This window comes from Chaetomium strumarium, assembly GCF_033439665.1.
Source record: "Chaetomium strumarium strain CBS 333.67 chromosome Unknown B0T15scaffold_1, whole genome shotgun sequence".
Lineage (NCBI taxonomy): Eukaryota > Fungi > Ascomycota > Sordariomycetes > Sordariales > Chaetomiaceae > Chaetomium > Chaetomium strumarium.
Window position 1 is genome coordinate 4056138 of NW_026944429.1, and position 481931 is coordinate 4538068.

Below are 481931 nucleotides of genomic sequence, written 5' to 3' on the forward strand. Positions count from 1 at the left end.
GGTCTTCATTGCCGATCCCAGGAGCGCCGATATTGCAGCGCGGAAGGGAACACACTATCCACAATAGTGAACGACGACATCGAACCGGGCAATCATCTATCAGGTACGCACACATAGCTCGACAACAGATCTGAGACGAGGTTTCTGGGTTCGGAGGTGCACAATACAAATTCGAGTGTCGGCGAAGGCACTAAGACCGGGCTTATCATCCGCGACTCCGTGTGGGGTTTGGCAGGGAGCACAGTGTGGCGGAAGACAGTTGCCCGTAGCTACAGAGCTGCCCATCTCTGGCGTGTAAATGTCATGGAGGCAATTAGCGCATTTTGGAGCTGGTCGAAGTGCAACAGCCATCTTTGTGCCGGAGGACAGAGGGGCAGCAACCTCGGTGGACGGACGAGGCTAAGGTAATCACAGTACCGCACCTTTGACTGGTAACAATCTGCGAGTTCCCCAAGCGTTTGCTGGAAGACGGGAGGGACTGCCCGGGCGATCGATCAGTGTGGCTCGGGAGACCTTTTCGAGTTAGGTACCTTATGTATGTACTGTACTGCACCAGGTAGCCGCGCCCATGGCCCCATACCTATCCATGGTGCTAAGCAATTTCCGCCGTCTTGCGGATTTGGGTATACTTTTCGTTGAAGGGAACAAAGTTTCATTCGTCTGAGTCTAGACTTTATCTTGATGCCAAAATGGAACAGGGAAACCGAGTGGGAGACAGAGGGGCTGTTGTCGTTCGTTTCGTTGGTCGACGAGGGTACCTCCGTCTCACACAATTCACATGGCTCACTCATACCGTGCCAGCCCACAATTTTCATCGTGCGGGCGGCTCACCCAAAATCAGCGTGCGATTTGAACGCCTTATTAGATATCCGGTTTCTGTACACCTAATTGGCTATGTGCAGACTCTCCAGCTACGTTGGTGTAGGTGCCTTCTTGAACAATACGCAGCAACCCCATGAGAGACCTGGTCTTGCCTATACACATATCATACTGCCTCCAACAAGACATGATTCGTAAGGATGACCAGAGAGCATACCACACTGCTGTGATGGAGCACAGCTAGGTGGTGCCGTTGAGCTTGTGGCTGGGCCAGGGTGCCCTAAAGAGCGTGAGCGTGTGAGGTTGAGAAGAGGTTTCTGGGGCCGAAGTAGCGCACAAGTACCGCCTCATGGCTCCATGGCTACATGGGGGTTTGCCGACGTTAGGAATCGGGACAGATGCGCGAATGCAAATCCCTGCAGTACGCGATATCTACCTCGTAGCTCCACAGTGTGCATGCCGCGCCCCACCTCACCCGGAGTGCCAGCGCCAGTCGAAGCTCAATGGAAAGCCAAGGGGTCCCAGCAAAATGATCCCAAATGGTGCCGTCTTCGCCCAGGCCAGGACCCAAAAGAGTTCGACTGTAATGTACCCTCACAGTACCTTCATACCGACCTAGCAGCCTTTCTATTACCTTAGGTTGTCATCACTCCCACGTTCCCTGCCTGCCATTTGACGTTCCTTCTCCTGGTCTCCATTATTGCCTACCCGGCCTACTTACCTTTTTCTGCCCACATATCTGTCTCCATTCCTTTTCTTCTTCCTGATCTGCACCGACGTTCATCCCGGACCTTTGATACTCTCATCAGGGCGGCGCACATTCTTGCACTGCTTCCCTCGAATTAGCGCGCCACCCACCCTTGCGCTTTCACTTCACTTCCGCGCCCCTTGTATGGACATGCCTTTCTGGTAGCCGCCTTCGGAATCCCTCACCCACAGTTCACGTCGGCCACACATCCATAATAACCCGCTCATTCATATCTCACCGGTTTCCAGCCTCTTCCTGCCCCAGTTCATCTCTCTCGACAACGGCAGCACAAGGAGATCGCCTGACTAGCTTGTTTTTGCGCGGGGTGTATCGGACCCGATGCCGTTTCGTCTTATGGACGGTCGTTTGGCCCGCTCGTGACGCTACCTTTTCTTCCTACCAGTGGTTCTGCTTTTGGGCGGGTTATCACTGTCCGACTTGCCTTTCTGGTCCTCTCTTGGCTTGTTCCCCTGTGGTTCATCCACTTCACCGCGCCGAGCGTGTGTTTTGGCGGGTGCTTCAGCAGCCTCTGTTCCTCCATGCGACCTGGCCCTTTTGCCATCGTTTCGCCCACTACTTTTCCATCATCAGGACCGAGGGTGCACCATCCCTTCCATCACTCGGTCAGTGGTGGCGAGGGCACCTCACAGTCGGTCGGGCATTTGACATTTTTGTCAGCCCACTATGGCTCAAAAAACCACAACAGCAAACCAGTCCGAAGAGCAGGCACATTCGGGCAGTCGCACCTCGTCTGCCAAGGAAGGCACAGGAACAGCGAGCTCGGTCAAACAGTCGGCCAACTCTGACGGCTCGGGGCTCATCCCGCCCTCGATCCTGCCCAAAATGTCTGACCGGTCATCAAATTCGACACCGGGCTCAGAATCGCCACAGGCCCAGTCCATGGAGAAGCCATCGGCTGCTAGCTTGCAGCCGTCACATTACGGCACACGGTCACGGAATCGCACTGGCGCAGCACGACCAAATTATGCCGAGGACAAGGATATCGACCTAGATATTTTTGATGCTTACCCAGCACAACGCAAAGATGATGACTCCAAAAAGCCGAGCACCAAGCAGCAAGGTGCACAGTCAACAGCGGTAGCAGCCAACGCAACCCAGCCTGCTGCACGCTCGAGCAATGGCTCATCAAGAAAGCCACTCCCAGAGGATAAGCAGCTGAATGGCGGCAAAGACGAGCAGCACGCCGCCACCCAGCCATCAGCGGCAAAGTCTTCATCGGCTAATGGCACCGCTACGACAAACGGCGCCTCAAAGAGCAAGAAGCGCAAGGCTGCCGACGCCGCTTCGACGGCCAGCGGCAGTCAAACGCCATCAGCGTCAAATGGCACGTCAATCTCCTCGGCTGTGCAAAAGCGCCTTGGAGTCAGTGGGCAAGGCACTGGAAGTGTCACGCCCAGCAGCGCTGGCTACGCAGAAACGAACATGCTCACCTTTGAAAAATGCAAGTCGAGGACTACCAAGGACGGGAAAATGATAGCCGACGATGGGACAGTGCTCGAGGTGAATGGTAAGTTTTTCTCGCTGCCTTTTTACTACTTCATGATTTTGGTGGGTTCTGACATGGCTGATGCAGATCATGTCTACTTGGTCTGTGAGCCGCCTGGTGAGCCATACTATCTTGGCCGCATCATGGAGTTCTTGCACGTCAAGAACGACCCGGCCCTGCCAATCGACGCGCTGCGCATCAACTGGTACTACCGTCCCAAGGACATCGGGCGCAAGGTGCAGGACACGCGTATGGTCTTCGCAACGATGCACTCAGACATCAGCCCTCTGACGTCGCTGCGCGGCAAGTGTCAAATCCGGCACAAGGCCGACGTCGAGAACCTCGCCAGCTACAAGCAGTCACCCGACTGCTTCTGGTATGAGAAGTTGTATGACCGATACATCCAGAAGAACTACGAGGTGATCCCCACAAAGCAGGTCATCAACGTGCCGGAGCACGTCAAGAAGGTGCTGGACGAGAGGTGGAAGTACGTGTTGACAGAACAGGGCCGCGGCAAGGAGCTGACCAGTGCGGTCAAAACGTGCAAGCGATGCACCACCTACTGCGCGAAGTAAGTCGAATCCCAAGCCGTTTCTTTGATCTGGCGGGGTGGGGCCCAATCAGGAAATCTGGGATGGGGGTGCGGATGAAGAGTGGGACCAGATGCTGACACAGCCAATAGCAACGACTCCGTCGACTGTGCCGTGTGTCAGAACACGTACCACATGAACTGCGTTAAGCCACCCCTGCTCAAGAAGCCAAGCCGTGGCTTTGCCTGGTCCTGTGCCTCATGCAGCCGCGCCCAGGAGCGCAAACTCGAGGCCCGCAACACACCCAATGTCTCGGATGCCCAAGCCGATGTGGAGGAAGATGAGGGCTGGGATGACGAGGACGAAGAGATGGGCGGTGTCGACGGCGTCGACACGGGCCGCACGAGTCGCACCAGCCCTGCCGAAGAGAACCTGCACCCGCCTCCAACCGCAGAGCAGATTTACCACGCCAGCCTGTGGCCCTATCGGTATTTGGGGATGCATTGCAAAGTTGAAGACGCTCTTGATCTGGACGACCGCATCTTCCCTCGCGCGAGCACCCGGCTCGGCCTCCGCCACCAGGCAATCGTGCCCGACTGGTACGGACGTCCGGTGCAATACGTAAAGCCGCTCGAGTTCAAGAAATCCGGCAAAAACAACAGCAAGCTCACGAAGGAGCAGCAAGCCCTTCTTGAGGCGGAGCGCATCGAAAAGGAGAAGCGGCCAAAGTGGATCCAGGACGAGCCCCCTGGATACATCGAGCGGGGCGGCGATGATACGTCGACCCTCCTCTACAAGCCTCCCGAAGACTGTGGCGTAAGCATGTCCAGCGAGGCGCTTGACGAGTACATGGACAAGGCGAGGTCGATGGCGACTTCTCTGGGTCTGCCGCCCCGCTCGACCAACCTGCAGGATGTTGCGAGGGACCTGCTCTTCCAAAGCGGCTTTGACCCGGAGAAAGCTCTTAAAGAGCTCGCCAAGGCCCCCAAGGCTCAGTTCAAGGAGCCCGAACTGACGCCGGCGGAACAAAAGAAGTTTGAGGAGGGTGTCGCCAAGTTCGGATCCGAGCTGCACAGCGTCAAGAAACATGTCAAGACTCTGAGCGCAGCCACCATAACCCGTTACTATTACACTTGGAAGAAGACAGAGCGCGGGAAACAGATTTGGGGCAATTTTTCGGGTCGCAAAGGCAAAAAGGACGCTAAGAAAGCGGAGGCAGCTGCGAATAAGTTGGCCGATGATATTGCCGACGATCATGACGACTCTGCCTTTGACACAGATAAGGCCAGAGAGAAGAAGAAAGGATTCATGTGTAAGTTCTGCGGCACTAAGCATTCGCGCCGGTGGCGACGAGCTCCGGTGGCTGCGGTGTCGACAGTCACGGAAAACGGCACCAAAAACGTTAAAGACAAGAAAGACCAGTACATCCAGGCGCTTTGCCGGCGTTGTGCAGAGCTTTGGCGGCGGTATGCGATCCAATGGGAGGATGCGGACGAGCTGGCCAGGAAGGTGGCCCAAACCGGCGGCCGCGGGTGGAGGCGCAGGGTCGACGAGGAGCTGTACAGAGAACTGCTCGCGGCCGACGAGATGATGGACGACACCCGGCCCGCCTCACCGACTCCGACAGTGACGGCAAAACCGGGCAGTTCGGCTGCTGCTGCTCCGGAGCCCCCGCGCAAGAAACTGAAGGGGTTTACCGACAAGGATACCGAAAAGACCCCGTCGGAGTCGGGCAGCGTATCCGGTGCTGCGGCATCAAAGAAGAAGGAGAAGGCGGCGGAGAAGCATCAGCCTTCCCAACAACCCCCCGCCGGGCCGCCCCCTGTTCCGGAAATTCCCAAACCACGGACGCTACCCTGCGCCGTCTGTGGGGAGATGGAGCCGCTGGGAGACCAGCATCTCTCATGCAAAGAGTGTCGTATGACGGTGCACCGGAATTGCTACGGCGTCCTTGACAACCGTCCCGCTGGCAAATGGACTTGCGATATGTGCCTCAACGACAAGAACCCGCAGTTGTCCATAGTAAGTGTATAATCTGCAGCCTTATGAGCTAGACTTGGAGTGCTAACACTGACGTAGCACTACAAATGTGTCCTTTGTCCTGTGGAATATACTCCGCACGACTTTGTGGAGCCGCCCAAGATCTCGAACTCCCACAAAAAGAAAACAGAGAAGGAGCGGGAGCGGGAGCGGATGGAACGCGAGAATGCCCAGAGAGCAGCCGAGTACTACCGCAAGAAGCAGGAAGAGATGGGCCGCCCTGTCAATCCTCGTGAGCCCCTGAAGCGGACCGCCGACAATAACTGGGTGCATGTGACCTGCGCTGTCTGGACGCCCGAGGTCAAATTCGGCAATGCGGAGGCGCTCAGTCCCAGCGAAGGCATTCCCCTGATCCATCGGTCAAGGTACACTGAACTGTGCAAGGTCTGCAAGACGAAGAAGGGAGCGTGTGTGCTCTGCCACGCCTGCTTCATGCCAGTTCATGTGGAGTGTGCACACCATGCCGGCTATACCCTGGGTTTCGAGATCACACCGGTCAAGGGCTCCCGCCGGGATCAGTCCCGTATCGTCACCATCAACGGTGTGAACGGCGCAATGTCAGCCCACGTGTGGTGCAAGGACCACACGCCGACTAAGACGACGGTGTATCGGATGTACGAGATTATGGATGAGAGCGGAATGACAGCCCTGCAGTTTTATGCACAGAGTTTCAAGCAGGCTGACCTGACGCTGACGGGGTGTGCAAGGAAGGCGAACCAGATTACGGTCGCTTCTAAGATGTCGACTTCACCCACGTCGACCGCTGCCCACCAAAACCGGCGGGCTTCACTCGCCTCAACGGTCAACGGCGACCACGAAAATGCAGGATCGAGCGCTCTCCAGCCTGGCGGCAAGGTTTGCCTCACATGTGGCATCGATGTCAGCCCCAAGTGGCATCCAATCGACCAGACGCAGGAGCGTGAACGAACCAACGGCTACTTCGGCAATCTGGGTTCAGAGGCACAGAAGTTTGTCGAGCAGCGGAGCTTCCAGTGCCACAAATGCAAGAAGACAGGCCGGCAACCAGTTATTCACTCACCGCCTGTCAAGGAATCGACACCCCCTCCAGAGCCCGCTCGTCAGGCCTCACAAGCAGCAGCTGCTGCGATGCTGCCAGCTGTGCGTGCGGAAGAGCCGAGACATTCTAGAGGGACGCTTGGATGGCCCCCGGTCCCGGGCCCTTCTCCTGCTGTGCAGGCTCCGGTTCTTCAGGCTCCCGCACCGAGCCCTGTCGCCCACCCGGTTGGACCTCCCGCGGTACTGGCTCAGCCGGTGGCTCCGCCTCCGCTACCGCCAACTATCGCCCCGCGGGCACCTCCGATACAGCCTCCACCGTCGTATGGACCGCCCCCTCGGCCCTTCGACTGGCATCGGCCGCCGACAGGCCATGGCCCGCCACCGCTCCATCCGTCGCGCGATGTCAACGGCCGCCCATCCCCACCCCCGAGCTCCATCCCGCCGCTCGCGCCACCTAACCATCTCCGGCCCCCCGTCATGAGCATGTCACATCCGGCAGTGCAATCGCCACCGGCAAGCCATATGGCGCAACCTTCATTTGTAAATGGTGTGCCGCCGTCACCACACCACCTCAGTGGACCTCCCCCGCCATCGCCCAACGGCGGCCCATACCATCACCACGCCCACCCGCCGGCGGATCTACGACCCCATCACATGGTCATGAACCCGATTCCGCCCGTCGTATCGGGCGCACCGCCCCCGCAGGAACTCTCACCGCCGCTTAATTATCTCAGACAGTGGGGACACCAGAACAGCCATCACCACGGCGGCCCGCATCATCACGGCAGCCCGCCGCCGCCGCCCCTGAGAGACACCGGTTCTTCGGGTCATCCTCCGGGTCCATCTCCGCCGCCGATGGGACACCGTGAGTCGGCTCATCAGCCAGTCGGTCCGTCACATCAGAGGGAGAATCGGCCTGCTACCGGAGCCAGTGCGAGCCCGTCGTTGAGGAACCTGCTCTCCTAGTGGGACGAATATTGGGGACTAGCTTTGTTGCGTTTGGGAGCGGCGAAGTCGGCGAGAAGCTGGGTTGACTAGGACCTTGACAACTTGTATTATGAATGTATTCTTTTTCTCTTTTCGTTTCCGTTCTCATGGGTGGGGAGAATCAGGCAACAAAAATCTTGTAGACAGCAGCTTTTCATTTCGTTTTCTCCTCGCAAGGAGTTTGTCCTTTCCGGGACCGGAGCGATCACGGACTTAATGGGGGTTGCATAGCTGGCGCCGGAGCATGGGATTTGCTGGGATTTGCGTGGCGCTGTTCTATTGCTTGTTAGAGATAACCCCTTGGGCACTGCCCGTGGGATCGCTGGTCCTTGACACCGGCCAGTAGCTGGGCTATTGCCCGAGTGAATAGATGGTTTTTGAGACTACCTGGACGGGCCTTTCTAATACTGAGGTGTATATTGTATTGTACGTGATCCCTGACCATAGCTCATCTCAAAGAAAAGAATCCATTAAGCTCAGTCGACAGGTCAGCACAGTCCTAACCATGAATCAACTCAAGAACGAAAATCTGTAAGCTCGGTTTACAGTTTATGACCTGTGTGGAATGAGGATGACATCTTGTGTGAAGCAGCCTTGTGCTGGCTTCGACGGGGAGCTGGATCGGCCACTTTGGGAGGCCCAGCGAGTAAGGAATTGGGAGCAGTCGATGGCCATTAGGCTACCTTAGGCACGGAAGCCTGTTATGTATTGTACAGTACACGAGGACTCATGATGTGGTCCGATGGCCTTTCCGCCAGTCTCGCTTTCCTGATGTTCAACCTGCTTTTGGACTCGAACTGGAGAACTACACAAGGTAACCACTGGCAGCCCTCCCAGCACAATGAACAGTCATTGAACACAAAGAGGTCTGGCTCTGGTGGATCGAACCTCACCACCGCTTATGGCCACAAAAAAGGAGAGGAATCCAGCGCACATACCATAGGATCTTTCTCTTTTTTTGTGGCCAGCGCATGGTCACCTACACTAGCTGCATGCATGACTGATGTCGCTTTGAATGCGCGGGCACTTCGGTCCCTCTTTTGAAGATCGCCTAATTTTAGCGCTACCCACTTGACCCGGGCAAGCTTCCGTGCAGCCACGAGAGGTGGGGCTGCCCCAAATCTTCGATTCCACGCCAAGCCCTCGGCCAGGCTCCGGTGTGGCTACGTTATGTGGATACTTTACTTTTGGCTGATCTTCTACGTCAAAGTTTAGTACCTCAGTAACTTCTATGTCCGCCACACTCCAGAGTCTTCGATCAGATTCCATCTGGAGGGGCTGAGTGGCCCATTGGAAGGGAAGGCGGCAGGATTATTGGAGTCCGAGAATTTCAGCCTTCCCCTCCATTGTGGTAAGCCTGGAGCGATTATAAGCAGCAATTCGACAACTCTCTCTAGCAGTCGGCTCAAGTGTGACCCTTGACTGGACAGTTCTCTACAGACTGGAAAGCTCCTGCTCGGCGTTTACAAGAGCAGAACGCGCATTGACGCGTAACTTGGTCTGCGATTGCGAGGCAGTGCTAGGTACGTTGTTCTTTCCGTCCGAAGTTCTTTTGGTGTTCCGGACCCCGGCAGAACTCTCTAGATCATTCCGCGCATCGATGATTCCCCAGAGCCATGATTTAGTCAACGCCTCATCATTTCCAGCCATACAAAATCAAGTCGCTAACCTACCACTAGTTCAAAACTTGAACATCAGAGTCACTGGTCTTCACTCGGCAATCCCTGCCGATCCTGTCACCTCAGCTCCCGACCGACTCCGGCAGCCTCAAGGACATACATCTCACCTTCACACACATTTATCATCGGGTATTCAGAGTAGACCGTCAAAATGGTCAAGGAGACAAAGTTGTACGACGTCCTTGGTGTATGCAACCCAATTTCAAAGCGCCTCTCGCCAATATCGACCTAACGTTTGTGTGACAGGTCTCTCCGAATGCCACGGAGCAGGAGTTAAAGAAAGCATACAAGACGGGCGCCTTGAAGTACCACCCTGGTATGCCTTAGCACCACTGATTTTCTTTGTGATGGTGCTAACCTACTTGTAGATAAGAACCGAAACAACCCGTCGGCAGAGCAAAAGTTCAAGGAGATCTCACATGCCTATGAGATCCTCTCCGACTCACAGAAACGGCAAATATATGATCAGTATGGCGAGGCTGGTCTAGAGGGCGGTGCTGGCGGCGGTCCCGGCATGGCTGCTGAGGATTTGTTCGCCCAGTTCTTTGGCGGTGGCGGTTTCGGCGGCATGTTTGGCGGTATGCACCAACAGCGCGGTCCCACGAAGGCGAAGACGATCCATCACATTCACCAAGTCTCACTTGAGGACATCTACCGTGGCAAGGTGTCCAAGTTGGCCCTGCAGCGGTCGATCATTTGCCCGAAGTGCGAGGGTCGCGGCGGTAAAGAGGGAGCTGTTCGCAAGTGCCCGGGATGCGACGGTCACGGTATGAAGACGATGATGCGCCAAATGGGTCCCATGATCCAGCGGTTCCAGACGGTGTGCCCGGATTGCAGCGGCGAAGGCGAGATTGTGAAGGAGAAGGATCGCTGCAAGCAGTGCTTCGGCAAGAAAACAATTGTCGATCGCAAGGTCCTGCACGTCCATGTCGACCGCGGCGTCAAGAGCGGCACCAAGATCGAGTTCCGTGGCGAGGGAGACCAAGCCCCCGGCATCCTTGCCGGTGATGTTGTGTTCCAAATTGAGCAGAAGCCCCACCCACGCTTCGAACGGAGGGACGACGACCTCCTTTACAACGCCCAGATCGACCTTGTCACGGCATTGGCTGGTGGCACCATCTTTATCGAGCACCTGGACGAGAGATGGTTGAGCGTCGACATCCTCCCCGGCGAGGCAATTGCAAATGGTAAGCGGGAATTTTGCTGCTGTTACGAGCTCATCTGCTGACTTCGCTTGGTAGGTGCTGTGAAGATGATCCGTGGCCAAGGCATGCCGTCGTACCGTCATCATGACTTTGGCAACATGTACATTCAGTTCTCCGTTAAGTTCCCCGAGAAGAACTGGACGCAGGATCCCGCGGCCTTCGAGGCCTTGCGGAAGTTCCTTCCCCCGCCGGAGCTCATCAATACTGCTCCGGCTGAGGCTATGACTGAACCTGCGGATCTTGAGGACGTGGATAACTCTTCAAGAGGGTTCGCCAACGGTGGTGCCATGGATGAGGATGAGGATGAGCATCCTCATGCCGAGCGGGTCCAATGCGCCTCCCAGTAAGGGATGAACATGGAGAATGGCGGGGTTGGATATGCTCAGGACCCGTTGTGCCCGAGGCCTTGTGGCGATTCATGGGCCGTTAATGAACCAGGCACGCAGCGGCTTGCGGTTTCATCGGTGAAGAAATGCACACCGATATCCGTTCCGTCATCTGCGAGCTTGGCGATCCCTGGAAGTTAATGAGATACGAGTGGGACGGAGGGGAAAGGAACATGGGAAAATACCCCCAAGGAGGAGCCAACGGGGGGCATAGAAACTCGGTTCTTTCGGCATGCATGGAGGGGGTTCTGGCTCTTTCTTTTCATGTTTTTACGGGCACATCACGCACTCTTGGGAAGGCGGCGTTCTCGAGAGGATAGAGTAGGCATCTGGCTTTTTCTTTAGCAGAGCTTCTTTCGCTCTGTCAACTGGATTCTTTGGCTTTCGGTAGTGAATAATATCGGGGCATTATGGGAAGTTGCTCACGCTATGGTTGTGGCAGTCGGTGCGTTCCCGTCACTGCTAGCACTGAATTCAATACTTAGCTGTAGTCTGTTCTGGAAATCCACCGTCCAGAGGCAGTCAAAAGACTCATGGCCCGATTCCATGTGTGCTCTTCACTGTTATGAGATAATCATTTGAACATCTTCGGTGAACGTTGCCTCCATTCTCACCAGGTTCTTTTTGGCCACAAAGGTCTCGTACTCCCGTCTGAGAAAGATTGAGGCCCCCTAGATTCATACTTCAGGAGAAGGAACGGGATTTGGTCTGCTACCTACCATGGCTTCTTTTTCAACTCCTTCCTCTCCTCCTTCTTTTAATTCTCCTGCCATTTTCCCGTCTTTCTCTCCCACATTCTTCTTCTATCACTTTCTTTTCCCATATGATGATTCTTTTGCTTGACTCATCACTTGAACCAGAGTTAGAAGCGTGGTACACGGCCTTTTTCATCCTCTAGTCGTCAGGGTATACTCTGGTTACAAAGAGTCCTTATAACTCATCCAATCGGAGACCGCATGTCAGGCGAGGTTTTCCTTGATGACACTCCTGGTCATAAACTAGCCAGGAACCAGAGGCTGACTCATTGGCGCCCTCTATGTGCTCAGTCGAAGTCACTGAGCTTGCGTAAGCTTTCTGTAGTATACAAGATCTTTTGCAGCTCGTCCTCGCTGATGTTGATATCACCAATAGCTGGTAGATTCTCGACCTTGCTCTTTTGCCAGCCCGCTTCTTGCTTGTCCAGGATAATCAGCGAAGAACTACTCCTGTTGGCCTCATCAGTTGAAGAGTCGAAGTCCACGGCAGCTAGAAGCCGTTGTGCTTCACCAGACAGCTCGATGACCTCCACGTCGAGCAGGTTCCCTGGCAGCCGGACGGTCTCGCGATGTTGAAGGGTGTTGTCCTCAAGGAGCTCATAGAGGAAGACAGCGGGGAGGCTATGAAGTATGTTAGTTACGAGGTAAGCCAGAACGGTTGGCGCCAAAAAGACGTACCGCTCAACCACAACAAACACGCACGCCTTCCCCTTCCACAGACATCCAAGCAGCTTCGTCACCGCAACCTTGCTCACGCTCTCCCCGATGACTCCCTTCACGTGCTCCAGCACGCCCGCCCGGCCGAGCAACCTCCCCTTCGCCCAGTCCCACACAAACAGATCGTCGTCGCCGCCTCCCGATACCAGAATCTCCCGCCTACCCCCCGGCCCCACACACAACCGGCTCACAAACTCCTCGTGGCCCAGACAGAACCCCTCGATCACATGCGCCTGCGGCATCCCCCGCGACACGCGGATGTGCTCGTCCCGGTCGGCCGTGATGATGTACTCCCTCTCCCGGTCCGCCGCCACACGCTCCGTGCCGACGCAGATCGCGGTGAGCATGGAAACGTGGCCTAGGAGTAGGGTATGCTCGAACTGCGGCTGGGTCTGCTGGGATTCCTGTTGTTGTTGTTGTTGTTGGGCTTTGCGGTTCAGGCTGATCTTTTGGTTCTCGAGCGCCCTCAGGTTGCGTTTGGTGTGCACCGTGAGCTCGTTCGCCTGCGGCTTGGGGGGTAGTGCCGGTGTTGCGCTACGGGATAGGGGCTGCGGCGTCGTCGTGGTGGTAGCAGTGGAGGAGGAGGAGGAGAAGGAGGGAGCGGGGATCAAGGGGAGGGCGTAGACATCGCCGAATTTGTCCGCCGAGAGGATCGTGCGGTTGTCCCGGGTGAGCGCCAGGGAGCAGGGGCGTTTGGGCATGGCCCTAGGAGCGAGTTAGCATCGGTATGCAGAGATTGGTTGCCAGGGGGTGAAGCTTGCCTCTGGCTGAGCTGCTTGAGATTGCCTGCGCCGTCGTGCTCAAATACCCAGATTGTCTTGTCAGAGCCCGTGATGGCTACGAGGTGGCGGCCATCCGTAGTGGCGTAGAGACCCTGAATGAACGGCTTCTCATAGGCAGGATGGGCGTATTTATCCACGCTTTTGCTCTTCCCCTGACCGTTCGCGGGCTCAGTAGCATGGCCATTACTAGTCGACTCTTGGCCATCCTCAACTTTCCTACGTTTCGTTGGTGGTCCCTCGAGCGCTGGTAAATCCCGGGGCTCAGTGGATTGCCCACTCGACTCATCTTCTTGCTTCACCGGGTACTTCCATGTCGAAATATGCTCTAGGGCTGAGTTGAAGGAGTGGATGTTGCTGCCCTGTGCAGCGAAGATGAAGCTGCCGCAAGCTTTGAGGAGGTGGTATGGAATGGCCATCATGACTCTTGGGTGATAGATGAGTTGACTCAGTTAAGTCCTCAGACGCCTCGGAGGCTGTAGACGAGAACCGTAATTTTCTGACTGCACGAGTGAAATCAAGGCAGGAGCGGGTGAATTAACCCATTGTCGACGGCGAGCCCGGCACAGTAAGGTAAGCAGTGTCTATGTCAAGTTTATTAGTGAAGCGCGGACTTCAAGGTGATAATCTCACATACCCTGACCCGTGGGCTTATACACAGTGAAATAAATCAGTTTGAAAGGGACACCGGGAGTCTCAGAAATTTGTCGCAGCCAAGCCACATGTGGCTGGACTTCTCTAAGTCTTCTGTAGTGCCAACGCCTCATGCGCTAAGAAATTGGGAACCAAGAAAAGGCATCTAATGAGCTCTAACCACTTCCATGTTGATTGTAACAGATTTGGGCTTTTGATCTCTGTAATCTTGTATATCGACACCTTGTTTGCGAGCCAACAACATGAGAACTGAGCCATTCTCTAATGTCTCCATGTGAAGTTGAATCCCGTTCAGGAAAGCGGCAAGTGGGGCTCGCTGATGCCCCTCATTGGCTGGATCCGCTAACCCTGACTCCCCCACAGCTGCGGTCAATTGTGTGTGAAATTCTGAGAGCTGCTGCTTCGGGAACTTTTTTGACCCCAACCTGGAACATCGCGATTCCTCAATTACCCGTTTCCTCACTTCAAGAACAATCGCCCTTAAATATCCTGCCTTCATAACTAAGAAGATATGGGGGGCAAGTCAGGAAACAAGGCCGGCTACTTCGACAAGCTGAAGGGCTTGTTGGAGGAGTACCGGTCCATCTTCATTGTCTCAGTCGACAATGTCTCGTCGCAGCAGATGCACGAGATTCGCCAGGCCCTCCGTGGCGAGGGTGTCGTGCTGATGGGCAAGAATACCATGGTAAGCAGGCCGAGATATTCGCGAACCAGTTTGTCGGCAGACTTTTCTGACCAACAATGCAATATGACAGGTCCGCCGTGCGCTCAAGACCTTCGTCGCCGACACCCCCGAGTACGAGCGCCTGCTGCCCTTCGTCAAGGGCAACGTCGGCTTCGTCTTCACCAACGGTGACCTCAAGGACATCCGTGACAAGATCCTGTCCAACCGCGTTGCCGCCCCCGCCCGTGCCGGTGCTATTGCCCCCGTCGACGTGTGGGTGCCTGCTGGCAACACTGGTATGGAACCCGGCAAGACCTCGTTCTTCCAGGCCCTCGGTGTCCCGACCAAGATCGCCCGTGGTACCATTGAAATCACGACCGATCTCAAGCTCGTCGAGGCTGGTGGCAAGGTCGGCCCCTCTGAGGCGACCCTGCTCAACATGCTCAACATCTCTCCCTTCACCTACGGTATGGGTATCGCTCAGGTTTACGACCAGGGCAACACCTTCCCCGCCAGCGTCCTCGACATTGGCGAGGAGCAGCTCCTGAAGTCTTTCTCCTCGGCCGTCACCACGATCGCCGCCATTTCCCTGGCCCTCAACTTCCCCACCCTGCCGTCGGTCATCCACTCGCTCGTCAACTCCTACAAGAAGGTGTTGGCCGTTGCTATCGAGACCGACATCAGCTGGCCCGAGATTGAGCAGCTCAAGGACCGCATCGCCAACCCTGAGGCGTATGCCGCTGCTGCCCCTGCGGCTGCCGCCGCTTCCGGTCCTGCCGAGACCAAGGCCGAGGAGAAGGAGGAAGAGAAGGAGGAGGAGTCTGATGAGGACGGTGGCTTCGGCGATCTCTTGTTCGTACCCCCACGTCTCACTTCTTCGAGGACGATGCTGACGATTGATAGCGGTTAAATGTGCTGACCTGATGACGGTGTTTTTGGGCTGGCAATCTCGGTTCCGGTCGGGCAAAGGGTTCATGGATCTTTACCAACGGCTACGTAGATCGCTTGCGGCGCAATCAAGCACTCTATGTGTGATGGTTACACTATGGACGCGCTGCGGATGCCTTATGCAATGTTTGGCAAGTTGCAGTGAAGCTCAGGTTAGTGCGCTTTCCCCTTTTCTACTACTCCCACTCCGTGTCGATGATTATGAACGATGAATCAAAGAGCTTTTTAACCCTGAACACCTTTGATGACAAACCCATCACCACCCTATGAGACACGATCTTCCTATGTTTTCAGTCTTCATATGTTGCATACAGCACATGGGGTACATTAAGGCTGACAACAAGTTTGCAGAATATCGCGCTCTTCCGTTCTCCTTATCCTACAACAGCCGCTGAGGCTGATGTCTTACCGGGCGTTGTTGCCCCGTATGATGAGATGTCGACCCCTGAATCGTGCAACACCTGTTGAGCGACCCGTATCGCCTGCTCCGGCAGGCCAGCCAAGCGCGCCACCTTCAACGCGTGGCTTTGCCGGTTGACCCCCTTTCGCAGCTTGTGAACGTAGACAAACCCACCCTGCTCGTCCTCCTCCACATCCGTGCAGTACATGTCGACGGCGCCGTCGGGTCCCCCATCCTCCACTCTCAGCCCGTGAGCCGTCGCCAGGTCCGCGATGCCGTGGAAATGCGTCGCGAATAATGCCCGACATCTGTTGACGGTGACCAAGTGGTGCAGCGCGGCGAATGCCACGGCCGTTCCGTCCTCGGGCGTCGTGCCCCGCCCGACCTCGTCCATAATGACGAAGGAGCGCGGCGTCGCCTGCCGCAGAATGGCCGCCGTCTCGAGCATCTCCACCATGAAGGTACTCTGGTCCTGGTACAGGTTGTCGGCCGACCCGACCCGGCTGAAGATGGCGTCGACGATGCCCAGCGACGCGTAGTCGGCCGGCACGTAGCACCCGATCTGCGCGAGGATGGTGATGAGCGCGTTCTGCCGCAGGAAGGTCGATTTCCCCGCCATGTTGGGACCCGTGATCAGCCATATCCTTCCGGTTCCTCCTCCTCCTCCTCCGCCCTGCTTATTCTTCTTCTTTTGCAACTGCTGCTGTCCTCGTCTTTCGGTGGTGGTCGAAGCTGTGCTGCTGCTGCTGCTGCCACCGATCAGACAGTCGTTCCGCTGGAAAGTGCGCCCCTGCTCGGCGAGGCCGCCCTCGACTGTGGGATGCCGGCCGCCGATGATGACAGTTTGTTGCGTGTTGGTCAGCGTAGGCCGGACGAGCCTCTGCTCGGTTGCCAGGCGGGCGAAGGAAGTTGCGATGTCGAGCTCGTCGAGCACCAGGGCATTGCGCCGGAGCTTGACGAGGTTGTGGACTACGCGCGCGCGGAGCGAGGCGAACACGCGTTGCTCCTCGGCGCGGATCTGGAAGCGGACTTTGTCGAGCGCCTCGCCGAGCGCGGTCCATTCGGGCTGGTGGAAGGAGCGGGTGGTGCGGCTCGAGGAAAGCGTGCGGATTGGGTTCTGGGAGGAGCCGTCGTCGCTCGAGTCGGTAGGCGGTTCTCGCGCGTCTTTGCCCTTGACGTGGCAGATGTGGCCTAGCCCGGGCGTCCAGCGGAGGGTGAGGGATGCTGCGTTGAGGCGGGCGCGGAGCGTCTCGGTGAGCCGGTCTTTCTCTTCCCGGAGGCTGGCGAGCTGCGAGTGCAGGCGCGAGAGCAGAGCGGAGGCGCCCGGTTTCATGATCCAGACTTCGCTGTCTTCGCCGTAGTGCTCCCGGATGGAAGGTGTTTTCCTCTTTGCCGTCTTAGACGCCGGCCCCTTAGGAAGGACCGTGCCGTCCTCTTCCGTTCCTTCACTCTTAACTATTTCCTGGGCAAGCGCCAAGATCTCGCCAGCTTCGCTATCCTCGATTTGGTGCTGTTGCACGAGGCCTTCTTCGTCGATGGCATCGCGGATGTGCTGAGCGAGCTTGAGTGGTTGGTCAAGGCTGATGCGGTCGATCATCGTCGATAGACAGTCCCTTTCCGAACCGTCGTCTCCGTGGGACGCGATAGACGTGGCCAGGAGGTTGACCATGTCCTCTGTGGCCTTTATGGTATTGGCCAGCCGGAGAAGGTCGTCTGGGTCACCTCGATTAAGTGCGAACTTCTGTACGAGACGCTGCGAGTCATGGCTCCTGCGTAAGAGGACGACGATGGCATCTCGAAGATCCACATTCTGGATGAACCGGGAGACCAAGTCCTGCCTGAAGTTGATGACTTCTAGTGAAGTTGATGGGGAGCCTACATTCGTTGTTAGCCAACTTTCACTCTTGCCCGTTGAACAAAATACCATACTGAGCCACTCGTTGAGTAGTCTAGCACCACTCTTGGTCACGGTTCGTCTAATGGCATGCAGCAAGCTTCCCCTGAACGCGCCGTCCCTGATGGTCTGCTTGATTTCCAAGGAGCGCATGCTATGCCTGTCAATATTCATAATCTGCATGCTGTCTTGGCGAACGGGTGGCTGTAGCTTCATGCTCAGCCCTTGCAGGCGGTCCTTGACATAGTGGAGCAGGAGACTCCCAGCTTGAATCTCACTCTTCGTGAACTCGCTAGCGGCCTGGGCTGGCACCTCTGACTCTAGCATGGGCGCCCAATCAGAGAGCTGCCGCAGCTCACCGAGGGGGGAGTAGGTCACGAGGTACCTTTCCTCCTGGAGGATGGACAGGAGAGCATGGTTATGATCAGACTCTAGTGCCTTGTCGAGGACTATCTCGCGGGGCGATACGCGAGACAGCGCGGAGCCGAGCGACGCTAGACTGGATGGCTGGGTGAAGAAATAACCGGTCGACAGATCAAGCCATGCTAGGCCTACGCGGGGCGAGGCATCATTCGCGGAATCCGGGGTCGGTATGGTTCTTTGGACCTCCTGACAGCCCACTGGCACATCATCCGGCCCTGCCGGCTCTGGCAGATGAATGGCCATGACGTAGTTGTTTGCATACGGATCCATGAAGTTCTCGTCGATGAGGGTGCCTGGGGTGACAATACGGGTTACTCTGCGATTATGCATCAACCCACCAGACTTGACCTTCTCCGAGGGGTCGTTTGGGAACTCCTCAGCGATGGCTACATGGCGGTTGAGGTCCTGGACTAGGATCTTGAGGAACCGGTCCAGCTGGAAGAAGGGAAAGCCGGCCTGGCGACAACGATCCATCAGAATACCAGTGAGCGAGACAGTGGCACGGTGTGGGCACAGAACAATACCATTGAGACCGGACCGACACTTGTCTTCTTTTGCGCTACCTTAAGATTCAGGAGCGGGCCGTACTCGTCGGCCTGCTCAAAGTACAGCTCGTAAAAGCCGCCAACTCGGGTGAGCAGCACACAGTTGTCAAACTGTTGCATGTTGCGGCGGGCTTGGAGCACCACGGTTGGGTACGCAGGTTCCTCCTCCACAGGCGGCGGCAGGGGCTCGGATGGTACGACAACGCCCTGCGGCAGCTCATCGAGCTTGACGACCGTCCTGGTTTTCTTGCCGCGAACCTGGACATGCCGGATCTCAAGATGTCGCAGCTGGAGTCGAGTTGCGGGGTCCCCAGACCTCCGAAGCCCGCCAGAACGGGGCGAAAGCGAGAGAGTGGTCACATTTCGACGTCCGAACCGACCGACTGTGGCGGGACCGGGAATGCGGTGCGGGAGCCAGCGATCGGAAGAGCCAGAACACGCTATCCGAAGGCGCGAGACGGGTGACGGGCGCGGGGAGAGCATCAATTATGCCCTTTTTGGGTTTGCTTGACGATGATGCTCTGATTTTGAAGGTTTCTCGACCACACGCGACAACGTGATCGCGAAAACGTTAGGAGCAACGCGGGAAATGGTAGGTGGTAAGCAAGCCAGTTGCGGCTTGGCGTGCAGTCGCCCGACCCCAGGTCCAAGGGCAAGTGGTGACAGGGCCCACTGCAAACATGTACATACGAACAATTCAACAAACTGAAGCTTCACACTTACAGAGTACACTCACTCTTGTGTAAGATAGTTCTCCCGCGGCAGAAGAAGGCTGTTCCCCGCATATCCGGCTGGAGAGGCTTAGCGAAGAGATCAGACGCGGAGCCTGCGTTCAGCCCTACGTAAAAACGGCTGGAGCTATAAGGGTCTGGTCTTACAATAAATTACATACATACGTAGTGTAATAATAATGGACGCTACCACTTTCCGTACAGCCGTCCTGCGTCAGGTTATCGACCAGGGCCTGAGGGCAGGATTACCCCACTGACAAGGCACTCTAACCCGTTCTGGCTAGCCGAAGACGAGAACATGGGACCACTTGCGATCTGAATCGTCAGGTTCCTGCTGCAACTGCGATCCCGAACACATTTGCGATATCATGCGGAAGACGATCCGGCTCCTCGCAGGTTCGAGAGAAATCCTCAGCCGCAAAAAAAACAGGCTTCAAGGACACTGGAGACTCTCCAGTGGAGAGATGAGGTTTGAACGAACAAAAGCCGGTAATTACCTAATCGCTGGTCACAAGAAAAACACCTGATGCGCGCGGAAGCACTCTCAGAGATCAACAGCTTCAATCCCGATGTCGCCCCATGTCGGAGACTTGATGGCGGCGTCCAACATACCTTACCATGCCAACGTAGACCACGGTCCCTGGCTTATTATTAAACTACACAGACAGATTCGGGCAAGATGCCCGATCCAGGGAAAATGCGATGCAGCGGCGCGCGCTGCGGACATGTGGTGCTCTTCCCGCGATTTCCAGAGATGCGAGCCGTTCGAAGATGAACAGGACCAATGGCGCGGCGCCGCAATCGCAGGCAGGATTCCAGGGTGGCCCGATTATGCCCTCGGCCTGGGCACGCCGTCGGTGGCTATTTGCCAGGTCGAGTCGGCATCGACCGATTTGAGTCCGGTTCTGCCATCATACCCACGCTTTCCGAGCCCGCTCTCAGGCCATTTTGGTCAGCTCCGCCTGGTAACCCCAGCCTGGGGCCTATCTCCCCACTCCGACTGGCCCGATGCCAACGACCGCCCGCTTGGACAACTGTCAGGCTCTCCAGACATGCCTTTAGGGACCCTTCGTGCACATGCTGTCCGTGGTGAGAACATGGCAGGTTGGCCGCCTTGTCATTGCCAGCTGTACTTGTTGCTACCTTCGTCAGATCCGATGCTGTTTGCCCGATGCTGATGATCCCACTCAATCTACTCGCAGCGCAGTTGGTGCTAACGCCTTAGCGTGGATGGCACGTTGGACAGTCTCTTGACGTATGTACCTTGCAGGGCAAGGAGTGTAGGGTAGGGGCGCTTGGTATAAAGAACTCTCTTTCCAGGCCGGCCCAACCCCTGCCGCCCGTTTCCTGAAATTGTTTTCATCTTTTTGCCCTTCCAGGTTGTCGTTGGTCAGCCTCCTATCACCTCCCGTTCGAAGGGCTGTCCGCTTCCACCCGCCAACATCACCCTCAACATCCATCGACACACTTCATCGCAGCTAGCCGCCGGCTGTGGTTCATCACTGATCGCGGAAGCTGAGTGACGAAAGAAGGGAAAGACAGGCTTTCCTTTGTGTCCCCCTGTGAACTACGATACAACAAACACATCTTGTTAATATATACCTATCATGGCGACATCCATACCGCTCTCAGTCAAGAACCAGGTTCCCGTCACGCCTCCTCCGGACTTCCATATGTTCATGAAGGAGCCTCCGCCTCCTCATTTTTCGAACCCCTTCGCCAGCGGGATCCGTCCGACACAAGGAGTAACAAACGCCACAACACCACAAAACCCGTTACACCCGCCGCACCAACCGCAACGGCCACAGTCATCACAGCAGCCCTCCCAAGCCTCGCCTAGTTTAGGCCCGTCTGGCGGCGCGACGGCCACGTCAACGAAGCCCCAGCTGCACGACGACCCAATCACAGCAGCCGCAGGCGCAGCCACAGCCACAGCCGCAGCCGCCATGGGCCAGTTCGACCCCCGCTACGTTGCCATGGCCTCCCGCATCGCGGCCTACTACCAGCAGCGGTGCCAGGCCGTGGCCAGCTTCCAGCAGCAGCGGTGCCAGGCGTGGGCCAACGCGCAGCGCCAGAAGTGCCAGGAGATGATGCAGGCGGCCACCGTCATCGTGGCCTGGTACATCCGCGACCGCATCCAGCGCCGGCGGAAGAGGCAGAGACGGGCGTTCAGGCGCGGGTTGAAGGCTCGGACAGCTTCGGCTGCTGCTGCTGCTGCTGCTGCTGGCATGTCTAGAGAGCCCGGAGGCGGATGCGGAGGAGGAAAAGGAGGAGGTGGTGGTGGTGGTGGGGGGGTTACGAAGGGCGAGTCAGTGCGCAGGTGGTGATGGGCGTACCATCATCGGTTGCGACGGGCAGCAGCAAGGACGTGCCGCTGGATAAGGAGGAGGCGGACTTCGATATGGACCGCGAGGTGCCGGCTGATAAGGACACGCAGCTGTTCAACGTGGCGGATAATCTGATCAAGAGCCACCTGGCCAGGATTGATGTGCCGCTGCTCGGGGTGCTGTCATTTGATGAGAGCGAGACGGAGAGCGAGAGTGAGAGCGAGGTGGAGGAGGAATTCATGGATTATGAGGAGGATGACGGCGGGGAAGACGAGGACGACGGGGAGGAGTATGACGAGGACGATGATGATATCGTCGGTGGGGGGGTGAAGGAGAAGGAGTTTGCTTCTACTTCTCAGGCTGCGCAGCCGGGAACCATTGCTAAGGGGAGCCGGAAGCGATCCAGGAGCTCTGTTTCGTGAAGGGGGTGGTGGGAATCATCGGGGTGGGATTTAGTTGGGAGTTGGTGGGTTTTGGTTGGTTTAGGCATGTTCATCCGTTCGATCGCACGGCTAGAATCTGACCGGCAATGAAATCTTTACTCACTATAAGTATGATGCGCGTCGTTGGGGTTGCTTGAGCTGCGTAAGTAGGGGAATCAGTTCTGTTCGTAGGGTCAACAGTCAGATCAAGCAAGCAGCGATAGTGAGCTACTAGGTAGTATCTAAGTAGTCTCTATCATTGATGGAGGAGAGCAACTAACAAGAGGCAATCTCATCTACTCATGTAGAGCAACATATTGTAGGTCATTGACTCGATTCTGGGATCAAACAGACAGTTACCCGCCGGCCCACTCCTGAATCATCATTCTGTACTACTACCTATGTCCTGACGGGTGACGGATGGGTTTGTGCAAAGCACCGGTTGTAACGATCGACAGATCACCGGAGGTTGTTAAGCACGAGCATCGAGAATGTGATGGAGGAAAGACATGGGAAGTGCGACGGTATGGACCTTGGCTTGACGTAGCTTGACAGTCTTCTGACAACGGAGGCTCGGCGAAAATAATTGGTTGCAGTCATCCGACAGAAACAACTCGTCAATAAGGCGAGTAACTGTGTAGTAATAAGTCATGGAAATGCGGGAAGCAGCCCACCTCCGGCAGTGTTAACTGTCAACGCTGATACCCAAGGTTACTTTGTGGTCTGTCGGTCTGTGCTCTGTGGGGATTTGCGGGGGAGCTCCTCGCAGCTGCTCGTTCGGGTAACACACCCCTGTCATCCGCCCTGGGCTTTCGTGATCACCAGGTCCAAGCTGCATCCGTCAACCAACCACCTGCGTTCGACATGCTACCGTCGGTGTTATTGCATTGTTTCACTTCGGATCCAGCATAGGTAGTACAGCTTCAAGAGACACCAACTCTCATGGTATTTAAACTATCAGAGAGGGGACTTTATTTGAGACGGCTTCTTAGTCCGAGTGACGAACACTCATCGTTGCTTCCTCACCTTTCAAGTTTCAAGTTCCATCCATTGCTGCCACTATTGTTTCCTGCCTATTTTGCCTGGCGTCACGCTCACCGCCGGCCTACCAGAAACTCGATATAACGTTACTCATCTTCATACCTGCCCTGGCCAGCTCAACACCATGGGGGGCGAGACCCGTACGCAGAAGGGCCCCAGGAGTGACTACCCTCTCCGGGCGCCCCAGCCCGTGGGCCAATTGATATCCACCATCTACAAAGACCGGATCAAGCAATTCTACTCGGGCGGTCAATATGAGCACCAGAACTTGCTTGCCATGATGAAAGAGGCCGTCGTCTCGGGGGAGCCCCACGTGCAGCTCTCCGTCTGGCACGCTCCGGATCAAACAAGGCCGAGCTTCAAAGACGCCGTCTCGCACCAGTTCCAGAGGACAACCGTGGGCCAGTGGTTCGGTCCCTCATGGACCACCCACTGGTTCAAGGTCGTCCTGAAGGTCCCGGTAGAACTTCGCCACAAGAGGCTCCTCGAGCTTCACTGGGACGCCAACAATGAAGGGATGGTGTGGACGGAGCATGGCCATCCGCTCCAGGGCTTGACCGGTGGCGGTGAGCGTGTGGAATGGATCCTTCCAGACTCGTTCCGCGATGGAGAGGAACACACCATTTACATCGAGATGGCCTGCAACGGCATGTTTGGCAACGCCCCCGGCGGCGACTCCATCCAGCCGCCAGACCCCAACAAATACTTCCGGCTCGACCGAGCCGAGATCGTGGCCGTCGATCCGGACGCTCGCCAGCTCTACATCGACATCTGGATCATTGGCGACGCGGCAAGGGAGTTTCCGGAGGATTCCTGGGAGCAACACAAGGCGCTCAAGGTTTGCAACGAGATCATCGAGACCTTTGAGCTCGGCAACCGGGAGTCGCTCAAGGCGTGCCGCAAGATCGCCGAGGACTACATCGGTTCCAACGTGAACTCGGCCAGGGTGTACGAGAGCGGAAAGGAGCCCGTCGTGTACGGCATCGGACACTGCCACATCGACAGTTGCTGGCTCTGGCCGTTTGCTGAAACCAAGCGCAAGGTGGCTAGGTCGTGGTCCAGCCAGTGCGACCTGATGGACAGGTATCCCGAGCTCAACTTTGCCTGCTCACAAGCCCAGCAGTACAAGTGGCTCAAGCAGCTGTACCCATCCGTCTTTGACCGCGTCAAGAAGAAGGTCGTTGAAGGCAGGTTCCATCCCATCGGAGGCAGCTGGGTGGAACACGACACCAACATGCCGAGCGGCGAATCGCTGGTCCGGCAGTTCCTTTATGGGCAGCGCTTCTTCGAGAGCAACTTCGGGAAGCGCTGCCAGACATTCTGGCTGCCCGACACCTTCGGCTACTCGAGCCAGCTGCCGCAGCTCTGCCGGCTCGCCGGCATGACGAGGTTCCTGACGCAGAAGCTCAGCTGGAACAACATCAACCGCTTCCCCCACACGACCTTCAACTGGGTCGCCCTGGACGGAAGCCAGGTCATCTGCCACATGCCGCCGGCCGAGACGTACACGGCCGAGGCCCACTTCGGCGACGTCAAGCGGAGTATGTCGCAGCACAAATCGCTGGACCAAGACGCCACGTCGCTGCTCGTCTTCGGCAAGGGGGATGGGGGCGGCGGCCCGACCTGGCAGCAGATCGAGAAGCTGCGCCGGTGCCGCGGTATCAGCGACACCGTCGGCCTGCTACCTCGCGTCCACATGGGCAACTCGGTGGATGATTTCTTCGATAGGCTCGAGCGCAAGGCCGACTCCTTCGTGACTTGGTATGGCGAGCTGTACTTTGAGCTGCACCGTGGCACGTACACGACCCAGGCAAAGAACAAGCGTGACAACCGCAGGTCCGAGGCTGTGCTTCGCGACCTCGAGCTCCTGGCGACCATCGCGTCTATCAAGGATAAGTCGTATCTGTACCCGAAGAAGGACCTGGACGACATGTGGGAGTCGGTGCTCCTGTGCCAGTTCCATGACTGCCTTCCGGGCAGTTCCATTGAAATGGCCTACCGCGAGTCTGACGAGGTGAGCCGGAAGCCATCGTTTTAGATAGACCGACTACGCCAGCTAACACCAGAACGCAGATGTATGCGGAAGTCTTCAAGACCGCCGAGAAGCTCTTCAAGGACATCTCGAAGGTGCTTGGCGTCGCCCCAGTGCAGACCACGACCGTCGCAGACGGTGTGGCGCTGAACACGCTACCGTGGCACCGCAAGGAAGTGATCGCTATCTCCGAGACCGAAGCTGCCGTTGCTTGCGGACATGGCCCACTGCTGACCCTGCGGACGCTCAAACTGAACAACGAGCCGCTTGTCAGTCTGAAACAGGCATCGAAGGGCGTCTTTGTCCTTGAGAATAGTCAACTCAGGGTCAAGGTGGAAGCCGGCGTAATAACGTCGCTCTACGACAGGCTGGCCGATCGCGAGGTCATCCCCAAGGGGCGCAAGGCCAACCAGTATGTCATCTTCGACGACAAGCCCCTGTACTGGCAAGCCTGGGACGTCGAGGTTTACCACCTCGAGACCCGCAAAGAGCTTCCCTCCGGCGAGACCAAGGTCCACGAAGAGAAGACGCACCGTGTGAGCGTCGTCACCCACACCAGGATCAGCGACAAGTCGTCCATCAAAACCGTCATCAGCCTCGCGGCGTCCATCAAGGGCCAGCAATCCTACGTCGAAGTCTCCAGCGAAGTCGAGTGGCATGAGACCATGAAGTTCCTCAAGGTCGAGTTCCCCGTCGACGTGCGCAACACCGAGGCCAGCTACGAGACGCAGTTCGGCATCGTGCGGCGGCCGACGCACTACAACACGTCGTGGGACATGGCCAAGTTCGAGGTCTGCTCGCACCGCTTCGCCGACCTGTCGGAGCACGACTACGGCGTCTCGGTGCTCAACGACTCCAAGTACGGCTTCGCCACCGCGGGGAACACGATGCGCCTCTCGCTGCTGCGCTCCGCGAAAGCCCCCGACGCCCACGCCGACATGGGCACGCACACAATCCGCTGGGCCATCCTCCCGCACCGCGGCGCTTTATCGCATGTCACGGTCCGCAAGGCGTTCGAGTTCAACAACCCGCTCAAACTGCTCTCCAAAAAGCCCACGACGCAGGAGAGCGGGGGAAGAAGAACAGGAAGAAGCAACAACAACAACAACATCCCAGACCCCTTCCTCCTCCTCCCCCTCTCGGAAGAGAGGCCGCCTGTGTATCTGACCGAGGACTCGAGCCCGGCTCTGATCCTCGACACGGTCAAGCGCGGCGAGGACGACGAGGACGTCTCGCGCGGCGAGCTGCCCGCCAAGCCGGGGCGCAGCGTCATCCTGCGCATCTATGACAGCTTGGGGGGCCGGGCGCGCGGCTACGTGGCGACGACGTGGCATGTGGCGCGGGTGTGCAAGGTCAATCTGCTTGAGGACGAGCTGGAGGAAGTGCAAGACGAAGTTGTTGTGTTGGAGGAGGAGGGTGGTGGCAGAAGTACTAGTAGTAGGTTCGCCGTGGACCTGAGACCGTTCGAGGTGGCCACGTTCAAGCTGCAGTTGGCTTCTGAAGCCTAGGGGCCGTCGTCGCCAGGGTATCTGGTCCTACCTACCTCCAGCTTTGAGTGGACGTTTCTGGACAAGGCGTAGTTTCTGTAACGTACTAGTAAGGTAGGTAGATATCTTCCTTAAGTGGGTGGGTGTAACTGTGTAGAAGTTTTGTTTCATGGGGAGACGTCAGGGATAACGACGAACGGATAAGGGAACTAGGGATAGGAACGAGGAGTACTAGTTACTATGCCGAGTAATGAGCAAAAGAAAAAACCGAATCATGAATGAATGCTTTTTGCAGGGGGCCTTGCCATGGTTGCGGAATAGTATAGTAAATAATTTGATATTCTGTTTCTCTCGTAACTCCGTGAGCCAAACAGGCCACCCGCCCAGGTTGGGCCCAGACGGAAACACCAGGAGTACCTATAGCTCCAACACCCAGATACCCACCTGCACCTCTTTCGCAGAGATAGGTACTGTACTTGTACTTGTACAATACAACCGACCAACCCAAGCCCAATACAGACCAGACCAGACCAGGCCATAACATAACAATAGTTTCACCTCCCCCGCGCAGCCTTCCTCTTCCGCGCCGCCTTCTCCCGCGCATACTCGTTCGCCGCGCGCCCTTCCTCCCCCTGGATCTCGGCCACGAGCCGCTTGTACTTCTTCTCGTACGCCGCGTCGCGCTCCTTCTTGACGCGCAGGTTCTCGCGCCGGATGAAGTCGGCGTCCTTGCGCAGCTCGCGCAGCGCGCCCTTGCGCTCGCGCCTGTGCTCCGCCTTGAGCTTGGCCAGCTCCGCCCGCTCCCGGTCCGGGTCGTAGTGCTTGTCCGGGTCGAACGAGTCCTCGAACTTGGGCACGTACGTCCGGATGGCCAAGGGCCGGTGGTGGTGCAGCTCGAGGGGTCGGCGGGAGAGGCGGGCTAGTTGCAGGAGGCGCGTGATGGTTGAGGCCGCGTCGGTTAGTTTGGCCGTTAATGCTGGGGGGAGGTGGGCGGCGTTGGGCTGGGAGGTGAGGTGTTGCAGCGCGAGGAGCGCGGGTTGGAAGGTCTCGTAGAAGGCTGGCAGTTTGTGCCATGTTTCCGCAGCGGTCTTGAGAACCGCTGTTATGGTGTTGATGATGGCGACCTTGAGGGAGTTGTCCTCTTCTGGGGAGAGAGACTGCTTTTTTTGTTGGCAGTCGCTGCAGTTGAGTTGCCGGATGGTGGTCGTGCTCGCGCCCTTGATCCGGATTCCCGCAGCTGGCTCGTGAACCGGGAAGAAGCCCAGCTTCTCCCGCGGCTTCTCGTGCGCCAGTGAGCATAATGTGTTGAGGCAGAAGTTCACCAGCTCGGGCACATAACGCTTCGAGAATTGCTGATACTGTAATGAGAGGATCGAGAGGTAGGTTCCAGTAGCATAGTCGGAGAGGTGCTGGGGAATCTTTTGCCCAAGGTAACGCGCAATGGCCAGCATCGCCGGAGTCACCACCTGATGGAAATGATCGGATGTGGGAAAGGTTGTCCCGATTGCAGTCAGCAGGACCAAATCCCCAACGGTGAGAGACAGGGCCCGTTGCTGCTCCATCTCAAGGACGTGGGCCCGGTATCCCTTGGCCACTTCGATGGGGAAGGACTTGGCCAGTGAATGAATATGCCGGCTTAGGCTCTCCAAGGTAGGAAACCAATGCGGCTCGAATCGATCACCTAGGTATGCCACATGCTGTACCAGCGCCTGCGAGAACTGGCCAAGCCTCTCCTTGTTCTTGCTGTCCAGCTTGGGATGATAGAGCGCTCTGATGCGCTGAACAGCCACTGGAAGCTTTGTCACCTCGATACCGTGAAACACCTTGAGCAGCTCTCCGTGGGTCTGCGGACATGGGAAAGTATAAGGTATCCCATTCTCGTCGTCGCCTTTGACGTTTCCAGTCGCCTGAAATACCGGGTCCTTGGATTCCGCTTCTGTTAAGATGCCTTTGACGAACTCGTCATCGTCGGAGCCTGCGTCTGATTCGGTATCTTCATCTTCGCTCTCCTCGCTTCCCAAGTCGTCGCTGTCAAGCTCCAATTCGGATCCACTGGCAACGAGGTCGTCGTCGATGAGGAAGTCGTCTTCGTCATCGAACCCCAACTCTGTGGCAGTGGGCCGGTATTTGACCCCCTTTCCAAGACCGAACTCGTCGTTTTCGGTGCTGAACGGGTCGTATGCTTGTCCATCAGCGCCCCCCTTCATCTCTGCCTTTTCCTCCTCCTCTTCCTCTTCCTCTTCATCAGCTTCGCCTCGCATGCGCCGAAGCCTCTTCTCCTCGAGTTCCTTGAGTCGTCTGGACTCTTCTTCTGCTTTCTCCTCCTCTGTCTTCGTTCTCTCGGCCGGCTGCGCTCGCTTGTCTGCAGCGAGCTGCTTCACCCGAATGTCGTAGTCTTTTTCAAGAGCAGCCTTGTCCTTCCCAGCAATGACGATGGAGTCTTGGGGTCCCTTCTGGTCCTTTGATGGGGGCTTCTCCCTTTGGAAAAGCAGGGCTTGGATATCAGGCATGGTCTTGTCGAGTTCCTCCCGGAGTTCATTGTCCTCCTCTTTGGCCGCTTGCCGTTCCTGGAGCGTGTTAGCGTATCGTTATTGCCGTGCATGCCGGTAAGACCTACGTATTTGTGGAACTTAGACTTGGCGATAATCTCTTCGTAAATCTCCTTCTTGGTCTTTTTCCTCTCCGGCTGCTCGTCCTCCTCTTCCTGCTCCTCGGCGGCTTCCGCTAGGCGCTGGCGCTTCAACCTCCTTCTCTCGGCGCGCGAGCTGTCAGACTCGTCGCCTGACGGTAGTTCCTCCTCCTCGAAATCGTCCCTTGCCGGCTCCACTTCGTCGTCGTCGAACAGCGGTCTGCCCATATGGGTCAGCCCCCCCATGGGCTCGTCATCATCCTCTTCTAAGTCAAAGACGGCGCTCTTCTTATGATTCCGCTGCTGCTCCCGGGTGAATCTTTCGATCATCTTCTCCTCCAACGTCATGTTCGGATCGTCCTCGCCGAAGCGCCTATCGATGAGTCCCCCGACCTTGTTCCGCCGCTGCATTTCTACAAGGAGCGTTTGTCGCCGCTTGAAGGGCCCGTTAGCAAAAGAGCTCAAGTGATTCCCCTGGGAGGTGGACATACCCGCTCCTCTCCCACGGCTTTGGCCAGTCCAGGCCGTCCTTTGATGGCCATGGCCGTCTTGTCGCTGACCGGCTTATTGGTGGTAACCTCGAACTTGGGCCCCCGGGCGTTGGTCTTGAACTGAAAGGGATTGAACTGCTCGCGGATGCTGGCCAGGGCCTCCGTCCGGTGCAGGCGCTTGTCATCTTTGCCCTTCTGGTCCTGTGCATTTTTGCGCTTCTGTTTCTTGGACTGCTGCGGGCCGATGAGTCCCTGTTCGCGGAGCGAGGCTTTGAGCCTCTTTAACTGGGAGCCGGCCATCGTGGGGATTGGCTCAGTGCTTTCCTCCAAGCTGTCACATTCGAGAGCTTTTCCAATCCGGCTCAGAGATTTTTGGGATGTTGCTCCAGTACGTAGCGGTTTATCTTATCAGCTGCCCCACCTACGTGCAGAAATTTGGCGGTGAACGCTGGCAGTAACGCGCTGTCGATGATGGACCAGCCTTCCATGTGGAACCCGAACTCAAACTGCAGCTCCCACTTCTGCTTGATTAGTCATCTACCGTAACTTAAGCCGCATACCTCCACATGAGGTGAAGGCGTAATGACAAACAAACAAACAACCACAACCAACACTATCGTCATCCAGGAACCACATCCAAGCCATGGGCTTGCTAATCAGATTCATCCGGGATGACCGGGTATTGTTTGGCTACTTAGCCCTCAATGCAGTGGGATGGCTCTGGGGAGTGCGCATCCTCCTTAGGAAGTGGCGCGACGAGGCCGAGATTAAGCCAGTACAGCCTAAGACACAGTACATCACCCAGGAGACCGAAGACGCGCTGAAGCTGGGCACACTCGACACACTGCTCGGCCACTACAACTACTCGATCCGTGAAACGGCTGCCAAGATCGTATGCGACAGAGCCGTCAATGACCGAGACGCGATCGAAATGCTGCTCTGGGGCATCACGCGCCAGGACTATGAAGAACGGTTGAAGAATCTTAGGGCGCTTTCTATCATCATCGCTGACGCTGGTAAGTTCGGCCTGGTATGCTCCACACGACTTCCGCTATGGTGCTGACTGCAAGTGAAGAAAGCCTGGAGCGGCTCCATACATGGAAAGCCTATGCTGCCCTGGTCAGATGCCTAGAGTTGTCCCTTGACCCGAAGCAAGACGTGCTTGAGGCAGAAGGCTTTGACGAATACGCGCTTCGGGACATAACGGAGCGAGTCTGTCTAATGTACGTCAGTCAGCTGCTCAGCTGTTACGACGCTGAAAAGCTCGTCAAAGCCAAGTTTGTTGAGAAGTGGCTGGCGAAGCAAAACTGGGGCATCACAAAGGAGGACCGGCAGCGGAATTTTGCGCAGTACATGCGCTGCAGAGGCAACCACATCGCTGACATTGTCGCTTCAATTCGTGCTTGTCCATCTGGCCAAGAGGCTCTGGAGAGGGCGGAGCTCGTCGCCCCGCCATCACCCACAGACAGCGACCCCGAGGACAACGCCCCGCTTATTGAGCGGTTCAAGGTTCTGCTCCCTAACAACATCAGTGTCAGGAACCTTAGTGAGGATGACCCGACGGCGTTGTTGATCCGTTCCCTCCAGACAGTGCATTCGGTCGAGGTCGAGGAGCAACGTATGAGGCATCGGCATCGCGAGGCTATGGTTCTGAATGATGGGAGCCGACCTGTCAACAGCGATGATATCATCCAGCGGCCGGATTCTCCCACGTGATTCCACCATGACCGAGAGAAAACGGGGATTATGGCAGGTCTGAAGCTGCATTTACAAAGCATATCTAATTGCGAGCAAGGTATGAGCCGGGACGCTCACGTCGATGGTCAATGCCGATGGGAACGCTTATACCGCAGTTCCGGGAACAAGGGGACCATCGCTAACTTCCCCGAGCTGTCATTGTCCCTCGCAACTTGAAGGCAATACGCTATTTGGCTTCGGTGGTCGATGGCCGTTCTCACAACGAGGAGCCCGATGGATCGCAAAGTCCGACTTGGGCACGCCCTGTCCAAGCCTACGATTACAGATCCAGGCCAAACCGTATCGTAAAGGAGCTTACAGAGGAGGGTTGGGCCGATCTGCAACAGGTTTCTATCAACCGTTGCGTGGACGAAGTTTCCCACATCCATAAACAATGCGTAGAAACGGAAGAGGCGATGGCTGGGTGATAGATACCTAGGTAGTTGAATTGCATGCGTTTATACCTACGGTACCTAAGGTAGGTGTCGTTGTGATCCATTGTGTCGTGGCTGTTTTTGGATCTGGAGCTTGTTGGAAGGTGCAATGCACACCTGGGGCACGGAATATAAAGGCAAAATATGGGCTCTGGCCGGGGCTCTGAACTTGACTCTGACAACCCACAACCATTCCACAAAATTCAAGCACTTCTTACCCACGGGTCTCTGCGGGTACTTCATTGGAAGTTGATAATCCTTGCACGTGCTTAAAAAGGAGGCACTGCACTAGGCTCGGCAGCCACTTGCGGCAACATTGCGGCAACAGCTAGAGGCAGACTTGAGAAAAACGATCGAACAGCAGCTTCGTCTCCTCTCGCACCGACCTCTCCTTTGACTTTCTTCAGCACTGCCAACCAGCCTTTGCCAGTATCGCCAAACACCAACCGAGGCCGAAGAGGTTGGATGCTGGGCTGCTCAACGACGCCGACGACCTGCTCTCTCGAGTTGATTGTTTGAATCAATGTTCTTACTCAAAGCTGCATCCATATGTTGGCCATTGTCATCAGGGAGAGCGGGGAGGCTATTTCTGGTCTTCATCGCGTGTGGAAATTCGATTTTAGCACACAGGAGCAGTTCGGATGCAGTCTCTACCACGGAGATCTCTTCCCTGATCCAAAAGGAGAGCTCGAAGGCCCTCAGGTGCAACGCCGCAAACTGCATTAACTAAAGGTGCTGTGCAGCACTGCAGAACGGTGGTCACAACCCCGGCATCCCCACGGTTATGCAGCAGAGGCCCCACAGCCTCGTGCCGGCGTTGCATCAACCGGCGCAGGGACATGGCTCCAAGATGTCCGGGCTAGGTCAGCTCCGCTGTGTTTGTTGGCACACGCTTTATTACTTAGGGACTAGCATTTGATGTTGGTAGTAAAGACAAAGGAATGTACTATTTGATGGAGGGACGCAAAGTGGAAGAAATCGGCATTGTGGTGAAAATACGCTTGATCAAGGCAAAGGAAATGACGAGTGCGCGCTGGTGCGGGCATCGCGGCACCGGCCCAGGGATGCATATCCCAGACGATGATCTCGTCCCAGGATTCCAGACCTCGTGAGATCGTGAGGCTACTCCGTACATGGAAAGGGAACGCAACTAGGAGTCCTTCATACTATGGAGACTCATCAGCATCTAAGTCAGGGCCAACAAGCGCTCGTCCAAGCTATATTTTCTGTCTGTTTTGTTTTCTGATCCGCCGGAGGTAGGAGAGACGGCAACACCAGAGGCCCACACAATTGCAGAATGAACGGGACCCTGGTCGGGTGTCAACGTCGTCGTCTCTTGCCGCTGAGTGGCCACTACAGAGGTTACCGGCAAAAGTTTTCAAAGTGGGCCAGGTACCGGCAAGGGTCACACACCAACCCCTGAATGTACCAACGCGTCGCGCAGCCTTCAGAAAGGGATATACATTCCATTGGCATCAATGATAGCCTGTTGCCGTATAGGCATTGTATCTACACACTCTCTAAGAAATTCCTCAGGGATTGCTTCCCATACAGTATTTACTGCTTCCCGTAATTGGTCAGACGATATCTTCGCTAGGTAGCTAACTGCAATATAATCCTTCATCCAGTTCCATGCGTTCTCGATCGGATTTAGATCAGGGCTAAAGGGGGGATGGGTATAAACAGAGATCCCCTAAGCTATCAGCTCTTCGCAAGTGACTTAAGCAGTATAAGGAGAGGCATTGTCATATATAAATACCTGGCCTAGATGAAGCCGAAATCACCTATCAATAAGGGGGACAACTCTCTCTAAGTACCTCTCCCCAGTTATCGACCCCTATTCTTTCTCCTAGAAAAGAGCAGGCCCTTTGCCATATTTCACTAAGTATGAGCCCTAGAACATCCATCCCTTTGGCCGTTATTTACGCTCAACGATGCAAGTCGGGTCGTATACCTCGTTTTGACGGCGTGTAACCCAGACCTTTCGATAGGCGCCTGCCGTTACCCAGGTCTCGTCGGTCCAAAGGATTTCGTAGTATCGCTCGAGAGGCTAGTGGACATGCTCCAGAGCATTGTCAAGGCGGAGTTATCGGTTCTTCTCGGTAATCGGAGGCTTTCGATATACAACATAGCATTTAAAGCTAGCGTTGCAAAGGGCGTAGCGGATAGCGTACTTTGAATAGTCTTAGCTAAGAGCAAGAGGGATCTTCGAGTAAGGTATTCGACGAGAGGCTTTCGAGGAGGTAATAAAGGCGATCAGCTCTTTAACTTGTTCAGGGTTGAGAAGACCAGGGCGACCAGAGCGCTTCTTTGGTGTGATATTTGGAGCGCGGCAAGCATGTCCAACTTGGTTGTAGGTAAGGCCAAGTTGTGCAACGATCTGCTCGTATGTAAGGCCAAGATTGCGGAGGGTTTGAACTTGAAGACGCTCATCGCGAGTGAGATCAGGGTTCTTGAAACGCTGGCTAGGTGGTGTAGAGGGGCGCTCTAAAGCCATTGCAAAGGTGGTGGGTTATGTTGATGTTTTCTGATGGTTGCGCGCGACGCGTTGGTACATTCAGGGCGTGGTGTGTGACCCTTGCCGGTACCTGGCCCACTTTGAAAACTTTTGCCGGTAACCTCTGTAGGAGATGCATGAGAAACACTGGGTGAATAACAACAACATACACACAGTAAAGCCATTGGTCTTCTGCTTCGATGTTTCCCAGCCATTCGCGCCTGCCGGTCGGCCGTCTTCGCTGCCCTCTGCTGTCCACTCATTATTCATTATTCGCAACTCCATCTTGCTACGGTTACCCTTGTCATTTCCCAGAGGTGATGTTTGTTTCCCCCTTTCTTCCACCGTAGCTGGGTACCTAGGTACAGAGCATTCAATTACCCCGCCGATCCCATTCTCACATCGCCTTCAGCTTTCTTATTTCCAACACCCTACTCAACATCACGGACTAAATAATTACGGAAGCAGGCCCCCTGAAACCTCAGACCAACTAGACTGAACATCCTAAGAAACAAAGCAGGCACCTGTTTCTCGGAGCTTTATTCCGCTTGGTTGTTTTCATAATTGGCATTGGGCAACGCAGAGGCCGGGTTTGAAACAGGCCACAGGCGAAACAGCCATAACCGCTTTCTGGTCGCCCAAACCGAGTGGACTTCTTCTATCCGTCTTTCGTTGGGCTGCCCCGAAGGTCTTACACTAGGTGCCCGCGCCCAGCGGTGAGCCGAGGTGGCGCTCCCGTCGCTCCCGTCTTTAGCGGGCCCCAGCTTCGGCTTCCCCCAACCCCAAAGAACCTGAAAGAAGTGGGGTGAAGGTAGGTAAACAATTAAAGCCGTCGCCAGGGCGCTTGCCGCCACAACTTGTTGACCCAACATGTCCACCACTACCTCAACATCAACATACAACACTACAACACGACACACCCTGGCAAGACGACCCGGTCGAAGCGGCATCGCGACAGCGTCGACCCCGAATTTGAACCAGCTCTATACAGCGCAGTCATCGCGTTTGGCTGCCCCGGCGCTCTCGCGCAAGGGGTCAGTCGCTGCGCTCACGCAGAACTCGTTGGCGGCAATCCCCGATGATTCGGAAGGCTACGCATACAACTCAGTCCTGACCAGCGACACCATGCCGCCGCCACTCACGCCGGGCCGCCTCGGCGGCAACGACGAGATTACCGTCGGCGATACGGTTGAGGTCCCTGGAAGCATGACGGGCACCGTCCGCTTCATCGGCCCTGTCGCCGGGCGCAAGGGCACCTTTGCTGGTGTCGAGCTGCATCCCGATTATGCGCCCAGAGGGAAGAACAGCGGTGACGTTGACGGGTAAGCTGTTCTCGGTGTTCCGCCAGTTTTGCAGCAATTGCGGCAACGAACAGATGCAGAAGGCGGTGGTGCTAATCTGGGTCACCTTGCATGCAGTGTTTATTACTTCACCACAACACAGCCGGGCGCCGGCATCTTCCTGCCTTTATCCAAGGCCATCAAGCGCGACTCGCCCCCGATGTCCGGGAAGTCGTTCCCGCACACGCCGGCAAGCGGCGGACTGAAGGTCGCAAGCCAAAACTCAATAAACTTCACACCGCCTACTCCAGGGGTACCCAAACTCAGCCAGTCCGTCGGCCCGAGCCGGGCCTCGAGTCCGCTTGGCAAGAAGACGCGGCCGTCCCTCCCACGTCCAGAATCGCCCGTAAGGAGGCTCATGACGCCCGGCCCACGTCCGACCATCCCGAGCCCAGCGGTGCCTGCCAGGTTTGGCAGCCCGACGTCGAGCAACAAGTTTGCTCAGAGCGTTCGAGGAACAGCGGGCGATCCCAGCAAGCGAATACCGAGCCACGTGCGGAAAGGGAGTGTTGGTGTCGGCCCGCGCAGTGTCTCTGCGCTGGGAACGACCTCACACCCGAACTTCATGGAAGATGAAGTACCCCCCATGGTGGGTGTGCAGAGAACACAGACGAATGGCAGTAACGGTTCCTTTTCGCTTAAGGTGCGGCCGGCGTCGCGGGCGGCATCCCGAGTTGGTAACCATGCGCAGGACGAAGAGCTTGAGAGGTTGAGAGCCGAACTGGAGGAGCGCGATCGTCAACTCAAAGAACAAGCCGCGACACTCGCCGAGATGGAGAGCAGCCTGACAGAGCTCCAGGGGCTGATCGAGAACTCGGAGGGACCGCCGTTGCAGCGGCGCGATAGCATCGACGACAAAGACTCGGCGCAGCTTCGGGCCCTCGTAAGGGAGAAGAACGATAAGATCGCCATGCTCACAGCCGAGTTCGATGCGCACCGAGCGGATTTCCGGAGCACTATTGATACGCTGGAAATGGCGAGCGCGGAAACGGAGAGGGTGTACGAGAAGAGGATTGAGGAACTGATGCAAGAGATTCAGGAGCTGCAGGACAGAACCTCGGATGTCGACACAATTGCAGCCCAGCTAAAGCAACTCGAGGAACTGGTGCAGGAACTCGAAGAGGGGCTCGAGGATGCCAGGAGAGGCGAGGCTGAGGCACGCGGCGAGGTGGAGTTCTTGCGAGGGGAAGTGGAAAGGACCCGAACCGAGCTCCGCCGTGAACGGGAGAAGGCGCAATCGGCTATGAACGGCGTCAACGGCGGCGCCGTGTCGAAGGAGTTAGAGCAGAAGGAGGATGAGATTCGGGGGCTCAAAGCCATCATTCACTCGCTCAGCAGAGACTCGGTGCCGAAGGATAACTCGGATGGGAATCCCTCCCAGAGACCATCATCCTTCCGCCCCGGCCCGGGCGAGTCCATCGAAGAGCACCTCACCCGCGAGAAACTTGACCGTGAAGTCGCCGAGCTCCGGGCCCTACTGGAGAGCAAGACTGCGCGCGAGGAGGAGCTCGAGCGCGAGCTGGAGGCGCTGCGTAGGGGAAGCGTCATGACCGCTCTTGGACGGGGAGCCCGCGCGAGCTCGTTGACAATCAGCGGGGTCGACAACGAGCGGAGCTCGATCCGAGACTCGCGCGGAACGGTGATCGCGCCGCCGAGCACCGGCAACCCTGAGTCGCAACCACAGCACAAGGGACTCGCCGCGCACAAGCACAACAACCGCGGCCACACGCTGGACACGATGCACGAGAGTGATACCTACAGTTCGGCAACGGAGAACAGCACATTGTGGTGCGAGATTTGCGAGACATCCGGGCATGACATTCTCACCTGCACGAATGTGTTCGGTTTGGACCACCAGCAGCCGAACGGGGACGCCGCTGCCACGGGGAGGAGCAACGGTGTGCAGGCAGAAGCCGAGAGTGAGGACGAGGCGCCGGGAATCAAACCCGCGCCGCTGTCTCCGCTGAAGACTGCCAAACCACCTCTCGCCACCACCACCACCACCACCGAGACTACTACCCCCTCACCGGCTACGGCACCGGCCCTCGCGCCGAACCTGATGGATTCGGGCCCAGTGGCGGGCAAGGAGAGCGGTACGGTGGACGCGGGCAAGTGGTGCGCCATATGCGAGAGGGACGGCCACGATAGCCTGGACTGCCCCTTTGAGAACGCGTTCTAGGGGTCGGCTTGCTCTTCTTGCAAGGGGCCCAGTTCATGTTCTTGCTGTTAGCTTACCTCTCTTGGTTTTTTTTTTTCGGGTCATTGGGCTTCTTTCAATGGGTTATTGTTGTGTCTAGCAGGGGTATTGTTATCTTTGTAATGCCAGCGCGAACTATGTACACGTTATGTACACTGTACAGGTACATACATACAAACAACCCTGCTTGGTTGGGGTGTCGTGTCTCATTCCAGTTTTTGTCCATCGTTCCTAGGTGTTCATCGCCGGAAGCTACCGCAGAAGAGACACCGCCGAGACGAGCGCCTGACCCTGTCATTCAACATTGGTTCCAATATTAGGGGGCACGCTTTCAACCACTGCCGCTCGCCATCCGGCATCGATTCGATTGCCCGTCAAGCCTGCGCAACGACAGACACGACAACACTGTACCACAGCTTGCGCTTCCTCTCGTCGGCGCTCTGCGTCCACTCCTCCTCAACCTCGGCATACGCATCCCACCACAGCTTGTGCGTCGACTCCACCGCATCGCTGCCGTCGTATGTCCTGCTCTGCCAGGGCTTGTTGAGGATGTAATGCAGGATTTTGACGTCCTTGTCCCGCCAGAGGTCGCAGTGGCAGGCCCGCATCGGCTTGAGCGCGTTGTACACGTACGGCAGCGGCGTCCACCTATTGCGGTACACGATGGCCAGCAGGTCCTGGTCGAAGAACAGCATGTCGGGCACGTCTGGGTGTGTGTTGAGTGTGTGGATCAGCGCGTCGTAGCCTTCCTTCGACGGCTGTAAGACTACGGTGCCGCTGTTGAGCAGGTGGTGGTTCCCCGGGCTGGAATCGGTGATGGGTCGTGGGTTGCCGGTGGTCTTGTCGGCGGCTGTGAAGGCGCAGTTCTCGGGGATCCTGGCAGTGATAATAACTCTTGGGTTAGAAGTCGCTCTTCCTCCTTCCCCGTTTTCCCCTTCCTCCTACTCGTCCTCCTCCTCTCGCGCGGATGGCAACACAACACAACACGCGGGCTTACCAATCCTTGGGATAATGCGCGAGTTTGCGCGGATTGCAAGTGCACGCATGGCTCGCCGCGATGAAGCCCTCGGGGAGAGGAAGGGTCATCAGGTCGTCGATGTTCTGGAGGATGATCTGGTCGCTGTCCAGCAGCACGATTCGCTAGGTATTTACACAGAAGTTCTGGTCAGTCATGTTGCCATTGCAGGCTATCACAGCGAAAGCAAGTTCCTATCAGCAAGCGGGCAAAACCAAACCTCATACTCGGTCCATCCCCAGGGCGCAAGCTTCTCCCAGGTACCCTTCCTGCTGACCCTGCCGTCTGCCCTGGGCCCGGGCTCCAGCTTGTCGACGACGATGGTTGGAATACCAGCAGCTGCCAGGACATTCATCAACTCCTTATCCGCCTCGGCATCGCGGGTCACCGTGATTTTGAGTTGATATCGGGATCCTGTCTTGCGCAGGGTGTGGGCGAGCACCAGTGCCCCGGCCAGATAGGCTCTGTTGGAGAGCAGCGTGGTCCAGATCTTGGTGGGCTCGTAGCCCACATCCGCAGCCATCGTGAGACCGTCGTTTATTAGGGACAAATGGTAAACAACAGTACCTTACGGACTCCGTGGTGGAAGGAACAAAGGGCAAAAATCTCGCATTTCTAATCCGAGTCCTGCACGGGTTCCGCTGTAAAAGACCAGCTACCCGAGCGCTAGGGCCATTTTCGGAATCCTCGTTGAGTTTGGGGAACAGTTGAGAAAATATAGTCATTGTGTGGCGTTCAACCACTTCGATGAGCCCTTCACCTAATTTACGATTACCCCCTGAATACCATTGGTTCCTTTCGGAGCATGGACAACGGCACTGGACTTCAGGTTTGGATTACTGTTGCTGACAAGTTGTGATGGCTCATGAGTTTATTCTTGTGGCCCGGTATCGTATTCCATGTGGTTGAGCAGCTCCCGTCTGTGGAGATGTCGGCAACCCTGGACCCTGGTTAGAGCACGTAGAGTCACGCCTCTCGCCGTCGACATGTGTCTCTATTGTTCTCTTCCCCTCGGCCTTATAACGTTAACTTGCCGCTATGCTCTTGTGTCTCCCGACATTCACAACTCCTACTAGCGGGCCTCTCAGAATCCCACACTACACAGAGCTCCATGCGCGGAAAGCTCGGGAAGAACGTCACGGCATTGAGAGCTGAAGAAGTTTGCCCCACTACCGGGCTCGGCGGAGCCACGGAGGCGGAGGGTTCCATGCGCCGCCATGCGGACGGGATATGGAGCTGCCCCACCATAACGTTACTACCCTGTCGCCTACCGTTGCACAGCAGCGCATTCAGTGCGGCGTCTTGGCGATCAGGGCCAGCTCACTACTTCAACAATCCTTCAGTCAGAGGACGCTGGCAAAGATACTGCGCAAGACGCCTGTTCCCAACCAAAGCGCCCCTCCCTCGATTTCTGTGTCTGTATGACGCCTGGTGTGGTCCATTTGCTTCGGATACCGGAATCAATTGTCTTGCGGTCGTAAAACCACTGGTTGCGAAGGGAGGTTCCTGAACCGCGAAAGGCGGCTGAACTGGGTCCAGTGTCGTTGATGCGGACCAAGAGGAACGGCCATTCCAATCCGACCTTCAATCGACAACCCAAGCAACACAGCGCACCATGGCGCAAGTACTATTTGACCTGCTCTCCTCCTTCGGGAGCTGCCTGAACTGTTTCCCCAGCTCGCCGACGCTCAAGATCAACAACCGCAGCTTCAAGATCCTGCGCCTGCTGGGCGAGGTACGGCTAAAGCTAGGAGAACCGGTCTACAAAGTGTCCCTTGCGCTAACGTAGGAATATTCCCCAGGGCGGCTTCTCCTACGTCTACCTCGTCCAGGACACGTCCACCTCGGAGCTCTTCGCGCTCAAGAAGATCCGTTGCCCGTTCGGGGCCGAGTCGGTCGCGCAGGCCATGAAGGAGGTGGAGGCGTACAAGCTGTTCGCGCACAGCCCCGGCGTGATCCACAGCGTCGACTACGCCATTGCCACTGAGCGCGGCGGCGGCGAGCAGACCAAGACGGTCTACGTGCTGCTGCCCTACTACCGCCGCGGGAACCTGCAGGACATGATCAACGCCAACCTGGTCAACCACACCAAGTTCCCCGAGAAGAGGCTTATGCTGCTGTTCCTCGGGGTGTGCAGGGCGCTGAAGGACATGCATCAGTACAGAGGCCCGGCTGCCGGCAGGTCCGGGGAGAGGATGGAGATGAGGGTGGACGGGGTGGATGAGAACGTGAGGGCGGCGAAGGGGCGGAACGGCGCGGACGAGGACGATGAGACGGAGCAGCAGCGGCCGTTGATGACCGAGGACGAGAGGCTACCGGCTGCGGCGCCGGGGTCGATGAGGAGTTATGCGCATCGGGATATCAAGCCGGGTGAGGCCCTTCTTCTTTCACATCTCTCAAACCTTCCTACCATCATCAGGCGGACATACTGACGACTGAGTCCCCAGCGAACATCATGATCTCGGACTCGGGCACGGACCCAATCATAATGGACCTCGGCTCCATCGCCGTGTCCCCGCTGCCCATCACCAGCCGGTCCCTGGCCATCGCCACGCAGGACACGGCCGCCGAGCACAGCACCATGCCGTACCGCGCGCCCGAGCTGTTCGACGTCAAGACGGGCACCGTCATCGACACCAAGGTCGACATCTGGTCGCTCGGCTGCACGCTGTACGCTTGCCTCGTCGGCAAGTCGCCGTTCGAGATGCGTAGCGACGAGACCGGCGGGTCGCTGAGCATCTGTGTGCTCTCGGGCGACTGGCGGTTTCCGGACGAGGGGCCCGGCGGCAAGCAGAAGGCCAAGGCCAAGGCGCCCGCTACTTCTGCTGCTGCTGCTGCTTCTGGCGGGGGATCGAACGGGGCTGCGGGGTTGAATGATGGGCCGATAAGTGAGCCTATCCGGGAGGTGGTTCGGAGGTGTCTGAAGGTGGAGCCGAGTGAGCGGCCGGATATCGACGAGCTGATTGACATTGTCGAGCGGGTGGTGGATGAGTTGCCTGAGGATGGGGCAGCTTGAGCGTGGAAGGGCGGGGGTTTGGGAATGTGCATGTGTGGTGGCATAACTGGATTTTATGCGGGTTCCAAATCTAGGTTGGCGTTGGACGGCGGTCAAGATGGCATCAATTGTTTGGGTGGACTTTTCTTCTTGTATCATGTTTCGGTGGGGGTGGTCAACAGCTCAATAGTATATATACCTTGTGCCTGGCTCTCGGGGCAAGCAGGCCTCTGTTCGCCGACGAAGTCCATTATCAACGGGGGTTTTCTTTTTTGACACAGTCTTGCGGTGTGGTATAAACGAAGCGCTTCCGAGCTTCGCCGGACGAGTAGCAAGTCATCGGAAGAGGGGTCAGGGGTGATACATGCCACTAAATTAGATCGATTGATTCTATTTCCGCATTGTAGCACGGCCAGCCGCCGTCGTTCCGAAGCCGCCAGCTGGCCCGCATATCGTGTCCTGTAGAGAGATTTATGCAAGATCGTACATCTAAGATACCGTCTAGTTACCGTGGGACCATGCCATCAAACACACTGATACGCCAAACCAATCTATCTGCTGCTGATATCAGTTCAGCACCGGTCCAGAAGCGGCCTTGCCCGCAGCCTCCGCAGCCGCATTGGCCGCATCCGCCCTCGACACACACTCCTCCAAGACCTTCCAAAACAGCGGGATGTCCAAGCTGCGCGGTATCCTCACGCCCTCCTCGCCGGGCGGGAGCAGTCGTGCGGTGATCTGGCCGGTCCGGGCTCCCGCGCGGGCGTCCTCGTAGGTGCCCTCCGTGGCCACAGTCACCTCATAGCGCTCCCGCTGCGCCAGCCCCGGCTCTTCCGCCGGGTCGCTGTCGCAGAAGGGGATCTCGTGCTTGTCCCCCACGCCCGTCAGGACGGCGGCCACCGCCAGGGGGTCATGCAGCGGCGGGCCTTCGGTGATGCCAAATACATCGCTGCCGTGCTCATCATCGAGTTGCCTTTGCGTTAGCCCCTTTGCTCTCTCTTTCTTTCTTTCTAAAGCCACCCGCAAAAGGAAAAGGCCTTCCGAAGGGGGGAAGCTGAAGGAGAGAGAGAAAAAAAGGACGAACTCACCTATAAGTCATTGCAAAAAACATCAACAGCTCCACCAACATCGTCCTCAACCTGGTGGTCTTCCCCTTCCCCCTTTCCCCCCTTTCCCCCTTCTCGACCTCCTCCCGCCCATAGAGGATTAAATCCCGCACCTCGGCCGTCGTCAGCACCAAATGGCTGACATCCAGCGGAATGAGCGTCGTCTTCCTCGCCAGCTCGCGGTTCCCAAAGATGAACGCCGCCGCCTCCGGGTCCGCCAGCACGTTGAACTCGGCGTACTGCGTCCAGTTGCCGACGCGGGCCACGCCGTCCACGGTGCCCAGCACCGCGGGCGTGAACCCGCCGCCCACGGCCCCGCCCATCAGCGATAGACCCGCCACGTGGGGGATGAGGTCCGGGTACTTGAGGAAGAGGGTGGCGGCGTTGGTGAAGGCGCCCGTGGCGACCACCCATGCTGTTTTGGGCGGGCAGGCTTTGAGGGCCGCATAGGCGGCGTCGACGGCCGGGATGGAGGTGATGGGTTGTGCGGTCGGGGACGAGGGCAGGAGCGAGGTGCCGTCCAGGCCGGAGTCGCCGTGGATGTCGGTGGGCGCGTGCATGGGCGGGCGGAAGAGCGCCTTGGAGGCGCCGACGTAGACCGGGACCGCGTCGGCTTTGCCTATGGCCGTGAGGATGGAAGTTGCGTTGCGCGTTGTTTTTCTTGGGAGGCTTTTTTTTAGCAGTGAGGTGATAAGGGGGGAAGGAAAGAGAAAAGAGGAAAAGGAGAAGGAAAGGGGAGGTTTGATTTACTCCAGGGAGGCATTGCCGAAGACAGTGGACACGCCCAGGATGCGGATTGCCGGGTGGTAGGCGGCCAGGAGGATGGCGAAGGTGTCCTGTGGAGGTGGGGAGGTTGGTGAGCTTGGGTGCTAAATTAGGTTGATAATAAACGCGGGAAGTGAAATCGGGGGTAGGCCGGGCGGATGGTGTCCTGAGATCCGGGGCGTCACCCGGTCCCCGGTCCCCGCGCTTCTGCCCCCGCCCCGGGGTTCGGCTGTCTCGGGCGTGACCAGTGGGCCATCCGGCGTCGGCGCCCGGGCCCTCCGACTCACGACGGAAGCGCCCTGAACAGGCAGTCACCGCTTCGGATCGATCACTTACATCGTGGCCTGGATCGCAGTCGAGCCAGACCGGGATCCGTGTGTCCTCCATCTGGAACCGCTTTCTGAAAGGGATGAGGGTAACGAGTTCTTCGCTGTCTCGTAAGTAATAAAGTAATAATAAGTGAGACTCGAGGTCAATTGTGTTGCTCCAAGATAGTAATGTCGAACTGATGAGAGAGCAAGTCTGTAATTAACAAACTCGGTGAGTTGAGATCTTAGTTGAAGATCAAGCGTGTCCTTTCGGCAATCAGCGGGAAACTTGTTTTAGTAGGGTCCACTGAAGGCCGATCCCATGAATCCATTGAAAGTAGGAGATTTCGCCCAATTAGGCAGTTCAGTCAATGAACCCATCTTTCTACGGAGTTTCAAGGATGCGTTGATGTTCACTCTTTCACCACTTTTTGTGTGTTTATATTTCGTGAGCGAAGGTAATCATCCGCCGCTCTTCTGCCTCTGCATCGCCTTCATGACATCCTCAAAGCTGTTCTTGTCCCCCTTCTTCTTCTTCCCGCCCCTCTTCCGCTTTGCCTTCCCGCCGCCGCCTCCTTTCCCATCATCATCGTCGTCGTCATCGCCCCAGGCAGACAGCTTGACCTTAGTCTCCTCCATGTCTGCCTCGTCCTCCAATCGGCTGGACCCAAAGCCCATGTCCATGTCCTCCTCGTCTCGGTGCAGCTCATTTAGCTTCTTCTTGAGCCGCTCTTCCCGCTCCGCCGCCTTCCGTTCCTCCTCTGACTTCTCTAACGCGCTGGTCGCCTTGGCTTTCTTGAGCGCTGCCAGGAAGGCAGGGTCGTCTAGTGAGGGGGCCTTGTACGTTTCCTCTGATGTGAGACCCGTCTTGGAATCTTTGAAGTAATTCCTTGCCGCGGTGACGTCTGGCTTCGGTGGTGGAGGCATTTCCGCTGTTGTTGTCTCCTTGGATCCCTCCTTAGCCTCGCCCTCCTCGTCGGAGTCTTCGTCCGACCCTTCTAGATCGGCCAGGGGGTCGTAATCTGAGCCGGCATCATCGAAGATGGCTATCTCCTTGCTGTCCTCCTCGGCTTGCTGTGCCTCTAGCTGCTTCCTGTAGAACTCGGGTACTTCCATACCGAGGACGGTACCCGATGCCAAGGCCTCCCTCTCCCTTTCCTTCTCCAGGTCCTCCACCGCCTTGGGATCGAGTTTCCGGACTTTGCGCCTTTCGTGCCCGTCTTCGTCGACAATGATCATGACCTCGCGGCCTGTACCGTCCCTCTCTATCCTCGTACCCGGTGTCTTCTTCTCGCCAATCTTCTTGAACTTCGAACCGAGGCTCGACTCCTCCTTGGCCTTGGCCGCTGCCCTGGCAGCTTTCCATTCGGCCAGAATCTGGTTCCGCGTCCTCTTCTGCCCCGGATTGAGTGCCGCAGTGGCGAACTGGCCCTTCTTTTGCACCTTTTCCCTCTCGACCGCCCTGACTTCGGTGGACTCGAGCTGTTCTAGGATGTCATCCGGATCCTCTTCTGGCGCACCTCGCTGTTCCTCCTCGGCCGGCTCAGGCGACTTCGACTTTTTGCCATACACGTCCTCTCCCCTTCGTATCCTCTCCAACAGCTTGAAGTCCAGCCCCTTCACCAGGTGGGTGCTGGACAGATCGCCGCCCGCGATCTCGAGCTGCAGCCGCTCGTATGTCTCGCGGTCGATCTCCTCCTTCTTGAATGATTCCTCCAGAGCCTTCAGTCGCTCCGCGCGCTCGTCCGCCTCCTGCTCCTGTCGCGTCTTGGCGCGGTCCACGTACCCCTGGGCGAACTTGCTGCCCTTGGGCGCCGAGGTCCTGAACTTCTTTTGTGTCTTTTCGAACGCTTGATTTCGCTCGGCGAGCTGTCGCGCAAAGTCTACGCGCGCACCGCCGGCGACGGAGCGAGGGGTCATGGGAATGCTCGATCGGAGCTTGGATCCCAGGGCGACGGGCGCGCTCGACGCGGGGCGGGAAGTCGTAGGAGAGCTGCCATTTTCGTCCGGGCTTGGCTTGGCCGCGTTTGCGAGTAGTAATCGGCGAAATTGCTCGTTATTCATGGCGGCGGCAGGTTGCGGGGCCACAGCTCGGAGTTTTGAGATCCAGGACTTGAGCTCGAGGACTGAGTTCACTTGGGGCGAAGTGACAAGGGTACACTAAATAAGTGACCAGGGTTCAGGTTGTAGGTAAGGTACTGTACGAGAAAGTGGGCCACTTTAACCCCAGTAAGTTCCAGGTGTACTAGTAGTACCGGGACAGGTGATTTCGCGCCCCACACTGTGGGCGCGTTTCCGACACGTCCGGCGCAGCTTTGACATCTTGCCACCAGAAGGGCCCCGAAGTGCTGGTGCAGGTTATTATCTGACGAATTATGGCAAACTTATCCAATACACCCTTTTTATCCCGTATTCCATTATTAAAGTTCACTAGTTACACCTCCGATGAATGAAGGCGTCGGGAAAACGCGGTTCGAAAACTACCGGATGATGTCACTTTCGCATTCGCCCGTATCGAGTCGTCCACCATGGGCAGTCGACTGGAAAAGAACTCGGCAGCCGTGCGGAAACGCATAGCGAGCCATGAGTTCACCGATGAAGGCGGGGAAGAGTACGAGGCGAGCGAGTTTGACGGCTTCGGTGACTATTTCCGGAGGAAGAAACTCAAACTGCAGAACCTCGACGCCGAGTTGCGCGCATCCAGCAAAGACAAGCCGCAGATCTTCAAGGGCATCGTGGCGCACGTCACGGGCTATACCCAACCGCCGCTTCATATGTAAGAGTCCCTTTCTTCCGCAGTTGCCGGGTTCTATGCATTAATCCCCCGAGCAGCCTTCACAAGGAACTTGTCGAGCATGGCGCCGGTTTTCTGCAGTACCTCGACGGCAAGACCATGGCGACCCACATCATCGCCTCGGCCATGCCCCCCAAGAAGACGGTCGACTTCGCCAAGTACCGCGTCGTCAAGCCCGCCTGGGTGATGGACTCGATCCAGGCTGGGAGGTTGCTACCGTGGGCCGACTACCGCGTCATTGACGACGGCCCGAGGCAAAAGACCATCAAGTTGGACGGAGGGAAGCTGTTGAACCAGGCGACCCAACAATCCCCTGCCGGATACCGCGAGCAGACCCAGAATAGCTTCTACATGAGTCAGTTCCAGAAGCCGACCGACCGCCTGGGATCCCAAGGTTCTAGCAGCCCGTTCCAACCGCCGTCTGCCCGGAAGAGTGCTCTAGCTGAGCTCGAGACCATCGATGACTTTGATGAGATGGATGTGGATATGCCGGTTGATGCTGCAACTAGAAAAGAGTTGCAGAGCGGCGACAGCGCCACGAGCGATCCTCTCTCCAACCCGCAGGGGAAACAGCATGAGGCTGAGGAGCATGGGCCTAAGCAAGAGATGGACACTCCAAAGCAGCCACCCACCGGGAGAGCCATGACCTCGGAGGAGCACAACGCCATGCTCCTCCAGGACCCCAAGATCCGAAAGTCATCCACCGCCAACCCAGATTTCCTGAAGCAGTACTATTCCGAGAGCCGGCTGCACCATCTGTCCACCTGGAAAGCCGAGCTCAAGTCGCGGCTGATGCGCATGACTGCGGAGAAGGCCCCGACGGCAAAGAACAATAAGCGGAAAAGCGGGTCGCGCCGCTACATCATGCACGTCGACTTCGACAGCTTCTTCTGCGCCGTCTCGCTGAAGCGCCATGCCCCCGAGTGCCGCGACAAGCCTGCCGTGGTGGCCCACAGCACGGGCAGCGGGTCCGAGATCGCGTCGTGCAACTATCCCGCCCGCGCGTTCGGCGTCAAGAACGGCATGTGGATGAAACGCGCTCAGGAGCTCTGCCCGAACCTCAAGGTCGTGCCGTATGACTTTCCGGCTTACGAAGAAGCGAGCCGGCTGTTCTACGGTGCTATCCTGGATGTCGGAGGCGTCGTGCAGAGCGTCAGCATCGACGAGGCTCTTGTCGACATCACCGACATCGTGCTATCTGCCGCCGGTTCCACTGGCGTAGGTGTCAGTGAAGGCAGCCTCTGGAGAGAGCAGGGGAAGGCGGATGAGATCGCATCCAACCTTCGCGCCGAGGTCAAGAAGAAGACCGACTGCCATGTTTCGGTCGGCATCGGTGGGAACATCCTCCTGGCCAAGATCGCCCTGCGCAAGGCAAAGCCCGCCGGCCAGTATCAGATCAGACCGGAGGAGGTTCTGGACATACTCAGCGATCTCAAGGTCGAGGATCTCCCTGGCGTGGCATATAGCATCGGCGGCAAGCTGGAGGAGATTGGCGTCAAGTTTGTAAAAGACCTGCGCGAGACATCCAAGGAGCGTCTAGTATCGGTCCTGGGTTCCAAGACGGGCGAGAAGTTGTGGGAGTACGCTCGTGGGATCGACCGCGCCGAGGTCGGAGAGCAGCCCGCTCGCAAGTCCGTCTCGGCTGATGTGAACTGGGGCATCCGGTTTGTGAACCAGGAGGAAGCCGAGGAGTTTGTCCGGAACCTGTGCAGGGAGCTGGAGCGCCGACTTCTGAACGAAGGCGTCAGGGGCAGGAGCCTAACCATGAAGATCATGCGCCGCGCGCTGGATGCGCCCCTGGATCCGGCCAAGCATCTGGGCCACGGCAAGTGCGACACGTTTACCAAGAGCATGGCTTTTGGCGTGGCCACCAACGACGGCGAGGTTATTGGGAAGGAGGCGGTCGCAATTCTGCGTTCTTACAAGTTCAGCCCCGGAGACCTCAGGGGTTTAGGCGTCCAGATGACCAAGCTGGAGCCGATCAAGCCGTCTGCTGCCCCTGAAAGGAGCCAGAAAAAGCTCAGCTTTGGCAGCGCAGCCTCCGCAGCGAAAAAGGAGAAGACGGAGCAGATCGACGATTCCATGGACGCAAGGAAGTCCAGTCGCGCATCTGGGCGGGAGGTCGAAGAAGACCCGATAACGGTAGACCCGTTAACGCCCAGGAAACCTAAGATGCATCCGGCGCTGGCCCTTGCCAGGGCTAACGCTGCCGACGAAAAGGCCAACTCGCCGCTGAACATCGCCGGAACCCAGTTCATCATCCCATCAAACCCAGACCCTGCAGTTCTCGCCGAGCTTCCCCGGGACATCCGCAGCAGACTGGCGAACCAAGCCAAGCAGGCTCCGGCCGCCCCCTCTCGCGAAGCTTCCCCAGCGATCAAGTCTCGCTCCCACAGCCCGGCCCACACGGACGATATTCCGTCTGACGTCGACCCAGAAGTATTCAATGCGCTCCCTGAGGAAATGAAAGCCGAGGTGCTCGCCTCCTACGGCCGCAGAAGGCGTCAGCCCGGCGGAGCCCAGCAACAGACCGTCCTCCCGCAGTCGCCCCGCAAAGACAGGGTGATCAACCGGCCCAGGGACAAAACGACACCCACCATGCGAGCCGGGATCAGAAGCCTCTTCAACCGCGTGGGCGAGCGCGAACGGCAGCACGATGCAGGCGCCGGTCTTATGCAGACCAGCTTCGCCCCGTTGCCGAGAGCCGCCGCCGCCGACCAACAACAACAACACGAACAACAACAACAACAACAACAACAACAACAACAACAACAACAACAGCAAGACAACAATAACACAGATACGATGATAGGCGACCTCGACCCAGCCTTCCTCGCCGAGCTGCCCGAGGACATGCGGCGCGAGGTGGTCGAGGACCATCGCCGCCGCCGCCTCGCGCAGCGCTCCGGGCTGAGCTACCACGTCCCGGCGCGGTGTCGTCAGGAGAAGGAGGGAGGGGAGGTAGCCATCCTCCACGGCGGGCAGACGCTGCTTAAGTTCCCCGCGAAACCGCCGAAGGCAGTCTTCACGCAGTCCGGACTAACAAGCCTCACGGAGATCAAGGAGATGGTCGGGGTGTGGCACGCCGCGACGCAGGAGGAAGGCCCCCACCGGGCGGACGTACAGGTTTTTGAGCAGTACGTGGGCCGGGTGGTGACGGAGGAGCGGGATATGGAGAAAGCGCGGGTGCTGGTGAAGTGGCTGGCGTGGATGGTGGAGGAGGAAGGGGTGGACGGGGCCGGGAAGGCGTCGTGGAGGGAGGCGGTGCGGGCTGTGACGGCGGCTGTCCAGGAGGCGGTGAAGGAACGCGGGTTGGGGCCTATGGATCTTGGGTAAGGCACCTAATACTAACAAGGTCTGTAGGATATGGCAGTGGAATAAGTGCGTGCTCTGTTAGTACCTAGGTAGGAAAGGTGAACAGAACTGAATGGGTCGGGTTTGAGACTTGAATGTGCGAGAGGTACGCTGCTGAAGGGTATAAGGTATATTTCTCCGCTGGAACCCACGCCAAATAGGTATCTAAAGTTCTATCCGAAACGCTCCCCGTTAGAATGTAGCAATATCCCCACCATGGGCTATCATCGTGTGGATGATTATACCAATAATGCAAGAGACACTGCGCCAAAGGCAACCAGCCCAGCAGCCCATGCGACCCGGGCAGCGGCCGCAGAACCCGCCATGTAAACCTAGGTCTGGTGTTAGCAACTGGTCGTTGGCTGTGTGAGTAAACCAAAGGAAGAAGACAAAACTCACCGTCAGCTTCAGATTCCCGCCGCACGCCTGCGTCTTGTTGCCCTCGCAGGGAAGATCGCACGCGCTGTCGGGGAACTTGTCCGACAGCGTCGAGATCTCCTGGGCGCACCAGCATTCTCTGTTGATTCAATAATAAGCACCAGAATTAGCGCTCACTCACTCACTCAGTCAGCCCTCCCTCACTCCCTTATCCTTACTCCCCCATTCCATTACATAGTGACCGTGCTCTCTGACTGAAACCCTTCCTCATCAACCAACACAGTCCATCATGAAACCTCCCGCCAACACCGCACAGACACAACACACACAACATAATAAGTCTCTCGCATCTGAAAAATAAGGCAGATGGATACAGTATAGATAGAGATAGAGATAAGGGGGGTTAGTTAGGGTATTACCGACCGTGCATATTCCAACCCAGCGAACTTGAACCGCCCCGTCGTGCCGCCGCTGCTGTCGCCCGCGCCGGTGCGACAGAACTGCCAGCACAGCTCGACCGTCATGTTGCCCGGCGCCACCAGGTTGGTGCCGCCGTTGAGCGCGCGGGCGCCCGTCGTGTCGGACAGGCCTGTGGTCTCGTTGTAGCAGCCGTAGTACACGTACCCTGAGCCCGGGGCGGTGTGGATTGCTAGGCTTGTTGTTGTTGTTGCTGTCGAGGCTGGGGACTGTTGTTGTGGTTGTGCAACAGTAACGGTAGTCCCTATCAGGGGTAGAAGAAGGGAAAGGAGGGTTGGTGCATGCATGACTGCGACAGAGCAGAGGATTAAAAATGGGAAGTAAACTATGTATCGAAGTAGATGATTAGGGTGAGGGAGTCAAGGAAGGAGAGTTGGCTCCAAGGTCAAGGAATTATATATTGTACGTGTTGAAACAAACAACAGTGAGATAGTCTACACGGATATGAAAAAGTAAAAGATAGCGAATGCCAACGTTGGGGGGGAGCCTGATGAGCGACGATATCTTCTGCGGCTGACTGTGATCTAGTTTTACACTAGACCAATTAGGCAACCTAATCTCAGCGTAGGGCTGAGGAAGCAAGGTTCATTGACCCACTTCGAGCACTACGCACCCCTGTTGTGAATCTCACCTAGGGGGCTCGGGGGGGTTGCGGCTGGCCATTCCACGCTGATGTCCTTCATTGCAGCTACTTTGGGCATCCGCGCTGGCGTCTAAGGTAGAGCTAACTATCGTGGGTCTAGAGAACCCCTACGTTTCTATAAACCACAGATGTAAAGCGTACATCAGACATGCATGCACCAAAGACCAATATACATAGACCCCGTCGAGACTGTTCAGTGCATCCTCGTGTAGCGCGTGCGCGTGTCCATGTTTTAGATATTCAGATTCGTGTCCAGCCAGGCTGTAAGGCCCATCTATCGTTTATCATCTACATCTGAGTCCCTCTGCTTGGCAGTAGGCTGCCAGCTGCCGACCCAGGCCATCGCCTCCTCGCCGCCGTCCGCCAGCCTCTCGTCCTGCAGCACCTCGGACAGGCACTTCCACGGGTCCCGCCCGCCGCCCCATTTCAGCAGGCTCTCCTTCAGCCGCTCGCCGTTCTCCCGGTTCAGCGCGGCGCCCGCCTTGCCCGACCGGAAGACCACGTCCCACACGCGCCGGGCCAGCACGCGGTCGAACAGGTAACTGTAGTAGGTGCTGCCGTAGCCCGACAGGTGGCTGAAGAAACCCTGCCACCGCGTGCTCGGCGGGTCGGCCGGCCCGCTGCTGTATGTCCTCTGCAGGCCGTGGAAGATTTCAGTCGAGTCGAAGCCGGGCTTGCTCGCCTCGGACGAGTGCAAGGCCTGGTCCAGCATCGCCATGATGATCTGGTCTTCCATGTCGGACGCCTCGAACCTCCGCGCCTGGCGGACCTTCTGAGCCACCATCTGGTACGGCAGCGGATCGTTGGTCTTGTGGTGGCGAGCGAACAGCCCCAGGACGTACGGGTCTGCCGCAAAATACTCCATGAGGGTCGACGGGAGCTCCGCCAGGTCGGTCGCGCACCTAGTCCCCGACACCGTCTGGAACGAAGTGCGCGCGAGGATCGAGTGGATGGCGTGTCCCATCTCGTGGAAGAGGGTCTCCAGCTGGAAGAAGCTGAGGAGGGCCGGCCGGTCGCCCTCGGCCCCTGGCTGCGGGAAGTCGCACACAAGGGCAATCGTCGGGAGCTGTTTCATCGAGCCGCCGTGCTGCGAGAAGGCCATCCCATCATTGGCCGCGTACTTGGGCGCTGCGAAGATGGCCATGTCCGGGTCCTCCTGGCTCTGTTCCCACACCTCTGCCAGCTCGGCCTCGGAAATCTCGCGCGAGCACCGGAGGGTAAAGTGCGCCGGGTTCGGCGACTTGTCCGGGCGGTAGAAGAGGTCGCAGTACAGGACGGCGACGTGGCCGTCTGTGTCCGATATGACGTCCAAGCGGCGCACGTCCCGGTGCCACGTCTCGCCAACCAGGGGCTGCTTCGGAACAAGACGGATGCCGTACAGCTCTTCGAAGAGCCTGGAGAGGCCCTGCATGACGACGCCCAGGGAGAAGTAGTTCGACAAGAGGTTGCCTTGGCGCCCTGACAGCTCGAGTGGTCGGCGGATGATGTTGGAATAATAGTCCTTGTCCCAAGGGTCGAGGCTGGTCGCTCTGGAGTAAGCCTTTTGCTTCTCAGCCAGGAGTTCTGCCATTTCCATCTCGGCTTTGGGCCTGTTGCTCTCGACTAGGGCCTGGAGAAACTGGTTGACAGCCTCGGGGCTTCTTGCCATCATGCGATCGCGGAGTGCAAGGTGGCCGTAGCTCTCGAAGCCCGAAAGATGGGCCAGCTCGGCTCTCAGCTGCATCAGGTGCTCCAGCATTTCCACCGAGCGGCGCGAGGCAGTGCGGGAGGCGTAATAGATGAGCCTCCGTGCATCCGGGTCGTGCACGGTGCGCAACGCCATCGAGGCTTGCCAGCTCAGCGTGGGAAGGTGAATCATGCCATCCCTGGTCATCTCCCGCGCCGTGAGCGGATCCATGCCCTGGAGGTCACTGCTGCGGAGGACGAGCGTCGGCAGCTCGGGAGACATCTCCTGCGTGAAGGCGGATCCGAGCGTGCTGATCTGGGATGAAAGCTCGACGAAGCGGTCCCGATCTTTCTGGGGCATGTTGACCGCTGACTTGATGAAGTCTAGCTTCAGCAACGCCGCCACCGTCTTCTCCTCCTCCGACCACGTAGCCGTGACTTGGGGGTCCGCCATGGCCACGGCCAGTTGGTCGTTCAGGCCCGTCATCGTATTGAGCTCGTTCATGTACTGGTAGACCAAGTCGTACGCCTCGCCCGCTGCGCGCTGCGTCGCGCGGTCTGGGTGGGTGACGCGAACAAAGTCGGACATATCGAGCACGCGGCAAAGAATGTCGCTCAGGCGGTCTAGGTCGCGGACGATGGTACGGTACTCGGCGACCGAGGACGCGGCCAACACCTTTTCCACGATGGCCCGGGCCTTCTTCAGACTGACCCGGGCGTAGGTGAGGAAACCACGGGGCGACTTGAGGTACGCATTTCGGAAGAGGCCGACATGTACGGTTGGGGCCACCGGAAACTTAGTGAACTCATGCCAGATCTTGGGGTAGTCGAAGACGGAGCGCAGGAGGAAATCGTCATCGCGCAATAGATGTGGGAGGCGGACCGGTTCCCCTGCGTCGTTCAATCTAGGCGACGTCCAGAGCCGGCGAACCTGGCGGGCGGCTCCGGCACGCTGGGATAGGCAGCTCGAACAAATCCATCGTTGCCATTGTATTGGCCGCGCTGCTGCTTTTATCATGATGCGAGCCCCGGCGTCACCGCGGAGGACGCGGAGACGCGGAGCTAACAGGCGGGCGCGGGACGGCTTATCACAGAGCTGGACGCGAACTGAGCATGGAGAGTGCGGCGAAGTCGATTCAAATTGTCAGAAAGAGTCAGGAAGCATTCGATGCGAACCTACGCATGGCCAAAAAAATCACCAGGGGAGTTTCCGAGTTTCCGGGGCCGCTGTTAGCGTCGCCGTACCTGGTCGAGATTCCCCACAGATACATGTACATTGGGAATCTGCCGAACAGCGAAATACGCATACATCTCAACCGGATCAAGCCTGGTAAAACATATACGGCCAGGCGCGATCTGCTAAAAGGAGGTCTCATGGTAACAACTAGGTACCCAAGGCTTGCCTCCCTTTTTGACCTAGTATTCTTGTTTTACGGTAGCCGAGCAGAGTCGAGCAGAGTCAAGGAAGGTACGGGAGTACAGTGCCCTAGTTCAGTCCGTGCGTAATTCCCCTCTCATTGGAACCCACTTGCAGGGGTAGAAGATTTTGGACCGAGACTCGCCTGTTCCCGGAAATAGCCGCAACTTGGAATCAAGAGCCCAAGCTTCGCAACCTCTGACCTCAGCATCCAAGCGTCTTGCCCACCACCAACGGGGAGCTTTTGCCCCTCCGCCTGCCACGAACCTCAAGCTCCGGCGCGGTACGTCTCAATTGGGTAGATAATGGCCACCAGAGTGCTTTTGCAGCGGGTAAGCGCTCACCACAAGCCCCAACTGTGGCATCTCGTGACCACTATGGAAAACTAACAGTAGACTCGACACAGCGCGTTGCGCCGTTAACGGCCGCCGTGCTGGTAGGCAGTGTCGCTTTCTTACCCCGGACTGCGCACGCCGAAGCCTCCAGCGACCGCCAGTTTGTACGTCCCGTGGACCGTGGACTTTACATAGCGAGAATTCCCTCCTTCTAACCAAGCCCCTCTACACTTAGCCCAGGAAACCCATCTACGATGACGACTTCGACATCTCACCGCTGGCGAAGCCAACACCCACAAGTCAAATGACCCCCGCGGCACTCCCGACTCCCACCGCCCCGTCACCAACAGAAGAGCCGATACCCGCCAGCGAGCCACCCGCTCCGATGCCGTCCTGGCCGGAAGCGACTTCTTCCTCTTCTTCTTCTTCCACCACCGCCGTCCGCACCCGCGCACCGACGCCAACAGACCGGCTGGCCGCGGAGATCCGCCGCGCCCGGCTCTTCCTGTACTCGCAGGCCTGCGTGGCCGAGGACGCGGTCAACGGCGCCATGGCGCGGGCCTTCGCGCTCGAGGAGTCCTTCACGTCGACGGTGGCCTCGCTCGCGCCGCCGCGCGAGTCCGGCGAGAAGCTGATGCCGGGCCTGATCTACGTGCTGGTGGCGGGCATGGCCGGCAGCATCGTGGCGCGGAACCGGAACGTGCTGCTGCGCGGCGCGGCGCCGCTCGCGCTGGGCCTGGGCGCCGCGTGGATGGTGATCCCCGTGACGATGGGCAACGTCAGCGGGCTGGTGTGGGAGTACGAGAAGAAGTTCCCCGCCGTGGCGGACGCGCATCTGCGGACGCGGGAGGGCATCGAGCAGGGGGTGTACATGGCGCGCGTGCATGCTGATCTGGCGCAGAGGAAGGTGCATGAGAGTGTAAAGGATGCGAGGGAGGCGTTGGAGGCGTGGGTCAGGAAGGGGAAATAAATGGGTGTGATTGAAAGGGCAGAAAAAGGAGGCCCCGGTGTGACGAAGCCGTGGGAAATGAGTTAGAGCGAGGCGAACGGATGTGTCCCTCCGCTTGTACAAGTACCATAACTAGAAGTTTCTGGGCGGATAGAGAATATTTGCTTTGGGATGAATAAGATACTACTTCCGGTGGGTGTCATCAACCCGGAAACTCTATTCATGTTTGTGTTACACTGGTGTACAGCCTATCGTCTAGGGTATCTTATGTCCTCGTACAGCTCTTCTAAATCCTCTGCTCCTGCCTCTGTCCAAGCCCGGTATAGAACCGCAGCGCCCGCTCGTAGGTCCACATGGTGACCGCGCTCGCCGGCGCCGCCTTGAACAGGCTGACGGTCAACCCCCTGTACAGCCCCCTCACGCCTTCGGTCCTCACAATCGTCCTCATCGCCCCCAATGTCCCCTCATACACCGGGATATTCTTATGCACGTACCTGCTCCGCGTCGGGCCCTGCACCTGTATCCTCTTCCTGACCAAATCCAACGGGAACGTTCCCGTCTTAGCCATCACGCTGGCAATCGTCCCCGCCACCGCACCTCCGCCACCAAACGGCAGATCCAGCCCCATCAGATGCGGCCGCAGCGTCTCGTACACGGCGAAGAAGCAGCCCATGTACGGCACAATCTGCGCCATCCCCGGGCCCAGGCCGCGGAAGAAGCCCCGTGCGCCTTCCTCGCGCTGGATCTGGACCACGGCCCGCCACAGGCCGGTGTAGACTCTCTCGATGCCCTGTGCCGCGAAGCGCGTGCGGAGCAGGTCCAGCGGGTACGTAACCGCCGTGGCCGCGCCGCCGCCGGCCGCGCCCGCGACGAAGGACTCGACGGACTGCGGCAGGGCGTTGTTGCCGAAGGCCGAGTGCAGCAGGAGCGTCGTCCAGCGGTAGGTCGTGAACTGCACGGCGCTGTAGCACACGTACAGCAGCTCGGCGGGGACGTTGCCCTTCCACAGGCCGGTGATGCCTTCGTGGCGGACGATGTGCCGGAGCGTGGGAAGGGTGCCCTTGTAGATGGGGCCGCCGCGGAGGTCGCGCTGTGAGAGCGGATCCGAGAGCGAGTGCGTTTGCAGCTGCAGCCGGATCTTGACTACGTCGAGGGGCGCGATGACGAAGCTGTGGGTAAGAGGCTGATGTTAGCGGGGCTGTTGTTGTCCACGGAGGGGTGAAGCAGGGCCGCTATTATTACCGAGAGATTAGACCGGCTGTGGCGCCGGCGGCGGTCACCTGCAGACGGGAGCCCTCATCTTTGAGGTGGTCACCCTTGACCGACATTCATCCGGCTGCTCGGATCGGATTCTGAGCCGGGGCTTTTTGTCGAAATCAAGACCGTAATGACTAAGAGCGATCAATATTGGAGATGTAAGTGCCAAGTCGCCAAATCAGGCCCTGTTTGCGCTCGGTTACGATACTAGTTCGATTGATGCTTCCTTCCCTATTGTGGCGAACAGCCGTGACAACTGTGTTTTGAAGTCGCAAATTTGGAGCGGGCGTGTGACGACATTGCCGCTGCTAACCTTCCACAGGTCTGGCAAACATCGGCATTTGCCGTTGCCAGACTTCTAGTCCGAACGAGTGCGTCATCTGTCGCAAGACAGAAGTAGCGTATCTAGCACGACTCGACCGAATATTGTGAAGCATGTCTCAGGAGACTCCGGCAGGAACAACTCATTCGAGTTTTGGTTCTGTTAAATTATTTAAGACTTAGTATTATGGGCCGAGACCCTGAGATTCGAAACAAACACATGCCTACACAGTTTCGGCGAACGCCCGTCAAGAGAATGGCCGGCGGCGGGCCATGACGTGGGGAATATATCGATCTTGATTGGTTCCCTCCGTCCGAGTCGCGGCCCCACTGAATTGGCTGAAGGGTCAAGCTGCAAGAGCGGGTCGTCGCGGCGGTACGGAAGGACGTCAAGCAGCCAGTCACATGCGGCTTACTAGAGCTTGCATCAAGTTCCCCGTCATGGATCTGACGCGGGGTCCCCATAATGATGGAGACGTTCCATCCTGGAGCTCCTACTCGAATGGATGTTTAATAAAGCTGTTCTCTTGTGATGCCCTTTGCTCTCTTTCTCCTTCACCCTCTTCCCTTCCAACAGGTCACGGAGCTGCCATTCACTAAGCCGGTTAGCAGGGTGAGCCGCTCGACATTGTGGCCTTCGCCCGCTTCCATCATCGACGCTTGACAGTTACAACAGTCGCATGTGATACAGTCGCTAGCGCCCTGAACAGAGTCCCGTCGACGGCTCCATTAATAACCCACTCTTTCTCAACAATATCTCCTTCTCAGCTCTTGACTTCAAAGATGGCTATCGAGATGCTACCTCGCAATGTCGCCCCGCCAGATGTCAGAAATGTGGTGACACCTGTGTTGTCATCATTATCTGGCGCGGCTGCCTCTACAGAACCAGCCCCCGCGGTCTTACCATCACTCGCGCCCATTCTTCGACAGCGGGTGGTACTGCTATCTTCTGCCAGCACCGAGCCCTGGATCCGGTTGCTCACATATGACACCTCAAAGGTGCCCCAGCTGACGAGCATCGCTCGGAGCGGCGAACTGGATCAACACCCAGTCTCGGGGGAAATCGAGGTGGATTGGGCCAACGAGGTCGACGTCAGGTATAAGAGACTAGACCAGGAGACGTTGCAGGCCCTGGTTGTCCTCAACGAGCTGTCTCTGTTTTTCCGTCTCGTTTTCTGCACCGGCGATCCGGACGGTGGCGGAGACGGATGGAGGGTTGGTGAGGTTGGGGTCGTCGATCCGTCCCTTCTCACCTCCTTTCGCGGCTTCCCAAGCATCAGCGAAGCCGAGAAGTCATTTCAGGCTTCAAAAGCAACACCCAACGGAGGATTATACCGCCCCGGGCGCCTGACGCCAAACGATACTGCCTGGAGCGCACAAGCTACGGCGGGTGGGGAGGAAGGAGATGATGATGATGACGGCGACTACTGGGCTCGGTACGATGCGACGCCCTCTCGCACGCCGGCGACAAAACGTTCGCCCGCTCCACCGACACTTGCTCCACATCCACTGGCACAGACGTCACGCCCAGAGATGCAACGCAGCGAGTCCACCGAGGCCGAGGACGCGTACTTTGCTCGCTACGACTCGGTCCAGCCGGCAATGGACAACCACGATCCTGACGAGGAGGTACATGTACCCCTCGCCGAGCGCGGTACGTATGGAGCCGAGATCTCACCTCCGAGTCTGGCAAACCCAGAACCCACGTTGGCCGAGCAACTTGCCGCCAAACGCAGTGAGACGAACGGCACGACGGCAGTATCAAAGCCTATTCCCATCAAGCCCGCCTCCCGAGGAAGTGACGAGGACATGGCGCACCTCATGCACCCACGACCTGCCTCGAGCGCGAGCTCAAGCGGATCACAGACGGTTGCCAAACTCGAAGAGGTAGCAAAGAGCCGTCAGCAGGCCGAGTTCGGGGTGAAGCAACACATTTCGCGCAGCATTAGGAGCCTGTTCTTGTTGTCAAAGGCCTCGGGTATCGATCGCGAGGAGTTTGAGAGGATCGTTCAGACGGAGCTGGATGTGGCTGGGATGATTGAGGACGAGATGTAATGCGGTGCGCATGGGGTCCATGACTTTATGCTTTCTTGGTATTGCAAGTACAGGGCCGGGTCGGAATATCTGTTCGGTCCTTTCCATGGTTAAGTTATGGGGAGGTCCGGTTGTGCGTTCGCCATTTGGTCCGGTCAGCCTCTAGGGGAGAACGGAGTTCGCAGGCGTCAGGTAGATATCATTGGTTGTATGGAGGACTGGCTGTATCGTTAGGATCTCCCTCATCTGATAATTCAAGAGTTTATCTTTCAACCGCTCGTTCCGGCAATAGACGGGTGCCCGGACAACTAAGTAGGTAGGTAGGGAGTTGGGAGGGTGCGGTGTGAAGACGGTCTTGCACCTCTGGCTACCCCTCGAGCTCATATGCAGAAGTCAGGGCGTACCAAGTAGTCCTATTCATTGAATATCTTGGCCACGGGAAGGGAGAAAAGGGGAAAGAAAAAATGAAAAACAATCAGGTAATTGTAATGCCACTAAACAAAGAGCCTTAATGTGAACTTCTCTGTCACGGACAGCACGAAGGCGGCTTAGGGTTAGGGTGACCAAGCATCCCGTTCATGTTCGCCTTAGGCTTTAGGCCTCAATTGGAATCGCTGCCGCTGCAACTGAAAAAGTTCCCAGGCGCGGAATCAGAACTTCAGAAGAGCTCCGGGAGGAAACCCGCGGCGACAGTTCACTGGCGCAACACACAACACACGACCCGTCTGTCCAGGAAAAAGGGGAAGAACCGCCACCCGCCTGTTCAACTCCCCAAAATCAGCCTCTCCCGGCCACCACCCACACACAGATCATGATGCGGCCGAGATTAAGGATACCATTGAGGCCGCGCCTCGTCACGACACCGGCCCGGTCGACCCTCCTACCGCTTGCCTGCCAGTCACAATTACGATCATTGCATGCGATTGCACCGCTTGACTACAATTTGAAGAATGAGGCCTCAGAGAATGGCATCCCCGGATTTCTCACGCGGGAGGCCTTCACCATCGCCTGGACCCAGTACCAGACACACCTCCTCGAGAGGCTAAATGCGTTGACAGGAGGCATGTCCTTGGCTCTTGCTTTTGTAACGAAGGCTGGATTTTATTCTATTTTATTTCATTTTATTTTTTACGAGTGTGTATCTAATATGCGGGGTCTTTCAGGAACTGGCTGGGAGTCCAGACACGTCAAGGACATCATGCTCGGCACGGCCCGCGAGCCCGACCAGGCGCCGACGTTCAACTACGCCAGCATGATCCACAACAACCACTTCTTCTTCAAGCACCTGTCGCCCGAGCCCGTGGAGATGCCCGACCCGCTGCGCGACCTGATCGAGAAGTCGTTCGGCTCGACCGAGACCCTCCGGCAGGAGATGATCTACACGGCTGCCAGCATGTTCGGCCCGGGCTTCGTGTGGCTGGTCAAGACGTCGCACCCGGGCCTGCCGATGGCCTTCAAGGTGCTCGTCACGTACGCGGCCGGGTCGCCCTACCCGGCCGCGCACTGGCGCCGCCAGGACGCCGACATGAGCACGGCTGCGAGCGGCATCGGCGAGGCCGGCATGGAGACGGCCAAGACGTACCTGGAGAACACGGCGTACGGCGCGGGCAAGAAGGTCGGCAACCCGGCCGCCAGGCGGGCCGACTTCGCCCCCGGCGGCACCGACCTGCAGCCCGTGCTGTGCCTCAACACGTGGGAGCACGTCTGGCTCTGGGACTACGGCTTCGGCACGGGGAACGCGGGCGGCGGCAAGCTGGAGTATGCTGAGCGGTGGTGGGAAAAGATCAACTGGGAGCTCGTGCAGAAGGAGGCCAATATCCAGCGGCTGGAGATGTCTGGGAACACCGGGTCGCCGACCTCAGCGGCCGCGGCGACGGCGTGAGAGCTGACTGCTCTGTGTGTGCCGTCTAGTGGACTGTATCATATGGCCTGTGAATAGCAAAAGCCTGCCCGATGTGCTGTGCCATGTGCGGATATAGAGGTATGTAACTTGTACAAAATAGACGCTGTTGCTCAATCTACACGACGGTGGAATCCACTTTATCATAACGATTGCTGTTCGGAGTTGATATGTTGGACTTGCATGTCACACACCGAAAGGCAGGGCAAGATGTATTATAGTACCCGGCTTATTTGAATGTAATTGTAAATGCAAAGACTTTTTCATTTTCAGGGAAACTAACTATTCATAACCCATCATCAATCATGATCTTGCCGGTAACCGGTCATCCTACTCCTCGTCCCTGAATTCCTCATCATCCCTTTCCAAAAGCGAGCGTAGTCCAAACATGTTGCCATAGCTTTGATCTAGACCCGGATTTGACCAGCGCCGTCAAACCATCTCCAGAAAAGAAGAATATCATATAGATCGAAGCGCAAAACGCCAAAACTCGCCGTGGCATGCAGGTTGGGATATCGAAAAAGCAACATCCTAAGCTTGAAGAGAAGAAAGAGAAGTGACAAGAGACCAGAACCAAAAAAGAGGGGCGCGAAAATGAAAACAAGCCGAGGTATCATCGCAAGAATGAGAAAAAGAAAAGCAAACGATGGTATCGTGTAGAAAAACCAGTGAACGGTGGAGGGGAGGGGATAAGGAAAACAGGAGACAGAGATATATATACCCATGTCCTCCTTCGTCATAAATCCCAAGCCAAACAAAACCTCTCATTGGGAACCCATCATGCTCAAATCATATTCCCGTTGACGCTGACCTCAAAGCCCTCGCCCTTCTGCTTCCTCGCCTTAGCTAGCATCAGCTCCCGCATCCAGTCAATCCGCTCGTCACGGCTCTTGACCGCGAAATGGTGCGTCTTGCCCGTGCCATTGACCGCGCCGTCGATCGCCGGCGCCGCCAGGCTCGCATTACTCCCATTCATGCCGGCGCCGCCCGCAAGACCCCCCGGCAGCGCGCTCTCCCTCTTTTTAAGCTTGACGCCGCCCTTGACGCCGTCCTGGGGGATCAGCTGGAAGCTGAAGGCGGCGACGTCCTTGCTCTTGGCGTCGTCGCTGCCGCGGCGGATATGCATGGCCTTGAAGGCGGCGTTGAGCTTGGACCCGCTCGCCATGCCGCTGCACGCGATGGCGTAGTCGTCGATGTCGATGTACTCGAGCGTCTTGTTCATGTTGGCGGCCGCCGCGTCCTTGTGCATCGTCAGGCGCGTGCCGCGCAGCTTGAAGAAGTGCTCGTGCCACTCGTGGCGCAGCATCTTGGTCTTGCGCTTGCGCATCAGGCCCTGGTACGAGATGGCGTTGCCGCCTGTCATGTCAACAAACTGGGGCTTGTCGCTAATGGGCGAGAGGCGGCCGCCGATGTTGACCGTCTTGACTCCACCGTTGGCGGCCGCGTCGGTAGTACCCGCGGCTGTGCCTAGTGCAGGCGGAACAGCCTTCTCGAGAGTCGGACGCTGCGTCTGGGTCCAGGGATACTGTATCCGCGGCGGTGGTTGAAGGGGCCGCTGGCCGACTCTGTTGGAAAAGGAGCGGTTGGAGGATTGTGTACCTGGAGACAGGATCGAGTTCTCGTCCAGTGCGGGCATGACCGGGAAGGAAGGCCTCCGGATGGTATTGCGGGACATGGAGCGAGGAGGTGCCGGGTTGTGCCGGTAGTTCATGTCCGGTGGGACGGACTGCGAGAAGTCTCGTGAGGGAGCCGGGATCTCCGTCACGGTAACCGGGATGTCCATCTCTGAGAATGGAGTTCCGAATCGGTACGGCGCAGTCGGGGTCGGGGTGGCCTCATCGGATGAGGGACTCATCTCCCGGAACGAGGGGATGACCTTCGATACCGGGCGAGCAGACCGGGCCTGAGCTGACTGCGGCTCCCGCCTAGGAGGAGCAACCGCCGGCTGCGATGGGATAGACAGCTTCGGAAGACTCCGGAGCCCTGAATGGGGTGCCTTCTGGCTGCCCCGCGGCGAGATCTCAAACGGCGGGGTTGGAGGCACCTCGCTGGATGCATTGAGATGCGGCCGTTGAAAGTCGAGGAACTGCCGCACATTCTCTTGAGGGTCTCTGGCCTGGATGCTGCGCAGGGTGGCTTCTTGGAGATACTGGAGCGGCGGGAGGTTGCCTGGGCCCATGACATCCGAAGAAGCCACGACAGACGGGACGGCGTCGGAGACCGGACGGAACATCTCGTCGCTGGGCACAATGGCCTCGGCGGTCTCCGGGTTGCCTGGGTCCCCGGCGATCATAATGATACCGTTGTCGTTGATAAAGGGATGCTCCTTCTTAAATTGCTCCATCAACTTCTTGTTCCGTTTCCACTTGGGGCAGTTCTCGCCCTTTGAGCAGTGGTGAGGCTTAGGCAAAACCTGCTCTATGCCGACGATGGACACCGACTCAAGTGGCGAGATCACATCGTTGACCTTGAGCCGTGGCTTCTGCTTCCGGCCACTCGCATTGCTCTCTTGCCTTCGCAACTCCCGCTTCACTGCCTTATCCGGCTCGTCCTCGATGGGCGTCTCTGGCATCGGCTCGGGCTTCTTGAGATTCCTCATCTTGTGGATCTCGTCCCAGATTGCAGTCCTTACCCCGAATGAAGGGATGCCGAGCTCCTTCAGATCCTCAAACTTCAGAGTGACCAGGATAGCGCCGTTGATGTCGTTTTCCACAAACCTTTCTGCAGCGCTGAGCTCAACGCCGGCATTGAGCATCTGTTGGGCAACCTTCTCCGGGGTCCAGCTGGGCAGGTCCGATGTGTCCAATTCCTCGTCGGTGAACTGAAAGGGCCCCGTGTTGCGCCTCTTCTTCGGTAGGTTAGTGAGATGGACATTCTGCAGATGGAAGTCCATCATATGCGGCTCCTTTGGTGTGATTGGGGAGAGAGAGAGCGCATGCTGGAGTTCAATCGATTGCTCCGACGCCAGAGAGCTCCGGAATAGATGAGGCCCCCGCGGGCCCTCGATCTGCTGCTTCGACTCCGGCTCGAAAGGAAATGGGCGGTGCCGCAGTGACCTCGGCGTCTGAACTTCGTCGTACGTCGACAGCGTCGTGAAGCTGGGTTGCCCGGACTGTATCCGCATGAGAACCTTGCCCCTGAGGTACCCTCACTGTTCAAGTTCCGGAGGAGGTCACCTACCGAGCCGATACTGATGCGCGGAGAGCACTCGCCATCTTCAATCCCTTCCAGATCGCCAAATTCGCTGTATACATCCGAGTCCTCCTGATCGTCGCCATGCTCGATCTCGGTATCGGACTCCATGAACTCGGTGTACACCGAGTATGGCCTGTCCTTCACTCGCGCAGCCGAGAAAAACACCTCCCGCGGCCGAGTCTTCTCCTGCATTTCTTGCCGTGGCCGCTCGCGCGCGACGAATTGTACTTGCGCCTGTGCCATTGTTAGCTCCTCATAGAATCCCCCTTTCACCGCCGTTACCCGTCGCGAGCGTACCATGGCCATATAGGTCGTCCCCGGTGGCGATGGGATGTCTGGTTTTTGGTGCCGTTGCCGGCAACTCCTTCGTCTAATACCCACAATCCGCAAGGCCTTCTTTGGTTGTGTCCGCTGTGATCCTTCGGATACCACTACCAATTCCCGGAGCAGACAGGACGAGGCCAGCTTCGCATGCCCGCTCAACCACTGCCGAGATACAAGACCAGGAGGACAGTACCTAGCCAGGGGGGTGGGGCAACAGTCTAGGTTATGTATGGCAGAAGCCGCGATATCGGTACCACCGCACCAGCAGTGTGCCCATGCGCAAGGGCCGAGACGAGAACAAAACGGCTGCGAGTCACAATTGATCTTATGTGATTGATACACCGACGGCGAATTGCGCTAGCATAGGAAGAGAAATCTGGGAACGGATAGTAACCTGATGGGTAGTTAACTAGGAGGGTCCCCTGCGAGATGTGTGCTCGCGGGGTTCATGGCCAATATGTGTGATATCGGGGGCACGGGGTTGAAGTGGGAGCAAGCTAGGTACCCCTAAGGTAGGAAGCAAAAGCGCGCAGGACCGGACACCGTTGCCAGGTGCTTCGAGCTCGACCGTGCAGTGCAGAAGTGAACGGATGGTGTGCGCTATCCCGTCCGGCACTTCCATCCACTTGCAGAGGACCTAGCCTGCCACTGGCCATGCCTGCCATGGGCCGGCCATTGTGGCTTCCCTGAGCACCTGTCCAGGGGGATAATAATAGCAGTGTGTGCGTGCTAGGCCGCGCGAGAACCCCCGAGTACAGGCATTGCGAGCGGCGGCAGGTCGGCCGAAAGTCGAAGGCTGGTTGGGCAGCTGTGGGATGGCCTCGCATTCCATCCATGCGAGTCTCGAAATGCAGTGCAAAGTGGTGGGCACATGGAGAAGTGGGCCTTTGGACCGGGGTTCGGTAGCGAGAGCGCCGCCTGCGGCTCTCATTGGGCTGAAAATCTTGCCGTTCCTGCCATTATCGGACTATTCCGTCATCTGATTGGCTGAACTTGCTTTGGCCTAAGCGCCTAGAGCTTTTAAGCGCTAGTCCCAATCTGACAACTGGGGGAGGAAGGCCTGGGAGGGAAAGGTGAGGCGTTCGGCGGGATGGAGCCGGCAGGTCCCTGGCCAGTCGATCTTTTCACGCACTGATGTTGCATCCTCATCTCATCAGTTCTCCCACCGGACACTCGTCGGAACTAAGCGGGGGCGGCCATGCCCCCCGCTCACCGGCCTACCCGCCCTCGCGCCGCGATACATGCGGCCCGGACGGCGGACGTTCGAGTTTAAAAGTCTGACGACTCACCCTATATTGTGGCCTCGGAGGCAGCCAGAGTCCTGAGCAGTTGCACGCATCTCCCTAGGTGATCGTTTGGCCCGGCCGACCCCTACCAGCAGTGTTGTTGCAAAGCCAGTTTGAAAGGTGCCGCTTTCGGCTCACACTGTTACGGGATCCCGAGTGTCGCTTCCGTCTTCCCCGCCCGCGGGGTTTTTGGCCTCCTTCAACTCCACTGTTAGGATCGCTCCGAGCATGGCAGAAATGCAGTTCGGCTGACGATGGATCTGTCGGTGAACCGCGAGGCAATTGGGCATGAGAGGCATGTTGATCGGCAGCTAGCTCAACGGGGAACTTGCGGTCACCATGGGACGGTCCGGCTGACGTTGGGCCTACCTCGCAGGGATGCGTGTCCCAGCCATTCGCCGGCCGAACGACAGTCTGTGGCGTGCGGAGTTGGATGCAGTCATCCATCATAGCTGGCCAAGGCCAGCTACCCCGCTGAGCTTGAGGGCAAACATGACCTTCATGAGGCACATGACGACACCAGCATGGCTGAATCGGCACCGGCTAGGGTCAGGCAGGTGGCATTCGAAGCGAGCACTTGCGGTGAATATGGGGTTCGGCATCCTCGCTCATGAGTCGTGCTGTTGGCAAGCGGTGAAGACTGTCGAGTTTCGGGCAGCCACCGGGCAGAGACATGAGCAGATGACCGAGAGAGGAGCTGTCTTACACAGAAGGGACATTCCCTTGCTCCCTGATCCGAGGGCGATTCACTAACTCTATCGAGACTCAGCAGCTAGGGTCGTCCCGTGATTGCTGTCCCACCTCCGGATCGCATTGATCGTCATCCATTTCACATGTCAGATCCATCCCCGAAGACCCTTGTGTGACAGCCAGGCAAAGCGGGACGCAAGCCGTACACATGGTACGGCATTACACTGGTATCTCTCCGTCAGCATACGCAGCGACCTGGAAGACTTGCTCGAAGTGGGTTGCGTGAATCCTGCCGAGTCACCCTCGAGGGATACACCACATGGGACAGTCCAACTTCTTTATGTGTTCGAGCGCACATTGTTCAACATTCTTCATTGTATCGTCTCGACTGCGACCGGCCTCTTGTATGACTTAGAGCTACCTACCACACCGCTTCAGGCCACGGCTACCCGCATACTTCTAGAGCTTCTCTTTCCGTGGTCTCGGAATGCTGTCTTTTGTGTCTTCAGCGAGCAGCAATCACGAAGTGCTGCTCGTGAGACCTTGGACGTTGCTTGCCGCGGGGGCGGTCAACGGCCGGTCCCGGACTATGGAGATCGAGTGCGCTCAACGGCTCTCTGCATCTATCGTCTCCGCCGACTCCGGGCCTTTATCGGCGCTGCTGTGCGGCTTTTACGCCGCGCGCAAGTTTGAGGTCCCATCTTGGTTGATGCCCAACTGAGGTATTCTGGGAGAATGTCTGATAGCTCGCTCGACACTCGTTGCCATCGTCACGCTTATGGTACGTCAGTAGGTAATTACCCACGTGCTACCATACCCCGTGTTCCGACGTCCTGCCATGGCTCTATGAATCAACGTTTATAGGACTACCATTGCCCAAACTATAGGTGGTGACCCCTTCTCAACAAACCATCTACCGGCATGTGCTTCAGTGTGAATTCTCCCCAGTGGAGTTATTCCTCATGCGCATACCTATGTAGTTCTTGGGCTTGGTCCGCCGTGAAAATTCTTCTCCGAAGCATTGAACTGATTCACATGACTTTAAGGGTCTGCGACCGGAGGCTGGCCGACCGTGGTGGGATGGTGTGGATAGGCCTGCGCGGTGTCCATGGCAAACCTTCTGAAGTGCTGACTTTGGAGTGTGAGTGGTCAGCTTCCAAAGACTAAAACTTCCTGGTGTTGCACCGTCAATGGACCCTTGGCCTCTCAGCGTCGAATCAACACGCGTTCCTGAGGGGTTTGTCGGTAACGTTGCCTCAATCGATTGTGCACATGACAATGAGATTGTTGAGGACTCGGTGGAAACGGGCATCCTCCTTCTCATCCGGGCGAGATCTGATGTGATCAGTTCCCTCTGATCATCATTTAATCTCCCAGTCACATTTTCAAAATGATGGCCTTTGAGGTTGATCTGTCATTTGCATGATCCATGTTCCCGTCACGGAAGCTAAACTATCGGTGACGACATGCATTGGTGCATCAACAAAGTGGACCGCTCGAGCCAGCTCCACGTTTTCTCGCTTGTGGATCCTCGAAAGGTTTAAGCCGAGATCCACAAAACGGCTTCACAGTATGTTATGTCCAGATCGGGAAGGCGCACTAACAAGGCCGTGAAGCTGGTCTGATGTTTCGCACAGCAAGCTTCTCAGTTGATTATGGGTATGTGATCTAGCATGGCTGAGTGGTGGAATGTTGAGCCGGCTGCCACGGTATTCTAAGGTCATTTGAGCCGGCTGTATAGCCAGAGCTTGACGGTGGTTGGGCGCAGAGATCTGTTCAGCTTGGTTCTGGTTCCGGGTTCAGGCGGATCTTGCACATTCCTTCCCAGCTTGCGGGCCGCTCATCCCCTGCAAACTTCAGGAACGCACGGACGCAGAACAGAAGCCGGGGTCCTCATGAAGATCTGCGGCCAGCCATTTGCATATGATTTGATCACTGATGAGAGGGAGCTATCGGATGCGACCAGCTAGCTACGTCTACCTACCGTAGTATTGTTTCCCGGTGGCAGGGATGTTCCGTCGATTCAGCCGTCTAGCTATCCTGGTTGTCGAAGACTCATGGCCATCAATCATCGGGCATGATCGTTCATGGGTTGATGTTGCCCCCGGATATGAGTTTCTTTCGGGCTGACAAAATTGGGAAATGCGCCGTTGTGCACTGCTCGGCAGACGCGGTCAACTTGTAATTTACCGGGCCGCTGACCCCTCACCTTCGGGTAGTGGCAGGATCCTACAGAAATCATGCTTTTTATCTTACACACAGTGCTCCGTAAACCCCGCACAAAACCCTTGACTAAGTGATCTTGACTCGATCGGATGATATTAGATTCTCAAAAGACAGCACCTTGGATCCGCGGTACGCCAATTGCATTCTAGTCCCAGCGTGGGATTCGCATTCAAGGACCATCTCACCCGCATAGGTACGCATCGGGCCTTTCTCTCGTTAGGGTCCGTGCTGACAGAGTTGAGAGTGTCCAAGTGATGAGACGGTGGTTGATAACAGAGTTCTCGAGGTCGTCGGACCTGTGAACGTCCTGCATCCATACTGCGAGGCCTGTCAGCGAGCACTATGCGAGGAACTCCTCTCGAATGGGATTTTGCCCAACCCCTGGTGGGACTTGGTGAGCTGGAATAATTTGGCTGAATCAGATGATGGGCAAAATAAAAATAGCGCTGGTCTTGAACAGAATTAGCCTAGATATGCAAGTGGGCTAATTTCATCACACCGGAGGCTAATTGTCCAAAACGGACTTCCAGCGGCTAATTAGTCTAGGTTGTAAGCCACGCCCCAAGTGGAAGAATTTCCCCGCAGCCTTATACTATCAACCAACTGTGATGAGAGGGGAATTTCTCTATACCTAGGATGACATGGATTATCATTCCAAGCCTCGGACAACGAGGTTAACTTCGTGATGTACATATATGGACTATAAAGCGACGGCCTTTTCCAGAAGCCTGGCGCTTCGCCTTTGACGACTGCCCGATGGAAACCTTCGAAGCTTTGCTGGTTCGACCGACCCGAAATAATGTTGACACCCCGCTTTCATGACCAGACATGACAGCGACTCATTCCCATCAGCCGACTCAACAGCTGCCGGAATTGATGCGCTGCCTTTCCTTCAATTCTATGCGAGGCTGCCGTGTGCTTCTGTGCCTCATCATCCGATAAACTCAAATTGGATGCCAAGCCTGGCCTCAGTGCTCGCCATAGGTACCAGAGCAGTCACTGCCGGTCAGCGTTACCTCGCCCAGCCGGTAACCTTCTGTTCAACCACATCATATGCCGTTGTCCTTTTGCCCCTTCTATCCTCAGATTGTATTCCTTGTTTATTGATTTTCTCAGCTACTCTCATATATGTTTCTCTTCCGTTTCTTCACCATATCTCGACCCTATATGGAGCAGCAATGCTATGCTGGTTGGGTTGAAGACACATGGAAGTCTATGGCGTTCGGGAATACACGCTGGACTTTATCCGGCCTTGTGGACCCCGCATGAGCCAGGCTCGAGCCCTTGCCCTTGTCAATCTCAAATGTCCATGCTTCTTCCCGCGTTATTGGTCAAAGCGTTACCTGCTAGCGCAGTTACCCCTGCACCCAACCCTGGTTGATCTTGATGCGAGAGCCAATCTCGGTTGGTTGCCGCCTCTCGGGCCGCATGCTGATATGCACGAGCGATTTGCCGTCACACTGACCGACCGCACTTCATCGAATCAACGTCGAGGAACGGCATGTTGCATCCTGTGCGACCACACCACAAGCCTCTGCTTGCCACGCACAGGGGTATATTGCAGAAGAGGCGTAGCTGCCAGAAAACGAATCCGTGGCTCTGTACCTGTAAGGGCATGTTACGTCTGTACCTTCACTGCGCATACAGAATCATGGCATGCGCGCGGATTTTCGGCATGGCCCAGGTATCAGCGGTAACACCCCGAGCGCGAACGAATCCCTCTGCCCCCGGCACTCGTCTCACGATACCTGCTGTTGCTCGCAATATTCGCGCACAACCGGAGGTACCTTGCCTACTCCGCAGTGGCAACCTAGCTGCCCTGTACCCTCGCTCTACAAAGACCTGCAGCGCAAGATATCCCTATCTAGAACCCGACCGGCCACATAAACCGGAACTTGTCGGATACCCGGACATGACTGGCTTGGGGCTGGCCAATCCCATGCCGGCCTTTGGAAGCACCCTGATGATTTGCGAGCTCCCTACACTAGATTCGGCTGTTCTCACGAAAATTGACAAGGAGAGCTGAAGGTGGCCTGAACCAGTTGTGGGGAGCTTGTCGAATTTCGCACGCCTGAAGATTCTCGGTCAGATCGATCATACCACAACAAGCACCCCATCTTACCAGGTTGCTGGCGGTACTACCTGATGGGAGATTACGATCAAGCAGCGCCGTGGACTTCACTCTAAAGCTGTGCCAGCGGGTAGTGATGCTGTGCCGTGCCGTTGAGTGAGGCACAGGCACTATCAGCGGGAACAAGTGCGCAGCTTCTGTCATCTGGCACGGAGAGGCTGGCTACGGGTTAACCTTATGCTGAACAGGGCTAGCAGCGGCGGCTCCCCACATGAAATGGGTATACCTATGCCCTTGAACATCGCACACTCACTGCGAAGGATGTGCATGCACTTTGAGAATTTTGACTTGGTTGCAGGGAACATCGGCACGACGAGAATGGGGGTCATGGTCGTGCCCAATGGCCAATGCTCACCCACACGGCCTCGAGCATCGACTGTGTAGCCTGACATTCTTCGGTCCCGGTCCCTCTCCCCCTCTGTATACGCAAGTCTTCACTCTGCGAGTCCCAAGGACGGAAGGAGGCAGCAAGGTGATACTGGGTGACTCTTACTGTGAGCCACAAGCCCGGTCATTTCCACGTCTCTCAGCTCGCGGCCGCAAGCTACAGGTGCTCGCCCGCTTGAAGATCTCCATTGTCCTTCGGGCTGTGATCTCCGATATCCGCGCAATGAGGCGGCCGGGTTGTCCAAAGCAAGTTTAGGCTGCAGGCGGACCTGAGCCCCGTACCAATGAGCAACCGGCCGCTTCCACCTCGACATCGCTCGACAAGGCTAGCACCCCTCCCAGTCGCCTCTGGTGGCCGGCGGCCGGATGTGGAGGAGCGTGCCACACCACTTCTGGACCCCATGTCACCGATGCTACCCACCCTCATGCAGAGGATAGTGGGGTCCATGTTGGTGTTCCCCTTCCGAGGACAGCGACATGCCGAGTGGCCGCCCGCTGTTGATTGGCACCAATAAGCGCACTTCCGAACCCCTGTCTGTCTCTCCCCAGTGCAAGCCACACACAGAGACACCGGCCACCCACGGGATGGACGGACACAACATGCATGCCACTATAGGTTGAAGTGGGCAAATAGATCCCAAAATGGGTCAAATGCCAGCAAGCGGTCAATTAGCCCGCAATGTTCAAAAATAGAAACAGCGAATCACGCTGAACTTGCTGGGCAGTCCGCTTCGGAGCTGGCCAAGATATAAGAATTTTGCCCGCCTCAGACTACCCAGGTGTTTCCCCTTCCTCGAGCAGGAGCCCAGAAGAAACGAAGTTGGAGATCCAGGTGTCGTCCAGTCCAGTCAACAGACTCTTTTTTACCTCTCTCTCCTTTTAATTACACTTACTTGCGCCGTCCAACCAGATCGACATCGACCTCGGCAGCATTGAGATTTTATTTACGCTTCAAATTCCAGATACGCAAGCCGGACTTGCTCGGACAACCAGTCATTCATTCACAACGATACAGTAATCTAATAGTCCCCACGACCCGTTGAGTCCTCGAGGAGTGCTTGGAGGGTTTTTGGGAGCTTTGACGGACAAGGCCCCCTTCGCCCCGGACTCAATTTGCCTTCCCCTGGGCATCTGGACCTTGACCGGAGCGAGGGTCCCACGGCTCACCTGCCCTCCCGCTTTTGCTCGGCCCCAGCACCAGGCTCCCACACCCCCCCGGGCCGCCACCCCCTCCCCCTGGTCCACCCCCCGCTGGGCAGTTACACGGGGATACAAATGTCAACACTACCCCCCAACCACCAAGGAGACTCGCTGAAGGCATCGCAACTCAAGATGGCTGCTGCTGCGACGACGACGACAAAAGCCAAGTCGGCCTCCAAGGCTGGCGCCAATGGCAACTCGAAGCAGAAGACACAGATGCATCGCCGCTCAAGAACAGGTTTGTCTCACCTCTTACAGACAGTCGTTTACCCGATTCGGCAACTAACAATGGCGGTTGGTGAAGGGTGCTACACATGCAGGCTGAGGAGGAAAAAGTGCGATGAGGGCTCCCCCATGTGCACAGCTTGCAAGCATCTCGGTCTGGTATGCGAATACAAGCGGCCGATGTGGTGGAGCAACAATGATATGCGGAGGAAGCACAAAGATGACATCAAGATGATCATCAAGCGCAAGAAGCTGTCGGAGAAGTCGTCCCACACGCACACGATCCAGACCTCGGTTGGCTCACCACCGGGGCTCACGCACTCGCTCCCGACGTCGGCGACCTTCTCCGACTCGCTCGACCGCGCGCGATCTGCCTCGATTGACTCGCATTTCGGCTTCAACTTCAACAGCCCGCACAGCTCGCACGACTTCGGGCCCTTCACGCCCCAGATGAACCCTGAGTTCATGTTCTCGCCATATTCCCCCTACGAGATCGACGTGAAGACCGAGAGGCAAATGTTCATCAATGACATCCCGACACTACGCGAATCAACAACATCCACCTTCAGCACCTACGCCACCCCTCCGCCACCGGGCACCATCCTGCCTCAATTCCCTCTGGAAGGTGAATGGACAGAGCAGGTGTACTCGGAGCGGAGGGAATCTCTGACGGAGGAAACGCTGAACGTGAATTTCTTCGACTTCTCACATGGGCCATCAACGTCATCGAGGCAAGTGGCGATTGAGCTTGATGAGGGCGACCAGCGGTTGCTTGACCACTTTATCCAATTCGTGCTCCCGACCATTTTCCCGATTCTCGAGTCGAACCAGCACGGGTCGGTTAGTTCGGACCTCATCCTTCCGGCGCTGCAGAACAACAAGGGCTACCTGCACTGCTGCTTGAGCATCGCCGCACAACATTACAAGGCCGCCATGGCGCTCCAGGGTGATGAGATCGACGACGACATCATGCGCCACCGGTACGCGACCATCTCCGCTCTCTGCGACGCGCTCAACAAGGACGAGGACCACCAGCAGATCCTGGAGGCCGCGCTCGGCCTGATCTTCTTCCAATGCGGCGTCGGTCGCTTCGACGACTCGCTCCCCGACATCCCCTGGCACCAGCACTTCCAGGCGGTTGTCTCGCTAGTTCAGAAGCTCGACCTACCCCGTATCGTCTCGGATCTCAATGAGCCACTGATGCAAGCACCCTTCAACATGACGCTCACCGCGTGGATTGACATCCTCGGCGCCACCATGCAGGGCCGCGCGCCGACCTTCGCGCACACGTACCGCGAGAAGCACCTGTCGCCGCCCGCCAACACGTCGCTCGGGCTCCGCGAGCTCATGGGCTGCGAGGACCGCGTCATGTACCTCATCTCGGAGATCGCCTGCCTCGAGGCGCTCAAGCGGGACGGCATGGATGACATCACGCTTTGCCAGCACGTGCACGTGCTCGGCGACCAGATCGGCCTGACCGAAATCGGCGAGGGCGTGCCCGTGCTGCCCTTCAACGCCAATGGCTCGCTCAGCCCCAAGCAGCTCAGCAAGAACATCACGGCCGCCTTCCGCCTCGCCGCCCGCATCTACCTCTGTAGTCTCGTCCCGGGCTTCTCGCCCGCCCAGGCGAGCTGCATCGGCCTGGTCGAGAAGCTCACCGGCGTGCTCCAGCAGATCCCCTCGGGCACCAACGGCTTCGACCGCTCGCTCGCGTGGGTCTACCTTGTCGGCGGGTCCGTCAGCTTGGCGGGCTCCTCGTTCCGCGCTTTCTTCGACGACCGCGTCGCGCAGCTGGGCGATCTGGCCAACTTTGGCAGCTTCGGCCGTGTCGCCTGCCTGCTTCGCGAAGTCTGGCTGCAGGTTGACCAGCAACAACAGCAGCAGCAGGCTTCTTCCCCAGCGGCGGAATCATCATCTCCGGAGGCTCCACAGCAGCAGCAGCAACAGCAAACGCAGCAGCAGTACATCCACTGGAGGGATGTTATGCAGATGAAGGGATGGGATTACTTGCTCATTTGAACACAAGCGCTCCCTGTCTTCAATGCTGGCTCACTTGAAGAGGCAATTCATCTGCATGCTTTGCAAACAGAACTGCGATGCTGGCAGCTTGTGGCAGGAATCGCCTCCTCGGACTTCAGCTTTGAAGCCACCCACTTCGTCTTCTCTTCTCACCTTCTTTTTTGTTCTACCCTTTTTTATTCTGTTTGTGACTCGGGCTGCTAGAGGTTGCCGCGAGGCAAGTTGGTGTGGAGGGAGGGGAAGAGTTTCTGGACGACACTGGACAGGATGGATGAACGGATGGCAGCGGAGTGTGGCGGACGGGAAAGGAGCAGTTCTCCGGCTTTGCTCCTGTTGTCTTTTCTCTATCTTGGTTTCAACTCTCTTCCTCTATTCTTGATACCTGGCGTCTCCCCGGTATATCTATATATATACTATACACAGGGTTGAGGAAGCATGCATAATGTGGAGTTTATGGGGTTCGGATCTTGGATTCACTGGGGATATCATGGGGTCAATTCGGTGTTGGTCACGCAGGGTGTGGATGCGAATGAGGGATGAGGGATGAGTGAGGTAGGAGATGGCTTGGACTTGTACACATAGTAGGATCCTGGATTATACCCGCCTGATATGGCCGAAGCTTAAAAGAATGAGAGAACTACTGATCAATACCCGTCCTTCGCCTCTGCAGTGAATGTGATCTAAGACCCCCCAAAACCTTGGAGGCAACGTCACTAGACCGAAGCTGGCAATGCCTATCGATGTTGCATGCGATGTTTCTCTCCCCATACATCTCCCTCAGTTCAGTTAAGCCTGAGCAAGTCGTCAATCCTCCTGGGCTTCACACATCTACCCCTTGTGTCCGCTATCCACACTTTCGTGATCACTGTCGTCCGCATAGGTGCAGTGTCCTACGACTAGGTGAGTCAAGATGCGCTTGTCCGTCCTAATGCCACTTGTGCTTCATAACACAAAACACGACGCTGTGCGTTGTCCAGAGCCAAACAGCATTGCCGGAAGCAAGCCACGTATCAAAACCTTACATTCCCCTCCCTCGTGCTCAACTCGACCATGCTGTCTGTGTAATGCACAAGACTACATTCACGGGTTCCTGAGCACTGACTGTAGTACTACCGATACATTATATAGCGCCGCCGTCATACCCCAGGCGGCGGTGAGAATGTGGTATATGTGTAACTGCAGATATAATCTTTATCCATGCGGTCTGACGGATGGGCGGGTGATACTATTTTGATAACCCACGTTCGTCGTTCAGACCTCATAGATGATCCATAACGTGAGAGCGTGATTTACCGGAGAGGCTTCGACGGAATCCCTTCCTTCAAGCTTAGAAGACCAAGCTTATCCTATCCAGATGCTTACGTACTTCAGCCATGGCCGAGGCCGAAATGCTGTTTCGACCGAGATGTGAAACAGACCAACCCTGCCGCGTTTTTGGGTTCGCTATGGCAATGTGCCGCTGCCCAGCGGCCGACGAGATGGCCGCACCGAGAACCTCAACAAGGCATCAATGCGACCGGGTCTTCGGCTGCCTCCCAGATGAGTCAGTGACTTGCCAGTCGATCTGATAGACGATGACGACAGCCACTTAGGCCGTCTGCCATCAATACCCAACACGGGCGCTACGGCTGGGTTGAGAAGTCGCGGCCGATGAAGGCGACGCAACACGCAATGTCCATGTGACCTCGAAACTCGACCACTTGAGGCCTGTAGTCGTCTGCCGATTATAGGAGGCCTCTTATACCTAGAAATATGCATGTTCGGGCATCGCGCGCCGCCTCGGTCTCAAAGGTCGCTTGCAAGTGCCGGCAGAGCAGCAGCTTGGGAAGCGCTGCGAGAGCTCCTCTCAAACAAGCATGAGAACGTGGGGTTCGCCGCAAAGCGGCCTGGCACGTGCCTGGGAAGCGAAGCACGGACCAGCAGACCTCGCGGCCAATCTCAGCCAACCATTCGGATTAAAATAGAAATTGCTGGCTTGGCCAACCAATCAGACACGCGGCCGCGGCCTAGAACAGCTCGCTCTTAAACGCCGTTTCTGAGACCCCAACTTCAAAGAACTTCTTCCTACCACTCGTGCTGCTCAATGTCACCTGGCTCTGTCAAGGAGGCATTCGGCGCTTCACAATGGCCTGTCATTGTTCTGACCTCAGAACTCTTCAAACAAGGAGAACAATGCATTCAGTGAATTTGATTGAGTTGGGCAAACCCCCATCCATCGCCCAAGCGGTCGCACCACCACCGCATGACTGGGCCTTGGAATCGATGAGCTCCTGTAGTTCGGGACCTCCCGGCCTTTCTATCGCACCCGGACATCAAGCAACGCCCTAGGATGCCCGGTCACTAGAATCTTCGGCATGGCCCGCGACCATCCAGCGGCCAGTCGATCGGGTCACAGTACTATCGCCCACCACTCCTCTGCAAAATGACCCGGCCGGACATGGGTCGGGCATGCATCGTTTCCTGACCAGTTGTTCGGACCCTTTGTCTCGTTTCCTGCCAGCCCAACCGCGAGGGCGAATGCGTCATAGTTTCCATCAACTGGTTTCGAGCAGCAAGGCTCCCGGGACCGCTCCGATATACCTCCATGGCAAGCGCCTGGTCGCTCGGTTTCTGACTCCTTCCTCTTTCAAGCTGCGCTGGACTTGTCCCCATGCCATCACCTTCATCTTTCCTCCTTTGCCGGTATTCCTGGCGTGGCTGACGTTAATTCCACCGTTGCCAACAACAAGGGAGAGCTTTGTGTGAAGGACATAGCTCTTTCCAGCTGGCCCGGTCCGATCCATTTTGAATGTCTCTTTATGCTGCAACGGCCCGAGCCAACTCCGGGGACTCCATTGTCCTAGCCGATACCGAACGCCTTTTGCCGAGAAGGTATACAACGCCGCGCCTACCCACTCGAGCCGCCAAACGACCTCCAGCCAGATCAGAGAATCTCCAAGGAGAACAGGAAAACTCTAGTCAGGATGCCCGGTCGCGGGCTTGCGCTATGGGTGGCGTCATTTGCCGCCGTACGTATGGCCGCTTCGGCAGCTCTCATGAATGACTTGTTTATGCGGCAGTCATCTTGCGCCCCAAACTTCAACGAGTGCAAGAACGCCGACTTTCCGCCATATTTTTGCTGCGGCTCAGGCCAGAGCTGCATCGCCCTCGCTGGAAACACCACAGTCCTCTGCTGCCCAAACGGCGCCCGCTGCCAGCGACTACAGCCAATACCATGTGACATATCGTTGCAGGACGGCGAGAAATACCCCGATGCGGTCGTGAAGACGACTGCGCTGCGGGGCACCTTGGGCCGATGCGGCGCACAGTGTTGTCCGTTTGGATACTCGTGCAAAAGCGACGAGTGCATCATGGACGTGGATCAAAACGCGGTGCCGATCCAAACGGCGAAACCAAACCCCACAAGCACCGCTAGTTCCAAGACGAGTGCCCCTACAGATGCCGGGTCGAGTCAGACGCCAGACTCTACCAATGGTGCCGACGACTCCTCTTCCGACCAGGAGAGCGGTTCTAACGGCGGCCCACCGATCGCAGCTATTGCCGGTGGTGCAGCAGGAGGAGCTGTCATCCTCATTGGCGCCGCTGTGCTCGCCTTCATTTTCCTAAGGAAGAAGAAGAATGCGAGCGAGTCGGGAAGCCCTTCGAAATTCTCACGTTCGACATCATCTTTCGGAAACTTGATTAGCGGCCCGATCGTCGCGGAAGACACCACCTTACGGAGCGATTTTGCCCGGGTCAGCCCGCGGCAGACGAGCGAGGATCCCGCCTCCGTAACAGCAGCTCTCATAGATTCCTCGGTAACCTCGCCAGAGTCGGGCGCTGGGGTGTTGGCTGCTCCGCCGACCGCGGCCCAAAAGCCAGAGAGACAGAGTAGTGCTCCATACGGCTCATTCGAGCCCTCGGCGTACGTCGACATGCCGTATGCCGACTACGACAGCGGCGGACTGATGCCGCACAACCCACAGCAGAATCGCGAGCCCAGCTCGGTGAGCATCAACGTGTTTGCCGACCCCAACATCACACCGGACAGGACGCCGGAAAGCAATGCCGATCGGCGGTACACGAACATGACTACCTTCACGCAGATGCTGGACAGCGCCGGGTTGGACGGCGTGGCGCGGGGTGACCCCTATCTGCCGTACCAGCCAGAAAGCGAGCAGGGGACTCCGATGCCGAAGAGATGATGCTCCTTGAGGGAGCATGGTCAGGGCCAGAGATGGCTATCGAACTGATGCCGGAGCACGTTGTTTCTTAGTTGCTCATTTTCACTTGATGGATTTAGCGAAGGTGGGGATGAATTTGGTTTTAGCAAGGCGTTATGTTGGGAAACGAGATGCACACTCATTACGAGGCATTTACATCGGCATCAGCATCGTCCATCGTCTGGGGGACTTATAGAAGGATAGGACATTATACCCCTGGGGATTTAGACTGCCAGACTTTTACTAAGCTGTAGATATTTTACATTCTAAAGTTCTCAGGATGTTACCAATAAATATTCGCATCAACAGATATCTCCGAGGGATACATTTGCCCGGTTCAACTGATTTGTGCAGATAAAAGGAGTTTGTCTGTATAGCACATAGGTGCCGATATCTTCTTGGTGTGCGATGGCCATGGCAGGCGAATTCTACACAGTATCCATTGTAGGTAGCCGGACATAAAATAGCAACACATTGCTGCACATCGAAGAATATCTCGCCGTAACCGACCCATGAACCCGCCCAGCCCCCAACGCCTCTTACCAGCACATGAACGTCATTATATCACAGCTTCTTCTTCCCCGCTGTCCCCCCCGCGCCTCTCTTCTCGGCCGCATCTCTCTCCGCCTTAGCATAATCATCCGCCTCCTTGCGCTCCGCATACCACTGCCCGGCCTGCAACACCAACACGCCAACCAAGACCAGCGCAAGAATCACGCGACTCGCGCTCATGACCCGCAGGGTATCCTCGCGCCCGAGCACCACCTTCCCCGTAATCGGACCCTGGTACATCGTCCCGGGTTGCGCCTCCCCCGCAGCCTCAGCCGCCGCCTCGGCCACGGCAGCGGCCAGCCCGCCGGGCTGGCTGACGGCGCGCATGCCCTTGACGATGTTGCTCAGGTAGACGCCCACGGCGATGACGTACAGCATCAGGCTGCCGCCGTCGAAGAGCACGTTGGCTTCGCTCGGGCGGAACAGCTTGATGAAGAAGCCCAGGAAGCCGACGAACATGATGATGTGCAGCATGCGGGCGATCAGGGGCGGGGACTGGTGCGTGAAGCGCAGGTGGGTCTCGAGGTGGTCCAGGAACGACGGCGTGATCGGGTCCGAGGTCCAGAGCAGAGGGAAGTCGTAGGGGAAGGAGGCGAAGAGGATACCCAGGAAGAAACATACCGCTGTGGTGGGTGGGTGGGTTAGTCATTAGGTACCTACTTAGGGGGGGTTGTATGGTGGAGGGAGGGGGGGAGGAGAGAAAAAGCGTACGCCCGATGATGAGAAATGTCGCGAAGGAGCCGGAGCCGCGGTAATCTTTCGATCGGGTCGTTTTCGACCAGTCTATCCACCGGGTGGTCATGTTGGAGGATGTATGAGGGTGAGGCGCCAATGCGCTTCTTGGGGAAGATGTTGTGAGATTTTGTGGCGGGTGTGAGCTGCGAAAGCTCTGTCGAATGCGCCGCGACGGGTTGAAGCTGGGCTGGAAAGGAAACCGGTCGCGGTGTTATCAAAGTCTCCGGGAGAGCTCCCCACTTCGGCACTGTACGGATATTTGAGCCCATTGGCCAATCATGTCGTAGAACGGACGACCCCACCGGCTGCTCACGGGCAGACCACGGGATCGCGGTTGTGACGACAGACAAAACCGTCGCAAACAAGGACGAGGCCACGCTTGGACTCAGCGGGGATTAGATCACAATGGCTTTCTCTAACCAAGATCGATTCATTGTGCGTTACCGGAGCTGTATTGCAATCGGCCGGCGAGCTGCCGCCACGGATAACGTCTACAACGTGCCGTGCCACTGCGACCCTCTAGGGTAACTGCAGACGCTCGGCGCTTCTGCTGTAGCAACAGCGGTCCAAGACCCCAAAAGACCATCATCGAACATGTCCGAAAACGCGGCCGCGCCCGCACCTCGGTCGCCAAATACCACCCTGCAGCTTCAGCGGCGAAAGTCGTCCAGAGACCGCATCCGAGACATTCTCGAGGTTGGTTCCTTTCTGTTAAGTTTCTGCGGATGCCGGTGTCGTCGTCTACGTCGAGGGTCGCAGCTTCTTCCCATCCTTGAAGGTTCTCCACAGTGCGTCTGGCACTGCCGCGTCAAGATCCAGGAAGTCACCTCCAGCCTGTTCATAAATCAGATATCAGGCCGTACCTAGTGTAGCCCAGAGTGGCTCGAAAATGGCCGAGGCAATCTGCGGTCCTTCAATGAGTGACGTCTTTGCGGGAACTGTTCGTACACGAGTCCACATCCCTGCGCTGCCTGTTGACGCCTCGCTTTCCCCCCCACGCAACGCGTGCTGGAGCATAGCTAGGTTGTGAGGCTGACACATATGTGCTTCCAGGGTGCCCGCGAACGGGCCGAGTCGCTCGATGCAGATCCCGCCAGTCCCCGGCTACAGCCTCTCCTAGGCGACCCCAACCGCAGAGCCAGCGGACCATCCGGCTCGGCTTCCCCTCCGGCACTTGACGCACTTAGACAAGGCGTAGTGACCGCACAACCAGGGAGGCAGCGCACCCTAGACTACCAGAGCACAGCCGAGATCAGCCCCGCAGCACGTAGGAGGTCAACGCGGGATGGGAAGTCTTCGGCTCAGCCACAAGGGCCGCCGCCGCCGCCAGGTGCAGATGGGGCCGCCGAGGAGGATGACTCGCGAGGACAACCTCGGGGACAACGGGAGGAACCGTGCTGGAAGCGTGCATTACGTTACTTCAAGAGCATAGAGCTTGAAAATAAGGGGAGTGTTGCACGGGATCACTTGGCCTTAGGTAAGGGTCTCTTATGTACTGTGACAATAAAGCCCGGGAGGAAAGCTGACCGATCGATCAAACCCCCATGATCAGAACGCACATTCCTCGCATGGCTCCGGACATCATTAGCCTTCGCGTCGATCGGAATCGCCATTACGCAGCTCTTCCGGCTCAACACGTCGCTGGCGGAAGACACGAAGCAGGCCGAGAGGCTACGGCATCTGGGTAAGCCCCTGGGCACTGCCTTCTTGGCCGTCAGTATCTTGATCTTGCTCCTGGGATATAACCGGTACCTCCAGGGGCAGCATTGGGTGATCAAGGGCAAATTTCCGGCCAGTCGCGGCACCATCATGCTGGTGTCGCTCATAGCGTTTACCGTGACGTTGGCGTCGTTGGTTGTTATCCTTGCAGTGCAGAATAATCCGATGTGACCGGAGTCAGTGGTACAGATATTTGAGAGGTTGGAAGCCTGAGAATGGAGATAACTCGTTGCTGTGGTTTGAGTCCTGGTAGAAAGGACTTACAACCAGGTGTACTTTGCTAGTAGGATGATAAATATAATGGTGCAAATGCGATTGAAGAGAATAAAATGTCCTGAATCTACAAACAGAAAACGAACGTTTATCATGGTAATGGTGATACATTTAAATCGCTGCTGTGTATCTCATGTTTTTGTCGCCTCAGTTCTCACTCACCCATAACCCTCATTCACATCCGTTCCACTCAAACACCTCAAGCTCAACCCTCACAACATAACATCATCATCAACTTGAAACCTGCCTCTATAGAACTGAGTGAGGTAACTTCATCACCATCAAAAAACATACATCAACCACCCGCCTCTACTCCGAGAGCAAATAGAAACAAAATAACGGAAAGAAAAAAGAAAAAAAAATGGCAGTCGACATTCAGGCATTCGCGCAAACCCAACTCTCCCTCCTCGCGTCCGAGCTCGCCGCCGAGATAGCAGAGTCCTCGGCGCTGGTGTCCCTGCACTCGCCCACGGCGCTGCAGCGCGCCGGCGTCGCGTTGACAAACCTCACCGTCACCGCGCAGCGCACCGGCTTGGGCGGGAAGACGGTGCTTGAGTTAGGGCCCGATCCGGCCACTGCTTCTTCTACAAGTAGTAATAGTAGTAGTAGTGGTGGTGGTGGTACAGTGGAGTTGCCGGAGCATGGCGTCCGCACGGGGGATATTGTATTGGTTGCCGAGCAGCCTAGTGCGCAGGCGAGGAAGAGGGAGGTGAAGGAGCTGGAGGCGAAGGGGGTGAAGGGGGTTGTGACGAGGGTGGGGAGGGGGTTTGTGGCGGTTGCGGTGGAGGAGAGGGATGGGAGTGGTGGTAGTGGTAATAATAACAACGAGTTGGAGGTGGGGGAGAAGAGGGTGTGGATTGTCAAGGTGGCTGATGATGTTACCTTTCGGAGGTGAGTTGTCTGTCTCTCTTTTTGTCTTTCTTTTTTCCTTCTTGGTGGGTTAGGAACCGGGGAAAAGAGAGAAAAGGAAGGTTTTTTGTTGCTGATGAGGTGGGTGACGCAGGATGAATGCCACGATGGAGAGGCTGGCGAAGATGGGAGAGGCCGACTACAGCCCGTTCATCAGGGTGCTGTTTGGCTTGTCTTCGCCGTCGCCGGTTCCGGCGGATCTCGCAAACGATCCCGAAGTGGGACGGATTGAGTGGGTAGACCCGACGCTGAATGACAGCCAGAAGGATGCCATCCGGTTTGCGCTGGCGTCGAGGGAGATCGCGCTGATCCACGGCCCGCCGGGGGTAAGTTCGTTGACGGTGAGACGGTGGATGACGACGACAAAGAAGCTGACCATCTGTGGCAGACCGGCAAGACACACACGCTCATCGAACTCATCCTCCAGCTGCTCAAGCGCAACCTCCGCATCCTCGTCTGCGGGCCGTCCAACATCTCGGTCGACAACATCGTCGAGCGGCTCGCCCCGCACAAGGTGCCGCTGGTCCGGCTGGGCCACCCTGCCCGCCTGCTCCCGTCGGTGCTGAACCACTCACTCGACGTGCTCACGCGCACGTCCGAAGCAGGCGCCATCGTCCAGGACGTGCGCGCCGAGATGGACGCCAAGCAGGCCTCGATCCGCAAGACGCGCAGCGGCAGGGAGCGCAAGGCCATCTATGCGGACCTGAAGGAGCTGCGCAAGGAGTACCGCGAGCGCGAGCGCCGGTGCGTGAGCAATCTCGTGGCCGGCAGCAAGGTGGTGCTGGCGACGCTGCACGGGTCCGGCGGCTTCCAGCTGCGCGACGAGCAGTTTGACGTCGTCATCATCGACGAGGCGAGCCAGGCGCTCGAGGCGCAGTGCTGGGTGCCGCTGCTGGCCGCGAAGAAGGCCGTCTGCGCGGGCGACCATCTGCAGCTGCCGCCGACGATCAAGTCGCTTAATTCTAATTCCAAGAGCAAGAACAGCGGCAGCAAAAAGGAAAAGGGGAAGGATGCCGCGCCCAACGGGAACGTAATAAAGGGGGCTACGCTGGAGACGACGCTGTTCGACCGCCTGCTGAAGCTACACGGTCCCTCCATAAAAAGGATGCTCACGACGCAGTACCGCATGCACGAGAAGATCATGCGATTCCCGTCCGACGAGCTTTACGAGGGGAAGCTCATCGCCGCAGACGCGGTCAAGGCCAGGCTACTGAAAGATCTGCCCTACGACGTGGACGCCACCGACGACACGACCGAGCCGCTCATCTTCATCGACACGCAGGGGGGCGACTTCCCCGAAAAGAACGAAGACGAGCAGGACGCCGGAGGAGGCAAGAAGCTGACCAAGAGTAGCCTCTACGGCGACAGCAAGAGCAACGAGATGGAGGCGGCGCTGGTAAGGCAACATGTGCGCAGCCTGGTCGAGGCCGGGGTCAAGCCCGAGGATATCGCGGTGGTGACGCCGTACAACGCACAGGTACGTATATACCTAGCTATCACTCCCGGTCGAACGGTCGTCCGTCTGCCCCAAGCGACAGCTGCATCCATGAATATATATATATGCTCCCGCCGCCTGTGCCGCGTCCATGACCGTGGCGCGATTAGGTTCCGAGGGCATCATGATGAGATAGGCTCGTAGCTAACCAAGGATTGCGACGAGCGAAGCTTGCCATCCTGGCCCCGTTAAAGGAGACCTACCCGGGCATCGAACTGGGGAGCGTCGACGGTTTTCAGGGCCGAGAGAAGGAAGCTGTCATCGTTAGTCTGGTCCGGAGCAACCCGGACGGCGAGGTCGGCTTCCTCGGTGAGAAGCGGCGCCTAAACGGTGAGTCCCAGATCTACGATTCTGCATTTGCAGGCCTGCTCCATTGCGGAGAAAATGCGTGTTGATGCGAGAGGATGCTACAGTGGCCATGACGAGACCCAAGCGATCACTGGCTGTCATTGGAGACTCCGAGACGGTGAAAAAGTACGTTCTAGAACCTTTATTAGTAGTTGCCTTGGGCCAGGCTGACTCGTTGCTGAACTTTCGTCCTGCGGCAGGGGCAGCAAGTTCTTGAAGGACTGGATGGAGCATCTCGAGGAGAATGCCGATCTCCGGTACCCGGAGCTGGCATCGCTTGCTCGAGACGCATGATCGGAGCGGAGCACCGGCAGGACGGGAAGAGAAAAGTCAACTACCTAGTGTAGTCCGCGCATGTTGATGCATCGCAATCCGGGCCGAATATTCGGTGTCGACGTCGAGATCCAGATGGAAGGTGCCTCTGTTCAAGGATGGCTGACTAACAATGCTGAAAGTCTCACTTTTTGGGGGGGTGAGATAACCTTATCGGAGATTCCTGCCGGACCTATCGGATAATACATGTATCGGCTGGCGATGGTCACGGTCAATGTATAACCGGGCCGAGGAGCTCCCCCGTCACCGCCCAAACGAGATACGCAGGACCTTGCCCCCAGTCCTCGAAGACGCTTGCGGTAGCCGGTATCATTACTTCGTATTCTGTCCCGTGACTCCCCTTCCTTGTGGTCGTTGTTCGTCTCTTCTCATGTCAAACCGTTAAGTTAATGTGGAGTCGGCGGGTGAATCGCTTCTGGTGGAACCTGGCCCTTGCTGTTTCAGACGATCCATGTCCCGTGGACTCTTGTGGAGACTCGCTTCGTCGGCCGGCCAAGAGCGGGGTTTTGCGGGTTCCACAGATGCCAACTGTCCGGAGCCAGATGGCCTTCCCTGAGCGCTCTCCAAGTTGACGCCGGAGACTCTTCGTTCTGTCGTCGGTTTATTAGAGGTGTAATCACATATGCGGTACACACTAGACTACACTATCGTGCGGTGCAGAGCAGTATTTTGTGATATCACGAGTCCATTGAGGCTCTATGCAGGGGTTGACAGTGACGTTAACTAGTGGCAGTGTCTCATCAACCTCGGAATGTCGTAACCCTGGTCCGCCGGAGCACGCCCAGTCCTTGTCCTGTCCAGACCGTGCGAGGCAACTCAACCGGGATTTCGTCGATGCTCCTGATGGCTTCGAGAACGATTTGCCAATTTTGCGCGCGGAGACGGGCAAGCTCGCATAAACCCGGCGTAAATAATAAAGAGCCGCGCTCCACATGTGTGGACGTTGTATTGGTCGATTTGCACCATATCAGTGCGTTCTGCTGTCTAGTGCAGCTTGCATGCGATCTTTGCTCCGCGACTAGTCGAGTGCTCAACGATTTGGTTGGCGAGCCAATTCGGCTGTTTTGAGCATGCGTATGCAGTAGGTACGCGATGTATCAGGAGGATTGCAGGCGTGTGGTGGATGCTATCTTTGGTTGTTACCTTCATCTGCGTCCTGGAGGCGGCGATATCACCAGAAAGCGGATGCCTGCACGCCATGGCGTGTGACGAGTCGAAATAGGGGTAGACGGGAGGAATGGTTGCGCCCGGCTTCCCACATGTCAAAGGGGAGCGTAAGCAGATCATAAAGCACAACCCCCGACGTTAAAATGACCGAAAGAGCTATCGGATCTCGTCGCGAGGATGGCAGAGTACATTAACTACGTATGAGATTGCAAATGGGAAGGAGCGAACGCCGGTATGGACATGGATCAAACTTCCACTTGCAACCGAAAACCTGAGATGTCCAATGTGGCATAGGCAGCCAAGGCGGAAGGTGCAGGGCTGGTTCTTGCATTCTCTTTTGCTGGGACTCCCAACACTCACAACTCGGAGGCCACAAAGACAGACAAAAGAAAGTTGCCGGATTTGTTCCATGCCTCGTGATACACGAGACCGAACACTAATACACTAAAGCCTCTCTAGCACACTGCCAGTGTCGCACACAGGGGTATTCGGCCTCCAAGAAGGAATGATACGGTTCCGTTGACATCGCACCAAAAAGGCCACGCGAGGGACCTTGGCATGGCTCGATGCGTCTCCAAGCGTCCCTTGTAAATGTAGGGCGTGGAGGCGGTTTTGTACACTCATCTCCCGGACCACCTCGCTTCATCTCCAGGAGCCTTCTGTCCTTGTATGGCGGGCGAGTTGGTTGAGAGCATAACGAGACGAGCGGCATATGCCGCGCCAGACATGCATCTGATAGGAGGTATTGGACGGTACCGCGGCGAGGTGTCTGGAAGCAGGAAGGAATGCGCAGTCCGGGCTTTCTGTCAACTCCGACAACCCTGGCCTTCATCCATCGTCGGCCATCCGGTGTGCTGAGTTTCCACGCAACCCCGGCCAGTCGTTCAGTGCATGGCATTCAAGCTAGCGTACTGTTCAGGACACCACAGCGGTCTGTCCGTTGTTCGAAACAGCTCCCCCGAGCCAATGCAGCGATGCCAAGGCGCAGCTGCAGGCATGCGCTGGAGAGAGAGCAATTCCACGTCTCTCCCAGTGCAGGCCGGGTGCCGTTCGCAGTCGGCCTCATCAATGCTCCCCTCGACGACGTTTTCGTTTATCAAACGCACCAGTATAGCAGCCGTCCCGGGTCCAGTTGCAAGACACTTTGAGACACATTTATTACCCCCACTCTCTCCAAACCTACTTGGGGCATGCACGGACGCATTCATCAGGAACGAAAAGCCCCAAGACAGGCGAGGACGCGGAGCTCACGCCCCTTCCCCACCCTGCGGCCCCAAGACGCACCCCTCACGGCCCCTCCTCTATCACGGTCGCATCAGGACTGCCCACCCTTGCATCTTGCATGGCAGCTTGGACCTGGGCCTGTCCACACCCCGATGCTGCCCTCTGGCGAAGCAGCATGTTGGACTTTAATATCCGTCATTGGTGCTGCTCTTCTCCCTCTCGTGGGGTCGGTCCTGCACGACTCGGACGCTGTTTACCTCCTGGCGCTGCTGGCTTGCGTCCCGCGGTTTCGCGCCGACCAACCCATCGCCGGAGTCCAGCATGATAGCCCGGATGCAGCGGGCCAGGGTGTGCCTTCTAGTCGAGCTATCCATCCATTTGTATTCCTTGAACTGACCGAATCCACTCGTTGCATTACTCGCCACCATTCTCTGTATCACAAACTTTCGGCACACGACCAAGCGCCTTTTCCACGATCCCGACGGTTGGACCGGCTCCATCGCAAGTCCTGCCGTTCTGCCCAGGAAAGGAAGGCGGCTGCATCGCTGGTCATGCCAGCTTCCTAACGGTGGAACGTCGACGAAGTCATTGTTTTCCTCATCCGGGATCACCCAGGCGCAACGGCACCACAAGACCAAAGCCGCGACTCAGTTTTCTTGTGTGTTTATTCCATTGCTGGTGCGCAGATGGCCTGGCGTGCAAGAGAGCTTTATCAGTCAACTTTCCCCGAGCCTCATCATACCGCCTCCTTCCAGGTTCTTCTCCCAGAGCTGCGTGCCGATCTATACCGGACATATAGACTGCGCCAGCCAACATGCCGAGTATCTTCGGGAAGTCTGGCTCCACCGCCGGCGGTGCCGGCCGTGCCAAGCCCCGGCACAAATCGATCCGTGGCACCATCTCGGCCCCGATTCCGATACCGAAAACCCCGGACGACGACGAGTTCCCGATCCGGAACCCCGGCTCAGCGAAGGCGTCAGTGGCAGATGATGATGATGACTTCCCAATACGGGAGCCCGGTACCGGGATTGCGACGCCTTTACCACTTACTCATAGTCCTGGTCCGTCGCCCGACGAGCCGGTTGAGCAGCAGCCCGGGGACAGTGGGGGTAAGGAGCAGCAGGGCCAACAGGGCCAGCAGACTGGAGGTTATGAAAGTAGCTCGAGTAGTGGCACCGAACGTCAGCAGGAGCAGGGAGGAACGCAATTTCCTGCGCCGGCTGGCGCACCAGCTTCGGTCAGCGGCTCGGGAGGCAGCCGGACAGATCTGACACGGGATGTACGGCCGAAGCCGTCGTCCACCCCGCCTATAACGCCGCAAGCCGGCGCAACTATGCCTGGGGAGCAGTCAATATCCCGGCCGGCCTCGCGATCACCGCCCAACCGTACCTCTCCGCAGAAGCGCTCCCCACCCAATGCCTCACCGTTGAGAGCTTCACCGCAGACAAGGAGGGCTACGAACCCTGTTGTCACTCCGTTCCGGTATTCCGCCGTTAGCGACGCCCCCAGCAACCCAACCGGGCAGAGCAAAGACTCTCCGCAGCGGAAGAAGTCCACGCTGCGGTCCGCTTTAGGGAGATTGTTTGGTCGAGGCAGGAAAAAGACTGGCAGCGGAAACCAGGATGCCGGGACAGATTCGGGACGTGAATCTGGGCCACTGGCCTCAACGCAACATCGAAGCGTGAGTGTTTGTCTTACCGGTCTTCACCGTTGATCAGACATACTTACACGGATCTGAAACTAGGACCCTACTGCACAGCTTAGCCGGCCTACGCAGAGGTCGCCCGAGCGCTCGGCCTCGCTCCCCATCAGCGAACTGAATCGGCCGCTACGGTCGCATTCCATTGGGCCAGACGACATTATGGCCATTGAGAGCGCGCGCAATTCACTACAGGCAGAAGCGGCCACGCCTGGGTCCAGCTCGGGAGTCGGCATCCGGCGACGCGCTGCGACGGGCGGCCATGCATTACTGCGGCCTCATCTGTTCAACCGGGAATGGGGTGCAGGTCTGTCCCCACGGCCCGCAAGTGCTCAGGGCCGCGCCTGCCGGGCTGGTGCACGGGCCGAAGCCGAGGATCCCAGCGAAATCGGGCGTGCCATCACCAGCGACAGCGCCGGCGGTATGCGCCGGCGGTCCCGGAGCCTTTCTGGGTTGCAAGACCTCGTCGGCGTTCAGCCTGGCAGCCGTCGGCGAAGCGATGAGATCCGGTATTGGCGCGAGTCCTATGACCCGGGCTTCATGTCACCCTTATCATCAAACGCGCAGGATGATGTCGACGACACGGGCCCCGGAGACATCAGTGCACCTGACAGCCCTGCGGCGGAGAGACCGCCCAAAACCCCGCCTCAGCCCTTCAACTTCAACCTTCTGTCGAAAGAGATGATGGGTATGAAGATTACACACGCGGCAAGCATGGACATGCGTCTCGGCAACCTCGAGTCCCGCACCCTCCAGTTAGAGCGTGTGGTTGACCAGCTGTGCCGCTCGGTCCCCGGCTCCAAGGGACCTGTCGATGCTCGGGAGACGGGTCAGCCTGGCAGCTCCCGACGCTCGCTGGAAACCGACACGCATTCTCATGTCTCCTTCGGCGAAGGACTGGCTTACGCGAGCCCGCTCCACCCGCTTTCGTCGTCCGCCGCGAAAGCTCCGTCTCTTGCCGCAAACGCGATGCCGCCTGTTCACGCGACTTCTACCTCTGCCGTGCGCGGTGCTATGAGTATGCCGATAATGGGACGCGAGGCCGCTAGCAAAACCGACGAGGCGTCTCAGGCCGACGTGATCGCGCAGCTCAGAGCCGACCTTGATGCCGAACGTGTGGCCCGCCAGGCCCTCGAGGCGTCGGTCAAGAAGCTGTCGGAGCGCCTCAACACCTTGTCGACGACCATGTTTGCCATGGTGCGGGGACCGTCCGAGTCCAAGTCCCAGGAACGGTTGGCACCGTCCTCGGTGGGCGGAAGCTCACCCATGCTGAAACCGCCGACAACGTCACTACTTGTCCCTCCGCCACCACAGGAACAGCTCTCTGTCTTTGAAACAGATGACGATGAGGAGGAGGGAGAAGAAGAGGATGACGAGACCGAGGCACCGTCCTCGACCAAACAGAGCTTATCGTCGGCAAAGGCGGATTCGGGGGAAGACGAGGTCACGGAGGATGACGACTTTGAGACGCCCCGAGAAGAACGGACGCCACTGACGTATGGCGCTTTTGGCGAGGAACTGAGGCCTGATGACGACGACGATGACGATGACGATGACGATGCCGGCGGAGACGGTAGCGAGGACGATCCAAAGCGGAAGAAAGCGGCGAGGACGTTGAGTCTAAGCCAGCTAACACTGGGGAAGGGGCAGCGCACGAGGATATGAAACGCCGACGGGGCCGTTACTTCTTCTAGGCAGTGGGATGGGAGGTTCCTAACCGTTTGCAACGCTCGGGGATGTTCAGTCAGGTAGTAGTTTTGCCGCCGGAGCCTGGGTTATCCGAACAACGATGCATACACGCATGGCCACAGCTTTAGTACTGAGGCATCTTTTTTTCTTCTTCTTCTTACTTCCGATGACGCGCTACGACCCTTTTCTCTGGCTGGCAACCTTCACAACCTTCAATTCTTTTATCACTATGTCTGTTCCCTTTACCAATCAATCTGCGGTCTTCCCATGTTTTTCGCCACTTTTGCATCCAGCGTCACGGCGGCGGCGGGGGTTCATCTCAATTCCGGAATTGCCTTTTTTTGGGCATGGCGACGCATAGAGTGAGTGCTTGCTTAGTCTTCAGGTTCTTGAGGGACGACGGCATATCTTTACTTCGATTCTTCTTTGCTTGTATGTATGTATGTACTTAATCAACTGTAAAGTAGATACCCCTTTCTGAAGCAAGTAATTTCCCAGGCTTTCATTTGACTCAGCTGTGGCCATTTTCCCGGGAGTACTATTAGTTACTCTACGTACCTGGTAGTCTGCATCATCATCATCATCATCATCATCGTTGTTCGATAAACTGACACCTACTGTATTGCACCTTATCTAAGGTACCTACGTTCTGCCAAGTCGACCCAGTAGTCGATGTCCTTAACCTTGTGTGTCCTATACGGAAAAGTTTTGCTCTCTCTCCCTGGGTCGACTTATATGAGTGATGTCCTGAAATATCCGGTATGGCTGCTATGTGTTATGTATGCAGGTGATATCGCCGTAGTAGGGATGGCAGCAAAGATGACGCCGTCCAGACACACTTAATAGTAGTACAGCGCGTTTCTAGGCAACAAGATACCGTAGGTAGGTGCGTCTAGGGACGATGATGGAATTCAGAACATTCTATCGTTGGAGCGAAGTCAGGGTCTGTAGGTACCAGTTAGATGCTTCCTACTACTAGTAAGTAGTATCTGCTCGCGTGATACTTGGGCCTATGGCGTATATCGAGGCTGTGAAACAATGGAACCACTTGTGGGTGGCATGTTCGACTAAAGGAACAAGAATCAAAGTGAATTATATCGCATCAGGTAAGTTCCGATTTTTAATTCGCAACCACCCCGTACTGCTATGCTAGCCCCCCCAAAACCAAAGCGTGGGTATCCTGCTCATCAAAGTCTACAGAGATCCCCAACAGCCCCGGAGCCCAGTTACCCAATAAACCGAATTCCGGTATGATTTCATGGACAGTATGTACTAGAAAGATAGATAGAGCAGACAGGCGAACCTGCCTGTAAATAACTTCCCCTCCCAAACTCCCTGATCTCGCTCATCCAACGTTATGATTGAAATCCTAATTGAGATCACAGCAGGGTTGAAGATCCCTGTTAATTATATATAACGCCCTTTCTTTTTCGGTGACCTTCCCTATTATGTCAACCGGGTATTGACATCGATGTATGTCGTACCATTCTTCAACGTAAAACAGCTAGGAACTGGCTGTCAAAAGCGTGAAGGGCTTCGACGGTGCCAGGTTATAGCCCAAGTTGACGCGCCTCCACATCGCCATGCCCCTCATTTGACAGAGCGGCGAGTCCAAGGTTGATGAACCCTGCCTCTATAGGCGCCCAGGGGCGACGAGGGTTTGCGCCTTCGTCTTCTACAGCGCAGGGTCTTCCAGCCGCAAAGTCATGTAATCGTCTTGTTGCCGTCTGTTGAGTCTCGGCCTGGCGCCGACACATACCTCCAAAGGCGGTCCGGACGGACATAGCGTCACCCTGGATACGCTTGCCTCGTCCCCAATTCGATGCCCAGCGAAGCTGTGTGTGCGCTTCCAGTACCGTGCCCCTTGCTTCAAGAGCTGGCGTCCAGATGCGTTCAAGGCTCGTCTCCGACTCGCTTCAGCCGGTCAAGCCATATTAGCTCCCTAGCCCCGGCGCAGCCCCATCATCTTGGCTTGATAGCTGCCCATGAAGCTGATTCAATTCCTTCTCGTCGCATCCGACCGGTGGCGCCTCCTCTTTCCCGGAAGAATTCTCCTCAGGCGCGTCGACGAGTGACCAAGACGAGGAGGAAGACACAGCTTCGCCAGTCGCTTGCTCAGCGCGGCTGATACCGTCGACCGTGTTGCGCCGCTTCAAGAGGCCAGGTGCGGCGGAGAAGAAGGGAAGGTTATATACATCTTCCCCTTGTCCGGGCTGGCGTTGCTCCGATCCACAATCGGTAGAAATCCCACTCGTCGTCGTCGTTGTTGTTGTTGTTGTCGTCGTCGTCGTCGTCGTTGCCATCTTCTCAGGACTATGGCAACGGTGTCCGCCACGGTCCGAGCCATCCGACAAAACAGCCGGGCTCAGCGACGCCTCCCTATCTCCACCTCCATCTCCATCACATGCCGACCGCGCCCGGCGGCTGCGGGTGCTCCACCGGACCAGCATGTGCTCGAGGGTCTTGATCTTGACCGGCTTGGAGAGGTAATCGTCCATGCCAGCGTGCTTGCACTTCTCCTGATCCCCCTGGATCGCGGACGCGGTCATGGCGACGATCGGCACGTCGCTGACGTAGGCCTTGTAGGAGAGGTGATGGCGCAGGCGGTGCGTGCACTTGTAGCCGTCGATGATGGGCATCTGCACGTCCATGAGGATGATGTCGGGCTTGGTCTTCTTGCCCTCCATGGCGGCGGCGAGGTAGTCGAGCGCTTCCTTGCCGTTCCACACGGCCGCGACCTGGAAGCCCAGCTTTTTGATGGTTCTGAGCGCGAACTGCTGGTTGATGTGGTTGTCTTCGACGACTAGGACGTGGATGTTAGCGCGCTCTGCGAGCGGAAGGAGCGCTTCCTCAGGCTTCGGGATCGCTACAGGGCTGCTGCTAGTCGACGAGGCCCTGGACGCCGGTTGAGCACTGTCTTCTAAGCTGGAAGGGGGCTCTTCCCTTAGAGCCATGCCAACGATGCTCTCGGTGGTATTGTAGGACAGATTTTTCCTGAACGGTGGCCGGTCGGGCAAAGGATTTGGCTGGTCCGGCCCTGCCGGCTGCCGCCACCGCGGTTTCTTGAAGGGGATCCAGAATGTCACCGTCGTGCCGACGCCTAATTTGGATACTAGCTCTATCCGCCCCTTCATCAGCTTGACGAGAGTCTTGGAGATGCTGAGTCCCAGTCCCGTGCCGCCAAATTTCCTTCCCGTGGACGCGTCGCCCTGGTAGAAAGGCTGGAAGAGGCGCCTCTGGACCTCCTCGCCGATACCAATGCCGGTATCCTGGACAGAAAACCTCACTTCGATGATGTCGGCGGTCTCTTTCTCTTTCGAGACTGAGAGCAACACCGAGCCCTGGCTCGTGAATTTAATACTGTTGGCGAGTAAGTTTGTCATGATCTGTCTCACGCGCCCCGGGTCGCCCATGACTCCGAGGTCGCTCTCGATGTCGGTTGCGATGGCCGAGCGGAAGGTGAGCTTCTTGCGCTCAGCAGCTGGGCTGAGCATCTTGCTCACGTCTCGGACAACTAGCGGGAGTGAGAATTGTACCTCCTCAATGTCCAAGCGCCCAGACTCGACCTTGGATATGTCCAGGATGTCATTGATGACGGTTAGAAGCGCGTTAGCAGATCGGTGGATGTTCTCGGCCAGTTCCTGTTGCTCCTGCCCGAGTCCGGCATCCAAGAGTAGCTCCGCCATACCGATGACGCCGCTGATCGGGGTGCGGATTTCGTGCGACATCTGCCACGGTTGTCAGCATAGCTGAGCTCACATTACATAGCTAGCGAGGCTGGGGCCTACATTTGCCAGGAATTGACTCTTCAGCCTGCTAGCCTCGTTTGCAGCGGCTTCATTGGCAACGAGCTGGCGCTTCTCCTGAACCTGGGTTTCGAGGTCCCGTTCACGGTTCTTGAGCTCGGTAACATCCATGATGAAGCCCACGACGCCCTCGATAACAGGCGGTTTGGCGCCCTTGTCACGAGTCTCCTTGCTGATAATCGGCTGGAAACGTGTGCGGTACCAGCGCCCATCTGTATCGCGTTAACCACTGCCACCATAGTCTCGATACTCGCGGCAGGATCACATACCCATCTCGTGCTCCTCCTCTTGTTCTTTGTGGATCCCTTCTGCTGTCCCGGAAAGTATTCCCTCAAGCGGTTCGAGAAAGGGGGGCATCGTCCCTTCAGGAAGCTGTGGGTTGAGCCTGTTGAACACGCTGTACACATTTTTGCCAATGTACCATCTGGCTTCATTGCTATCGCAGTGAGAATTCCAGATCAGTGCGCCCTCCAGCATCGTAACCTTGCGGCTACGATCGATGTTGAAGATGGTCATGTTTGAGAGAGCAATGACGCTGAGGAGCTGCTCTCGGGTTCTCCTTGTCTCCATCTGCGTCTTGATGTTCTCATGAATATCGGTGCAAGTCCCTAAGTAAAGTGAGCACATGGTTCTTCTCCGTCGTTGAGATCCTTCCCTACCGAACCACTTCTCAATCACACCGGTCTTCTTATTCCTCAAGGGGAGAGCTCTTCCCAGGAACCACCTCCATTCGCCATCGTTTGAACGGCAGCGGTACTCGGTCATGTATGGTTCGCCCGTGGCAAGGGCATGCTTCCATCTCCTCTCGCACTCGGGTAGGTCCTCCGGATGGAACGCGTTCTGCCATCCCCATCCCCGGGACTCTTCCTTTGACAAGCCGGTGTAGTTGTGCCATCTGCTGTTGAAGAAATCGTGACCGCCTTCTGGGGTTGCAGTCCAGACAAGCTGCGGCATCGTGTCGCATATCAATCTGAAACGCTCCTCATCGCCGGCCTTCATTTCCATGATCTCCTCGGTCATTCTCGTGACATCCCGGTAGGTCGTTATCCCGGCGAGGAACTCGCCCGTAACCTCGTCTCGGAGAGTGGCCCCTTCTACATCGAACACCAGCTGCTGGCCGGTAGCGTCGTGCATACCAATACGGCGGCATGCAAAGGGGGTCTCGGTGCGGATCAAGACCGACATAGGGTGCTCGCTCGGGTCGAGCTGCCTGCTGAAGTCTTCTGACCATACCACCCATGACGGGAGCAGGTTGAATCCATCTACCATGCCGTCGGGGTCAGTGTTTCGGTTGAAGAGACTGCGTGCAGCCCGGTTGGGAAACGTGACGCTTCCGTCCTTCCACATGGCGAGAATGGGCGTCTGGATCTTGTCGAGCAGCGCATCCTTCATGAGGGCGATCTTCTGTAGAACCGAGGGCGAGCGAGGTGCCAGCGGTAGTAGGGGAGGACCCAACCCCAGGCATGGCGGCGGACTCGAGGAGTGAGAGACGGCGGGGGTGCGAGACCGTCGCGACAATGGCGATGTGTCACTAGGCGGTATCGGGACTTTCGGCATGCCAATGGCATTCTTGCCGGTCAGATCGGGCAGGCTGGCAACTGAGGTTGACCTTGGGGGCGAAGATATTGTTGTTGGTGGACTGGAGTTCAGGAATGTGAGGGTGAAGAAGGTCAGACCATCTTCGGCCTGCCAAGGCGAGACGATCATCTGAGCACGCGTCCGTGATGCGGCCGGATCCAAGGATGCGCCGGAATCCAACATGCTTCTGCTAGCAAGTCCATGCGAAACCAGGACCTCGACGGCGATATCTGATGGCGGCTTGCGGCGGCTATTGTTGGCATTCGGGATTGGCACAGCGTCACTGCCATCGGGCAGGAGCTTTTCTCTGTTGTCCTGACGGGGCGTCCTGAGCCCGGCCTCCGCAGCAGCCTGGTCGAGGAAATCATGCCAGTCGACCCACACAGGGACGCCCTCTTGGACAAGGTCGACACCAATCTCGGACAACAGCCGGCCCCGGAGCTGGTCCATGACCGGTACCATCGAGTCGGCTTCCTGAACGGCATCGGGCATCAGCCCTAGCAGCTTGCCCATGGCCTCGTTGGCCAGCACCGCTGTTTTCTCGCCATCCAGGACGAGAACGGGCACGGGAAGGAACCGGATGACGGAGAAGGCGACCTGGCCGGGGTTGGTCGACGGCATCGGAAGACGGAGAGGGCGAGCTGCTGGGCGCAGTCGAGGGGTTCCCAACGGATCTAACGGCATGTTCGCGGGAAGCCCATCGCCGTCGTCTTTGTCGGGGTTGATGTTGTCGTCTACGAGGAGAGACTGACTGAAAAGAATGAAATGCATCCGGTCAGCGAGGCAGTGTTGTTTCAGGCCCGATTCTACGGGCGCATCTCGGGTCTGGCGGCATCCATTGCGTGAACTGTACGGAGTAACGGAGTAGGGGGTGGTGGATGGAGGACGGGAGTTAGTCGAGTGATTGCTCCGCAACCGCGACTCCAATGTTGCTATGGTCCGGGGTTGGTTGGGCCTAAGGGACAAACCGTATGTAATGTAACTACCTTCAACTACATGTACATGCAGCACACAGTAGAACGATGAGAAGTTATTAAAAGCTGCGAGTGTGAATGTCCAAGACGTCCAAGAGTCCGTTGACTCGAACCGGATTTCTGGTCATGAGGGGACCGGGGTGAGACGGCACGAAACCTGCTTGGAAGGAGCAAGACCGACTGCACGTGCTCTAGTCAGGGCCGACCGGCAGATACCCCAACAACCTGGAATTGAGAGGTTTTCAGGGTCCTCGTACATCCATGTAGGTACTTCCGTATGCCGCAATATGTACACGGTCTTCATGAATCAGTTACGGCATTCTTAGCCCGAACCCCTGGAGGTGCCCGCTACTGATAGTAATTTGTATATGCCAGCTGTTCATATGCATGCAAAGCGTTCCTGTAGATTATCCGGTCATGCCGGTCTCTGGCAGCCCGCAAATCTGCCAGCTGTCCAGCCGTCAAGAAGACGGTATGACGCGCTGGGGGCGATCGGAATTCTAAGAGCAAGGCGCTAGTCGCGCAGTGAGGTCATCTGCGAGTTGCATTTCTGCTTGGCTGGCAGATCTCCCTCTTCCGTAGCGGTGTGGCCCGGGCTTTTAACTCTAGAAGTGGGTCCGGGAATTCGACGGGAGTCTGGCCCCACAGCAGCCTGCAGCCTGCAGGGGCACTTGATCCAACAATCCGCAGCACCCCTCCTTCTGCAGTGTCTGGCAGTCTGCACACTCACACAGCGCCGCGTACTCCGTACAATCCGTACAGAACTTTACTACAAGCACTGCAGTTTGGATGGAAAGCGGTCATGGCATCAACAACAACCACCAAGTGTCTCATCAAAGGACGCCTCCGAGCTCCTCAGCAGATACCGGCGCCCGTCTCGTACACTCAGGCGCCCAGGATGAAGAGCGAAACACAGGTCCGCTCGTCCGGAAACAATCATGGTAAGCGTGCGCGGACGCCGTGTTGGTTCAGAAAGAAGACAGTCTGCTCTGGTTTGGTTTGCATGCTTACCAGCCGCATCCGTGCAGTTGTCATCTACGAGGTCGTCTCGTTGACCAAGCTGCCCCATCCCTTTGTGAATCCCGGTAGTATCTTGTCACAACGTACCTGAAGCGCCAAGCCGTCGCGAGTCATCAGCGTTCATGCCCCCTCGTCAATCTAATTCCTTTCATTCCGACCTTCGCAGGTGTTCGGACGAGCTGTCCCATCGGACCGGATGTTTTGCTCCCCAACCTGACGGCGACAGAGGGCCACCCTGACGGCACGTGGCTGCCCCGCTGGGTCAAGATATTTCGACCACCTCTGGCGACGATCTGGTGCTTCTTGCGCCGCCGCACCCAAGCGCTTGGCAAGTTGACAAAAACTATTGACGAACCTCATGCTTTCCATCTTTGATGCGGTAAGATGTACCCATACATACAAAGGCCTCGGGAGAAAAAAAAACGGGTTACCAAGCATCCCTCAGACATTTGTCACGACCACGACAAAATCACTTTTCCCGAAGTTCCTGGAGTGGCGCTCCTCCGCCACAACAGCTGCCGACGCAATGGTCCGGGGCTCCCATCCCCACCTTCGAACCCCGCAGCGCAAGGCCCCTCAAGTTTGCCATGGAACGGGACTGTGGGTGGCCGAGGGGAAGTCGGGCTCGATCGGGCCTGGCCATTCGCTCGGGTTAGTTTCCCCAAGACAGGTTCGACCCGGAAGGCGGTACCGGCAAACCACAAGCCCCAAGCCGCTGTGTCTCGGGGTATTCATTCAACGTCGCACCGTTAGAAACATGTAGGTACCAATGGCTCCTCACCTTCTCTCCACTTGCCGAACGGGACTTGGTCCTAGGGCTAGACCCCCGCAGCGCTTATGTACCGCATACTCGGACTTGATAATGCTCCCCCGGGTATCTCTCATATTATCGGTTTCACCCGCTTTTGGTACTGAGTGTTTGTGTGTCTTTATTATTGCTTGACTCGGGACATTGCATTGGCCCTCTCGCCATTATAGCCTCTCCACGTCTCCGCCATGCCCGCCATGCCCGCCGATACCGCCCCCGCCGAGGGCGCCCCGGTGCCATTCTTCATCAATGGCAAGGAAGTGCACCCTGAGAGGAGGTTCAAGGTGGTGTCTCCCGCGTCCGGCAAGGTCGTCCATGAGGCTGCCAGCGCGACCGAGGGAGACGTTCGCGCCGCTGTAGACGCCGCCGCGAATGCCTTCAAGACATGGAAGAAGTCGCTCCCTAGGGTGCGCCGTGACATCTTCCTGAAGAGCGCTGAGATCATGGAGAGGAGGAGGGACGAGCTAGCCCGGTACATCATGGACGAGACGAGCTGCACGCGCCAGTGGGCCGACTTCAACATCAGTACCGCCAAAGACCTCTTTGTCGACGTGGCTGGGAGAGTAGCCTCGCTGGAAGGGAGCATCCCAACCGTCGCAGATCCCAGCTGCGGCGCCATGGTTCTCAGGGAGCCTTATGGAGTGGTTCTTGCCATTGCCCCCTGGTGAGTCGCCATCGATGACCCATTGAGTCTAACCAGTTCCTCCGGTCTGACCCGGCTCTAGGAACGCCCCCTACATTCTCGGCGTCCGCTCTGTGTTATTCCCCATTGCCGCTGGCAACACCGCCATCCTGAAGGGATCTGAGTTGTCCCCGCGGGTGATGTGGGCCATCTGCTCCGTCCTCCACGAGGCAGGCCTACCCGACGGCGTCCTGAACCTGCTATTCCACGAGCCAGCAAATGCTGCCACCATTACGCAGGCGCTGATCGCCGATCCCGAGATCAAGAAGATCAACTTCACGGGAAGCACCATGGTCGGCCGCATTATCGGCAAGCTTGCTGGCGAGCACCTCAAGCCAGTGCTCCTCGAACTCGGCGGCAAGGCGCCGGCCATTGTGTGGCACGATGCGGACCTCGACAATGCGGCGGTACAGTGCGCTCTGGGATCGTTCCTCCACTCGGGTCAGATCTGCATGTCCACCGAGCGCATCCTCGTGCACAAGAAGGTCCGCGCCGAGTTCGAGAAGAAGCTGGTCGGGGCGATCGACAATATTTTTGGCGCTCAACACGACGCTCCCGTTCTGATCAACAGCGTGGGCGTCACGAAAAACAAGAAGCTACTCGCCGACGCCCTCAGCAAGGGCGCCTCCCTGGTCTACGGCGATCCCAACGCCCACGAGGCCGCCCCGACGCAGATGCGGCCCGTTGTCATCAGCGGCATCACGACCGAGATGGACATCTACAAGACGGAGAGCTTCGGGCCGACGGTATCGCTGTACGAGATCGAGACGGAGGAGGAGGCGCTGCGGATCGCCAACGACACCGAGTACGGCCTCACGTCAGCCGTGTTCACCGAGGACCTGCGCACGGGTTTACGCTTTGCCAGGGAGATCGAGACGGGGGCCGTGCACATTAATAACATGACTGTTCACGATGAGACCGCTCTGCCGCATGGCGGTGCCAAGGCGTCCGGCTATGGCCGGTTCAATGCTGCGCAAGGGTTGGCGGAATGGGTCAGGACGAAGACTATCACGTACAAGTATTAGCCTTGTCGGGTAATGAGTGGCTGCGTGAGCGTTGTATAGTTCTATACCACAGCAATACCATTTGCTTCATTCTTTGCTGCCGGTAAAAGGCAGTCAAAACTGACCATCACCAAGAGCCCCGTTTTCTTCACTCGTCCTGCGGAACAGCGATCTCCTTGCCCCCTGAGACGAACCTGCAACCAGCCACCACGAACCTCTTCCAGACCTCATACTCATCGTCATCCCGCGGCGCATACACCATGATGTAGCTCCACGGCATCATCTTAGGCACTCCGCTCAGAGGGTGTCTCTCTGCCCTGCACACGAAGAAAACAGATTCGCATCAGTCTCACAGGTTTTCATCGTATTATTGGACACCAAGCAAAAGAAAAAACGGGGGAAACTCACCATCCCTTCGCAACCGCCTCCTCCGCATCCACCAAGCTCACAGTCACATGCGAGCTGCCCTCCCCATGGACATGCACAATCTCACGCTTCGCCATGCCCATGTACTCAGGCACCTTCTTCACCACCTCCTCCCCAAGGAAGATCGCCTCGCTCCCGACCCCTTCCAGCTTCGACGGTCCCCCCCTCAGGACACCAGCATTCGCCCCCGCGAGGGCAGCCACAAACCTCCGCATGCGCTCGACCATCTCGCCGGACGCTTGCATCGACGTCTGCCGCTGCGGCGCAACGATCGGGAACCCGGGCACCGAGGGGCGGTCGCCCCTCCGCTGCGGTAATAAGCTACCTCCACCACCATCACCATCACCCACATCCCCACCAAAGAAAGAGGCCCGCCCGTACAGCTGGACAACATCCTCTTCGCGCGGGGCGGAGCGCTTGTAAGGCGGCGGCACGGCGCGCCGGTCTGAGGCGCCGAAAGCGAGCAGGCTGAGTGGGTACTGCATGAGGAAGCCGAAGAAGTTGTAGGGCACGCCGCCCGGGCCGAGGGACAGGTAGGTTCGGTAGGAGTGCAGCATGGATGGGAGGAGGGCGAAGATGGTCGGGGGTGCGAGGAGGAGGGCGATTGTGAGGGGTTGGGAGAGAGGTGGTATGTTCCTTGAGGGGAGGAAGCGGTTGAGGGTTTCTGTTAGGGAGTGAATGATTGATGACATCTTGATGGAAAACTTTTGAATTGTGATTTGGATTGGGGAGTTGTGATGAGGACAAGTTTTGATGGCTGAAATGAAGTGAAGCTTGGAGGTTCGCGGTTGATAGCGGGGTTATGTAAGACGGAGAGAGAGACTGAAAGGATTCCGGGTCGAATGATCAATGGCGTATCTATCGGAACCTCAGCCCACCTATATGCACGTTGATTCGGCCAGGCGCAGGCAAGGCGTTTGAATGTGACGCTTTACACCATGTCCAGCCGAGGTTGAGTTGATTGACTAGCAGACAGGCACCCAGCTGAGTTGAAATCGCTTCCGCTTCCGCTTCCTTCTCGCGGAGATCGGAACAGTACGGTACCGAGACCGACGGGGACAACACAATCCGGAAATCACCGAAATGGACATTCAACTTAATACCTTATCTCAGCCGTAACGAATTGGAAGACCCTAATTTCAGCAATGCGATGGTTGAATTCAGGACGTGATGAAAGCCAGACCAACGTGCCTCTTTCGTTGAACCAGTATAAGTATGCTGGAGCCATGACCTAACAAACAGCAGGTATCACACATCTAGACAGCCCAACCCGGTTCTATCTCGTTTTTCGGAACTGCCGGGCCCGCAGCTTCAGAAGAAAACCATTACCTTAGAAGAGAATAATATACACAAATCTCAAAAACAACACCTCCCCCAATCACAATCCCCGCTAGATCCCCGGATGACCGATGACGCCCCTCAAAGCTCCGGCTTGGGCGCGAAGCCGAGCCTCGGCCCTTCCAGGTCAAAGACAGTGAACTGCGCCTTGAGGAAGACGTCGCCATAGATGGCAAAAGGCAGGCCGGCCATGCTCTGGATGCCGCCGTAGCAGATGGTGGCCGTGTCGAACGAGTCGGTGTCGGCAGGCGCAAAGTTGATCAGCTCGCCTGGCACGACCGCCTTGTAGCTGCCGATGTGCAGCGTCAGGTCGGGCAGCGTGGCGTTGCAGGGGAACACCCAGCCGCCGATCTGGGCCGAAGACTTGGCCTGGGGCACCCTGCGGTAGTAGGCGTTGGCGATGGCGGACGGCAGCATGAGCAGCGTCGTGCCCGTGTCGGCGATGGCCGAGTGGCCGACGGGCACGAGCATGGACGCGTTGCTGCCGCTGCCGATGGAGAAGCCCGAGGCCTGGAACTGCCAGAAGCCGTCGGTCGAGTTGACGTCCACGAACGAGAGCGGGCCCGTGAACTCGGTCTCGTCGATGAAGCCGAAGTTGTAGTTGCCGGCTGGAAAGCTTCGTCAGAGAGACAAGAGTCTACCATAAAAAGAAAAATAGAAAATAAAACAGAAACTTACGCTCGGCCTTCTTCAAGTTCGCAGTGAACAGAGGCGACTCCAGCGACTCCAGCGCGTTGGAAATGAACGTCTTCTGCTTGGTCGGGCTGACCGTGTTGATCGAGTCGAAGGCGAGGCCGAGAAGGCCAGAGGACGCGGCGTCACTCGTGAAGGAGGACGACACGCTCGTGGCAGACTCGACGGCCTGGTTGAACACGTTGACGCCACCGACGCTGACCGTGTCGAGGTACACGTTGCCGGCCGAGCGGCTGCCGTCGCCGTACTGGATCGACCAGGTGTGGTTGGAGAGCTTCTGGGCGGTCGAGCTGTCCTCGATGCGGTACAGCGTCTGGCCGTTCTGCTGCCGGCTCGGCGTCTCCGTGCTAAACACCCACAGGTCGGACGAGCCGGTGTCAAAGTTGAGCATCAGGGTCTGCGGCGGGGTGCCGATCTCGACGGGCGCCAGATACTCAACGTCGAAGAGCTGCGGGGTGGCAGACACCTCGCCTGGGGGAGTGTCAGCATGTTGAATCGCGGCATACGCGATGAATCAAGCAACGCACCCTGGTCATCCGTCTCGTTCGTGTAGGGCTTCCCAGAGTTGTGGGCGCTTGCGCTTAGACCGCCTACTTTCCCAGTGGGCAGGTCGATGCCCAAATCCTGCAGGATGCCCTTGAGAACCTCGACGAGCTCCGGAGGCATTTCAATGTTGTACTTCCGGCAGACCTTGGCCAGAGCCCTCGGGCCCTTGGCGTGCTGCTTGAAGTGGGTGTTGTAAATCTGGGGCAGCTTGATCCTGGACCCTCCGACATTTCGAGGCTTGATGTCGGACGGGTCGACCTTGACGACGCGCGGGGCACCGGCAACCAGTGCCGGGGCAAAGAGTGAAGCCGCGAAGGCAGCCGCAGTGAACTTCATGTTGCCGGTGAATTGAGAACGCGCTGGTGAACTCCGGGGCGGTGAATGAATGGAAAAGAGGTAACAGGAAGGAGTGGATGCGGTCGGTTGAGAGGAACTACGAGGGAGAGACAACTCTCTCTCTCACACACTCTTGAGGATAAGTGGTGAACTTAAAAAAGAGAGGCTGGCGTGCAAAAAGCAGTTTTGCAAGACCGGAATGAAAGAGCAAAAAAGTACCAACAGGGTGCGGCCTCCCACAGTTCATGCGATCATATCTGATTTCATGGGAGCCACACTGAGTCAGGGGAAAGAATGTTGCCTCCCCGCCGATCGGTTAGGGCCGTTCATCGCATCACAACTTACACAAAGTCAATCTACACCAGACGGGTACAACCACTGAACAGCCGTCAGGAAGCGCTTGGCACGGGAAACATCCATGATGCTATCAAATCCCAAGCCGCGCTCGGGAAGACCAGCCCGGCGCGGGAGAGCCGTCAAAGGCTCTTCTTGGCAATTGGAAACAATGAGGCATGCAAGCGATCGCCAGTGATTCGAAACACCGACGGTGGAGCGTTCCAGGGCTGTCCTTGGACATCTCAATCTCCCATTCCGGGGCGGTAGACCCCTGATTCGTGCAGCGAAAGACAAACGCAGCAAGCCGAACTGCTGTTGTGCACCGTTTGGTTGGCGATGGGATGATTGGGATGTGATCTGTGGGGACGCAAGTCGTCTTTTCGATCGACCAACCGCTGGGAGGCGCAGGAGGAAAGCTTGTTCATTCTGAAACGGCAGCCATCCGGACCAAATTCCTCGCTTGCGGCGTGCTAGGCAATGGCAAGGGGTAGAGTGCCGGGCTCCGGGGATTCCGGGTTTTCGGCATCGGGTTGTGGAGAGCAGCGGGCGCCGACTCTGGGCTTGGCCCAAAAGATATAAAAACGTAAGGGAGTCCAGAGGTCGATCATGCCAACATTGAAGGACAAGCGAGCGAACACGTTGGTGGTTTGTGTTCCACATTCACAAGCTATTCCTGACTTAACGGTGACGATGAAATGATTTGTTCGATATCGGGAAACCTCAATTATGCGCTGATTCGAGCAGGCTGCTGTGCTACGGATACAACAAAGGCAATGTTTGATTAGTCATTGTTCCAGCGTTCCACGCCCTACTGGACCGTTCCTGCCACGCAAGCGGGCAATTCGCCCCGTGACGCGGCGACGGTGCAGCCTGGTTTTGTCGATTTCTAACGACAACAACCTTCCTGTCTTTGGCGTTCGAGGTGCTTCTTTCTGGGGCTTTTCTTTTGTTTCTAGGAGAACCGTGTGGTTGCTCTGCATGTTGTGTTTCCATATTTCAAGTCGGGTCTCGGCTGGTTGCATGTTTGCTCTCACCCGCCTGGTGTCTCAAGGAACTTGACGCAGAGACACCGATTCAGAAAGACAGTGCATACAGCAAGGCTGCAGCGCTGGAACTCCCAACCCCACACGTACAATGGCGATGGCACGAGAGATCGACCCGGTCTTCTATTCTTTTACTCACCTCAAGCACTTCCCCCGCCAAGATGAAGCGCTGCACCACCTTAAGAAGATTGCTTCCCTAGTGAAGCCGCTCATGCGAGCCCGAGGCTGGAAGGTGCGGACGCTTTCCGAGATGTATCCAGAACAGGCCAACCTGCTCGGATTGAACGTCGACAAGGGCCACCAGATCCTGATCCGCCTCCGCGAGCCGTTTGACCGCAGCCAGTTTCTTCCGTTTGAGAAGATGGTCGACACGATGCTGCATGAGCTGTCTCACATCGTCCACGGGCCGCACGACCACAAGTTCAACGCCCTGTGGAACCAGCTGCGCGAGGAGCTCGAGGGCCTGATGACGAGGGGCTACACCGGCGAAGGTTTCTTGGGCAAGGGCCAGCGCCTCGGCGGTCGAAATATCCCATACCACGAAGCCCTCCGGTTGGCCCGCGCGGAGGCCGAAAGGCGTAGGCCCCAGCCGACGGCGTTCGGAGGGTATAGATTGGGTGGTACCGCACCGCGGCCCGGTGAAGACTTGCGCTCCGCCATCCTGGAGTCTATCGAGCGGCGGCGGAACACAAGCGAGCTCGGCTGCGCCAACAACAACCGCAACGAGCGCGAGATTCAAGCCATCTCTCAGACTTGGACGAGAAACGGGTTCCGGACGCAAGCAGAGGAGGACGCCGCCAACGAAGCGGCCATCGCGCAGGCCTTGTGGGAGCTCGTCCAGGAAGACGAGAAGCGCAAGTATGGCAACTCGTACCTACTCCCAGCGCCCAGAAGCCGTTTGGCAACGGCGGCGCCGCCTTTCTTCAGGACCTGGATCCCCGCCGTGGTGCTGACTTCGTTAGGAATGCCGAACGTCCCCCGCCTATTCCGACTGCCACACGGCCACCCGCGCGACCGAAGTCTCCCGAGAGAAGAGATTTCTGGGCATGTGGACTCTGCACGCTGCACAATCCGCTACATGCGAGCGCTTGCGATGCCTGTGGAACGCGGCGCCCCTCGGAGCCATTCCGGACCGGTCCAAGGTAGGGCAAGCTGAAGACGTCAGGTAGTTCTGTCGCATGAGACTGTCCTAACTGTGCATATGCAGAGAGGCAATAGATCTCACTGAGAGCCCACCGAAGAAGAAGCCAAAACCTGCGGCCGCGTCTGCAAGAACGGTGGCACCACCGCCAATACCGCCGCGACCAGCGACTTGGCGGTGCTCATTCTGCAGCAATGTGATGGAGAGTCAGTGGTGGACATGCTCGCTGTGTGGCAAGATGAAGGAGAGCTCATGATTGCTTACGAATTGATCACTTAGGATTACTATGTTGATAGATGACCTAGATACCAACGAAGCCTTTGACGCTGAATCTGTTCCATTTCATGCGTGTAAAGTCTCAGCCTCTGCTGTTATTCAAGCTGTGATTGATTGTCCGTAACCAACCCCTAAACCGTAACCCCAGCAACAGAAATGCGACCCCACCGTAACGTATCGATACGCCAGAATTCCCGATGACGACGGCAGCACCGCGACTCGGATAAGATAGACATGGCCAGCCGCGCTGCTGTTCAATTTGCGACCTGCAGGAATGTTCTCTTGGTCTCTTGGTAATTCGTTTCCTTAGACAGCATATTCTCTGTATCCTTAAACCATACTGCCATGATCAGACTTCTTCCGTCTCCAATAAATCCTACTACTAGTACTTACTAGTAGTTTCGCCCAATTCTGCCCCGCGCCTTCGAAGCAAGGCGACGTGCTAGCAGGAGCACCCGCCTAGAACCTAAGCATACCACCACCCGGTCAATTCAATATTCCTATTCTCGGTATAGCATAAGCTAGCAACGGGCAACGAGTCTACCACAATGCTTCGCCGGCCCCCAACCGTCCTCTCCCTCACGCCCGAGGACATAGCCGACTACGAAGACCGCGCGGCCGACCGCGCTCGCGCCGCCGAGCTCGAAGCCCGCCGTGACGCCCTTTCCGCCGTCCACGCCGCGAGAAGGGCGGCCGTCGCTGCCGCCACAACGCCCGTCACAAGCGGCGGGAATCACCACCCTAATGACGACGTTGGCATGCGGGGCGGCTTCCCGGCGATGGGGAGGAGGAGGATGCCCAGCAGTCCCCCAGAGCACCAATTCAGCGACGACGATGAAGACGACGACGCTCTGCTCCAGCACGACGAAGATGACGACGAGGAGGTGGAAGAAGCAGAGACGTCGTATTATGCGCGCGCCCAGGCGCAGGCCGCGAGGGTGGTCAGTTTCGGGCGGGGACCTCTGCCGGGCCATTCACACCACCATCATCACCAATATGCCTCTTCAGAAGAAGGGGAGGAAGAAGAAGAAGATGGTGACGAGGATGACGACGGCATGGACGTGGACACATCACCCCAGCGCCACCCCCACCCCCGCCAGCGTTACCAACGCCAACACCACCACCAACACCATCGCCCCGCCCCCGACCCCGTCCCAATAACAGCAAACCCAACCCAGCCCCACACTCTAATACCACCAGCAGCAGCAGCAGCAGCATCATCCGCAATAGCAGAAACACCCACCAACAACCCGCGCGAGACACGGCAACCACCACCAGCGCCACACCACGGGCAGCAGCAGCAGCAGCGACGGCGGACAACACGCGAGAGGACAGCCGAGCGCGAGACGCGGCTGCGCGCCGGGGCCGGAACCCTGCAGCCACCACAGCGGGCAGTGTCGTCATCGACTACTACTACTACCGGGGTGGGTGGTGGACAAGGAGGAGGAACGGCAAGGGGTACTATTACTACTACTGCAGCGACGGCGGCGGCGGCGGTGACGCCCGAGGCGAGGGTACAGCGGAGTCGGGACGAGCGGATCGGGGTCGCTGCGCCGCGGAGGGGGCGGTCGCATCAGCTATGATTTTCTTTGCCCCCTCCAACAAGTCCAAGTCTTTGCTGCAAGGGGTGGGTGGATGGGTGTCGTGGTTTGGGGGATTACTATACTCGGTTCAGGTGGGAAGTGATGGGCGGGGGAGTGGGGAGAAGACTCTGTACGAGTTCAGTGAGTCTGCTTTAGCTGTATGATTAAAGATGGGCATCGCACTAGACGGGCATTGTCTTAAGGTATAGACTAGATATCATGTCAGGAGAAGCAAGCAGGCAAGTGTTTGAGCGAGCATACGCTGTATCATCATGGCAAGATCATGGCTGGAAAGAGGTAATCTGAGAGACACACGGAGGGAATTAATTAACTGTCCCCCGGGGGCAACGAATACCAGCGTATATTAATCCAGATACACACTCAGCCAAAGATTGTGCTGCGTGTCCCATAACCGGGTATCATTGTTCTCTTTAAGGTATCAAGAAGGCGACTATAAAACTGCTCCGCTCCGCTCTCACCGAGTAGCGCGCCACCGACTTGTACCTATCACTCCCCTCCTCGTCGGTTCAGTGTGCTGTGCTAGTGACAAGCCACCACCTAGAATAGCCGGATCATGCCTAGAAGGCCCAAAAGCAGAGCCATCCATCCATCCACTCATCCCCTCATTCTCTCCTCCAGTCATCCCAATCTGACCGTTCTTTCCCAGGATGCAAGGATGGGTTCGCACCGCGTTTGTCCCTCTTGCGACAAACACCGCGCCAGACATGGAGAGCGTCCACCCGCCCACCAAAAAGTCCCTCTTTCTCATATGCAAGTACTACATAAGTTATTACAGCAGAAACGGATGCCAAAGCCCAAAGAACACACAAACTCTCTTCCTTTCTTTTTCTGGGGGTTCGTTGCTACCCCTGATGATCGTTGAAACCCCTGCCAGAGCCGAAAATAAACCGGAACGCCTTGCTGTGTGGTGGTATGATGGATGCAATGCCTGGCGGTGCAACGGATATAAAAAAAAAACCAACTCCAAACGCAAACGCCGTGTCCTCTGATTCTCCTTTCTCTTTTCGTTTTTCTTTCTCTTTTTTCCAGTCCGAACTTCCTCTTCAGCGGCCAACCTGCAGAAACGACGGGGCCCCTCACCACGGCGACATCTGCGACGGCGGCTCTTGCGGAGGCGAGCCCTGCGGCGGCGAACCCTTCGCCGGTACCTTCATCTTAAGCTTGATCAACTTCCTAGGGCGATCGGCGGGCTGCTCCCCGTTCGGAGCGGGACTCGGCGCCGGCGACGACTGATGATGAGGCGCAGCCGACGGCAAGGGCTTGCGCTTCTTGACGGCGGCCGGGTCTACACCGTTGACTCCCGAAGGAGGGCGTGGATCCACCGCGGGTGACTCAGGGCGGGCGGCCGAGGTGCCGGCGTGACCGGGCAGGGAGGTGCGCTTTGCCGGGGTGGCAACGATGGTTGACGCGACAGCAGGAGCAGCCTGGGTAGCCCTTTCGGTCTCGATCGCCGCCCTGGTGTGCGCTGGCAACCTGTCCCAGGCAGTGAACGGAAGGATGACCATCTTCCGCAGCCGGCCATTTGCGCCGTTCTGCACCTGCGCCTTTGCCACCTTTGCGATCTTTTTCGGACGGTCGACTCCCTCGCCGTCGTCGCTCTTCCGCTTCTTGGGAGGCTTGGGCCGCTTCTCCGCCACTGTCGCTGCACCGTTGGGTTGCTGACCATATGCCGGTGCAAGGGGTGGCGAAGATGCCACCGAAGGCGTCGACACCCGCGCGAGAGGCTGCACCGAGATGGAGTCTGACGGACCCAAGGGGCCCATCGGAACGGCCGCAGGCACCGCCGGTCGAGGCATCGTGACCGAGATGGAGTCTTTCCGCACAAGGGGCGCCGGCGTAGGCGGGCCATTGTTCGAGGGCCCGCTGAAAGACAGCTTTGTGCTGAGTTTGATCTTCTTCGGCGCCTCGGCGGGCTTGGGCTCCCATGGCGTGTCCGGCGCCGGCTCCATTTTGATCTTGTGTTTGGGCTCGGTGCGATAATGCTGCGAGAACCTGACACGGCACTGCCTCTTTTGCCGCGGGTCTCGTGGCGCGGACGGGTTCCCTTCAACAACAGCAGGCTCCCTTGTGCAGCGCCAGTAGAGAGGGTATTTGAAGGTCACGAGCAGCTGGTCGTCGGGCTCGAACATAGCCGAGCAGATCGTCAGCAGCTGTAACTTCTCCTTAACACTGAGCACAGAGGATTCCACCGCCTTCCACACGGCCTCCTGCAGCTCGGTGTTGCCCTTCAATTCCTCTTTCAGCGCTGCAAGCGCTTGCTGGATGCTTTGGGCCCTCGTGGCGTCGAGCTTCCGCCGGTGAATCTCCGCCTCACCCAGCTCGACGATCAGACCGCTGTCGTCAACCACGGCCTCAGGCTCCGGCTGGGCCACCTTGTTCTCACCCAAAGCAATGGCCGCAATGCCTTTGCAGAAGATCTTGAAGAGGCGGTCGCGGACGAAGGGCGAGGGATCAGTGCTGACGCTCGCCAGCAGTAGCTTCATAATCGACACCTTGGAGAGCAGCCCAAGCTCGACGAGACACTCATACGCCTTGATCCTTACGAGGTCGGCGTTGCCGTCTTGGAGGTACCTAACAAACTCGATCGGCTCTAAGCCGATGACACCGGCCTTCATCAGGCGCATTTTGCATTCCAGGGCCGTCGTCGTCCAGATATTCTGGTATGTCGAGGTCCACTCGTCCATGCGGCGGTACTTGTCGATCTCCTCAACTGCCTTGTCAACAAAGCGCTTCAGTTCGGCGTCGTCATCGCCGTCCATCTCGAAGTTCATGGAAACGTCCCTCTCCCTCTCGTTCTCCCGCTTCTCGGGAATAATCGAAGTGGTCAAGGCCGTGAGCAATTTGGCGATGTAAAATTCGTCCGAATAATGATTTTGTGAGTTGTCGTTAAACAGCAACAGGTCAAGGAGAAAGTGGCGTGCGTGCCGCGGACACCGCCCGTTTTCTCTCGTGCGCGAGATGGCGACGACAAGAGCGCACTGGACTGCGTACTGGGCCCTATCTATGAAATTGTTTGGCAGCGGAGGGAAAGACAGAGTGCTGTTCTTGCCCATCACCCGGCCGCAAAAGAAGTGCCGGAACAGCAAGATGAGCTGCGCGCTCCCGATGTAGTTGAGATCAGGGTGCGCTTGCTTCGGAAGGTCGTCTATGGCCATGGTGCGGATGCCGTGGTAGTAGCGGCGGTCCATCGCCGTCCGGGTCTCAATGGTGGAGGCGACACCATGCCGCCGCCCGCGCTTGAAGAAGAGTAGCGCATCCTGGTGGGCGACGACGTCTCTGTCTTGCTGGAGCTGGGCGAGGTACATGTAGCCGGGCATATCAGTCACCATCTCGCACAGCCACTCGAAATTGCAGTCCAGCCGGATCCACTCATACGACTCCTGGTCCATGTTGGCCTGCACCTTCTCGTCCCAGTCCTGGAGGCCCCAGTCTTCGATGTCCTTGGGAGTCATGAGCACATCGCCAAGCATGTTAAAGTAGACGACGTCATCCTCTGGGATATCGTGCTTATCGGCAGAGTGACCGGCCGCTGCCGCCGTAGCCTTCTTCGTACGCTTCATTCGCTTGTACTTCGTATTGTAGGCGATTTGAAGCGTCGTCGCTGACTTGTCCTTGTCCGTGATAGCGAGGTAGTGCTCATAAGGTGTACCGTCGGCTTCATGGACTCGGACTGTGAAAGGACCGGTAAACAACTTGGGCACCGTACCAGCCCAGACCTCGTGCACTTCTTCGAGGAGCTCCTTGAGGAATTCCTCCTTGGTGATGGTCTTTGGCCCGTTGGCTTGGCTCTGCACCTGGTTGATGGAGATGTCAACGTTCAGGTTCTTCTTATTGAACTTCTGTTTGATATGCATCTTTGGGCAGCCGGCGCCGTGCACCCACTGGTTCCAAAGTTCGTCAGACCGGTACTGGCTCTTCTTATCGCACAGGCGCCGGAATTCCGCGTCGGAGAGCGACGTGCTCTCAAGCGTAGCATTGATGTTGGAGTTTGAAACGATCTGGGAGATGACGCGGACGATGCCCGTGGAGCCCGGCACCTTGGACATGCGCTGGTCGAGGATGAAAAGAACCAGCGGTGCCTTCAGGGACATAAACTCCAACTCGAAGTCGCCAATGTGGAGATGGTCGCCAAGGTCGTAGAGAGACGGCCGGTGAACGTCGACCTCGACCAGCTTGTCAGACAATGTCTTCAAGTGAAACCTGTACCAGTTGTTGCCACAAATGCTCCTCATGAAGAGGTCTGTCATGAACCACTGGATGCCGACAATGAGCCAACTGTCTGACCGCTTGTTTGGGACAATATGAACGCCGAAGTACTGGCTGGCCAAGGCGTGGACCAACTTCCTCGTGACTTCGATCTCGGTGTCAATGATGTCCTCCCGATAGAGCAGCCTGGTGCTGCAGAGCGACATCGAGGTCGCGCCAACGGTGTCCTGGACCATATCCTCGACGAAACACATCTTGTAACTCTCATACGGATACCTGCCAAATTCAGGCGCGAAGAAGTCCGCAGCCTGTACAACCGGGGGGCAGGTATACAAAACCTCGTCGGCACGGTTGGGCAAGCAATACGCGTGAATTTTGGCGGCATTAGCTCCGAGCTTCTCGTCTGCTTCCTCCGTGCGGAACTCGGACCACAACTGGAAGTGCTCGAATGGGCCGATGGCAAACGCAATCTGTTGGGCCGCCGAAAGCTGAGACTCGAAGATCATGATTTTCTTCTTGTCGTCTAGCGGATCGATCTGCTCGCCGGCCAGATTGCCAGAACAGACGACCGTCATTTCCATCACCTTGTCCTCCTCCGCCAGAACTGGCGGGGACCAAGGCAAAGGCTCCTCCTCTCCGAACTTCCGCTTCCGGCTTCCGTTTGCAGTGGACCCAGATGCTCGCTGCGTGGCCAAGGGCTGCTCGAACACGTCACCCAGGGTCCGCGGGCATTTGATCGATAGCTTCCACGGATGTCTCGATCCCGGGTCGTCTACGCAGGGGAAAATGCAGGACGCAGTGCCCGGCTCGAGCGAGTGACGCGTATACGCGTGGGGATACCTCGTGTCGCCGTCGTCAACACCCACAAAGTGCACGCCGTCCCTGATGCTTTTGGACCGAAAAGGAATGGAGATCTTAATCCCAGTCTTCTCGTAGTCGGTGGAATCGGGACTATCCAGATGCGCATCCTCTTCGGTTTTCATGGGCTTGATTTTGAGCGTGCGCCGGGGCTGATCTTGGAGGACACCGTCAGGGCGCAGGCACACCTTGAGAGCGCGGTCGGCCGGAACACAGCACGGGCGTGGTATTCTATCCTTAGCAGGTACTTCGGGCCGCCGCGCAGGTCTCAATGGCGCCATGCGCTTCTTGATGAGATGATGCTGGGCACCGGTGACAGTCCACATCGGTGGTGTTCTGGCAAGATCATACGGGTCCGAGAAGGAGGCCATCGTCTTGAACCCATCCACAGTGATATTGCTCACGTCTATTTCGCACTGCCGCGCATCGAGGCAGATCTCTTCCAGGTCGGGTTTCAACGTGAAGAGATGTATTGTCGACACGCCACTGATGCTCTTCTCGCGAAAGTTGACCTCGAGCTCGACATCTTGCTTAAGAATGACGAAGGGCTCGGCGCCGGCAGGTAGCTCAAGCTCGGACGCGGGGGCGGGATCACCCGCAGCTTCGTTTTCGAGTAGAGCCGGCATTTTGACGGCGGATGCGCTGGGCTCGGAAGGCCGGTGCGAAGTCATGAGAGGGTAGGGGTCGCCAGTTCTCGAGTCGGAAAGGACGTAGAAATCGGTCGGTCAGCCGACCTCTCGAGGTTCGGAAAGTCGGCGCGGTTCAATCGGTCATCGCAGAGAAAAGGATTTGCTGAAAGCAGCGGGAGAGATTAAGGCGCGTGTGTGGATGGTGACGTGTTGAAATGCGCAGATCAGGCATGAGTTGGAGAGAAGAACTTGTGGCTATGAGAGCAATGCGCCCGAGAGCAAGTATTTAAGCAACGGGCACGACGCAGCCGTCTATGCCAGCACCAAAGCAATAATCGCCGCCCGTACCCAAAGAACGGTATCTTGACGTCGTTCAAAAGAAGAACGGGCCCCCCAGAGCAATATCTGGTGGTTGAGACGAATAGAGAATGCCTGAATCATAGGTATCCGTACTCTGTCGGTACCGTAGGGACGGTTTGCGACTCGGGATGGTGATCGGACGGTCTTGGGCGCGTTTGGACTTGACGACGTCTGAAAGTTGCAGCCGAGGTTTTGCCGATTCGCACACGGTCTGGTGGGGCTTTATGTGGTCGAAGCTTGGGGAGGCGACGGGTTGATCCGATACGCAGGCTCGACCTCGAATGAGCTCGGCGCAACAACATCTGGCTGGTGTAATCCGTACAGAAACACGTGCCATTTCTACGAGCAAAGACCTGGCAGCGAGCGACATATGTACAAGCATACCAGGCCTCTCACCTCATTCAAGCCACCAACAATAGGGAAATTGAAGGCAAAAGGGTATCATTAACCTAGGTATTGTACCAGTTACATCATTGCCAAGATGTTTGTGGTTTGTCAATGTTCAGAAGGTACTCGAGGTACTGTACACTTACAGAATATCCTGACAGGATATGTCAGTTGAGCACCCGGTAGGACACCTAGCGATTCGCCCCGACAATTGAAAGCGTTCCTGTGGTACATGTTGTTCTAGCACATAAGAAGAGCACACTGTGTAGCCGTAGAGCTGTACGAAGTATACCCTAGCACCGTGTCATGTCCCCCATGAGGGCGTTGTCTTGGCTCTCGGAGCACCTCGGGCCGTCCGGTGGCGTCAACATACGGTACCTTACCATGCAAGCCGAGTGAAACAAAAGCCGCTACCCGTCACACGGTTCTGGATTCCTCAGGCTGTTTTTTTATAAGGGCCTCGAAGCCAGAAACTGCTTCAGTTAAGGTAGCAGAAAATTCCGTTCGATATCTCCGCTGCCTTCTCATGACAAGCTCCAAAAAGGGGGATAATAAGGCAGATGTCTACTGTGTATAACCGGCACTCTGACTCTATATAGTACGCCCGTCACCACCGACCCTCCTTTTGACAATGCGTTATGTAGCCTCTCCTGATGGAAGGCACTCCCAAAATGAACAGTTAAACCTGCTGCCTCAGGTCCCGGGAGCGCAGTCATAAATGACGCGCATATGAATGTAAATGTATGTATGCGCCACTCAAGCATCCTCATTTCCTCACTCTCTTGTCCCTCCTCTTCGTCCTCGCCCGCGATCTCAGGGTATCCTCATCGCGCAACTCAGCGGGCAACTCAAACTCCCTCTCGGGCATATCCGGTATCGGGTGGCCCCACGCCAGCACCTTCCGCCCGGTCCGCCGGGTTTTGCTCAGCGCCGCCTCGCGCTGGTAGCGCTTGGCAAAGAACGAGGTGAACTCCTTGGGCGGTTCTTCCGGGGGTGCGGATGATTTCGGTGGCGGTGCGCGACGGGACGGCGGTGGTGGTGCCACTGACCCCGCTCGGCGCGACGCGACTCCCCGCCTTGACGGGGCCCCCATTTTCTTTCTTCTCCCTTTCCCCTTCGTTGCAGCTGCCAGCGCCTCCTCGCGGAGCTGCTTCGCGATCTCCGCGTCGACGTCGCTGTCATGGTCGTCGCCGTCATCATCAGGCGGCTCGCCCTCCTCTTCCTCTTCCCCATCGTCTCCACTCCCATCATGCTCAGCCTCACTACCTCCCACCACAACATCATCTTCTTCTTCCTCACCGTCATGTCTACTACTCCCTTCCCCAACCGAGTTCCCCTCCTCCTCTCGTTTCTGCAGCCGCTCCAACCGCATCCTCTTCTCCTCGGCCGCCCACCGCCGAAACTTCTCGAGGATCCCTTCGCAGCCCTTGATGAAGTGCTCGCGCGCAGGCTCAAACGCCCGCTTTCGGCTCTCGGTCACGCCGCTTACGCCCATCACCCGCAGCCAGTCAGGGCCCTGTAGCCCGTCCAGCAGGCGGATGACCTGGTCGCGCTCGTGCTGGGCGCGGCCCTTCTCGGTGTTGCGGATGGACCGCTCCAGGCGCTCGGCTTTCCTGTGGGCGGAGGTGTAGAGCGTGTCGGGGAGCGGGTCGGATGAAGGGGGGACATGGTTAGCAGAAGGGTGGTTGTGGTGGTGTTGATGCTGATGCTTTTTGGTGTTGGTGTTCTGGTTTAGAAAGCTAAAATCGATTCGTTGTGCTTCGAAGAGGTCGGTGTAGAGCGCATCGCTGTAGCTACGAATTGGGTATGTTTCGGGTGGGTGGGGCCGGTGATGATGTAGGTTGTGTTGATGCGGTGGTGGAGCTTCGTCTGTGATGACGATAGGGGTGTCGAGGTTTAGGAGGTCTGTGTGCCGGGTGTGGCATTTGATTAGCGAAGGATCAGAGGGAAAGGGAAAGGTAGTGATAATGAGCAATCGATTGAGAGGATGCTACTCACGGGTCTCCTTTGGGTCGTTGCCAATGACTTCATCGTATTCCGGGAAGTAAGCCGAGAGCTCGCTCTTGAAGCGCGTGACTTCTTGTGACCGCAACTTGCGGCCCTCGTGCTTGGTAGTATCTTCCGCATTCGGCTGCAGCCTGCTGAGCTCGTGCTTCAACCCATTGGCAACCTTCTCTTGATGCTTGGTTCGTGTTGGCCGCTGCCGGGCGCTTGTAGAGGTCGTTTTTGGGGGGCCATCGTCGTTCGCAAGAGGGGCGGCGCGGCGAGTCGTCGGCGGGTTAGGGGCTGCCGCAGCGGGTTTCGGGGTTGGAGGCGGAGGTGCCGGTTTCGCGTCGGTCGGCTCTCTCGACAATCGGGTATGGAAGGGCGGCCTCGCCGGAATCTCTACTGCGATTCCGGTGGTGAACCTGGCTTTCTTGTTCACGATGTTGTCGAGGTCGCGTTGGGGGGCAGGGCGCTTGCGGGGCGGCGAGCTGCCAGTGATATGGAAAGCCTGGTCCTTCGCATTCACGAGCAGGCGACGGGCATTGACGATGCTTGAGTGAGAGACTTGAGAAGTGTCGGCTCGTCGCGAGCGTGTCACGGTGCCGGCCATTGCCATCTTCAGGCACTGATCATAGCAGCAGAGCGTGCTCGATTGAAATTAGCGATTGAATTGGCCACCGTTGGCCCCGAGCTGATGGTTTGGGGTTTCCGCTTGGCGGGTTTGGATGCGAACTGACCAAGAGCGATTGCTTGCCGGTTACGTGCAAAGGTGGCGTTTGCACACTGCCATTTCCCGGGCCCTCCTTTACAAGCCGTTTTTTTGACGCGCATGAGATCCTGAATTGATTGATTCCTTTCGATGACGATTGTCTGCCGCAATTCCAGGTACAGGACGTGTATTCACCAGGCGCTCAGCCGCTTCGCCTTAGTGTTGGGACGAATATCCAAGCGTTAACCCTGACCCTTAGCAAGCATCCCGTCTCAAGTCTCCAATACACCACAATACTAGTACTAGGAGCCCTTGGATTCAGTTGATTGACATTGTTCACCCGCAACGCTGCATCCACAATAGACCACAATAGGAATAGGAATTACTACTAATGGTTCCAGATACAGGACTCCCAAAAAAAAAGGGGTTAGGTAACCGGCAAGATATAGGAGAGAAAGAAGAGGAGAGAGAGAGAGAGAGAGGTGCTGCCGTAGCAACGAGGGAAGGGAAAGGAGAAAGGAGCAAAGATGGATATAGAGTAATTCTCTCAACTCTAACCATAGATTTCCCTTCACCCATCAAACGGAGCTATCCCCTCGAACCACTACGGCAACAGTTTGGTGACATTGCCAGACACAGGCCTTAAGCATTGCGTAAAAGAGTATCTACCAGACAGGTGCAGGTGTGTTAATTTGATAAACTTCGACCTCTAAGATCCAAGTTCGGCTGATGTTGATACCTGATCCGTATAGTATAGCTACATCCAGCTACAGACGGGTAGTTTAAGGTGGTAGAGAACTACTAATATATCGAATTAAACGCTGGCCAGCATCTACAAGGAGATCGAGCAACAAGCAGGGCGACCCAAGAACTGACTGCAGACTGCTCAAGAGCATTCGATTCAAGGCACAGCAAGGCCTATTAAGTTATACCACTAATTGCCTCGAACGCCCCCATGTCCAACCCAACCATTGTCTCATTGCATGACCCACAATCCCAAGCCGTGACGAGTCATCCGAGCCAGTCGTAACGTCATCAAGCCCAGTCCCCCATGCAGAGCACTCGTTATCATCCCAATCATCCCATCATCCCATCATCCCATCATCCCATCATCCCATCATCCCATCATCTATGTACATTCATGAAGAAGCCACCACGCAGTGGTGTATCTGTAGGTATACGTGTGCCGGGAGAGGAAGCGTCACAGACCCTTCCACACACAAAACTCTCAAAAATGAAATAACCTTCCCGTCTGTCTGGTATCCAGACCAGTCCCCCCTCCTCCTCCTCCTCCTCCTCCTCACAAACAACTCCCTTCTCCCTGCTTCCCTTCTTCAGCAAGCGCCGTAGCGAACGCCTCTCTTCCCCACCTCTTTCCGCCCGACAGGACATTCAGGCAAGATCCAGCCCCTGGCCCTTTTCGCCTCCCTCTTCTCAGCCAGCTGCGGCTGCGGCATCCAGTTGTCCCGCGGCAGGGCCTTCCTCCGGGTCCCGTCGGCGGGGGCGCCGATCTCGCTGCGCCAGTGCGCATGGCCCGGCATGGGCTCATCGCCGGCCAGCATGCACAGGCCCCAGAGGGCGAGGCAGGCCGTGAGCTTCGCGTCGTCCGGGTGGTCGGGCGCGACGAACTCCTCGTCGGCGCTGGCCAGCTGCACGCTGGCGACTTCCAGGAAGCCAAAGTGCGGGATGGTCTCGGCGCCGTTGCGCACCACCACGAGTTCGATCTCAGTCAGGATGAAGCCGTAGCGGCAGCCGTGCTCGCGCATGGCGTGGTGCAGGTGGGCCAGCCCGCGCAGGTACTCGACGCGCTTGATGTTGCCCTCGACGCGCATGCCTGTGTTGAAGCGGTCGAACGACTTGACCAGCCCGACGACGCGCGCCGTGGGCTTGCCGCCGAAGATGGCGGCCGCCGAGGACGACTCGCCCGCGGCGTTGGCCACGAACATGCAGTCTGTGGCCATGCCCATGTTCTGGGCCGAGGTGGTCTTGGGCGGCGCCGAGAGCTTGAGCGGTCGCTGGGAGCAGAGCGCGAGGGCGTTGTTGAGCTTGGGCAGGTAGTGCGCCGCGTAGATGGCGTGGAGCGCGGCTTCGGTTTCCGGGTGGCGCTGGCTTGGCAGTGGTGGGTTGGGCAGCAGGGCGGACGAGACCGGCATGGATAGGCAGGCGCTGGCTCCGGGCATGGAGAGGATGGAGGATGCGGTGAAGCCGGTCCACGGGCGGACTTGCCGCACGTCCCACCAGAAATGCTTCGTGTTGGGATCCCGGAGCGGGAACGAGAGGGTGCGGACCAGTGACGGCGCCGGGTTGGGCGAGGTGAGGTAGGAGTAGAGCGTTGTCGATGGGACCATAACTTCCGGCGTGATGGGTGCTGCGGCGGCCAGGGGGGAGGGGGCGCGAGGCACGAAGTCCTGGTAGAGGAAGGGCCCCGGCGTCGCTAGGTGTGCCTGGGGCTGCGGCTGCGGCTGCGGCGGAGGGGTAGGACTGCTGCTGGCCCGGGCCGGAACGTACGCGGCGGGCATTTGGTAGCCAGGGAAGTAGCTGTCCACCGTGACGTTGCCGAGACTGCATGAGGACGCCCTCCTGGAGTGCATCACCGAGGACTCGCGGGCGAAGTCAACAGGGGAGCACAGCAGCGGAGCCGGGTTGCTGTCCTCGCCGAAGGAAATGGCAGAGGAGAACGAGATGGTCTCCGGGTTAGTCATGCTGCGGCAGTGCGAGGGCCGATAAGCACTCTTGTTCGGCCCGACAGGCCCTGATGAGGTCCTGGCGCGCTTCGTGCCCCGCGGGGCGACACTGGAAGTGGAGGGCACGATGGCCTGGTCTTGGCTGCGGATCTTGGGAAGAAGCAGTGGCCCACGGGTCCGGATGGGCGATCGCGCCGGAGTTGTCTGGCGAGTGCTCGGGGTGGGGACCGAGTCGGAGGGGGACGACTGGAAGGAGTAGACAGATCCATGCGAGCTGGAGCGAGCGTGGCCCGGATTGTACGGGATCTCCAGGAGAGACGGATCAAAAGAGAAGCTCGGAGGCGTGGTAGGATCGCATGGCGGGAAGGTGAAGTCAAAGGTGACATCCGCTGCCAGACTATCGTCGCTGTGAGCATATCGTTGACCACTTCATGGTGCGAGATGGGGAAACTCACGTGGACATGTTGACGGTTGGTCAAGCGTGTGTCGAGGACACACGGCAGCAGATTAGAGATTAGTGTGTGAGAGAGAATGTTCCGCGAGGAGGCAAGTGGAGGCCGGCTCCCTTGGTGTAAGTGAAAACAATAGGAGATGGAGAAGGAAACAAGGTGGTTCGGGAATCTCGACCACGCCTTTCCAGACAATCCCACTTGCTTTGAGATTAGAGATGAGGATGTCTGAGGATGGACAGAGCAGAACGACAGGTAGGAGGGAGGAGAGGCCATACTTATCCGCGGCGGCAGATCATGGCCGCATCCATAGGCTACAGATGGCCGCCGCGGGGCGGGCCCGCGATGCGAGCACCAGCCGACTCGCGGTGTGAGTTCCCTGGAGTCGCATCCATGGATCATGGCTCGTGGGTGTGGACCGCGAAGTGAAGAAAGAAGCGCGGAGTGGGCCGCGAGATCCCGCGCCATGACCGGGGGTTCAGAGCAGTGTAAGTGGTACGTACCTTCTGAGAAGTCAGGTACCTTAGTACGTACCCGGCCTACCAGAGCTGCAGCTGATGTCGCCCTAAAAATCTGCAAAATTGCCATTCGATGAAAATAAACCTGAAACACGGAGACGAGCTTGTCCTTTTGCGGGGTGGACGGCGGATGTTGCGGCCACACAAGGACGCCCAATTCCCGGTTCGGACGACGGGCATCAGATGAGAGCACAAAGACGGGTACGTACTTTGCCGCCTGCGCCTGGCGCCTCTGAATACCGGAAAGGGGACATCAGTCAAATCCGGGCATAGCTATCGCCCGGGCCAGCGTCTGGAGTTCGTGACAGCCAGGGACAGGAACAGGCGCTGCGAATGTGTCGAGCTGGGGCAGGACCGCATCTCGTGCCCAAACCAGCACAATGAGTTTGGAAGTGGAACTGAAGCTTCTGCAAAGGCCCAAGCTCCCGTCCTCCTGCCCGATTCGTCTGTCCCAACAATCCGAGCCATCCCCCCCACGACCGCTCACCACCCAAAAAGTCAAGAGAACAACCACGAAAGTAAAAGTCGGTCCAATGGGCTCGAACGTTGCGGACGGTTCAAGTCGACGCGGGCTCCGGCACGCTGATTGGTCCCATGCCTCGTTCAAGCAAGCCGCCTGCGGGCGTCTAGTGAGTCATATTCGGACACCTGGCGGGCACTGCATTAGCGGCCCTTGTCGCTGTGCGACCCCACCTCAGGCACGCTGCCGGCCGCCAATGGGAATCCCGAGAGAGAGGCGCGCTTCTGCCGCGACTTGGCACGTTAAATTCGCGGCTCTTCTGGCGACTCGGCTCCACGCTTCCCGCGCCGCGATGGGACGTGAGCGTGATCGCGGGGCGGACATGAGGGTTGATCAGCCACGGTTGTGGCTCACCCCACGGATGACAACGGTTGCATTACTGATCTTTGAACAATGGTCATTGGAATATCCGGAACCTCGAGCAGCTTCGCGAATGAATAAGACCGGATATTTGTCTTTTCCTGCAGGCAGGCTGTTGGCATTGGGCAGCCATTTGTCTACCGGTAAGTACCTTACACACGGCGCTTGGGCAGCTTCAATCCGCGGTCTCAGGCTGGCCGTTTGTGCGGTGCCTCTCCTCCAGATTTGGGCGGGCATGGCATCTCCGAACAAGAGTTCAGAACGGACCCGAGAGGCTATTTTTGGGGAGGACGGAGTTCAGTACCGGCGTCCGCTGATCTTGATCTCATCGCGGCTCTAGGTCTCCTGCTAGGGCTGACGAAGAGGCCGAGAAAGAGACCTGATCAGCTGCTATGGGAGCGGTTACTGAGATTACGAGTTGCCATCGTGTCGTGCGACTGTCGGAGGGAGCCCATGGTTGAGCGGGAAGCGAAGTTCATTTCCTTAGCCGCCCAAAGTAACCGCCGGCGCTTATACGCTCGGACGTTACCATTTTGGGCTCGCCTGTTAAGCCAGCTGAGCCAGTCCAGTCCAGCGCCTATCAGAGAATAGCTGGACACTAACAAGTCAACTGACCAAACAGGCGCGGGCATCGTCTGAACAGACCCTGCTCGACGGGGCGGCTACTGAGGCCAGCCCTAGTCCTCATTCCTCAACTCTTCGGAACATTCCATTTAGAAAGAGCACCTTCTCTCTGATCCGATTGCTTCAGCATGTTTGCGTCGTCTATTGCACCGCCTCACTCGAGTACCTAACCGGGCGCTTATTACCTAGTTACTATGTACAACCTGAAAGGCTGAGCCGAGCTCGATGAGGATACGGAGACGGAATCAGCCACATTTACCGTCGGACCACCGCGTCCACGGCACCAGGAACGACCCTAACACGGAAGCACGTGCAGTCGTGTGTCGGGCTCACACCCCGCATCCCCGATTCGCCGGAACCTCCCTTGTCCGTCGCCATGCAAGTCGCGTCCGTCTCTGACCCCGCGCCGGGCCAATCCGGCCCGCGCAAAGCACGTGAAGTTCGCGAATCGGTCCGTCGATTGGCCGTCACCGCTCTTCTACAGTAACGCAAACCCGGAACCTCCCCACCACGACTGACTCTTGTCATGCATATCCAAACAAGCGTTGCAGTTCTAGTGTGTAGTGCAGCTGCAGGTTGAAGAAACTTTTCTTCTCTCTTCCTGATGAGGGGTAGGTAGGCTCAGGTAGGGTCCGGCAGTTTTGTTTCCCAAAAGATTGTTTCCCTTTCCCAGGTTTCCCCGCCGGGTGGTCGAGTTGTTTCATGTTTCATCGTCTCCAGACCATCCACGCTCGCTCCATCCCACGCTCTGCCATGATCCATCCACGCAAGCTTCCAGAACTGGGGCATATCACCAAGCCCCAGAAAAAGTTGGTTTAGTTTCGTTTCATGTCAGCGAGTTGCAGATGTTGTCTTTGAATGACTCACACCTGCTCATACCTAGTCCTCAATTCTTTCATGTTCCATTCCTGTAGCTCGGCAGATGATGAAGTCCTGCCTTTGCACACTACGGATACGTGTCTGAGCATTTGTCCAAGGTGGAGCGGTGAGAACAAAGGGCCGAGGGGCTCTTCATGTCTCGGGACGAAAGAGAGGTTCCGTGTTTCCCATCGGAAACTCAAATCACCTCGATATCGCTTCACATCCGGCTCAGACCGAAACTTGTTGTAAATGCCACATAATTCAACGCCCAGTGTCATTCAAACCAAATCTAACATAGGGGATACAGGCAAAGTTGGAGTCTACACTATACCCGCTAACAACCCCACCCGCTCTTATTAGACATACAGAGCCAAAACAATAACTCACCCAACAAGGCTTTGTCCCCATACTAATTGCTTGTAGTACCTGTACCGTACCTGATGATCCCAAGAAGGGGTATCCTATCCTATCCGATCCTTCTTCACCGACAACGACCCGGATAAAAATCACGCAAAAATTTCTCTGCTTGGCACCTCTGCAAGTCTGCATCCCGTCTCCCCGCCCGGACCGGGCGGCGGTGTGGTATTAGGTAAGGTACTTTCTTTCGGCGGGCGGGCGGAATCGGTTCCCCCCCGAAAAAACGCAAGGCTCAAGTCTCAAAAGCCTCGAACGCGTCCGTCGTCTTGTCCGACGCGTCACCGCCTTGTCGGTCTCGGCCTCTCGCCCCAACATCACGGCCCCACACCCACCTCGCCACCCGCACAACACACAACACACCCACACGCGCACAGAGAGAGACAGCTTGGAACTTCTTCTTTCTCTTTCTCACCAGCTCCCGCTTGCCTCCCCCACCTCGGCCGTTTCACTATTTCCCTCGACGCTGATGCTGTGAACAAGCGGTGAACCACCAGCCCTCCTCTTCACACCACCACCATGCCCTCTCGCTGCCCTTCCACCCTCACCCACCAGCAAGGCCCCCTTCCCGTCACCACCGCTCCCTTGCCCTTCCCTCACGATCCTCAGCGCCCTTTGCATCCCGTCCAACCGCATGCGCTCACAAATCACCATCCCCCTCGCCAACTCCCTGATCGCCCTCCGCCCCATCTTTTCATGCATGTCCCTCCAGCCGGCGAGCTCGCCGGCGACAGTCTGCTGCGCATACCTTAGCTCGCGGCTCAGCCTCTCCGCCTCCCCTTCGCTGCGCCGGGCTTTTTCCTCGCGCTCCTCGTTCATGCGCTGGCGGGTGTCGTCGAGCAGACTCAGCCCCAGCGGCCAGCGCGACGAGCGCGAAAGGGAGCTGTAGCTGCGCTCGGCCTCGCGGCGGACGGCGTGGATCCGCGAGATGGTTTGCGGTGGGCGGGCGAGGGCCCGGAGGACGGATTCGACGTTGTTGTAGAGGGTGAGGAAGGTCGTGAAGAAGGTGGCGTGTGGGGAGGTCTGCAACGGAGCGAGGGCGCGGACGTAAGTTGTGAACGCTGAGATGTGGGACGGCGGAAGGAACGTGAGGGTCGACAGCGTGCGGGAGAAGAGTGATGATGCCTCGTGCAGATCTGATTTTTTTTTGACGCTCGTCAGTAAAATGGCGGATAGGCATGAATGGGTAAGTACGGATAAGTAAGCGAGCTGATCTTACCATTGACGACGTTGCCGACCACGTTTGCCCGCCTGGCAACACTCCTCGTAGAGAAATGCACGCTACGCACCATGTCCCGCGCGTGGTCGACGAACTGCTCCACCTCGCGCAAGTCCTCAACCGGCTCGAATTCGTCGTGCACCTTCTCCATCAGCGCGTCCGCCTTGAGCTTGCTTCGCTCCGCCATCATGTCCAGCTGCAGGTCCGGTACCAGGAAGAACTCCCACAGCATCTCGTGCGTGGCAAACGTCGGGTGCTGCAGCAGGACGCGCAAGAACCAGTCCATTTTGACCTGGAGGTCCTTCAACACGGCCCGGCTCGGCCGCGACGGGATCTGCGTCGGCGAGCGCAGGTCCGCGAGGGACGGGATCCACGACGCCGGATTCTCCATCTGCAGCAGCTTAGCCAAGTGCTCAAAGTCAGTCAGCGACCGCCGACAGGTTGTGACCGCATAGCTTTGCGTATCTACCGGCGCGCCGGACTTGAGCACGAAGCGGATCGAGGCGTCCTCGACAAAGAAGGCCCTCACGACACCGGTCGTGCGGGAATCCGTGCCGGGCATGAGAGAGAACAACACAAGGTCGTCAATCTTGTTCCGCAGCTCGTCGTCCTTCGCCAGCTCGACTGCCGTCAGGCCCCTCAGTTCTTTCGCCCCTGTGTCGACGCGAGGATCACCAAACAGCGTGCGGACCATGTCGAAACGGCCGTATTTGCTGGCCAGCATCAAGGCCGTGAACTTCTTTTCGTTCGTCGCGTTGACGTCGACGTCGCACTTTTGGAGTATCTTCATCGCCAGATTAACATCGTTGACGATGTGAAGTAGAGTGTTCCCCTTGATGTCCACGTGGTTGTCCAGATGCAGTGGCTGTCCATCTCCTTGGCTCTTGGTGGCCGCCTCCAATGCTTCTTGGACCATGGTAGAGTAGTTTGGGTGGTCGTAGGACCGGCACAACGCGAAAAGGGGCGTCTGCCCGTTCTTGTCCTTTTGCCGCCACGGCAGCATCCGGCCAATCCGTTGTATTAGAAACGGTGCGTGAAACAGGTAGTGTGCGGCGCTCCTGCCCCAGGTGTCCTGGATTGCGAGGTACTCGCGGACCTTGTCGTCGTCTGCCGAGTCCAGCACGAAGTCGAGGACGGTGTTCACAATCGTCTCGTCTCCTATCTGCACAGCCGCGCTGAACAGTGTCGTGCCCTCGTTGTTCTGGTCGTTCATGATCACCTCGGGAGAGTAGTACTGCCGCAGCGTGAGCAAGTATCTCAGAGCCTCTGGCTGTCTGTTTTGGATTGCCATCATAGGCACCGACTCTCCAAACGCATCTTGGGTCTGCGATAGCCGCTCGATGGATGTATCGCCTTCAACGCCGCCTAACGAGCCAATGCTCATGGGCATGGACCGGAACGAGATCTCGGACCCGCTTGACATACTTCTAGTGTCCATGGCTACCTTCTTCACTCGTTTAGGCGGAGAAGGTACGGAGGCGTCGTCTGCATCCGTGTTCGTCCCACTCTGGAAGGGGAACACGTGGCTTAGACCGGATCCCAGGGAGAACCTTTCCGAAGCGGAAAAGCTCAATGAGGACCGCCTCGAATTTCCATTCGCGAAGCTCCAGCCGCTCAATGACTGCCTCCGAGAGTGAGGTGACGCGAACACGCCCTCATCGTCCTCAATGGCGTCCTCGTCCGGTTCCATGATCTTCCTCAGCTCTGACAGATCGCCTTTCGATGTGGCGTCCCAAAGAGCCCGGTTCCGCCGGCTCGCTCTCCGCAAGCCCCCCGACTCGCGGTCGAGGTAGGACAATACCGCTTCGAACGTGCTGAGGGCATAGCCCATCTCGCCGCTTTCGACATCGTCGATAAAGATGAAGTTATGGATGTAGGTGAGCCTGGCCTGTAGATGCTTGACTTGCGCTTTTATCACCACGTAGAGCAACAGCGAGACCAGTGTGTCTGCGTTGACCGTCATGGCGGGCTTCTCAGACGCCGGGCCTGGTGCTTGGCCGTGATCCGCCGGATCGGTAAAGTGGGTTGCTGCCTTGACCGTTGAAAGAAGGATCTCCATCATTTCCTGGGGGCAACTGGCATTGGGCATCTTCCGGAACTCCTCGACAGCCCGCCCGAGCCTGTTCACAACGTCTCTTTTGGCACGGCTGCCTCCGTCAATCACGATCCCCAGCTGCGAGATATCGATGAAGTCCATCTGCCTGATTTTCGCCTCTAGCTCGAGGTCTTCCTGCCGTCTAAGCGCAGCCAGCCGGGGAAACAACATGTGGTGCACGTTCTCGGCGATGTAGCGCTCAATCAGGCGTTCGACGACCGGCCCCGTCAGATCTGTCGTCGCGCCCAATAGCGAGAGTTGCTGCCTATCAACGCTCTGGAAGAGGTCAATAGCACTCGTGACGGCTGACTCCAAGGCAGTCCTCAAGACAGTCTCGTCGTCCTGGAAACTGTCGGCCAAGGCTTGCGTACCATTGGCCCCCTTAGAAGCACCCTGACTCAGATCGCTGTTAGCTCTCGCCCTCTTTGTCGCTGTCGCTACTGGGCCGTCTGGCTCGGGATCCGGGATGTCCTTGGCCGATGGCGGGGGCGGTAGCGGGCGTTCGAAGACCTGCGTAAACTCGCGGAACAGCTTCTCCAGGCCGGCCTGCATCTGCTTCGCAATGGCGGGGAAGTGGTTGAGCAGCTCATGGAAGGTTTTGATGTCCTTCTTCTTTGGCGAGCCGGCAGGTTCCCGGGCCTCTCCCGGCGTGTTGGCAGGACGGCTAGATTCCTCGCGGGGAGGCGGCAGCACGGCCGGTATCACCTTGACTTCCTCCCACGCGCCCACCAGCGGGCGTGATATGTAGTAGATCAGGAGCGGCCGGGGATCGAGGGTATCGGGATACCAGACGACATCATGGAGGAGGTTCGCTTGCACCAGCAGCTTGAAGCCTAAGCAACGAAATCAGTCAGAGTCCCGCGAACGAAGCACAGACCAGCAAAGGGGTTTGTACCCTTGTTGGTATAGATGTTGTTGTCCTTGATGACGAGACTTCTGCCATTGAAAGTGTTGAACACCTTGGGCTTCCCCCGCATCTCGCGAAGGTTCTGGGCCGCATCCTTCCCGCCGTTCGCGGGGGCCTTTGGTATGGGTATGCGCAACACGTGGCTTGCCAGAAACTCATCGGAGACTATGGAGGCCACCAGCGGCGCTCCCGTCTCGGCGTCACGGGAGTTGAGCAGGACATCGGCGGTGGGGACGAGGAGGATGTGTTGTTGGGGCGGCAGGCACTGGCCGAGGATCGGGCTCTTCGAGAAGGCGCTGAGAAATGGGTTTAGGGGTTGCATTCATTCGACTGGCTTCGCGGCTGCGTTTGATGTGACTTCGGCGATGGTGTCGCCCACCATTGGTACCAGGCAGTTGCTCAGGCGGACAACCAGCCTCTTTGCCGTGGTCAGTGTTCGGTTCTCGCGGCCGTCAGGACAGGGGTCGTGAGGTGACGCAATCTGCTGGGCTTCTCACGGTCCGGAGGAAACAAGAGAGAAGGATCGCACAGTCGATGGCTCGAGGCCAGCCAAGAAAAGTCTGTCTGGAAGAACGGTGTAGCAGATTGTTGAACGTCCCAAATCTTTGTGAGTTGCACAACACGTTGTCGAAGAGGATTGATGGCTGCCAGGACAGGGATACCGGGAGCTCGGCGGCGGTACGTTGACCTGCATGCATGTGCACCGTGCTTAAGTGCGAAGCTTCCCTGTTGAAGCAACCAATCAGAGTTGCTGGAAGACGATCTCCCGGCGGGGCAAGCAGCTTGGAGCTTCAAGTTCAGGTCACCATCGGATCAACGAGAACGTGAGAGGTTTCTAAACTTTGGTGTAACCAAGGATGGATTTATGACACTACATGCTACATGCCAGCGCATCGCCCAAACAGAGATTACCTCAATATTAGGCCTGGCTATTGGCCTCGTCTGGCTATTTCTTGAAGGCCAGCTACATCCCGTGAATGATACTTGTTTCTGTACCTTATTGCTGGGCACGACGGAAGAAGGAATTTGATCTGCACCCAGCTGAGCAACATTCATTGATCGCCCTGCTACTTCATCAGGTCGCTTATCTATTTTGTGGGTGATAGGCAGGTACTCTAGGTGTACCTTAGGCTACGGCAGGCTGGAGGAAGGGGCTCCTCAGAGTTAGGAAGCAATTAGCGTTGTCGCTTCACGGCATCTAACTCTGCCCTTCTTAGCCGAGTCCCACCCACGGCAAGGATGCCTACAAGCTACATCGGCGTCGAAGCCGGCGCCGCAGGCTACCTGCCCATCGGGCTCTTGTCATCGGGGTATCGTGCCCAGATCCAGCCTCGCCTCGATTACACTCAAGGTCGCGCAGCAGCCTACTCGTGTCTCGAAAACCTCATATCATTCGTCTGCGTGACCTTAAGCCTTGGCAGCGCCGGCCTTGATCAGCAGGATGTCGCCATCTTCGACGACGTAGTCTTTGCCCTTGGTCATCATCTTGCCCTTTGCCTTGACCTCGGATTCGTCCCCGAGCTCCTTAAGGACGTTGTAGTTGTACACGATGGCCTGGATGAACGTCTTCTCGAAGTCAGTGTGAATGACGCCTGCTGCTTGAGGTGCCTTCGTGCCGTTCCGGATGGTCCATTGCCGAACCTCGTCGGGCCCAACGGTGAAGAAGCTGCCGAGGTTGAGCGCCTTGCGCATCTGGACAATGACCTTGGGCAGCGCCGATTCTGCCCCGACCTTCTTGCACTCCTCCTTGGCCTCCTCCTCCGTTTCGAACCTGGTTAGCCGTTCCTCGAAGGAGACGGAGATAGGAATGATCGGGTCACCCTCAGCATGCTCCTTGACCCACTCAACGATCTTGGGGAGGTGCTTGTTCTTCTTGCGGATGTAGTCCCTCTCGGAAAGGTTGACGAGGAAGACCACAGGCTTGGCAGTCAAGAGGAAAAGAGGATTGATTGCCTCGACCTGAACACTAGTTAGCGTCTTCGTCCACAGTTTTGAATGCGATGAAACATTAATAGATGTTATGTGGTGTCAGAATGGGGTTTCTATCTCAGGATGCACTCTGCGATTAATGCTGAGGCATTCGACGAGCTGGGTTATTGGATCGGACCATAGGTCCTTTATCATCATGAAAATCACGGTTGCTGGGCGGAATAGAGCTGAAAATCCTTACCTCCTTGGGAGCCCAGTTGCCCTTGCGGACGTCCTTGCCGTCCTTCAGCCACGCCAGGACCTTCTCGATCGTAGCTTCTTCTTCTTTCCATTGCTTCATCTGCAAACTCTGGCCGCCCTGGCGCGTCTTCTTCTTCTGGTTCTCGAGCGCCTTCTCGACGAACTCAATATCCTTGAGCCGCAGTTCCTCGCTGATGATGTCAAGATCGCGGACCGGATTGACGTCACCCTCGACATGGATAATCTCGGCATCGTCAAAACACCTCACCACTTGGAAGATGGCATCGACGGCGCGGATGTGGGACAGGAAAGCGTTGCCGAGACCGGCACCCGTTGAGGCACCGCGGGTCAAGCCGGCAATGTCATAGACGGTAAGGTTGGCAGGCACCCGCGACTTGGGCTGGTACTTCTCGCACAGCCAGTCGAAGCGCTCATCGGGCACAATGACGCGAGCCTCCTCCGGGTCAATGGTGGCATAGGGGAAGTTCTAACGCGCGAATTAGCGACGGCGTCCATGCACACGCTTTATCTGGGAGCCAATGCACATACTGCAGGGTTGCCTAGGTTGCACTTGGTGATCGCCTGGAACAGCGTGGACTTGCCGACGTTGGCTAACCCAACCTGTGCGTCGATTCAAGTCAGCGTGGAGCGCCGGCACGGGAAACCACCAAGGCAACCCACAATGCCGCTCTTGAGGTTGTTTCCGGGACGGCCCAGGAGGACCTTCTCCTCTTGGACCTGCTTCTTGGGGGCCATCTTGGTCCTTCGTTTGCTGTAGTGGCGAGTGGAGATGTAGACGACAGTGCAATCAAGCACCGGCTTCGTGGGAAACGCAGAGCTAGCTGCGGGGGTTCGAAGGAGGGGTAGAGGAGAAGCGAAGAGAAGAAATGACCGGAGTGTGGGCGCCGTCGCGACGAGCTCGTGGACCTGGCTGCCACGAGCTGCGCTATGGGTAATCGCTCAGACAAGTGAATGTCTAGCAACTGCTCAATGCCTGGTTGTCCGTCACAGACCCGGCTGCCAAATGTGGTCAGAGTTGGGTCAGCGTCTTGCGGTTGATGTGCCTCAAAACTGAGTGAAAATTTTGGACGTGAGCTCGGTTCAGACCTTGGCGGGGTCAAGAAGCCTGTGGGGCAGGCTTCACCTGGCCAAAATACATGTACGGATACATCAACATTGCCGTCAGTTGGACAGATGAGGCTGCTAATAACACAGCATCTTCTTCTCATTTCCCTGTTCTGTCATTGACTTTCCTCCTGATTTCCTTCTTCTTAGCTTCAATTCTATTGTTCCTCAATTTCACCCTTTCCTTTTCCTTTAACTTCGATTAGCTCTTGCTTGACTTTTAAATAAGGTACGGTAACGTTATCGCTCAAACTGAACTTGGTGTACGATACGGCTTTTCTTACCCGGGTTTGGCAGGACAGCCAGGGCCGGCCGTGCACGAGCCATGTCCCAGCCGGGACTCGGGAGGGTCGGTTTGAGACCCACTCCGTCACATGTGGGGCTACTTCAGCCCGTCATGGCTGCATCCGGGATTGGTGAGATCGATGGTCAAGCTGAAGGGGGGTGAGCTTTCGATCTTCAACATCATTCTGCTCGAGCTGTGTGCCACTCATCAGTACGGCTAGCTCTCAGTCTCAATACGTCATCCACCGCTTCCCATATTCAAATCCGCCGGACTGTGTGTATCTATCTCCAGCGATTCGATTAGAAGTCAACAGCTTCTCCTTTGTTCCCGGAGGCTCAACCTGGCCGATGAGCCTTCATTGCCGCCCTTAATTCGTACGCTCCGCGCGCTCTCCGTGTCAACGGAGCTCAGAATTCTTCGCCTTTGTCGATCGCCCCCAGACGAGCCAGTATTGCAGGCGCCCCCCCACTGCCCGCCATGCCTACTCGAAAGACCCAAAAGCCGTCCCGATCGCACCGCTCGACCCTCTCCCTCCAGAAGACCGAAATCCTCATCAACGTGTACGACCTGCTCCCGCCAGGCCGGATGGCCTCCATCCTCTGGCACATGGGCACCTCGCTGCTCCACTCGGGCGTCGTGATCAACGGCAAGGAATACGCCTACGGCGGCCACGACCAGCCCGGCGTCACGGGCGTGTACTGGACGAGGCCGAAGACGGAGCCGCCGGGCGGCACGTTCCGGTGCGAGTACCTGCACGGCTTCACGCTGGCGCCGCAGAACGAGATCGACGCGATCGTGCGCGAGGCGTCCGAGGCCTTTCTGGGCACGGCGTACAACCTCCTGACCCGGAACTGCAACCACTTCACGTCGTACCTGTGCGAGCGGCTGACGGGCAAGCCCGCGCCGGGCTTCCTGAACCGCGCGGCGAGCATCGGCGTCGCCCTGCCCTGCGTGGTGCCCAAGGAGTGGATCGAGGTGCCGGACTATGAGACGGCGGATGGTGCGCTGTTGGATGATGAGGATGACGACGACGACGACGACAGGGACGAGCGGCTGCGGCATCACGGCGAGAGGGCGAGGATGCTGCGCTCGTCGGACGAACTGCCGCGGCTGGTGGGACATGAGGGGCGGCGAAATACCGAGGAGGAGTGGGATAGCGAAGACGAGCGTCGGCGGGGCGGCAGTGGCAAGGGGAAGGGCAAAGCCCCTGTAAGAGACGCGGCTGGAAGGACTCTCCCTCCTGCGGAGAGAGCGCCGACAACATGAGAGTTTGGCGGTGTTGATGCATCTTGCTTTGCGCTGGCTTCTTTGGGCATTGGTTTGGAGTTCTGGATGGGGTTATTGCTGGTGCTGTTCTACGTGATACCACGGTTACTCGACAAACTGGAGGCTACTGGGACCGGCGTTTCGTTTGGCAGTGTTGGGTTGGGCAGGGGAGAGGGAGGGTGGTTGGTTGCTTCGTGGTTCTCGCTTTCACAATCCGTCAGGCGGCTCAGGTTGGCGTTAGAGTTTGCATGTGATATAAGCCAGGGTTTAGTGACAACCTTGGAATCTCGAGTTTGCATCTGCTGAGTTCAGGGAAGCTTCAGTCTAACGTTCCTGGGCATGAAGCTACATCCGTGGATTCCGCCGCGGCTGGAACCAACCCAGTACGGCCGAGAAAGGCTTCTCGGGCTATTCTCATCACGGACGTCTCTTACCAGGGAACAGGGCCGTCTTCCTTCGGTCCCGATCTTCCTGGCACTTCTAGTCCAAGGAGTGGGGCCTGAATGGGTTGTAAGCAGATACCCACGGCTGTATGCTGGGCTGTTGGGCAGTTGGCGCCGATATCAGCATGCTGTGTAACTTCGTGGCCAAACAATGCTGTAGTGTACATGGTGTATAGCTCTCTGCTCCATTGATTGTACTAGAGCCTCAAAGACTGTTTCCCCCCACGCTTATGTACTTGACGTTGATCGTGCCTCGGCTGCCAAAATAATTTTCTACGAAGTATATCCTCTTTATCTAGATACACCCAGAAATCCATTTTCGTCCCATCCCGACACTGGAGATTCAGAACACAAATGTTGATGCGCTGCTGCTATGGATTAGGCAACCTACCAGGCGAGTTGGCATCCCACCAGGCATAGGTAGTCACTAGTGTTGTTCCACCCTATCGATGCGGCCAAGACTCGCCCACCGGTCTTCAGGCCACGCTTCACGCAACGACACCTTTCGCAGTCAAGGCCGCCTTAGCCACCTTGCCATCAGGGCCCTCTTTAACCGCAGCATCACCGCCACCACCACCGTGACCCTCATGCTCCCGATTCCACTCCAGAATCTCCTCGCAGACACCCTCCAACGTCGTACAGGCAGCTCGGTAGCCAATCCCCCCCTCGGCAACGCTCTTCCTCGCCTGGCTGTCGTCTATCAGGGCGTGAATGGCGACGCTCCAGACCGACGGCTGGAGCATGTGGAGCGGTCCGCTCGGCTCCCTCAGTCCCAGCTTGGTCAGGAAGGGAAGACGCGCCAGGAGGAGACACCACGCCTCGACGGCGTGGGCGAGGAGGAACAGGACCAGCGGGTTCTGGAACGTCACGCGGACGCGCGTGGCCGACAGCCCCTGCGTCGCGGCGTAGATGTCGGCGAAGGCCGGTGGCGGGCCCTCGTCCGTCACATTGAAGGTGCGACCTGCGCAGGTCGGCATGGGCTTGTCGGTCTGGGCGAGCACGGCTTCGAACTGCAGGTGGGCGAGCGCGACGTTGCGGGAGTTGACGAAGTTCCTTTTTAAAGGGGGAGGGAAAGGGGGGAGAGGTAAGTGCTCAAGTGACCTAACGGGACTAAGGAGTAAAAGGGGAGGGGGGAGGCGCTTACTGGACTATGTGGGGGATCCAAGACACGTTGTCACCCATGCGGAGAAGTATCCCGACAACGGGGTCAGACTTCTGTCCGTAGATGGGGTTGCCCGGGCGGACGGTGCCAGTCCGGAAGCCTTCTTGGTTTGCGGCGCAGACGGCGCGCTCAGCCTCGGCTTTGGCGCGGGCATCTGTAGGTAGGTCGGTGTTAGTCTCGTGTCCAGGACTGCAAAGGGCAGGAGTGGATAAAGTATAAACATACAATTGGAGAAGAAGCGGTTGTGCGGGCGCAGGGGAGCATAGAAGTCTTTCTCGGTGGCAATCTGGAAGTAGTTCTCGGGCGTGCTCTGCCACGGCCAGACCCACCACCCCGGAGGAATGATGCTGCAGGATGCTGAAGATGTGGCTATGAAAATGTCGGCGCCGGCTGCCTTGGCAGCTTCAAGAACGTTGATGGCACCATCCCGGTTCACGCGGCTGATACGATGGTATATCAGGGGACTGCGCTCTTGAGGCCGAACAATTGCGGCGGTATGGAAGACTGTCAGCGGTCTCCCCGCCACAGATTCGGGCCACGGTCTGGCGAAGGCTGCCTCTACGGACGACCTGGAAGTTATGTCGGCCTTCACAAAGTCACAGCCAGCCGCCGCGTCCAACATGTCCCGCCGGTTGAGCGGCACAAAGTCGACGACGCGGATGCTCTCAGGGGACTCGCCGCGCTGGAGAAGCTGTAAGACTATGTCTCCCCCGACAAGCCCTGCATCTTGTTAGCCCGCGCTCGAAGGCCTCGAAGTTCAGGTGAAGCATCTAACCGGACCCGCCAACGACAACATAGCGCCTTTCCAGCCGGGGCGGCAAGAGTTTGCGAAAGTCGATCGGCGTCTGTTTTAGGCGGTTATACGTGTCCCAGAGCTCATCGTTAGTCCAACGGCGAGGTGACAGCTTTCGGACCTCCTCCGGTACGCTGTGCATGGCCGAGTTGACTCTAACCAGCCACACTAGGACAATGGCGAGTGCGCCAAGTGCCAACAACCACATGATGGCGTTGTTCTCGGCGATCAATGCGAAAGGTGTGTCGAGGTGCAAGAAAGCACGATCATTCTATACCCAAGAACGCAATGTCGTTGACTGGCAGGTCATACTCCGTACACCCAGCCTGGTGTCGATGAGGGACGTTTTATCAAGACCATGCCTCCGTATACAGTCTTGGTGCAACGCGCAGAATACCAAGGTAGTATCGTTATGCATACGATCCCTGTCAGCCGACCAACCGTCCACCGGGGATGTTCCTCCGCTACCTACCAAGTCACATGTGGTAGCGCAAGTGAGAAACACGATTCGCCATGCTTCAGCTCCCGTCTGTAGTGTATCTTGACATGCATGATCTGTATTGGGGATTCTCCACCGTTCTGCTTTTGCTGTGGTGGTTGGTTGTCCTCCGCTTGAGGCTGGGCTTCGCGCCCAACCCCCAGGTTCATTAAATAAGCATCACGAACGGTGACGGTATCTTACCTGCGTTACGGCTCTCGAAAGATTATCCGCACTTCCAATGTGCGATCATCGATGAGAGCTAGGTGGACGGAACGGCCATTGGTCGCAATCTGTCGATCGTCATGATGCATCAAATGGTGGAGCTTAACGTTATCGACCCTGCTGGCTTACCTCATCCTGGACTGCATGCATATCAAAGGTTAACTTCATCCCTTCCAGCGCAACTTCAGTAAGACAATTGTGATGGCAGGAGTGAGCGATGGCACGATCTGGGCTGAAACATCAGTCGGCGCAACCAAGACCTCTGTCCGTCTCCGCGATGGGCAAGTTTGAACAAGCAGGCTGGGGTGCGGTAATTACACCGCTTCCGGGAACCCGGGGGCTATCGTGCCCCGAGTTGGTTATTTCCCTTCTCCCCCACCTCTGTCGTTGTCAGTCATCGTCGACCGGTTGCAGTAAAACAGCAGCGACGATTGACGAGAGTGATTGTTTTTCAGGTGTGTTGAAAGTGCGACTAGCAGGAACACTTGCAGTTTTAGAACCGTGTGCATCAGGAGATGCCGATTTCAAAACTGAAGCCACGGTCTCAAAAGTCTCAAAAGCTCCCACGGCTTGTGACGTTGCGTTACCCTGGCCACGACAGCCCATGCACAATCCATCCAATCAGCGCTTGCCCAAGCCATCGTGAAGTCGCTCTCGTGCTTTCCCACCAGTTGCCGGTAGCCGGCCACTGCAAGTTTCGCCGGCCGCCTTTATCTTTCCCTCGTCGGGACTCTTGTTTTGACGTCTTGCTCGCCCGAGCATCTACAGAGCCCAATTCAACACGAAACAGGACTGCATTGATTTCGCAAGCCACTGCATCTCCAGCTACATTTCGTAGAGTTCATCTTGAGCATCAACTTCTGCAACCAACACAGAATTCCTGCTTCACAATGCGCCAGAACATCCTGGTCGTGGCGCTCTCGGCGCTCACCGTCGCCAGCGCCCAGAGCAACTTCACGATCAACCCCAACGAGGTCGATCCTACAACTCGGTGTATGCAATTTTTGAGCCGCATCATTCCACGTGCGGTCCTGAGCTGACAATGGACCAGCCGATTGGTGCCAGGCCGAGTACAACAGTTGCAATCTCCTCTGTGGCAGCAACGTGCAGGAGAACGACTGCGCTCCGGTAGGTTCACAGTCGCGTGTGGAGTGGGAACACAGTAACGGGCTGACGCGGCGCAACAGGACACCTTGAACTACACCTGCACCTGCTCCAACGGCTCGGCGCCAGGCCTGCAGTACTACATCCAGACCATGCCTACTGTGAGTGCTTCTGCGGGCGCAGGCCGCTTCTCCGGGGTTTTATTACGGTTTGCCTAATCTTCGTTCACAGTTCATCTGCGAGCAAGCCTACTCGGACTGCATTGAGCAGAACACGGGCAACTCGCGGGGCCAGGACAAGTGCAAGAGCGACATCCAGGAGAAGTGCGGCACTCTGGACCCCACGAAGGCGCAGGTCGACAGCGGCTCGGACAGCAGCACTACTTCTGCCACCACCGCAGCCCCGTCGGCAACCGAGTCTACCGCCCAGAATGCCCCGGCGTCCTCCACCTCGCGTGCTGGCGCCGCTGCGACCAATTCCGCCTACATCGGCAACGGTGCCGCCGTGGTCGCTGCCGGTCTCTTCGCTGCCTTGTTGTAGTAAGCGCGGCGGTCGAAGGGGATGGTTAGCCGATGGTCGCACAGAGTGTGACGAGTCGGTGCGGACATCATCGGGTTGGCTGTTTTGAAGTCTCAATTCTTTTGTATTCATTTTTGCCTCGATTTCCCTCTGGACAGGAATCCACATCGGCGACAGCAGGACCTGCAAGTACATAGCCCCCCGCGACGTACTTGATCGTCAGGATACCGGGGCCCAATGCGCACGAGAAGACGACGTTCCGGTTGATGATATCAGGACCTTCGGAAGGGTGACGACATTATAGGCGTCTTAATGGAGGAGGAAGGGGGAAGGTGTTCCCGGGGAAAGGTGTTTCAGGAGCTTTAGGCAGACCACTATATCCATTGCTTTTCAGGTTCCCCAGACTTTTCCCGACGTGATGTGCGGACAAAGATGGCCATGGGCCGTCTTAGTGTCTGGGGGGGACAAGGGCTTTGTCCCATTGTTTCCTTGCAACAAACCCTTTGTCCAATGAGAATTTAGGCTAACATATATACAGACACCGCTATCATGGTACATATTTTCCCCCTTTACCTTAATAAGCTCAAGGGGCGGACACCAAGTACATTATCCAGTCCCAACCATGGCCCCAGAAACCACCAAGTCTTCCCCCTCCCCGGCTTACCGCTTCCGCCTCCCCTCGACGCTCCCTCCCGAACTCCTCACCGACATCCTCACAAGAAACATCACCACCGAGCCGCCCGTGTGCGCGCTCTCCCTCCTGTGCCCGGAATGGAATCTCTGCCAGCGCCAGCGCCGACACCCGGCTCTCGAAGCCGTCCTCCGCACCACCCGCGTCGACGTCTACACCCTCCCGGCCTCTCGCCCTGGCGAAGAACGGGGCGCGGTGACTACGAGCTTTGGACACGGCGCTGCTGAGCATGATCGTCATGATGATGGTGGTGGGGCGTTTTGCTTCCCATGCCTTGAGGATCCCAGGAAAAAGATGTCTATGACTACTGGAGGAGGTGGAGGTGGTGGTGGTAATGGTGGCCTGTGTCTGCCGGCTTATTATCGCAGGGAGTTGATTAAGCAGTGGCTGGGCAAGAGCCTGGTGGTCATCTCACAGGATTTGGACGAGCATGATGCTGTGGGGCCGCTCTGGCGGGGCATGGAGAAGGGGGAGGTGGAGAGGATGGTGATTCTGAGGGAGAGGGAGGCGATGGGTTTGGTGCCGTTTGAGGATGATGACATCGTCATCGCCGTTAAGGAAAATAAAGGTGAGGGAGGAGGCGGGGTGAAGGTGAAGAAGCGGGTCTTGTCTGTTGATGGTAGGGAGAAGGAGAAGCTTCCTGCTCTAACTACTACTAGTATGGAAGGGGGGGCGCCCAGTAGTGGGAAGGGAGGAGGAGGAGGAGAGTATCTGTTTCAGCTGGTGCGGCATCTGGTGGTGAATACCGTGCCTGCGCTCGCTGAGGTCGAGGCGTTCGATCTCGGCATGAGCCCGAGCACCTGGACTGCCCAGGCCGCGCGGAATATTGTGGCGCTCACCGAGAGGCTGGAGTACGAACGCAGGGCGAACCTGCTGCTGCGGTGGGACGCCCTCGAGCGGCTCGAGTCGCTGTTTCTTGATCTGAGGGGCTACAGTCTGCTGAGGGCGAGGTTTCTGTACGACGACGACGTAGCGAGACTCGCCGCGTCGCTCGCGGGAAAGGGGTTGGCCCTGTTGGTGGTGGCTGGGCTGAGGTCCTGGTATGCCTACCGCGGCCCGGATGTCCTGGAGATCGAAGAAATCGAGGCAGGCACGTGGGATGGCCGGCGTGAGGTGTTTGTGGATGCGGGGAGAGGGGGGTGCGTCAACTGGTGGAAGATGTTCAAGGGCGCAGTGAGGCCTGGAGGCCGACTTGTCTTTGTGGATAAGGACGCGAGGGATGGGGATGAGTTGGCGCTGCTACGGCCGGATTCCCGCCAGTGGGTAGTTCCGGGCTATTGAGCTCGACAACCTGGTGTAAATCGTAAGTCCAGATCAGGCAAGTTATACATCTCATTCATTGGCTTCCGTTTTGCTTGCTCATTTCGACAGACGAGATCCATCATGGTTGACAGTGAACGTAGTCAAAATGTCTTTGAAACCCCCATGCCCGCTCTCTGTTTCTTTCCATGGCTTCTTGCTCTTACGCTTTCTCTTACACAAGCCCTCTCTCTTCCTCGCTGAGATCCGCAATACGCGGGCCTAGATGTTCGAGTCATGCATCACTGACCGATCAACCTCGATCAGATCTCGATCAATCTTCAGTGGCTTACAGTGCGGCCAATCGACAGCTTCCTCGCTACCCTCGTGGAGTCTGGATCGAGGAGGCGATGCGGGGCCGACGCAGTTGGGGATGGAAGCTTCTTTCCCCAGGCCCCCCCCCTCCTTGTGCAGCACAATGGTGGTCACATCCACACAACGCAAGGGTCGTTGGGTCTACCACTATTGTTCTTCTGCTCAGGAGGAGCCAGGGAAGCGCAGTTGATGCTATGGCTGACAGATAGATCTAGCGCGTCACCGATGTACGTGTCGAAGTGTCAATGACGAAATGACTTGTCCATGCCCTCAAGTTGTCTTCCCAAGCAATAACATAAATTCTGGAACCATTCCTCGCATCATGATTCACCTGGGCACCACTCACCCTCCCACCTCATTAGTTCCTTATATCTTCACGACCCTCAAGGCTCATTGCAGTTGCCCGCTTAGTTTCGTGATCAGTCACAGCTCCTCCGAGTGAACTTTTGAAGTGCGCTTAAAGAGCGATTCCCGTGGTTGGCTCGAGGTGCCAGTCGCAAACCAACAACAGCTTCGCGACTGCAATTTCTCTTCCACGTCAGCATTTCGACGACGAGGAACATCAGCCGCCATCGCGGCACAAGATCGTGCCGCGATGGGGGCAGAACCGCGACAAGCTCTCCGAGGTACATATTCGGCTGCGGCCGCTTGATGCTCCATCTGAAGTCTTCGGCGCCCCTGTTTTCTTAATCGGCCTCCCGAAAGGCCTCACGATATCCGAGCTGAAGCACCAAGTTCTGAAGTACCTCCTCAGGTACAAGCTTGGAAACCGAGACGACGACTTCTTCCAGCTATTTGACAAGAAAGGAGAAGAGCCAGGCCCCGACGCTGAGATCACCACCGAGACCCAGGAATTCTGGTACCGTGTGTCGGGGCCCCAGTCCTCATCAGAGTGGAGGTTCTCGCACTGGCAGAGCGAGACCGACGACCCGCTGGAGGAAACACTCGCAGCCATGATGCATGAGGCCATCGCTGCGCTCGCGACGGTCGGACAGCTGCAGGAGGCGATTGCCAAGCACATAGGCATAGCGGACAAAAACAGGGTCGTCATCATCGCCCGAGATGGCATGCGTCGAGGCGCCCTCCAAGGATCGCACTGGGAGGTCGTCCAGGTCAAAAAGTAGCTCTGTCGCTGGCTGTCTATCGATATCGCCGACGCAGACGGCTATGTCATTTTCCGCACCTTGGGAAGGGAATATCTCTACTTTCCATCCCGGTTCGATGCCCTTTATCGGAAACCGATACCCCTGGGGCACGGGATGGAATTATTTGCCGACCACGTGCTCCGTGGCGTCCACCAGCATGTCAAGAGCCAGGTGGTGCCCCGGCCCGAGCTCCGGGTCCGTCTGAAGGGCGTGCAGCAGAACCTCCGCTGCGCCCGCATGCAGTGGTGCGCAACCTACGACGTCGATCTCTCAGTCGACGTGGCCGATACCTTCTCACTTGAAGAGTCGTGGCTGCAGAAAGAGACCGAGGCGTGCATCGTCTGCTACGAGGGGAAGACGTTGGGAGAGATGCCCGTTAAAATCACGTCGCACTGCACGCACCCACCGAAGACATGCAGGGACTGCCTGAAACGATGGATAGACGTGCGCATTGATAATTATGGGATCTTAGAGTACTCGGAGAAGATCGTCTGTCCAGATTGCCTGCTGCCGCTCGGAGAGCGGGATGTCCGGCGCGGAGCTTCCCAGGACGCATTTGCTCGTTACGACCAGCGGGTGCTTCAACAGGTGCTTCACAAGACCCTCCGGTATCACAACAACTTCTACTACTGTCTCGTGCCCGGGTGCGATTCCGGACAGGTACACGACACCAACCGTCCCGAGTTCCGCTGTGTCGCTTGCTCCGCCCGTCATTGCGTGCGACACAACCTCCCCTGGCACGAGGGCGAGACATGCGAGGAATACGACCAGCGAAACCCCCAGCGGGCACGAGACGAGGCGGCGTCCAAGGCGGAGATCCGGAGTTCGACCAAGCCCTGCCCCGAGTGCTGCATCATGGTTTACAAATACATGGGCTGCAATCATATGACACGTAATTACCTCTATACGCCTCCTTCCCCTCAACCCCTCCCTCTTCGTCCTCTATTTCTTTCCATCCCCCAACTAGTACTTACTAATCTTCACCACCCATCAAGGCGTCTGCGGACACGAATGGTGCTACGGCTGCCGAACCTCTTACGGGCGGCGGCGGCCGTATCCCGTCGGCGGCCATCACAGGTTACCGGCAGCAGCAGCAGCAGCAGCCCACGCGCCGGGCTGTCCCGAACGGCCCCGAAGTGTTCGCGTGAGAAGGTCGTGACGGGGATGATGATCCCGTCGCCGCGGCGGGCCGCTTGGCCTAGAGGGGTGAGAAAAGTAGTTTGGAAGACCCGGGCACACAAAGAAATTGTAGAACGACTTCTGCGGATCGGGGGAGCCTCCGCGGCGCGCGTGCCCGCACTTGATGCCAGCAACAGTCCCCCTTCCCCTCCCTCCCCGCAGAGAGCGCCAGGGGGTTTTCGGGACGTCATGGCGCAAAATATCGATACTCTAGCTCCTCGAGGCGCTTGGGCAAAGCCGGGGGTTATTGCTACCACGACCTCCATCCCACAAGCGAGCGCTGCTAACCGTTGGACAATCGGCCTCCGACCACAACACGCCCAAGTGGTCCATGCCGTCTTGGATGGATTGGATGACCATGAGGCTGCCGATGACGAAGGCGCGGCGGGGTTTGGGTGGGAGTGGCAACCCCCTCAGCTTTTGATTTCTTTTGTATTTTCCTTCTTCCTTTTCATTCTCCCTCAATATTTTGTTTTGCCTGCTTTTAGTTGTCCCCCCCCCCCCCCCCCCCCCTCCCCTCTTCTACTCCCATGATTTCACCGTCTTATTATTTCCCCCCTTTATTGCTCACCCAGATCTGGGCAGCTCATCGCATCTTTGGGGATCTCGGTGGACGGAGCATGGGATGGGGGGACGTCTCCCGCGGTCTGAACGGAGGACAGGCGTTGGTATGGTGGTTTTTGTGTGTCTTGTGTGTTTAATCTTTTCCTCTATGACTATCGGGGTTATTAATGGTAATGGTAAATTTGGACTGATGGCACCAAGGGCGTACTACGGCTGGCGGAGTACTTTATCTACCTTAAATAAAGTTAGTTGTGCTGGCGGGCTCTACGGACGCCCGACAGTGGTGGCTATTGAGGGATCGATGCCCCCCCAACAGACAGGCGCGATGGCTTTGATTGAAAGGCGTTAATAAAGGTCTGCTTGGACCAGGCCGCCTTCCGCCGGTTTCGGGAGTGCGGTTTTGGGTTTCGCCTGGAGTATGGACTGGGGACGAGTCATAGGAGAGAGTTTTTGCATTCATGTTATATCTGCCTTGACATATCAAGTTTGTGGAACATGATCTCCTCTTTAACGGCGTATACGACTATATTGTTTGAAGATGTGATCGATCATTCGGCCTCCGTTGCTCATGAAGATAGGGGCAGGAGTAGAGGTGATCCAAGATTCCTCCTATATACCTGCGCGCGACGGGAGCTCGTAGAAAACCTGTCGGTTTCTGCGAGGTGAGATACCTAGGGGATAGGGCCGAACCCCAAGACGTACAGAGAAAGGGTATAAGGGCAGCTGTCAGATTCTGCTGTTGTCGACAGTTAATCGCCATCCGCGAATTAATATAAGTGCCTAAGGTAATCTTGTGGCTTTCAGCCTTGGCACTTTATAAGCACTCTACTGGAATCCCAGGAAGCCTGAATGTGTTCCGATTTGCCTTTCCGTCTCTGAAACAGACAAATACGTTCTTGTGGTCTTAAACAACCCAGCATAGCCCTCCTGAATCAGCACCGTCACACACTCCTAGCTGTGAGACAGAGACTATACTTGGACAACAGAGCAAGATTCGGTTGCAGCCACTTCCGTTCAGATGGCACCCTTAGGGATTATAAACTTGGAAAGTGCACGACATATCGATGAAACTTTGTTTCGACGATCAGACACTGATGCATCAGAGAGAAGCGCCCGGCTCGCGGGTAGCCGGGTTTTGGGTAACCTTAAAAAAAAAAAAAAAACCACGATCCCGACACCTGTCAGCCCGGGATCTAGTACATAGGAGTGCTTTTTCCAGGTTCCGGTTTCCGGTCGCCCAGATTTCGCGGACGGGAGGACGCCCCTTGCGCTAGAGCCGCGGATACATCGTCATTTTCGTCTGTGTGCATGTGCGGGGGCCGGTGGTGGCTCGAGGTTGGAAAACCACTGATCGGGAACCAAGACTTTGTCTACGGTATATCATCGTCCCGCACAAAGGATATACCCGGTCCTTTTCTATGCTCCCTTCCGTGCGTTCTTTGTGTCTCCTTCCTTCATCCGCGCGCCAATGGCTACCGGTAGACCCGTGGGATCACTACTTGCTGCCACCATCATATAATTACCTGGTAAGCCTGATCAATTCCTTAGTTATGGCTTTCGGTGGGAGATTGGGAGGAGAGCATCGCCACACTCGGTTGATTCCGGGGGACAGCAAAAGCGAACACGCGATCGTTTGCGCCGTTATGGAGTCAATCCAAAACCTTCAACCCTGGCCAATGGACCTGGTTATCCCGATATGCAATTGTCATCGCTGGCGCCGTGCTTCTTCCAATCTGAGCCTTGAATTGAAGAATGCTAGAGCAAAGTCATGGCACGTTGTGGGTAGGGAGGATGGGAATTCCATGCAGCCACTTCACGTGCCGCTGTGCTGCTTGCCGGAGGGATGCCGATAAGCAATCAATCAATGGCCAGGATTGGTCGAGCTGCAAGGTACAGTCGCGCTAAATTGTGTTTTGTGCAGCCGGCCCCGGTCGGGGCACTTTACAGGGGGTTCAAAATGGGGATGGGGGTCCACGAATGTCACCCTCCGGGCAAGGTGATTGGCCGTGTCATTCTGCCCCTGGCGAGCATCTTGGAAATCGCCGGCGCGAATCTCGCGCCATCAGCACCTTCCCCAGAGGGAGGCCTGTCCACTCCTTTTTTGTCTTGCTCTTCCGTCTTCAGTGACACCCTTTTGCCGAGCGCTTTGGTCGCACCTCAAATGGGGGATTTCCCAATTTATTGCCCCCTTTGATCCAAGCCAATCGACGCCGGCCCAAGCGATGCGTCGAATGCGGGCTAATTCAACAAAGGACTCTCGCCTAGTGTATGAATAACTGAAGTTAATAACTCCATGGATTCGCCGGGTGCTACTTCGTCGGGGTCCATCCCACCCCCCATCCCGGAGGTTGATGAGACGCCAACTGCCTCATCTGGAGCCGCTCCCGCTCGCTTCACTCTTCCACCGCGCCCGGTCCCCTACCGTCCACCACGCGAGCGTCGAAACGAAACGCATTCGTTCCCCGACTTCCCGCAAGTGCCGCCGAAGCACCCGCTCCCGAGCCCGCGCAGCGGCCGGTCCTTGAGTCTGGCCCAGCTATCGGGCCCGATCAAGCGGAAGCCGCTGTCGTCGACCGCCTCACCTGCCGCTGTCCGCTTCTCGAAAGGGGCTGCATACGCCGACGCCTTCGCAGACCTCCCCCGGCCGGAACAGCGGTTCGCCAGGTCGTGTTCGCTCGACAGCCCCACGTTGTACGAGTTCCCTGACCAGCGCAGCTTACTGGTGACAAGCTCACTGAGCAACGTGGATTGGCCGGAGACTCCTGCCGGCAGCGATCCGTATGTCCTGACTCGGGCTGATGCAGTCCTCGTTTCGCCTGGACAAAGTGGTGGCAAAAATATGGCTAACCGGACTTCCCTGAACAGATCATCGCCTGCCATCGATCAGTTTACTGAGCCTGCCGTCCCGGCCGCCGGCGCGGGGAACGTGCAATTGCCAGAAACTGCGGGAAGCAACCCTGCAGCGAGTCAGACCTCGCACACGCTGTCCGAGGAAGAAAGCTTTAGCGCCGAGACGGCCAGTCTGACCACTCAGGAGTCGGATCCGTACGAGCTCGACGACCTGTACCCCATCGCGGACTCACCCGAGTCGGACGGGGACGAGCGCGCCACCATCACTAATACTAACCCCAAGACTATGTCCATGTTTTCGCGGAAGTCGCCTCCTCCGCATCTTAATCTAGGGACAAACAGCAGAGATGCTGCTCCCGCTGTGGCATCTGCAACACCAATAGAACAGAGTAATCTTAATAAGCCGCTGCCGAAATCACCGGCCTCCTCCAAGCTGAGCGCCTTCTTTGGCTGGGCCGCATCTCCATCGCCTTCGGCGACATCCAGCTATTCTGACAAGGGCTTCTCACCTCTTCCCTCGCCGTCGTCACCCAAGCCCGCGACCGCCGTGACCGAGTCCCCCGAGACTCCGATCACATCCAAGAGCCAGGAATTCCCCAATGCCGCCGAGCAAGACTCGCTACAGTATTGTGAAACCTACCTCCAAACACCGGCAGACGTCACAACGTCATTGGGCCAGCTCGAAGAGATGGAGGACGAGCTGAAGGCCATCAGCGCCGAGTTGGCGTCGTCAATCCGGCGCGAGATGGACTTGGAGGATTTAGTGGAGAGACTGCAGGAACAAATCAACAATCCGCAGATACCGGGGAAAAGGACTAGCGACTATTTCTCCGATTCTGGATACAGCTCAGCCAAGTTCAGTGATTATGACCAGGCAAGGGAGGAGATCTCGCAGATTCAGCGCAAGGCAGACCAGGAGAAGGCTCAGATCCGGCTGGAGCTCACCAACAAACTCCAGGATGAGCGTTCGAAGCGCCGGCTTTTGGACCAGCAGATCCAGGAGCTCTCGAAGAGAGCGTCAGAACTCGACGTTGCTCAACTGAACAACGAGGACGCCAGCGGAAGGGTCAAAGAGCTAGAAAGCATGTGCGAGGACTTGAGCAGAAGGTTATCGGAAGAGCGCGGGGCCAAAGTCAACCTTGAGGAGCTCCTGGAAGGCTTGAAGGGGGAACTGCAGACGGCGGCGAATGAGCGGGACAACCTACGCGACGAAGTCGTCCCCCAGCTGCGGGCGCGCGTCGAGGGCCTCGAAGCCGAGGCTGCCGAGCATGCCAGGCTCGCCTACGACACGTCCAAGATGCAGCAAGAGCTGCAGTCGCTCAGGTCCCAGAATGCGGAACTCAAACAAACGGGAACTCGCATGTCGGATACGTTCAAGATGCAAGAAGAGCTCCAGCAGCTCAGGTCTCAGAATGCCGAGCTTAAGCAGACTGGGACTCGCATGTCCATGGCACTGTCGAGGTCAGCGTCAGTCACAGGCGGCTCGTACCGGGGGCCCGTGGCCAAGCTGCGCGCACAATCCATTACGCGGTCAAACACCTTGAGACAAAGCGAGCCTCGAGATGTGCTCGCTGATAGGTTAAAAGATGTGGAGGCACAACGTGACGCCTTGCATAGTGCGCTCAAGAGCCTTCTTGAGCGACAAGAGCTCCAGAACCGCGAGAACGCCAAGAAGATACGGCAGCTCGAGATGGAGCGGGATCGGCTTCTCTCGGCATCTCCCAAGAAGGCTAGCTACGAGCGAGACGTGTCTAATCTCCGCGAGGAAATCAGCGTCTTGCGCCGCCGGGCTGAGGAGGCGATCGAGCAGAAGTGGCAAGTCGAGAAAGGCCTCGCCGGGCTCAAGATGGACCTGGATCGGGCTGAGAGCGAAATCGCATCGCTGCGGAGTCTTCTCAAGGAGCACGACATCCTAATTCCGGAGACCCTGGCGAGGCCGGGTAGCAGCCATAGCGAGCACGACCTGCCTGTTACATCAGCGTCACTAGAACAGGCTTACAGAGAGCTGCAGGCTGCATATACGGATGCATTGGAGCGCATCAAAGCGCTTGAGGAGAGCACGAATCCGGACGAAAAGACGCAGCTCGCCATGCAACGCCTCGAACAGTCGCTCTCCGTCATCGTCTCAGACCGCGACCTCGCTCGCACCGAAGCTGATGCCTACCGCGCCCAGCTCGAGTCTCTCCAAAACTCGGAGAAACGGCATCTGGAGGCGGAGCGCGACCTAGCCGAGCAACTAGACGAGTCGGCCCGCCGAGCCGAGGAGCTCGCGCAGCAAGTGCGGGCCCAGCTCCAGACCAACGCCACCTTGCGCACCCGCCTCGCCGAGACGGTCGCGCGCGGCGAGGCCGAGCAGCGCGTCAGCACGGAGCGCATCGCCCGCGTGCAGAGCCGGCTGCGCGCGCTCGAGGAGCAGGTCGTCGCCGCGCAGGACAAAGCCGAGGAGCGCGTCGCGCGCCACGAGGAGGAGCTCGCCAGCCTCAAGGACGCCCACAGCCACCAGCTTCAGCGCCTGCGCGACGCATCCGGCGGCCTGCGCACCGGTCAGCAGCGCACCTTCCCGCCCAAGTCCCCGCTCTCGCCCATGTTCAGCCTCAAGAGCCGCGAGAGCAGCGGCCACCGCCTCACGCCATTATCGCACCGCATGTCCAACCCCCTCCTCACCCCGAACGGCCCGCGCCCGGCGGGCCTCAGGCGATCGGTCACCGACGAAGAGGCGGTCGACATGGCGGCGCAGGTGGAGGCGCTCAAGCGGCGCGTGGCCGAGCTCGAGGGCGCGCTGGCGTCGGCCGACGCCGAGATGCAGGAGGTGGTCGGCCGCATGAGCGCGGCACAGATCGAGGTGCTCCAGCTGCAGGAGGAGCGCGAGGAGGCGGTGCGTGAAACGCGCCGGCTGCAGCGTGTCTTGGAGGAGGAGAGGATGCGCGTCTTCCAGGAGCGGTTTAAAAGTATCTCCACCGAGGTGAGGTGACATCCATCCGTCTAATCCCACTCGATGAGTGGTGAACGGGGAGGTGGAGCGCATGTATTGGATAGGCGCTTTTGGGATTTTGGGGTGTTCTTCACTTTATTTTTTGGGATACAAATCCTCTTTTATCTCTTTATCTTTTTTGGGATACTCATCTGTTGGAATACCCATACGTACCCTACAGGACGTACCTTACGGCACTTCTTCGCTTTGGGAAGAGGGGCAGTATTCATTACTTGTCGGCAAGCCTACCAGGTACTTCAATTCGGCTTAGGGCTTTGTATAGCATATATATACCAGGCTGGGCTGCGGAATGGGCTGCGGAATCGTTTCAGGGCATTTCCCCTTCGTGGCACTGCGGGCCTTCGGGTTGGGCCTGCGTGTCTGTCCCGTTACGGTTGACGCCGGCTTATACACATACCCTACTGGATTGGTTAACTTTAGTGTATACTTTTGTGTTGTAAGGGGATAGGAGGTTGTTTGTGTAGGTTGGAAGGGTTGAAAAGTCGTTGCACGGCCAACTTGGAATAGGATTGACAACAAGATAACTGCTACTGTGTAAATAGAAGGATGCGTGGTGCGAGATGAGAGTAGTAGTGGGCGGCTTATTACACGTACTGTACCTACCTACCTAAGGTACTGGGGCTCTGGGAATAGGTTCATGTCGTGTTCACACTGGTCTCATCCTGGTGGTCTCAACGCTAGAAGGGTTGAAACACCTGCTGCTCGTCTACTAGTGATGTTTGCCCCTTGCTATGATATAGAGGGAGTATCTCTCTGGCTTGGTCGGTTCACGTAAATCTTTTCAAGTTGATTCAAGACTTACAGCGGAGATGAGGCACTCCGCTGTTGGGTGAGCGATATGTTCATATCAGTGAAAATCAATGCTTCGTTCCGTAAGGTACATTATTAAGCATACTAGTATATTCGAATCGGGCATCACTGCGTAACGTAAGGTACCTAGGTAAGGTAGTCCATTCCTTTTCCTTTCCTAACCAGACATCCAGGTCCCCGGATCCCCACTCCAAAACTCAATACTGAGTAGGAAGCCTCTCAGCACCACCGCTCCCAGGGCTCCCGCCACTTCACGCCGAGCAACTCAAAGATGCGCCTCTCGTCCCTCCCCTCCACCAACTGTCCCTCCGTGACCTTGACCCTGTTCTTGCCCCGCACGACCTTCTTGTACAGGCCGCGCTGGTTCAGCCTCATCCCCCTCTTGGACGCCAGCAGCCGCATGCTGCGGTTGAAGATGTCGTTGCCGGTGAAGTAGATCAGCGCCGCGCCGTATTCGGATTCGGGAACCAGCAGGAAGTCGAGGCGTCGCCAGATCTGCCGTTGTGGACCGCCTTGGTCACTACTACTACTACTATCGTTATTATTATTGTGAGTGTTGTTGTTGTTATGATGACCTTCTTCCCGGGGAAGCACGCAGCACCCGTGCCATTTACTCCCCGGCCCGTCCTTGCCCGGGCGGTGGGCATGCAGCGCGGCGAGCGTGGCGACGATGAAGCCCTTGCGCGTGAGGGTGGCGAGCAGCTCCTCCAGGAAGGGCAGCAGCTCGGCGGCCGAGGTGGTGCCCTTCTTGGTGACGATGATGTCGATGTCGCCGGAGCTGTCGGCGCCGCGCCGGTAGCTGCCGCCCACGAGCAGCTCCACGCCGGCGTCGAGCTGCGCCGCGTGCTGCTGCACGTACGCGAAGAGCACCGTGACCTCCGCGCGCGGGATGCGCGTGTTGAGGTCGTCGTAGTGCTCGATGCCGATGCGCTGGTTGGCGGTCAGGTCCTTCGCCTTGTGGAGGACGTCGTCGAGCGTGCGGAACCCCTGCGCGATCCACTTGTTGGCGCGGCTGGTGCCGACGTCGTAGATCTTGAGGAAGGTCTCGAGCACCTGGTCGAGCGGCTCGTCGTCGGCGTACTGCAGGCGGCGCAGCTTGTTCGTGGTGGCGATCTCTTCGATCTTGGCGGCGAGGCGGCGGCCGATGTTGGGCAGCCGATAGGCTCCCTCCTCGGTCGTGATCTTGACCGTCTGCCGCCGGAGCGTGGCGATGGCCTTGCGGTAGGCCAGCGTGCGCCAGTTGTCGTTTATGCGCGTGTAGTAGTCGCACATGCTCTGGAGGATTTCGATCGTCTTGGCGTTGGGGTTGCCATCGTCGCTGGTTCGGTCCTTGGTTCCGCCGCGGTTGCAGGCAAAGCGCTCTTCGAATGCGATCTCTTTCCGCGCAGTGAGCCGGCCTTTTGTTGTAGCCCTCTTGCGCGCACGTTCACCTTCCGACCCTCCTTCGACGTCTGAGTCCGACACCGTAGCCTCCTGAGCATCGCTGACGGACTGGAGATCGTCTTCTTCTTCCGGATCCAGGGGGAGATGTTTATATTGTTGTATGAGTTCGATGTAGTCCGATAGCTCATCCTTCGTGCTCGATCTTCGACGGGGCGGACCAGGTGCCCTGTCTGTAGGGTTGGTTTGCTCTCCTTGAGGACTCCCCGGGGAGGTTCGGTTACCAGCGGCGGGTGGACTGCCCGAGGTGTGTCCTGGCGCCTGATCTCTCACGTCTTCTCCTGCGTCCTTGGTTGGGCTCTGCAGAGACGCCTGCTCACTTCCCGGCGGCGTGTCCTCGGCATCGCGTTTCTTGGATGCCCTGGGCAGTTTTACTTGCAATGAGCGATCAGAGCTTTGCGACGGCACTGGCGGAATCTGATCCGAAGCTAGCTGCGCTGCGTTATTAACAGGGTAGCCAGGGATCTTGTATCGCTTCTGGTCCGGGTTGAGCAGTGTGCGGAAGGAGAGGCAGTCGATGGGGTACTCTTCGTTGACAACAATCGGGGCTGCCGCCGGCTCAGAGCCAAGTATGCTCTCAATGTCCTTGTATGTCAGGTGCTTGTCGACGACAACGTGGCTGGCGTCCACAAGGTCCCGAACCCATCGCGCCCCGTACTCCTGCGCCTTGCTAATGCGCAGTTTCCTGGCAGGGGCAATGTCGTTGTTCGGGATGTAGTAGAAGGACAGGCCACGGAAGATCTGGGCGGCTTCGGGCACTGGCTTTGGCAGCGATTGCCGTTTACGCTTCCTCAGACCGGAGCTTACCGAGGGCGACTGCTCAACCAGTGATGACGAAACAGGGGTCGGCAATGTCGTACTCCTCCGAAGTGTTCGGGGGGGTTGACGAGCAGTCTCTGGCACAGGCGTCTCCTCCATAAATGAAGTAGTGCCCATGAGGAGATGCTCTGTCCTAGTAGCCCTCCTTCCCCCGAGGTTCTGAGTGCCGGGAGTCGCTTTGATGACCCGGGGATCAGGGGTCACTGTCACCGCAGTCGGAGTGGGCATCGATGCCGTTCGCCGGGGATGGGTTTGAATGCTTTCCTGAACCGGACTGGGTTTCTTCCGTGAGCGAAAGAAGGCTCGACATGTGTTTCGGTGATTTTGCTCCTTCTCATCAATCTGATCGTCACCATCGCTCAGTTTGTCGAGCGCATCGAGCTGCTCGAAGAAGACAATCTTCTCATCGAGTGACGGAGACTCCATTCGTCTCTCACGCGCAGCTTGATGTTGCAGAAGTGAACTAGGAACGATGTGCCCATGTGAGAGTTTTAGAAAGGCATCGTCACCAAGCGGAGGGTCTCTGAGAGACCGGCCCGACATCTTAGTCCATTTTTGGCTCCTGCTCTGTTGGGTAGGCGAGCCGTGGCTGCCTAACTGTGCGCAGCACACGCCAGAAGCAAGGGCGTCTCGACTTCTAGGTAGATCCTTGGCAACCTTGACACGTTTTGTGTGTAACCGGTGGATAATTCGGGTCCGGCTAAGTTACGTTATTAACCCGCGAAGAGGACGCGTGGTCACGAGGATCATGAACGCCAAGAAGTCCTGGTTGCTGTCCCCTGCTTGTCGCTGATTGGCCCCCTATATTAATCGCGGTGTTTCGTTCCTGCCCCCTTTTACTTCAGCGACGCATCTGTAATCCGTACAGTCGAGTTCAAGTTGTTCCGTTACAGGAAGTTCACCTCCAGTTTCGATGACAGTCAGCTTGCTGCAAGTGACTCACTGGAGTGGTACTAAAGTGGACTGCATCATCCATTGGGGCTTCCTCTTAGCGCCATTGTCCGCCATTTCCTCTTCTCTCGGTGTTTTCTCTGGAAACCGACCTTGTACAATACATATCCACCGCGGGAACAGTGAACCCACTTAAACCGCAAGGAAGCATCGTCGGGCCTTCACGAGCTATTGGACTTGGACAACAACAATGTCCAACCTATTTTCCGGCATGTAAGTCATCTCGTGATTCACCGGCTTTCAAATGTGCTGTGGTCCCGTCGCCCTGAATCGCACGTGGGACTTCCCATATCCAGATTCAACAGTCAATGTCATGGATTCCCGATATCCTTCCGAGTTGTCTTGTGAGCTTGAATCTAGATGGACAATTCGCTAAATAACGGCGTTTCGCAGTAATGCCCGGCTGAGAGGAGCCACGAAGCAGGGAAGCGGGAAGAGCCCTGTTTCATCACCCACGTCCGAGGATGGCCATTTCAACCCGCCACGTGGGCTTTCCAAGAGGAGCAAGTCGTCGAGTAACTTGTCAGCGAGCAACTCATCCTCCAAGGTCCCCCCCTTGCCACCGTCCCCTTCGGTTCCTCAACCCCTCGGCACCAACGCTACGGGTGATGAGATCCTGAATTCATACCGCCTCCCAAAGCCGCTCCCTCTATGGCTGAACCCAGCCTACGCAAAGCATATCGTGAAGGGCAACTTCATGACCCTCAGCAGCAGACCCAAGACGGTCGAGCCCGGTGAATGGATTGCACATCAAGGTATTCCGTGTTCCCGGACTTTTTATTCGCTGAAGCTGACGGCTCTGGGCAGTGGTAGAGCATTATCGCAATCTATGGAACTTTGTTCAAGTAGTGTACGCCAAAGAAGCGGACGGGAAGAGCATCTGCAACCCCAAGACATGCCCGCGGATGTCAGCTGGACCGTATGGTGCCTCTCATTGCCCCCCAGTGACACGAGGTACTGACAGCAGCATAGGAACCACTCGTATACGTGGTTGAATAACCGCTACGAGCCCATCGAGCTGCCGGCAATTGAGTACATCGCGCTGATGCAGAGATGGATATCTGGCAAGATTGACGACGCCAAGATATTCCCGACGGACCCTGCTGGCGTCTCCTTCTCGCACAACCCCAACGTCGCCAACACAGCCCTCCTCAGCGAGCCGGATGAGTGGATCGGGAAGCGCAGCGGCTTTCCCAAGGATTTTTCCAGCATTTGCCAGACGATCTTCCTGCAAATGTTCCGGGTCTACGCCCACCTCTATTGGGCGCACTTTGTGGAGCCTTTCTACCATCTCAACCTGGAGAAGCAGCTCAACAGCTGCTTCAGCCACTTCGTCCTGACGGCTACGGCACTGGACATGCTCAAACCCCAGGCGCTGGAGCCCATGCAGCCCCTGGTCGACCTGTGGGCTGCTAATGGCACGTTCCCACCGGAGTCCAAGGCGTATGAGTATGCCAACCTCAAGGCGGGCAAGCGGCTGTTGCAGATGGCGGGTATGGCTTGAACAAGTGCGGGGGAATACATTGCATTGCGTTGCGTTGCGTTCATCATCCGTCTTTGGGGCTTGGTCATGCATTGCATCGTCGTGGAGTTGGGGCGCGGTTCGGGAAGGCAGCATGCCCGGTTTTTATCATCATGTCTTGAGATTTGCTTTCCAGTGGATCTGCGACTAGACAGTCAAGTATGGCGCCATTGCTTAAGGTAGGTAGGTACGAAGGGATCGCAGGACAAAGAAGAGCGCTCTATAGATCAAACCAAATCTAGCATGCAACCCTGTATTAGTCTACACCTAGGTGTAGCAGTGTACAGGGATGGTATCGGGATATATAGGTTCGTGAAAAGGCAATAGCCTAAATATCTCGAACAAGATTCAGGTTCAACCTAGTGCATGTGCTAACTCAGGTAATCAGCTATAACCAGACACTCTCCTATATGCACTTCCAGCTTGCATCCCGCCTAGGTGTGTCCAAGAGTCTGGTCTGACCCTCACCTCAAACTGGAAGTCTATGTACAGTAGGTCCCTGCTTGGCGACTTTTCAGGGGAGGTGTTGCGGGGCAGGCAGCTCCCCCGCCTCCGCCGAGCGGGTCAGGTCGTTTGGGAATTTTCTACCCAAATTCTCTGCGCAAGGCAAAGCCAAGCCTAGACCTCTTCAGCCTTTTGCGCACCCTGCTCAACTTTTCTCTGTCCCAAAAAGTCCAGGAACGATCTTTCTTGTTAAATCGTCTCATCTCGATTGGGCCTGTTATTCGCGTGCGGAATCGGATCTGACGTTCTTGAGACTATCTGGAAATCAACATGGCTGGTGGAAGCATGGACATTGAGGCTGCTGAGAAGCAGCTCAAGTCGCTGGATCACTCGGAGCAGCACTACTTCAACAGGCAAGTGTGTCTCGGTTTTGGACGATTCCTCTGTTGCACAGCAATGCTGACACTTATCGCCTCAGTTATAATCACCATGGTGAGCAGTCCAGGCTTTTCTTGAAAGCAAATGATCCTCTTGGCTGACGATTGCGACCCTGCGACAAAGGCATCCACGAGGAAATGTTGGTGTGTACAATACAATTCGCTGCCCCACCACCCCTCCATATCAAGGCGAGCAGTCACTGACATGCTGCGCGTACTCCCTTGCAGAAAGATGAGGTGCGAACAAGATCGTACATGAATGCGATCGTCCAGAACAAGCATATCTTCAAGGACAAGGTCGTGCTAGATGTGGGATGTGGCACCGGTATTCTGTCCATGTATGTGCCCTCGACCGGCCGTTACACATCGCGGCCTCAGGGGTCAAAGCACAACCGGCTGATACATATGTCCAGGTTCGCCGCTAAGGCCGGCGCAAAGCATGTCGTCGGTGTCGACATGTCGACCATCATCTTCAAGGCCCGCGAAATCGTCGAGCGCAATGGCTTGTCAGACAAGATCACCCTGCTGCAAGGCAAGATGGAGGAGGTCGAGGTGCCCTTCGAGAAGGTCGACATCATCATCTCGGAGTGGATGGGCTACTTCCTCCTGTACGAGAGCATGCTGGACACTGTGCTCTACGCCCGCGACAGGTACTTGGCCAAGGACGGCCTCATCTTCCCCGACAAGGCGACCATCTTTGTGGCTGGTATCGAAGACGGGGATTACAAGGAGGAGAAGATCGGCTGTATGTCCCGGCTGATTGTCTTCACTGCCGAAGCAAATGCTGACACTGATCCTTAGTCTGGGACAACGTCTACGGCTTCGACTACACACCGCTCAAAGAGACGGCCCTCTCGGAGCCGCTGGTCGACACAGTCGAGATGAAGGCGGTCGTGACGGACCCCACCGCCGTGCTCTCGCTCGACCTGTACAAGGTGCAGCCGGCCGACCTGGCCTTCAGCTGCCCCTTCGACCTGACGGCGCGGCGGGACGACTTCATCCACGCGCTGGTGGCCTGGTTCGACATCGAGTTCTCGGCGTGCCACAAGCCGATCCGCTTCTCGACCGGCCCCCACACCAAGTACACGCACTGGAAGCAGACCGTGTTCTACCTCAAGGACGTGCTCACGGTCCAGCAGGGCGAGCGGATCGAGTGCTCGCTCCACAACCGGCCAAACGAGAAGAACCGTCGGGACCTCGACATCAAGATCCAATACCGCCTCGACACCCAGGACCCGAACCGGCAGGCCGAGGGGACCTGCTTATACAAGATGTGCTAGGAAATATTGCGGCGCGGAAAAAGGTGGACTCCACGAGAAGGCCAGCTTCTGAGCCAGCTTCCGATGTCGATATGGATGGGATATGGAAGGCTGGAAAATGCACCATGGAGTAGTCTTCGTGCCAAGTGCTAACACTCCTATAAGAGAAAGGGTTCGATTGGCGTTCTTTTGCTTTGGCTTATCATCATCATTTTGCGCGTCCAAGAGGGAAAAAGGGCCGGCCAAGAGTGTGTGGTGCCATAGGGACGGGTGTACTACGGCCGTTGAGTGAGTGTCTTGATACATAGCGATACCCGTAGAAAAGGGGGAGAAATACTAGAAGGACCTCTTTTCTTGGAAGCTTAAAGACTCTTGCATGAGATTTACTCTGGTAAGGGGACTGCTAGTAGTCGTCTATGATGAGCCTCCATGCATTTGGTGGCGTATGGCTTGATATTCTTTCCGTCCACCTCACCCTACGTAGTTACTACCTTATACTAATTACGCTCAGTACCTTATCTTTTCCACCTGCTTCTCTTCCCTGTCACATTCACTACCTTAGGTAGTATGTAACACTCTTTTCTTTTCTTCTCTTTCCCACATCTTTCCCACCAAAAGTCCTAACTCATCTCCATTGTCATCGTTGCTCTCCTAGCATCATTCACTTTCATAACTGTCATAAACCCCCATTAACTTTTGGAAGCAAGGGAACCAACCAACCAACCAAGCAGGCAGGAAAGGCAAGCAGCCGTTTAAAAGCAGATTGAATGCAAAAACAAATAAAACAACGAGCTGTTTTAAGTCCTCCGGACGTTTTATCTTTTCAGTTCTGCTTTTACTTCTTTCCCCCTTCTTCTCACTGTTTTTGTCTTTGTCTTTTTCGAAACTCCAGTGTACAATACCCGAACCGCCCACCTCTACCCCCTTTTAGGCTAGTAGGTTCAAGTTCTCTTATAATACCAAATCGCCTGCTCGGACGTTGCTAAATTCATCTTCTGATCTGGAAATATGCCATGCCCCATAGACTCATCATCATCATGATCATCAGCAGCATCGTGATGAAAGAGAGAGAACTTTTCTTCTTACTTCTTCTTTTTCAATCCAACCAACGCACGGGATCCTCGATCATGGGCGGGGTCAAGACGAGCTGGATCTCCTCGTCCAACTTGAACATATCCCCGCTGTTTTCTCGCCGCACAGTATACCCCCATTTCGGATGCCGTGACAGCGACAGAGTGCGGCTGCGGTTCTTACGGGGTTCGCCGTTTTGGTGCTGTTGCTGTGCGCGGTCGGCCCTGTCGTTTCCAGAGGCGGCCCGGTGCGAGGAGAGGGAAGCAGCTCGGTCCCGACAGCACTACTGGGTCCCGTAGCGCTCGATGATGTGAGCGACGCGCTCGGCGAGCTCGTTGGCCTCGGACCGGGTGGCGGCCTCGGCGTAGACGCGGCAGGCGTTCTCGGTGCCGCTGGCGCGGGCAAAGGCGCGTGCGTCCTTGTACTTCTTGACCTCCTGGTCGATCTCGTCCTGGGCGCCCTCGGGCCGCAGCAGGCGCCGCTCGGCGTCGGTCGTCTCGAACAGGTCCTTGTTGCCCACCTCGACGCGCACCAGCCGGTTGGGCAGGTCCTGGTAGGTCATGGCCCAGTCGCGCAGCGTCCAGCTCCGGTGCGCCAGGATCACCTCCACCAGGAGCATGTCCGAGATGGCGTCGCCGACCGTCTGGTTGATCAGGTCGCCGAGGGCGGCCAGCGTGTCGAGCGCGTCCTTCTGCGCGGGCGACTGGGGCTCCGTGTTCTGGAAGGCGTTGAGCGCGTCGGGCGAGAAGAGCACCGTGCCGTGGCCGTTGGCCTCGAAGTACACTCCAATGTCGAATCCCTGAGCGACATGGTGGAGGTGCTTGACGCCGGTCGGCGTGCAGATGACGGGCAGCTTGAGGTGCTGGGTGATGTAGTTCGTGCTGGCACCGTTGGCGTAGGCTGTCTGGACGACGCCGATGCGGAGATCGTTCTTCAAGCCGGCGCCCTCGACCAAGTCGCCGATGAAGGAGGCGGCGAGCGACGAGATGCGGTCGCCGTCGAGCATGACGAAGCCGCTCTCCGGGTCGACCCAGTAATAGATCAGCCGGTCTGCGTCACCGTCCAGTGAGCAGCACCTTACGCCAGGTTGCGGTTTCGGTGAGGGAGGAGCCCTTTGCTTCGTCTTGACATAGTCGGCACCGCACTACGCAGCAGGTTAGCAGCTTCTCAACAGGACCAATCAGATAGAGATGTGAGACATACATCGAGGTTGAGGACCTCGGGCCGCAGAACGTCGTCATTGACAACCTTGACGTCAAAGTTCACCTTGTCCTTGGGAATGTACTTGAGGAACTCGGACAGCTTCGGCCCACCAATACCGTTGGCGCAGTCCACCACTAGGGTACCGTTGATTCTCCTGCCCTTGACGGCACGAACGAAAGCCTCGGCGAGTTTCTCGTAGTACCCGGCCTCGCTGACCTTGCCGTATGCCAACGGAGTCCCGTCGCTGTTGGTCGCCCGTACGAGATAGTGGAGCTGGGGGGTTGTGAGCAGCTTGAAGTCGACGTGCTCGCTCTTGGTGGCCTCCAGACCACTGACGAGCGCCGTGACCAGCTTGTGTCCTGAGGGCCTCGTGTCACGGCCATAGATGACCTTCGAGGGAGCCGTGAGGTCGATCTTCAGCTCGGTAGCCAGCTTGTTGTAAACCTCAACGAGATGATCGTCACTCTGGGCGTTGACCAGGGCGGTGGCGTAGCGCTCCCAGTCCTGCTCCAGCATGTCTCCCAGAGGATCCACGATTTTGACCCCATTGTCCGAGGCCGGGTTGTGGCTAGCGGTGATCATAACACCGATCGCCTGGCCGTTCAGCTTGCGGCTGCGCAGGGAGGCGAGCAGGCCGACGCGGAATGTGATGCCCTCCAGCAGGTCGGCCTTCATGCGGAAACCGGCAGTGCCATACTTGTAGAACTGGCCCTTCTCGAGGGACACGATCGGGTGCCTGGCCGAGCCGGCCTTGATAGCCTCGCCGTGGTTGTCCATCTCGGGTAGTGGAGGCGTCCCTGAGCTCAGCTGGGCTGATTCGGGAGGTCGTGCGGGGTACTGCGAGGCAGAATCTCGGGGTTGGTGGAAACAACTGTAGGTGGTTTACTGGGTATGGTTTGCGCGTTTGGTCTTGAGGGAAGGAAAACGGGTTCGAGGAACGAAGAACAGAAACATTCCAGTTTGGGCGGCAACTGGAGGTACTAGTAGTGGAGGCCCTGGGCGGTGGGTGGATGGCCCAACGAGGTACTTCGTAGATGCCCCGCGCCGTTACTGGAACTTGAAGCTCAAGGTGGGGGTTATTCCGGAAGGGGGCTGTGGGGCTACTCAGCCAAAATCAGCGCGATGCTAACCTGAATTGGAATAGTGTCTCGTAACCTGCCGGACCGCATGGCTTGGCAGTGCCGATCGCTGTCAGTTCGACACGCCTCGCGTCGCTTTGGGAACCGCGGAAACCACAGCCTCGAGTTTGTCCTACTGTTAACAGAGCAAAAGGGGCGAGACAGACAGAACAATGCATCGATACATTGCAGGCTGAGACATCGGCTTTGCACCTTGTGCTTTCATTTGCTCGTCTATTTCGCATTCGCTCTTTGCATCTCTCAATCGGCTTATTGACAATCCCGTTTTGCTCCGTCGCTTATTTGCTCCGAGGCTGTGCCCTCCACTATGGCTCAAAACAACACATGTGCCAATCCATTGCTGCTCGAGTGGGTTAAGGAATGGTATGAAACGGCCCGGGAGCGCAACTCCAAGGGCGTCACCACCTACAAGCATGCCTACGACTCTCTCAAGGCCTGCCCCATCGCTTTCGGGCACCCCGCGTCGCTCCAGCAGCTGAAGGGCTTCGGCCCCAAACTGTGCGAGCGGCTTACCGAGAAGTTGCGGGAGCACTGCCAGCAGAATGGCCTGCCTATGCCGCCTCATCCGCGCGGTAAGAAGCGAGCGTACAGAGCAGTCCTTCCGGGGGAGAACGAAGCGGAGGATGAACCGGCGCCGCAAGCGAAGAAGGCAAGGAAGGCCAAGCCCTATGTTCCGGCCTACCGGTCCGGCGCATATGCGCTGATGGTTGCCCTTGCGAGCGCTGGCGAGGAGGGCCGAGGGATGCCCAAGGCTGAGCTGATTGCTGCGGCTCAGCCGCACTGCGACGCATCCTTTACGGCCCCGCCCGACCCTACCAAGTTCTATACCGCATGGGCCTCGATGAAGACGCTGCTCGCGAAAGAGCTAGTCTATGAGCGGGGCCATCCTTTGAAGCGGTATTGCCTGACAGATGAAGGCTGGGAAGTGGCCAAGAGGATTCAACAGACGACTGGTCCTCAAGCTAGCACCAGCGACTCAAGTGCGAGCAACGCAGCTGCCACGCCCAGCACATCAGCCGCACCGCTTGCAACAAGTGCTCGACCAACAGTCACGCCAGCGATTGTACTGGATGACGAGGAGGACGTCGCTTCCCAGCCACCCAAAAAGTCGGAATTTGGGGACGTGGTAGCAGATGGGACTGCCGTGCCTGACGATGCGGCCCTGCCGTCATTCACTCCGATTATACTGGCTCCCGGGTCGTTTACTGTCGAGCTAGTGCTTGACAACCGGGAGATCAGAGCGAAGACAGACAGGGACTACATGCAAGAGGAGCTGGCCAAGCGGGGCATTGAACCTACCGTTCGCTCCCTCGAGCTGGGCGACGTCCTCTGGGTTGCACGATGCAAGAACCCTGGCTGGTTGGATCGAGTGGGCGCAGAAGGCGACGAGGTGGTCCTTGACTGGATCGTCGAGCGGAAGAGGCTGGATGACCTCATAGGCTCCCTCCGGGACGGCCGTTTCCACGAGCAGAAGTTCCGGCTGCGACGGTCAGGGGTGAAGAACGTCATCTACCTAGTGGAGGAGATTAGCATGGACGCGGCGCACTTCCAGAAATATGAGGAGGCAGTCCAGTCGGCCATGGCATCCATGCAGGTAGTGGACGGCTACTTCTTGAAGAGGACGCAGAAGATGGACGACACGATCCGCTACCTCGCATCGATGACCAAGATGCTCAAGACGATGTACGAGGGGAAGAGCCTCTACGTGATACCAACGGGAGTTCTGACAGCCAAGAATTACCTACCCCTGATGAAGCACCTGCGAGAGACGCAGCGGTCGGCCAGCCACCACATCAGCTATCCGGCGTTTGCCTCGCTCGCGTCCAAGTCGAGCAACATGTCTCTGCGGGACCTGTTCCTGAAGATGTTGATGTGCTCCAAGGGAGTGACGGGAGAGAAGGCGATCGAGATTCAGAAGGTCTGGAAGACGCCGAACGAGTTCGTCAAGGCATATGAGCAGTGCGGCGCGGGCGAGGAAGGGAAGAGGCGCAAAATAGACCTGGTCTCCAGTAAGCTGGGGCATCTGGTTGGGCGGAAGAAGATATCCAAAGCCATGAGCCAGAAATTGGCAGAGGCTTGGGGCGAGGTGTGATTGCAGGGAGAGCTTCACAGGCTAGGTAGGCGATGCGCAAAACACAGAGATACCCCATGACAAGCCGAATCAAAAACAATGATACCATAGACCTGTCCCAGCTTCAAGCAGAACCGCCCTTATCATTGACGACCCTCTCCATAATCTTTTGCAACAGCCCTCCCTTCCCGCCGTCCTCCCCCAACCCAGCCAAATACCCCTGCAGACTCTTCTCGACATACTTGGCCGTCATGTCCACCTCGACGTTGACCGTCTCCCCAACCTGCTTGGCCGCCGTCACGATCCGCTCCTGCGTGTACGCAATGAGCATCACCTCCCACCACCCTTCGACATCGTCCACGGCCGTGACGGTCAGGCTGGCCCCGTCCAGGGCAATGAAGCCCTTGTAGACCACGTAGCGCAGCACTTCCTTGCTCCGCGGCGCAAAGCGCAGCCGCACCGCGTTGCCGTCCGGCGTCCGCGACACGATGGTGGCCGTCGTGTCGACGTGGCCCTGCACGAAGTGCCCGCCCATGCGCGTGTCGGCGCGCACCGCCCGCTCCAGGTTCACGCGCGATTGTTGCGGGCGCAGAGAGCCCAGGTTGGTCAGGCGCAGGGTCTCGGGCGCGATGCCCACCGTGAAGCTTGGGTTGGTGGGAGGAGAAGAAGAGGAAGGGGTGAAGGAGGTTACGGTCAGGCAGACGCCGTTGATGGCGATCGAGTCGCCTAGGTGGCAGTCGGAGAGGAGCGGTGAAGTCGGCGGGAGGGTGATAGTTAGCGAGGTGCCGCCTGTTGCGTCCGAGGGGTTGAGCTCGGTGACGGCTGTCGCGTTGGGGGGTTAGATGGGAGTGAGGCATTGAGTGGGGCGGGGAGGGCAGGAGGAGGGCGTACTGCCTATCTCTTCGACTATGCCGGTGAACATTGTGATTGACTCAGTTCAAAAGTGAGTTCTGATGTGTTGTGATGAGTGAGAGGGCGAGCCGGCGGGGTGGGTGTGAGGTTCTGATTCCTGAAGAGGTTTGGGATTTTAAAAGCTGCCTGGTCCGCTCTCGTGGAAGATAAACGTTCAGATGTCTATACTGGATTGAACCTTCAAGAATTGATCCAACTCACTTCAGATTCTTGCACTAGCTTACAGATCAGAAGCAGATTGTGAGTAATCGAGGCTATACGGAGTATGGAGTACTAGTACCAGTGGGGTTCGGAGCTGCCCCGCGGTTCGAGGTTTCGTCGGGGTAAGTTCAGGTACGGGTTAGGGTACAGTGTGGCAGAGCAGTACATTGGAGGACGGACTGTGAACGGTATGGGGACAAACCTAAGCACCTGAGCAGAATCGCGCTGGATATAGCTTCCTTTGATTTCCAGACACCTTGCGCTCGACAGGTGCATACCCTCATCTCATTACACTTGAGTCAGTTGGCTCCAAGTAAGGGCGTGACGATCACTGAGTGTGACCTTCCACAGTGCCACACGGTGTTGCCAAGCTTCTTGCTGACAACAGTGACAAGAGCTCCTGCGAGCAATCACGTCCATCGATCAGGGGCTCGGCTCCTTCCCGACAACAACCCTGCGAGCAACGTTTACCTGCTTGTCTCAGAACCCTGCGAGCAACCTTCCCTGCTCGCCTCGTCGCCCCCCATGACAACAAGCAGGACAAGATGTTGTTCCTATCGAAGCAGCTGTGGCGCTGGATCCAGGTAGCCGCCGTGCTCTGCATCTTCTGGCTGGTGCTCAACACCGCTCGCAACAACAACTCGGCCACGCCCGCAACCCACCGGTCCGCCGCCGATGGTCAGCTCGACGTCTGCCGTCCACACGGGTGGAAGCCCTTCCGCCCGAGATCGCCCGACCGGGCGCGCAAGGTGTACGACCTTGTGATGATCAACTCGGAGCTCGACATGCTCGAGGTCCGGCTCAACACCACCTTCGACGAAGTCGACTACTTCGTCCTCGTCGAAAGCCGCAAGACCTTCACCAACCTCGACAAGCCGCTGGTCCTGAAGAAGAACCTCGCCAGGTTTGAGCCCTACCTGCGAAAGATCATCTACCACGAGATCGAATACCCGCCCAACTTCAAGCCGCAGCGGACCTGGGACATGGAAGACCACCAGCGCAACTCCATGCTGACCCAGGTGTTCCCGCGCCTGCGGGGTGCCCAAGCTCCCCAACGGTACGACGTGATCGTCGTGTCCGACGTCGACGAGATCCCGCGCCCCTCGACGCTCGCGCTGCTCCGGGCCTGCCGGTTCCCGCGCCGGCTCACGCTGCGCAGCCGGTTCTACTACTACAGCTTCCAGTGGTTGCACCGCGGGCCCGAGTGGCCGCACCCGCAGGCGACGTATTACCTAGGGGCGCACTGGACGCTGCTGCCCAACGACCTGCGCATCGCCGACGGCGGCATGTGGCCGTTCCGCGAGTGGGAGAAGGGCGAGCTGGCGAATGCCAGCTGGCACTGCTCGTCGTGCTTCGCGACGACGAGTGAGTTCCTCGGCAAGATGGCGAGCTTCTCGCACACGTGGATGAATAAGGAGGAATATCGGGACAGGAACAGGATTCTGGACCGGGTGCGGAACGGGAAGGATCTGTGGGATCGCGAGGGCGAGGTGTATGATCGGGTGGAGGACAACCAGGACGTGCCGAGTTTCCTGTTGGAGAACCAGGAGAGGTTTGCATATATGCTAGATCGGGACGGCCGGAACGCGGGGTTTGAGGATATTATCTTCGTTGATATATAGGGTAGGAGGGGACTGGCGTTAGGAAAATGGTAACTAGATGGAGGTGGTAAACGGGCTTGCATTGATCAGGGAGGGAGGCAACAGCGGTTCAAGCGGCTGAACCGATGCCCATGACAGCCCGTTCGAATTGAATCAGACTAGCGATGGGGTGGCTGTTAATGGAGTTACTGTTACATTTGTATACCAGTACTGTGTAAGTGACATAGAGTTCCTCCCAAGACTGTCATACCTCATCACGACTTCACTGACGTTCCTCACGACATAAGACTAAGGTAGGATCCATTCGTCCATCAAGCATGCATATACGGCCCGTCCCGCACCTTGGCTGCTGCTCCAAGTTGCGAGCAACCAGGGGCTTCTGCGACGTCATTTGTAGGGACGATCTTGGGAATCGTTGAACAGTCTACTGATGCTGGAACCATACAGGGGATTGCGCTTAAAGCCGTTTGCGGCTCGTTAAAAGAGGAGCTCAAACACATGCACCTTATTAGAGTGCAAAAAAAGCTGAATGAACGTGAAAGAGAAAGCCAGCCGCCAATCATGGCAGTCACTACTATGATAGTTGTTGGTTCCCGTTCCCCCCGCACCTGCCCCTCAAAATATCCGTCACCTGAGCTACCTTAGGTTGTTGGTGATATCCACTCCAGATTCCCATTCCAAGCTTTCGCATCCTTCTTCTTGAGAGCGCCGAGCTTCATCTCAGGACATTGCGGGCGCAACATCACACCAGTACACCAGTTTTCCAGTTGTACACCAGACGTGGTCACTCTGCTACACAATGGGCTCCGTCGGCGCAGACGCTCCACAAGAGCCCATCACAGTGCTGATCACAGGCTTCGCAGTGAGTCTCACAATCCTCTTATCACACACACACACACACACACACACAAATATATACAATACAAACAGAACTTGCTACCAACACGCATTCATAGCCCTTCAAAAAGGGCTACCCCGTCAATCCCTCCTGGGAAATCGCCCGCTCCCTCCCGGAATGGCTTCCCCCCCTCCGCGCCAAGACCAGTTCCACCACCGGCTCCGGCTCCGGCTCCGTCTCCACAACAACAACAACCACCCCGACCAACACGGCCAACACGGCGATCCCCCCGGTCCGCCTACTCGTGCACCCCGAGCCGATCCGGGTCAACTACAAGACGGTCCGCGCGCTCGTGCCTGCACTATGGAACCTAGACAGCACAGCCACAACCCCAGACACAGATGCAAACCCAGACCCAGACCCAAATCCTAATCCTCATCCTAGTCCTAATAACGATGACGATGACGATGGCGATGATGAACCCAGCATGAGCGTGAGCAAGAGCGAGCAGAAGACGACGCGACGGCCCGACCTGGCGATCCACATCGGCATGGCCGGCCCGCGGCTGTTCTACTCGATCGAGCGGCGCGGGCACCGGGACGGGTATGTGATGCGGGACGTGGACGGGGAGCTGCTGGGCGATGACGGCGAGGGGGACGAGAAGTGGGTGTGGCACGGGGTGCCGGGGGAGTTGGAGACGGAGTTGGATGTAGAGGATGTTTTGCGGAGGTGGAGGGGGAATTCGCCTGTGAGTGTTTTCTTTTTTTTTCTTTTTCATTCCCTTTCCTTTTTCCTCTCTCTTATACGTTCTCCTTTTCCCTTATTATAGGGGGAAGGAAAGGGGAGGGGGGTTGGGAGTTGAGCAAAAGGGGGCTTTTTCAGAAAAGAAGTTCTGACATCGGAGGTTTTGTAGATGTACACGGATTTGCGAATCTCGGAGGACGCGGGGCGCTATCTGTGCGACTTCATCTACTTCTCCAGTCTGGCGCACTTGTACAAGGCTGGCGAGAGGAGGAAGGTGCTGTTTCTGCATGTGCCGTCGGATGCGTCGGAGCACAGTATCGCGCTCGGCAGGGAGCTGTTGCTGCAGCTGGTCCGGTCAGTGGTCGAGAGTGAGGTTGCTCGTCAGGGGAAGGGCAAGGGGAAGGAGGAGGCGGGCTGACTCGGCAGGTAGTTATCTCGGGGGCGGCGTTGGGAGGTGTTTATTTGGTCTGTCGCATTGGGACATGGACATCACTGTCTCTGCTTTGTATTGTATACCTTAGTTTGGTTCCTACCCCTAATGCACGGGCAATGGTGTCATATACTTCATCAGCTCTAGCCTGTAGTCTAGTCTAAGAAATAGCCCAGTCCAGTTCTCCCCAACACCGATAAGTTGTATACGGTGCTCTATGCCAAAATCTAAAACCGCAAATGCCCCCCACTATCCAAGCCCCTTAAACCCCCTCTATAGCCTCTCCTTCTGGTATGGCGCCCGGTGGTACTGGATCGGCCCCTGCACTTTCACACCCAGCTCGAACGCCGTCTTCAGCACAAACTCGGGCTCCCGCAGGAACTGCCGGGCAACCAACACCAGATCCGCCCTCGTCTTGGCGCCGCTCTCCCCCTCGACCTCGACCTTCCCGTCGTCGTCCTGCTTGCTCCCGCTCCCGCTCCCGCTCCCAGCCAGCCTGCCATCCGCCTGCACCACGCTCCGCGCCATCTCGGCGTTGCTGATCATGCCCACCGCGCCGATCGCCATGTCCTTGCCAAGCCTCTTGAGCTCCGCGCGGATCTCGCCGGCCATGTCGGCCTGGAAGTACGGGTGCACCTTGATCTGCTGGGCCGGGTTGTTGCCCGCCGAGCTGACGTCCAGCAGGTCGACGCCGGAATCGGCCAGCACCGCGGCCAGCCGCTTGCTCTGCGCCAGGTCCCACGACGGCTGGCCCGACCACTCCATCCACTCGGTCGCCGAGATGCGCACCAGCAGCGGCATGGTCTCGGGGATCACGGCGCGGATGGCGCGCACCACGTCGAGCAGCACGCGCGTGCGGTTCTCGAAGGAGCCGCCGTAGGCGTCGGTTCGTTGCTAAGAAGGGGGGAGTTAATATTTTTTTATCTATTTTAGGTCCGAAGGGTGAGAAATGGGGCGGGGAATAATAATGCTTACGTTAGTGATTGGGGAGAGGAACTCGGAGATGAGATAGCCGTGGGCGCCGTGGATCTCGATGGTATCGACGCCGGCCTGCACAGCGCGCCGGGCCGCGTCGGCGAAGCTCTGCACCAAGCCTTCGATCTGGGCCACGGTCATCTCCTTGGGCGTCGGGAAGCCTTCGTCCCAGGCGATGGCGCTGGGGGCCCAGAGGTTGTCGGGCCAGCCGCCGACGTCCGGACCGGCGACCTCGTGCGTGGTCGGGGTGACGTGCCAGGGCCCCAACGTGCTGGCTTTGCGGCCGGCGTGGGCGAGCTGGATGCCGACCTTCTGGCCCTGCGAGTGGATGAAGTCGACGATGCGCCGCAGCGGCGCGATCTGGCTGTCCTGCCACAGCCCGCTGTCCTCGGGCGAGATGCGGCCGTTGGGCGTGACCGCGGTGGCCTCGACGATGGTCAGCGCCGCGCCGCGCATGGCGAAGCCGCCCAGGTGCACCAGGTGCCAGTCAGTCAGGTGCCCGTCGTCGGCCGAGTACGTGCACATCGGGCTGACCACGAAGCGGTTCTGCAGCGTCAGCCCCCGGAGCTGGAACGGCGTGAAGAGCGTCGGCACCTCGGTGCCGTTCGCGTCAAGCGCCGTGCCCGCCGGCGGGTTCTGCGCCGGCGTGTAGAAGGGAACGCCGGCCGCCGGTGTGCTCTTGGTGAGTTTCTTGACCGTCATGATTGCTTGTTTCGTAGGTCAAAGTTTATAAACGAGTGGCCAAAGACAACACAGCGACACAACTGCTGAACAACCTGAAGATTAAGATTAACGGACTCGTATGCACGCTAGCAAATGTATGTATGGTACAACTGAGCTGCCAAAATGTCAAGAGCCCCTATTCCACTATATATACCCATTAGGGGTTTCTCGAAGGTCCATAGAAACAGCTGTCGTCTGCACTATCTTCATGCGATGAATAAGCAGGCGATGCGCAGTGGGGCAAGTTGCGTTAGCTCCGCGGGCGATGAAGAGGGGGCAAAGATTTCCCGAGGCACCCTCCTGGCCGGCGCTGGCGAGTTTCTGAATCGGAGTTTCCTAGCGTGGCAAGGACGGGATGGCGCCATCATTGGAGACAGAAACCGGCTCGTTACGGAAGCCTGATCTTTGCACGGAGACTTTACTCAAATGCAAGCTAGACATCTTCCGAATTGATACATTCACCCCTTCCGTACGCTAGTAATTTCACTGTAACCCGATTCCAAATTGCAGCATAACTCGGTATTTAACTATTGCATTGTAGCCACATCTAGCCACAACTAGTACGATATAAACGCAGGTAACAATATTAGTACTAGATTACGAATATATTAAGTTAACGCCATTCGCGATGTGGTAAGTTAGCTGTATTCGCGATATGGTAAGCCGGTAAGTCGGCTACATTCCGGCTACAATCGCGATACTATGGTAAGTGCAGCTGCATTCGCGATGTGGTAAGTCGGTAAGTCGGCTACATTCGCGATGTGGTAAGTTAAATGCATATATAGTTGACTTATTACATTGCGAATGCAGCTAACTTACCATATCGTGAATGTAGCCAACTTACCACATTGCGAATGTGGTTAACTTACTGCATCGCGAGTGCGGTTACTTGTACATTGTTAGTGGGTGTGGCTTACTCGTGGCTACTGGGCATGTCGAAGTTCTATGCATTTGGCACGCGGCAGAAACTCGGTGTCTGATTGATCACATAAGCCGCACGGCTGGATTTTAGCCTGATGTCATTCTGAGATGAACCCTAACCCTGCGATCCAGTTGAAAAAAATGACAACATCTGGACACAGTCAGTCAGGCACAGGGACATTTGATCGGGTATGACGCACAACCCAGGGGCGAATACAGATTGCAGCTCCCGCCTCAGTCCTGCATCGACACTGCACAGCAAAGTATGTATTGTACAGTACCCATCTGCGAACACTGCGGCATGCCATTGATGCTTGAGACATGCCAAGCCCTTCAGGCATGTCTTATTTACAGCTGACGGTTGGTCGCTATTATGTCGGGGGCTGAGAATTGCGAAGTCGATTCATACCGGTAGGCCAAATGACGATTCTGTCGCAACACGATGCTCACAACGTCTACCTTAGTTAACGTTCCTGGCACCGCCTGGCACCGGGCCCTGTGCAGACAATCCCTTGCTGGGGAATTCTCCGAGACAAATTCGTGCTCGGGCCGGCTGCCGAGAGCTTGGCAGGGCTTTGACAGATCGCACCATCAAGCGAAGTGATCCACCATGATGAGAATGTGTTTCGCCCCTTTCATCAGCCATACTGTATACCTGTTTCGTTTTATCATCACCAGCGGCTCGAACTGGGAAATGGCAAGGTACTGGTGCACGTCAGACGGAGAACAAGCTGGAAGCGTCGACTCGAGGCAATCCGGGATGCCACGCCGTGCCAAGACCGGGGGATGATGCGAACCCCCTTGCTCATAGAACCCCCTTGCGTTCAAAACGAAACACACAGGGTGGAATCCAACCACGAACACCAGCACTGCTTCTACCCGTTTCCGGATAGCTGGAGGGGATGGGCCACGCGATGAGACGCGGGTTTGACAGATTGGGGATGGCCGGGAGTGCGACGCTGCAACCAGTTGGTAAAACAAGCCAAGCCGAAGGAGGAAGCGATGTGATGGCAGGCAACATAAGACAGTGGGCGTCCCAAATATAAGGAAACCGCCGCATACTTTTTTCGGTCCCTCGGACGATGGCCCCGCAGCAACAGCCCATCCAACCCCTATTCTCACATGTTTCGCCGGACGAGCATCAAACCATCATTACGCTGCTGAGCGGCAGTCGACGATAGCCAGGCGGTTAGGTTGTTGAGGTTCGAGAGCGATCTTACACTAGGTACCGACAGGATGGTGCGGTGGAGCACAAGACAGACCGTGGTGGGCTCGTAAGTGTATTTATTTGCCACGACCCAACATTGCACACGGGACATATAACTCACCCGTGATACCTAGCCTGGAGGGGTGCGAGGTGGTGACGGTGCTGGTGGGCGACGAGCAGCGCGAGTTCACGGTACACCGGAAGCTGCTGTGCGACAGCTGCGCCTTCTTCCAGTCGTACGTCGACGCCATCCCCTCTCCAGCAGCCTCATCAAAATCAAGAAAAAGCGGCGGCAACGGCCAGGATGAGCACGACAACAATGACAATGACGACGACAATGGCGACGACGACGACGACGACTCGGTGCTGTGGCTGCCCAACGAGGCGCCCGACATGTTCGAGCTCTTCGTGCTGTGGCTCTACCAGCGCAAGCGCTTCCACACCTTCCTGGACCACGCGCTGCTGGCGCTGACGGCCGACGACCGGCGCGCCATGCGCACCAACCTCGTGCGGCTGCACCTGTTCGCGGCCGTCATCGACCTGGCGGCGCTGCAGGACGCGGCCATGGACGCGCTGCAAGACCTGTACCTGCGCTTCGACTGGGACATGTCGCCGGCATTTTTGGCCTTCCTGTACGGCGACTGCGAGGCGGCCCACGCGGTGCGCCTGCGCAAGTGGGCCGTCGCCATGCTGGCCTGGACGCTGCACGGCGCGCCCGACGGCGGCAGGAAGGAGGCGGCGGCGCAGGTCGATCGCCTCTTCGCCGCCTACCCGGAGCTCAAGGCCGACTACGGCATGCACCTGCACAAGATGGCCGAGAGCCGGGCCGACGTGCGCGTCAAGAACCCGCAGTTGCGGCTGCCGGCCAACGAGCTGCGCAGCGGCGAGCGCTATTTCGGCTTCCGCCAGTGCACCTTCCACAGCCATCGGGCGACCGTGGGCGAGGGCACCTGTCCGCATGCGCTGGCGCTGGGGCTGCATTTGGAGGTGCCGCCGCGGAGGCCGTTGCGGAGGAGGAGGCGGCGGGAGAAGGAGTTGGAGATGATGGAGATGGAAACGCTCGAGGAGATGGAGTCGGACGTGTCGGAGGATGCGGATGCCGAGGAGGCCCCGATCATCTCGCCGGTCGGGAACCTGAACGAGATTTCCTACCTGGACCTGTCATGACCAACCGGGACTGGCTGGACAGAGCGTCGTCGTCTTTGCCTGGTTGCAGACGGCAGACACTCTCTTTCGATCTATGCTCAGGCAAACACCCTTCACTCGCCCGCACCCCCCTGTATGCACTGCTGTGCCGCCGACGTCGTTCTCGGGGTTAGCTCCTGCAATAGGAGGGCCGGGTGACTAGACTCAATCAAGGCTGCATAAAGCTTGCAAGATACGCAGGAGGATGGGTTGATTGTCTCGGAGTTGGCTAAAGATCAGGATGGGGCGCATAAGTGGTTGTTGCAATGACTTTTCACCACGCAACATGCCTAGGTGCGCTTACCTAGATGTTAGATCTGATAGATACCTCACCATAGTCTGAATATTATAGGATATTAATCAAATCACTGCAGTCATCTTTGCAGGCGGCAGCTGGGAATGGCAGGTATGTGCAGATAAATAGGTGTGTTTTAAAGATTGCAGTGGTTAACTGAACAAACAATCATTCTGTTAGGCGCTCTATCAACTTACTGTTCTCGTCGAAACACTTCGCCTTACGACAACAACACAAACTTACCTCTCAACACACTCCCCGCTGCACCACTACCAGTCCAGCCCATTTTGGGGAGGCGGCGAGTGCACAAAATCCGACGACCCACCCGAATCAGCAACCGGCTGTCCGTCTCTCGTGACAGTCCAGCCCGACAAAGCGGCGGCGACATCCCTCTCCCAGGTCTCCGCGCCTGAGAATCCCGTCTGTGCAGCAGCAGCAGCAGTAGCAGGGCCATCATCACTCGACCCCCAACCAGCGAACCCGGCCTCGGGCGTGGGCGACGTTTCCACCAACACAAAATCCGAGTACCCGGTAGGCCCACCGTTCGCGTTTGGGTCCAGCACTCGGCAGGGGAACCAGAACCTCCCCGCCTCAGAACCCTCCTCATCATCATCAACCTTCTTCAACTTCTTCTCGAGGTACAACCCCTCCGCAAACAATCCCCAATCAAACAGCAACGACACCAAATCATACCTCCCCTTCCCCACCACCCCGGTCCTCTCCTCCTCTGCCTCGGCCTTAGCCAATCTCTCAATCACCGCCCAGAACCTCCCGTTCTCGGCATCCCGCGCAAACCGAAAGATCCCCAAACACACGCTCGCCCACACGCCAACCCACAGCGGATCCATCGTCCCCGCCGCCTCGCGGAACTCAATCGTCGACTTACTTACCCCCCACTGCTCCTCCTCCCACCGGACTCCCCGTCGCCGTCCCGGTCCTTGTCGCGGGAGGTAGTGCGTGAAGTTGTAATTGGCGCGGTTGTAGATGACTCTGCCCGAAGAAGAGATCGAGCGCGGGGGCTGCAGCAGGTTGGCGACCTCCCCCCGGTTTTGGCAGCGCATGATGTGTCGTACGCCCGAATGGACGGTCTTGTTGCGGAGGAGGTTGGCTAGTGCTGGGTTGGTGTCGATGCCGCCTTGGAAGGTCTCGCGGCGGGAGATGCGTTGGAGGGCCGTCGGGGGGAGGTGGGCGCTTCGGCGGGCGGGGAGGTATTTCTTTTCTTCTTTTTCTTCTTCCTTTTTTGGAGTGGTGGTGGTGGTGGTGGTGAGGCGGGGGAAGGTGTCTGAGGGGAGGAGGGGGAGGGGGGATTCTGCAGGGGGGAGGATCGGGGTGTTGTCGTCGTCGTCGTCCTCCTCCTCCTCCAGGGGGAGTTCGCGTTCGAGGTGCTGCCGCCCGGCGGCGACGTAGCGCAGGGCGACGCCGTGGGCCAGGCGCGACGTGAAGCGGATGGACGGGCAGTAGTGGCACGCGGCGCGCTCGGGCGGGTGGGCGTGGCACAGAAACGGGTCGGCCGCCCACATCAGCGCCGCCGCGCGCTTGAGCACCGCGAGAGAGTGCCGCCGCGCTTCGGCAGGCGCAGCAGCAGAAGCGTTGCCGCCGCCCCTTCCGTCTGTGTCCGACCATTCCTCCCAGCTGACGCTGCTACTGTCCGACGACCGCACCGACGGGTTGGGCGTGTTCTTGTTATCCGGAACCTCGCCCTCGCGGGACTTCTCGCCCGCGCCGACGTGGCAGTGGAAGCCGGTCGAGTGGTTGACGCGCAGGCAGAAGCGCGAGCTCAGCGCGTGCACCACGCGGAACACGTGCTGGTGGCTCGCCGGCCGGTCCCACAGCGTCGGGCTGTTCAGCTCGAAGGTCAGCACGTCGTAGCCCTCCGGCAGGTTCATGTCGTCGCGCACGCTGCCGTCGTTCTCGAGCTTCCACCCGCTGAACCGGCCCCCGTCGTCCGTCACTACGTACATGGATCGGTAGTGCTCCGGCGTGCCCGCCGGCGGCTGCTGCTGCTGCTGCTGCTCGATCTTGGCGCCCGGCACGCTGAGGATGGCCTGGTTCATCAAGCCGATGGCCCACTCGCGCGCACCGCTCCAGTCATAATCCGTCGGGGAGTCGATGACATACGTCGGAGCAGGCGGGAGCTGGCTCCCAAAGTCCGAGGGGCTGCCGTACAGCTTCCGGTTGAACGCCTCGCGGGCCAGCCAGGCATGGGGCATGACGGTCGGCGCCGGGGACGGAGAGAGACCATCGTCGATGAAGCGCTTGACTAGCCTGTGGCTCGGGTCGTGCTCGCAGCTTCCTCCCGCCTGGTCGAAACACTTCCGGCACAGGTCGAAGTTGAAGAAGGCATGGCAGCTGGGGCAGTGGTAATGGGCGTTGGGGAGCTCGTCGTAGCAATGGCTGCATTTCAGGCGGTGGAAACGGGAGATGAGCGTGATGTTGACCTTGTTGTTGTTGTCCCCGTCCCCGTCCCCGTCCCCGCCCTCTTCCGGATCGGGACTCCAGGCATACTTGTGCTTGCCCACCACCTTGTAGATGAACAGGAACTCGAGCTCGATGCCGAACGAGAGCTCGTCTCCGTCCTTCATCTGGGAGGGTGCTTGTTCGTTTCCGTTTTGCTTCGCCATGGCTACGTCAAGCAGCTTGTTAGCAACGGTAGTGTGTGATGGGGTAGGATAGACTTAGATCTCCTTCGTCTTGTATATGCTGTGTGTAAGTGTTGGAACTCTCGCTGCTGACTCAAGCTGCCGTTAGAGGATGACCCTACAACTCTGAAATGGATACTGAGTGGTGATATGTCAATATATATACAACTTCGTGGCTGAGAAACGGGGTAGGACCGAGACTGGGGTACAACTATATGGTGCCCCTGTTCACCATCCCCAAGAGTCAATGTCAACACAGCCTCTACAATATGCATTATTGCTGGGATAAAGGCCTTGCTCCTCGGTCCAAGAAACAATAGCATTCAAGTCCGTCCTCACCAGTACAAAGGAAAAGGGGAAGGGGACTGGAATAAAGGACACCTTCAACCTTATAGGGAGCCCTTTGAGCCCCAGACCCATGATCTGACTCACGAGTAGAGGGAGGGAAAGAACAGAGAAAGAAAAGGGAAAAAAAAAAAAAAAAAAAAAAAAAAGGAAAAAGGGAGAGCTCAACCCAAGCCTACCATGATCTAGCTAATAGTGTGCAAGCCAAATGGCCCCCCGTCGACATTCATTACCTCCAGTTAGGAGTTTCCTACTCAAGTCATGTGGCAACATTGGATCACTCGGGATAATAGCTATTTTGTGGGACTACAATGGAATCAATGTGTAAGAACAAAGCCCACAGCCGACAAGCAACCCGAAATACAGAACGCAGCTACGTATCGTCAAGATATCCGTGTCCCCCATGCCAATGTAGCTTTAGCTCACTCCAAAAACCAGGTCATTTCCTCGGCGGTGCTCCAAGATACCCACTGTTCCCTATCACGTAAGCATAGCACAGTACAACCTAGTAGCCCCCCGTACTATATACGTCCCCCCTTAACTAGGTAGAACCCTCAATAACATACGTGCTCCCCTCCCCTTCCCCCTCAACCCCCCCATCACCAACCAACTTCCTCAACCTCACCCCCAACTCCCCCCCTCCCCTCCCTTCCCCTCCAACCGAGGCTGACAAGTCCAAGTCCAAGTTCAACACGGCCGGAAACCCCCCCTTATCGCTAACTCCCTGCCCCAGAACCAGCACACTCACCTCCTCCCGCAGGGCATCCAACACGACCGCCACCCTGACCGGCCGATCGACGTCCACGGGCCTCGCAAAATAATTGGGATCGCTATCCTCCTCCCTATTGTTATTCGTTTGTGCAGCACCACCACCCCGGTTATTATGATGCACGGTCGACTTGGCCTTGTCCAAGTTGTCCCTGATGTCACCAAGACTAGTAGTAAGGACCTCAAAGACGTCGATCTCGCCGCACCCGGATGCCCAGCAGTTGCAGCGGTGGTATTGGGCTGTGTGGGGGATGCGGGCGTTGAGGAGCCAGATGGCGGGGACGTCTTCTTGTGGGTTGGGGATAGCGGAAGGGGACGGGAATGGGGAAGGGAAAGGGGTGGTGGTGAGGTGGTGGGGCATGGAGAATTCGAGGAGGAAGATACGCGAGGGGCCGGGGAATCCTTCTATTTTTTTTTCCGGGTTCATCGGGTCAGTCATGCACATATATACTACAGAAGAGAAGAAAGAAAGGTTGTAAGGGTGGAGCGGGGAAAGGGGGAGGAAAACGTACTATACGCCACGGAACCGGGCTGGACATAGCCGCAGGAGGCGTCGCACGTCTCGTTGGTGAGCAGCGTGACTTCATGCGAGGAAGCGAGGGTTGTGTCCTTGAGGATGGTCGGCGAAGAGGCGCCGCCGGTGCCGTCTGCGTTGACGTAGGAGAGGGTGTTGCCGAATGCACTGCGTGTCTTGTGGTTAACCAGATTTCGGTGAACAGATTCTGGGGATGTTGAGAAAAGGGGGGACCGGAACGTACTATGTGAACTTGCCAGACCCCTGACCGCCGTAGTTGCCCAGGAACATCACCCCCTCGGCCTTCTGCTGCGCAGCGTTGTAGTAGCCCGTGCGCACGAACTTGCCCGGTGTGTCCGTTGCTGAGGTAGTGCTGCCAGCCAGGTTGGAGGCTGGGTCGGTGCTTGGGGCGCTGATGGGAATGACGGAATGGGATCTCGAGGTCGAAGTGGGAATGGTCGCTGCAGTCGTGGTGAGCAGCGTGTCCGTGGTTCCCAGGAAGCTGGAACTGGAAGAAGGGGTGGGTGTTGACGGCTGGAACGTCGTGCTGCCTGAACTGCTTAAACTTCTTGAACTGCTTGACGAGCCGGTGATCACAGAACCAGAACTCAGAGCGGTTGTCGCTGTCGCCGCCGGTGTAGGTCTAACTGCCGGCTGAAAAGGAAAGATGGTCGACGACGAGTTCTTCACTCCACAGGTCTTGACACTCGATGGGACACCATCGATCGCAGACACGAGAGAACTCGGCGCAGAGCTGGAGCTCAACAAGATCACCGTCGTCATCGACGGCGTAGACGTCACCGTCGCCGCCACTACAATCCCGGTACCATTCAACCCCGAGCTCTTGTGCTTGCTGCATGATCTGACACTCGTGGGATTGGCGATCCCGGGCCCGGTTGGCATCATCCTGACCGTCGTGTTGTTGATACTAGTACTAGTACTGGCATCACCCGGCCCTGTGCCGCTCATCGAAGTTGGCACACTCCCCGCGGAACTCAACGCCGAACTCCCCTCGCCACAAGGCCTGACACTAGAATGCACCACGATCCCATGCCCAGTCGGCAACTTAGCTGTTGCCGTGGCCGTCGTATTGATCCTCCCCGAAAACCCTGCGCTTGCTGTCGTCGACACCGCATCTGGCTCCGGCGCCGGTATGTACACCGTGGTCGTACTGACCGGCGCGACCGCCCGTGTCGTAGTAGTCATAGTCATAGTCAGGGGCATGGCGATGGCAGAACTGTTGGGCCACGACACGTACACCCCCCCGGAATAGTCCCGCTTGTCCTGTTGCTGCTGCTTATGGCCACTACTAGTACTAGTAGTACTGTCGAGCAAGTACACGGCCACCTGCTTCAGGTTGAGCGGTCCGCGGAAGTGGAGGGATAACTTGCAGGACCGACCAGCACTTGTAAGTACCAAGTTGGGGGGATCATCCGGATAGATGAGTTGAGAGATGTCTCACCGGCTCGTTGAACGGCGCCAAGGGGCCCGAGATATTCCTAGGCGCAAACCTGCACTCCCCTGTCTCCTGGTCCATGCTGACCACCTCGTTGTACTGCCCCGATGCGCCGACATTCGCGTAGGTAATGCGCTGGACCTGCCGGCCGGGCGAGGCGCTGTGTGCGGTGCCCGCCATGGCCACGGCCAGCATGGCGGCAACGGCGTTGGTTCTCATCGTTGGTTGCTTGTTTTGTTTTTGCTTGGGTAAACGTAGGTTAGAGCATATGGGTATGCTGCGTGCTGGTGAGCATCCTTTGCAAAATACATTGGCGATGCAGAACTGGCAAGGCCTCTGCGGGTGTTCTTTATACCCCATAGTGGCCGGTCAGGGACTGTTACGCCGAAACTGAGTGTGGCAGCAGACAGTCACTCTGGCCACGTGGAACCGTGTCATGTAGTCACCATCACGGGGAAAGCAGTTTCAGAGACGAAGACACAATGTCCCTCTTGGCCAACCTTTGTTGTTACAAGCAGAGAGACCAGGTGGGCACTGAGTGGTATGTCAAACGACACCTGACACGTTGATTCCATCTCGATTCGGCCCCTTAGTACTGCCTGGTATGTGGCATCGCTGCATTGTTCGAGTGGCACACTTATGACCCGGTACCGCCATGCTCAGTCATCACCTGCAGCTTCATCTCACGGCAGAGGAGATGCGATGCCAAGGAGATCCATGCCGGCTGAAGGGACCCTAGAACAATGGACCTCTATAATCTTCGAACGGCAGGCAAGATTCCTGCAGCACTGGAGTCCGAGAGATGTTGGGTCACGCTTTCGACTTCTTACCCCTGCCAGTCCTCTTCCTCTTGCACTGCGCCTTCGAGTCCCCATCACCACCATCCACTTCACCACCCTCACCCTGTGTCCCCTCTTCCTCATAGTCCTCCTCCTCCCCCTCTTCCTCCACAACAGCTACCTCCCTCGCCTTCCGCTTCCTCCCGCCCTTCTTCAACTTCGGCTCCGGCGGCGCCGCAACAGGCATGCCCGCCCCCGATAACCCACCACCACCACCACCCGTCCTCGCGCGCAACCGACTAACCGCATCCGCCATCCGGCGACTCCCGCCCGCGGCTCTCTGCCTCGGCGCAAACGCCTCCTTCGCAGCGGCACCGACCCCCACACTGCCGTCAAAGAACCGCGTGATGTTGCTCTGCGTGCCCTCCACCTCGCGCCGGTTCATGTCGCGTATCACGGGCACGAGCACCTCGTCCGTGCGCTCCTGACTCCAGCCGATGGTGCGCATCAGGAACTGGCGCAGCCCGTCCAGGTCGGGCACGCCCCACTGGAACGGCTCCGGGCTGTTGTCGACCTCCGGGCGCAGGTAGGCGTCGAACACGGCCGCGTTGGGGAAGCCGAGGGGCAGGAACAGCTTGGTGGCGTGCGCCTTGCGGAACTTGCGGCGGAAGGGCGAGCCCGCGTCCGCCTCCTTGGGGCGCCCGCCGGTCTGCACGTCTTGCCACCAGTCCCTGAACTGGCTCAGGCCGTCGCGGCCGGGGAACTCGGAGAGGATCTCCAGCGCCGTCACCGGCCCCACGCCGGGCAGCCCCTCGGTGTAGTCCGACCCGAGCAGCTGCGCGAGCGCGATGAGCTGCTCCCGCGAGAGGGAGAGTTCTGTCTCGAGGTCCTTGGCCAGGTAGCACTCGACGTACTTGTTGCCATTGAACACGTTCTTGTAGACGCGTGTGCCGCCGAAGAGGAAGGTGTCCGAGTCGTCCGTCACGATGCCGTCGACCAGGTTAAGCCGGACCAGTTCGGCGCACTGCGCTTCGGCTTCCATGGGCGCCGTAATATAGGGGATGCCGAACAGGCGAAGCAGAGCCTGGCACTCGGTGATCATCACCTGGGTGACCTCGTCTGCGTCGCGTCTGTCCTTCTTCTGTTGGGTGCGCAAAGCCCGCAGCTCTTTTTCGTAGGCTTCCTGGTTCTCGCGCTGGGATTTGCTGTTCAGTTGGCTCGCAAACCGAGCGTGCTCTTCGGCCTCCTCGGCCATCTGTGCCAGAAGTTCCTCCTCCTCGGGGTCGCTGAAGTCGTCGAATTCCTCGGGCCCAGGCGCATCGGGGTCGACAGGCGACCCTTCGCGGGGCGCGGCCAATCCTTCAGTTCTGACTTGTTGCGTCGGGGGAGGAGTACTCTCGCCGAACAGCTCGACTTCGATTCGGGCTTCTTCCGACATCTCGGCATCTTGGGTCGGCGCTTCAACAGCTTGCTCCGGTTCGCCAGGCACAACCACATCCTCAAACTCTATTTCTTCGTCCTCCGATTCTCCCATGGCAGGCTCGGCCTGGCTAAATATACCAGCAGCAGCAGCAGCAGCAGAATCCGTAGGGTTTTTCCGGGCTGATTGCGTCGCAGCATCATCCTCCACCGAGGGGAGACTGGCTCCGGGCATCTTAACGCTGGGCGGCTTAGCCGGAGGCGGCGCATCCAAGATCTCCACATCGCTCCCCTCCTCGCTGGAAGACTCGATCTCAATGACGTCGTCGTCGTGGTCCTGTCGAAACCGCAGCTCTTCCACGTCCTCATCCTCCGCATTCATCTGCCTTTCCAGCTCCTGTTGCTTCTTCACCGACTCCCGAATATCCGTATCGTCCATCAACCACGGCGGCAGCGGTCGCGGTTTATTATCGTCCTTTTCGTCGCGCACGGGTACGGGCACGCCATCAGAGGGCTCCCGCTCAAACCCCCCGGCCTCGTCGTCAGACACAGCCTCCAGCTCACCGGTCTCGACCTCCTGGGGCTTCTTGGAACTGTCTGGCTTCTCTTCCGCTGGTGCTCCCTTTCTCCCGCCAAAGACGCCTCGCCAGTCGAGCTTCTCAAACGGGAGCGGCCCATCGAATGGATTCTTGAAATTTGGCTTGACGGGCGCGGGTACACTTGCGGGTTGCGCCCTCGGCTGCTTCTTCCTCGCTGCCGCCAGCGCTGCCTGGAGATCGACGTCGCTGTCGCTGCTCCCGCTGTCTCGGCGCCTTGGGACGGCAGCGTTTGCTCTGTTATTCACGATGTGTGCGACTATCCGCCCGCTGGTGTTGGTGCCAGAGATGGGTTTCGGCACTTCCACGGCCTTTTGCGTCCACTCCGGCGCTGGCGCGTCCTCGAGTTCTTCGTCCCCTTCCTCGCCATTCCGCACACCTTCTCCGTGCTGGTTTTGGAGCGATAATGCAATGGCCCGGCTGAGGTCTTCGTCCTCATCGGCCTGGACGACATCATCGTCTTCGAAGAGCTTGCCTGCGTTGTCGTTGTCAACGAAAAGCCCTTCATCTGCATCATCCGCCCTAGGCTTGGGCAACCTGTTCAGGCCCTCGATGGGGACATCCTCGAATTCCTCATCCTCCCATTCGTCCTCGTCGTCCTGGCCCTGGTACTGGAAGTCCAACGCGTCGACATCTATGGGCTTGTGAATCTGGCCCCTGTCTTTGTCCCTGCTGACGACACCCAGAGCCCAGCCTCCTTCGGCGCCTTCGTTCTTGACAAGGATATACTCGCGATTGCGGTCGCCGGCAATGCGATTCACGCCGATGGTCAAATCGGTGCCGGCCATACCCATCTCGTACATCAGGCGTTGCGTGAGCTTATTCCTCTCCTGGACTCTCTCGATCTGAAACCTCGAGAAAGCCATGCGATCCGGAAACATGCCGTTCAGCTGGTCTTTGCTCAGGCCCATCCTCAGCCGGCTCCGAATCCTAGCGGCATTCAGGATGTTGTAGCGGTCAGCGGGCGGCAAGCTCTTGAAAAACTCCCCGTCGAAGTCGATCTTGCTGAAGTCGTAGAGATTGATGTCCTCGCCGTTGTGGAACTGCCTCGCGTACTCCTCCAGCTCCTCCACGCTCATGATGCGCGGGTCGCTCGGCTTGCCCATGGCTTCGATGCCGTTCTCCAGCTCCGGAAGGTGGTAGGCATCCTGCTTGCGGAAGACCCTGTTCTTCTGGCGCTCCTGCTTCGACATGCCGAGCTCGTCCGCATACACGATCTGGTCCATGCTCGGCAGCTGCTCCTGCTCTTCCTCGGGCTCGGCAGCCTCTGCGCGCCGCTTGCGCTTCTCCTCCTCCTCCTCCGCGAGCCGCTGCATCTGCACGGCCAGCAGCTTCCCCGCGGTGCGCGCGGCATCCTCGCGGCGGCCCTCGCGTCTCCGCCGGCGGCCTTGCAGAGTGGCCCGCTTCAGCGCAGGGGCGCCGCCGTCGAAGACAAACACGGGTTTCACCCCGTACCACAGCAGCTTGCAGATGCGGCGGAAGAAGCCGACGACATGGCTGTTGCGCAGGGCGTTGCCCTCCTTGTCGCGCACCGCTTTGAGGAACTGGTAGATCCAGATGGAGGCGTCGACGGCCAGGCGCTTGCGGTTGAGCGTCGCGAGGTTCGTCGGGCGCGCGCAGGGCTGCACGACGGTCCAGAGGCCCTGCACACCCATGGCGGTTGCGATGCGTCACCTCGATTGGCGAGAAACATGGATTATTAGGCAATGGCCCAAGAACGGGTCGCTGCGAAAGGAGTGGTAACCTTCATTTGCGTGAAGGTCTAAGCTGTAGGTCTAGCCACTACGAAGCATATTCTACCGTTGCTTTGACACGCAGTCTGTCCTCGAGTGGCGACTTCAAACGTGAGGATCATGGTCGGTGATCTTGCCCCGATGACTGCATCTTCCTCAACCCCTGCTCGGCTGCCTGCGAGGCATTGTTATCGCCGTGCTTATCTATTGGCCAGCCTGTCTCCAATGCTCCCGAATTACGCATACCTGTTTAACCGCATAACATTATACAGCTACTAGTACTACTATAGAAGTGTGTAAGTCACCTGGCGATGAAAGTAAGGTAATTTTAAGCCTCAAACCTCGCATACGAACCGGGAGTTCGGCCACCGTTGTCTCGAGGAAGAGTATTTCGACTATCTATGATATTTTGAATGCAAGGCTGGTGCCCGCCAGCCGAGGAGCAGAAGAACGGACACCGAGATTTAATTCGTCACTTCGTTCTCCGTACCTTCCGGCATAGCAACATTTCTTGTACTGCGTGACTTCCAAGAACCATTCTAAATCCGATGGAAGCCAAGCTCCACCAGTTACTGCCTCGGTCGGCGTGTCTATGAAGACGGCTTCATAGTCAGATCGTCAAATAACAGTGGTAAAGCAACTATCTAGCAAGCCCCCGGACCCCACACCCATATCTCAGACTATACAAGGATAACACCCAAGAGCTGGCCCTCAATGTTCTGGCGGCACTGAAACCACAATGACCTTCGTTCCAAAGGTGGAGCGAATCCCAGCCAGAGCGATAGCTAGTTTACAGAACTTAATACCGTCTCTCTCGCCGGTGCATGAGTAGAATTCGTCCCGAAGCTTGTCCGTAGCGTTTGGTAGAAACCCATATGCATGCTCGTTGCCTCCAATAAACGCTGGTGGGAGGAGGACGTCCACGTTTAAGCCGTTGAGAGAGAGCAACGCACGTCCGGGGTTCCCCATGCCATCAAAGGTTGCTAGGATACGGTACTGGTCGGCCGCAATGCCACCCAAGACCAAGAGCTCGTCCGGATCACATTTATTGTCTGGAATACGGAGGAAACCAGCGAGGGTGTAAGCGTCGTACACCGGCAGCTTCTTCAGCCAGACGGCAACGATGACGACATTGGTGGCCCCTTTCTCCAAGTACCAGCGTCTTCTGTCGAGAGCTTTGTTCCAGTTGTTGGCGTACATGGAGATAAACGGCCCCGGCCGTCTGCATCTCCAGTTGAAATGGTCCAAGCATGCTTGTTCGTCCGGAGTACGATTTGGCTCCCGAGACTTCATGTTGCCATATTGATCGAAGGTGCAGTTATTGAGCCAGTGCTCATGATCGTGAACCTCGACGCGGAAGCCGATTTCACAGGGCCACTTGAAGTCGTCGATGTCGAAAGGCATTTTGCGTGACTCCCATGTGTGCATTGGTTCAACGGGCTACGCTGCCAGAATCAGCCAGCAAGAGAACTGCGCAGAGATGGGAATTAGTAGCTGGCTTGGGTGATGCCTAGCCTTTGGGCATGCAGAAAGCATGGCGGGGTGGGTTGGGCATGATCGCGTCTGTTGTGGAACATGAGATGCGACAGACTGTTCGTCGGTCTGAAGAGGAAGCTGGAACTTGCAGAAGCCGCCGCCCAGAGGCAGATATCGAACGCGGGACAGCGCACGATCCCGCCGGGCGAATGAACAGGGTCCCTTAGTACCGTAGCGTAGGGATTGGGAAATTGCCATGGAGAAATGAACCCTCTGGGTCACGAGTACATTGGACGAACACGACGGGCACATGATTATCGTATCTGGTTGTTGTGTGTAAGTACCTGGTTAATTACCTGACCTTTCTGCCTTTCTGCCATTAGCCGATTTGATGATCTATGCGCCGTCGACGGTTTGAAATCTAGTATTGCTGGAGAGGCTTGACCTCCTTCAACTAAAACGTTCAACGTAACCGGCAACGTTTATGTTGAGGATGGTAGTTGTCGAGCGTCTCATTGTGTATGCTTAAATCTGCGCCTCAATAATAAAGAAGAGAGACTGAAGCACACAAAAACATAACAGTTTGGCAGATGACTCTTTTAACACGCCTCTACAGCTGCATAAGGTAGTTACATTACCTAACGTAAGCTCGATACTTTCATACCGGGGTGCCAATGCCTGCCAGGCCCAGCAACCACCTCTATCAACCTCACACTGTGTACCTACCCAGGAGGCCATATGAAGAACCAAGATTGTGAGAGCCAAACTCATAGGATACCTTATCCGGAAACGCAACTCATGACAATACCAACTAATACTTAATAACCAGCTTCAGACCGTAAAAAGAGGCTGCAAACATGAGCATCGCTACCGGCGCCTCTCCACCACCCTCACCACCTCCTGTCCTCTCCCCACGACCAGCTCAACAGCCGCAAGAAAAAGAAGAAGCCACCGCCTTCCTCCGCTCCCTGCTCAACAAGAACCTCCAAGTCACCACCACCGACAACCGCATGTTCTACGGCGAATTCAAGTGCACAGACTATGTAAGTCTCTTTCCTTACAGAGCGTGACCATCTCCTCATCCGCTCCTTGGTTTCATTGCATTATTGAACCCCAAACTGAAAATAAAATTCATAAAAAAAGGAGAGCAACATCGTGCTAGCACACACCTATGAATACCGCCAGCCCACGCCACAACAGATCTCTTCTGCCGCCGCCGCCGCAGCAGCAGCGGGAACAGCGGGAGCAGCATCAGACTCTGGCAGCGGCGGGAAGGTGACCATGGACATGACGTCGCGATACCTCGGACTGGTGGTGGTGCCGGGGAAGTATATCGTGCGGATCGAGGCACACGAGTTCGCGAGCCAGCTGCGCCGCGGCAACAACAAGGGTTCTTCTTCTCCGTCTCCTTCTTCTGGGATTGGGATAGTAGGGGGAGCAGAGGGGGGCGTGCCCGTCATTTAGAGACTGAGCGCTAGGCATTGATTGGGATGGAATGGATGGATGGAATGGGGCTTCGGGTTGGGGCTGCATGGAACAGCCTCGTTAGAGAGGAGCAAGGAAAGGTTTCAATGATGAGGCGTCAGCTTGAACGATGTTGAGTTGGGACGGGACGGTTTGGTCGCGCTGACGGGAGGGACTAGGCGGTTCGGTATTCTATGCAGACACATGGAAGGTTGTGCAGTAGTGAGGACGCTGAAACTGAAGAGATGAAAGCAGAGATACCCAATGGCATACAACTTGAAGAAGTATGGACAGCAGGAAGGAAAATGAGCATCCGTCAGATCTCATGTAATGCGTCTGGGGGAATCACCGCTAGTAGTATACAAAAAAAGCAATCGACGCGCAAGCCCCGTCCTCACAATCCGCGTTGCTCGTCGCATCCATAGCCCCGTCCGCCGTATTCCCATTCCCATTCGATCATTCATTATTAGTACCTATTACGCGCAATCGTTGCTCAAGAGAAGACGGGCAGCTTCTCCTGTAAGAGACGCCTGTCAACCGCGTCTGAGGAGTTCGTGTGCGTTCTCAGTCGTGCCACACCCCTAACTCGGTTTGTCGTCCCGACGTTACGAATCCGAATGCATCCCTGACTTGAATCCCCAGCTCCAGCCGGCCATAAAACTCACCCGCTCGACTAGGCAGCGACCGGCTCATGGTTACGCCCTCGGTGCTCCCCGTTCAGGCTCGCCTCGGTGTCCACGGCCGTATGGCTTGGCGCGTCGATATCGGCCTCGTCCTCCCCCTCTTCCTCCTCGTCTCCGTACTCGTGCTGACTCACCCACCCATCGCGGTCATTGAGCGGCACGTCCTGGGCGGAGAGGTCGTGGCCGTGGCCTTGCAGCTGGCCGTCGGTGCGCGCCTTGATGTTGTTCCGGCGCCGCTGCGACAAAGTGCGCGCGCGTGTTGACAGCTTGGCCGACACCGCGGCGTTCTGCGTGACCCAGTTGGTGAGGGCGTCTTCGCAGTCCTGGATGATGGCCTTGCTGGCCTCGTAGCCGTCGTACGCAGGGCGTGTCTCGCCGGGCGTCACGGGCGTGTCGTCGATCAGCTCGAGCAGGTGTTTGCCGTAGCCGGCGATGATGGCCACTTTCTCGCAGTGCTCGCGCAGGGCGTCGAATTGATACGAGTATGCGGCTTTGATCTTCTCGCGCGTGATGTTGGATAGTTGCGCCTCCGCCACGAGCGACTCGGCCTCCGCACGGACAAGTTCTTGCTCGAGCACGACGATCTTGGGTGAGTTGGGCTCCTTGTACTTCAGCTGGGCTATCTGGTCCGTAATCTTTTGTTTCCCTACAGCAGGTCAGCCTAATCCCTGACCAGCATGCTCTTCCGAGTCTCCCCTGGTACTCACTGTCTCTGCTGGGCTGGACAGAAGCCTCGATATTCCTGATGCTCTTCATGGTGACGCGGTATTGGTCGTATCTGTCGACGTATTGATCCTCAAGCTCGCCTATTTCGTATAGTAACACGCCCAGCTTGTCTGTGACGTCTGAAACATCTTCATCGCAGGCCTCGCCCCAGAGCGACAGTTGTTGCTGCAATATGTGTCAGCCAGCTCTCGATGACTTGCGATTCATTGCGTGCGAATACGTACGGCAACCTCCATCCGCTCTTTGGCTACTAGTTCAAGGCTGCGCATGACGTTCTTTTCCATCTTGACCAGCTGCGACAGCTTTTTGGCGAGGTCCGGCCCGAAGGCTCCGGCCGCGTTGCGACGGAGTGCATGTCCTAAACCTGCTGTTAACTCCCAACCATGAGTTTCGCGCCCGAACAGGTTGCGGCTGTAACGTATGTCTTTGCGGAAATGGCGAGGGGGGAACGGCTTACCAAGTCCTCCCCGGCCAAAGAGGCGGCCCGACTTAGTGCTTGATGGCGGCGGGGGCGGGTTCTATCGACATGATACGCCAGTCAGCGAGACACAACCCGCGAATCACCCTGGGGAAGCCTGGCACAGTACCTGGATCTGCGAGGCCGTTGGCGCCCTCGTGGCGCGCATAGAGTATGTTCGATGCATTGCGGCTGCGCAAAGCTTGGCGTTTCAGAGATTTGCTGTGAGCGTTGTTGATAGTGGTGGTCGAGCAGAGCGTCAGTCCGTAGAGAAGGGGAGGGAATCCGTGGTGTGATGTGCTAGAGTCTCCGGAAAGTTCGAAACAAAGGATGCATGCATGTGCGTATTGACCTGGGACGAAAGCAGGGCTTGTAAGACGGGTCAGGCAGTTGGGTTGTTTTATGCGACAGCCGCTGACGGGTGTGACTCGGCGAAAATGACGTCGCTGTGCAACGGGGCGACCGTCTTGTCTGCCAAGGCTCGCACGTTGTCCCGGTAAATGCAGGGGCCACTCCGAACCGGTAACCCTAACCCCATTACTGTACCCTCAGATGACAATAATAAGTGGTAGGTAAGATCACTAGTAGTTGTAAGGTGCTCTTGTCTGACTCCATACATTTGGTATGGGATGAATTCCTTGAGGTATACTACTTGCGGGGCTGTAAGCGGTAGGTCCGTGTACATATAGTCAAGCGTAGATAATGGGCGCCGTTACTCCCCAGGAAGTCTAGCAGTCATCTTTTCCTGCATTGTCTCCGACTGTCGCAGGCTCGGAACTGCCGGAAATCAACCTACCGAAGAGTGAATGGCCCGTGCACAATTACCTAGGTACCTAGTTAACCCATGCAGCTTTCTGTGTCCACCGTTCCACAGCGGGCCGATCGCGTCTGCAGCACCGCGTCTCAGCCGCTATCGACGTGCCGCGACATCCTGTTACCTACAAGTTGAGAATCTTGGTGGATCATTCTGCATCCGACAGAACGAGACATATCAGTACTGTATGTGCCGCTCGAATTTCGCCCTTGCCGCCGAAACAACGGGATCGCAAAACGGTCACGCAGCTGTACGCCGTATATTCCAGGCCCAGGGCCCATGATGCCCCGAAGGATAAAAAAGTGGGACACTCCAGCGATAGCTTGATAAGAAAAGGGGCGTTCGCCTTCTCCAACCATGGAGACGTCATCCGAAGATGTGACTGTGGAGGAGATTATGGTCGCTACCTCCACCATTACCGGCCGGACGTCAATGTCAGCACCGAAACAACTGTCGCGAAAAACCGCCGGGGCTGGGAAGACGAGCAGGGCACAGAGCCCTTCCAACAGGTCGCGAACACGAACACCCAATCAGTCACCAGCAGATAGGTCGCCGCGGGGGACCCCGTCGCGCGAGACTCGTTTCTCAACCCGCGATGAAATTAGGGACTCGCAATCTCCCCCACCCACCGTCAACGTCGAACCCGCCGCGAACCACGAACCGAATCCTCCTCCACAGCCCAGCATGACGCCGAGTCGGCCAGCGAGAGGCCACCACACCCCCAGGAAGATGGACTGGACGGTCGAGAAGATCGCGATCGCTCTGAACGAACTGTCCGAGGAGGTGGGCCACGGCCATGCTCGACTCGTTGACTTCGTACTGGAGGAGGCGGAAAAGACGACAGCGCAAACGAGACACTTGAGCACAGTCGATGTTTTCGCGAAGATGAAATCGACCGCGACGGAGGGCAACGGCTCACCGCCGGGCGTACAGACTATGGCAGTGAAGTTTAAGGCGAGCCACACCCGGCGCGTCTCCGCGCCATCCTTCGCCTGAGCAATCGCTAACCCCCCCAGCAGCAACACAGTGGAGAATATGGCAAGTCAAAAGGCAGCGCTCGCCGCGTGCAGTGCCCAGTCGTGGGCATCAAGCCGGACAGGGAGGCGGTCCCGCGCTATCGGTTTCATCATGTGGAAATACGCAAGAACATCCTGGCTCCGAATTCCATGCTCAACTTTGTCCCCCACCTCCGCGACGTCGACCCGAATTCGATCGAGGAGCAGAAGTACGCTGCCTGGCTTATGGACCTCGAGAACCTTGACAGCAAATCGGGCTTCCGGGTCGAGAACCGGGCCCAGAAGATGGCCAAGCGGCTGCAGAATGAATACGCAGCCGCCCTTGCGCCATACCTGGAGCGGTGGCTCCGCAAGTTAGCCATTGATGGCTGCACCAAATCAACGCTGATCCGATACATGGCGACGCAGGCGCAGAACGAAGACGCCATCACGCCTCAGCAAAAGTCCAACCTGCTGGACACGCATAGCGAGGACATCGGCTCGCCGCACGCGGTACGGGGTGCAAAGCTCTTCACAGAGGCCTTCGACCGCGTCTTCAACAACCCGAAAAGCTCGAGGCGCGTGGCGCTGCGCGACATCCTGATGTTAGACAGGTCCGTCGAGCCGATCCTGGACAACAAGAGGGCAAAGGACGGGCCCGGCTCTCAGAAGCCGCGCGACGAGGCGCTCATGCAGAAGATCGTGGAATCTCTAGGGAGCTACTCTACTTTGGGGTGCCTCATCTGCTTCAGCCACGACTGTGAACACGGCGAGATCGAACGGGACAATCAAAAACGGTGCTTCTCTCTAGAGGAGATAGGAGGGCTTGCACCCACGCTCAGGGCCAAGTGGGCAGCGCAGCTCAAGGCTCAAAACGGCGTGCAATCGGGTGCTTCGACCGACTGGCCGACGCATCCGTCGTGCAGTAACCAGTGCTACCGGAGCTACAACACGGGCAAGCCCGACCAGGAGGTGAAGGCGTGGTCCGAGAACGAAGTAAGCGTGCTGGAGTGGACTTTTGCGACGATAGGCTACAGCCCGTCACTGAAACCGCAGTGTTTCGTGGCGGCCGTGCTGGGCCGCCCTTGCTGGGACGTGCACCGCAAGTTCAAGGAGCTGGACCTGACTCTGCCGCCGGTCGAGCCGCGCGCCGAGCAGACACGGCCCAAGGCTGTCTCGTGGTATGACCGCAAAAGGAAGCAGCTGCTGGGAGACTGGCAGGACGCCACCATCACGCACGAACACGCAGTGCGTGAGCTGTACGCGCCCTGCCATCACGAAGGGCCCTGTACGGCGGCGAACGGATGTCCCTGCGCCTCGGGCGGCTCCCATCCGGTTCTGTGCGAGCGGTTCTGTCTCTGCACCGCCGAGGAGTGTCCGCTCAAGTTTACGGGATGCGCGTGCCACTCGCTGGGGAAGACGTGCCTCCAGCGGCAAAAGGAAGGGAGGCCGTGCATCTGTGTGCAGCTCAACCGCGAGTGCGACCCGGTGCTGTGCAAGGGCTGCGGCGCCAAGGAGAGGGCAGACCCCGAGAACGCGTACGACGAGCAGCTCCATTCGACGGGATGTCAGAACGTCGCGCTGCAGCGCGGGGCGGCCAAAGCGCTTCTGCTCGGCAAGTCGCAGCTCGAGGCGTGCGGGTACGGCCTCTTTGCGGCCGAAGACATCGCGCAGGACGAATTCGTCATCGAGTACACGGGCGAGCTCATCAGTCACGACGAGGGCGTTCGGCGAGAGAATCGCAGGGGCGACGTCTTTGACGAGGAGAATAAGATATCCTACCTTTTCACCCTGTTGGAGCAGGAGGGCATCTGGGTCGACGCCGCCATCTACGGCAACCTGAGCCGGTACATCAACCACGCGTCGGACAACTGCAACATCATGCCGCGCATCATGTACGTCAACCACGAGTTCCGCATCAAGTTCTCGGCGCTCCGCGACATCAAAGCGGGCGAGGAGCTGTTCTTCAACTACGGCGACAACTTTCCCAACCTCACCAAGAAGCTGGTCGAGCGGACCAACGAGAAGGCCGGGGCCGGCAGCGGCGGGAAGAGCTCGGCGGGCCAGAAGCGCAAGGGCGGCGCGCAGCGGCCCACTGCGCGCAAGACGACATCCAAGGCCAACGGCGAGGGCATCGACTTCGCGCCGGACGACCGCCGCGGAGGAGACGATGACGACATTTGGGGTGACATCCCCGTGGTGGACGACAACGACGATGATATCGACGACTGGGCCGACCGCAACCCCAAGAGGCGGAAGAAGCGCGGCGGCAGACGGCCGGGGGCGGGCCGGAAGAAGAAACAGCCCCAGCCGGCTACCGCGGAGGTCGCCACCGCCGATGAGGGCAGCCCGGGATCGCAGCTGCGCGCTGAAAGCAGCGGCGTCCGAGAGGAGAGTCCGCATCCGGAAACACCCAGCCGCCGGCGGGTTGCCAAGATGTCTTACGTAGCCATGCTCAATCCGCGGCGGGGTGGTGGTAGTAGTCTCTCCGAGAAGCCGGAAGCATCAGCGGCGGCGGCCGTCGCCGCAGGGTCCAGTGTTGCGTCTACGACGACGGAGCCGGTTAAGAAAGTCTCTAAGCGAGGCGGAGCTCGGCCCGGCGCCGGTCGCAAACCGAAGCACCACCGCCACAACAACAATCACGGGGCACAATCACAATCACAATCATCGCAACAACAGTCACGAAAGCCGGGTGCTTCTAGTAATAATAGTAATAACAACAACAGCAGCAGCAGCAACAACAAGACCTCGGCGCACCACGCGAGCCAGAGCAACAACACCAGCTTCAGCAGCAGTAGCCAGAACGACACGGACCAGCAGCATCACAGGGTAGCTTCTCGTTCTTCCCCTGCTAAAAAGGGGGAGGACAATACTACTACTGCTGCTGCTGCTACTACTGATACTAGCAACAATAGAGCCGTCCGCTCAACGCCAAAAAGGGGCGAAGCAGCAGCATCAGCAGCATCAGCGGCGGCAGCGGCGGGAAGGAAGCGCAAAGCGAGCGAGGTCGAAGCCGAGGACGCCGCGATCAGCAGCAGCAACGGCGGTGGTGGTAGCGGCGGCTTGTACAGGCAGGACACGTTCCAGCCCATCACGGACAACGACACGGCGTCGGTGCGGAGCGGGAGGAGCAGGGGCCGCAGCGGTGGCGAGGACGACGAGGACGACGTGGTGGACCGGTCGGCGCGGAAGAGGCAGAAGCCGCTGCGGTATAGGGACGAAGAAGAGTAGGCTTCCGCTTCTCCTGAGCCGCCGCCGGTAGCGCGCGAAGGAGAAGAAGAAAAAGAAAAAGAAGAAGCAGAAGCAGAAGGAGAAGTGGATGGCTCGCTTGCTGTGGCGCTGGCGGTGATCTGTATGGTACATCATGTACATGCTGCGTCGTCAACAAATAGTAGTAGTGGTGGTGGCGGCAGCGGGGATTGAATTCAGTGGTTGTTACTTATTCGGCCTGAATAATATTAACTGGAGTAACTTGCTTGCATTAGTTGCATCTTCTTTATTTCTATGTTTATCTTTCTCTGTTTCCTTTCGCCTTCCTTTCGCCTTCCCTCTAACTAGTAATCCCTTCTCAACGCTATTGTACACGCCACACCTCCATGCCCACTCCACCGACCATGAGCCTGCCGGGCGCGATGACCTCCAGGTCTCCCGCGTCTGCCACCGAGCTGTACCGGTTCTCCAGCATGGCGATGCGGATCATCATCCGCCCGTCATCATCATCATCACCATCATCATCATCACCATCATCATCATCACCATCCTTCTTATTCTTCCTCTCCACCATCCAGAGCTTGATCCGCTGGTCGTTGCTCACCGTCGCAACTTGCACTACTACTACCTCCTCTTCTTCTTCCTTATTATCCACCACGCAAAGCCCCGTGATAGCAGCCGCGTGGGCGTTCCGGACGCGGTATTTCCCTCGTGCCGCGTACGCGCCGCCGCCATCATTATTACCGTTACTACTATTCCAAAGGAGGTCCATGATCCCGAGCGCGTTGTCGTCGCCGCCCGTGACGACCAGCCACTGACGACGACTAAGATTCTTCCTACCGTGACCACTTCTGGGCATCGGCGACGACAATGATGATGATGATGACGGCACGAGATCCAAGCTCTTGATGCTGCTCTGGTGAAGGCGCGATACGAAACGTAGCTTGAATTCCTCACCCTCACCACCACCACCACCACCACACCCCGGTGTAGTAGTAGTGGTGCTGGTGGTGGTGGTGATGCTCCAGACCGCCACATGCCCGTCGGTAAACGCCGTGAGCAGATGCACCTCGCCTTTTGGCTCGTCGATGTGCAGGTGGCGTACTTGGGTGGGACAGGCACCCGTGTATCGCGCGGTTGCGAGGCGCGTGAATTTGGACTTCACGCCGGTAGCACCACAGCTAGAAGATGAAGAAGAAGAGGAGGAGGAGGAGGAGTAGATATAGCTGCGCACGCTGGAGTCAGAGAGGGCCATGGAGATCAGCATCGTCACTCCAATATCATCTTCCGGGAGTGGTGATGGTGAATCTGCTGATGAGAGTGATGATGATGATGACGGTGATGGCCAAGCAGCGACATCGAAATCAACGATGCGCAGATCCCTGTCCGAGCTCCCGTCATCGTTATCCCAGACGGCCTCGCGCACGACAGTCAGCGCGTCATAGTCACCCCGAGAGCAGGTGTGTGAGATGCGCCAGACAAAGAGCTCCTCGCTGCCGGCGCTGCTGAGGAGGTAGTTGGGCGAGAACCAGCGCAGCGTCTGGATGCCGGCCGAGTGGCCTTCTACGACAGCGAGGCAGTCCATGTTGTCGTCGTTATGGTCGTCTTCTTCTTTGTCTCCGAGAGCAGCAGCAGCAGCAGTAGTAGTAGATGTAGGAACTTGGTAGGAAGAAGTGTGCCGCCATATCCGGATCGCGGTATCCTCCGCCGCTGTGGCCACTAGCACGCCCCTCTTTTCAACCCCGTTCAGAGAAGAAGAAGAAGAGGACAACAACGAAGAATTAAGAGAGGAGGCAACGCTCCGAACCTCCCGTCCATGCCCGCCGTCGCGCAGGACCCTCTCCCCGACTCCCCCCTGGGAGACCACCCGCAGCTCCCCGGCCTTGGAGAAGACGAAGCGTGTCTGACCCGGATCGTGCGGCGCTGAGACGCTGGCAAACGGCCGGTGGGCGCCGCCGCAGGGCACCGAGAACAGGACGGTGCGGGAGGAGGCGTTGTAGGAGAGGAATTTCGGGCCGTGGAAGCCGAGGATGATCAGCTCCCTTTTTCTGTTGGTCTCTTTAGTGCTGGCATCCTTGGGGTTGGGAGTGGTGAAGAAGGCGGACTCGAGGGTGTTGAGTGGCGGGGTGGCTTCGTGTTGTAGTCTTAGAAGGATTGGACCCTCGTTATCGGCTGAAGAGGAGGAAGAGAGGGCGTAGATGCGGTATTTGCCGTCGCGGCAGGTCGTCAGAAACTCGCCGCTGCCGCTGCTGCTACCCGGGATGGGCACGATGCTGGTGACGGCGTCTTTGGTCTTGCAGTCCTTGCGCGACGTGAGCGGGATGAAGTCGCCCGTGCCGGAGTCGGGCGTGCAGACCGTCACAGAGCCCGTGCGGGAGCCCAGCACGAGGGTGACGTCTCCTAGGAAAGCGGCTGCGGTGACGATGTAGTGCTCTGGCAATCGGATCTTGCGGGGGTCGATCGTCGAGGTGTCGGTGGACGGGTCGAAGTGGACGAGGAAGGCGTGGTCGAGGCCGAGGACGGTGATGATGACGGACCACGCGTGTTGCTGTTCGTCAAGCGTGCGGTCGGGAGAGCTGTCGAGTAGTATTATGTCGGATATCTTGTGGGAGAAGTTGGCGATTTTCCGGACGCTGTGTCCTCTGCGGAACAGGTAGACCGTCCCGCTGGCGCTGCCGAGCACGGCAGCATCGCTTGCCGGGCTCTTGACGACGTTGTAAGGCTTGAGGTCGGAGACAACAGCCTCACTGAGACTGACTTCTTGCCACACAAGAGGGTCAGGGTCGCCCATGGCTGCGAGGAAGAGTCTGCCCGACGCTGTGACTGCCATGGTGCTGTCCGACAGAAAAGCGTAGCGCTGGAACGTGTGCTTGGCGCTCTTCTTGCCTTGTGGTTCGGAGGACGGGAGCTGCGCGCTGCCATGGAGACTGCACAGGATATCATCCAAGGTCAGACTGAGGTCCAGGTCTTCGTACGCGTCCCCTGTCGAACCCGTGCCCCTGACTTTCCCCGAGACCACAATCTTGCCGTCAGCGCCGCCGGTCGCTACAAGGGGGGAGTCGCCGCCTCCCCTGTTCAGCACAGCAGCCGACCAGATATTCTTCCCGCTATGGCACGTACTCGCACCGCAGTGCCGAAGCATGCCTGTCCTCTTCTCGTCCCATCGCTCCCAGTCCACGTCGAGCTCCCACCTCTCCCGCGAACAGTCTTCCCCGAACGAGTACACCTCCACTGCCCCTCCTGCCCCGGTCGACTTTTGATCCCCGCATCTCCGGCCAAACTTGACATGCCATATCCTCGAGACATGGCCCATCGCAACCGCCACACACCTGGCCTGGTCCTCGATCCCATCCACCCGCCTCAGCTCGGAATTAGAATGGTGATTCCCATTCGAATCCTCCCCGCCGCCGCCGCCAAACCCGGTCTCTCGAGCCTCCACGAGCACTCTTCCATCAACCCTTCCCCCCTCCTCACTCCCTCCTCCGTGACCATTGACAACAGTACCCCCTTGCTCCGTGATATCCCACACCCGCACAGTGCGATCATCGCTGCAGCTGGCCAACAACCTCACCATTTTCCCCTTTCCTCCTCCTGCACATGCCCCTGCCCCTGCCCCACCAGACACAGGCACCTCCATCTCATTCGAGATGCACACCCCAAAAATGGACCCTTCGTGACCCGTAAAGACGTGCAGGACCTCCCATCGCCGCAACTCCCCATCCCCACTCTCTCCTTTGTCGTCAGCGTCAGCGTCATGGTTGTTGTCGTTGTCGTTGTTGTGGTTGTTGTGGTTGCCAAAAAAGTATTTCCACACCACAATCTCGCCAAACACCGTCCCCGCCGCCACGAGCAGCACGCCCGGTGCCAGGAGGGCCAGGTCGGCCGAGTAGAGGATCGGGCGCGAGGGGGAGGTCAGGGGGCCGAATTTGATGCTACTAGTACTACCACTACTACTACTAGTAGTAGTAGTAGTAGTAGTTGGAGTGGCAGTGGCAGTGGTAGTGGTGGTGGTGGAGGTGGTAGCGAGAGAAAAGGGGAGGACCTCGTTGTGTGCTGTGACTAGCGCGCCATCATAGTAGTACTGGTATCCTCCTCTCCTTTCTTGACAAGAAGGAGCAGCAGCAGCAGCAGGGAACAGAATACCGCTGTGGATCCAGTCGGGCGCTCGGTACTCGATTGGACGAGGAGGAGGGCCGGGAGTGGTGCCACCGCAACAGATCAGGGACTGGAGAGAGCTTGTCGGAAGGTGGGTTACCGAGTGGCCGCCCCAGATGAGGACTCCTCCTCCTCCTGCTGCTTCTTCGAGTGGTACTATGTGCGATGATGATGATGGTGATGATGATGATGGATCTCCCTCTTCACGGGTTTGATGAGCAGAACAGACATGGATCCCGTGGATGGGTTGCGAGTCAAAGACTTGCAGTTGGCCGAGGAGAGCGGACGTCTGGATGTCGTAGACTCGCAGCCACGTGTCTTCCCCGGCCAGGAGCAGCACACGGTCCGGTCCGGCTTGGTAGAATGCGAGTGCGGTTATGGGGCTGAGTGCGTAGCTGTTTTGAAGCCTCGCCATAGTCGTGGCTTGACCCTGCGCATGTGTTAGTGAGAGGTTTCATGACAAAAGAGGGGGTAGGATCCTTTGAGTGAGTCGACAAAATACGAAATAGGGAGTTCAGGACTTAGCATCACCTTAGGAGGCATTTCTGGCCAGACTGGGAACAGCGTGCTGTGAGTTTGAGAACTCCTGTGATCTCATATAAGTTGCCGCATGGACTTCAGGGATCCATGGTTGCAGCTGTCTCCTTCACACACACTGCATTGAGTTCAGTTGTGTCGGGTGAATTTTCAACTCTTGAAATTCATCTCGAAGCTGGAGGTTAACCCTAACCCGGCCCGTGCAGCCAAGAGTGCTACAGCCTCTTAATGATAACTACTCCGTACTGAATTGTTAAATAAAGACATGTTCTGTGATGGCGATGAGGGCCTCCCGTCGACATGTCCAGTGAAGTTACCAGCTTGGACATGCTGGCGGGCACTATATGCCATATAGTATGTATATGTATGGACAGCCCTGTAAATGTTGTTTGGGACTGGAGCATCTCAGCTCAGCAGCATCCCGCTCCTTGCCTTCCCCTCGGCTAACCTACATACATAGTAGCCAATTGTCTTGAGCCCAGGATAGGCTTATTATTATGGTTACACAGAGTTGATGGGGTTGTTGACCCCGTTTGCTAGACAGTGCCTGCGAGCTCGGATTCGGACCACTCGATGCCGAGCCCACCCCGTAATTGACGCTCAACCGTGGCACAGGCATCCGACAAAGCGAGCAATGCTGGCCTCAATATTGGCCGTGACCGAAGACCTGGGGTAGGGAAGGCAATCAATCATCTTTGAACCCTCCCCCTCCCCTCCCCCGGATGTGGTGCAAGACAGACAGGTCATCGAATGGAATAAGGTCTCAAAGCCGACTCTTTATTAGTTTGAAAAGAACTGATGTGCAGTCATCATTGCATTCGTTGGACCCCAGTAGGGTATCATAGCGAGATATCATCTCATCCATCTACGTGAAACCGCATGGCCATCTAACCGCTCTCTCTAACCCAGAGACCTGATTCCCGTCTTCCGAATTTCCCCAGAGAAAACCTCCCAACGCCGGACTGATGCCATAGATAACGGTAAGAAACAAGAGACGCAAAAAAAGAAGAGATACGAAATAGAAGCAGGCGAAGATACATCGCCTCCCTCTATCGCTTCGTGATTTTTATTTTTTGTAGCCGCCACACACCCCCAATCATAACCCCCTTAAACACGAGCATGCGAGAACGGCTCGTACGCGGGCGAGTGCTGTTGCGCCGGGCCGTACTGCGACTGCCTGGCATACCCGGTGCTGGTATAGCCGCCCGGCTCGCTGAGGCGCTGGTAGCCCGTGCCGCCCGACATGAGCTTCTCGGTGTCCGAGTGCCGGCTACCGCGGCCGCTACGGCGGGACGAGTGGTCGGGCGCGCAGCAGCAGATCGTGAACATCCAGAACAGGCCGGCGGCGATGGCGAACGCGGCGCCTAGCCAGATGATGGCCAGGTACGTGGTGTTGAAGTGCGCGTCGACGCCATACACCTTGGCCGACGCCTCGACGGCCCCGACTACCACGACCGAAGTGGCTGTCGCGAGACCGGCCGCGGCGCCCACGGCGGTGGTGGCGATCGCCGAGATGAGCCAGGTGACGCACGAGAAGGCGCGGCTGCAGTTGGCGAAGAGGCCGAAGAAGAGCTCGACGCCGAGCGCGATGTAGGCGATGATGAAGACGATCTGCGTCCACTTGGAGACGGTGCCGAACGCCTTGACCGCGTCCGTGATCTCCTTGGGCAGCGTCACGTTCAGGCCGGTCGCCGTGATCATGCTGTTGATGTCGCCCGTCGTCGTGTTGAGCGCGTTGGTGGCCCAGTCGAAGGCCGGCTTGGTGCAGGCGCGCGTGCCGTTGTGGGCCGTGTAGCAGTAGTTCCAAGGGTTGACATCGTATATGTCGTACAGGCCGAGGTCTTTCGCGGTGATGTTGGTCGTCTGGGACTCCTGCCTCGAGTTGATACCGGGGATTTTGATGTCATCAAGCGTTGGCACGTCGATGCCAGTGCCATCGAGAATCTTGGATACTGAGAGCGGCGACAGTTGGAGGTCGGTGACGTTCACCTGGAACATGTAGAGTCCCTTTGAAGCCATCCTTGATCAGCAGTGTTCTTTAAAAAAGCAGATGCGTACAGGGCCTGAGCGTACCTTATTAGTGATGCCCGCCAGCCCTGCTATCAGCATGGCAACCAGCGATGCCAGCGTCAGCAGAAACGGCACCAGCACACAGGCGAATCTCCCAAAATTTGCCATCGTGTTTGTTCTGTGATGCAACTGCTTCAAGTTCGTCGAGATTGCTCGGTTGTGGATTCTTCTGGCGGGGGGCTTGGGTGACGTAAAGTCGATTCAGCGTGGTGCCCCAGTGATTGAATGCGTCAGGTCTTTTCTAGTCCTGACAGCGACAGATTCCACGGTGGAGTGCAGCAGACTCCGGAAATCAAGCAATGATGGAAGGGTGAAATGAGGTGACGGTGGAAGAAGAGTTGCAACGGGACGGCTGGTGAGATAAATATCAGGCCGCATGGCCACGCAAATGCCAAACAAAAGCTGTGCTGATGGTTGGCAGGGCTCCATACTAGGAAAGAATGCGGGCTGTGTAATCGGCCGGTGGCGCAGTTGTCCGACCATCGCAGCGGGTGACGACAATATGGACCCACTTCCCGGTCCCTGCCAACGCTAAACAGGATGGGCGAGCGGAGAGGCTGCGACCCTGCAGACCTCACAAACCCACAAAGACCAAGCAATCTATGTGGTCCCTGGCTCCAATACTAGGGATCCAGAGCGACGGAACACCTGCCTAAAACCCCCCATGCTAGCCTCTGCCAGCGAGGCATCAGCAGTAGCTCAAAACGGGCAAATCTCTGCAATGGACAGACAAAAGGCCCCTGGGCCCGCGCGATGCTCGCAGAGGCGAGGAATGGAACTCATCAGGAAATTGCAGTTCGGTGGCAGGATGATGGCTGCCTTGCCCTGGCCCTTGGCTCCATTGATAACGTTAGCCACGAGCCCTTATTTGGCGGGCCATGGCTTCATATGCAGGTTGGTCCATCCCACTGTTCGTCCACTTGCATAGAGCACAGTCGTTAGGTAGTTACCTGGCTCGCTAGTTACCGTGGCAGTTGCTTAGTGCGAGGACCATAAACGGTAAACAGCACGAAATATACACTCTCAATGTATCTCGGAACTGACTGTTCGACTGAGGTCGAGAGACCGGATGCAAATCGATCTCCGCTGAGCGGATTTTCAGTACCGTAACAAGCTCCTGTGCGAATTATGGTGTTGATCCCTCGGTGATCCACGATGATATCTTCTTCATGATGGCATTTCATTGGCGTCCGAAATTTATAATACCCCACAAATGAAGTCGTCAACTCCAGCTCAGCCGCACCAAGGACGCGTTTTGCACCACTGTGAAAGCCGTTGCGGGAGCGACGCCGCTGTATGAGCACGAATAGACATGTGAGCCTTGCGTCCGGCGATTTTGTAGCGAGTGAGCCTGGCGATTGATGTCTCGGATTACCTATAGTTATACTCCCGTGGGCCTTGTGGCTGCGAGTGGGAATATCCGTACTCTCTACGTTAATGCAGTTCCTCGGTCGTGGCGGGCTTACGATAGCACTCCAGGGCTGAGCTCCGACAATGCCCGAGCTCAGCTCTGGACTCAATCACGCGCCCAAACCTCAGTGCTTGAGGTGCCTGCCACAGTTATGTAGTCGCACGAGCGTACCTGTGTTTCTCATGCCGAGAAGGAGGTTAGTGATTATGTCGAGCTTGTTGGACCTATTCACGCAGACATTGCAGCCTCGAGCCCGCCTCTGATTGACACTGTGGAAGCGCATTGATGGTCACGACGAAGGAGTGCAGCAAATGCAAGTTTGGGGCGAGGTTCCGGTGGCTGTCCGCTGTCAGGTTGGTGTGACCCCGCAATGCGGTGGCTGGGCGACAGTTGGGCTGTTGGTGCCCAGAGCCCTCTTCGTTATTTTTGGAACAACTGCTTGTCCGCTCTCCGAGTCGCGGGATGGTGGGGGCGGAGACCGGGCGGTGAGTAACATCGCCGAGACCACCGTCCCGGCCGTCCACGAAGCCACGCGTAACTATCCCCACCGTCCGGCTCCGGGGCCGGGCCGGTCGCCGAGTGGGGACGGTTCGAGGTCTTCAGGCCGGGTTGGCCGGGTTTTGCCCTCCTATCAAACAGCAGCCGAAACGGTGTCGGCCATTGTTTCGGTTAGGATGTAGATGAGACTTTGTCCCCTTTCCAGGCTTTCATGAATCGAAAGTGACCTCTCGTCTCGACGATGAAATGCTTCGTGTTGGCCCCCAACGCCGTCAGGACAACTGCTCGAGTCAGAATACGCCAGATAACTGGAACGAAGAAAACACATGAAAATGGATAAGCGGGGATTGTGAAAAGGCATGCCCTCGTCAACTGGAAATGACCACGTCCTCTTCCCCCGATGCGTTGGCGAGATATCGTTCGGCGGACCTTCGGATCTAGGTAGTTAAGCTTCACACAGCAGCCAACGATGTCAGTATGGTTTCACCAGCTGTTCCTCGATGGTTCGGCTGTCTCATTCCCCCACTGACCCCCACCAAACCTGCACCTGTGCAGATTCGGAACACTGAGATCGCCGCTCGGGTGAAAGATACCGAATCAAAACTTCCCATGGAGAAGTTTCTTCCTCGTCGACTGATTGTCCACCACACCGCTTCGTTCCCGAAGCTAAGGAGGAGGTCATGTGGGCGCCCAAGACGCGCCGTTCGGAAGAAAGCCGGGGTGGAAATGCGGGCAGCCTGGATCTCTCAATCGACCACCCCGGGTTCTCGATCCCACAAGCGTCAAAACTTCTGCCCGGAAGCGTTGCATCGCGTTGCGCCCGTCGTGCAGCTTCCCGCGCCGTATCTTTTCGACTCGCTTGATATTGCCGTAGTGTTATGGTAGATGGTTCCGGCCGGCGTCGTCGTGCACACGTGGACAGCGGGTACCTAGGACCCTAGGTAGGGAGCGGCCTTGAGTGAGCCGAGGCGACTGGGCGCTTGTGCCACCCCATGAAGATCCGGCGCGCTGGTTATGCTCCGTGTAAGGTGTCTAGGTGAATGCTTTCTCAGCGTCCACAGCAGGGCCAAGGTAGCTTCTGTCTCGTCCGTGCAGCCAAGGTGTCGCGATTCGCGAAGCCAAGAGGCGTGGCCAGCGGGGTCCGGACACGACTTGCCAGCTTGATTTTAACGTTAAATCAGGGCCATGTAGTGTACATGGATTTTGCAGCGCTTTGCGGGTCGATATCTGGCCCTCCTAGCCAGTCGGTTCCAGGCTACGTATTTACCCTGTTTGTCCATGGAGTCCATGGACTGCTCTGGACGCTGCAAGTTACGCGGAAAGGTCTGCGGGGTGGCCAAGCAGCCAAGCTGGATGGATGACATGCGGTGCTCAAACTGCCTAGTGTAGACTCCGTCAGCTTGTCCACGGTCCGTTCAGCCCCACACTCGTAGAGGATATGAGGCACGTGCCGCTCGTTGCGCCATTCGTTCGCGGGTTTCGTTCCTGCCAACACAGTCCCGTCACCGAGACTGCAGTCTTCAACACCGTCTCTGGCTTCATAGTTCATACCTTCCTTAAGGTAAGGTACGTAACCTTAATATTACTTGGGCCACAGCATCTGTTAAAACATTGTGGTGCTCTTTGACTGCCAATTATCCTACCCATCCTTGTGCCCACTGCCCACCTAGTGCCCACAATCTGTGTTCCAGCTCGAACCATCCTGGTAAGCCAATGGCCCAATAGGCCTGCGCTGCCGAGTCTCAAACGCCCCGCCAATCTTTTGCCCATCAGCAGCCGCGTCGTCATCGCCACCATCCTCCCCGACTCTCCGGAAGCGGTTGAGACAAGTCAACACTCGCCGGCCAACCTCGCTCGTCAAAATCATTCGCGAGGAGCTGGTCAGAGTTTGATCGCAATATCTGAGATCTGCTCAGTCTTGGGGCCGCCTTGATCTCCCCTTTGTGGCGACACGTGCACCGCTAATCCGACCCCGGATCTCGAACCTCGACCGGCACGCTCGGCCTGCCTCGAGCTACCTAGGCGCATCTCAGTGACGAATACGGATACTCGACATATTATCTCCGTTCCTCTCCGCGGCTTCGACTACTATCCTTTTGGACCCCGATTGCTCGACTGCGGACAGCGAAAGGCCATCCGACGGGAATCAGCTATTCCGCACCGACATCCGGTCGCAGCTCAGGCACCTCCTTTCAGCCTTGGCGCGATAGCGTTCCAGTCGCTGTGTCTTATCAATCGAGTGTAGGTTTTTTCGCGGCTTCTGTATTTTGCATCTCCCCACCTTTCCTTTCGCAATCGCTCTACGCTCCACCTTCTTTGCGATCTTCCATCTCTGACTCTGGCCGCTGTTTTCGCTGTTGCCACTATTCGTGAGTTAGGCTGGGAAGGCTGACATCATTGAACATTGTGGAGTAAACCCACCACGCCGGCCCTCGAACAATCCGCACCGACCCCGACAACCATTTCTCCGTCCGATAATTCCGACAAGCATTGCACAGTGACCCGGAGCTCGTAAACTTCCCGACGGCCTAAAATAACGTTTCTCTTCCGCGCGCCCCAAGTTTCGAAAACGGAACCCTCATCCGGTCGTTGGTCTTCCACCGCCATCAACCTGCTCTCCGACCTCGAGCGCTTCTATCATCCTCCCTAAGACCTTGGGCGACACCGAGGATAATAGATTTGAGACGGGTGCAGCGGTAGGCTGTGTGGGTATTCAAAGGCGACTCTGCCGGTACCACAACCTGACACGCGCACGCCGTCCAGCCCCTTGACTTTCTCACGTACCAGAGTCTTCCTCTTTCTCTGACATTGGGAAACCATGGGCAACCAAGCTTCCAAAGATGCCAGCGCGGCATCTACCAAGGCTGCGGGTAGCGGGGACGAGGCGCTGCAGTCATACCCCTCCTTCAGCAGGTCCGACACGAGAGAATCCTCTCGCTCGTTCCGCTCCCTGCGCAGCAAGATCCCGGGTTCGGGTAAGACAGACAGTCCTAGGAGCTCTGCAATTCTGGCAAATGGCGATGCGGCCGAGACGGCTTCCGTCAAGTCCGGGAAGAGCGGCAGGTCGCCACAGAGCCGGGCCAACCGTACCGACTCGGTTCCCTCGGTAGCCTCACCTTCGTCGCCAGACACTGGCGTCATGGGCTCTCCTCTTGCCGAGGACCTACCTCCGCCGTCCCCCATCCAGTCGGCGTCTATGAAGGCAGGTGTCCATGACGTCTCTGCCGCTCAAGCCAGCGGAGAAGTAGACCATGTTTCGGACCAACCCCCCTCCGGCGTCAATAACACCAACGTACCGCAGCAGCCAGGACAGAGCATCCTCGTAAAGCGCGAGGATACTACTTATTCAGTTACGGAGATCCCCGTGCAGGAGCCTCCCAGGGACGAAACAGGCTCCGGCATCGCAATGAGCGACATCAAGGACATCGACTTAGATGACTTCATCAAGCGGCTCTTGGACGCCGCCTACGCCGGCAAAGTCACCAAGAGCGTCTGCCTCAAGAATGCGGAGATCACGGCCATCTGTCATCGCGCCAGGGAGGTATTCCTCTCCCAGCCGTCGCTTCTCGAGCTCGACGCTCCTGTCAAGATTGTCGGAGATGTGCATGGCCAATACACGGACCTCATCCGCATGTTTGAGATGTGCGGGTTCCCCCCAAAGTCGAACTTCCTGTTCCTTGGTGACTACGTCGACCGTGGTAAGCAGTCTCTCGAGACGATTTTGCTGCTGCTGTGCTACAAGTTGAAGTATCCCGAGAACTTCTTCCTGCTGCGGGGGAATCACGAGTGCGCCAACGTCACGCGCGTCTACGGTTTCTACGATGAATGCAAGCGCAGGTGCAACGTGAAGATTTGGAAGACCTTCATCGATACCTTCAACACCCTCCCAATTGCCGCCATTGTCGCCGCCAAGATCTTCTGCGTCCACGGGGGCTTGTCGCCCGCCCTCAGCCACATGGACGACATCCGGAACATTGCGCGCCCGACAGATGTCCCCGACTACGGGCTGTTGAACGACCTGCTCTGGTCCGACCCTGCTGACATGGAACAGGACTGGGAGGCCAACGAGAGAGGCGTCAGCTACTGCTTCGGCAAAAAGGTCATCACCGACTTCCTGGCAGCTAACGACTTTGATCTGGTCTGCCGGGCCCATATGGTGGTTGAGGACGGCTACGAGTTCTTTACCGATCGAGTATTGGTCACTGTTTTCAGTGCGCCTAACGTGAGCGCTCCCCTCCTAGTACATACAACATATAAAATGACAGTAGCTGACAAACCCATAATAAGTATTGTGGCGAGTTTGATAACTGGGGAGCCGTCATGTCGGTATCCACCGAGCTCCTCTGCAGTTTCGAGCTGCTCAAGCCGCTGGATTCCAATGCCCTGAAGAACCATATCAAGAAGGGCAGGAATAAGCGGAACCAGATGCTTAACAGTCCAGTATGTCTTTTACCCCTCCTAGCCTGTACCCCTTTGGGCTCACTAACAACTATCGCAGCCTGCAAATGTCTACCCCCAGAGCGTCTGATATGAGGGCGACGCGGGTTGTCCAGCACGTAGCATTGATGCCTTGCCAGAGCGGACAGTAGACATCCCGGCCCATTAACTGCTACAACAAAAGGTCGATTCGCGGTCTTATGGGGAGGAGCCGTGCTTGGCGATAGCAGGCGACCGCGGGAACTAGCGAAGACAAGAACTAACGACGAGATTCATGCGCCGCCGCTTTGGCACCGGGCAACCAGTAATACAGATGATCGCATCCAGCAATAGCCGGAAGCGTAGAGGGGAGGAGGGGAACGAACGACCATTCCACTTATCATTCGAGGATTTCAGATGGACAACGACGGTGCCAGATCCACTCCTTTGACCACCGCAACTGGACTTCCAAAGCGTCCGTTACGGGCATTGTACGTTTTGAACTGCGACTTGTCTGCGAGTACATTGCGTTCCTTGGACACAGGGACGCGGGATAAGATGGTTTCTGAGCTCGTCATTTTCGAGAAGTCGACTGTTGGCGTTGGGAATCGTTAGACGGGAAATACAAAGCTGGACAGACCTGGAAAACGGGGAGGGGGAGAACAGAAAGGGGGTTTGATCGGTGGACAGAGAGGGTCTTTGACGGACGGACAGGCAGAAACACGTCGCGACATCTTAGGCCGAGTGCTGCTTGCAAGACAAGCCCGACATTCCGGACCCTATCTGCGTGTTTGTCTCGTCCCGCACGTTAAGTTACAGACACCTCTCAGCTCGCTCGGTCCGGCCTCTACTCCCCGCTGGGGGCTACTCTGATAGTTTTCGCGTCTAGTAGTAAATCTGGGTACACTGGTAGTTAGTTTGCGGGGCGTTGAGACGGTTCGTAGCCCACGCTAATTTAATGAGGGAATGTCCTTTGGTCGGTCTCCTATTACCTACCTTACCTACCTTACCTACTGAATTTGGTAATGTGCTCTGTTTATGTGACGTGTCTACCTTGCCTGGCTCTAGATGCGAAGTTTATGTATTGTACAGTACAGATAGCGCCAGAAGACTGGTTATATATAAAATATTTAGGGACATATATCGTAGACATCAGATACCGCAGAGGTGGGGAACAAAGACGACATACACACCCGGGATATTTACCGAGCCTCAACAGCAGAGCCCCATCTTGTTCCCGTCTCCTCCTGGGCGCTCCTCCTACTTAGAATATATATCCTCTCCACCATCCGCGGACCGATCCACCACCCGCCGGTAAGGGCCCGCACCCTCTTCTTCCACACCGCGACCGTCCGGCCCATCCCTACCACATTTACAGCCGGCTCACCACCCCTCCGACCCTCTTTGTCTGCTTCTTCTTCTTCTGAGTCCCTGCTTTTCTCCCGCCCGGGTTTGACAATTTCAATCCCGGCATATCCCTTGACCACGCCCACAGTCTCCCACTGCCCTCCCACTACCTTTTGCGGGTCTTCCACGAGCAGGTAATCAAACTGCCGCCAGAACTCGGGCCGCGCTAGGACAGACTTGTCCTCCGTTTTGTCGAGCATCATCACCGTCCGCCCCGAGCCAGTTCTGTGTCCACCACTGATGTCTTGCTGCTTTGTCCCGGTCCTGGTCTTCTTGGTCTTGATTACCCCACCCTCGTTATTAGACTTAGGATCACCAATCAGAGAAACGGCGCCAGCGTCGACCATAGACTCGGCCGTCGAGCTCTGGAAGAGAGTCACCCCGGTCATGCACGCGAGCACGTCGGCGTGTACGTGTACCACCACCGGTACCAGTCCGACCCCCAGCCCCAACCCCTCCACCACTACTCCTCCATTGTCGGAGGAAGGTTCGTGCGGAGGAGGAGGAGGAGAGGAGAGGACGATGGCGGAGCGCAGGTGGTCGAGGGCCTCGCCGCCGGGGTAGTTGAGCGCGCTGAGGGCGAGCATGGCGGTGCTGGCGAGAAAAGTCGCGAGCACCGAGAGGAGGAGTGCTGCTGCGCATAGGAAGGAGAGTGCCGATTTCCCGCGGCGAGTGAACACGAAATTGGCTGAGAGGGACGCGGCCGCTGTGAGTGGTGGTACGGCGTAGAAGATGAAGCGCGTTTCCTTGTGCGGCTGGAGCGAGTAGATTGCTATGAACAGCAGGGACGGGAGGGCCAGCCTGGTTGCGGCGCGGCGGAGGGAGGGGTGGTAGAGGGAATGCGGGATGAGGATGGCGTAGCTCAGCGGGTTGACGAGCAGGCGCGGCACTGCCGAGGTGAAGTAGTAGTGCCAGGGGGAGACGCCCCAGTTGGAGGCGGAGCCGCGGACGACGTTGTAGTAGAACCCCCAGAGCTCGGGCCACAGCGGGCGCTGCCAGAAGTAGCTGTCGATGGGCACCGAAGTGACCAGGGCGGTGAGGAAGGAGACGGAGAAGGGGAAGAGGATGCGCTCGAGGGAGAGCGCCGGGATGAGGAGGAGGTGGAGGATGGTTGCGCCCAGGAGAAGGGCGACTTCAGCGCGGAAGATGGTGGCGGCGAAGACGAACATGGCGATGGAGAGGCGCTGGCGGCGGGCGGTGGATTTGGGGTTGCTGGGCTCGGGGAGGAGGAGGGCGAAGGCCAGGGTTGCTTTGGAAAGCGTTAGTCTGTTGACTATTTTCCCAGTAAAAAGGGGGCAGTCAGGGCAGAGAGGGCAGGCTTACTCAGTCCAAAGGCGAACATGTTCGGTAACGTCCGTGAGGCATAAAACATGATGTGGAACTGGCTCGCCTGGAACAGCAGGTACCATCTTGCTGTCCCGGCGCCATAGGCCCGTCGGAGGTTGCGGGCGAACACGAGGAGACAGGCGGCATTGAAGAGACCCAGGATGGCTCTCACAACAAGCTGAGCGTGCTGAAACCCGACGAGGGCAACAATCGGTTGGGCAAACCCGGCGAGCAGTACCGGGCCTACGAAGGTCCGAGGAACGGCCCCCGGAAAGGTGAAGTGGTCGTAGCTACTAGATAACCTCTGGTGGATGTTTGAGGTCGGCGTCCCGTAGACAAGTACATCGTGGGCTGCTTGGATGTTGAAGGATTCCTCAACCTTGGTGTAGGGGGCGACGACGAGATGGACGAGAATGAGTCCGGGTATCAAAAGGTAAAGGAAACTATCTGAATTCTGCTTAGTACAGCCACTGTTTCTTCCAGACGCAGCTGTAGGCTCAATGAGCTGATGGCCCAGATTCACTCACCCAAGAGTCCTGCTGCTGGAGCTCCATTGCTATGTTTCTTAGCATTGGTTACTGCCTTTGCGCCGAGCTGCGCATCCTCTAGCGGAGCCATCAAAGCCCTAACTAAGGTAACAGACCGTAGAATTTAGAGTATGGTGTCAATACCCAACTTCCATTTGACTTTTTTCCCTGTAAAGCTAGACGTTCAGCGTAGGGATAACAGGAGGTTTCGGAGCTCCTGAGCTGAACCCCACAGTGAGCGTCGACCGACCCCTGTCGTGCCCCTGGATGTGCACGAGCCAGAGCCCCGCCATTTCTCCATGGGAGCTGCTCCAACTTGGAGACACCCCGCGACAACAGCACTGGACATCCGCATACTTCACCGATCCGAGCCCAACCACAAGTTCAGTCGGTCGCCCACAAACGCAAGCAAAACAAGATGGCGACAGCAGACCCTTTCGATTCGGCGCTGTAAGCGATCACTGGCTTTCCTTTTCTCCCCAAGCCACCCCAAGAATACTAACTCCCCTTACTGCTCTCAAGCGACCTCCTCCGCCGACTGAACCCCAAGCACACGGCCGAGCACCTGAACAACATCATCACGATTGCGCCCGACCTGACCGAGGACCTGCTGTCGTCGGTCGACCAGCCGCTGACGGTGCGGCGCTGCAAGCAGACGGGGCGCGACTACCTACTGTGCGACTACAACCGCGACGGCGACAGCTACCGCTCGCCTTGGAGCAACCAGTTCGACCCGCCGCTGGACGAGGCCGGCGGGCTGGGCGGTGTGGGCGCCGGCGGCAGCAACGAAGGCGCCGGGGAGGGCGCCGTGCCCGGGGAGCGCGTGCGCAAGATGGAGATCAAGGCCAACGAGGCCTTTGACGTCTACCGCGAGCTGTACTACGAGGGCGGCGTGTCGAGCGTGTATCTGTGGAACCTGGACGACGGGTTTGCTGGGGTGGTGTTGTTGAAGAAAGGTGAGTTTATTCTTTTTGGAGGAGGGCATACACACCAAAACATTCCATCATGAAACATGAGCAAAGGAGGGCCGAACGTCGTTTGTGTGTTGACTTACTCTCTCTCTCTCTCCTTCCCCGCTATCTAGCCTCACCCCAAAACGACGGCAGCTCCTCCGGCGTGTGGGATTCGATCCACGTGTTCGAAGCCAGCGAGCGCGGGCGGACGTCCAACTACCGGCTCACCTCGACCGTGATCCTCTCGCTGGCCACCAAGGGCGCCGCGCTGGGCGAGGTCGACCTGAGCGGCAACATGACGCGTCAGGTCGAGCAGGACCTCCCCGTCGAGAACGACGAGAGCCACATCGCCAACATCGGCCGCCTGGTCGAGGACATGGAGCTCAAGATGCGCAACCTGCTGCAGGAGGTCTACTTCGGCAAAGCCAAGGACGTGGTCGGCGACCTGCGCAGCATCGGGAGCCTGAGCGAGGGCCAGCGCGACCGCGAGACCCAGCGCGAGCTGATCGGTAGCATGCGGAGATGATGATGATGAAGAAGTGAAATGAGACAAATGAACTTTTTACGAGAATTGTCAGCCTTCCGAAATCCCGTTTTCCCCTCGCCTCGGATAATGATGCCTTCGCCAGTGCTTGGTTGCCGACTGTTGAGTCATCTTTCCAGTCACCAGTAAGACCACCGGGAACATCAACCGGCGGCCTCACTACTTGTGCCTGTGGTGTGATATCGGCAAGGGCTTTTCGGTTGTTGAATGCTCGCAAGGGCCGGATTCTGCGGAGTCTGGCGATGATGATATTCAGCGGGCCCGTTTCAGATGGCCAATATCACTTCATATCCGTGGATGCTATGCCAGATGACGCGGGTAGATCCCGCCTGGGGCTCTTTGCAACCTGGCCTTACAGCTCGGAGTAACGTTAACGTGAATAGCTCCTTTTTCTTTGTATGTAGGTATGCATGAAATCTGTAAGGCCCTTTTTTTTAGTTTTTTATTTTTTTTTTAATTTTTTTTTATTTTTTTTATTTTATTTATTTATTTATTTATTTATTTTATTTTATTTTTTCCGCGCCTCAATGCTGGTCGAAGGAGACCGGGACACTGTCTGCTTCCGATCCCTGCTGCCAGTCCTACGGACGAAAGTGAACGAGCAAAGTCGCAGCCTCTGCGCGCACTTGCGTTCTTAATAATGCCGTCACTATGTGGTATGCCAAGCAACAAGCATGCGCTTCCGTTGAAGTTCCCGACGTTCTCGACAGGGCCCTTCGGAACAGGTACAGGGGCTCCGGGTGTTTGTCAACGCTGATGAGCTCGCAAGAGTTTCCGCAGTGGAAATTTTCTCCATGACAATGCGGTGAGCAAGTTTGCCACCGGCCGTCCTTTGAAGGGGCTTTTTTGCCCCGGTATGGTTAGCTCCCGCGTCAGATCCTGCAGGTATAGTAAAAGGGGGCAGGCAGTTGCGAATCGAGTTGAGACGAGGTGATTGAGGCCACGCAATGAGCCAGAAGTTCCATACATACTAGTAGTGACCTCGGGTCAGGTTAGTGCTGTATTCCGTACATACATAATCAACTGCTGTATGTATACCTATGTATCCGCATAAGCTTCGATTATGTCCTTGGGAACCGTCCGGCAACTCCGTTGGTTCCACTGCGGCAGTTGGCCTCAGGTCAAGTCCAGGGTAAGGTCAGGCCACCACCTCACCCACCAGTGCACTTGTAGTGTAGGAGCTGGTGTGTCGAAATTCAAGGGTTTCCAAATTGGGAAGTGTTCTAGAAAAGTTCCATTGATGGCTTTCCCCGGCTGACATCGAGCGGCCCGAGATTGGCGTGCTGGGTGGGGCTCAGCCCCTGAAAGGAGAGCTTTCCTTGGTTCCCCTTCTTGGCGAGTGTGCGACCTACCAGCTTCGTCTTGTGGCAAGGTTATTCAGAAACCAAAACCGCTAACGGCTCGGTTTGGCGGTCACAACTCGAATAAGCAATGGAATGTGATCCAGGCGCATGATTCAATCAGGAGCGGCCGTTCTGTTCGCTACAGACGGTACGACATCCATCTCGGCAGCTATTACTTTGAGCCCGACGCAGAGACAACCTTTTCAGGAAGGCACACGGAGACACCCTCTCTCTCGTTTGTCAGACCGATCCTGGGCGCGCCTCCGAAGGGAAACCATGCGCTCATCAAGTCAGGATGATGCGAGTCTCATCAGCAGCCGAACATCGTCAACGCTCATCTTGAGCACGAGTGGGCCAGGGCGTACGGTGGAACCTCGCTCGCCGCCAATGTTTCGGGACGCTGCTGTATCGCCGTGTCTCACCTGCAATGCCGTCCTCCTTGATTGGCATGCTGGATCAACTACAGGACGTATGGTGTCTGACTGCAACCAGTATCGCAGCATCGCCATTCTTCACATTGGGCGTCAGGTCGCCATGCTTGAGGTGAGGTTGCATGGTTGGATTTTTGATTTTGTTTGCCAAAGGCGTGCCTGGCCACGTTCATTGGTCCCCTATTTTGGGGATGGGATACCGGTAGGTATGCCCAGGGGCCGACCCTGCCCGTCCATCTCTCCACTGGGCCCTGGAAACTTCTGAACCCGCTGGCGGAACATCGGACGAACGATGGGTGGCAGATGATCCATGCGAGGTTCTTGTGCGTGGTGGTGAGGAGTAGAGATCCTAGTAGGCCCAGGTGTCTTGGGATGATGATGCTTTGAAACCGTCGCCGAGAGGGCACCTTCCATAAACTTAACGGTGCCTGGATCACCAACATTGGATGTAACCCGACTGTAGACCTGCAGGGTCCGTGTCGACGCCATAACGGCCACCTGCAGACGCCGCAGACACTGCAAACCGGGCGGCCCTCCGGCTGGTGCATCGTGCACTGTGCAGTGCGCAAGAACGCTGGAATGGAGTGTGGGGATAGAGAGCTTTGGGCCTGGCCAGGAAGCTCAGAGAAATTTTGCTTTTGCTGAGCTCTCACACCGTGGCCCATTTGCTCGGGTCTCGCGGCTGTGGAAGAGGGGGGCCCCTTGTTTGAAGAGCGTCACCCCCTCGCCCAGGTTTTCAGACCCGGTCGCGCCCCGACGAGCTTCGAGGGCCTGCCGAAGTCCCGCCTGACCCCTTCTGCCCGGGTCATCCTGTCAATTGTCTTTTCTTCCACAAACAGAACGCCTTCTTCGCCAATTTGCGACTTCAATCGGCATCTGTTGTACTGCACCTCGAACGCAAACGGCCCTACCTGCGACGTACCTGAATTAATTGCGACTTGCTGCCACTCAGTGCTGCCCACGACCGAAAGCCCCAGTTCCATTGCGGACCCCGCGCACGCTTGGTTGACCCCCGCGCATTTTCCCCCCTCCCGTTCTGCTTCGGCGTCGTCCCTGAACCGCTTGTGCGAACACCTCGGATTCCGGCCCCCAACGTAAACTCAGGTAGATACGCGAACGAATAACCAACCATGGCGGAGAAGCCGTCGGTGTTGATCATCGGCGGTCTCGGCTACATTGGCCGCTTCCTGGCCCTGCACATCCACCAGAACAAGCTCGCCTCCGAGGTGCGGATCGTCGACAAGGTCCTCCCGCAGCTGGCATGGCTGCCGCCCGAGTTTGAGGAGGCATGCGCCGGGTCCAAGTTCGTGCAGGCAGATGCGGCGAGAGAACGTGAGTTTTACCCATCGCTATCTGGCCATGCTCAGTCCTCCTATTTTGCCATCCCCCCACTCACATCGAGATTTTTTCTAGAGTCCTTGCCGAGGATATTTGACAGGGCGGACGGGAAACAGTGGGATTACGTCTTCAATTGCGGCGGCGAGACACGCTACTCGCAGGATGATGAGGTGTACAAGCTGCGGTCCCTCCAGCTTTCCCTCACAGTGGGCAGGGAGGCGGCCAAGCGGGGCGTCAAGTGCTTTGTCGAGCTGAGCACGGGGATGGTCTACAAGTCCGATTCTTCGCCGAGCAAAGAAGGCGACAAGCTGAAGCCGTGGAGCAAGATTGCTGTGTTCAAACTGCAAGCGGAGGAGGAGCTCGCAAAGATTGAGGGGTAGGTTTTTTTCTCTCCCCATGCAACATCAGGGGGCTTAGGGGGTGAGCAACTGGGCCATGTACTCACGCCTCGCAGGTTGAACTTGGCCATCGTGCGGCTTCCCCATGTCTACGGACCATACGCCTCGCAATGGGTCGCCACGGCGCTCTGCATGGCACGGGTCTACAAGGCGCTCGAGTCCGAGATGAAGTGGCTGTGGACAAAAGACCTACGCACCAACACGGCGCACATCCACGATGTGGTGCGGGCGCTGTGGTCCGTCGCGACCTGGTACGACGCGGGCAAGGCTAAGTGGGACGAGGGGGCAATGGGCAAGACTCCCACCTTCAATGTGGTCGACAAGGGCGTCACGACGCAGGGGGTCATGGCCGACATCATCGGCCAGATATTCGGCATCGAGACGGGCTTCCAGGGGCAGCTCGTCAGCACCTTCGCCAAGCTCAACCTCGACAGCGTCGTCGACGACGTCAACGACGAGCTCTTGGGACCGTGGGCCGACCTCCTCGCCGAGGCCGGCATCACAAGACCCGGCCCGCTGACGCCGTTTATGGAGAAGGAGCTGTTGAAGGACACCGATCTCAGCATGGATGGCTCGAGGTTAGAGGAGGTGATTGGATTCACGTACGAAAAGCCCAAGATCTCCAAGGAGCTGGTGGAGGAGGTGATTGAGAGCTACAAGAAGATGAACTGGTGGCCTTGACGGTTCTAGAGCGAGTTGAGCTGGGGTTCTGGGTCGGGGACGGCGTCAGCTTTGGGGAGGGTTGTGCAGTTCGGCAATGTCACGGGGGCGCGAGATACTGAGGGTCGAGACGGGATTGGTACACGACTAATGTTGGATCGACGGTCCCCTGGCGGGTTAGGAGCGGGAGGAAGGTGATGTAATTCTAGGATATCCCTATTTCAGCTAATAATACTGCAGGTGCTTAGCGAACTTCTGCAGCAGGTCAAGAGATATGCCGAGGTATCTACTAGTACTTGATCATGACCTGTGAAGATGGCGATTGGCCCGGGGTCGAGTGCCCCTGTGTCCCCTACTTGACTGGCGGGAGCTTAAATGCGATGCGCAAACATTCCCATCTTCAGGAGCTGTATAAACGGTAGTTTGGCTGACGAGAGTTGAGTGATCCCGGCCGTTGAACATGGCTCGAGAACTTGAACTATGCGATGGGCAGTTGCTGAAAACTGCTTCGTTCACATGATGGCCGGAGCCTCATGCGGGAAGGCGACGGGCCTTCCCTGCCAAAATCCACCCTGGTTCGGTTACCCCGCACTCGGGTACCTTCCTCAAAGTTGCCTCAACCCTCGTAACTCCAACCCCAAGATTCTGGGCAAACATCTATCGTACATCTACTAAAGCCTGTTGTTGAATTTGATCGCCAAGGAGGAAGTTCGTCTTTTCCAGATTGTAGTGGTGGATGAGGCATGGTCTTAGATGAAGTTGTAGACGTACTAGACCTGTCAGGCAAACCACTGGCAGCTTAGCATTGAAAGTTATAGGAAGGAGATGGACCGTAGGCCGATTGAGCACAAAGATATACTAGTATACTCAGTCTCAACTCCTGAAACGGGGAGGCACACGGAGACGGAATGATGCCGAAGGAGAGGACATCCCCCACAAAGTTCGGGAGCATTGCGCCTTATTGCCCTCCGGAGATTTACTTGAAACGGAGATCGGCCGAACGTCACGTCCAATTGTTGTGCGCGGCTCTGTTGAGGGAAGGTTTTACCTCGGCCGCCGAGCCGACTTGTAGCCTCAAGTCCCTCCTCCGCCAGCTTGTGACGTTGGAGTTCTCCACCAAGCAAGAACAGTCGAGGGTCTGATCACCTCACTTACTAAAAGACAGAGCCCCTGCCGTCGTTTCGCTCAGCTCGATTCATATCTTCAAGTTCCTAAATTAACAGCACGCCTTGTCACTCCGCCGAAAAGCCATCGCAGTTCCTAATACCCTCACACCGTACCTGGGTACATCAACGTCGCACATCCTTCACCATGGCTGCACCCGCAAGCAAGAACATCGGAGACCTCACTGGCAAGTGGGTCATGGTACGTCTTCAACCACCCCCCATTTCCAGCAAACTCACAACATGTGATTGCGGCCGTCTACCCAACGCCTTTAGTCAAAGACTGACCTCGGCACCCCTCTCTCTTTTTTCCCGGGTCTTTAGAACAAAGCCCAGTCCAGCAACGTAGAGCCCGGCCTCGCGCTGCAGGGGATCGGCTGGGTGACGCGGAAGGCGGTGACGATGGCGACGGTGACGCTGCACGTCAAGCAGTTCGTGGCGCCGCCCTCGCCGCCGGCCGACCCGGCCAGCCCCGCCGTGACGCACATCGAGATCGAGCAGACGGGCACGGGCGGCTTCAAGGGGACGACCGAGAAGCGCTGCCTGGACTACACGTTCCGCGAGCACTCGGACTGGCTCTTCGGGCACGTCAAGGGCCAGACCAAGTTCGTGGCCGCCGAGGAGGTGCAGGATGAGTTCCTGAAGAGTGGCTGGCTCGAGGGCGACGACGAGAAGGGCGGCCCCAACGGCGAGACCCACGTGCTCAGCTACGTCGAGAGCCTGGACAACGGCTGGACCGCGACCCAGATCTGGGGGTTCAAGATCATCGAGGGCGTGCGCAAGTACTGTAGGAACGTGGTCATCGCCAAGGGCGGAGAGCGGGTCGAGCTGCAGCTGGTTTACGACTACCAGGAGTGAAATCAATATAGCTAGTACGGAGTCTGGCGTGGGGCCAGGACGGTGCATCGCGGATTCGTTGTAGCATTACGCAGGATGGGATCAATCGCCCGATGTTCGACCGGAGCGGGGCTTGCGGCGAAAGGGATACCTTATGGGACGTGCAAGGTGCCAGGCGCCTTATCTACCTAGACGGGGTGTATACCTTGGGAGTCATTGTGCAGCAGTCTTAAGTGACGGACGTTGGGCTGCTCATGTTGATGCGGATCTCGCATTATACCTAAATAAACAGCACGGACTAATACTGTTACGCTGAACCGCAACCGTGATCTGTATCATTCACTTCGCCTTTTCCTTTGCGCCGAAGGAATGATGACAGCAGGAAAAATCTCTCGCGTGAGCTCCGAGGGGAATCCGAGCCTCCCAGCCGTTTCTGGTATCAAAACCTCTGCCATGAGTACCCGTGCATGTATGTTGAATGCCCCTATGAACCCCCCCCCCAATCCGCGGCCAAGCCATATAAGAATGCCAACATCCAACCGAACGCCGCCCTCGATCAGGATAGCTGTGGCTCAAGGCACCAATTGCACCCCACCCCCACTCCCCTGCCTCACGCAGGCCGCCGCCTCACAAACTCCTCCAGATCCCCCCTCGTCGCCACACCCAGAACAAACCTCCTAGCCTGATCCGTGATGACGGCAAAATCCTGCTTCTGCCCGCCGGTCTCGGCCCCCTCAAAGAAGGCCTCCAGCTCCTCCAGCGGCGTGTCCATGGTAATGACCTTGTACTTGTGGCCGCCCTTGCGGCGGAAGCGGACCATGGCCGTGCGCACCTCGTCCTCGGGCCTGACGCGCCCGCCGTCGAGTAGGGCCTGCAGGTGCGGAATCGACAGGTAGCCCAGCAGGGCGCGGGTCGACGAATCGACGATGGTCAGGTGCGTGTAGTCGCGCTCGAAGGCCGACAGGAGCGCCGCCGAGATGGAGTCCGAGGGTGTGAGCGATAGCGCCGCGGGTGGGTCGAGGTCTTCTACCGTTGCCTTGTTATCGAAGAAAAGTTTGTTAGGATGACGAGCGCTTTCCCGCGGGGGTGGCATCATGCGGGCGGACTTACCCCGCGGTATCTTGACGCCCATTTTGAGACGAAGGGCTGGGAGGAAGAGGATGTGCCGGGTTGAGGCTGGGATGGCTGGGCCATGATATCGGTCATTTTCTGTACGGCTTATGGGTTTCGTTTGGTGTTGCAGGTGCTGATGAGGTTGGTGACACGGCTGAAGTTTGAGGCTGTTCCGAACTTGAGATTTGCTTGTGTTGGCTGACGCCGCGAATCACATGTTGCTTGGCGGACTAGGTACGGTGGTGGGGGTTGCGGAATGTCTTAAGGTAAATAAACGGACTATGTGCCGTGAGTACCAGGAGAATTACATGTAGATGGGAAACCACCTAGGAAAGTAGTATCTTGTAAGGAATTATGACGGGACGCGATCACTAGAAGGTCTTACTTCATCTTCGATCACTGCAATCGATGAAGCTGAGCTTCCCCTGCAGCGAATTGAGTCCACTGCCCTGGGAGCTACGCCTAGAGACTGTGGTGATATTGCAGTGAGCTCGCTCTAACCTAATACTCCGTCCGTATCAAGGCCAACAGCACTGGAAAACGCAACCTACTGCGTAAGAAGAGCATCACACGAGTAAAAGAATGGCCCGCGGGGTTTAATATGTACTTGTACAAACAATTGGAATGTGTTCTTTCTCGCTGACTTCATAAAATCAAACCTGGCCGGAATGTCTCCAAGCCAAGCACTGCCAAGCAAGATAAAGCCCAGGCGGGTCCACTACGTCACCGCCCGATAACCCCCGGTATTGTATGAACAAGCTGTGAACTCGTGAAGGGCGCCGAATTGACAACGAGGGCGGGTTATATGTATGATATCATAAGAAGCATTGGGAGGTTATCTTAGGAATTCACGTCCTTCCTGGGTGTTTTCCGGCCTTCGGCCGGTTGGGCTGGTATAGACGTACGGCATACAGTTCTCTACGTAATTACGTCGGGTATCCCTTTTTCCGGCCCGGACCCACATTTTGCAGAGAACACCTAGGAGAGATGTCTGAGTCGGCGATTTGACTTGAACTGTGACTTAGGGTCGCTTCCCTATACAAATTCGAACAGGGTACTATTTTCACCAGTAGATTTCTCAACTACCATAATATATATAGCTCTTATATTAGTACGGAGCGAGATAAATAGCATAGCTTTCTCCTTATGCTAGTTTTGCCATGATTATAGTGCTGCTTTGCTAAATAGTAAGGCCAAATGTGACGAAACCGTAGGCAGTCCTGCCTCTGAAAGGGTTCGCCGGTCGAAGGTAGTTTAGTTGGCCTATAAGTATTAATAAAGCTAAAGAGTTTACGACACTATAGTCTACAATATCTAAATAGTAAATGAGAGCTACTAATTATGATTACTTACTAAAGAAGCTAGGTATCTAAATAATTAACAGAATAGTAAAACTATATATAGCTTCCTCCCTAAGTACTCTATACCTAGATCCTTTAGAACGTTAATGCCGAACGTTGTTCCCTAGAAACGTTGATGCCGAGCGACGTTCCTAACCTCCAATCCTGATTGGTCCTCTCTGGTCTATAATGATTGGATGCGGGCGCTACCCGCTGGCCATGCAGGTCAGCCCCTACTGGCCTCTGCAGGTTAATTCATGACAAAAAGTGAATGCGACGATTGTGATCCTTGTTGGTCCTGGTTCGGTTCAAATCGGCGACTCAGACCAGTTCTGGGTGTTGGTTGCTGCGGTGATTTGATTGGCTGCATCTAGTATTTATGGGTCCTGGTAATGGTAAGCTAGTAATTACACCCAAGAATTGGTCTGAATTTGAGATAATCTGGAGGCTGCTCCCGATAATTCCTCGTGATTCTGCATGGAGAGGACAGCCGCGAAATCCGGAAGGGTACCGAATCCGTACCTCTCTGCGTCCGAAGGATGAATCAGTACTGCCGGTTACAAACCACGCACAATCGCGGCACTACACCCGTTAAGTCCGATTGATGCTCCAGCAACAGGAACCGGTTTCATCCAAGCGAAGGGACCTAGGCAGTAATGGTAGCTTATTCCCTCAGCTCGCATTTCTTCACTCGTATACTGGACGACATATTTCTGTCTCGTAGTAAGCCACACAAGTCTCTAATTCGAGCTTTGGATCGTCGAGGAATATTCAAGCTGTAAGTCCGCCTACGTGCCCAGGATGCGACCCCCCGGCATCCGGCTGTGCACTGCGCTCGCCCAGCGAATTGGGCGCTTTCTAGCCGCACGACGTCATCTTCGCTAATAACACAACACGCCGTAGTTGACGAGCACCGTTGATGCCCAAGATGCCGCTCTTCCCTAACTACGAGGCCCTCCAACAGACCTTCGGCAGCCCGTATGGGCACAGCCGGGCGCAAGGCAAGCCCAGTGCCAGCGGCAGTCCCACGCCGTACCAAGCTCGGCTGGAGCTGTACCCGGCCTACTCGGTCGTCGACGATGCGAAGAACAAGGCGCACAAGCTGAGCGAGGAAGCCGCCAGAGAGTTCGACAAGGCCAGCCAAAAAGCCCAGTCCAAGACCGGCAAGATCGAGCTGTACTCGGGGAAATTCTATGCCGTGTCCACGCTGGGCGGCATGATGGCCTGTGTAAGTTTGCTCCGCACAGCCAAGGGCAGCATCAACTAGCACCAGATGATAAAATACTAACCTGCGCGCAAGGGTCTGACCCACACCGCCGTCACCCCGCTGGATCTCGTCAAGACGCGCCGCCAGGTCGACTCGAAGCTGTACAAGAGCAACTTCCAGGCGTGGGGCCACATCTACCGCACCGAAGGGCTGCGCGGCATCTTCACGGGCTGGAGCCCGACCTTCTTCGGCTACTCGGCGCAGGGCGCGTTCAAGTACGGCTGGTACGAATACTTCAAGAAGACGTACTCGGACCTTGCCGGGCCCGAGGCGGCGCACAAGTACAAGACGGCGCTGTACCTGTCGGCGTCGGCGTCGGCCGAATTCCTGGCCGACATCGCGCTGTGCCCGCTGGAGGCCATCAAGGTGCGCATGCAGGCGACCATCCCCGCGCAGTACAAGGGCACCGTGGACGGCTTCAGCAAGATCGTCGGCGCCGAGGGTGTCGCGGGCCTGTACAAGGGCCTCTACCCGCTCTGGGGCCGCCAGATCCCCTACACCATGATGAAGTTCGCCTCGTTCGAGACCATCGTCGAGATGATCTACGACCGGCTGCCCGGCAGCAAGAACGACTACGGCAAGGCCGCGCAGACAGGCGTGTCGTTCGTCGCCGGCTACGCGGCCGGCATCCTCTGCGCCATCGTGTCGCACCCAGCCGACGTCATGGTCAGCAAGCTGAACGCGTACCGCAAGGCTGGCGAGGGCTTTGGTGCAGTCACCACCAGGATATACAAGGACATCGGCTTCATGGGCCTTTGGAACGGCCTGCCCGTGAGAATCGTCATGATCGGTACCCTGACCGGCTTGCAGTGGATGATTTATGTGAGTTTTTTTTTTCTTTCCTCTCTAGGGAGTCGTGTGGTGGGGGGAAGCGAAGGTGCTGACCGGTTTCGATAGGACTACTTCAAGATCTTCATGGGCTTGCCCACGACGGGCGGTCCGGCCCCGGCCCCGTCGAAGAAGGAGGCGGGGCAGTAAATGCGCAGTTGAGTCTCGAGTATACACTGTAAGGTAAAGGTGTCGTGGGGAGCGTTGCATTTCCTTGAGCTCGAAAATCGGCCGGGGATGCATTTGCCAAGCAAGCCTTGTCGAAGCCTATGTGATTTTTTAGAGTCGCCTATGTATGTCCACGTATTCCTTCCTTTCGCATCTTTTTTTTTTTTTTTTTTTGCATTAGTCGGATGGGGTGCAAGTTAACCTTCAGTTCATCACATGCGGTTGCCGCTTGACTTATTTCCCCTGCCAAGCCCATGAAATCCCCTTGCCCTTGGCCAAAGGAAGAGGCCATTACGTAGGTTGCTACTCGTATCATGCACTGCTCTGGAGCTATTGGGGGGGTTCAGCCTCGCGCGTTACGCGTATTGAGTTCAGCCCTAGGTATCCGTAGAGTTGGGCGGTGCCGAAGAATTGACCGCGCACAGCGAGGCTTGGACACAGTGCGGAATCTTATCTGTTTACACAGTTATATCGGTAAATTCCAACTCTCTCTCACTAAGACGTGGGAGTGTCTGGGGCTGTTTTACCCCTGGCACAGTGCCAATGATACTCCCGCCCCACGTTTCAACTGGCCTGAAGCTTAATCCTTCTGTCAGCATCGCCACGTTTGCTCCCCTGACCCACCAGACCACAGCGTCTGATGACGACTCCGACGGAGATTTGTATGAGGGCCCCGTTCCCGCTGCGGTGCCGCCAATGACACTTCGCGGTGTCTGTCTGTAGTGCCTGTATGGCGTGTACACAAAAAGGCAGCTGCAACCACTTGCTGTTACCGCATTCGTCATACTAGGTACCATTAGAGGGGTGTCTCCGCCCTGGAACCTTGAATGAGCCCGATCTCGACCACCCGAAGATTGTTGCCAGTTGACCGCTCACCGATTCTCTTGCTATTCTTCAGCAAACAACGGAGTCTTCTAACTGCTGCTCAAAGGTACCATCTTTCAATGAGTCTAGCCTACCTACCTAGTTTTGACTCTGACACTACTGGTGTCTGTCAAGGTCCCCGAGGGGGTACATAGCAACTTAATCGGTTGACGACGTGGTCCTACATCTTAATCCTCACCTGGTCGAACGTGCACCATGGAAAGTTGATCTGAGTCTTGGATGCCACCTTTTTGCCGCCCTAGCGCTGCCGACTTTTCCCTTTACCTAGCCTACGGAGCTTCTCAGGCACCTTTCACTCACTAAAGCCCCGCAGGCTCGTTTTTGGCATTTCGGTCGCAATGACTGAGGGTACGATACCGCGCAGGGTGACGGGGACTACGCGCCGCGGCAGGACGAACGCGGTCCCGATAGCCGAGGAGCTCGAGGAGACAAACCTCGACGTCCCGCCGCCCGCCTACGGCGAGCATCATGACCAGCTCCAGTTCTCTCAGGCGGGCTTCGCCGCGGATGCCGCTGTCACAGGTAAAACCACCGACACTCACAGACTTACTATCCCTTAGGATTACTCACTCATAAGCTGTGTAGCCGACGGTCGTGTGAACATCCACATCAACGAAAAGAATCACCGCCTATCAGAGCTGCTGGGCCCAGCCATCAGGAGGCAGCTCCGTGCGGAGGCGCAGGTCCCCTCCGAACCGCTCCCGCCGGCGTACATCCCGCCTAGCCTGGGCGGTCTGCCGGGCCAAACAACACCGCCACGGCTGAACGTTGTGATCCAGATCGTTGGCTCCAGGGGCGATGTCCAGCCGTTCGTGGCGCTGGGGCAAGTGCTCCGCGACACATACGGCCACCGCGTGCGTCTGGCGACGCATGCGAAGTTCCGGTCGTTTGTCGAGGAGAACGGGCTCGAGTTCTTCAACATCGGCGGGGACCCGGAGCAGCTGATGGCGTTCATGGTCAAGAACCCGGGCTTGATGCCGAAGATGGACACGCTCATGAAGGGCGACATCAAGAGGCGCCGCCAGGAGATCCAGGAGATCCTCATGGGATGCTGGCGGTCTTGCATCGAGGCCGGCGACGGAATGGGCGTGGCACCGCCCCAGCATGAGCGGAACGAGCCGGTCGATGAGCGGTTCATCCTGCCCGGGGATCCGGGGAATCGACCGTTTGTGGCGGACGCCATCATTGCGAACCCCCCGAGCTTTGCGCACATTCATATTGCGGAGAAGCTCGGGATTCCACTGCACATAATGTTTACGTGTGTACCCTTGATCTAGACTGTGGATTTGGGAGGGATTAGACTGACAAGCAACAGGATGCCCTGGACACCGACCAGAGCTTTCCCGCACCCCCTGGCCGATATCGTCTCCACGAATACCGACGCCGCCATCACGAACTATGCCTCGTACGCTCTTGTCGAAATGATGACTTGGCAGGGATTGGGGGATCTTATCAACCGCTTCCGCGTCAACACGCTGGAACTTGACCCTGTTGCCTTGATGTGGGCGCCCGGATTGCTCAACCGGCTGCGCGTTCCGGTCACGTATTGCTGGTCGCCAGCGCTGACGCCAAAGCCGGCGGACTGGATGCCGGAAATCACCGTGTCCGGCTTCTACTTTCTGAACCTCGAATCCAGCTACACGCCGGAGCCCGACCTAGCTGCATTTCTTGCCTTGGGACCACCGCCGGTGTATATTGGTTTCGGGTCCATCGTCGTCGACGACCCGGATGCGCTCACTCAGACTATTTTTGATGCCATTCTCCGGGCCGGCGTAAGAGCCATCGTGTCAAAGGGCTGGGGTGGGATAGGCGGTGAGGCAGTGGGTGTCCCCGAGGGCGTCTTCATGCTCGGGAACTGCCCGCACGACTGGCTATTCAACCACGTGTCTGCCGTCGTTCATCATGGCGGTGCCGGGACCACTGCCGCGGGCATCAAGGCCGGGAAGCCCACGGTTGTGGTGCCCTTCTTCGGCGACCAGCTATTCTGGGGTTCCATGGTTACGAGGGCTGGCGCCGGGCCGGCTCCCATTCCTTTCAAGAAGCTAACAGCAGAGGGCCTCGCTGCCGCGATCGAGACCGCATTGCTACCCGAGACGCAGGCCCGAGCACGTGAACTCGGCGAAAAAATAAAGGGGGAGAAGGGCGTTGACGTCGGGGGCAAGTCCTTCCATCAGTTTTTGAATACCGACGATATGAGGTGCTCGCTGGCGCCTAGCCGGGTGGCGGTCTGGCGAGTGAGGAGGAGCAAGGTTAGGCTGAGCACACTTGCTGCCGCGGTACTGGTGAAACAGGGCTGGTTGAAATACTCGGATCTCAAGCTGTGAGAATCCCCAATATAACCTTTGGCGAGGTGCGCCGCTGACCTGCGATAGATATCGATCGATCGAATACAACACTGACGAGCAGCCGTGGGATCCTGTGTCGGCTGTCGTCCTGGCTTTTGTGGGCGACGTCGGCTCCCTGACCATGGCGGTGGCAGATTTCCCTCGGGAAGTCTTCAAGGCTCACGGCAAGAAGGACAGCGTCGCCAAGGCCGGAGATGCAGCCCCGGTTACTCCAGGGCTGGCGCCTTCGACCAGTTCATCATCGCATCAGCCCGCAGGGTCTCAGTCCGACTTAGCTAGCATCTCCTCGCGCGCGTTGACACCTGGCCAAGGCTCGGTTGAGTCGTTGTCTATGCAGCCCTCCACATCCGCATCCACGCCGAACTCTACACTCTCGCCGCAGACAACAACAGCTTCTGTGGCAAACCCGCCTCCGCCGCCCCGAGCATCGCCCAGCCCAGAAGGCCCCTCAACGCCGACCAACCCTATGAACCTCGACATGGCTGTCGCAGCCGGCAAAGGCGTGGGCCGTATCGTGGGGGCGGGCCTCAGGTTCCAAGCCAACTTCTGCCTGGGTCTCGCTCGCGGCTTTCGCAACGCACCCAAACTGTACAACGACGACACGGTGCGTCCGCCGGAAAAGGTGACAGACCTCGTCAGCGGGATGAAAGTCGCGGGGAAAGAGTTCGGACTGGGCCTCTACGACGGGATCTCCGGGCTCGTCACGCAGCCCTGGCAAGGCGCACAGAAGGAAGGGGCCATGGGGTTTGTGAAGGGATTTGGCAAGGGGATCGGCGGCTCCATGCTCAAAACTGCCTCTGCCGTGTGCGCGCTGCCGGCGTACACCATGCAGGGAATCCGCGTGGAGATGAGGAACAGGTTCGCGCGCAGCTCCATGAACTACATCATTACGTCGCGGGTGCTGCAGGGCGACGAGGATCTGAGCGCCGCGTCGGCCGAGGAGCGGCAGGACATCCTGGCCCGCTGGCATACCAAGAGGGAGGAGCTCAAGGGTTTCTACCTGCTGAAGCAGAAGGAGAGTGAGAAAGTGAAGGAGGAAGCGACGGCGGCTAACGCTTCTCGGGCAGACGAGGGGCAAGGCGCGGGTGGTGGATCTGATACCAAAACTGGTAGCCGCTTGAACCTTCCAAGAGGGCCGTGGAACAGGCGGCGCACGGGGAGCAGCACGACACTAGTATCCAGCCCCGGGACGGGCCCTCCTGCGCTTCCTCCCACCACGGCCAACTCCGCGGCAGACAGCCCCTCGCTTGAGGACGACGAAGCGCTGGAGCTGGCTATTCGGGAGTCGGTGCGGCAGACATCCACGGGAGACAGGGAGGAGGATGCCCGGGTTGAGGCCGCGATCCGGGCAAGCCTGATCGAGATGCGCAGGGCTGCGGAGCAGGAGCAGCAGCAGCAGCCGCAACAACAATTTCCGGGACCGACTCCAGGCCAGCGGGGTTGGATCGCGGACCAGAAGGTGGCTCCTGTTGACGATGGCGCAGCAGTAGCAAGGGACATGGCGGATGACGAGTGGACGAACATCACCGACGAGGAGTACCAGGCGCTGATCGAGGAGGCGGTGAGGCAGAGTCTGCTGCAGCAACAGATGGAGCAGCGATATCATTATCATTATCATGGTCATGATCACTGGACGGCCGACGACGAGAGGCACCACAACCCCCACCCGTCCGTACCTGAACTTCCTGGGGATTTCCCCACCCCAGACGCCGCCATGACTACAACCACAACCACAACCACAACCAACGCAAGTACTACCCCCCACAATGACGACGACCACTACCACCACCACCGCAACAACAACAACGAGGTGGGCAACGAGGACGACGACGACGAGCAACTGCGCCGCGCGCTCGAGGAGTCGGCACGCGTGCACCGGAGCTACACGGAAGAGATGCAGCGCCAGCGCACCGAGGAGGAGATTGTGCTCGAGTATGTCAAGCGGCAGAGCCTGGCCGAGGAGGCGTTCCGGCGGGCGAAGGCGGCTGGGAAGGGGAAGGCTCCTCCTGTCGACGGTGATGATGATGATGATGAGGAGGAGGAGGATGAGGATGAGGATGAGGATTTGCGCAGGGCGTTGGACGAGAGTTTGCGGGTGGCTTCCGGTGGTGGTGGTGGGAATGCTGGGCCGTCGGGGAGTGGGATGCGGATGGGTGGGACGGTGGGGTAGATCGATACCGTGACATTTGTGACAGGTGCTGGGAAGGGATTTGCGTTGCTTTATTGTGTTTGGTTTGGTTTGGTTTGTTCTGTGGTCGCTGAAAGCTACCTTACTGGTAAGATGAGTTCCTGGTTACCTGGTACTTAAGCTGAAAAGCGACGGATACCCCCTGAGTACCTAAAGTATACAACGGACAGTTTCAACTCATTTCATTGTCATTGTCATCATCATCGTGCTCGCTCGATTACCTAAGTACATACCTAGGTACCCATAATCAAACCACACCTTCACTCCCAAACTCATTCATCCTTTAAGCCTGAAGCTCCGACGCAAGCACCTTGTCGCCCGGACCGTTCCCCCACTTCTTGATCACCTTGTACTTGGTAATGCGCCACGGGTTGACCCCTTGCTTCTCCAGCTCTGGGTCCCGCTGCAGCTCGGCTTCGAGAATGCCCCCGTTCTGGATCACATTGGAAGAAGGCTGGCCCTTGAGGATCATGTTCCCGCCCACGTGGGCCATGAGGGAGGCCTTTTCTGGTCGGGTCGCCATCGTTGTTGTTGTTGTTGTTGTTGTGCCTCCTGAGGAAGAGGCCGGGGCGGGTTGAGGGAGGTCGATTATGATGCCCCTGTTCAATTCCATTAGTTTCAATATGTTCTGTTGTTAACTGTAAGTGAGTTGAAGGGGGGTTGACGTACGAGATAAGGTGCTGGCTGGACTCGAAGGTCTGCAGGATGCCCTGGGCCTGCTCGAGCCACTCGGTCCGTGAGAGTGTGGTGGGCTCGCCGCCCAGGATGGAGGTGTAGTCGATCAGGATGGAGGCGGCGTAGACTTCGTTGGCGAGGCCTGAGATGTTGCGGGTGTCGTAGTACAGGGACTAATTTTTTTTTCTCATAGGTCAGATAAAGTTAATAAATAAGCATGCTCTGGATTGTTGGGTTGCGCAAGTGTTTGGAGGTGAGGGGAGAAGATATCAAAGAGAAGTGTTACTCACGTTCTTGGTAACGGTGTCTTGAATGTTGGCTCTGTCGAGGAGATACTGGGCGATGTCGTAGGAAGCCATTGTGTTGTTGGTATTTAAAGAGTCTAAGGGACAGGTTGGTTGGGTGTATGCGGTTGTAGAGTTGGTAAGAGAGCTCTGAGGGTGAGAGGATAGGCTGCTGCTTGGCTTGGATTGTTTTGAGAGATGGTGCTGACCGGCAGAATCCAACCATGTTATATACCCCCAACCTCGTCGTCTATGCGGCTCAACCATCCTTCCGCATCGTGTAATCTCCGGTGATGAGTTCGACCTACCGTCGCTCCGGCCCTGTGTACACACTATACATCCGGGCTGTTAAATCCGTGACCTTCCGACTAGAACCAGCTCGAGAACCGGCGCTGGGTCCACCCACAGGGCCCCGCCGGTATCCGCCCGCTCGGACTTAAGGCCACCCCCACGTGCTCGATTTGGAAGTCTCGCAGCCAAATGCTGCTCGCTAATTGGTCGGTTTCAACGACCCCATGAGCTCATCGCCGTTATCTCCATCACGATGTCAACAAACTCACTCTGTCTCGTACGATAAAAGGGAACCCGTCCTCTGTTGGAAAGAGGCTCATAAAGTCATAGCATCTCATCAGATAAACAGAATTGTTCTTCACTGGAGACACCAAATCAACTCTCCCACAAGAACCTACACAGTTTCAGTCTTTCAGACACCTCACATCATCAATCATCAATCATCAATCATCACCACCATGTCCGCGCCCACCTCCAGACCAGCCATCCTCGTGCTCGGCGGCACAGGCAAAGTAGGCAGTCGCATCGTCCGCCAACTCTCGTCTTACGACACAAACCACCTCGTTCTTGTCGCCTCCCGCAAGGCACCCTCCTCTTCTTCTCAACCGGCCGAAAATGGAAATGACATTGACAAGGTGCGGCCAGTCCACTTCGACTGGGACAACACCGACACCTGGTCCAACCCCTTCGACACACTCCCCGCCGGCACCGCCACGATCAACGCAGTCTACATCATCGCCCCGCCCTCCCTCAACGCGGAGGCGCTCATGAACGGCTTCGTCGACTTTGCGCGCGACCGCGGCGTGCGCCGGTTTGTGCTGCAGAGCGCCTCGTGCGTCGAGGCCGGCGGCCTGCTGATGGGCAAGGTGCATGCCTACTTGAGGGAGCTGGGCCAGAGGGACGAGGTGGAGTGGGCTGTGTTGAGGCCGACTTGGTTCCAGCGTGCGTTTTTCTTCCCTTTCCTTCTTTTCTTTTGTTTTTGAGCCCTAAAATGTGTTGTGTGAGAAAGGTGACGCTAATATTATCCCTGTTGCAGAGAACTTCGCCGACCAGGAAAATCACGTCAAATCCATCAGGGAGGAGAGCAAGATCTACTCTGCGACCGGCGACGGGAAGATCCCGTGGGTGAGCGCGGACGACATCGCCGCCGTTGCCGTGCGGGCGTTGACGGCGCGGGATCCGCCAAACACCGAGTATCTGGTCCTCGGGTCGGAGCTGCTTTCCTACGGCGACGTAAGTTTCGACCTACTCCCCCTGCCAATCTACTACCTGCCAGGTACTCTTTGAAGAAGGGTAAACGTCGGTGTGTGCTGACTCGATAAAATCGCCAGATTGCAACCATCCTCAGTGAAGTCCTGGGGCGGAGGATTGTGCACGTCGATCTCACGGCTGCCGGGCTCGAGGAGCGGTTTCAAAGCTTTGGTATGCCCGAAGATTACTCGCGCATGATGAGCGCCCTGGACATCTCCATCAAGAACGGCGCCGAGAACCGGACAAACGATGTGATCCTGGCCGTTACGGGGTCGGCGCCGAGGAAATTCAAGGATTTTGCCGAGTCCGCTAAGGAGGTTTGGGGGACTGGCAGCAGGGCATGAAGGGGTTAGATAGTTATAACGGGTTGACTTGGAGTGTGAAAATCAGCGTGGTGCAAGTGACAAATGATGTCGTGGTATGAGAGATGGCAGCATTTTGCTGCTTGAACTACTGAGGTCGATTGCGAATGCTGTTCTTGATCCAATGCAAGCTGGTGTAACCTGGAAGGTAATGCTCGAGTCGCAGTGTCTGTGCAGGACTCGGATGCGTATGGAAGGTGTGTACTAGCTGCACTACCTACTTGTACTGTACATAGGCTAGGACTGGACGGCTAGCCGGGCTAGGTATCCCTTGGGCGGGTCGGACGTCGGAGTAAGTGGGGCCGATAGTCCGTCTGGGCCCGGCTCCGGATACAGAGTAATTCCAACTTGAAGCATTATCACATGAAAAGCAACACTCCGATATGCTAGGCTTGGTCGAGTGGCTTGTGCTTTTCTTCTTTTTACTTTTCCCTTTTCTTTCTGTCACCTAGTACTTTCTTTTCTGGCCGTCGGTGTTTCCGCCAGCTTACCCCTGCCAGGGGCAACCGCTCCGCCGGCGGCGTATGACATCATCGGTACCTGATTCTATGACAAGCCGGAAAAGAGGACACAAGACTGGATGAACGCCTTCGAAAGTTCCAGTTTACTAGGACCTAGTAGTACGCTTCCGTAGCAATGCCAATAACCTTTTGCTCCTATTACTAGTGATGTTGTGCAAGGGCAGGCACGCGCTTCGAATTCCCGCCCCTCGCCTGCATTTGTCTGTTACAAGATTCCGGTTACACACGACTTACATGCCTACCAACGAAGCTGACACCCTCAAAAACAGCCTAATACCTTTTTTGAAGTCGTCAACAGCACCAACTCCATGACCACGACTCACCGAGCTCCATTGACTCCCACCAGGTAGCCGTCAACTTTGCAGCAAAGCGCCTACCAAAAACACCAAAGGAGAAGGAAAAAATGGTAGAACCCACAGTCGCCGCCCGGCGCCCGCCAAAATCCATCTACGAACGCATCTTCCACACCCTACCGCCCTACACGGGACCATACGCAGTAGGCTTCCTCGAGATCGAGCTACCGGCCCGCGAACCACGGCCCTTCTCACCGCACATCAAGCGCAACGGCGAGTACGCGCTCAAGCTCGACACCGTCCTCTTCTCGATCTACTACCCGGCCGACGTCCTCGACGACAACAACAATAACAACAATAATAATACCAATGACACCAGCAACGGTAGCGGAGAGACCAAAAACGCAAACCCCCGAACGGGCGGGCCACAGCCACCGCTGCACCGCGTCCCCTGGCTGCCCCGGCCGCGGACGTCGACGTGCAAGGGCTACGCCAAGTTCTTCAACGTGCCCCACCTGCCCGTGACGGCGTACATGGCGCTGACAAGCATGTTCACCGCGCTGCCGGCGTACCGGAACGCGCGGCTGTCTCGGCGGTGGCCTGCCGAGTGCTGTTGTGAGGAACAGCAGCATGCTAGTCGTAGAGGTTACACTAGTAGCGTAGACACGCTCGTCGATGGGCAGTGGAAGCAGCAGCAGCAGCAGCAGCAGGAGGAGGAGGAGGAGGAAGAAGAAGAAGGGGAACCAAAGCCAAACGAGAGGGATGTGAGTGAGGAGGACAAGCCGCAGTTCCCCGTGGTCATCTTTAGCCATGGCCTAGGCGGGTCACGGACGATGTACAGTTCGATCTGCGGGGAGTTGGCCAGCTTTGGGTTGGTTGTGGTGGCGATGGAGCACCGCGACGGCAGCGGCGCGAGGACATTCGTCAACAAGAGCGGGACGCACGGGGACTTGGAGAGCCAGGGCTTGGATCACACCGACGACGCGCCCGAGAACGAGAAGAACGCGCCCAAGCGGCGGAGACGGGGGGAGACAAAGCCATACTACAAGATCGACTACCTTGTTCCCAAGGACAACGCCCAAGATACACGTCCTCAAAACCCGAACGGGGTGGACAAGGAGCTTCGTGGGGCGCAGATCGAGATGAGGCTGGCGGAGATGGAGGAAGCATTCCACGTACTAGGCCTCATAAACAGTGGAAACGGGGAGGAGGTGTACAGGAAGAATCTTCGGAAACGAAACAACATTGGCTCCAGCTCGGTCGGGTTAGATGGCATCGACTGGCAAGACTGGGTAGGACGGCTCGACGTGGAGAACGTCACTTTGATGGGCCATTCTTTTGGCGGAGCCACGACAGTCCAGGCATTGAGATCGGAGAAACTCAAATGGATTACGCAGGGAATTCTGCTCGATCCATGTAAGTAACGCGATTTGCATGGTCAACCACCCTCTTGGGCCGGGCAGCCAGACACCCTAGAACAAGAACCATGCGGCTGACACTGTTGGCAGGGGGCCCCGCAACTCCGGAATGTACCGAGCAGCAATCGGTTCACAAGCCGGTGTTGTCCATTGGAAGCGAGGCGTTCATGCACTGGCAGAAGAACTTCGACTGCGTCAGGCAGGTATGCCGCGAGGCCCGGGACGCAGGGACGCTGGCGTGGATGACGACGATCAGAGGGTCGACTCACCTGTCGCAGACCGACTTTGCGGTCCTTTATCCAAATTGGATGTCCTTCTTCATGAAGACGATCGTGGACCCCGAGCGAGCCATATACCTCACGGTCCACACGGCACTTGAGTTCCTGAAAATCACGCTCCCGGCGAGCCGAGCCAGGTTTGCCAAGGCATGGGGCGACGAACGGCTGCTCCTCGACAGCCCCGACAGCGAAACCAAAGTTGTGTCGGACTACCGGCCGGACGACAAATGGCTTGCCGCCCGGCTAAAGATCCCCAACGAATTTTCGGTGCGCCTTCGAAGCATGCTGAGGTGGAGAGGCCCGTTGGGTAGGGTACTGGAAGACCTGGTGTACCAGGACACAGAAAGCGAGGTATGGTGTCATGAATCGCCTGGCCGGGATTCTGTAGAACGATATATGAGGCGGCTCGGGCGGTTGTCTGCGTCGAGTAGTCCGCAGGGTGCCATCAATCCGACGGGTTCCTGACTTTGTCTGGCCATGCCAACCTGCCTAATACCAACTTGGACGACCGTGAGGAGTAAGCGCGGCGTAGGCTGCTCTTGCGACATCGGACTGTGGGTGGGTGCTTCATTGTACCCTCGATATTCTGTACTGTACCCTACTGTAGAATTTAGCAAGCGGTTCTTGTATTGCTGTACGTATGCGACAATATGAGGTGACCAGCGTAGTTTGGTTCTCGAACCTCATTGTGGAAGTATGTAGGCCCGGCAAGTGATCAGCAAACAGGCAGAAGAAGAAACTGCTCGCTCCGTGTACGCTTGCCGATTGCCGGCTGAGCTATCCATATTAAGTGGCCAGGATCTGTTAAGAATAGAATCGCAGGTATTCCCCATGGGGTCGACGCATGTTGGAGCCAATCGCAACCAGAGCCCGCCCGTCATGTTTGAGCGGCGGACGGCGAACGGGGAGAAGTCAAGCGAGCGGAGAGATGCGGGTGGGAGGAGACTGCAGATTCCGCAAGCCGGACGCGTATGCTCAATTTATGAGTATTTTCCCTTGGGCCTCCATCCGCGGGTCCGGGAGCTAGCGGTAAGCGGGGGGTTGCTACGGCGATGATGAGAAAATTGCCGGGATACTTGGCCGTCCTTCGTCAACCAGGTCTCTCAGACAGCTCTTGACAAACCGAATCACCGCCGGGACAGTTTTGGGTGGCATCACACACTGCCATCAATGGGCCAGAACCTGATCCTGGTTTAGGAGCCGCAATCAAGCACCTGCCCAGATTTGCCGAGCGATTGCCCGGGCTCGGTCCGAAGAGACAAGAGCACGCAAGCATCGCGTGGCGCGCCATTGCAGGTTTCCGGGAAAAAACGTGAGGTTGTAGGACTTAGGGAACGTCTTTTATCCACGGCTGGACAGTATGCCACTGACGATGCGGGAGATCAACACAGCGAACCGAGGTCGTAATATTGACCAGAGCTGAGGCTACGCGAAGGGTGACGGCGACCCGCGGTATCGATCGATGGCAGACTGCGTAGGTGGCATGGCACAGAGTCGGGTGTCCGTTTCTTCCCTCCATTCATCTTCGCGGGTGAGGTGCCACGGGGCAATGAAGGCCAATAATACGTGCCTGGATGGGAGGGGAAATGTCCGAACGGAAGCAAGAGGAGGCCCTGGAGTGCCCCCGTTGCTGCGGGTGTCCTGGTGGAGACGCTGTTACTCCGGACCTCGTCGTCGTCTGGGCTGGGACGAGACGCGAGGCGAGCTGGTGGAAAGCATCCCCACAATGACAATATCTCGCGATCCCAATATTAACCACCTAGGTACAGCAGCTTTTTCTGGTACGTCGTACAAGTTGCTCCTTGCGCTCGAATGAGAACCGAGGTAAAACCAGCGGCGCGGGGTGATATCCTCCGGTAACAGTGCCAGGCTGGAAGGGACGGATGATGCTGCATCGCTGCCATTGCATGCTCTGGGTTCACACTGGCGGTTCCAGTTGAAATTGGGTCACGTCATCTACGTGAATGGAATGCCAGCGGAAGAAACAGGGAAGCTTCTGGTCGGAGAAGGTGTCGGTTCGTTTGGAAGCTTGCAGGAGAGAAGGAAACATCAAGACAATGTCTCGATCGATGGAGGCGTTAAAAATAGTAGGTACCTACTACCTAACCTGGTAAGTACTGTCTGGTCAACCGTGGTCAAGTTCAGAGGTGTTGTGCAGGGCTCCACTTAAATCAGGCACCTCACCACAACACCTCCAGTTGCACTTTCCTCAGGGGAGTGTTCATCAGCGCACCGTGACCTGATGATGGCTTCATCTCCCAAGGCTGTCCAACACGGGTTTTTTTTTCGCGCATTTCCATTATGGGTCCACCCGAGGACTGAGTTCCATGGTTCTCCCGCAATCCCGTTTCTGCGCCACTGCGGCTTCCAGGTTCTGCGTGGCTGATCTGAGCTTGTGTCACCACTACCAGCCCGATCTTTACCTCCAGAGCAACAGCTTGAGTTTGTGTCACCTAAGTCGAACAAAATAACAGTGCGAACACGGGTCACCTAGCACGCATCTGCAAGAGGCCGTGTCCCGAACAGCTTCCGGTCCCTGGAGCTAGGGCAGTGAATGGCCACTGGCTCGGACGACCTCGTGTTGTCCCGCAGTCGCCATTCTTGACCAGCATCAACCCCCATTCAGATTCTTAAGCAGAAGCAAGTTGTATCTGCTGTGCGCCCGTGCTTGTCTCGTTTTCTTGATCTTCTATTTTCTTTCTGCGTATCTGCAAGTAGGGGGCCCAGCGAGGCACGGGTCTCGCCGACGACGATGATGTGCTTTTGCGTTGCAACTTCTGAGCGAGCCGGGCTGCACAAGCAACGGACACCTTATTGTCTGCTTCATCAATGGACAAGGGAGATCCCGCAATTGCTACCCCGGACGGAATTTTTTAATCTGCCTGCGTTTGTAGTAACGGCCTTTCAGGTCTGCGACTCTGCAAGTGAGAGCTCGTCACCGGATGAAGACTGGATGGAGACAAGGCATTTTACCCGCGGCCCAAGGCACCGTGCATTCACCCATCAAGCTGCGGCTACGTGCACCCGAATTCCAGACAATTGCTTCGTCAGGCCAGGAATATCATAGTTTTCTCCGGGATCCGGTGTGGTCAAAAAGGACTATACATTGTACAGTCGACCTGCCTTGCTTCCGACCCCGTCCTCCTCTATCCAGCAGCGAAAACGGAGCATCTACAACCTTAACGCTGGCGAAGGTGATTCCTCGCTTTCGTAGCCCCTTGTCGTCACTGACCTTGACCCACGGCGTACATACTTAGATTCGTATCTTTTGCTCAGGTTGCACTGCCGCATGCCCCTTCGCGAGTCTTCCTCTGTGGAGGCCGCTCTTTTATTTCTACGCTCCTTCCCGTCGCAAGCTCCTTAAATCCCCTTCGCAATGGACATGCTGTTCTCGCCGTACGGCGTCGGGAACGTGCCCAAGTCGGTCATGGCTGAAGTCGAGAGGAGAACAGGGGAGTTGCTCAAATCCAGCAGCTTCCAGCGAATGCTAGAGCTGGAAAAGAAGCACAAGGTATGTGTGTCTCTGTGCGCTCACCGCTTGCCGCTTGCCTGTGGCCTGGTCTGTGTCCTGATTGCTACATGTCTTACATCCCGGTACCTTTCTGACATGGCGTTCGTATCCTAACAGGTTGAGCGATTGCAAGGCGCTCAAGCTCTCCTCCCGTCCCCTCAATTTCCGACCCAACCTAGAGAAGGTCATCCTCCTCCTCGACCAGAGCGCCCCGACTCGCTATTTCCACATGAGCAATTCTTGATGGTCAGGGCCGCGCCACGTCCCGTTATCCAACCTTCGCTATCGATCACCATCCCTCAGGCCGCCGACCCTGAGAGCCGCGCTCGGCCAGACGAGGCCGAGGCCGAACAGGAGGAGGAAGAGGGTACTGACATTGGAACCCCAAAAACGCCCACAAATGACGAGCCGTTTCAGAAGCAGGTGAAGTTCCTCGCGCCAGAAGACAGCGAAGAAGACGAAGACGGCATGTCGGAACAATCATCCATCTGCCAATCCCCCAGCTGGGAGGGCTACGGACAGAGAAAGAAGGAAAAGAAGCAGCAGGCTGAGCGCCGGAAGAGAGAAAAGGAGCAGGCCGAGAAAGAAGCGAAGGCGGCAAGGAAACGGAACACTACAAGGCTAAGCAAGCCCCCACCGCCGCTGGCAGCAACACCTAGCCGCGATTACATAGCTGTCGGCTTGACAAATGCAGATCGTTCGATGTCAGACCCATTGCTCATCAGCCAGCCCCTGCTACAGAGCACCACATCCATTCAACGACCGGAAGACATTGGGAGGACACTTTCTGCCGACGACGTACAACAAAGCCGTCGACCCCGACTCGCCGTGACTGGCATACTTTCCAGCCCCGGCTCCAATGCCAGGCACGCTGGAGGCGGCGCCGTGCAGGGCACTGCAGTTCGCATGAATGACAGTGGCTTTGTTCAACGGCAAGACCTGTACAGGTCTACGTCAGAGGGTCAAGCGCCGGTTAATCAGCAGCTGTCTGCCGCAACATCTTACAAACACGATTGTCGCTCCTCACGAGATGCATTTCCGCCGTCGGCTTCGAGGACTCCCATGCTGCGGCACATGTCCCCTTCTGGAGGTAGCCGGACCAAGAATCTCCTCGAAGGGGCAGCAGATGCCAATCAGATACAGGATTCGCTGTCTACCATTCCCACCGCGGACGGAACCCGCCAAGGTGGGTATGTGGTACACCAAAGGGCACAAGCCGCAGAAATGGCCATGGCTGGGCTTGCCGAGGAGCAATTGGTCAGAAGCGTGGCTCAAGATTACCCACCATCCGCGTCAAGCTCCAGACCAGCCCAGCACACGAGACGGTCTTCCCTGACACAGGAAGCCAAGTCCGCAGCGATGAGGCTAGTGGGAAGAAGAAGCTCTTCAGCAGCGCGAGACGACGGTCCTAGTCAGACCGATTATCTAACCTTCAAGGCAATACCATACTCTGCTTCGGCCACCGACACATCGTCCTCTATCGACAGTATGCCTGCAACTCCAAGAAGTGTGAACGGATCCTTCATTGCTCATGTTGAACGGCCGTCGACCTCGGGATCATCCGCCCTGCGGAGCACGAAAGGACGCCAAGAGAGCTTGAATCCCGCCGAACGGCCTCCTATGTCTCAAAGCTCTCTTAACTCAAGTGGTCCGTCAGTTACTGGCTCTGACTCGAGCAGCCAGGGCAAGAAGAACCGGAGCCTGAAGGACGCAGCTAAGGCCGCTCTAAGCATCTCCAAAAGCTCTCAGAGAGTTGACAACGCCAGGCCATCCATCTCCTTACCCCCATACCTGGCTCTCCGATCTCGCATAAATCATGGGACGTCAACTTCCATAGACAAAAGCAAGCTTTCTGCAGCTGGAGATGCTTCAGTATGGTACACTGCGTTGTACTCGCGAAGACAAACCGCTAACAGATCCCAGAAGCCCGCGACGGCAGCCCTTGCTTCTGAGCAGGACAAGCCAGCCGAGATAGTACCTCCAGGAGGCTACCGAGGGTCTGAAGGCTCCTCATCTTCTTCCACATACGAGGACGGCTCACCGCTTGCATCACCAACCATGACACCAGACACATCGCGTCCTCAGTCAGCCAAAGACGTCCCTTTGATCGCGAGAGGCGTCCATAGAGAGAACGCCGACGCTTTCGGGCTTCAGGATGACGAACGCACGCTTCGACAGTCTCTGGATTCCAGCAAATCGAGTACCCCTCGCAACGTCGATCCGGAAGTGCGCGCAAACGTTGAGATTGGTAATGATGACCGATGGAGCAGGACGGCGCTGCCAATTGAGATCGACTGTGACGCACAATCCTTCATCACCACGGTCTCGTACCTTGACAACGTCGATGATACAGAGCAGGTGTTGGCATCAGCTGAAGCGAAGAAGGAGCAGCTAGAGCCTCTCAAGCAGGCACCTAGAGCTATGAGACATGCCGAGGATGTTGAGGGCTCAGGGTCGCTTCCACCCCGGTCTCGAAAACGGGAACAAATGACGCCAGGGTGCACAACTGAACCACTAGCTGCACCTCCTCGTTCACCAAGACAACATGGGGAAAAGGGAGTACTGAAGAGCATGGAGGGAGGATCAGAAGAGCAGGAAGAAACGCGGAAGATTGGAGCGTCGGAAGATCAAGGGCGGTCATTGGAGCGGGTGGCAGAGAAGAAAGAGGCGACACCGAAGAGATATAGGTGGCACGAACAGAAGCTGGCAGGGTCACAAGAACTTGACAAGGTGTCCACAGAAGCTGGAAGGGAGATCGACGAGGATGAGAAGCAGCGTGCTCCAGCTGGTCGACCGCAGCGCGGCTGGATGTCTGGCTCGTTATCGTCGGCCGGTTCAACCGGCCCATCATCACCACACGCCTTCACTCCGGAATTCCAACTTCCAAGCAACCCCTATTTTGCCGACTTTCCGGAACCCCTCAAGCACCATGGGTTTCTGGGCGAGATTCCGACTTCACCGGGGCCGCCGTCCCCCGTCTCCCTGCCGAGTCCTCTTCGCACCGTCCCGTCAAAATCAGGGGCACAGTCCCGAACTAATTCCGCACCAACACCGTTGCCTACTTCAACAAATCCCTCCTCGAGGAGCTCGACACCATCATCTCGGTCTCCCGGAGTAATGCCAGTATCGATCCTCAAGCAGCCGAAGGCTTTGTCGCCCGATCAGCCAACAGAGGTCCCGACAAGCCCCCGGTCTCACGTTCTCTCCGCTATTCCTAAGCACATGCAGCTGCAGGCGGGCGTCTCGGCGCGCACTCCGACAGCTGTTCCAGAGACCCGCATGGCGCCCATCGCCAAGATGTTTGTCGAGTGCTGCAACTGCAAGTTCTTCCACGACATGCCCGCCAAGCTCTACGAATGCATGGCCAAGCCGGACGCTATCGTCGAAGACAAGCAGCGAGGCATCTCAGGGGCCATTACGACCATGGTCAAGTGCCCGTGGTGCCAGCATAACATGAGCAGGGAGTGTTGTGCCGGGTATGCAGCGGTTGTGGTTCTGAAGGAGAAGCTGCATTAAAAGGGGATGATTACGTGCAGGACGAGCGGGCAAGAGCTTTCATAGTTCCTTTCGTTTGGTGTCTCGTTCAGCGCTCACAGGGAGGTGCTATTATTCACTGGGTATCCCTGCCGGCTTTTCATATGGTCCATTTTCCTTGAGCATCTACTTTTCACCATCTGATACTTTCTCTTTAACCCCTTATCTGAGATACAGTCGTTTCGGGCCTCTGTTGCCAGAGCATACTCAAGACATTCTTCACGGCACGGCATGTGGTCGTTTCCTTTGTCTTCTGTTGCAGCATGGCGATGAGGGATACACGAGGAAGAAAAGGCGGCCTTTGTTTCTTATTTTGACAGAGTGTATGATACAGTACAAACATCTGCCGGTGCGAGAATTAAGTTCCTTTTAGATGTGAGAACCTACCTACCTTATTAGGTCTCTTTGAAATCCTAGTAGCATGTAGGTGATACTTGATACTTCGTACCAGGTTACAAATCCCGTGCTCGGGATCACTATCGCTCTCGGAATTCGGCTTGCGTTTAATCAATGCCCACTACCGATTCCCTTGGCTGCAGGTTGTTTCTGGGCACAAGTGTTAATGAGCTTACGTCACCCACTTTGCTAAGACGGATAAATTATGAGTTGGAAGACCGTATTGTGTAGGTAATTAATAATAAAATGCTTGTATGTATCTGGAACACCGAAGGTTGAGGTTGGGAAACGGCCCACATTCTGGGCCCGGCAGTTGGGTAGAATGCGTCATTTCGCAGATCTCAAAGTTACATTAGGACCCTATCACGTGGCGATAAGATTGATAACCAAGTCTCACCTGGGGTTGGGTCAGCATGGGACTTCAGCCGCCGATAAGCGATTGTTCCCCACCCTTTTTATCGATTCTGGGGACACGGCGGGGGGTGCTCCAGAACGTTCTTTTTCGATGACGCCGTCTCTCCGAACCGGCGACCTTTCGGACCTAGGTAATTACAACTTTTTCTCCACGGTTATACCAGCGCGTTGGCTCCAAGTACCGGCCGCCGCGGCTCTCATCCTGAGCTGCGTTCTTTTCTCTTCCTCACCTACTCCCGAAGAGACGGACCGGGCGACAATTGGTGGCGGCGACGGACTCTTCCGGTTCCGGCTCCCCCACGCGCGTGTGGAGACTGGGTTGCGCTTGAGGAAAGCGCCCTCGCGACGCCGGCATTGCATGCGATCGCACTGTCAAGGTACAAGAGGAGGGTCCGAGAATACCGAATTCGGAGATGGCTTCGTTTGGAGCGAACGGGCACACAGTGGGTGCTGGTCAGAACCATGACAGGTTGACCGAATCGCCGAGCGAGCCGGTCGAGATCACCGCCGTGCAGAAGATGCTGTCGGCGACGTCGGGAAGCTTGTTGACCGGTCTATTAGGTATGTGTCGGAGTTGCGCCAACCATTCCCGAGCTGAGAGTGCAGTGCTAACCACCTCTTCATTCTTCAGCAACACCTCTCGACGTGGTGCGCGTCCGCTGGCAATCTCAAGGAATCTCGCAACCATCCCCAACTCTCGACTTCACCAAGCTCGCCATGCCCGCCGCCACCACGCCGGGCGGGATGGCCTTCCGCCCCTCCGACCTCGGCGTGACGGCCTGCTGCCGCGAAGTCTTCTTCACCAACAACACCTCCGAGATCTGCGTTGTCGGCCCCCGGCCGCAGTTAACCGGCGGCGCCCCAATAAGCTGCGCCGTCGAGCAGACGCAACAACGCACCTTTACCTCCACCTTCGACGGCCTGCGCAAGATCGCGCGCAACGAAGGCGTGACCACGCTCTGGCGCGGCCTCTCGCCGACGCTGGTCATGGCCATCCCCGCCAACATCATCTACTTCACCGGTTACGAGTGGCTGCGCTCCAACAAGGCCAGCCCCATCTACCGAGGCGTGCGCGACGAGTACGCGCCCCTCGTGGCTGGGTCCGTCGCACGCATCCTGGCCGCCACCGCCGTCGGCCCCATCGAGCTGTTCCGCACCCGGCTGCAGGCCGCGCAGGGCGCGTCGAGCTCGAGCCACCTAGCCGACACCTTCCGCGGAGTCAAGGAGATGGTCTCGGTGCACGGGTACCGTGCACTGTGGCGGGGGCTGACGCTGACGCTGTGGCGCGACGTGCCCTTCTCGGGCATGTACTGGTGGGGATACGAGACCATCCGGGGACGGCTCACCGACGCGCGGGAACGGGCTCGGGGCGGCAGGCGCGATCTGGATTTGGAGAAGGACATGGAGCGGGACGACAGGAGGGCGGCGCGGGCCAGGCGGCGGTCGCAGAGCCGGAGCCGGGAGAACCATGCAGACACGTTCACCGATAGCTTCATTGCCGGCGCTCTGTCGGGCGGGTTTGCGAGCGTGGCGACGATGCCGTTCGACGTTGGCAAGACGAGGACGCAGGTCTTCCGCGATGGAAACTCCGCCTCCTCCTCCCCTTCTTCTTCAGCAGCAGCGGCGAATGCTGCGCCCGAAGAAAGGAGCATGGCGCGATTGCTATGGCATATCTTCCGGACCGAAGGCATCCCGGGCTTGTTCAGGGGCTGGATCCCGCGCACGCTCCGGGTCGCGCCGGCGTGCGCCATCATGATCAGCAGCTACGAGGTGGGCAAGCGCGTGTTCAGGGGCGTCAATGAGCGAGCGCTCGCTGAGAAGAAGGCAAAGGCGGCGGCGGCCATGGCACGGGTGCATGATGAGCATGACGGGCCTGAGCCTGAGCCGTGATTTCAGGCCACGGCGAAGGTCGTCTTTTTGCAGCTTTCTCACCCGCGTCCGACCCATTGGAACTCTTTAGCCACCGCCGAGTACGTGCTTGGGCTGCGAAGAGTTCATCCAAGCGAGGGTACTCAACAGACCTTTGTCAAGGCAGTGCACAACTTCCCGGGATCCTCCACATCTTCTGCCTCTATAGAAATCCGGCAAGAAGGAGCATCTGCTGTACGTCCAGGAACGCCTCGCCACGGACCACAAGTTGGGGAAGGCCTGGCCTACATGTGAAGTCACGGAATCACCCACCTACGCAACAACTTATTGGCGCCGAATAAAGATCCTGCAGCAGTAGACGAGCAAGGTACTTCCAGCTGATGGGCGTCGGTGCCTGTGCAAGGAGAAGAAGCAGGTGTTACTGGGCGGAAAGTGTATTGTACAAAGAACATGAAGGGCGTTAGCTCGACTTTTCGCCCCTTCCTTCTTTTCTCTCTCCCCCCCTGTACTACCACGATAGCGTTCCGGACTTCTCCCTGTACCGAAGCCTTCCTATTTTGTGTTTTCCTTTTCTATCTTCCCGGCGTTCAGGTAGCATGTTTGGGGTTTGTCATTTCTTCCTATTTAAAAAGCGGAGCGGCTCAGTTTTTTTTCTCTGTAAAACAAGACGGTCAAACAAAGCCGGCTCGCAACGAGCCGCAAGCATTTGGGCAGGAGGGAACGAAATAGTGCATGATGAGCGGAAACTCTCGACTCTTTAAGACGGCGGCGGGAAACCTGCAAAAGGAAGCAAAGCAAGCAAGCAACTTCAGGATGCATTTAGATGGGGGGGCTCGTGTTTAGATGTTGGCGGCTGTACGGTACACCTTGGGCACTGTAGGACATATCTCATCGGATGGTTGTCGGTGGGTTGTATGAAATATAATGAAGGATACATACACGTTAGATCGATCCATTTGGATCTACACAATGCTCGTTGCATCTTGCTTGATGCGAGCCCTCTTCGGTCTCCCGCTTGCACCGATGAACGTGTAAAGCAGTGAGACCCTGTGAAAGAAGAGACGGGATACTCGGCCTTAACTACATACTGGTATTCGGGTTGATTAGGAGCATTATACCTCGTGATACGGTCGTTAAGTGAAATGTCAACAGACTCTAATATTCTCCAGCTGATATGACTCTTCTATCGGGAGCAATCCGACATACAGACGATGCTCATAGACAGGTCACATTACCGCAGACCAACCACTTTTTGCCAAAGCAAAGGAGAGAGATATCTCATTGTACTGCTCAGCTAAGTTCGCAAACTTTCCTAGTGGTATAGTGGTATCATCGGGGGAGAAGGCGAAATACGGAAAAAGAAAAAAATGACAAGATGGGAAGCAGGTCTTAAAATTGCAAATCCAGCCCATCTGTTGGGAGGCGTGAAGAATGAATTAAACCCCAAAGAAGGGCTTATTACGAGTGTCGCATGTGTCGCCTTCGAAATCTTCAATCGATCCACCGGGTGAAGAAAAGGGGTTCAAGCTGCCCCACCGAAAAGAGAGAAACGAAAAGTGCCTGGTCCGATAGGCACGGCGAGAAAGCATTACGGTTTCTGTTTTGATGTTTTCGTTCACACCTCTGGTTTCTTCCAGCAACCAGATCAAAGGCGAGAGTGAGCACCATTAGGGCCGTGACTGGTACTAGTAGTAAGCGCATCGGCCTCTAACGACGGAACGGCGGCGGCGGCGGCCGAGCGCCTGGCCGAGCGCCTGGTCCGCCCATTCCCTCGGCGCCGCTAGTGAGTTCCGCCACTCTCGCCTTGATGCGGGCAACACGGGACTCGATGGCTGAACACCATGTTAGTTGGGACCTGGCAAACGAGTCAACCATTGAATTCGACTTACTCTCTTCGCTGCTGTCATCTGTGATCAGGCTTCCCGAAACTCTGGCCTGCACGGCTTGGCGCTGCGCAGCCCGCTCGGCAGCGTTCTTGCGGATCTGCGCCCACCTGTCCTGAGGGTCGATGGCACGAGCCACAGGCGCCGGGGGCGGTGCTGCTTCCTCTTCAGCAGGTTCCGGCACCGGTGGTGACGGGATCCGAGGCGAGTGTCTGGCAATTGGGGGAGGCGTGGCGTCGTCATCATCCTCCGAATCGTCTTCGGGAACGAATGCAGGCTGGTCGACGAGCGGGCCTTGGTCGAAGCGCGAGAACTCAGTCTTCGCCTCAGCAGCATCTGCCGTGCTCACAGGCGAGACCTCTTCAGCAGCAGGGGAATCAGGAACGGGTTCGGATTCCGTGGGAGCCTGTGGAGCAGGGGAAGCCGGCGCGGGAACTGGCACGCGTACAGGGATGGGCTGAGGCTTCTGCGGGACAACAGGCTCCTGCTTTGGCGGCGCGGGCATGGGCTGCTCCTGCTGCGTCGCCTTCTGCGGAACAGCAGGCGCAGGAGATTTCTGATCAGCGGCAACGAACGCTCTGAGCTGCTCGGCGGCGTTGTCAGGGACCTTGGAGCCCCTGTTTTTGCGGCTGAACAGCTTCTTCAAGCCACTGCTACCGCCCGTCTTGGCCATCTCCTTGTGAAGCTTCTTTGGCTTATTGCCCTCAGGGATCAGGTGAGGCTCGGGAGAAGCCATATTTTCCCGCGCCAACTCCAAACTTTCCCCTTCTTTCGATGGAGGCAAGGGGCTATGTACTCGTTCTGCCGGATGAATGTCGCTAGGTGCCTCGGGATCTCTCTCTTCCGGCTTCGGAGTCTGCGAGTTGGTTGTCTCGTCCTGTCGCGCGACCGAGGAAGAGTTCTCTGTCGCGACTGCGGGCGACGATGGCGTCTTGGGAGGCAGTTCCGGGCGACGTTCCTCCTCAGCTATGGGCGTGGCATGCCCGTTGGTCTGGGAAGCGACGCTCCCAGGACCACGGCCCGCATTGATGTTGGCAAGGTAGGCCTCGCGTATCGCCTCCTTGTCATATTTACTGGCCCATTTCACAGCTGGAGCTGCTTCGCCGAGGATGCTTGGCTGGAGAGTCAGAACACTGTTAGTCTTGTCGTTCAACCAGTCCGTATCCTTTCTTCCCCGCCGCTCCTGCACCTGCTGCTGCTGTATCTTCTGCTGTTCCTGCCTCTGAAGCTGAATTGCGGCAGCCTGGATCTTTGCTTGTTGATCAGGACCGATACTCGTCTTACTGAACCCCATCGTGGCGCTCGGTTTCAGGTGTCCGTCACTCTTCTCCAGAGCATGCTTTCCAGCGGTGGATTTCCTCCTATTAACCCCCTTGCCGCGACGGGTCCAGCTGAAAAAGCCCTTCTTCTCCGCGATATAAGCGCCTTCCTCAGGGTCAGGAGCTGCGCCTTTGACCATCTCCTCCATGACGAGCCAGCGGCCGGTCCGAATGATGGTCTCAACCACAGCGCAGCGCCCGAAGGCCGACTTCCTCTCCGGCGTCTCTTCAGGCCCCAAACTAGTCATCCACACCCACCAGAAGGCGTCGTCGAGATCAAACCGCACGATGCTTGCCAGCTCACCAGGTTCAAGGTGATGGTCACTCTCGAGTCTCGGCCTGTGAGACTGAGAGCTTCGCTGTCGAACGCCCGTATCGATCGGAGGGAGCACCTTGTCAGGTGGCAACAACACGTTCGGTGTCGCCCGGTCGTCGACGAAACCAGATGACAAGAAATCCGCCCAGGATGGAGTCGTTGGCCGTCCTAGATCGCCGTTTCCTGAGGCAGGCGTATTTCTTAGTCCTTGCTTCTGCCGCCGCAAAGCAAGGAGTGAATCCTCCTCCAGTTCATCTTCCTCGAGGGCGCTCGTGAAACCAATGTCCTCGAACCGAGACCATGATGCATCGCGGAGGCTCGTCGACACCTTTGAACTCGAAACTGCGTGCGACTGGTTCGCCGCGGAAATCGCCCTAAGAACCCTGCGGCACTCCTCAGTCAAAGCCTGTATGGGGTCGTCATATTCGGACCACTCCTTGAGCGCCTTGTCCTCGTCGCGGTACTGAAAATGGTTAGCCCTCCGCAGCAGGGCGAATGGCGTAGGCGACACCGTGTCGACAATCATGGCAACCCTGTTCGTCGATGTCTGCAATAGCGCCGGCCTCTGGGGCGGGTATTCGGTTTCCTGAAGGAGCTTCTGAAGAGACATGGGCAATAGTGAGATACCGCCAATGGTCGGCTCGGGTGCAAGCGACCTGAGATATGCAAAGAACAAATGGCTCGTGGCGTCGGCCGCACTGTCACAATTCCGTTAGCAAGAGAGTGGGCTCGCTATAACTAGGCACAAACTTGCCTGAGCCATGATCTATATGCCCCATCGAAGCCATTGCCCGTATCGTTGTGCTCGAACGCCCACCAGGCAGCCATGCGCGAAAGTTTGCGCCCTCCGAGTCCGTTCATTTTGCTGTGGGCGGCAACGGCCGACAGAAGATCAAAAAAGTCAAAGATGATCTTTGACCGAGACTCGTTGTCGACGCTAAGGGGGATGAAGGTTTTGAACGAGTCCCTGGCCATGTGCGAGTCTGCAATCCCGTCAGCTCGGTCCTGGTGCTCTCCGGTGCACCAGCCGGGTCTTACCTTGCTCTCCCACTTTGAAGAGCTCGTACGAGTCCCAGCCAACAACGCCGCCCTGAAGTCTGCTCCAGCACCATTTTATCACACCTGAGATGACCTGTTCCCGTCATCAGCATCCCAAATTTGGTCTGTAAGGCCGCGCAATTATCCAGTGCATCGTACCATTGGCTCCGTCATCCGCAACTCCTGAGCCAAGGCTTCTCCGCGAAGCACCTGACCGCCATCTTTGCCATCAAAAAAGTGTCGCACAAAAGTACGGACCGCGCTCGGATCGGAGGTCGGTCGAAAAGGGAGCAGTAGAAAGGGAATATCGAGAGCTGCGGGTGCGGTTAGCTTGCCGTTGAGGCACAGGACAGACATCCCGGGCCGGCAACCTTAGCTCGTGCTTAGGTGCAGGACAGGCGCAGCAAAAGCGGAAATTGATGTCATACCTCGGGCTTTGAGCTCCTCCGTGCAGCACCGAATTAGCTGCTGAACTTCCTCGGGCTCGACTGTCTTGCGGGTCCACGCGTCTTCCCATCGCGGTTTCTGCGGCTGTTGATCCGCAAGCTGGTCGGCGCCATTTTTCTTGGACTTGTCCCTGCCCTTGAGCCGGGAAAAGAGGCCGGGCATCGTGTTTTACAGCGCGTGTCTAGGACCGAGGCGCGTAATTTTGCCGTCGCAGATGTTCAGCACGATGATGTGGGATGAATAAGTGCTGCGGCCATGCGCTGCCGCGAGAGAGGAGAAAAGGAAAATATTTTGGCTGCGCGACCAAAGCTCGGTGCTGAAATCTGGGAACCTTGAACGATTGGGTCCTGGTCGTCGTGCGTGGTAGCGTCGCTTTGGTGCCGGTCCGGGGTCAAAGCGAAGTGCAGTGCAAGAGACAAGGGTCGATGGAGAAGATGTTGGGGGGGTATAGCGATCGTAGTCGAAGACAAGTAGATACGATAAAATGCAAAACTGGAGATCCAATGTCAGAAAAAGCGAGTAAAGGGAAGAAACTGTCCGTTCTCGTCGCAACAGTGGGCGTTGAGAGTTGAGACGCACCTCAGGGGTTCTATCACAGCCCGATTCGCGTGCCAGGAAATTGCCAGTACTCGCCTGAGCCGCCGCCAATTCAAGCTCAAGTCGCGCTTGGGCAGACTAGCCGCATAGAGTTACTTATTATCTTTAGTCCGTAGATGCCAGGCTAAATTAGTATTAGGTTTCTTTGCAGCCAGCAACAGCTATTAATGACTTGATGCAGCTCATTCAGGAACCAAGCACACCGGGTGTGGGCAGTACTTTTTTCGTTGAAATTGAAGGGTTACCCATGGCGTGACGCTGGTGCCCGTTAAATCCACATCCATCATCAAGACCGCAAGCTTTGCATTTTTATCTGGCCTTTGAAGGACGTAACTCTCAAGCTTCGGACCCGTATGAGCCCTTCTGGCCTGACGGCTGTGGAGCGCGGAGCGGGAAGGTATGGCGGACAGGGCGCCCTCTGTCTGGGGTTCCCCTCCCCAAGTAAAAATCATGCTCCGCAGCCCAGATCTGCCCAGCTGCGATCCGATATTTCAGCGCCCCTCCGAGATCCATCCGTGCCATCGAAGAGCGGCAGTGTTTTCTAGGGCGAGGCGGGCGAAGACCAAAGGGACGGCGATATTCTGTGCATGAGCATGCTGATGACCCTTCTTCAGACGATCCCAGCACGGCATGTGCATACATGAGTGTTGTCGCACCGGAACACTGACCTGCAGCAGATCAAATTTCACGAGCGCCACTTCAGGAGGCTTTTTCTTTGGTTTGTGCTTCAACAATATGGCTCCATCCCACCGTCCGCAGAGCGCCTTTCCCCCTTTCTTCTCTTTTTCCTGTAAAAAGCCCCATCAAAGGCAGCCATCCGATTTTCCATTGCTGCCCGCATTGGTCTACCTTAGTCAGTTGCCAACTCGCTCACCCCACGTCGTGCCCAAGCCCTATCACAATATCACAACCAGCAGGCAGCGGAGCCTATCAATTGGACCGACAAAGCCATTGGACGGAGGTTGACCAACCATGTCCGAAGATTGCTCCTGAACATCGGGTCTGAGTTGGCATGGCGGTCACGGATTGTCCAGTGGTGATGAGCTTGAAGACGCACGTTTTCAAGCATAGCTTGGGCGACCAACCAGCCTTGAACGCATGGCAATGTCTGCAACCCACGCAACATAGGAGCCCATCAAATCTCAGAGTTCGTTAAAAGACATCCGCGCGGACCATCGGGGCTCCCTGCATGCATCGGCATCAAAGGCGAGCTCTGACCTGCATGATAGGACCCCTGTGGGTGCTGCTGTGCGGATGCAGTCAATGCACAGAGCCCACTGTCACCTTACAGACATTTGGTCAGCCTCGCTCGGTGATACCCCAAAAGATGTTGGGGTCCCAATACGGCACTGATGAGATTGCAACCAGGCACAGCATTATCTGTGCTACTTGGTCTTCAATGTCAATTGGGTTGTATCGAGGTGTTGGGCACCTATGGATGACCTCCAGACCTCGATGAACGGGCCAGCGGGTCACACTTGGGGTTGTCGCCAAGATTCTTTTATTTCTGGCCTGCGTCCAAAGCCCAATCACGGCTTGTCTTCAAGCGGATCGCTTTCCCTTTTGGGTATCTACGATGACTTCGACGATTCTCAACTTTGCTGTGTTCAATCTTTTGTTTTCGTCTAGGTTTGAATCATCCGAATCAACTGACAACAGCGATGATAGTAGTGGCATGCCTAGAATAGACCATACAAGTTGCCGGAATGATGTCATCAACATCGGACATTGCTGGGTCCACACTGACTGCGCCTTGAACAGATTTCTGAAACACCAAGTGCGCTTCTTCGGCATAAAGCCTCACTCTCGCCGGGGACCAAGCAGCCTGCTGAACAGGGTCTAGGCTAACACATGGCAAGCACATGACTCGGAAGAAATGCGGGCCTAACGACAGATTCTATCCTTCCGAGGTGCCGGCCTTTCAGAGTCCGAGGACATCTGCATCCTAGGTAGCGATGTAGTCTAGGTATAGTGAAGGTCCCAAGGACCACGGACAAATGGCAATGAGAATAATTGCCTGGGTAACACGGCACTAACGAAGCTCTGATCTCTATTCCAACTCACTAATATTCCCATCCGGATGTTCTACATGGAGGAATGGCCAAGCATCATAGTGATTCATAGGGGACATGGCCCATCCCCTGAAGCGCAGGTGTCTTACTATACATGGGTCTACATATCATTAGGCGGTAGAATTGCTATGATACGGCTTGTTGAACAACCACTACAACCCTCAGGCCGAATCCAGCGGGACATCAGCCAACAACACCGGACCATACAAACTTGGAGCCAATGACAAACGTCTGAGAACCTCCTTCCTATCTGCCATTTGCGGCTCCTGACGAATGTTTCTTGAGAGCATGACATGTGCCCAATAACCCAGCTACCCAGGGCAGCTAGACCTTCGATAGGTACCAGACTTTGTATCCTAACCCGAGGACAACTCAGGCAAAGTACAGATCCCGTCGTCATTTCCAGTTGCTTTGTCATAATATTCCCAAACCAGGGGACAGCCGATCCTGTAAGTGTGATATCTCCGACAAAGTTTTCAGCGAGGCCCCTGGGGAAGACAGAAATAACCCCCAACAATAGCCTGGATGACAGACATGAGGCGTGCTCTGAATGAGATCGGCGTCAACGTGACACTGCGTCGTCCACAGGCGCGATGATACATGCCTCGGGGAAAATACAATCTCTTCCCATCGCTATCCGCATCCCACATTCAACCAATATCGCCATGAAAAGGGACACAACGCCGACCCTGCTCAAGCCTCGACCTCAGGTGCGGCATTCTCCTCCCCGTCCGCAGCCTCGGCCACCGCTTTCTGGCTCCGAGTCTTTCTCTTCTCCACCACCACGGCCTCCTTCTCCGCGGGGTTACTGTTCTCTCCAGGTGCAGCAGCAGCAGCAGAAGACGCAGCGGCCTTCACCCCAGCCTCAGCCTTAACCACAGCCTCCAGCATGTCCGCCGCATCACCATCCCCGAATTCCTCATCGTCTTCATTAAACCCCCTTTCCTCCTTCCCCTTCTTCTGCTCCTCCACCCCCTCTTTTTCCTTCTCTTCTTTTTTACCCTCCTCCTCTCCCTGCTCCTCATCAAACACACTCTCCCCCTCAACAAGCGCCCAATCCACCCTCCCGCCAGGGCCATACCGCTCCGCCAACCAGTCATTCGCCAGGCGAAAATGGCGACAGGTGAAATACCCGTTACTCGCGCTCAGCGGGGACGGGTGCACCGTCTTGAGCACGAGGTGGCGCTTGCCGTCGACGCGCAGCACGCGCTTGCCCGCGGGGGTGCCCCAGGCCATGAAGACGACGCCGCGGGTGCGCCGCGCGGCCACGAGGTCGATGCACTTCTGCGTGAAGCGCTCCCAGCCGCGGTTGGAGTGGCTGTTGGCCTCGTGGGCGCGCACCGTCAGGCACGTGTTGAGCATCAGCACCCCCCGGTCGGCCCAGGGGGTCAGCAGCCCGCCCTTGTTGGGCGGCGGGTTGAAGGACGGGTAGTCGTTCTTGAGGCAGATGTACATGTTCTTGAGCGAGGGCGGGGCGCGGGTCGGCGGGCGGACCGAGAAGGCGAGCCCGTGGGCTTGGTTGACGTTGTGGTACGGGTCTTGGCCGAGGATGACGACTTTTACCGTGTTGAAGGGCGTGTGGCGGGACCTGGGTGGGTTGATTTTACGTCGTTAGTTACCTAGGTACGGCACATTGCTGAAAAAAGGGGGCAATGGAACAAAAAAGCCTTACCAGCTGTAGACGTCCTCCGCCGGCGGGAACCACTTCCTCCCTGCGGCCGTCTCGCGGTTGAGGAATCTCTTGAGCTCGAGGAACTCCTTGGTGACGAGCTCGTCCTTGAGCAGGGCCAGCCAGCTATCGTGGAGGGTGTCAATCTCGAGCTGCAGCAGCTGCCGCTGCTCGGGAGTCAAGGAAGCGACCCATTGCGCCTTGTCGAACTTGGGACCTGCGGGTTCCGGGGCAGCACTTTTGTTCGCACTGCCGCCGGTGGATGATGGATTGGTGGCGCCGAAGAAGGACATGATGCTGCCCTGCTTGCTCTTTTTCGCCTCCGCGCCAGCCTGGGCGGCGGCCTTCCGCTTGAGCGTCGACATGTTATGGGTGAAAAGCGGTGAAGTGAGGTGGTGATGGAGTGGAGTCGAGGTTGGTGATGGAAGATGTAGCCGAATTACACGACTACAGAGCAGATGGCGGATGGGGAGGAAAGGTCGGGGAGGTACGACAACTAAGGATCTGAAAGGCGTAATTTTGAGGACAAACGGGCCTCGAAACCCGTAGGATATGGCTGAGATGAGAATCGCTCGTGATTACACCGAATTGGCGGCTACTAGTATCCGTAATACTTGGAAGTCCGCAAGTTGAGATGGAGGTGAAAAGAAAAGGCGACAATTGGACTGTCTCCCAAAATTCCACTGTCGGCAGGCGGGACGGAAGCGGAGATGAGCAGACAAGACAAAATCCTGCCCTGGCAAACAGAAAGGGCTGGCAGATATGCAGCTCAGACCTTGCAATGTTGCAAAAAGCCCTGTCCGGATGCCGGATGGCTGGCTGAGTTACAGGGCTACCTTTTTTAGCTGCTTTGAGAAAAGCGCGTTTCTGACGCGGATTTTGGCGTCATTTCATTACATGTACACAGGAGTGAGACAGGGATATGCAGGGGTTGAGCAAAGGCAGCTCAGCCCTGTAGTACATACTAGAGCATGTTCATTGTTGGGCCTTGAGAATCCAAGTAGAGCCGGCTCAGAGAGGTCTTTTACTCCCTACTGTGAAGTGAGAATTGAAGACGCTGAACCTATTAAAAGCTGCCAATGGCTTTGATTCTAATCTGTATGTACCCGACTTTGACTAGGGGCAACGGCAAGGTGAAATGCAAGGTGGAGCGCACCTGCGATTGGTGGGCCCCACGACTTGCAGTCGCGCGAAATCCCAGCCCTGCGCGACGTCATTGGCTCGCTCACCTGCACCCACTTAAACGCGCGGGCGGGTAGCCTTCCCGCGCTCTGCGCGTGCCCATGCTTCAGCTGAACAGATTCCAGTTCTGTGCATGCACGGGTCAGGGGCAGTTGCAGCGAGGAACGCGACTCAGTCGGACAATGACAGTGTCTTACTGCCCGAGGGGAAAGGGGATCAGCACAGGTCAGCACAATCCTTGGTATTAACGAATAATAATCCAGTATGCCAACCTCCCGTGACCCTCAATACACAAAAAACCCCGAACCGGCCCAGATAGGTTGGTAACGTGCCTTAGCCCAAGATATAATATACAACCCCGACTCTACTTCCTCACCCATCCACCATCCACTAGGTACGATACGACACTACCCTTTCCAAGTCAACCACGCAAAGAACCCCACCACCATCCATGCAACCCTCCACACGGTGGTCCACAACTCGGTAACCACCACCCCGACCGTCGATCTCGGTTGCCTGCTGGCGAGCCCCCTCCTCTTCCACGCAGCAGCCTTCCACTTGCCATTGTACCCGCCGTACATCATCTCCTCCTCCTCATTCTCGCTGGGTATCTCGATCCTTGGCGCAGCCCTCCCCACGCCCCATCTCCCGCCCCCACCGTACTTACTGCCATTGCCATGGCTCTTCCTCCTCCCGTGATGCCCCCCTCCCGAGGACCCAGATCTATGTAGACCACCACCCCCACCTTTGGGGTTGGGGCTCGGATTCCTCGCCTGCGCCGTCGCAATCCCGTTGGGCCTTGCGCCGAGAGGCATGTTGTAAGACGAGGCAGAGCCACTCCGATCGCGGGTGGTGCTATTCCCGTTGCTCAGACGATGGGACGCGGAGAAGCCGCGCGGCAGGGTATACTCCTCGTAGTCCTCCACCTTTGCCTTAAACTGGGGCAGGATGCTCCCGTTTCTCCTTTGCTGTTCGGGTCCAGAAGGATAAGACTCGGCGAGGTCGAGCGCGAACGGCTTCAACCCCAGGATCGGGACAAGGCAGGCGCGGACGGCCAGGACGATGACACACACCAGCGCGAAGCTGACGTAGCGCAGGTAGGTGGAGACCTGGCTCGGGAGGAGGCAGAGGTGCGTCTGGAGCGTGGGCTGGTGTTCGCCCGAGGTGAGCGGCTGGCCCGTGGCCGGGTCGATCGGGTTGTACAGGCTCATGAGCAGGAAGCCGGGCTTGGACACGCCCATGGCCATGCTGATGCTCTTGACTGTGATCTCGCGCACGTTGGCCTGCGCGGCCGAGTGGGTGACCTCGCAGTAGTCGTGGTCGTCGCCCGAGAAGGCGTGGACGACGTTTCCCACTTTCTGGATCAGCTCTTCCGAGTCCTTCTCGCCAAGCACGTTCTGGTACTGGTAGCCGCCGGAGACGGAGATGGCGTTGCGGTGGTCGGGGAGGACGGGGTCAGTCTGTCCCTTCGGCGGCTTCGTAGGTGGCCATCTTTCTCGCAATGGCCCACATGGTGTTCCAGGCGGTCGGTGAAGCGGGACGTGCGTTAGTAGAATGGTGGGCAGTTCCGGCGCGTTGCCGCCCCGACTTGATTTGTCGTCGGTCTTTCTGACTTTGCCCGCTTCCTCGACTTTGTGCGGGAGCTCGCTTTCTTGCCCCTCGCCGCGGAGGAGACGCAGCTCTCTATCAACCGCCTTCTGCTTTGTTTGCTTCACATCGTTTAGAAACCGCTCGACGGGCTCGTAGATAGGCCTGAGATCGTGCCGGCTGGCTTCGGCCGAGGACGCGGCACTCATCGACACGGTGTCGACGGACACGAACGTGTGGTTCCCGATAACGTCCACCCGGTTGCCCTCCCCAAAGTACGTCTCGAATCTGTTCCTCACCGACACCTTGATCTGGTCGCCAAACCCCAGGTCATGGTTGCCAGGCAGACTGGCAACCAGCTTCCTCCTTCTCCGTCCGGCCTCCTGCTCTGCTCCCGCCTTCACCCAGGGGTCCACGAAGATGCCGCCAAACCTGGCGTATTCCTCCAGCCAGTAAGACTCTCCATACTTCTTGTGCCACTTCTTCAGATACTTCTGTTCATGTTTCGGATGCGGCCCCCAAGCCGGGTCCTCAAACGACCCGTGCGCCGTCTTCCACTCTCTGCCGCCGTCAAACAGGTCCCCCAGGAAGAAGATGCTGTCGGGGTCGAGTCGCCACTGCAGCTGGTTGTACGATCGGCGGAGGTAGTTGTCAGTGATTCGCACTGTCAGTGAATTAAGCGGCCACGGGCGGCCGGGATACGAGTGAGCGTCGATCAGCTGCGGGTCGGCGACGAGCGCGACACGGTGGGGTTCGGCACCGGCGGGCTGTTATGTGACCATGGGCATTAGCATCTCTTCGTGTTGCACCGTTTTCCGTATTTTGTCATACCCATTTCTCCCAGTAACTCCAGTCGCAACTCTCGACCTTGGAGTGAAACACCCATCGCTCGCCCCAGAGCAGCACCACCACCCACACGGCCACGAGCAGGTGCGGAAAGCTCAGCAGACGATGGTAGGCCATGTTCTGACGCAGGCGATATACGGCAGTCCACATGGCAGCAAACACCACGCCGTGGCCGCGCTCACGCCAGAAACGGACCAGCGAACGGAAAGCCTGGGCAACGAGGGCGCGGAAGTCGTCGAGCAGCGAGGTTGAGTGGTCCGGATAGTACCGGGGAGGGTAGGCGAAGTCGCTCTTGCTGCTATACGGCCGAGCCATGGCGGATGCCCGGCGTAGCCATGCCCCGGGAGCTTCGCGGAATGGGGCAAGTCTCGTCGCGGTTCTGCAATAGCGATACCCGGAGCGTGCGGCTGAGGAGACTAAGATCACTATAATAAGGCCGCAGTGATGATACGGATTAATGCAGTCTCTTTCGTATCCAACTCTCGAAAAGCAAGCTTTAATGGAACGGGTTGGAAAAGGGGCTGAGGTTGGTAAAAGCTACAATCCGTCAAAAGATCGAATCGAGCATGAACCAGTCCACAGTGCGTCAGCCGAAAAGAGACCGCTGACAGGGGCGGGGGCCCTGCATTCTAGGCGCTGTGGGGCAGAGCTCAGCAGGCTGAGCAACCTCGACTGGGTCCGGGCCTGGCCTTTCTTTTTTCTTGGGTTCTGCAATCCAGGACGGGGCAATTGACGGCTGTCTGATATCGTAGCCCGATGGTCTGTATCAGACACTCCATTGCTATGGTCAGTTTCCAGTTCCTTGCACCTGCTGCTCCTGCATATACCAGCCGAAATCCCATCGGGTTCAGGGGAATTTGAGTGTGGAACGGAACTCCCGTCGATCCCCGCCTGTATTGACCGAATTCCCCGCACCGTTTCATGCACCGGCCCCGAATTCCGGGTCCCACCACCCCGGCAGAAACACGGAGTCGTCGGAACAAGAGAGCCGTCCGTCGCCGAGTTATGGGCACCACTGCATCACCATCGTTAGGGCCATGACCAAGAGCACTGTTACCTAAGCCCTTTAATACCGTCGCTCACGGCTAGCTCACACTCCCCTCCACCACAGCGCCCAAAGAGTGATCATATAAACGGTAGTCTGAGACATCCGGTAGACCGATCGCGAATCGAAACCCTCATGAACACTCCCCTCTCATGCTGGGATGTCACGCTCGGAAAGCAAGTCCTTATATAGAGAAACCTCTAAGCGGCAAGACGCCGAATACCGACGCTCGTCGCATTCTCATGTCACGGGTGCAAAGAATATACCCAGAAGCAAATATATACGAGCAAAGATGCAACCTCTCCCCCCGACCCCGTCCCCGGCCCCTCTCGTTTTCTCATCGAGTAGCTGTACCCAGCAACGGCTCCTCTCTAAAACACCCATGTGAAAGACTCCTTGACCTCAAACGGAACAGAGTACCTGCGTCAAGCAAAAAAACGATGTGTCAGCAAATGCCCATACCTCACTGCACCCAGCCAAGAAAAAAAGAAAAGGAAAAATAAAAACTCACTTCACATCCGCCGCCGAAGCAGCGACCAGAGCCCTATACGTCCCCTTCTCGGCAATCCACCTCCCGATACTCGTATCGTAGTACCCGACCGCATACTTATCCAGCCTCACCCTCAAATGCTTTGTCTCCCCGGCCTCCAACTCCACCTTCTCAAACGCGACAAGCTCCTTCTCCGGCCGCGGCAGTCGGCTCCTGGACTCGTGGCGCACGTAAACCTGCACCGTCTCGAACCCGGCGACTGGCCCGACGTTGCTGATGCCCACCACCAGCTCCACACTACTACTACTACCACCGTCGTCGTCGTCGTCCTGAGATGATAAGACGCGGGGGCTGAGCGACGGGCGGCCGTACTCGAACTGCGTGTAGGACAGGCCGTGGCCGAAGGGGAAGAGCGGCTGGACGCGCACGCGGTCGTAGTGTCGGTAGCCGATGTACAGGCCTTCGCCGTAGACGACCTCGTCGTTTTCGCCCGGCCAGTTGTGGTATGCGGGCGTGTCCTCCAGGCGGCGCGGGAAGGTGCACTAATAAACCCCGCGGGGAGGGGAGGTCAGCAGCGGTCTGGAAGGGGTGAAAACAGAGAAAAACGGGAGTTGTGTTGGGGGGAGAAGGGGGGAGAAGTGGGTGGGAGGACAGGCGGCAATTACCGGTAACTTCCCGCTCGGGTTCCTCAGACCAAAGAGGACGTCGGCGAGGGCATTACCGGCCTCCTGGCCCTGGTACCAGGCCTGCAGGATGGCGGGCACGCGGTCGGCCCAGGGCATGGTGACGGGCGAGCCTGACTGGTTGACGACGATGGTGCGGGGGTTGGCGCTGACCACAGCGTCGATGAGACGGTCCTGACTGCCGTCATACGGCAAGTCCATGGTCTGGCGGTCGTAGCCCTCGGACTCCCACTCGGCGTCCAGCCCGACGATCACCACGGCGACGTCGGCGGCCCTGGCGGCGTCGACGGCTTCCTGCAAGTAGTCGACCTGGTCCTCGGCCTTGAAGCCTATGCGGCAGCCGCCGTACTTGTGCGTCATGTTGAACTGCTTCTGCTTGGCCACGGGCCGCAGCTCGTTGGTCATCTCGACGCGCAGCTCCACGGGCCGGCCGGCGTGCATGTCCACGTCGACTAGGTAGTCGACGGACCCGTCGAACATGGCCTCGCCTTCCTCGGTCCAGTCCCAGAGATCCAGCGCCAGCTTGCCGTTGACGTAGAGCCGGCCCGGCCCGACCGACATGAAGGAGATGGTGTGCTTCCCCGACGTCGGGGGCGTCAGGTACGTCGTCACGATGGCCGACCACTCCGGCCCGACGTCCGCCAGCGGCGCCGAGTCCCAGAGGAAGAGGTCCGTGTTCGTCCTTTGCTGGACGACGACCGGCTGGCCCTCGAACTTGTCGCCCCTGAACCACTCGATCGACACGCCCTGCTTCCCCGTCTTGTTGGAGCAGTGCGGCGATGCCACCGGGAGCCACTTGTGGATGTGGCATCCCAGGCTGTAGGTGACGGGCTGCTGGGCGACCTTGCGGATGCTGTCCAGGGGCACGGTGTTGTAGTAGGGGTTGAGGCTGGCGCTGCCGCCGCCCCCAGCGATCGCCCTGTTGGCATTTGGCCCGATGACGGCCACCTTGGTCGTCGCGGGGTTGATGGGCAAGACGGAGCCCTCATTTTTCAGCAGTGTGAGCCCCTGCACACCGGCTTCGCGGATGAGGTTCCTCGTCTCCTCGTGGTCGTCTTCCCGCTCCTCCGCCTCCGGCGTCAGGTCGCCCCCTTTCGTCCGCTCCACGAGCGTGAGAACGTTCTCGGCTGCGCGGTCGATATCAGCCTCGGTGATCTTCCCGTCTTTCAGGGCCTCGAGCACCTTTTCGAACCGCCACTTGTTGGAGAAGGGAAACTCGATGTCCATCCCAGCCCTCAGCGATTCCGCCGTCGAGTTTGTACCCCCCCAGTCCGATAGGACGGTCCTTTTTGGTGGGGCATGTGGTCAGTTTCGTCGATCACCCCTCGCTTATTATCATTGCCAGCATTTTGGCTGCAGGTGTATTTTCGCCACTCACCCGTCGTACCCCCATTCGCCGCGGAGAATATCCCGGAGAATGTGCTTGTTCATGTCCATGTGCACACCGTTCACGCGGTTATACGAAGACATGAGCGCCCATGGCTTGGCCTCGCGCACCGCGATCTCGAACGGACGCAGGTACAGCTCGCGAAGTGGCCGCTCCGCGATGACCGAGTTGATTGTCACCCTATTTGTCTCCTGCTCATTGCCGGCGAAGTCTGTGTTTTTCACGAATCAGCATAAGGTACAATACAATACCCTCTCCTACAGCTCGTTCTCCCAACAGCCACTGACGTTTGATCGTGGCGGCTACGCCCTTTTCTTGCAGCCCCTTGATGTATTGCGCAGCCAGCTTGCCGGTCAGGAGCGGGTCCTCCGAGAAAGACTCGAAATTCCTCCCTCCCAACGGGTGCCTGTGCATGCAAACAGTCGGCGCGAGGAGAACGTCGGCTGACCGGGCCTTGACTTCCTGAGCCAAGTGCTGGCCAACTTGGTGGAGAAGGTCCTTGTTCCATGTTGCTGCCAGCGAGATGCCGCAGGGGAAAAGGGCGGCCTGTTCGTGTGGTCAGCAGGCTACCGACTACCCTGTTCCCGGATGCTGCTCACTTTAGTACCCCCGACGAAGATCCCCCCGCGAGCACCATTCGGCCCGTCACTCGTCTTGATGGCGGGGATGCCCTTGTCCGGGATCGCCTTCGTCCTCCAGAAGTCCGCGGCTGTCAATAGCGACACCTGTCGGATTGTCAATCCCCTTTGCGTCCCCGGAAAAGGGGGGTTTGTTAGTGAGAGCAGCGAACCTTTTCCTCCTGGGTCAGCGTGGCCAGCTTCTTTCTCGCCAGCAGTCTCGGGTCCTTCGGCGGCCCGCTCTCCTGGATTGGGCTGTCCGGCGGTGAGAACTCGGTGTCCGGGGTGGTGTTGGTGTCGATGCTTCCGACCGGCGACGCATTCGGGTCGATATCCTGCCCGAGTTCGACCTCTGACACTGGAACGAGTGCTGCCATTGTTGGATTCTCTGGTCTCCCCGGCTTATTACTGCGGGTACCAACGGGTGACAATGAGCTACTGTGACAACGCAGGTTCCAGGTTATATAAGTGGCCGGATGGGTTGTCAGGAATACGGCTTTCCTGGAAAGCGAAGACAAGGAGATCAACACACGCGGAAATCTATATAAGTCCAGCACTAGCCAACCACTGGGGCCTGCTCTTCCCGAACATTAACCGTGGGATACGGAGACGGCCCGGAGGGATGGGAATGTGGGCTCAGTGGGATGGAGAGCAAACAGAAGATAGGTTCTCCATTATCCCACGTCTCCTTCCTCAACAACCCATAACACCTTACGGTACGTTATCAGGCGCCCTCGGCAGGGATGCTTGAATGTGGGATGCAACATGGGAGAGTGGAACCAAAGACAGATCGGAGACCGGGGCCTTCTGTGAGTGATCAGAGGCAGCGCTGTGGTGTCACTTGACCACCTCTATCCGTCGTCCCTTTTTGATTAATACCCTCGGGTGCAAATAGCCATATCGGTAGGAACGGACCGTATGAGCGGTAGTATCGGCTGGACCCAGCTAGGCCGGATAACTCGCACCATTATTGCATAAAGCGCATGTTCCGGCAACCAAGTAGGGGAAATTCGTCCGCGTGGAGCGGGAACAGAGACTTGGGATGAGCACTCTCCAGCGACGAAACATCTCATTGACGGGAAACGGCGGGAAAGGGCCTGCTCGTCAGGACTTGCTTCCCAGCAGGCCGGCTAACCAAAACAAATCTAGCCTAGCCGCTTGGCCCCTGTTGATGAGGTGTGAGAGCAGGCTTGGCATCAAGAAGCCCTTCAATGCCTTAGGATGCTTCAAAGCAGGTCGTCAGGCGAAGGTAAGTTCCCTCACTGCCGCCCTCATCGGGTTCTCGAATGGTTCGAGCGTGAGTGCCTTGGACATGGCGTGGCAAAGTGTTTGCTGGGAGCCTAATCTCATCGTTCGAGTCCATGTAGGTACTTCAGTTTGTCGTTAGGGGGTACCTTGAGGGCCATAGACGGCAAGTGCTCGGTGAGCTTTCAGGGCAGTGCTGCCATATCTTTACATGAGCTAGTCTGAGCTAGTATAAGGGGAGAATCCACCATATAATGTCGATCAGCACGGCAGGATAGTCGGCAGAACGGCTCTGGTGTTGAGCCTCGAAGCCGGGGATATGACGAAACGGGACAGCAGGGCCAAGAGTTCGAATCAAGAAGCGAGGTTTTGCGAAAACTGGGGAACTGCTCCGTAATCGTGGATACGACACTATCGGAACTCGGCGAGGGTCTTTCCAGGAACGGGACTCCGGCCCGAGTTCCTTTGACAGAAAGAACTCCGGCAATGCGGATTGGTCGGCCGGACGGGTACGTACCTACTTTCCCTAGAACCTCACGCAAGGCGTGATTTGCGAGGACCTTGCCGCGGTTTTATACCACATATATCAGGGCTGTAATATGGGTGCATGTGATGGAGGACAACCGCCCGCAGTCAGGTACCTACATGCATAGGATAACGTTAGCGCCATGATAGAGAGACTCCGGGACTCGTTCACTGCCGAATCCAGTGTGCGCCGGGCGCTTGGCTGGGCTCACGAACCATCCATGTAACCACGACGAGGATGCTTGACCGGGGAAGCGCAGCAGCTGAAGCTTCCTTCACACCCGCCTTCGACGCCGTCGGCCGATGCAGTCATGCAACCTCCTTCCGAGCGTTCCTGGCACACGCCGGTACGCAGTAGGGCCGACCTCGACGTGGAGCCTCATCTCAGCCCCAAGCGGACGACTCTGCTACGGAAAATCTGCGCAATTCGGATCCATCAACTTTGCAAAGATAACGCGCTCCTGCGCATCAACGCATCGTTTATCGAAGAGATTTTGAGCCAGTTGAAGGTGGAACGGCGGCGGTTGAACGTCGGTCAAAATGTCCTTTCCGGGCCCATTAAAAAGGAGCAAACGGCCGTGAACCCGATGCCCTGGTCGGAGAGCCGGATCTGCAGGCCTGTTCTTGGCAGGGCGGATGTTTTCGTGGAAACATTGTATGTATCAGTTCACTCCCTTACATGATGTCTTGTGGCGGTGCAACTTCGGTTCCGGGCTCCGTCGCCTTGTTGATGCCGGTGATATGTTTTGCTTGTGAAACCGTTCGAAGTGCTCTGAACAAATCGGAGAAATCCATGGCACAAGCTTCCTGTGCGCCTTCCGCAGCGCCATTCGGAAACAATTGGGAAGGTGCAGCAAGTCAAATGACCCCACCCAAGCCACGTTTCGTTCCTGGCTCCATTTTTCACTGCATTCCATGTGCACCCTCCGTTACCAGAGTTGGATCGAACCCGATTGCTGCATGAGAGTTTCGTTACACCGCATCAGTAAGTCACAGGGAACAACACGAGACTGAGAGAACTGACATCCATGCTCTGTCAATCTACCGTGGTAGAGATGCTCAAAGACATTCACTACTTAATAATTGCCTATAGTATGTAGCTTTTTATGCTCTCCGTTTCTAACTAGCAACGAGCCCTCGACATAGACCGTTGGCAGCTCAGATTCATACAACTTCCGACGTCGATACATCCGAGCACAACCACGGTCCCGGTCGCCTCGTGCTCTTCTCCTCCTGGCTCCTTATGTCGGCTACCCTGGTGTCGGCTGAGATGCGCGGGACTCCTGCAGTCGCATTCCGAACCGAGCCAGCGTCTCCCAAAGGTACCGTCCTTCACTCACACCGTGCCGCCAAACCCGCCGCACCATCTCCGGATGATACAACGTCCAAGAGAGCCTCACCCGGCCAAGCCTTCTCTCCCCTGGTCACATGGCCGTGCTAACACGCCTAATGGAGTGAGACCTCCCGCCCGAGGCAAGAAAACTGGATAGGCGAGGCTGCACAGCGGTGGGCGGAGGATGACCTGCAATATAACTCCGTCTCTTGTCAACTAACATACATCCCATACAGCATGGCCCCTTCGAGCTGTCTGTTAAACATAGGCGGGATTTTATTCCGCCGTCATCTGGAAGTGGGGGTCATTCAACGGGGAGCACTATCGTCTCTGCTACTGCGGTATGTGCGTCCGTACGGAGTACATGCTGTGCCTTCGCGCTTGCTACGCGAGACCTCGCATCAACTTCCCTCTAAGACACCCGTCTTCCTGACGTTCCAGGCCGACTAAATCGTACGGGCACCGACGTTACTCCTTCCGAGATACGAGGGTCATGTTACCGTGACATCCACGGGTTGTTCAGGGCGTGATATTAGCCAGACCGGGTCGTCAACACTGACGGGTCTTCTGATTCCAGTGGGCTGGCGCCCTACGGCTGCGGCTTCATGACGCCTCTTTAATGGCGAGAGCGCCCTTCCAAGCTTATCACAGACGCGGTTTCGGTTTGGAAACATCCGGCCTGCACGCCTTGTCGTCGGTCCATCAGTAACGTTACGGCCTCGACTGTGCCAGCAGCAGCCGCCAGCACGGATTGTATTGTACGTCGACTGCGTCCTACACCCCCACGCCAGCACCTCATCTCCCCATCAAATGGCGGAAAGGCGTGCCGATGAAGCATCACCCACCACGATCGGGTCGGGAGTCTACGCCCAGCGTACTGACCGACGACTGCAAGTGCCGGCGGTCGCGAACTCGCTAGCTCTCTGCAGGACCGCCAGCGTGATTGCCTGCATGCATCCGGGCGGCTCATGGCGTATTTAGGCTCTGCAGCACTGCCGCCGGGTATCACGCCTCCCTGCAGTGTGTGCATCCAGCATAGTGCTCTGCAACAGGGCGGCTCATGTCCCCGGTAAAGCGTTGGCTGATCCCGAATGAAGCCCATGTCCAGTTTGCCATCAGCGCGGCGTACTCAGCACGGACCTTGGAGGTCCCGTCCTAATGACCTGATCTAATCTGATAGACTGGGCTAGGTATGACATCCGTGTGATCTTTGAATTGGCAATGAACGTTTGAGGATTCCTTCATAGCGTGTGGTATCAAGTTGCTGTTAATGACTTGGAAAGAGATTGGTAACTTCGTTATGGAAGAAATGAAACCAATCCAGAGGAACGTAGGCCCGTTGGTCGCTATGTCCAAATTCTTGGACGATCATCTGCGGCCTAGGAGCCGAAGCGCACCCCCCGGCTGCATGCTGGACCACAGCCGCATCTATAGACTACTCGCATCTATAGACTACTATCAAATCGGTTGTAGAAACGTACCATGAACTCACCCTTCGTGTACCGTAGTTTCAAGAACAAAGTAATCGATGGCCATTGCTGAGGCAGATGTCGTCTCCTGTCAAGCCCTCATCAGCCTGATCAAACTCCCCTAGCCTCCCCTATAGGTGATGTGGCTCAGGTTCATCACCGCTTACTCTGCTCTCCGGCTATTACTTAGTCGGCAACGAGAATAAGGTAGTTAGCACGCAATTATATCTCTTCGCAGATCCCCCGGATCAATCTGATGGCACATCTTGCCCATCACTCGATTTCTAACACCAGTCCAACAACTCGAGAAACTGTCCATATACCGTTCAGGGATTAGTCAGTCTCACTCTCGGACTTCAGACTTGTCTACTACTGGCGGATACAAGTGCCAGTGACAGAGCACTAAGACGCCGTGACAGTTATGATAGACTATTATGATATTCGCACACCTCTTCCGGTGCATAACATTCATGGGATCGAGCCAAGCAAAGAACGCCGTCGGATGAGCTCCCGAATACGTCCTTCTCCAATATCTCGAACAGCCAAAGCATCTGTCGCTGTTGAAGGCCACATCATGAGAGGTTGCCTGATGTTGTCAACAGATAGCAGTCATTATTTGACGCTCAATATCAGGTATCCTCCACCGAATGTCTGATACATACGACCATACCTGGTAGAAAACTCGGGATCCCGTCCGCTCTCCCATAGATAAGCTACCAAGGGTCAGACCAGTAGTTGGGTCGGTGACGACCAGCGAATCCCTGATGTTGTATGTTTTGGTTGATTTTTTTGGTGTTGATTTTTCCCCAAGCCGTTCTCCTGTTTATTCTTGGAGGACTGAGCAAATTAACAGCGTAAATTGGTCCCACGCCATGATACGATGCCGCCTAGCCTTTTCCCTTTTCATTGTCCGAAAGGATAACAGATTCAGCATGGAGGCAGTCGACGAGGTCTACATTGACTCCATTCCAAAGCTGTGTTTATATCAGGCATTAACTCGCGGCACAATGCAAGGAGCCGAGAACAGCCGTGATGCTTAATTCTTGACCCACAAAAGCCACTGTTAACCAATCATAGCCCTGCCAGCATTTTATTCCGAACCACATCCATTTCCCTCAACCCCGAACGTGACCGACATCGTCAACCGTTGAGCCTCGCTCCCACCGGAGGCCACCCATGAATCCGCTCTCCTGAGCCCGCAACAACAACGATGAACCGGCACGCCATCCGGACCGCCCTCGGGCGCGTCGGACCGGCAACTACAACAACAATAACAACAACAACACGAACATCCCGCTGCCTCGCCAACGGAAGCACACCCACCCCGATCTCCTTCTTCACGTCCCGCGCCGGAGGAGGAGGAGGAGGACGCGACGACAGCCACAGCGACGCAGTGAAGCGAATCGTCCAGCTATCCGAGCAGCGGCCGACCAACAGTTCTTCTTCGACCACATCAGAATCAGGCTCGACAACGACACAAAGATCGGGGTCGGGCCCCGCCCGCTCACAGAGAGGCGTCGACGCCCGCTCGCTGCGCGTCGCGCCCTCCGCCGCCAGCGCCTCCTCTGCGCCCAAGGTCCTCAACCTGCGCAGCCTCCGCGGTCGCGGGTCTGGGCTGCGCAATCGGTTATCGCTGAATGCCCGCGCCGCCGCCGCGCCGGGAGAAGCAGGCGGGCCGGGTAATGTGGCGTTTGGTCGGCCAGGGCTGAGCGGTGCGCGGATGGGATTTGGGAGGCCAGGCGGAAGGTTCGGTGGTGGTGGCGGAGCTGGAAGGGGGGATAGACCGGGCTTCGGCGGCCGTGGAAGACGCGGCGGGTCGCGGGGGCGCGGTGGTGGGTTTGGGGCCGCCCGTCGATCGCAGCAGGATCTGGAGGGCAAGGGCGGGCCGTCGAACGACAAGGTGGTCTTGACGCCCGAGGAGCAGGCGGTGGTTGACCGGCTCGAGAAGGGCGAGGTGGTGCCGTTTATGCCGAAGCTGACGCGGGAGTCGCTGAGCGGGTACGGCGCCGCGGTGGCGACGGACGCGGCGCTGGGCCAGGTCGAGACGGCCATTCGCACGATGCGGCTGATGACGGGCGGCATGGCGTACAACCCTGACTCTGGCGTCACGGCCGATCTCACGGCCATCCAAAGGAAGTACGAAGCGCACATGCCCTTCTTTGTGCACAGTAAGGGGGAGAAGGCGTGGATCGAGAGCGCCAACCCCAAGCTTCACGTCGTCGGGCCCGATCCTGCGACCAAGAAAGCTATTATCGACACGACTATTCTGGGCAAATACGAGGCGCCAAAGTTTGCCGAGATTAGTGACGTCAAGGGCACCATGGCCGCCTACCATCTCCGGACCTTTACCTACAAGGCGTCGGATTCGCAGAAGTTCATGGACAAAGTGCTCTCGTTGTTACCGGCGCAGGGCGGTTCTGCGTCCGGTGCTCAGGCCAGGAAGTGATGTTGAGGAGAGGAAAATGGGAAAATGACCTCCAGGACGAGTCCTGTCCGCCTCAGGGGCACAAGCTCGATGTTTGTATATGTAACAACGCCGTACCCGGTCCCATTGTGGTGGTGTTTTAGTCTACTTGTACACAGGTATCTATCGTTTCTTCATAGAGCCCACAGAAACGGTTTCTATTCCCACCCAGATCCTTTTTCTTGCCCTGCCTTGTCCAGCCCTGCCCTGCCCTACCTACCCATTACTCGTCTATTTAGCTCTGAAGGGGTCGTCAGTCTCAGCTCGCCCTCGCCATGATCTGCTGCACCACCTCCTTCTCCTTGGCCAGAATGCCCTTCATCCTGTCATCCTGCAGCTTCTGCAGCTCCTTCTTCAGCTTGTGAAAGTCGTCGTTCAGGATCAGCCTCTCGTCGCGCCACTTCTTGTGCGCCTGGGTCCGGCGGTGGGCCTCGTCGCGCACGCGCGTCCGCCAGGCCTGGCAGATGTCCTTGGCCCGCTTGGCCAGCGCGTCGGCCCGCTCGGGCTCGACAGTCATGGTCAGCTCCAGCGGGTTGTCCGGGGACGGCTGCGGCTGCTGGTTGAAGTCGTCGGACCGCTGCACCGCGCTCATGATGGGCTTCACCGACGCTTCCTCGAACGCGAGGATGCTCCACCGCCGCCCGCCCAGCGGCGCCACCGTCGCCAGCTCGCGCAGCGCGCACGTCTGCGACGGGTTCTTCCTGTCCGGCTGCACGGGGATCGCGCCGATCACGTCCGCGTTGAACCGCCCGCCGCTGCGCAGCTTCTTGAGCTCTTCCGTGTAGCGCTCCTCGGCGCGCTCGAATGCTTGGGTCAGGTCGCTGAAGTCGAAGGGGTCCAGCTCCGGTTCTTCACTGCCATTGGGGCGCTCCACTTCGGTGGCATCGTCGGCGGTGGTAGACGGTTGGTTGTTGTTGTTGTTGCCGTTGTTGCCGCCCCTGGCTTTCTTCTTCAAGCACCTCGCTGTGCTCGAGAACGGCCTGCTCATCGGGGGGTTCCGTGGCACATGGCTGTGGCTGACGGTGTGGACCGCAGGTGTCGGTTGGCACCTCAGTGGTGTTGTTGGACTTTGAACTACTAAAGACGGAGCGGTCCTGCAACTGTCGCGTGAGTTTGCGTTTTGGACTGATGGCGTGAGCCATTGGTTGCCGGGACTGACCTGAGCGCTTTACTGGCAGCCGCATTGCTGCGTAGTAAACCGCCAGCGGCTCGTAAGCATCGCATTGTGTTCTTGGTGTCTTGGGCTGAACTTTTCGCATTGATCGTTTTAAGCTTTTGTTGTTTCTAGACCCTGGGTTCTTATCAGCATCAAGCGCAATCGAAGGGTCTCCACTCTGACTCCCGCAATTGCCCATCTGTAATGTCGGTGCGACAGAAACTCAATAAGGCTGCGTGGCCCAGTGGTTAAGGCATCTGCTTTACAGGCACTCAGTGCCCAAGTCTCGCAGAGGATCGCAGGTTCGAGCCCTGCCGCGGTCATCCTTTTGTGTCTGAATTTAGACAACTTCCTTTTTGACTCCACACTCCGATCTGAGTCTCTTTATATAAGCGCGGGAATGCCTCTTAGATATTTGACTGGATGGTCTCAGTATCGGGCCAGAAGTTACTTAGGTTGGTAGTCTCACTTTAGTTCTTTGACAGCTGCGGCTGATAACCATCATCATCATCGGCGAGCAGCGAGCTCCCGCCTCTGCTCATTTACTGATGCTCAGGAAACAGCAGAACGTCAGAAGCATGGTGAATTGACAAATGACTCCGTTTCAATAGGCGCTACCCAAACAACGAGGGGTACAGAATAGACAGGCGCAATGGACAATAAGTGGTACTAATGCCGTTTTCTGGTGTCCCACACAGGCTCGGCCCCCCATATCGTAGGTAGAAAGCAACAGCCCAGGGGCAACCAGTTTCCAACTCCCCAGGCTTGTCTCCTGGCCCCTTAAACTGCCTCCAAATCCACTCCGTTGGTGTGAATACCTCTCCGCTTGATGAAATACCCCATTTGGAACCTAGCCTCTTACTCCGGCCAACCAACCGCATTACAACACTCCCCCTTCAGTTTGAAATCCCGCACTCGGATAGCAGCGCAGCAAGCAGAAGTGACTTGCAGTTTCACATAGGTTTGAATGTATCAAAACTCTCCGCACAAAAAGTTCTCCAACCCCGGTGTCCTTTCCGTGGCCCTATAAAGGAGTCCCTGTGCCCGAAGCGTATGTTCAGTCGGCGAGGAGGCCGGTGGTGGGAAGTCTGATTGCACCGCCGGTTCCTCATGCTTCGGCTCTGGTTCCTTTTCCACTGACTCGCATCGCTCTTGCACCGACTCCGTTTCCTCCTTGTCTACCCATCTCTCTCTTTTCTCGCTTGACTTTGGTGGGTTGACAGTCGTTTCTGCGGCCTCACTCGCTTCTGTCTCCTCCGTTGCGTCGGGGTCTTGTACCTGCTCCGTTGCGTCAGGGTCTTCGGTTGCTTGTTCACCTCCAGTTTCGCCAGCCTCCCCGGTCGGTTCCGCATCCCCAACCACTTCGGCGGTCTCGAACGCTTCAGCCGCCTCCTCACCCGCTTCCGTACTACCCTCCTCAGAGTGTTCTTCCCATGGCATCAGTACATCGTTGTCTTCCACATCGTTGTCTTCCACGTCGGCATCTCCCGCGTCGTCGTTTTCCACGTCTTCGTCTTCCATGTCTGCGTCTCCCACGTCGGCCTCTCCCACATCGGCCACTTCCACGTTGGCCACTTCCACGTTGGCCACTTCCACGTCGGCGTCATCATCGGCCAATATGGCGAGGTCGGTGTCCCCCATCCAGACCTTAATCCGCATCTAATTGACTTGGTTGCCGCAAAGCAGACACTTGACCGGCTCCGTCCAAGTCTTCTGCCCGCCGACCACGCTCTCGCGGAGATCCTCGATCTCTATCAGTGGTGGAGCCAAATCTGCCGTCTTCAGCACCGCTTTGAACAAGCCCTCCCATGGCCGCGCGCTGTCGCCGTTGGCTTCTGGGGCCTTCTTTCGCGGCCGGCCCGGCTTCCGGCCCGGCGTGGGCTTGCTCGTAGCGACGCCCACAGTGTGCTTGTCCGGCGTGTCTGTCCTCGTCGTGTTTTCGCTCGCCGTGCGCTGCTGATCGGCAGGTCGCATAGGGAGGGAATCCTCCGGGGCGGCCGGTGCATCCTCGTCATCGGCCGCTTGCCCGACTTCGACGTTGTCTTTGACTACAACGGCATCCGATGGCCCCGACTCGGCCTTAACGTCGATGGAGTGTTCCGTGGAGCCCTCAGCGCCGGTTTCGGTTGGGCTCAACGGCCGCTTGCCCTCGTCCCCAGACTCCTCTTTCTTAGCTGTTGCTGGGGGCGAAGGCGGCACGTGTGGTTTGTCGGTGCCCAACCGTTTATAAACTGCCTTGAGCGCGTCGTCGATGATGCATTGTTCGTGCATCCATTTTTTACAGGACTCCGTCGTGCAGCCGATCAGCAACTTATCGGGGTTCCCCGGGGTATTGCAACTGCAAACTAGCTCGACCGACTGGGAGGGTACGGATTAGTATCGCAATGCGAGGGGAAGACTGCGGGGAAGGTCGTTTACCGAAAGCTCGTAGGTCCTGACATCAAATGCTTGCCTCCAATACAACGCGTTTTGTATTTCGTCGTCGTTCTCCTCGTACCATTGCTTCACGTGCGCTTGAGACGTGACGCTCACGACATTGATAATGTCCACTGCCAGAAGTCAGCAACCTTGCGGTACTATGCCCGTCACCCCTCAGAGCTACTTACTGTGGTTGGAGGCGATCAATTCGTTCATGCCGTGGTACGGCTGGCGGCCCTGCACTATCTTCTTGCCGTCGTGCGTCCCCGGCGGGAGCTCGTCGGGCCAGTACATCCAGTAGACCCGCGCATACACGTGGTGTTCGTCACTTGCCCGGATCTCCAGGATGCGGGCGACCCAATCGTCATCCGACTTCTTCCGAGGCTGGACTGGCTCATTGTTGTTGACAGCTTTTTGCCGTTCGATGGTTGACTCGTTCGCAACGTAGATAAACCCTTCGCTGAAATACTTCGTCCCATTGACTATGCGGCAGGAGATACGTTAGCCACTTGTTCTGCGATCTCGGGCGCATGGTATGGGGGTGGGGGAGATCAACTCACGGACGAAGCTATTGTATCTCGTCATGTCTGTCCACTTCTTAGACGGCTCGACCTGGTAGTAGAGGTCCATTGTCTCGTGCGTTTTGAACTTGCCGCTCGGCGTAAAGGGCGACAGTTGTACGGGTACTTTCTGGGTAACATCCTCTTCCTCGCCTGATTCAGTTCGCCGCCGCTTCTTTTTCTTTTGATCCTTGTCTTTGGGATCGACGGTCTTGACGGAGAACGGGCATTCAGCCCGGTTGTCCTCGGGTTCGGCCCTAGGCCTCTTGCGCGAGGATGCCATGTCTGCGAAAAAAGGGTGGCGATGGCGTGCTCTTTGGCGTGTCGGTAATTAGAGTACGGGTGCGGCTATATCTGAAAAGCAAGCGTGTGTCGGATACAAAATAACGGTGTTCAAGCTGCTCTGCGATTAAGCTGTTCTGTATAATGAGGCCGGGCGGTTGCGCGAGCGTTACGAGATGCGGCAGCTCGCGAGGAGTTGATAGGGTGGCTCCAACCGCGGCGCGGAGCTTACGGTAGCGAGTAGGAGCTGCGGTGGCTGGGGGAAAGTGCCGACGGCGGGAGGGGGCACGCGTCAGGAGCACGTCGGAAGCACGTCGGCGGGTGTATCTGACGGTCGCTTCGAGCCGCAAAGGCGATCGCGACCTTCAGACGACTTCCCCAGAGTCTGATATGCGATGCTCGTGCGTCAATGGACGACGGCAGCTGATAGCTGATGCTGCAAGGTGTTGTCGCAACAAAAGATGACAGCAAAATTTCCCGAATCCCGCGCCCGCTTCCCGAGCCCAGAAAAGGGAGATGGGGCCCCGGGAACCCAGCCACGTGATTAATGTGCGCTGTATTTAGACGGTGTCAGCGGATAACTACGCTTACAGTATCTACCTACTGTGTATGTCCCTGCAGGTCTACGCGATCGCAGCATAGGCACCTAGGCAGCAACGTAGGTCAGACCTTCCGACTTACTACAGCGCACACGACTGAAGCTTACCTTAGGTACAAGGTAAGGCTATCCCACGTCATCTGAGATGCGACGAACTGACCAAAGTTCTGTGCCTTTGTTCTGGCGGAAGGTGGATCCGTTCGGCTGGACCCGAGGATAGCAATCCATGTCATTGGTGGGTTGACTGGAGAATAGAGATGGCGCCTTGTTTAAATATTTAACGGCACTGTACATACGTCCACACAGAGGGTATGTTAGTGAGGAGAAATGGCTGTGGCTGGGCAATTGATCGATGCGGCGCTTCAGCACTCATTTGGCCATACTGATTACTCGATCGCCAACAACAAGCGAAAGACGGCGCAATAACCATGTCAAACAGGATGAGTTGACAAAAGCATCCTGACTACGGGTACTGGAGCTGTGGTTTGTCGGATTGTATATCCAGCGTTCATCACGTATAAGTAACTGTTTGTATTCCACGCCATCATCTCTTTCACTTGAATATTTCCCTAGACCGCATTCGACAATGATCTAGGGATAGGTTAATAGCTTCCACCCAACCCATCAAACCTGGAACCAACACACCGGACAATACGCCTACCAATACAATAAACGCCGTCGCTATGCATGACCGCACATACGTACAGAACGAAAGCTACAAGCTCCCTCAAGGATCGGTATCTTCGTCATAGGCATCCAGGATCGCCCTGCTCTCCTCGTCACTGTCCCTCGAGCGCTCGCCCTGCGCGAGCTTGAACCCCTCAATGATCTCCGCGAGCTTCTCGCCCTCGCTCCGACCCCGCTCGACGTTGATGCACCACATCAGCGGTGCGGGCAGCCCCACCAGCGCAGCGAGGAACCAGAACGCGGGCCGGATCTCCCCGAAGCGATCGATGATCGCGCCGACAATGGCAGGGCCGAAGACGCTCGACCCTTTGTCCGTGATGGCGTAGAGCGCGTAGAAAGCGGCCTCGGATCCCGGGGGGATCAGCTCGCCGTAGAGCGAGCGGCAGTAGCCGCTCAGACCGCCGAGCACGAACCCGTAGACGGCGGCCAGGGGGTACATCTCCCACGGCTGCTGGAGGCCAAAGACGCCCCAGCTCTTGACGAACGGGAGGTAACCCATGAGGCCGTAGAGGGGGATGATCTCGAACAGCGCGATGCACGCGAGGATGGTCTGGTGTGCCTGCAGGCGGAGGCGTCGCGAGATGAAGGACCAGGAGAAGGCGCCGGCAATGCCCGCTGTCGTGGAAATCACGTTGATCATGCCCAGTGCCCACGGCTCCATGTGAAGCTGAGTCTTGGCGAAGAGAATGGCCGTTGACGAAGTCGTGGCGATGGCGTCCGACAGCAGAAACCACCCGCCAAGGAAAAGGACAATGTCGATGAGCCGCCTTGCTAGCTGGACAGTGCGGAAGAGGGACCTCCAGGCGTAGGCGGTGTAAGAGATCCAGGCGCGCACGCCCTTCTGGCTCGACGACGACTGCAGCGGGGGACCCGGCCGGGGCCGCAGCCACATGGCCGCTGGGACGGTAAAGAGCGCCCACCAGGCTCCAATAACAAAAAGAACGACTCGCTGGGACCATGTGGTGTTCTTCATCCGGATGAGGATGAAAATAGCCACGCATTGCAGGAAAAGACCTGCGATGTAGCCGATGCCGATGCCCTTCGCTGAGATTTGCGTAGAGAGGGTAAGCTCTTTGGAGGTCAGCTCCTCGCGTGTTTGCACCCGGGACATGGCGTGCCCGTCCTCCAAGGGATCCCTGGGCAGTAACGCCGCGGTTGAGTCGACCAGTGCCCCCTCGCCGTGCGGGTCTTCATTGTGCTGTGGCCCCTGTTCAGTTGGGACCGCCAAACCGGCAACCGCAGCCTCGTCGTCGCTGAGTTCCGGGTGGTGCCTGACGAGAAGCGGGAGGAACGAGTTCAGAAGCACGAAGGAGGCGCCGAAAGTGGTATTCGAGACGATGGCGAGTAGCGCGCCGAAGAGGTAGACATTCTTCGACACGAAGATGTAGAGCATCACGCACGAGCTACCGATCCACGCAAAGGCGAGCAGCAGCTTCTTGCGGTAGTTGCCGTGGTCGGCGGCGCAGCTTATGCTGACCACCAGAAGTGCTTGTAGTAGCACGCTCACGCTAAACGTGTACATGGCGAAGCTCGCCGTGTTGATCTCCATTCCCAGGACGTAGACAATGCACTGCCCGCCGTCCTCAAGGTCCTTCCCGTTGCTGGGACCGCAAGGTGTCTTTCGGTCGGCAAGAAGGACGCCATTTTCCCTTGCGAGACTCTCGAGCAATATCGGGATGAACGAGCCTATCTGGTAGTCAGCTCATGCAACTTGTGCCGATATGGGGATGGAGCAGCTTCGGGTGGTGGCGGTGTAGCGGTGGAACGTGGGATCGGGATCGGGATCGGGGATCGGGGATGGGCAGACGTACTGATTCCTATAATGTCAATCCATTAGCTTTGAAAACAAACCGGGAAGCAATCCAGGCGTTTTTGTGCCTACCGCAAATGACATAGACCTCGGCGGCGAAGGCATATGCATACCACCCGGCGAGCTCCTTGGGGCTCGTGGGACGGGTGTCCTCTCCGGGATAGCGCGGTGGAGGCACGCCGAAGCTGCTGCCGCTGTTGCTCCTGCTCCGGCTGCGACTCATCATGCCGAGGTCTCCTGGCGACGCGGTGCTGGATCGCTCGTCGTCGGCCTCGAAGGAAGACGAGTACGTCAGGAAGGAGCGCTTAGACACCTGCGACAGGCGAGACCAGAGCCGCGGAGCGGGCGGCGGGCGGTGCACGGGCTCTGACCGCGGCGCCATCGCTTCCCCGGCTGGCAGCGGGTCGAGGCGCTAGCGTTTAGCTATGTACCGGCAGGCACCGAGCACTGACCAACAGGATCATCCGATCCCTGCACGGCTTGCTGCTGTGGCACCTCGGAAGACACCTATGTAGATGTCGGGTGACCCGCAGTCTTAACCTTACACAGTATTCCGTGGCTGGGTTTGGATGATGGGTGTTTCTGCGAGGGACCTAGGTGTTCGTTCTTTGGACGGTCCAGCAACGATGAACCGGAGGTCCGATTTGGCGCAGACTATGATCGGGTAGCCGGCAAAGTTGAAAGCGCATTCGCATCCGAGTGGAGGGTGTCGCCGTCGGGGTTGCCAGTCACTGTTGGTTACATCTTGGTCATTTCGTCGGGCACTCACCCATCTGCCTGCGGCACGGGGCATCAAACGAGAAAGATCCGGACTCGATGCCGGCGAGGCCAAGGCCCGAGTTTAAGTACATGCCATGAGCTGGTCGATCAAGGCTCGGATGCCTCCACCGGGCAAATGGGGCCGGTGTGTTGTTGGTGCGTGAATCCGGGGAGCATAACCCAAAGAGGGTGTGTGTTGATCCCGAGTCCTGTCGCGGCCCGTTGTGAGGTTGCTGGCCACTTGACCCTTGTGATCAGGCAACGAGGGGGTCGAGAGCTGCTCGCCATTCCCCTCTTTACATGCACGATGCTACACTATATGCCGTTCGGGGGTTATCTTATACCCTTACACAGAATCTTGTCAGATTCAGGAATATCTACCAGAAATGCATCTAAACTTGAACCCGAGGACGTTGGCCTTCCCGAGCATGCGTACGAATAACTATAGACTGACCGATCCACACCTTCGGCGCCGGCGACTTTTAGTGACTGCATGTCTGACCACGCTGCCAATAGTTACGGGACAGTTCCTGCACAGCTTGCCGATTGCATAGCAGCTAACCCGGAATAAGGTTGCTGACCAGCGTCGTTTGGACTTTGGAACCAGGTGCTTGATTTCTAGTCACGGTCTCGGCGTTCACATTCTGGCTCTCCCAAGACCCCATTCACGCCAAGCCCTGCGTCAGGCCGAAATCACGGTGTCCCTCATTGCATTGCCCAACTGGGTTGCGCCTTTAGCTAGCGTATCACCAACCACCCATGTTGCGGACAATGGTGGTGATGATCAACAGCTTCTGCCAATGGTGTTGATATGCACATCCGGAAACCCACCCATTACTTGCTGCCAATCCTGAACGTCGATCCGATAGCTTGTAAGGTCTGGAATACGCAGTGGTATCTGAAGTAGATGACTCAAAAGCCTCGAGCGAAAGAACAAAACAATCTAGTCCAAGCCTCCTCTGCATTATCGCATCATCGTTGCGACCCATATCAAGTGGTATCAGTGCGAAGAGAGAAAAAGTTAATCCAACAACACGCACACCAATAAACTCAAAAGCCCACAAGCCATAACCAGCACCCTCAAACCGCCCTCACATCGCGAGGAGAGAGAGAGACAAAAAAGCGGCCCTCCCTATTTCTTGAAAACCCCAAAAATCTTCATCTTCAGCTTATCCGCCAGCGAGATCGGCGCCGCCGGTTTCCCGTTGCCGTCAGCGGTGTCCTGCTTGGGCGCGACGTGCTCGACATTGCCGGCGCCGCCGCGGCCGGTGTGGTAGTCCGAGTTGTCCTGGCTGGGCCGGACCGCCGCCTCGGGGATCAGGTCCTTGTCGGCGCGCACCTTCTGCTTCTTACCCGCGTCGGCGATGTTGGCTGCGCCTGTTGTGTGTGTTGAAAAAGAGGGTTTTAGTTAGCGGATTTCCATTTTGGTTCCAGGTTTCTCAGAGGCTTATCGCGGAGCCGAGGCTTGGCATGACATGTGCTTGGGAAATGTGGGGTTGTTCTATTCTAGCAGCACGGGTTGGTGATAACACTGTCGTTGCCATCGTTGTTGAGGTTTGGCGGGTGTGAGATAGTGATGGTGAGGTTCAGATGGTGGCATTATGTTTTCATTCCTCCCGGGAAGGGTGACGGGTAATTGAACAGATTCGTACCTCCACGGCCAGTGCTGAAGGCCCCGTCTCCGTGGCTGCCCTCCTCGCCGACCCGGACCACCTCACCATCGACGTATTTGGTGTCGTCGGGGTTGATGTTGCCGGCGCCACCGCGGCCGTGAGAGACTTCGGGTGCCGCCATTGCAGAATTTATGCTGGGTGAATGAGTCGAAGCTCCTGGCTTGTGTTCCTGCCGCGAAAGTGGCTGGAAGCGATGTTCTGGGAGTCGGTGGGCCGGTTTTAGGGTCGAGGGAACGGAAGAGGCTGAGAAAGCCTCGACGGTACCTCGAACGAGAGGTGCGCCTTATAATGCAACCCCAGCCGCAAACCTCAGCAGAGCAGCCAGCAACCTTGGAAATTACCTAGCATGAATCCCGAGCTGGACAAAGACCGCGGCATGGCTCATCTCCTCCTGCCAATGAAGCTGATAACCGGAGTGGGAGATAACGATAAGGTATGCCAAGATTGGCGGGACTAGAGGCTAAGACGAAATATCCTCTTATCCAGTGCGAAGCCTGCCGTACCCCCACGGCATCCTCGATATGACTGCTGTGTAGAAAGATCTACAAGCGTGACTTCATCGGCAACCAACTCGATGCTTGTACAATCGACAGCTTGGAGGCTGTTGGCATGGATTAATACCAGAATATCAAACTGCGTAACTTAGGTTACTCGTCCACTTGTAAGACGAATACCCGGTTAACGCACTAATCGCACCATTCAGGTGAGGATCAAGTTCAGGCCTGATCCATGATTTACAAGGCAAGTCAAAAGGCTTGTCAAATAACTGCCCAGGTTCGTTTTCTCTGAGTTCTATAACTTATACTCTTAACAACAGCAGTCATCAGAGGTATCCGGGGTATAAGAGTCGTCCACTTACACATGCAACTATCCGAGCCTAGCTATGCAGCCATCTGTGGGGAGGGATCACTCACCAAACAACATTACGTACATCTATTGTACAGTACTGTGCTGTAATCCTTACCTGATTGAGTCTCACCGATAGGGCTTGCGTGAGGTGTGGCAGCCTCACGCCGTGCATGCAGCCTCATGCTTGCTTTGCCTCGACACTCACTCCCCAGTTAACGTCCTCTGCTTGTAGGGGGAAAAAGAATAAGTTGAAGGGACTTCGGAGGCTCGCCGTTGGCCGGCCTTCTCGGTTCAGGGGCCATAGCCCGAAGATTTTCAATCTCAACCATTCAATTCAATAAACTCTCAAGCATGAGAAGCCCGGAGTCTAGACCGAAGCTGAGAGACGACCGATTTCTCACAATTCGCTGAGGGTTGTCTTGGGCTATGTGCATTTGACTTGGTCAGCCCTGACCACGTAACCGATGCTACAAACCAGGCCAGACAAGCAGAGTCAAGGAGTGTATTTCGTATCTCATCGGCCACCATGGATCCTAAGCTGTCTGAATTGACAGTGTAGGTAGCTGGCCTCCTCCCTTGTCGGATGCCGAAGTTTGCAGCCCGGGATGCAGCTTCGCTCGCAGCTTCCAATCTTCATTGACACCAACGAGAGCTCATGCCATTCCGACTCACTCAGAGCTTAGCATCCCTCGCGCGACCGAACTCGACCGTATTGGTGCAGGTCCCGACACCCTCAAGCTCAACCTCCACGACATCGCCGTCCTTCAGCCATACCTGCGGGTTCCTGCCCATACCCACTCCTTGAGGTCTGTAGCAGAAGAAAGAGACTCACGATCAGTAGCCGCCCCTTTCACACACACACACACACACACAGACAAGATCTCAAAACACGGGGAGCGAAGAGGAGAAAAAAAGACTTGAGATTCACGTACGTGCCCGTAAAAATGAGATCCCCCGGCAAGAGCGTCGTCCCCTGGCTCAGGAACGCAATCGTCTTCTTCACGCTGAAGATCATATCCGCCGTGGTGCTCTCCTGCACGACTTTCCCATTCACACGCGTCTTGATGGCCAGGGCCTGCGGGTCCGGGATCAGGTCCGCCGTGACGATGGCCGGGCCGAAGGGCGCCCAGCCGTCGAAGCCCTTGCCGAGCGACCATTGGCCGCCGCCCCGCTTGAGCTGCCAGTCGCGGTGCGACACGTCATTGCCGACCGCGTAGCCGAGCACGTAGTCGAGCGCCCGGGCCTCGGGCACATCCGAGCAGGGCCGCCCGATCACCGCCACCAGCTCGCACTCGTAGTCCAGCCCGCTGCCCTGCTGCGCGAGCGGGTGCACGGGGATCGGGTCCGTGGGGCCCGAGAGCGACGTGGCCGGTTTGTACTAGCAGGGCGATGGGGGTGAGTGAGGATGCAACTTTTGGGGGGGGGGGTTTTGGTGGGTAAGCGAGACAAGAAGAGTGAGCGACTTACGAAGACCACGGGATATTGAGGGATGGGCATTTTCGACTAATAATGCTGGTCAGTTCTGTTCATGTTCGTGCTGCATGGGGTAAAGTAAAGAGGTAGGTAAGGTAAGGTAGTTTACTATGCACGCACCTCCTTCGCATGGGCGGCGTAGTTCAGGCCCAGACACCGCACCGTCCGGACATCTTCGGGAGCCAGGGGCGCGAGGAGCATGCGGATGTCGGCGACCTGGTCTGTGACGTCGTGCTTGCCGAAGACGTCGCCCTTGACGATGCGGGCTTGGCGCGCCTTGCTGACGTCGGTGACGCCCCGCGGGAGGATGGCGTCGCCGTAGTAGGTCCGGCCGTCCCGGGCCAGGAATCGCACGAGGCGCTTATTAGAAGTCGCGTCAGTTCAATGAGCGGAGGGCACCATCACATCACGTAAGCTGAAAAAACTCACCGAGAAAGAGGGCATGCTGGATAGTATGCTTCCTATCTGACGTGGCTAATTGACCAATTCAATATCAGGTTCACGATGGCCCAGACTGCAATGATAATATGGGCCAGCTTGTTTCTGGAGGTGAGATCGAGACACCGATGGCGGAGATATTTCGCTATCCGCCCCTTATACTACTCTCGCTTTGGTGGAGATTTCGTCGAGGATGCCCCATCACGCCTCAACCCACAGTCACAGTTACGTACTACTGTTATTAGTGCAGCTTCCGGCACTACTGTACTCCGTAATCCACGGAATCGAAAAGCCGGGGGAGCTTTCGGTTGAAATATTCCACCAGCCACCATCTTTAGCGTCCGTGCCCGCGTTCCCGACATCGGCACTCCGAGGCGGAGGCCCGGCTGGCTCGGCAGCGCACCCCGAACCGGCCCGGCCCGTTTGGCTCGGGCGGATGATGTGCCGAGCCGGTGCGAACTTGCGCTCGATTCAATACCTTAACCTAGCAGGGAAGAAAGCGTAGAGGCAATACCGACAATCATATTAGGGCGACTAATCTTAGGCCTAGCTATACGGGATTCCGGAAACGCTATAGAACCAAAACCGGCTTCTTCCTCGGGGAAACTGCCTAGGTAGTTATCTTACCCTTATACCGGATAGTCACCAACATTGCGGCATACTTAAGGTACCTAGGTATTCTCCAAGAGTGCGTGCCAATCTGTCGCTTTATAGCCCCCCTGCCGAGGCTTGGCTACATGCGGACCGACGGAACCTTCACTAACTCTATTGTAACTTATGTACGGGCATTGCTCAGGGACTACACACAGTAACCAACGCGCGGCGATTGACCGTCATTTGGTTTGCAATTCGCGTCAAGCCAGGACTCTACTTGGTGCAAACGCCTGTCTGGCTAGCTGGTCTGTCCGGTACCCACTATAGTGATGCAGGGAGGGCCTGCGCGTAGCCAGCCTCTGCCAGTCCCGCCCGTTGCCTGCTTTGCCGAGATCGGCCCTCCGAGGCCCCGGCCCGGCCCGTGGATGACGTGCCGAGGCGACAATGAGCTCGACGTCAATTTTTCTGATCTGGCGTGTCCTGTGAAAACCAGCCAACGCCTGACTCGACAACCACTCCGCTGAGCATCCAAGTCAAAACCGCACAATGCGTCTTTCGGGCCTTCAGAGAGAGGTCCTTTCCCTGTACCGGCATTGTCTCCGCGAATGCCGGAAAAAGCCTGCAGCGAACCGCAAGCACTTTCAGGTGTTTGCGAGAAATGAATTTGAGAAGAACATCAAGATCGACAAACGAGACTTTGGCGCCATTGAGTTCTTGCTGCGCAAAGGCCGGCGGCAGCTCGACATCTACGCATCCCCGGGGGTCAAGGACATCAAATAGCGACAGGGCCGCTCCTTCTTGTTGTGGATGATCTGTCACCGATCTCACCACTGTAGCTACTTAGTAGTACTATGACGGACAGCGGAAACCGCGGAGACCGCCCGGCGCGGCTGCCTGTAGAGCACAGGGGCCGCTTGCCGGTCAGGTGAACCTGCTTCGAATCTGCAGTCTCCTAATCCCGCCGGCTTTCTTTCCTCTCTACCTGGCTTGTCGCTCATACTCACCTCGCCGCGTGCTTTGCATCAACTCCGCTCCGAACCAGTTCCTTAAACCCACGCACCATGCCTACAGCCGGCTTAACTTAGAAAGGACGCCCGCATCATCGGCCGAAGATCAGACTTGGTTCCGCCGGTCCGCCCAGCTCCAACTTGACCCAGCGCGCCGTGGAGCTTGTTGTGCGAGAACCGTTGGGCGAGCCTCTGCAGAAGCTCCACCCCGCACAACATATTGAAATCCCCCGGAAACGAAGGAGCAAGCTTTGTTTTCCCATCCCTCGAGATTCCAATTGCTTTCGTGGCGGCCGCAGTCGGACTAGTCCCGCGTTGCGGTCGAGTGCAAGACCGCACGCACCGTCTCGGGGGAGCTCCACTCGTCCTCTGTACCGAGTTGGGCTTCCAACATCCGCTGTCGAGCCACGCACGAGCTTCAGAGCTCAAAACGGACGGCAGAGATCCGAGGCCGAGCCACGGGCCGCTATCATTGGAGAGCCTGACGGTGTTGACCCGAACCAAGCCGGACAAGCTTCCGCACTTCGAGATGCTGCGGAGACGTCTCCAGGAGGGGCCACTCGCTATCCTCTCTTTCCAACTCCGGACCATAACCAGGCACCACGCGATACCGAATTCCGGTCGTGTCCCATCACCCGGGAGGTTGACAGGCATCGTGACTGTGTGGCGGCGGATGCCGGTCCCGGCCCTCCTCTGACCGCGACGGAGACCCCTGTCTCGACGCGTACAGCACAAGAGCTTCTGCCGCGTCCGCATCAGAATCGGCAAGCTATGCCAGGAGTCACGCCTACTAACCAGAGGGTGAGCCGGCGAGCCAAAAAGGTCCAACAGGCTCCAGGTCACATGCTGCGCCGGGGACGGCTCAGACGTTCCAGAGCCTTTCTTCTCGATGACCGGCTATGGTTAGGGCCCGTGGTTCACAATCAGGGACTGGATGGCAGTTCGACGGACTGTCACGACAGAGCCACAAGACCAGTCTCCTCCGCTGTCACCACTCCTTCTCTCGGCACGCGGGTGTTGACTATGTCAAAGCTGCCTACATCACCGATATTCTCGGGTTCTCGGCGTGCTGATACTGCACGAGCAAAGCCGGCCCGGATTTCTCTCCGCCGGCTCCCTACTACTATTCCAGAAAGTGAAGAGCCAACCAGTCCGAGAGTGGAAGTGCCGAGCCACCCGGCTTTGAAGTCACAGCATAGCGGTGGTGAGGTTAACCCGGAACTGGGTGCGGAACAGGGCTACTTTAACCAAACTGCCTCGAACAGCATCAAACAGAATCTCAAGAGTACACCGCATGTTGCCACGAAGGGGGACCATCTCGTGAGCATGTCGTCACCCTCGCAAACGAGCTCCAGAGATACCGTCCTCGAACCGAATTCCCTAGTGAGAGAAGAGCCTCGGTCGGGGACTGCGCAGCGCCCTTCTCAAAGCAAAAGACCAAACCGGAAACGTTTATCACCGTCCGAGAGACTTCAGCGTGCCGCCATGCTACGACACGAACGGATGATCGAGGCCATGACACAGAACGCCGAGGCCGTTGAGCCGGGTACCAGGTCAAAGTCGACATCCACCTCCGAACGGATTCAAAGGAGGTCGGCGGAACCAGGCACACCCCAACAGGAGGCTTCCACCGAAAGAGAACTTGAGAACGACAACATCAGAGACCTGGATGAAGTGTGCACCGCGCCCTCCGGCTCAGGTGCACCCTACTCACCAATATCGAGCTCGACGCCCTGCTCCAGCTCTGCGCCGATTTCTGGCCGGTCAGGGAGGTAGACCGTCAGGCAGCTGCGTCAAGGTCTTCCGACAAAATAATCTGAGAAGGAGGTTGGACCTGGACCTGCTCCGTCGCCTCCGGCTCATATCGCTCGGCTCAAGGACGCCGAGGAGCTCGACGACTGGTTCTACAAGGAGACGGGCAGAATTCTGGGTCCTTTTCTGGATGAGCTACGGGCAGAGGGGCGCCACGGCCCGGTCAGTGAGGTGCAAGTCGATGATTTTTGGTTACAAAGAAAGCTTCTGGGCAGCAGTTGGGCGGGATTAGGGTGGACTAGCAGCTTGAGAAAAGGAATACGAGATGGATGCTTTCAGGAGGCAAGGGAGAGTTTATGGACACAAGTCGGCTATTGCCAGTATACCTTAACGCTAACTCGCTACAATCCGACACATGGTTAACCTTACCCTATCTACATGAGCAAGCCGCTAGCTTCGGTCTTGTGGGTGCGTTTCTTGCCGCTGTCTAGCATAGTTAGCATAGTTACTCAACCCGAAACCAGGTTGGCATCATTAGCTCGCATCTTATGACGGATCCTGAGCATGCGAACGTTTAACGCCAGCACGAGGCCTTGATCGGCCCTTCATCTATACCATACAGTAACATGCATATCGACGGCTGTGCCCATGTGTCCCGTTCCAGAGAAGCAAACCCACAAGGGCCCAAGAGACGACCTTACTAGTCTTATCGACTTCCTTGTCATGAGGGGCCGCGGAGTCGGGGACAGAGACCTAGCATCCAATAGTAGGTGCATTAACCACAGCATATATCAACTCGGAATTAATGTGGATTCATCTCATTTATGAGATGGTGTTGTGGTGATATTGTACAATACAGGACATGCAAAAAGCTACCATACCATGACCAGGATTCTAGGCGCGGTAGCAATGCATACAGTAGGGGTACGGAGTACTGGTGTCAACAACAGAGCGGGGCCGGGCAATGTCCCTGCCAAGGCCCCGCGATCCTACCTATCAGATAGGTATTCAGAACACCAGGAGCGACTCTTTGGACAGTGGACAACACACAGGATCGGATGTGGTTGGTACGTGGTGCACCTACTAGTATGTATGTTCCACATACATACAAAGTCCCTTACTTATATTAGCTGCCCGGGGCCCAAATAGTTTCCGTCGTGGGATCGTGAGGATCGAATTGGAGCGAGACTCTCGTGCCAGACTCTCTCTCACTGGCTGGGCAACTTGCAAAGCGCCATGGCGGGATCAGTAGGCGGTTATTTTGCCGCTGGAAGTGTGTGTGTGTGTGTGTGTGTGTGTGTGTGTGGAGGTGCGTTCTTCTCTAGGTACCTACCTGGCGATCGCCTGCCTCCCGTCCTTTTTCGTAGTCCCATGATCTTTTGCCACAATCTTTTCTGATCACGAGAGAAATGCTGTTGCGGTCTAATTACTAGCCTTTCCATCAACTGAGCTTCACTACCTACCGTAGGCTTGTTGAGAGTTGAGACGTAGCCCCTTTCCCTGTGTCCACCGCGGTGACTGATGAGGTGTGGTACGATCACAGTCAACGAACCGAGAGCTACCCGCTGTAAGAGAGGAGAAATGAGCTGCTAGCCTTTCCAGGAGGCTAGGTACTTCGCATTGCATGTACATACATTACATGTCCAGTACCGATATAATATCCATGATCCTTCATGTCAATGCCTCAGAGTGGTTCAAATCCCTTTACACCTCTGATCGTATGGTCGTGGACGGGATGAAAAGGCGAACGCGCTATGTGGTCGTCAACCGGGTAAGGTACTGTACATGTACTTCGTGCGATCTAGGTACCTAGGAATCGCCAGAGCCTTTTTTTTTTTTTTTTTTCTTCTTCTTCTTTTTTCCTTCCTAGGGCGTGCGATCGTTCCGGGGAAGGCGGGTGCATTTTAGCCTAGGATGTAAGAAGTGCTCCCCGTGGCGTCGGGACCTTGGCCTTCACCTTGTCCTTCACCGTGGATAAAGTCCCCCCTCTTGGCATGGATCTGTCCCCGGGTGGTGTCCGGCCGGAAATGTGTCCAAGGAAACGGGCAGAGTTGGGACATTTTTACAGCGCTGGCAGTTCACCGAGAGCATACACTCATAATATGGAAGTCCTACAATGGATGGAGACTTGGGAATTGGGACTTGACTTGCTCTGACGGACAGTTCCCCCCCTTTAGTCGGGCTCGATGCTCCGCTATGGTTCTATGTAGTTACTTACCTATGGTTCTCAACATTTTCTGGCTCCGCTCAGGATCATCATCTCTTGATCGACCGGGCTGTTAAGCGTTAACCGACAGGTCCTGGCATCTCCACCCGGGTAAACGACTTCACTAGGTAGGTACCTAGTCTTGCCGCGCAGAAGGAGGGTTTCCCGGATGTCGGAATGCTGCGTTTGTGGATCGGTATGGCAGGATATTATTGATTATTGAGTCCGACCCCGGTGGCCACCGCCTAGGGACTGAAACCCCCTAAATCGGAGATTCCCATCGGCACCTGGCTAAAGGTTATCGTCATACATACATACTGTGTAGGGTACGTGAACTGTACGCGAGCGCCCTGGAGCGGCGGAATGACCCGGGGAAGAAAGGGGCGTCAGCCACATCCCAAAGTCCGGGCCATGAGTAAGCAACCCAATGTCTGCGGGAAGTGTAAGAAAATAGCCATAGTAGCCGTAAGCCCCGTACCCGAGAAGAAGGGCTCGGACATTTGCAGAGCAGGCACTGTGACAGGCACTAGGAAGTAAAGAGGACGGGAGTCGTAACTGCCTTGTTGGCTCCGTGTATCATGATTACCTAAAAAACAGAAACATATAACAAGGGGGGGATTCGTTCCTCTACCATAATAACATGGCCGTACAACCCAACCCGCAACGCTGAACACAACAACCCAGAGCCAACCTGACGCATTGCCGACAGAGTAATCAGCCAACCATTTAGGCGACCTTCTCCTCGTTGATGGCAGCCTCCTTCTCGACCTGGTGGATGTCGATATGCGCCACGGCCGCCTCGTCGCCGTCGATGATCTTGGCGAGCTCCTCGAGCGTGGGGCCCTTGGTCTCGATGTACATGAAGTAGACGAAGCAGAGCTCGAGGAAGATCCAGCACTATGGCGTTGGAATACAGGTTAGCAAGCTATCACTCACATATTCACCGTTTCTTTCGGGGGCGGGTAGGGAAGCACTTACGGTGTAGATGAGGTAGAGCTTCCAGGTGCTGCCACGGATGCCTTCGTCGGGCTTGCCCTCGAAGGCCTTGAAAGCGACCGGGTTGGCGTACGTGTTGAGCGTGAGGGCCGCCTGGACAGTCAGGTTCATAACCATGAGGCCCTTGGCACGGAGCTTGTACGGCAGGATCTCGATGGCGTAGCCGACGAGCAGGCCAGACCACGCCAGCGCGTAGAAGATGGAGAAGACCCAGATGAAGAAGAGCATGGCGTAGCGCGCACCATCGAGACCGTGCGCGTCGTAGAGAGCCGAGGTAAGCGTCCAGAAGATGAAGGTGCCAAACATGCCGCCCGTCGCGGCAAGGAACATGGGCCGGCGGCCGACCTTGTCGACGAGCAGAGCCATGGTGATGGACACGATGAGGGAGAGAACCGTTTGGCCGGCCGAGAGACCGAGCTTCGCGGTTGGATCCGTGACACCGGCCGTGTCGTACAGCTTGCTAGCATAGTTGGAGATGATGGCGTTGCCGGACCACTGCGAGAAGATGCCGAGCGAGATGAGGACGGCGAAGCGGTAGCGGTTACCCTTGGTGCGGAAGAAGTCGAGGTAGCTGCTGCTCTTCTTGGCCTCGAATTCGAGCCGGATCGTCTCCTTGATCTCGCGAAATTCGAACTGGACGGTAGGGTGGTTTGCATTGCCGTTGGCATGGTACTTGGCGAGGATCTTGAGCGCCTTGTCGTGCTTGTCCTTGGCCATCAGGTAACGGGGCGACTCTGGCACCCAAAAGATGAAGGCCAGCTGGATGACCGAGGGGATAGCCTGCAGCAAGGCGGGGACACGCCAAGCCCAATCGTTGTTGACGAAATTGGTACCGAAGGAAATCCAAGAGACGACTGCACCTTCGTCAGCTTGCGGCCTTCCGGACGTTACGGTCGGTCGCCGGGAGGGCGGGGATAACTTACTCAGGGCTCCGACGTTCCAGAGACAGTTGTAGACGGTGGTGAGGCGTCCACGGTGCTGCGGGTGGCACAGCTCGGTGAGAAGCATGGGGGAGCAGATCTGGGCCAGAGAGTTGCCGAAACCAAGCATGACACGGCCACCCATGAAGGTGCCGAGATTCTGGCAGGCGGCCTGCAGGACAGCGCCGACAATCATGATGACACAGCCGATGGCAATCGGAAGCTTACGGCCGAAGCGATCAGCCAAGATGGGACTACACGCGCAACGAAGTCAGCTTCTATTCACATTCTATTCACAGAAACATCAGAGGAGAGACAGGGAATATATGTTGCCGCACTTACACCAGTGGAATGGAAACCAAGCTACCAATCTGGTAGAGCGCGCCGAGAAGACCCAGGTCGGAGCCCTCAGGGTTGTGGAAGTACGCTTTCCATGTTTCGAAGTTCTGCACGCTGTTGAAGAACATGCTGTGGACGAGAAAACGGCAGAGTCAGCTGGCCTGTTGTAGCTAACGACATGTTACCGGCCACATCCGACTCACCCATCGTAGCCAGTGGTGGCAGAGGCAATGCAAAGAACAAAGGCGAAGAAATAGAGCTTCCGAAGCCCGGGATCCTTCGTCCATTGGACCCTCTCAAACTCGGGCGCCTCCTCCTGGGCGACAACCGTCGCCTCAGCATTGGGCTTCTTCTTCGGTAGGATGCCCATCTTGACCGATCACTCGGGGGTTCTGGTTGTCGAGGTTGGCTGGCGGCAGCGCTTCAACGGCTCTCGGGTGAGGTGTTTGACGACGTGTTTGACCCGTGTCCTTGGAACCCTGAGTGAGGAGGAAGGCACGAGAGAAGGGAAACGCAGATCGACACGAGGGGTGCCATGCTTATAATGACACGATAGACACCAGCAACGACTCTGGGGTATGGGGGAGAGCCACAGACGGGCGACCGGACCGGCCAAGCGTCCCGGGATGGCGACCAGGGGCCAAGCAGCCAGGGTCAGGGACTCAAGGGAGAGCCACGGGCGGATAAGCCAACTGCAGGGAAGCTTAACCAATCCTCTGCACCTCCGAGCGCTACCCACTTCGGGCGAGCCTCCACCTGCGTGTAAATAGCTGGGTACCTCGAGACCCAAGTGCTCGTGTCCATTTGCAGCGATACCTCCATACCCCGGCCGGGACGGAGCGGCGCGGCAGCAAATTGTCGAAACCAGGCTCGCCTGGACAGTGACCCGCCTCTCGCAGAGGCTAATATCTTCTCATGAGGAGAACCATGCACATGATGAAGGCTCTGAAGAGCTGAAGCAGAAGGGGCGAACACTGGCAGCATCGCCACTGCGCCAGTGCCGTGGACAGTGGACACAGGGGAAAGACGGGAAGCGAGTCAGTCAGGCAACGAGCCCGTCCTCAGGCCCTTTCGTGTTCCAGAACCCCAGATAAGGGCGCATGCCGTCTGGAGGGGACGGTAGCGGAACATCGAACCCAACTTCGGCCCCATGCTGATCGCCAGACCTCTCCAACAAACCTTTCCCCAACTTTGGAGTCCCCGCAACTAACTAGCGCCCCCCGAGTTCACCCCATGTGCGGGTCCCACACCATTTTGCCTGCCGAGACTAGAGCTTGGCGTCCTTGGCCACGAGGGGTGCGCCAGAGGGGATCGGACCGGTTTGGCGTGCCTTGCCGACAAGCGAGCAGCTTGAGCAAATGAGAGCAGCGCAGCTGCAGCCACCGCGAGCCAACAATCGCCATGACGGTGGAAGCGGACCGATCGTGCATGGGACATCTTCAGGTGGCGCGCTCTCTATGAAATCGCTGAAGCTGCCCCTAATGCCTGGAGACAAGAACGGCGGCCGATGACGACCAGCGACTCCAGAGTCCATTAGGCATCGCAAAAACCTCTTGCTGACCTGAGTTGCATTGGGGGAGCACATGAGAGTGGTATGTTATGTGCTATCATTTTCCAAGGCCGCCATGGTTGGGTGATTATGGCTGGGTGTCCCCAGCCAGGTGCAAGGGGCGGATGCCGGGCACCGTGGCAGATAGATGAAGCGCCTAGCTGTTGCATTATGCCATGCAATATCGGTGTCGAGATGGACAGACACACGCGAGACGGCCAGACGGGCATGGCTGGCAGGTGGAAGACAGGCCTGACCCGGCGCCTGGAAACGCCAGCGGCGCCGGGCGTCCGGAGCGACGGAGCACAAAAGTGTCTGCTGAAGCCAATTCAGCCGAAGAACTAGTGTAGTTCTTTGTGGCGGACTCGTCAAGGCTGACGCGCTGAGAGCACCGACAAAAGCGCCACATGCGCCGTTGCAAGCGATCCTCACAGCATGTGAGCCGGCGGAGAGCCTCAGATGAGCAGTGCATTTGCCGGACTGTGATTGGCGGGTAGGAAGTCTCCCCGAAAATCCGGAGGCTAGCCTCCCCGCACAACGCCCACAATGGCACAAACGTGCACTCTGGAGCCGAAGTCTGGGGCGGTGGGCCTGGAATTCGAAGTTCAGTTGTTGAGCGGTGACTGGCTGGCCCGCTCGAGGCCCGCTAGTTCGCCGGGGCTTCGAGAAGGGCAGGAGGGCCGTTGCGCTATCCAATCCCAAAGAGGCGCGCTTGCAATCTTGCGGCTCGCGCTCGAACGAGGTCTTGTCTGCGACCGCCTTGACGAACGCAGTAAGGTTTGCCAACAGCACATTATCCGTCTTGGCACGACATTTAGCCTAATAATATCGGCTGTTGGCGGTGACGGAGTGCTGGGTCAGCACCATCCACTAATAACTCGTCTGCTCACTGTCTTGCCAGTCAGCTTCAAGAAGCCCTACTCGCTGTGGTGCTCGAGATCCTTTTATAGTTAGGTGCCTATGTTGGCGGCGCCGGACCCGGAACCCATCGAAGACGCACCCGGTAGCCTTACCTACTGTGTACTACTCGCCAACTCTCGGAACGGTAGCCGGTGTCGAGTCGCAACTCGTTGAGTGGTTCTTTTCGACCATATCGTCCATAGGACGGTGGGTCTGGACCTCAGGATCTGCCCATGTCGGCTCAGATCCCGGTTTAGGGCTGCGGCTGAATGATTTCGTATGAACCAAATTTTGGGTGAGATCGACGAGTATCGAGCGAAGGGTTCGGCGTCGAAGAGGATTGGTATGCCGTTCACGAGCGGGTCGAGAAGCAGCGTGAAGCGGATCACACGAAAGAAGAGAGGGTAAGCTCTCAGGCAGCCAGCAACGGGACAGTTCGATGGATGCCTGGCTGCTGTCCATCGCCCCTACCCCAGATATTGCGTGCAGCATCGACTGGAGACTGGAACTTTATGAACCGCGCCTTCCTTCAAGTGGTGAGCCCGTACGGTACTACTAAGATGCCTTACTACCTAGTACTGTAGTAGACTGCAGCCGACTGTCCAATGTTGCAACAGTGGAAGGTGCAACGGCATGCTCAATCCATGGTTACCGCTCCGCGAGGTGTCGGGCGTGCGACCACGAGAAAACACAACGACCTCGAGTTGGATTCTGCCAGCACCTTTGGATAAGGGGCTTAACAATCCCAGATTGCATACGCGTGGCCATTTCCGGGTAGTCTTCCTGAAGGGCCTTGAAGGAAGTCAGGCCGGTCCCCGGAATTTGAGGACCTTCTCATCAAGGACGCTCCTCGCCAACAGGCCCAACGAGGAAAACGGTGTGTTGCATCGTTCTCTGTAGTGTACGGGCGGGCAAAATTTCAAGGATGTCGTTCGCACAGAATTGCGGAGCCCAGGACGGGAAGACGGGGTCGACAGGCTGCATTGAAACTCTCCCCGTTACTCCACCTTGGGGGCCAGAGCTGCATCCTGCTGGTATATTGGACAAAACGAAGTTTGTCGACAGGACGGATGATTGATCCTGAAGGATTGTCTGACTGAGATGCGCTCCGAAGAGCCGACGGCTGGGTACAGGCTTCTTTGCTCCCTTTTCCTTTCGTTGTGGTATTCTATTGCTGGTTTCGATCCTTCGTCGTGGAGGTCTTCCGTGCGTTGTTGAGTCGGAACCTGAGGTGGGCGCTAAAATTGATGAGACGAAGTCTTGGCGGGAGCAATGTCACGTGGAAGCGTATGCCACCACTGCGCGCGGTGGCGCGTGTTTTGCTGCGCGTCTCCAAATTTCCAAGACAGCTCGTGAAGCCGCATTCCCCACTCGTCGCGACCCATCGACTACAACGCCATGGCGGGCCCTTCAAGACCATCCGAGAAGAGGCAGGCCTCGCTCACAAGCTTCTTTACCGTCAATGGACTGAACAGGAAGCCGACCTCGTCACCCGGAGCCAAAGCGGCTCAGGACAAGGACGAGGACAACGAGGAGTCTTCGTTGGCGTCGTTTGCGTCGCCCGCCCGGGATGCACCGCGAAAGCGGCCTCTACGCGAAACGAATGACAATGGGAGCGAAAAATCGAGCCGTGCATCAAAACGTGCAAAGTCCATCCCAGAAAATGATGATACCGAGGATCTCTCCAACGCATCCCCGACGTCGCCATCGTCGCCTCGCCGTGGTTCGATTGCTAAGAGCTCGAACGCGCCAACCCGGACCGAGCGATACGCTTATGATGCGGATCAGCCAGTGTTGAATCCAGCTGGGCGGGCTGACGACGAGGATGCGGCGGAGAAGCGCAAGAAGGAGGAATTGCACAGGGCTTTTGTCAAGAAACTCGGGCACCCCGATAGCTTGTCCCTGTGGCGGAGACGCGAGCTCCAGGGCGAGAGCGGAAGCCCCGGCGTAGAAGGAGATGACGACGAGGCCGGGGGTGATGCCGAAGAGGATGAGCCACCTCCACCGACAAAGGCCAAGAAAAAGGGCGCCAAGACCGGAAAGCTCACGCCTATGGAGATCCAGTTTCTCGACATCAAGAGGAAGCATATGGATACGATATTGGTGGTCGAAGTCGGCTACAAGTTTAGATTCTTTGGCGAAGACGCCCGCATTGCGGCCAAGGAACTAAGCATCGTCTGCATACCGGGCAAGTTCAGATATGATGAGCGTATGCCGAACCTCCCTTGTGAAACCGCTAGGTTGACTGCCCGCTAACCGACTCCAAGACCCGTCAGAAGCCCACCTCGACCGCTTCGCCTCGGCCAGCATACCTGTCCATCGCCTGAACGTCCATGTCAAACGCCTTGTTGCCGCCGGGCACAAAGTCGGTGTCGTGCGACAGCTTGAGACGGCAGCGCTCAAAAAAGCAGGCGACAACCGCAACGCGCCGTTTGTCCGTAAGCTCACCAACGTCTACACCAAGGGAACTTACGTCGACGAGACGGGGGAGCTCGACCAACCGACTGAAGGCAGCGGTGCTCCCGCGGGAGGCTATCTCCTCTGCCTGACGGAATCGTCGACAAAGGGCTGGGGGGCGGACGAGAAGGTCGATGTCGGCATCGTCGCCGTCCAACCGGCGACAGGAGACATTATCTACGACGACTTTGAAGACGGCTTCATGAGGCGAGAGATCGAGACTCGTCTGCTTCACATTTCCCCTTGCGAGCTCCTCATCGTCGGCGAGCTCTCCAAGGCAACCGACAAGCTGGTGGGGCACCTAGCTGGAAGCAGCACGAATGTCTTCGGCGACAAGACCCGCGTGGAGAGGGTGCCCAAGAGCAAGACGATGGCCGCCGAGGCGTACTCCCACGTTACGCAATTCTATGCCGGCAAAACCAAAGACAACGACGAACGCTCGGCAGCCCTTCTCGACAAAGTGCTGAAGCTGCCAGAGCCAGTCACGATATGTCTGTCGGCCATGATCACCCACCTGACCGAGTACGGCCTAGAACACATCTTCGATCTGACCAAGTATTTTCAGTCGTTCAGTACACGACAACACATGTTGATCACCGGGACTACTCTAGAGAGCTTGGAGGTCTACAGAAATGCAACGGACCAGTGCGAGAAGGGCAGTCTGTTGTGGGCCCTGGATAAGACACAAACCCGTCCCGGCCGGAGACTGCTCAGGAAATGGATTGGCCGTCCATTGCTAGACCAGGAGCGGCTGGAGGAGCGTGTTTCGGCGGTCGAGGAGCTGCTCGAGAACCAGTCCACCGCCAAGGTTGACAAGCTCGTCGGCATGCTCAGCAAAATCAAGGCTGATCTCGAGCGAAGCCTCATCCGCATCTACTACGGGAAGTGCACCCGGCCGGAACTGCTCTCGACATTGCAGACACTCCAGCGAATCGCTATGGAGTTCTCGAGGGTGAAGGCACCGGCAGACACGGGCTTCCAATCACGCCTCATTAGCGAGGCAATCTGCTCCCTACCGGGTATCGGGGATATCGTCACCTCATACCTCGACAAGATCAACGCCGAGGCGGCGCGGAAAGACGACAAGTACACTTTCTTCCGCGACGAGGAAGAGACGGACGATATCACGAACCACAAGCTGGGCATCGCTGCCGTCGAAGCAGACTTGGATGCGCACCGCAAGGACGCGGCCGCGAAGCTGTCCAAGAAGACGCCCGTTTCCTACGTCACCGTGGCCGGCATTGAGTACTTGATCGAGGTCCCCAACGCCGACCTGAAGCGCGTCCCCGCTTCATGGGCCAAAATCAGCGGCACAAAGAAGCTGTCTCGCTTCCACACCCCGGAAGTGATGCGTCTGATGAACGAGCGCGACCAGCACAAGGAAGCCCTCGCGGCCGCCTGCGACGCAGCGTTTACAGATCTCCTCAAGTCCATCGCAGCCGAGTACCAGCCTCTCCGCGACGCAGTCGCCTCACTCGCCACGCTAGACTGCCTCCTCTCCCTCGCCCAGGTAGCCGCACTGCCCGGCTACAGCAAGCCGACCTTCCTCCCCTCCACCAGCCCGCCAACCATCTCCATCACCGACGGCCGCCACCCCATCGCCGAGCACACGCTCCCCGACGGCTACATCCCCTTCACCACCTCCCTGACCTCCCCGGCGCCCATCGCGCAGCTGATCACAGGCCCCAACATGGGCGGCAAATCAAGCTACGTGCGCGCCGTGGCGCTGCTCGTCTTGCTCGCCCAGATCGGCTCCTTCGTGCCGGCGGCCGCCATGTCCCTGACGCCGACCGACGCCATCTACACGCGCATGGGCGCGCGCGACAACCTCTTCGCGGGCGAGAGCACCTTCATGGTGGAGGTGTCCGAGACGGCCTCCATCCTGCGCGGCGCGACGCCGCGCTCGCTCGTCATCCTCGACGAGCTCGGCCGCGGCACGTCGACGCACGACGGCGCCGCCATCGCGCACGCCGTGCTGGACCACGTCGTGCGCGAGACCCGCTGTCTGACCCTCTTCATCACCCACTACCAGAGCCTGGCCCGCGTCGCGCAGGGGCTGGGCGATGGGCGCGTGCGGTGCGTGCACATGCGGTTCGAGTCCAACAGGCCTTCTGACAATAATAATAATAAAAAAGAAGGAAATGGAGGAGAAGGGGAGGTTGGCGACGAGGAAATCACCTTCCTGTACGAAGTGGCCGAGGGCGTGGCGCACCGGTCGTACGGGCTCAACGTGGCGCGGCTGGCGCGCATTCCGCGGCGCGTGCTGGACGTGGCGGCGCGCAAGTCGCGCGAGATGGAGGAGGGCGTCAAGGTTCGTCGGCTTCAGGGTGCGGCCCGGATGTTGGAGGATGTTCTGAAGAGTGGTGGAGGAGGAGGAGAGGAGCAGCTGGAGCATCTAGTGTCGAGCATCGAGCAGTTGTAGATGTATAAGTTCCCTTGGACCAATGGTGTTGGTGTTCTTGTGTGTCGGTATTAGCAATCCGTGTTGAGATAGCTTAATAGAGGTCGTAACGGGACGGGGTCATTACAAAGTTTCGCGGCCATGTTGGTCAACTAATCAAATGACCTGTGAGTGTGTCAACGCGTGCCGTGACGATATGGTTATGGAGGCCAAGATATGTAATTAAAGTCTGTAGCCAGTTATCGACCAAGGTTCTGTGCTAAATACGACCCAATTAGGAATGAAGGTTGTCCCCGAGTCCTTGAGGCCTTGCGAATATGTAGAAAATAGGGGATAACGAAGAAAAAAGATCATGCTTCCTGGGCGCCATCCCCGATGATCGATCGGCCCTGTTCCCAAGCCTCCTATGCGCCCTTTCCGTGGCCTATTCTTACACCGTCCAACATCGCGCTGAATGGATTCCTCTCTGCAGCAGCGACTCTGCTAGCCGCAAACCAGCGGACCAAGAATCCGCCTTGCGTTGCTCCGGAGCAATGAGATAGCAACTTGGTGTTCGTAATGTTACACACATAGTGAGGTGTAAGAATGTAACATCTCAACTATGAAGGAGATGCGGCGGAACCGGCTTGTCTTTCCGTCTTTCGCCAGAATTAGATGTCGAACTCTTGGTCGACACGGTCGTGGATTGAACCCGGCGGGGCATAAGGTCCGCCATAGCCGTTGAATGACATGTCTCCCAGATCCATCGAGCCGAGTCCCGAAAAGTTGGTCGCCGACGACTTCGGCTCATTGCCATAACCCGAAAAGCCATACGAGCTGTAAAGCGCACTTCTGGCCGTGACGCACAGAGGGTTCAACGTGCCAGTGCCCATTGTATGCTGATGCTGGAAATAGTGGCTGTCGGGAACGTGAGACTGGGATGTGAACGAAGCAGTCCCAGACCCGCGCGCGGAAATGTACGACATGGGTTTCTCGGCTTTCAATGCAGAGGATCCCATGGCAAAGTTGGAGTTCATGCCCTGAAGGGCAGGACGACGGCGAAGGCCGAATCTACCAACATGTCAGCCAACCATGAGATCTCAAACGGGCTTAGTAGGGGCAATAAGTACCCAGACTCCTTTGGAGGGCTCTGGTCCCGGGCTGCAAGAATGTTAGTGTCGATGCTGTGCAAGCGATGGATGATTCTTTCTTACTAGAACCGGGCCTGGGAGGGTCCCGAAAGACGTCAAAGCCCTCAACTGATTGGACGACTCTGTTGCTGTCGTTCTCATTTTCGCCATGGGTGCCCTTGCTGCGAGATGTCCGCTGGCGAGCAACTCTGCCCGACGCCCTCATCGGCGCTGCAGCAGCTCCGCCACGACGAGCTCGCTTCCGCTTGGGAGCATCATCATCCTCGAACGTACGGTCCTAGAGATGAAAACAGCATCAGACCAAGCTCTCGAAAAGGACAGGCACCCGCGACATGTTCCACCGGGGATGACGAACCGGACTTCCTTCAACGGAAGGAGTTGCATAGATGTCGCGAACGCGCTGGAACTCGCCATTCTCCCAAATGACCTCGTTTGGTTCGATGCCATACGATGTCTCCTCCATCTGCTTCAAGACGGAGTCGTCTTTGCGCTGGTTACGCATCCGCCTCTGCGTATCGTCCGCCGAGTCGAACAACCCCATGCCGGGGTATTTCACGCCTTTCAACTTGCTGATGTCCGTGTCATCATCAAAGAACTCGGTGCTCTCAGAAGGAAGATCGGAAGCAGGGACACTGTCCGTAGTTGCCGTCTCCGAAGGCCACCTCCGGTAATACTTTGCGCGGATCTCGTTCTCTGGCGTAACTGGGGTTGACCCGTCAGACAGAGAACGTTTCATAGGCGGGGTTCCATAGCCGGTGTTGTCAAAATGTCCATGGCGCCCATCCTGGAAAGGTACTGTGTCAGCAGGCCAGTGGCCCATGGTCGACGGAGGCTCGCCGTATGCTTCAGGTTCAGGCTTGATCAAATCCTGGCGGCTGGTCCCAACACGCGGCTTGTTGTTCTGCTGTCAGACATGTGAGCTCGTGATCCCGGCTCAGTTGTGCATGGGACGGCTTACCGCTGTGTTTGGCTGCTTTCCTCCCCTCCTGCCTGTCTTCTTCTGCTCCTTTGCAGCCATCCGCTCCGCAAGAAGCCCGTTGATCCCATAACGCTCACACCATTGATCGTACTGTCGAACCTCGTCTTGAGCCTCTTCATTGTCCCTCGCCTTCAGTTCGGCTTTGAAACGATGGGCGAGATGGCTCTTGGAAGAGATGTGGGTAAGAAGGTGAGAGAGGTCGGAGAAGTTGGGCTTCTTGGGGCACAGAGTGCACCGCAAGGGAATGGAAGCACTCCCGCCTTGCGTAATCAAATCCATGGGGGCAACAGCAGCCATGGTCTGTCAAATGTTGGGTCAGCACCCAGCAGACGTGTACCCCAACATCGTATCAACTGCTGTCTGTGGGTAACTCACATGTGAATGTGGCTGAGGTTGGTTAAGCCAACCCCAGGATGAATCGATACTCGGGGATGAAGATTGGCTGAAGGAACGAGTAGGTGACCTCACAGGTACTTTTGGTCTCGATGAAGGCAGGGGAAACCTAGAATCCCTGCATGGAGAGAGTATAGGACGCTCTGGGTGTCTCAGCTTGCCTTAAGAGCAGCACAAAGGAGATCCAAAGTTCTGAGTAGGAATGCTCGTCGTCTGAGCTTGTTAATGGATCGGTTGGCGTGAACTTGGATGAGACGAATATCGTAGGATCGGCAGAATCATGTATTGTCCCAAGTATTGGGAATCGGACCCCAATCCTGAGATCGGAGAATGAACGATAAGAAGTCGCGGCTCAGCCAGAATAGGCGTGGAAAATCTGGACGAACGAAGACAGGTTAGGAGAATCAGAAAGGACAACCGTGACGCGAGGGGAACGAGAAGGGAAGCGGTCACTTGGACCGTGTCTCGCCCGGGCCACTCCACGAGCTCATTGACTTACGAGAAGGAAGGAGCGACTTTCTTGTCGGTTCAGAGGACGCCTCCTTTGGAATGGATGCCTGTCAGTGACGACAGCACAAGTGAACAGAAGGGGAAGGAGCGAAGGTGTGACCTCCAGAGGAAAACCTGCTCCCCAAAACCTTGCTCTTTAACTTGCCAGCCCCTGGCCAAAATGATAGTTTGGTAAATTGATGTAGAACCAGGATTCCGTCGTAAAAGAAGCCGAATAGATAAATGAATGTTGCGAGTCCAGCACTGTTGAAAGCAATCCAGCTTCCAAAGAGGCCCTGGAATAAGATTAAAAGCCCCAATCCTATGAACTGATCACCTTGATGAGAGTCAGCAGATTGGTCCAGCAAAAACACATGGAAGGCTCTTGATATTAGTATCAAGAGGGAGGTAGAGTGAAGAATGCTGGAGATCGGCGTAAGAAGCAGAGGAAATTCAAACAAAAGACACCTGCTGCGGCGAATGCAGGCAGCCAAGACACGCAACCGCAGAGAGAAGAGGTGAAAAGGGAATTAAACGTACCATAGGTCGCGGCTAGGAGTTGTCATGTAGCCAAGGCCAGCAAGGTGCTAGATGGGAAAGAAAGAGGAAGGATGTGAAAACGAAAGGAACCAAAGGAGAGTTCAGGTTTGAATTTTCAGGAAGAAGTTTCTCAAGGTATTAACTGAATGTTGCGCCCCTCAGTCTCGGCGACGATGTCATAGTTCCGCACTTGATGGTGAAGACCCCGGGATGGCATTGAGTCTGACGACCGGCGGTCGTGGCCGCCAGAATAGTTTCAGACTCCCGAACTACCATGGTGACCAGTCTAACATCACTGTTACATGAGTAAGGTAAGGTACCTAGGTGCGTTGACCACTATGTGAATCTCACTGTCAACAGAGGGCACGACAGCTCCATGACGAGTGAAAGGCTGCCCCGAACTTGGCTACCTCTAGATGAACCCGGGTCAGGGGCTGACACCTTTTGTATGGCTGATGCGAGTAACATAGTTCTGCAGTTTCACAGGATGGTGAACATTGTTTGGCCAGGGCACCATCTTATATGTCTGTATATTAGGTGGGCTACTGGATCACCCTGCCGCATTATTCGAAGAGATCAGATACCGGAGCGGTGATGTTTGAAATAAGTGTCAACTGTCAAGTAAGATATTATATCGGGACCATGTTAGTGCCTCCGCCTTCTCTTCATGCAGCATGTATTTTACCACCCACAAGAAGATCCAAAGCAAGCCATGAGGCTGTTGCCTGTTATGGACACGTTCAGGTTCCCTTCTACGAGATTGATGTACTCTCGGCATTGGATGATGCACTACCTAGTACAAGAGATCTTTCAGCGGCAAAGGCCTATGTAGCCGGTTGATATCCTCTTATATCACTGGCGTGATGAATACGTATGATCAGGCAATCAGCAATGTTTGATTCGAGGGAGCAAACAGGGCGAGTTCGATCGAGAACCTAAGGTTGTATGGGCTATGGGAGAACACCACGTTTTCTTAGCAGGTGTGATGATTGCGACGGCAGAGATTACCATAGTAGATATCCCAGGTAGTAGTAGTACTTACTAGTAGTTATCACCCCGAGAGCTCAAGGAGCCGTTGCTCAACTTTGAAAGTGAATATCAGCGCCTAGACAACCTTTCAAAAACTACATGGTTATCAATATTCATGAATCCACGAAGTGACTTCACGGTCATCACTTTACTATAATAACCAAATCAAGTACAGGTGAGGTGGCGGTGAGGCCTTTGCTGACAGCAGTTCTCTTGTCTTCGGGCATTGCTTGAAACGACGAGCGCTATGGCCTTTTACCCTTGTGAAAAAAAAACGACAGAATATCAAGGCGTCGAAGTTATGTGAGATGCTATCGTGATCGCTATTATCGCACATTCCGGGAAAGAGAGATCTTCCATATCATACCTTAACTATCTAAGGTACTCAGAAGATTTGAGATGGGCCCCTTTGATTATGCTCACAGCTAATCTTGCCCTTGTCCACATCTCATTCTCACTTCTGGCCAGCGACTAATTAGCAAACTGGTCCATTGCTTGACAATTCTCCATTATTGCTAGCGGTGGCTTTATCATTGGGAGGCTGGAGCATCGAACTCGCCATCGGCAGTACTCTTGGCCTGGGAAATCAACCGGTTGCCATTGCAGCCAGCCAGGAGAGGCCATATTCGTATCATTCTAATCACGAACAGCCGGCGCTTATTAGGTATCTCAGCATGTGAAGTTGTAGTTACCTAACTCTCCACAAGTCTCCGGACACCCCGAGCACAGCCGACATGTCGAACATGGACTGCCCAGCTACACTGGCCCACCCAAGCCCACACACTTGGACACAGGGGTCGAATCAACACAACGCACGTTTGCGCGACGTGGGCCAACGCAAAGCCAAGCAATACACAGTACAGATGGTACGACTGGATTGAGACTCAGGCTGTGTCAGGAAGAGCCAAAATCCATGACTGTAACTACCCATGCCAAGCCTCAAACACGCATGAGATGCTGGCAGTGCACACTGCCTGGCAGCCACCAGGGTGCCCCCAAGCCGAGAGAGCCGATCTCTGAGCCCCACTATGTGCTGGACCCTGGGGACTGCTCAGGGGAGGGGGCGGAGGGAGCCGACCAGGTGTTTATACTTCGTATAAATATCCACTATCATCGCCTTCTGAACGCCTGTTTCAACTTTCCTCGGTGGAAACCATCTAACGGTCCTCATAAAACACACATCATCAAGCACTCGTCACCACCAACAACCTAATTCATCCCACCATGACCTACGGATACCAAGACAACAGCGGTTACGGCGGCGGCTACCCGCAGGGCAACCCGCCGCCGCCCTACGGCCAGGGGGAGGCAGCCTCGTACTATGCTGGCGCTCAGCAACCCCCGCCGCAGCAGCAATACCGCGACCAGCAATACCCTCCCCCGGGACAACCGGCCTATGGCCAGCTTCCGCAGGACGGCCCGGACGGCGAACGCGGCTTTCTCGGTGCTGTAGGCGGCGGTGTGGCCGGCGGGTGGGGCGGCCACAAGGTCGGCGGCAAGACTGGCCACAGCACGTTGGGCAGTACGTTTGTCTGATTTCTTTTTATAGTCTAAATTGGCGGTCCCGAACTAACTCTGTCGTCGCAGCGGTGCTCGGCGTTGTGGCCGGTGCTGTGGCCGGATCCAAGCTGCAGGACGGCGTGTCTGACTGGAAAGACAAGCGGGACGAGGAGAAAGAGCGGAGGGAGAGAGAGGAGGAGGAGAGGAGGCGGCGGGAGAAGGAAAGGGAGGAGGAAGAGCGGCGCCATCATCACCGTCGCCATTCCCGCTCCCGCTCCCGCTCCCGCTCTCGTTCACGTTCCCGTTCGGCCCATCGCCACGACTCCTACAGTCAGTCGCGCGGCATGGGCAGCGGCGTCAGCTACGCAGGCAACTTCAGCAGCTCCTCGCAGGACATCCGCCTCGACACCCACGGCGACTACGTGCTGTACGCGGCGTGCCGGCGCCTCGACGGCTCGTACCAGAGCTCGAGCATCAGCCTGAACCAGATCATCGGGAACGACAACGGCAGCTTCCGCTGGGCCTCGTCCCGAGGACGCCACAGCAGCAGCGGCAGCGGGCCGAGGCAGGTGACGGTGCAGCCGGGCGACACGCTCCGCGCCATCGCCGCCCAGGTCGGCACCTCGTTCGACGAGATCGCGCGGCACAACAACATCCAGAACCCGGACATGATTTACCCGGGACAGGTCCTCCAGGTCCCCGGTGGTGGTGGCGGCAGTGGTGGTGGTAGCGTCGGTAACTTTGCGGCGTCGGCGCGGGACGTGCGGCTTGCGGACGGCGGGCGGAGACTCGAGGGTGAACTGCGCCACCCGGACGGACACTGGGTTGGGAGCTCCATCATGCTGGACGAGAGGATAGGCAACGACAACGGCACGCTGACGTTTGTTCAGCTGTGATCGCTGAGTAGTAGTTCCTGGTAATTAGAATACCTAGGTAGCCAGCCATACCTTATCTTTCGCCCAAATAAAGGAGACATATTTTTGGGGCAGTAAGCTTCGGACCCCGGGGACAGTATTGTAACCACATTCGACCTAGCGCCTGCGCCATAGCCTACTACTTCCCGGTTTGAATTTGCCAGCCATTTCTGCCCGAGCATTCAATTGTCTATTGAAGTGCTAGATCCAAATGGCAATAGAATATATGGCGCCTGGTAATTGAGTGTCATGTCGAAGTGCGATGTGTGGGTGCGATGCGTAGCAGACATCATTTTCGGGGGGCGCTAACCAGATTTGGTTACAATACTGTCCCCGGGGTCCGAAGCTTCAAGTTACTGTCCCAAAAGTATGTCTCAATAAAACAGCCTGTAACATGAGCAACCCCAAGGAAAACTAACCTTTTCTAAAAGCGCGCCCTCCCGTCCAAAACACCACCACCAGTCTCAATACCTAATAATGCAAGTAAAACCCCCTCTGCATCCACATCCACCCCAAGCCCACAGAAGCCGTCACCGCAGGAAACGCGACCTCCCGCCTCCTCACGGTGCGATAGACCAGCCACTCGGTGCCGTACAGGAAGAGCACGCCCCCAAATGTGCACATGGCCAGGTTGTACAGATCGGAGTTGGTGATGTGGTAGGCGGCGTAGAGACGGATAAACGCCGTGTAGACATTCTTGACGCCGTAGACCCGAGCCAGCAGGCCGTGCGGGGGCGGCCGCGCCGGACCCTGGAATTGCACGAGCGAGGTTGTGGGAGGACGCAGGTAGCAGACGGCGGTGTGGATTGCCGCTGAGACACTGGTCTGTAACGTATGTAATGTTGATTTTGCAGTGTGCCGTCAGCCAAACTTTTACCTGATACCTTAGGTGTTTTTGCAGCTCGGATAAAACTACTAGTAGGCGTATGGACGTACATAGACGAGAAAGTAGGGCAGCAGCCCTTCATGCTCCGGATGCCACCACGCCATTTCCCTAGTTGAGAGTAGATGTACTGTGTCTGTAGAGCTTAGTAGTGAGCCGTTGAGGTTGAAGGTTTGCTAAAACCGGCAGAACAGAGGTGGTAGGTAGACGTGGTTGAGTAGATGCAAGCCCCAGGGAGCCTAGAGCGTTTTATACCTTGGTACTAGTACTGTATTGTACATGGTCCAAAGTGTGTGGAGAAGGATTACGTTCCCTGTCAACGTAATCACTCGCGATGCCCATTTGAACCAGATAGCCGCCGAGGCAGTACGGAGCCACAATTCGAACCACCCAGCGAACGCTACATATAGTCGTCCATCCACGGAGCCATGCCTAGACACAATGTTCGTACCCGTTTCATTTGCTAGTTGGCATGGCGGATGCCAACCAGACCAAGGATATCTGGGCGAATCGATCTTCTCTTGCCTTGTATCCTGCCAACGCTGTGTCCTGTTGGAAGGCTATTAGATTGCAAGAGATTACGTGACTGCGCGATGCGATACGAAGCGTATCATCGGGACGTTGTTGGATGGAGAGTGTGGCAGGGAATGGTTGAATTGGTGCTCAGCGGCCCAAAACTCTCGCAGTGGTCGACTTGGGCATGCAGTAGACCTCGTCTACCGCCTGAAGTCCAGGGTACTGGAGCAAGCTGAGTCCTGCAAGACCAAACACCGTGTGCCAGACGTCGACCATGTCACCAGGTCTGTCTGAGATGCCGCCTCGCTCCGGATCCTGGCAGCGGAGGATAAAGGCTATCAGCTGGTCCTTATCGATCCAGTGCGTCTTGCCGATCATCTCCAAGCTGCTTAAGACCCACCAGCTGTAGCAGACGTCCTCCTTCTTCTCCGGCCGACCGTTGAGACCGCCGCCGGCGATCTGCCTTTCGCTGAGCCACCGTCCGAGCCTCTCCTTGTCCACAAGATCCTGTCTGCCGGCGATGGTCAGGGCCGCGACGCAGGTGAATATCTGCCCGGCGTGGGACTCGGCCCCGGGGCTCACTCCGTATCCCCCGTCAAAATTGGCGCATGCGGCGATGTGATTGACCGCCTTCTCCACGTCGACTAGATAAAGGAGCCCGAGGAGCGACAGCGCATTGAAAGCACCGTAGAGAAAGCGCGTGTCCTCTTCTCCCCACTCGTCGCCGGCGAACGTGCCTGTCTCGGGATTCTGGAGACTAGCAATGTCTGAGCCCAGGTTCGAGGTTAGTATCAAGGATTCGAAACTCGAGGAACCCGACGTGGGTAGACGCACACTTCCCCACTTGCGCCTTGCCCTTGCCGCGCGTCTCCAGCTCGTCAAACGCGTCGACCATGGCGAGAATCTGGACCGCACTGACGGTGGAGAGAATGTGCGCATCATGGCCGGGCGCGGCGCCGAAGCCGCCACTGTCATGCTGACATGATAGCACGAAGTCGATGGTCTCGGCGCGCGGCAGCGCATCGGGGTGGCCCAAGAGGTGCAGCGACGTGAGGCCCCAGTAGAGCCCGTTGAGCCGCAGATGCTCTGTCAGCCAGTAGTCATATTCGTCCTTCCTCGCGTCCAAGCTCTGGATGTACTTAACATGAGCTGACGTGGCAAGCTGGAGCTCCTCGGGAAGCTGGTCAAAGTTTTGCGACATGGTTATTACGGGTTTGTTGCGACTTGGAATTTGAGCGGACTGGGCTTCCGGAGAAATTGCGGGGAAAGACGGGAGATGTCAACGGTCCGTAGCTAGCTTACATAATCACTGCAATTTAACCCTTGGGGATTAGGTTGTGGCTCGGCTTCCTCCGACTCTGATGAACTACGGTAACTGACATCTGACTTACCATTTCTGCGGTGATCAACTTACCCCTCATTATCCGTCACCAACAACAGGCCCAACGGGAATAAGAAATCGCGATAAGACATGAACTGCCGCGTGGCTATCTATGATGTATGCATGCAAATGCGGTGTGGTGATCACGTCCTCGGGCAACCCAATGCGGTTACTGCCGAGCAGCCATCATCTTCGTTCTGAAACACGATGGGCTCATCGACCTGGTGTAGGGTGGTGAGATTAGAGATCAGTCTCGGCCTCGAGTACCTAGGGAGGCTGATAACCGGTCCTCCACTGCAGTACAACAGAATGAACGATGTCTTCTGCTTGACCATACATAGATCCCAAAACTCTCGCTCGCTCGACGAGGTCTAGGCCCGCTTACCGAAGGCCACGACGGCCAAGACACAGCCCCCGAGTTTCAGACGTTGTGTTCCTGGGACTAAGCCAATTAGGGCTAGCGTGACTGACTCCACCTGAGCGCCTTCTTCCGGCGGCTCGGGAGTGCACTGGAATGGTTGACTGGTGAGCGGAGGGCCCGGGAGTTAAAACGCTGCCGTGTGCCATGAGCTGCATGCAGGTGTTGACCTCGTGATTGCAGTATGAGGACCTCGGACATTGATCCAGCGGCAAGCTATGCATTTCCTCGGGATCTCCGTTATCAGGCGGAAGGTGCCTTGAGAGTATGGAGAGTTTGCAATGCCGCATGGGTCATCATCCGACGAGCTGGCGTGTATAAGTAGGCCTCATGTCGGCCAAGCTTGTTGCACACCCGATACAGCGGGCCTGTGACGGAGACCTCCAGTCAAGCCGAAGATTAGATCCCCCCCGCTGATCGAGGAACTCAGGCTCTGTGGGTACATAGGAACTGCAAGGGAGCTTGTCTCGAGCTAGGGGAAGAGAAAAGGGCCAGCAGTCGCAGGAGTCGGGCGTGCTGTAAGGGACGAGCGGAGAAAGTCCCTTCTGCTCATATCAGTTGCTCAATGGAAGGCACCTCGCTTCATGGGCATTGAGACGAGGTATCCCCCAAACACCCGGTATGGTATATGACCGCTTATGATAATATCCTTGCCGCTGTTGTCGTTTCGCTCGTCAAACTAGGCGCGCTGCTTATTGAACTGCTGTGCCACGCCTCATTACCTCAAGCTAGCCCCTTGCTGTGCGTTGAACAACTTGCCGCCCGCGAATCGAGTCCAGACTTTCCCGACAAAGTGGTGGCGGTAAACCGTTACACACCATTAGCTGCGTCCTGCTTTGTGATGTCCGGTGCATGGAACCACTTCCGGACCTTTGGGCTCAACCAAGTCCTCCAAAATTATACCGCTTGCGGACACCTTCAGAAGTTCAGGCCGACGGGAGTTCATCAAAGCCAGGAATTGCTGAAGAGTACTGTACCGAGCGACGCTCAGTCCTGGGACGGTGCTTCATGAGAACGGACTGGGAAGTTCGTTTCACGAGGCACCTGATGGCCTGTTGAGAAGTCGAGTCGTCATCTTTAATAAACGGTGGTGTGTTCGTTCAGATCTCGTCGGAAGTTCAGCCGATCGGCAGGGCAAATCGCAGGAGAAAAATGGACGGGCGGGGTCAGAGCGCCCCTGCCGATTTAGCGCGTGTGGGATGTGGAATGCAGGGCAGTGGAGAAGGGAAGTCAGGGCAGCGGTGTGCCTCCCGTCCTTGCGTGCCTTGAAGTTGCCAGCGCCCGGCCCACTTCCATGAAGCGTTGTCCACGGGTCCTCTTCTCTGAGCCTCCGGCTCGCATCAAAGCCCCTCCAACACTTGCCCGTGCGTCGTGTCGGAGACGTCGCTCATTTGTCGCAGACGGCAATCCGCCTATTTCCATCTCTTACCCCGTAAGCCCCGGCCCTGTGTCACTGCTGCTGCGCGCCCGCGAGAGCTGCAGCTGCTGACCCTTGGGCCTTGTGCGGCCGAGCGCAAATCGGAAACTCGCCTTGCTATACTGCCTATTAACCCAGGTCCGTCTGTTAGCCAGGTGGCCCGGCTGCGCGCCTGGCTACCTATCTCCCGACTGAAATGGGCCGTAAAGCTGCACCGCAGCCGCTTTCGTTGGGGGAATCTGTGCGCCCCAGCGACGGGTCTCGTGCTGCTGGTGAGACAGTTCCCCATTCTGCAACGTCGCCCCGATCACCGCGCTCGCCTACAAGGCACGTCCAGACCGAAGAAGAGTGCGTCGCCGTCGGGGAGCCCATGCCGCTTGCCGATGTCTTGCATCAACCCCGGAAGTCGCCAAACCTTCGCGAAGAGCCTCAGCAGCAGCAGCGCCCTGACGAAGCCCGCGACCCGCCGCAGCCGTCGCCAAGAGGAGGAGGAGGAGGAGGAGGCCACTCGGTGGACCAACAACAGCAGCTGGGCCACAGGCACCGGCGGCGCGGTGACGACAAGGCCTCGAAGTCGGGCTTCTTCTTTAACTTTGGAAAGTCGACCAAGCCATCAGACCGTCCCGTCGTGCACCAATATCCGGATTCCCGCGCCGAAACCATGTCGAGAGACGCGGACCGCCTCCCGCTCTCTAAACAAAGCACGAAGCATTCAGGTAGGCAGACGTACTGTGTCTCGCGCCGCACTATTCAATATTCAATGCTCCTCTGGACATGCCCGCTGCCGTCGATCCCGCACGAGATTGCCCATATTCGCCGAGGCTTGTTTCAAGTTCCACTAACAACGTCGCATTTGCATCTTCAGACTCTTCCTCCTCATTGCAGAAACCGAACACACCCCTGCCATCCCGATCCGAAGTGTCCCTAGCTTCAACGGTAGACTATGATAGCGCGGGTAATTCGCTAGCCTCGTCAAAGAAGTCCAGCAAGCCCAAGCCCTTTAATCTACTTGGGCGTACAAGGTCGTTCAAAGACAGGGATAACAAGGACAGCCCGAGTCCAAAAGAACACGCCCCGATACCGGTTCCGGTGCCGCCGCCGCCAAAAGCCGCCGAGCCTGAGCGACCCTACACTTCTGCCGCAGCAGCGCCGAGAACTGCCCCGCTCCAGGCACGCGACCGGTCTTTCCGGGAGATGATGTCGGCGGTCAGGAATAATTCCGCCGAGCGGTCCCAGCACAGGGAAATCAGCGGGAAGGGAAGGGATCAGGAGAAAGACCACCACCAGAGGCAGCCTCATGGTTACACCCAGACACCCGGCGGAGCCTTTTTCAGCAACTTGAAGCACAGCAAGACAGTGGGCATCATAAGCAACCGCTTGTTTGGCGGGGGCTCAAGGCATGAGGCGCCGGTGCCCAAGGAGCCGGTGGTAGATGATGAACACTATGTGCTCAAGGTCATCAACCTCCCACTTGTTGAACAAACGCGCCTTACGCGGATATCGAAGAGACTCGAGGATTCTAGGGATAAAACCGAGTTCTGGATGCCCGCGTTTCCCTGGAGGGCGATAGACTACCTGAATTACAAGGGCAGCGAGGTGGAGGGTCTGTACCGCGTCCCCGGGAGCGGCCCACAGATCAAGAAATGGCAGCGAAAGTTTGACGAGGGTATGTTGCCATGGTCTCCGTGTTGGTCTTTCGTCCCGCTGGTTCAACTACTAACTCGACTGTCTCAGAACTGGATGTGGACCTGTTTGAACAGACAGACCTCTACGACATCAACATCATCGGCTCCATGCTGAAGGCGTGGTTGCGAGAGCTTCCCGACGAGCTTTTCCCCAAGGAAGCCCAGGACAGGATCTCAAGGGAATGCGCCGGCGCAGAGAAGGTGCCGCAGCTACTCATCGAGGAGCTCTCTAACCTACCGCCCTTCAACTACTACCTTCTCTTCGCCATCACCTGCCATCTAAGCCTCCTCCTCGCCCACTCCGAGAAGAACAAGATGGACTTTCGCAATCTGTGTATCTGCTTTCAACCATGCATGAAGATCGACGCCTTCTGCTTCAAGTTCCTGGTCTGTGATTGGCGCGAGTGTTGGAAGGGTTGTAAAAACGAGGCCAAGTACATTGAGGAGGAATATGCCCTCTTTGACCAGCCCCCTCCCAAGGCCGCGAGCGATCGCGAAAAGAATGGCGCCGGAAAGGTTGAAATAGTTGAGCCGATTGACGAGAAGGCCGAGAAGCTTGAAGAGGAAAAGCAGGAAGAGCGGAACATCTCTTCCTCAGACAGCAGCAAGAGCCCAAACAGCGGGGAGGCCGAACAAAAAGGGCGACTGAAGAAGCCGTTGGCCGAGAGCGAGAGCGCCGAGACGAGCTCGACAATATCAACAACACTCACGTACAACAGCGAGCACGAGACACCACCAAGGAAGCCCAGCGACCTGCGGCCGCTTTCACCGATCAAGCCGCTGTCGCCACTGAATTTCTGAGTCAGACGCTTCATCTTTCATCCGGTGCTGCCATGAGTCTGCGAGCGCGTGCTGCTACACTCGAGAGCTCCCAACTCATCAAGCAGATTATCATGACACTTACGCCTTTGACGACCTTTTCTTTTGTGCTCATTGCTCGGATTTCTCACTACCCATAGACCCGACACCTCGAACCGCCCCTCCTATTTTATCCAACACTTTCTGAGCATACAAAAGGGCGGTTTTGGCGCCAATGTCATCGTTCCTCGTCTTCTTCGGCTGTGGCCAGCCGATCCACTGAGCGTCATCTTTCGAGTGCGATATCTTTTTGGTCTGGCTCTGCTTTTTCAATTGGAATACCCCACCCAGGACTCTGGAGTTTTACACGCATGCCCCTGTTTGTTGAGGAGGACGGGGATAGCTATGTCCCATTCTGTTGTCGCAAGTTTCATTTCGTTTGTTTGTTTCTGTCTCGATGCCGTCGTGGGGCGGCCTGAGTATCCAAGATTTGAAGTGAAGATCGGAGCGATATCGGATAGGCCCCCTCTGATTAGGTGCATAGCATTATTGGGGCAAGCAGGCCGTGGATATGGCGGAGGGCGTGTCAGTTTTGAAGGTGGTGGATGTGTCTTGTCTGATGTTTCCAGGATCGATCTGGGCCATCTGATCGGGAAGGGATAGAAACTACAAGGGTGGTACAGCTGGGACTTGATTTTCTTTTTTTTTGGAGGACAGCGGAGTTGTACGATAGAGGATTGGGGTTCCGGGAGGTAATGAGACGCATTGGTGTCCTGGTGACAAGCAAGTCGTGTTCGCAAGAGCTGCCATCCCCGCAAGTGAGTGTTTCTTGTCTCCTTGGTTGCATTCAGCTGTGGAACGAATCCCAAGTCCAAGTCGCCCAAAAGAACACCGTATGAGATTTCCCGACAACTGAAATTAGCGTCCGTTTTATATCTGGCCCAAACCATCAACGCCGTAATAGACCCGCCCCATCAAGAACGCCGCTTGATACAATGATACAGAAACCCCCCTCCTCATCCATCCCCCCTTTCTACCATCAACAACAAACAAGGGCATCATCACTTCCTCCCCTCCGCATTCCTCAGATTCTTCCTCATCCTCCGCTCATTCCGCTTCACCTTCTCCCGGATCTCCCGCCTCTTGTCGCCCCGCACGCTCGTCCCTTCCCTGCGCTCGGCCTCCTTCTTCACATTCACCTCGATGATCGGCTCGTCCTGGAGCCCGCCCTTGTTGGCGCCCTTGTACCCCCACCGCCGCTCGAACTCGCCCGTGGCCTCGTTGTACTGCAGGTTGCGCCGCTGCTCGCGCGTCTTGGGCTTGATGCCGCGCCGCTTGGCGAACGCCTCCCACTTGGTCTCGGGCTTGGGCGTCGGCACGGGCTTCTCGCGCGGCAGCGGGGTTTGTTGGGGCGGTAAGCCCAGGAGCACGCCCTGTGGCGTCGACGAGATCGGGCAGGTCGTCAGGAGCTGGTTGATTAGCACCTGTGCGCCGTCACGCGCGACCGCGGTGAGGTGCGCTTCCAGCGTGGCCGTGTCGTGCGTTCGTGGGACAGAGATCGGGTTCGGGTCGTTGGCGAGCAGCAGGCCCAGGTCGAAGGTGTAGGGGTGGGTTTGTCGACTGTGACGGGGAGTTTGGTGGGTTTTTCTGTTGCAGCGGCCATTTTGGAAGGTTGTTGTGGTTTTCTTGTGAGGATGTGACTGCTGATTGCGATTGACTGATGTTGTTCGAGCTGGCCGTCGCAAGAAGGTCCAGCAGAGGGGTCTGGTTGCTGCGAACTTCCGAAAATTTAGGCGGAGGTGTCCGGCAGTACTAAAGCGGCCCCACCTGAGATACCGGGTGGATACGCCTCACTCAAGCCTATCAAACCGCACACCCCTTCGAGACCCCTTCATTGGGCGCCGTGTCGGTTGCTCGGCGGCATCTGAGAGTTTTACGGCATCCTTGCCGATATGAATTGTCCAAATAATCAATCATACAGGGATGACAAGATTCAATGGGTGTCAATTACTAGCATAAGCTATTCTCTGTCAAACACAACGCAGCTTGGACGGGGACAGGTTTCTAAGGTTGTCCAGGCAAGATAGCACGGTCACAATGCTTCTAGGATGACCAACTATCACGCGGAATAAACCAAGGTACTAGCACCCAGTTCAGGATTCCTTGGTCCCTGAGCACCTCACGATACTGTTGAACGATATTGCATCTGGGTGAGAGAACCGACGATTTGGCACGCTACCTGGCGGATATACATATGAATGAGAAATTCATGTGCACCCGGAAAGGGAAGGTCAGTAGTACGTAGATGGAGGCGGCGCGGTTTCCACCTAAGCTAGTCCGAGATAGTAACTGTGAGATGGTTAGCCTGGGGCTTAAGAAAGGCGGACGTAGGAACAGTGCAAGCGAAAGGCCAGACAGTCAGAAGTTAGAACCAAGTCAACATCGTTATTTCAGATAGGGATAACTGTTATTGACAAATGTCTAGGTCATCATGGTGGTGGCCAGCAGTCAAGGTGCTCTCGATCACTTGGAAGAGAGATGAAGGGAGGGAGAGTCAAGCCTCAGAGGAAACGGCGGAAAGGACATACCAAGGTAGGTAGACTGATCGCGACACACTCGGTCGGCGAACAGGAAAATACCCGCGTCAACGGCATCACAACCTCGTACTCAGCTGTTCAGAAGACCGGGAGCCTGGCAGTAGATGTGTCTCTACCACGCCAGCGCTAGCGTTGAAAAAGGTCTGCACTTTTTTGGTTCCCGTTGTGAGATCATTCCCGGATAGGAATTGCGAAATTTGGACGCGGTCACAGAAGAGTGATGTTGATATTTGGGCGGTGAAGGAGGGCAGATGCCGAGCAACAAGGGTCTTGTGGAACCTCGCCTCGAGACCGGAATCTTGGCGCGGCCCGTGCGTCGACTTCCACTCGTCTCCATGTCCAATTTTGACTCGGTTGACGGGCCCAGAGATTTTGTAACAGCTCCGGCCGGCTGCCATTGGCGACTCGGACGGTACCGCACGATGCCATAAAACCCCCAGCTGCCGACAGAGACGACAAGACACACATCCGGCACACTATGTCGGCGCCCAACTGCCTGCGGGGCCTGGTGCGGCCCTCGGCGACAATTCCGATTTCAGCCCCTCGAAGTGCCGCTCCGCGGGCCGCCCCAATCGGCCTCGCACGGCCGGCACCTTTCTCGACGACCGCCCTAAACGCAAGACGACAGGACCCGAACCAGCAGGGCGGTGGGGGGAAGGGGCACGTCCGGCAGGGGAAGAAGCTGAAGCTCGGTAAATTCAAGAAAACCGCAGTCGAGAGCAAGGGCAAGCCGCCACTGCCGGGCGAGCGCAGGGCCTACCGCAAGCGCATCACCCTTAGCAACGACAACGCTATCCCGGTGCCGTGGCTGAAGGATATTGGTGCGGACGGCCTGGCGAACGCGCAGAACATCGCTAGGGTTCTTGCTCTCCCCGAGGAGGTGCAGGACCAGCTGCGCGCGAGCGAGGCCTTCAAGCCGACACAATGCTGGGGCATGTTCAGGAAACCGTCGTTGCTGGTGCGGAAGGAGTCGGTCGACCTAATGAACCGGATACAGACCTCAGTCGATAACAAGCAGACGCTGAGGCTCGTCGTTACGGGCGACAAGGTGACCGGCAAGAGCATGATGCTCCTCCAAGCCCAGGCCCACGCCTTCCTCAACAACTGGATAGTGATCCATGTCCCAGAGGGTATGTATTTCTCCGGACCATTCCTGCCCGGACGGCGTCGAAACTAAAACCCTTCCCCAGGCCAAGAACTCACCACGGCTTGCACGGAGTACGCGCCTATCCCCAACACCGATCCGGTGCAGTACATGCAGCCCGTGTACATCCTGAAGCTGCTGCAATCCATCAAGCGCGCCAACGAGAAGATCCTGGCAAAGACCTACACCATGACCGGGCACCCGGAACTGCCGCAGAACATTACGCCCAACACGCCCCTTCTAGCGCTCTGCAACGCCGCCAAGGAGCCCGACTCGGCCTGGCCCGTCTTCCAGGCGCTGTGGAACGAGCTGACGGCGCACGGGACGGCGGCCAACCGCCCGCCCATCCTGCTGTCGCTGGACGGGCTGGCCCACGTGATGCGGGTGTCAGACTACCGCTCGCCGGCGTTCGAGCGCATCCACTCGCACGACCTGGCGCTCGTGCGGCTCTTCACGGACACGCTGGGCGGCGCCGTGCAGTTCCCCGCGGGCGGCGCCGTGCTGGCGGCCACGAGCCGCAACAACGCGCCGCGGTCGCCGAGCATGGAGCTGTCCCTGGCGCAGCGCGAGGCCGAGCAGGCCAAGAGGGAAGAAGTGCCCCAGAAGGATCCCTTCTTCAGGGGCTACGACGACCGGGTCGAGGCCGTGCTGCGCTCCGTGCAGGTGATCCGCCTGGGCGGGGTCAGCAAGCTGGAGGCGCGCGCTCTGATGGAGTACTGGGCGGCCAGCGGCATGCTGCGGGCGACGGTGGACGAGAAGGCGGTCACGGAGAAGTGGACGCTGGCGGGCAGTGGTGTTCTGGGCGAGATGGAGCGGGCCGCGCTGCTGACGATGCGGATTTGAGATGGGGAGTGGGGGTGGGGGAGATGTGTAAAGCTATCTATCTGTCCAGGAGAAACGAAGCCTGTGTAGAAAATGTAAAGCATGTATTTATAAACCTTGGATTGTGCGTGTGGGTCGGTCTTGCGGCTATGGATAGGCACTAAGAGACGAGGTGTCACTCGACAAGATGCCTGCGTACGAGACGCGGCTGAAACGGAACGATCAACACCTTGCCTACAGGTACAGAAGTATGATCACAAGGGGTACCACACCACATCCACCGTTTCAAATCTTCTTAAAACAACCATCCAAGTGAATTCCTGTTCAGTTGTACCTACCAGGTCACTCTCCTCGATAACAACTACATAAGACTACTCCGACCACCAACCTCCATACTGCCCTGGCCATCCCTCATCTCCCCGCTGCGGCCAACGACAAACTCCCTGTAGATCCTCTCCAGCCTCGCCCGCTCCTCGGCGCTGATACTCGCCCTCGTCCCCTCGAGCGCTTTAACCAAATGCTCCCAGCGGATGACTACCTCTGTATTACTACCACCACCACTACCACCACCACTACCACCACCATTATTATTATTAGTATTCCCATCAGGAACCCCGTCTACCCCCTCCTCCCCATTGGCGTGGGACGATTTGTGTGAAGAGAACTGCCTGGCCCGCTCCCGCTCCCTTTTTCGGGCGAGCTTGATGCTTTCCAGCTTAGCGGCGATGGCGGCTTGTTCAGCGAGTTCGGTGGCGCGGGTCCGCGGGGCCGAGGAGGAGGCTGCCGACGTGGAATCGGCCGCGTCTTCGCTGTAGCGGAACTGAACGAAACTCCTAGCCGACGACGAGGAAGAAGCGGCAGTGGTGGCTCTCTTGTTCGCACCACCACGACGAGTAGTGCTGCCGGAGTTAGTGGTGGTTTGTTCGCGGTCATTGAGCACATCGTGAATAGCCTCCAGCTGGGCGTTAGACACGAGCGCCTGCAGGTCCGCGCCCGAGAAGCCCTCGGTGCGGCGGCCCAGCTCGAGCACGGCGTCCTCGTCGGCCCAGACCTCGTCGGCGACCTTCACCTTCTGGGCGAGCGCCCGGATGATGTCGATCCGGTCCTCGAGCGTGGGGAAGTCGCAGAGCAGCGACTTGTCCAGGCGGCCTGGTCGGAGCAGCGCAGGGTCGATCAGGTCCGGGCGGGAGGTGGCCGCCAGTACGTAGACGCCCGACAGGCCCTCGGCGCCGTCCATCTGGGTGAGCAGCTGGTTGACGACTCGGTCAGTGACGCCCGTAGAGTCGTGACCGCGCTTGGGCGCGATGGAGTCGAATTCGTCGAAGAAGAGGACGCACGGCTTGGCGGCCGAGGCGCGCTCGAAGAGGTCGCGGACGCTCTTCTCGGAGGCGCCGATGTACTTGTTGAGGATCTCGGGGCCCTTGACGCTGATGAAGTTGAGCCCGCATTCGCCCGCGACCGCGCTGGCCAGGAGCGTCTTGCCGCAGCCTGGGTAGCCGTAGAGGAGAAGACCGGAGCGAAGGCGGAGGGGGCACTGGGCAAAGATGGGCGCGTATTTGGTCGGGTACTGCAGCGTCTCCAGGAGGACCTGGCGGGTTTCTTGGAGTCCGCCGATCGAGGCGAAGGTGGTTGTTGAGCTCTGCAAGGTGACGTTTCGCAGCGAAGCGGGCGTGAACCCTTTCAGGGCCTTGTCGAAGTCGGTGCGGCCCAGACGGATAGTGGTGGCGTCGAGATCGGGCGACTCCCCGACATGTCGGCTCAGTGCCTCGTTGCGCGCTCGCGAGACAAGCAGGATCAGGTCGCCGGGCATGTAGCCGTCTGTCTGGCCAGCAATGTCCAGAAAGTCGAGGTCTTCGCCAAGGATGAAGCCACTAGCCGCCTTGCTTGCAGACTTCTTGCGGGTCGCGCGGCTTGGGCCGTCCATCCACCCGCCCCCTTCATCGCCGGTGGCGCTACCGTTGGCAGTAGTAGGGCGGCTGCTGTGCTCGTTCGCAGGGTCCACTTCCTCTGGGGACACCGAGCCCTGCTTCGTAAGCGCCTCTAGAATGCGCCGCCTGGTTTCTTTGTCGGGCGCGCTCAAGTCGACAATCTCGCGGACGATGTGGCCGCCCACGAGGACACTGTGCAGCGAGTCCTTCCCCTGGCAGATAGCCAGCAGAACCACATTGCTGTCCCGGCCACAGTACTGCCTGACCATGGAGCAGATGGCCTCGCTGATCTGCCGGCTCCGGCCGTTCTCGTTGCCGACTTGCAGCTCGGTCTCGGCCGGACATAGGCGATCAAGGTCGTCCAGGATGACGACTGCTCTGCCGCCCAGCCGCGCGCCCCAACTCGCGGCCATGAAGAGGCGGGTCAGCGTCTCTTTGACGGTGGATATCCTGCTCTCGTCGTTCACAAGCCTTGTGCAGGGGAAGTAGGTGGTGTGGTAGAGATGAGAGGACCGCAGGGCGCGCACGACTGATTGCGCCACGCATGTCTTGCCGGAGCCCTGCCCGCCCGTCAGGAGCACCGAAGACATGTGCGACAGGTGGGACTTGAGCTTCCCAAGCAGCGAATCAATGCCAACAAGGACCGAATCGGGGGAATCGGGGACCCGGTCGGCGTCCAAGTCGGATAGCCACGAAGGCTTCGGGATGGGAGGCTGTACCACGAGGGGGGGCTTCCAGTCTGCGCCAAGGATCCAGTTCAGGGGCTTCTTCCCCGGGCTTTGGGGTGCCGGATGAGACGGCTCGAACCTGACAATGGCCCCTTCCCAGCCTCGCGGGCATTGCAGTCCATCGTGCACTCCAAGAATCTGGCCATCAGTGAGAGGACCCAGCAGCAGGCCGTTCCCTTCGGGCCCGTAGATGTGCTTTACTTGGTTCGCAGCTTCTTCCTTCTCAGCCTTGGATTGGCCCCCAAACTTGAGTCCGGTCGACTGAGCGGGCTTTGATGATTGGAACGGGTAGATCTTGAGTTTCTGTACCGAGTCGCGCGAGAACCCCTCTTGGTCCGGCGTCTTCCGGGGCATCTGGACAGGCGCCGGCTCGATCTTGACAACGCCACCAACCATACCCTGGCAGCCAAGCGCGGCACACAGGGGCGAGGAAAGCGCGGTCGTTTGGCCATCTGGCGGCTCTTCCCATGGATGGAGGCAGGCAACAACCTTGGTGGACGCCTTCGCCGCCGGGTCTGTTTCTTGCGGCTGGTTCGCCGAATCGAGCGGCTGTTGAAGACCGGCGGGGCGCACAAGACTGACAGACACCCATCGCACCCCTTTGAGCTCCTTCCCCAACAGCAGGTCGCGATCGACCCAGACGCTGAGATCTTCAAGCGGCGCCTCCCCGTCGAACCACTCTTGACAATTCTCCCTGTCGACGCCCCGGAAGAACAGGACCGGCTTCTTCTCCTCCCGCGTGCTCTTCCTCCTGATCGTGCTTGCCGAGCTCTTGCCGCTCTTCTTCGAAGTACCGCCGACGCTCCGATTGTCCTTGCTGTTCCGCTGCTTCTGCCTCGTCTTGGGCGCCACGATGACCTCGGCGTCGGAGGCGATCTTGGCGAAGGGCGAATCGCCGGGCAGCGCAGGCTCCAGTGACAGGACCTTGATGCTTGCAGTAGAAGTCTGAGATAGGTGTAGCGTTAGGGGGTGCGCCCCGCCCGCGGCGACCGCCGGGCCGTAGCTGGGGTTGGGCACGGCGCGGATCTGGAACAGGAGATTATCCTCCAGGAAGGTGCCATGCAGCTCGATCATCTCCCAGTCCTCGGGCGTCAGGGGCTCGATGTGGACGGTGTGGGCTATGGGCGGGTCGAGATGGATGGTTGCAGTGACCTTTTGTCCGTCCTTCAGGCCGATGGTTGCCGCGAGCGTCGCATCCATCTCCACGGCGGGGACCTCTTGGTCGCGCGCGCCCCGCGCTGCGGTGATGCCGTCCCTGCCGACGATCGGGGCAACTCTCCGCTTGCTGGGCATGCCGGTCCATCCGACATAGATGGACTTGGTCGAGGCCGAGCTGCCAGAGCCGGCAGGGGCAGGGACGCGGTAGCTGAGCTCGACGACAACATTTTGCGCGGGCTAGAATTCGAGCACGAAACGTCAATTGGTATCCAAAAAGAGCACCTCACCGGGCAGGCAACAACTGCTTACTGTGTTGACGTTTGCGAGCAGCGATGCCAGCGACGGAGGCAGGTTTACCAAACAGTTCTGCAGGTGCACTAGAGAGATCTCAGCCGCCGTAGACTGCGCATTGCTTCGCGGCGCCATTTGGAGCGAATTTAAGTCGGGTAGCCACAAGACGGATTGTTGCTGGGAAGGTTTGGTCGGCGCATGCAGCAACTCAAAGAGGACCGCTGGTCTGGTGGATAACTGGATTCAACATCCCGCGTCTGCAGCTCGCATTGTGTCGGAGCGGCAGCTTCGAACGGAGCAGCTTCCCGGCGATTTGCATGTGCCGAGGCATGGGCCGGCTCCCGCTGTTCCAGGGTCTGGGCGGGAAAGCAGGCCCGCTCCAGCCTGGAGATCCGCATCGACTGGTCCCAGCTGTCGCTTTCAGTGACGGCCCGATGCTGTGTGTTTAGTTAATTGCTCCTAGGTTACGACGCGCGAAAAAGCGCGTTTGCATGCCGTGGACGCGTCCCCCTGTCGCAGACAGGCCCCAGCCATCCTGCGTCTGGCTTCAGCCTCGACTTGCCGCACAACTACCTGACCACCTCTCTAATAAACAACCGCAAAAGAACCGTCAGTCCCACGCAGAGGACCATAATACCCCTCGCAACCATGGCGCTCCTACAGATGAGGGCACCTGTTGACTACAAGGCGCAACAACGTGGGTGCAGATAGTTCCGCGCATGTTGCCATTTTTTTTTTTTTTGGCTTTTGGCGCTGACAATGGAGTAGAGGCATTCGAGAATTTCCTGAACGACTTCAAGGCGTCGCCGCAGGAAACCATCACCACTGCGCTGGGCAACATCAACATTGACGAGGACGACCTCAGCGACGAGTATGACTTTATGGACGAGGACGACAATGCGGCGCAGCAGCGTCAACGCCAGAAGGCCCAGCAACGGGCACCAAGGCACAAGTACCGCGACATGCTTCAGGAGCTCGCCGACAGGAAGATCAACGAGGTGGTTATCGATCTGGACGACCTCTACTCGTACGAGAAGGATGTGGACGAGGGGCTCAAGCTGGTCGAGTGGGTCGAGAACAACACCAAGCACTATGTGGAGATTCTGTCTTGCGCCGTCGACAATGTGATGCCGCCACCGAGCGACAACCTCACCTTCAAAGACGATGTCCTCGACGTCTTGATGGCAAACCGACAGCAGCGCAACCAGATGCTGGCAGGCATTGCCGAAAGGGAATCGGACCCCGCCATCCTGAACGATCAGTACCCGCCACAGCTCACCCGCCGGTACACGCTGGTCTTCAAGCCGAGGACGTCGACCCTCGACGGTCCCGTCAAGGCCCTGTCCGTCCGCCAAGTCCGCGGCGACCACCTCGGCCGCCTCATCACCATCCGCGGCATCGCGACAAGAGTGTCCGACGTCAAGCCCATTGTCCAGGTCAGCGCCTACACTTGCGACCGCTGCGGCTGCGAGATCTTCCAGCCCGTCACGGACAAGCAGTATGGGCCCCTCACCGTGTGCCCATCCAAGGACTGCCAAGAGAACCAGTCCAAGGGGCAGCTATATCCGTCGTCACGGGCATCCAAGTTCTTGCCCTTCCAGGAAGTCAAGATCCAGGAGCTTGCCGAGCAGGTGCCCATTGGCCAGATCCCCCGGACTCTGACCGTTCTGTGCTACGGCAGCTCGGTCAGGCAGGTCAACCCGGGCGACATCGTCGACATCTCCGGCGTCTTCCTTCCCACCCCGTACACCGGCTTCAAGGCCATGCGCGCCGGCCTGTTGACAGATACATACATCGAGGCGCACCACATCGTCCAGCACAAGAAGGCGTACGAGGACATGGAGATCGACCCGCTGATCGCACGGAGGATCATGAGGTTCACGCAGACAGGGAACCAGTACGAGCACCTCGCCAAGTCGATCGCCCCGGAGATCTACGGCCACCTCGACGTCAAGAAGGCTCTCCTGCTGCTGCTGGTCGGCGGCGTCACCAAGGAGGTCGGTGACGGGATGCGGATCCGTGGCGACATCAACATCTGCCTGATGGGCGACCCCGGTGTGGCCAAGTCGCAGCTGCTCAAGTACATTTCCAAGGTCGCGCCGCGCGGCGTGTACACGTCGGGCCGCGGCAGTAGCGGCGTGGGTCTGACGGCGGCCGTGATGCGGGACCCCGTCACGGACGAGATGGTGCTGGAAGGCGGTGCGCTCGTCCTCGCCGACAACGGCATCTGCTGCATCGACGAGTTCGACAAGATGGACGACAACGACCGCACGGCCATCCACGAAGTCATGGAGCAACAGACCATCAGCATCTCCAAGGCCGGCATCAGCACCACGCTCAACGCGCGCACGTCGATCCTGGCCGCCGCCAACCCCATCTACGGCCGCTACAACACGCGCCTGTCGGCCGTCGAGAACATCAACCTCCCCGCCGCGCTGCTCTCCCGCTTCGACGTCATGTTCCTCCTGCTCGACACGCCCACGCGCGACACCGACGCCCAGCTGGCCAAGCACGTCGCCCACGTGCACATGCACAGCCGCCACCCGGACCTGGGCACCGAGGCCGGCGTGGTCTTCTCGCCGGCCGAGGTGCGCGCCTACGTCGCCCACGCCCGCACCTTCCGCCCCGTCGTGCCCCCGTCCGTCTCAGAGTACATGGTCAAAACGTACGTGCGCATGCGCGGCGCCCAGCGCCGCGCCGAGAAGCGCCACCAGCCCAACAACTTCGGCCACACCACGCCCCGCACGCTGCTGGGCGTCGTGCGCCTGGCCCAGGCGCTCGCCCGCCTGCGCTTCAGCAACACGGTCACGCAGGAGGACGTCGACGAGGCCCTGCGCCTGGTCGAGGCCAGCAAGGAGTCCCTGGCGGCGACCGATGAGCGGGGCCAGGGTGGCAGGCGCGCGCTGAACGCCAGCAGCAAGATCTACAACCTCGTCAAAGGGCTCGCGGATTCGGGCGCGTGCAGGGCGGATGACGGTGCGGACGACGAGGAGGATGAGGAGGATGATGAGTATGGTGGTGGTGGTGGTGGAGTGGAGCTGAATCTACGCAAGGTCAAGGAACGGGTCATTGCCAAGGGGTTCACCGAGAACCAGTGGTTGGCTGCGTTGGACGAGTATACCGAGTTGGATGTGAGTTCTTCTTTTTCTCCTTTTTCTCCGTCTGTGAGAGTAACCTTGATGATGATGATCATGAATGTTTGGCTGACATTTGTTTTTTCCCCCCGCACAGGTCTGGCAAACGGCTGGCAACGGTACGCGGCTGGTGTTCATCACCTCCGGCAATGGCGAGCGGGATGGTGGCCAGGAACTATAAGAGGAGATTTTGTTTTGGGGGAGAGGGAGGGGAATTTCGTCTCTTGAATTAGTTATTCAATATTGTCTTCGGGCGTGCTTTCACCTCAAACAACTTTCGGCGTTTACTCGGCAGGGGGGATTGGCTTATGACAATTAGATGTTGTATGGGAGTGAATTGTGGACTACTACCCAGGTTTAGTGGTTGCCCCTGAGATAGGAGGTTTGCCAAGGAAATGAAGACAGAGTGTAAGAAGTGAGAGATCGTGCACTCTATAGTTTGCCTCAAGCGTCACAAATACCGGCCAGCATGGGGTTCAGATAACTCCATCCAACCTAAGCTGGTATGAGCGTTTCCATACCCTACATGATACCTCTCACAAAATCCACCATCACAACCTCACCGGCATACGCAACATACACGCACTCGGAACTCCCAGAATCAAAATCGACATCGCTGCGCACGGCCTCAAGCTCTACAAAACCCCTCGGGCGAGCAGTGTAGAAGGCGGCAGCGCGGCGTCGTGGAAGCCAGTGGATATGAACTTCAGCAAAGCGCGAGCGGGGTGTGGCCAGCGTGCTGATGAACTCTGGGTGGATGGTTATCAGTCCTGTTGTGAAGGCGGGGATTGGGTCAGGAGTATCCAGACGATAAATGAGCACATGTCCGCGAGTGAGGAATCGGGGAGGTACTTCTTTTGGTAGTGATGGCCTAGGAGTTGGTATCAGATTTCGAGTTCGTAATTGTGATGAGACTGGTTCCGGCTGAGGTTTCTGTACCGCTACCGGTACGGGATCAGGCTCGGGCTCGGGTTCCAGTTCTGGTCTTGGTTCTAGCACCCGTCCAGGTTTTGATGCCGGTTCGTGCTCCGCCTCCCCAGCTGCTGACGGGCTCCCGGCCGACGAGGCATGTTGTTGCTGTTGTTCTACCAACTCTGCCGCCTGTTTCGCCGCACTCCGTGCCTTCTTGGCCTGGTGCTTCAGCTCGTCTGCTGCCTCTTTATTTCCTTGCTTGAGTTTCTCGTTAGCTTCGCGCTGGAGTCGCTTGGCCTCTTTTTTCAGAGGCTTCATGGCCTTTTTCTTTGCTTTTTGAGGGCCTTGGCTTCGGCAACTTTGACCTCTGCGGCGTGAGGATCAGCTTGCTGCCCGAGCTCTAGCCCCCGTTCCAGCGTTGTTTGGAACTCGGGCTTGGGCTCGACCTTGGGTTCAGAGCCTGTTCCCAGGGTTGTTTGAGAACCGGGGCCTGGTCTCTCTGTTGCTTTCTGCCCTGTGATTGGCACCGGCTTGATGTTCAAAGTTCGTTCTTCCGCCGCGAAACCCAGTTCTGACTCCGGCGCCAGCTCTTCCGGAGTTATCTCTTCGTTGATCACATCGAGGCATCCTTGTGAAGCCTGGACCGCCACATGAGACTCCGTAACCGGGCAGGCCATCCCCGTCGCTGAGTCACCATTACGTCCCATCGTAGCCTGATGAGTTGTATAGCTTTCTGCCCACTCGGAACCCAAAACTGCAGGGGTGACTAGCTGAATTCCTCGGCCCGCTGCTGGGCTACTGGGAGGACATACTGGCTCCGGAGACACCGGGCTAGAAAAGACAATTGGTACGGTATGGGCAGGATTTCCCGTCAGTGGTGAAGTGGTCTTCGGATGCTGATTCTCCAGTGGGCTCTGTTTAGCCTTGCCCTTCGCTTGGGCCAAGGAGGCAGCTAAACTGGGAGGTCCTGCCGGTGTCGTGGAACCCGCCCGTGACGATGAAAATGCCTTGACAAGGGAAAGCGAACTTTCGTTTTCATTCGGACACGACTTCAGGAGTTGATGAGGATTGTTTGTGAGACCTTCAATGATTTCCCTGATCCGAGCCTCTAGGGCTCTGTTTAGCTGGGCCTGGACCGGGTCGAGGGATTGAATCGGCAGGAGACGCCACCGCGAGTAGAGGTTGCCGTGGGTTCCCGGAATGCGAAACGTTCCATGCAAACGGATGAACAGGTTGCAAAGGTAGCAAGCGTGCTTGCTTGAGCAGATGACGCGTGGCTTCCTGGCCTCTGGGTGAAGTTCGTAGTAGCACACGATCTGTACTTCCGCGTGGACACACGACTCGCGGAGATTCTTCCGAACTGTTGACAGAAAGTCGTTGTCGTCCTTGCCTAGTTCCTTCAGCTTGGAATCAAAATATTCAGCACCTGAGACCGTCGTCGCACCGCCCTCTAACCGGTCGAGACAGCTTCTCAAAGAGCAGTCGGGTGGTGCCCCCAAACTCCTAACGAAGAAATTGGCTTCAAGTGATACGGTAATCACTTCTGCGTTTCTGAAAATCCCAGACTCCCTGGCTGTCCGGCAAAGAAAAATACAACACTCTAAATAGTGGGCGAGTTTGCCAAGGCGTGTTCGGAGACCTGTTCTTATGGTGGGAGCTAGTTCCCTTGAACCGAGCCCTTGAAAGACTTTGTCGAAGTCAGTGTCCTCGTTGAGTCGATGTGCTGCGCGAAGAACGCCTGTGATATGTGATACAACATCGTTCTCTGGGCACCTCTCGAGATCTTCCAGACGGTTCCGGAAACGCATCACAGCCTTCGTGAACTTTTTCCGGTTACTGTAACTTCGTACAGCATCAATGACTTGCTGAAGCAGCGAGCCTAAGAATGCCTTGCTCTTCCCCTTGCTGTACTTTGCATCCGGTCTCCTTGACTTGATGCGGCTGAATATGCGATCCTTGCACATCCTCACTATAGCGTCGACGACCATGTCTTCCGTGTCTGAATTCTGCTCTGTTGGGGGGGGGGGTGTTTGTCAGCGGGGGCTTGCATGGACACTCTTCGAAGAGACAGACCCCTGTTGACTCGAGCGAGATGGCCGAAGATCTGGTCAAGCCCCTTCTTGATGCGTGCTAGGACCTCTTTATTCGAGGCCTGGCGCTCCTTGTTGATGGCAACGACGACCCGAATTCCGCTTCCGCTTGCCAGCCCCTCGACACAAGCGGCCACGACATGGGAAGGGTCATCGGATATCCCAGAGATATATGCAATGGTGTTGGTGACGTGGACCTCATGTGTGAGCTGGTCATCGACCGGATTCAGATGGGGAGCGGTAGGAGCTGCGCTGAGCAGAGAAAGAAGGGCAATGTTTTCAGCCAGGAATAGGCTTTCTCTCAACTGCTTTCCCGACATATTCACCGCATTGTATCACAGGCACGGGAAGAGCCGGAGCACAGATTGGCTGTCGAGGCGGCAGAACGGATATTGAAGTCATGCTGAGAGCTGCCTCGGACGAAGGCCTGTTCTGTTTGTAGGCCCCCGTAAGGCTGGGCCCGTGTCTGCGTGGCTAGGCTCCGCTGTGGTACGTGACGAATTGGGAGAATGCTCCTATCGCGGGGTTGCGTGAGGCGTGCCAGCGTATGCAGTGAGGCCTGCGAATGTCCGCACTCATGTAGCGTTCCGCGAATGCAACTTGCCAACGGCTCATATCGAGAGCAACCATTGGCTAAAGCTGGAGCTTTCAACCAAGGAACGTGCAGATCGGCAGGCGATACTCTGCGAGGCGTCAGAAGACCGAAAACCCAAGCTGAGCAGAAATACTTACTGTCCAATGTCCAATACCTCCTCTTCACCCCTTCCCATTCGCCCTTGCCGGCCTCAGCTAGCTGTGACATGTCGACGTCGGTTACCTTCCACTCGACATCCATCCCAGCGTCGGCGAGATGCAACTCAGCCACCTTGGTGTAGACATCGTAGCAGATCAGACGGTCCGCGCCGAGCCCGTTGAAGAAGCCAAATTTACCTTGACCGTCCAGAAGGCCTGGGATAAACTCAGTAAAGAACATCCGCAGTTGGGAATAGTCCTCGCCGAAGGTGTCAAAGTAAATGGCATCGTATATTTGGCCTTCCTGGAGCAGCTCCGCGCACACTTCTTGCCACCTTCCCTTGTAGACCTTGAAAGCCCCCGGGGTCGGACCACTCTTCTCCCAGTCGGAGCCAAACTTGGAGCTCGGACTAGAAATGTGTTCCAAGACACCGGGATGAGCTTCGATAATATGGTGCCGCGCAGGCTTCGTCTCAGCAAACATGGTGTCGATAATGCCCATGCCAAAGCCGATGTTGAGTATGCGCTTCCCCGGTTCTCTGTCTGGCAACAAGGCATCGACGCTCTGGCGCATAATGTCCGTCTCCCAAGCCATCATGACGCCGTTGCCGTCCTCGTCTACAAGCTTCCCGTCCGAGTAAGTCAGCTTCGATCGTAGGTATGCTTCGGAATCGATCTCGGCGGCCGTATCGTCCAGTGGTGGTTGAAACCCAGCCTCCTCCTCCTGCTCGTCCTCTTCCACCGTCCCATTCTGCCCATTCGCCTCAACGTTAACCAGCTCGGGTGCTTCGTCCCCATCCTCCCCAGCCACAACCAGCTCCGCATCCGCAGCCACATCCATATCCACCACTTCAACATCGTCATCCTCTTCCCCACCGCTACCGAGCTCCTCATACCCTTCCAGCACCCCAAAGAGCATCTCGGCCCTCACCCCGGCCTCCACACACAGGTTATACAAGTCTGTCCTCCCCAGCCGGTGGGCCACGCACCCGGGCGTCTCGTCATGGTCGTCGACATCATTCCAGATCGCGCCCCAGAGCAGCAGCTCGTGCACCGTCTGGCGGGCCGCCTCCAGGTCGGCCGGGTCATCGTCGTCCTCTTCTTCCGACGGCGCACCGCACGACCGGATGGCGGCGTGCAGCGGCGTCTCGCCCGTCGTGGGGTCCTGCAGCCTCGCGTTGCCGGGCGTGTCGAGGAGCTTCTTGACGGCTGCGACGTCGTGCGCCCAGGCCGCGGTCAGCACGCGCTGCGTGTCGGCAGGGCACGAGGGTGAGATGCGGGAGGAGATGGCGTCGCGGTCTGACATTTTGGGAGAGTGGGTTCTTGAGCGCTATACTGGAAGGGATGGTTGGTATGTGTCTTGGCTTGATCCAAATGAGTCTTGCTCGCTCCGGGCTACTAACGATGCAGATGGGTATGTAGAAACAAATTTCGTTGATAATTGCATGTGCTGGTGTTGCCCCGCGGCCCTGGTGCCCCCTCACACCAAAAAGATTTAGGGTTCGGGTATGTCGATCATTGATGCACGGGCTCCGAGCCGACGCTAGGCGAAATACAGAAAGGCCGTAGGGTAGCTGGGTTCGGCCTGCACATCGTAGACAAAAAGGACCGTACATCAAGCGGCCGTCAGAATATCATTCTATCTCGACGTCGATGTCTCATGTACGGTCCTTTATGGCCAGAAAGAAGCGGGCAGTGGAATTGGCCAGCCAGCGCACGAGTCACTCGCTTGGCAGCTGCGAAGCTCGTGGCTGGTTCGGGAATCGGGACCCCTGCCCGTTTTCTTATGCTGGCCAGCCCTCAATTCGCCAATTGCAGCGCTTGGCTTGTGAACGTGTTCGAGGACACGGCGCAGCCCACGGGAAGTCTTGGGTGGTCGGTCGATGCAGCTCAGTTAGTTACGTCAACTGGGTTGCGGATTGAAAATGTTTTGTTGGTTCTTTCTGAATGATGCGGTGAAATGCGAGCTCCTGCCTGTTCTATGATATCATCAGAGCTCAATTGTCTTGAAGGGACGGAAGCAACAAAGCTTCGGCATAGCTCAAGCAGCCTGAGGTCACAAGCAAGTGGAGATCCATTGTAGACCGCACCGACTCCAAGGATCAAGCTCAGACGGGAGGCGGGCGCCGCTTGGCTGGGTGTGGCGACTTGGAGCTGGGCAAATCTTCCATTGATTGGCACCTGCCCCGCCCATGTTTCTTGTTGTTCATGACCTTAAGAACCGCTCCCAACGCGTACACTCAGAGCGTAACCGCATCCGCGAACCCACCTGGCGAGCTCCTCCCGGCGTCGTCGTCATGAAGTTCGGCGAGCAGCTGCGGTCAAGCGTTATCCGCGAATACCAATGGTACTACATCGACTATGACGGCCTCAAGGCCGATCTCAAGCGGCCCAGCGGGCGCTTCCAGCCCGCCGACGGCAACGGCAACGGCGACAGCACGCAGCCCGGCAAGCCGCCGCGCCGCGAGTGGACCGAGGACGATGAGAGCCGCTTCGTGAGCAAGCTCGAGGCGGAGCTCGATAAAGTGCACACCAAGCAGCAGGTCAAGGCCATGGAGATCTCGCGCCGCATTGCCGTCAGCGAACGCGAGGTCCGCGATGTCGTCAACCGCCTTAACGAGCGCGGGCTCGGCCAGGAAGGCCCCAGCGAGGAGGAGTTCATGATGCTGGAGGAAGACCTTAGCGACATCATTGCCGACGTCCACGATCTGGCCAAGTTTGTGCAGCTCAACTACACGGGGTTTTACAAGATCATCAAGAAGCACGATGTAAGTACCGCCAGCAGTTGCGCCGATACGGAGGAGTTGGTGCTGACGCAAGGCAGAAAATGACAGGGTGGCATCTGAGACCCGTTTTCGACACTCGGCTCAAGGCGAAGCCGTTTTACAAAGAGAACTACGACGCCTCGGTTGTGAAGCTGTCGAAGCTCTACGACCTGGTTCGGACGAGAGGAAACCCGGTCAAGGGCGATAGCGCGGCCGGAGGAAGCCAGGGCAGCTTCATCCGGCACACTACGAAATACTGGGTCCATCCCGACAACGTGACGGAGCTGAAGCTAATCATCCTGAAGCACTTGCCCGTACTGGTGTTCAACGCGGGCAAGGAGTTCGAGGAGGCGGACTCGGCCATCACTTCCATATACTACGACAACCCGGACACGTGGGACCTGTACGAGGGGCGGCTGAAGAAGACAGAAGGTGCCGAGGCGATCCGGCTGCGTTGGTACGGCGGCATGCAGACCGAGACGATTTTTGTCGAGCGCAAGACGCACCGAGAGGACTGGACGGGCGAAAAGTCGATCAAGGCGCGGTTCTCGCTGAAGGAGAAGAACGTGAACGCCTATCTGCGTGGCGAGCTCCTCCCGGCGGCCATCTTCGAGAAGGCGCGGAAAGAGGGCAAGAAGTCCGAGAAAGCCATTGCCGAGGACGAGAGGCTGGCGCGCGAGATCCAGTGGTCCGTTCTCAAGAAGGGCTACAAGCCGGTATGCCGGTCGTTCTACCACCGCACCGCTTTTCAGCTGCCCGCCGATGCGCGCGTGCGTATCTCGCTCGACACCGAGCTCACGATGGTCCGCGAAGACAACCTCGACGGCGTGAAGAGGTCGGGCGACAACTGGAGGCGCATGGACATTGGCATCGACTACCCCTTCTCGCAGCTGCCGCCCGGGGATGTGGTTAGGTTCCCCTATGCTATTCTCGAGGTCAAGCTCCAGACACAGCTCGGCCAGGAGCCCCCAGAATGGGTGCGCCAGCTGACCTCCAGCCACTTGGTGGAAGCGGTGCCCAAGTTCTCGAAGTTTATCCACGGTGTGGCCTGCCTATTCCCCGACAGGATAAACCTGCTCCCGTACTGGATGCCGCAGATGGACGTCGACATCCGGAAGCCGGTGACGCACGATTTCGGCATCAAGAGGTTAGAGCACTCGACAACGACGTCGTTAACGGACGACGAGGATGACGAGTATGACTCGGACGATGAGCACCGGCCCGCGACTGCTGGGGGACAAACTGGCGAGTCTAGCGCTGCAGCGGCGAGGAACGGACAGGCGGCAGTCCGGGCGACGGATCTCGAGGACCAGACCGCCGACCAACCGACGGGCGAGGATACCTACCTCTACGACTCGGACGACGAGGATGATGAAGACAGGCTGGAGGAGGCGCGGAGAGTTGGCGGCTGGACATACTACCAGACGCGCATTTCCACGTCGGCGAACGCTGCCCTCCGCGGCACGTGGTCGTTGCTCAAGGCCCTGGCGCCGCGGCCACGGTCGACGCCGATGCCGCGCAACGCGAGACTGGAATCGCTGCTCGGGTCAGGGGAGATCCAGCAGAGGCGGTTCAAGGCGCCCAAGGGCAAGAAGATCTACGTTCCCGTGCGAGTCGAGCCGAAGGTGTATTTCGCTGCCGAGAGGACGTTCCTGTCATGGGTAAGCCCCCGGTTAAATCATGCCAGGGTAATCGATATATCCATTCGTTCTTACTGACCTGGTTCTCTGCACAGCTTGAATACTCCATCTACATCGGCACCATCGCCGTGACACTCCTCAACTTCAGCACCAAACAGGGCAACGCGGCGTCGTTTGTCGCCGCGGGCGCCTTCACGCTGCTCGCGCTCATGTCGCTGTGCTACGCCGTCGTCATCTACCTGTATCGCAGCAAGGCCATCCGCATGCGCAAGACGGCTCGCTACTACGACAAGTGGGGGCCGAGCGCGCTGTGTGCTGCGCTGTTCGTGGCGGTCGCGCTGAACTTTGCTATGGAGGGGAAGAGTAGGCATGTCTGGTAGCACAGTCAGTAACATAGCAGTGTGCTGGGCTTGTGACTGGAGGGTGTTCACTGCATTGGATAACGCTTGAGAAAGCTGACGGTGTCAGGTTTTGCTTGCTTTCTTTTTGGGTAGTTGGGTGTTGGTGAGCACGCAGAGGGGTTGCTAGGGGATTCCCAAGTCGGTTTGCATAGGAGTAAAGACTGTATTAACTCGTATAGGCATCAACAATAGGGGTATGTAGTATATTGTAAGACATTGCGCCTACACACTAAGTACTAGTAACAGTGCTTACTGGGAGAGCTAGGCCTGATATCTGACATGGGATAACAGGTCAAAGCTATGGCCCAATCAAGAAGGAAAGATGGATTTCGCAGCGGACCAGAAACTGCGGAGTTCCCGGCGGATTGAGTGGCCGCATCTACAGGCTGCAGCTCGGGATCCAGGTGCGACATCGGACGCATTACGGAGTATTGTGAATTCATATGAGCCTCTCACTCAGCTCGGACAAGTAGCCACATCTGAGTGCCGCTATAGGTAATCGAGAACGGATCGCGAGTCCGAGAGGCGAGGAACGATCCGAGTCTTTCTTTCAGTTCCTTAAAAGCTGTGGAACCTTCGTTCATCAAGCTCTCATTCATCTCCTCTCATCTCATCCCTCATTGCTCCTGGGCAGTACCTAGCAAAAAAGCAGAAACCAAAAGTCATAGTGAGACAACAACGCCCCCAATAACCTGAAAACAAAATGCCTGTCAAAGTCATCAACACCGAGCTGGGCCACTCCCTGCCCCCGGAAGCGCCGCACAACATCACCTTCCATGTGCCCGGCTGGGAAAATGCCACGGCGCAGCGCCGCCCGGGGCCCCGATTCTTCGAACTCCTGAGCAAGGTGGTCACCATCTACCCGCGCTTCGGGCCCTGGGCCCAAGTGCGCCAGGTCAGCCAGTCCCTTTTTATTTTATGACCTGAAAACAAAACAAAATATACTAAAAAATAAAACCCCCCTACCATAGCTCGCAACCCTCGTCCACAGCGTGCTCTCCCTCCCCGAAACCCACGCGGCCCTCCTCTTCACGCACCCGGACTGCTTCGCCACCGTACAGCAGTATGCTGCCTCGCCCCGCCGCAAGCCAGAGCACCGCATCCCGCCAGAGGCGCTCCTCTTCCGGGCGGTCGACATCCCCCTGACACCACCAGCACCACTAGCAGATGAAGTCGTCGTCGTGCGGCTGTATGTGGTCGCCCACCCGCAGGGGCCTGCCGCCCCGGGGGCGCTGGGGGTGTGGCAGAACTATGGCACGGGGATCTCGTCGCGGCTGGCGGAGGCGCTGATCCCGGCTGTGGAAAGGGGGGAGGCGAAAGTGGTGGATTGGCGGGCCGATGGGAATGTTTTGGAGAAGGTTCCGGTTCCGGAAAGTAACGTTGGGCTGCTGCCGCTCCGAGAGGCGCATCGCGGTTTGAGGGAGAGGATTGCGGGTTTGGTTGGGGGCGCGGGGAGGAAGAAGGCAGTGGCGGCGGTGGGCGAGGGGGATGTGTTTCTGTATCCGACGGGTATGGCGGCCATTTATAGGCTGCATAAGGCCATGGTGGAGGTTAGGGGGCCTAGTAGCACCGTTGTGGTGCTGGGCTCGGTGTTTCATAGTACTTGGCATTTGTTCGAGGAGAGCGAAGGGGGCATGAAGCAGTTTGGGCGGTGCGATGCGGAGAGTGGCGTGATGGAGGCGCTGGAAAGCTGGTTGGAGGGGGAGAAGGCGGCCGGCAGGAAGGTGGGCTACATCTTCGCCGAGTTTCCGAGCAACCCTATCCTGGTGAGCGTGGATTTGAGGAGGCTGAGGGAGGTGGTAAGTCATTTGCTTGCCCCTTTCATTCTTCTTTCTCTTGTATCCTTTTTTACTTTTCATATTCCTTTGGCTCTTGACTGACCCTGTCCAGGCCGACAAGTACGAAGTCCCCGTCGTGATCGATGACACGATCGGCTCCTTCTGCAACGTCGACGTCTCCCTCGTAGCAGATGTGATCATGACCTCCATCACCAAGTCTCTGAGCGGATACGCCAATGTAAGCCCCCCTCCCTCCCCCTTAACGTACAAGTACATCATCCTCAACTCTCCCAACCTTCGGTACCGTAGGTAATGGGCGGCTCCCTCGTCCTCCCACCCTCCTCGCGATACTACCCGGCCATCAAAGCCACCCTACAAACCCAGTTCCGCAACGAGTACTTCCACGCCGACGCCGCCAAGCTGCTCTCCAACTCGGCCGACTACCTCGCCCGCTCGGCCATCCTCAACCGCAACGCCCTCCGCCTCGCCACCTTCCTGCACACCCACTCGGTCGCCTTCTTCCCGGCCACCTCCCCCGTGAAAGCGGTGCTCTACCCGCCCTTCACCGACACCAAGCCCAACTACGACGCCATGATGCTGGGCCCCCCCTCGGCCTCACCAGAACCAGGCTTCACACCGGGCTACGGCTGTCTCCTGTCGATAGAATTCACGTCGCTCCCGGTCGCGCGCGCCTTCTTCGACGCCCTGTCGGTGCACCACGGTCCGCACCTGGGTGCGCACCACACGCTGGCCTTCCCGTTCAACGACGCCATCTGGGGCGCGGACCCGGAGACGGCGGCGCATCAGGAGAGTATCGGCGCGAGGCGGCAGCAGGTGAGGGTGAGCGTGGGGTTGGAGGACGAGGAGACGCTGGTGGATACCTTTGCTGCGGCGCTGCGGGTTGCCGAGGCGGCGAGGCGGAAAGAGGAGGAGGAGGAAGGGAATGTGCCGAATTAGATGAATGAGCAAGCAACCAGAATGCGGGGGGAAAGAGGATGAAGATACTGCGAAAAATGCATTGAATTTGCATTGTTGTGCCTTTGCTAGCTAAAGGGAGCATAGCGCTTTCCACTACAAATCAACCATGTATATGATGGCGGCGAGCTATCAAGGCCGCCCGGCGATGAGTCTCCATATCAATCAGCCCAGCGACCAACCCAAACGCCTTCCCAATGGTGATTTCCCAAATACGCCTTGCAGTCAGCGAGGACAACCCAACTGGCTAACCCCCACTCGACTATGCAGATGACTACCCTACTTAAAGTTCTCCGGGTGCAAGATGCCGTGCATGTTGCCCTCCCTCACGCGTTGCAACGTGAGCGCAGCAATCAAGGCGGCTCCCACGCCGCTTCCGTCCTCAGCCGCCAGGATCTCGATCGGATCTTCCTCCTTAGGGTCGGTCTTCTCGGGCCAGTCGAGGATCTCGCGGAGCGCCTGGGCACCGCGGGCCTTGAAGTGCGGGTACTTGTTGAAGACCGAGCCGTCTGCGCCCACGTGGCAGCTCGTGTAGCCCTTCTTCTTGCTGATGGCGGCCACACCGCACGCCGACAGACGGGCCGCGCGGGTGCCGATCAGTTCCGCCGTGCGGCGGATGAGCTCGAGTTCCGGAAGGTTGGGGCTGATGTTCAGCTTGGTCTGGAAGAGATCAAGCGTCTCAGAGAGATTCTCAAACGGATCCCTGCATTGTTTATTAGTCACAGAGAATTCATAACACATCAGCATAGAGAACAGAGAGGTACATACTCCTCGATGGCCGACAGGAAGGACGAGTCCAGAGTGTACGGCCTCCGGAGCTTGGAAATGTCCTGTCCGGCAAAGATGTGCACGTCGCGGTTGTCGTGCAGATCGACCAGGATCAGGCGGAAGATCTCTCCAAGATAAAGACCCGCAATCATCTTCTCGAAGGCCTGCTGACCGGGCCTCGGCGAGTCGTTGTCGATAGCCTCGTCATACTTCGTCCGCGGTAGGACCTTGTGCTCATTATCGAAGGCTCCCCACTCGCAGTTGATCGCCATGGGCGTGTCGGCCGGCAGGTTGAGGTGAGCCAGCTTAGGGATCGACCCGCACTCCTCGATGTAAGCGGCGTTGCAGCCCGTGCCAAAGATACAACCGATCTTCATCTTAGGGTCAGTGTAAGCCGAGGCAATGAGCGTGCCCGTAGTGTCGTTGATGAGCGCGGTCAGCTTGATGGGGACACCCTAAATAAAGCACGGTTCAGCATATCTTCCCATCCGCGCTCATATATGCACCTATGCGTGAAAGCCCTTACCCGCTGTGCAAGGGCCGCCTCGAACATGGGGACCACGTTGTGGCCCTCCACACCGGCAATGTCAAAGCCCTTGGTCCAGCGCTGGAGGATACCCTCGTCAATGTAGTTCTGCGTGGCCGGGTACGAGAAGGTGAAGCCCAACGGGAGCTTCTCCATCTTGGACACGTCGCCGTGGTGAGTCTCGATGAACTGCTGCAGGCAGTCGGCAATGTACTCCCAGAGCTCATCGGCGTCGCCAGTCTTCAGCTCCTCGGGCATTCGGTACTTCGACTGGATAATATCAAATTCGGACTTCTGCTCTGTGAGCGTGACCTGGCAGACGCGCAAGTTGGTGCCGCCCATGTCGAGGGCCAGATACGTGCCCGTCTCATGGCCGGTAGGTCTGGACATGACCCATGTTGGGTTCATGGGCTAGTGCCGATTGTCAGTCATCGGGCTGGAGCTTACCACAGTAACATCCTACCCAGGCTGACTTACGATGCTACCTCCCGCGACACTCAGTCCTGAGAATTGTCAGTGGTTGATCGGAACGATCGTTTGTTTGGTTGGTCGGTTGGTCGGTCGGCTGGGCGACCGATTGGACGGATGACAGCGGACTCACCCTTCGTGAGCTCATTCACAAAGTGCTCAGTGATTTGCTTGAGCTTGGGCGTGTCAACTGTGAAGAGCTCCTCAAGATGTTTGATCTCATTGAGGAGGTCCTTGGGCGCATTTTCGAGCGAACCTAACGCCATTGTTAGTCGGAGTAAGGGGACTGGGCACCGTGTGCCTTGCCCTCTCGAGATGAGCTGCTGTGGTTGTGGTGGTGATAGAAAGCTCTCTGGGAGAGAGGGCGGGGGCGGTTGTGGTTGGAGTAGAGCAGGGTCCTCAGCTTTCCAGATGTTGCCATTCCGATAGCTTCGGGTACCTGACTTCTTCACAGCCAACACGAGAGAAAAAGCGCGCTAGCGAGGTACGCAGTAGTGCCACGGATTGGGTGGCAACGAGGTTCGGACAGAGCCGCGGGGTAGCACGTGAGGTAGTGTGATGTCACCGAGCGTTTCGATGGATCTGTTTCGTCCAAGGCAGCCGAGAAGAACTAGCTCCCGTTTGCTCGGACGACACGAAACGCCGGCAAACATGAAACAAGAACACAAGGAGAGCAACAGCACGTGGGAGATCAAACGAGGCTTTTTCAATCAGAGCAGATCGGACACCAGGCAGGAGTCCCCGACGTCCCCAAGCGGGCGGTATCCCGTGTGAAGCAGTCGCGAGCCCGAGAGAAGGGAGGGTGGAGGGGTCAGGCCGAAACGGGCGGGGCCACAGAACATTCAGGATGCTACGTACCAGTGCCCTTCCTGGATGGGGGCGGTTTCGGTCCGAGGCCTACCATGCTGGGCTATGATATGGGCTATGAGATGTTGTTGTCAGATGTTTCTCTGGTGTTGTTGACGCTCCTTTTTTCTCTCAAGCCACCACAGGTTCAGATGATGATCCTGGCACGCCTGGTCCCTCACTCAGCAATGAACCAGGGGTTCTCCGATAACATGCTGCTACCCCGCACTCCCCCAACACTGTTGGGGGTCAAGAGTGCATAGCAGGAGCGGGTTAGGGTTAAAATGCTCTCACAAGTAGGAGGGTTACAACTCCGCGACATAGGTTAAAAGTCTTAAGGTACTAGTAAACGTGGTAAGGTATGTCTGTGCACGTTGACAGCATGTCTATGGGGTATGCGGACATCGCTGTACTGGCCGACCCGGGTGGCTCGAGGTGATTGAGGGTTTCCCAATCACGTCTGCAGAATCTTACTAGTAGGAGTCCGGGCTGAGCGCTCACGGTCAAAGACACACGACGGAACAGTCAGTGGTTCTGTCGAATTCTGTGAAAGAGAGTCAATATTAGATGATCCTTCACATAATGGGCAAACTGTTCCATATCTTGGGGTTGCTGGAAGATGAAAAGGGACCTTTCCATCATCTTTGCTGGGTGAACTGCCTCATCCCACACTTTGCCTCGACAAGTAGACTTCTAGAACCCCGGTCCGGTAGTGCCCGTTCATACAGGACTTGTAAAGGGCAAGGGTGTCTAGAACTTGCATGGTATCTACCTAGGTAAGCCTTTGAAGTGTGGTATCCTAGGTTAGAAGACAACACGCACTTGACCTTCTCAGCACCGCACTCACATGCATATGTGCTGCGCGTGGTCTTTCATTCATAGCGGCAATCCCGGAGTCACACACCCTAAAGGCCAGCAAGGTTCACGTGGCCTTTTTGGCTTCACTTTACTCTTTTGTCGGCTTCACCTCTGAGACTTATATCCGTTGTCGAAGGCATGTTGATTTAGCTAACACGACCGCCTCGTGTGAGCTCCGAAAGCATTGACCAATCAAAAGCTACATCCTTCAGTCAGTAAGACCCACCTTCAGAGCCAACAGGGGTGTTTCAGCAACGTAAGCTTTTCGAGGCTGGCCAGCTCCGTCAGAAGGCCACGATGATGGTCCAGAAGGGTGCACAGCCGGCCAAGCCCTTGCACCTTCGTCTCTCCTTTCCAGCCACTTCCGACATTCAATTGGCAGACGCGTATACTTCATGAGCGTCCTGCCGTCTCGTTCTCCACGATGAAGACGACGGCGGTCTTCTCTGCCTTCCTGTCGCTGCTGTCGCTTGCTTCAGCAGCGAGCTCCAAGAAGAGCAGCTCCACAAGCACGACACTCCCGGCCACCTTCAAGCCGCCGCAGGTCTTCCGGAACGCCAATCTTGTGCACATCATCTCGGTCGAGAAGAACTACGCCAAGGAGAACATCAACGTGCTGGTAGAGAACATCGACAAGGCAGCGCAAGATGAGTACTTCGTGCCTTTCACGGCCGACCAGATGTCCCGGCTCGGCGGGGTAGAGGTGAAGGACCGCAAGGACGCCCGCGCTGGACCATTTGTTGCCGAGGCGGTTGAGTTTGACCAGGAAAGGTGGGTTGACAGTGGAAGAGTTAAGGTGGCCATATTCTGACCCCCTCCCAGCGACATCCAGTACCTCCGCATCCGCCTGCCGAAGCCCCTTGCGCCCGGGGCGCAGCAGACCCTCGGCATCAGCTACTACCTCCTCAAAGCATACAAACCCCTTCCCGCCTCCATTAAGCAGGAAGAGCAGCAATACCTCTCCTTCTCCTTCTCGGCCTACTGCCCCTCGGCCTACACGACGACGAAGCAAAAGACCGAGGTCAAATTCCCGACCGGCAACATTCCCGATTACACCAAGCTCCCCGGAAGCGGCGACGTCGCGGAGTTCCCACAGAAGCAGGGTTCCAAGCTCAGCTACGGCCCGTTTGACGAGAAGCCCGCCGGCGCGGTGCAGCCGGTCAGCGTGCGGTTCGAGTTCAACAAGCCCGTGACGCACGTCTCGCGCCTCGAGCGGGACATCGAGGTCAGCCACTGGGGCGGCAACGTCGCCTTCGAGGAGCGCTACACGCTGCACCACCGCGGCGCCAACCTCTCGTCGCTCTTCAACCGCGTCAAGTGGCAGCAGTCGCAGTACTACCAGCCGACCACGTTCGCGCTCAAGGAGCTGAAGTTCCCGCTGCGCGTGGGCAGCGTCGACCCCTACTACACCGACGTGATCGGCAATGTCTCGACGTCGCGCTTCCGGAGCAGCAAGCGGGAGGCCCTGCTCGAGATCAAGCCGCGGTACCCGGTGTTTGGCGGCTGGAAGTACCCGTTTACGATCGGCTGGAACTCGGACGCCAAGAATTTCCTGAGGACCACTACTGCGGGCGGGTTTGTCTTGAATGTCCCCTTTCTTGAAGGCCCGAGGCAGGCGGAGGGCCTCGAGTATGAGCAGGTGCAGGTCCGGGTGATTCTGCCCGAAGGCGCTGAGTATGACGCCCTTTTCCTTTTCCTTTTCCTCCTTTTTTTTTCCTCATTGGTACTATTGAGTGCTTGCTGATTGCCTGCTTAGAAACGTCAAGTATCACACCTCGATCCCAACCTCATCCATCACCGAAGCCGGCATCGAAATCCACAAGACCTTCCTCGACACCATCGGGCGGACAGCGCTGGTCATCAAGGCGCGCAATCTGGTGGACGACTTCAGGGACCGCGAGTTGGTTGTGACATATGAGTATCCTATAATGGCGATGCTGCGCAAGCCCCTGATTGTATTTGGTAGTGTCTTTGCTGTGCTTGTGGGTGCGTGGGTGGTGGGCAATCTCGAGTTGAAGTTTGACGCGAGGAAGAAATAGACAAAAGGTTGGGCGGGAGAATTAAAACGGTCTTGTTGTCACCCTGAATCTCGTACTTTGCTAGCTCACATATTCTACATCATCTTCGTCTCTAGGCTTAATAAGCGATTTACGATGGGCGGATATGGTAACTTCGGATGTGTTTGTGTAATGGTGGTCCGCTGCTGGTCTGGTTGTGCCCTCATGAATGACTTGTTGCTCAGTACAACTCATAGCCAAACAAGTAGTCCCCGCCTGCTCCTTATTTGGCTGCAACGCAATATCGAATATCCCTCGCGCCGTTGTGTAGCGAAACCGGCTCTCTACCGCCTATGCAAATGCTTCCAGGTTGTGTCAAGATTCAGCTTACAAAATGAACCGGTACGGAGAACGTACCGGATTCAAAGGGACAAAAGAAATATGACATTGACCACGTCCAGGTTCGAACTGGAGACCTTCAGTGTGTTAGACTGACGTGATAACCAACTACACCACGCGGCCAAGTTGTATTCGATGGTTTATTCGGTGGAGTCTACCCTCTTTATTCTCTTGTAGCACACCCGGAAGGTCCACAGCATGCTGTAAGACTACCCCCTTCTTCAACGTCCATGGCTCGGAGTAAGTGCTATGGATGAATGCCTGATCGAGCGATGATGCTTGCATTTTGGGTATGGAGATGAAGACTGCTAAATTTCTTATGTCTGTCGTCTTCTATTCCGCGATGGTCAACTTGAATGCTTTGCTCACCCATGGTTGTAATGAACGACTCGGAGAACAGGAGTGAGTTGAACGATCGTGTGGATGCGGGATGACGTCACTAAAGCATGGCTATCATGACCGAGCAAGCTTCTGGATCTGGGTTAGGACAAGGGAATGGTTCAGATATTGAGAGCGGGAAGAGTTACGTCGTCAGGATGGCGACACATGGGCTGAACTTGAACCAGTTCTTGCTATAGCAGATATTGTTGGAACCGTTGTCACTTCGACTCAACTCCTCCTCGTCATGCTTACACGACAACTGCCTGTTAAATTAGTTGAATCCGTAAACTAATACAAATAACCAGTGGTTAAATTTTTCAACGCTCAAGAAGCATCATCATACCTGCCCAGTTGAGTTGTACAGCAGTTTGGGAAGCTCTCATCAACCTCGAAAGCGTTCCAAGTACCTGCCTCTATTGCGTGTTTCGTAGAAGCATAAGGCAGGAACGGAGCAACATTTTCTGCAGTGGTGTTCACACCAGCCCGTCTAAACTCAAACCTCACCAAGAGCAGGCTATCAGATAGGAACAGACATCATGTAAGCTCTCCCGTCACAGCCGTCATCACCGGCAGAAAAGCTCCTACAATCCATCCGTCCTACTACCAGCCATACAATGTCACGTCGAAGCACCGAAGGAAGTCGTTTCTCCATCTCTGCTCAGTGGTGAATCGCCCTCCCTCCTCCTCCCCCTCCTCCTGCTTCTCCCTCCCAACCAACCAACTACTACCCTACAAGTCAGAAATTAACCCCCGTGCGCACAGGAACCGCGCCTTCTCCATGCGCTCCTCCAACCGCTCGTCCCACTCCACCGCCTCGACCACATCCACCACCACCCACCACCGCAAGCCCTTCTCCTTCGCCTCCCTGCGCGGCTCGCTGCAGCCGGAGCTCTCCAAGCGGCTCCACCGCCTGATCAAGTCGGCCAACAGCCTGGTCGGCGCGCACGAGACGGCCGCGCGCGCGCGCGTGTCGGTGGCGACGCAGCTCTCCGAGTGGGGCGAGCAGACGGGCGACGAGGCCGTGTCGGACGTGAGCGACAAGGTCGGGGTGCTGCTGTCCGAGCTGGGCGAGCAGGAAGAGAGCTATGCCCAGCGGCTGGAGGAAGGCAGGGGACTGTTGAAAGTGATTCGCGACACCGAGCGCAGCGTGCAGCCGAGTCGGGACGGGAAGCGCAAGATTGCCGATGAGATTGCCAAGGTGAAGGGCGCTGCGGCGGGGAGGGGGGAGGAACAAAGTTCTGCTGGTGGTGGTGGTGGTGGTAGTGGTGGTGGGGGGACCAGGCTGGTGACGCTTGAGCAGGAGCTGGTGAGGGCTGAGGCGGAGAATCTGGTTGCGGAGGCGCAGTTGGGGAATGTGGTGCGTATTTTTCTCCTTCTTTTCTTTCCTCCCCTATTCATTCTTCCCCCCTCCTCTCTCTGCATGAGGATGAGCAAGCACACTGACAAAGAGATATAAAAAACAAAAAACAGACCCGCCAGAAGCTACGCGAGGCCTACACCGTCGAGTTCCTGGCGACCATCGAGCGGGCCGAGAAGCAGTTGATCCTGGCGCGCCACGGCCTGCGGCTGCTGCAGCTGCTGGACGACTCGCCCGTCGTGCCCGGCGACGTGCGCCCGCGCTGGGCGCATGCCTCGCAGGCGCGGCAGGTGCTGAACGACGCCGAGGACGACCTGCGCGAGTGGCGGCTGGACGCGGCGGCGCTGCTCGGGAGTGGTGGTGGTGGTGGTGATGATGCTAAGACTGTTGCTGTCGACGACCAGGGGACCGCCACGGCCGAACCGCCGCGGGAGCAGGAGAGGGAAAAGGGAAAGGGGAAGAAGGAAAAACAGAAACAGAAGGAAGCAGCAGGAGAAGATGGGGATGGAGTGAGCCTTGCCGAGGAGGATAGCGGCGGCGGTAGCATGGCTGCTAGAACTTGAGATCTGACCAGTCTGTGGGAGTAAGGGGGATGGATGAGTGAGTCGGTTGCGTTCTTGTCGTTTGGAAGTTGAATGTGCGATCACATATACCTAGTTCGCGAACCTGTTTAACCCCTGCAATTGTATGCGAGTTTATTTAGTCCGACACCACTGGAGGAGAAACAGATACCATACGCCGTCGTCGCACTGTAACCACACAAAGAAGCCTGCTACCTTGGAACAACCATACCAATATGTCATGATACCACCTGTCCCGCCCGCTGCATTGGAATTCCCTCATCAAACAGTCGCCGTAACGCGCCTCACGCTCTTCCGGGCGCCCTCCCCGCTGATCATGACGGCGCCCTCCATCTCCAGCGTCCGCATCACCTCGGCAAACTCGCCCGGCTCAATCAGCACGTTGGCGCCCTCGGCAAACTTCCGCGCCAGCTCGGAGAAGCGCACCGTCTGCCCGCCGGCCGTCAGCTCGTCCAGCAGGCGGACGACGGCGTCCTTCATGTCGGCCTTGCGCTTGCGCTCGGCCGCGCTCGTGCCCTCGGTCAGCAGGCTCATGTCGATGCGGCCCTGCGCGTCGGTTGCGGCCGTCTTGAGCGCCGTCTTGATCAGCCGCACGGCCTCGCGGACGTCGTCCGCCGTGACCGTCTCCGACAGGCGCATCTTGGCGTGCGCCTCGGACAGCCGGATCATGGACTCGAGCTGCCGCGTCGTCGCCGTGATGCGCTTCTCGGCGGCGCGCACGTCCTGCCCCAGCTTGCGCATCTCGACGTAGGCGTCGACCAGCTCGCGGCCGGCTTCCGGTGTGATGGTCGGGTGGATGTTGGCGCGGGCGTAGGAGATGTACGAGGTCAGGAATTCGACGGGCTGGGAGAAGCGAGTTAGCAAATGATCATGAACGAAGGGGAAAGAGAGAGCGAGAGAGAGAGAGACAGGGGGGCCTTACCAAGATGTCGTTGTTGGTCTGCGCCGACTCAGGCTTGTCCTCCAGGTACATGGACAGGAGATGGCGAGCTAGCCGCTGATCAGTCTTCTCATCGACGCGGTCGAGGATGAGGTAGACCAGGTCGAAACGGGACAGGAGGGTCGGCGGGAGGTCGATGTTCTGCGGGACCGAGAGCTCCGGGTTGTACCGACTGCCGATCGGGTTGGCAGACGCGAGAATGCTCGTCCTCGCATTAAGCGTGGTGATGATACCCGCCTTGGCCACCGAGACGGTCTGCTGCTCCATCACTTCGTGGAGGACCGACCGCGTTGAATCGTTCATCTTGTCGAACTCGTCGATGCAGCACACGCCTCCGTCGGACAAGACGAGCGCACCCGACTCGAGAACCAGTTGCCGCGATTCAGGGTCTCGGATCACGTAAGCGGTAAGGCCGACGGCAGAAGAGCCCTTGCCGCTGGTGTAGACGCCACGGGGGGCAATCCTATGTACGTATGACAGAAGCTGCGACTTGGATGTGGAAGGGTCACCGCAGAGGAGGACATTGATGTCGCCGCGGTACCTAGGACTTGCGCCCTTCTCAAACGTCTTGTTAGTGCCGCCGAACAGCTGCAGGAGAATGCCCTTTTTGACATCGTCCATCTCGTAGATCGAAGGCGCGAGGGAGCGAGCGAGCAGGTCGTAGATGTCCGGCCGGGCCGCGGTCGCCTTGATCTTCTCCTCCTCCTCGGGTGTGACCTTCTTGATCTCGTCGAGGCTCTGGCCGCTGACATGCGCTTCTTCCTCCTCGGCAAGGTCGAGAGTAGAAGGATCAATGCCCATCCTTTTCCTGTCAACCTTCTGCACATGCACGACATCGACGTACGTCTTGTGCACGCTCTTCACTGTCCTCTGCCGCGGGTTGACTCGCACGGGGGTGACCTTGTAGATGCCCGTAAGCTCCACGCGGTCACCAGCCTTGCAGAAATCGACCAGTTCGTTGTAGACGCACACGGACACGGAGTGGGGCGTCTGGCCAGCAGGAACGGCGTCTGGCGTTTCCTGCAGCTTGATGACCTGCTTGTCTTCGAACACGCAGCGGTTGTGGATGATCTGCATCGAGTTCTTCTGCTTGCAACGCGCGCGCGGGCACTCGGTAGGCTCGCGGATCTTGCCACGGTCGAGCTCAACCGTGACGGAGTGCCCACAGACACTGCACTTGAAGAAAGCCTGCTTCATGTCGGGAATGACGGGCGTGGCCCGGATGACCAGACCTTTGATGGAGATGAGCTTATCCATGTCGGACGGGTTGAGATCCCGGAGGTTGATGGACTTGTCCAGGCCCCAGGGGCGGACTAGGTACTGCTGCTGCATGACTTGATCCTCGATGGTCATCTGCTCCCGTGGCGCAGGGCGCGGAGTAGACGGTTCCTCCGGCCGGTCCGAGCTTGGGAAAGCGAGCTCAGAGCTCTGGGATGCCTGGGGAGCAATGGGCGCGGAAGTGTTGTGCGAGGCGGCCCGCTGGCTTGCCATCTCGGCCTGCGCAAGCTCGATCATGCAGTCGTGGACGCACTGGTCCATGACGGGAATGATTTCCGTCGGGTATGCCTGACACTGGTGCCATAGCTTCACAGTGCGCGGGTACGCCTTCAGGTCGCGGAGGTCCAGGTACAGCTTGTTGGTGCCCAGGAGCAGCATGGTCTCCATGGCCTCCCAGTACGGCTTCGAATTCGCCTCGGGATTGCCGTTGGTTTCGGCCTCCGTCGCACCATCTGCCCACATGCGATATTTCTTGGTGAAGTTCCTGAGAAAGTCCCTGAACGAGGCGAACGAGTCCTCGAGCGAGACGGTGGTACCCCAGACAAGGCTTTGGCTCGGACCGCCGAGGGCATCCGCTTCGGAGGTGTGCGGATTGTTGTTCGAAAACGAAGCCGCATCTGACCCGAGGGCAGAGCCGTCACGAACCACTCGACCGGCGTCATCCAGGATAATGCGGCGCGGCACGCGAGGTGTCCGGATGACATCTGGATTGATATCTCCTCGGTGGGGCCTGATAGCAGATCTCTGAGAGCTCACGAAGAGGGCACTACTGTCGCTGCGGAGGTCGGACTGCTGGGTAAGCTGGCGGCCGGGGCTGGAACTCGGGTCATAGCGAATTGGAGACGAGTCTGTTGCGGTCAGTTCGACTCTGTATGCGGCGGGGGAGAGACGAGCTAACCTCCAATGAGCGCGCCGCTCGCACGGGGAGTCCGGTCCCCGGCGCTTTGCGTTTCGGTCTGCTGGCGCAAGGGCGAACTCGGCGCGTTGTGGGCGGTGCTCTGGCTGTTGCTCATCTGGCGCAGAGGAGAGGAGGCCCGGGCGCCGGGAGCGGGAGACGAGGACTGGTAGAACAACGGACTGGAAGCCAGCTGCGATGACCGAGTCTGACGAGGCGTCCTCTCGGCAGCGTTCGAGGGACCAGCGGCGGGGCTACTTCTCTGCTGCGAGCTGCGAGTGGCCCGATTGGGCGTCGCCGAACTCCGCGTTGATCGCTTTGCTGGGGACGACATCTTTTTGTTGTGCTGTAAAATTAACGCTAGTTGCGTTAAACTCTTAATACAGCGACGTCGTGGGATGGTCAGGCGAGGGTGTTTCGTTAAGTGTAGCAGAGAGCGGGGACCGAAGCTGGGACTGTTTGGCAATGGCAAATGCAAATGCAAAATGGGGATGCGCGAAACTTCGCGTCTAAACCCAACCACTTTACGCGTCGACAGGGGCACCGCGCGCAGCCCATTAAACCCCTGTCAGGTACGAACCGCACAATTGTGGGGCAGCTCAAGCTCAAGCCACATCGGCGACTGCTTCATCACCCCCACACATGAGAACAGCGGACAACTCACAGACACCTCGCGGACAACTCGCGGACACCTTACCGGCAAAGGCAGCTCGAGACCGGCTTCGATTGCGCCAATCGAACCTGCGACATCATAATCGAAGATTAGTCAGCATCAGACAATTACAGCCAAGATGTCGCCAGGAATGTCGCTGTATAGCGTCAACGCTATATGTATGTCACTGCAGGCGCAACCGCTGCTGCACCTTTGCGACATGGCCTGTGATAGCAGCTAACATCGCCGACTAGTGATTCTCTCGAGCGAGGACGGGTCGCGGATATTCACCAAGTACTACACCCCACCACACCAGGCGACCCAACCAAGCGGAGCAGGTACGATTGTTTCTCTATGCTTATGCAGCCTCACAAGTGACAAACAACCACATCCACTGACTTCCGACTCCCACAGCACCCGCCAGCTCCTCCCAGAATCCCTACCCGGACAAGACGTCGCAAACGCGCTTCGAAAAGGCGCTCCTCCAGAAGACGGCCAAGCAGACGGGCGACATCTTGCTCTTCGACAACCGGATCGTGCTGTACAAGATGGAGTCGGACGTGGCGCTGTACGTGGTCGGCAGCGTGGACGACAACGAGATCCTGCTGTACAACGTGCTGCTGGCGCTGCGCGACAGCCTGCACCTGCTGTTCAAGCAGTCGGTCGACAAGCGGACCATCATCGAGAACTACGACCTCGTGTCGCTGGCCATCGACGAGATCTGCGACGACGGCGTCGTGCTGGAGACGGACCCGACCATCATCGTCCAGCGCTGCAGCCGCGCGCCGTCGCAGGACGTCAACCTGAGCCGCATCGACCCGTTCAGCGAGCAGGGCGTCAACAACCTGGCGCAACTAGGCAAGGCGAAGTTGACGGATTGGTTACGGCAGGGGTTGTAGGCGTTACGGAAGGGCAAGGGTTATGTCGTGAATTTAGATTTTTTTTTCCTGTCTCCTCTCTTTTCGATCAAAAAAGTGCGGGTATGGTGAAGCATCATGAGAGGCAGAAAACCCGGTCCAGTGAAGAACCACAGGGTCTCCCGAGAGGCCGTCTAATGCCGTCTATCTAGGTCCTGATATCCGATGCCGCTTTCCTGAGCCTGTTCATGACCGCTGCCGCAATGCCATCACCATCGTTAACCCCTTCCACGAAGATGACGTCCGCACCCCGCCGGTCTAGCTCTCTAAGCGCTGCAAACAAGCCGTGGGCTACTCCCTTAACATCCCCTCCCAGATCAACATCCAGCAACCTGGCCGCCGCCGTCTCAGTGCCGTCTTCACCAAGCAGCTGCCCCTCCTTCACAACAAACCCTGTATCTCCCTCCCCTTCACCATCCACAACAACCTCTCCCAGCCCAGAGCATTCCAAGCCCCCGGCAACAGGCCACCTCCCAGTCCTGATAACCCCGACGGCCCTCGTCTTCTCCCCCTTCTTCTGCGTCTCGGCTTGCACCAAGGTCCTCACCTCGTCCCCATCCCCCACCTTGTCCCCTCCACTCTCAAACAAAACAACCCTCGCCCTGGGACTATAATGCTTGTACTTCATCCCCGGCGCCCGGGGCGCCGCCTCCTCCTCCCCTTCTCTGCCCCCCTCAGCCGCCACCCGATCGCGATATGCCTTCACCACGCCTTCCCAACCGGGACACCGCCTGAGCTCTTCAATCCCCACGCCGCCCGGCCGCAGCACCACGGGCGGGTCGCACAGCCCGTCGACGACGGTGCTCTCCACGCCGACCGCACACGCCCCGCCATCCAGCACCAGCTCGATCTTGCCGTCCAGGTCGTCCCTCACGTGCTGCGCCGTGGTCGGCGACGGGCGGGTGGACGCGTTGGCGGACGGCGCGGCCAAGGGCGCGCAGGCGAGGGCGATGAGCGAGCGCGCGAGGGCCGAGGCGGGCATGCGCGCGCCAAAGGTCCGCTGCGTGGCTGTCACTTCCGGGGCGAGCGGGGACGGGGAAGGGAGAGGGAGGAGGATTGTTAGCGGGCCCGGCCAGAAGCGCGTGATGAGCGGGTGGTAGATGGCTGGTATTGGATCATCTCCTCCTCTTTCTCCCTGTTCTTCTCCCTCTCCCTCTCCAGGGGAAGAAGAAGAAGGAGAGGGAAGGTTGAGGAGGAGGCGCCGCAGCATGGCCAGGTCGCTGACGTGCACGATCAGCGGGTTGTCCGACGGGCGGCCCTTGGCCGAGTAGATGCCCCTGACGGCGGCGGAGCGGGTGGCGTCGGCTCCGAGCCCGTAGACCGTTTCGGTTGGGAAGGCGACCGGTGTGGCCGTGGTGCGCAGCAGGTGGGCTGCTTCGCGCAGGGGTTCCAGGGGGTCATCGTTGTTGTCCGCCGGAGAAGGTGATGATGACGATGATGATGATGAGGGCACCTCCCATGTGTTGAGGTCGGCCGTGCCGTCCGGGCGCGTGGTCGCCCAGCGGCCGAGGGCAGATTCGTCTTTGCCGGCGAGCGGCACTTTGAGGATTCGGGTTTTCATGGTTGCCGTAGCATGCGTGAGCCGAGAGGCCAAGTGTGGTGATGGTGTAAGCGACTCAGACGATGCAGTCACCGAGTGAGTGCAGACGGAACGGAGAAAACGTCTGGATGTAGCCGGCCAGCGCACGGCGATCGGTGATGCAAATAGTATGCCTGCCGTTTTGACTGCCGTGTGAAATCGTTACAGTGTAAGGGGGGTGAGGTAGAGTTGCGAATGAATGCGTTGAGATAGATTTCAAGTTATTAGTAGGTGAGAATGAGATGCATTTGTGAAGTGTAAGTTGAGTCATGGAGAAATTTTTAGTGGACTCAAAGAAGCACACACATTGGAGAACTCGACCTCGCTGCCCAACTACCTACACATCAACAGATAGCTCTGAATCCCACGCAACAAGGCAAGAATGCCATAGATATTGGGAACCTGCCCGATGCATCGAGTGAATCCTTGGGCTGATTCTCATTAAAGCAACGTAATGCAGTCAACCCGTTGCTGAAGCCGCCAAACCCGCATACAAGTCCCAACGCCATGCTGGCTTAACCGTCCCGTGTCCTGGTATGTACTCTACACACAAAAGGAAATGAGAGAAAGCCCCGGGCTCAGCAGGACTTAAATACCGTGAAACCCCAACAGCGACCTATCGCATGCGTAGTTGGAAGTTTGCTATCACCACCCATGAGATCATCAACCAGCATAAGCCTCACTGCCCCTCCGCCCCGCCCTAACCGGCAGCGCCGAGATGTACGCATTCGTGGCCCCGAGCTGGCTCGAAAAGCTCGCCAACAAACGCATCACCTCGTCGCGCACCATCTCCCGGCCGGCCGCTCCCTGCATGACCCTGGCCGACGGCGGAGCCGGTGGGACTCCTCCTCCTCCTCCCCCGCCTCCGCCTCCGTATCCGTACGCATCCGGGCTATAATCCATCATCATACCAACAGGGCCGCCGTTCATGGCCGCAATCCTGGGATGCTGGACCTGGCTGCTGACGCTCGCGTTGGACTGCGACCGCGTGCGCGTCCGGCCCTGTCTGCTGCGCCGGTCGGTGATGCTCATGCTCATGGAAGATGATGCCGAGTTGTTGTTGTTGTTGTTGTTGTTGTTGTTGATCATGGTGAGGTACTCGGTCGAAGAATCGAAGTCGTTGTTCACCGAGTAGCTGTCCTCGTCGTAGCTGGTTGACCGCGAATGGGTCGTCGACGAACGCGAGCTGCTGCGGCCGTTGGGAGGAAAACCGGGACCGCCAAAATCGGCAGCCATGCCCATGGACTGGGTGTTGTTGGTGTTGTTGTTGTTGTTGTTGTCGTCGTCCGTGGTAGCCTTGGCCATGCGCGCAAAGTCGCTGTCGTCGGAGACGTAGATGGACGGTTCGCGGATTCCGACCTGCGGTGGCTGGTAGTAGAGGGATGCGTGGCGCTCCAGGTCGAACGGGTTGGCGCCGCCAATGTCGGATCCCGTCACCGAGACGGCATCTGAGTTGGCGGTGGAGGGTCGAGTAAGCTCGGGCATGACCAGGCCCTCGTCCAGATCGATCAGACTTCCGACCGAGGCGCGGTTGTCTGGGGATTTGGGCCGCATGGAATCGTAGGTCTCCGAGGAGAGACTGAGAGGGTCGGTAGGATGGTGGATAAGAGGAGGCCGCGTAAAGTCGGATCCCTCCTCGTTGATCGGGAACCGGAACACCTCGGGGTTGGCTGATGCGGGCGGTACCATGGTCGGGAACTTCCAGTCCTGGGTGCGACGGTTGGGATTGAAGTCGGCGGGATCACTCAAGGGCGGTTTGCTGAAGTCAGTGGCCTCGTCAAGTTCGTCACTGGGGACACGCATGCCAGCTCGGATGGTCTCCATGTCGACGAACTGAGATAGGTCGCCCCCATCGTGAAGGGACGCATCCAGGTCGATGAGGGATTCGCGGAGGGTCGAGTGGAGCGAGTCATCTCGAAGCGGAAGATCCGACGTGGTCGACGTCATGGGCGGAGGCGGCGCTCTGCCGTAGTACGCACGAGAGTTGTCCTCATAGTTCGAGATGGTGTTGGGATCGAATACCTTCTCCAGGGGCGCCTTCACCGGCTGGAGCTGCGGAGGAAGACGTCGCCGCTGCTTGGGCTTCGCAGGGCGAGAGGTCTGCTCGTTGAACTCGAAATCGACGTTGGAGCCGTACACATCGTAGACTGCTTGGGCATCCGTGTTCATGATCTGCCGGTCAAAGTCGACAGTCGTGCTGAAATTCCATTCGTCGCTATCGAGGCCTGCTGAAGCATAGTCCGCTGGCCCCTGCGCGCCGACTGGGGTGAAGAGAGACCTTCTGACGCCGCCCTGCGCTTCCCAGAGCTTGTACGCCTTGACGAGGTTGGCGAGTGACGATGTGGGATACTTGTCGCTGGTATTGAAAATGTACGGATGTTGTTGGATTTCCTGGATGGTGGGCCGCTTGGCGGGATCCTCGACCAGGCAGAATGCCACCAGATCCTTGATCTGGTCTGAGTATTGATCGCCGTCTAGACGTGGAGCGTGCTGCTTGATGTACTGGCCGAGCTGGGCTATGCCTAAGCCCGCCATGGGAGGGAGACCGGTAGCCATCTCATAAACCAAGGAGCCAAAGGCCCAGATGTCGACCGGAGTGCTGTAGGAAGGCACCGGATCAAATAGCTCCGGAGCCATCCAATTGAGTGTGCCAATGAAGGTGGTGCGCTTGTCCAGCTTGGACTCGATGATGCCGGCCACGCCAAAGTCGCACAACTGGACGCCGCCGGCTTCTGTGACCAGGACGTTTGCACACTTGATGTCGCGGTGGATGATGCCTTCCTTGTGGACCCAGTAAATGGCCTCTGCTACCTCCCGCACAATGGGGATAATCCATTTTTCTTGCAAACCCCCTGTCGGCCTCATCAGGGTCGCCACGCTTCCTCCGGCGCAGTATTCGGTAACCATCCACATGGCCTGTCCCACGGGGAGCACGTCGAGAGTGAGATTGATGTTTTTCGCCCCGCTGTCGCTGAGCAATTTCAGAGCAGAGAATTCTTTCATGAACTCGCTATATGTGTCGGCGAGTTTGGGGTTCAGCGTGTCGCCTTCTTCGATGTTGATGATTTTGACGGCGACAACATTCTTCGTCTTGAGGTCGGTGGCCTTGTACACCCGACCGTAATTCCCCTTCCCGATCAACTCCTGGAGGAGGTAAGGGGGCACTTCCTTCCCCGCTTTCTTACATTCATCTTCAACAACTGCCTGCATTTGTTTCGCATCATCGACCGCCTTCTGTTTCCCGGAGGAAAAGTCCGCATTGCGGACTTGCAGGCTGGCGTTGGCCATGGCGGTCGGCGGGACCCAGTCCTGCGACTGGGTTAGTAGTTGGCTGAGCGGCGATCGTTGTCTCCGTCACGCCCTCTTCTGTGCCCAGCAGGCGACCTGGCAGGCAAGGCTTCGAACGATGCGTGGCTGGTGCTCAGTATGACCTGCTCGGTCCGCGATATACTGAGCCCCACGAACAAGGAAAACCTACCCAACTGCACGTGTTGAGAATTGGACTGAGACGTGTGGATCTGGAGGGTCTGAAAGGAGCCCCCAATCGTCGTTCTGCCTTGACGCGGTTCCCGGACCCTGGGTGGCTCTCTCGGGGCTTGGGACGCGTACGGTGCCTCGGGCTCGTGGGCCTCGCTCTCTTGGGCTTCCCGCCCGTCTCGACGAGCCGATGTGGCGGGCTCGCTGTGCTTCAGTCAGCTCTGACTGACTAGGTTACTGAGAGAAAAGATAATCTGGGGAAGGGGAAAGGATCGAGAAATAGCTTGGTATTCCACGTAAAATAACTGATAGACACTTACCAGTCCCAAGGCGCGGCTGTCTCCTCCAGCCAACGGTAGATACGCCGGCGTTGGCGCGACGACAGCTGGGATGACTCGGTCCACGACGCGTAGGAGGGGAGCGGCGGGAGCGCGAGGGGAGGAGGAGGGCCGGGGGAAGGTAGAAGCAGCCGGGGTCGGGTCTGACCCGCGCTTTCGCTGGCCCGGTGGCGGGTCGAAGCGACCTCGCCGTCCTCGCTCGGCTCGGACGGACTTCTACGCTGTTCACGGGGAGCAGACTGCGCGGACCGGAGGGGCTCGGTCTCCCTTCTCACCATCTTCGTTAGTTCACGGATGCTCGCGACGACGGACTTGCGCTTTGGTGGACGGTTGATGGACGGTAAAAATCCAGAAAACAGAAAACAGAGAAGTCATAGGAACTCACTAAGTCTCAAGGGAACTGCGGAAGTCCTCAGAAATACGGGGGTAATGATGTCGCCGCGCGCCGAGAGAGCCGTCGTTCCTGATGGCGGCCAATCGTGCAAGAGATCAGGGGCGGCAGATAAAACAGATGAATACAGAGCAGAGCCCTATTCATGTGCTATATTGTGCCGTCATGAATTTGCAATGTGATTAAGTAGCCTTCCGAAGCACCATATTCGCTGATATCACGCCAGCAGTCGTGATATGAGTATCGTGGTGGTTTAGCGGGACTGCCCTGAGCTCAGCCAGCCTGTGCCAGGGGTCATGAAGCAGACAAGGCTAAAACAACGCTAGTTGGTGGATGGTCTACATTGAACCAATCATAAGACGTATAGGCGCTTCGAACACGTGGGTGCGGGCCGCTATCCGATGTTCACGGCAGCTGCCGCTCAACGGTGTATGCATTAGACGAACTATAATTTCCTGTAGTCAACATTAGAAGGACTTTGTTCCCAACAACTTAGTTGAACCTCGAATTTACATCTCTCTGGTGAAGCATGTATCTACCCCATAGGTCCAACTACTGTGCCTACCCAGGTGTCTAAGACCTTTATGCTCAGTTTCTTCACATCTGCTTCATTGACGGTCCCCAAACTCTCGTCCAATGACCCTGCAGTTGTGACATACTTAAACAACCATCCTGTCTCCCCGCCCACTATCGGGTGTTCAATCACGGCATTGGATGCTGTGCAACAGCCCTTTATACGAACTCCGGATCACAGCATGCTGCTCGATTCCGGCCTGTCTACAGCCACTAGATGACTAGGCAACCTTGCACAGAAGCAATTTCATCCATCCTATGTGTGGTGTGTGTTTCGGACGGCTGCCGCAGCTACCACGAGCCCAGCTTTTCATTAGAATCACCACAAAAAAATGGGCTATTCGGCCGGTCACATCCATGATCCGCCACAATCACTCACAGAGTCAAAGCTAAAGCTTCATCACTCTCCCACAATGCCCTCCCCTACCCCTTTATTCCCCACCTCACCTTCCAACCGAGCAATCATCTTCGCGTGAATCCCAGCCCATCCCGCCTCACACTGCCCCTTGACCAGCCCAACCAGCAGCCTCGAGCAGGTAATGGTCATGTCCTCCACCAGCTCCAGCCCGCCCAGTCCCACTCCCTTGTCACCACCATCATCATCCTTTGCCGCCGCCTCCCTGATCTCCCAGAAGGTGTCAATGACGACGGACAGCGGGCTCCGGATCCGCACAAAAATCCCGTCCCGGATCAGCGTGAACTCGTAGGTGCTGACCACGTTGGTGTCCCATATCCCCGCGGGAATGGCATGCACGACGTCTGTGACGCGATAGCACGTCGGCAGCATTATCGGCGTTCTGTTGTCTGAGTCCTGTGATGATGGTGATGATGATGTTGCTGCTGGTGCTCCAGATCGAAGTTGGGATTTGACAGTGTCTGGGATGGAAAGTGGCGGGTTGAGGTTGGTCGCGTCGCTGGGGGGTATGAGTTCGAATCTTTGTAGGTGGGGGTCGCAGGACAGGAAGAACTCGTAATCCGCGAGCATGGCGAGGGCTTGGGCCCGCGTGGTGCTTGCTGGGAGGCGTGAGGAGTGGACCATTTTGGCGGTGGTGGTGAGGACTTGGTCCCATGGTTAGTAGGTACCTGAGCTATGAGTGATGACAAGGAGAAAGGGTGTCCTACAGGATGACATTTTGACATCGATACTGAAAATCGTACTTGTGGTCGTTTTCTAGGTGGACAAGGTTTCGTTCATTCCCTTTCCCGCTGCCTCCTTGATCCTTCGTTGTTGGCTATAACTGTGAAGGGCGACGGGGAAATGGGCTTATGTTCAGCTACCTCCGGGTGTCGGATTGTTCTCTGAGACACATTAGGTCTCACATAACGCAGTTCGGCAAGGCTCCAGACTCCAGTCTAGACCTACATTGTGCTCTTTTCCACTCCTTTGAAGATAGCTCAGGATCTTTATATGGGTAGGAACTCATACCATCGTGAACGAGGGCGCGAATGTAAGGTGATGATCCTAAGGTTCGAGAATACTAGTATGAAAGTTCCGATGCAGCTCAGTCGAAGTCAGACTAGACCGCGAGCCGCCAACTGTGTCCCCAAGATCTCATGCCAAGAAGAAGCTGCCTCATCGCTTGCCTTTCCTTGACAATGATTCGCCTAATTGACAGATGCAAGAGTCATGCAATCGAATCAATTGTGAGACCGACTTATAGGACTCGACTCGGAGTCGTGTGAGGCGAGGGTTAGGGTTGTATGTCGCTTTTCCGGACATCATCTGGCCAGTGGTGTTGAGCTCCGACGGCCTCAGTCGACCAGACTCCGGCAAAAGCCACCAACACGCCGACCAACACTTGGCTAGCACTCCACGACATACAATGGATGCGGTACTCAGGGCGCGAGGCGCATATGTGTGCCGGAGCTGCACCCAGCGCTTTCAGCGACATTTGCGACGGTCCTACGCAAGCGCTGCGGTGCAACCAGACATCTACGATGTGGTCTGTGTCGGGGGTGGTCCCGCGGGCCTGAGTCTTCTGGCGGCACTGCGTGAGTATTGGTCGTCTGACCATGGCTTCCTTGGGTCTGAGTTTGTATGTTGTATTTGTCCCGATCTTGTTCTGACAATTGCCCCCCCCCCAATCAGGCGCGAATCCCGTCACGGCGCACCTCCGAATCGCCCTCGTCGAAGCGCAGGACCTGGCCAAGGTCAAGTCGTGGAAGCTGCCCCCGGATAGGTTCTCGAACCGATGCAGCTCCCTCACCCCGTCCTCCGTGCTGTTCCTCGACCAGATCGGTGCTTGGAGGCATTTGGCGCGCGAGAGGGTGCAGGCATACCAGGAGATGCAGGTGTGGGACGGCGTGACGGGCGCCCGGATTGAGTTCGACTGGGCCCCTGGCTCAACCTCTGCTGCCGGGACCACGATTGCCTACATGAATGAGAACCTGAATCTCACATCTGGGTTGTTGAAGCGGTTAGAAGAGTTGGGCGGCGTGTCCGTATTTGACAGCGCCAAGGTCGAAAGGATATCCTATGGCGAGGAGACAGAGGACCTGGACTTGCGAGAATGGCCCGTGGTGCACTTGGCAGGTGGCAAGCAGCTCTCCGCGCGACTCTTGGTTGGTGCAGACGGTGCCAACAGCCCGGTGCGCTCCTTTGCCGGCATTGAGGCTCGTGGGTGGGATTACAACCGGCACGGCGTCGTTGCGACTCTCGAGCTGGAAGGGGAGGGCTGGGGCGGAGAACACACCAAGATTGCCTACCAAAGGTTCCTTCCCACGGGTCCCGTTGCCATGCTTCCCCTACCGGGAAACTACTCGACCCTGGTCTGGTCAACAACGCCCAGCAACGCCTCTCTGCTCAAGAGCCTGTCGGCCAAGGATTTCATTGCCATGGTAAACGCGGCCTTCCGGTTAAGTCCCACTGATCTGGAGTACATGCATACTCAGGAGTCGGGACAAGCCGGGGAGTACTCCTGGAGGCTGGAACACACGCCGTTCGATTACCACGCCGTTCCTCAGACAGTTGTGGCCGTCCAGGAGGGCACCGTCGCCTCTTTCCCCCTGAGGCTAAGGCACGCAGATACTTACATCGGGGAACGTGTGGCGCTGGTTGGCGACGCAGCCCATACCATCCACCCGCTGGCGGGTCAGGGTCTGAACCAAGGGCAGGGCGATGTGCAGAGTCTCGCCAAGACCATTGAGTACGCCGTCAGCCACGGACAGGACATCGGGACCACCATGTCGCTCGAGCCATACGTCTCGGAGCGCTATGCTGCGAACCATGTGCTCCTGGGCGTCTGTGACAAACTCCATAAGCTCTACTCGGCGGGCAGCGGCCCTCTGGTGCCCCTGAGGTCGGTGGGCTTGAGCGCTGTCAACGCTTTCGGGCCCCTCAAGTCGTTTCTCATGAACCAGGCCGCCGGAAACGGGATCAAGGTCTTTTGACACGGCCCGGTTTCCCCATGCTCCACCATGCCGCGTGGCCTTGTCCTACTCTGGCTCTCCTGTTGTACAGAACTGTTTGCCCCATGTATCATACTTCCTCCGGCAGGGGCCTGTTGTTTGGAAGGACCTCTGCGGAGATCAGACGGAATACACTAGCGGCTAGTTGTTGGCGGCTACCGCTCTATCTCGCGGCCATCGGCGTCGTACGAGATAGAATGGGGCGAATGATCAGGGGGAGCCTGTTTTGTGCCGCTCTTGAAAAGCATGCAGGTTTCTGAAATCCTCGATCTTCCCATCTTGATTTCTGCTTTCCTTACTGTATCTCTTGCAAGTTGGGTTCCCGAGCTTGAGACCATCGAACCATCGGCGCCTGTGCTGCTCTAAGTTCAGACTGATAAACCAATCCCTTCTTCTGGTACAAGAGGAAGCATCAAGTAGTTCCTTCCGAACCACCATCGCAAAGCCCTTTTTCGTGATGAAAACATCATTCCAAGTTGGCTACACCAGGTCCTCACGTTGAGGCTGAGGCTCACACAAAGTTGTGTGCGATCTGGGGTTCTCTCCCCTTCAGATCACACCCGTGCCGGCATTGCGTTCACAGAGCAGGCGGACTTCTTTTGTTCCAACCCCGCTCCTGGTATAAGTGAGGCCAGCAGAGGAACTTGCAGTCATCCCTCAAAGAGTTCTTCGACCCACGACATCACAAGTGTGAGAGCTCTGGGAGACTTGGCCTTCTGCCTTCTCCGTTACCCTCCTCTCCCCTTTCCACTTTGGGATCTCTCCTGCTACATCATTGGCCGCTGAACAGCGGAGGAACGGAGCACAGCTCTGAACTCTCACCGGGCTCACCTCCATACTACCTCCTTCACTCTAGCCACAGCCAACTGGTCAGGTATCACCACTCCACTGCGTGGCCAACCAGTGGTTCCAAAAGAGTACAACATCCTGGCCACGCAGACGGTTCTGGGCCTGCTCTGGGTGGTCTGTAGAGTTTAACAAACAGCTCAAGTTCTTGCGGGGAAAGTATAGGAGCGTGGAGACAGCCCCAGCTGGTGCTCAGAAGCAGGTACGTCCCCTTGGTGTGACAGGAAATGCAGCAAACAACCTACCGGCGAGTACTTTCTTTTCCTATTCTTCTCCGTTTGTTACTTCCCTGGGAAGCCGTTGGACCGTTGCTCTTTCTTGATCCGCTAGTGTATGAGTGCACTGTGCGTTTCCGGAAACCTGTAAGTGGAGAGAGAGTTCATGTTGTTGTGCACATACATTGCTCCTGCGGAACCCTTCCGTCGAGCACAGTTGCTATTCGCGGTTTAGCATTCGTACATTTGTATGGTATTCGTATTTTCTTGGGCGGAGACATCGACAATAGTATGCTCCGAGAGCCGAATAGGCCTTGGTGGTTCCGGAACCCGCCTTCTCTCGGCGTCGTGGTCCTCCGGAACGGTATAAAACAGCTGTGCTTTTCACTCTAGTTATTTCTTCCTTTTACCTCACACAACTGACCTCATTCCGTTCCAGGAGGACATCGACACGTTTACCCAACTGGAGAATTATCATCCTTAACCACAGTCTCTGACAGACATACATCAATATTACATAACCTCAAGACCAGCTAGCCAGAGAGCAACAAAGCCAACTTCATTATATTATTCCCTTGCAACACCCTCCTTCACAAGTTCCGGCCACTCCAACCCCATTAACAGGCACCATGTGCTACCGGGAGTTCATCGCCTACCAGTGCGGCCACCGGTCCATGCCAGTGCTCCGGCCCTGCCCCCTGACGACAGCAGGGCACAACTTCCCGGTCTGCACCATCACGCCGCACAAGCCCACCTTTGCCGAGACGATGTGTCCGGCATGCGAGCGCCTGCTTCACTCCCGCTGGGTGCTGATCCGGGAGTGGGAGCACCGCTGGCTCCATGAGCGCGGCGTCTGCGGCTGCGATGTCATCTTCCCGGGTCTCTTGACCACGCCGCGGGTGATTGGCGAGACTGGCACTGTTGCCACGGGGCAGGGTCATTCGGGTGCTGTAGCAGCAGATGATCCTGCAAAGACTGGAGATGACAAAGACACATCAGCTCTGGGAGCTAACACAGTGGCAGCTATTGCGCAGGGGGGTGGACAGCAACAACCCCAAAAGCAAAAGCCTGTCTCCTCGTCGACTCCAAACGCTCGTACCCCAGTGACGCACCGGTCGGGACCGCCGCGTCGTCCTGCTGCTTCCGGCTCTTCGAGCAGCCAGGGCGATGTCAACAAGACTAGCACCAAGTCTGCCCCGGGGGACCAGGAAATCCCGCCCCTTTTCACCGAGGAAGTCACCTCCTCGGGAGAGCACCGCGTGGCCGTCCGCCTGTCGAGCCTCTACGCTGCCGAGTGGAAAGCCGACCACCGCGAGCTGCACGAGGCCGGAACATGCGGCTGCCCGACGACATTCGGCCCTTTCCAGCCGCACGTCCGCGAGGCGGGGATGACCTCTCACGACCGGGAAAGCCTGCGCCAGTGGCGGGAGAGGGAGGGCGAGCTGCCGGAGAAGAACAAGAAGAACGACGACGACGACGGGCGTGACATCGACACCCAGAATGAAGACACCTTGCGGCGGATCGCCGAGATTGAGAAGGTTTTCGGTAAGTTCATCTCGGATGGTGAGTCGCCGCCCACAGTCAACCTTCCCCGTCTTTCCGGATCCAGTTCTGCAGAGAATCAAGGGGTCGAAGCCAAGGATCAGGGGCACGGCCGTCACCGTCAACGGAATGGCCGCCAGGACCACAACCGCTTTGGCGAGGGCTCTTCTCGGTCGTCGCATAGCCAGAGCCAGCAAATGCCAGCCGGCGGCGGCAGCAACAGCAGCAGCGACGATGCCCAAGGTCAAGGCCCACTCGTCCTGCCGCCGCAGATCCCGACAGCCTACAACCCTTATGCCTTCGCCACCGCGCAGGGTTACCATTACCCCCTATTCCCTGAGCCGCCCCCCTACCAACAACAGCCGTACTACTTCATGCCGGCCCACCCAGCCTACGCGACGGCAGCGACCTACAACGGCACCATCCCGCCCGGCGCATACCCCTGGGCCGCCGAGACCCAGCCGACCCCCGGCATGCCCTGGACGACGCAGGGCCCAGGCCCGTACCGCACGCCCGGTCTCCGCTACGACGAGATGGCCTTCACTACGGCATCTCAGCACTACTACCCACAGGCTGCTGGCGAGAGTCAGGGTCAGGGTGAAGGTCATGGGCATGATCAGAACCAGCCTCCGGTCCCAACCGTCCAGGGCCTGCTCCCAGCGCCGGAGATAGTGGCAAAGGGCAACGGAAAGGGCAAAGGGAAAGAAACGGAAGTCCCGACTGCTCCCGCAGACGTCGACCAGACCGTCCTCCCGCTCTGCGGCCTGCCTATCGGCGCAGGCCCCGAGGGCACGTCCCACATGCCGAGCTGGCTGGGCTGTCCGTTGCGGAGGAGCTTGAGCCTCTGCAGCCTGGGCCGGGACGAGGGAGAAGCGGACGAGCGAGGGGAGGAGGAAGGCGGGAATGAAAGTGCGACTGGGGGCAACGATTCCGACGGGTTCCTGACGCACACTCCGCCCACTCCGCCCCAGCGCTGCCATTCGGCGGCGCCTTGATCACACCCCACCCCTTCTCAACAGTAAGTCCCATCCTATCCTATCCTATCCCATCCAATCCCGCCCGGTCCAAGGTCGTTCTGCCTTGGACTTATCATGTCATAGCAAGCAGACAGAGTAGAGTCACTGACAAAGAGATGAAAACACCGAAAACAGTTTGGCGACTGTGAACAGAATGTAGGATATTTACGTCTCGTTGCCAGGGATACCAAGGAAGGGGAAAGAAAAACAGCAAGCAAGGAACGGGGGGTGGGTGTGCCTCCCAGTCGTTATAACGGAACCGAACCCCGCGAAAGCAAGTTTCCGGCCCCCTCCCTCCGCCTTCGCCCCTTCTCTCCCTGGCCTATGATACAACAGATACAGACGAAACGACATCGACATGGGGAAGAACGAGCGTTTCGTTTGCGCTTTCCCTCCACACGCACACACATCCCGCCCAACCCAGATCAACTAACCCCCCTTTCACCGAAACCGACCCACCCCCCCTAGCTAGCTAGCTGGCTTGATGCTGGCTCGAGGGCGGTCGTCGTCGTCGTCATCGTTGTCTATCTCTCTATGTCGCCTATGCCCGGGGAGAGCAGAACCAAAGCCAGAGCCAGAACCAGAACCACAGAAGCACACCGCACAGCACCATCCCCGGAACCGGATCACATCGAGTATGTTTCATCACTTCGACTATCCCATTCGCGATGAATTTTCTTCATTCTCATTTTTCCATTTCTGTTCCCACTTTACCGGTCGACCTCACCTACGCGGGAAAAGAAAAGGTCAGTACATCACATCCAAGAAAACAAAAAGAAATAGGGGTGGGGAGGGACCGAGGAAAAAGAAAGAAAGAAAAAAACTCACCAAACACCAGATCCATGGTGCCAATGACGGCCACGGCGTCCGCAAGCAAATGGCCCTTGCAGACATGGTCGAACCCACCGAGATGGGCGAAGCCCGGGGCGCGGATATGCACCCGGTACGGCCGCTCACTGCCGTCGCTCACCACGTACACGCCCATCTCGCCCTTGGGCGCCTCGATGGCCGAGTAGGTGTCGCCGGGTGGCACGGCGTAGCCCTTGGTGTAGAGGAGGAAGTGGTGGATGAGGGCCTCCATGTTCTCCTTCATGGCGGCGCGGGGCGGCGGCGAGATCTTGTAGTCTTCGACGCGGACGGGCCCCGCGGGCATCTTGTTGAGGCACTGGTGGATGATGCGCAGCGACTGGCGGAACTCCTCCATGCGGCACAGGTACCGGTCGTAGCAGTCGCCGTTGACGCCCACCGGCACGTCGAACTCGACCTGGTCGTAGGCGTCGTACGGCTGGCTCTTGCGGATGTCCCAGGGGACGCCCGACCCGCGCAGCATCACGCCCGTGAAGCCCAGGTTGAGCGCGTCGGCCGCCGACACCACGCCCACGCCCTTGAGCCGGTTGATCCAGATGCGGTTGTCCGTCAGCATCTCCTCCGTCTCGTCGATACGGTCGCCGAACTGCGTCGCCCACTGGTAGATGTCGTCGAGCAGGCCCAGCGGGATATCTTGGTGCACGCCGCCGGGGCGGACGTAGGCAGCGTGGAGACGGGCGCCGGACACGCGCTCGTAGAATTCCTGGGTGGGATATGTATATTAGCCTTATTATCTTCGGGGTTTCCTTTGCATTTTTCGTTGATCTCTCTCCCCAATTCGATGGTTTTTATTATATTCCTTTCAAAACCGGCCCTCACCAACATGGCCCCAGTTGTGGAACTCACCATAAGCTTCTCTCTCTCCTCGAAACCCCACAGGAACGGCGTAAGTGCGCCAACGTCCATGGCGTGGGAGAGGACAGACATGAGGTGGTTCAGGATGCGCGTGATCTCGGCGAACATGGTCCGAATCCACTTGGCGCGCTCGGGGATCTCGACGTTGAGCAGCTTCTCGACGGCCAGCGAATAGCACTGCTCGTTGGTCATCATGGAGACGTAGTCGAGCCGGTCAAAGTAGGGCAGCGCCTGCAGGTACGTCCGGTACTCGCACAGCTTCTCCGTGCCGCGGTGCAGCAGCCCGACGTGCGGGTCCGCCCGGATGATCTCCTCGCCGTTGAGCTCCAGGATCAGGCGCAGCACGCCGTGCGCGGCGGGGTGCTGCGGGCCGAAGTTGACTGTGTAGTGCCGCACCTTGCGGTCCTCGACCGATTCATCGCGCATTTTCTGCGTCGTCTCGGCCGAGCCGTCCGGCAGCTTGTCCGACATGCCGTAGGGGTCGGCCACGGTCGAGAAGTCGGCGCCCGTCGGCACCAGCCGCGTGCCCTGGTAGGGCTCCGGTTCGGCGGCGGCATAGCGGCGGAGCGCCGAGGCGGAGAAGGCGCGGACGGGATGCGAGATGGAGTTGGCGAGCGCCGGGGATGGCCGCGTGCAGAGCCGCTTGGCGGCGCGGCCCGCGAGCCGGTATATCGTCGTCGACATTGCTGGTGCGGGTTGGTTGAGGGAAATTGAGTGGAGAGGCTGTCGAGGAGATGGGAGGTTTGCCGGGTGCGCTTCCCCCGGGGCTGCAGCCTCTTTTGCGGCGTTCAATGGCACTCCGAGTCCGAAGCTTGTGGCGTGGGGATCATGGGTGTTTTCGGCTCGTCACTGACCTCACGCAGTGTCCACTCAAAGCATTTCATTCCAGCACCCGATTGGTCGATGTCTCTGGTTGAATTCAAGATCCTCCCATTGGCCGGTGGACTTCCGAGTTCACGACGACGACACAAAGAGAGCCTCTGCCAGCAACAGTTCAGCTTCCTACTTGGGGAGACCTAAAGTTGTGATTATCTAGGTAATTGAGTCGTGTTCTTCTCGATGCTCTGCGTCCTACAAGATACCTTGGGAGGGAGGGGAAAGACTACTCCGGTCCTCCTTATTAAAAGCATGAACGACGGCAGCCAGCGATGCCATGATATGATGATTACCATCGTATGGACTAGGTCGTAGCAACCGATTCGCCGGTAATAAAGAACTCGTTGCTTCCCTCGCTTTGGTTGCCCAGATTGTGCAGCGGCCAACTTAAAGGCCAATTGAGGATTCAGCACAGACCAAGCTGCTTCGGCGGCTCCTGCACCGACTCCGAGTGGAACCCCTGCAAAGGCGGTCAAAATTCCCCCGCGATAACCGGAAAATTCTGCCGCTGATTGAACGTCCCGGCCCGAGCTTGCATGAAGAATTTCCAGTTCGTACTGCAGAACGACGTGAAGTACATTCCGCCAATCAATCTGATACGTCAAGATGCCGCACAAACCGCCAACACAAGAAGAGCTTGAGCGGCGAAAGGTGTGCAATATTTCTCTGTACTCATCGGGTTTGGACCACAGCTTCTAACAGGCATCGCCCGCAGATCGTCGGCATCCATGAGGAGACCATCACGGATGTGTCGTCTTCGGACTACCCACATACTTACCCCGGCGAGGACCACTCCTGGGATATTGAGTCGTTCAAGCGAAACTTCCGCATCGAATTCCACCAAAACGACCCTTTCGAGGCCTCGTTTTCCCTAATTGGGTGCGATGCCTCCATCGCCAATGCCTTTCGGCGCATCATGATCGCCGACATCCCCACCCTCGCCATTGAAACCGTCTTTATCAACAACAACACCTCCGTAATCCAAGACGAAGTCCTGGCCCACAGACTAGGCTTGATACCCTTCAAGGGCGGCAAAGAAGGGCTGCACAAGTTCCTCAAGTGGTGGCGCAAGCCAGAGGACGAATCGCAAATCAACAACAGCTACTACGACTTCAACACCGTCTCGCTCCGCCTCGAGGTCAAGTGCGAGCACAACGAGAAGGCCGCCGCAGGCGAGACCGACCCGACAAAGCTCTACAAGCACGCCCACGTCTACGCGCGCGACATCGAGTTCTGCCCCGTCGGCCGCCAGGAGAAGTACTTCTCGGGCGACAACGCCATCGCGCCCGTCAACCCGGACATCCTGATCGCCAAGCTGCGGCCCGGGCAGGAGATCAGCCTGTCGATGCACATGCACAAGGGCGTCGGGTCGGACCACGCCAAGTTCTCGCCCGTGGCCACCGCGTCGTACCGGCTGATGCCCGTCATCAAGATCGAGCGGCCGATCCTGGGCAAGGACGCCGAGAAGTTTGCCAAGTGCTTTCCGAAGGGCGTGATCGGCCTCGAGAAGGTCACGAAGCAGGAGGCGGCGCGGGAGGGGAGCGGGTACGAGGGCCATGCGGGCGAGGTCAAGGCTGTCGTCGTCGACCCCATGAGGGATACCGTCAGCAGGGAGTGCCTGCGACATGCCGAGTTCAAGGACAAGGTCAAGCTTGGCCGGAGGAGGGACCATTTCATCTTCCTCGTCGAGAGCACTGGCCAGTGGGAGAGCGATGCCATTTTCTTGGAGGCGGTCGCGCACTTGAAGAAGAAGGCGCAGGATCTTGAGAAGCAGGTGATCAACATGGTCAGGTAGACAAAAGAAAGCCTACGTGGCAGGGGCAGGTTGTGGGTCTATACCCGTTTCTCTCTGTATCTTAAAACCGGTACGGCGTCATGGTGGTTTTGGACGGTTCCTTTTGGCCATTTGGGTTCTTCTGACTTTTTGCTAGAGTAGAGGTGACGGAAGAGAAAACACAAGCCTTCCATTTGGCTCCATATCAGCACCGTCTGTCTAAACGACTCCTGTTATGTGGCGTGTCGTACCTGGCCTGTAAGCAAAGAGCTGCATCCACTATGCAGTATATGATGGTATCCTTCCGCCAGTCCCTTTTGTCCGACCACGCCTCGCAAGATGCTACCCACCCGCCGAACCCTTTTCTGCTCTAGATCGAAAGCTCCCCCTATCTATTCCCCCCTTATCTCATGATGGTTTAAACTTGAGCTTATATTTGAATGTGACCGTCGCAAACGCCGGGTCCGTCACCGCAATCTCCTGTCCTTCCTCCAGCCCCAGCTCCGCCAACGTCTTGTCCAGGTTCGGCCGCGTCTGCGCCTCCAGGCTCGGCGGCGACTGCATGTACAGCGTCTTGCCCTCGGCGCGCACGCTCGGGGTCTTGAGCTGCGCCTCGGGCCGCGCCGCAAACGACTCGACCAGGTCGCGCAGCGTCCAGGCCGGGTCGACGGCGAGGTCGCGCGCCAAGTTGCCGCACACGGGGCAGTCCTCCTTCTTCTCATGCTGGAACGTGTAGGTGTAGATGCCGTCGTTGCCCGAGTACATCATGTAATTGTTGCCGCCGGGCATCCCCAGCGGGGCCCCCGCGCAGTTGGACGCGATCTTGAACGCCTCGTTGCAGCACGCCGCCGCGATCACGCTGTTGGTCGCCGCGATGGCCGGGATGATGTTCTTGACCACACCCTGCGTGAGCGAGTAGGTCACGCCGGGGATGTTGAACTCGCGCGCGCGCTCCAGCGCCTTTTGGTACAGCCAGGTGATGTGCTCCGGGTCGTCCCTGTCGAGTTTGGGGAAGGGCTTCTCCTGGTCCCAGGCGATGACGTGCGCCCATTCGATGCAGTGCTCCGGCTGCCGCGGGATGCTGGCGAGCGTGCAGAGCGGTACGGCGGCGCGCGGCGCGTGCATGTCCAGCTGGCACTCGATGCACGATGTCAGGGTCGGGCAGACGACTCTGGCCTGGCCCTTGAAGCCTTCGGTGCCTCCGTCGATCAGGGGCTTCATGCTGTCCTCGTTCTCCGCCTCGGACGCGGCCATGTTCACGAGCGTCGCGTTGATCCACCGGCGAGCCTCGATGCTGTCGAGCCCGCAGACGACGATCTGGAACTGCATGTAGAAGTCCTCGTCAAAATCTTGGATCGTGCAGTTGTGCGGCGTGATCTTGACGCCTTTTACTCGTTTCTCGACGAAGCGGGCAGCGACCTCGGCTTTGGACTTGCCGACGTCTGACTGGCGGAAGAGGAATTGTCGGTTCAGGTTGGAGATGTCGATGGTGTCCATGTCGATGACGTGGATGTCCTTGAACCCCGACAGCGCGAGGTTCTTCAGAATCTCACAGCCCAGGCCCCCGGCTCCAATGACCAGAATCTTCATGCTCTCCATCGCCTGAGCCACCATGCTGCCGTCGAAAGTGTCCGGGTCGGTGAACGGGCCGGGCCTCGTCCGCACCCTGTCGAGGTATGTCCATCTTGCCGCCTCGGACGCGGGGTGCACTTCACCAGAAGCCATCCTTTCAACAAGATCGCAGGGCCCAAGGCCTGAGGATGGTGAATATTATCGCGGATGTCAGGGGGAGCACCGACGAGCTGTTGGTGATCACGTGGTAGTCTCCCCGGAGTCCAGGCATGCCGGTCCCAGCTTATCGCCGATTCCCCGCGCTTATCTTAACGCGCCCCACCCTTGCTTCCGAGGTTCAGAACCCCCACACTGCCCCACTAACAGCACCCGTCAAGACATCCATCGGAGTCCTATCAAAAGCTGAAAGTACTATGGATCTGCATTTGACATACAGCTGAGCACCGGTGAACGTCTGGAACGAGAAATGCCCGTTGTATTCCTACCGCGATGCTGGTGTGACGGGGGAGCATCGGCGTAAGAGCATCAACGAGTACTCGAAACCTGCCCGGGTCGACGATAGAAACTGCCCGAGCTTAGAAGGCATTGGAATATGATGCCTCTCCGAGCAAATTGATGAGCAGAATTCATCTCAATCAAGCTATTGTCCGGATTTCTTGTCCGTCTCGACAATGGATGATTTGCTGAAGCCGGCCAGCATTGTCCGCAGGACCCAGAAAGATGCAGGAACGGGATTCTTGCAGGAGCTGGTTATCCGGGAAAGCTCTAACGGTGCGGAACCGGAATCACAACTCCTCCAACACAAGACCCCAGCCTCACTGGAGGATGCTCTCGAGATCGTCAGACACGAACCGGACTACGAGTCGCTCATCTCTGTCTTGGGCTTTCTCTCCCGCCACGAGACCCCTGAGTCCCACTTACCGACCATCAAGCTGCCAGGTCCCCTGAGCGCCCAGCTTGTTCAAGTCCTGGTCTCGGATATCGTGCCGAATTACTGGCCACTACTTACCGAGGACATCCACCAGGGCAAGAACTCTGGTCTGAAGCTGCTCCTGTACTGTCTCTCGAGTATCACGGGAGTGAATGCTATCCTCGTCCGGCTGAGGGCCCTCGTCCAAGAAGCCAAGTCGGAGGCAGCCGCAAAGACAAAGCGACCTGATATCTCCCTGAACCTAGGGGTCCTCCTCGACTTGCTCTCTCGTGTCCTCCAGGGCGATGGCTGGGTCTTGGAGGCATGGCGGCTTGCCAGGTCGGGGACCGCTGAGCCCGCCCGGGTAAGGCCGAGGGTACAGGAGATCGTTTCGACATTGGGAAGTGGCCGCATTATTTCCCTGGCTGCCGAAGCCGAAGAAGTTGCCAAAGCCAATAATTCTAGCAAGAGGGTTGACGACGATATCTGGCCTGCTAACTCGCTGCAATATACTCAGTGGGTGGGCCGGAATCTTGTCAGATTAGTGTGGTCAGATCTTGGGCCTGACGAGACGAGGTTGGCGTCTGACTTGTTTGCTAAAGCTCTACGCCTTGGCCACTCTGGTAGGATCCCGCCCCAGCTACACCTGGGTACGCACTAGGAGCTAACGTAACATACACTAGACGCACTAATCAAGCAGCTCCTCTCCGATCTTCTTCTCAACAAACAGGCCGGCGCCCACAAGCTGGGCAATCTGTTAGGGAACCTGCCTCAGACCGAGCAACGCAAAGTTCTGTACTCTGTTCTGAAGCTTTTCTCTGCTGATCACCTGGACGGTCTCGGACGCTGTGAAACCGCAGAGAGCAAGCCGCTTATCTCAGCCGTTGCGGGCGCAATCAACGCGATACTGGATTCTGACGGAAATGGGAGGAGGCACCTGCTGGAGTGGTTAACAGGTTCCTCGGGAGCTGGGCTCGGAGATGGGGTTGGCATCCGGCGGGCTGTTATGGCGGTCATCTCCCAGAATAGGGACGACCTGGTAGCGGTGCTTGAGAAGAGCCTCAGCCAGTTTGGGGACCAGCTCTACATCAAACACTCGCCGGCGTTGCAGCAAGAAGGTTCGTAGCAGGGTCGCCCTGACTTAAAGACACGGACACTGACCATTTAAACAGCTCACGCCCAGATTCTACTCTTGAGCGCCGGATACGTGCACAGGAACTCACCAATAAAACTGTCGTTTCTCTTGCGGTCTAGTGCCTGGCTCAACACCATCTCCAATCGACTAGGAGCGCCTCACCAGAGAGCCCGGTTCTTGGGTATGGTCGTGGGCGAGGCTCTCTCTGGCCTTGTTGACAACAGCGATAAGCGACTCAACTTCAAGATGGAAGAAACAGACCAGGAAGAGGGGAGATGGTACAAGGAGCTGACTGCAGTCTCGGATGAGCTGGCATCGTTGGATCCCTTGTTTGAGGCCCGCCCAGAAATCCCGTCAAGGAGGCGGCAAGGCCCACAGAAGCCGGCGAAGAGACCAGCGCCACAGCCTCCACAGACTGGCTTCATTATCGAGGAGCTTAGCGATGGCGAGGCACCAGAAGAAGACGACGTTATTCCCTACGCGAAACCGGATTCCGATGCGGAAGACTCGGACGACGACCCAACGTTGGTCAGGCGTGATAAGCCGAAAGCTCCCGTCTACATCAGGGATTTGATCAAGTACCTGCGGGATACAGACAGCTATGACCACCAGAAGCTCGCTCTCACAACGGCGCCATCGCTCATTCGACGGAAGGCGGACTACGGAACAGAGGTGTTAGAGCATGCCGAGGAGCTCGCGTCATTGCTGGTGGGCCTGAGTGACAGGTTCGAGATGGAGGACTTTGACGACCTCCGAGCCCAGGGGATGATCGCCATCATCGTTGCGAAACCTGAGAAGATGGGCCAGTGGTTCGCCAAGACGTTCTTCGATGGAGACTACTCGATCTCCCAGCGGGCGTCCATTCTCGTTGTACTAGGCCTAAGCGCTCGCGAACTGGCAGGCCGCGAGACATCTGATTATGCTGCAATGGCCGCCTTCCCGTCCAAGACACTCCCGGAGAGGGTTGAGAAGCTCTATCTCAGCCACAACCCGTCACAAAGCAACTCCTCATCCTCCTCTCTCAAACCTCTCCCTCCCAATGCTATCGACAACATCGCCTCCTCCCTCGCCTCCTCTTTCCTCGCCCCGCTAGCAGCCACAGCCGCCGACGCCGCCACGGGTCCCGACGTCCTCAAGCTCTCCACATTCGCCTCCCGGCTCGAGGAGAAACAGAGGCAGGAACAAGAACAAGAACAAACCTCGTCCAACCCGAAAATAAAATACAAATCCCGGCACCCCCAAAACAAACCCCGCCTCCGCGCCATCCCCAACACGACCGCCCACCTGATCGCCACGTCCTTCTTCTCCCCGCTCACCGCCCGCTTCCAGGCGGCGCTCCACGCCTCCTCGTCGTTGCCGCGCCGCAGCAGAGCCATCCTCTTCCACCCGTCCCTCCTCGCCCTCTACCTCAAGACCCTGGCCTTGCTCATCCACGCCGCCGGGCCCAGCACCCTGTCCCTGCCGCAGATGACGGCCGAGCTGTGGCGCCTGCTGCTGAGCACGAGCGTGCGCGCCGCCGCGGTCGGGGACCTGTACGTCACGCGGGCGGTGCTTCTGGGGTTTGTGGCGCTGTTGGACGTGAACGAGGACCGCATGAGGGAGGTGTGCATGGAGTTGGGCAGGGAGGTGGTCGAGGCGCAGGAGTGGGTCGCGAGCGTGTTTGGTGGGTTGAGGGGTGGTGATGAGGGCGGGGAGGAGGAGCAGGTGAAGATGCTCGCTGCTGGCGTGTTGGTGAGGTTGAGGGAGGGCGTGGAGAAGTATCGCTTGGTTTTGGTGGGGGATTTGATCGGGTTTTGATTGATTGAATAAGCTGTACAATACAGTAGGATCGAAGGAAGGGTCAGTGAAAGGGAGACTGGAGGATAGGGGGTCTTTCCGTCGACGCTCACGGTTAGATGCGTTAGGTATCCCTCAATGCCCCTCAGTTTAGTTTGCCAGATGAGTACAGAGCGTATTGGGAGAGATATCCGGGCATGATGAGAACGACGAGTATCATTACATTTACACGTGTATGCAACATGTCCACTCCCAGTACCGTTGAAGCCTTGAACACCGGTTGGTTCCGTACGCCCTATGATCTCTCCGCCTTCATAGTAACTCAATTCACGCTCTCGGCCCCTCGGGCAACATCTCCTCGTTGATGACCTCGACGGTTTAGGGAGAAGGTCGCGGGTACGTGCCCCGTCCCTTGCAGGCCCCTTGACGCCATCGGTCTTGGCGCATACGCCCCACTCTCGTTCGGGACGTCGGGAAATGTTCTCGAAGCAATTGACAAATCAACCCGAGGTTGCCCGGTACGAACATCGCGCAATCACCGTCCAGCTCTCTTGCTCCGGCATAGCAACCAAGTCGACTCTCCGTGCAGCTCGCTAGGAAAAGGGACAGCACAATCACTCGTTCCGTCATGGCCACTCCTGCTGTTGGCAAGTACCCATGGAACTTCCAGACTGAACCTCCATCCGCTCCGAAGAACGCCTGTGCTGACCAATCCGCAGCGCCCATCGGCTCCGCCGCCGCCGCACCCGCTCCCCAGGCCGCCGTCGAGACCGTGTCGAAGCCGAAGGTGCGCGCAACACTGATGAAAGCGACATGAACCCAGATTGGGTTACATACAGGGCTTTTTTGGGCTGACAGAAAATGAAACCAAAAAAAAAAAAAAAACAGCCCTGCTGTGTGTGCAAGGAAGAAAAGGCGAAGCGCGACGAGTGCATGCTCTTCTCGAACTCGGCCGACCCCCAGAAGGAGTGCACGTCGACAATAGAGCAGTACCGGAGCTGCATGGCGCGGTACGGATTCAAGGTCTGACCGGGGGCTGCGAGAGGAAAGGATCTTGGCTTGCGACGATAGGATGTACAAATTTATGTGCAGTACAATACCACGAGGCGTTTCTGGACAGATGGCTGGGGGTGGTTTAGACTTGGTTTTTGGAGCAAAATTCCACTCACGTTTCTCGTACTTTACACAGGCGACGTTGGACAACTCTTAATCTTTCTTCAAGCCAGTCTTGGGGAGTTCTCTTTCCCCCCCAGTTTCACTCGCATACCTATATCAGCAAACTACCTAGCAACGCCTAAGCACCTATCCGCAACCCCCGGGGGTATCATTCACCAACCAAGCAATGCGCGAAGTCAGCCCGACCCGAACACCAGCAAAACCGTACCCGAGGTCCCAAAGCCCATAACAACCCCTTAGAAACGCCATAACGGGACCCCTACCACTCCTCATCTGCCCGGCGGACCACCTACCAAGGAGGAGCAGGCGCGCTGGCAGCCTCCATGCACACGCACCCAGTTCATCATCATCATCATCATCATCATCATCATCATCATCATCATCATCATCATCAGCCCATAAAGCAAAATCATTCATCACGCACCTCCTCCCCGGTCCCCGCTGGTCCTCCCCCTGGCACCGCTGCTGCATCCCCCATCAGGGCGCCGACATCCTCCTTCCGCCCTTCATACAGCGCCCGCAGCTGGATGGCCAGGTTGAGCATGCGGCGCTGGTGCTCGGCCAGCTTGCGCGCGATCTGGCCGGCCGCTTCGTCGCGGCGATCCAGCGTCTGTTTGAGGCGGGTAAGGTGCGAGAGGTGCATTGCCGTGCTGTTCCACGCCCAAGTCAAAGCAATGTTGTTAGTTCGGGGTGCGGGTTAATAAGGGGTCGTTTTGGTCTGCCCACTCTAGATGGAGAAGAGGGGAAGGGGAAAGGGGAAGGGGGAAAGAAGCGTACCGAAGATCCTTGTGCTTGGCCACGGATTTCTCGATGCGGGATTCGATCTGCTTCAGGGAGGACTCATACGCTGTGGCGAGGGCGGTGCGGTGCTTGTCTCGGCTTTGTTTCGCCTTGCAAGAATTGCTATTTGTCAGTTAAACCGGCACGCTGGAGGTGAAGTGGTGGTACCGGAGAATTTGGTGCCGGCTTGCCTTCCGCAGACGGGCTCGGGCTGCGCTCGCTTCCTTCAGACGGCCGTTGTAGGCTTGATATTCGGCGTCGGAATCCGAATCAGCGGTGGCCCGTCCGCCTCCGGAAGTCCTCCTCGGTCTAGCTGTGTTCGCGGCAGGCGCCATCTTGTGCGTTGGTGTAGGTTGCCAGTATTGCCAGTTTCATTCAACCGTCCGCTTGTCCGTATCCTGCGGGGTGTTGAGATTGACAGGGCCAATGCAAATGCCAAATGCCGTGTAAGTGTGGGCCCACTAGCGACGGCGGTGTGGCTTGGCAGAATCATTTTGCTATCCTTCCCCGCCAAAATATCCCAACGTTAGTTCCACACCACCTGGCGGAATATACAGGACTAGCTCACTCCCGCTTCTGCCGTCCCTAAGCCGTAGCTCAGCAGCGCTGAGCATACCTCTGGATCAAAATGGGTCTCGCTGCCGCTAAGAAGTAAGAGCAACAGCACAGCTGAAACACCACAACTAAGGTTGCTAACAGGCAAATAGCAAGCGGAAACTCGGCAACGACCCGAACAACACCAAATGGTCGCGCAACACCGACTCGTTTGGCCAGAAGATCCTAAGGGCGCAGGGATGGCAGCCGGGGCAGTACCTCGGTGCGAAAGATGCGTCGCACGCTGAATGGCACACGGAAGCCAACCTGGCGCACATCAAAGTAACGCTGAAGGACGACAACCTCGGCCTGGGCGCGAAACGAAACCATGGCGATGAGTGCACCGGGCTGGACGCTTTTCAGCACCTGTTGGGACGCCTCAATGGCAAGAGCGACGAGGCCCTGGAGACGGAACGGAAGGCGCGGGAGGATCTGAAGCTGAACCTGTACGTGGAGAGGAAGCTGGGCACGATACGGTTCGTTAGGGGCGGATGGCTGGTTGGTGATCAGCTCAAGGAGACGGCCGATGAGGTTCCGGAGTCGCAAGGCAACGCTGTCTCGGAGACGTCGTCAAGTGCCTCAGACCCCGCCACAAGAGGGTCCAGAAAACGGAAGGGCGACCAAGATACCGATGAAAATCATCAAGTCGATGACAAAGCAGAGGGTCTGGACAGAAAGTCCAAGAAGAGGAAAACCAAGGCAGAGAGCGAGGATGTGGCAGAAACGAAGGATAAGAAGTCAAAAAAGCGACGAGCGGAGTCTCATGGCGATGAAGTGGAGGCGTCTTCCTCCTCAACAGGCAGCAAGCGGAAGAAGGACAAGAAGAAGGCCGATGAGGACCCAGCTCAGACCACGAGCACTGCGTATTCAGAGGCAGGGGATATTTCAGGTGAGGTTGACAAATCGGACGAGGCCGAGAAGGTGAGGAAACAGAAGAAGGACAAGAAGAAAGAGAAAGGGAAGAAGAAAGAGAAGAAGGACAAGTCCAAAAAGCACAAAACGGCTCCGAGTCCAGAAACCGAGGCTGGCGACAATTTATCCGGAGACACGAAGCAGAGGAAAGATGGCAGCCCCTCAGAACCCATGGTATCAGAGGAAGGCACGTCTTCAGCCCCCACCGCTGCGGAAAGCACCATCTCTACACCAAGCGGCAGCGGCTACTCTACCCCCGTCCCCACCGGCTCAAGCAGATACCTGGCAAGATCAAGGTTCATCGCCCAGAAAAGGATGGCCTTCACGGACACAGCGGCGCTCAACCAGGTAAGACTCCACGTTTGAGGATATGAATAACACTACAGAGCCCGGCTAACGTTGCATAGATCTTCATGATTAAATCGTAGTGTTATAACTGTCTTATCAGCAATACGACTGCTACCTCCTCATTGTTCGCCGTTCATGGATATGTCTACACCGACAGCGGCTCGTTCATACTAAGGTAGTAGTTAATCCAACCACGTTTTCACACTCTCAACTCGAAGCCTAGTCGTTAGTGGAGCACCACCTCTACCAGACCGGCTATGGCTTACATCAACAAATCATCTACGGGGATGCGCCGATAGTACCGGAGAATCAACGCCATGACCCCGTCATTCGTGCGGTCCTGGCTCCTGGATCTCTGGCGCCGTGTCTTGCTGTCCCTGCTGGCGACGGAAAGGAGCAGCGGACCGTTCCTGCGATACAACATGCTCCGGGGCGCCGTGCGCGATACTTTGTTGATTTTTCGTTGGGGAGTGGAGGCTGGCCTGCGAGGGCTCAGTCGCTTTGTAATGGCTGGTCGGGAAACAGTCGCCAAAATGGTCGACAACATAGGACGCTGCGTCTTCCACCTCATCTGTTCTGTGCTCGCCATGGCGGTTAGGCTTGCGCCTGCTGCCCGTCGTCTTTTTCGCGAATAGCTGGTATTCAGCTTTCCCTCGGTCTTCCCCTGGTGGACATTGTTTCGTCAGGGACGTCAGTCGGCCGGCAGCTCTAGCCTCACAGAATCTTGGGGATCGGGGAGACATTGGGTGCGATATGGTGGGGGTTATAAAGATCATAAAGCGTCGCTGTCTGGTAGTGATATAAACTTCAGCAATGAAACCAGCAGCTCGTTGTGCGTGAACCCATTTCAAGCTGTAGCAGGCCCTGCTAGAGGATCATGTATCATCTTCCTCCCCCAATCCCCTTCCTTTTTTCGCTGATTTTGCTCTATCAGACCTGGCGTTTTCTTTTGAAAGGACGCTGTGTCTTCATATCGTTGTCCCCGCTGGCTCTTTGAGGGATGGCCTCGGACTCTTCATCCTCGGTGTCTCATTACCCCTGTGCCGAATGTAAACAACCCCTTTCCTGAACATCGGACGACTTCAGAACACCGGTCTCCTCGTCCGGCACAAACTCGGATAGCGAGCATTTTATTTCGATCCCTTCAACGTTGCGTACCCCCACAGGCATCGACCGACTTGAATTCCACTTACTCACCACCGAACACCGACTGCAGGAGTTTGGCAGCATCACCATACCAACACGGCAATCAAGCAATTCTACATTGACTAACACCAGTCTGTTCACACGGTCCCCGTTGTGACACTGGTATTCACAAGGTAAAAAGGTTTGTTCATTGAAAGTACACTCAACCGAAGACTATGCTAACGAGAGTAAAGATGCAAAGACTTGCAAGGCGGCTGCACCCAAGTCATTCACCAGATCAGCAAGGCCTCTACTTTGCGCGCTTCGGGCATTTGATGTGACCGGCAGCACAAGTTGTATGATCGCGCTTCCCACTCCTTGAAATATCCTCGGGGCGTATCCAGTCAGGTGGCCTCACTTCATACCACAGGGCTCAGTCGAAGACCTTTCGCTGTTATAGGGCCGACCGTCCTCTCGCCGTACAACGCGCCATGGAGCACACCAATACCCCAGAGCAGAGACGCGTGGTGTCTTATGCCGATGCCGTTAAAGGAGGGCGCAAGGCGCAAGCTGAGAAAGCTAGGCTGAACGTCCCCGGCGACGACAAAGTTGAGGCGGCGCCAGCGACCCAAAAGCCTCAAAGTCCTGCACAGCCTGAAACCCCCAATAGCCCTGGACCAGCTGAGGCGCTAAAAGCAGCCCATAAGGCGGCCCAACAGGAGCCCACGACGTCGGACACGAAGGGAGAGCAGGTGGCAACCCAGAAGAGACCAGCACAGGCCAAACAAGCTGCCGGGGGTCGCGAACAAAAGTCCGCGCAACGAGATACTACTAGTACTCAGGGCTGTGAGCAGCCAACGCAGCCAAAGACCCAGGAACCCGTGAAGCCATCAGCAACAGCGTCTCTTTCGTATGCCGCGGCCGTAAAGGGCATGCGGTCGTTGACGAGTCGTGAACCCAAAGGAACAGGACAAACGGAGGCCACTAACGAGAAGCCGTCACAACCGGGCAATGAGCAGTCCAGCGCAGAGAAGCACGATGTTGCCGAACCCGCGCATGCTGAATCCCCAAAAGGTAAAGCCCGGCAGGGAGAGGAGTCTCATCACCATGAAGCAGACCAGTCGCCCCTCAAGGAGGCGGAACAAGATCCATCTAAAGAGCAAACACCTCCTCTCAGCAGCACGCCCCTAATCAGCAACAACAACGAGAGCGACCGTGGGCGTTCAGACGACCCGGTAACCCCAGCAATGGGCCTGGTCAGGACAGCAGAGGATGACCGAGTTAGCGTGTATAACCCAACCGCTCCCCCCTTCTCAGCTGGGGCTGTTTCTTCCCCCTTACTACGTCTGCCGCCGAACGCCTTTTCATCCCCTCGAGCATCCGCACCACCATATCTGCCAATATCTCAATACGTATCAAACAACGTCCCCACCAACATTGTCAGATTGTCCGAGCACATCAACCACGCTCGCCTCCGTGAGTTGATCGCCGCCCACGATCGGGGTGAATTCTCGTATGTTTCCAGGCGATATATATATACCACACGGCAACAGGATTCGTGCTGACTACTAATCGAACAGGCTCTGGTACACGCAAGAGGAATGGGATGTTGAGATCCTCTGCCAGGGAATGTTTTGGCGAGTGCATCGCCAGATCCTCTGCCGGGATTCGGACTGGTTCCGGGACCGTTTGGCGCCCATCCTGGCCAATGTTAACCATGTATGTAAAACAGACACGCGACAGCTCCCTTCTTCGTCTTCGGACTAACACACATATGATCCAGTCCACTGTCCGGGTGCGGATCTCCATGGACGACCACCAACCGGTGCAGCTAGGCCAGGTGCTGTACTACATCTACAATCACAGTGAGTTACCACACCCTTCACACTCTTCCTTCCGCACCTGCTCTCGCTCGACACAGACCTTTGGAGGCCCCCGGGCTAACACACGCCCCCACCACAGCGTTCCAAGGCGGCCAGACTGCCGTCGACGGGGACAGACCCATGGGCGAGCCAATCCGCCGCGCTATCTTCAGCTGCATCGCCGCCGCGTCGATTGGATGCTGGCGCATGTACGAGGGTGCGCTCTTCGACCTGGACTGCGCCATCTACGTACTCCCCGGCGCACTGCAGTCCTATGATCCTCAGCTCGACATCAGCCACATCCACGAGCCGCTCTTCCTCGCGCTGCAGATGCTGTACGAGCAGGGTCCGCGGCCGGAGCTCTTCCGCCTGCGCATCAAGATAGCCCATCTCCTCGACGTCACCCTCCTGGTGCTCTTGAGGAACGACAGCTTCAGGCTGGCCTTTGCCGACAAGTGGGTGCCGCGGCTGTACGGGCACATGGCGGCCGAGCACAGGTTCTTCCAGCACCAGGGCAGCCTCCCCGTTCCGCCGCAAGAGCCGCAGCAGCATCGCGCCCGCCGGTGGGGACGGCGGTCCCAGCAAGTAGGAGTGGGTGATCGGCTACTACGATACCAAGATTTTGTGTCCTTGGGCAGCAACTACTACTACAACTACGACTACAACAACAACCACCGCAACAGCAACCCAGAGACGGCGACGGCGACCGAGACGGAGACGACGGAGACGACGACGACGACAGAGATCAAGATCCCGGACGAGATCATGTTCGCGCTGTGCGCAGCCGACTCGGCCGTCCGCACCCACGACGCCACGCTCGCGTCCATGCGGCGGCACATCGAGATCGGCCACCAGTTCGCCGCCGAGCGCGACGCCGCCCAGCGCCGCGGCGCCCAGCTCGTCCACCTTCGCCGGGCGGCCGGTCTTTTGCACCAGAACCCGCAACCGCACCAGCACCAGCACCAGCACCAGCACCAGCACCAGCACCAGCACCAGCAGCCGCCGCGCTACCCCCACCCCCACCCCCACCACGACGACCACCACGAGGAGGAGGAGGAGGAGCACCGCTTCGGTCAGCTCAACGCCGATTTTGACTGGACGCTCGACCGGACGGAAGGGGGACGCCGCGCCATCCCGGGCCCGTCTGCGTCTGGACGGGCTGGTGTCGGTGCTGTGATCCGAGACGGTGGGGAGGAAGGGGAGGTTGATGAGGAGGAGGAGGAGTGCCAGACGGCGATGATCGACCGTCCCCTGGAGGCAAGAAGGTCCTCCTCGCCATCGCCACCACCGCCACCGACGACTGCCGTTGTCTCTTCTTCTCCTTGCACCTCCATGAGGCCTGTGGCGACTGCCATGGCCACGGACACGGACACAGCAGCGTCGGTGGGTGGAGGACAACATGAGGGGATCAGGAGCGGGAGCGGAAGCAGCGAGCCGCGAGAGCGACGGCGGCTCGACGACGACGACGACGACTCGGCCGACTCGCCGGGGGGGGAGCGGAGCCCTCGTTCTCTCTCTGCCCCCGAGGGGAGGAGCTGCGGCGGCGGCGGTGGTGAGCCGTCGCCGTCGTGCGACTCGACGATGTTGGCGGCGACTGCGCTGTCGTCTGCCAGCTTCCGGAGGGCGGAGGAGGATGGCGATGGGGTTGGGGATGGGGATGAGGATGGTTCTGGCCAAGAATATCCTCCCCCCGCCACCACCACCACCACCACCACAACCCTACGGTCGTGGTGGGATACGGTCATGGGTGAGGAGGGGGCCAGGTCGCCGTGGTCGTGGTGGGATGCCGTTATGTCGTGGGCGAGGGATGAGCAAGGCTGAGGGAATGGTGCATTTGATTTTTTTAAATTTCTTTTTTTGAGTTTTTTAATTTTTTTTCTTTTCTTTTTTTTTTATTTTATTTTTCTAAAGGGCTAGGTTCGTGGTTGGGCTAAGGGGTTCTAGGGAAGTCTGGGCTCGGATGGCTCGGATTATATCGATGATACACGATGGGACACGATGACGTCCGGAGTACCGCTGAACTCCGCTGTTTGATTTCGTGTTTGTTTATTGTTTTGCTAGACCGTTATTTGCTCTTCTTCTTTACCTTGGCGTCTTAGGCGTAGAGTAGTAGTTGTACTATCTCCTGTTATAAGCTCTTGAGTCTACAAAAAGGAAGGAAAGCATAGACTACCAATGGCCGGGAGTTGTAATCCGTGCTAACTCAGTTATAGCAAAGCATATTAGAGATCGTACCATCCTAGCTTTGTCAGTCGACTCTCTACTTACACTAGGTTGACTGACAACAGAGACACGCGGCTGCAAATCAGAGACCCGGCATATCCGGTTCGACGTGGTGAGCTACTAGTCGTCCAGTTACCAACGGAGCAGTTAATGCAGCTTGTGAGTACATATCCTACCCCTCGCAAAATAGGGAACCTAACGTAGCACCTGCTTTACTTTACACGAGTCGTACTAGGTTGCCTGATTCGGCTTAATGGAGCACTGAAAGCTCATTGGCTAGTCTGCTACTTAAGTGCATGCAGTAACTGTTCGGCCGCCTTTATCTCTGTGGCATAATATTGGCCAGATCCACATAGGTAGACTTAACGCGTGGCCCCTGCTAGCTTGACGCAGTCCGTTGTAAGCTACGGAAGGGTCTCCAGGTCATCCGGGGAGGATTCCAAAACATGCAGCATTGATCCCTGTAGGAGAATGATTGCTCGGACCCTCCCACAAGATAGGCACTTGTACGCAGGATCATGAGCATAACTAATTCCTTTGTCCATACGCCTTGTTGGATGGGAAGGAGCGCGCTAAGGAGAGCCCTGAGGCATAAAGCTGATGAGGGGAGAATGGCCGGTTTTGTCTTCGCCTTCTAGCGTCATCGACCCCTACATAGTCGTCCGTCCGAATGCATTCTCGCAAAGGGCGCTCATCCATGGGCAGCTTATGATGCTGCGCCGGCTTACGAAGACAGGTGCATCGATCTGCAGACATGGTTACAGCACACATAGGAAAAACGAGGGGTCCTACAGAAGATCGTTGGGTTTTAATAACATAGGTAGACAAATGGTCGGGCTGCTCTTTCTTGGATTGGCATTGCAAAGTGGCCGATGGGAGGGCAGATCGCGGCAAGCTGCATCTTGTCGTGGCGAAATACTGTGTAGTGTGCATAAAAGACAACAGAACGTTCGTCTGTCAGTAAAATTCCAGGTTAGATCCTTTGATCAGCTTAGCACAAAAGTAAGCCTTCCCCCCTTGCCATTAGCGTTATCATGAAGCCTGTACTGAAACTTCCTTCTTTCTAGCCAGCTAGTAGCCGCTAAACTGACGGCTTGATGTAGCTAGTAGTCTGCGTCCAGTACTATCTCCTCGCTACATCTTGAGAGAGCTCGCCATATTGTTGCAGGCCTGATCTCGTGTCCCTTGAAGGCGATTGCTCGAGTTAGCTAGCGTGAGTTACCCCGCATGTTGTTCCGTTTGGGTGTCGTTGAAAGTGGAGTCCTGACGTCGAGCTGGAACTTGGCTTCACCCTTGGTGGGAACACAACCCCGGGCTCCGCTGCGGCTAACGCACACGCCATTGGCCTGAAAACTGGCCGTGCCCCAGTCGTGCAGGTGCGGTAGCCAATGAGCCGCCGAGAGCTTGCTAACACCGTTGATAGTTGCATCTGCCCTTGTTCAATCTAAATGATCATCGCCAGTGATGGGCAGTTGGCGAACTGGCGGAAGGCAAGTGTGAGAAGGCGCATCTCCTCGCACTCTGGGGATGAAGTGTTAAAATGGACTGAATCCTGTCCCTTTCCTCTTGCCTCTTTCCTCCATCAACTTCAGTCTCTCGACAGTTGTTCCATGACAATTCATCGACTCACTGTAACTTGAAACTCTCTTAAAAGATCAGTACCCCGCTTAAAACCCCGGTGATTGCGACCTAGAGAACAAAGCAACTAGTATCCCGAGTTCCGCAGCGGCTCTGTCCCTACCTCGAGAACAACAGGAGGGTCATCCGATTCTCAATCCATCGACTGGGCCTCATTGCTCTCGTCCACTGGGCCGTAGGTGCCGTTCGAGAACAGCCCGAGAGGAGAAAAAGCAAATCCCGAGCTGCACTGCTGGCATCCCGGAGTTACACCACCTTCATCATCGTTCGACCCCCCACACGGAAACCCCATTTAAGCGTTTCACTCCCTCCACTCCAAGAGCCGCCGGTGCACATAGCTCGCACGATTTCAATCTACAAAACATACGAGTTTGCGGATCCGCGCGCATCTTCCGAAACCGCTTTCGACTCCGCGACAGGCCACACTCCGGCTCGTAGTGTCTCGAGACATCCCGTATTCAGCTATAATAAGACCGCAGCTTCCCTAGATCCTTCCGCCTGCCAACATGTCGTCGGACGACGGGAACTCAACCACCAACACAGTCGATATGGCGCGCCAGCGACGCGGGTCCATCACCTCAAGCGCCTTCACCAGCCTCTTCCGGCAGAATTCCATCGCGCAACCCCCCGTGACCGCCTTCGCAACCCCTCTAGCCACGACTGCCATAAACGACCAGCGCCGGAGGCTGTCCGTCACGACCCTGGGTCTCTCGGGCACCTCTCCGACCACAGCTTCTGCTTTCCTGCGCCGCGCCAGTCTTTCTACAAGCGGCGATTCGTTTGATGAAAATGCAGTCGAGGACGAAGATCCCCGCACCGCCCCCATCACACCCTCCTTCACCCGGCGGACGAGCTTCGGCGGGCCCCAGGCCGTGCGAGGCGTGCGAGGGCCGACCAGTCCGGGTACCAACGGTAGGCCTCCCCAGCCGAACCGCCCGCGCGCCAGCACCGTCCGCAGTAGTCCGCCCACGCCTCCGATCCCTTCGGCCGGCGTCGGCAACTACACGTGGAGCAAGATCTCTTCTCAGGCAAGCACTGCAAACCAGTCCAGAACAGGTTCTGACTTGTGCTCCCCTCCTGTCCGATCAGAGCAAGGCTTCAACTGGTCGGACCAGCTTAGGACTCGTGCCGAGAGCACCGTCGCCGCCGGCCCGCGGCCGTCGTTCTCCCTGGCCTCCGGAGGGCTCGGCGTCTCCCCTCCGCGCGCCAGCGCAGCCCCGGCCCCGGCCCCTGCCCCCGTCAGCCCTCACCACCATCGGGCCAAGTCCGTCTCCGACATGCCTGCCCCTCCCGCCCAGCCTCCCAGGCCTCGGCAGAAGCCTGACCCCTTTCAGGAGAGGATCCTGAAGGGCGATTTCTACATGGACTAAGCCCGCCGGCAGGAGTCAGTTTCCATGTCATCCATGCGTCTCTCATATCTTCTCGACATCCCGATTCGGGATAAGGGTCGTGCTTTCTACACCATACAATCACCCTACTGGCTTTTTTTTCTTCGGCGTTCTCGTTTTAGGCACTGGGACAAGGCGCAAATGGTTTTACTTCCTTCAGTTGCGGCATGTTTCCCTGTGTCTGGAATTTGGGGCTCTGTACATAACAAGGAGCTGGTATCCCCCGAAAAGACCGGCGGAAAAGGCGAGGACAAGCAGCAAACGGAGTTTTAGCGGTGGAATTGTGCTACATGTGGGCGGATGACATCTCACTTGGGAAAGACCATAGCGTCTCATCGTATCTCAGCGGGCGGGCAGGTTAGGTTTATGGGTTGGGTTCTCGGGCAGGCTGTGATGGACACACCTACCAGAGGCAACGGGCAATCATCAATCAGGTAGCGAGGCAACACGGATTCACCATGGGGTTCTTTTGTCCTGTTTTTCAACAGACTGTACGATTAGGACTTCCGGTTTTCCTGGGCCTTGGTTGCTATAGCTATTTGCCGTCAATCAAGGGTGGATGCGAACAAATAACGGAAGGCAACCGTCGCAATCGCAATCGTCGCACGTCTTACACGAGGATTTTGACGATGCCGTCCAAGAATGGTACAATCAATTTTCTACTTTCCCCCCTCTCTTATTACTAGCCTTCTCCCATTCTCGTTCGTCTTTTTTTGCCGCTTCTAGCTTTCAAGTTTGTTGAGCGAGTCGGCAATCCGGATCCGCGTCGAGTAGTTGGCGGAACTGTTCCCGACGAGTCGAGTGCTTCGGACGGGATCTGTTGAGAGCTCTCTTTGTTCCGGTTCCGTGTCTCTGGATACCGCGTCATTCGGGACCCGTGGGTGGACAAAGAGCACCTCGTGCTCGTGCTCGTGCTCGTGTTTCTCGAAGTGGTGCAGCGCTTCCCTTACAGAGTAAAAAGGGAGGGTTCGTTAAGAAGACATATTTCTTCCGGCTGGGGTCGTTTATTCTTGCTTTATCAGGCTCGGTTATCGTGGTTGATTACTGGCGTTCCCTTTTTTCTTTCTTTCTTTCTTTCTTTCTTTCTTTCTTTCTTTCTTCTTCTTCTTCTTCTTTTTTTTTTTTTTTTTTTTTTTTTTTTTTTTTTTTTTTTGAGAACTCACTCAGACTGCCGGAAGGGTCATTTGAGTACTAGTATGGGATGAAGCTCTCTGTTGGACGGCGGACTGGAATGTAAGATACAGACACAAGAACATACAGTCATGATCAAAGAAGACCCTGCACTTTTGAAATGTATGTTTTCCTCAGGTCAGGTGCCCCCCTTTCTGCTCGACTCCTTACGGTGGTAAAAGGAGGTATGCGAAGCGGCCCAGTCCCCTCCCTCAGCCTGTAACTGACAAAGAACACACATCATGGGATAGGAACGGAAAAAAGTAAAACTATGTATTTTAAAGACTTTATCTCATTATTGCTTTGTGTTATCTGGCGACTCTCCCGGCTAGGCGGTAACGGCGAAAATGCATGGACTCGATGCCGATTTTTCTTGTCGAGTCGCCGTCGCGCTGGTTGAACCCACGCAACCCCCCTGCTGGGCATCATTGACAAGTGTAAGTTTGGGTTCATCGCTGCGCAACCCCTTCCCAGTTCGATTATTGACGCGGAACATACTTCTCCCCCTGGTAGCTTGTGTTCGGGTGTGCGAGACGAGAACCTAGGAGCGAGGGAATCGGAAGCTTGATCTGTCTGAGATTTGACGCTACACGCTTGTTGTTCCGCCTTGTGTTGCAGAGGACTTGTAGGCGACAGCGTAATAAGCACATGTGAATTCACACCGGAGGAATATATGCCCCTGCTATGCGGCGCCCCTTCCACTTGAAATTCTGGATGACACTGGAAACGAGTAGTAGATACCTGGGTAGTGGTGATAGTTTGAAAAGGGGAGAACTACCTAGGTACCTAGTAGTACGCCCGATACTGTATTGCTCACTAACATTACGCTCCCTAACAGTGCCCACGTAGTATACACACTAAGGCGTGCTTCATTCCCCCAAGCTCAACACCATCCGTCCAGAGGTGCTTTTCCCCCACCGCTCCCCTGACAAGCCGCAAAGCAAATTGACCTTTCCCAAACTCCAGCCGCTACCCGCCAACCGCCGGTTCCCAGATCTCCCATCCACGTCCCTGTCAGTAAGGTACGGTGATAGTGCACCATAAGCCACAGCCCGAATCCCTAGCACCCGTCCGCATCATTACCATATCGTACATGGACATGGATGAATCATGCAAACATCCAACTCAACCCCAACTTCATTTATTACCCAGCAGAAAAAAGAAAGAGGCAAAAAAGAATCAGAATCAGAAACCATACGCTCCACCACCCACCCCGGCCCCAGAATGACGAGCATGCCCACCGAGCCCAGGAGGGGCAGGAAGAGTAGGAGGAGCAGGAGCAGCAGGAGGAGAACGGGCAGCAACCCCCAGGGAATCCAAGCCCACACCCATATTTGGCGGCGGCGGGGGCGGCGGCGGCGGGAACCACGGGGCACTCCCGCTCGACCCGGAAGGGGGACCACCAGATGCCGATGCCGATGCGGATGCAGATGCAGAGATAGAAGGAAGTTGAAAGTCCTGCCCCAACCAATACCCAAATCCCATATCCGCATCCGTAAAGCCGCCTAGGGTGTATTCCATGGCTTCGGCGAAGCCGTTGGCGCTGAAGGCGGCATAGTCGTAGTCGAAATCGGATCCGGGGGGGAATGTTGCGTTGCTGCTGCTGCTGCTGTTGTTGTTGTTGTTCCACGGGCCCTGTCCAAGGTTTGTAGTCGATGCTACCGCGGCTTGTTGTTGTTGTTGTTGCTGCGGGGTGACCCCGACCATGGTGAACGGACTCTGGGCGGGGGCTCCGGTGGAGGAGGTGGTTTCTGTTGTCGTGGCTGTCTGCTGCTGTTGGGAGGATTGTGGTACTGGTGCCGTGGTGTTGGTGATGGGGTCGTAGGCGAACGATGGTTTGCTGAGCCATGGGGAGGCAGAGGCAGTTGTTTGCGTGAAATCTGCGCTGGTGGATGGCCGTGAGCTGCTCGTGCCCGGGCCGGATGCCGCGGCCGAGTTGTGGGTGGCGATCTCGGACAGGAGTTGCAGCGGGGTGCTGGTAGAGTAGTCTTGTTGCTGCGGCCGCTGCTGCGGGACTGGAGTAGGGGTATCTCTTTCTCCACTGCCCGGGAAAGGGAAGGGGGGAAGTTGGGTGTCGGTTGCGGCGGCACCCGAGCCTTGGTTGCTCCCCCCGCTCTGGCTCTGTTTCTGCTTATGGAACCAGGTGCGGATCATGACGAGCACGACGAGGAACTTGCCGGCCGGCCGGCTCCTGTCCTTGTCGGCGGTGGCACGGAACTTCTCGAGTAGGTCCTCAAGATGTTGCTCGACCTTCATATCGTCCTTGGGGATGTACTTCCCTAGTTCGCTTTTGGGCGATGACGCGGCAAAGTACATCTTGATGAGAACGACGACAGCGTAGGCGACACGCACAAAGTTGAACACCGGCAGGCAGCGGATGGTCTGGACGTCAAGGGACAGAAACACCTCGAAAATGCCGTCGATGGCTTTCGTGCAGGCAGACAAAGCTCTAACGTGTGCCAGCGGCAGAGGAGCATCCGACCGAAGCAACATGTCATTGACGTTCGGATTGGAATCGTCGCCGGTATCGCTGTGGGTGGCAATCTCATGCATGTACAGGTTGATAACCTCGAAGCCCAACATGAGTGATGCTGCAACAAGTCAGTCAGCTGTTGACCCCCCTCCACCAGTGAACAGACTAGGGCACAACTTGAACATACGCTGCTGCATCTCCTTCGGGATCGCGGTGCGGTACCTCTCCAACTCACGCTCGAACCAGTTCAGCACATGCTGCGTCCTGGTCTCGGCGAGATCGGGAGTCGAGGGGGGATCGTCCATCGAGAACTGGATGCCGACCTCCTCGGCCAGCCTGTGCGTCCACACCAGGTGGCACAGGTACTTGTCCGTGGGTGCGGCCTCGGGCGACGACTTGAGAAGATCCATGCACTCGTTGATGAAAGGCGTCCAGCGGATGAGGTTGGGGCGGTGCAGCGCCATGGAGGTATTAGTGGCCATGAAGTAGCACGTCAACCATGCCCGCCGGGCCTCGAAGGTCGTCGGATCCGGCAGCGCGGGCTTCCGCATCGGATGGTCGCGCCAGACGTAGGCGATGTGTTTCCGGAACCCCCCCTTGGCCGACCTCTTCCGGCCCAGGCCAATCTCGATCGCCATGACGGCGGCGACATGCACCAGCTGGTAGAACTTGAGCTCCTCAAACCGCTCCGGCGGCCAGTACCAGATGGTGGCGATCTGGAGCGCCTGGATCAGCTCGAGGTTCTTGTGGCCCCGGACGATGATCCTCTCGGCCAGGACCTGCATGAGCTCCTTGGTCAGGATCCGCTGCAGAGCCGGGTTCTCGGACGACGCAGCGGCCATGATGGCGAGGAACAGCAGCGGCTTGGACGCCCTGAGGTCGGCCGCCGTCGTGCCTGGCGGGATGACGACAGCGGGAAGGTGCGGGAACATCTGGGTCACGTAGCGGATCAGGAGCTCGTTCGCTAGCGGCATGGTCAGGATCTCCCTCTCCACGACATCAGCAGCTTGCTGCTCCCTGCCGGCGTCCGCGCCAGGCTGCGGCGTCGCCGAGCTCGAAAGCGACGGCGTGTCCCGCGCGACAGTCGCAAAGCCAACATCTTCCCCGGATTCCCTCCTCTCATCAAGCTTCCTCTTCTGCCCCGCCACAGCAGGAGGCGCGGGCATCATACCAGCAGGATGCGGAGGCGGCGGCGGCGGAGGAGGAGGAGGAGGAAGAGTAGGAGTAGGAGGATACCTCACACCGTGACCCTCCTCCACCCTCCGCCCACCAATATCCTGCCCCCTCGGCCAACCACCAACACCACCACCAGCACCCCCATCTCCAACACCCACACCACCCACACCCATACCCACACTAGTAGATCCGCGACTAGCCTGCAAGCTGGCCGTCAAGGCATCAATCTTCTTCTCCAGCTCAGCAACCCTACTGTCCGTCTTCTTCTGCCTCTTCCTAGTCGGCTGGGTGACCACGCAGGCACGCTTGGCCTTGGCGCACCGCCGGCAGGGGCCCTCTGGGTTGGCTGGGTCCGGGTCGCAGCGGACTTTGAGGCCGCGGCAGGACTCGCAGGCGCGGGGCTTCTTCGGCTCGGCGCCGTGTGCATGATCGTGATCGTGCTCGTGCTCGTCGTCAGCGGCATTGCCGGTGCCGGGCGGAGTCAGGGATGATGGGTTGTAGAGATTGGGGTTTCCGCCGGAGCGGTTGTTATTGTTATTATTCTTGTTGTTATTGTTGTTATTGTTGTTATTGCTGCTGCTGCTGCTGTGGGGGTCGAGAGCGGCGGGCGTGGCAGCGGTGAGGGTGGTGGCGGAGCTGGGTGTTTGGGGGGAGAATGCAGCAGCTGATGACGCCGACGGCACTGGCTGTTGCTGCTGCGATTTCGCATCAGTGCCAGTGTCTCGGGCGACAGTTGATGCGTTGCGGAGCACAGGGTCCGCCGGCTCCATGGTGTCTTGCCTCGGTCACCGGTATTGGCGTTGGCGTCCCCGATGGTGAAGAACGGCCATTCAACATCCGACTTGCCGATCCTGGGGAATGGTGTCGGAAGGTGAGAAGAAGCTATCGGCATTGGCAGCCGAAAGCGCCCGACAGCTGAACCTCCGACATGGTCCGTGCGCGTTTACACCACCAGCTCAAGACAAAGAGATGTACGGATAATCCGTATCGAACGTAATCAAACCACCTCACAGCAAATACTTACATATCACACAAATCAAATGCGAGTGATATGATGCGCCCCATATTAAACATTTGATATACCCGTTATGTACGTAATCGGCTTTTCAACAGCCCAGCAGCCCAGCTCTCCGCACCAACCAGCCAGCCAGCCCCTTTTTCTCGAGCGAGCAAAGAACACTCAAACACGAACTTGGTATCTCCTCCGCTGGGGGTTAATGCAAAACCGCAGAATCGCACCAGGAGGTCTCTCATCGACCCTCCCAAGAACACAAACCTTGGAAACCAAAAACAGAAGCAAGCCGAGACCACAGCGAGGGGAACAAGCCAAACCAATCCAAAACAAAAGGCCAAGTGAATCCAAAAAATTCCATCTGCCTCATTTGAGATATGATATCCAAAGGGGAGCAGAGTTAAGGTAGGCCGTGCCATCTCCCGAGACATGGCGCTAACAAATAGCATAGCTAAGCCATCGCCTGCATATGATGAAGGTAGGGTAGGTAGATTTCCATGACCGTTTTGTGTTTGCAATGCATATATGAATGCCCCAATAAATCATACAACACATGTATGTCGTGGATCGTGATAGTAATCAGTCGGGGCACAACACAACGTTGCTCCGTCGTCCGTGATCAATGGCGGCGTTGGAAGGGAGGAGAACGTAAAGTAGTAAGCGAGAGAAGAAAAGCAGGGCTTCGAAACGACGGGGAGAGAGTATGTGTGGTATCTTCGCTCATCATGAACAAACATCAGAAGTGGAGTGGGTGGTACTATGGAGGACGTGGGGATGAGCGAATAGGCTGTTCCAAAAAGGGGTGTGAACCAAAAATGGAGGGAATTAGAATAGCACTTCAGTACTGAGCCTCCTCGCGCAAGCGGCTCTTGGAAGGCTGCTGGCTGAGGGTGCCCATGAACATGGCGCTCTCGCGTCGGCTCCTGTACGGTTGTTCGTACGGCGCCGGCGTCAGCCCGTTCTCGTAGAGCGGCCTGTCGTATCCCGGACTGGCCTTGTGCTGGCTGTGGTCGATGCCTGCCGCCGGGCCGAAGCCACTTTCGTACACCGGTCTCATGTGGGGCGGAGGCGTCGGCGTGCTTCTCGAATGCATGGTTGCCGCGTTCATCTGGGCCATCTGTTGCATCGTCATGGGTGGCGGCGTGGGCGTGCTTCTGTTCTGCCCTTCCAGCTGCTCCATCAGCCGCTGCCTGTGCGGCGAGTCGCTGTGGGAGGTTGACGGTCGCCCGTCCGACGGCCGCCGTTCCTGGAAGGACGCGGGGAGCGACGGACGGCGCTCTTGCGGGAACTCGGGCTCGGTCACGGGAAGCTCATACTCGGAGGGGTCGATCCCGAAGATGGCCTGGTAGTTCTGCAGGAACATGGCAAACACCGGCGCGGGGATGTTGAGCGTGGGCGAGAAGACGATTCCGACGTTGCGCACCGTCATCTTGTTGACGTCCGAGTTGTCGATGATCTTGATCAGGAAGGCAATCAGGTACTTCAGCAGCGCGGCGTTGGCCTGCGGGAGCCGCTCCACGAGCTCGGCAAGCGCAGCCATCTTCTCCTTGTGGTTGGTCATCTCCGTGACGGCAATGAACTCCATACGCAAGTCGTTGGTGAGAATCGTGGTCGGCAGTTCGCGGAGGTACAGCTTGAGGAGCGAAGCGACCGCGTGAATGTCGTGGTATTGTCCATCAGTAAGCAGGTTGATATCGCCCTCGGTATTGAATCGTTCCTTGAGCTGCTTGATGACCAGGTTGGACCCGCTGAGACGGAAGATACCCTCCTCCAGGACAGCATTCTTTGCGTCGAGGTATTGGATACACCGGTACACGACAGAAGGCAATGGCACCCTGACGTCTACGGGAGCGTTGTAGCGAACAGCCTCTGCCAGGGTAGCACCGAATACCTGCCGGACGGGTCCGTGGTACTGGCTGACGGGCAGAGAGTTGCTGCCTTCACTTCCGAACAGCGAGTCCTGGCCGTCGCTCGACGTTCGTGTCTTCGGACCAAACCCAAAGAAGCTACGCTTCCGCGCCTTCTTCTCTTCCTGCGTCGGCGCATTGAGCCCCATCGCCAGCTTGCTCCCCCACAACTCCGAGTTGGAGATTACGTGGGGATTGCTCGGTGCTGAGATCGTGTACGAAGATGTGGAATGGCCGTGATTCGGGTCGTGATCATGCTGTCCGGGCTGCTTCCCCTTGGACGGAACGCTTTGTGGCGCATCACCTTGCTTGGTGGCTTCGTAGCTCATTCCAATCGTTTCGTCGGTGCCCGCTGCCTGCGGTTGCGGCTGCTTCCCCTGACCATGCGCCTTCTTCTTGACATTCCCGCTGCCGTGTCGGTCATGCGCGTGATCCTTCTTAGGCGGCGTCTCCTCCTCGTCCGGATCCCGGTAGTCAATCCACCGGAGCAGAGCATCGACCCATTGATCACGCTCGCTGTCACTCTCAGCGCACAAGACGTGCTTTGTCATGCTGTTGGGGTCCTTCTTTTTCGGCTCCAGGATCAGGAAGGCGTGGCGATACTGGTTGTCGCCCTCCTCCGCCGCCGGTCCGTGGCCCTGTGGGCCTTCACTGTGATGCGCCTGCTTGCCGATCTGGGCCTTCTGAAGCTTGATGGTACCCAGATGGGCGCCGCCGGGGGTTTCATAGTACCTCAGATGTGGGCCGTCGAGGACAAAGTACCGCGCCTTCCAGCCTCCAAAGTTCTTGCCACGCTTCGTCAGGTAACCGTTGCGGAACGGACGGCCGCCTGGCCCAACTTTCTGCGGCTCACCATTGGAATCCCCCGTCGAGTTCCCCGTTTCATCCGCATGGGGCGGCAAGGTGTTCGTGGACAGGTACTTGCAGAGCTCAAGCGCCGTTGCATTGTCCAGCGGCGTGTTCAACAGCTCGTCCAGGTACTGGTTGAGGGCGATACGCCGGGCATCAAGTTTCGCCGGCGCATGCCCACTGAAGAGCGACCGATCCGGCGTCCTTGCCGTGAAGGTTGGGCACTGCTTCAACCTCTGGTCTAGCTTGGCAAGCGACGCGGAATCCTTTTCGATCCGCCAGAGCTCTCCGCCGTCTGCTCTTGAATAGACTGCCAGAGTGAAGACCGGGTCCTCCTCCAACTGCGTCAGCGAGAGCAGGCTAGCTCGAGAGGGCTTCATGCGCGAGGATGCCACCTTGATATCGATGGACGGAAGTGCATTGGGCGGGAGCAACAGGTTGGGGTACTCATCGGTCACAAAGCCCTTGAAAATCCTGGTCCGTTCTACCGGACTGTCGGTGCTCGACTTTGTCGGGCTCGGCGTTGCGTTACCAGACTCTCCCTGCTTGACGATGTTAAGCGGTCGAGGCGACTTCAATGCCAGGGGTTCTCCGGCGGGCGAAGGCGTCTGGAGCGGAGTATTGGGGGGCAACGGAATGGGTGCTCGCGGTGGCCGCGGGGATAGGGGCGCCGCAGCGCCCATAGGAGACAGCGGCGGAGAGTTAACGGGGGAGCCCAGAGCCATCGGTCTCGGACTCGACGGGAGGCCGGGGCTTAACAAGGGTGCATCAAGCCTTCGGGGATCCGAGCTGCCGCTTAATACTCCTGCCAGCGATGCGGGCCCCCGTGGCGGGTGAAGGCCTGTCTGCACCAGCCTGGGACTGGCAGGCACCTCGCTCGGAGGCGCCTGTTCCTTTTCCTTGTCCGTAGCCTTCCGGCTGCCGCTCTTCTTGCTCTTTTTCGACAGACTCCGCATTTCTGCCTCCTTTCTGGCGAGGATTTCGCGTTCCCGCTCGTCCTCTTCCCGCGTTCTTCGGCGACCCCTTCGTTCCTCACGATCACTCCCGCCAACCTCGAGAATGTGATCGTAATCGGTGTCCGTCTCCGGCTCATCCTCCGGGGCAACAGCGGGCTTCGCCTTCGCCTTCTCCTTCTTTAGATGCAGCGGAGCAGGAGGAGGCTTCCGCGGTGGGGGCGCCGGCGGTGGAGGGAACTTTGAGGCGCCTTCTTCGGGTTTCGGAGATCGACCTGGCAGCCCAACAGGTGGCTGCGGCGGGGGCATCCGTGGCGGTTCATGGGGCGCGGTACGCGACGGTGGCAGATTCAAGTTGATGGGAAGGTCCTTGGCCTCTTCCGCTCGCCTTGCCGCGGCTTCCGCCTCCCGCTCCTGCGCCTCATGGTCATATTTATCGAGTGCATGCTCGCTCGGCTTCGGCATCGTGTGCGAAGGGTCAAGGATCCCGCCGACGGCCGACTGGGTACTATTGGCAGTCGTGCGGTCTGCTGGGGGTGTTACGGGATAGGGGGCTAGAGAGACGTCAACGGGCGACTGCTTCTGCTCCGGCTCCATTGCCGTCGGTGATATTGGAACCTCCAACACCCGTTCCGTGGGCGAGGAACCAGCACCGCTGGGTCCATTTTGGTCCGCTCTTTGCGCCGCCGGTGCCGATCCAGAAGGTGCTGTCGACTGCGCTCCTTGTCCATCCAGGACCTCCTTCAGCTTCTTCCTGTATTTCTCTTTATCCTTCAGCGCTCGTTCTAGATCCTTGTTCAGACCCAAAATCATCGCTCTCTGCTTGTCGACCAATCTCCAGAGCTGCGCATTTTGCTGCGATTGCGCCTGCTTCTCTTTCAACAAATATTGAATCACTGCTTCGGCGTTGCCGGCCGCCTTGATGAGGTTCGCAATATCGGTGGTCCCAACGACGCTGTCCTGCGACGCCTTATTAAGGCTAGACCGGGAAGATATCGCGGAAATCGCAGAATCTATCGACGAGTTCCTCGGTTGTGCGTTCTTGACGGGCTCTGCCCGCTCACTCGCTGGACCCGCCATCGTCGAGGACTGGCCTGGCGCAGCACCCGCGGGAGGCTGGGCGGTTACAACGGGGTCAGAGATACTGCGACCTTCATTCGGAAACCGGAGATCGCGAGGCGAGGGAGCCGGTCTGGCACATAGTGTTAGCGTTAAGGCCAACGGACACATCTCGGGACGCCTCCACCACGAGGATTGCAGCAGTTGGTGAGAGGCATCCGTGACCGGAACGCACCCAGGGCTTCTATCCTCAGGCGTGGTGCTGCCTGAGGAGCAACTGTTATAGTATGTCTTCTCGGAAACCTGCGAGACTGTTTCTTCTGGGCCGGTCGTCACGATGCGTGGGACAGTGCCGGGAGCAAAGTCTGATCGCGAGCCGGGACTCGTCGGCGGAGATGAGCTCGACTGGAGAGGACTCGGGGGTACTGTCCGTCTCGAACTAGCGTGACGTAGAAGATCGAGTCAGTAATATGGACAATGTGGACACGGCAGGACCCGGCACACAATCGTAGTTGCACCACAGCCCGGGCAATAAATATGCGGATCGCTTGTTGGACGACTGCCAGCCCTCGAGGCGTGTGCCTTGACTTTCGAGCTCGAATCTCTCAAGTAAAACACCTTCGACGGACTGAATGCGAATCACCGAACAAAGCGTCCCAGAGAGATCCCTGGGTTGTGCCCAGGGAAAAGGAAGACAACGTCAACGAGGCCGGAGAAAGCCCAATGCAACAACGGAAACTGGGCGTGACAATGTGGGGCCGGGGACGGGGAAGATCAAATATGGTGAGGCGAAGGTGAATTGAAGGGCGGGCCGAAGACTCCGTACCTCGAGCTCCCCGTTGACGACGGTGTTGGCAACGGGCTATTGGCCGTGTACAAGGCCTGTGTTCTCCCGACGGTAGGACTGTCCTGGAGCGCAGAAGCCATAGAGCGCGATGCTTGGGGCCACGAAGGGCCGCGGTTGGGGTGGTCAGCCGAGCCCCCGGCCGTGGTGAAGCTGCGACAGATCCGCTCTGCGCGGGTTGGTGGAGGTGTCAGGACCAATGAAGGGGTCCTGTGATTCTCGCTGACGTTTCGGCCTTCCAAGGGAGTCCTGTCTGCTACCGCATTGAACGCCAAAAACAAAAATTCTCGGCCACCGCCAGGATCAGGACGCGGCCGTGGGAACGGCGTCGCAAAAAGGCTTGGGACACGATCGACCCCGTGTGTGAGCGATGGAATGGGAGAACTCCCAGGTATCAAGCCTCCAGGGCCATGGGACTGATAAATTTTGACAAAGATGGTAAAGGCTGGCGCTCCTCAAGCATGGTCCCCACACGCGGGCGCTAAGATCAATCAAGTACTAATCGCTGCATGTGCCAATCACGCTAGCAACACTCTGGTACGATAGCCAGGGGTAAGCACTAATAATAAGCAGTACAGGAAAGGCCGATGTTGACGATCTTCAGATATGGACTGCATGGTAATGTCCATCGTCCAGGCCGGTGCTGCAGTTGCGAGTCGTGAGTCTGATACAAAGAGTCAGTTCGCTGCCCGAGTCAGACCGGGCCAAGGAAATCTCGTGCTACAGTACAAGAACTTATCCTTTTGGTTGTGCTAGGTCGCTTATTACCGAATTACCGAATTACCGCTAACACCCAGTTAAATTCCCGAGCCGAACCCCAGACTTGGCTCCATCCAGGGAAGAACACAGGGGCTCTCGTCCTACATAATTTCGGCAACGCGGTGCTGTTTGCGGCGTCATAGACCTTGAAGCCGTGGGGTGTTGCTAGCTGGGTCGTTACGGTTGCAATAGAGGCAGCGCCTTAGTTCGCACTAGACATGCTAGTACCGCGTAGCTCAGCTACTATCTGACAACTAATGTATTTCAAGTACGCTTCATGTAGTAAATTTCCCAGGTTTGTTACAGGTTTCTTGCAATGATGAGTAACCGCGAACCTTATGGTTCACGCCTTGTCCCTATCGCGCATCGTCTCCTTTGGATTGGCATAGTATACTCCGTACAGCAGTCACGGTTGCTGAAACAGTATCTCCGTTGCAGGAACCTTTATTATCGTGATTTAACCGGGCTGGATGGTTTGTTATCGGACCATCTTGTCAGGTTGTTGAATCTAGCCAAACAACTGCGTCCCTTGTTAATGTCGGAAGGTTTCAGTCGGTCAATTCATGAGCAAACGCGAGGTCCAGGTTCTGAGTTATTAAGATGTAGACCCGGCATGCGATTTACAAAATCATCTTGTCGTTTGCCTGACGGGTAGTATAAGTCGTTTATTACGGCGTCTGACAAGGTAGGTTGATTTTTTGAAAAGTGATACCATTTTCAATCAGGGACCTACTCAACAGAATCTACATATAAACTCCGAGTTAGCTTCAGCTGCAGCATTCACTCCATCTAGCTACTATTCCAAGGCCATGCCCTATAACCAAAAGACACCGCAGTATTGTATCGCTATTAGAAACTGTACTGTGTATCGAGGTTGAGCCTCGGCCAAAGGCCCACAGGCAGATTCACCCCCCACGGCGGTGACATCCGGCTTCTGGCTTATCGATGCATCATGCAGGAGACCTTAAACTTCTGCAGGTACGGGATACAGAAGGCCCGTTGTGAACAGACAGCCAGACACAGGCATCTCTTCGATATCGATCCAACAAATCAAATAGCCGAGACTCCAGAGTTCCTCGTCCATCCCCGGGTTTAACGTTAGTTACCTTATGTACGCATCATTCCATAGTGTAAGACAAAAAGCAAGCCACATGTCTGGGCACTCGTGGCACTCTGGGGATGGTCGATCGTCAACCCCATTCTCGTATGGATACCATTCTTGCTTTTTGGTCTGAAAGTCTGTGGAGGAGGATCCACATCGAAATGAAAACCTTCAAAAAGCACTTAGTGTAAAGAAAGCTCCAATGGGACACGGTCGTTGTCACCACGCGTTGCGACCAAAACTTGCATAGGAGATGAACTTCGTCCAGAGGCTCGCTGATATGGAAAGAGCGGTGTGGACGTGAACTTTACCAACCATGACCAGTCATCTAGGAGATATTCCCGCTTTCGTCAGGAGAATGGCACCCAGGAGATCTAATGGCTTGTACTGTAACTTACCATGTAACGCATTCTCAGTCATGGGGTTCTGCGCGCATCAGAATAGGGTTGCTTGGTGGGATGCCATTCAAGCCTGTGATTGGATGATGGGTCCAAGATGCGTTCATGCAAGTCATCTCCAAGCTCCGCACTCCGGTTTGCGATACCGGGCTGCAACGGCTCGTGATTGGGTTGGCTGTCGCGGTCGGCAGCCCCTGAAATCCCCAAGACAGGCATGCTTCAACTCTAAAGTTGCATGTCGCAATCGCCGGTGGCCGTCCAGCCAGCCACTGCAAGCAACCAAGAAATTATTCTCGATTTCCTGGCTCAGATATGATCTTCTATCTGGTGGATCGAAGTGGCAAAACGGACAAAAGAGAAAGCGGATTTGGTGGCCGTGTTTCCCGAGGCCCGCCGCTCATATCGGTTACACCGTCCGAAACAGATCCGGCGGCCGGCCGAGGGTCAGCCGAGCGAGGCCCTTAACGTTTATGAAGGGCATGCGGCTGATTTTCAGGGTTAAAGAGGTCAGGGTTTCAAGCCGCTCCCGTTTGGCTACTTTTTATACTCTTAGGTGACATCCAGTCCCTTTCGTCGTCTGAACCTCGTCTTACTGGGTTTTCATTCGCGGTCTAGCTTCGAGTGTAAGGAAAGTTTAAATATGTACAGACAGGAGGGGCTTGGTCTTACAGACGGCCCGCACCCCTTTGCTCGTGAATCTCAACTGCTTCAGAACAGGGGATGGTAAGGCACGCCCGTCGACTACGTAGGTGGTATGTATGTCACGGAGAGAGGAAGAAACATCGCTTTCAGCCAGCCTTGGCGTTCCAGACTACAATTGTTGTTCTCTTGAAAGATCTGCTGTCAAGAAGGTCACGGGTAAAGATGAACACGCGACCCTGCTATCGACCGCCTTAGCCATGGAATGGCACAAGGTCGCGTGGCTCGCTCACCGCGCCATCCCGTCCGTCCCGCAGCAAGGGAGGCCAGTGACATTTCATTCTAGTTTTGTCTACATCTGGGTTATTGTCTCGTGCGTATTACAGCGCGGTTTCATTCCAAGTAACTACCTGCTACTTCGCGGTACTTGCCTGGCAGTAACTCAAGCATGGGATGAGGCAATGGATGGATAAATCCGATATGGCCCTCACCAAATGAGAACAGTACGATAATAGACTACAGTTGAACCATTGTCGATTAACACATCTCTCCTGGAAAAGAAACAGAAGGAAACATTAGATAACAAGGGGTAAATAGAATCCAGGGCGCGAAGATATCCCATCAGGTGTTCAGTTGCGGGTTATGGACTTGTCACATTTTGGGAAACCCTTCGAGACAGTTCATCAACCGCGTCGATTATACATCGGGACTGTTCTAAGAATCTCTGGTTTGTAAAGAGCACTTTACACCTATTACAGGTTAGTCATCACCTGTCCTTAGGTGTGTAAGTCATACCAAGTTCTGTCCAGCTTCAATGAGTTGACCCTGATCCTATGTGGTCCCTAAGTGACTCCCTACCAGTAAAACACTAGGTACCAAGGTGTCTTAACCAAACGCCACAAAGCTTACATTACTACAGCAATATCACCATGACGCCATGATGAAAAGAGACTTTGTTTCCGAGATTGGTTTTATAGAAGGGGAAGGACAGTGACTGATACTTGTCCTGTGTATGTACAGAGCCGTCCAAAGCAGGCTTCCCCAAGCATATTCAATCCTCGCGCGACATAGAATCTTATACCTGACTCAAGCCATTCATACAATCCAAGGTCGAGGCAGCTCTTGTTAGAGTTTAAATGCAGTCGTGTGAGCAATGCGGACCCCTGTTGCACCGGCGTGATCTAATCGGATCATGAAGTCTCCTTGCACAGGGAGACTGGGTTGAAACAACAACTACGATGTCACAACGTGTAACAGCAAAAGACGCCGACTCATCAATCTTAAGAATCATGAGTATATATTCCCTACTCTAGGAAAACTACTACCTGGGGTGATGAATCACCCGGCACGGACCTGTCCCTTCAGAGTCCTGTAAACTCCCTTCCGGACGAGCCTGACCCTAGGGGTATTGCGTCATTGGAGCCGACCTATTTCGGGGTTCTCTGTCCTCGTTCCAGCTCATATCGCTTTCATTCCCCGGAGTAATAAGTTTTGCTGGGTAGCCCACTCCAGGGTTAATAGTCGGAACTAAAGAGGCAGCGGCGAGCTATGATGATAATTCCTAGAACTGTACAGGAGCTCAGCCCTTGACGATGCGGCAGACGAGGTCGGAACCGTCGACAGAGTCGCCCTCTCGCACCATAAGTTGCGAGACCTTGCCGTTGTGCGGGGCGGAAACGACCATTTCCTATTGCGCGTGTCAGTAACGGGGGCATTGGTGGATAAAGGAAAGCCAGCCATACCATCTTCATAGCGCTCAGCACAGCAAGGGGATCGCCCTTCTTGACCTCGCTACCCTCATGGACACGCAGCTCGACAAGCACACCCGCCATCGGGGCGCCGACCTGGCTCGAGTCGGTGGGATCGGCCTTCGGCCTGCTAACGTTCTCGATCGAGGCCTTCTTGTCGTCAACGGTGACTTGACGGACTTCGCCGTTCACCTCGTAGAACACCTCGCGCTGGCCGGTGTTTTCGGACAGCGGGCCGACGGCGAGCAGCTTGAGAATAAGAACCTTGCCCTTCTCGAGCTCGACGTGGAATTCCTCGCCAATCTCGGGCTTGGAGAGGAAATACTTGGTAGGCAGAACCGACAGGTCGCCGTACTTGGCCACAAAGTTCTTGTACTCCTCGAAGACCTTCGGGTACATGACGTAGCTGGCCACGTCGCACTCCGTGACGGTGCCGCCGAACTTGCGGGCGAGCTCCTTCTTGACCTTGGCGAAGTCGATGGGCTCGAGGAAGAGCCCAGGCCGCTTGTCGAGCTTGCGGCGGCCGCGGAGAGCGTTGGTGCGGAGGGGCTCTGGGAAGCCGCCGTACGGCTGACCCATCAAGCCCTCGAAGAACTCGAGCACAGAACCAGGGAAGTCAAGCTCGCTCGCGCGAGCCTTGACGTCCTCGGGAGAAAGCTTATTGGAAACCATGAACTGGGCGAGATCACCGACGACCTTGGAAGTAGGCGTGACCTTGACGATATCGCCAAGGAGGTCATTGGCGTGCTCGTAAGCCTTCTTGGTCTCCAGCCACTGGGAGCCAAGCCCGAGCTGCGAGGCTTGGAACATCATGTTGGTGAGCTGACCGCCGGGAATTTCATGCTCGTAGACCTCCGGGTCGGGACCGGTGAGATGGGCCTCGAACGGCGAGTACAGCAGGCGCAGCTGCGACCAGTACGTGTCCAGGGCGCGGACGTGGTGGACATTGAGACCAGGGTCCTTGTCTGTACCGTCAAGGGAGGCAAGGATGGCGTTGATGCTGGGCTGCGAGGTCATGCCAGACATGCTGTCGGTGGCAGCATCGACGGCGTCAGCACCAGCCATGGCACAGGCGACCATGGAGGCGACACCGGTACCCGCGGAATCGTGCGTGTGGACGTGGATCGGCAGGTCCGGATACTTCTTCCGGATGGCGCCGATGAGGAGAGTGGCAGCATGGGGCTTCAGGACACCAGCCATATCCTTGATGCCGAGAACGTCGATATCCAGAGCGACGAGCTTGTCGACAAGGTCGAGGTAGTACTGCAGGTTGTACTTCTTCTTGGGGTTCTGATCATGTGGTTAATGAAACATTGCCTCATCATGATGCACCTCTGCGAAGATAGGTGAACAATAGAAATAAATGTGCAGGGAAGAACAGGTAAACAGTGCGGGATGGCCAAAAAGGAAAATCCGTTAAGTGTGTAGAATCAAGCTAAGAGCCTGATTCAACCACCCTCTTAAGGCGATATCACGAGAACAAGGAAAGGGTTGATGTTGCAGAAGGTGGGGAAAGGAAAGTTTCAATTTCGTGGGGCCCATGATATTACGGGTGTGGAAGGGGAAGGAGCAGTAGATAGGGGAAAGGGGCAATAAAGTCTGGGTTGGCGAGGAAGGAACTTACCAGAGAGTCACCGCTGTAGCAGACCGTGCCCTCGCAAACACCGCCAGCCTTCTGGACGGCCTTGATACCGACCTCGAGCTGGTTGATGTCGTTCAAGGCGTCGAAGACACGGAAGATATCGACACCGTTCTTCTTGGCCTGATCGACGAAGTGATCGATGGCGTTGTCGGGGAGCGAAGAGTACGCTACACCGTTGGCACCGCGCAGCAGCATTTGGAAGGGGATGTTGGGAACGAGCTTGCGCATCCTGCGGAGGCGGTCCCACGGGTCCTCGTAGAGGAAGCGCATGGCGACATCGAAGGTGGCGCCGCCCCAGCACTCCAAGCTGTAAAGGTTGTGGAGCGCGTGGCTGGTCTCCTTGGCGATGTTCAGCAGGTCGACGGTCCGCACCCGCGTAGCAAGCAGGGACTGGTGGGCATCACGCCAGGTGGTGTCCATCAATAGGCAGCCCTTGTAGTTGCGAACCGCCTTAGCGAAGGCCTTCGGGCCCTGCTCCAAGATGATCTGGCGCCAGCCCTTGGTGCAAGGCTGCGAGACGTCGATCTTCTTGCCAGCCTCATCAAACAGCTCGGGGATGATGATGTCACCCTTGAACTTGGGCTCGCCAACCTGGCCCTTGATGCTACTTCCGTTGACGGCGACATCGCCAAGGTAGGCCAGCAGCTTCTGGGCACGGTTCTGGCTGCCAACCAGATCGAACAGCTCCGGAGTCTCGTCGATAAACTGCGTGTAGGTGTTGCTTTCAATGAACTTGGGATGGGTGAGAAGCGAGGTGAGGAAAGGAATGTTGGTCTTGACCCCGCCTGTGCCAGTGTCAGAGGATGTCACTTGTTTGGCTTCAGGGGGACTCACGGATTCTGAACTCGATGAGCGCCCTGAGGAGCTTGCGACGGGCGATTTCGTATGTAGAACCGTGGCAGATGACCTTTACCAAGAGGGAGTCATAGTGGCTCGTGGGATGTTAGCATGAGACGAATTGAGAAAACAGGAAGTGGGTGAAGAAAAGAAAGGAAACGAAAGGAATAAAGAAAGTAAACAAAGAAAAAGGGGGAAAGTGGGCCGGCGAAACACTTACGGCGTAATGACAGCTCCTGCGAATCCGTTTCCACCATCGAGACGCACTCCATTGCCACCAGCTGAGCGGTAGACCTCAATCTTGCCTGTGTCAGGCTGGAAGTTCTTGGCAGGGTCCTCGGTCGTAATTCTGGCTTGCATGGCGAACCCCCGAGTGTTAATCCTGTCCTGCGTAAGGCCCAGCTGCTCCAGGGTTGCTCCGGCTGCGATCTGAATCTGGGCCGCGACGATGTCAATGCCAGTGACCTGCTCCGTAATGGTATGTTCCACCTGAATCCGAGGGTTGACCTCGATGAAGTAGTGGCGATTGTCTGACGAGACGAGGAACTCGGCCGTGCCCGCATTGCCTGGCGAATCATGTCAGCCATTTCACATCATCTCCAATAACTGCTTGGGAGCAAGCCCGTGTTATGACTTACGGTAACCGACGGACTTCGCCAGTCTGACAGCATCATTCAAGATAGCGTCACGCACGTCGGCCGGAAGGTCCTTGGCGGGGGCAATCTCGACAACCTTCTGGTGTCTCCGCTGCACAGAGCAGTCACGCTCATACAAGTGCACAATGTTGCCGTGGTTGTCACCGAGGATCTGAACCTCGATGTGCTTGGGCTTGTCGAGAAACCTCTCAACGAAGACAGTGCCGTTGCCGAAGGCGCTCTTCGCCTCAGAGGTGGCTCTCTCGAAGGAGTCCTTGAGAGACGCTTGCTCGCGGACAACCCGCATGCCACGGCCGCCACCGCCGTAGGCTGCTTTGATAATAATCGGGAAGCCGTGCTTGTCCGTGAACTCTTTGACATCCTCAAACCTCTCAACAGGACCATCGGTTCCTGGGACAACTGGAACATTGGCGGCGATAGCAATCTTTCTGGCCGAGACCTTGTCACCAAGGGCATCGATCGTTTCCGGAGATGGCCCAATCCACTGAGAAATGAATGCGTTAGCTACAGCCAAGCAGGGAAACTGCAGGGGTACCCACAATGAGACCAGCCTTCTCAACCTTGCGAGCGAAGTCGGCGTTCTCCGACAGGAAGCCATACCCTGGAGAAAGTCAATCGAAGCTCACTTCTTCAACCACCGGTCTGGCTCGGCCTACCAGGATGAACCATCTGAGCACCGTGCTCAACGGCAATCTTGACGATCTCATCGGCAGCAAGATAGGCACCAACAGGGGTGTATTGCCCACGCTTGCCGATAACATATGCCTCATCGGCCTCTGTTTCCCCCCTTATCAGCAAACGATTCTCTCTTTAACACCAACAATCAGGGTGGTCGGCGCATACTCTGTCTGTGCATCGAGAGACGGTCCTCATAGCTACACAATTAGCGCCCGGTTGAGGAGGGAGAGGCATGCGTGCCTGGCTCACCTGAAGACGGCGATAGTGTGAAGCGAGAGCTCGTGAGCCTGTGGACCTGGGCGTTAGCTATTGGAGCAACAGAGACTAGGCGCACCACTGCGCCAGCCCACAGAGTGTTGCGTCTTGGGGGATAACTCACGGTTCTGAAGATCTGTAGAGAGGAGCGCGAGTGAGCATGTTATCCCAGGGTCCACTGGAACAGGGGCGCTTCAGGATGTTAGATCTGTACGTACACGAATCGCTGGACACAGGCACGTTAGCACGGATGCAAGACGCGCGAGTTGGCTGTCTGGGAGCACTTACGGATTTCACCTCTGTTGGCAACTATTGTGTGCATCGTCTTGGTTAGTCTTGCTTGCCGGTAAGGTAGTCGTTCTCAGAGTGTCCCGAGTCTTTGGACAGCTGGAAGAGGTCCAGGGGAGCCTCCCCCGTAGTGTAGCAACAACACCACGGCTTCGATGTCTCCTACTCACCTAGGATCTTGTTCAGATGCATAATGGTCGAGTTGGCGCGGATGCGGTGCACCGTCTGGGCCTCCTTTGGGGCATCCTCCTCCTCGAACACCTCCTCATAGTTGCTGACTGGCTTATCGGCCGCCATGGTGAATCAATTGCTGAGCAGTTTGGCGGTCAATTACACAGAGGAAGGACGAGCAAAGGGGAGGGGAGGAGGAAAAAGAGCAGAGCAGGAGTGATAGACGGGAATGTGGGATGGTGGGGTGTTTGCGCGCTTGCTCAATCGAGACTTCCGTGCCAGGGTCAGGTATGACTGCGACGGCGGGGTAAGGGACAAGAAGATGGTGGGGTGTTGATTGCTGAATGGGAAACTGGAGCTCCCGGCTATTGTTTATGTAAAAACCTTAACCAAAGCTAAACTAGCTTGGCAGCGACAAGACGGGCGGTAGGAATAGTCTCGGCCACAGACTCGAGGAGCAGGAGAAGATTAGAACTCGAGGAAAGAGGGAGACTGGGAGGTTCGGAAGTCAGGGCCAGGATGGGTGCTGAGGGGATTTTTCAACAAGTTCCTCCAGGAACGAACAGGGCCTGGGAGCTAGACTCAGGATCCCAACTCGTCACATGGCAGGGTATTGTTCAACAAACTGAGAACGGACTTGACCAAACGGTGGTGGGACATGATCTCAATTCCCAGGTATCACCAACACCGTCAAGAGCAGAGCCGTCTGACCCACACCTTCCGTGGCACAACATAAGGTTATTCTGGACTGCATGTGCCGCTCATAACAAGAAGGTCGTAGTGCTCAGGATCCATCAACTGCTGGCCACGAAAGACGAGACGGTGAGCAGAAAGCTGGAGGTCTATCACCAATCACTCCGTCTGTTCCCAGCACCTGTTCTTGATGGTGTGCCTGTTGATGGAGCTTGAAGCTTCTCGCCATTATCAACTAGCGCCCGCCAATTGGAGGCCGGTGATCGGAGCTTGCTGACCCACCAGCTGCTGCGGACCGCAGGGCAAATTTGACAGGCGCCGCTGCACATGCATGGCAAAGAAACGCACCCCGACTTCCTGATGCTCCCACGACTGGGAATTGCGGCGGGGCAGAGGGCTCGGTAACTTTCCGTGTTACACTATTAGTAGCTCGGTCGTGGGGCAGCTCGAGCCGTCCCAATCGCTACCTACACTAGGCCAGACAACGCTGACGCATGTCGTGAGACAAAATCCGAGCTGACGGTCAGACTCTGTTCTGTCCTGTCCCCTGGAACTGATGTCCCCGCTGTTGACTCAACAACCCTACTGGCCAACCAAACACAACGTAGGATGTCGTTATCTAGGATGGTGAACGGAGAAACCCCCAACCTTGGAACCTCCCCGCGCGGATGCTGCCCGGTCGAGCCGGTGCTATCCTCACTTCCTTCTTCCCACGCCTCAACGCCGCATTGTCCGAAGCACATCGCCTCCATGCTCTAGGAGTGTTTTGACGCGTCACTACCGCAGTAGCCGAAGGCCCCGGGTAACTAGGTACACTTTTAGTATCAGGTGGTTGGGTTGCTCTCGTGATGGTGGCCTGTCCGGCGTTTGCGTCTAGCCGAGGCTATGTCCGTTGAATTAACCATAAAAACACCCCGAGATCTCCGAGATCTCACTCGGGACCAAGACCGACGTTGCCTCAAACCTGCATACAGCACTGCGGTGTTTTCCAACTAGGTGGGTGATATCAAGTTGTGGGGTATCTTTCCGTCACCGAGTCGCCTCGCCATTCCATGGGCCCACTGCAGCTTACTACCTATGCCAGCAGTGATGCATCAACACTATCAGATTATGTCTCTGTGCCTCCCTGCTGCATAACTCCGTATGCCGAATTCTGGGCGGGAAGATGAAGATCTCTTCTCTCCGCTGCCAAGAATCCTATTGTGTCGACTGCGCCGTCACGGACGTTACAAGAGCCGGCCCACCGAGAACTAACAAACCCACTCGTGCACTATACGCTTCATTACGGACTACGTCCATATGACTAGTAGTACGCGGAAAAGGCAAACCTAAGACAGCTGACCAGCTAGACTTTTATCATAACAAGAACTACCCCATCATACAAAGCCACGAGATTCACACATCACGACAGGACTCATTGGCAACGGTAAATGGGTACGAATCCATATGCTTTCTTGACCGGTCTTGAACCCCCACCTAACTAGGGGACCTGGGCTCTCGAGGCTAGGTATTGCCCGTCTCCGAGGATGCCAAGCACCGGCTCCGGACTCATTGTGTTTGAGGAAGCTGGAAGGTTCTCTCACTCTGCAGTCTTCTTGGCGCCTCACAGTCTTGTCCATATCGTTGTCTCGGTTCACTTCCCGTCGGTTGTCCAGTAACCGAGTCTGAATAGAGTTGCCAAGAGTCCGATCTCTGCGGGAATAGATGCAGATGTTGTTGCAGTACATAAAACACAGAAAGCCTTCTTCAACATTGATTGGCCCCTTGTCTCAAGAGGGAGGACAGCCAACAAAGTGCTCAACATAAAAATGCCTCAGCTGATTCTGGTTCTCAAGGAATGATCAGTACGAGACAAAAGACGACGACACATGGTCGAGCAAATAAGACCAGCAGTAACATGGACAGAGAACGAACCCCGCCAAGAGGGACCCTGGTTTGCCTTAAGTGGTCTTTATCCCTTCTTCACACTCGAAACCGATGCTTCACCTTTATTTATCAGCCCGAGAACGAAACAACTAAAGAAACCCAGTGCAATCGTGTCCCTCTATGTCCCAGCCAACCATCACGCCGTTTGGAGAAAAGGCGGAAAAGATGAGGCCTGAAGATAAGGTATCCCTTTGGTCCGAACCATGCGCCACGCTTGATCGTACAGCCAAGCCTGTCCACGCACACCTCTCAGCGTCCCTTCAAATGCGCCGAGACTCCAGCGATCCCGTCTCTCTCAGCCATCCAAGGCGCCAGATCTCCGTTTAGGCAGGAGACACAACGGTGCATTTCCCTTTGCCCATCCTTTTGACGCAACATCGCACAGGCAAACGCCTCAGCCATCCATCCATCCACCCTGCAAAGTTTCCTTTTATTTCCTCCCGGCCAGCTCCTTCGTCTTCTCTTCCACCTCCCTCGCCTTTTCCTTGACAGCCTCCACGCCGCCCGCCAGGCCGGCCTTCTCCTTGCCGCCCCAGTTATGCCACTGCAGGTAGCGGTACCCTTGCGTGAGCTGGGCGCCCTCGTTGACAAAGTGGCAGGCGAAGAGCAGGTAGTTCTTGGGCTGGACGGCGAGGGCGTAGCGCATGAAGGTGGCCGAGTAGACGCAGAGGGCGCCTGTCATGGGGCCGGAGATCCTGCAGCGCAAATGACGAAGTTAGTATAGCCGCATTTGGGCAGAGACGAGGGAAATTTCGGTGCGGTAGCTGCAAAGGTCGATCGGATGGCACGGTAGGTGTGCGGGGAGTGTTTGTTACACAGCCTCGTGTCAGACACCTAGGTAAAGGAACGGTGAAGAGCGACGACGTACAGGTCTGGGCTCTTTTGAGTGTCCATCACGGCAGCGACTGGGATACCGAAGTTGGAGACGGGACCCCAGAAGTCTGTAAGGGCACATAGTCAGCAACAGCTCGTGGTCTTGTATGGAGAGCTGCGTGAAGCTTCGGCGCAAGCGGCATGCCGCGGGTAGAGAACAATTGGCAGTCCTGGGACCTCCCAACATGGCATTCAATCATCCTGGCACATGCCACAGGCATAGCGTGCCCTAGTATAGCATGAATCGTCGGTCGTGGTCGAATCCGTCGCCGGCGAGAAGCAGTCCCACGTCATCGGGGATTGTCCGATGACGGGCCGGTGTAGCTGAGAACAGGGCTCGGTGATGGAAAAGGCAAGAACTCACGTGTTGAACAGACGTAGTTCAGGACAGGGTGTGCCCTGATCTTTGCATTGATCGCTTTTACAAAGGCGGCCATTTTGACGGTGATGTAGCGTTTGGCGTTGCCCTTGTCGCGCTCACAGTGAATGAATGGTTGAGCTTCGAGATCGGAGCTGTCGGTGGATAGAAATTTGGAGGTCCGAAAGCCGCACGGACCTCCAGTCGGGCGGCTGAATGTCCGACGTCTCTCTTTGCTCTCTGAGACCATGCAACTGGCGTTCGTGGGTACTACTACTGATACACAACAAAACGGGAGATTATTTACCACCCAGGTGTAGCAGGCTTCTATTTATTCCACTTCCAAGCTATGGTGAGAAGAACCGCTCTAAGCCAGGACTTAGCTAGAATACAGGGTGCATTCCGGCCCCATACCCGCAGTTTTCATAACCCCTGAACGCCGCCAAAACCGACAATTCTTCATAGATCCCGGGTAAAGATTTCCAGTCTATGCCTATAGCACTGCATCATGCAGTCAGATTGCTGAGCCTGCTTCTCACGCAGCTCGCCGCGAGGTGTGACCGGGTATTAGTGAGGTAAACCAAAGACAGCGGGACTCATCTCCGCGGCGGTGGGTTGAACCCGGGCGGTGGTGCCCCACCGGGTGTGAATCCCGGGGGAGGGAAACCGGGAGCACCAGGGAAGCCAGCCGGAGGCGGGAAAGCAGGACCGCCGAACCCAGGGGGCGCAGCTATTATCAGGTTAGCACTTAGAACCCAGGTATCACGGACAGCTGAACTTACGACCGCCGCGTCCAGGGAATCCAGGGGCACCAGGGAAGCCCGGCACCCCCGGAAAAGGAGGAGGAGGGACGGCGCCTCCCACGCCAGCAGCAGGGCCCGCGAGAGAAATCGGGGCAGCCGCACCCCGCCCAGCAGGCCGCGCAACACCAGGTCCGGCAGTGAGCGTCGAACCGAGGCCGGCGCCGGTTGTCTTGCCGAGACGCGCGCTGGGGTCTGCCGGGGGTGGAGATTCGACGGACAGGGACACGATATGCGCACCGCGGACAATCGTCAAACCCAAGGTGCGCTTCTCCTCCTGCTCAACGACCTGGGCAGCTGACGACGCGCCAGGGGCTGCCGGCTTGTTCTGCTTGCGCTTCGTTCGGCGGAATTCCTCGGTGTCGGCAAGTACGAGATTCATGTGCTTGTCGAATGCCAGCATCTAGCGGAAGAGTCAGCGCCTCCCAAGTCGGGAAATCGAGCAGGGGCAACGCACCTGACCGGTCATCTGGCGGCCATCATTTAAGGTGACGCGCATCCGGTAGTTGATCTGGCGGAAGGAACGTCAGTACCAACACGGCGTCTCGGATTGGTGCCATGGATGGAGCACGTACGTAACCGGCCTAAGAAGATTGCGCCTTGTCAGTCCTCCGATGTCAATATAACGGTTTGCAGAGCAAATGTCTGGTGGGGATCTTCAACTCACCATCTTGCCTTGCTTGTTGGTCGCCGACATCTTTGCGACAAGATGCTACAGAGTAGCTTCTTCAGGCTTCAAAAATTGGGTTTGGTAGACAAAGTGTTCCAACTTCGTCGGTTGCGGTCTCTTCTTGGTCTTGGTGGAGGCTTCGAAGTGACGCGCAGTGGTTGATGGATAAGAGCTGTGGAGGCGAGACCAGCCTGGAAATTTGAACGCGAGGCGGAGCTCGGGCGCTGCAAGCCTCAATCAGTTACTTCAGCCACGGCTGAGGCGCCACACCCCAGGTTGTTGTCCCCCACCAAGCTTCGTTCCCAGCAGGCACGAAAGCCCCACCCGCACAATCTCAAAATTCGGAGAGGTAAAATCGACCTCACTCTCCAAATTCCAGCTCCATCGACGAGTCGCCCAGTGCCGGAAATATTGACAACACCGCCGCCATGGTAGGGAAGACACCGATTACCAAGTATTTCTCAGAGTCCGAACTGACACCATGAATCAGTCTGAGAAGGCCACAAACCCCATGCGGGATCTCCGCATCCAGAAGCTCGTCCTGAACATCTGCGTCGGCGAGTCTGGTGACAGGCTGACCCGTGCTGCCAAGGTGCTGGAGCAGCTCTCCGGTCAGACCCCGGTCTACAGTACGTTCGCGACACGAAGCCAAGATCGCCAATTTTGCCTTTTCACTCACATGTAATTCTCTTCCAGGCAAGGCCCGGTACACGGTCCGCACGTTCGGCATCCGCCGTAACGAAAAGATCGCCGTGCACGTCACGGTCCGCGGCCCCAAGGCCGAGGAGATTCTGGAGCGCGGCCTCAAGGTCAAGGAGTACGAGCTGCGCAAGCGCAACTTCAGCGAGACCGGCAACTTCGGCTTCGGCATCAGCGAGCACATCGACCTCGGCATCAAGTACGACCCGGGCATCGGTATCTACGGCATGGACTTCTACTGCTGCATGACCCGCCCCGGCGAGCGCGTCGCCCGCCGCCGCCGCTGCAAGAGCAGAATCGGTGCTAGCCACCGCATCACTCGTGACGACACCATCCGGTGGTTCAAGTCGCGCTTCGACGCCATTGTCCGCTAAATGTGGATTCTTGATGATGGTGGACGGGGTACGAAAACAAAAAAGGGCATTTCAGGGAGTGGGGAGTTTAGGCTCGGCACCGTCGCGACACTCTGGGGCGGGAATTGTTTTTGCTGGTTCATGCAAATGGAATGGTTGGGTTCTCTCGGGATGTATACATGCAGCTTCCTATACCTGGGCGAGTTACCCTCGTCCATCGTGCTCGGTCTGAGAATTTCAGTTGAGCCGCGGCCTCAGAGACCGACCGGCGCCTATGCCGGCTTACCAATCCCTTAAACCCCGTGAGACGCTCTCATGCCGACCTGTGGCCTCGGTAATGAGGGCAGTGGTCAGGTCGTTTCATGTCATACAGCAGTGAACCTCCTGGTGAATTGTTAAAAGTTGAAGATCAACATATGCGTCATCGTCCCCATTTCCATTGCCTCACCAGCTCTGCTACTATCATGATGAGAACACAAACTTCCAAGCCAAGGTTCCTGCCGACATCTTCCCTTGATCAATCATCTCTGGGGGCACGAGAGAGATAGAAGGGGCTGACTTGTAGTGTTCATCATGTCGGGCTACCAATATAACCACTGTCTCAGAAGCCGTTGGGCTGAGTATCGGATAAGTATGGCAAAGTCAACCCTTGCGATGCCCATATGCTGCGGCATCATAAATACACGGCAGATAAGTTCCAATTTGGAGACTCTGTATCTCTTCTCAGCGCCGGCCCTTGACGAGTAAATACTCTATGAATCCTAAGGCTCGATACATTCCTTTTGCCTCCACTGCCATTGAAAGCGCATAATAAATAGAAGCCATCTCCAGTCAACAGAAGTCGGGATGTTGAAATCATACCACGGCTGATGCTGTCCTCTCAACTATAGCCCCTGTCGTTCCGAAGCCATGATGTCTGGCAATCGCTCTTACGAGCAGAAAAAAAACTGAAGTCGGCTTAACTGGACAAGGTTGCCTCCCTCATCGTAGTCGGCTCTTGGGACAGTGAGCAGAAGAGGCTCTCAGCTAGACTTCTGGTTGATGAGACCTTGGGACAGATTCTCGACATCGGCCCTCGTCCTCAAAGCAAGTCGCTTTTTTCCCCTCATAACCGCTTCCAGAGACTTCGCCGGGCAAGATCCCGCAGATAACTAGCTATTTTCTCTCCGAATATGGTGGATCCGCTCGACAACGAATAGACCGGGTATTCCTATGTTCAGTCTCAGGGTTGCTGGCCGAGGAAGGACACAATTACGTTTTCACAAGGCGACCAGCGGCGCCCCCGGCTGTGCCAGCCGTCTCCCATTCCCACCACCACCACCAACACACCGGGTAGGCGTAGCGGGAGTTCCTCGCTGCCGCTGTGCCTTGTGGATCTCGATCAGCATGTTCACCAGCGCCTCGGCATCTTTGTGCAGTGCGTCGAGCTGTTGCTCGTCGCTCCCGACGGGGCCACCGTCCTCACGAGGCAGCCTGAAGGCAGCGAAGACGATGCCGCGGTTAGCCGGCCTGTTCTTGGGCAGCTGGCGGGGCTTGCCATCGGGAGTGGCGGCAGCGTCGGCATCGCGCCGTCTGGCCGGCCTGTGGCCGGTGTAGAACGAGCAGCTGTAGCCGCTGGCGAACTCATCCAGGGCACCGGTCTTGTTGCGGTATTCGAGCCACCCGTCCGTGCGAAGGATCTTTTCGTGGACTGGCCCGGAGATCTGGAAAGGATACATGATCGAGGGCAGGCCGTATGCTGCGAGTAAGCGCCCGGTCAAGCCGATTCGGTGGCTACCGCGAGGAGCGGGATTCCGTTCTCTGAAGCCATTGCCGTCTCTTGAAGTGCGGGGGTCAGGAGATGAAGGTGTAGGAGTCGCCATGGCCCCAGCGGGATAGGTGGCGACGGGGGTGCCGCACGATTTGCTGAGGGGACTGGAGCGGCCGGGATGGCTCATGTGGCTCGGCCACAGATTGACGACGTAGATCAGGTCGAAGTGATGCTTGGTCGCGATCCTGGCAGCTTCAAACGCTGCGGCAGCGGCGGGCCGAGTGGCTAGAGGAGGTGAAAGCGTGAGCATGTGGTAGGTGCTCTCGGTGCGGCGAGGCGTGGCAACCGGCAGGGGATCCGGGGGTAGCGCAACCTTTGGTGGTTTTGACGACGGAGGGCCGGTGAGAGGATGGGCGACATGGCCGTCAGCGATGTCGTTGTCGCTCAGAGCAAGGAAGTCTTTGTAGCTCGGCTCTTCGAGTATCGAAAGCTCGTAATGACGCTTCACCGTTGGGAGTCCCGATAAGCTGTTGGCTCTGCGCGGCCCCGGCTGGTCATACTTCACATATGTCCTGAAGATAGACACACTTTTAGGCCTCTGTGAAGCTCTCCCATTGTTGTTGCCGCAGTCGTCGGGTCTAGATCCCAACTTAAGAACGAGCTTGGGCGACAAGGATGACGCCGCATTTTCTGGTACAGACCCTAAACAGTGGTCTTGTCGATGTGACACTGCCGAACTCGAACCTGTGCATTGATGAGCTCCGTCTTGTTGAACATCCGTTTCCTGCTGGTGGGAAAGGAATGACTTGGGCGCGGCACCAGCGGAGTGTCGCTTCCGATCGACCTGAGCCTTTGGGGAGAGAGACATCGAAACATGCCGTGTAATGGACTTGGAAAGAGACCTTGGACGCCGGCTTGGAGAAAGACTGTCGTTGGCACCTTTCGGGGGAGATGGAAAGCTGAAGCCCATGAGCTCCGATAGAGGCTCGTCCCTGCGGCCTTTAGGGTGGAGCGAAGAAGACCGTTTAGGTATGTCAGGGCTGGAATGCCGTGAAGCAACGGGAGAACACTGCTCAGGAGCTCCGGAGCTGGTGGAATCCCTGCCGTCGGCCCGCGGGGTCGAAGGTGCAAGACGAGGTGCGCTTGGCGAAGGTTCCGGCAGGCTCCTAGCTCGCCGGGATGTTCTGGGTGTCATGAGCACCTCTTCCCTGGCAACCATGCGGGATGATGTGGGCCTGATGAATGATGGCTGCGGGAATCTCTGGGACGCTGTGCCCGACTCTGGGAAGACTGGGATGGGCGTCGCCGCCCTGCCCTGGAGCTGGTCCGAGACATGAAGGTCCTCAGGCCGCTTCTTTCTCGAAAACAGCTTCTCCAGTCGGTCGAGCTGTTTGTCTAGCTTCTCAAATCTCGTCGCCATTGTGATGTCCTCGGGCGAGAATGTGTTGGACTTATCCTGGTTAGCAACCTAACAAAAACAGAACTCAGAAAATGGTGGCATACATTATATTATGGAAGACGTGTTTGCAAAGATCGACAAGTGCTCCACTTGATGCTTTTGTCGACGCTGTTTTGGGCAACCGTAAATGGTAAACTCGAAACCTTGCTGGAGAGTCGGTGGTACGATGCTGTGCAAAGCTAATGACGGGATATTGCGGTTTGGTTAGACAGCTGGATCCACGACAGGTCGAAATTGGCCTCAAATATCAGAGCAGAAACTTCGATCTAGTGGGCCACTGTCGATGTATGCAGAGGGAGAATGGAGGTCAGAGACGAGCGCCCAACGGTCAGCTTGGTCTACTTTGAATCTCGAACACTTCCTAAGTAGACCTAGTGAGTTCCGGGCTCCTGGTAGAGGACGGGAACCAGATGCTTTTGAAAGGGCTCTGAATTGTGGAAGTAAGGAAACCGACCAGACTAACAAGAGCTTCTTGCTCATCAAGATTCTTTATCTAGCATTGCCATGTCAAGGAAAATTGGCAGAGTTGAGTCCTACCGAGGCTGAGAGGCAAGGCGAATGACCTATGACTGGCGACGGCAAGATAGGACCGAGAGATGATGCGCCTTTGTGCTAGACATCAACGAGAGCATCACATGCCGAGAATAGGCCCAGTGGATGCATGTGCGGCAAACGGCGCACAAGGGGGGCGATCTAGCCTTAAGACTAGTTTCTCCTTGACTCTGGATCTGACAGCCCATCTGCGAGTGAGAGGTGATGGTGTGGTGACGAATGACGATGGCCTAAGAAGCCAGAAAAGAGAGCAAGGGAGACAGGCCAAGCATGAATATTGGGACTAAAAGACTAATGAGAAACACAGTCTCCAGCGTGCAGAGCATTGGTGATCTGTGACTGGCAGATCTCAAGCTGCGAATTTCGAAGCACTGACAAGACCTCCAGGGTCCAGGCACATCGTCGATTGCTGTGCTCCGTCGGCCAGACATGCTTGTCTCACCGGGCTGTGATACCTCTTAGTCTTTCGAGCAAAAGCTCATCGCCGGCAGAGCACGCTGGATTGTACAACTTGCGAGACGATTCGAGGTTCTCAACCAAAACAACGTTGAGCCCCCCGGTTCAGCTCGATGACAGCATCGACGCGCAGACATTGGGAAATCTACAAATCCCGGCACCCGATTACCCCGACCCATTGACGAAGAGGTTGGCAAACGGTGACAGCCATGATTCGGAAAATATTGTCAAGAAAAAGCAAGGTTAAGACAGATTAGGCACATCGTTGCGAGATGAGGACTGGGGAGATCACTTCTCTGTCTGGGTGATGTGATGCACGAGCCTCCAGCAAGCAGCAAGGGAGAAATGGACCCATATGCTGGCGGTACCTGTCATGTGATTGGTCACATGCTCTCTCTCTTCAAGCCTCCACTCTCCCCAATCGTCCTCGACTTCGACTCGGACAATCGACGTTCAACCACGGGTCAGACAACTGCTGGTGGGCTCCAACTTACAAACCGTGCAATGGCATGAACCATCGGTGCTTTCTCGAGCTGTCGCTTTCCGAAACTCGTCTGATTCTGAAAAGCTGCAGTGCGGCGTGCCCCGCAGGGCATAACCTCGCTGGCACTGGCAGCTGGTCTGAGACAGGCTTTCCTGTCGATGCAGCACCACAGTCGACTCGGTATGCGCATGACAGCACATCCGAACCTGGTGGCTCATGTCGGTCTCAACGCCATTAGCTACCTAGACTTCGAGTCCAAGCAACTGATCACATCTCCAACTCTTAAAGCAATGCTCTTCATTCCTGCCAAACGTTTGAATGAGCAAATCGGATTAGACTCTGGAAGACCCTTCGTTTTCTCTTTGTTTGCAAGTTGCAGCGGCGTGAGAATCCAGGTGGCGCTGATGTTGGCATCTCACCTCAGGTGCCCCACCAGGGACTCCTGCCTAGGATAGCGGACAATAGGTAAGGTTGCTGTCCTACGACTTGGTTCTCGAAATGAGAAGTCTGAGCACAGAGGGCCACTGATCTCAAAAGCCGGACACCTGCATCAAGATCGGATTTCAGACGGCCTCTTTCCGGATAAGCCCCCCAAGTGGCCGGCTTGCTTGACCTTTCTTATGGTAACATATCAGTACCAGTGGGGTGTCGGCACTCACATACAGCCGGTTTCTCCCGAGTACTGTTTTCTGAGCTGACCTGTCATGAAGGGGAGGCGCTCTGGAAGGTCGCCGGGTCGGTGTTATTGTCTCGGGCGCACCCTTGTAGTGGCGTCCTCTACAGCGCTCCGGCTTCCGCCCTATCCAATCGCCAGACCCAAAGCGATGGAGGTGCCGCGCCGCCGGGTCACGGACAATCTTGTCCGTGGCTCAGCACCGATCACTCAAGCTACACTACGAGTCCTGGAGATTCACGATATGAGATCCAGCGTAGGACACCCCCCCCCCCCCCCCCCCCCTGTCTGTCTGGCCCATCCACCATCCAATTTTCTCTCAGCACGATCTCGGATGCCGCGTTGTAACGCGCATACTAGTAACGTCAGTCACACTAGCAAAGTGACAATGAAAGGCTCTGAAGACGAGGTCTGAGTTGACGGCGCGCCATTGGGCCTCATGGTCAACGTGTGTCTCGGCCTCCGTACGATTCCCATGTGCGTGCGTTGCCAGTCTCGGCTGTGGAAAGACATTGCAACCCTTGACTCTTCTCTCCCAGCTTTTCCCGCTCCAAATCCCACATGTGCCAGGTACTGCTGCCAGACCACTGGATCTAACAGCAGCGTTGACACTGGGGGGGGGGAGGGGGCCAGTCATTCACCTGTCACAGCAGGGCGGACGCAGATGCCTTGCCGCAAGGGAGACAACGACAGGAAAAGCAAACACGGAGTCCATCCACACAGGAACGATTCAACTAACTACGTATGGACAAAACGAGATCCCTTGCAGCAGTAGCGTCATCACTCTTGCCAGATCCGGCCGGATCGAGGAAGGACAGACCTCGGCGCTGCTACAAGGGATCTCGAAAAAGGGCTACTTGCATCCTGATCTTGCGTGTTTCCTCTCACCCTCAGCGAACGGGTGTAACCAAGCCAGAAAGGCATAGCAGTTTCGCCCAGATGGCCCATGACGCTTTTCTCGCTGTGCATTTTGCTCCGGTCTAGGTAATTGGCTCAGGAGTCAGGATCAAAAATCGCCAGATTCTCTCTGAACATTATCGCCTTCCCTTGCCAGCAGCAATAAATATCTCGCCTCCGTCTATCTTCTACCTACACCGGCCGCTAATAGTCTCGACTAAAAAACAAAACAAAGGGCTTTGCTCTATATGTGCGCTGTCGCACCTGCAGCGAGCCGACGGGGGACCGGTTCATAACACGTACTACTAGTATTTACTCCCCCACGGATCGGCCGAAAAAGCGATGACCGAGATGAAGCCCGGAGGCTTGCGGCGATCTCCCGTCCCGCCGCGGTGTACATAGATCGCGTACTACACCGGGCTCATAACGCTCTCCTTGACCCCGAGCAGCAGCAGCAGCAGCAGATCAGAGCCTGGCGCCGCTGCTGTCATCTTCGATCTCCCCGAAAATGTTGAGAAAGGCCGTATGCACCTCGTCCGTGAGGTCACTCGCCTGCAGACTGCGGCCTCTTTTCGCGAAGGCCAGCCGAGAGCATTCCTGTATGGGTAAGGTATGGTTTGTTAGCGAGCAACCCATATAGTAGTAGCAGGAGCCACCGTCAGCACAGAGAGGCACTACGCCTAGTGCCTAGTGCCCAGTGCCTAGTGCCCAGTGCCTAGCATAAGGTAGGAACTCACCCTCGTAATAGCGCTGCCGCCAAACACAGCCAGACCAACCAGCTCCTCGTCCCTGAGCGGCTTCCCGTGGTCCCAGATGCCATCCATATAGGCCTTGCGCCACCCCAAAAAGGTCGCAATACTGCCCGTGAGCGTATCGCCCTGCCCACCGCTCCTCTTCCTCCCGCCCTCCAGATCGACCGTGAGCGTGACCTTCCCATCGCTCAGGTGGTCCTTGGCGCCCTTCTGCACGACCATGACGCCGCCCAGCGCGCGCGCCAGCGCCTCGACCTTGGCTGTCTCACCGCCCCCCGCGCCATCCTGGGCGGCCTTCACCTGGTCGTCCACGCCGAGCGCATGCGTGAGCCGCCCGAACTCGACGACGTTGGGCGTCAGCACGGCAAGGCCGTACCCTTTCACCAGCGCCGGATCGCGCTGGACGACCAGCAGCGCGTCGGCGTCCAGCACCATGGGCACGCCCTTCTCGCGCGCGGCGCGGATGACGTGCGCGACCGTGTCCTGCATCAGCGGATCGCGCCCCAACCCCGGGCCGATGACCAGCACGTGGAGCCGGTCCAGCATGGGGATGATGCGGCCGGCGATGTGGGACGGGTCCGTGTCCTGGGTCGAGCCCGAGTTGACGGGTGCCGAAGGGGAGGACGGCGAGGAGCGCATCAGCGGGTGCACCATCAGGTTGGGCGAGTAGCTCTTGATGACGGTGGCCGCCGTCGGGGTGCAGATGACGTGGGACTGGGGCGGGTTGTTGTTAGTCAAACAAAGAATGAATGGCCTGTCAGGTGGATGAGGAAACATGCTGGTGAGATGCTTGTATAAGTGAGGGTGAGAGACGTGGTGGTTTGGACATGAACACTCTCTCTCCATACACCCCTCCCCCCCCCTCCCCTCTTCTACTCAACTCTCTCACCTCCGCCGCCTCATGTTATGCGTAGTCCAGCAGGGTAAGAATAAAGTGAGCCAGAAAAGAAGGAGAAAGAAAGAAAGAAAGAAAAGAAAGACAGAATACATACCAAATCACACCCAAGCCTCGCAGAGGCCATAGCCGAGAAGTATGGTGCGCCCGTATAGTCCTCACTACCACCGATGACAGCCACTCGTCCCAGCTGGCCTGTTTTCCCCGCGTCAGCCCCCAGCCCTTGGAACAAAAATATCCTCAACTCTGATGTGAATGAGGCAAGGCAATGGATGAAAAGAAAGCCGCACCTTTATGAAACTTCTCCAGCATAGGCGGGATCATCTGCCGCACACGGCCGAGTATCTCCTTAGTAGCAGCCGACATCTTGGGAGGCGCGGAGGCGGTTGGTGTCGAGTTCGATGAGTCGGAGGGCATTTCTGCGGTTTTTGAATGAGTAAGTGAGTCTGAGCATCAATGAACAAGAGTCAGGGCGGTTTCATCCAGGCCTGGGACTGATGAACCTTGGGACATAAGGGAGGGAGGGTTCAATATGTTGTGTAGTATGATGCGCCGCAGTCAATGAACATGCGGGGAGCTGGGACAACCTTGAGGTCATACCTTGAAAGTGAACTTGACGGCGAAGCTCAATAGCACTCCCAGAGCTTACCTCTCTTGCACTGAGGGCAGCCACACCGAGTTGAAGATTGATTCTTAAATATAGATTAGAATCTAGAAGTAGCAATTGAGCTGCTTCGTCGTACATGTACTTTACCTTGGTTAATCTCAAGTAGGGAGTGTGCCCATGATGTCACCAAACAGGATATACAGTACACTAAGAGCCCCACCCGACCATCAAGTAACCGTGGTAACCCACCTATGGTATGATACCCCTGATTCCGAACGCAACAGTTCAAGAACAAAAGGAATCGAGTGCTTAATTGAGTCTTGACTCTATGTTACAATGGCTTTGACCGAAGGATCCCCTTTTTCTTGCGCGCCTTGCTCAGTCCAGCACACGAAAACGGAAATCCCCTGCCCTAGAAACACACGGCGCGCTGCGGTATAGACATCCTCCCTCATTCCCGGCTAACCCCCCGTAGAGTCCTAGGAACGCTTGATATTACTCGTGTAGATTTAACCCAGGAAGCTCTTGGTGAAGCTCTGGACCACCTCCCTCAACCTGTTCTCGAGGTCTTTGCTGATGGCACCCTCCTTGTCGATGGTGGCCATGAGGTCCGCCTCGTTGGTCTTGAGGTGGGCGAGGAAGTCAGCCTCCCACTGGAGGATCTTGTTGACGGGGACCGAGTCGAGGTAGCCGTTGACACCAGCGAAGATAAGGGGAACCATCTCGTTGACGGCCATGGGCGAGTACTGCTTCTGCTTGAGGAGCTCGGTCAACTGTGGGCGACGTAGTTAGCATCCGTGTGACATGTCAAAATCGCCATGGTGGCCAAGTAGAAGTAACTCACCCGCTCACCACGAGCCAGCGTCTGCTTGGTGGCGGCATCGAGATCAGAACCGAACTGGGCGAAGGCAGCGACTTCACGGTACTGGGCCAAGAAGAGCTTGAGGGAACCAGCGACTTGCTTCATGGCCTTGAGCTGCGCAGCGGAACCGACACGAGACACGGAGAGACCGACGTTGATGGCCGGGCGGACACCCTTGTAAAAGAGCTCGGACTCCAAGAAGATCTGGCCGTCGGTGATGGAAATGACGTTGGTGGGAATGTAGGCAGACACATCACCACCCTGGGTCTCAATGATGGGCAGCGCAGTCATGGAGCCACCACCGTGCTTGTCGTTCATCTTGGCGGCACGCTCGAGCAGACGAGAGTGGAGGTAGAAGACGTCGCCGGGGTAGGCCTCACGTCCGGGGGGACGACGCAGCAGCAGAGACATCTGACGGTACGCGACGGCCTGCTTGGACAGATCGTCGTAGACCACAAGGGCGTGCTTGCCATTATCACGAAACCATTCCGCGACCGAAGCGCCTTTAAATGAAAATCGTTAGCATCTTAAAAAATCCTTTTTGCATGATGTGTGAGAGAAGCAATGAAGCGTGAAAGATCCGTTGTGCATGATGTATGGTTGAGGAAGGAGCAGGGTGATGATGAAGGGACACCCTAAGGAAAGGTATGGTGGATAATCCATGAGGTAAATGGAAAACCCGAGGAAAAACTTGACTAACCAGTGAAGGGAGCAATGTACTGCAGAGGAGCAGCCTCAGAGGCAGTAGCGGCAACGACGATCGAGTACTTCATCGCGTCGTTCTCCTCGAGGGTCTTGACGAGCTGAGCGACGGTGGAACGCTTCTGGCCGACGGCGACGTAGACGCAGTAGAGCTTCTTGGTCTCGTCGTTGCCGTTGTTCCAGCGCTTCTGGTTGAGGATGGCATCCAGAGCGACGGCAGTCTTGCCAGTCTGACGGTCACCGATGATCAACTCACGCTGACCACGGCCGATGGGGACCATGGCGTCGACAGACTTGAGACCGGTCTGCACGGGCTGGTTGACGGAGCGGCGGGGCAGAATGCCGGGGGCCTTGAGCTGGGCACGGCGCTTCTCCTTGGTGTTGATGGGGCCCTTGCCGTCGATGGGGTTACCCAGAGCATCAACCACGCGGCCGAGCAGCTCAGGGCCGACAGGGACGTCGACCTGGATCAGTTAGAATGCCGGTTCAACAGCCGAATGCTAGTGATCAACCCACGATTTGGCCGGTACGCTTAACGGTCTCGCCCTCCTTGACGAGACGGTCAGAACCGAAAAGCACCACACCGACCTGGCCGGCCTCGAGGTTCATGCACATGCCCTTGACGCCAGAGGAGAACCTGCGAGGGGTTAGCTCCCAGTGATGGGACAGGTCGCAAAGAGTCCAACATACTCGACAAGCTCCTCAGCCTGGACGTTGGCCATACCATGCACACGGGCGATACCATCACTGTGGTCGTCCGTAGTTAGCCTCGCAATTCCCCATTCTTGTCTCAAGTCCGTCCCATCATCCCACTAGCACCCCGCGGTGGCATTCATGTCCGAGCCATCGTGCCCATGTGTTGTCTATCCCATGCATCTTCCTCCTGTTGGAAAACGTACCCGACGGAGAGAACGCGGCCGGTCTCGGCGAGGTTGGACTCCTCCTGGACACCGCGGATTCTCTGCTCGAGAATGGACGAGACCTCGGTTGGCGAGGCCTTCGCATCGGCGTATGTGCGGGTCTGGATGGCCGAGACGACAGGTGCGGCATTTCGCTGTGGGGGACCGGTTAGCCAAGCCGAACCCCGAACGCGCCGGATGCGCTGCGAAACTCTGCAATTCCCTCCCAAGCTCCCGATGCTCGCTCAACTCCCATGCGCCGCTCGTAGGAGCTCAATTGAGCTTCCCGGACATCGGCACCGGGCGATTGAGATAGGGTCCGAGCACCGATCGATGGAGCTGAGGTCGGGTTCGGGCAGGCGGAGGTGCACTCACTGCGGCGACTCTGCTTGTGGCAGAGAGGGCGCCGACGGCGCGCGTGCTCTGTCGGAGGGCGTTCCTGAACATCTTGGGGAGGTATGTTAAGCCTCTTAGTGTCGAGGTAAAACAATTGCAAGCTGGTTGCAATTGCCGGAGGGGAGATTGAGACGAGAGGTTGATGGAAGTTTGGAGAGCCGACGTGAGGAAAATTGTCGAGAAGGGCTGGCAGGCCTTGGTTGGTGAGGGATGTGGGTCGAAAGCTCAGCAAGTGACCAATCAGCGGCCGTCGAGAATTTTGCTCACCCAAAAGCCTCCCGAGGAACCCCACACGGAGACGCTTGGAATTGAACTTCACAAGACCGAACAACAACAAATGCCTTTTGCGACTCCCCAACCTTGGAAGGCAGTGTATAAGGTTTCTTTGCTGTCAGTCGCCCGCTGTCTCTGAGGCTTCTGTCACTGTTTTCTTCCCGGGCATATGGTTCGACATCCGCTTCCGACTGCTGTTAGGTCCTTCGACTGGGCAGCTGCGGTTCCCCGGGTAATCCCGGAGAAATTGACCTGCCGCGAAGTCGTGGTTCGTCGAGTCTCAGACCTGGTTTCAACTGAATGGGCAGCTTGAAGCGATACCTCGCCTAAACTCTCGACGGCAATACTCGCCGATCTGGTGAACCACTCAGTTCTGCTAAGAGCTACGTAATAACAAGCCGGCCTCCATGCCTCCTTCCTCCCTTCTCTCCCGATCTTTCATTGCCCTTTTGGCGCATCCCGTCGTGGTCTCAGTGAGATTCTTTCCATGTGACTGATTACATCTCAATCTGCTCTATCTCAAACATGACATCCAGCATGCCGCGGATGTCGTCAACTTCCCACTCAAGGATATCGTCAAACCCAGCACCCGCAACTTGCATCGTGAGAAGTGAGCCATGAGGCTTCGTGGCGGCAGACAGCCTGGGTCTGTTAGCTGCCGCCGGCACAGGAGGTCTCAACTATTGCTTACATAATGTATCTGACGAAGGGGCTTAGTACGAGGGTGTTGAAGTGCTCAAGACACTCTGGGAGATTGTCAAAAGCCTTCCGGTCCAAAGCAGAGGCAGTCTGCTTCTCGCGGATCCATAGCAGGAATGCATCCAAGATGTCCTCTTCCTCTTCCTGCAAAAGGAACTCTTCCCCTCCGGCCGAGTTCAGCTGGTGTGCGAAGATGGTCCGCAAGATATGCCGGCTTCGTCGCGCACGATCCGCGTCTCGTGGTCTTGGTGGCTGTGCTTCGTCAGGCTCGAGGTAGAACGCTCGGTATGCGGTCAGGAGCTGCGCCAGGCGTTCACTAATCTCGTCTTCCGAGAAGCACTGGGCTTCGATGGCATATCGTGGATTATTGTTCCACCTCGTCAAACCAAAAGCTCCGTTCGCTTGACTGGTCTCTGGACTTATGAAACTCGGGCCTGGTACGAACGGTCAGGTCCAATCTATCGACATAAGACACCCAGCTTACAGTGTGGAACTTCATGGGCATGGCCGCTCTGACGGGACCAAGCCGTAGTGTGAGCTGAACTCATGGCGTCGGCGAAGCTCCCCTGACCGACTTCCAGACTGGCGACTGGATAGGCTGCTGCCTCAGCCAGATTGATGGTGAGCTGTCTCGCATGCCAAAGGCTGGGCGTTGCGTTGTCGCAAGAAAACGATCCTTCTCGACACAACCCATCCTGCGTGCCCTCATAAGCCTGATGTGCCTCGGTTTTCGCTTGTTTGGTCGGGCGAGGAGTAACCGGAGGGCTCGAGGTCCGTTTGCGATCAGGATTAAGACCTGGAGTCAAAGGGTAGACAGGTCCAAACGGATCTCGGAACCAGAACGACCATGCTGGAGCCCCAGGGGAGGGGAAGCCAAATCGATGGGTGTCCCCAAGCACGAAAGTGCAGCCAGTATCCGATGAACGGGGGGGTGCCGAGGCCGCCCGGTGCGTAGCCCTTGTTTGCGTTGCGCTCTCACTTTCCATGGTGAGCGATTCTGCTCTGCTGGATGGCAACATGGCGGGGAAGTGGCATCCAACGCCGTCAATGAAGTGGCTCGCTGCCTCAAAGTTCGAATCAGGGGGCGGAGTTGCTGGCAGAGGGTGCGAGGCTATCCGCTGTAGCTCCCGAGTTGGGGCACGAGCCGTCGGTGCCCATTGGATTGAGTCCGCTTTCTTCGCTGAGTCCTGAGGGTGGTCCAGCTCGAGACTCGTTTTGAGTTCTGACGTCTGATGCATCTGAGCTACGGGATGTGCCATACTGATGTGCTTTGGCCTTGATACTACTATACCAGACTTCACCCTTTGATTGCCGGAGCACTTTGACCTCCGCGACATGCCAGGCAGGGTTATGGTCGGGAAAGAAGACTCAAAGGCCGTCAATGGAAGCGAAAGATTGCCAGGGAGATAACGCGAGTGTTAGTGAAGAGGCGCAGATCTGACTGTCGATGCTCGCCGGGCCCTCAGCCCGTTATGTATCACTTTACACTCTGGGCATGGATGTCCACCGGGGAACCCCTTGGCCCCCGATTCCTGGCCTAGGCATTCTCCAACGCCTGCTTTACTGAGATATCTCGGGCCGCCGCACCAACACCTCCACGCCCTGGCAGGAAGCTGGGCCAATACGTGTGAAGGCTAAGCGCGCACCGCGCTTGTGACCTCCCTTAAGCGCGCAGTTCGCTACTCTGTGATGCCGATTGCTACTCTATATCCGTTGATCTCTGCGGTAGCACAGACGATCTCTTTGTGGACTGAGCCCTGGCCGATACTAACAGCTCCATGCCGTGTCGTACTCAAAAGACATTCTCCAGTCGGCCGCCGTTGGGTTGGCGGCTACAGGGCGTGACGTGATTGGGAGGATCGACCCAGTGCGCCGGAACCGAAGCTCTCAAGCAACTTTGCCGCAATTGACGCCACCGGGTCGGAACTTCGGGCTTATTATTAGACATTCAGAGTTGAAATGGAGGATATGGGCATGATCTGTGCAACAAGCCCTCTTGGATCAGGGAGGGGAACTATCGAGGCTGAACCGAAGGCTGTGGGCAAGGTTGTGACCCAACATCCAACGGACCTTCGGATTATGGAAGGCGAGATCTGGGGTCAACATCATGGCAGGGGGTTTGTGGGCTGCTTAGGACGGCCGCCCTCAAGTGGCAAAGTGCAGTTTCCAGCCTCACCCACAATATCCCCTTGGTCTTCGTTTCACATGCTGCATGCGCATGCAGGAGAATGGCATGAGGTTGGACAGGCCAACCGCTCTTCATTGTGGCACACCTCTCCGGTCCGGGTCCCGTTAAGGTATCGTCGACGGCGAATGCCATGCCCCTCGCCGAGCCGCGCCTAGCTCTCAACGGCCCTATAGTCATGAGGCTCAATTAAAGTTCTATGCTGTCTAAAGTTCCCGATATAGGCCTTGGAAATGGCCAGCTACACGTGTAATTCAGTTCATCACAATACCCCCGTCTAAAGATCAAAAGCCCTTAAAGTCAACAATTCTAATGGCTGGATCGAAGCATGCCCTTTTTACCAGCTGGTACTCCACCCCCTTGATGTCCCACGGTACGCTGAGCGGCTGTTGGTCAGCTGAGCCAACCTCTGCAACGCGCCGGCTGCCAGTCTGGCCTTCTCTCCACTGAGACTCCTGCCCAGAACTGCCATGCCGCCTTTTGACGTCCTGGTAACGCTCCATGGGGAAGACGTCTCCCTCGACCTCGGTCAGGAGCGGCACGGAGAAGTCTAGCAGCGCAAGTCAGTTAGCCGTAAGGTCGACCGGCACACGAGCAGGAAAAAGAGAGAGAAAAAGAAAGAAAAAAAGAGAAAGAAAACGCACCGCCCCTGAGATAGCTCTCAATCTTGTACTGCGCCACCGCAGCCGCCATCCTCATTCCGTTCCGGCCCCGCTTGATCACGTAGCTCTGGCCGGCGTAGCTCTCCTGGCGCGGGCCGCGGTAGTCGACGAACAGCTTGGGTCGGCCGCCGAAGAAGTCTATCTCGAACTCGGCGCCCGGGTCGTACCGCCTGACAAGACGCATGAAGTCGGCGTCGGTGACTTCGTACGCGAGGTCCTCGAACTGGCGGAGGAAGTTGACGAAGAGGTGGCAGAGGTGGTGCGTGACCATGGCTCCGAGGTGAAACTGCAGCCGGTGGAAGCGCACCGTCTCGGCCTGGTGCTCGTCGTCTCGGCGCTGGCGGCGGGCAACATCTGCCTTGAGCCTGGTCCAATAGAGCTTTTCCATCAGCTGGGGCGTGTGTGTGTGTATGTCAGTTATAATGTTCATGGAATAATAGGAATACTTAGTAATGAATATTTTAAGGAGACCACTCACCTGCCAGTTCAGGTGCAGCACCGCAGCCGCCTTGGGGTTGAATTTGGACTGCTCCAGCGTAGACAGCTCGTCGACCCAGGAATAGGGCATCTTCTTGTTCTCCTCCTCGTGGCAGAACCCGTTCCGGTCGTCGAGCTTGACAGCAGGGAACCGGTGCCGCACGCAGCGGAGAAACTCGTCCACTGCCGCGGGCACATCCACGCTTGCCGGCTCGCGGATCGGGCCCAGGGGCCTCTCTCGCCAAACACGGATTGCCTTGCCCGCCAGGCTCTCGAGAGCTACACAAGTTCAAGTCAGTAAAACTGACCAGCAACCAACCCAACCGTCTCGGATGTCAAAAGCCAGAGAAAAAAAGAAAAAAGAAAAGAAGGAAAGAAAAAGAAAAGAAAGAAAGAAAAACATGCTTACCGCTCCGCCCACGAGCACTCTCAAGCATCCGCAGCCCTAGATCCAGCACGCAGGTGACGGCGAAGGCCCTCCCGCCGCCGCGCTCCAGCGGGTAGGTGGCCCCGTCGTCGAGCACCTCGGAGATGACGACCTGGTACAGCCCTTCGGTCGGCAGCTGCCGCCACTGCTCCGACTTGACGAGGCCCATGCGCAGCATCCCCCGCTCCGACTTGGACAGCCGCCCGGCGAGCGCTTCTTTGTCGACGGGGCCGTACGAGCGATGGGCCCGCTCGACAGTCATAAAGGGCGCCATTGGGTGGTGTAGACTGTAAGTGTAGGCGGGTTTGGTTTGGATATGGGGTTCTCCGTGGATCTCGCCTTCAAAACAAGAAGCAGATCTTGACAAACAAGGGAGCTAATGCTAGCATCTAATCTCGAGTAGAACACAGGGATGGATAATGAAATGGATTTTTGGGTATGGGTTTCTTTGGCGTCTAAGCTACTAGTAGTGGATAACGAAAACGAGCCCTAGGAGCCTAGGGATCCCAGGCTGAGCATACTGCAATTAGCAGCTCCCCGCCGATGATCAGCCGTGTCCAGATCTGACGGGCTTCGGCCATCATGACAACCGGCCAGGTCTGTTGGGCAGGAGTGGTAGCCAGCCCGGGCCGGATGGGAGAGTGTACTGATAGGAGTGCTAAGTAAACGTGGGCCGGAAACAGCGACCCGGCGGCCGCGGGTGATCGGCAGCCTAGTTCTTAGAGGGCCTCGGGTTCCTGTTAGGATGACAATTCGTCAAGAAGCCTCTTTGTTGGGGCCTCGATATGATGCGGTACGGCACTTAGACCCGGGCCCGGCCCAATGTGCGGGCGGCGCAGCTTGGTGTTTCAATCGGGGGTCAAACCGTCAAACCAGTCAAAGATCATTGTGTGTTTCCTGCTACCATAATTGATAGGAAGTTGCGTTCACAGCGACGTGCTGGTGTTATCTTCGATCATTGGACAAGTCACGGACCGACATCAACCGAAGAGGCCAAGATATGCTGCTTTGATGTGAAGTCGAGGGCCTAGAGTCGAGAGAGTCTGGATCGTGGAGCGGTGCGGAAGATGGACGAATCGAAATCAGCGATTCAAGGGTTAGGGTCCAAGCCCCTTTATGCATTTGGCTACTCCAGCCGAGTCCAGCGCCATGGATGAAGAACAATACTAAAGCCGGACAAACAAACCGTTCAGGACAATATCAAGACCATTCCAGCGCTCGACGCCACTAAGAGAGCGAAAGATGAAGGCATCACATAAGTATCCGGGGGAAACCTGCTTGTCCACTATGGTTGTTCTGGGCTTTTTCCAGGCCTTTTCCAGACATTCTGCTGCCGCCCCCCTAGTCTCTAGATATCTCCTGTGACCAGTGAGCGCACTTGAGCCCGAGCACAATGACATCTCACATGCCCAAGGGCTACGCCGAGGACCGCCTGCATCGGTACCTCGCGCACTTCACCCGGGATCCGTCCAACTTCTCCAACCTCGACCACGAAGCCATCGGCTGGGCCACCGACGAAGAGCGCCGTGAGCGGCAGAAGAAGTACGGCGAGGTGGCATCCGACTACTACGACCTCGTCACTCCGCTGTACGAGCAGGGATGGTAGGTTTTCCCTCTCCCCGGGTTCCGCGTCCCCTGAACTTCACCCTGTAAAGTCAGCTAGCTTTCTGGTTCTGACGAGCAGACGGGAATGAAGGGGCCAGCAGTTCCACTACACGCCCATCGTGCAGGGCCTCACCCTCCGGGCGAGCATGACGGCCTACGAGAAGCTGTTTGCCGAGCTGGCCGGCCTGAAGAAGGGTATGCGTGTCCTGGACTTGGGGTGCGGCATCGGCGGCCCCGCGCGGACCATCGCCTCCACGGTCGGGTGCCAGATCGTGGGCATCACCAACAATGCGTGGCACGTCGAGCGCGGCACGGCCCTGACGAGGCAGGCCGGGCTCGACGGCATGGTCTCTCTGGTGCAGGGGGATTTCCTGGTATGCAAAAGTCTCTTGTGGTGGATGGGGACTGGCTGGTCGAGGAAAAAGAGGAGGAGGGAGAGAACGTGATCTGTTGACAAAAGGAGGCAAATAGAAACTGCCCTTCCCCGACGAGTCGTTCGACGCGGCCTACTCAATCGAGTCGCTGTGCTATGCGCCCGATCCCGCAGCGTGCTACAGGGAAGTCAAGCGCGTGCTCAAGCCGGGCGCGCCGTTCGCGTTCCATGACTTTGCCATGACGGAGAAGTTCGACGTGGGCATCCCCGAGCATCGCAAGGTCCGCAATTGGATCGAGTTTGGCAACGGCGTCACCAAGATGCCGTGGGTGCCTGAGATGCGCGCAGGCATAAAGAAGGCTGGTAGGTGTTGGGTTTATGGGTCGTCGTGAAGGTGAAAAAGAGTTACGGGACTTCAGGTTAGCTAACCAAAACCATTGCAAGGCTTCGAACTCGTTTCCGAGGAGGACATGGCGTTCCGCAGTGCGCCCGCGCCGTGGTACTATGGCCCGGCCGGCGACATCTGCTGGGCTTGGAGAATGCCTGGGTGGCCCGACTTCTGGAAGGTGTTCAAGATGTGGACTCCCTTCCGCGGCTTCGCGCACATGGTTTACCGTCTGATGATCCTGCTCGGAATGCGGGCCCGCGAGGTCTCGAGCCTGATGGACATGATGTGGTACTGCACCAAAGGCGTGGCCGTCGGCGGGAAGATGGGCATCTTCACTCCCATGTATCTCTTTGTCTGCCGCAAACCGGCGAAGGCGAGAGAATAAGGTGCCCATGCTGTCGACATCAAAGGGTGGATGTGGGGTTAGGGTTCTGTATACATTGTCGTTAACTGAAACTCCGAGTCGGGATCCTGTCTTGGCGCACCTTGATGTCCCCCTGCAGCTCCACAATCATCAACCGTCCCGTCTCCAGATCATAGGTAGTGCTCAAAGCCGCTCTTTTATCCGCTATCCGATTCGGTCTTGAATAAGCGGCCAATTGGACATGGTGTCGCTGTTTCCTTACAAAGGTAGCATTCCAGGAATCCAACTCATTTTGCTTGGCTCAATTGAGTCGGGATACCTTTTTGTTTGCTGCCCTTGGTGCGCCGTCTAGTGCCTCTTGTGGCACACCAGGTCACTCACTGCCCGCCGCAAACATGTCACCCTACTCGGACGATCCGTTCGTGTCGTCCCGCAGCTCCCGGAGACACAGCTTGAGCCGAGATAGGAGGAGTACGAGCGGATCGAGAATGTCGCACGAGTCGGAATCGTCCGTCTCCACCACGAGCATCGTCTTCGACCGCATCGGCGAGCGGGTCGCCGCCCAGGAAGCCGCGCTCGAGAAGGGTCGCCGTGGCGATGCTGACGATGACGACGATGACGACGAAGCTGCCCTGAAGGACGAGCCGAATAATGATGATCTCGAGACCGGCCCCTTCCTCGGCAACGGCCGGCCGGCCGAGCATGCGGGCGCTAAGGGTCCGGGAATGGACCGCGGAATGCGCAGGGTACTCCTGGTTGCGGCCGGCCTGCTGATCTCCGCCTGGGTCGTCGGTCTGTTCGTCTACGTAACGACCAAGTCGTACCAGCCCGCCTCGGAGACGGCCCACGATCCGCAAGCGACCGTATTGCGAGGCTCCGGGAAGGCGGTGACGCTGGACCAGGTGCTGGGCGGCTTTTGGCGTCCCGAGTTCCACGCTATACGATGGGTTTCCGGGCCGAACAGCGAGGATGGCCTTCTGTTGGAGAAGGACGTGCCGGGGAAGGACTACCTGGTTGTGGAAGATGTTCGCAAGCAAGATCCGGCCGCTGCCGGTGGCTCGGCTGGTCTGCAGGTGGCCGAGTCCACCGTCCTGATGGAGCAGGGAACCTTTAACTACGGGGAGAGAACATACACAGTGCAGAAGGTCGCACCGAGTAAAGACTTCAAGAGAGTATTGGTTGCGACTGACGTGGAGTCTAACTGGCGCCACTCCTCGTACGCCGCTTACTGGATCTTTGATGTCCAAACGCAAACGGCGGACCCCTTGATCCCCGGTGAGCCTGGGGCGCGCATTCAGCTTGCCCAGTGGAACCCATCGGGGGACGCCGTTGCCTTCACCCGAGACAACAATCTGTACTTGCGCAGAGTTGGGGCGGACAATCTCATCCAGATCACCCGGGATGGCGGCTCCGAGATGTTCAACGGAGTGCCTGACTGGGTCTATGAGGAAGAAGTGTTTGCTGGTGCTAGTGCGACATGGTGGTCCGAAGACGGCAATTACATTGCCTTCCTGCGGACTAACGAGACTGGCGTGCCCGAGTATCCGGTTGATTATTTCCTATCAAGACCCAGCGGCACCAAGCCCGAGCCGGGCGAAGAGGCGTATCCCGAGACTCGGATGATCAAGTATCCGAAGGCCGGAGCGCACAACCCGGTCGTTGAGCTGAAGTTCTACGATGTGACACGCGGCGATGTCTTCTCTGTGGATATCTCGGGCGGGTTCGCGGACGATGACCGACTCATCACCGAAGTCGTGTGGGCAGGCAAGCAGGTCCTGGTAAAAGAAACAAACAGGGTCAGCGATGTTATGCGCGTGGTCCTCGTGGACGTGTCGTCGCGCACCGGCAAAGCCGTCCGGACCACGGACGTCAAGGCCATCGATGGTGGTTGGTTTGAGATCACCCATCAGACCAAGTATATCCCAGCCGACCCGTCCAAAGGGCGAGACCATGACGGCTACGTCGACCTGGTAATCCATGGTGATGGCAACCACCTGGCCTACTTCACGCCACTGGACAACCCGGACCCGGTCATGCTGACCTCGGGTGACTGGGAAGTTGTCGACGCTCCGTATGCGGTGGACTTGGGCAACAATGTCGTCTACTTCCTCGGAACCAAAGAATCCTCGATCCAGCGGCATGTGTACCAGGTCAAGCTTACGGGAGAGGGCTTAACTTCGGTATCCGACACTTCTTCCGAAGGCTACTATGGGGTTTCGTTCTCGGCCGGGGCCGGCTATGCACTCTTGACCTACCACGGCCCTGGGATTCCATGGCAGAAGGTCATATCCACGCCGAGCAACCCCAACCAGTACGAGCACACCGTGGAAGAAAACCTGGAGCTTGCCGAAAGTGCCAAGAAACACGAGCTTCCTATCAAGATATACGGCACTATCAATGTCGACGGCGTGGAACTCAACTACGTCGAGAGACGGCCGCCGCACTTTGACGAGAGCAAGAAGTACCCGGTTCTCTTCCAGCAGTACAGCGGCCCGGGCTCTCAAACCGTGAACAAGAAGTTCGGCGTCGACTTCCAGTCCTACGTGGCCGCAGGGCTAGGATACGTCTGTGTCACAGTCGATGGCCGCGGCACCGGCTACATCGGGCGCAAGAACCGCGTCATTGTGCGCGGCAATCTGGGCCACTGGGAGTCGCACGATCAGATCGCGGCCGCCAAGATCTGGGCCAAGAAGAAGTACGTCGATGAGTCGAGGCTTGCCATCTGGGGCTGGAGCTTCGGGGGGTTCAACACGCTCAAGACGCTCGAGCAAGACGCCGGGCAGACGTTCCGCTACGGCATGGCCGTCGCCCCGGTCACGGACTGGCGCTTCTACGACAGCATCTACACGGAACGGTACATGCTCACTCCACAGGCCAACGGGCACGGATACGATACCAGCGCCATCAACAACGTCACGGCCCTGGCGCAGAACGTGCGGTTCCTGATCATGCACGGCCTGGCGGATGACAACGTGCACTTCCAGAACTCGCTGACGCTGCTGGATAAGTTGGACTTGGTTGGGGTGGAGAACTATGATGTCCATGTGTTCCCGGACAGCGACCACAGCATCTACTTCCACAACGGGAATCGGATTGTATACGACAGTGAGTCTTCCTCTTATTTTCTTCGTCAAGTGTGTGCAGCTGGCTAACCGTGGTGACAGAGCTCACCAACTGGCTCATCAACGCGTTCAATGGCGAGTGGCTCAGGGTAGCGAACCCGACGCCGAGTGGAAAGAAGAAGTAGTTGTCATGGTATTGACATGGAAGTCAGTGTCTGAAGCCGGCGTTTGGAGAGCATTGTATAGCATCGGGCGGCGTGTGGCGTTCAACAATACGGGTATACAAGTTTTCTTTCGCGGGGGTATATAAGGTAGCTAGCAATATAAGTAGACAGATACGCAGTAAATGGCAATTCTGTGAAACTCCATCCCCTTCAGAAACTCGCAGCAAAGCAACAACCAACTCCAACCCTCCGTGACTAAAGGAGAGAAAACCAGCAGCGCCACTCACGATCCCTTCAAGCAGCGACCAGCTGGGGGGGCGTCTCAACCTGCGGATCAATCTTCTCAACGATCGCCGCCGTTCCGTACGCACACACCTGCGCGAACCCGCCCAGCTCACCGGCATCGAACCGCAGCGCAATCACCGCATTGCCCCCGCGCGCCTGCGTCTCGGCGACGACGCGCGAGATGGCATCGTTCCGCGCGCTGTACAGCTGTATATTTCACTTCCCCGTCAGCATATACAAATAACCCCCCAAAAATAAAACAAATAAAAGAATAAGAAAAAAAAGAATAACATACCATATTCGTAAACCACCTCAGCTCCCCGCCCGCAATGCTCTTGAGCACCATGGTCAGGCCGGCCGCCCAGTTGCGCGACCGCACCGTCAGCCCGTAGACGGCGCCCAGCACGCGCACGACCCGGTAGCCGGGGATGTCGAACATGGTGGTCGTGATCACCCCGTTGGTCTCGGTGAAGCAGTGCAGGTCCGAGATGGAGGGCGGGATGTCGGCTACTACCCCTGAGCCGTGGTCCTTGTTGGCGTTGGCGTCTGAGTCGCGGGAGTCTTTTGAGCGGCGGGGAAACATTTTGGATACTAGGTTTTGGGTTGTTGGGGGTTGGAGTGTGTGTGTGTGTTGGTCGACCTAGGCTGTGCTGTGGGTGAAGAAGGATGGGATAGTCAAGGCTGCGCTGGCGAGGGGGGGGATACTATGTCTGATGATGATGATGATGATGAGCTGAGTGAGATGTGAACGGCAGATAGAGCAACTTGGTGCTTTGGTATTGATACAGCAGGAGAATATGCTGTGGTACAAGAGTGGCGTCTTTGTTCGAATGCTTTCCCTCCTACGGTGACGTCCCTTACCTTCTTCTTATATGTAGAACGAAGAGCAGCTGCTCAGGCACATGCCGAATATGCCTCACACGTTCGGATACACCGTATGGCCTAGATAGCCGCTATTACAGCCGCACTCCATTCTTGGCAGCCCCTGATGTGTTTTGCCCATTTTGAGGAGCAGCTGTCACAGCCTCGTGGTTTGGAATCAGTGCTCAAGAGTCAGCCTGGGGGCCGTATTTCGTATCGTTGAACATATCCGGGCAAGTCTCGCCGGCTGAGCCAAGTGTTGTCCCCACAGCCAAGACTCCTGGTTCTGTCGGCCAATGAGAGAAGACACGTGACTCTTGGCAGCAGATGATCGGCGGTTTGGGCAGAAATTCCACTTTCCGTCGGCAGCGCCATTTTTGTTCTGGAAATGGATGGCTCCTTCCGGAAACACCCGGCGTCAATTCCTCCGAGCGTGGACGTCAGAGGGTTAGGGCTATATATGTCTTGCCCAATTCGGAAACCGCACGGACGGATGCCGCAACCCCGGAACGGCATCCCCACGGCCACGGCGGGACGTCCACCGTCTCTCGAGTCCGACGGCGTCCCCACAAGCCAATTTGGGAATCGGAACGATGTTTCCTTTGGGAACCGATTGCGCTCTGCTAGGGGTCAGATTCCGCCATTGAGATGCTGTATTAAGGGAGGCCCTGCGGTGCGTGATGCCGCTCGCCAAATGTTGTGGCAGAACGTATCTATTCAGCCGGCGCACATCACCTCCGGCCGTGCCGCTGCCCTGGTCCTCAGCTTCGTGATCGACGATATGGGGATATATAGTACCTACCTGACTTGAAGGGATGGGATCTCTTTCCCATTCTTTCGGGAGAGTATCGCGTCTAAGCACTTAGCGTCTGCTGGATCTGGTCATTGATCTGCCTGTACGAACTTGCGGCATACAGACAGGATGCATCACGCAACGATTCTCGGCCTGCTCGCCGCAGCTGTCACAGTCTCGGCCCGCCCGCCTCACTCACACGACCACGCAGCATCGACCGGCGCCATCAAGTGCCCTATCGTCTTCGACGGGCGCGTCAAGGCCACCACCGCCCTCACCGATTTCGACAGCTACAGCACGTCTCTCTTCAACCCGGACTATGTCAAAGGCCAGAACCTGAAGTGGAGCCAGATCATAAAGTTCCCGCAGGCCGCCAGCAACGCCCGCTTCGACAACGAGAGCTACAGGCCGTTCGAGGTGACCATCAGCGACGCCAGCATCTTCCAGACCCAGCGCGGCTTCCGGCGGGCGGGCCTGCAGTTCCAGGGCGACACCAACAACGGCAGCCCGGGGACGAAGGGGGTCAAGACGATCCATTTCAGCATCAAGTGGGATGCGCAGCGGGCCCTCAACCTTAGCCACGAGTACCTGAACGTGTGGCACGAGGCGGCCGACTACAGCGCCAACCAGTTCAACTTCGAGGCCGGCGCCATCCTGGGCCAGTCGAGCCTCCCCAAGGACACCTGGAAGGTGCTGGACCGCAACAACAGGCAGATCTGGTCGACCCAGATCTTGAAGAACGACTGGCAGAACTTTGCCATTACTTTGGACTTCAACAAGAAGTATGTATTGGTGTGGGCTTTCTTTTTGATATTTGTTGTTTTTGACAGGCAGCTGACGGACTGCTGCAAGCACCCTCCAAGTGTACTACTCCAAGGGCGACGAGCCGCTCAAGAGCGTCACCAGTGCCGTTTCAAACAACAACGCGGGCGAGGGCCAGTACCAGATCGGCATACTCAAGAAGCCGACCGGTACGAGCGACGTCGTGAACTCGGGCTACCAGGAGAGCAACCTCAATGAGGGCCTGATCTATGGGAGCCTGTTTATCGAGGACAGCGCCAACGGTTGTGTTTCATTGTAGGACACTGCGCACCTGGTGACTGTACTTTGTGTGAGCGGCTGTCTCATTCATTATGGTCTGTCTGCCATTGATAGAGCGAAGCTTATGACTTTATTTTACAAAACACAGCAATTCCTCCCATATGACTAGCCCGACATGCTCAGAAGAGAGGCAATATCACATTCCCGTCCATACATAAACTCCCCACCAAGCAACCCCTCTTGTAGACATAGAAGACATGGAAGCAACCGTTCCCCATCCATCATACCATTAATCATCGCCTTTGCTCCTTTATGCCTTTTCAATCCTTGGCCTCAACCCTCAGAGCCTTGGTCGAAAAGTTCTGGTCACCCGTATAAACCTGATGCTCCAGCATCTCCTCACCGACAGTCTCGAACTCGTACGGCAGGACATGGTGGATCGACTCGTCGCGCGACTGCTTCTCGCCGTGGCCCTGCCGCACGATCCTGAGGTACGCGCCGTTCTTGTAGTACATGGAGTCGATGGGGTCGGTCCCCGGAGCCCCCTTGGGGTCGACATCCTCGCCCACGGTCCACGAGAACCAGATGTCGTTGGTCGTCGTCCACAGGTTCTCGTCGTTCATCTCCGTGCCGTTGGCACTCTTGCACCACGTCTGCGGGATGCTACTGAGCTTGTGGTCCGACGTCGTGCCCGTGCCGAAGCAGTGGGCGAAGGCTGAGCCCGGGTAGGGGCTGATGTAGAAATTGACGCTGGGGGGTGTAGTAATACCTTGTTAGTTTAGTCGTGAAGGAGATGGGGGAGGGGAGGTGCAAGACTTACTAGGTCCGGTCGCTCAGGACTATGGCTTGTGCCTCGAACTTGGCTATCGTGAAGTCTGGGATGCTACCGATGACCTCGGGCCACGGGTTGGGCGGAGGGAGGTCGGTGTTCGTTGGGGTTGGGATGGCACCGACCCCAGCCGAAGTGGCAAGGCCTGCGATGGCTAGAATCCGGTGGAGGAACATTTTGTTGGACGGTTTATGTTTCTGGCGCTGGCGGCTACCTTAAGGGATTGAGAGTCGTTATTAGGAGTCAACAAAAGGCGGGACTGCTGCGGTGCCTTGATCGACCAAAGGAAGGATGAGTGGGAAGGCGTCGATTTTCCAGGAGAACGAACACACTTGAGTCAGGAGGGCAAAGTTTAGTTGATAATGCCATTCAAGTGTCTCGGTCAGACCATCTCAGGATGGTTGGAGCTGTCGTCGAATATGACGTCTCGCACGAGTCGCACCTTCCATTAAGAGGTCGACATCAAGTCCCAGTGGCTCTTTCCAAAACTGAATTCACCTGGAAGGTGGCTGCGCCGGGTTGCGAGGGAAAGAACGGACGCGGCCTGATCTATTATTCCATTTGCTGTGCGAAGAACTGGTGCCTCCTTGACACACCCACATCGCCGGCATCCCGCATGCCGGGCGATTGATTGCGCTGCGTTACATCCATGATCCATCTGCCTCGCGAATTGTGCTCAAACGCCTGAGATATACATGGCTCTCGGCCGCAATCTTCGCCGGGGACAAGTGTGGACGGCCGACTGGCTGCGAGTGAGGCTCGGACAACCCTTGACTGCTTTCATTACTGAATCCGGTCTCGCACAAGATGGGCCTCCATGATACTGACACACTCAACCCGGCGGGCCACGATGGCTGCTGTTGTGCATAACCTCCGAGCACGGGGGTCCTGCCCGTCGCCCTCAGGTCTTACGCTCATTAGCTTTCTTGACGGATAGCTAGCGCTACCTAAGGGAACAGACAGACGGCAGCAATGTTGGCGATGAGCCAGGCGAGGCCCTGGATGATCACTCGGCCATGGGCTGAATGATCTACGTAGTTGTCCTATTGCACTGGCACTTTTAGAGGCTGCTTGTCGGGTTAGACTTAGATTGGGTTAGATTGGGCCTGCAAGTTAGTATGAGGTGTTTGTCTTGGGTCGATATAGCGATCCGTACCCGATCCCTTGGGCTTGGGCAGAAATCGGTTCGCACAGATGCCGGCTTCCTTGTCCTGCAGCTCAACATGCAGCATATTTGTCTTTGAAAACCCTCTCCGCCTTTTGATCTGGATCTCTGACGCGCTGACTGGCCAGAGCTGCCGTAGCTCTGCACGCACGAAGCAGCTTACCGCCCCACCGCCAACTCAGCAGAATTCGCAGCTAGAAAACCCGCCTGCCCGCTTTTCGACCTATACCTTTTCCCTTTCACTTTTCCTTCCAACTTCCCGTACTTGGTCGTGGGCGTCTCGGAGCCGGGGGAATCCGGATCTGGAGCACTGTGAACTGGAGTTTGATCGGAACCCGCCTGGACTGCCTTGGCAGTAACGGGACGGGACCAGGGGCCAGACACGGACCACAACGCTGGGGTCCGCGCCGGGTCTCGTTTCGGAGATCTCATCTCGGGCCCACTCCTCTCAAACGGTATCACCTTCTCGTCTCGAAGCCACAGTGCCTCTCTCGAAAACGACTCGGAACAACGGGAGGCTCGTAATCGACAGCTCACAGACCACGCGTCTTTCAGGCAGCAGGTATGCAAACCAAGCGTCAATTGAGACGTGGCCCTCCTTCATGAGCAGTCGTAATCCAGTGGATGCGTTTGTCTAAAGGTGGTGCCGCTAATTACCCCTGGCATTTTAGTGGCTCGCAGGAGATTTATTTTTATTCGCCCGAGAACCGACATTCGCGCTCTTGACAGATCTTACGACTCGACCAACACTTCGACACGTCTGACCTGCTCGCTTCGTCGAAGCGCACCCTTACTCGGCGTACAAGCCATTTCAGCGCCGTGTTCGCTCCATCGGCATTCTTTGCGCTCATTCAATCGGCCAAGTAGCTCTCAACTCCCCGTTCGAATCCGAAAATGGCCCAAATACGGATCCCGATAGACGTTTTGACGTCGCGCCTGAACCTTGGGGACCGCTTTGCCAGCATGCGCTCAGGGTCGCTCTCCAGCCGCTTCTCCAACCTGCGGCCGATCTCCGAGTTCCTGGACGTCAAGCGCGTGAATAAACCGGCCAACTTTGCCGAGATGCAGTCGCGCGTCAACTACAACCTCGGCCACTACTCGAGCAACTACGCCGTCATCTTCACCATGCTTTGCATCTACGGCCTGCTCACCAACTTCTGGCTGCTCTTCGACATCATATTCGTTGTCGTGGGCATGTACCTGATTGGCAAGCTCGACGGTCACGACTTTGAGTTCGGCCAGCAGCGCTTCTCGACGGTGCAGCTGTACACGGGGCTTTACGTGATTGCGATCCCGATCGCATTGATCTCGGGCGTCTTCGGCACCATGATGTGGCTGATCGGCGCCAGCGGCGTGGTCATTCTCGGCCACGCTGCGCTTTTGGACAAGCCCATCGACGAGGCTTTTTCCGGGGAGGCGGTCTAGGTGGTCGGCCGCGAGCTCCCAAATCTGCGCCCCAATGGGGAAGACCATCGAGGCGCCACGGGAGGACACAGGAGGCGCGCAACGGGGAAGAGGGGAGTTGGTGGGATTTCGGCCAGCGAGTTGTGGAGGAGCTGGATAGCGGGGATGACTTCGATACACAGGGCGTTGAGGGGGCTTCGAGTGCGTTGGCCCATCGGATTGCTAGTGATCCACTTCGATTCACGGGGATAGACTTGGGCGACAGGGATGGTAATACTCGATCACGGAGGGCATTTGCATTGGAAAATGGGGATGACAGCGACGAAACTTCGGATGACTCGGAACAAGACTCGGACGGCGAGGACGGCGTTCGGCTGCCTTTGCTGGATCCGGAGGAGGAAGCACTCGCCGACGCCGCAATGGCACGGATACAGCGGGCCCAGGCAAAGGGCAAGAGGGACGTCAAGCTGAGCAAGGAAGAACTGGCCGCCTACCAGCGACGGCTACAGCGCATGGAGGAGGAGAAGCACAGGCAACGGCGGCGGCAGCGAGTTGCCATCCCGCTTACGCACCTCGACTCCGGACCTCGGCAGAAAAGAATAACACAAGGGGACGACAGCCCTTCACGGGAAGCCTCACCGGAGTCGGAAGAAGACCGGCCGCTTGGTTACCCGCCAATGGGTTACTTTCCGCCTCCATCGCGTGCCCGCCAGGCATCTGGGACCAATTCATCGAGATCGGCCAGTCGAACAGCGACGGAGAGGGAACAGAGTTCTTCGCCCTTTACGTATTCTTACGTTCAACGGCCGGACCTGCCGGCCGCTGTTCGCCAAACTTCTGATCCAACCACCGGCAGACCCCTTTCCCAATCTCTCACCGGCGCGCCGCTCTCGGCCGCAGCGTCCGACCCATTTCAATACATGACGGCGGGAGCGCGTACCTCGTACCATGCTGGAGGCGGCTCCTTGCGGAACAGCATGGTCGAGGTTGACGACATCTATGCCAGCTATGGCTCAGGACATCCCCCTAGTGGCGCCAGCAGACGACTTAGCGGCGAGGCCTTCAATGAGGACAACGACGGTCTGCAAGCGGCGGCAGTCGTCAGCTCGGGGAGCGGCAGCCGGTCTCGGCCACGGGACAGTGTTGACAGCCAGCGGGAATCACGGCGCACAACCCGAGATCGAACGCCGCCTCCCTCAAAGAAGTCCTCGGCCGAAAAGTCGCTTGTCAACGTGAAACGCAAGTCGGTGGCGGGCAGTACCAAGTCGGGGCGGAAGAAGACGAAATAGTTTGATATCTCGTGTTTTCCGAGGTCAAATGCCGAGTGATCGAGGGTACCAGGCGTAATAACGGAAGCGAAAAGGTGACTGGTGACATGGAATTGCAGTGAATAGACTACTAGTATTGCCTCTCAATCACGATTTGGTTTTCCCCTCTGAGTTCACAAATGGCATGCTGCCGAGCCGTTGGAGTAACAAGCAAGGAGATTGTGGTATAACTCAGCTTATCCTAGAACGCCTACCTACTGCAAGCAGCATATCCTCCCAGAGTTCTTTTTCTTGTTTCATGTCATACCTTCATCACAAATCAATCATCATCCCATCATTTCCCAACATTTAAGAAAAGAAATTAGCAATCCCCTTCTTCAACCCATCCCCCCACCCTCCTCCTCCTCCTCCGAGACCGTAATCCCCCCGCTCGGACATAGTCCGCCTCGCCTCCCAGGCCATGCCGCTGCCCTCCCTGCCGCGCTGCACCATGCTGGTAGTAGTCCTCGTCACCCTAGCTCCTCCTCCTCCCCCACCAGACACCATGCGCACGGCCTCACCCACCACGCCCAGCGAGTCGCCCGCGCCGGCCCGCGCCGCCAGCCCCAGCATGCGCTCCAGGAAGGGCGGCAGGCGCAGGCCGAAGCGGGCGAGCAGCGCCGTCAGGGCGCCGCCTGTGAGTAAGGGCATGAGTACCAGCATGAAGACTTTCATCGGGTCTGTTGTATAATGTAAAACGTTTCTTTGTTAGTTCTGCAAAAAAAAAAAAAATAATAAGAGGGGAGCCGGGGAAGGATGGGGAATGTGTGAAGGGTGTGCGTACGGCGCTTGGCGTAGTAGACCAGATCCCGCAGCAGGCGCTTGAGTTTCTTGAACATGCGGCTGACGAAGCCCGGGCGCGGGGAGCGGCGGTAGTAGGAGGGGCCCGATCCGGAGGGTCTGCCGCCTGTAAAAGAGGGTGTGGTTGCTGTTAGCTAACCTGGTCCTTCATGTAGAGAATTTGTTGAAGAGGGTGGATTGAGAGAGAGAGAGAGAGAGAGAGGGGGAGGGGGGGGGGGGGAGTGAAGCATACCGAACCCGCTAAAGAAAGAACTTCGTGAAGGGTCGGGCAGGCTGAAGAAGGAGCGGGTGCCGTCGTCGTCCTTGTCCTTGCTGCGCCGGCGGTGCTCGCGGGGGTGGTCGCTTCGGCCATAGTCGAGACCATTGTCGTCGTCGTCGCCACCGCCGAAGATGGAGGCTGCGACGCCGCTTATGCCGCCGCCCACGGTGGAGCGAGAGGATCGGTGCCGGGACTGCGAGCGAGAGCGGGACTTGCTCCGGTCTTTGCGCGAGTGCGAGTGATGGTGGCCGCTGCTCTTGCGGTGGGACTTGGAGCCCGAGGCCCGCTTGGAGGTCGAGGTGCGCGCCGAAATGATGGACGCCGCATCGTCGAGGAGACCCATGGTTGTGTCGTTCGGGATAATCGTCTATTATGAACAGCGTCTCAGGAGGTTCTTGTAGAGGAGGGGGCCGTCGCGGGGCACTGTGATCTTCTTGGAGCTGCTATCGTTGGCATGCGCGCACGCGCAGAGCGCAGCTTGATCGTGGAGCCAATTGATAGCCCCTCAACACTCAAGGGCCACGATACTCCGTACAGGCCAACGTGGAAGGCTGGACTGGACCAACATTTCCTGCGAGAAGCGGCGGGCTGGGCCAGGAGCTCACCTGCGGCAGCTCGCACCCCTGGCACACCGCCCCACGAAAATCGTGAGGCTGGGATGAGAAACTGTCCCGCAGCTGAACCCCTGGCAAGTCAGGGGTTACGGGGCATTTAAGAGGTCTTGGCGGAAATGCGGGATACAGTAGATCACCCTAACCCTGGCCAACTTAATCACCAGGGAACGACGAGAATCCCAAGACTTTATACCATGTCCTATTTATATCATATCTGGTTACCCGAAGAAGCGCTACCCAGTAACACGGAGTCTTTTGTTTTCACCTACGCTGTTATAGAACCATCCCTCTTCAACCCCCCCCGGCATCAACCCTCTCCCTCCGCCTCCTTAACTCAGCATAATCCGGCATATACCGACTCAACACCGTAAACCCCAGCGCAAGGGCAGTCATCACCACCCAGATGGCATGACCGCCCAGCCACTGCGTGCGGGCACCCAGCGCAAACAGAGTCGTGAACAGCGCGGGCGAGAACGAGCGCACCCCGCTGGAGATGGACAGCGCGAGGGCGTTCAGCGTGCCCAGGGTGGCCGGGCTGGGCGAGACGTCGTTCAGCGCCAGCTGGATCGCCGTGAACGACATGCTCACGCCGCAGCCCAGGGCCAGCAGGACGGGCGCGACGACCCAGAAGGTCGTGACGGTCGCGGGTGTGTCGAGCCGCAGGAGCGCGTTGAAGAGCGGGTAGCCGGCGAAGAAGAAGGGGTATGCGATCGCGCAGGCCCGGAGCACGCCGTTGGTGCCGATGCGGTGGTGCAGCGGTGGAAAAACCAGCAGGATCCAGATGGACTGGGAGAGGCCGGACAAGCCCATCATAAGCGCCATCGCTAGCGAGCTGAAGCCCAGGCCGCCGAGGTAGACTTTGGTGGCCCAGAAGACGGGCACGAGGGCGGTGTAGGAGTAGGCGAGCAGCATGATGTACCCATACGTGTAGAGCACCACGCGCACCCCGGGGGATTTGGTCAGCTCGTGGGTGGATAATTCTTTGGGTTTGGCTGCGGCGGATTCTTCGTTGCTGCCGCCGCCACCGCCGGGCCGCTTGACGAGGGTCTCTTCGACAAACAACACAGTGACGACGAGGGCGGATAGGCCCATGGCGCCTACGACTATGCTCGGGAGAGCGTAGGGGTAGTCGAGGAAGAAGCGGACGTTCCCAAACACGCCGGGGTACAGCCGCGCAGGGTCGGCGAGCGCACCGCCCAGGAGCGGTCCGGCGAAGATGCCCATATTGCCGGTGAAGGCGAACCAGCTAAAGGCGCGGGCCTGGGTCTTGGCGGTGCTGTGCTCCGAGATCATGGTGCGGATGGTGACGATGGTGCCGGCAAAGACGCCGGCGAGGCAGCGGAAGAGGATCATCTGCCAGATGGTCTTGGCCATGCCGAAGAGCGCCGTGGCCAAGGACACGCCGGCCAGCGACACGACGAGCACGGGCTTGCGGCCGAAGCGGTCGGCGGCTCGGCCCCAGAGGACCATGACGACCATCTGGGTGAGCGAGAACAGCGACTCGATCAGGCCGCTGTAGAAGCCCATGTCGGTGTCGGCGAGCTTGCCATTCTCCTGGACCATCTGGTTGATGTACGGGATGATGGAGAAGAAGGCGACCGGCTCGACCCAGCGCGCGTAGCAGAGCACGGCGATCTGGAACAAGGGCAATGGCTTGTCATCGACGCCATGGGCATCATGATCATTATCCCAACGGATGCCATTGCCGTCTTGCTGTTGGTCGTCAGCGCCGGCATCTTGCGCAACGGCAACTAGCAGCGGTGTCTGCTCCGTGGCGTTTTTATTGCCGTCGTCGTCGTCGCCCGGGGACGTCATCTTGCCAAGAGCGAGCAGTATCGATGCAAGCGACTCTCGACACCGCTGCTACGACGGTTCAAGAAGTTCGCTCAGTAGTCACCGTGTAACCTCCATGCTTACTGTACCGGTACCGTTCATCATGCCGACGGAAAGAACAGCCAGTCAGTCGGTGATTGGCCAATGGCGCCAAGAAGTGGGACCCCACTCGGGATCGGAAATCCCCACATGTGAATTCGTGATCGTGGGACAGCAAGCGGGTTAGGGTTTTACTCTGTTTTGTTCCTGTGTTTTCAACCTCGGAATTCTAGAGCATTACCATTTTCACGACCAATTGTGCAAGCAAAAGTTTTGGCAACTGTCAGTGTAGGACCAGAAACTGAAGCTTGGTTGGCAGGGCGGTTGGCAGCTTACACCCTCAGTTCCTCAGCTGCCGCATCCGGAAGGCAGCACCGACGATGAGTTCCTTGGATGGTCAGCCACGCACTGCGACTTAGCAGGTGTCGCTGCTGTCACTTTACTGTGTATGCTCCGGGCTGTCTTATTAATAAGAGCTTACCTACTTATTAGGAATGTGGCAGCAACGTCATAGCACAGCCAACTACCGTGCTCTAGTATTGCCAGATGACCACCCCGGTCGTGGCCAAGCAACCGTATTCTCTGCTGAACCAACGGACCGTTAGATTGACACGTCGCGTAGGATACCGCCCGCAGGGAGCATGTAGTAGCACTGCATATTTGTTGCGCGGCCAGCTAAGGAAGGACCTTCTGGAACATGCGTGTTATCTCTGTTGATGTTAACGTTGCACCGGTCACATGAGTGGCCATCCATGCTCGTTCGAGACAAGTGATATATTCAAATGGGCACGGAAAAGGGATGAAGAAAAGGAGAAAAGGAGGGAAATTTGTAAAGGAAGAGGAAGGAAAGTAAGGCAAGGCCTCGTATTACTTAATGCCCGACAGAGCTCCAACCAGAGGACCAGCTGGACTGCGAACTTGTAAAGTACCTTATTGTTACTGTATTCTCTCGCTGCCGGTGCCGTGCACCACGAAACGAGTGAGGGTATCGTATCATCTACCGTAGATATTAGTTACCTAAGGGACTTCTTTTTTCAGCTTAGAACGCCGTCCCCCAAGCTCTTCTCAATGCCCGTAACAGAAGCGACAGGCCTTCTAGTAATCTTACCCATGTGTTGCCGTATTAGAAGAGAAACCATAAACAAGCCAGAAGTGACTGTGTTCTGTCTACATCGTGTCATGACAACTGGAAGCAATAACAGCAACGCTTGAGATGAGGGGTAAATCCGTGCCTCAACCCCGTTCAGACCTTCACTGATTCCCCCGGTCCAACACCGCGTGCATACCTCCACAGCAGACTCGCCCCTTTCACCTTCCAGGTCGGCAAGCCGACTGCCCTCGCCTTCCCCCCCTTACCCGGCCCACTACTATTCCCCTTCCCTTCCGTCGGAGTAGCGCATCTCTTACTGTGCACCGCCCTACCCCCATGCTGCTGCTGCTGCTGCTGACCCTCCGCTTCCACACCCTGGTTCAAGTGGCCCGCACAAGCAGCGAGCATGCTGCGCACCCACCGCCTCCGAAACCGCCGCCAGTCGTCGTTCGTAGGCCATGGATCGCACCACTCGGCGTCCTCCTCTTCGTCCTCGTCCGTGTCGAGAAGGACACAGTCCTCCCACCGCTTGGCAGTAGTACCACCACCAGCAACACCACCGCAGTATAACCCGGAACCCGAGCCCGAACCCAAAGAAGCAGCAGCAGCAGGAGAGACGCAGCTGTATGCACCGCGGTAGTAATTGTCGTCGTCGTCATAATCCTCCTTGATATCCAGCGGGTAGTACAGCAGCTCGTTGGTGTGGGGCCTGCGCGGCGGGGAGTTGATGTTGGACTCGATGTCGAACTTGAAGCGGTAGGCTTGGTGGACTTGCTGCGGTCTTGGTGCGGCCGGGGCAGGCATAGCAGAAGGGAGAGACGGTAGCGTGGCGTGTGGCGGGGGAAGGGCTGCTGCTGTTGTCTGGAAGGGCAGAGATGCGTTGAATGTGAGCGGAGACGGGGAAGCGGTGGTCTTGTCGACGGTGGTGGTGGTGGCTCGGGACGATGGGATGGGCGTACTAGTAGTAGCAGTTGCCTTGCCCGAATAGGGAGACGATAAAAGAGTATTGGTGGAGGGTGCACTGCTGCTGCTAGCGAGTTGTGGAGGGTAAACAGTACTTGCCCCGAGCCCGGCGAGCACGGACGGAGCACCCATCAGGGACGGGCTGTAGTTCGCCATAGGCGTCAAGGTGCCCGGAAAGCGGAAATCAAACTCGAACTGGAACTCCTGGTGCACCACGAAGATGAGCGTCTTGAGACGCGGGAACTTGGCCAGGCTCGCCAGCAGCTTGCCCATGTTCTGCTTGGACACCTTCCGGCCCAGCACCGGGTGGAAGATGCCCGGATAGACGCCGTACGAAGTGCCCAGAGCAAGCCGCGTTGCCTTGTCGCGCACCAGCGGGATCTGGCTCATGAAATGCAGCGTTCGGTGCAGCCGCTTGACAAGGAGGTACGGCTCGAGAAGCAGGATGTCCCGCGACATGTCGACGTACTTGGTCGTCCTGCCCAGCGTCAGGGGCTTGTAGTGATGCAGGACGAGGTAGCGGCTCTCTCGGCACACCGCTGCGAGAGCCGGAGGGGGTTCCGGGTGCACATTCGCAAACATCAGGCCCTCCTGCGCCGGGGTTTTCTGTTTGGCGTTGGGCGCATCCAGAACTTCGTAGACCCGGGCTTCCGGCAATGCGTACTCCCAGATCATGTTCCGGATCTCAGCCGGGAGCCGCTGGAATTTGCGGAATTGGCGTGCGGTCTGCACGGGGCAGAATCGGGGAAGGAGTTGCTCATGGTGCATCGTTTTGCTTGTCTGTCAAACACCAGCGACCGTCCTATACAATCGTCTTCTTTCAAATCGGCGGGATATAATGTCGACAGCCGCCCGTGTAGCCAAGGAATCCCCGTCTTCCCGTGATATCCCGCCTTTAGACAATATACCCGGCACGGCCACTCGGGAATCAGTGGCCACCTCAAAGTCTCTTCGCACCGTGAATCCTGAGCCGCTTTCTGATGACAAGCGGCCGAAAAGATGGTTTGCTGGAGTTGGATCTATCGCAAAGCGACTGGAGTATAGCCCGCTGATTATGGCTCTCGGCTGAAGATCGAGGCGTGAATACAGATAATCTCAGCGTGCGCTTATGGTCCAGTGCAGTTAACTAGAGCAGGCTGCAGCAGGAGGCGGCTTATGAGGAGCTGACAAGAGTTGATGGTGTGTAGCAAACCACGAATATGTGAAGCTGAGCTGATCAAAGTTCCAGGAAAGCGGCGTGGGAGATATACTACGGCCAGCAATTACAGGACGTAATATTAGGTCATGTGCGCTTCTGGGTCAAGCAAGGCCCGGAGAGGAACTGAAAGCTGGAAATAAAGCCCGGGTGTGAGGGAGGTCGGGCGAAGATGAAGAAGAAGAAGAAGACTATGGGCTTTCTGTTGCTCCAGCTGCTTGTCACTTGACAAAGCAAGCTGCTCGGGCCTAGGAGAGCCTGGGCGAAGTTGGGATCGAAGCGAGATACATCTCGAAACCGGAGACGGGGGGGTCGAAGCCCGATAACACCACGAGCTGCTACCATGCGAGCTGCTTGACCTGGAAGGCGAACCGAAGACACCCGCAGGGCAGGAGCTGAGTTGGAGAAAGTGCCAGGGCTTCCGCAAGCAGCAATCTCACACGGGACTGGTCGGCACAGCACGGTCAGAGCCGAGCATAGGAGGCATCGGCCCATATGACTCTACCGGCCGTTGGACAATGGCAGGCTTGGTCATGTTCATGTCATTTCGCCTGGATCAGCAGGAGCCTGACGAGGCAGCGCCATTGGAAGACGGCTGGCAGCGCCGAGCGTCCAACGGCTCCGTGGAGCGCCCGCCAACTGGGGGAGCGGGATGGCGAGGAAGCTTGGGGGTCCTTCGAGCGCTAGATGTCGAATAGGCAGGCCGAAATGGCTGGGATGTTAGTGAGGTCAGAGGAAGGGACTCTGCAGAGCGAGGGATGATACAGTATACAGTATTGTACGGTATGCTGGCCGTCGGGAACCTTCTGGCGAGCTATTCTTAGCATATAACGTTACTGTGTACGGGCCACGTTTTATTCCTGCAGCGTTCCAATCATTAGCTACTCACACCATACACTACCTTACCTTGGCTTGCCGCTCCGGGACCCACGGTAGCAAGAGAGTTGCACCCTCGCTGTGCGCCGGCTTTCGGGATCGCAGAGGTAGCGTAGCATGGGCGCCGTCGAAGTGGGAGGCGGTGGTCGATAGGCGAGGCGAGTGGATGGGACGGTTGAGAGGCGGGTGGACGTCCAGACGGTTCAGTGGTTCCGCATGAAAGCCAAGGAACAAGGACAGGCAAGTCTCCGAGACGTCAGGAAAAGGTGTGGATGCACATCGGACAGAAAGAATATTTGGGATTTGGTGTGTCAGCCGGACCGATACCTAATGGACCATAGCTGATAGTATGCAGAGGCAAAACAATGCTCGTGTGAAGTTGGCCATCAGGTAGCATACACACAACAATAAGCGAGGCATAAACGCGGGGAGACAATACGTGACAGAGTACTGCGGTACACCATCGATACGACCTCGGGCACGGATATAAAAACGCGAGGTTGCATGAGTCCGAGCGATAGGGACTTTGAGAAGCGGATGCGGGGAAAGGACCCTCTCAAAGTACCCTTGAAGCAGGACAGAAACTCGAAACAAAACATGTCGTTTGGCGAGCCGAAGTCGTTGAACTGCTCTTCCCGCAGCCGAGTAATGCGGCGATGTGGAGCTCGGGTACCTTAGCGAGGGAAGGAACAGGCGACTTCTCGGCGGAGACTGCTCCCGTTGCATGTGCTGTTGTGCGCCGGGCTTTTGCACCGAAAGGAAGACCTCGTCTAAGCATGTTGTCGCTTAGCGAGGGTTGCGTGACATATCCATATTGGAGCAGCTCCGTCATTAATCAATGCGATGAGCGCCGTTGGCCTCGTTTGGGTCGAAAGCGGTGTAGGAACGAGCCCGCCCAGCGAAATGCAAAAGGCCCGCGTCGATGAGGACATTCAAGCTTCAAAGGCGTGGTGGGGAACTAGGCGGTAGGCAGGTGTGGGGCACTTAACTCCGGGCTGCGGCGCTGCAGTTGTTCCGCAGGCCAAGTACTGCTGGCTGACTAAGCAGATGGATCCCAGAAAAAAATTGAATATCAATCGCAGATGCGAGTTTCAATTTTACTTCTTTTCTCTTTTTCTTTTCTCGTGCGGCAGCCCGACGAGACACATCCCCGTGTTGCTCGAATATGATACTACCTATGGTACTCGTAGCGTCAAGTCGCGGCTTAGAGTGATCATAATTGCAGGCCGGATCCCCCATGAAGTCCACCGAGATGAAACTCTGCAGAGCTCGGTGGTGTGGGGGTTTCGGACAATCCATCTTTCAAATGCTGAAGTGCAACGGCGCTGCTCATCTCCTGATGAGCCTCCTGGTCGATTTGCCATCGCTCTCGGAGATCGTCTCTTGTAGGCGGAAGCGAGGTCGCCGGGAAGGCGGCTATTTGCGCGGGTTTTACATGGCATAATCTTCTCAGATGCTTATGCAGTTCCCACACCAGGGAATTGGCCACTGTGTTGTTTCACGCCGCGGATCCCGTGATCGTTTCCGACTAATCCCATTTCCCGGTAGGAGCTGGCGTCGTTGATATAGCCCGCTCCTGAGAGGGAGGGTGCTTCATTTACCCGCGTGAATTCCAGCCATGCGTTATCTGAGAGATGGGAGCGCCATCAGCTTTCTATCTCTTACATCTATAATTGGCAACAACTAGCTAGCAGCCACCCTGTGTCACGCATCCGAATGATATTCATCTGAAAGCTACCTATATCCGACTCGATGCATTCGGAGCCATCTGTCCATCATCCAGGCTCCTTCCTCACGAGTGGTCTGGTTTGATCGACTCGAGAGCCCGCGATCCCTACTCGCCAGGCTCGTCGCCAATCTTCTCCAGCTTCCCCATTTCCCGCTTCTCCCCAGCATCTCCGACCAACCTCAACCGATCCAACCTCGTCTTTTCGCCCTCCCCATCTCCATCCACGACGAACACCACCAAGCTGGTGATATTCTGGAACTTAACGAACCGTAGAGGAATGTTGGCAGTGCCTTCAGCATTCCAGTCCTTCTCGGAGAGCTGGATCTCCTGCGTCGCACTCAGATCCTCCGCCTCATCGAACCCAAGGTTGTGTGGCTTGTTAGTGAAGAGCTTGATGGTGCGCGGTCTCATGGGGACGTCTTCATCATCGTCGTCGTCGGCACTGGGAGGTAGGGACGTAATCTAAAACGCAGAAAGGTTAGCACGATGGTGCCCGTGGGTCAAGTTCAGTTTGCAACACGTAACTCACCTGAAGAGTGTGCAGCTTCAGCATAGACTGGAAGGGCATAAAGAGCAGCAGTTGTTCGTCCGTGTCGCTCTCGACCCAGTCCTTGGCGGTGCCTTTCCCTCCTGACAGCGCGCTGGGCTTTGCGGCGTCAAACAGCACCCGCACGTTCCCGGCCTCTGGGTCATAGTTCAAGAGCTCGCACCGCTGCAGTTCGATTTGGTCCGTGATGTCGGTGTGGTTACGGGGCAGCTCGGCACCTCTCCAATAGCCGCTGCTGCTAGCGCTACCATTGCCGCTTGCTTCCGCGCCGCTGGTGCCCAAGCTCTGAATTTCGTCGCTGAGCTTCTTGACTACTGCCTGGAGTTTCGTGGGATCAGCGCCTTGGACTCTCTCGGCGACCTTGCCGTTGCGGAAGATAATGAATGTCGGCTGCGAGGTAATCCTGTAAGCCTGGGCGACATCTTTCTGCTCATTGGTGTCGACCGAAACGAAGGTAACACGGTTCGGGCGTGAGAGAGCTGTCGAGAGCTGCTCAAATACCGGAGCCACTTGCTGGCTAGGTTGGGATGTCGTTGAATAGACTACAAATGCCCGTTTGTATTAGCGGAACTGCTGCGACGAGCGAGGACGCCTTTGAAGGGATGGATCGAGCATAATGCAAGGCCACCCCAACAAGCTCAATGCATGCCACCATACCATGGAGGCGGGGTAGACACGGCAGCCACAAGTGACAATGACGCGCGGCAAGACTTACAGTTTGCCACTACAAGCCTAGAGGATTGCAGCACCTCGGAGAGCTGTACCGGTGACGATATCTTGACCGTTTTAGACATGTTGGCGGCGGTGTTCGTGCAGTGTCCCAACGAATAATTAGATGGCAATGGATGACAATGGAGACCTGGAGAGCTTGCCCCGCGGATCGCGAACCCTGGCTGTTCAGGCACCACAGACGGGAGCTTCAGCTAATCTTATCTCGGCTAGCGGCAAAACCTTAAGGCCGAGATCCCTGTCTGCCGCCTTCCGTAGGTCACATCTGGGCTTTCCGAACTCCAAGCATGCGCAACGACCCTGACTCATCGCAAACCCATTCCTTGGGGCTTTTGGTTCGCCTAGCAAAGCATATACGCAGTGGCCGCAACACCTCGCATCTATATCACGATATAAGTGAGTAGCTGGCGAAGTCCCCGTCGTTAATGCTGGCTTGTATGCCGGCTCCTGCACGCTGCCCGGTTTCTACCTCCTACACTACTAGTAGTTTGATACATTACATTCTAGTCGTCCCAAAATAACCCAACGATTGCTATGTTTTGCTGAGAACACAAAGTTCCGCTGAGAGTGTAGCCGAGACAAAAACGCAAGAAAGCACCGCTACTATGCTCTTGATAAGACTTCGTGAAAGCGCAGCCTGGAGTTGGACCAACCGCATGTGCAGCCTCTTCCCCAGGATCCATCTGTTGTCCTCTACTGTAATCGCTGAGACGGATGTGGACGACGATGTCGGTCCACTAAGCATGAGATCTGATCGCCCCTTAGGCCATGCCAAAAAAAATTCTCGGCGTTGCGGAGAGCACCGAGATTCGAGAGTCTGGTGTCGATTTCCGAGGCAAGCCTTCAGGCGTCCTGAGGTAGGATGGGCAGCTTAGACTCTGAGAGCAACTCGAATAAATGTCACTTTTTTTTTTCTATCCTGCCTGGTGTTGGCAATCTCCTCTTTGCTGCTGCGCGAGCGGTATGCTTGCAAGTCCAAACGTCCGACACCGGTGGCTGCTCGCTGTGGTCGCGAGAAATAAGCACGCAAATGGAGGCATAGTCCTTGCTAGGTTCCCGAGGTTGCTGTGGTAGGAAACAAGATGGTCGACGATGGGGATACCATAGATTTAGGCTTCCATCTCTGTCCGTTCCGAGGAAGATCGGAGCAGCTTGATCAGCCACGGGCATCCTCCGTGTGCACGTTCATCCGCTCAACATCGTCATCCCCGCCAACCGCAGACGACCCTCCTTCACCAAGGTTGTCAGGTAAAGGTTGCCACAAGCTCGTCAAGTGGCCGACCACATCGGGCTTGGACCGGGTGTGCCAGCCAGCCTCGGTATCCAGCATCCTGTTGCATGCTCTGATGACCTGGTACTTGACGGCTAGCCAGTGCTCAAGGTCGGCGTCGGGGGCAGCGACGATCTGGTTCTTGGGCATGTCGGATAAAAGCAGGGTATCCGGCGTCGCTGCTAAGGCCTTGGTTCGTACTGGACCCTTCGGGACGAAAATGTGTATTGTTGTCAGAGAACTGAACAGAGACCAGATGCGGATCAATGGCAGGAACCGTGGGTGCACGCCCAAGTATTGGAGGTCAACAGCCACATTGCGAATGACCGCTCGATCAATGTTGTTGTCGACCAGCTCGGGCATGACATCGGATTCACGCGACCACGGGATGCGGGGTCGTTCGTCGTCCTTGTAGAGGTAGAAGATGTCGCCCTCGGGATCAACCCAATGGACCTTGTCGCCAAACTGGCAAAGGATCCTCTCGCTCGTGTAGATCGCCCGTGACAGACGGCAGGCCAGGCCGAGGGCCTTGCCTGCTGACCGAGAAATGGTCAACGTGTTGTTGGCGATCTCTACGAAGAAGACTTGGATGCCCAGAGCAGCTTCAAAGATGAGTAATTGGATCTCATAGGGCAGCCCAGCGAGACTGGGCCTTGTTGGGTCGGCTGTGGTCACCCCAGGCGCCCGGACCTTCTGCTTACGATTCTTCATCTTAATCGCGTTGCGGCTGGGCGGTCAGAGAAAGTCTCGACGAGGACGGGGCTCGATCCGAACGGGATGTTGCAAGTCGGCTAGCGATCTTTATCAGTCTTCTAGCCGAGAATGTCAGTCGATGAAGCTGTTATTACGCAGCTACAATACATAACATGTATAGCTCCAATCTGGAATAGCTTACCCGACAGCTCAAGTACTGCAAGCTTGCAGTCAACTCTGCAGCATCACGGTGGATCGATGAGCCAAGACCGGCCATGTGATTTAGCGAGCCATGCCCTCGGGACTCGGGAGACACAGAGAGGGGGTGGCAACAGGACAACAGTGGAGCGTTTGCAAAGTACAGTAGCGGCTTTATCCCCCAAAGGATCACAGTATGGGCAGAGCTGTAAGGAACAAAAACTTATTATCGGTCGGGCAGAACGAGTATGTGTACATGTATTGTACACTACGGTAAGGCAAGCGATAGTCCATGGACATCATTTTTGGAAGGGTTGTTGGGCGGCTTAGTGGGGCACCGGATGTTGCCGTGGGATGATGGCCCGACCGATTGTCGGGTGTGAATCGGACGCTCTTGTTCAAGATCTCAACCAGCAGCTTCGAGCCTCGAGTCTCCTATATTGGTTAGGAAAGTCGTAGCGCAGGGATACTCAATGAAGTCACGGTATAGAATATAAGAGACCTTCATCCGAATCCAAGCTGCTGGTTACGTAAGTTTTGGGCAGCGGTCTGGCCCTGCTGATCTTCGGGCATCCACGTGCATTCCCCACCAGTTTCAGCTTTTAACAACGACGAACTACGTCATACCTACGGGAGTGCGAGGCTAGGGGTAGCAGCGAGGTATCTAAGAACAACCCAAGTTATCTAAGGCAGTAATCTTGAAATTATTCCTGCTAATGTACGGTCAACGATCTTCCTCTTTCTCGCACAATTCAAGTTGAGTTCAAGGAGTGGGGTTCAGCTCTGTATCAGGCGTGTCTATATCAGTCACCTCTTCCCCGGCACACAGCTACTACTAGTAGCTATCCTGACACAACCAGCCATCCGTACTCTCCACCCACAAGCCCGGCCTTCAGGCTCTCACCAGTAGGTCCAAGCCGTCATGCCTCTCAATCACAGACGTCTCCCTAACCTTCCGATGTTCAGTGAGCTACTACTACCCCGAGGCGCGCACACGCTCGCACAAGAAGCGCCTCTACCTCAGCGACCCGCCTCAGCCCGGCATCGTCGACGTCCGGCGCAAAATCACAACCATCATCCCGGCGCCCGCTCCTCCTCCACCACCACCACCACCTCCTCCTCCTCCTCCTCCCGTGCTAGCACTACCACCAGCACCTGTGGTTGTCCAACCAGCTGCTCCTCCCCCGCCGGTCCTCCTGCCACCGCCCGCCCCTCCCAAAGTCCACAACCCCTCCGACGACGTAATCGACGTGATAGCAGTGGACGTCGACCCGCCCTCGCCCAGATCCAAGAGATCTTCCCGCTCCCGCGCCTCGCGCCGCTCCCGGTCCCGCTCCCGGTCCAGCTCGCGCTACCGCGACTGCGATCGTGAGGTGATTGTCGAGCGGGAGCGGCTCGTCCCCGTCCCCGTGCGCGTCCCCGTTCCAGTCCCTGTTCCGGTGCCGGCACCGGCGCCCCAGCAGCGGCCTGAGCCAGAGACGTATCGCTACGTGGAGGGCTTGCCTGCGCGCGAGCGGGAGATGGGGAGGGTGAGGGTCATGGACGTCCCCGCGAGGGCGCCTAGTCCGCCTTCGCGTTCGCGTTCGCCTCTGCGGTCGGAGAGGGAGAGGGAGAGGGTTGGGGTCAGGGTACGGGTGCAGGATAAGTGGGAAGAGGAGAGCCGGGGCGGTGGGAGGGGGTGGGGTAGGGGTTGACACTGGCCCGATGTGGCCAATTCTAGGCCGTGCTTACTTAGGGTCGTTGACCCTTATTTCTTTCTGTGTTATGTTGAGGCTGCTCGTTGGATGAGCGTTGGATGGAGAGGGCGCTTGCTTGTCTCCTTCTTCGTCGTGATGGGATATAATGATGCATACTATGGGGATACCCCGGATGTTTCCGTGTAACGAGTAATGAGGCATATGATGGACGACATTATGAGGTATATACATGGCTGCAAGGATTGATTGGGCATTTGAATGCTCTAGGTACTATATTGGAGCGTTTCCGACAGCATAATGATATTCTTTCAGGACTCTACCAGTAATGACCGTACAAAAAGGGGTTGCCAGACCAACATAGGTGAGTACACTTCCTCAGTTGTCATCCAGGCAAAGCCATAGACGAAAGGCACTGCTGCTATGATACAGCCTAACCAACCCAACTCCAAAGTCCAAAGCCCCAAGTCCATACTGCCTCTATTACTGCCCTGCCATCCAACAGCCAGCACCCACCCCCCCCCCCCCCCCCCCCCTCCCTCTAGTCCTGTCCCACTCCAAACCAGGCGTCTTTCCTCACAGCCGCACCCCGATCGCGCGCGCAAAGTTCTTCCCACCGGGGTACTTCTCCACAAACTCGCGCCAGGCCGGCAGCTTCACGAGGCGGTGCTTCATCCTGTCGCCGGCATCGTACACGGCCTTCTGGATCTTGGCGCTCCACTTGTGCTTCTCGACGCACACGACGGCGTCCAGGAACGAGGCCAGGTGCGCCTCCCTCTCCAGCTCGGCGTCGTCCGCTTCCTCGTCTTCATCGCCCCGGTAGTAGGGGCAGTGCGCGCAGTGGAAACAAGCGCTGCTGCTGCCGTCGCCCTCGGACAGCGACAGCACGTGCCGCGTCAGGTCCTCCACGCTCTTGACCATGCTGCTCTTCAGCGACTGGATGCCGAAATACTCGGCCGCGAAGTAGATCTCGGCGAACGTGTAGAAGGACGGGGACGGCTCCCATGTTTGGCGGGGTAGCTCTGGGGCGGAGGATTAGAAAGAAAAAAGAAAATAAATAAATAAAGTGGGAGTGTTTGAACGGATTGTTTTGACTTGCCGTTTGCGTGAAGGAAGCCCAAGACTGTGGTGAAGGCCACGGGAGGAATGGGCTTGGAGGTCCGGGGGCGGATGACAACTCGGGATCCCTACGCCCTGCTTTAGTGCGCGCAACGAGCGGATGACGGTCTGTTGCGCTCACCGAGTTGCCCTTCCTGTCCAGGGCAGCCTTGAGCCATTTGAGCTGCGCGGAGACAATGTCTTTCTTGACCTTCTAGGTGTAGCCCTCGAACTCCAGCGTCAAGTCTCCCTCGGGATCGCCGGCCCAGACACCGTTCCTCCAGACGATGGTGCTACCCGGCGCTGACAAGTAGCCTTCCATGGCTATGGTAGTCATTTTCGGAATGCCTGATGATGGCGCGAGAGTACAGTAGAAGATGGTTCTACTTGTACACTGCGGTGTCGGAATAGGATGCCAGATCAGAAATGAGCTGTTGCGGTAATCAAAACAGCAAAGGGAAAAGAAAGGTGAAAGTACTGCCAGCTCTGCGTATGGTATATGGTATACAACGAGGTCTGACGAGTCGAGGGGCTGAAGTGCTGATGAATGTTACCCAACTTCCAACATGTAGCTCGGCTGCCAACCGGTGGCCCCTTGTCTGCCTGAAACACTCGCACGCTCTTGCCTGCTTCCTAGGACGGACAGTCTTGAGGAAGTCGCGAGGAGAGGAGCCGCGTTGGCGATCGCCCAGGTCCAAAGCGGGACCCGATTCTGGCGAGCATCGCTTGTTGTCTCATGGTTAGGACAAGCTTCCGCCTGTTCCGCTCTGTCCGTCCCGAATCTATGGGGTAATGCGATCTTGGAAGTATTTAGGTTTTGTGCGCGTTTTGTTTAGGCTTCCAGTTCTACACAACACCCAGTCGAGCACTGGCACTCAGAGCAAAGGCAGACGGGCAACCTTGTAGGCGATAAATAAAGCAACCAGAAGCAAAAGATCATACAAGTATTGTAGTGTAATAGTAGCACAAGGAATGACCCTCGGCGCATACACCGCAGCGGTACCGTCCCAATACCTTTTCTAAGAACCCGCCACCCCAGCCGTGCCTTCATCTCGCTGCTTGCCGGCTCCTCTTTCCCACTGATACAACTCCACCGCTCCCACGGGTGTACCGGGTGCACCAGAAACGTCAAGCGGGTAAAACCAGCGGTTTTGGCTGGGATCAAACAGACAAAGGCACCAGAAAGCCACCGGGGCAACCTTCTAGAAGCCGAAACCGGTCGGCTGCGGCGCAAATCCATTGGCCTGCATGTATGGCGAGGGTGAGGGAGCCGCGCCCGTCGGGCCGGCTGTGATCATGAGCCGGTTGCTGCCGAGGATCGGCGTGTTGTCCTCGACCTTCTCCTGCTCCTTCTCCTTTGCCTTGCGCGCCTCGTTGTCTGCCTTGAGCGAGGCCAGTTCCTTGGTTTGCTGGCAAAGGAGGTTGATCATGTACGGCATGGTGAAGTCGTTCAGGCCGTTGCGCCACGACAGCTCCAGGACGAGGTCGGGCCGGATCAGGTCGTAGCACGCGTAGAGCATGCCGACGTAGCATTCCCGGTTGCCGATGTCCACGAACTAGAGATCAATGTTAGCCAGCATAAACACGACAGATAGACAGGACCGAAACTCACGTATCGCAGAAGCTCCTCAACGACATCGGACTTGCCTGAAATGGCAGCAGTCTCGATGGCATCCTTCCACAGCTTGTCCTGCTTGGATAGGTTGATAGACTTCTCCCACCGCTTGTTCTTGCGGTAGATGCTGGCAGCGATCTGGCGGAAGAACACAAGATCGTGCTTCTCCAGGCGACCAGCAAGATCGACTGCATCGTAATTGTCGTAGTGCTCGACCGAATCGCGCAGCGTCTTGTAATCTTCCTCTTCGATGAGCAAGTCATTGATGGCGTCATTAACAGTGCGCTTGTTCTGCGACTGCACGCTGAGCAGGAACGGCTTGATGAGCGGCAGGTTGTCTGACTTCTGGAACATGCGGACCACCCGGTTCACATCGATCCGGGGAGTCAAGACTTGCAGGAGGTCGGTGAGCAGGGAAGGGTGCTGCTCAAGGTAGAAGTTGATGGCCTTGTAGTAGATTTCGAGATTGGCCACCTTGACGGTAATCTCCTTGAATTGCTGGTGCTCCCACGAGTTCTCGGGCCTCTCCATGACGGCAAGCGCAGCATTGTCAAACTCGTCGTAATGGTAGTAGCAGAACACCAACTCGGGCCACAGGTTGGCCTCCTCGCATGCACGGATCATCTTAGGCAGGTTCATCCGGCTCCAGAAGAGCTTGAGATGCTCCATCAAGCGCTCAGGGTGGTATTTGGACAAGGCAATTCCCAACTCGGTGAACATGCCCATGTGCGCACGCTCCAGACCGAGACCCTGCTCGAGCAGGTTGATGAGCTCGTCGAAGTAGCCATTGCGCTCGTACTGCTTGACGAGTGCCTGGAGCTGCTCGGCATCGACGATGAGGTTGAGACCGCAGATCTGGGCAAGGCGGAACTCCTTCTTGCCGACGCATGCCTCATGAACCTCCCTCCACACCTTGATGTTGTTGGCCTTGCGCGCGCAATCCACAGCGGCCTGATAATCTTCGAGGTGCACAAGCGTGGTAGCGAGCTTCGCCCAATTGGAGATGCTGGTGTAGAAGATCTTGGCCGCCTCGAAGAGACCCTCGGAATAGGCCTTGTCTCCGGACTCCTCAACATTAGCCACGTTGGTCGCCCGCAGGAAGTCTTCGAGCTCTGCGAGCTGGTCGAGCCGGGCGTAGCAGAAGGCGAGGGCGGTATCGATGGCAGGCTCGCGGAGTGTCTTGCGGGCCATGCGGAGATACTTGATAAGTTCCTCATTCTTCCCGGCCGCGACCGCGATCTCAATAACCTCCTCGTAGTTCTTCGGATCCTCCGCCCGGATGTACGAGTCGATTGAGTCGCTCACACGGAGACCGTCCAGCTGGGCCTTGGCTACCTTACTCCAGACCTGCGGCATATCGACCTCCTCAGCAAACGCCTGAGCACGATCGATACTAACCACATGCTCGACGAGGACGTTGACCGCAGCCTCTTTGTTGTCGATCTTTTTGTACACCTCGAATGCCTCCTCAAAGAGACCGACCTCGATACAGACGTTGGCAATCTCATCTGCAGCGAAGTTGTCGAGCCTATGGATGTAGTCCATGACACGGGCCTTGTCCGCCTTGGCAGCGGTGAACATGAGGAGGTTCTGGAGGTTCTGGTTGTCGCTGAAGGGGGACGGCTCCAGGACAATCTTCTCCAGGAGCTCAATAAGCTCCGCCGGCAGATCGGCAGCTAGGAAGCAGGCCACGGCCTCGGAAACCTTGGCAGGATCTGTCGACTCCGGCACGGCGGTCGAGATGACTTGGTCGACCACGGAGCGACGATGGAGGTTGTTCTCGCTGAGGACGAACATCCAAAGCTCCCTGTCCGCTCGCTCCAGAAGATACCTCGCCTGGGCCTTGTACATGGCATTCTCGTTGGTAATGTTAACGAGCTCGAGGTCGTTCTGACCCTTGCGGTAGGCGATGTACGCCAGGTTGGGGTCGCGCTTCTCGCAGTACTTGCCGACTGTGAGCGTGTCATACTGGTCGTTCTCCTTCAGGAACTTTTCAGGGTTGTTGTTGGAGTCAATGTAGATCTTCGCTAGGGCATTGTAAACTGCCTGTTGTTGATTGCCGGCGGCGAGAGTTGCCTCAAGGAACGGAAGCAGCAGCTTGAGGCGATTGCGCGTCTCGACCTCGTGCACCAACTCATCAATGGGGATCGAAGCCGGGTTGACTGTGGTGAGAAGATTCTTGATAATGCTCTCATCGCAGTCGACATCCAACAACCCACCAATAACGCCGGGCGTCCTGGAGGGGTTGACCTGCTGAACGTAGATCTCGATCGACTTGAACTGCTGGTGCTGGTAGAGATAAAGGACCAGATCATGGACAAAGTTGAAGCGATCGCAGACAATCATCAGTGGCAGCATTTCGCTTAGCTTAGCTTCCTTAAGGAAGTTCTTGACCTTCTCCGGATTGAAGACGCTGTTGTCTCGGCAGATGCGCTCGACCTCGCGGATCTGACCCATCTTGGTGGCCGCCTCGATGTACTTGAAGACAACCTCGGGGTCCTCGCTGACGTTGACGATACTGCCAAGGAAGTAGTAGAGACCTTCCGCGGTCTTGTACTTTTCGAAGAGGTCAATCAGGCGCTGGGGACCGAGAAGCTCAGCGTACTTGATAGCGATTTGAACCACAGACTGGAGGTTTTGACGGATGTTGTGCTTCATCATGGCGTCCAGGCAATCGACGGATTGCTCTACCGAGAGACGTCCAAAGTACTCGACAAGCCAATCAGGGTTGAAGTTCGGCATGGCGGGGATGTTGACGATGACCCGCTTGACGGCCGCGGGGTCCTCATAGAGATCAAGAGCTCTCTGCAAGAGGCCAGCTTGCTCACAAAGAGATGCAATGCGAGCCTTGTCGAAGTAGGAAAACATATCATTCCCAAGGATCGCATCCGCAACCTGTGGCGCATTGATCAGGTTCATCTCGAGCAGACGGGTCTGGAGATGGCCATGCTCCGGGTTGTTATCTTTCAGGGCGTCGAGCAGGAAAGCGGTAGCTTGCTGGACCATGCCCTGAGACTGGAAGATGTCGACCACCCGTTCGAGGTCGACCAGAGACCCGCCCTCATGGTTGGCAAGCGACGTAGCGAACTCAGCGCCCTTCTCCGGGTTGACCCGGACAATGTGCTGGAGCAGCTGAACAAAGTCGGGCTGGTAGCCGGCCTGAGCACAGTACGGGAGGATCTTGTCGAACTGGCCGGTCTCGGCGAAGCCGGCAACGACCTTGTGAGGCACGTTGGCCTTCAGGTAGATCGCCAGCGCCATAGTCATGTCGTGTGGGCGGACCATGTCACCAAGCTGCTCAGAGCATTCGAGCTTGTTCTCGCCGAGCCACTTTTGGAGCAGCTGCTTGCGGTTTTGAGCGAGTACAGGCTGAGCGAGTTCGATTGTCTCGTGTTGGTTAAGGGAACCCTTATCGAGAAGCATGCCAAAGTACTGCAGGATATGCGACATCTGCCCCGGCTGTTGAGGGAGCCGCTTGAAACGCTCTATGGTCTGCGGCGTCCGCAGAAATCCGCGCGGGGAGTTGGCCGCAACCTTGGCAGCCTCTTGGTAGTTGCCGTTGGAGAAGAGCTGTTCGAAGCGCTGCTGATAGAGGTTGTCAGCGCCCGGAAGACCGGCACGAGATGCCAACTTGAGCGCCAGCTCAGTGCCGTGGCTCTCGAGGACATATGGAACAATCGTGTTTTCGTCAGCGCTAACGAAGAGAACCTGACCCTTCCGGTTTATGCCGAGAACACCAGTTGAGTCCTTGTCACCGCAGGCTGTGAAAATGGTTTCACCAGAGATGCGATTCATGAAGATACATGTGGCAGTCTCCAGATCGTAAAGGTGGATGAAGCCGAACTTCGTGATGAGGTAGATGATGCCATATTTCTGCGAGATCTGGAGTGCGACAGGAAAATCAGTGGCGGCTTCCGGCGGGAAGAATACGTCGACTGCCTTTTTGGGAAACACGGGGTTCGTCTCGGGGTGATCGACTTCGACGATGTGCAGTTTCGCGCCGACCGCCGTCCGTACGGCAAAGGCGAAGAGTTTAGTGTCCTCGGGAGCGCCGTCTAACCGGATCGTACCAAATACGGCAGCGTGGCCCTCGATGGCTTGGCTAATGCCGCGGTCTTTGGAATACAGCTGCATGGCGCCCACGATGCGTCCTTGCTGCGACGAGATGCCAACCACGACCATCCACTTGCCGTCGGCACTCGTCCGATAGTTGATAATCTGGTTGCCCTGCGTCCTGTTAGTAGCGACCTTCGTCACACCCATTGGACCTCCAGACACGTACCTGAAGATTGGTATTGCGATCAAACACCTTGACGGGTGCCGCTTGGGAGGGATCAAAGACATTCCAGTGGTAGATGGCACTCTCTGTCACCAAGCCAAGGGTTGACTCGCTGATCCACTTCCAGAACGTGACGTCCTCGCTCATCGTTGTCGACTTCAGCTTCTGTTTCTGCTCCAGATCAAAGATCTGCAGTGTCCGTAACTGAGCCTTCAACGCAATGACCTGGCGCGTCCAGTGCATTATTGCGCTGTCGGCCTTGATGGGCCGGCGGATGACGTTGTTGCCATTCTTAAGGTCGACGATGAGGACTTCAGGAGACGACGCCTCATCCTTCTTGTCTCTCAAGCAGACGAAGGAGTCTGATTCTATAGTCTATCATGGGGACCGGAGGGTCAGCGAGATCAAGAGCCGAACGGAACGCAGTAGAGATGGGATGGTCGTACGCAGGTATTGAAAGTGATCGCGGTTTGGTTGACGCCCAGGCTGCTGAGCTGGAACAGTTCCTGGAACTTGATCGGTAATGCCGGCGCCATGGTAATCGCGATGCGCTCGGCCGCGCGGTATTAACGGAAAGCAGTGGCCAACTTGACCGGAGTCTTTGTGTGGTAGGTAGATGAAAGCAGGAGCTTGTTGGAATCGCGTGGTTGAAAGGGGTTGGAATTGGTGGAGCTCCTGCTGGAACGGGAGAAACGGGCGGAGTCTGGGATTACAGTGCTGTCAGGCGAGAATCGCTCAATTAAGGAAGAGAAGCAAGCAATCGAAAGGAAAAAAAAAGTATGCCTCTGGCTCGGCGCCGTGTGATGTGGGAACTCCCGTGGTTGACCGACGCGGCGGTTGAGTAAAATGAGGCCTTCTTGTGCCAGATGCGGGTACTTTGAGCGATCTGTTAAGAGCAGCCCGGATGCTCGCGACCTGCCCTTCGTTCTCAGCCCTGGACTTGCCAGGCTCAGCCAGGGGAGCATCAGACAAGCAGGGATCCTTCATTTGGCTTGGCGGAATCCGTCACCATTCAGACACTGCTTGCTCCACCTTGTCTGAGAAGGCGGCTTATCGATAACACTTTTTGGCTCAGAAAATTGCCAGACCTCTGCAACGCCTTTGCTGCGAGAAGTGCAGTTGCTTTGCAAACAAAACCCACAAACGCCGGGAAGCCTGCGGACAAACTTCGCCAAAATGGGTGTTGGACGTCGTATGAAGAAACAGGGCCCTCCTGAGCCTCTATCGGAAGAACACTTCGCCAACCTCAAGCGGAAAAAGGGTCTGCCCGTTGACGATGCCCCCGTCGAGGCCCCCTCGAGCAAGAAGCGCCGAACGTCTACCAAGCTCGAGAAGCCTGCTAAGGCCCGCCGTGAGGAACCTTCCAAGAACGGCGTGGCATCGAAGTCCTCGGGCAAACAAGCCAATGGCACCAAGAATGGCCCCGTTGCATCAGTAAATAGCCGCAAATCTGGCAAGGTAAAGCCGAAGAAAGTACCTGCGCCGGAATCAGGATCGGACGAGGATGAGGAGATGGACGATGAGTTCGGCGCTTCCGACTTGGAGGATGCCAGTGACTCTGAGCTGGAAGAGAAGCTTGGTGACGACTTCCTTGGTTCCGATGACTCCGTCTACGATTCCGAGCAGGAGGGCGCCAAGAAGGAGAAGTTCGTCTTCTCTGATGATGAGGATGATGATGAGGACCGGGAGGAGAAATTGACAGCCGCCAACATCGAGGGCCTGTCGAGGAAATTGGACGAGAAATTAGCCAGGGAAGCAGCGGAAAACGAAGCGGAGCTGCGTGAGGAAGCGCTACAAACCAACATTGACGGGGACAAGCCTCATATCCTCGGCGAAGAGGACGAGGCAGACGAGCTCTCGGCGAAGACGAAGGGTCTACTGGCACCTGATCTCCAGATGTTGAGGACCAGGATAACGGAAACGATTCGAGTGCTGGAAGACTTTACGAACCTCGCCGAGGAAGGACGGAGCAGGGCCGAGTATACCAACCAACTTCTGAAGGACATCTGCGCCTGTATGTGCACCGTTCCGGCCCCTGCTGGTCAACACGAATCAGGACTGTTGTGGCTGACGGCGCATTGATAGATTATGGATACAATGAATTCTTGGCAGAGAAGCTCATGTACGTCCCCAGAGCCTACAGGTCTCAACATTGATTGCTGACATACTACAGGAACCTGTTCCCACCCAGGGAGGCGTTCGCATTCTTTGAAGCCAACGAAGTGCGTCAACCTAGTCAGGTCCTTCAAATCCTTCCATGGCTAACTGGGGGAACAGACGGCTCGTCCAGTGGTCATTCGCACCAACACCCTACGCACCCATCGCCGCGACCTTGCGCAGGCGCTCAGTCAGTCATGGCTTGTTCTGATTCAATGGGCCTTTCCAATACTAATACCTCGTAGTAAACCGCGGTGTTACACTGGAGCCAGTGGGCAAGTGGTCCAAAGTTGGTTTGCAAGTGTTCGAGTCAACGTAAGCACTACATTGTCACATTTTCCGATTATCACGGACACTAACCGGGTCTGAAGTGTGCCGCTTGGTGCCACTCCCGAGTATTTGGCCGGCCATTACATCCTGCAAGCCGCCTCCTCTTTCCTCCCCGTCATGGCACTGTGCCCTCAGGAGAATGAGCGTGTCCTCGATGTGAGTTGCTAGACCCTTCAACGTCTGCTATCGCGCTGCTGACTCAGTTTCCGACCATAGATGGCTGCAGCCCCCGGAGGCAAGACAACGCATATGGCAGCGTTGATGAAGAACACCGGCGTCATTTTCGCGAACGATCCTAGCAAAGCTCGTGCCAAGGGTCTAATTGGCAACATCCACCGTCTTGGTGCGAGGGTAAGAGCTGCGGTCCGCTTCTCTTCTGGATGTCTCTGGCTAACGGGCGCGCTTCAGAATACCATTGTCTGCAACTACGACGCCCGCGAGTTTCCTCGGGTGATTGGTGGCTTCGATAGAGTGCTGCTAGATGCTCCATGCTCCGGTAGGTCCGCAGAAGTCTCTATGTTGGTGCTCGTTTCTAACTCGAGTTACAGGAACGGGCGTTATTGCCAAGGACCCCTCGGTGAAGACCAACAGAGATGAGAAGGACTTCCAACAATTACCGCACACACAGAAACAACTGCTTTTGGCGGCCATCGACTCGGTCAACCACGCAAGCAAGACCGGCGGCTACATTGTCTACTCGACATGTAGTGTTGCGGTTGAGGAGAAGTGAGCCTGATATTATCCGTGCCCTTTAGGCGATACTAACCTTGCTGCAGCGAGCAAGTCGTCAACTACGCACTCAGCCGTCGCCCGAATGTGAAGCTGGTTGAGGTGAGTCGTTCAAGTCAGCAGCGGTTGAGGACCACGCTGACCTTGCCCTAGACTGGCCTACCCTTCGGCAAGGAAGGCTTCACGAGCTTCATGGGGAAGACTTTCCACCCAAGCCTCAAGCTAACGCGCAGGTACTACCCACACCTATACAACGTCGACGGGTTCTTCGTCGCCAAGTTCCAGAAGATTGGCCCCACCCCAGGCAATGCGGTGTTGGCCAACGGCAAGAAGGACCAGAATGCTGCCAGCACCACATCTGGCGACAGAGACGAAGATGGTGTTGTCGACAAGACACCGATCGGCGCCGAGGGAGAGGATCAGGAGAAAGATGAGGACGACTTCGGCGGGTTTGACGATGAAGAGGATGAGGATTACATCGAGAGGGCCAAGCGGAATGCTATGAGGAGACGAGGCCTGGATCCCAGGGCACTCAAGAAGGGGCAGGAGAAGAAGGCTGCCGAGGAGACGGAGGCACGGAAGGAGACCGTAAAGGAGAAACCCAGTGACAAGGCTGGGGAAAAGCCGAAGGAGAAGGCTAAGAACAAGGTCAAGGAGAAGACAAAGGCCAAGGAGAAAAAGTAGGAAACCACCAAGTAGCAAGCTGTACTCTGTATATACTAGTAGTTGTCTTTGGTGCGAGCAGTCCAAGGCAGGCTGCTAATTCAGACAGCACCTTCTGCCTTCGTCTGGGCGGATGGTGGAATTACACTGCGCCTAGTCCTGAAGTCTTTGGAGGAACTGGTGGGTCAATTGCTATGATCATCTCTTAGCATTTCACTGGATACCCGCAAGTCCTTGGCTCCTGAGTACACCGCCAATAGACAGAGGGTACGGAATACAAATACCTGTTTCCGATGTCCACAGAAGCAGGCATATCTGACAAACACATAGATCCTCGAGTCCAGGTGCCATGTTGAATTGTTGATACTTTTAGCATCATGAAGACAGGCAGAGATGCGCTCACCAGCTCCACAGGGCGATTTTATTACAAGACTACGGCTGCATTGAAATGTACGTTCAATCATTGCGACCCTTCCCATCGTGAGTAGGGAAGAACCGCACCCAAGATTGAGCGCCGAAGAGACTTCGTCCTTCTCCATTCTGTTCGGAAACCTACGACTTGGGTCCTGGGCCACGGCCGACTGCGTAAAGCAGCCGGGGGCCTCGTAAATCGCATCGAGCTAGCTCCGAGAATGTTGGAATTTGCGTTGTTCATGGAAAAGAAAGGAGGAAAAGAATCAAAGGGCCGGATTTTTTCTGGAGTTTTATGAAAGATGCAAGTGGGGCTTTGCTGTGGGGCCGGGCACGTGGCTGCTATCCGAACACGGACCGACCGCATCGCCGCGTGCAGCCGAGCCTAAGGTCAACTTCAGATGATCCCAATTAGCAAACTTGAAGCCTGAAGGTAGCAAAAAAAGACACGGTTGAGTCTTTGATATTCTATGCCTCCTCCTTTAACACGTTGACAAGACATCAAGATATCTGATACATAACAGCCACATTGGCTATCATGAACGCGACTCAGAGCGTCCCGCGATTCTTGCTCCCTCGCCTGAGCTGGACCAGCCAGCTCTCGACAGCATCGAGCATCCCCGGAGCATCCGTATCCGTCTTCCAGCAAGCGAGGAGCACAACAAGTGGAGCAGCAGTATGGCAGCAATCGTCGAAGAAATCAATTCATACGGCCGGCACGATGCCCATGAGGGATTTGATGAGAGACAACACCATCACCCGGCCGAGGAGGAGTCCCACCAGCGTCGCCCGCAACCCAGTGCTCCGGCGCTCATTCCACGTCTCCGCGCCGCGGAGACGTGACCACCACTTCGACACCCTCCGCTTCGTGCAGCGGCTGCAAGAGGAGGGCTTCACAGAAGAGCAGTCTGTCGCCATGATGAAGGTGCTCAACGACGTGATCGAGGAGAGGTCAGTCAGGATCCAACTGCTTGCTTTGCCTCCCCTCTTTCCTGTCATACGTAGCTAAACAAATCCCCCTTCCCCAAATGACAGCATCCAGAACCTCACGCGCACCATGGTGCCGCGCGAAGAAGCGGCCAAGACCACGTACACACAGAAAGTGGACTTCGCCAAGCTGCGCAGCGAGCTGCTCTCGGCGGACAGCACCGAGTCGAACGCGACGCGGGCGGCGCACGAGAAGCTGACCAACGACATCGCCAAGCTGAGCAGCCGGCTGCGCGACGAGATCGGGCGCACGCAGGCCAGCGTGCGGCTGGACCTGAACCTGGAAAAGGGCCGCATCCGCGAGGAGGCCGTGTCGCAGGAGCTCAAGATCAAGGAGACCGAGACCAAGATCGAGCAGGAGGCGGCCGCGCTCAGACAGCAGCTCGAGCAGGTCAAGTTCCAGACGCTGCAGTGGCTCATGGGCGTGTGTACCGGCTTTGCCGCGCTGTTGCTCGGTGCTTGGAGGCTGTTGATGTGAATGGAACCGCAGGGCCCCCGTATGTCTTCCAGTGTCTGGGTAGCTTACCTACGGTTTGGGGGGTGGATTTTGCGTTAGAAACAAGGCAGCTAGCTCAGCGAAGCATATTCTCCCTCGGGGGCTGCTTTTTCTCCTCGCCTTTGATCAAGATGCATGGTTACTGTGGAGAATATATATGTCTGCGGAGCTTGTTCTTCAACACAGCTACCGCTGCGGGCTGTGTCTGGCACAATACAGGCGAACACATAATATACCGGGGCTTCAATCACTTGGACAGGTTCGACGAGAGTCACCTGGCACAGCAAGATACCAGGTATGTTATGAACTCAGGGCTCAATCGAATTTCATGTAGCTAACCAACAACTATATACGGAAAAAAACCAGACCATCCCGCCGGTCCTGCTCTTTCAAGCTCCCACCCACCCTTGGACCGATGATGTACAAATGCGCCTACACCGTGGTAGCGCCGTGATGAACAAAAGCAGGCAGATCCGGTACGCTGCCCGCGGTGGGTGGAGTTATCCAACACACCGAATCGAGAAATGAAAACACGGTGGTGGTGATGCTTTTGCTTGGGTTGTTTTTCTTGCGTGCGGGATAGGTGCTGCTGTCTATGTGCCAATATACACCCGCGAAGCAGAGTCGTCGACGCCATCCACGCCGTCCATTCTTACTCCCTTTTATAGATCATTCGAAGCTGGCCCCGAGAAAGAGGGAGAGAAAAGCAGTGCGAAGGGAAAAAAGGGGGGGTCGGCCATCTGTCTCAACGCGTCAGTGAGACTGCGAGCGAAGAGAAAGAGAAAAGAATCGAAAAGTCGTGACTGACTTTAGGCCTCGATGATGGTGCGGGCGACGTTGTACATGGCGTGGAGGTCGCGGGTGGCCTTGGTGCACATGCCGTCGGGCGTGTAGCAAGACGCCTCGGCCTCGGCAGCGCGCTTCCAGCACGGCTGGCCGAGGAACTGTCGGCACCACTGGGGGTCGGCCTCGCGCTTGACGCGCTGGGCGTTGCCGGCGTCGATGGTGTTGATGACGGCGGCGGCGGCGCGCTTGGCCTGCCAGCACGAGCCGCCCTGCTCGGTGCAGCGCTTGTGCTCCTCGGCGGCGGCCGACGAGCCGTCACGCTTGTAGCACGAGTGGCCGACGAAGTTGCTGCACATGGGGTCCGCCATGCGCTTGTCCTCGGCCGGCGCGTCGCGCTTCCAGCACGGCATGCCCAGGAACTGCTGGCACCAGCTCTGCGCCTCGCGCGCGGCAAGGCCGGACGACTCCGTGGAGCGCTTCCAGCAGGGCATGCCCAGGAACTGATGGCACCACCCTTGGGGCTCGGCCTCGGCCTCGGCCTCGCGCTTCTCGGTCTCGACCTCGTCGGAGCCGTCGGAGCGCTTCTTCCAGCACGGCTGGCCAAGGAACTGAGTGCACCAGGGCTCCGCCTCGCGCTTCTTGGACTCCTGCTCCTGGGTGATCGGGGTGGCGCGCTTCTTCCAGCACGGCTGGCCGAGGAACTGGGTGCACCAGGGCTCCGCCTCGCGCTTCTTCGACCCTCCTTCCTCGTCCGAGGTGGCGGTGGTAGTGGTCGGGCCCGTGATGGGGTAGGGGAAGTGAAGGCCGCTGTAGTAGGCCGACGGGTTGCCCTGGCTGGCGGCGATGGCGAGGGCCAGCTCGTTGAGCTGGCGCCGGGCGACGTTGGCGGTCTCGCTCGAGGAGTCGTCGCGGGCGGCGATACCGGGGGCCGGCTTGAGCGCCGCGGCAAAGGCATCGGCGGCGCGCTTGACGGTGTCGCAGGCTTGGCCCGGGGTCGAGCACCAGCGCTTGTCGGCCTCCTGCACGGCGGCGCCCTCGACGGAGGTGGCCACGGACAGGAGGGTAAGGGGGAGGGTGAACTTCATGATCTCGGAGGCGAGAAGGGAAGGCTTGTCTGAGTGAAGGTATGTGTGTATTCTGGGTTAACGAATATCTTGACGACCCTTTCGTATTATGATTTGACTTGTACGGGGCAAGGAGAGGAACGGTAGGATGCGATGGTGGAAGGTCGAGGATGGTGTCTTTTTTATAGGTGTAAGAGGGGGGCCCCCTTATTCAGGAGGGTTGAGTCTATTGTGTCAATGGACTATAGACTCTCGGGCGCGAAGTTTGCAGAACAGCAACCCATCATCTCCATCGGCACCGACGAGAATCGGTCATCCTGGCAGTCTAGAAAGGGCCTTCGAACAAACGCAACAAAAAGAGAAGTGTCGTCGAGACTAAGATTCCATTGCTGGCGGCTGCTCCTAGCAAAGGCCTATTCAGACCCCGAATAGGAAATTGTGTGCCTCGTAGCCGAGGACGCCTTTTCTTCTGGCGACAAAGCATTCCAGGATGACTACAGCGTCGGTGGCGAACCCCTTAAACAAGAACTGCTCGGCTAGGGATGAGAACTCGATACCCGGGACATTCTAGACCTGATTTCGTCGGCAGATCTGTTGGGGTGGCTGACTGTTTTCTTGGTGTTTGTCTTGCAAGTGTCTCCTTATTGAGTGTTTATTCAAACCCCTTTTAGGAAGGTGTGGCTTATTGATGGAACAGAACAACCAACCAGCTTCAAAGGGCAGAATTTGTGGGAGGATACCGTGTGTGCCTACCCAAACGTGCAGCAAAGCTGTAACGGGCTACGGGCACTTGAGGCTTCCAAGAGCGGTGGCCGCGAGATGATTGTACATTTCTCACATGGTGGTTGCACTACAGTAATCTTGATCTCATCCTTCCCAGTCTGAAGAAGAGTAGGTGTTACAGGGCCAGAATACACTGCGTTTCATGCTTCTATTTCCGTCCAAGACCTGCAGCCCATTGCAGAAGCTGGGTTTGAAGTTCTCATCAAACCGCAGCGTTCTTCAGCACCCTGAACGGGTGGTGGTGTCCCGCCTCGGACTTAACCGCCAGGTCTTGTCCAGCTCGTCCTCTGCCGCCAACAGGGTCTATTGAGGACAGAAAAGGATCGAATCCCTTTCAAGCACGGTGACACGAAGAAGCAATGGTCCCGTCGGCTCCGACTGTTCAACCCCTGGGATTTCAAGCCGGACTCAGCAGAGCAGTTCACTTCTTGATACGTACCTTAGGTTGGGTACCCCACGGGAGGAGATCTCAGCTCCCCACAATCGATCTTTGATTTCGGCTCGGGAACCGGTAACCCCCTGCCGCTCAGTGCTGCAGATTGGGGGAATCCAGACATGAACTCACCCCCGAACCTCTTCGCGGCCCTTACCAGAAAGGATAGGATGCCATTTCCTTGCTTATCATTTGACTCGGACAAACATCTCAAGCCCCACTTGGGACTCATGAAGACCAAAAGCTACGGCAAAGGGAACTTACTGTGGATCGGGGTGGACAGTCGAGACCCAGTCGTGTCACACGGAGCAAAGTATCTGGAAGTCTGTAACGGTTACTTTTGTCTATGAAGTAGTACTACTGATGGTGTGCCAACTCAGACTAATGACCTACTAAATACTCTATCAACTTTTGGTTTTAGTTTCTCATTCTACAATGAATACCCGAACTTTATGCCTTTCTCCAGCAGCTCAGCCAACTCAGAGCAACTAGAACGTGCTCTACCATTTTGCCTGCAGTTGGCAATCTGCTTACCGTCTACCCTGCACGAACAGAAAACAGAAAGCAAGGACCATCGAGGGGTGCGTAATCGCAGCAGCAACTAAACCTCTGCTCCCGCGTCCCTTACATAAGTCGCCCTCAAATCCCGGCACCCCGGCTTCCGGCGAAGCTTTGGAGGCGGCGGAGGAGACGCGACATGAGCAGCAGGTGGCTGCATCCGCTGCGTTGGTCCGGTGGGGTGTATCTCAGCGGCCATTGCATTCTTAGGATGACGCATTCCTTCTCCACGCCGCCGCTGACTGGGCAGTGTCCTTCTGTCGTCGCCACTCTCTGTGCCCGTGGACGGCATCAGAGGCAGCCTATTGCTGCTGCTGCTGGCCATGGACACTCCGGGTGTGCCCCGGCCCAGCGGTTGTGCGACAGGGGCCTGGCGCTGTTTCCGCATGACACTTACCACCACGTGTTGAGTTTGTGGCTGGGCGGTTATCGCACTTACGCCTACCTCCTTGCCCTCTGGGCGTGTAAGCTGTGTGCCTGCGCCGTTGATGACAGGTGCTGGTGGTGCTAAGGGACACAGACGGAGGGCGTGTCCCGCCTGCGTGTCGCTGCCGGCACCGGACCGGTACGCAACGTAAGCCTTGTTGGTCGGCGTTATCGGCACCGCGGCAGCAGAGTCTAGCCTTACCTTGCCCCCAGGAACCAAGCACTGCGGGTGGTTAGCTGGGTTTGTGACGTAGGCATAGTGCTTCTTCCTGTTGAGGCTGGCGATTGTTGTTGGGCGATCTATGGAGCGGCATGCGAACTCACCTTGCTTCTGGGACTGATGATCCGCCTCGTGGTCTTGGATCGACGTTGGGACTCGCTGCACTAGAGGCAGCAACTGAGGTCTTGGTTCCGTCGACGGGCCTGGAGAGGCCGTTGAGCTGGATGGGGTCGATGCGTTAGTGACATACAGTCGTCCTCGGAGTGCGGCAGTCGAAGGGATCTTTCTGAAACCTTGGACTACGAACGAGCGCTCCTTATGGCGTTGCTTGCAGGCTGCCTTGAAGCAACGCAGAACCTTGGAATTGATTGTAGAGAGGTTCCATCGCTTACCCATCGAGCGCTGGGGCTCTATCTGTGCGAGCTGGTTGTGCATGTCGGCCTCTGTCAAGGTGCGGTTACGGTATGAGAATTCCCCCAACATTTCAATTGTTGCTGAAAGTGACGGCTCGGCAATGCTTGTGTCCCTGCCGCTGCGTGGTGGTAGAAGAGCACTCGGAAGAGGATGCACGTTGGACTCGGGACTTGAAATGCTGTTCGGCACGAGATTAGAATCAGACGATACCTTGTTCATGCTGGGAACAACCTCAATGCCCTTGTCCAGGTCAAAGGATCCAGGCCGTTCAGCATCTCAAATGGAGGCGGCAGGAGGCCTTCACAGTGGTCTTTGTTTCAGACAAGGGCGACAATGACATGCTCTTCTTGGTGAGGACGGTGATGCATCTTCTGGTTCACGTACCTACCTAGGTAGGTTATGGTACTAGGTAGCCGCCGCAGCCTACCTTATGAAAGAAGTCACCCTACTATTAGTACTTCTTGCTGCTGCCTGAATGGGAAGTTGGGGAGCCGCATCGATTCAGCTCGCATGCAACCACTTGGTCCTCACCAATGAGAAAGGATCGTGCGATTTGCATCGCAGCGAAACCGCCGTTGCTCTTCCCCGCCCAAAACAATTTGCCTTTCAGCTGCAACGTGGTGGCCTTGGCCCTTGATCTCTTTCTCGCGCAAATCGGTTCGAGACTCCGTCCACAGACCACGACAAGTCTTCTTGAGATTTTCACATGTTCGATTGATATGGCTGCTGTCAGCGAGGCGAAAGCAAGGGAATTAATCTCCCAGCTCCAGCGAGTTCAGCAGGATGAAATCCGCATCCTGCAAGAGCTGTACGGCATCCGGGGGGATCAGGAAGCACGAGTTGAAGATCCCCCGGAAGGCAAGTCATGAGCTCTTCTGTTGCCCGAGTGACATGAATAAAAAGTCGCACTGTCAGGCTGACATCTCTAGTGTCGGATGCCACTTCGGATGACGACGGCTCTGGTCGAGACGTCGACGACAATAGGCAGGATAGCGATGAGAAAAGCGAGCAGGATAACGACGAGAAAGGCGAGCAGGATAACGACGAGGGAAGCGAGCAACATAGTGGCATTGTGTGCACACCTCCAGGGTGGAGAGCCCCCTGGAGAGCCGCCTGGACCGACGAACTCCTCGCACAACGGATCCACACGCGTAGGTTCCAGTGTGATATCTCTGACTCTGGTACAATATCTAAGGTAGGTAGTTACTAACTTACTTCAAGACCAAGTACGTGGTGGAGGTAGTATTGCGGAGAACGACCTCACGGATCCCGCGGCCAAGTTTATCCACGACAACGTACTACGATCGCTGCGTGACTTTTCATTCAGAAGAGGGATCCCTTTTAAAAACGGGGATGATGCCTTTTGCGTGATCGACTTTGACCGCGAGGGCGGAACGACTTTAGAGACTAGTGATAATACCCCCGACTCCCGTCAGGCTCTCTTCAGGGGGGTAGGGCCCTATGCCGTTGCAAGTCGTGAGTAGGGGTGCAGGTGCTAACCGGTATGCTGGAGTAGCGATCCGCGAGTTCATCATATACGAGGCACATGTGCGCAACCCATTCATCCACGCACTTAGTCTCTTGTTGTTCAAGTTCTTGTGCTTACCGTACAGTCAAGATCTGTCAAAGCCTTTACCCCAAGTGCTCTAGCAACTATTTTTCTCACCGGCGCAGGCTACTTCATATATGCTGCACTGAGGAGACACCTTAGTAGACGCGTTGGCGACCGGGTCTACGTCGGGTCTCACATACTTGAGTTCGGCGAAAACGGCATCACGGTACGTAACTGCCTCAACTTTGATCTCGGTTCGATCCTTGTCCTTCGGTCGCTGACCCTACCATGACTGGGCAGGCAGGCTCCATCACTGTGCCATACTTTGCGGTGACAACGAAAAGGCCTGCGGAGGACCTAGCGCCTCTATCCCCGGCCGGACTGTTCGGCGGTGTCCACGGCCCAAATTCGAAATATATTCGGGAGGAAAGATTTACCATTTTCTGGTATCGCCGCGGATCGGGTCCATCTTTGTTCGTCACTTTCGGTGCCCTATACCCTCTTACGGACGGGCCTCTACTATGGGCAGTCGCGCTACTAAGAATCAACCTGGGATGGATCTGGTCGGAGTGGAAGAGGGTCTTAGATTTCTTAGAAGAGCAAACAAGCCTCCCCGTAAGTCCTTAGTCATCTACTAATGGCTCGCCTCCCCTCCCAACTACTCGACTCCCCGTGCACCAGCTTATCGAAGATCGTCCCCGTCTGAGGATTTAGAGCACTGTTATCTTCGACGAGGAGATGGGACAGAATCTTCTTTTTGATGACAGTAGCTTCACCAACGCCAGAAGGTATTTCTGGGCCCTCCAGTCACTGCGAGTGTTCGATGACCATATCTCGGGAACGGTCCGTCTACTCAAGGAGATGATCAGATCGATCGACGAGGACTCCCACAGCCGGTCTGGAGAGTCCGAGAACCAGATACAGGAAGATCTCTTCAACGAGCACAGGGCGATACTGGACGAACTTCGGGCGAGAATCGAACGAAAGCGCCAGGAGATTGAGAGTCTAAACAACGGTGTAAGTCAAGTCCTCTGTTTTGAATTAATTTAATAGACTGCTAAGAGTCTTGTCTGTACCATACATAGCTTTTCTCAGCCTCATCGGTAGCCGAGGCACGTTTCTCTTCGGAACAGAACGGCAACATTCGCCTCTTGACCCTCGTCACCATTGCATACCTCCCTTTGTCTTTCGTGGCTGTTCGTAAACCCCAAATAGTCCGAGACAATCCCCCTTCCTTGCTCGTTCTGCCCTCCATAGGTATGTCTACGACGACAAACTGCTAATGACAATGCTTGCATTCGTAGACGATCTACGGCATGAATGTCCTCCCGGAAGGCACGTCGCTTGGATCCTTCTTCGTTGCCACTGCCGTCCTGAGCGTCATCACCTTTGCCATCGTCTTCAACTTGCAGCTCTTAACCGTCTTTATCCGCCGGCATCTCTTCGGCAAAGCCCTGGACAGCATGCGTCTGGACCCGAGCCCGCAATGGCGAGACCGAGCGCAGCACTTGCGGCAGGAGGGAGCGAACAAGCGGAAGTCGTTCCCGGCGAGCAAATGGCTCTATCTGGGCTATCTCTTCCACCTTGTCTTCGATCGCAAGGCAGCACCGCCGTCGGCTGAGAAGGGGAGAAGGGATGACAGTCATACGGTGTAACTTGGGAGAATGCACAACACGTTGTGAGCAGACTTTACGACTATCGAGTTATTACGTCGTTGTATAACTAGGATCATGCGGGAACATTGATATTCAGAATGCTCTCGACGCTCCTCCCCGTCTCTAACTGTGCCCTAACGAGTTTCCATCCAGGAAGGGAACATACACTCCAGATCGCCAGACGAAAGATAACCTGTAATGTCTGTCGCCAAAATCTAGTATTAGAGTCTTGGCCACTAACCAGAACGCAGGAAGGGTGAAAGAAAACGAACGAAGCATCCCACCTTCTGCGCCGGACTAAAAATCCATGGAACCTAGCTGTATCTGTAGCACAGCCCGCTAGAGCAGAACTGCGCATCGGGCGCGCAGCACTGCCGGCTGCAGCAGATGTTGTACGGGCAGCAGAGGTCGGCGGAGGCGCAGTAGTACGGATAGTTGACGGGGCATACCACCGCGGCGGCGTTCATCAGGGCAGCATCATCATTCGGCTTGTTCGCTTTGTTGGGGGCCGCCACATCGGAGCTGGCGAGACCCGCGGCGACAGAGTTGTCGGAGAGCTCTTGCTCGGGCAGGGCTTGGCTGTTGTCGAGGGCGAGGGCCAGAGGGGCCAGTAGGAGAGCGGTGAGGGTGAGCTTCATTTTTTTTTTTTTTTCTTTTCGTCTTCTTTTTGAATATGTGGGTTTTTCAAAGAGAGCGAGATGTGAGGGGGTATTCTCTGGTTCTTGTATGTTTGTCCGATGGGATGCAACGAGGGCAGGTTGACGGAAGATGAGTGCTCGCTTTATACTTTATAGTTAGGTAGGAGGGTAATCAGACCTCAGCCTTGTTGAGGTTTGTAGGTATCACGGAGCGTGTGGCTCTGGCTCAGCTCGCTCGACGATCACCGTCGATCACCGCCGATCCGTCATTAAGACAGCACAGAGGAAGCTCACATGATTCGTGGGGTTGTCCCGGTGTCTTGTCTACGAGAACGGTTCCCTTCCACACTGCAGCAGTTCTGCGCTCCGGCTGAGGAGCGTGGACCACTCATAGTTCTGAGCGGTCGAAGCAGATCTGCACGTCCAACACTCTCGGCGATTGATTTCTTCCGTGCTGATGCTGACTGCCAGAACGTTAAAAAGGCCCAGCTGCCATGGCTTGCAGGCTCAGCCCCTGGACGCTAATAATGGTTGTCGCTTTGCATGACTGCATCAACCGTAGCTTTTCATCCTCTTTTTACAGACTGCTGGGTTGACACAGATCCTACTACTTCATCCCGTCTGGCAGCGGTAGAGTCTGAAAGTCCATCCTGTGCAATATACCGTATCAACGCTGCCTCGCCTGTTAACTGACCATCGTTGAGCTGTTTGCTGGGCAGGAAGACCTTAGCGGGATACTCCCGCGGTTTAGTTCCCGACAAGGATGTATTAAATTCTCCTGCCAATTCAATTGTATGATTCTGCTATGACCCGATTTGCTGCAAGAACACATCTTCCAGAGCCATTAGCTCGCGACGATACCATAGTAACCATCTTCAAAGTTCCGTTCCGAGCAGTTCAAACCGTGTGAACCTTTCCATCATTGGAGCCAATTCGAGAGGGTTAAAAGCTGTCTTCAAACTCTGCGAGATTAGAACCTGGACCGTAGCTGAGGAATGCTGAAAGACACCAGTCACCACTTACTTACCTGACGCCGGGGCGAGGGATCTAGTGCATATCCGTGCCCCTGTATTCGTCGGTGCCCGGCAAATCAGCCACGTCGGTATAGGGAACGTCGGAGTCGTCCGAGTCCCAGTCCTCGGTGGTCGGCTTCCTGAAAAACAAATCAAAAAGCCCCGTCAGTTCACGAGGGACGGGGAAAAGGAATGACCCATGGCACAACACAACACAGCACGTACCAGTAATTATATACGAGGGCCTCGGTCAGCTCGTACATTCTGCCGAAGAGTTCGGCAGGATCGGCGGCCCAGTATTTGGTGGAGATATGGTTCCTCTCCGCATCCATGGGCTCGTGGCGGGCATGGAAGCGATCCTTGGCCACGGCCTCGATGATGAAGTGCTCATAGTGCTGGACAAGGTTCCCTAAAGGTAATTTTCCGACGGGCAGCCCAGGGGCGGTTAGGAGTGACTTTTTCTTTCTCTTTTTTTCTTTACAATTCCAACTTACAGTGCCGCTTGACGTTGCGGCGTTGGGCTTTCGGCAGGAGGCTGACGGCGGGGAGCGCGACGCCGTTCTCCATCTCCTCGACGCGGCGCTTGACCATGCGCTCGTACTCGGCGGCGAAGCCGACAAACTGCTGCTTGAGAGCGCTGCCGCCCTGGGGCGCCTTCAGGCCCTGGCTGTAGTAGCGCTTGAGGTAGTCGCCGACGAACTCTTTGTAGACCACGTCGATGACGTCCGTGATCCAGACCTGCACCGCCGTCCAGCTGGTGAAGTCGATGAGCTCGCAGATCTCGCGCCGCTTGAGGACCATTGTGATGTTTGTAATGGGGGTGAAGTTCTGTGATGGGAAGAGGGTGCTTAGAAGTTTGGGAGAATCGGAGGTCGGTTGGAAAAAGGCGGCTTCTGTTGTAAGGAAGGAAGGAAAAGGGTTCTTTCGAGGAAATGGATCACTGATGCGTTCAGAGCGGGTCTTTATACCACACCCCCCGCCGAGAAGCTGCGGCCCCTTTGCGCCCGCAGCTCCGCCGGTTTACAGGGTTCACAGAGTTTCCTGCTACGTGTGACAGCCACCGCCGTGCCGGAGCCTGCTCACTGTGACAGAAGGCCAACTGTCGCTTGCGCCGCCGGGAGGTCGTGGTGGTGGAATGTGTTAACCCCTGCCAGGTGACAGATGTGCAACTCTGGCCCCGTCGCGCGGTCAGACAACTAAGACGATGCTCGATCGTGGCAGAGCAGTCGAGTGTTTGCTGCCGAGTTGTACAGCTGAGGGGGTTGAAACGGTTGTAAGTGTTACTCAGGGGTTACTATAACTGTATCTGTGATCCTAGCCACGGTGATCAGACGGCATGTGTCCGTCCCATCATGCCTTCGTCCCATCATTTTCCGTCCCATCATTTCCGTCCCATCATCTCCGTCCCAGTATTATCTGTCCTGCCGTGTATCTATCCTTAACGGTGACAGTAGGGAGTCCTCGTCTTATTGGGTAAGTGAATAGTACAGCTTATAGATTCTTATGTACTAGTATGTGTCCCCTGACACGATCTCAACCAGGCAATGTCAGGATGCTGTGTTGCTATGGCTCCATCTAGTTACACTGTAGTTATTAGTCAAGTCCACTACATATCTGTCCTCTATTGCATGGTTTCGTGTGTTTCCAGGCGCAGTGTTGTAAGCCATTGGGTATTGATGCCAGCAAAACCTAGATCATGATGCATACCAAACAGCAGTGAACGCCCAATTCTTGGTGGCCTCTGTATCTTGGAAGAAGGAATCTTGCAACCCTTTCCTGTCTTGCAACCCTTTCCTGTCTTGCAACCCTTTCCTGAGTGCCTTGATGGAGCCTTGATGGAGAATCGTGCAAGACTTCCTCGTTGATGCCGAACCTCTTTCAGCAAGCGAATTGAACTCTTGTTCTAACATTTATTGTTGTGGTGATAAAACTTAGCAAGATATGCTGGGCAATAGACTCCCCTCGTAGCGGTGATAGTCAACCTAATGATGGCGACTGGTAGTTGGGGATTGTACCTGACATAACATACTATCAAGGCCTGCTGACAAAACAACGCCTGGGGACCGTCGTCACCAACAGGACTACGTGACCATCTACGATTTCAGACACTGACTTGGAAGTTCCAAGTGGCCACTCAGTTGGTCCCTACGCCGAATTCACCTCAGACGATAGGCTCAATTTGGCTAAAGTTCTCTTTCTCTACAGAAGGGTCTTTGAACTCACATGATTTCGGACTACAATAAGTTTATCTCGGCTGAAGGTCCGATGACTGAGTCAAGAGGAATATGCATAGTGGCCGGTTAGTCCCTTGCCGTATTGTTCCGGCCAGTGTGCCGTTTTCAAAACTTGAAAAGCCGGCATGGTCTTTAGGAGAATGACTACCGGTAGCCCGTGGGCACAGGCAGAGGTCTTGAGTCAGAGCATTACCGAGGTGTATTCAAGAGCATAGGCGATTCCCAGAGCATTAAGGGCTGGATTCTTTCATACTCATAGATACAAACTTCCAGAAAAATAGCTTTCTTCTGGAGGCCATTGGGCACCTCTTGAGCCTCCACCCCAGCATCAAGAAAGCCGTACACCAATCAGCTACGATCCAAGCAAGTGAAATTAAACTGAAATGAGAAGGAAATAAAAGCAAGAGAGGAAAGAGTGAGAGTAAGAGGGAACGAGGAGAGAAAAAGAGGAAAGAGAAAACAGTGGAAGAAAATGAGAAGGAGATAATCTATCAGGATATGAAAAATGATAAAGCAGATGATAAGGAAGACAAGAAAGGAGGTCAGGAAGATGATAATTAATCTTCACCTAACGGGGAGCCATTTCAACTTTCGGAGCTTGTCATGCTGCCTCCTTCCTGCTCTAACTCTGAGAAGAGCAGCCTTCCCAGAGCCGACCTTGTACGAAAATATCAGGCATTCAGGGGCGCTCCCACATCTAAGACCGTGATCTTGGGCCGACATCCAAAGCTATTGTGGTCAGTCTCACGAGTGGCAGCGGCGTGTCATTGTGACAAGATACAAGAATTTCCATCATCGGGCAGCGGGGGCATCGGACCGCGATGGAGAACAAACCTTCTCGGCTGAATGAATCTTGGAAACCGAGAATAGAAATTGTTATTTACCCTAGCGCATCGTCAAATTCCGCTCCATGCTCCACCGACCCGCAGCCGATTGGAATCATGTTACAGTCAACCCTGCACATAACGATCAGGTCCGGGCCCACCTTTATCAAAGGCCCGCGGCCAGGCCCCCTAAGGTCAGCAGATTTACCTCTCCCGGCTTCGGGTCGCATTCCCGGACGAAAACAAAAAAGTGATCCAGCGCCGATCCAACACGATCCACACCTCTCATCCTATCTTGACTCTGACTCTCGACTTCCTGAGTGCTACGTGCTCCGTACCGGTGATACCCATTCGCCCCGGCTTCGGATCGTGGGGCCGATCAAGATGCTCCCATCCGCTCACTAGGTACCTTTCACAGCAGATAAAACGTTACCTATGGTTCCTTTTTAGTTCAGACCCTCACTGGCCCGGTCTGGACACCTCTAGAATTCGCTCATCATCCGAGACAGTACTGAGCGAGGAGCATGTTACCGTATCTGAGAGCGCTTATTAATGTACGGGAGAAAGGAGCGCCCGTCATTTGTTGCGCATTGCGGGACCCAGCCCGCCGACACCTCATTCCATGATCCTGCAGATGAGCATCGTCAATTCGTCAGACAGACAGGAGCTCTCCTTGGCATCTTGCAAACGTGTCTCGAAGGGGCTGGTTGGGAAGCAGGGATTGCAGGGGAACGGTGCAGAGGGCAACAACGTGTGGTGAATACGTACCTAGGACCCTAGGTACGGAATAGGTACCCTCCTTTGGTGGCTCGGCAGGTTAGGTAAGGTAGGCATCCCTTGTGCTCAAACTTTGCTTGCCTATCCGAGAGATTGTGATGAACGAGACATTGTTGCCGGGCAGTCCATCGGGACACATCATCATGCTCGAGGTGCTCTATCCAATGATGGTCTTGACGCTCGTTTGAATAACTTGAGGAGTCAACCGGGCGGAAACAGCCGCATACAGGTGTATGCTGTGCAGTCCTAACTAGTCGGTGGAAGGAGTAACTAAGTCAAAGAGGGGATGGTCATGGCAGTCTTCCAACCACCAATCACATCTCGACTGAAGGTAACTACGATATGTACTGTACTTACTCAGTGGACCTGCTCCTTTACCGTTTCCTAAACGGTAAACCCCTGCAGATGGCGATTCAACACTCCACTGACGGCTCACATGTGTCCCGACTCCGGGGCGCCGTTGGGGGGAAAGGGGGTAGGGGGGGTTGTTGGGCATCATCGACAACCAAGATGGCTGCATGCAACCTATCCGGACCTGTCATTTCCCACACACCTGTGCAGTAGCTCGCGCAGTAGCTCCACGAACCGTTCTCCCCGTCCCTGGTCCCCACTGCCCCCGCTCATTCTCGGCGACCATTCCCTCCTCGGGAGTAGTACCCCTCCCCTGCGCGTCACGGCCACTGTCACCCTGACTTGATTGACGGGTGATGGAATCATCCAGGGTAACTATGTAAAAGGAGATGACAGAATGCAGTTGCCCTGTCCTGATTTCTCGATCTCGATCCACTGCATCTCTCCAGTCTCCAAACAAAGGGGTCGACAGCGGCGGGTGTTCAGCCTTTCTCCGTCACATACTAACGTACATACATACATAGTGTATGTGTCGAGTCTTGAGTGGCTGCAGATGGTAACCTCAGCCACATGTTACTAGTGTTAAGCGCTAACTTGCATTACACTACTGCCATGCATTCGTCGCACTCATTTTGATAAGTTGATCTCTGAGGAGCGACAAGGACAGAGATATGACATGTCTGTTTTCTTCTTCTTCTTCTTTTTCCTCTTTTTCCCCTTTTTTTTTTTTTTTTTTTTTTTTTTTTTTTTTTTGGCCTGCCTCACAGCCGGGTTTCCTCCTCGGCCGTGCCGCTGCACAACACCCAAAGCAGCAATCAGAGTCTCGAGCTGATTGACTACCACATTGTCGGGACCTCGGCGAGACAGCGAGGTGCGGTAGTTTTCGCCAACACACACACAATAGCTTAGAGGACTTCCATGTCTGTTGGCGCGCGGTTGGCGCTATTTTGCTCACCGGTGCAGCAGGTGTTTCGACTCATTCGTCTTTCGATTCTGCCGCGAACGGACGGGACTAGAGGAAGGGGGGCAGGGAAAGAGGATGGGGACATCAGACGTTACCCAAACCCAACCGCCTAACAGTAGACGCAGGCAACCAGGTTTGGGAAAATTTCTGCAACCGTCCAATTCAATGGCTGGATTGTTTGCTTTGCTTGTTGGACGTGGTTTTCTTCTTCTGTTCTGGCCCCCTGACTGTGGCGACACCGTTCAACCCCCGCTCGCCATTGACCAAGTGAACGGGGGAGGGGAAGGGGTACCGGGAACGCAAGACTGATCTGATAATCGATGGAGATGTAACGCCAGGATCGGACGCCAGTTTCTTGTCAATGAAGGAAAATGAAATCCTGTATAGCGCCGACTAGAGCATCGTCTATCAAACAGGCCTATCGAACTGTATTTTTCAAACAGCCAGACAAGTGGTGGATACACAAATTCCAACGACACTTATTAAGGAGAGATTACCGAACATGATCGGTTGATGGAAGCTGGACTCTCAAATGGAAAGAAAGAGGGAAAAAAGGAGAAAAAGAAACCCTAAATCCCGAGCCTCTCTCCCGTGTTTTGCCAGCCTCTTGATGCACTCGTATTCATTGGTGCCACCGAGGCGCTTTCACCTTCTCCGCGCGCGCGTCGAGAGGGGGATATGCGCACTGCAATCTTCGCATCTGACTGCGTCAGGGCGCAGGTGAAACTTCCAGCAGCGGCAGACCCAGTAGCCCTGTCCGCGCTCGAGGGGCTTGCGAAGCTCGATCACATCGCCGGGACGGTACCACCGATTCCGGAGGCCGCAATCGATGCAGAAGCGCCGGACGCGCCAGGTCTCCTTCATCCGCTGGTCCATGTATGAGCCATCGCCACCGCTGCCGCTGCCGGTGACGGCGCTCGACGTGCTGCTATCGCGGAGGCGAGCCTTTCTTGCAGCCGCGAGCTTGAGGCTCGTCCCCGTTAGGCTTGGGTCGTAGTGTGGGTTTGAAGTCGGCGGCGCGGGGGTGTGAGGCGGCGAAAGGCTTGTCCTTGACTGCTCAGCATCGTCGCAGTCTTTCTTGGTCATGCCGCGCAAAGGTGACAGCTCGAAATGTTCAAGTCCCTTGAAGGTGAAGCAGTGGTAACAAGCGGACCAGTTCTCGAGCTTGCGGTTCTTCTCTTCGTTCAGCAAGCCGGCCGTCTTCTCGTCCTCCGGGAGCATGTTCGGGTGGAAGTTGTCCCTGAACCATCGAGAGACCTGGTATGCCCTGCGGCAGTCGTCCCACGTGAGATACGTCCGGATCTTGTTAATGACCTTTTCCGGAAGCTGCAAGTGAGACTTCTCTGGGACTTCTGGGTGGTGCGTCACGGGCGGACTGTGACTTAGCGGCGGCGTGTGGTATGGTACCAGGTCTGGCGAAGGTTGGTAGGCCGTCGTAACAGCGAAGGACGGATATAAGGGAGCATAGGCGTGGTAGGACAAGGGAGATGTGTGTTGTGGCAGAGTGGCGGCAGGGTAGCCGCCGTACGGAGACGCTCGTGAAACCGGTCTTGGAGTTGGGGCTGGCGAACAAAGAGGGTACGCAAGGGCGGCCTGCGCTTGAAGAAACTGGGACTGGCCCCTCGTCAGTGATGTAGGCTGAACCGGATGAGACGCCGGTGAATGCTGGTGCGACGGCCCCGAGTAATGCCCCCTTGAGTACATCGCGAGGCCTGCTCCCGGGTCGGAGATGCCGGACGCGGGTGACATTGTTCGCGAGATGCTGCCATGATGATGGGCATTGCCGTTGCTGTACGGTAACGAGTACGAGGCTGAGGAAGAGTTCGATGATACCGAGGCAGAGCGTGTCCCCAGCTGCTGGTTGGTCGGCATAGGAGACGCATAGTACACGTCGTAGTTGTAAGCCATGCTGCGATAGGACATGACCGTCGTTGGGAGTCTATGACTCGGTGCGAGTAGCTAAGAAAACTTAGAAAAGAGCCTTTTGAGTGATGAGGTTGCCGGTAGGTAAGGACGGAACTTGGGTGGTTCGTAGCGTGGATGGTGTCCGCTGAAATGACCAAGAGGCAGGTTTCTTCCGGGACAAACGCCGGAGAAGGGACTGATCCCCGGTCCTTATAATGGTGTTGTTGGCGTGGCAGACTGTGGCTGCGAGGGAGACGACAGATAATATTGCCTGCCGTTCTCGTTACGTCCGTGTATGGATAGCTGACTGGGGCCACCTGTGATTGACTGGATTGAGCACCGCGCGGAGATGGTCGCCTATCAAGCCGCTTCTGGGAGCCGCCGGGTGCTCTGCCCGTCAGGGATGACCCGGTTTGATGGCAGGAGGTGGTGTGCACAGCAGATGTATGTACAGTACATACCTAAGTACCGAGGAAATAGTATGGGCCTCCGCAAACTCAAGCTGGCCAGCCGCCCTGGGAATACTGATGTTGATCACTGCGATGAGGACTGTTGCCGGTCGGCTGAAGAGGTTACTGGTCAGACTCTGCCTAGCTCGACTGCAAGACGATCCGATTTTGGCGGTCAGCGATGCCGATAGTCCTGTTCAGGGACCAGGAAGCTGGCGATTCAGAGGTAAATGAGGCCCGGGGGGGTTGGTTCTGGAGATCATCTGACTGGCGCGGAACGCGGCCAGCCGTCGAGTCGAGGTATGTACAGTACATACAGCCTTCACCGTCGTGGTTCGGGACGGGTCAGGGGCGACCCCGGGCGTCGGTCAGCCTTGTGATTGGAAACGCTCTGTAAGACGTGCAGAAAGGGATCGAAGTCAAATATTGGGTGGCCTCTAGACCCCTCGCGGCAAAGTTGCTGAACCCCGCCGCCAGCTTCACAGAGGCAGTAGACTGTGGTTTGGCACGCCCTAGCCAGCCATGCACACTGACCGAAAGTTGGAGTCCTGTATCCCTAATACAAGATGCGACGCCACTGTCTGTCATGCACACTTTGAGTTTCGAATGACAAACGCCCTAACTTCAGCGAGTGAGGGAGGGGAAGCATCGCAGGGAAGAAGGGTGGTGACGAGAATCCCTGGCATAATCAAGGTGTCGGACGAGGGAGAGTTTCGGATAAACTTCGCGGGGGGAAGAGGAGGCATTCATGACCCCATGCGGCGGTCTCCGGCCCTGATCCCCCCAGTTGCCCCGACTGAGTACCCGGACTCAATGTCACGGCATGATCCGGATGAGCAAGGATCTGTCGCCTGAGTATTGCCCACCTCTTAGTGCGAAAAGACGGAACTTTCATTTCTGTGACTTGCCAGTTTACCTCTGCATTCTTGATGTACCAAAAGGCCAGCTCATTTGGAAGACCGCAGGATAAAGACATAAGGTACGGAGTAAGCGGCTGGCACTCTGTTCTGTCATGCCAAGTGGAGGCTTGAGCCTGGACTCGGCTTGCTCGAGAAAGATCCTTTCCTGTATGACAGGCTGGCTAACCTGTATTGGCTAGCTGATTGTCTTGCCTCGATGCGCCCCGATTCGAAGCTGCAAGGTGCGGTTGGCAGCAAACTTTCCAGCGCTGTCGCTTGCTCTTCCACTGTCCGATTTTGAAAATGATAGCTGGCCAGAGCTTCATCATCCGCATAACTCGCACAAAAGCGTTGGGAGGAACGTAAATACCA

At 57.0% G+C, this 481931-nt stretch overlaps 166 protein-coding genes and 2 non-coding genes across 168 annotated transcripts; 78 read left to right on the forward strand and 90 right to left on the reverse strand.

Annotated features, from left to right (window-relative positions):
• Positions 1-1855: 1855 nt before the first annotated feature.
• B0T15DRAFT_42377 (uncharacterized protein) lies at positions 1856-7823 on the forward strand. Its single transcript, XM_062865596.1, has 4 exons — positions 1856-3095; positions 3162-3645; positions 3757-5626; positions 5684-7823. The coding sequence occupies exons 1-4, from the start codon at positions 2252-2254 to the stop codon at positions 7625-7627; spliced, it is 5142 nt and encodes a 1713-aa protein (XP_062726348.1). The 5' UTR covers positions 1856-2251; the 3' UTR covers positions 7628-7823.
• A 1166-nt stretch (positions 7824-8989) lies between these two features.
• Positions 8990-10879, forward strand: B0T15DRAFT_426103 (uncharacterized protein; the record flags this gene model as incomplete). The annotated part of the gene is made up of 5 exons (XM_062865642.1): positions 8990-9171; positions 9328-9514; positions 9574-9643; positions 9696-10514; positions 10569-10879. The coding sequence occupies exons 2-5, from the start codon at positions 9479-9481 to the stop codon at positions 10877-10879; spliced, it is 1236 nt and encodes a 411-aa protein (XP_062726349.1). The 5' UTR covers positions 8990-9171; positions 9328-9478.
• Positions 10880-11493: 614 nt separating this feature from the next.
• On the reverse strand, positions 11494-13749 carry B0T15DRAFT_42422 (uncharacterized protein). The gene is made up of 3 exons (XM_062865609.1): positions 13152-13749; positions 12352-13095; positions 11494-12294 (listed from the first exon to the last, which is right to left on the reverse strand). Exons 1-3 carry the CDS (start codon positions 13589-13591, stop codon positions 11961-11963), a joined length of 1518 nt encoding a protein of 505 aa, XP_062726350.1. The 5' UTR covers positions 13592-13749; the 3' UTR covers positions 11494-11960.
• A 585-nt stretch (positions 13750-14334) lies between these two features.
• On the forward strand, positions 14335-15397 carry B0T15DRAFT_385551 (ribosomal protein L10; the record flags this gene model as incomplete). Its single annotated transcript, XM_062864285.1, has 2 exons — positions 14335-14508; positions 14579-15397. 2 exons carry the CDS (start codon positions 14335-14337, stop codon positions 15395-15397), a joined length of 993 nt encoding a protein of 330 aa, XP_062726351.1.
• A 213-nt stretch (positions 15398-15610) lies between these two features.
• Positions 15611-19298, reverse strand: B0T15DRAFT_42483 (muts domain V-domain-containing protein). Its single transcript, XM_062865624.1, has 3 exons — positions 18677-19298; positions 17765-18608; positions 15611-17710 (listed from the first exon to the last, which is right to left on the reverse strand). The coding sequence occupies exons 1-3, from the start codon at positions 19178-19180 to the stop codon at positions 15810-15812; spliced, it is 3249 nt and encodes a 1082-aa protein (XP_062726352.1). The 5' UTR covers positions 19181-19298; the 3' UTR covers positions 15611-15809.
• A 1737-nt stretch (positions 19299-21035) lies between these two features.
• Positions 21036-22177, forward strand: B0T15DRAFT_507231 (uncharacterized protein; the record flags this gene model as incomplete). The annotated part of the gene is made up of 2 exons (XM_062867634.1): positions 21036-21736; positions 21790-22177. The coding sequence occupies 2 exons, from the start codon at positions 21036-21038 to the stop codon at positions 22175-22177; spliced, it is 1089 nt and encodes a 362-aa protein (XP_062726353.1).
• A 1339-nt stretch (positions 22178-23516) lies between these two features.
• Positions 23517-27069, forward strand: B0T15DRAFT_518855 (glycoside hydrolase family 38 protein). Its single transcript, XM_062868393.1, has 2 exons — positions 23517-25232; positions 25292-27069. The coding sequence occupies exons 1-2, from the start codon at positions 23736-23738 to the stop codon at positions 26756-26758; spliced, it is 2964 nt and encodes a 987-aa protein (XP_062726354.1). The 5' UTR covers positions 23517-23735; the 3' UTR covers positions 26759-27069.
• On the reverse strand, positions 27070-30214 carry B0T15DRAFT_426116 (nucleolar protein 14). Its single transcript, XM_062865643.1, has 3 exons — positions 29858-30214; positions 29355-29801; positions 27070-29304 (listed from the first exon to the last, which is right to left on the reverse strand). The coding sequence occupies exons 1-3, from the start codon at positions 30155-30157 to the stop codon at positions 27292-27294; spliced, it is 2760 nt and encodes a 919-aa protein (XP_062726355.1). The 5' UTR covers positions 30158-30214; the 3' UTR covers positions 27070-27291.
• Positions 30215-30371: 157 nt separating this feature from the next.
• B0T15DRAFT_42633 (uncharacterized protein) lies at positions 30372-31627 on the forward strand. Its single transcript, XM_062865647.1, has 2 exons — positions 30372-30873; positions 30933-31627. The coding sequence occupies exons 1-2, from the start codon at positions 30501-30503 to the stop codon at positions 31571-31573; spliced, it is 1014 nt and encodes a 337-aa protein (XP_062726356.1). The 5' UTR covers positions 30372-30500; the 3' UTR covers positions 31574-31627.
• A 3559-nt stretch (positions 31628-35186) lies between these two features.
• Positions 35187-38091, forward strand: B0T15DRAFT_42702 (uncharacterized protein). The gene is made up of 2 exons (XM_062865662.1): positions 35187-35847; positions 35944-38091. The coding sequence occupies exons 1-2, from the start codon at positions 35396-35398 to the stop codon at positions 38042-38044; spliced, it is 2553 nt and encodes an 850-aa protein (XP_062726357.1). The 5' UTR covers positions 35187-35395; the 3' UTR covers positions 38045-38091.
• A 149-nt stretch (positions 38092-38240) lies between these two features.
• B0T15DRAFT_42732 (nucleotide-diphospho-sugar transferase) lies at positions 38241-39907 on the reverse strand. The gene is made up of 3 exons (XM_062865665.1): positions 39298-39907; positions 39060-39202; positions 38241-38938 (listed from the first exon to the last, which is right to left on the reverse strand). Exons 1-3 carry the CDS (start codon positions 39598-39600, stop codon positions 38437-38439), a joined length of 948 nt encoding a protein of 315 aa, XP_062726358.1. The 5' UTR covers positions 39601-39907; the 3' UTR covers positions 38241-38436.
• A 690-nt stretch (positions 39908-40597) lies between these two features.
• B0T15DRAFT_42688 (kinase-like domain-containing protein) lies at positions 40598-42319 on the forward strand. The gene is made up of 3 exons (XM_062865660.1): positions 40598-40812; positions 40880-41447; positions 41525-42319. The coding sequence occupies exons 1-3, from the start codon at positions 40693-40695 to the stop codon at positions 42091-42093; spliced, it is 1257 nt and encodes a 418-aa protein (XP_062726359.1). The 5' UTR covers positions 40598-40692; the 3' UTR covers positions 42094-42319.
• Positions 42320-42442: 123 nt separating this feature from the next.
• B0T15DRAFT_426127 (Inosine/uridine-preferring nucleoside hydrolase domain-containing protein) lies at positions 42443-44563 on the reverse strand. Its single transcript, XM_062865644.1, has 4 exons — positions 44277-44563; positions 43926-44011; positions 43158-43835; positions 42443-43018 (listed from the first exon to the last, which is right to left on the reverse strand). The coding sequence occupies exons 1-4, from the start codon at positions 44325-44327 to the stop codon at positions 42640-42642; spliced, it is 1194 nt and encodes a 397-aa protein (XP_062726360.1). The 5' UTR covers positions 44328-44563; the 3' UTR covers positions 42443-42639.
• Positions 44564-44588: 25 nt separating this feature from the next.
• B0T15DRAFT_518878 (uncharacterized protein) lies at positions 44589-46489 on the reverse strand. Its single transcript, XM_062868394.1, has one exon. The coding sequence runs from the start codon at positions 46310-46312 to the stop codon at positions 44711-44713; it is 1602 nt and encodes a 533-aa protein (XP_062726361.1). The 5' UTR covers positions 46313-46489; the 3' UTR covers positions 44589-44710.
• Positions 46490-46543: 54 nt separating this feature from the next.
• B0T15DRAFT_42840 (uncharacterized protein) lies at positions 46544-50410 on the forward strand. Its single transcript, XM_062865686.1, has 2 exons — positions 46544-47024; positions 47081-50410. The coding sequence occupies exons 1-2, from the start codon at positions 46777-46779 to the stop codon at positions 50376-50378; spliced, it is 3546 nt and encodes a 1181-aa protein (XP_062726362.1). The 5' UTR covers positions 46544-46776; the 3' UTR covers positions 50379-50410.
• A 110-nt stretch (positions 50411-50520) lies between these two features.
• Positions 50521-51780, reverse strand: B0T15DRAFT_518881 (uncharacterized protein). The gene is made up of 3 exons (XM_062868395.1): positions 51198-51780; positions 50796-50913; positions 50521-50728 (listed from the first exon to the last, which is right to left on the reverse strand). Exons 1-3 carry the CDS (start codon positions 51536-51538, stop codon positions 50636-50638), a joined length of 552 nt encoding a protein of 183 aa, XP_062726363.1. The 5' UTR covers positions 51539-51780; the 3' UTR covers positions 50521-50635.
• Positions 51781-51939: 159 nt separating this feature from the next.
• Positions 51940-54780, reverse strand: B0T15DRAFT_518882 (uncharacterized protein). The gene has a single exon (XM_062868396.1). It carries the CDS (start codon positions 54575-54577, stop codon positions 52169-52171), a length of 2409 nt encoding a protein of 802 aa, XP_062726364.1. The 5' UTR covers positions 54578-54780; the 3' UTR covers positions 51940-52168.
• Positions 54781-55150: 370 nt separating this feature from the next.
• Positions 55151-56455, forward strand: B0T15DRAFT_518886 (apolipo protein O-domain-containing protein). The gene is made up of 3 exons (XM_062868397.1): positions 55151-55308; positions 55383-55475; positions 55547-56455. The coding sequence occupies exons 1-3, from the start codon at positions 55282-55284 to the stop codon at positions 56279-56281; spliced, it is 855 nt and encodes a 284-aa protein (XP_062726365.1). The 5' UTR covers positions 55151-55281; the 3' UTR covers positions 56282-56455.
• Positions 56414-57797, reverse strand: B0T15DRAFT_42871 (mitochondrial carrier domain-containing protein). Its single transcript, XM_062865693.1, has 2 exons — positions 57503-57797; positions 56414-57429 (listed from the first exon to the last, which is right to left on the reverse strand). The coding sequence occupies exons 1-2, from the start codon at positions 57586-57588 to the stop codon at positions 56547-56549; spliced, it is 969 nt and encodes a 322-aa protein (XP_062726366.1). The 5' UTR covers positions 57589-57797; the 3' UTR covers positions 56414-56546.
• Positions 57798-58278: 481 nt separating this feature from the next.
• Positions 58279-60149, forward strand: B0T15DRAFT_518888 (uncharacterized protein). Its single transcript, XM_062868398.1, has one exon. It carries the CDS (start codon positions 58622-58624, stop codon positions 59891-59893), a length of 1272 nt encoding a protein of 423 aa, XP_062726367.1. The 5' UTR covers positions 58279-58621; the 3' UTR covers positions 59894-60149.
• A 343-nt stretch (positions 60150-60492) lies between these two features.
• On the forward strand, positions 60493-62155 carry B0T15DRAFT_42897 (Manganese/iron superoxide dismutase). The gene is made up of 2 exons (XM_062865698.1): positions 60493-60933; positions 61036-62155. Exons 1-2 carry the CDS (start codon positions 60684-60686, stop codon positions 61752-61754), a joined length of 969 nt encoding a protein of 322 aa, XP_062726368.1. The 5' UTR covers positions 60493-60683; the 3' UTR covers positions 61755-62155.
• A 401-nt stretch (positions 62156-62556) lies between these two features.
• On the reverse strand, positions 62557-65273 carry B0T15DRAFT_489262 (uncharacterized protein; the record flags this gene model as incomplete). The annotated part of the gene is made up of 3 exons (XM_062866583.1): positions 62557-64884; positions 64953-65201; positions 65265-65273. 3 exons carry the CDS (start codon positions 65271-65273, stop codon positions 62557-62559), a joined length of 2586 nt encoding a protein of 861 aa, XP_062726369.1.
• A 4587-nt stretch (positions 65274-69860) lies between these two features.
• On the forward strand, positions 69861-70742 carry B0T15DRAFT_42963 (uncharacterized protein). Its single transcript, XM_062865712.1, has 2 exons — positions 69861-69887; positions 70040-70742. The coding sequence occupies exon 2, from the start codon at positions 70312-70314 to the stop codon at positions 70690-70692; it is 381 nt and encodes a 126-aa protein (XP_062726370.1). The 5' UTR covers positions 69861-69887; positions 70040-70311; the 3' UTR covers positions 70693-70742.
• Positions 70743-73343: 2601 nt separating this feature from the next.
• B0T15DRAFT_389419 (fungal-specific transcription factor domain-containing protein) lies at positions 73344-75455 on the forward strand (the record flags this gene model as incomplete). Its single annotated transcript, XM_062864489.1, has 2 exons — positions 73344-73449; positions 73516-75455. The coding sequence occupies 2 exons, from the start codon at positions 73344-73346 to the stop codon at positions 75453-75455; spliced, it is 2046 nt and encodes a 681-aa protein (XP_062726371.1).
• A 2854-nt stretch (positions 75456-78309) lies between these two features.
• On the forward strand, positions 78310-79923 carry B0T15DRAFT_43105 (uncharacterized protein). Its single transcript, XM_062865732.1, has one exon. The coding sequence runs from the start codon at positions 78419-78421 to the stop codon at positions 79637-79639; it is 1221 nt and encodes a 406-aa protein (XP_062726372.1). The 5' UTR covers positions 78310-78418; the 3' UTR covers positions 79640-79923.
• Positions 79924-79968: 45 nt separating this feature from the next.
• B0T15DRAFT_498699 (Shr3 amino acid permease chaperone) lies at positions 79969-81307 on the reverse strand. Its single transcript, XM_062867320.1, has 2 exons — positions 80921-81307; positions 79969-80832 (listed from the first exon to the last, which is right to left on the reverse strand). The coding sequence occupies exons 1-2, from the start codon at positions 81009-81011 to the stop codon at positions 80222-80224; spliced, it is 702 nt and encodes a 233-aa protein (XP_062726373.1). The 5' UTR covers positions 81012-81307; the 3' UTR covers positions 79969-80221.
• B0T15DRAFT_518907 (uncharacterized protein) lies at positions 81308-83027 on the forward strand. Its single transcript, XM_062868399.1, has 3 exons — positions 81308-81640; positions 81998-82421; positions 82497-83027. Exons 1-3 carry the CDS (start codon positions 81539-81541, stop codon positions 82832-82834), a joined length of 864 nt encoding a protein of 287 aa, XP_062726374.1. The 5' UTR covers positions 81308-81538; the 3' UTR covers positions 82835-83027.
• Positions 83028-83066: 39 nt separating this feature from the next.
• Positions 83067-86188, forward strand: B0T15DRAFT_43164 (P-loop containing nucleoside triphosphate hydrolase protein). Its single transcript, XM_062865740.1, has 6 exons — positions 83067-83827; positions 83940-84171; positions 84234-85322; positions 85511-85670; positions 85754-85814; positions 85889-86188. Exons 1-6 carry the CDS (start codon positions 83298-83300, stop codon positions 85980-85982), a joined length of 2166 nt encoding a protein of 721 aa, XP_062726375.1. The 5' UTR covers positions 83067-83297; the 3' UTR covers positions 85983-86188.
• Positions 86189-88232: 2044 nt separating this feature from the next.
• On the forward strand, positions 88233-89102 carry B0T15DRAFT_43192 (uncharacterized protein). The gene has a single exon (XM_062865744.1). The coding sequence runs from the start codon at positions 88379-88381 to the stop codon at positions 88976-88978; it is 600 nt and encodes a 199-aa protein (XP_062726376.1). The 5' UTR covers positions 88233-88378; the 3' UTR covers positions 88979-89102.
• Positions 89103-92083, forward strand: B0T15DRAFT_43193 (uncharacterized protein). The gene is made up of 2 exons (XM_062865745.1): positions 89103-90093; positions 90157-92083. Exons 1-2 carry the CDS (start codon positions 89227-89229, stop codon positions 91774-91776), a joined length of 2487 nt encoding a protein of 828 aa, XP_062726377.1. The 5' UTR covers positions 89103-89226; the 3' UTR covers positions 91777-92083.
• A 1651-nt stretch (positions 92084-93734) lies between these two features.
• B0T15DRAFT_386151 (uncharacterized protein) lies at positions 93735-97868 on the reverse strand (the record flags this gene model as incomplete). The annotated part of the gene is made up of 4 exons (XM_062864310.1): positions 93735-95528; positions 95589-95818; positions 95876-96214; positions 96266-97868. The coding sequence occupies 4 exons, from the start codon at positions 97866-97868 to the stop codon at positions 93735-93737; spliced, it is 3966 nt and encodes a 1321-aa protein (XP_062726378.1).
• A 2190-nt stretch (positions 97869-100058) lies between these two features.
• B0T15DRAFT_43308 (aldehyde dehydrogenase domain-containing protein) lies at positions 100059-101885 on the forward strand. The gene is made up of 2 exons (XM_062865761.1): positions 100059-100650; positions 100712-101885. Exons 1-2 carry the CDS (start codon positions 100175-100177, stop codon positions 101691-101693), a joined length of 1458 nt encoding a protein of 485 aa, XP_062726379.1. The 5' UTR covers positions 100059-100174; the 3' UTR covers positions 101694-101885.
• On the reverse strand, positions 101692-103153 carry B0T15DRAFT_43424 (uncharacterized protein). The gene is made up of 2 exons (XM_062865795.1): positions 102081-103153; positions 101692-101989 (listed from the first exon to the last, which is right to left on the reverse strand). Exons 1-2 carry the CDS (start codon positions 102788-102790, stop codon positions 101821-101823), a joined length of 879 nt encoding a protein of 292 aa, XP_062726380.1. The 5' UTR covers positions 102791-103153; the 3' UTR covers positions 101692-101820.
• Positions 103154-103517: 364 nt separating this feature from the next.
• Positions 103518-105011, reverse strand: B0T15DRAFT_507258 (aspartic peptidase domain-containing protein; the record flags this gene model as incomplete). The annotated part of the gene is made up of 3 exons (XM_062867635.1): positions 103518-104044; positions 104115-104600; positions 104657-105011. The coding sequence occupies 3 exons, from the start codon at positions 105009-105011 to the stop codon at positions 103518-103520; spliced, it is 1368 nt and encodes a 455-aa protein (XP_062726381.1).
• Positions 105012-105186: 175 nt separating this feature from the next.
• On the reverse strand, positions 105187-106244 carry B0T15DRAFT_43241 (uncharacterized protein). The gene has a single exon (XM_062865753.1). The coding sequence runs from the start codon at positions 106005-106007 to the stop codon at positions 105363-105365; it is 645 nt and encodes a 214-aa protein (XP_062726382.1). The 5' UTR covers positions 106008-106244; the 3' UTR covers positions 105187-105362.
• B0T15DRAFT_43361 (WLM domain-containing protein) lies at positions 106245-107899 on the forward strand. The gene is made up of 3 exons (XM_062865780.1): positions 106245-107248; positions 107353-107532; positions 107598-107899. Exons 1-3 carry the CDS (start codon positions 106482-106484, stop codon positions 107785-107787), a joined length of 1137 nt encoding a protein of 378 aa, XP_062726383.1. The 5' UTR covers positions 106245-106481; the 3' UTR covers positions 107788-107899.
• Positions 107900-107906: 7 nt separating this feature from the next.
• Positions 107907-109764, forward strand: B0T15DRAFT_518925 (uncharacterized protein). Its single transcript, XM_062868400.1, has one exon. It carries the CDS (start codon positions 108356-108358, stop codon positions 109388-109390), a length of 1035 nt encoding a protein of 344 aa, XP_062726384.1. The 5' UTR covers positions 107907-108355; the 3' UTR covers positions 109391-109764.
• Positions 109765-110487: 723 nt separating this feature from the next.
• B0T15DRAFT_388263 (uncharacterized protein) lies at positions 110488-115101 on the reverse strand (the record flags this gene model as incomplete). The annotated part of the gene is made up of 2 exons (XM_062864437.1): positions 110488-111828; positions 111904-115101. The coding sequence occupies 2 exons, from the start codon at positions 115099-115101 to the stop codon at positions 110488-110490; spliced, it is 4539 nt and encodes a 1512-aa protein (XP_062726385.1).
• A 1170-nt stretch (positions 115102-116271) lies between these two features.
• B0T15DRAFT_518927 (something about silencing, SAS, complex subunit 4-domain-containing protein) lies at positions 116272-118756 on the reverse strand. Its single transcript, XM_062868401.1, has 2 exons — positions 117850-118756; positions 116272-117756 (listed from the first exon to the last, which is right to left on the reverse strand). Exons 1-2 carry the CDS (start codon positions 118451-118453, stop codon positions 116618-116620), a joined length of 1743 nt encoding a protein of 580 aa, XP_062726386.1. The 5' UTR covers positions 118454-118756; the 3' UTR covers positions 116272-116617.
• A 1078-nt stretch (positions 118757-119834) lies between these two features.
• B0T15DRAFT_43533 (uncharacterized protein) lies at positions 119835-121795 on the reverse strand. Its single transcript, XM_062865816.1, has 2 exons — positions 121686-121795; positions 119835-121627 (listed from the first exon to the last, which is right to left on the reverse strand). Exons 1-2 carry the CDS (start codon positions 121691-121693, stop codon positions 119881-119883), a joined length of 1755 nt encoding a protein of 584 aa, XP_062726387.1. The 5' UTR covers positions 121694-121795; the 3' UTR covers positions 119835-119880.
• A 3318-nt stretch (positions 121796-125113) lies between these two features.
• On the reverse strand, positions 125114-129625 carry B0T15DRAFT_43623 (uncharacterized protein). Its single transcript, XM_062865829.1, has 3 exons — positions 129186-129625; positions 126196-129123; positions 125114-126112 (listed from the first exon to the last, which is right to left on the reverse strand). Exons 1-3 carry the CDS (start codon positions 129517-129519, stop codon positions 125388-125390), a joined length of 3987 nt encoding a protein of 1328 aa, XP_062726388.1. The 5' UTR covers positions 129520-129625; the 3' UTR covers positions 125114-125387.
• A 979-nt stretch (positions 129626-130604) lies between these two features.
• B0T15DRAFT_387018 (P-loop containing nucleoside triphosphate hydrolase protein) lies at positions 130605-132122 on the reverse strand (the record flags this gene model as incomplete). Its single annotated transcript, XM_062864359.1, has 4 exons — positions 130605-131156; positions 131368-131853; positions 131916-131987; positions 132048-132122. 4 exons carry the CDS (start codon positions 132120-132122, stop codon positions 130605-130607), a joined length of 1185 nt encoding a protein of 394 aa, XP_062726389.1.
• Positions 132123-133254: 1132 nt separating this feature from the next.
• On the forward strand, positions 133255-134043 carry B0T15DRAFT_389517 (PPPDE putative peptidase domain-containing protein; the record flags this gene model as incomplete). Its single annotated transcript, XM_062864497.1, has 1 exon — positions 133255-134043. One exon carries the CDS (start codon positions 133255-133257, stop codon positions 134041-134043), a length of 789 nt encoding a protein of 262 aa, XP_062726390.1.
• A 755-nt stretch (positions 134044-134798) lies between these two features.
• Positions 134799-136864, reverse strand: B0T15DRAFT_43758 (uncharacterized protein). Its single transcript, XM_062865852.1, has 4 exons — positions 136424-136864; positions 135874-136368; positions 135631-135802; positions 134799-135539 (listed from the first exon to the last, which is right to left on the reverse strand). Exons 1-4 carry the CDS (start codon positions 136647-136649, stop codon positions 134975-134977), a joined length of 1458 nt encoding a protein of 485 aa, XP_062726391.1. The 5' UTR covers positions 136650-136864; the 3' UTR covers positions 134799-134974.
• Positions 136865-137720: 856 nt separating this feature from the next.
• Positions 137721-139240, forward strand: B0T15DRAFT_571148 (uncharacterized protein). Its single transcript, XM_062870848.1, has 4 exons — positions 137721-138137; positions 138196-138272; positions 138332-138409; positions 138480-139240. Exons 1-4 carry the CDS (start codon positions 138035-138037, stop codon positions 138786-138788), a joined length of 567 nt encoding a protein of 188 aa, XP_062726392.1. The 5' UTR covers positions 137721-138034; the 3' UTR covers positions 138789-139240.
• Positions 139090-141164, forward strand: B0T15DRAFT_43704 (uncharacterized protein). Its single transcript, XM_062865840.1, has 2 exons — positions 139090-140761; positions 141025-141164. The coding sequence occupies exon 1, from the start codon at positions 139390-139392 to the stop codon at positions 140737-140739; it is 1350 nt and encodes a 449-aa protein (XP_062726393.1). The 5' UTR covers positions 139090-139389; the 3' UTR covers positions 140740-140761; positions 141025-141164.
• Positions 141165-141574: 410 nt separating this feature from the next.
• B0T15DRAFT_43706 (uncharacterized protein) lies at positions 141575-142555 on the reverse strand. The gene has a single exon (XM_062865842.1). The coding sequence runs from the start codon at positions 142139-142141 to the stop codon at positions 141635-141637; it is 507 nt and encodes a 168-aa protein (XP_062726394.1). The 5' UTR covers positions 142142-142555; the 3' UTR covers positions 141575-141634.
• On the forward strand, positions 142332-143365 carry B0T15DRAFT_489284 (uncharacterized protein; the record flags this gene model as incomplete). Its single annotated transcript, XM_062866584.1, has 2 exons — positions 142332-143075; positions 143213-143365. 2 exons carry the CDS (start codon positions 142332-142334, stop codon positions 143363-143365), a joined length of 897 nt encoding a protein of 298 aa, XP_062726395.1.
• A 1095-nt stretch (positions 143366-144460) lies between these two features.
• On the reverse strand, positions 144461-145099 carry B0T15DRAFT_518952 (uncharacterized protein). The gene has a single exon (XM_062868402.1). The coding sequence runs from the start codon at positions 144718-144720 to the stop codon at positions 144484-144486; it is 237 nt and encodes a 78-aa protein (XP_062726396.1). The 5' UTR covers positions 144721-145099; the 3' UTR covers positions 144461-144483.
• A 946-nt stretch (positions 145100-146045) lies between these two features.
• On the forward strand, positions 146046-149936 carry B0T15DRAFT_43855 (uncharacterized protein). Its single transcript, XM_062865871.1, has 2 exons — positions 146046-146738; positions 146826-149936. The coding sequence occupies exons 1-2, from the start codon at positions 146254-146256 to the stop codon at positions 149779-149781; spliced, it is 3441 nt and encodes a 1146-aa protein (XP_062726397.1). The 5' UTR covers positions 146046-146253; the 3' UTR covers positions 149782-149936.
• Positions 149937-150652: 716 nt separating this feature from the next.
• On the reverse strand, positions 150653-153531 carry B0T15DRAFT_518954 (uncharacterized protein). The gene has a single exon (XM_062868403.1). The coding sequence runs from the start codon at positions 153412-153414 to the stop codon at positions 150832-150834; it is 2583 nt and encodes an 860-aa protein (XP_062726398.1). The 5' UTR covers positions 153415-153531; the 3' UTR covers positions 150653-150831.
• A 364-nt stretch (positions 153532-153895) lies between these two features.
• On the forward strand, positions 153896-155696 carry B0T15DRAFT_518956 (Mob1/phocein). Its single transcript, XM_062868404.1, has 4 exons — positions 153896-154035; positions 154216-154577; positions 154630-154741; positions 154795-155696. Exons 1-4 carry the CDS (start codon positions 154013-154015, stop codon positions 155324-155326), a joined length of 1029 nt encoding a protein of 342 aa, XP_062726399.1. The 5' UTR covers positions 153896-154012; the 3' UTR covers positions 155327-155696.
• A 246-nt stretch (positions 155697-155942) lies between these two features.
• On the forward strand, positions 155943-157844 carry B0T15DRAFT_518957 (S-adenosyl-L-methionine-dependent methyltransferase). The gene is made up of 6 exons (XM_062868405.1): positions 155943-156201; positions 156267-156280; positions 156350-156369; positions 156454-156563; positions 156639-156970; positions 157027-157844. The coding sequence occupies exons 1-6, from the start codon at positions 156119-156121 to the stop codon at positions 157503-157505; spliced, it is 1038 nt and encodes a 345-aa protein (XP_062726400.1). The 5' UTR covers positions 155943-156118; the 3' UTR covers positions 157506-157844.
• Positions 157845-158838: 994 nt separating this feature from the next.
• B0T15DRAFT_385774 (uncharacterized protein) lies at positions 158839-160535 on the reverse strand (the record flags this gene model as incomplete). The annotated part of the gene is made up of 2 exons (XM_062864294.1): positions 158839-159699; positions 159759-160535. The coding sequence occupies 2 exons, from the start codon at positions 160533-160535 to the stop codon at positions 158839-158841; spliced, it is 1638 nt and encodes a 545-aa protein (XP_062726401.1).
• A 447-nt stretch (positions 160536-160982) lies between these two features.
• B0T15DRAFT_44019 (ERCC4 domain-containing protein) lies at positions 160983-163050 on the forward strand. The gene has a single exon (XM_062865903.1). It carries the CDS (start codon positions 161205-161207, stop codon positions 162987-162989), a length of 1785 nt encoding a protein of 594 aa, XP_062726402.1. The 5' UTR covers positions 160983-161204; the 3' UTR covers positions 162990-163050.
• Positions 162973-164312, reverse strand: B0T15DRAFT_43999 (uncharacterized protein). Its single transcript, XM_062865899.1, has 3 exons — positions 164284-164312; positions 163860-164175; positions 162973-163790 (listed from the first exon to the last, which is right to left on the reverse strand). The coding sequence occupies exons 2-3, from the start codon at positions 163888-163890 to the stop codon at positions 163093-163095; spliced, it is 729 nt and encodes a 242-aa protein (XP_062726403.1). The 5' UTR covers positions 163891-164175; positions 164284-164312; the 3' UTR covers positions 162973-163092.
• Positions 164313-164626: 314 nt separating this feature from the next.
• On the forward strand, positions 164627-165703 carry B0T15DRAFT_385789 (glycosyltransferase family 17 protein; the record flags this gene model as incomplete). The annotated part of the gene is made up of 1 exon (XM_062864295.1): positions 164627-165703. One exon carries the CDS (start codon positions 164627-164629, stop codon positions 165701-165703), a length of 1077 nt encoding a protein of 358 aa, XP_062726404.1.
• Positions 165704-166521: 818 nt separating this feature from the next.
• Positions 166522-167704, forward strand: B0T15DRAFT_518967 (uncharacterized protein). The gene is made up of 2 exons (XM_062868406.1): positions 166522-167268; positions 167434-167704. The coding sequence occupies exons 1-2, from the start codon at positions 167008-167010 to the stop codon at positions 167680-167682; spliced, it is 510 nt and encodes a 169-aa protein (XP_062726405.1). The 5' UTR covers positions 166522-167007; the 3' UTR covers positions 167683-167704.
• On the reverse strand, positions 167694-169777 carry B0T15DRAFT_498728 (uncharacterized protein). The gene is made up of 2 exons (XM_062867321.1): positions 168670-169777; positions 167694-168588 (listed from the first exon to the last, which is right to left on the reverse strand). The coding sequence occupies exons 1-2, from the start codon at positions 169369-169371 to the stop codon at positions 167968-167970; spliced, it is 1323 nt and encodes a 440-aa protein (XP_062726406.1). The 5' UTR covers positions 169372-169777; the 3' UTR covers positions 167694-167967.
• Positions 169778-171254: 1477 nt separating this feature from the next.
• On the forward strand, positions 171255-172944 carry B0T15DRAFT_44138 (uncharacterized protein). The gene is made up of 2 exons (XM_062865917.1): positions 171255-171587; positions 171655-172944. Exons 1-2 carry the CDS (start codon positions 171550-171552, stop codon positions 172685-172687), a joined length of 1071 nt encoding a protein of 356 aa, XP_062726407.1. The 5' UTR covers positions 171255-171549; the 3' UTR covers positions 172688-172944.
• Positions 172945-173082: 138 nt separating this feature from the next.
• On the reverse strand, positions 173083-174274 carry B0T15DRAFT_518972 (uncharacterized protein). The gene is made up of 2 exons (XM_062868407.1): positions 173181-174274; positions 173083-173111 (listed from the first exon to the last, which is right to left on the reverse strand). The coding sequence occupies exon 1, from the start codon at positions 174059-174061 to the stop codon at positions 173270-173272; it is 792 nt and encodes a 263-aa protein (XP_062726408.1). The 5' UTR covers positions 174062-174274; the 3' UTR covers positions 173083-173111; positions 173181-173269.
• Positions 174275-176406: 2132 nt separating this feature from the next.
• B0T15DRAFT_507280 (putative TOS1-like glycosyl hydrolase-domain-containing protein) lies at positions 176407-178941 on the reverse strand (the record flags this gene model as incomplete). Its single annotated transcript, XM_062867636.1, has 7 exons — positions 176407-176454; positions 176733-177157; positions 177265-177434; positions 177511-177889; positions 178002-178173; positions 178443-178652; positions 178729-178941. The coding sequence occupies 7 exons, from the start codon at positions 178939-178941 to the stop codon at positions 176407-176409; spliced, it is 1617 nt and encodes a 538-aa protein (XP_062726409.1).
• A 271-nt stretch (positions 178942-179212) lies between these two features.
• B0T15DRAFT_518978 (uncharacterized protein) lies at positions 179213-182938 on the reverse strand. The gene has a single exon (XM_062868408.1). It carries the CDS (start codon positions 182830-182832, stop codon positions 179533-179535), a length of 3300 nt encoding a protein of 1099 aa, XP_062726410.1. The 5' UTR covers positions 182833-182938; the 3' UTR covers positions 179213-179532.
• Positions 182939-183855: 917 nt separating this feature from the next.
• On the reverse strand, positions 183856-185024 carry B0T15DRAFT_44243 (uncharacterized protein). The gene is made up of 2 exons (XM_062865941.1): positions 184841-185024; positions 183856-184719 (listed from the first exon to the last, which is right to left on the reverse strand). Exon 2 carries the CDS (start codon positions 184675-184677, stop codon positions 183961-183963), a length of 717 nt encoding a protein of 238 aa, XP_062726411.1. The 5' UTR covers positions 184678-184719; positions 184841-185024; the 3' UTR covers positions 183856-183960.
• Positions 185025-185429: 405 nt separating this feature from the next.
• On the forward strand, positions 185430-186354 carry B0T15DRAFT_44222 (uncharacterized protein). The gene is made up of 3 exons (XM_062865940.1): positions 185430-185479; positions 185561-185768; positions 185869-186354. The coding sequence occupies exons 2-3, from the start codon at positions 185583-185585 to the stop codon at positions 186187-186189; spliced, it is 507 nt and encodes a 168-aa protein (XP_062726412.1). The 5' UTR covers positions 185430-185479; positions 185561-185582; the 3' UTR covers positions 186190-186354.
• Positions 186355-186738: 384 nt separating this feature from the next.
• Positions 186739-188348, reverse strand: B0T15DRAFT_44209 (Eisosome component PIL1-domain-containing protein). The gene is made up of 5 exons (XM_062865934.1): positions 188186-188348; positions 188056-188116; positions 187823-187965; positions 187580-187763; positions 186739-187518 (listed from the first exon to the last, which is right to left on the reverse strand). The coding sequence occupies exons 1-5, from the start codon at positions 188240-188242 to the stop codon at positions 186863-186865; spliced, it is 1101 nt and encodes a 366-aa protein (XP_062726413.1). The 5' UTR covers positions 188243-188348; the 3' UTR covers positions 186739-186862.
• Positions 188349-188948: 600 nt separating this feature from the next.
• Positions 188949-193332, forward strand: B0T15DRAFT_571165 (uncharacterized protein). The gene is made up of 2 exons (XM_062870849.1): positions 188949-189823; positions 189889-193332. The coding sequence occupies exons 1-2, from the start codon at positions 189227-189229 to the stop codon at positions 193093-193095; spliced, it is 3804 nt and encodes a 1267-aa protein (XP_062726414.1). The 5' UTR covers positions 188949-189226; the 3' UTR covers positions 193096-193332.
• A 14-nt stretch (positions 193333-193346) lies between these two features.
• Positions 193347-198102, reverse strand: B0T15DRAFT_44267 (uncharacterized protein). The gene is made up of 2 exons (XM_062865942.1): positions 197751-198102; positions 193347-197659 (listed from the first exon to the last, which is right to left on the reverse strand). The coding sequence occupies exon 2, from the start codon at positions 197642-197644 to the stop codon at positions 193439-193441; it is 4206 nt and encodes a 1401-aa protein (XP_062726415.1). The 5' UTR covers positions 197645-197659; positions 197751-198102; the 3' UTR covers positions 193347-193438.
• A 414-nt stretch (positions 198103-198516) lies between these two features.
• B0T15DRAFT_518998 (SUR7/PalI family-domain-containing protein) lies at positions 198517-199861 on the reverse strand. Its single transcript, XM_062868409.1, has one exon. It carries the CDS (start codon positions 199783-199785, stop codon positions 198874-198876), a length of 912 nt encoding a protein of 303 aa, XP_062726416.1. The 5' UTR covers positions 199786-199861; the 3' UTR covers positions 198517-198873.
• Positions 199862-204563: 4702 nt separating this feature from the next.
• B0T15DRAFT_387869 (Metallo-dependent phosphatase-like protein) lies at positions 204564-206273 on the forward strand (the record flags this gene model as incomplete). Its single annotated transcript, XM_062864411.1, has 3 exons — positions 204564-205967; positions 206033-206185; positions 206244-206273. 3 exons carry the CDS (start codon positions 204564-204566, stop codon positions 206271-206273), a joined length of 1587 nt encoding a protein of 528 aa, XP_062726417.1.
• Positions 206274-207179: 906 nt separating this feature from the next.
• B0T15DRAFT_519005 (Alg9-like mannosyltransferase family-domain-containing protein) lies at positions 207180-209626 on the reverse strand. The gene is made up of 3 exons (XM_062868410.1): positions 209422-209626; positions 208892-209341; positions 207180-208817 (listed from the first exon to the last, which is right to left on the reverse strand). Exons 1-3 carry the CDS (start codon positions 209510-209512, stop codon positions 207364-207366), a joined length of 1995 nt encoding a protein of 664 aa, XP_062726418.1. The 5' UTR covers positions 209513-209626; the 3' UTR covers positions 207180-207363.
• A 120-nt stretch (positions 209627-209746) lies between these two features.
• On the forward strand, positions 209747-211346 carry B0T15DRAFT_519008 (F-actin-capping protein subunit beta). Its single transcript, XM_062868411.1, has 3 exons — positions 209747-209871; positions 209944-210377; positions 210506-211346. The coding sequence occupies exons 1-3, from the start codon at positions 209840-209842 to the stop codon at positions 210898-210900; spliced, it is 861 nt and encodes a 286-aa protein (XP_062726419.1). The 5' UTR covers positions 209747-209839; the 3' UTR covers positions 210901-211346.
• A 1036-nt stretch (positions 211347-212382) lies between these two features.
• B0T15DRAFT_44469 (uncharacterized protein) lies at positions 212383-213589 on the reverse strand. Its single transcript, XM_062865946.1, has one exon. It carries the CDS (start codon positions 213355-213357, stop codon positions 212722-212724), a length of 636 nt encoding a protein of 211 aa, XP_062726420.1. The 5' UTR covers positions 213358-213589; the 3' UTR covers positions 212383-212721.
• Position 213590: 1 nt separating this feature from the next.
• B0T15DRAFT_44445 (uncharacterized protein) lies at positions 213591-215339 on the forward strand. The gene is made up of 3 exons (XM_062865943.1): positions 213591-214024; positions 214106-214406; positions 214485-215339. The coding sequence occupies exons 1-3, from the start codon at positions 213823-213825 to the stop codon at positions 215107-215109; spliced, it is 1128 nt and encodes a 375-aa protein (XP_062726421.1). The 5' UTR covers positions 213591-213822; the 3' UTR covers positions 215110-215339.
• A 955-nt stretch (positions 215340-216294) lies between these two features.
• Positions 216295-217428, forward strand: B0T15DRAFT_44448 (uncharacterized protein). Its single transcript, XM_062865944.1, has 2 exons — positions 216295-216453; positions 216576-217428. The coding sequence occupies exons 1-2, from the start codon at positions 216400-216402 to the stop codon at positions 217107-217109; spliced, it is 588 nt and encodes a 195-aa protein (XP_062726422.1). The 5' UTR covers positions 216295-216399; the 3' UTR covers positions 217110-217428.
• Positions 217428-218606, reverse strand: B0T15DRAFT_44453 (uncharacterized protein). Its single transcript, XM_062865945.1, has 2 exons — positions 218199-218606; positions 217428-218124 (listed from the first exon to the last, which is right to left on the reverse strand). The coding sequence occupies exons 1-2, from the start codon at positions 218292-218294 to the stop codon at positions 217699-217701; spliced, it is 522 nt and encodes a 173-aa protein (XP_062726423.1). The 5' UTR covers positions 218295-218606; the 3' UTR covers positions 217428-217698.
• Positions 218607-220469: 1863 nt separating this feature from the next.
• Positions 220470-221786, forward strand: B0T15DRAFT_507294 (mitochondrial carrier domain-containing protein; the record flags this gene model as incomplete). The annotated part of the gene is made up of 3 exons (XM_062867637.1): positions 220470-220769; positions 220842-221630; positions 221706-221786. 3 exons carry the CDS (start codon positions 220470-220472, stop codon positions 221784-221786), a joined length of 1170 nt encoding a protein of 389 aa, XP_062726424.1.
• Positions 221787-222848: 1062 nt separating this feature from the next.
• Positions 222849-227355, forward strand: B0T15DRAFT_44609 (glycosyltransferase family 1 protein). The gene is made up of 4 exons (XM_062865948.1): positions 222849-223211; positions 223275-223947; positions 224005-225009; positions 225062-227355. The coding sequence occupies exons 1-4, from the start codon at positions 223028-223030 to the stop codon at positions 227202-227204; spliced, it is 4005 nt and encodes a 1334-aa protein (XP_062726425.1). The 5' UTR covers positions 222849-223027; the 3' UTR covers positions 227205-227355.
• Positions 227356-227505: 150 nt separating this feature from the next.
• B0T15DRAFT_489312 (uncharacterized protein) lies at positions 227506-228256 on the reverse strand (the record flags this gene model as incomplete). Its single annotated transcript, XM_062866585.1, has 3 exons — positions 227506-227821; positions 227892-228070; positions 228188-228256. The coding sequence occupies 3 exons, from the start codon at positions 228254-228256 to the stop codon at positions 227506-227508; spliced, it is 564 nt and encodes a 187-aa protein (XP_062726426.1).
• Positions 228257-228715: 459 nt separating this feature from the next.
• Positions 228716-230282, forward strand: B0T15DRAFT_564552 (uncharacterized protein). The gene is made up of 3 exons (XM_062870643.1): positions 228716-229414; positions 229509-229705; positions 229804-230282. Exons 1-3 carry the CDS (start codon positions 228931-228933, stop codon positions 230065-230067), a joined length of 945 nt encoding a protein of 314 aa, XP_062726427.1. The 5' UTR covers positions 228716-228930; the 3' UTR covers positions 230068-230282.
• Positions 230283-230722: 440 nt separating this feature from the next.
• Positions 230723-233243, forward strand: B0T15DRAFT_44654. The gene is made up of 2 exons (XM_062865949.1): positions 230723-232315; positions 232408-233243. Exons 1-2 carry the CDS (start codon positions 231010-231012, stop codon positions 233058-233060), a joined length of 1959 nt encoding a protein of 652 aa, XP_062726428.1. The 5' UTR covers positions 230723-231009; the 3' UTR covers positions 233061-233243.
• Positions 233244-235611: 2368 nt separating this feature from the next.
• B0T15DRAFT_564554 (uncharacterized protein) lies at positions 235612-239622 on the forward strand (the record flags this gene model as incomplete). Its single annotated transcript, XM_062870644.1, has 4 exons — positions 235612-236106; positions 236224-237978; positions 238030-238464; positions 238498-239622. The coding sequence occupies exons 1-4, from the start codon at positions 235972-235974 to the stop codon at positions 239620-239622; spliced, it is 3450 nt and encodes a 1149-aa protein (XP_062726429.1). The 5' UTR covers positions 235612-235971.
• Positions 239623-240551: 929 nt separating this feature from the next.
• Positions 240552-242555, forward strand: B0T15DRAFT_44747 (mitochondrial carrier domain-containing protein). Its single transcript, XM_062865951.1, has 2 exons — positions 240552-241011; positions 241082-242555. The coding sequence occupies exons 1-2, from the start codon at positions 240864-240866 to the stop codon at positions 242338-242340; spliced, it is 1407 nt and encodes a 468-aa protein (XP_062726430.1). The 5' UTR covers positions 240552-240863; the 3' UTR covers positions 242341-242555.
• Positions 242556-243878: 1323 nt separating this feature from the next.
• On the reverse strand, positions 243879-247598 carry B0T15DRAFT_44732 (uncharacterized protein). Its single transcript, XM_062865950.1, has 6 exons — positions 247304-247598; positions 247035-247189; positions 246876-246969; positions 246592-246820; positions 244209-246535; positions 243879-244151 (listed from the first exon to the last, which is right to left on the reverse strand). The coding sequence occupies exons 1-6, from the start codon at positions 247482-247484 to the stop codon at positions 244027-244029; spliced, it is 3111 nt and encodes a 1036-aa protein (XP_062726431.1). The 5' UTR covers positions 247485-247598; the 3' UTR covers positions 243879-244026.
• A 1398-nt stretch (positions 247599-248996) lies between these two features.
• B0T15DRAFT_44780 (uncharacterized protein) lies at positions 248997-249419 on the forward strand. The gene has a single exon (XM_062865953.1). The coding sequence runs from the start codon at positions 249109-249111 to the stop codon at positions 249376-249378; it is 270 nt and encodes an 89-aa protein (XP_062726432.1). The 5' UTR covers positions 248997-249108; the 3' UTR covers positions 249379-249419.
• Positions 249420-250546: 1127 nt separating this feature from the next.
• Positions 250547-252159, reverse strand: B0T15DRAFT_44777 (uracil-DNA glycosylase-like protein). Its single transcript, XM_062865952.1, has 2 exons — positions 251664-252159; positions 250547-251579 (listed from the first exon to the last, which is right to left on the reverse strand). Exons 1-2 carry the CDS (start codon positions 252023-252025, stop codon positions 250685-250687), a joined length of 1257 nt encoding a protein of 418 aa, XP_062726433.1. The 5' UTR covers positions 252026-252159; the 3' UTR covers positions 250547-250684.
• A 1046-nt stretch (positions 252160-253205) lies between these two features.
• On the reverse strand, positions 253206-255757 carry B0T15DRAFT_44788 (calcineurin-like phosphoesterase-domain-containing protein). The gene is made up of 2 exons (XM_062865954.1): positions 255261-255757; positions 253206-255196 (listed from the first exon to the last, which is right to left on the reverse strand). The coding sequence occupies exons 1-2, from the start codon at positions 255588-255590 to the stop codon at positions 253250-253252; spliced, it is 2277 nt and encodes a 758-aa protein (XP_062726434.1). The 5' UTR covers positions 255591-255757; the 3' UTR covers positions 253206-253249.
• Positions 255758-256691: 934 nt separating this feature from the next.
• B0T15DRAFT_387330 (glycoside hydrolase superfamily) lies at positions 256692-259874 on the reverse strand (the record flags this gene model as incomplete). Its single annotated transcript, XM_062864379.1, has 7 exons — positions 256692-256740; positions 256832-257352; positions 257476-258778; positions 258872-259091; positions 259168-259426; positions 259480-259605; positions 259671-259874. The coding sequence occupies 7 exons, from the start codon at positions 259872-259874 to the stop codon at positions 256692-256694; spliced, it is 2682 nt and encodes an 893-aa protein (XP_062726435.1).
• A 388-nt stretch (positions 259875-260262) lies between these two features.
• Positions 260263-262536, forward strand: B0T15DRAFT_507303 (uncharacterized protein; the record flags this gene model as incomplete). The annotated part of the gene is made up of 7 exons (XM_062867638.1): positions 260263-260306; positions 260647-260746; positions 260865-260919; positions 261008-261251; positions 261333-261379; positions 261505-261922; positions 262425-262536. 7 exons carry the CDS (start codon positions 260263-260265, stop codon positions 262534-262536), a joined length of 1020 nt encoding a protein of 339 aa, XP_062726436.1.
• A 3361-nt stretch (positions 262537-265897) lies between these two features.
• Positions 265898-266703, forward strand: B0T15DRAFT_519055 (uncharacterized protein). Its single transcript, XM_062868412.1, has one exon. The coding sequence runs from the start codon at positions 266036-266038 to the stop codon at positions 266513-266515; it is 480 nt and encodes a 159-aa protein (XP_062726437.1). The 5' UTR covers positions 265898-266035; the 3' UTR covers positions 266516-266703.
• On the reverse strand, positions 266704-267805 carry B0T15DRAFT_519057 (ribosome recycling factor-domain-containing protein). The gene is made up of 2 exons (XM_062868413.1): positions 267693-267805; positions 266704-267627 (listed from the first exon to the last, which is right to left on the reverse strand). The coding sequence occupies exons 1-2, from the start codon at positions 267755-267757 to the stop codon at positions 266793-266795; spliced, it is 900 nt and encodes a 299-aa protein (XP_062726438.1). The 5' UTR covers positions 267758-267805; the 3' UTR covers positions 266704-266792.
• Positions 267806-267919: 114 nt separating this feature from the next.
• Positions 267920-268012, forward strand: B0T15DRAFT_t8. The gene has a single exon. It is a non-coding gene; the product is annotated as a tRNA-Val (tRNA).
• A 1336-nt stretch (positions 268013-269348) lies between these two features.
• B0T15DRAFT_387593 (uncharacterized protein) lies at positions 269349-270950 on the reverse strand (the record flags this gene model as incomplete). Its single annotated transcript, XM_062864395.1, has 4 exons — positions 269349-270047; positions 270108-270238; positions 270296-270589; positions 270668-270950. 4 exons carry the CDS (start codon positions 270948-270950, stop codon positions 269349-269351), a joined length of 1407 nt encoding a protein of 468 aa, XP_062726439.1.
• Positions 270951-271931: 981 nt separating this feature from the next.
• On the reverse strand, positions 271932-274420 carry B0T15DRAFT_547429 (autophagy-related protein 22; the record flags this gene model as incomplete). The annotated part of the gene is made up of 2 exons (XM_062870174.1): positions 271932-273935; positions 274117-274420. Coding segments are annotated over 2 exons (1965 nt in total), but the record flags the coding sequence as incomplete, so codon positions are not given.
• Positions 274421-275935: 1515 nt separating this feature from the next.
• Positions 275936-276597, reverse strand: B0T15DRAFT_489325 (uncharacterized protein; the record flags this gene model as incomplete). The annotated part of the gene is made up of 2 exons (XM_062866586.1): positions 275936-276180; positions 276456-276597. The coding sequence occupies 2 exons, from the start codon at positions 276595-276597 to the stop codon at positions 275936-275938; spliced, it is 387 nt and encodes a 128-aa protein (XP_062726441.1).
• Positions 276598-277630: 1033 nt separating this feature from the next.
• Positions 277631-279538, reverse strand: B0T15DRAFT_519064 (Fumarylacetoacetase-like protein). The gene is made up of 5 exons (XM_062868414.1): positions 279228-279538; positions 278919-279158; positions 278793-278828; positions 278258-278703; positions 277631-278133 (listed from the first exon to the last, which is right to left on the reverse strand). Exons 1-5 carry the CDS (start codon positions 279240-279242, stop codon positions 277998-278000), a joined length of 873 nt encoding a protein of 290 aa, XP_062726442.1. The 5' UTR covers positions 279243-279538; the 3' UTR covers positions 277631-277997.
• Positions 279539-280376: 838 nt separating this feature from the next.
• Positions 280377-280610, forward strand: B0T15DRAFT_385608 (complex 1 protein-domain-containing protein; the record flags this gene model as incomplete). The annotated part of the gene is made up of 1 exon (XM_062864287.1): positions 280377-280610. One exon carries the CDS (start codon positions 280377-280379, stop codon positions 280608-280610), a length of 234 nt encoding a protein of 77 aa, XP_062726443.1.
• A 4911-nt stretch (positions 280611-285521) lies between these two features.
• Positions 285522-287420, reverse strand: B0T15DRAFT_387459 (sugar transporter; the record flags this gene model as incomplete). Its single annotated transcript, XM_062864385.1, has 5 exons — positions 285522-285692; positions 285774-286645; positions 286715-286965; positions 287054-287179; positions 287254-287420. The coding sequence occupies 5 exons, from the start codon at positions 287418-287420 to the stop codon at positions 285522-285524; spliced, it is 1587 nt and encodes a 528-aa protein (XP_062726444.1).
• A 3228-nt stretch (positions 287421-290648) lies between these two features.
• Positions 290649-294554, forward strand: B0T15DRAFT_45370 (muts domain V-domain-containing protein). Its single transcript, XM_062865957.1, has 2 exons — positions 290649-291708; positions 291767-294554. Exons 1-2 carry the CDS (start codon positions 290898-290900, stop codon positions 294376-294378), a joined length of 3423 nt encoding a protein of 1140 aa, XP_062726445.1. The 5' UTR covers positions 290649-290897; the 3' UTR covers positions 294379-294554.
• A 32-nt stretch (positions 294555-294586) lies between these two features.
• On the reverse strand, positions 294587-296763 carry B0T15DRAFT_498762 (uncharacterized protein; the record flags this gene model as incomplete). The annotated part of the gene is made up of 5 exons (XM_062867322.1): positions 294587-295407; positions 295467-295497; positions 295551-295764; positions 295843-296391; positions 296446-296763. 5 exons carry the CDS (start codon positions 296761-296763, stop codon positions 295008-295010), a joined length of 1512 nt encoding a protein of 503 aa, XP_062726446.1. The 3' UTR covers positions 294587-295007.
• A 3605-nt stretch (positions 296764-300368) lies between these two features.
• Positions 300369-301405, forward strand: B0T15DRAFT_519078 (the Mocvnh-Lysm module from the rice blast fungus Magnaporthe oryzae protein). Its single transcript, XM_062868415.1, has one exon. It carries the CDS (start codon positions 300762-300764, stop codon positions 301311-301313), a length of 552 nt encoding a protein of 183 aa, XP_062726447.1. The 5' UTR covers positions 300369-300761; the 3' UTR covers positions 301314-301405.
• A 126-nt stretch (positions 301406-301531) lies between these two features.
• Positions 301532-302419, reverse strand: B0T15DRAFT_407886 (ergosterol biosynthesis protein-like protein Erg28). The gene is made up of 2 exons (XM_062865329.1): positions 302268-302419; positions 301532-302156 (listed from the first exon to the last, which is right to left on the reverse strand). Exons 1-2 carry the CDS (start codon positions 302319-302321, stop codon positions 301803-301805), a joined length of 408 nt encoding a protein of 135 aa, XP_062726448.1. The 5' UTR covers positions 302322-302419; the 3' UTR covers positions 301532-301802.
• On the reverse strand, positions 302420-304107 carry B0T15DRAFT_426263 (terpenoid cyclases/protein prenyltransferase alpha-alpha toroid). Its single transcript, XM_062865645.1, has 2 exons — positions 303565-304107; positions 302420-303497 (listed from the first exon to the last, which is right to left on the reverse strand). Exons 1-2 carry the CDS (start codon positions 303929-303931, stop codon positions 302878-302880), a joined length of 987 nt encoding a protein of 328 aa, XP_062726449.1. The 5' UTR covers positions 303932-304107; the 3' UTR covers positions 302420-302877.
• Positions 304108-306142: 2035 nt separating this feature from the next.
• Positions 306143-308432, forward strand: B0T15DRAFT_386821 (uncharacterized protein; the record flags this gene model as incomplete). Its single annotated transcript, XM_062864343.1, has 3 exons — positions 306143-306662; positions 306812-307612; positions 307681-308432. 3 exons carry the CDS (start codon positions 306143-306145, stop codon positions 308430-308432), a joined length of 2073 nt encoding a protein of 690 aa, XP_062726450.1.
• Positions 308433-308595: 163 nt separating this feature from the next.
• B0T15DRAFT_45415 (uncharacterized protein) lies at positions 308596-309506 on the reverse strand. Its single transcript, XM_062865958.1, has one exon. The coding sequence runs from the start codon at positions 309377-309379 to the stop codon at positions 308759-308761; it is 621 nt and encodes a 206-aa protein (XP_062726451.1). The 5' UTR covers positions 309380-309506; the 3' UTR covers positions 308596-308758.
• Positions 309491-310371, reverse strand: B0T15DRAFT_489333 (ribosomal biogenesis regulatory protein; the record flags this gene model as incomplete). The annotated part of the gene is made up of 2 exons (XM_062866587.1): positions 309491-310049; positions 310367-310371. The coding sequence occupies 2 exons, from the start codon at positions 310369-310371 to the stop codon at positions 309491-309493; spliced, it is 564 nt and encodes a 187-aa protein (XP_062726452.1).
• Positions 310372-311350: 979 nt separating this feature from the next.
• On the forward strand, positions 311351-313028 carry B0T15DRAFT_407893 (mitochondrial ribosomal death-associated protein 3-domain-containing protein). Its single transcript, XM_062865330.1, has 2 exons — positions 311351-312156; positions 312217-313028. Exons 1-2 carry the CDS (start codon positions 311505-311507, stop codon positions 313011-313013), a joined length of 1449 nt encoding a protein of 482 aa, XP_062726453.1. The 5' UTR covers positions 311351-311504; the 3' UTR covers positions 313014-313028.
• A 155-nt stretch (positions 313029-313183) lies between these two features.
• Positions 313184-317410, reverse strand: B0T15DRAFT_45550 (P-loop containing nucleoside triphosphate hydrolase protein). The gene is made up of 2 exons (XM_062865960.1): positions 317116-317410; positions 313184-317043 (listed from the first exon to the last, which is right to left on the reverse strand). Exons 1-2 carry the CDS (start codon positions 317230-317232, stop codon positions 313354-313356), a joined length of 3807 nt encoding a protein of 1268 aa, XP_062726454.1. The 5' UTR covers positions 317233-317410; the 3' UTR covers positions 313184-313353.
• Positions 317411-317620: 210 nt separating this feature from the next.
• Positions 317621-320574, forward strand: B0T15DRAFT_45563 (DNA replication licensing factor MCM7). The gene is made up of 3 exons (XM_062865962.1): positions 317621-317794; positions 317866-320228; positions 320329-320574. Exons 1-3 carry the CDS (start codon positions 317746-317748, stop codon positions 320410-320412), a joined length of 2496 nt encoding a protein of 831 aa, XP_062726455.1. The 5' UTR covers positions 317621-317745; the 3' UTR covers positions 320413-320574.
• Positions 320575-320753: 179 nt separating this feature from the next.
• On the reverse strand, positions 320754-323553 carry B0T15DRAFT_489337 (uncharacterized protein; the record flags this gene model as incomplete). The annotated part of the gene is made up of 5 exons (XM_062866588.1): positions 320754-320980; positions 321084-321102; positions 321171-321401; positions 322994-323154; positions 323217-323553. The coding sequence occupies 5 exons, from the start codon at positions 323551-323553 to the stop codon at positions 320754-320756; spliced, it is 975 nt and encodes a 324-aa protein (XP_062726456.1).
• On the reverse strand, positions 323507-325421 carry B0T15DRAFT_45555 (S-adenosyl-L-methionine-dependent methyltransferase). The gene is made up of 2 exons (XM_062865961.1): positions 323966-325421; positions 323507-323916 (listed from the first exon to the last, which is right to left on the reverse strand). The coding sequence occupies exons 1-2, from the start codon at positions 325269-325271 to the stop codon at positions 323882-323884; spliced, it is 1341 nt and encodes a 446-aa protein (XP_062726457.1). The 5' UTR covers positions 325272-325421; the 3' UTR covers positions 323507-323881.
• An 841-nt stretch (positions 325422-326262) lies between these two features.
• B0T15DRAFT_388906 (VTC domain-containing protein) lies at positions 326263-328750 on the forward strand (the record flags this gene model as incomplete). The annotated part of the gene is made up of 3 exons (XM_062864465.1): positions 326263-326733; positions 326790-328391; positions 328466-328750. 3 exons carry the CDS (start codon positions 326263-326265, stop codon positions 328748-328750), a joined length of 2358 nt encoding a protein of 785 aa, XP_062726458.1.
• Positions 328751-329203: 453 nt separating this feature from the next.
• B0T15DRAFT_45661 (pyridoxal phosphate-dependent transferase) lies at positions 329204-331647 on the forward strand. Its single transcript, XM_062865963.1, has 4 exons — positions 329204-329666; positions 329743-330570; positions 330662-330787; positions 330859-331647. The coding sequence occupies exons 1-4, from the start codon at positions 329475-329477 to the stop codon at positions 331504-331506; spliced, it is 1794 nt and encodes a 597-aa protein (XP_062726459.1). The 5' UTR covers positions 329204-329474; the 3' UTR covers positions 331507-331647.
• Positions 331648-331803: 156 nt separating this feature from the next.
• On the reverse strand, positions 331804-333552 carry B0T15DRAFT_387770 (hexokinase-domain-containing protein; the record flags this gene model as incomplete). The annotated part of the gene is made up of 5 exons (XM_062864405.1): positions 331804-332227; positions 332293-332747; positions 332819-333229; positions 333296-333321; positions 333420-333552. The coding sequence occupies 5 exons, from the start codon at positions 333550-333552 to the stop codon at positions 331804-331806; spliced, it is 1449 nt and encodes a 482-aa protein (XP_062726460.1).
• A 1722-nt stretch (positions 333553-335274) lies between these two features.
• B0T15DRAFT_519100 (Ribophorin I) lies at positions 335275-337512 on the forward strand. Its single transcript, XM_062868416.1, has 3 exons — positions 335275-335761; positions 335813-336664; positions 336747-337512. The coding sequence occupies exons 1-3, from the start codon at positions 335415-335417 to the stop codon at positions 337027-337029; spliced, it is 1482 nt and encodes a 493-aa protein (XP_062726461.1). The 5' UTR covers positions 335275-335414; the 3' UTR covers positions 337030-337512.
• Positions 337436-337509, reverse strand: B0T15DRAFT_t25. The gene has a single exon. It is a non-coding gene; the product is annotated as a tRNA-Val (tRNA).
• Positions 337513-338026: 514 nt separating the features above from the next.
• B0T15DRAFT_45743 (Eisosome component PIL1-domain-containing protein) lies at positions 338027-340130 on the forward strand. Its single transcript, XM_062865964.1, has 3 exons — positions 338027-338431; positions 338530-339124; positions 339238-340130. The coding sequence occupies exons 1-3, from the start codon at positions 338382-338384 to the stop codon at positions 339685-339687; spliced, it is 1095 nt and encodes a 364-aa protein (XP_062726462.1). The 5' UTR covers positions 338027-338381; the 3' UTR covers positions 339688-340130.
• B0T15DRAFT_564572 (MCM2/3/5 family-domain-containing protein) lies at positions 339802-343286 on the reverse strand. Its single transcript, XM_062870645.1, has 3 exons — positions 342822-343286; positions 340628-342771; positions 339802-340548 (listed from the first exon to the last, which is right to left on the reverse strand). Exons 1-3 carry the CDS (start codon positions 343150-343152, stop codon positions 339967-339969), a joined length of 3057 nt encoding a protein of 1018 aa, XP_062726463.1. The 5' UTR covers positions 343153-343286; the 3' UTR covers positions 339802-339966.
• A 111-nt stretch (positions 343287-343397) lies between these two features.
• B0T15DRAFT_45759 (Longin-like domain-containing protein) lies at positions 343398-344452 on the forward strand. Its single transcript, XM_062865965.1, has 3 exons — positions 343398-343649; positions 343725-343808; positions 343885-344452. The coding sequence occupies exons 1-3, from the start codon at positions 343610-343612 to the stop codon at positions 344367-344369; spliced, it is 609 nt and encodes a 202-aa protein (XP_062726464.1). The 5' UTR covers positions 343398-343609; the 3' UTR covers positions 344370-344452.
• An 83-nt stretch (positions 344453-344535) lies between these two features.
• On the reverse strand, positions 344536-346219 carry B0T15DRAFT_571208 (DHBP synthase RibB-like alpha/beta domain-containing protein; the record flags this gene model as incomplete). Its single annotated transcript, XM_062870851.1, has 1 exon — positions 344536-346219. The coding sequence occupies exon 1, from the start codon at positions 345946-345948 to the stop codon at positions 344536-344538; it is 1413 nt and encodes a 470-aa protein (XP_062726465.1). The 5' UTR covers positions 345949-346219.
• Positions 346220-346629: 410 nt separating this feature from the next.
• B0T15DRAFT_489346 (uncharacterized protein) lies at positions 346630-350059 on the reverse strand (the record flags this gene model as incomplete). The annotated part of the gene is made up of 3 exons (XM_062866589.1): positions 346630-349275; positions 349542-349647; positions 349764-350059. 3 exons carry the CDS (start codon positions 350057-350059, stop codon positions 346630-346632), a joined length of 3048 nt encoding a protein of 1015 aa, XP_062726466.1.
• A 607-nt stretch (positions 350060-350666) lies between these two features.
• On the reverse strand, positions 350667-352360 carry B0T15DRAFT_519109 (uncharacterized protein). The gene is made up of 3 exons (XM_062868417.1): positions 352109-352360; positions 351868-352044; positions 350667-351804 (listed from the first exon to the last, which is right to left on the reverse strand). Exons 2-3 carry the CDS (start codon positions 351875-351877, stop codon positions 351146-351148), a joined length of 669 nt encoding a protein of 222 aa, XP_062726467.1. The 5' UTR covers positions 351878-352044; positions 352109-352360; the 3' UTR covers positions 350667-351145.
• Positions 352361-352363: 3 nt separating this feature from the next.
• On the forward strand, positions 352364-354601 carry B0T15DRAFT_407930 (uncharacterized protein). The gene is made up of 2 exons (XM_062865331.1): positions 352364-352737; positions 352835-354601. Exons 1-2 carry the CDS (start codon positions 352569-352571, stop codon positions 354133-354135), a joined length of 1470 nt encoding a protein of 489 aa, XP_062726468.1. The 5' UTR covers positions 352364-352568; the 3' UTR covers positions 354136-354601.
• A 1242-nt stretch (positions 354602-355843) lies between these two features.
• B0T15DRAFT_547445 (uncharacterized protein) lies at positions 355844-357844 on the forward strand (the record flags this gene model as incomplete). Its single annotated transcript, XM_062870175.1, has 1 exon — positions 355844-357844. One exon carries the CDS (start codon positions 355844-355846, stop codon positions 357749-357751), a length of 1908 nt encoding a protein of 635 aa, XP_062726469.1. The 3' UTR covers positions 357752-357844.
• Positions 357845-358482: 638 nt separating this feature from the next.
• Positions 358483-360178, reverse strand: B0T15DRAFT_507335 (nife hydrogenase-like protein; the record flags this gene model as incomplete). Its single annotated transcript, XM_062867639.1, has 3 exons — positions 358483-358499; positions 358601-359342; positions 359486-360178. 3 exons carry the CDS (start codon positions 360176-360178, stop codon positions 358483-358485), a joined length of 1452 nt encoding a protein of 483 aa, XP_062726470.1.
• A 578-nt stretch (positions 360179-360756) lies between these two features.
• B0T15DRAFT_519118 (DNA-directed RNA polymerase) lies at positions 360757-362330 on the forward strand. Its single transcript, XM_062868418.1, has 2 exons — positions 360757-361021; positions 361086-362330. The coding sequence occupies exons 1-2, from the start codon at positions 360977-360979 to the stop codon at positions 362163-362165; spliced, it is 1125 nt and encodes a 374-aa protein (XP_062726471.1). The 5' UTR covers positions 360757-360976; the 3' UTR covers positions 362166-362330.
• Positions 362331-364214, reverse strand: B0T15DRAFT_519120 (uncharacterized protein). The gene is made up of 2 exons (XM_062868419.1): positions 364181-364214; positions 362331-363983 (listed from the first exon to the last, which is right to left on the reverse strand). The coding sequence occupies exon 2, from the start codon at positions 363867-363869 to the stop codon at positions 362553-362555; it is 1317 nt and encodes a 438-aa protein (XP_062726472.1). The 5' UTR covers positions 363870-363983; positions 364181-364214; the 3' UTR covers positions 362331-362552.
• Positions 364215-364227: 13 nt separating this feature from the next.
• B0T15DRAFT_45913 (telomere length regulation protein-domain-containing protein) lies at positions 364228-367646 on the forward strand. Its single transcript, XM_062865968.1, has 3 exons — positions 364228-365249; positions 365310-365744; positions 365799-367646. The coding sequence occupies exons 1-3, from the start codon at positions 364388-364390 to the stop codon at positions 367556-367558; spliced, it is 3057 nt and encodes a 1018-aa protein (XP_062726473.1). The 5' UTR covers positions 364228-364387; the 3' UTR covers positions 367559-367646.
• A 519-nt stretch (positions 367647-368165) lies between these two features.
• B0T15DRAFT_489354 (uncharacterized protein) lies at positions 368166-368566 on the forward strand (the record flags this gene model as incomplete). Its single annotated transcript, XM_062866590.1, has 2 exons — positions 368166-368324; positions 368444-368566. The coding sequence occupies 2 exons, from the start codon at positions 368166-368168 to the stop codon at positions 368564-368566; spliced, it is 282 nt and encodes a 93-aa protein (XP_062726474.1).
• A 265-nt stretch (positions 368567-368831) lies between these two features.
• B0T15DRAFT_45924 (uncharacterized protein) lies at positions 368832-369969 on the reverse strand. Its single transcript, XM_062865969.1, has 3 exons — positions 369685-369969; positions 369491-369603; positions 368832-369363 (listed from the first exon to the last, which is right to left on the reverse strand). The coding sequence occupies exons 1-3, from the start codon at positions 369826-369828 to the stop codon at positions 369123-369125; spliced, it is 498 nt and encodes a 165-aa protein (XP_062726475.1). The 5' UTR covers positions 369829-369969; the 3' UTR covers positions 368832-369122.
• An 86-nt stretch (positions 369970-370055) lies between these two features.
• B0T15DRAFT_45977 (uncharacterized protein) lies at positions 370056-371550 on the forward strand. Its single transcript, XM_062865970.1, has 3 exons — positions 370056-370144; positions 370201-371347; positions 371407-371550. The coding sequence occupies exons 1-3, from the start codon at positions 370122-370124 to the stop codon at positions 371425-371427; spliced, it is 1191 nt and encodes a 396-aa protein (XP_062726476.1). The 5' UTR covers positions 370056-370121; the 3' UTR covers positions 371428-371550.
• Positions 371551-375339: 3789 nt separating this feature from the next.
• On the reverse strand, positions 375340-376288 carry B0T15DRAFT_519138 (uncharacterized protein; the record flags this gene model as incomplete). The annotated part of the gene is made up of 1 exon (XM_062868420.1): positions 375340-376288. A coding segment is annotated over exon 1 (667 nt), but the record flags the coding sequence as incomplete, so codon positions are not given.
• Positions 376289-378594: 2306 nt separating this feature from the next.
• B0T15DRAFT_46016 (uncharacterized protein) lies at positions 378595-379803 on the forward strand. The gene has a single exon (XM_062865972.1). The coding sequence runs from the start codon at positions 378702-378704 to the stop codon at positions 379563-379565; it is 864 nt and encodes a 287-aa protein (XP_062726478.1). The 5' UTR covers positions 378595-378701; the 3' UTR covers positions 379566-379803.
• A 2135-nt stretch (positions 379804-381938) lies between these two features.
• On the reverse strand, positions 381939-385263 carry B0T15DRAFT_426320 (uncharacterized protein; the record flags this gene model as incomplete). The annotated part of the gene is made up of 3 exons (XM_062865646.1): positions 383414-385263; positions 382468-383344; positions 381939-382350 (listed from the first exon to the last, which is right to left on the reverse strand). Exons 1-3 carry the CDS (start codon positions 385170-385172, stop codon positions 381939-381941), a joined length of 3048 nt encoding a protein of 1015 aa, XP_062726479.1. The 5' UTR covers positions 385173-385263.
• Positions 385264-386252: 989 nt separating this feature from the next.
• On the reverse strand, positions 386253-391109 carry B0T15DRAFT_389344 (uncharacterized protein; the record flags this gene model as incomplete). Its single annotated transcript, XM_062864482.1, has 3 exons — positions 386253-390315; positions 390418-390621; positions 391009-391109. 3 exons carry the CDS (start codon positions 391107-391109, stop codon positions 386253-386255), a joined length of 4368 nt encoding a protein of 1455 aa, XP_062726480.1.
• A 4095-nt stretch (positions 391110-395204) lies between these two features.
• On the reverse strand, positions 395205-399966 carry B0T15DRAFT_519150 (carbamoyl-phosphate synthase L chain, ATP binding domain-containing protein). The gene is made up of 11 exons (XM_062868421.1): positions 399865-399966; positions 399735-399772; positions 399651-399682; positions 399464-399583; positions 399347-399408; positions 398790-399291; positions 398372-398717; positions 398149-398246; positions 397297-398099; positions 395667-396962; positions 395205-395611 (listed from the first exon to the last, which is right to left on the reverse strand). Exons 3-11 carry the CDS (start codon positions 399661-399663, stop codon positions 395504-395506), a joined length of 3348 nt encoding a protein of 1115 aa, XP_062726481.1. The 5' UTR covers positions 399664-399682; positions 399735-399772; positions 399865-399966; the 3' UTR covers positions 395205-395503.
• A 3282-nt stretch (positions 399967-403248) lies between these two features.
• Positions 403249-404128, reverse strand: B0T15DRAFT_489362 (uncharacterized protein; the record flags this gene model as incomplete). The annotated part of the gene is made up of 3 exons (XM_062866591.1): positions 403249-403513; positions 403687-403759; positions 404056-404128. 3 exons carry the CDS (start codon positions 404126-404128, stop codon positions 403249-403251), a joined length of 411 nt encoding a protein of 136 aa, XP_062726482.1.
• A 156-nt stretch (positions 404129-404284) lies between these two features.
• B0T15DRAFT_519159 (small nuclear ribonucleoprotein) lies at positions 404285-405694 on the reverse strand. Its single transcript, XM_062868422.1, has 5 exons — positions 405517-405694; positions 405425-405433; positions 405307-405360; positions 404832-405252; positions 404285-404779 (listed from the first exon to the last, which is right to left on the reverse strand). The coding sequence occupies exons 1-5, from the start codon at positions 405544-405546 to the stop codon at positions 404646-404648; spliced, it is 648 nt and encodes a 215-aa protein (XP_062726483.1). The 5' UTR covers positions 405547-405694; the 3' UTR covers positions 404285-404645.
• A 306-nt stretch (positions 405695-406000) lies between these two features.
• On the forward strand, positions 406001-406592 carry B0T15DRAFT_386032 (60S ribosomal protein L11; the record flags this gene model as incomplete). Its single annotated transcript, XM_062864307.1, has 2 exons — positions 406001-406148; positions 406216-406592. The coding sequence occupies 2 exons, from the start codon at positions 406001-406003 to the stop codon at positions 406590-406592; spliced, it is 525 nt and encodes a 174-aa protein (XP_062726484.1).
• A 1038-nt stretch (positions 406593-407630) lies between these two features.
• On the reverse strand, positions 407631-410038 carry B0T15DRAFT_46279 (uncharacterized protein). The gene is made up of 2 exons (XM_062865973.1): positions 409825-410038; positions 407631-409771 (listed from the first exon to the last, which is right to left on the reverse strand). The coding sequence occupies exon 2, from the start codon at positions 409739-409741 to the stop codon at positions 407831-407833; it is 1911 nt and encodes a 636-aa protein (XP_062726485.1). The 5' UTR covers positions 409742-409771; positions 409825-410038; the 3' UTR covers positions 407631-407830.
• Positions 410039-413307: 3269 nt separating this feature from the next.
• B0T15DRAFT_481974 (Ribokinase-like protein) lies at positions 413308-414855 on the reverse strand (the record flags this gene model as incomplete). Its single annotated transcript, XM_062866060.1, has 4 exons — positions 413308-413439; positions 413580-414308; positions 414587-414684; positions 414780-414855. 4 exons carry the CDS (start codon positions 414853-414855, stop codon positions 413308-413310), a joined length of 1035 nt encoding a protein of 344 aa, XP_062726486.1.
• A 371-nt stretch (positions 414856-415226) lies between these two features.
• B0T15DRAFT_519168 (ATP synthase subunit alpha) lies at positions 415227-417582 on the reverse strand. Its single transcript, XM_062868423.1, has 5 exons — positions 417351-417582; positions 417177-417297; positions 416659-417124; positions 415941-416461; positions 415227-415869 (listed from the first exon to the last, which is right to left on the reverse strand). The coding sequence occupies exons 1-5, from the start codon at positions 417380-417382 to the stop codon at positions 415606-415608; spliced, it is 1404 nt and encodes a 467-aa protein (XP_062726487.1). The 5' UTR covers positions 417383-417582; the 3' UTR covers positions 415227-415605.
• A 914-nt stretch (positions 417583-418496) lies between these two features.
• B0T15DRAFT_46572 (uncharacterized protein) lies at positions 418497-420364 on the reverse strand. Its single transcript, XM_062865974.1, has 2 exons — positions 419412-420364; positions 418497-419361 (listed from the first exon to the last, which is right to left on the reverse strand). The coding sequence occupies exons 1-2, from the start codon at positions 420262-420264 to the stop codon at positions 418916-418918; spliced, it is 1299 nt and encodes a 432-aa protein (XP_062726488.1). The 5' UTR covers positions 420265-420364; the 3' UTR covers positions 418497-418915.
• Positions 420365-421333: 969 nt separating this feature from the next.
• On the reverse strand, positions 421334-423187 carry B0T15DRAFT_46639 (uncharacterized protein). Its single transcript, XM_062865976.1, has 4 exons — positions 422661-423187; positions 422253-422530; positions 421757-422165; positions 421334-421662 (listed from the first exon to the last, which is right to left on the reverse strand). Exons 1-4 carry the CDS (start codon positions 422950-422952, stop codon positions 421397-421399), a joined length of 1245 nt encoding a protein of 414 aa, XP_062726489.1. The 5' UTR covers positions 422953-423187; the 3' UTR covers positions 421334-421396.
• A 530-nt stretch (positions 423188-423717) lies between these two features.
• B0T15DRAFT_547468 (S-adenosyl-L-methionine-dependent methyltransferase) lies at positions 423718-425429 on the forward strand (the record flags this gene model as incomplete). Its single annotated transcript, XM_062870176.1, has 4 exons — positions 423718-424280; positions 424375-424657; positions 424755-424906; positions 425141-425429. The coding sequence occupies exons 1-4, from the start codon at positions 424072-424074 to the stop codon at positions 425427-425429; spliced, it is 933 nt and encodes a 310-aa protein (XP_062726490.1). The 5' UTR covers positions 423718-424071.
• Positions 425430-425803: 374 nt separating this feature from the next.
• On the forward strand, positions 425804-428655 carry B0T15DRAFT_507355 (putative dipeptidyl-aminopeptidase B; the record flags this gene model as incomplete). Its single annotated transcript, XM_062867640.1, has 2 exons — positions 425804-428513; positions 428573-428655. 2 exons carry the CDS (start codon positions 425804-425806, stop codon positions 428653-428655), a joined length of 2793 nt encoding a protein of 930 aa, XP_062726491.1.
• An 89-nt stretch (positions 428656-428744) lies between these two features.
• On the reverse strand, positions 428745-429730 carry B0T15DRAFT_46613 (YjfJ protein). Its single transcript, XM_062865975.1, has 2 exons — positions 429215-429730; positions 428745-429126 (listed from the first exon to the last, which is right to left on the reverse strand). Exons 1-2 carry the CDS (start codon positions 429500-429502, stop codon positions 428929-428931), a joined length of 486 nt encoding a protein of 161 aa, XP_062726492.1. The 5' UTR covers positions 429503-429730; the 3' UTR covers positions 428745-428928.
• An 835-nt stretch (positions 429731-430565) lies between these two features.
• Positions 430566-431826, forward strand: B0T15DRAFT_46766 (uncharacterized protein). Its single transcript, XM_062865981.1, has 2 exons — positions 430566-431355; positions 431426-431826. Exons 1-2 carry the CDS (start codon positions 430703-430705, stop codon positions 431652-431654), a joined length of 882 nt encoding a protein of 293 aa, XP_062726493.1. The 5' UTR covers positions 430566-430702; the 3' UTR covers positions 431655-431826.
• On the reverse strand, positions 431764-432729 carry B0T15DRAFT_46739 (uncharacterized protein). The gene is made up of 2 exons (XM_062865979.1): positions 432435-432729; positions 431764-432364 (listed from the first exon to the last, which is right to left on the reverse strand). The coding sequence occupies exons 1-2, from the start codon at positions 432617-432619 to the stop codon at positions 431935-431937; spliced, it is 615 nt and encodes a 204-aa protein (XP_062726494.1). The 5' UTR covers positions 432620-432729; the 3' UTR covers positions 431764-431934.
• A 1422-nt stretch (positions 432730-434151) lies between these two features.
• Positions 434152-435232, forward strand: B0T15DRAFT_46718 (PRA1 family protein-domain-containing protein). Its single transcript, XM_062865978.1, has 2 exons — positions 434152-434170; positions 434338-435232. Exon 2 carries the CDS (start codon positions 434503-434505, stop codon positions 435031-435033), a length of 531 nt encoding a protein of 176 aa, XP_062726495.1. The 5' UTR covers positions 434152-434170; positions 434338-434502; the 3' UTR covers positions 435034-435232.
• Positions 434953-436679, forward strand: B0T15DRAFT_519197 (uncharacterized protein). Its single transcript, XM_062868424.1, has one exon. The coding sequence runs from the start codon at positions 435432-435434 to the stop codon at positions 436299-436301; it is 870 nt and encodes a 289-aa protein (XP_062726496.1). The 5' UTR covers positions 434953-435431; the 3' UTR covers positions 436302-436679.
• Positions 436283-437806, reverse strand: B0T15DRAFT_46744 (uncharacterized protein). The gene is made up of 3 exons (XM_062865980.1): positions 437353-437806; positions 437104-437226; positions 436283-436999 (listed from the first exon to the last, which is right to left on the reverse strand). Exons 1-3 carry the CDS (start codon positions 437720-437722, stop codon positions 436629-436631), a joined length of 864 nt encoding a protein of 287 aa, XP_062726497.1. The 5' UTR covers positions 437723-437806; the 3' UTR covers positions 436283-436628.
• A 364-nt stretch (positions 437807-438170) lies between these two features.
• Positions 438171-440206, reverse strand: B0T15DRAFT_46844 (major facilitator superfamily domain-containing protein). Its single transcript, XM_062865983.1, has one exon. The coding sequence runs from the start codon at positions 439806-439808 to the stop codon at positions 438285-438287; it is 1524 nt and encodes a 507-aa protein (XP_062726498.1). The 5' UTR covers positions 439809-440206; the 3' UTR covers positions 438171-438284.
• Positions 440207-440948: 742 nt separating this feature from the next.
• Positions 440949-442943, reverse strand: B0T15DRAFT_46834 (uncharacterized protein). The gene has a single exon (XM_062865982.1). It carries the CDS (start codon positions 442684-442686, stop codon positions 441109-441111), a length of 1578 nt encoding a protein of 525 aa, XP_062726499.1. The 5' UTR covers positions 442687-442943; the 3' UTR covers positions 440949-441108.
• Positions 442944-445823: 2880 nt separating this feature from the next.
• On the reverse strand, positions 445824-446805 carry B0T15DRAFT_386874 (PITH domain-containing protein; the record flags this gene model as incomplete). Its single annotated transcript, XM_062864346.1, has 2 exons — positions 445824-446160; positions 446237-446805. Coding segments are annotated over 2 exons (906 nt in total), but the record flags the coding sequence as incomplete, so codon positions are not given.
• A 1139-nt stretch (positions 446806-447944) lies between these two features.
• On the reverse strand, positions 447945-449150 carry B0T15DRAFT_46879 (uncharacterized protein). The gene has a single exon (XM_062865984.1). The coding sequence runs from the start codon at positions 448973-448975 to the stop codon at positions 448151-448153; it is 825 nt and encodes a 274-aa protein (XP_062726501.1). The 5' UTR covers positions 448976-449150; the 3' UTR covers positions 447945-448150.
• Positions 449151-449678: 528 nt separating this feature from the next.
• On the forward strand, positions 449679-450849 carry B0T15DRAFT_498810 (uncharacterized protein; the record flags this gene model as incomplete). The annotated part of the gene is made up of 2 exons (XM_062867323.1): positions 449679-450061; positions 450122-450849. Coding segments are annotated over exons 1-2 (729 nt in total). The 5' UTR covers positions 449679-450060.
• Positions 450850-451425: 576 nt separating this feature from the next.
• B0T15DRAFT_489381 (uncharacterized protein) lies at positions 451426-452284 on the reverse strand (the record flags this gene model as incomplete). The annotated part of the gene is made up of 3 exons (XM_062866592.1): positions 451426-451871; positions 452041-452161; positions 452219-452284. 3 exons carry the CDS (start codon positions 452282-452284, stop codon positions 451426-451428), a joined length of 633 nt encoding a protein of 210 aa, XP_062726503.1.
• A 636-nt stretch (positions 452285-452920) lies between these two features.
• B0T15DRAFT_46968 (uncharacterized protein) lies at positions 452921-458476 on the reverse strand. The gene is made up of 4 exons (XM_062865985.1): positions 458288-458476; positions 457845-458216; positions 453560-457789; positions 452921-453503 (listed from the first exon to the last, which is right to left on the reverse strand). Exons 1-4 carry the CDS (start codon positions 458375-458377, stop codon positions 453150-453152), a joined length of 5046 nt encoding a protein of 1681 aa, XP_062726504.1. The 5' UTR covers positions 458378-458476; the 3' UTR covers positions 452921-453149.
• Positions 458477-459017: 541 nt separating this feature from the next.
• Positions 459018-461741, forward strand: B0T15DRAFT_489383 (NOL1/NOP2/sun family-domain-containing protein; the record flags this gene model as incomplete). The annotated part of the gene is made up of 11 exons (XM_062866593.1): positions 459018-459855; positions 459927-459963; positions 460015-460063; positions 460119-460188; positions 460244-460313; positions 460370-460484; positions 460545-460679; positions 460737-460824; positions 460877-461054; positions 461105-461159; positions 461211-461741. The coding sequence occupies 11 exons, from the start codon at positions 459018-459020 to the stop codon at positions 461739-461741; spliced, it is 2166 nt and encodes a 721-aa protein (XP_062726505.1).
• Positions 461742-462546: 805 nt separating this feature from the next.
• Positions 462547-463896, forward strand: B0T15DRAFT_426360 (uncharacterized protein). The gene is made up of 2 exons (XM_062865648.1): positions 462547-463082; positions 463167-463896. Exons 1-2 carry the CDS (start codon positions 462670-462672, stop codon positions 463594-463596), a joined length of 843 nt encoding a protein of 280 aa, XP_062726506.1. The 5' UTR covers positions 462547-462669; the 3' UTR covers positions 463597-463896.
• A 257-nt stretch (positions 463897-464153) lies between these two features.
• B0T15DRAFT_47034 (putative pheromone protein) lies at positions 464154-465637 on the reverse strand. Its single transcript, XM_062865986.1, has 2 exons — positions 464423-465637; positions 464154-464354 (listed from the first exon to the last, which is right to left on the reverse strand). Exon 1 carries the CDS (start codon positions 465483-465485, stop codon positions 464424-464426), a length of 1062 nt encoding a protein of 353 aa, XP_062726507.1. The 5' UTR covers positions 465486-465637; the 3' UTR covers positions 464154-464354; position 464423.
• A 1682-nt stretch (positions 465638-467319) lies between these two features.
• On the reverse strand, positions 467320-468319 carry B0T15DRAFT_507368 (uncharacterized protein; the record flags this gene model as incomplete). The annotated part of the gene is made up of 5 exons (XM_062867641.1): positions 467320-467511; positions 467636-467901; positions 467989-468087; positions 468135-468170; positions 468277-468319. 5 exons carry the CDS (start codon positions 468317-468319, stop codon positions 467320-467322), a joined length of 636 nt encoding a protein of 211 aa, XP_062726508.1.
• A 538-nt stretch (positions 468320-468857) lies between these two features.
• On the forward strand, positions 468858-470286 carry B0T15DRAFT_47069 (uncharacterized protein). Its single transcript, XM_062865987.1, has 5 exons — positions 468858-469156; positions 469228-469449; positions 469520-469749; positions 469815-470076; positions 470151-470286. Exons 1-4 carry the CDS (start codon positions 469018-469020, stop codon positions 470007-470009), a joined length of 786 nt encoding a protein of 261 aa, XP_062726509.1. The 5' UTR covers positions 468858-469017; the 3' UTR covers positions 470010-470076; positions 470151-470286.
• A 54-nt stretch (positions 470287-470340) lies between these two features.
• Positions 470341-471637, forward strand: B0T15DRAFT_47107 (cora-like Mg2+ transporter protein-domain-containing protein). The gene is made up of 4 exons (XM_062865989.1): positions 470341-470465; positions 470558-470867; positions 470936-471046; positions 471155-471637. Exons 2-4 carry the CDS (start codon positions 470589-470591, stop codon positions 471503-471505), a joined length of 741 nt encoding a protein of 246 aa, XP_062726510.1. The 5' UTR covers positions 470341-470465; positions 470558-470588; the 3' UTR covers positions 471506-471637.
• B0T15DRAFT_47086 (uncharacterized protein) lies at positions 471605-472437 on the reverse strand. Its single transcript, XM_062865988.1, has 2 exons — positions 471790-472437; positions 471605-471707 (listed from the first exon to the last, which is right to left on the reverse strand). The coding sequence occupies exon 1, from the start codon at positions 472141-472143 to the stop codon at positions 471820-471822; it is 324 nt and encodes a 107-aa protein (XP_062726511.1). The 5' UTR covers positions 472144-472437; the 3' UTR covers positions 471605-471707; positions 471790-471819.
• A 753-nt stretch (positions 472438-473190) lies between these two features.
• On the reverse strand, positions 473191-473957 carry B0T15DRAFT_489389 (uncharacterized protein; the record flags this gene model as incomplete). The annotated part of the gene is made up of 3 exons (XM_062866594.1): positions 473191-473296; positions 473382-473565; positions 473651-473957. 3 exons carry the CDS (start codon positions 473955-473957, stop codon positions 473191-473193), a joined length of 597 nt encoding a protein of 198 aa, XP_062726512.1.
• Positions 473958-478783: 4826 nt separating this feature from the next.
• On the reverse strand, positions 478784-480718 carry B0T15DRAFT_47216 (uncharacterized protein). The gene is made up of 2 exons (XM_062865991.1): positions 480673-480718; positions 478784-480265 (listed from the first exon to the last, which is right to left on the reverse strand). Exon 2 carries the CDS (start codon positions 480227-480229, stop codon positions 478952-478954), a length of 1278 nt encoding a protein of 425 aa, XP_062726513.1. The 5' UTR covers positions 480230-480265; positions 480673-480718; the 3' UTR covers positions 478784-478951.
• Positions 480719-481931: the final 1213 nt, after the last annotated feature.

Coding starts and splice junctions, on each gene's coding strand:
- B0T15DRAFT_564572 (XM_062870645.1), bottom strand. CDS start 343,152: ATGTCGTCCCCAGCAAAGCGATCAACGCGGAGTTCGGCGACGCCCAAT. Junction 342,772..342,821: donor GAGCGGCGCGCTCATTGGAG/GTTAGCTCGTCT, acceptor TGACCGCAACAG/ACTCGTCTCCAATTCGCTAT. Junction 340,549..340,627: donor AGACCAACAACGACATCTTG/GTAAGGCCCCCC, acceptor CGCTTCTCCCAG/CCCGTCGAATTCCTGACCTC.
- B0T15DRAFT_44747 (XM_062865951.1), top strand. CDS start 240,864: ATGGCTTCGTTTGGAGCGAACGGGCACACAGTGGGTGCTGGTCAGAAC. Junction 241,012..241,081: donor CTTGTTGACCGGTCTATTAG/GTATGTGTCGGA, acceptor TTCATTCTTCAG/CAACACCTCTCGACGTGGTG.
- B0T15DRAFT_519064 (XM_062868414.1), bottom strand. Junction 278,829..278,918: donor ACGCCGCCCATGCGAAGGAG/GTGCGTGCATAG, acceptor CAGCATTATTAG/TCGAAAATGCCCATCCCTCA. Junction 278,134..278,257: donor GATCTCATTTTTACGGGCAC/GTACGTGAATCT, acceptor CTTCTGCTACAG/ACCTCAAGGAGTGGGTATGG.
- B0T15DRAFT_42422 (XM_062865609.1), bottom strand. CDS start 13,591: ATGATGGCCATTCCATACCACCTCCTCAAAGCTTGCGGCAGCTTCATC. Junction 13,096..13,151: donor CTCAAGCAGCTCAGCCAGAG/GCAAGCTTCACC, acceptor ACTCGCTCCTAG/GGCCATGCCCAAACGCCCCT. Junction 12,295..12,351: donor GTGTTTGTTGTGGTTGAGCG/GTACGTCTTTTT, acceptor CATACTTCATAG/CCTCCCCGCTGTCTTCCTCT.
- B0T15DRAFT_43706 (XM_062865842.1), bottom strand. CDS start 142,141: ATGCCATCTCGGGCGATGATGACGACCCTGTTTTTGTCCGCTATGCCT.
- B0T15DRAFT_44209 (XM_062865934.1), bottom strand. CDS start 188,242: ATGCATCGAACATACTCTATGCGCGCCACGAGGGCGCCAACGGCCTCG. Junction 187,966..188,055: donor CTTTGGCCGGGGAGGACTTG/GTAAGCCGTTCC, acceptor GGGAGTTAACAG/CAGGTTTAGGACATGCACTC. Junction 187,519..187,579: donor TGTCCAGCCCAGCAGAGACA/GTGAGTACCAGG, acceptor GACCTGCTGTAG/GGAAACAAAAGATTACGGAC.
- B0T15DRAFT_518886 (XM_062868397.1), top strand. CDS start 55,282: ATGGCCACCAGAGTGCTTTTGCAGCGG. Junction 55,309..55,382: donor CCAGAGTGCTTTTGCAGCGG/GTAAGCGCTCAC, acceptor GACTCGACACAG/CGCGTTGCGCCGTTAACGGC. Junction 55,476..55,546: donor CCTCCAGCGACCGCCAGTTT/GTACGTCCCGTG, acceptor CTCTACACTTAG/CCCAGGAAACCCATCTACGA.
- B0T15DRAFT_44267 (XM_062865942.1), bottom strand. CDS start 197,644: ATGGCGAGGCTTCAAAACAGCTACGCACTCAGCCCCATAACCGCACTC.
- B0T15DRAFT_43855 (XM_062865871.1), top strand. CDS start 146,254: ATGGATTCGCCGGGTGCTACTTCGTCGGGGTCCATCCCACCCCCCATC. Junction 146,739..146,825: donor ACTCCTGCCGGCAGCGATCC/GTATGTCCTGAC, acceptor TTCCCTGAACAG/ATCATCGCCTGCCATCGATC.
- B0T15DRAFT_46016 (XM_062865972.1), top strand. CDS start 378,702: ATGTCGTCGGACGACGGGAACTCAACCACCAACACAGTCGATATGGCG.
- B0T15DRAFT_564552 (XM_062870643.1), top strand. CDS start 228,931: ATGTCCGCGCCCACCTCCAGACCAGCCATCCTCGTGCTCGGCGGCACA. Junction 229,415..229,508: donor GAGGCCGACTTGGTTCCAGC/GTGCGTTTTTCT, acceptor TCCCTGTTGCAG/AGAACTTCGCCGACCAGGAA. Junction 229,706..229,803: donor AGCTGCTTTCCTACGGCGAC/GTAAGTTTCGAC, acceptor TAAAATCGCCAG/ATTGCAACCATCCTCAGTGA.
- B0T15DRAFT_43308 (XM_062865761.1), top strand. CDS start 100,175: ATGCCCGCCATGCCCGCCGATACCGCCCCCGCCGAGGGCGCCCCGGTG. Junction 100,651..100,711: donor GTTCTTGCCATTGCCCCCTG/GTGAGTCGCCAT, acceptor ACCCGGCTCTAG/GAACGCCCCCTACATTCTCG.
- B0T15DRAFT_46718 (XM_062865978.1), top strand. CDS start 434,503: ATGGCCCAAATACGGATCCCGATAGACGTTTTGACGTCGCGCCTGAAC.
- B0T15DRAFT_498728 (XM_062867321.1), bottom strand. CDS start 169,371: ATGACGGTCAAGAAACTCACCAAGAGCACACCGGCGGCCGGCGTTCCC. Junction 168,589..168,669: donor TCCTCTCCCCAATCACTAAC/GTAAGCATTATT, acceptor CCCCCTTCTTAG/CAACGAACCGACGCCTACGG.
- B0T15DRAFT_47107 (XM_062865989.1), top strand. CDS start 470,589: ATGGGACAGAATCTTCTTTTTGATGACAGTAGCTTCACCAACGCCAGA. Junction 470,868..470,935: donor TTGAGAGTCTAAACAACGGT/GTAAGTCAAGTC, acceptor TACCATACATAG/CTTTTCTCAGCCTCATCGGT. Junction 471,047..471,154: donor TCCCTTTGTCTTTCGTGGCT/GTTCGTAAACCC, acceptor TTGCATTCGTAG/ACGATCTACGGCATGAATGT.
- B0T15DRAFT_43193 (XM_062865745.1), top strand. CDS start 89,227: ATGCCGAGTATCTTCGGGAAGTCTGGCTCCACCGCCGGCGGTGCCGGC. Junction 90,094..90,156: donor CCTCAACGCAACATCGAAGC/GTGAGTGTTTGT, acceptor ATCTGAAACTAG/GACCCTACTGCACAGCTTAG.
- B0T15DRAFT_518927 (XM_062868401.1), bottom strand. CDS start 118,453: ATGGCAATGGCCGGCACCGTGACACGCTCGCGACGAGCCGACACTTCT. Junction 117,757..117,849: donor CAACGACCCAAAGGAGACCC/GTGAGTAGCATC, acceptor CCCGGCACACAG/ACCTCCTAAACCTCGACACC.
- B0T15DRAFT_518998 (XM_062868409.1), bottom strand. CDS start 199,785: ATGGCTTCAAAGGGACTCTACATGTTCCAGGTGAACGTCACCGACCTC.
- B0T15DRAFT_519120 (XM_062868419.1), bottom strand. CDS start 363,869: ATGGCTTCTGGTGAAGTGCACCCCGCGTCCGAGGCGGCAAGATGGACA.
- B0T15DRAFT_519150 (XM_062868421.1), bottom strand. Junction 399,409..399,463: donor TGCTCAGATGGTTCATCCTG/GTAGGCCGAGCC, acceptor GACTTTCTCCAG/GGTATGGCTTCCTGTCGGAG. Junction 398,247..398,371: donor GCAGGAGCTGTCATTACGCC/GTAAGTGTTTCG, acceptor ACATCCCACGAG/CCACTATGACTCCCTCTTGG.
- B0T15DRAFT_519168 (XM_062868423.1), bottom strand. CDS start 417,382: ATGGCCAACGTCCAGGCTGAGGAGCTTGTCGA. Junction 416,462..416,658: donor GTACATTGCTCCCTTCACTG/GTTAGTCAAGTT, acceptor TTTCATTTAAAG/GCGCTTCGGTCGCGGAATGG. Junction 415,870..415,940: donor CGCTGGCTCGTGGTGAGCGG/GTGAGTTACTTC, acceptor CGTCGCCCACAG/TTGACCGAGCTCCTCAAGCA.
- B0T15DRAFT_47216 (XM_062865991.1), bottom strand. CDS start 480,229: ATGTCCTATCGCAGCATGGCTTACAACTACGACGTGTACTATGCGTCT.
- B0T15DRAFT_519118 (XM_062868418.1), top strand. CDS start 360,977: ATGCCGCACAAACCGCCAACACAAGAAGAGCTTGAGCGGCGAAAG. Junction 361,022..361,085: donor AAGAGCTTGAGCGGCGAAAG/GTGTGCAATATT, acceptor CATCGCCCGCAG/ATCGTCGGCATCCATGAGGA.
- B0T15DRAFT_44019 (XM_062865903.1), top strand. CDS start 161,205: ATGGCTCAAAACAACACATGTGCCAATCCATTGCTGCTCGAGTGGGTT.
- B0T15DRAFT_518925 (XM_062868400.1), top strand. CDS start 108,356: ATGCTTCGCCGGCCCCCAACCGTCCTCTCCCTCACGCCCGAGGACATA.
- B0T15DRAFT_44609 (XM_062865948.1), top strand. CDS start 223,028: ATGACTGAGGGTACGATACCGCGCAGGGTGACGGGGACTACGCGCCGC. Junction 223,212..223,274: donor CGCGGATGCCGCTGTCACAG/GTAAAACCACCG, acceptor TAAGCTGTGTAG/CCGACGGTCGTGTGAACATC. Junction 225,010..225,061: donor AAATACTCGGATCTCAAGCT/GTGAGAATCCCC, acceptor GACCTGCGATAG/ATATCGATCGATCGAATACA.
- B0T15DRAFT_47069 (XM_062865987.1), top strand. CDS start 469,018: ATGGCTGCTGTCAGCGAGGCGAAAGCAAGGGAATTAATCTCCCAGCTC. Junction 469,157..469,227: donor AGTTGAAGATCCCCCGGAAG/GCAAGTCATGAG, acceptor TGACATCTCTAG/TGTCGGATGCCACTTCGGAT. Junction 469,750..469,814: donor GTCAGGCTCTCTTCAGGGGG/GTAGGGCCCTAT, acceptor ATGCTGGAGTAG/CGATCCGCGAGTTCATCATA.
- B0T15DRAFT_518952 (XM_062868402.1), bottom strand. CDS start 144,720: ATGGCGATTAACTGTCGACAACAGCAGAATCTGACAGCTGCCCTTATA.
- B0T15DRAFT_44654 (XM_062865949.1), top strand. CDS start 231,010: ATGGTAGAACCCACAGTCGCCGCCCGGCGCCCGCCAAAATCCATCTAC. Junction 232,316..232,407: donor GGGAATTCTGCTCGATCCAT/GTAAGTAACGCG, acceptor CACTGTTGGCAG/GGGGCCCCGCAACTCCGGAA.
- B0T15DRAFT_44453 (XM_062865945.1), bottom strand. CDS start 218,294: ATGACCGATATCATGGCCCAGCCATCCCAGCCTCAACCCGGCACATCC. Junction 218,125..218,198: donor GGGCGTCAAGATACCGCGGG/GTAAGTCCGCCC, acceptor TTCGATAACAAG/GCAACGGTAGAAGACCTCGA.
- B0T15DRAFT_46766 (XM_062865981.1), top strand. CDS start 430,703: ATGCATCACGCAACGATTCTCGGCCTGCTCGCCGCAGCTGTCACAGTC. Junction 431,356..431,425: donor ACTTTGGACTTCAACAAGAA/GTATGTATTGGT, acceptor GACTGCTGCAAG/CACCCTCCAAGTGTACTACT.
- B0T15DRAFT_42840 (XM_062865686.1), top strand. CDS start 46,777: ATGGGCAGTCGACTGGAAAAGAACTCGGCAGCCGTGCGGAAACGCATA. Junction 47,025..47,080: donor ACCCAACCGCCGCTTCATAT/GTAAGAGTCCCT, acceptor TCCCCCGAGCAG/CCTTCACAAGGAACTTGTCG.
- B0T15DRAFT_426360 (XM_062865648.1), top strand. CDS start 462,670: ATGAACGCGACTCAGAGCGTCCCGCGATTCTTGCTCCCTCGCCTGAGC. Junction 463,083..463,166: donor AACGACGTGATCGAGGAGAG/GTCAGTCAGGAT, acceptor CCCAAATGACAG/CATCCAGAACCTCACGCGCA.
- B0T15DRAFT_46613 (XM_062865975.1), bottom strand. CDS start 429,502: ATGTTTCCCCGCCGCTCAAAAGACTCCCGCGACTCAGACGCCAACGCC. Junction 429,127..429,214: donor TGAGGTGGTTTACGAATATG/GTATGTTATTCT, acceptor TGAAATATACAG/CTGTACAGCGCGCGGAACGA.
- B0T15DRAFT_518978 (XM_062868408.1), bottom strand. CDS start 182,832: ATGCAGCGGCTCGCGGAGGAGGAGGAGGAGAAGCGCAAGCGGCGCGCA.
- B0T15DRAFT_42732 (XM_062865665.1), bottom strand. CDS start 39,600: ATGGCTGCGGATGTGGGCTACGAGCCCACCAAGATCTGGACCACGCTG. Junction 39,203..39,297: donor GGGGATGGACCGAGTATGAG/GTTTGGTTTTGC, acceptor GTAAATACCTAG/CGAATCGTGCTGCTGGACAG. Junction 38,939..39,059: donor GCGCATTATCCCAAGGATTG/GTAAGCCCGCGT, acceptor TATCACTGCCAG/GATCCCCGAGAACTGCGCCT.
- B0T15DRAFT_46834 (XM_062865982.1), bottom strand. CDS start 442,686: ATGCACCATGAGCAACTCCTTCCCCGATTCTGCCCCGTGCAGACCGCA.
- B0T15DRAFT_44780 (XM_062865953.1), top strand. CDS start 249,109: ATGCATCGGCATCAAAGGCGAGCTCTGACCTGCATGATAGGACCCCTG.
- B0T15DRAFT_45924 (XM_062865969.1), bottom strand. CDS start 369,828: ATGGCGCCTGCCGCGAACACAGCTAGACCGAGGAGGACTTCCGGAGGC. Junction 369,604..369,684: donor CCCGAGCCCGTCTGCGGAAG/GCAAGCCGGCAC, acceptor AATTCTTGCAAG/GCGAAACAAAGCCGAGACAA. Junction 369,364..369,490: donor GCCAAGCACAAGGATCTTCG/GTACGCTTCTTT, acceptor GGCGTGGAACAG/CACGGCAATGCACCTCTCGC.
- B0T15DRAFT_46744 (XM_062865980.1), bottom strand. CDS start 437,722: ATGGGTCTCCTCGACGATGCGGCGTCCATCATTTCGGCGCGCACCTCG. Junction 437,227..437,352: donor TTCTTTCTTTAGCGGGTTCG/GTATGCTTCACT, acceptor CCTCTTTTACAG/GCGGCAGACCCTCCGGATCG. Junction 437,000..437,103: donor GGTCTACTACGCCAAGCGCC/GTACGCACACCC, acceptor ATTATACAACAG/ACCCGATGAAAGTCTTCATG.
- B0T15DRAFT_43361 (XM_062865780.1), top strand. CDS start 106,482: ATGGCGATGGCACGAGAGATCGACCCGGTCTTCTATTCTTTTACTCAC. Junction 107,249..107,352: donor CAGGAAGACGAGAAGCGCAA/GTATGGCAACTC, acceptor TGACTTCGTTAG/GAATGCCGAACGTCCCCCGC. Junction 107,533..107,597: donor CCATTCCGGACCGGTCCAAG/GTAGGGCAAGCT, acceptor GTGCATATGCAG/AGAGGCAATAGATCTCACTG.
- B0T15DRAFT_518907 (XM_062868399.1), top strand. CDS start 81,539: ATGTCCGAAAACGCGGCCGCGCCCGCACCTCGGTCGCCAAATACCACC. Junction 81,641..81,997: donor GCATCCGAGACATTCTCGAG/GTTGGTTCCTTT, acceptor ATGTGCTTCCAG/GGTGCCCGCGAACGGGCCGA. Junction 82,422..82,496: donor ACGGGATCACTTGGCCTTAG/GTAAGGGTCTCT, acceptor CCCCATGATCAG/AACGCACATTCCTCGCATGG.
- B0T15DRAFT_44222 (XM_062865940.1), top strand. CDS start 185,583: ATGAGCATCGCTACCGGCGCCTCTCCACCACCCTCACCACCTCCTGTC. Junction 185,769..185,868: donor AATTCAAGTGCACAGACTAT/GTAAGTCTCTTT, acceptor TCATAAAAAAAG/GAGAGCAACATCGTGCTAGC.
- B0T15DRAFT_44448 (XM_062865944.1), top strand. CDS start 216,400: ATGGCTGCACCCGCAAGCAAGAACATCGGAGACCTCACTGGCAAGTGG. Junction 216,454..216,575: donor TCACTGGCAAGTGGGTCATG/GTACGTCTTCAA, acceptor CCGGGTCTTTAG/AACAAAGCCCAGTCCAGCAA.
- B0T15DRAFT_407886 (XM_062865329.1), bottom strand. CDS start 302,321: ATGGCGTGGTGGCATCCGGAGCATGAAGGGCTGCTGCCCTACTTTCTC. Junction 302,157..302,267: donor TGCCCTACTTTCTCGTCTAT/GTACGTCCATAC, acceptor CATACGTTACAG/ACCAGTGTCTCAGCGGCAAT.
- B0T15DRAFT_498699 (XM_062867320.1), bottom strand. CDS start 81,011: ATGACCACCCGGTGGATAGACTGGTCGAAAACGACCCGATCGAAAGAT. Junction 80,833..80,920: donor GACATTTCTCATCATCGGGC/GTACGCTTTTTC, acceptor CACCCACCACAG/CGGTATGTTTCTTCCTGGGT.
- B0T15DRAFT_42633 (XM_062865647.1), top strand. CDS start 30,501: ATGGGCTTGCTAATCAGATTCATCCGGGATGACCGGGTATTGTTTGGC. Junction 30,874..30,932: donor TATCATCATCGCTGACGCTG/GTAAGTTCGGCC, acceptor CTGCAAGTGAAG/AAAGCCTGGAGCGGCTCCAT.
- B0T15DRAFT_44445 (XM_062865943.1), top strand. CDS start 213,823: ATGGCGGAGAAGCCGTCGGTGTTGATCATCGGCGGTCTCGGCTACATT. Junction 214,025..214,105: donor GGCAGATGCGGCGAGAGAAC/GTGAGTTTTACC, acceptor GATTTTTTCTAG/AGTCCTTGCCGAGGATATTT. Junction 214,407..214,484: donor GAGCTCGCAAAGATTGAGGG/GTAGGTTTTTTT, acceptor CACGCCTCGCAG/GTTGAACTTGGCCATCGTGC.
- B0T15DRAFT_47086 (XM_062865988.1), bottom strand. CDS start 472,143: ATGAAGCTCACCCTCACCGCTCTCCTACTGGCCCCTCTGGCCCTCGCC.
- B0T15DRAFT_519057 (XM_062868413.1), bottom strand. CDS start 267,757: ATGCGATGCTTACGAGCCGCTGGCGGTTTACTACGCAGCAATGCGGCT. Junction 267,628..267,692: donor GCTGCCAGTAAAGCGCTCAG/GTCAGTCCCGGC, acceptor CGACAGTTGCAG/GACCGCTCCGTCTTTAGTAG.
- B0T15DRAFT_426263 (XM_062865645.1), bottom strand. CDS start 303,931: ATGTCGCAAAACTTTGACCAGCTTCCCGAGGAGCTCCAGCTTGCCACG. Junction 303,498..303,564: donor CAAGGCGCAAGTGGGGAAGT/GTGCGTCTACCC, acceptor ACCTGGGCTCAG/ACATTGCTAGTCTCCAGAAT.
- B0T15DRAFT_44777 (XM_062865952.1), bottom strand. CDS start 252,025: ATGTCGACGCTCAAGCGGAAGGCCGCCGCCCAGGCTGGCGCGGAGGCG. Junction 251,580..251,663: donor GCGGAGGACGTCTACAGCTG/GTAAGGCTTTTT, acceptor CAACCCACCCAG/GTCCCGCCACACGCCCTTCA.
- B0T15DRAFT_46279 (XM_062865973.1), bottom strand. CDS start 409,741: ATGGCGACGAGATTTGAGAAGCTAGACAAACAGCTCGACCGACTGGAG.
- B0T15DRAFT_571148 (XM_062870848.1), top strand. CDS start 138,035: ATGCGCCAGAACATCCTGGTCGTGGCGCTCTCGGCGCTCACCGTCGCC. Junction 138,138..138,195: donor GGTCGATCCTACAACTCGGT/GTATGCAATTTT, acceptor ACAATGGACCAG/CCGATTGGTGCCAGGCCGAG. Junction 138,273..138,331: donor AGGAGAACGACTGCGCTCCG/GTAGGTTCACAG, acceptor GCGGCGCAACAG/GACACCTTGAACTACACCTG.
- B0T15DRAFT_518878 (XM_062868394.1), bottom strand. CDS start 46,312: ATGAATAACGAGCAATTTCGCCGATTACTACTCGCAAACGCGGCCAAG.
- B0T15DRAFT_519008 (XM_062868411.1), top strand. CDS start 209,840: ATGGCGACAGCAGACCCTTTCGATTCGGCGCT. Junction 209,872..209,943: donor GACCCTTTCGATTCGGCGCT/GTAAGCGATCAC, acceptor ACTGCTCTCAAG/CGACCTCCTCCGCCGACTGA. Junction 210,378..210,505: donor GGTGGTGTTGTTGAAGAAAG/GTGAGTTTATTC, acceptor CCCGCTATCTAG/CCTCACCCCAAAACGACGGC.
- B0T15DRAFT_519055 (XM_062868412.1), top strand. CDS start 266,036: ATGCCGAAGCTGACGCGGGAGTCGCTGAGCGGGTACGGCGCCGCGGTG.
- B0T15DRAFT_519005 (XM_062868410.1), bottom strand. CDS start 209,512: ATGGCTCCGCTAGAGGATGCGCAGCTCGGCGCAAAGGCAGTAACCAAT. Junction 209,342..209,421: donor TCCAGCAGCAGGACTCTTGG/GTGAGTGAATCT, acceptor AGCAGAATTCAG/ATAGTTTCCTTTACCTTTTG. Junction 208,818..208,891: donor CATGTTCGCCTTTGGACTGA/GTAAGCCTGCCC, acceptor CGCTTTCCAAAG/CAACCCTGGCCTTCGCCCTC.
- B0T15DRAFT_43623 (XM_062865829.1), bottom strand. CDS start 129,519: ATGCAACCCCTAAACCCATTTCTCAGCGCCTTCTCGAAGAGCCCGATC. Junction 129,124..129,185: donor CAACATCTATACCAACAAGG/GTACAAACCCCT, acceptor TTCGTTGCTTAG/GCTTCAAGCTGCTGGTGCAA. Junction 126,113..126,195: donor GGTCGGCAACGTCGTCAATG/GTAAGATCAGCT, acceptor AAAAAAAATCAG/ATCTGCACGAGGCATCATCA.
- B0T15DRAFT_45661 (XM_062865963.1), top strand. CDS start 329,475: ATGCCTGTCAAAGTCATCAACACCGAGCTGGGCCACTCCCTGCCCCCG. Junction 329,667..329,742: donor CCTGGGCCCAAGTGCGCCAG/GTCAGCCAGTCC, acceptor CCCCTACCATAG/CTCGCAACCCTCGTCCACAG. Junction 330,788..330,858: donor CTCTGAGCGGATACGCCAAT/GTAAGCCCCCCT, acceptor TCGGTACCGTAG/GTAATGGGCGGCTCCCTCGT.
- B0T15DRAFT_44243 (XM_062865941.1), bottom strand. CDS start 184,677: ATGCACACATGGGAGTCACGCAAAATGCCTTTCGACATCGACGACTTC.
- B0T15DRAFT_44788 (XM_062865954.1), bottom strand. CDS start 255,590: ATGGCTCGGCCGTATAGCAGCAAGAGCGACTTCGCCTACCCTCCCCGG. Junction 255,197..255,260: donor GGAGTTACTGGGAGAAATGG/GTATGACAAAAT, acceptor GTCACATAACAG/CCCGCCGGTGCCGAACCCCA.
- B0T15DRAFT_518882 (XM_062868396.1), bottom strand. CDS start 54,577: ATGATAAAAGCAGCAGCGCGGCCAATACAATGGCAACGATGGATTTGT.
- B0T15DRAFT_43164 (XM_062865740.1), top strand. CDS start 83,298: ATGGCAGTCGACATTCAGGCATTCGCGCAAACCCAACTCTCCCTCCTC. Junction 84,172..84,233: donor TGATCCACGGCCCGCCGGGG/GTAAGTTCGTTG, acceptor CATCTGTGGCAG/ACCGGCAAGACACACACGCT. Junction 85,323..85,510: donor TGACGCCGTACAACGCACAG/GTACGTATATAC, acceptor CGACGAGCGAAG/CTTGCCATCCTGGCCCCGTT.
- B0T15DRAFT_45743 (XM_062865964.1), top strand. CDS start 338,382: ATGTCACGTCGAAGCACCGAAGGAAGTCGTTTCTCCATCTCTGCTCAG. Junction 338,432..338,529: donor TTCTCCATCTCTGCTCAGTG/GTGAATCGCCCT, acceptor CCGTGCGCACAG/GAACCGCGCCTTCTCCATGC. Junction 339,125..339,237: donor AGGCGCAGTTGGGGAATGTG/GTGCGTATTTTT, acceptor AACAAAAAACAG/ACCCGCCAGAAGCTACGCGA.
- B0T15DRAFT_47034 (XM_062865986.1), bottom strand. CDS start 465,485: ATGAAGTTCACCCTCCCCCTTACCCTCCTGTCCGTGGCCACCTCCGTC.
- B0T15DRAFT_43424 (XM_062865795.1), bottom strand. CDS start 102,790: ATGTCATCAATCATTCACTCCCTAACAGAAACCCTCAACCGCTTCCTC. Junction 101,990..102,080: donor GAGGCGGTTGCGAAGGGATG/GTGAGTTTCCCC, acceptor CTTCGTGTGCAG/GGCAGAGAGACACCCTCTGA.
- B0T15DRAFT_43758 (XM_062865852.1), bottom strand. CDS start 136,649: ATGTGGTTGTTGGCACTTGGCGCACTCGCCATTGTCCTAGTGTGGCTG. Junction 135,803..135,873: donor CAACCGCTTCTTCTCCAATT/GTATGTTTATAC, acceptor ACCTACCTACAG/ATGCCCGCGCCAAAGCCGAG. Junction 135,540..135,630: donor TGGATCCCCCACATAGTCCA/GTAAGCGCCTCC, acceptor CCCTTTAAAAAG/GAACTTCGTCAACTCCCGCA.
- B0T15DRAFT_42688 (XM_062865660.1), top strand. CDS start 40,693: ATGGCGCAAGTACTATTTGACCTGCTCTCCTCCTTCGGGAGCTGCCTG. Junction 40,813..40,879: donor TCCTGCGCCTGCTGGGCGAG/GTACGGCTAAAG, acceptor AATATTCCCCAG/GGCGGCTTCTCCTACGTCTA. Junction 41,448..41,524: donor GCATCGGGATATCAAGCCGG/GTGAGGCCCTTC, acceptor CTGAGTCCCCAG/CGAACATCATGATCTCGGAC.
- B0T15DRAFT_518972 (XM_062868407.1), bottom strand. CDS start 174,061: ATGCGCTGCCAAAACCGGGGGGAGGTCGCCAACCTGCTGCAGCCCCCG.
- B0T15DRAFT_43241 (XM_062865753.1), bottom strand. CDS start 106,007: ATGTGGAACACAAACCACCAACGTGTTCGCTCGCTTGTCCTTCAATGT.
- B0T15DRAFT_46639 (XM_062865976.1), bottom strand. CDS start 422,952: ATGGCGCCCTTTATGACTGTCGAGCGGGCCCATCGCTCGTACGGCCCC. Junction 422,531..422,660: donor GAGTGCTCGTGGGCGGAGCG/GTAAGCATGTTT, acceptor GAACTTGTGTAG/CTCTCGAGAGCCTGGCGGGC. Junction 421,663..421,756: donor TGAGAGCTATCTCAGGGGCG/GTGCGTTTTCTT, acceptor TTGCGCTGCTAG/ACTTCTCCGTGCCGCTCCTG.
- B0T15DRAFT_45563 (XM_062865962.1), top strand. CDS start 317,746: ATGGCGCTCCTACAGATGAGGGCACCTGTTGACTACAAGGCGCAACAA. Junction 317,795..317,865: donor TGACTACAAGGCGCAACAAC/GTGGGTGCAGAT, acceptor ACAATGGAGTAG/AGGCATTCGAGAATTTCCTG. Junction 320,229..320,328: donor ACGAGTATACCGAGTTGGAT/GTGAGTTCTTCT, acceptor CCCCCCGCACAG/GTCTGGCAAACGGCTGGCAA.
- B0T15DRAFT_42377 (XM_062865596.1), top strand. CDS start 2,252: ATGGCTCAAAAAACCACAACAGCAAACCAGTCCGAAGAGCAGGCACAT. Junction 3,096..3,161: donor GACAGTGCTCGAGGTGAATG/GTAAGTTTTTCT, acceptor TGGCTGATGCAG/ATCATGTCTACTTGGTCTGT. Junction 5,627..5,683: donor AGAACCCGCAGTTGTCCATA/GTAAGTGTATAA, acceptor ACACTGACGTAG/CACTACAAATGTGTCCTTTG.
- B0T15DRAFT_42702 (XM_062865662.1), top strand. CDS start 35,396: ATGTCCACCACTACCTCAACATCAACATACAACACTACAACACGACAC. Junction 35,848..35,943: donor AACAGCGGTGACGTTGACGG/GTAAGCTGTTCT, acceptor CCTTGCATGCAG/TGTTTATTACTTCACCACAA.
- B0T15DRAFT_43192 (XM_062865744.1), top strand. CDS start 88,379: ATGCACGGACGCATTCATCAGGAACGAAAAGCCCCAAGACAGGCGAGG.
- B0T15DRAFT_519159 (XM_062868422.1), bottom strand. CDS start 405,546: ATGTCGGCGACCAACAAGCAAGGCAAGATG. Junction 405,253..405,306: donor GCCGCCAGATGACCGGTCAG/GTGCGTTGCCCC, acceptor CTCTTCCGCTAG/ATGCTGGCATTCGACAAGCA. Junction 404,780..404,831: donor ATTCCCTGGACGCGGCGGTC/GTAAGTTCAGCT, acceptor ACCTGATAATAG/CTGCGCCCCCTGGGTTCGGC.
- B0T15DRAFT_518957 (XM_062868405.1), top strand. CDS start 156,119: ATGGCTGGTGGAAGCATGGACATTGAGGCTGCTGAGAAGCAGCTCAAG. Junction 156,370..156,453: donor GCATCCACGAGGAAATGTTG/GTGTGTACAATA, acceptor ACTCCCTTGCAG/AAAGATGAGGTGCGAACAAG. Junction 156,971..157,026: donor CAAGGAGGAGAAGATCGGCT/GTATGTCCCGGC, acceptor ACTGATCCTTAG/TCTGGGACAACGTCTACGGC.
- B0T15DRAFT_407930 (XM_062865331.1), top strand. CDS start 352,569: ATGGATGCGGTACTCAGGGCGCGAGGCGCATATGTGTGCCGGAGCTGC. Junction 352,738..352,834: donor GAGTCTTCTGGCGGCACTGC/GTGAGTATTGGT, acceptor CCCCCCAATCAG/GCGCGAATCCCGTCACGGCG.
- B0T15DRAFT_518855 (XM_062868393.1), top strand. CDS start 23,736: ATGGTGTGGACGGAGCATGGCCATCCGCTCCAGGGCTTGACCGGTGGC. Junction 25,233..25,291: donor CCTACCGCGAGTCTGACGAG/GTGAGCCGGAAG, acceptor ACCAGAACGCAG/ATGTATGCGGAAGTCTTCAA.
- B0T15DRAFT_45550 (XM_062865960.1), bottom strand. CDS start 317,232: ATGGCGCCGCGAAGCAATGCGCAGTCTACGGCGGCTGAGATCTCTCTA. Junction 317,044..317,115: donor TGCTCGCAAACGTCAACACA/GTAAGCAGTTGT, acceptor CTCGAATTCTAG/CCCGCGCAAAATGTTGTCGT.
- B0T15DRAFT_44138 (XM_062865917.1), top strand. CDS start 171,550: ATGGTGCGGTGGAGCACAAGACAGACCGTGGTGGGCTC. Junction 171,588..171,654: donor AGACAGACCGTGGTGGGCTC/GTAAGTGTATTT, acceptor CGTGATACCTAG/CCTGGAGGGGTGCGAGGTGG.
- B0T15DRAFT_46879 (XM_062865984.1), bottom strand. CDS start 448,975: ATGAAGAATCGTAAGCAGAAGGTCCGGGCGCCTGGGGTGACCACAGCC.
- B0T15DRAFT_44469 (XM_062865946.1), bottom strand. CDS start 213,357: ATGGGCCACGGTGTGAGAGCTCAGCAAAAGCAAAATTTCTCTGAGCTT.
- B0T15DRAFT_519078 (XM_062868415.1), top strand. CDS start 300,762: ATGGGCAGCGGCGTCAGCTACGCAGGCAACTTCAGCAGCTCCTCGCAG.
- B0T15DRAFT_46844 (XM_062865983.1), bottom strand. CDS start 439,808: ATGACGTCCCCGGGCGACGACGACGACGGCAATAAAAACGCCACGGAG.
- B0T15DRAFT_45913 (XM_062865968.1), top strand. CDS start 364,388: ATGGATGATTTGCTGAAGCCGGCCAGCATTGTCCGCAGGACCCAGAAA. Junction 365,250..365,309: donor TCTACGCCTTGGCCACTCTG/GTAGGATCCCGC, acceptor AACATACACTAG/ACGCACTAATCAAGCAGCTC. Junction 365,745..365,798: donor GCCGGCGTTGCAGCAAGAAG/GTTCGTAGCAGG, acceptor CCATTTAAACAG/CTCACGCCCAGATTCTACTC.
- B0T15DRAFT_426116 (XM_062865643.1), bottom strand. CDS start 30,157: ATGGCCGGCTCCCAGTTAAAGAGGCTCAAAGCCTCGCTCCGCGAACAG. Junction 29,802..29,857: donor AAGCCGTGGGAGAGGAGCGG/GTATGTCCACCT, acceptor GGGCCCTTCAAG/CGGCGACAAACGCTCCTTGT. Junction 29,305..29,354: donor AGTCTAAGTTCCACAAATAC/GTAGGTCTTACC, acceptor AACACGCTCCAG/GAACGGCAAGCGGCCAAAGA.
- B0T15DRAFT_518881 (XM_062868395.1), bottom strand. CDS start 51,538: ATGCATGCACCAACCCTCCTTTCCCTTCTTCTACCCCTGATAGGGACT. Junction 50,914..51,197: donor GCTGGGTTGGAATATGCACG/GTCGGTAATACC, acceptor TTGAATCAACAG/AGAATGCTGGTGCGCCCAGG. Junction 50,729..50,795: donor GCGGGAATCTGAAGCTGACG/GTGAGTTTTGTC, acceptor CACCAGACCTAG/GTTTACATGGCGGGTTCTGC.
- B0T15DRAFT_45555 (XM_062865961.1), bottom strand. CDS start 325,271: ATGTCAGACCGCGACGCCATCTCCTCCCGCATCTCACCCTCGTGCCCT. Junction 323,917..323,965: donor GAGGTATTGGACATTGGACA/GTAAGTATTTCT, acceptor GACGCCTCGCAG/AGTATCGCCTGCCGATCTGC.
- B0T15DRAFT_45370 (XM_062865957.1), top strand. CDS start 290,898: ATGGCGGGCCCTTCAAGACCATCCGAGAAGAGGCAGGCCTCGCTCACA. Junction 291,709..291,766: donor CAAGTTCAGATATGATGAGC/GTATGCCGAACC, acceptor ACCGACTCCAAG/ACCCGTCAGAAGCCCACCTC.
- B0T15DRAFT_43999 (XM_062865899.1), bottom strand. CDS start 163,890: ATGTTCACCGGCATAGTCGAAGAGATAGGCA. Junction 163,791..163,859: donor CATAGTCGAAGAGATAGGCA/GTACGCCCTCCT, acceptor CCAACGCGACAG/CCGTCACCGAGCTCAACCCC.
- B0T15DRAFT_518956 (XM_062868404.1), top strand. CDS start 154,013: ATGTCCAACCTATTTTCCGGCAT. Junction 154,036..154,215: donor TCCAACCTATTTTCCGGCAT/GTAAGTCATCTC, acceptor GGCGTTTCGCAG/TAATGCCCGGCTGAGAGGAG. Junction 154,578..154,629: donor TGAATGGATTGCACATCAAG/GTATTCCGTGTT, acceptor GGCTCTGGGCAG/TGGTAGAGCATTATCGCAAT.
- B0T15DRAFT_518967 (XM_062868406.1), top strand. CDS start 167,008: ATGAGCGTGAGCAAGAGCGAGCAGAAGACGACGCGACGGCCCGACCTG. Junction 167,269..167,433: donor GGTGGAGGGGGAATTCGCCT/GTGAGTGTTTTC, acceptor GAGGTTTTGTAG/ATGTACACGGATTTGCGAAT.
- B0T15DRAFT_46572 (XM_062865974.1), bottom strand. CDS start 420,264: ATGTCGCGGAGGTCAAAGTGCTCCGGCAATCAAAGGGTGAAGTCTGGT. Junction 419,362..419,411: donor TGCCCATGAAGTTCCACACT/GTAAGCTGGGTG, acceptor CGTTCGTACCAG/GCCCGAGTTTCATAAGTCCA.
- B0T15DRAFT_42897 (XM_062865698.1), top strand. CDS start 60,684: ATGATGCGGCCGAGATTAAGGATACCATTGAGGCCGCGCCTCGTCACG. Junction 60,934..61,035: donor GCTAAATGCGTTGACAGGAG/GCATGTCCTTGG, acceptor GGGGTCTTTCAG/GAACTGGCTGGGAGTCCAGA.
- B0T15DRAFT_43704 (XM_062865840.1), top strand. CDS start 139,390: ATGGCCCCAGAAACCACCAAGTCTTCCCCCTCCCCGGCTTACCGCTTC.
- B0T15DRAFT_519100 (XM_062868416.1), top strand. CDS start 335,415: ATGAAGACGACGGCGGTCTTCTCTGCCTTCCTGTCGCTGCTGTCGCTT. Junction 335,762..335,812: donor GTTGAGTTTGACCAGGAAAG/GTGGGTTGACAG, acceptor ACCCCCTCCCAG/CGACATCCAGTACCTCCGCA. Junction 336,665..336,746: donor ATTCTGCCCGAAGGCGCTGA/GTATGACGCCCT, acceptor TTGCCTGCTTAG/AAACGTCAAGTATCACACCT.
- B0T15DRAFT_46968 (XM_062865985.1), bottom strand. CDS start 458,377: ATGGCGCCGGCATTACCGATCAAGTTCCAGGAACTGTTCCAGCTCAGC. Junction 458,217..458,287: donor CGATCACTTTCAATACCTGC/GTACGACCATCC, acceptor TCCCCATGATAG/ACTATAGAATCAGACTCCTT. Junction 453,504..453,559: donor TTGAGGAGCTTCTGCGATAC/GTGAGTTTCGGT, acceptor ATTGATCTCTAG/TTCGTGGACATCGGCAACCG.
- B0T15DRAFT_44732 (XM_062865950.1), bottom strand. CDS start 247,484: ATGCCCGGCCTCTTTTCCCGGCTCAAGGGCAGGGACAAGTCCAAGAAA. Junction 246,970..247,034: donor TGCGGATGACGGAGCCAATG/GTACGATGCACT, acceptor TGACGGGAACAG/GTCATCTCAGGTGTGATAAA. Junction 246,536..246,591: donor GCATATAGATCATGGCTCAG/GCAAGTTTGTGC, acceptor GAATTGTGACAG/TGCGGCCGACGCCACGAGCC.
- B0T15DRAFT_407893 (XM_062865330.1), top strand. CDS start 311,505: ATGTCGGCGCCCAACTGCCTGCGGGGCCTGGTGCGGCCCTCGGCGACA. Junction 312,157..312,216: donor AGTGATCCATGTCCCAGAGG/GTATGTATTTCT, acceptor ACCCTTCCCCAG/GCCAAGAACTCACCACGGCT.
- B0T15DRAFT_42483 (XM_062865624.1), bottom strand. CDS start 19,180: ATGCTCTCCCCGCGCCCGTCACCCGTCTCGCGCCTTCGGATAGCGTGT. Junction 18,609..18,676: donor GTGTCGGTCCGGTCTCAATG/GTATTGTTCTGT, acceptor CGTTGTCGCCAG/GCCGGCTTTCCCTTCTTCCA. Junction 17,711..17,764: donor ACTACTCAACGAGTGGCTCA/GTATGGTATTTT, acceptor CAACGAATGTAG/GCTCCCCATCAACTTCACTA.
- B0T15DRAFT_519197 (XM_062868424.1), top strand. CDS start 435,432: ATGGCACGGATACAGCGGGCCCAGGCAAAGGGCAAGAGGGACGTCAAG.
- B0T15DRAFT_571165 (XM_062870849.1), top strand. CDS start 189,227: ATGGAGACGTCATCCGAAGATGTGACTGTGGAGGAGATTATGGTCGCT. Junction 189,824..189,888: donor CTATGGCAGTGAAGTTTAAG/GCGAGCCACACC, acceptor CCCCCCCAGCAG/CAACACAGTGGAGAATATGG.
- B0T15DRAFT_45415 (XM_062865958.1), bottom strand. CDS start 309,379: ATGGTTTGGGCCAGATATAAAACGGACGCTAATTTCAGTTGTCGGGAA.
- B0T15DRAFT_42963 (XM_062865712.1), top strand. CDS start 70,312: ATGACCAGACATGACAGCGACTCATTCCCATCAGCCGACTCAACAGCT.
- B0T15DRAFT_518954 (XM_062868403.1), bottom strand. CDS start 153,414: ATGTCGGGCCGGTCTCTCAGAGACCCTCCGCTTGGTGACGATGCCTTT.
- B0T15DRAFT_43105 (XM_062865732.1), top strand. CDS start 78,419: ATGCCCGGTCGCGGGCTTGCGCTATGGGTGGCGTCATTTGCCGCCGTA.
- B0T15DRAFT_426127 (XM_062865644.1), bottom strand. CDS start 44,327: ATGGAGGACACACGGATCCCGGTCTGGCTCGACTGCGATCCAGGCCAC. Junction 44,012..44,276: donor ACTGCGATCCAGGCCACGAT/GTAAGTGATCGA, acceptor CCACCTCCACAG/GACACCTTCGCCATCCTCCT. Junction 43,836..43,925: donor TTCGGCAATGCCTCCCTGGA/GTAAATCAAACC, acceptor AAGCCTCCCAAG/AAAAACAACGCGCAACGCAA.
- B0T15DRAFT_46739 (XM_062865979.1), bottom strand. CDS start 432,619: ATGTTCCTCCACCGGATTCTAGCCATCGCAGGCCTTGCCACTTCGGCT. Junction 432,365..432,434: donor GTCCTGAGCGACCGGACCTA/GTAAGTCTTGCA, acceptor TACACCCCCCAG/CGTCAATTTCTACATCAGCC.
- B0T15DRAFT_45977 (XM_062865970.1), top strand. CDS start 370,122: ATGGGTCTCGCTGCCGCTAAGAA. Junction 370,145..370,200: donor GGTCTCGCTGCCGCTAAGAA/GTAAGAGCAACA, acceptor ACAGGCAAATAG/CAAGCGGAAACTCGGCAACG. Junction 371,348..371,406: donor ACACAGCGGCGCTCAACCAG/GTAAGACTCCAC, acceptor AACGTTGCATAG/ATCTTCATGATTAAATCGTA.
- B0T15DRAFT_518888 (XM_062868398.1), top strand. CDS start 58,622: ATGGCTATCGAGATGCTACCTCGCAATGTCGCCCCGCCAGATGTCAGA.
- B0T15DRAFT_42871 (XM_062865693.1), bottom strand. CDS start 57,588: ATGTCGGTCAAGGGTGACCACCTCAAAGATGAGGGCTCCCGTCTGCAG. Junction 57,430..57,502: donor ACAGCCGGTCTAATCTCTCG/GTAATAATAGCG, acceptor TCTTACCCACAG/CTTCGTCATCGCGCCCCTCG.
- B0T15DRAFT_45759 (XM_062865965.1), top strand. CDS start 343,610: ATGTCGCCAGGAATGTCGCTGTATAGCGTCAACGCTATAT. Junction 343,650..343,724: donor GTATAGCGTCAACGCTATAT/GTATGTCACTGC, acceptor ATCGCCGACTAG/TGATTCTCTCGAGCGAGGAC. Junction 343,809..343,884: donor GACCCAACCAAGCGGAGCAG/GTACGATTGTTT, acceptor CGACTCCCACAG/CACCCGCCAGCTCCTCCCAG.